The sequence below is a fragment of the Ranitomeya variabilis genome, chromosome 7 (genome assembly GCF_051348905.1).
Source record: "Ranitomeya variabilis isolate aRanVar5 chromosome 7, aRanVar5.hap1, whole genome shotgun sequence".
NCBI lineage: Eukaryota > Metazoa > Chordata > Amphibia > Anura > Dendrobatidae > Ranitomeya > Ranitomeya variabilis.
The window spans coordinates 134808048-135295634 of NC_135238.1; the positions used below are offsets into that span (position 1 = coordinate 134808048).

The window sequence follows — 487587 nt, forward strand, 5'->3', positions numbered from 1 at the left end:
CATTTAGTACAAGCTGGACCAAAAATAAGAGCAAAGCAAATAACCAAAAAACAAAGAAGCAGGACTTAGCTTAATTATGCACGAACCAGGACCATCAGACAGGAGCAAACAGAAAGGATCTGATTACAACGATGCCAGGCACTGGACTAAGGATCCAGGAAGTTTATATAGCAACACCCCTGGACTAACGACCCAGGTGGGTGCCAAACTGAGGAAAGACAATCCCAGAGTCATATCACTAGTAACCACAAGAGGGAGCCAAAAAGTCTAATTCACAACAGTCTCCTGGCAATTGGTCAGGAACGGATTGGACAGATGCACCTGATTCCTATAAGAACCAGAGAGTTCAGGCGCCGCCCCTCTATACACAGAACTATGAAGCATGCAGAGAGCAGAGACACAGAACATGGAGCTGGCAAGAAACAGAAACCACATCATGGCCTGGAGCAGTGGGTAAGATCGTGTGAGAAATGCGAGGCCATGCCGTGATGCCAGCAGAGTTGTTACAGAGGAGTTATATAAAGGAGTCTTTGGAGAAGGGACATATTCGGCCGTCCTCATCCCCTCTTGGTGCAGGATTCTTTTTTGTGGCCAAGAAGGATGGTTCTCTGAGACCTTGTATAGATTATCGTCTTCTAAATAAAATCACGGTCAAATTTTAGTATCCTTTGCCATTATTGTCTGATCTGTTTGCTCGGATTAAGGGGTCCAGTTGGTTCATCAAGATAGATCTTCGTGGTGCGTATAACCTTGTGCGTATTAAGCAGGGGGATGAATGGAAAACAGCATTTAATACGCCCGAAGGCCATTTTGAGCACTTGGTGATGCCTTTTGGACTCTCTAATGCTCCTTCTGTGTTTCAGTCCTTCATGCATGACATCTTCCGAGAATTTCTGGATAAATTTATGATTGTGTATCTGGATGACATTTTGGTCTTTTCTGAGGATTGGGAGTCCCATGTGAAGCAGGTCAGGATGGTATTTCAGGTCCTGCGTGCTAATGCCTTATTTGTGAAGGGCTCAAAATGTCTCTTCGGAGTACAGAAGGTTTCCTTTTTGGGTTTTATTTTTTCTCCTTCTACTATTGAGATGGACCCAGTCAAGGTCCAGGCTATTCATGACTGGACTCGGCCTACATCTGTTAAGAGTCTTCAGAAGTTCTTGGGTTTTGCTAATTTTTACCATCGCTTCATTGCTAATTTTTCTGGCATGGTTAAACCCTTGACGGATTTGACCAAGAAGGGTTCTGATGTGACTAATTGGTCTCCTGCGGCCGTGGAAGCCTTTCAGGAGCTGAAGCGCCGGTTTTCTTCGGCTCCAGTTTTATGTCAGCCTGATATCTCTCTTCCTTTTCAGGTCGAGGTTGATGCTTCTGAGATTGGAGCTGGGGCTGTTTTGTCGCAGAGAAGCTCTGATTGCTCTGTGATGAAGCCTTGTGCTTTCTTTTCAAGAAAGTTTTCGCCTGCCAAGCGGAATTATGATGTTGGTAATCGGGAGTTGTTGGCTATGAAGTGGGCATTTGAGGAGTGGTGACATTGGCTCGAGGGAGCTAAGCATCGTGTGGTGGTCTTGACTGATCACAAAAATCTGATTTATCTCTAGTCTGCCAAGCGGCTGAATCCTAGACAGGCTCGTTGGTCGTTGTTTTTCTCCCGTTTCGATTTCGTGGTCTCGTACCTGCCTGGTTCGAAGAACGTGAAGGCTGATGCTCTTTCTAGGAGTTTTGTGCCTGACTCTCCGGGAGTTTCAGAGCCAGCTGGTATCCTCAGAGAGGGAGTGATTTTGTCTGCCATTTCCCCAGATTTGCGATGAGTGCTGCAGGAATTTCAGGCGGATAGACCTGACCGTTGCCCACCAGAGAGACTGTTTGTCCCAGATAGATGGACCAGCAGAGTTATTTCCGAGGTTCATTCTTTGGTGTTGGCAGGTCATCCTGGGATTTTTTGTACCAGAGATTTGGTGGCTAGGTCCTTCTGGTGGCCTTCCTTGTCGCGGGATGTGCGTTCCTCTGTGCAGTTCTGTGGGATTTGTGCTCGGGCTAAGCCTTGCTGTTCTCGTGCCAGCGGTTTGCTTTTGCCTTTGCCTGTCCCGAAGAGGCCTTGGACGCACATTTCCATGGATTTTATTTCGGATCTTCCAGTCTCTCAGAGAATGTCTGTCATCTGGGTGGTGTGTGATCGTTTTTCTAAAATGGTCCATTTGGTGCCCTTGCCTAAGTTGCCTTCCTCCTCCGATTTGGTTCCTCCATTTTTTCAGAATGTGGTTCGCTTGCACGGCATCCCTGAAAATATTGTGTCTGACAGAGGATCCCAGTTTGTGTCCAGATTTTGGCGGATCTTTTGTGCTAAGATGGGCATTGATTTGTCTTTTTCGTCTGCCTTCCATCCTCAGACGAATGGCCAAACCGAGCGAACTAATCAGACCTTGGAAACTTATTTAAGATGTTTTGTTTCTGCTGATCAGGATGATTGGGTTACTTTTTTACCATTGGCCGAGTTTACCCTTAATAATCGGGCTAGTTATGCTACTTTGGTTTCGCCTTTTTTTTGTAATTCTGGCTTTCATCCTCGTTTTTCCTCGGGTCAGGTGGAGCCGTCTGACTGTCCTGGGGTGGATTCTGTGGTGGATAGGTTGCAGCAGATTTGGAACCATGTGGTGGACAATTTGAAGTTGTCACAGGAGAAGGCTCAGCGCTTTGCCAACCGCCGTCGCGGTGTGGGTCCCCGACTTCGTGTTGGGGATTTGGTATGGCTGTCTTCTCGGTATGTTCCTATGAAGGTCTCCTCTCCTAAGTTCAAGCCTCGCTTCATTGGTCCTTATAAGATTTTGGAAATCCTTAACCCTGTGTCATTTCGTTTGGACCTCCCAGCATCGTTTGCCATTCATAATGTGTTCCATAGGTCTTTGTTGCGGAGGTATGTGGTGCCTGTGGTTCCTTCTGTTGAGCCCCCTGCTCCGGTGCTGGTTGAGGGCGAATTGGAGTACGTGGTGGAGAAGATCTTGGATTCTCGTATTTCTAGACGGAGGCTTCAGTATTTGGTTAAGTGGAAGGGCTATGGTCAGGAAGATAATTCCTGGGTTGTCACCTCTGATGTTCATGCGGCCGATTTAGTTCATGCCTTCCATGTTGCTCATCCTGATCGCCCTGGGGGTTTTGATGAGGGTTCGGTGACCCCTCCTCAAGGGGGGGTACTGTTGTGAACTCTGTTTTGGGGCTCCCTCTTGTGGTCACAAGTGGTACTGTGTGAGTGCTATCTTTGGGCTCCCTCTGGTGGCTCTTTTTGTCATTCTGCAGGTCTGTGGCTGGGATCAGCTGTCTCGTTATCTGCTGGTTGGTTTCCTATTTAGCTCACCTGGACTTTCAGTTGTTGCCTGCTGTCAATGTATTCAGTGCTATTTTGATCTCTCCTGACTACCTTCGTTATCAGTCTCTCCAAGAGAAGCTAAGTTTCTGTTTGTTCATTTTTTGATCATCAGTGTTCAATATGTGTCCTGGTTTATTATCAGTCCTAGTCCAGCTTGCTAATATGTGATTTCCTCACTTGCTGGTAGCTCTAGGGGGCTGAGTTTCTCCCCTCACACCGTTAGTTGGTGTGGGGGTTCTTGAATTCTCAGCGTGGATATTTTGTATAGGGTTTTCTACTGACCGCACAGTTTCCTATCTGTTTTCTGCTATCTAGTATTAGCGGGCCTCATTTGCTGAATCTGTTTCATTTCTACGTTTGTATTTTCCCCTTACCTCACCGTTATTATTTGTTGGGGGCTTTCTATATCTTTGGGGTTATTTCTCTGAGGCAAGTGAGGTCTTACTTTCTTCTCTCTAGGGGTAGCTAGTTTCTCAGACTGCGTCGAGACGTCTAGGAATTCAGGCACGTTCACCGGCTACCTTTAGTGTGTTCGGTTAGGATCAGAATTGCGGTCAGTCCAGTTACCACCTCCCTAGAGCTCGTTCTATGTTCAGTTACTTAGCTCGTCAGTTCTGTGATCCTCAGCCACTAAGGATCATAACAGGGTTGACACTGTTGCACCCTCGGACTGCAGGGCAGCTTGAACTTGTTTTGATGTTAGTCGAGGTTCTTAATCCAACATCCGCACAATCTTGCATTGAAATCTCTTGTCAATTTTTCTTTTCCATCCACATCTAGGGAGGTTAGCCACAGTGCCATGGGCTTTAAACTTCTTGATGATACTGTGCACGGTAGACACAGGAACATTCAGGTCTTTGGAGATGACTTGTAGCCTTGAGATTGCTCATGCTTCCTCACAATTTGGTTTCTCAAGTCCTCAGACAGTTCTTTGGTCTTCTTTCTTTTCACCATGCTCAATGTGGTACACACAAGGACACAGGACAGAGGTTGAGTCAACTTTAATCCATGTCAACTGGCTGCAAGTGTGATTTAGTTATTGCCAACACCTGTTAGGTGCCACAGGTAAGTTACAGGTGCTGGTAATTACACAAATTAGATAGCACATCACATGATTTTTCGAACAGCGCCAATACTTTTGTCCACCCCCTTTTTTATGTTTGGTGTGGAATTATATCCAATTTGGCTTTAGGACAATTCTTTTTGTGCTTTTTTCATTTAAGACAAATTAAATGAAGGTAATAATAACAAAGAATTTGTGTTTGCAATCATTTTCAGGAAGAAACTGAGTATTATCTGACAGAATTGCAGGGGTGTCAATACTTTTGGCCACAACTGTATGTACGCACATACAGTGCCTGCAGGCCTTGCACTGATGTGGATATGCGTACACAGACTCCCCTGCCAACCTAGCACTGTAATTTTGGGACCCCCAAATTAGCCCTAAAAAGGACTGTTGGTTTCTCAGGAGTTGTGGACTGAATAGTTGCAGACCTACACTAAGTCTTAAAAGCACGATTCTGACCCTATCACAGCAGCAGCTCTCCCTACACTTGCTAAGTCAGGAGAAGGATGTGGCGAGCAGGGCAGCGCCAGGTCTCTTATAGACCTGATGATGCTGTGCACCAGCCAATCACTGTAATACCACAACAAAGATGGCTGCGGAATTACAGTGCATGGCTGACAATCCCTGCAATGTCATTGGTGCTCTAAAGAGCGCCAGAATTGCAGGGCGGAGACCCGAGTTCCCGCCGAATAATCCTGGAACTACTCGGTGCTCGCCGAGTACACCGATCATAGTAATTCTCGGGCGAGTACCGAGTAGTGGCGAGCACGTTCACTGATCACTAGCTATGATATGTCTCTTCTATTGATGGACTTCTCTACCACTATGTCTGATGGTCTCATTGGCCATCCCTCACTCCATGTCCCTATGTATACTCACACCTAGCTCCAATCCTTATTCGCCCCCTGACAAAGTTGCTGGGTAAATGAGTGTAGGAGCCATTGGACCAGGTTACACACATCTTTTTCCCCCTTTAGACACATCACTTGTAAGTACGACCTACCCTTATGGGTATTGTTAGGTCCTAAATGGACTGTCTTGGCATTTAGCCTTTAAGACTAGAGGTTTCATTAAATTTCCATACTTATATTTACTTCTATTTAGTTATCATGCACTATCTCATACATTAGGTGTGTACTGGACCAATTTTTAAGAATACTCTGACCCTTTTTCATATCTTATCAATGTTATCTTTGTGCTAATCAAAGATCATTTTATGAGACCTTTTTGCACTCATTTTCCTTGTGTCAGTCATACTGTTTATCCTAGGGTGTGCCTCCATGGAATGTTTTTTCTGTATTTCTGCTCATTGTTGTGAGTTTTTATTAAATAAACACACAGCCAGAATAAAGTCCTTTCATTGACAGAATGACAAAGACTCTTTTAATGGTTCTAAATTAAACCATACTCATGTCATCGTCCATTCCATTGAAGCCATCAACTCCTGTAATAAAACAAAAAAATTAAAAAACAACCATGTCCCTCACCCGTCCGGCATTATTTCCCATGCAGTAATCCATGCCTGGGGTCTCACCGAAATCCTGGCAGTTCAGTGGCCCAGTTGGGAAAGCAGCCTCAGTGACCTGCGGTAACCTCGATGACATCACCACTGCTCACTGATGCTGCGCACGCAGCAACTCATTCATTTGTGGTTCTCAGCCTGGACGGTCGTAACTTGTTTATCCCTCAGACATAGATTATCAAATGGGACAGAACATTGGACAGGTGAGGAATACATTTGTTTATTTTTTTGTTTTATTACAGGAGACCAAGGCATCAGTGGAATGGGCGATGACATGAGTATGGTTTATTTAGAATCATTAAAGGAAACTGTGTCATTCATCCAATTAAAGGAATTTATTCTGGCTGTGTGTTTATTTACAATATAACTATATGATTAGTAATGTCTTATCTATCTATGTCTTATTGACGCATCTCCATTATTAACCTGTGGGCAGGCTTGATGTCACCGGGCAATACAAAGGTGACACCAACCCCACAAAAATGAACCCCATTTACCACTGCTACTGGGTAAGTGGGAAGAGCCGGGCAAAGCACCAATATCCATGGCCCATTAGAAGCCTGAAAATACCAGCTCCCAACTGTCTGATTTAGCAAGGCTAATTGTCAAAAATGGGGGGGACCCCACACCATTTTTTAAATTGTTTATTTAAATAATTTAAAAAATTGGAGAGGGGACCCCTCTATTCTTGATAACCAGCCTTGCTGAAGTTGACAACTGAGGGTTGCAGCCCCCAGCTGTCAGATTCGCCTGGCTGGTTATCAAAAATACAGGGGTAACCACACCATTTTTTTTTATTATTTATTTAGAGCACAGGATAATGAATACTCTCATCAGCTCTCACTGTTATTTGCAGCAGGCATAGGTTGATGGGAGCAGCAGGTATAGGTTGATGGGATAAGTAGTCTCATCAGTCGACGCCAGTGACGTGGTCGTTTGACAGGCTGTCTGACCAGTGGTAATGATTTTACCACTGATCAGAAGCAATGTTTGGGTTCAGGTTCGGGTCTGGGTGCTGTTGGTTAGAAGCATTGTTTGCTGCGCTGTCATACAAAAGTCACAGAGGCTGCAGCACCATTAAGTAAAAGTCACTACTAACTAAACAACAACATGAAGATCAAGGAAATCTCCAAACAAGTCAGGGACAAAGTTGTTGAGAAGTCCAAGTCAGGGATGGGTTATAAAATAAATCTCAATCACTGATCATCACCCGAAGCACCATCAGGTCCATTATCATCAAAAGGAAAGAACATGGTACCACAACAAATTTGTCAAGAGTGGGCCACCCACCAAAACTCTCAGCCTGGGCAAGGAAGAGATTAATCAGAGGGGCAGCACAAAGATGAAAGGTAACCCCGAAGGAGCTGTAATGTTCCCAAGCAGATACTGGAGTATCTGTCCATATGACTACAATGAGCCGTACATTCCATAGAGGTGGCCTTTTTGGAAGAGAGGGCATAAAAAAGTCTTAACACAAAAAAATTGTAAGTCTTGTTTTGAGCTTGCCAAAAGACATGTGTGAGACTTCCCAAATGTATGGAGGAAGATGCTGTGGTCACGAGCCCAAAACTGATTTTTTTTGGCCATCAAGGTAAATGCTAAACTCTATGTTTGGCTCTAAAGCTACACAGTTTATCATCTGCACAGTGTAACATGGTGGTGGCAGCATCATGCTGTGGAGATGTTTCTCTGCAGCAGGGACAAGGAGAATGGTCCGAGTTGAGGGGAAAATGGATGGTACAAAATACAGGGATATTCTTGAGAAAAATCTGTCAGTGATTTGAGACTTGGATGGAGGTTCACATTCCAGCAAGACAATGACCTACACTGTATTCCAAATTATTATGCAAATTTGATTTAAGTGTCAAAACGATTTAATTGTTTTGTTTTTCAAATAAACTCATGGATGGCATTGTGTCTCAGGGCTCAATGGATCACTGAAATCAATCTGAAACACATGTGATAATTAGTTTTCCAGGTGATTCTAATTAAAGGAAAACTACTTAAAAATGATGTTCCACATTATTAAGCAGGCCACAGTTTTCAAGTAACATGGGAAAGAAAAAGGATCTCTCTGCTGCCAAAAAGCATCAAACAGTGCAAGGCCTTGGTCAAGGGATGAAAACATTAAATATTTCTTGAAAATGTAAGCGTGATCATCTTACTGTTAAGAGATTTGTGGCTGAATCTGAGCACAGTCGTGTTCATGCTGATAAAGGCATAATGAGGAAGGTTTCTGCCAGGCAAGTTCATCGGATAAAGAAAGCAACTGCTAAAAAGCCATTACAAACCTGAAAACAGATATTTGAAGCCGCTGATGCCTCTGGAGTCCCTCGAACCTCAAGGTATAGGATTCTTCAAAGGCTTGCTTTGATTCATAAACCTACTATTCGGCCACCCCTAAACAGTGTTTACAAGCAGAAACGGTTGTAGTGGGCCCAGACATACATGAAGACTAATTTTCAAACAGTCTTGTTTATCGATGAGTGTCGAGCAACCCTGAATGGTCTAGATGGATGGAGTAGTGGATGATTGGTGGATGGCCACCATGTCCCAACAAGGCTGCAACATCAACAAGGATGTGGAGCAGTCATGTTTTGGGACGGAATCATGGGGAAACAGCTGGTAGGGCCCTTTAAGGTTCCTGAAGATGAGAAAATGATCTCTGCAAAGTATATAGAGTTTCTGACTAACAACTTTCTTCCATGGTATAAAAAGTAGAAACATGCCTTCAGGAGCAAAATCATCTTCATTCATGACAATGCACCATCTCATGCTGCAAAGAATACCTCTGAGTCATTGGCTGCTATGGGCATAAAAGGAAATAAACTCATGGTGTGGCCACCATCTTCCCCTGTCTTCAACCCTATAGAGAACCTTTGGAGTATCATCAAGCAAAATATCTATGAGGGTGGGAGGCAGTTCACATCAAAACAGCAGCTCTGGGAGGCTATTCTGACTTCATGCAAAGAAATAGAAGCAGAAACTCTCCAAAAACTGACAAGTTCAATGGATGCAAGAATTGTGAAGGTGATAGCAAAGAAAGGTTCCTATGTTAACATGTAACTTGGCTTGTTAGGATGTTTTGGCGTTAAATAGCTTTTTTGTTCAGTGAATGTGACCTCTTAATGCTGCAAATTCCACAAATTTTCAGTTCTTCAAAACATATCAAATGTCTAGAAATTCTACTGTGCCTAATAATTTGGAACAGTGCATTTTGAGGTTTTATTCATTTTGGAGATTATACTGTTATCATTGGGAGGTTTCTTCAATAAAATTCGATGTATACTCTAAAGGGTGATGACTTTTATTAGACTGACTGTCATTTGGACCGACCATTTAGGAAAATCTGAGAAAAATATCATTTGCATAATAATTTGGAACATAGTGTAAAGCATATTGCTAAAGCAACACTCGAGTGGTTTAAGGAGAAACGAGTGGTTGAAGGAGAAAAGTATAAATGTTTTGGAGTTGCCTAGTCAATCTGTGGTCAGACTTGAAGACTGCTGTTCACCAGGGGAAACCTTCTAACTTGAAGGAAGTGGAGCACTTTTGCCTTGAGGAATGGGCAAAAATCCCAGTGGCAAGATGTGGAAAGCTCATAGAGACTTATCCTAATCGACTTGCAATTGTAAATGCCTCAAAAGGAAGCTCTACAAAGTGCTGACTTTGGGGGAAAGAATAGTTATGCACATTGAAGTTTTCAGTTATTTTGTCTTATTTGCTGTTTGCATCACATTAAAAAGAAAAACAAATGTTCACAGTTGTAGGCAAGTTATTTACATGAATTGATGCAAACTTAAAAAAAAAAGTGAAATTGTGAGGTTGTGAGGTAGCAAGGCTCGAAAAATGCCAAGGGGTGAATACTTTCACAAGCCACTGTACTTGTTGAAAATATTCCCTCAAAAAAGCCAATATATTAAGTCAGATACTATAATAATATACATAGTAGATTGACTGGCAATGTCCTCTCTTTTTGTGTGACAGTACAGTTCCAGTTTTCAGCTGCTTTACTGAGGGAGGCTGCCGTAATGTCAGAAAAATGAATGTTAACCTTCTACCAACAGTGACCTGTAATTGTGAAATGTATAGATGTCCTATTGGAAATGACACAATCTACGTACAGTAAGTGTAAGTGAATGTACTTAGGATCAACATAACAAGGTTGAGCAGCATCACAGTGAGTCATCACCCAGAGCCACAAGTTACACATAATGAACTCATATTTCTCTTCTTATACAATGAAGTCACATTTTTAACCTATGTGCTTAGCCGCTCACAAGTTTTTCTCTCTTTTGATTTTGCTCATGGACTTGAAAAAAGTATATATTTATATTACTTGCTATCATCATACATAACAATATAGAAAATTCAATTTAAAATTATTTAAAGTACTATATTCTTCTATAGACAATTTTAATACAGAATAAATATCCGAAAACGTTGTAGTTAATTCTAAACCCCTTGCCATTCCTGCACAAATGGTGCCATATTCCTCTGATGGCTTTTTTTCAATGTATGGCAGCCACAATTGCAGTAATCCATAATGCAAGTAAAAAGAGACTTGGTTAGAATCAGGAAACTGTTCACATGCTAGCAGTGGGGTTTGAACGATAGGTATTTGAGATGAATGAATATATTTGAGTGGAATTGAAATCTACAAGATGTTTTCAAAAATTCTCATTCGCCAAAAATGTGGATCTTTTGTAATTCGCTTCAGCAAAAAGGGGGTGGTTGAACAGAAGTAAGACATCAAAAGGTAAAAATATGAAAATAAAACAACTTAATGTCACCTTACCACTTACATCTCAGGTCCCACAGCTATTCATCGTCAACTGTTCAGTATGCATAGCTACTTCTTATCAATGCTGTGAGTCCTGAAATCTCCAGGACTCTCAATCTAAGCAGGGTCTTCCGACTCTGTTGAGGCCAGGCCTGCGCATGTGTGTAAGGAGATGGACATATTGTCCTGTTCCCCCTTGAAATCATCAGGGCTGTGTGCAATTTAATGTGTATAATGTCATATGTTATTGTGATGGTGATGTGTAATGAGAATTGTAATGTGGTATATTATTATGTTTTGCACTGTACTGTTAGGAAGAGGAGTTCTGCCCAGAGACAGACAGCGAGTAGGGTAATGAATAGTTAAGTATTGGGACTAGCCCAGAGAGGGAGGGGCTATGTAGCAGGATTAGAGAGGACTTCCTGGTATTGACTCAGGGCCTAGTTTGGTTTGGTCTGAGTGCTAAGCAAGGCTGTATGCATTGGATGTTTTGTGCCAAGAGAGAAAGGAGATCAGGACTAAAGATGAGAAAATTTGTTTGGAAAGTATTCACCAGTCTCAAATTAGGCACTAACATAGCACATTTGGATTCGTATTTGGACACACAAGCATTTTTCCTAAAAATCTGCAAGATTCAGCCAAAGTTCATAACATGATCACTTTTCCACTAATGCTTTGTTATGACTTTGGCTAGGATAGTGGTGCTGTATGTTGAGTAGAAGGACTTGTTTGATGAGCTGAGGCAGTGGAGAGTGGTTAGAGGAGTGGTGGATTGTTTTTTTTTCTTAACTTTATGTGTGGAGATTCCGGCAGTCAATCAGGGTGCAGAAAACATCCAGAGCATCCACAAACAAGGGATTGTGTCATTGGCTGCCGAAGTCACATGTCGCTCTCCATATAAAGAGCGGACATGTTGTTTTGGTGCCATTTTATCAGTGTAACAGTGCATAGAGGCCGCTTCTACTGCTGCTACTGTATAGTCTGAGAGTTATCTAGGCCGTTGATTGTCAGTCAACTAGTTCAGTTGCATAGGATCCTGTGTGGCTGTGAAATCGACCTTCCAGCAGATCAATTGTTTTTGCTCATTGTGTGGTCTAGAGACACCAGGGCACATTTCAGCAGATAACTCTTTTGTGCTGCTAATATTGTCCTTGAGCCAGGAGTCCACATTTGAGAATCTAAATTGTTTGTTCTAATAACATGCTCCATAAAGCAGGAGACATTTCAGTATCTAATAATTTTGACATCATATGTTTGCTCCATATAAGAATCCACATTTGAGAATCTAAATTGTGCTAACAATGTGCTCCAGAAAGCAGGGAACATTTTTGCTGAAAAAATATTTTGGTCTAGATGAGTCCACATTTGAAAATATTAATTCTTTATGCTTATATTGTGATCCTGAAACAAGTCCACATTTGTGCAGAAAAAAATGGGGGGCTGTTAATATTTTGGGCTAGGCAGGAGTCCACATTTGAAAATATAAATTCTTTGTGCTAATTCCGTGGTCCTGTAACAAGGCCACATTTTTGCAAAAAAAACTATTTTGTGCTGGTAATATTTTATGTTAGGCAGGAGTCCACATTTGTAAAATATGCCAGAACCATGAGTAAGAACTATAGTCCACAGGGGAAGCTCCCAACACAATGGGGACAATATCAGAGAACAGAATGAAACGTATGTACCCCCAATAAAGTATAAATCTTACCTCTTATAAAAAGTATATGTAATAATTACGTAAAGAGAACTTGAAAAAAACAGTACCCAGTATCATGAGAATGGTGAAGACACAAAATATGTGACAGCTCAAACTTGCAGTTAGCACTAAATGATAGTAGAGAGAATGCATAAATCTTTATATGCCACAACAGTCCAATATAAACTACAGTAGATTGCAAATAGCAAATTCCTGGGGAAGAAGGGATCAGAAACACCTCAAGTTCATCAAATGTGAGATCCAAGGTAGCTGAATATATATTTTGGCGGTAAAAAACCTAATGTACAATTGTACCTGAATGCAAAGATAGATGCCAAGAAGATTCACATATTTAAGATGAAAGTGGACACGTGTTGCCAAGTCACAGCAACATACCCTGGGCAGATGCTGCTAAGTGAACACATAGTACACATAGTAGCGGTACAATTAAATGCATTATCACTCACCCATAAGGTGCAAACGTTATCTGTATGCCCTGGTGAAAATATGAATTATTTGTGCTAATACCGTGGTCCTGAAACAAGGCCACATTTCAGTATATAAATATTTAGTGCTACTATTATTCTCCAGCCTGCAGTCCATATTTCTGAATCTAAATTGTTTGTACTTACAACATGCTGCACAAAACAGTCTGCATTTCTGTATATAAATCCTTTGTGCTAATTGTGTGGTCCAGCCAGCAGGACACATTTTAGCATGGGACAGGGCTTTGAACAGCATTTTTAGCTTAAGGATTGATCATTAACAGGTGGATGTGTGAGAGGTGTAGGCCTGGTGGTCTGAGAGCCCTTCTAAATTCATGCAAGACACATAAAGGAGAGTCAACTGAGAGTCCAAACATTTCCCAAAATTAGGGGCAGACACCACAAAAATGACATCAATTTATTGTATGTATTTATATATTTTACTCACTTATATAGCACCATTAATTCCACAGTGCTTTACAGACATTAGCAATTTCTCCAGAGTAGAAATAGTATATTGGAGCTATGACACCCCTTCCACTACAGGCAGCCAACCAGATGTAGACCCAACTTGGAGTCTCCACATTTCATAAAATTGTTAGCAACATCAGCAGCAGTAGCAACAGCAGGTACAGAAGCCTTGACAAAGCTGTGACAGACTGCAATAACACGAGATCAATGCAGCACACAAAAAACGAAACCATCGTTAGTCTGCCCAGTCGGCGACTGGGTTGCAAAAGTCATTGGAGGTTGATGACTTGTTCATATTGAAGAAAGTAAGGTGGTCAACACTTTCAGGGGACAGCCGGATGCGCTTATCCATCGGGACATTACCAACAGCACTGCAGACACGTTCCAAGAGAACGCTGGCTGCAGGGCATGACAAAACCTCCAAGGCATGACAAGCGAGCTCAGGCTACTCTTCTAATTTTAAAGATGAAAATGCAAAATGGCCAAAACCCCCCTGATAGAATTCATATGGAGCTTCAGACACTCCTGCACCATCTTCTCTAGTCATTCACTATGTCTCAGACTTGTACTCTGTCCTGCTGTTGCATGGGCAGATCTAAAAACTGTGTGAAACAGCTCACAGAAATTGCTTTTTTTTACTCACTTACATATCACCAAGCACCATTAATTACACAGCTTTTCACACACATTTTCAGCACTATACCCATTGGGGCTCACAATGTAAATTTCCTATCATTATATCTTTGGAGTGTGGAAGGAAACCGGAGTGCCTGGATGAAACCCACAAAAACACAGGGAGAACATAAAAACTCCTTTCAGTTGTTGATTTTGGTGAAGTTTGAACCCAGGAGCCCAGTGCTGTAAGGCTGCAGTGCTAACCACTAAGCCACCATGCTGCCTCTTCCACTTATACTGCTGCTAATGTTTTTGCGTTGACGACTAGGGTTGAGCGAAACGGATCGGTCATTTTCAGAAGTCGCCGACTTTTGGCAAAGTCGGGTTTCATGAAACCCGACCTGATCCCAGCGTGGGATCGGCCATGCGGTACACGATCTTCGCGCCAAAGTCACGTTTCATATGATGCTTAAAGCAGAAGCAGGGATAGCGTTAGGCAGGGTAAATTGACCCCAAAACCGCTTGTGCTGTAGCGATTTCCACTGTCCAACATCACCTTTTCTTTGCAGGGACAGTGGAGGCTAGATTTCTCTTCATCAGCTCTGTAGGTTATAAGGCTCCCTGATAGCTGCGTTGCTGTGTGTACACCGCTGTGCAAACCAACTGCTTTTTTCAAAGCACAAATCCTGTTGCTCCTTCCTTTCTGCACAGCTATCTTGTTTGTTTGTCCACACTTTTGACTTTTGTGTGCAGCACTCCTTTTTATTGCTGCCTGACATACTTTTCTGATATAACTGTAGGGAGATAGTAATTGTCCTTTTTTTTTTTTTTTTGTTATATCTCTTCAAGCCACTTTCTGCCACAGAAAACCTACTGTATAACAGTGTGCCTGATTTCTTCCTAATTCTCCCATAAAAAAAAAAAAGTGGGAGATTAAGACTGGCAAATCTGCATTAGTGCCAGTCCTGTGTGTGGCTTCTGTCTTTTTTTTCTGCCACAGAAAACCTACTGTATAACAGTGTGCCTGATTTCTTCCTAATTCTCCCATAAAAAAAAAAAAATGGGAGATTAAGACTGGCAAATCTGCATTAGTGCCAGTCCTGTGTGTGGCAACTGTTTTTTTTTCTGCCACAGAAAACCTACTGTATAACAGTGTGCCTGATTTCTTCCTAATTCTCCCATAAAAAAAAAATGGGAGATTAAGACTGGCAAATCTGCATTAGTGCCAGTCCTGTGTGTGGCATCTGTCTTTTTTTTCTGCCACAGAAAACCTACTGTGTAGCAGTGGGCCTGATTTCTTCACAATTCTCCCAGAAAAAAAAAAATAAAAGTGGGAGATTAAGACTGGCAAATCTGCATTAGTGCCAGTCCTGTGTGTGGCATCTGTCTTTTTTTTTCTGCCACAGAAAACCTACTGTGTAGCAGTGGGCCTGAATCTTCCTAATTCTCCCATAAAAAAAAAAAATTGGGAGATTAAGACTGGCAAATCTGCATTAGTGCCAGTCCTGTGTGTGGCATCTGTCTTTTTTTTTCTGCCACAGAAAACCTACTGTATAACAGTGTGCCTGATTTCTTCCTAATTCTCCCATAAAACAATACAAAAAGTGGGAGATTAAGACTGGCAAATCTGCATTAGTGCCAGTCCTGTGTGTGGCATCTGTCTTTTTTTTTCTGCCACAGAAAACCTACTGTGTAGCAGTGGGCCTGATTTCTTCACAATTCTCCCAGAAAAAAAAAAGTGGGAGATTAAGATTGGCAAATCTGAATTAGTGCCAGTCCTGTGTGTGGCATTTATTTTTAAATAATCTTTTATAATCTTGCCAAACCTGTGCATGTGTGCGAGTGCTGTCTGTGGTATCTGTCAGTCATTTTGTGCCACAGGAACTATACCGTGATATAGTGGGCCTGATTCAATCCCTTGTCCCCCATATAAAAAAAAAGAGGGACATTTCTATTGCCAGTGTGTGTATCTGCGTCAGTCCGGCTAGTGCTATATCTGCCAGCCTCTTTCTGCTAATCAAACTGTGCATTGTGTAATACAGTGGGCCTGATTTTTCCCTGCATTCTCCCACACATAAAGAGGGACATTTCTATTGCCAGTGTTTTTATCTGCGTCACTCCTGTTAGTGCCATATCTGCCAGCCTCTTTCTGCTAATCAAACTGTGTTGTGTAATACAGTGGGCCTGATTTTTCCCTGCATTCTCCCACACATAAAGAGGGACATTTCTATTGCCAGTGTTTTTATCTGCGTCAATCCTGTTAGTGCCATATCTGCCAGCCTCTTTCTGCCAATCAAACTGTCTAGTGTAATACAGTGGGCCTCATTTTTCACTGCATTCTCCCACACATAAAAAAGGGAGATTTACATTCCCAACAAGTTCACGCACACCTTGTACCTGGTTTTACAGGACCACATAACGGTTGTTAGTTTGGTAACATTTTTCCAAGAATGAGGAAGTCTGGTGGAAGAGGTCATGGCCATGGGCGGTCATTGGCAGCTGGTAATGATGATAGTGGTGGTGGTCGTGGAGCATCAGGTGTCGTGGGAAAAGCAGTATAGCCCCTAAGTCTTGAGTTGTTGAGCCAGCGTCATCGTCTGGCTGCACAAGGCCTCGAAGGCTCCCTTTTCTGGGAGTAGGAAAACCGCTTTTGAAGCCGGAGCAGCAGGAACAAGTATTGGCTTTCATTGCTGACTCTGCCTCTAGCTCTTTCGCCTCTTCCTCGGAAAGTGCCAAATGTCAGAGCAGTGCGTCGTCAGTGGATGCTCCCAGTCAGGAACAAGTCGCTTCCTTGTGTCCTTCACCCAGAACAACAGTGAAGGATGCGTCAGGCGACACAAATGGTTACTCCATGGAGCTCTTTACACATACCGTGCCTGGGTTAGAAAGGGAAATTGTTAACAGGCCATGCCCATTACAAGATGAATCGGACTTGGAGTGCACAGATGCACAGCCACAGCCAGATTATTATGCTGTTCCTTTGACTCAGATCAGAACATTGCCCTCGCAGTGTACTGATCCAGAATCTGACCCCGATGAGACTATGGAGCCCCGTCACGAACGCTATAGCACCGGCTTACACGGTGACCCGGAGGAAGGTCCACAGAACATAGAAGAGGAGGTCATAGATGACCCAGTTGTTGACCCCGATTGGCAGCCATTGGGGGAACAGGGTGCAGGCGGCAGTAGCTCTGAAGCGGAGGAGGAGGAGCCGCAGCAGGCATCAACATCGCAACAGGTTCCATCTGGCAGGCCCGTATCTGGCCAAAAACGTGTGGGAAAACCAAAACAAGTTGTAGGACAGCGTGGCCATCAGGTTAAAGTAGCTCAGTGTGCAATGCCTGAAAAGGTATCCGATAGGAAGAGTGCAGTCTGGAATTTTTTTAACCAAAATCCCAATGATCAGCGCAAAGTCATCTGTAAGAAATGCTCAAGGATCTTCAGCAGAGGTCAGAATGTTAAAAATTTAAATACAAGTTGCATGCATAGACATTTAACCACCATGCACTTGCAAGCCTGGACAAACTACCAAATGTCCCTTAACGTTGTAGCACCCTCTCACAATGAAGCTAATCAGCAAGGCGACATCCCTTCCCTCACTGTAAGCCTACCGTTTACCACACCACCTGCAGGTAATGTTGCGATTTTGTCGCAAGGCCAACGCAGTCAGGGAATCACCAGGTTCGTGGTAGGAAAAACTGTATGTAGGGCACCATCAAGAATACCATCCCCAACCCTCTCTCAGTCACCCATGTCCCCCGGCACCCCCGCTAGTTCCACCGTATGCAGCTCTCCAGTCCAGCTCACCCTAAATGAGACTCTCTTTAGGAAAAGGAAGTACTCATCCTCGCATCCGCGTACACAGGGTTTGAACGCCCACATTGCTAGACTAATCTCGTTAGAGATGATGCCCTACCGGTTAGTTGAAACCGAAGCTTTCAAAGCCCTGATGGACTATGCTGTACCACGCTACAAGCTACCCTGTCGACACTTCTTTTTGAGAAAAGCCATCCCAGCCCTCCACCAGCATGTGAAAGACCGCATTGTCCATGCACTCAGGCAATCTGTGAGTAGAAAGGTGCACCTGACAACAGATGCATGGACCAGTAGGCATGGCCAGGGGCGTTACGTCTCCATCACGGCACACTGGGTTAATGTGGTGGATGCAGGGTCCACAGTGGACAGCAATATTGGGACAGTTCTTCCTAGCCCACGGTCTAGGAAACAGTTGGCTGTAGGCGTTCGTCCCCCCTCCTCCTCCTCGTCTTCCAGCAGAAGCGAGAGCTCGTCCACAGACCGCAGTCGCACGACCACTCCATCCACAGCTGCCACTGTTGCACATGAGGTGTCCAATTATGGAACAGCTAGTGGCAAGCGTCAGCAGGCTGTATTGGCAATGAAGTGTTTGGGCGACAACAGACACACTGCGGAAGTTCTGTCCGAGTTCTTGCAGCAAGAAACTCGGTCATGGCTGGGCACTGTACATCTTGAGGCAGGCAAGGTAGTGAGTGATAACGGAAGGAATTTTATGGCTGCCATAGCCCTTTCACAACTGAAACACATTCCTTGCCTGGCTCACACCTTAAACCTGGTGGTGCAGTGCTTCCTGAAAAGTTATCCGGGGTTACCCGACCTGCTGCTGAAAGTGCGCAGACTTTGCTCTCACATCCGCCGTTCGCCCGTACACTCCAGCCGTATGCAGAACCATCAGCGGTCTTTGAATCTTCCCCAGCATCGCCTAATCATCGACGTTGCAACAAGGTGGAACTCCACACTGCACATGCTTCATAGACTGTGCGAACAGAGGCGTGCTGTTATGTATTTGTGGGAGGATACACATACACGGGCAGGCAGTTGGATGGCAGACATGGAGTTGTCTGGTGTGCAGTGGTCGAAGCTCCAAGACCTGTGTCAAGTCCTTCAGTGTTTTGAGGAATGCACACGGCTGGTTAGTGCAGACAACGCCGTAATAAGCATGAGCATCCCCCTAATGCGTCTGCTGATGCAAAGTTTGACGCACATAAAGGAACAGGCATCTGCAGCCGAGGAGGAGAGAAGCCTTGATGACAGTCAGCCATTGTCTGCTCGGGGAAGTCTACAGGACAAGGTGGCGGGCGAAGAGGAGGAGGACGAGGAGGATGATGGGGATGACTATTTTTTGGATGAGGAAGCTTCTCAGGGGGCAATAGAAACTGCTGGCGGTGCAAGGCCGGGTTCAGGGTTTTTGAGGGAGACAAGTGACGTTGATTTGCCAGAAAGTGCTCCTCAACCCAGCATATGCACTGACTTGACAACTGGAACATTGGCCCACATGGCGGATTATGCCTTGCGTATCCTCAAAAGGGACCCACGCATTATAAAAATGATGACAGATGACGATTACTGGTTGGCCTGCCTCCTTGATCCTCGCTATAGAGGCAAATTGCAAAATATCATGCCACATGAGAACCTCGAACAGATATTGGCAACCAAACAAGCTACTCTTGTAGACCGTTTGATTCAGGCATTCCCAGCACACAGCGCCGGTGATGGTTCTCACACGAGCTGCAGGGGGCAACAGGGCAGAGGTGTTAGAGGTGCACAGATCAGAAGTGGCGTAGGACAGAGGGGTTTTCTGACCAGGTAGTGGAGTGATTTTGCAATGACCGCAGACACGACAGGTACAGCAGCATCCATTCAAAGTGACAGGAGACAACATTTGTCCAGTATGGTTACTAACTATTTTTCCTCCATTACCGATGTTCTCCCTCAACCGTCATTCCCCTTTGATTACTGGGCATCCAAAATAGACACCTGGCCTGAATTGGCTGAATATGCATTGCAGGAGCTTGCTTGCCCAGCAGCTAGTGTGCTATCAGAAAGAGTATTCAGTGCTGCTGGTTCAATACTGACCGAAAAAAGGACTCGTCTGGCTACCCAAAATGTTGATGATCTAACCTTCATTAAAATGAACCACTCATGAATTTCAAATTATTTTGCCCCACCTTTCCCGGTTGACACCTAGCTTTCCTGTAAAAAGGTCTTGCTTTGGGACTGGTGTTACTGACTGTTCCAATCTCTTAATTTGCAGCTGCTGTTTGTCCAGCATACGACATGTTTACACCTCCCTAAATGACCTAACTCCCCCCACGGGGCCGTAGTCTCACCACTTGTCGCAAGCACCCGTCAGAGTGCCGTTTGTCTGAAGAGGTGGGTGTGCCCACTTTTGGTCGACGGCACTGGCACTGGGTCCCTCATAGTATAATGAAGTGTCTCTGGCGGTGGTGGCGCGCACCCAACGTCAGACACACCGTTGTAACATGAGGAGCCCTGGGCTTGTACCGCCGGCCAGGAGAGAGTGTCCCCCCACAAGGTCAAACAGTGCTCTACCACTTGCAAAATGATCTGTCGCTGCTCCACCTGTCATGATCTCTGCAGGCAGAGATCATAGCAAGCCTATAGAGGGACAAGCTCTCGGAAGATGGAACTATACTGACCATGAACTAAGCCTGCCGCGCAACTAGAAATAGCCAGGTAGCATTTCCTATTTATCGCTAGATGCCCAGCTCAGGCCTAAGACCTAAATAGCTAGCAGAGGGAAATATAAGACCTGGCTCACCTCTAGAGAAATATTCCAAAGAAGACAGTAGCCCCCCACATATAATGACGGTGAATTCAGATGAAACAACAAACGCAGCAGGAAAATAGTCTTAGCAAATTTGAGGTCCGCTTACTAGATAGCAGAAGACAGATAGTATACTTTCATGGTCAGCAGAAAAATACTAACAAAACACCATCCAGAGATTACCTTAAACTCTGGCATTAACTCATAACGCCAGAGTAGCAATCCCTGATCGACGAGAGCTTTCCAGACACAGTAACAAAACTTCAGCTGCGAACTGGAACAAATAGGCAAACAAACATGGACAAAAGTCCAACTTATCAGTAGTTGTCTAGAAGCAGGAACAAGCACTGAGAGGCATCAGATAACATTGTTGACCGGCAAGAAACCACCAGAGAAATGAGCTTAAATAGCGACACCCACTACTGATGGAATCAGGTGAAACAGGAAAGAGGATGACAAGTCCAATTCCACAAGCGGCCACCGGGGGAGCCCAGAATCCAAATTCACAACAGTACCCCCCCCTCAAGGAGGGGGCACCGAACCCTCACCAGATCCACCAGGGCGACCAGGATGAGCCCTATGGAAGGCACGAACAAGATCAGAAGCATGAACATCAGATGCATTGACCCAAGAATTATCCTCCTGGCCGTAACCCTTCCAGTTGACCAGATACTGGAGTTTCCGTCTGGAAACACGAGAGTCCAAAATTTTCTCCACAACGTACTCCAACTCACCCTCAACCAACACCGGAGCAGGAGGCTCAACAGAAGGTACAACAGGTACCTCATACCTGCGCAATAACGACCGATGAAAAACGTTATGAATGGAAAAGGACGCAGGGAGGTCCAAACGGAAAGAAACAGGACCAAGAATCTCCAATATTCTATAAGGGCCGATGAACCGAGGTTTAAACTTAGGAGAAGAGACCCTCATAGGGACAAAACGAGAAGACAACCACACTAAATCTCCAACACAAAGCCGAGAACCAACACGACGATGACGGTTGGCAAAACGCTGAGTCTTCTCCTGGGACAACTTCAAATTGTCCATAACCTGCCCCCAGATGTGATGCAATCTCTCCACCACCGCATCCACTCCAGGACAATCCGAGGATTCCACCTGACCGGAGGAAAATCGAGGGTGAAACCCCGAATTACAGAAAAACGGGGACACCAAGGTGGAAGAACTGGCCCGATTATTGAGGGCGAACTCTGCCAATGGCAAAAAAGCAACCCAATCATCCTGGTCAGCAGAGACAAAACACCTCAGATATGTCTCAAGGGTCTGATTAGTCCGCTCGGTCTGGCCATTAGTCTGAGGGTGAAAAGCAGATGAAAAAGACAAATCTATGCCCATCCTAGCACAGAATGCCCGCCAAAATCTAGACACAAATTGGGTACCTCTGTCAGAAACAATATTCTCAGGAATACCGTGCAATCGGACAACATTCTGAAAAAACAGAGGAACCAACTCAGAAGAAGAAGGCAACTTGGGCAGAGGAACCAAATGGACCATTTTAGAGAAACGGTCACAGACCACCCAGATGACAGACATCTTCTGGGAAACAGGCAGATCTGAAATAAAATCCATCGAGATGTGTGTCCAAGGCCTCTTAGGAATAGGCAAGGGCAACAGCAGTCCGCTAGCCCGAGAACTACAAGACTTGGCCCGAGCACAAACGTCACATGACTGCACAAAGACTCGCACATCTCGTGACAGAGAAGGCCACCAGAAGGATCTTGCCACCAAATCCCTGGTACCAAAAATTCCGGGATGACCTGCCAATGCAGAAGAATGTACCTCAGAGATGACTCTGCTGGTCCAATCATCCGGAACAAACAGTCTATCAGGCGGACAACGATCCGGTCTATCCGCCTGAAACTCTTGCAAGGACCGCCGCAGATCAGGAGAAACGGCCGACAAAATTACTCCCTCCCTAAGGATACCTGTGGGTTCAGAATTACCAGGAGAGTCCGGGTCAAAACTCCTAGAAAGGGCATCTGCCTTAACATTCTTAGAACCCGGTAGGTATGACACCACAAAATTAAAGCGAGAAAAAAATAAAGACCAGCGCGCCTGTCTAGGATTCAGGCGTCTGGCAGTCTCAAGATAAATCAAATTTTTGTGGTCAGTCAATACCACCACCTGATGCCTAGCCCCCTCGAGCCAATGGCGCCACTCCTCAAACGCCCACTTCATGGCCAAAAGCTCCCGATTCCCAACATCATAATTCCGCTCTGCGGGCGAAAATTTGCGAGAAAAGAAGGCACAAGGCCTAATGACGGAGCAGTCGGAACCTTTCTGCGACAACACTGCCCCAGCTCCGATCTCCGAAGCGTCAACCTCAACCTGAAAAGGCAGATTCACATCAGGCTGACGCAACACAGGGGCAGAGGCAAAACGGCGCTTAAGCTCCTGAAAGGCCTCTACAGCATGAGGGGACCAATTAGCAACATCAGCGCCTTGTCTGGTCAAATCAGTCAGTGGTTTAACGACATCCGAAAAACCAGCAATAAATCGGCGGTAAAAGTTGGCAAAGCCCAAAAATCTCTGAAGACCCTTAAGAGAGGAGGGCTGAGTCCAGTCACAAATAGCTTGCACCTTGACGGGATCCATCTCAATGGAAGAGGGAGAAAAAATATACCCCAAAAAGGAAATTTTCTGGACCCCAAAAACGCACTTAGACCCCTTCACACATAAAGAATTAGACCGCAGAACCTGAAAAACTCTCCTGACCTGCTGGACATGAGAGTCCCAGTCATCAGAAAAAATCAGAATATCATCCAGATATATTATCATAAATTTATCCAGAAAATCGCGGAAAATATCATGCATAAAAGACTGGAAAACTGAAGGGGCATTAGAAAGACCAAAAGGCATGACCAAATACTCAAAGTGGCCCTCGGGCGTATTAAATGCGGTCTTCCACTCATCCCCCTGCCTGATCCGCACCAAATTATACGCCCCACGAAGATCAATTTTAGAGAACCACTTAGCACCCTCTATACGAGCAAACAAATCAGTAAGCAATGGCAATGGGTATTGATACTTAACAGTGATCTTATTCAGAAGCCGATAATCAATACATGGTCTCAAAGAGCCGTCTTTTTTTGAGACAAAGAAAAACCCAGCTCCCAAGGGAGAAGAAGATGGACGAATAAGTCCCTTTTCCAAAGACTCCTTTATATATTCCCGCATAGCAGCATGTTCCGGCACAGACAAATTAAACAAACGACCCTTTGGATATTTACAACCCGGTATCAAATCTATGGCACAATCGCACTCACGGTGCGGAGGTAACGACCCAAGCTTGGGTTCGTCAAAGACGTCTTGATAATCAGAGAGGAACTCAGGGACTTCAGAGGGAATGGACGACGAAATAGAAACCAAAGGTACGTCCCCATGAATACCCTTACATCCCCAGCTCAACACAGACATAGCTCTCCAGTCCAAGACTGGGTTGTGAGACTGCAACCATGGCAATCCCAGTACCAAATCGTCATGTAAATTATACAGCACCAGGAAACGAATAATCTCCTGGTGATCCGGATTGATACGCATGGTTACTTGTGTCCAGTATTGTGGTTTATTATTAGCCAATGGGGTGGAGTCAATCCCCTTCAGAGGAATAAGAATCTCCAAAGGCTCTAAATCAAAACCACAACGATTGGCAAAGGACCAATCCATAAGACTCAGAGCGGCGCCAGAGTCAACATAGGCGTCCGTGGCAATGGATGACAAAGAGCAAATCAGGGTTACAGACAAAATAAACTTAGACTGAATAGTGCCAATGGAAACAGACTTATCAAGCTTCTTTGTACGCCTAGAGCATGCCGATATAACATGAGTAGAATCCCCACAATAGAAACACAATCCATTCTTCCGTCTAAAATTCTGTCGCTCGCTCCTGGACAGAATTCTATCACACTGCATACTTTCTGGCGTCTTTTCCATAGACACCGCCAGATGGTGCATCGGTTTGCGCTCCCGCAGACGCCTATCAATCTGAATAGCCATTGTCATGGACTCATTCAGACCTGCAGGCAAAGGGAACCCCACCATAACATCCTTAACGGCATCAGAGAGACCTTCTCTGAAAGTTGCCGCCAAGGCGCACTCATTCCACTGAGTAAGCACAGACCATTTACGGAATTTTTGGCAGAAAACTTCAGCTTCGTCTTGCCCCTGAGATAGTGCCATCAAAGTTTTTTCTGCCTGAAGTTCCAAATGAGGTTCCTCATAAAGCAAGCCCAAGGCCAGAAAAAACGCATCCACATCGCGTAACGCAGGATCCCCTGCTGGCAATGAGAAGGCCCAATCTTGAGGGTCACCCCTGAGCAAGGAAATCACAATCCTAACCTGCTGAGCAGGGTCTCCAGCTGAACGAGACTTCAGGGACAAATAAAGCTTACAATTATTTCGGAAATTCTGGAAGCTATCTCTATTCCCTGTGAAGAACTCCGGCAAAGGAATTCTCGGCTCAGATACCGGAGCATGTACCACAAAATCTTGTAAATTTTGTACTTTCGTGATGAGATTATTCAAACCCGCAGTTACACTCTGGAGATCCATTATTGTCAGGTGTACACAGAGCATACAGAGATTAGGAGGAGAGAGAGAAAAAAGACTGCAGCAAGGCAGACTGGAGGGAAAAAAAAAAAAAAAATTCCAGCAGACTTCTTATAACTCTCCTTTCTCAACCTGGGTCTTTAACACTTTATTGGCCGGTCAAACTGTCATGATCTCTGCAGGCAGAGATCATAGCAAGCCTATAGAGGGACAAGCTCTCGGAAGATGGAACTATACTGACCATGAACTAAGCCTGCCGCGCAACTAGAAATAGCCAGGTAGCATTTCCTATTTATCGCTAGATGCCCAGCTCAGGCCTAAGACCTAAATAGCTAGCAGAGGGAAATATAAGACCTGGCTCACCTCTAGAGAAATATTCCAAAGAAGACAGTAGCCCCCCACATATAATGACGGTGAATTCAGATGAAACAACAAACGCAGCAGGAAAATAGTCTTAGCAAATTTGAGGTCCGCTTACTAGATAGCAGAAGACAGATAGTATACTTTCATGGTCAGCAGAAAAATACTAACAAAACACCATCCAGAGATTACCTTAAACTCTGGCATTAACTCATAACGCCAGAGTAGCAATCCCTGATCGACGAGAGCTTTCCAGACACAGTAACAAAACTTCAGCTGCGAACTGGAACAAATAGGCAAACAAACATGGACAAAAGTCCAACTTATCAGTAGTTGTCTAGAAGCAGGAACAAGCACTGAGAGGCATCAGATAACATTGTTGACCGGCAAGAAACCACCAGAGAAATGAGCTTAAATAGCGACACCCACTACTGATGGAATCAGGTGAAACAGGAAAGAGGATGACAAGTCCAATTCCACAAGCGGCCACCGGGGGAGCCCAGAATCCAAATTCACAACATCCACCACTGTTTAGTCTATGCGCTGAAATCCTTCCATGCCTGGCACAGACAATAACAATTTGTTGACATGTATGATGCTAGTTAAAATAGTCAGGGGCCCTGTCCTACACTTACATCAGTAAATACTTGGCGCCAAATTACAATGTCTGAAAGTCAGCATAGGAGCACACCCCTGTACCTAAGTATGCCACCCTTTTTTTTGGGGGGGGGGTTGTTTTTGTTTGGGATACATTAACATCAATTTAGGTTTTGGGACTCGAAGTACTTATTGTGTCAGACACTCCTTCCAATTGTCCTCCGCTGACCACACCAATGTTGCCTGTATACCCCTGTTGCCAAATTTAAGATGCATAGAGCCTATTTTATTATTTTAGGCCTAGGAAGTCTGTCTGCGGTCCCTCCTTCCAATTGTCCTCCACTGACCACACCAATGCTGCCTGTGTACCCCTGTTGCCAAATTTAAGCTGCATAGAGCCTATTTTATTATTTTAGGCCTAGGAAGTCTGTATGCGGTCCCTCCTTCCAATTGTCCTCCACTGACCACACCAATGCTGCCTGTGTACCCCTGTTGCCAAATTTAAGCTGCATAGAGCCTATTTTATTATTTTAGGCCTAGGAAGTCTGTCTGCGGTCCCTCCTTCCAATTGTCTTCCACTGACCACACTGTTGTGATCCGCTTTTTGGGCTCCCCTGGTGGTGGCTGGTGGTACTGGAGGCTTGTGTGTGCTTTTCTCCCTCAGCTCACCTGTTTCCATCAGTTTTGGGAGTTCCCTATTTAGCCTTGCTCTCCAGTCACTTCCTTGCCGGTCATCATTGTAACCTGAGTCTTTCAGTTGCATGTTCCTGCTACTAGTCTGCTGTTCAGCTAAGTGGACTCTTGTCCTTTTTGTTTTGTATTTTTTTGTCCAGTTTACAGTTTTGTCATTCCCTGTTACTGGAAGCTCTTGTGGACTGAAATTGCCACTCCTGTGTCATGAGTTGACACAGGAGTCTTAAAGTAATCTCAGGATGGGTTTTTGAAAGGGTTTTTCAGCTGACCGTGAAGTCCTCTTTTGTATCCTTCCTCTATCTAGTAAGTGGACCTCGCTTTGCTAAATCTACCTTCATACTGTGTATGTCTTTTCCTCTGAACTCACCGTTAATATATGTGGGGGCTACTATCATCTTTGGGGAATTTCACTAGAGGTAAGCCAGGTCTGTTCCTTCCTCTTCCAGGCGTAGTTAGTTCTCCGGCTGGCGCGTGGCATTTAGGCAGCCGTAGGAATGCTCCCTGGCTACTGTTAGTTGTGTGGTAGATTTAGGTCACGGTCAGCTTGAGGTTCCATCACCCGAGAGCTAGTCTGTTATTTGGTGCTTCTGATGTTCCCATGCCATTGGGGAATCATGACAGTATGACCGGCCGCTGTTAAAACTGTTGGCAGAAGAAAGGAGAGAAAAAGAAGTCTGCAAATTTATTTTTTTTTTTTCTCCTTGGTGCTTGCTTTATAGTTGAATCAGTTGCATTTCAGCTCTAATTGCAGTCTTTGTCTCCCTCTCCTTCTAACCCTTGAATGGCTCTGATCTCTCCGGTTTAAGGATGGACCCTCAGAGTTTGGCTGCAGGTTTTAATAATCTTGCTACGAAGGTTCAGGATTTACAAGATTATGTTATACGTACTCCTATTTCTGAACCTAAGATTCCTACACCAGAGGTATTTTCCGGAGATAGATCTCGGTTTCTGAATTTCAAATGTAATTGTAAATTATTCCTTTCTCTCAGACCTCACTCCTCTGGAGATCCTGTTCAGCAGGTTAAGATTGTGATTTCTTTGCTGCGAGGTGACCCTCAAAATTGGGCATTTTCATTGACACCAGGGGATCCTGCGTTGCTCAATGTGGATGCATTTTTTCTGGCTTTAGGGTTGCTGTATGAGGAACCTAATTTGGAGATTCAAGCTGAAAAAGCTTTAATAGCCCTGTCTCAAGGGCAAGATGAAGCTGAGATATACTGCCAAAAATTTCGTAAATGGTCTGTGCTTACTCAGTGGAATGAGTGTGCCCTAGCGGCAAATTTCAGAGAGGGCCTTTCTGATGCCGTTAAGGATGTCATGGTGGGGTTTCCTACGCCCACAGGTCTGAATGAGTCCATGACAATGGCGATTCAGATTGATCGGCGTTTGCGGGAGCGCAAACCCGTGCACCATTTGGCGGTATCTTCTGAAGGGATGCCAGAGAAAATGCAATGTGACAGAATTCTGTCAAGAAGCGAGCGGCAGAATTATAGGCGCAAAAATGGCTTGTGCTTCTACTGTGGTGATTCCGCGCATGTTATATCAGCATGCTCTAAACGTACTAGGAAGGTTGACAAGTCTGTTTCTATTGACACTTTACAGTCTAAATTTCTTCTGTCTGTAACTCTGATTTGTTCATTATCAGTTATTACCGTGGATGCCTATGTGGACTCTGGCGCCGCTCTGAGTCTCATGGATTGGTCCTTCGCCAGGCGCTGTGGGTTTGATTTGGAGCCTCTGGAAGTTCCTATACCTCTAAAGGGTATAGATTCTACACCTCTGGCTTGTAATAGACCACAGTTCTGGACGCAAGTGACTATGCGTATGACTCCAGACCATCAGGAGGTGATTCGCTTCCTCGTGTTGCATAATCTACATGATGTTTTAGTGCTTGGATTACCATGGTTACAATCTCATAACCCAGTACTGGACTGGAAAACTATGTCTGTGTTAAGCTGGGGATGTCGGGGGGCTCATGGGGACATACCTTTGGTTTCTATCTCGTCATCTATTCCCTCTGAGATTCCGGCTTTTTTGTCAGATTTTGGGGATATTTTTGAGGAGCCTAAAATTGGTTCTCTCCCTCCCCACAGAGAGTGTGATTGCGCCATAGATCTGATTCCAGGCAGCAAATTTCCAAAGGGTCGTTTGTTTAACCTATCTGTACCTGAGCATGCTGCCATGCGAGAGTATGTTAAGGAGTCCCTGGAAAAGGGACATATTCGTCCTTCTTCGTCACCTTTAGGAGCTGGGTTTTTCTTTGTCTCTAAAAGGGATGGCTCGCTGAGGCCTTGTATTGATTATCGACTCCTGAATAAAATTACAGTCAAATATCAGTATCCGTTGCCGCTGCTTACTGATTTGTTTGCTCGTATAAGGGGGGCTAAGTGGTTCTCCAAGATTGATCTCCGGGGGGCGTATAATTTGGTGCGAATTAAGCAAGGGGATGAGTGGAAAACCGCATTTAATACGCCTGAGGGCCACTTTGAGTATTTGGTGATGCCTTTCGGCCTTTCTAATGCACCTTCAGTTTTTCAGTCCTTTATGCATGATATTTTCCGTGAATATCTGGATAAATTTATGATTGTGTATTTGGACGATATTTTGATTTTTTCTGAGGACTGGGAGTCTCATGTTCAGCAGGTCAGGAGGGTTTTTCAGGTCTTGCGGGAGAATTCTCTGTGTGTAAAGGGTTCTAAGTGTGTTTTTGGGGTTCAAAAGATTTCTTTTTTGGGGTACATTTTTTCCCCTTCTTCTGTTGAGATGGACCCTGTCAAGGTTCGGGCTATTTGTGACTGGACGCAGCCTACTTCTCTAAAGGGTCTTCAGAAATTCTTGGGCTTTGCTAATTTTTATCGTCGATTTATAACTGGTTTTTCTGGTGTTGCTAAGCCTCTTACGGATTTGACTAAGAAGGGTGCTGATGTTGCCAATTGGTCCTCTGCCGCTGTGGAGGCCTTTCGGGAACTTAAGCGCCGCTTTTCGTCTGCCCCTGTGTTGCGCCAGCCCGATGTCTCTCTCCCCTTTCAGGTTGAGGTCGATGCTTCCGAGATCGGAGCGGGGGCGGTTTTGTCGCAGAAAAGTTCCGATTGCTCAGTGATGAGACCTTGTGCGTTCTTTTCTCGAAAATTTTCTGCCGCCGAAAGAAATTATGATGTCGGTAATCGGGAGCTTTTGGCCATGAAATGGGCATTTGAGGAGTGGCGTCATTGGCTTGAGGGTGCTAGACATCAGGTGGTGGTTTTGACTGATCACAAGAATCTGATTTACCTTGAGTCTGCCAGGCGCCTGAACCCTAGACAGGCGCGCTGGTCGTTGTTTTTCTCTCGGTTTAATTTTGTGGTCTCATATCTACCAGGTTCTAAGAATGTGAAGGCGGATGCCCTTTCTAGGAGTTTTGAGCCTGATTTCCCTGGTGATTCGGAACCTACAGGTATCCTTAAGGATGGGGTGATATTATCCGCTATTTCCCCAGATCTGCGACGTGCTTTGCAAGAGTTTCAGGCGGATAGACCTGATCGCTGTCCACCTGGTAGACTGTTTGTTCCTGATGATTGGACCAGTAGAGTCATCTCGGAGGTTCATTCTTCTACGCTGGCGGGTCATCCTGGAATTTTTGGTACCAGGGATTTGGTGGCTAGATCCTTCTGGTGGCCATCTCTGTCTCGAGATGTGCGTGTTTTTGTGCAGTCTTGTGATGTGTGTGCTCGGGCCCAGCCTTGTTGTTCTAGGGCTACTGGGTTGTTGTTGCCCTTGCCTATTCCTAAGAGGCCTTGGACGCACATCTCTATGGACTTTATTTCTGATCTTCCTGTCTCTCAGAGGATGTCTGTTATCTGGGTGGTGTGTGACCGTTTTTCTAAGATGGTTCATTTGGTGCCATTACCGAAGTTGCCTTCCTCGTCTGAGTTGGTTCCTTTGTTTTTTCAAAATGTGGTTCGCTTGCATGGTATTCCTGAAAATATTGTTTCTGATAGGGGTACCCAGTTCGTTTCTAGATTTTGGCGGGCATTCTGTGCCAGGTTGGGCATTGATTTGTCTTTTTCGTCTGCCTTCCATCCTCAGACTAATGGCCAGACGGAGCGAACTAATCAAACTTTGGAGACGTATTTGAGGTGTTTTGTGTCTGCGGATCAGGATGATTGGTGTCATGGTTCTCAATGGCAAGAGACCGTAGTAAAGCATACAAAAGGACTAGCTCTTGGAAGATGGGAACTCGAGCTGACTGTGAGCTAAACCTACCGCACAACTAACAGTGGCCGGGTAGCGTGCCTACGTTTTATCCCTAGACGCCCAGCGCCAGCCGGAGAACTGACTGACCCTAGCAGAGGAAAATACAGACCTGGCTTACCTCTAGAGAAATTTTCCCCAAAAGGCAGACAGTAGCCCCCACATATAATGTCGGTGATTTTAGAGGAAATTGACATACGAAGTATGAAAATAGGTTTAGCAAATTGAGGTCCGCTTACTAGATAGTAGGAAGACAGAAAAGGGAACTACACAGTCAGCTGAAAACCCTTTCAAAACCCATCCTGAAATTACTTTAAGACTCTAATATCAACTCATGACACCAGAGTGGCAATTTCAGCTCACAAGAGCTTCCAGCCTCAGAAATATTCAAACACAGAGAACTGGAACAAAAATGCAAAACAAACTTAGGACTACAAGTCCAACTTAGCTGATAGTAGTCTAGGAGCAGGAACATGCAACAGAAAGGCTTCTGGTAACATTGTTGGCCGGCATAGAAATGACTGAGGAGCAAGGCTAAATAGACAACTCCCACATCCTGATGGAAACAGGTGAACAGAGGAGATGAAGCACATAAGTGCAGTACCACCAGAAACCACCGGGGGAGCCCAGAAACCAAATTCACAACAGTACCCCCCCCTCAAGGAGGGGGCACCGAACCCTCACCAGAACCACCAGGGCGATCAGGATGAGCCCTATGAAAGGCACGGACCAAATCGGAGGCATGAACATCAGAGGCTGTCACCCAAGAGTTATCCTCCTGACCGTAGCCCTTCCACTTGACCAGATACTGAAGTCTCCATCTGGAAACACGGGAGTCCAAGATCTTCTCGACAACGTACTCCAACTCACCCTCAACCAACACCGGAGCAGGAGGCTCAACGGAAGGCACAACCGGTACCTCATACCTGCGCAACAATGACCGATGGAAGACATTATGAATAGAAAAAGATGCAGGGAGGTCCAAACGAAAGGACACAGGGTTAAGAATCTCCAATATCTTGTACGGGCCGATGAACCGAGGCTTAAACTTAGGAGAAGAAACCTTCATAGGGACAAAACGAGAAGATAACCACACCAAGTCCCCAACACAAAGACGAGGACCAACACGACGACGGCGGTTGGCAAAATGCTGAGTCTTCTCCTGGGACAACTTCAAATTGTCCACCACATGCCCCCAAATCTGATGCAACCTCTCCACCACAGCATCCACTCCAGGACAATCCGAAGACTCCACCTGACCGGAAGAGAAACGAGGATGAAACCCCGAATTACAGAAGAAAGGAGAAACCAAGGTGGCAGAACTAGCCCGATTATTGAGGGCAAACTCCACCAAGGGCAAAAAGGCAACCCAATCATCCTGATCCGCAGACACAAAACACCTCAAATAAGTCTCCAAGGTCTGATTAGTTCGCTCGGTCTGGCCATTAGTCTGAGGGTGGAAAGCAGACGAAAAAGACAAATCAATGCCCATCCTAGCACAGAACGCTCGCCAAAATCTAGACACGAATTGGGTTCCCCTGTCAGAAACGATATTCTCCGGAATACCATGCAAGCGCACCACATTTTGAAAAAACAGAGGAACCAGCTCGGATGAGGAAGGCAATTTGGGCAAGGGAACCAAATGGACCATCTTAGAAAAACGGTCACACACCACCCAGATGACAGACATCTTCTGAGAAACAGGGAGATCAGAAATAAAATCCATGGAGATGTGAGTCCAAGGCCTCTTCGGAATAGGCAAGGATAACAACAATCCACTAGCCCGAAAACAACAAGGCTTGGCCCGAGCACAAACATCACAAGACTGCACAAAACCTCGCACATCTCGCGACAGGGAAGGCCACCAGAAGGACCTAGCCACCAAATCCCTGGTACCAAAGATTCCAGGATGACCTGCTAACGCAGAAGAATGGACCTCCGAGATGACTCTACTGGTCCAATCATCAGGAACAAACAATCTACCAGGCGGGCAACGATCAGGTCTATCCGCCTGAAACTCCTGCAAGACCCGTCGCAAATCTGGGGAAACAGCAGATAATATCACTCCATCCTTAAGGATACCTGTAGGTTCAGAATTACCAGGGGAATCAGGCTCAAAACTCCTAGAAAGGGCATCCGCCTTCACATTTTTAGAACCCGGTAGGTAAGAAACCACAAAATTAAACCGAGAGAAAAACAACGACCAGCGCGCCTGTCTAGGATTCAGGCGCCTGGCGGACTCAAGATAAATCAAATTCTTGTGGTCGGTCAATACCACCACCTGATGTCTAGCCCCCTCAAGCCAATGACGCCACTCCTCAAAAGCCCACTTCATAGCCAAGAGCTCCCGATTACCAATATCATAATTTCTCTCAGCGGGCGAAAACTTACGAGAAAAGAACGCACAAGGCCTCATCACGGAGCAGTCGGAACTTTTCTGCGACAAAACCGCCCCAGCTCCGATTTCTGAAGCGTCGACCTCAACCTGAAAAGGAAGAGTAACATCAGGCTGACGCAATACAGGGGCGGAAGAAAAGCGGCGCTTAAGCTCCCGAAAGGCCTCCACAGCCGCAGGGGACCACTCAGCAACATCAGCACCCTTCTTAGTCAAATCAGTCAACGGTTTAGCGACATCAGAAAAACCAGTTATAAATCGACGATAAAAATTAGCAAAGCCCAAAAACTTCTGAAGGCTCTTAAGAGAAGAGGGTTGCGTCCAATCACAAATAGCCTGAACCTTGACAGGGTCCATCTCAATGGAAGAGGGGGAAAAAATGTACCCCAAAAACGAAATCTTTTGAACCCCAAAAACGCACTTAGAACCCTTTACACACAAGGAATTAGAGCGCAAAACCTGAAAAACCCTCCTGACCTGTTGGACATGAGAGTCCCAGTCATCCGAAAAAATCAAAATATCATCCAGATACACAATCAAAAATTTATCCAAATATTCACGGAAAATGTCATGCATAAAGGACTGAAAGACTGAAGGGGCATTTGAAAGACCAAAAGGCATTACTAAATACTCAAAATGGCCCTCAGGCGTATTAAATGCGGTTTTCCACTCATCCCCCTGCTTAATTCGCACCAAATTATACGCCCCACGAAGATCAATCTTAGAGAACCACTTGGCCCCCTTTATTCGAGCAAACAAATCAGTAAGCAGTGGCAAAGGATACTGATATTTAACCGTGATTTTATTCAAAAGCCGATAATCAATACACGGCCTCAAAGAGCCATCTTTTTTAGATACAAAGAAAAAACCGGCTCCTAAGGGAGATGACGAAGGACGAATATGTCCCTTTTCCAAGGACTCCTTAATATATTCCCGCATAGCAGCATGTTCAGGCACAGATAGATTAAATAAACGACCCTTTGGAAACTTACTGCCCGGAATCAGATCTATAGTACAATCGCACTCTCTGTGCGGAGGTAGTGAACCAATTTTAGGCTCCTCAAAAACGTCACGATAATCAGATAAAAATTCCGGAATCTCAGAGGGAATAGATGACGAAATGGAAACCAAAGGTACGTCCCCATGAGTCCCCTGACATCCCCAGCTTAACACAGACATTGCTTTCCAGTCGAGGACTGGGTTATGAGATTGCAGCCATGGCAATCCAAGCACCAACACATCATGTAGATTATACAACACAAGGAAGCGAATAATCTCCTGGTGATCCGGATTAATACGCATAGTTACTTGTGTCCAGTATTGTGGTTTATTACTAGCCAATGGCGTGGAGTCAATACCCTTCAGAGGTATAGAAACTTCCAGAGGCTCTAAATCAAACCCACAGCGTTTGGCAAAGGACCAATCCATAAGACTCAAAGCGGCGCCAGAGTCGACATAGGCGTCCGCGGTAATAGACGATAAAGAGCAAATCAGGGTCACAGATAGAATAAACTTAGACTGTAAAGTGCCAATTGAAACAGACTTATCAACCTTCTTAGTACGTTTAGAGCATGCTGATATAACATGAGTTGAATCACCACAATAGAAGCATAACCCATTTTTTCGCCTAAAATTCTGTCGTTCGCTTCTGGACAGAATTCTATCACATTGCATAATCTCTGGCGCCTTCTCAGTAGACACCGCCAAATGGTGCACAGGTTTGCGCTCCCGCAAACGCCGATCAATCTGAATAGCCATTGTCATGGACTCATTCAGACCTGTAGGCACAGGGAACCCCACCATAACATCCTTAATGGCATCAGAGAGACCCTCTCTGAAATTCGCCGCCAGGGCGCACTCATTCCACTGAGTAAGCACAGACCACTTACGAAATTTTTGGCAGTATATTTCAGCCTCATCTTGCCCTTGAGACAGGGCCATTAAGGCTTTTTCAGCCTGAATCTCTAAATGAGGTTCCTCATAAAGCAACCCCAAAGCCAGGAAAAACGCATCCACATTGAGCAACGCAGGATCCCCTGGTGTCAAAGCAAATGCCCAGTCCTGAGGGTCGCCCCGGAGCAAGGAAATTACAATCCTGACCTGCTGTGCAGGATCTCCAGCGGAGCGAGATCTCAGAGACAAAAATAATTTACAATTATGTTTGAAATTCTGGAAGCGAGATCTATCCCCGGAGAAAAATTCAGGTAAAGGAATTCTAGGTTCAGATATAGGAGCATGAATAACAAAATCCTGTAAACTTTGAACCTTCTCAGCGAGATTATCCAAACCTGTAGCTAAACTCTGTGGATCCATATTAATCAGGTGAAATCAGAACCATTCAAGGATTAGAAGGAGAGAGAGACGAAGGCTGCAGTAAGCAGAGATGCTAGTGAATCAACTAATGAGCAAACTCAGGAAAAAAAAAAAAAAAAAAAATTCTCTGCAGACTTCTTTTCTCTCCTTTCTTCTGCCAATTATTTTAACCCTTGGCCGGCCAAACTGTCATGGTTCTCAATGGCAAGAGACCGTAGTAAAGCATACAAAAGGACTAGCTCTTGGAAGATGGGAACTCGAGCTGACTGTGAGCTAAACCTACCGCACAACTAACAGTGGCCGGGTAGCGTGCCTACGTTTTATCCCTAGACGCCCAGCGCCAGCCGGAGAACTGACTGACCCTAGCAGAGGAAAATACAGACCTGGCTTACCTCTAGAGAAATTTTCCCCAAAAGGCAGACAGTAGCCCCCACATATAATGTCGGTGATTTTAGAGGAAATTGACATACGAAGTATGAAAATAGGTTTAGCAAATTGAGGTCCGCTTACTAGATAGTAGGAAGACAGAAAAGGGAACTACACAGTCAACTGAAAACCCTTTCAAAACCCATCCTGAAATTACTTTAAGACTCTAATATCAACTCATGACACCAGAGTGGCAATTTCAGCTCACAAGAGCTTCCAGCCTCAGAAATATTCAAACACAGAGAACTGGAACAAAAATGCAAAACAAACTTAGGACTACAAGTCCAACTTAGCTGATAGTAGTCTAGGAGCAGGAACATGCAACAGAAAGGCTTCTGGTAACATTGTTGGCCGGCATAGAAATGACTGAGGAGCAAGGCTAAATAGACAACTCCCACATCCTGATGGAAACAGGTGAACAGAGGAGATGAAGCACATAAGTGCAGTACCACCAGAAACCACCGGGGGAGCCCAGAAACCAAATTCACAACAGATTGGGTTGCCTTTTTGCCGTTGGCGGAGTTTGCTCTTAATAATCGGGCTAGTTCTGCCACTTTGGTTTCCCCTTTCTTTTGCAATTCGGGGTTTCATCCCCGTTTTTCTTCTGGTCAGGTGGAATCTTCGGATTGTCCTGGAGTAGATGCTGTGGTGGATCGGTTGAATCGGATTTGGGGACAGGTGGTGGACAATTTGAATTTGTCCCAGGAGATGACTCAGCGGTTTGCTAACCGCCAGCGTCGGGTTGGTCCTCGCCTTCGTGTTGGGGACTTGGTGTGGTTGTCTTCCCGTTTTGTCCCAATGAGGGTTTCTTCTCCTAAATTTAAGCCTAGGTTCATCGGTCCCTATAGGATTTTGGAGATTATTAACCCTGTTTCCTTTCGTTTGGACCTTCCGGCATCTTTCGCTATCCATGGTGTGTTCCATCGGTCGTTGTTGCGGAGATACGAGGTGCCGGTGGTTCCTTCTGCTGAGCCTCCTGCTCCTGTGCTGGTTGAGGGTGAATTGGAGTACGTTATAGAGAAGATCTTGGACTCCCGTATTTCCAGGCGGAGACTCCAGTATCTGGTTAAGTGGAAGGGCTATGGTCAGGAAGATAATTCTTGGGTAACTGCCTCTGATGTTCATGCCTCGGATTTGGTTCGTGCCTTTCATAGGGCTCATCCAGGTCGCCCTGGCAGTTCTTGTGAGGGTTCGGTGCCCCCTCCTTAAGGGGGGGAGTACTGTTGTGATCCGCTTTTTGGGCTCCCCTGGTGGTGGCTGGTGGTACTGGAGGCTTGTGTGTGCTTTTCTCCCTCAGCTCACCTGTTTCCATCAGTTTTGGGAGTTCCCTATTTAGCCTTGCTCTCCAGTCACTTCCTTGCCGGTCATCATTGTAACCTGAGTCTTTCAGTTGCATGTTCCTGCTACTAGTCTGCTGTTCAGCTAAGTGGACTCTTGTCCTTTTTGTTTTGTATTTTTTTGTCCAGTTTACAGTTTTGTCATTCCCTGTTACTGGAAGCTCTTGTGGACTGAAATTGCCACTCCTGTGTCATGAGTTGACACAGGAGTCTTAAAGTAATCTCAGGATGGGTTTTTGAAAGGGTTTTTCAGCTGACCGTGAAGTCCTCTTTTGTATCCTTCCTCTATCTAGTAAGTGGACCTCACTTTGCTAAATCTACCTTCATACTGTGTATGCCTTTTCCTCTGAACTCACCGTTAATATATGTGGGGGCTACTATCATCTTTGGGGAATTTCACTAGAGGTAAGCCAGGTCTGTTCCTTCCTCTTCCAGGCGTAGTTAGTTCTCCGGCTGGCGCGTGGCATTTAGGCAGCCGTAGGAATGCTCCCTGGCTACTGTTAGTTGTGTGGTAGATTTAGGTCACGGTCAGCTTGAGGTTCCATCACCCGAGAGCTAGTCTGTTATTTGGTGCTTCTGATGTTCCCATGCCATTGGGGAATCATGACACCACACCAATGCTGCCTGTGTACCTCTGTTACCAATTTAAAACTGCATAGAGCCTATTTTAATATTTTACAAACACACCACCGTACTGTGAGGGGCCCTGTGCCAGTGCAAATGCGAACGAGTGGGACCCCCTGCTTGCTCAGGATCACAGCACTTGCAGCGTTGCAATACTTACCTCTAACTGCTCCACCGCCGTGACGTAGACTCACGGCGCGGTGGTGCCACTCTGCATCCCAGAGCTTCCAGCTAACAAGATAAAATCATTATAGCAAGCTGGACAAAAACACAGTGGTAACAAATAAGCTAGCAGGGACTTAGCTTTTGCTGAAGTAGACAGGTCATCTGAAAGATCCAAGAGAACTGAACCAGTACTAAGACATTGACAGCTGGCATCAAGTAACAATCTGAGTGGAGTTAAATAGAGCAGCCAGCCAAGACCTGAACGAGATCAGCTGGAGAAGGAATCTCAGAACCAGCAGCTCCACTCACAGCCACCAGAGGGAGTCCATGAACAGAACTCGCCAAAGTACCATTCATAACCACAGGAGAGAGCTCGAGAACAGAATTCACAACAGTACCCCCCCCTTGAGGAGGGGTCACCGAACCCTCACCAGAGCCTCCAGGCCGCTCCGGACTAGCCAAATGACGAAGGCACGAACAAGATCGGCAGCATGAACATCAGAGGCAGCCACCCAGGAATTATCCTCCTGACCATAACCTTTCCACTTGACTAGGTACTGAAGTTTCCGTCTCGAAATACGAGAATCCAATATCTTCTCCACCACATACTCCAACTCCCCCTCAACCAACACCGGGGCAGGAGGATCAACGGAGGGAACCATAGGAGCCACATATCTCCGCAACAACGACCTATGGAACACATTATGGATGGCAAAAGAAGCTGGAAGGTCCAAACGAAATGACACAGGATTAATAATTTCAGAAATCTTATAAGGACCAATGAAACGAGGCTTAAACTTAGGAGACGAAACCTTCATAGGAACAAAACGAGACGACAACCAAACCAAATCCCCAACACGAAGTCGGGGACCAACACAGCGACGGCGGTTAGCGAAACGTTGAGCCTTCTCCTGGGACAATGTCAAATTGTCCACTACGTGAGTCCAAATTTGCTGCAACCTGTCCACCACAGAATCCACACCAGGACAGTCCGAAGGCTCAACCTGCCCTGAAGAAAAACGAGGGTGGAAACCAGAATTACAGAAAAAAGGCGAAACCAAAGTGGCCGAGCTGGCCCGATTATTAAGGGCGAACTCAGCCAAAGGCAAGAAGGACACCCAATCATCCTGATCAGCAGAAACAAAGCATCTCAGATATGTTTCCAAAGTCTGATTGGTTTGTTCGGTTTGGCCATTTGTCTGAGGATGGAAAGCTGAAGAAAAAGACAAATCAATGCCCATCTTAGCACAAAAGGACCGCCAAAATCTTGAAAAAAACTGGGAACCTCTGTCCGACACGATGTTCTCTGGAATGCCATGTAAACGAACCACATGCTGGAAAAACAATGGAACCAAATCAGAGGAAGAAGGCAATTTAGGCAAAGGTACCAAATGGACCATCTTAGAGAAGCGATAACAAACCACCCAGATAACTGACATCCTCTGAGAGACAGGGAGATCTGAAATAAAATCCATGGAAATATGCGTCCAGGGCCTTTTCGGGACCGGCAAGGGCAAAAGCAACCCACTGGCACGAGAACAGCAGGGCTTAGCCCGAGCACAAGTCCCACAGGACTGCACAAAAGAACGCACATCTCGTGACAAGGAAGGCCACCAAAAGGATCTAGCCACCATATCTCTGGTATCAAAGATTCCAGGATGACCAGCCAACACCGAACAATGAACCTCAGAGATAACTCTACTAGTCCATCTATCAGGGACAAACAGCTTCTCCGCTGGGCAACGGTCAGGTCTATCAGCCTGAAACTCCTGCAGCACCCGCCGCAAATCAGGGGAGATGGCAGACAAAATTACCCCCTCTTTGAGAATACCAGCCGGCTCAGGAACTCCCGGAGAATCAGGCAGAAAACTCCTTGAAAGGGCATCAGCCTTCACATTCTTGAACCCGGAAGGTACGAAACCAAAAAATTGAAGCGGGAGAAAAACAGTGACCATCGAGCCTGTCTAGGATTCAACCGCTTGGCAGACTCGAGATAAGTCAGATTCTTGTGATCCATCAAGACCACCACGCGATGTTTGGCTCCTTCAAGCCAATGTCGCCACTCCTCAAACGCCCACTTCATAGCCAACAACTCTCGATTACCCACATCATAATTGCGCTCAGCAGGCGAAAACTTTCTAGAAAAGAAAGCACATGGTTTCATTACAGAGCCATCAGAACCTCTTTGAGACAAAACAATCTCCAATCTGCTCCAATCTCAGAAGCATCCACCTCGACCTGAAACGGGAGCGAAACATCTGGCTGACACAACACAGGGGCAGAAGAAAAACGACGCTTCAGCTCCTGAAAAGCCTCAACGGCCGCAGAGGACCAATTGACCACATCAGCACCTTTCTTGGTTAAATCAGTCAATGGTTTAACAACACTAGAAAAATTAGCGATGAAGCGACGGTAAAAATTAGCAAAGCCCAGAAATTTCTGAAGGCTCTTCACAGAAGTAGGCTGAGTCCAATCATAAATGGCCTGAACTTTAACAGGGTTCATCTCGATAGAAGAAGGGTAAAAAATGAAGCCCAAAAATGAAACCTTCTGAACTCCAAAGAGACATTTAGACCACTTCACAAACAAGGAATGAGCACGAAGGACCTGGAACACAATTCTGACCTGCTTCACATGAGACTCCCAATCGTCCGAAAAGACCAAAATATCATCCAAATATACAATCATGAATCTATCCAGGTACTTTCGGAAGATATCATGCATAAAGGACTGAAACACAGATGGAGCATTAGAAAGCCCGAATGGCATCACCAAGTACTCAAAATGGCCCTCGGGCGTATTAAATGCTGTTTTCCATTCGTTGCCCCGTTTAATACGCACAAGATTATATGCCCCTCGAAGATCTACCTTGGTGAATCAGCTAGCTCCCTTAATCCGAGCAAACAAATCAGACAGTAGCGGCAAAGGGTACTGAAATTTGACGGTGATTTTATTAAGAAGGCGGTAATCTATACAAGGTCTCAGAGAACCATCCTTCTTGGCCACAAAAAAGAACCCTGCTCCCAACGGTGACGACGACGGGCGAATATGCCCTTTCTCCAAGGACTCCTTTATATAACTCCGCATTGCAGCGTGTTCTGGAACAGATAAATTGAACAGTCGGCCCTTCGGAAACTTACTACCAGGAATCAAATTAATAGCACAATCGCAATCCCTATGAGGAGGTAGGGTACTGGATTTGGGGTCATCAAATACATCCCGGTAATCTGACAAGAACTCAGGGACTTCAGAAGGATGGGAGGACGAAATAGACAACAATGGGACATCCCCATGTACCCATTGACAACCCCAACTGGATACAGACATTGATTTCCAATCCAATATAGGATTATGGACCTGTAGCCATGGCAAACCCAAAACGACCACATCATGCAGATTATGCAACACCAAAAAGCGAATATCCTCCTGATGTGCAGGAGCCATGCACATGGTCAATTGAGTCCAGTACTGAGGCTTATTCTTGGCCAAAGGTGTAGCATCAATTCCTCTCAATGGAATAGGATACTGCAAGGGCTCCAAGAAAAAACCACAGCGCCTGGCAAACTCCAAGTCCATCAAATTCAGGGCAGCGCCTGAATCCACAAATGCCATAACAGAATAGGACGCCAAGGAGCAAATCAGAGTAACGGACAAAAGAAATTTTGGCTGTACCGTACCAATGGTGGCAGACCTAGCGAACCGTTTAGTGCGCTTAGGACAATCAGAGATAGCATGAGTGGAGTCACCACAGTAAAAACACAGCCCATTTTGACGTCTGTATTCTTGCCGTTCAGCTCTGGTCAAGGTCCTATCACATTGCATAGGCTCAGGCTTCTGCTCAGGAAACACCGCCAAATGGTGCACATTTTTGCGCTCAAGTAAGCGTCGATCGATCTGAATGGCCAAGGACATAGACTCATTCAGACCAGCAGGCGTGGGGAATCCCACCATAACATCCTTAAGGGCTTCAGAAAGACCCTTTCTGAAAATTGCCGCCAGGGCACACTCATTCCACTGAGTAAGCACAGACCACTTTCTGAACTTCTGACAATATACCTCCGCTTCATCCTGACCCTGACACAAAGCCAGCAAAATTTTCTCTGCCTGATCCACTGAATCTGGTTCATCATAAAGAAATCCAAGCGCCAGAAAAAAACGCATCTACATTATGCAATGCAGGATCTTCTGGCGCAAGGGAAAATGCCCAGTCTTGAGGGTCGCCACGTAGCAAAGAAATAATGATTTTTACTTGCTGAATGGGGTCACCAGAGGAGCGGGGTTTCAAAGCAAAAAACAGTCTACAATTATTTTTGAAATTCAGGAACTTAGATCTATCCCCAGAAAACAAATCAGGAATTGGAATTCTGGGTTCTAACATCGGGTTCTGAACTACATAATCTTGAATGCTTTGTACCCTTGCAGTGAGTTGATCCACACAAGAGGACAGACCTTGAATGTCCATATCTACACCTGTGTCCTGAACCACCCAGAGGTTAAGGGGAGAAGAAATACAAAACACACTGCAGAGAAAAAAAAATGGTCTCAGAACTTCTCTTATCCCTCTATTGAGATGCATTAATACTTTGTGGGCCAGCTGTACTGTTATGTTAAGCTGGTGGTTAGGAGCACTAGAAATGACCAGATGAGCAAACTAGCAATACAGGACGAGCTCTGGGAAGTGGGAGCTCTGCTGACCGCAACCCCTAATCCTATCACAACAACTAGAAATAGCCGTGGAGCGTTCCTGACTCTGCCTAGACGCCTCTTCACAGCCTAAGAGCTAACTACCCCTAAAGATAGAAAATACAGCCTACCTTGCCTCAGAGAAATTCCCCAAAGAAATAGACAGCCCCCACATATATTGACTGTGAGTTAAGATGGAAGTCACAAACACAGGAATGAAATAGGTTTCAGCATAGGAGGCCAGACTTAACTAAACAGACTGAGGATAGAAAAGGTATCTTTGCGGTCAGCATAAAAAACTAACAAAAAACCATGCAGAGTGTGCAAAAGAAACCACCGCACCGACTCACGGCGCGGTGGTGCCACTCTGCATCCCAGAGGTTCCAGCTAACAAGATAAAATCATTATAGCAAGCTGGACAAAAACACAGTGGTAACAAATAAGCTAGCAGGGACTTAGCTTTTGCTGAAGTAGACAGGTCATTTGAAAGATCCAAGAGAACTGAACCAGTACTAAGACATTGACAGCTGGCATCAAGTAACGATCTGAGTGGAGTTAAATAGAGCAGCCAGCCAAGACCTGAACGAGATCAGCTGGAGAAGGAATCTCAGAACCAGCAGCTCCATTCACAGCCACCAGAGGGAGTCCATGAACAGAACTCGCCGAAGTACCATTCATAACCACAGGAAGGAGCTCGAGAACAGAATTCACAACAGTTGCTTCTCTGATATTCCAGACGGATGATGTTTAAAAGCCTCTTGGTGATTATCTAACTATACTGTATGTAGTTAACCTTCATATATACGTAATATCACATTTAGTTATTCCTTATATGTACTTATTAACCTACAGTGCCTACAAGTAGTATTCAACCCCCTGCAGATTTAGCAGGTTTAATAAGATGCAAATAAGTTAGAGCCTTCAAACTTCAAACAAGAGCAGGATTTATTAACAGATGCATAAATCTTACAAACCAAAAAGTTTTGTTGCTCAGTTAAATTTTTATAAATTTTAAACATAAAAGTGTGGGTCAATTATTATTCAACCCCTAGGTTTAATATTTTGTGGAATAACCTTTGTTTGCAATTACAGCTAATAATCGTCTTTTATAAGACCTGATCGGGCCGGCACAGGTCTCTGGAGTTATCTTGGCCCACTCCTCCAGGCAGATCTTCTCCAAGTTATCTAGGTTCTTTGGGTGTCTCATGTGGACTTTAATCTTGAGCTCCTTCCACAAGTTTTCAATTGGGTTAAGGTCAGGAGACTGACTAGGCCACTGCAGCACCTTGATTTTTTGCCTCTTGAACTAGGCCTTGGTTTTCTTGGCTGTGTGCTTTGGGTCATTGTCTTGTTGGAAGATGAAATGACGACTCATCTTAAGATCCTTGATGGAGGAGCGGAGGTTCTTGGCCAAAATCTCCAGGTAGGCTGTGCTATCCATCTTCCCATGGATGCGGACCAGATGGCCAGGCCCCTTGGCTGAGAAACAGCCCCACAGCATGATGCTGCCACCACCATGCTTGACTGTAGGGATGGTATTCTTGGGGTCGTATGCAGTGCCATCCAGTCTCCAAACGTCACGTGTGTGGTTGGCACCAAAGATCTCGATCTTGGTCTCATCAGACCAGAGAACCTTGAACCAGTCAGTCTCAGAGTCCTCCAAGTGATCATGAGCAAACTGTAGACGAGCCTTGACATGACACTTTGAAAGTAAAGGTACCTTACGGGCTCGTCTGGAACGGAGACCATTGCGGTGGAGTACGTTACTTATGGTATTGACTGAAACCAATGTCCCCACTGCCATGAGATCTTCCCGGAGCTACTTCCTTGTTGTCCTTAGGTTAGCCTTGACTCTTCGGACAAGCCTGGCCTCGGCACGGGAGGAAACTTTCAAAGGCTGTCCAGGCCGTGGAAGGCTAACAGTAGTTCCATAAGCCTTCCACTTCCGGATGATGCTCCCAACAGTGGAGACAGGTAGGCCCAACTCCTTGGAAAGGGTTTTGTACCCCTTGCCAGCCTTGTGACCCTCCACGATCTTGTCTCTGATGGCCTTGGAATGCTCCTTTGTCTTTCCCATGTTGACCATGTTTGAGTGCTGTTCACAAGTTTGGGGAGGGTCTTAAATAGTCAGAAAAGGCTGGAAAAAGAGATAATTAATCCAAACATGTGAAGCTCATTGTTCTTTGTGCCTGAACTACTTCTTAATACTTTAGGGGAATTAAACAGAATTCTGGTGGGTTGAGGGGTTGAATAATAAATGACCCTCTGAAAAGACTTTTCACAATTTAAAAAAATAAATAAACAAAGAAATAACATTCTTTTTTGCTGCAGTGCATTTCACACTTCCAGGCTGATCTACAGTCCAAATGTCACAATGCCAAGTTAATTCCAAATGTGTAAACCTGCTAAATCTGCAGGGGGTTGAATACTACTTGTAGGCACTGTATGTATGTTAACACATACAAAAGTGTACGCACTCACACTATTCAATCATACTATTCCTTGAATTTTGTAGTTTGCAATAAAATTGCCTTGTATTGCAAGTATTTGCCTTTTTTAAAGCCGTATCTGAACCTTAGTGTTAAAAACATGTCAAATAAAATTGCAAAATTCTCCTGTAAATAATTGTGCAAAGAGTGAACCATCATACCATTAAAAAACACGAGTGAACTTTCCTGGGCCCATCCAGTATGTGGGTTCCAAGGCCTAATGGGGTGCATATGACTATAGGGCTCGCCTTCCTGTCAATGTATAAAACCAAGGAGTATGGAGCACAAAATGCAAAATGTGAAGTGGATTTTCATGGGCACATCCACTATGTGGTTTCCAAGGCCTAATGGGATGCGTATGACTATGCAGCAGGGCTCGCCTTCCTGCCAATGTATAAAACCAAGGAGTATGGAGCACAAAATGCATATTGTGAAGTGGATTTTCATGGGCACATCCACTATGTGGGTTCCAAGGCCTAATGGGGTGCATATGACTGACTATGTAGCAGGGCTCGCCTTCCTGCCAATGTATACAACCAAGGAGTATGGAGCACAAAATGCATACTGTGAAGTGGATTTTCCTGGGCCCATCCACTATGTGGGTTCCAAGGCCTAATGGGGTGCATATGACTATGCAGCAGGGCTGGCCTTGCCGCCAATGTGTAAAACAAAGGAGTATGCAGTAAAAAATGCATAATGTGAAGTGGATTTTCATGGGCCCATCCAGTATGTGGATTCCAAGGCCTAATGGGGTGCATATGACTATGCAGCAGGGCTCGCCTTCCTGTCAATGTATAAAACCAAGGAGTATGGAGCACAAAATGCAAAATGTGAAGTGGATTTTCATGGGCACATCCACTATGTGGTTTCCAAGGCCTAATGGGATGCGTATGACTATGCAGCAGGGCTCGCCTTCCTGCCAATGTATAAAACCAAGGAGTATGGAGCACAAAATGCATATTGTGAAGTGGATTTTCATGGGCACATCCACTATGTGGGTTCCAAGGCCTAATGGGGTGCATATGACTGACTATGTAGCAGGGCTCGCCTTCCTGCCAATGTATACAACCAAGGAGTATGGAGCACAAAATGCATACTGTGAAGTGGATTTTCCTGGGCCCATCCACTATGTGGGTTCCAAGGCCTAATGGGGTGCATATGACTATGCAGCAGGGCTGGCCTTGCCGCCAATGTGTAAAACAAAGGAGTATGCAGTAAAAAATGCATAATGTGAAGTGGATTTTCATGGGCCCATCCAGTATGTGGATTCCAAGGCCTAATGGGGTGCATATGACTATGCAGCAGGGCTCGCCTTCCTGTCAATGTATAAAACCAAGGAGTATGGAGCACAAAATGCAAAATGTGAAGTGGATTTTCATGGGCACATCCACTATGTGGTTTCCAAGGCCTAATGGGATGCGTATGACTATGCAGCAGGGCTCGCCTTCCTGCCAATGTATAAAACCAAGGAGTATGGAGCACAAAATGCATATTGTGAAGTGGATTTTCATGGGCACATCCACTATGTGGGTTCCAAGGCCTAATGGGGTGCATATGACTGACTATGTAGCAGGGCTCGCCTTCCTGCCAATGTATACAACCAAGGAGTATGGAGCACAAAATGCATACTGTGAAGTGGATTTTCCTGGGCCCATCCACTATGTGGGTTCCAAGGCCTAATGGGGTGCATATGACTATGCAGCAGGGCTGGCCTTGCCGCCAATGTGTAAAACAAAGGAGTATGCAGTAAAAAATGCATAATGTGAAGTGGATTTTCATGGGCCCATCCAGTATGTGGATTCCAAGGCCTAATGGGGTGCATATGACTATGCAGCAGGGCTCGCCTTCCTGTCAATGTATAAAACCAAGGAGTATGGAGCACAAAATGCAAAATGTGAAGTGGATTTTCATGGGCACATCCACTATGTGGGTTCCAAGGCCTAATGGGATGCATATGACTATGCAGCAGGGCTCGCCTTCCTGCCAATGTATAAAACCAAGGAGTATGGAGCACAAAATGCATATTGTGAAGTGGATTTTCATGGGCACATCCACTATGTGGGTTCCAAGGCCTAATGGGGTGCATATGACTGACTATGTAGCAGGGCTCGCCTTCCTGCCAATGTATACAACCAAGGAGTATGGAGCACAAAATGCATACTGTGAAGTGGATTTTCCTGGGCCCATCCACTATGTGGGTTCCAAGGCCTAATGGGGTGCATATGACTATGCAGCAGGGCTGGCCTTGCCGCCAATGTGTAAAACAAAGGAGTATGCAGTAAAAAATGCATAATGTGAAGTGGATTTTCATGGGCCCATCCAGTATGTGGATTCCAAGGCCTAATGGGGTGCATATGACTATGCAGCAGGGCTCGCCTTCCTGTCAATGTATACAACAAAGGAGTATGGAGCACAAAATGCATATTGTGAAGTGGATTTTCATGGGCACATCCACTATGTGGGTTCCAAGGCCTAATGGGGTGCATATGACTGACTATGCAGCAGGGCTCGCCTTCCTGCCAATGTATAAAACCAAGGCGTATGGAGCACGAAATGCATATTGTGAAGTGGATTTTCCTGGGCCCATCTACTATGAGGGTTCCAAGGCTTATTGGGGTGCATATGAATTAGTAGCAGGGCAGGCCTTGTATTCAATGCAACATTTTTTCAGGAGGCCCTCCTGGACATCTTATGAAAGGGGTATTGTGGTGAGTCGTAATTCTTGGCAGCCCATCCACTCACAGCATAGGCTACAACAGCTTAGGAGACCCACTGTTTCACAATGGCCCTTTAAGAAGATTAATGCCGCCTGATACACCAGTAAAAATAGGCCCTGTGACTCTAAGAGTCCCTCCTTCGTAAATGAAACAAGATGGGTCTGCTTATGTGTCACACACCACATGGCCAGCTAGGGTTGCTAAATGTTACAATGACATTTCAGAGTGAATGCATTTGTAGTGGTTGAAAGCAATGTTAAAGTTGAAAAACGCTTCAAAAAAGCTGCGTCTGAACTAAGCCTAAGTGGGAGAGGACATTTTCAGTCTGGGGTTAAATATTTGGCCTTAAAGGCAAGTCATTAACCTGCAAAGGATGTACCTTGACATATTTCCAAGCAAAACCCACTTTGGTTTCGTTTTCATGTGTTTTTTGTGGCATCGGGAAAAATGGCATGAATCTCGGAAAAAAATGATTAAGGCTGTGAACTAGGAGTCAGGAATGCTTCCAGGGTCAATCCCCATGAGGTCTCTGTGTCATTTGAGCAGTGTTTTCATAATTTTCAGACGTTTTTAGACCTTAAAAGCACCATCTGGGGGGAAGGGGATCGCGGTAAAAATACTCGAGTCTCCCATAGACTTACAATGGACTCGTTGTTCTGGCCAAGTACCCGAGTATTCCAATTTGCTCGACCCGAGCAAGGAGCACCTGAGCATTTTAGTGCTCACCCATCACTAATTTTTAGCACTTTAGCTAGGATAGTGGTGGTGTATGATGAGCGGGGGGCACGTATTTGATGAGGGTAGGGGGTGGGGAGAGCTCAGAGGAGTGGTGTGCTTGCAAAAATGTATTCTTTTTCTAACTTTATGTGTGCACACTACGGCTGGCAAAACAGGGAGCAGGAAACATCCACAATGTTGAGACACGACGGCTTTTACCATTGGCTGCTGAAATCAAATGTCCCTCTCTATATAAAGAATGAACATCTTGTTTTAGTGCCATATTGTCAGTATAACAGCGCAGAGAGGCTGCTCCAGACTCTGGTCTTGGGTGCTGATAGATTTTAGCTAGTTAGCTATGTGGTTGTTTCTAAGTCAGACAGTTTAGATAGCTTTTGTCATGTGTGACTGTGACATCGACCACCCAACAGAATTTTTTTTTCTGGTACCATTAGTGAGGTCCACAAAAACAGCAGGGCACATTTCATAGAAGTGTGTTGTGAACTGCTTGTGTTGTGTTCATGCATGAGTAGACCTTTCAAAATCTATCTTTATCAGTTGCTAAACGTGATTCTGCACGCCATATCTCACCTTGTCATTTAGTGGCTGTGACGTTCATCTTTGTGCACAGCTGTTGCAGACTAAAAAACACTATTTTTCTCTGTTACAAACATGACAGCACTCCATATCCTACGTTGTCATTTAGTGGCCGTGAAATTCATCTGTGTGCACAGATGATGCAGAGTAAAAAAAACTATTTTTTTTCTGTTACAAATGTGATACAGCACGCCATATCCCATCTTCTCATTTAGTGGTAGTGAAATTCATCTGTGTGCACAGCTGTTGCAGAGTAAACAAACCTATTTTTTTTCCGTTGCTAAACGTAATACAGCATGCCATACTTCACCTTGTCATTTGATGGTGGTTAAATTTATCTGTGTACACAGCTGTTGCAGAGTAAAAAAAACTATTTTTTTCTGTTACAAAAATGATATAGCATGCCATATCCCATCTTCTCATTTTGTGGTGGTGAAATTCAGCTTGTGCAAAGCTCATGCGGGGGAAAACATGTTTTTTCTGTGACAAACATGATACAGCAGGCTAGATCTGAGTTTGAAATTGTTTGGAGCATATATTCTATTGTATACAGGCCTCATCCACACTAAAAAAAACTTTGTTCTGTTTCTTACGTGATGCAGTAGGGGAGATCTCAGTTTCAAATTGTTTGGATCATATTTTCTATGTTATACAGGCCTCATCCACACAAAAATAATATTTTCTTCTGTTACTAACGTGACACAGTAGGGGAGATCTCAGTTTGAATTTGTTTGGAGCATATATTCTTTGTTATACAGGCCTCATCCACACTGAAGCAATTCTTTCTTATGTTACTAACGTGATAAAGTAGGGAAGATCTGAGATTGAAATTGTTTGGAGCATATCTTCCATGTTATACAGGCCTCATCCACACAATAAAAATACTTTCTTCTGTTACTAACATGATACAGTAGGGGAGCTCTCAGTTTAAAATTGTTTGGAGCATATATTCTATGTTATACAGGATTTACCCACATAATAAAAAAAATTCTGTTACTAACGTGATACAGTAGGGGAGAACTCAGTTTGAAATTTTTGGAGCATATATTCTTTGTTATACATGCCTCATCCACACTGAAACAATTCCTTTTTTCTGTTACTAATGTGATACAGTAGGGGAGAGCTCACTTTGAAATTGTTTGGAGCATGTCTTCTATGTTATACAGGCCTTTTCCACAGTAAAAAAAAGTTTATTTTATTAATAACATAATTTAGCATGCCATATTTCACTGTTGTGAAATTGGATTTTGGGCTCCCCCGGTGGCCACTGGTGGAATTGAACTGGTGTGCATCATCCTCTCTGTTCACCTGTTTCCATCAGGATGTGGGAGTCGCTATTTAGCCTTGCTCCTCTGTCACTTCCATGCCGGTCAACATTGTAATCAGAAGCCTTTCTGTGCATGTTCCTGCTGCTAGACAACTCCCAGCTAAGTTGGACTTTAGTCCTTGTTTGTTTTTGCATTTTGTTCCAGTTCACAGCTGTAGTTTCGTTTCTGTGTCTGGAAAGCTCTTGTGATCTGAAATTGCCACTCTGATGTTATGAGTTAATACTAGAGTCTTAAAGTAATTTCAGGATGGTGTTTTGATAGGGTTTTCAGCTGACCATGAAAGTGCCCTTTCTGTCTTCCTGCTATCTAGTAAGCGGACCTCAATTTTGCTAAACCTATTTTCATACTACGTTTGTCATTTCATCTAAAATCACCGCCAATATTTGTGGGGGCCTCTGTCTGCCTTTCGGGGAAATTTCTCTAGAGGTGAGCCAGGACTATATTTTCCTCTGCCAGGATTAGTTAGTCCTCCGGCCGGCGCTGGGCGTCTAGGGATAAAACGCAGGCTACGCTACCCGGCTACTGTTAGTTGTGCGGCAGGTTTAGTTCATGGTCAGTTTAGTTTCCATCCTTCCAAGAGCTAGTTCTTATGTTTGCTGGGCTATGTTCTCTTGCCATTGAGAACCATAACAGTTTGACCGGCCCAAAAAAGGGTTAAATTATTTGACAGAGAAAGGAGAGAAAAGAGAAGTCTGCTGAAGATTTTTTTTTTTTTTTTTTTTTTCCTTCAGTTCTGAGTGTGCTTGTAATTGAATCTCTTGCAAGTCTGCCTATATTGCAGCCTTTCTCTCTCTCTCTCCTTCTAATCCTGGAATGGCTCTGTGTTCACCTGTTTAAAATGGATATTCAGAGTTTAGCTGCAGGTTTGAATAATCTCACCACGAAAGTTCAAAATTTACAAGATTTTGTTGTTCATGTTCCTATATCTGAACCTAGAATTCCTTTGCCTGAATTTTTCTCGGGGAATAGATCTTGCTTTCAAAATTTCAAAAATAATTGCAAGTTGTTTTTGTCCCTGAAATCTCGCTCTGCTGGAGATCCTGCTCAGCAGGTCAGGATTGTGATTTCCTTGCTCCGGGGCGACCCTCAGGATTGGGCTTTTGCATTGGCTCCAGGGGATCCTGCGTTGCTCAATGTGGATGCGTTTTTTCTGGCCTTGGGGTTGCTTTATGAGGAACCTCAGTTAGAACTTCAGGCGGAAAAGGCCTTGATGTCCCTATCTCAGGGGCAAGACGAAGCTGAAATATACTGCCAGAAATTCCGTAAATGGGCTGTGCTTACTCAGTGGAATGAGTGCGCCCTGGCGGCGAATTTCAGAGAGGGTCTCTCTGATGCCATTAAGGATGTTATGGTGGGGTTCCCTGTGCCTGCGGGTCTGAATGAGTCCATGACAATGGCTATCCAGATCGATAGGCGTCTGCGGGAGCGCAAACCTGTGCACCATTTGGTGGTGTCTACTGAGAAGACGCCAGAGAATATGCAATGTGATAGAATTCTGTCCAGAAGTGAACGGCAGAATTTTAGACGAAAAAATGGGTTGTGCTTCTATTGCGGTGATTCAACTCATGTTATATCAGCATGCTCTAAGCGTACTAAGAAGCTTGATAAGTCTGTTTCAATTGGCACTTTACAGTCTAAGTTTATTCTATCTGTGACCCTGATTTGTTCTTTATCATCTATTACCGTGGATGCCTATGTCGACTCTGGCGCCGCTTTGAGTCTTATGGATTGGTCCTTTGCCAAACGCTGTGGGTATGATTTGGAGCCTCTTGAAACTCCTATACCCCTGAAGGGGATTGACTCCACCCCATTGGCTAGCAATAAACCACAATACTGGACACAAGTAACTATGCGGATTAATCCGGATCACCAGGAGATTATTCGCTTTCTTGTGCTGTATAACCTACATGATGTGTTGGTGCTTGGATTGCCATGGCTGCAATCTCATAACCCAGTCCTTGACTGGAAAGCTATGTCTGTGTTAAGCTGGGGATGTAAGGGGACGCATGGGGACGTACCTGTGGTTTCCATTTCATCATCTATTCCCTCTGAGATTCCTGAATTCTTGACTGAATATCGTGACGTTTTTGAAGAACCTAAGCTTGGTTCATTACCTCCGCACCGGGAGTGCGATTGTGCCATAGATTTGATTCCGGGTAGTAAATACCCTAAGGGTCGTTTATTTAATCTGTCTGTGCCTGAACATGCTGCTATGCGAGAATATATAAAGGAGTCCTTGGAAAAGGGACATATTCGTCCTTCGTCATCTCCCTTAGGAGCCGGTTTTTTCTTTGTGGCTAAGAAAGATGGCTCTTTGAGGCCGTGCATTGATTATCGGCTTTTGAATAAAATCACGGTTAAATATCAATATCCGTTGCCACTGCTGACTGATTTGTTTGCTCGCATAAAGGGGGCCAAGTGGTTCTCTAAGATAGATCTCCGTGGGGCGTATAATTTGGTGCGAATTAAGCAGGGGGATGAGTGGAAAACCGCATTTAATACGCCCGAGGGCCACTTTGAGTATTTGGTGATGCCTTTTGGTCTTTCAAATGCCCCTTCAGTCTTTCAGTCCTTTATGCATGACATTTTCCGTGATTATTTGGATAAATTTATGATTGTGTATCTGGATGATATTTTGATTTTTTCGGATGACTGGGACTCTCATGTCCAGCAGGTCAGGAGGGTTTTTCAGGTTTTGCGGTCTAATTCCTTGTGTGTGAAGGGTTCTAAGTGCGTTTTTGGGGTTCAAAAGATTTCCTTTTTGGGATATATTTTTTCCCCCTCTTCCATCGAGATGGATCCTGTCAAGGTTCAGGCTATTTGTGATTGGACGCAACCCTCTTCTCTTAAGAGTCTTCAGAAATTTTTGGGCTTTGCTAACTTTTATCGTCGATTTATTGCTGGTTTTTCTGATGTTGTTAAACCATTGACTGATTTGACTAAGAAGGGTGCTGATGTTGCTGATTGGTCCCCTGCTGCTGTGGAGGCCTTTCGGGAGCTTAAGCGCCACTTTTCTTCCGCCCCTGTGTTGCGTCAGCCTGATGTTGCTCTTCCTTTTCAGGTTGAGGTCGACGCTTCTGAAATCGGAGCTGGGGCGGTTTTGTCGCAGAGAAGTTCCGATTGCTCCGTGATGAGACCTTGTGCTTTTTTCTCGCGTAAATTTTCACCCGCCGAGCGGAATTATGATGTTGGGAATCGGGAGCTTTTGGCCATGAAGTGGGCTTTTGAGGAGTGGCGTCATTGGCTTGAGGGGGCTAGACATCAGGTGGTGGTATTGACTGACCACAAAAATCTAATTTATCTTGAGTCCGCCAGACGCCTGAATCCTAGACAGGCGCGCTGGTCGTTGTTTTTCTCTCGGTTTAATTTTGTGGTGTCCTACCTGCCGGGTTCTAAGAATGTTAAGGCGGATGCCCTTTCTAGGAGTTTTGAGCCTGACTCCCTTGGTAATTCTGAACCTACAGGTATCCTTAAGGATGGAGTGATATTGTCTGCCGTTTCTCCAGACCTGCGGCGGGCCTTGCAGGAGTTTCAGGCGGATAGACCTGATCGTTGCCCACCTGGTAGACTGTTTGTTCCTGATGATTGGACCAGTAAAGTCATTTCTGAGGTTCATTCTTCTGCGTTGGCAGGTCATCCTGGAATCTTTGGTACCAGGGATTTGGTGGCAAGGTCCTTCTGGTGGCCTTCCCTGTCTCGAGATGAGCGAGGCTTCGTGCAGTCTTGTGACGTTTGTGCTCGGGCCAAGCCTTGTTGTTCTCGGGCTAGTGGATTGTTGTTGCCCTTGCCTATCCCGAAGAGGCCCTGGACGCACATCTCGATGGATTTTATTTCGGATCTTCCTGTTTCTCAGAAGATGTCTGTCATCTGGGTGGTGTGTGATCGTTTCTCTAAGATGGTCCATTTGGTTCCCCTGCCTAAGTTGCCTTCTTCTTCCGAGTTGGTTCCTCTGTTTTTTCAAAATGTGGTCCGTTTGCATGGTATTCCGGAGAATATCGTTTCTGACAGAGGTACCCAATTCGTGTCTAGATTTTGGCGAGCATTCTGTGCTAGGATGGGCATAGATTTGTCTTTCTCGTCTGCTTTCCATCCTCAGACTAATGGCCAGACCGAGCGGACGAATCAGACCTTGGAGACATATTTGAGGTGTTTTGTGTCTGCAGATCAGGATGATTGGGTTGCTTTTTTGCCTTTAGCGGAGTTTGCCCTCAATAATCGGGCCAGCTCTGCCACCTTGGTGTCTCCCTTTTTCTGTAATTCGGGGTTTCATCCTCGATTTTCTTCTGGTCAGGTGGAATCTTCGGATTGTCCTGGAGTGGATGCTGTGGTGGAGAGGTTGCATCAGATTTGGGGGCAGGTAGTGGACAATTTGAAGTTGTCCCAGGAGAAGACTCAGCTTTTTGCCAACCGCCGGCGTCGGGTTGGTCCTCGGCTTTGTGTTGGGGACTTGGTGTGGTTGTCTTCTCGTTTTGTCCCTATGAGGGTTTCTTCTCCCAAGTTTAAGCCTCGGTTCATCGGCCCGTACAAGATATTGGAGATTCTTAACCCTGTGTCCTTCCGTTTGGACCTCCCTGCATCTTTTTCTATTCATAATGTTTTTCATCGGTCATTATTGCGCAGGTATGAGGTACCGGTTGTGCCTTCCGTTGAGCCTCCTGCTCCGGTGTTGGTTGAGGGCGAGTTGGAGTACGTTGTGGAAAAAATCTTGGACTCCCGTGTTTCCAGACGGAAACTCCAGTATCTGGTCAAATGGAAGGGATACGGTCAGGAGGATAATTCTTGGGTGACTGCCTCTGATGTTCATGCCTCCGATTTGGTCCGTGCCTTTCATAGGGCTCATCCTGATCGCCCTGGTGGTTCTGGTGAGGGTTCGGTGCCCCCTCCTTGAGGGGGGGGTACTGTTGTGAAATTGGATTTTGGGCTCCCCCGGTGGCCACTGGTGGAATTGAACTGGTGTGCATCATCCTCTCTGTTCACCTGTTTCCATCAGGATGTGGGAGTCGCTATTTAGCCTTGCTGCTCTGTCACTTCCATGCCGGTCAACATTGTAATCAGAAGCCTTTCTGTGCATGTTCCTGCTGCTAGACAACTCCCAGCTAAGTTGGACTTTAGTCCTTGTTTGTTTTTGCATTTTGTTCCAGTTCACAGCTGTAGTTTCGTTTCTGTGTCTGGAAAGCTCTTGTGATCTGAAATTGCCACTCTGATGTTATGAGTTAATACTAGAGTCTTAAAGTAATTTCAGGATGGTGTTTTGATAGGGTTTTCAGCTGACCATGAAAGTGCCCTTTCTGTCTTCCTGCTATCTAGTAAGCGGACCTCAATTTTGCTAAACCTATTTTCATACTACGTTTGTCATTTCATCTAAAATCACCGCCAATATTTGTGGGGGCCTCTGTCTGCCTTTTGGGGAAATTTCTCTAGAGGTGAGCCAGGACTATATTTTCCTCTGCCAGGATTAGTTAGTCCTCCGGCCGGCGCTGGGCGTCTAGGGATAAAACGCAGGCTACGCTACCCGGCTACTGTTAGTTGTGCGGCAGGTTTAGTTCATGGTCAGTTTAGTTTCCATCCTTCCAAGAGCTAGTTCTTATGTTTGCTGGGCTATGTTCTCTTGCCATTGAGAACCATAACATTTCACATTGTCATTTAGTGCCGCTGAAATTCAGCTGTGTGCAAAGCTGGTGCAGAGTAAAAAATCTAATTTTTTGTTGCTAATACTGTGCTCCTACCACACTATCTGAGCAACATGAGTGGGAAAAAGTGAGGTCATGTTGGAAGGGTGAATAGGCTTGTTGTTCAAGGTACGTGGGGTGGGTGGTGATGTTAGTGTAAGCACTAGTAAACCAACACCATAACATTGTATTGAAACACAACTGACAAGTTCTGTTACTGGGTACCCGCATGCCTTGTTGATGAGGGCCAGAAAGAGAATTTGTTTGAGTGGATGGCAAGCGCAGCTTCAAGTGGCCTTTCCTCCTTTTCCTCCACTTCAACATGGCACACAGTACAGTCTGCAGGGGTGGCACCCAATTACCCTTGCTTCCCTCAAGTGTCACAACGCTCCAATTGCTCAACTGATTGTAGGGAACCATAGATGGGTGAGTCTTTAGAGCAGTTCGCACATTCTATGCCATGGGCATCAGAAGTGTACTGCAAAGATTCACAGAATCAAGTGAAGGAAATCATCTGCACCGATGCCCCATATTTTTTAAGCTTGGATCTGGGGCAGGATGAAGTAGGGTCTGATCAGCATCCTGACCCTTGTCACCAGATATAAACCCCCGGGGAAGGGTGATCCTGATGAGACTCAGATATCTTGTGCTGTGCTGTCAGGGCAGGAAGAGGAGGAGGGTGACTGTCAGGGCAAGGAATGGGATAAAACAAGATGATGATGAAGTTGTAGATCCCACTTGGTGTGAACTCAGAGGCAAGCAGCTGAGTAGGTCATCTGAGGAGGTGGAGAAGGAGGAAGATGAGGAAATTATGTTGCGCCCTACGGCACAGACACGGAGTGATGCAACCACAATGAGCACTGCACCCTCAGCCACAACTGTGGCTGTGGGCAGCAGCGTTCACAGGTCTGCAGCTTGCAGTTGCCTAGCCTGGACCTTTTTTGATACGACAAAGGATGAGCCAACTCACGTTTTCTGCCAACTTTGCAAAAAAACTCAGTAGAGGGAGAAAGTGCAATCCCACTGCAATAAAATGTGGACCAGCAGAGCTCAACAACCATCAGCTGCCCCGTCAAATGCATCTGCTGCTTCTTTCTCCTCCTCTGTTACTGTGCCAAGTATTGTCACACAAGCCTCCGACTGCAGAACCTCCGGTTCTTTACCTGCTCCAGTCAGGCTGTGTGAGAGCCCATCAGCTGTAACGGAAGCGTAACACCACAACTTTATCAATCTACTGCAACATCTCCTCCTGCACCTCACTTACGGTCCAGCAGCTTGTCCAGTTCACCATACTTTGCCCTCTCTCAGCACTGCAGTCAGCCCATGGTCCCGCAGTTGTGGTAACGTTTAAGATTATTTCCTCCTACATATGACAAAGCTAAGAAGTTGAATTGCACCATCTCCAATTTGTAAACCATGGAAATGTTGCCTTTCCGTATGGTAGATACAGTTTCCAAAAGCTGAAGGCTGTTACAGTCCCCCAGTACCAGTTGCCAAGTCGCCGTTACTTCTCTAAGAAAGCTGTGCTTGCGCTACTCCAGCATGTCACCGACAACATCACCCTTTTCCTGAAAAATTCTAAGTCTTGGAGTCCCCAAGGCTTGCAGGACAAAGCTCTGTATTTCACACTTCCTCCGCTGCTTCTGCCTCCTCCTCTATCTCCTCTTGGGCCTCCACCTGCGCCCTCAACCTCAGCCGCAATCAGGCAGTGTTAAAATTGATATGCCTTGGAGATCACAGCCATACAGCTTGAGAATTGTGGACAGCTCTCCAGGATGAGTTTGAGCAATGGCTGTCTCTGCTGAACCTGGATCAAGGGAGTGCCATGTCCGATAACGATGCAAATCTGGTGGCAGCCATATGCAGAATCAAGCTCACATATAAGTCTTGCATGGCTCAATTCCTCAACCTGGTGATACAGCAATTTCTCCACCACCATCCTGGCCTGTGTGAACTACTGCAGAAAGCATGGAAGATATGTACTCACTTCCGCCAATCGCACCCCTCAGGTCATCAACTTGCATCATTACAGAGGTCTTTTTCCATGCCAGTTAACTGGTTGATATGTGATGTGCCAACACGGTGGAATTCCACTCTGCACATGTTGCAGCAACTGTGGCAGCAGCAATGATCCCTGATGCAGTATGTCATGTTGTGTAGCCTGGGCTAACGCAGTATGGACGTGAGGCATATCACGTTTACAGAGTGGGCACAGATTAAGGACCTCTTCTCCCTTCTGCAGTTTCGAAATGCTGCCAAGATGGTTAGTGTTGACAATGCCATCAAAAGCATCACTATTCCAATCATCTACATGCTGGAGCAGACTTTGACTAGCCTGTGGGAGGAGGAGGTGGTCCCAGAGGAAGAGGAGGAAGCTGAGGAGGATGCAGAAGGGATAGAAATGTCTCAAAGTTTCAGACTGTCATCACACAGGTGGGTGCTAAGGGATGTACTGCGTTGGTTGGGGCTGGTGATATCAAACAAACTGTTATCGAAGGTGGAAGAGCCGAGGAACAAATGGAGGAGGAAGAGGTGATGGGCGAGCAACTGTCAGGAGATGAAGAGGATAATCATTTCCTGTCTGTTGCTAATGGTTGGTGGGAGGAAACAGAGGAAACAAGTATCAGTGTTACTCAGCCACCAATGCAGCATGGGCTTGGACCTCATGGAACAGGCCGACATATGAGTATCTCCTTGCTGCACTATCTGCAACATGATCCTGTCATAATTATGATTTGAAATAGTACTGACTACTGGGTTGCCACTCTGTTAAATCCACGTTATAAGAGTAAATATTGCCAGATGCTTCCCGCCCTGGAAAGGTACCCATGAATTCTGGGAGTATCCAAACACGCTTTTACACAACCTTAAAAAAGGTGCTCCCAACACAGCAGTGAGGCGCACAGTGTGCATTGCAGCTCTAGACTTCCAACCTCCGGCACATCAATTCATCAATGCCAAAACATTAATTGCATCAGCAGTAGTGTAAGTGGTAGAAGCAATTTCTGTGAGTCCTTCGACACATTTTTTAGACTAGCTCGTGCACAGCACAACAGAGTCCAAGTCTGGCACATGGTGAACGACTTGAGAGGATGGTACAGGTGTATCTAGAACTCAATATGAATACCATCAGGGAGGGTTTGGCCCCATTTACATTTTAGTCTCCTAAAATGGATGAGTGGCCTGAGCTCTCCTGTCACGCCTTGGAGGATTTATCATGCCCAGCAACCAGCGTTCTCTCAGAACGTGTCTTCAGCTGGTGGTGTCCTGACGTATAAGTGCATCCAGCGTTCCCCTGAAAGTGTAGACCACCCAACTTTCATCAAGATGAACAAGTCATGGATCTCCAAGGACTTTTGCACCCCAATCACAGACTGTACCGACTAGGTGATGTTTTACTTTTTAGTGTGCTGCATTGTTCTCTCGTAATTGCAATCTGTGATGTCTTTAGTGTGGCTTCTGTGCCTGTTGATGGGAACACTCTTGGTTAAGTCTCCATCTGCTGGGTTGGCTGTAGTGGAAGAGGTGTCGGTCCCTTTTATACTATTTCTACTCTGGTGAAACTGATGCCACTTTGGTGGTATCTGCCACTAATTTTTGGAAATGTGAACACTCCAGGATGGGTCTCCATCTGCTGGGTTGGCAGTAGTGGAAGAGGTCCCCATTATACTAGTTATACTCTATTGAAATTGATGCCACTTTGGTGATGCCTGCCAATAATTTTTGGAAATGTGTAGACTCCAGGTTGGGTCTCCTTCATGTGTGGTGCCTGTAGCAGTAGGCCTCAGAGACTGGCAGGCCTCCACTGGCTTTGAGTCAACTACCCGTGTTATTCTCCTTACATTTTTTTTTCAATAGTAGTCTACGTAACTGATATTTGTGCCACCTGAGTGTGGCTGAACATTAAAGCAGGTTGAGCTGAGCATGTGGTATCAGGGTTCCCAGCAAAGCAGGCCTTATCTCTCATGTAAAAATGGTAATTACGGCACTCCTGTGGATGGTGCCAAAGTAGTATCCCATGTTAGGCCGGTTTCACACGTCAGTGGCTCCGGTACGTGAGGTGACAGTTTCCTCCCGTACCGGAGACACTGACACACGTAGACCCATAAAAATCAATGCATCTGTTCAGATGTCATTGATTTTTTGCGGACCGTGTCTCCGTGTGCCAAACACGGAGACATGTCAGTGTTCGTGGGAGCGCACGTTTTACGCGGACCCAATAGAGTCAATGGGTCCGCGTAAAACACGAACCTCACACGGACATTCTCCGTCTGGGGTCCGTGTGCGTGCCGGAGACAGCGCTACAGTAAGCGCTGTCCCCCCCACATGGTGCTGAAGCCGGTATTCATATCTTCCCTGTAGCAGCGTTTGCTATAGAGAAAATATGAAGAATAGTGTTAAAAATAAAGATCCATGTGTCCGCCGCCCCCCCACCCCCTGTGCGCCCCCCCCGCTGGTCAGAAAATACTCACCCGCTCCCTCGCTCCTTCCTGGTCTGGCCGCGCCTCCTACTGTATGCGGTCACGTGGGGCCGATCATTTACAATCATGAATAGTCGGCTCCGCCCCTATGGGAGGTGGAGCCACATATTCATGACTGTAAATGATCGGGCCCACGTGACCGCATGCAGGAGAAGCCGCGGCCAGACCAGGAAGGAGCGACAGCCGACGGGGGACCCGGGTAAGTATTTTCTGACCAGCGGGGGGGCGCACAGGGGGTGGGGGGGCGGCGGACACATAGATCTTTATTTTAAACACTATTCTTCATATTTTCTCTACAGCAAACGTTGCTGCAGGGATGATATGAATCGCAGCTTCAGCACCATGCAGAGTGGGTACCACACGCTCCGTGTGGTACCCACTCGCCATACGGGCGGCACACGTGTGCCGCACGTATGGCCTCCGTGAGTTCCCAGGCACACGGACACGGATAACTCCGGTACCGATTTATTCCGGTACCGGAATTATCTGGACGTGTGGGACAGCCCTAAATCTTGTAAAAAACTTGGCACTCAGGTAAATGTTGTAAACAGATAATTTTATTTTGTGCAGTCAATCCAAAAATAAAGATAAGTTTCGGTCCTACAATGACCTTCAACAGTCAGACTGCATACAAAAAGCAAAAAGCATCAATCAAAAAGGTGGGGGGCGGGCAGAATGATATTTAAAAGTGAGCCCTAACCAAAGGCAAAGGCACAGAAAAAGGGAGAAGAAGGAACAAAATTTGAAAAAAAAAATAAATCATGCTGACTAACTGCAGCTAAAGACATATAGTCTGACAAATCTAGACAAAGCTCTCTATGGTTTGAATGACAAAAAAACACATCAGGGTGAGAGGCCTATGCATGAATACACAGTGAAAGCACTAAACAATGCACAAGTGACACAATCTATTGAAGGAAGTAACCAGTGTCCCTCTTACCAGATTGCAGTGTGCACAAGGTTCAGGTCCAGAGGATATTTAACCCATATTTAACCCATAGAATCCCTCATTGCTCCAACGCCACACACTGTTGAAACATGTGCTGCGTATCCTGAGCATTCGTTTATGCCTGTAGCCAGTGCCGTCATCTTGGAGGAGGAATTTTTTTCTCTAGAAATATGGCGCCGCTGGCGGATGTGCAGTAGCAGCTACCGGATCACCTTTTTCAAATGGATTTTTTTATTTGGAATATCAGGATAACCTGAAACATATTAATTATAATCATAGTACATATGCAATTATGCTGCAGCACAGATGCCATGGGTGGCGCCAGCCTGCAAAAGGGTTTTTTTTTCAATATGTATATGTAATATTCATTATGTAAACTAGGGGGCAGATCAGTGAGGGATCAGTGACCTGTCATAAGCCATACAGATGAATACCTAAGCAGAGCACCACATGAAGTCCCCCTCATTAACTCAAAACTGAAAATACAGATTAAACAACAACAGCAAGACAGATTTCATCAACCAAGGTATCATTTTAATCTGTATAACGGTGCCGACCTGACACTGTATGTAGGTTACTATGCACAATTCTGCTGAGAGGTTCCCTTTATTTTCAGTTTAAAAACAAGCTGTTGTGAATGTACATCTGGAATAATACAATCTCTGGCTGGTCACTATATGTCTTGTATTCCTAATTTTTCACCAGTTTCCCCTGCATGCTATCTTTAATTTTCAACTATCTCTGAGCTAGTGGGTGGAGACGAACTGCTATGATGTCTCCCATATACAGTACACAGAGACACAGGGATAGCTGCTCTTCTGTCTCTGTAGCACATGTTCACAGGCAGCAGTATGTAGAACACTTTACTGCATCACTGAACTGTGTGACTGTGAATCCAGAACTGAAGAGAAATACATTTACTACAACCTGTAGCTTGATTTCTAACTCTGTCTGCCTAGTCTCTCATTGTAGTTTCTATAGGGTTTCTAAGGAGTTGCATTTGTCAATGTTGAGGAACAATTCACTCTGTGTTCCAAAAATAACTAGTGCTTTCTCATAAAGACAAAGTCTGTCAATTAAATGATGGAGGTGAACTACAGTATATGCAGCGCCCCAGAGTCCTGGTAGTTGCAGTACTGTGGCTCCGCCACTATGGGGAGCTATGGTGCGTCCGATGGCACTGAAGGAGTTCATCTGATCAGGTATCACAGACACCAATACATTTCACAGCCGGGCCTCCGGGGGGAGCTAAGGGTGCTATTCATTAGGCCACTCCCCACCATAGTGGGTAAACTGGGGGTCAGGCAGGAAGTTAGATCAGAAAGCTGACTGGGTTGGAACCAGGCAACACCTTGTGGCAGAGGGTGTTGTAGGGGAAGATACAGTAGGGTCTCTGTCAGGGATGGGATCCTGACAGAGGCTTGGCAACGAGAACGAACGTAACGGGACCGTGCCTGCTCCGGGTAGCGGCGGTGCCCAAGAAAGGATTAGAAGAGAGATAGATTGTGCTGAGTGAGAAATGGGATCACGCAAAGGAGAAATACCAGTAGGAGTCGTGCTGTAAGACCGAAGCAACATCCTACTGAGGCGCACTACCGGTGGCCGGAACGCCGAGGGAGTAGAATAACATTCAGCTTCAAGCAATACTCCAAACAGCGGCAGGGCAGTCAGTCTCAGGCGGGCTGCCTAACTCAAATCACCTATGAAGTCTTGGGAGGCAATTGTGGGAGAGGGGCGTCTCTAGGGTCCCGGAAGAACTCCAGGCCTACCCGTCAAACGGGTGCCGTTCCTACCCGAACCTCAGGGAGGGACGGAGGATTAGCAGAGCATCATCTAGTCGAGTTGTGAGGGAACATCAGAAACAAACACAACAGTTGTGGGGTACTTTCCGTAAGCACAGCAGGGAAGGACTACAACACATAGCGCTAGGGGGAAGGCACAGATTTCCTCCTGTGAAGAGAACTCTGGAAGTGTCATTGGACCGGCCGGACTTGCGCAGCCTGGTGAGCCGTATTCTGGATTGAGGACCCAGAGATCTTCAGTAAAGAGGTAAAGAGACTGCAACCTGGTGTCCTCATTATTTACCGCGACCTGCACCCCACAACTGCACCGTTACAACACCACTTATTGCACCGGACGTCCCCCACTGACAGACAGGGCCACGGACCGGGTCTAGCCACCGTGACAACCCCAGAACTGAGACTCAGAGGCCCGGCTCCGGGTACCCCTCGGCCCTGCGGCGGTGTGGGGGCGCTCCAATTTGGCGTCACGAACAGGATCTACTTAAAGCCTGAAGAATCAGGTCAAGTGTGCCTTGGAACTGTGATTTGTTGTGCTTGGACTGTACTTTATTGAGAGACTGTGTATTGCCATTGACCCAGAGAAGTTCCCGCCAAAAGCCGCCGCCATTGCTACGCCAGAGAAGAAGGAGGGCTGTCATGGTTCTCAATGGCAAGAGAACGTAATTAAGCATACAAAAGGACTAGCTCTTGGAAGATGGGAACTCGAGCTGACCATGAGCTAAACCTACCGCACAACTAACAGTGGCCGGGTAGCGTGCCTACGTTTTATCCCTAGACGCCCAGCGCCAGCCGGAGAACTGACTGACCCTAGCAGAGGAAAATACAGACCTGGTTTACCTCTAGAGAAATTTTCCCCAAAAGGCAGACAGTAGCCCCCACATATATTGGCGGTGATTTTAGAGGAAAATGACATATGAAGTATGAAGATAGGTTTAGCAAATTGAGGTCCGCTTACTAGATAGTAGGAAGACAGAAAAGGGAACTTCACGGTCAGCTGAAAACCCTTTCAAAATACCATCCTGAAATTACTTTAAGACTCTAACATCAACTCATGACACCAGAGTGGCAATTTCAGCTCACAAGAGCTTCCAGCCTCAGAAATATTCAATCACAGAGAACTGGAACAAAAATGCAAAACAAACTTAGGACAACAAGTCCAACTTAGCTGATAGTAGTCTAGGAGCAGGAACATGCAACAGAAAGGCTTCTGGTAACATTGTTGGCCGGCATAGAAATGACTGAGGAGCAAGGCTAAATAGAAAACTCCCACATACTGATGGAAAACAGGTGAACAGAGGAGATGAAGCACACAAGTGCAGTACCACCAGAAACCACCGGGGGAGCCCAGAAACCAAATTCACAACAGTACCCCCCCCCCTCAAGGAGGGGGCACTGAACCCTCACCAGAACCACCAGGGCGATCAGGATGAGCCCTATGAAAGGCACGGACCAAATCGGAGGCATGAACATCAGAGGCTGTCACCCAAGAGTTATCCTCCTGACCGTAGCCCTTCCACTTGACCAGATACTGAAGTCTCCGTCTGGAAACACGGGAGTCCAAGATCTTCTCGACAACGTACTCCAACTCACCCTCAACCAACACCGGAGCAGGAGGCTCAACGGAAGGCACAACCGGTACCTCATACCTGCGCAACAATGACCGATGGAAGACATTATGAATAGAAAAAGATGCAGGGAGGTCCAAACGAAAGGACACAGGGTTAAGAATCTCCAATATCTTGTACGGGCCGATGAACCGAGGCTTAAACTTAGGAGAAGAAACCTTCATAGGGACAAAACGAGAAGATAACCACACCAAGTCCCCAACACAAAGACGAGGACCAACACGACGACGGCGGTTGGCAAAATGCTGAGTCTTCTCCTGGGACAACTTCAAATTGTCCACCACATGCCCCCAAATCTGATGCAACCTCTCCACCACAGCATCCACTCCAGGACAATCCGAAGACTCCACCTGACCGGAAGAGAAACGAGGATGAAACCCCGAATTACAGAAGAAAGGAGAAACCAAGGTGGCAGAACTAGCCCGATTATTTAGGGCAAACTCCGCCAAGGGCAAAAAGGCAAACCCAATCATCCTGATCCGCAGACACAAAACACCTCAAATAAGTCTCCAAGGTCTGATTAGTTCACTCGGTCTGGCCATTAGTCTGAGGATGGAAAGCAGACGAAAAAGACAAATCAATGCCCATCCTAGCACAGAACGCTCGCCAAAATCTAGACACGAATTGGGTTCCCCTGTCAGAAACGATATTCTCCGGAATACCATGCAAGCGCACCACATTTTGAAAAAACAGAGGAACCAGCTCGGATGAGGAAGGCAATTTGGGCAAGGGAACCAAATGGACCATCTTAGAGAAACGGTCACACACCACCCAGATGACAGACATCTTCTGAGAAACAGGGAGATCAGAAATAAAATCCATGGAGATGTGAGTCCAAGGCCTCTTCGGAATAGGCAAAGATAACAACAATCCACTAGCCCGAGAACAACAAGGCTTGGCCCGAGCACAAACATCACAAGACTGCACAAAACCTCGCACATCTCGCGACAGGGAAGGCCACCAGAAGGACCTAGCCACCAAATCCCTGGTACCAAAGATTCCAGGATGACCTGCTAATGCAGAAGAATGGACCTCCGAGATGACTCTACTGGTCCAATCATCAGGAACAAACATTCTACCAGGCGGGCAATGATCAGGTCTATTCGCCTGAAACTCCTGCAAGACCCGTCGCAAGTCTGGGGAAACAGCAGATAATATCACTCCATCCTTAAGGATACCTGTAGGTTCAGAATTACCAGGGGAATCAGGCTCAAAACTCCTAGAAAGGGCATCCGCCTTCACATTTTTAGAACCTGGTAGGTAAGAAACCACAAAATTAAACCGAGAGAAAAATAACGACCAGCGCGCCTGTCTAGGATTCAGGCGCCTGGCAGACTCAAGATAAATCAAATTCTTCTGGTCAGTCAATACCACCACCTGATGTCTAGCCCCCTCAAGCCAATGACGCCACTCCTCAAAAGCCCACTTCATAGCCAAGAGCTCCCGATTACCAATATCATAATTTCGCTCAGCGGGCGAAAATTTACGAGAAAAGAACGCACAAGGTCTCATCACGGAGCAGTCGGAACTTTTCTGCGACAAAACCGCCCCAGCTCCGATTTCTGAAGCGACAACCTCAACCTGAAAAGGAAGAGTTACATCAGGCTGACGCAATACAGGGGCGGAAGAAAAGCGGCGCTTAAGCTCCCGAAAGGCCTCCACAGCAGCAGGGGACCAATCAGCAACATCAGCACCCTTCTTAGTCAAATCAGTCAACGGTTTAGCAACATCAGAAAAACCAGTTATAAATCGACGATAAAAATTAGCAAAGCCCAAAAACTTCTGAAGGCTCTTAAGAGAAGAGGGTTGCGTCCAATCACAAATAGCCTGAACCTTGACAGGGTCCATCTCAATGGAAGAGGGGGAAAAAATGTACCCCAAAAACGAAATCTTTTGAACCCCAAAAACGCACTTAGAACCCTTTACACACAAGGAATTAGAGCGCAAAACCTGAAAAACCCTCCTGACCTGTTGGACATGAGAGTCCCAGTCATCCGAAAAAATCAAAATATCATCAAGATACACAATCAAAAATTTATCCAAATAATCACGGAAAATGTCATGCATAAAGGACTGAAAGACTGAAGGGGCATTTGAAAGACCAAAAGGCATTACTAAATACTCAAAATGGCCCTCAGGCGTATTAAATGCGGTTTTCCACTCATCCCCCTGCTTAATTCGCACCAAATTATACGCCCCACGAAGATCAATCTTAGAGAACCACTTGGCCCCCTTTATTCGAGCAAACAAATCAGTAAGCAGTGGCAAAGGATACTGATATTTAACCGTGATTTTATTCAAAAGCCGATAATCAATACACGGCCTCAAAGAGCCATCTTTTTTAGATACAAAGAAAAAACCGGCTCCTAAGGGAGATGAAGAAGGACGAATATGTCCCTTTTCCAAGGACTCCTTAATATATTCCCGCATAGCAGCATGTTCAGGCACAGATAGATTAAATAAACGACCCTTTGGAAACTTACTGCCCGGAATCAGATCTATAGTACAATCGCAATCTCTGTGCGGAGGTAGTGAACCAAGTTTAGGCTCCTCAAAAACGTCACGATAATCAGATAAAAATTCCGGAATCTCAGAGGGAATAGATGACGAAATGGAAACCAAAGGTACGTCCCCATGAGTCCCCTGACATCCCCAGCTTAACACAGACATTGCTTTCCAGTCGAGGACTGGGTTATGAGATTGCAGCCATGGCAATCCAAGCACCAACACATCATGTAGATTATACAACACAAGGAAGCGAATAATCTCCTGGTGATCCGGATTAATACGCATAGTTACTTGTGTCCAGTATTGTGGTTTGTTACTAGCCAATGGCGTGAAGTCAATACCCTTCAGAGGTATAGGAACTTCCAGAGGCTCTAAATCAAACCCACAGCGTTTGGCAAAGGACCAATCCATAAGACTCAAAGCGGCGCCAGAGTCGACATAGGCGTCCGCGGTAATAGACGATAAAGAGCAAATCAGGGTCACAGATAGAATAAACTTAGACCGTAAAGTGCCAATTGAAACAGACTTATCAACTTTCTTAGTACGTTTAGAGCATGCTGATATAACATGAGTTGAATCACCACAATAGAAGCATAACCCATTTTTTCGCCTAAAATTCTGTCGTTCGCTTCTGGACAGAATTCTATCACATTGCATAATCTCTGGCGCCTTCTCAGTAGACACCGCCAAATGGTGCACAGGTTTGCGCTCCCGCAAACGCCGATTAATCTGAATAGCCATTGTCATGGACTCATTCAGACCTGTAGGCACAGGGAACCCCACCATAACATCTTTAATGGCAACAGAGAGACCCTCTCTGAATTTCGCCGCCAGGGCGCACTCATTCCACTGAGTAAGCACAGACCACTTACGAAATTTTTGGCAGTATATTTCAGCCTCATCTTGCCCTTGAGACAGGGCCATTAAGGCTTTTTCAGCCTGAATCTCTAAATGAGGTTCCTCATAAAGCAACCCCAAAGCCAGGAAAAACGCATCCACATTGAGCAACGCAGGATCCCCTGGTGCCAAAGCAAATGCCCAATCCTGAGGGTCGCCCCGGAGCAAGGAAATTACAATCCTGACCTGCTGTGCAGGATCTCCAGCGGAGCGAGATCTCAGAGACAAAAATAATTTACAATTATGTTTGAAATTCTGGAAGCGAGATCTATCCCCAGAGAAAAATTCAGGTAAAGGAATTCTAGGTTCAGATGTAGGAGCATGAATAACGAAATCCTGTAAGCTTTGAACCTTCATAGCGAGATTATTCAAACCTGTAGCTAAACTCTGTGGATCCATATTAATCAGGTGAAATCAGAACCATTCAAGGATTAGAAGGAGAGAGAGACGAAGGCTGCAGTAAGCAGAGATGCTAGTGAATCAACTAATGAGCAAACTCAGGAAAAAAAAAAAAAAATTCTCTGCAGACTTCTTTTCTCTCCTTTCTTCTGCCAATTATTTTAACCCTTGGCCGGCCAAACTGTCATGGTTCTTAATGGCAAGAGAACGTAATTAAGCATACAAAAGGACTAGCTCTTGGAAGATGGGAACTCAAGCTGACCATGAGCTAAACCTACCGCACAACTAACAGTGGCCGGGTAGCGTGCCTACGTTTTATCCCTAGACGCCCAGCGCCAGCCGGAGAACTGACTGACCCTAGCAGAGGAAAATACAGACCTGGCTTACCTCTAGAGAAATTTTCCCCAAAAGGCAGACAGTAGCCCCCACATATATTGGCGGTGATTTTAGAGGAAAATGACATACGAAGTATGAAGATAGGTTTAGCAAATTGAGGTCCGCTTACTAGATAGTAGGAAGACAGAAAAGGGAACTTCACGGTCAGCTGAAAACCCTTTCAAAATACCATCCTGAAATTACTTTAAGACTCTAACATCAACTCATGACACCAGAGTGGCAATTTCAGCTCACAAGAGCTTCCAGCCTCAGAAATATTCAATCACAGAGAACTGGAACAAAAATGCAAAACAAACTTAGGACAACAAGTCCAACTTAGCTGATAGTAGTCTAGGAGCAGGAACATGCAACAGAAAGGCTTCTGGTAACATTGTTGGCCGGCATAGAAATGACTGAGGAGCAAGGCTAAATAGAAAACTCCCACATACTGATGGAAAACAGGTGAACAGAGGAGATGAAGCACACAAGTGCAGTACCACCAGAAACCACCGGGGGAGCCCAGAAACCAAATTCACAACAGAGGGCGTGCCATGGGAGGAGACTACCAGAGTGGCGCGAGAAATGGCTACCGCCCCCTGCGCTTCTGGCTGCAAGGTGAGGACCTGCCCTCAAGCAGAGGACGACCCCCTGATTTGCAACGGCGGGAAACAGGAGATGGAGAAGCTCGGCCCCGGAGAAATGGCGGAGTCCGATGCATGCATTGCCACCGATCAGCGGATCATGACGAAGAACAGCGAGCGCTGGAACGGGGAAGGAGCAGTCCCGGTTTACCCTCATTTATCGGAGGCGGACCCGAAGCCCCTGGAACAGATAGCGGAGCTGAGTCCACCAATCCCGACCCCGGAGCCAGCGGAGGAGGGACCACAGCGAGCAGAGCCACGTTCGAGGACCGCATTGGAGGAGCCGCGGTCCGAGCAGCAGCCGACTCCAGCGTTCTTGTCAGCGGACCGGATCGACATCGATGGAATCATATCAGGCGCAGGTATGGAAAGCGCCCCTACTCCCCCGGCCGATTCTGCTCCCCTGACCGATCCGGTTCCCCCGATCGATCCCGCTCCTGTGAGCGTTCCTCACCCCAGCAATAATCGTTTCTTCTCGGTGGTGCGGGTGATCCTCACCTCTAGCACGATGGGGAAGCTAGTGCCTCCACTACCAACCCAGATGGGAGAACCCATAGATGTGGGCCCAGACGGGGTGGTCCTCCGGTGGGCCACCCCCTGGACCGGGCCGGGTGGAGCCCAGGAGGACGGCCTCACCCTTGCCGTGCTTACTTGGGAGCAATATAAGTAATGCCTAATCCATCACTGGAAGGATCGAGACGAGGTTGAACACCCGGAAACACAACGCAGAAAGTCTGTGCAGGGCAGGAAAGGCGTGGTAAAGCGGGGGACTGTGCTGGCCTTCCACCCGAAGAGGGGTTGGGGTTCCATCCAGGAGCCGGGGCTACCCACTGACGTCTTTGTTACAAGTTACAATGTGAAGACTCCCTGCTGCGACCGGAATGGCGATCCACTACGAAGGGGGGACCAGGTGACGTACACCCGTCACAGGAGCACACAAGGATGGTGTGCTCGGGATGTTCGGCGATGTGAACCTGAGGGGGCCTCACCTGTTGCCCCGATCATGACAGATCCGGATTTGTGAGATCTTGTGACCATCACCACCGTACGCGTAGTAGCGGCTGCTGAACTCGCAAGCAAGGTCAGTCTTCAAATTCAGACACCGGGTGACCTGGTGGTCCCTGCGGGGCCTGCCGCTGGTATCCGTGCCACAGTAGTCGGGGGCCAGGGGCCAAGGCCACCTGAGTAAGAATAAACCTCGATACCATGAGTATGTATATAGTTACTGTTTACTGTTGCTGCTAAACCCGTTCAGGGTTAATTCCTTATGGATCCCTTTGTTGACCCGGGATCCTTGTTGTTTTGTTTATTTTTTCAAAGTTTTTGCACAAGTCTTAAAAACTGCCGCAATCATGAACAGTGCATGATACAAACTTCTTGTACATAGTTCACACCTTCTTAAGGGTGTTTCCTACTGGTTTTACTTAGAAAGAGACTCTTTGCGAAGATACCGCACCGGAGCCTTTGCTGAGTATGGACTGGTAGCTAGAGAACAAATGCTACCTCCTGAAGATTTGGTCCCTTCTTAAAGGAGACATCCACGTGTATATTTGAAGAATCGTATTGCTTTAAGATTGATGGATAGCAATAATGTCTTGATGAGCGAAAGTGATGACAATTCTTACATGTAAAAGTTATATGTATTTGATTGGTTAAATGTAGAGAAATGCAGATGATGTTTCCAGAAAGAAAATAGTAATGAAGATTGATGTTATAAGGGGATAGTTGAGAATGTTGATAAGAAACTAGGGATAGAAGGTAAACCCTGAGTCCTCCATAGTAAGTTAGTTATTGTAAAGAAAGAGTTAATAATGTGTTACAGAAGACAGAAAGTGAACCCGTAGGGGTTGGGTAGTGAGTCCTCCTAGGAGCCATACGTAGACGGCTCAGTGCTTCTAAAACTGAAAGTAATGTTATGATCTATACTGTGTATAGAAGTTGAAAAGGCAGTAGGCCCTGGCTGAACGGGGCGGTCCTGTAACAGAAAGGAGAGGCAGTAGGTCTGGTGCCGATAGGACAGGCGGTCCTGCAGATTCAAAGAAGGAGAATGAAAAAAGTTAATTTACCTTATAATGTGATTATAGGAAGGTCTTTGGTGGATACAGAGTGTATGTCCTTAAAGGCAATGTTAAAGTATTGTTCAGCAATTTTTGCACTTAGTAGAATACCCGGTTGGGTAACAGGAGTTATTTATAGCCTGTAATTTATAATGTTTAATGTTTAACCATGTTTTGTAACGTTCAAGTATTCTCACCTCCCATAAAGGGAAGCTTGTTCAAGTATACGTATTGTTATTTGCACTCAACAAAAATTGTATGTCTTTTTGCTAAACTTGTATTGTTGTTTTCTTCTCAGTCCCGGAGTACTGTGTTTAACCAGGGGGGAGTGCAGCGCCCCAGAGTCCTGGTCGTTGCAGTACTGTGGCTCCGCCACTATGGGGAGCTATGGTGCGTCCGATGGCACTGAAGGAGTTCATCTGATCAGGTATCACAGACACCAATACATTTCACAGCCGGGCCTCCGGGGGGAGCTAAGGGTGCTATTCATTAGGCCACTCCCCACCATAGTGGATAAACTGGGGGTCAGGCAGGAAGTTAGATCAGAAAGCTGACTGGGTTGGAACCAGGCAACACCTTGTGGCAGAGGGTGTTGTAGGGGAAGATACAGTAGGGTCTCTGTCAGGGGTGGGATCCTCACAGAGGCTTGGCAACGAGAACGAACGTAATGGGACCGTGCCTGCTCCGGGTAGCGGCGGTGCCCAAGAAAGGATTAGAAGAGAGATAGATTGTGCTGAGTGAGAAACGGGATCACGCAAAGGAGAAATACCAGTAGGAGTCGTGCTGTAAGACCGAAGCAACATCCTACTGAGGCGCACTACCGGTGGCCGGAACGCCGAGGGAGTAGAATAACATTCAGCTTCAAGCAATACTCCAAACAGCGGCAGGGCAGTCAGTCTCAGGCGGGCTGCCTAACTCAAATCACCTATGAAGTCTTGGGAGGCAATTGTGGGAGAGGGGTGTCTCTAGGGTCCCGGAAGAACTCCAGGCCTACCCGTCAAACGGGTGCCGTTCCTACCCGAACCTCAGGGAGGGACGGAGGATTAGCAGAGCATCATCTAGTCGAGTTGTGAGGGAACATCAGAAACAAACACAACAGTTGTGGGGTACTTTCCGTAAGCACAGCAGGGAAGGACTACAACACATAGCGCTAGGGGGAAGGCACAGATTTCCTCCTGTGAAGAGAACTCTGGAAGTGTCATTGGACCGGCCGGACTTGCGCAGCCTGGTGAGCCGTATTCTGGATTGAGGACCCAGAGATCTTCAGTAAAGAGGTAAAGAGACTGCAACCTGGTGTCCTCATTATTTACCGCGACCTGCACCCCACAACTGCACCGTTACAACACCACGTATTGCACCGGTCGTCCCCCACTGACAGACAGGGCCACGGACCGGGTCTAGCCACCGTGACAACCCCAGAACTGAGACTCAGAGGCCCGGCTCCGGGTACCCCTCGGCCCTGCGGCGGTGTGGGGGCGCTCCATATACACAGATATAATAACTGTGGGCACCATTTTATAGATGTTACACCATGCTAATTAGATATAATGTTATTGATTAGAATGAATACAATTAAGATAAAGATGTATTAGTAAGCAGATCATTAACTGCAATGACTGTTCTTTCTATTTGAAAATTTAGCCCCACATCAGTCTATGCATCTCTTTAAGCATTCACTAGAAAAATATTGTATTTCATTTACTGCTCAATCATCTCAAAGCAATAACTTTCAGGAAGCTATTTACACATTAAATATGTTTTATTGACCTCCAATAATGTATGGTGCAACACAACTTTAGCACATCCCATAAATAATTGACATTCACCTCCTGCTTGCAGATTGCAGTAATTTTCGTCTAAAATGTGTCTACTTAGGGGAGTTATCTCCTTTCTATAAATCCATACCATGAATTCAGCTATATAACGGCTGGCTGTATTATGAAGCTGTTACAAAACATGTTGATGATGGCAAATTTTGTGTAGCTCAGAAAAAAATGTAGCATAAAATGAAATTATGATGCATGAAATTAATTACTATTATTTAGACTGTGATGCTAGAAACATTCTAGAGAAAAAAATATACAGGTATTGCAAAAATTGCAAAAAAAAGTCTACTTTTTTACCAGTAACAATGCCACTTTTTTAATGGTAGTAAGGCAAACTGGGAAAAGGAAGAGTGCACAATAGGGTTTTAAAACAACACATAAATCAACATGGATCTGCTCACCTGGTAGTGTTGCAACAAAGCAACATGTAACAAACACATACAGGTGCATCTCACAAAATTAGAATATCATCAAAAAGTTAATTTATTTCAGCTCTTCAATAGAAAAAGTGAAACTCATATATTAGATAGATCACTTTGTTTTGTAATGACTCTATTTCAAGTGTTTATTTCTGTTAATGTTGATGATTATGGCTTACAGCCAATGAAAACCCAAAAGTCATTATCTCAGTAAATTAGAATATTTTATAACACCAACTTGAAAAATGATTTTAAAATCCTAAATGTTGGCCTACTGAAATGTATGTTCAGTAACTGCACTCAATACTTGGTCAGGATTCCTTTTGCATCAATTACTGCATCAATGCGGCGTGGCATGGAGTCAATCAGCCTGTGGCACTGCTGAGGTGTTATGGAAGCCCAGATGCCTTTGATAGTAACCTTCAACTCGTCTGCATTGTTGGGTCTGGAGTCTCATCATCTTCCTCTTGATAATACTCCATAGATTCTGTATGGGGTTAAGGTCAGACGAATTTGCTGGACAATCAAGCCCAGTGATACTGTTGTTTGTAAACCAGGTATTGGTACATTTGGCAGTGTGGACAGGTGCCAAGTCCTGCTGGAGAATTAAATTTCCATCTCCAAAAAGCTTGTCAGCAGAGGGAAGGATGAAGTGTTCTAAAATTTCCTGGTAGACGACTGCGCTGACTTTGGTCTTAATAAAACACAGTGCACATACAACAGCAGATGACATGGCTCCGAAAACCATCATTAATTGTGGAAACTTCACACTAGATCTTGGAAATCAAGGCCCCAGAGTCTGGAGTAATAGTGAAGAGACAGACAATCCAAGCTGCTTGAGGTTCAGTGTGAAGTTTCCATTGCCAATTGAGCAAAGCTGCAATTGGCAATGGGCTGACAATTCTCAGATTGCTAAATAATCACAACAACAACAGTTATATGCAAGAGCCATGTCACAATCTAAATCCTTAGTGCACCATAATTTTAATATATAACTAATATTACAAACCAGTGCACACAGTGATGTTGAAGGGATGTCCCAACAAAAATTTTTGGATCCCTCCCCCAAAAAGGTCAAAGTTGATGAATCCTTTGTAACCCAAAATGGTACTAATTAAAATGACATTGCTCATCCCTAAAAAAAAAAAGCCCTTACACAGCTCTGTTGGCAAAAAAAATCTTTATGGCTTTTGGACAATGCAGGTCAAATATGAAAATAACGTTTCTTTAAGAAGGTTCTTTTTTATTGTCCAACAGTAGTAAAACATTCAGAAACTATAAATGTTGTATCATTATAATCATATTGAGGCACAGAATAAAGAGAATGTAATTCATACCAAGTGGCAATAACAGGAAAAATTTTTTATTTTTTTACTTTCTTGATAATTGCTAAAAGATTTTTACGGAAACCTGTCACAAGGTATTTCCAATGCACGGTCTGATGGGCATCTCTGGTCTTGATCTGGCGTCTCCTCTTTTCCTACAATCGCCATCCTCTTGCATCATTCTTTGTGGCTGCAGACTTCTGAATTTTCTGGTGTGCAATGCATGCTGTCAGGATTCTGCGGTGCCAGCAGTGAGAGTGGGAGTTCACGATATTATGCGATTTGCATACATGCAGTCACATGCTAACTAGACATTTGTGGTATCACTCAATGAAAATGAATTGAGTGAGGCAGGACACGTCTAGTCGGATTGTGGCCAGACGTATGCAAATTGCACACTTGTGCTCACATAATGGTCCATATTGGCCCATTCTTGCCATCGGCAAGGGAGAATCCTAATAGTGTGCAATATAGATATACCTCTGGTAAAACAAAAAGAAGCTTCAAAGAAGATCAATATAATCATTTGAAAATAATACAGAGATTCATTGCATAGGCGGAGCGAGAGAGATAGAAGAGGTGCCAGCAACAACATTGCCAGGCTCAGTGTGATTGGTCAGTCGTATGCTGTATCTGGCATTTGTCCTGCTACATTTGAATTACAGTTGCATCTTTTTCTTGTTATTTCTTTAAGGGGACCTGTCAGGTCGCACCATGCCCTCCAACCCAATAGCATTCATATGTGTATTAAATTCACTGCTTAACCATGCCTTTATACTCTTACTCTCTTAAATCCATGTTTTAACAAAGTGTTTATGAGGTGCATGTTTCTTATGCTAAATGGAGAGAATCGTATCACGGGTGCGGAGAAGAATGAGAACTTAATTTTTCCATCTTTTCCAATGCCTGTATCTGTGCAAATTGGACTAAATAGACTTGAATAGTTGTGCTTCATCCAATTTGTGGATCATAGTATGCTGCAATTTTTTTCTCATTTTGAATTGGCATGGGAAAAAAATGCACATCTGCACTGCCCCACAGTAGAAAATTGGGCAGAGTGATATCAGATAAAACATCGGGTAGCACTACTCCAAGTTAGACGCTAGTGTGAACGAGCCCTTCGATAGAGACGTAGTACTGCTAGTTTTACTCCAGGAAACACCAGTTTAATATATACCATCCAAATATAATAAAAAGTATTGTTAACCCATTACTTGCCAAATTAAAATTTTTACAAGTATGGATTTTTCAGAAAAGGGTGTCCCAATATTCATTTAAAAATGACAATGACATGATTTCCTATTTTGAAAACATTCATTTTACAAACACAACACAAAAAATTGGACCTACCGTAATTATAAAAATTATAAAATCTTAGTTGCTAGAAGCTAAAGATTAGGCGTCCCAAAAAAAGGACATTGGTGGATAATGGGTTGAAAACGTAACCTCTGGTTGATATTCAAGGTTCCAGCCTCTGCCTTTCACTCATATATAATGTATAAAGCGGTCACAAGAAAATGATATTCATATACTTTGATTCCACATAAATTACACATAAGGTTATTATGCATATTTAGTTCATATATTCCATTAATCAAACTCACCTCAAGGTCCATATGCTTTAAAAAATGTAAGGAAGGTTTGGTATGCAACCGACCAAATAGGGATGGTGCTGCCTGATTGTTTAGGTTAGCAGTCCAGATTAGAACTTTGGCTCGTGACCATCTCCCCGCTCAATTCACCTTTCTTTTTTGAATCCTCCCTTTATTAAAAAAAAAAAAAAGAAAAAAAAGAAATTTAACCATCATTACCTGAAGAGGGCAGATTGGGGAATTTATTTTTTGGTCTCGCCTGCTTCCCTCTTCCCCCTCTCCCTTCTTTTACTCCACCTGTAGGGTAGTGAATGGTTCATCCATATATAGTGGTCCTTACTCGATCCTCCTGCCTTTTTGTCACTGTATGCATGTTGTGCTCAGCTGCAATGGTGCCCCAGAGAGTAGACCATAGCTTCAGCTGATGAGTCCACTCTTGGGGTCCTGAAAGGGAGGATGTTGCCTGAGGGTGAGGGTTGGTTGACACAGTTTCTATTCTGTCTTGACCCTTCTCCTTCCACATCTGGATATTCCATTGCGGTGTCTTCAACTGTGAGTTTGGGTAGCCAGCAGACCACTCAGCAATCCTGTCCCCACTGGCTTAGCCCCATGTAAGTATCCCAATATATAATGGTCCACTACGATATGCACTTCCAATAATATACAAATCCGAGCAAAGAACTGAAGCAAAGGGCATAGAAATATCTTTAAAAAATCTATATTCTTCATTAGAGAGTAAATAGGAAAAAAATATGAAAACAGTAGAGGTATTGATGAGTGTCACAACACCAGGGGTATATGGCATTCCCCATGTGTAAATATAGTTTGAACATAGGGTCACAAATCATCTGATGGTTGTCAGCACAATACAATAAACAGTGGTCAGCAAAAGTATCAGTGCATTAATAGCAGAGGTCAATTGTCATGTGAAATAGTAATACAATGCAAAAATGACATCAATGGATAAATGGATAAATAACCCTTTAACGACCGCCGATATGCCTTTTAACAGTGGCAGTTAAGGGTGCTTAAACCACAGCACCGCTTTGTAATGGCACTGAGGTTTAAGTGTATAGCGCCTCCCAGAGTCGGAATTTCTCCGGTAGTCGAGACCCCAGAGAACATGATTCGGGTTGGTTTTTACTGACCCCGGTGTTGCAATCGCCATTATTAGGCCGGAGCCACACTAGCCTGTAATACGGACGAGTGCTATGCGATAAAAAATCACATAGCACTCGGACCAATGTTAATCTATGGGGCAGCTCCTATCACGCGTTGTTTTCTCGGCTGTATTATACGTGCAAGGGAAATCACAGCATGCTGCGATTTTCACCGCATATTGGCCAAGAAACGCCAATGAAAGTCTATGAGTGCGAGAAAAACTCGCACACCACACGGACCAACAGTGTGACTTGCGAGAAATACACATCGGTGTCCTATAGAAAAGTCGGCAATTGAATGTGGTGTACAGTAAAATCACACTGACAGGTTAAAAGTAGAATAGATAAAATAAATGTCTACATGTCTACACATAGTATAGGTAGATATATATATATATATATACAGTTAGGTCCATATATATTTGGACAGAGACAACATTTTTCTTATTTTGGTTATAGACATTACCACAATGAATTTTAAACAAAACAATTCAGATGCAGTTGAAGTTCAGACTTTCAGCTTTCATTTGAGTGTATCCACATTAAAATCGGATGAAGGGTTTAGGAGTTTCAACTCCTTAACATGTGCCACCCTGTTTTTAAAGGGACCAAAAGTAATTGGACAATTGACTCCAAGGCTATTTCATGGGCAGGTGTGGGCAATCCCTTTGTTATGTCATTCTCAATTAAGCAGATAAAAGGCCTGGAGTTGATTTTAGGTGTGGTGCTTGCATTTGGAAGGTTTTGCTGTGAAGTAAACAAAGGAGCTCTCCATGCAGGTGAAACAAGCCATCCTTAAGCTGTGAAAACAGAAAAAACCCATCTGAGAAATTGCTACAATATTAGGAGTGGCAAAATCTACAGTTTGGTACATCCTGAGAAAGAAAGAAAGCACTGGTGAACTCATCAATGCAAAAAGACCTGAGCGCCCACGGACAACAGTGGTGGATGATCGCAGAATAATCTCCATGGTGAAGAGAAACCCCTTCACAACAGCCAACCAAGAGAACAACACTCTCCAGGAGGTCAGCGTATCAATATCCAAATCTACCATAAAGAGAAGACTGCATGAAAGTAAATACAGAGGGTTCACTGCACGGTGCAAGCCACTCATAAGCATCAAGGATAAAAAGGCTAGACTGGACTTTGCTAAAAAACATCTAAAAAAGCCAGCACAGTTCTGGAGGAACATTCTTTGGACAGATGAAACCAAGATCAACCTCTACCAGAATGATGGAAAGAGAAAAGCATGGCAAAGGCGTGGTACAGCTCATGATGCAAAGCATACCACATCATCTGTAAAACACGGCGGAGGCAGTGTGATGGCTTGGGCATGCATGGCTGCCAGTGGCACTGGGTCACTAGTGTTTATTGATGATGTGACACAGGACAGAAGCAGCCGAATGAATTCTGAGGTATTCAGAGCCATACTGTGTGCTCAGATCCAGCCAAATGCAGCCAAACTGGTTGGTCGTCGTTTCATACTACAGATGGACAATGACCCAAAACATAAAGCCAAAGCAACCCAGGAGTTTACTAAAGCAAAGAGGTGGAATATTATTGAATGGCCAAGTCAGTCACCTGATCTCAACCCAATTGAGCAGCATTTCACTTGTTAAAGACTAAACTTCAGACAGAAAGGCCCACAAACAAACAGCAACTGAAAACCACTGCAGTGAAGGCCTGACAGAGCATCAAAAAGGAGGAAACACAGAGTCTGGTGATGTCCATGAGTTCAAGACTTCAGGCAGTCATTGCCAACAAAGGGTTTTCAACCAAGTACTAGAAATGAACATTTTATTTAAAATTATTGAATCTGTCCAATTACTTTTGATCCCTTTAAAAACAGGGTGGCACATGTTAAGAAGCTGAAACTCCTAAACTCTTCATCCAATTTTAATGTGGATACCCTCAAATGAAAGCTAAAAGTCTGAACTTCAACTGCATCTGAATTGTTTTGTTTAAAATTCATTGTGGTAATGTTTATAACCAAAATTGGAAAAATGTTGTCTCTGTCCAAATATATATGGACCTAACTGTATATATATATATATATATATATATATATATATATATATATATATATATATATATATAAATATACTAGATGGTGGCCCGATTCTAACGCATCGTGTATTCTAGAATATGCATGTCCACGTAGTATATTGTACAGCCCACGTAGTATATTGCCGAGCCACGTAGTATATTGCCCGGCCACGTAGTATATTGCCCAGCCACGTAGTATATTGCGTAGTATACAGCACAAAGCCACGTAGTATATTGCCCAGTGACGTAGTATATTGCCCAGTTACATAGTATATTGCCCAGTTACGTAGTATACAGCACAGAGCCATGTAGTACATTGCCCAGTTACGTAGTATACAGCACAGATCCAAGTAGTATATTGCATAGCGACGTAGTATACAGCCACGAAGTATATTGCCCAGTTATGTAGTATATTGCCCAGTTACATAGTATATTGCCCAGTTACATAGCATATTGCCCAGTGACGTAGTATATTGCCCAGCCACGTAGTATATTGCCCAGTGATGTAGAATATTGCCCAGTGACATAGTATATTGCCAAGTGACGTAGTATACAGCACAGAGCCATGTAGTATGTTGCACAGCGACGTAGTATATAGCACAGAGCCACGTAGTATATTGCCCAGCCACGTATGTCACAGGTTAAAAAACAAAAAATAAACATATACTCACCTTCTGAGGGGCCCCTTGTAGTTCTGTCGCCTGTGTTCGGTTCAGGCGGCAGCTTCCGGTCCGAGGGTGTGATGACGTCGCGGTCACATGACCGTGACGTCACGGCAGGTGTGCAGGTGCGTAGGGCCTGTGATGACGTCGTGGTCACATGACCGTGACGTCATTGAAGGTCCTTGACGCACACCAACCTTAGCACCGGAACCTGCCGCTTGCATGGACCGGTCACCGGAGCGTCGGAAAGGCGGCGGAAGGTGAGTATATAATGATTTGTTATTTTTTTTATTATTTTTAACATTAGATGTTTTTACTATTGAGGCTGCATAGGCAGCCTCAATAGTAAAAACTTGGTCACACAGGGTTAATAGCGGCGGTAACGGAGTCAGTTACCCACGGCATAACGTGGTCCGTTACCGCTGGCATTAACCCTATGTGAGCCGTGGCTGCGGGGAATATGGAGTGGGCGCTGGGCAGTGACTGCAGGGGAGTAGGGAGGGACTAATCGGACTGTGCCCATCGCTGATTGGTCTCGGAAGCCATGACAGGCAGCTGGCGAGACCAATCAGCGAATGAATATCCATGACGGAAGTTGCTGACAGAAAGACAGAAGTACCCCTTAGACAATTATATATATAGATATATATATATATGTGTCAGTGAGACACATATATATTCTGTATTTATATTTAATACAGAGCTAGATAGCAGAAAAGACAGTAATTCAATTGTCGGCTTTTGCTAAATCACTACCGAACCTGACAGGATATGAGACATGGTTTACATACAGTAAACCATTTCATAATCATTAGATTTTTATATATCCCTCACTAATAATGTTAGAAGTGTTTGTGTGTAAAATTTGGGAGCAGTAGCTGTTAAACTAAAGTGTTAATTCACGGAAAAAACTGGTGTGGGCTCCCCTGCAATTTTCTCCGCCAGAGAGGGAAAACCAGTGACTGAGGGCAGATATTAATAGCCTGGCGAGGGACCATGGTTATTGGCCCCCCTCTGGCTAAAAACATCTGCCCCCAGCCACCCCAGAAAAGGTGCATCTTAAGATGTGCCTATTCTGGCATTTATCCTCTCTCTTCCCATTCCCCTGTGGCATTGGCATATAGGGTAATAAGGGGTTAATGTCACCTTGCTATTGTAAGGTGACATTAAGCTTGGTTAATAATGGAGAGGTGTCAATAAGACATCTATCCATCATTAATCCAATAGTAGGAAAGGGTTAAAAATACACACACATTAAGAATAAAGTATTTTAATGAAATAAAGAAACACAGAGGTTTTACTATCTTTATTGTACACTCAATCCAAAGCAAAGCCCTTGTTCTCCTGAAAAAAATGCAAAATAAAAAAGCAACAATATCCCATACCTGTCGCCGTACAGTTAACTCCCATGCAGTAATCCATTTCAAGGGGTTAAATACCCCTGCTTATGTGGCCGCTCCTGGCTGTAAAAGACTGGGGAATGAAATGCAGGGAATGGAGCTTCAGTGACATATATATATATATATACACATATGTTTTCTTGAATGTTTGAGCCCATGAATCCATTATATGTCCACTTTGCAAGCCGGTGAGAAAATGTCCCAATACGGATGTTATACGGATGCCATACAGATCACACAGATCGGCCTTAATTTCTCTCTCCTCTGATGTGATCGCACATCAGAGGAGAGAGAAATAGGTTCCCCCGATACCCCGATCACCCCCCAGTATCTCTGGTGTTCAGGCATCCCCCCATGAAGTCCCACGGGCCGCCAGCATCTTATTCCAGGAGAAAACGGTGGGCATATGCGCAATGCGCCCGCCGAGATCTGCTGGCCAGCACCCAGCAACAATAGAAAATTTTTCCTATTGGTTCATTTTGATCAGTGTGATAGACCCTATTACAGTGATCAAAATAAAAAAATAGTAAATAAAACTCCCCTTTATCACCCCCTTAGTTAGGGAAAAATAATAAAATAAAAAATATATATTTATTTCCATTTTTCCATTAGGGTTAGAGTTGGTCTAAAGTGAGTTGGGCTAAAGTGAGTTGGGCTAAAGCTAGGGTTAGGGAAAGGGTTAGGGCTAGGGATAGGGTTTGGATTATGGTTAGGGTTGGGATTAGAGTTAGGGGTGTGTTAGGGTTAGGTTTGTGGCTAGGGTTATGGTTAGGGTTGGGATTACGGTTAGGGGTGTGTTAGGGTTATGTTTGTGGTAAGGGTTAGGGTTGGGATAAAGGTTAGAGGTTTCTTGGGGTTAGGGTTGTGGTTAGGGCTATGGTTAGGGTAGGGATTAGGGTTAGGGGTGTGTTGGGGTTAGGTTTGTGGTTAGGGTTAGGATTTGGGTTTGTGGTGTGTTGGGGTTAAGCTTGTGGTTAGGGTTATGGTTAGGGTTGGGATTAGGGTTAGGGGTGTGTTGGGGTTGGGGTTAGGCTTGTGGTTAGGGTTAGGGTTAGGATTCGGGTTAGGGGTGTGTTGGGATTAGGTTTGTGGTTAGGGTTATGGTTGGGATTAGGGTTAGGATTGTGTTGGGGTTAGGGTTGTGGTTAGAGTTATGGTTAGGGTTGGAATTAGGGTTAGGGGGTGTGTCAGGGTTAGGTTTGTGATTAGGGTTATGGTTATGGCTGGGATTAGGATTAGAGGTGTGTTGGGGTTAGGTTTGTGGTTACAGTTAGGGTTAGGATTTTGGATAGGGTTGTGTTGGGGTTAGGTTTGTGGTTAGGGTTATGGTTAGGGTTGGGATTAGGGTTAGAGTTGTGTTGAGGTTAGGTTTGTAGAAAGGGTTATGGTTAGGGTTGGGATTAGTGTTAGGGGTGTGTTGGGGTTAGGGTTATGGTTAGGGTTGGGATAAGGGTTAGGGGTGTGTTGCGGTTAGGGTTGGTGATACCATTGATTCCAGCCAATTTTGCATTCAAAAAGTCAAACGGTGCTCCCTCCCTTCTAAGACCTGCCATGCACCCAAACAGTAGTTTACCCTTACATGTGGGGTATCAGCATACTCAGGACAAATTGCACAACAACTTTGTATGTATAATTTCTCCTGTTACTCTTGGGAAAATAAAGATTTTGGTGTGAAAATATCATTTTTGTGGAAAAAATATGATTTTTTATTTTCACGGCTCTACGTTATATAGTTCTGTGAACACTTGGAGGTTCAAAGTGCTCACCACACATCTAGATAAGTTCCTCGGGGGTTTCGTTTCCAAAATGGTGTCACTTGTGGGGTTTTTCACTGTTTATACACATCAGGGGCTCTCCAAACGCGACATGGCGTCCGATCTCAATTCCAGCCAATTCTGCGTTGCAAAAGTCAATCGGCGCTACTTCCCTTCAGAGTTCTACTGTGTACCCAAACAGTGGTTTACCTCCACATATGGGGTATCGGCGTATTCAGGAGAAATTGCATAACAACTTTTGTTGTTCATTTTTCTACACTTGTGAAAATAAAAAAATTGGTTCTGAAGTAAAATGTTTGTGAAAAAAGTAAAATGTTCATTTTTTTCCTTCCACATTGCTTCAGTTCATGTGAAGCAGGTAAAGGGTTAATAAAATTCTTGAATTTGGTTTTGAGCACATTGAGGGATGCAGTTTTCAGAATGGTGTCACTGTTGGCTATTTTCTGTTATGTACACCCCTCAAAGTGACTTCAAATGTGGTGTGGTCCTTAAAAAATGGTTTTGTAAATTTTGTTGTAAAAATGAGAAATCGTTGGTCAAATTTTAACCCTTATAACTTCCTAACGAAAAAAAAAATTGTTTCCAAAATTGCAAAATATTCTAAATTTTCGCCATATTTAGTTTTTTCATAAATAAATGCAAGTCATATCGAATAAATTTTACCGTTAATAGGAAGTACAATATGTCATGAAAACACAGTCTCAGAATCAGTGGGATCCATTGAAGCGTTCCAGAATTATAACCACATAAAGTGACAGTGGTCAGAATTGTAAAAATTGGCTTGGTCATTAAGCAGAAAATTGGCTCTGTCACTAAGGGGATAAATAGGTACTACTCTAAATTGGAAGGAAATATCGTAAGTAGTATACAGAGAAAAAGAGGACTTAAACTCTATAGCGCCACCTGTTGGAAATAGCGATCCTACAAGTCACAATCAACCCTTTAATGAGTCGTGCAAAATGACTTAGGATAAAAACCAAATCAGTATCTCAATTTGCAGACATGGTGTTTCGGGCTGTTGGCCCTCGTCAGTGCAAAGCATGAGAACTGATTTGGCTAGGTGAGAGGCTCTGGACTGGGGTCTAAGGGGTAACATTTCTCCTTATGGAGAGTGACATACCAGCTCTGGCTTGTCAAGGTAAGGAGGCTTGCTCGCTGTGCAATGCTCCTCTGGGAAATTTAATATGCATATTGCCTCTTCAGAGAAAAAGAGGACAAATTAGAGCCAAATTAGTTCTCATGCTTCACACTGACGAGGGCCAACAGCCCGAAACACCGTTTCATCGAATTGAGATACTGATTTGGCTTTTATCCTAAGTCATATTGCATGACTCGTTAAAGGGTTGATTGCGACTTGTAGGATCGCTACTTAAAACAGGTGGTGCTATAGAGTTTAAGTCTTCTTTTTCTCTGAAGAGGCAATTTGTGTATTAAATTTCCCAGAGCAGCATTGCACGGTGAATAAGCCTCCTTACCTTGACAAGCCAGAGCTGGTGTGTCACTCTCCATAAGGAGAAACATTACCCCTTAGACCCCAATCCAGAGCCTCTCACCTAGCCAAATTAGTTCTCATGCTTCGCACTGACGAGGGCCAACAGCCCGAAACACCGTGTCTGCGAATTGAGATACTGATTTGGCTTTTATACTAAGTTATATTGCACGACTCGTTAAAGGGTTGATTGTGACTAGTAGGATCGCTACTTCCAACAGGTGGTGCTATAGAGTTTAAGTCCTCTTTATCTCTGAAGAGGCAATTTTCATATTAAATTTCCTAGACGAGCATTGCCCGGCAAATAAGCCTCCTTACCTTGACAAACCAGAGCTGGTACGTCACTCTCCACAAGGACAAAAACGTTACCCCTTAGACCTCAATCCAGAGCCTCTCACGTAGCCAAATCAGTTCTCATGCTTCGCACTGACGAGGGCCAACAGCCCGAAACACCGTGTCTGTGAATTGAGATACTGATTTGGCTTTTATCCTAAGTGATATTGCACAACTCGTTAAAGGGTTGATTGTGACTTGTAGGATCACTACTTCCAACAGGTGGCGCTATAGATTTTAAGTCCTCTTTTTCTTTGAAGAGGCAATTTGCATATTAAATCTGTGTGGAATATCTCTGGTGTTGAAATATATGTTGTGAAATGCTTCTATTAGCTTAGTTTTTACCTTTTAATAATTACATTTCTATCTATTTGTTTTGTGGTTTTTGTGTGCAGAATAAATTTTTGTTAACACATTCTATTTTGCTAACAGCAGTTATTAACCTGAGCGAAGCCGGGTAGTACAACTAGTTGTAAATACACTCCTGTAGTTCTTATCTCACCCACCTCATTGTAGATTGTAAGTTGTCCCAAGCAGGACTGTTTTTTGGGGGGTTTAATTATTGTTATCGTTGTTACTTAGTGTAGATTGTAAGCTGTCACAAGCAGAGTAGTTTTATTTCTGTTTAATTATTGTATTATTGTTATCGTTGTTACATAGTGTAGATTGTAAGCTGTCACGAGTATGGTAGTTTTATTTCTGTTTTATTATTATATTATTGTTATCGTTGTTACTTAGAACTGTTGTGTTTGAAACTGTTAAACTATAAATAAGTTGGCGCTATAAAAATAACTATAAATATTAATATTAGAACACAGAGAAGCAGGATGGAGAAGTTAATTATGGCTTCATTGCTGCTCATCATCTTGGTGGATTCCTCAAAGTTTTGGAGGATGGTACATATAGCTGACATCCATGTCCATTCCTGAGATCTTATGTGTAAAGTCAGAACTGAATACGACGGCCTTGTTGATTCTGGTAGTCACCAACTGCCCTCTTCTGCTCACAAATCCTTTCCAACATCTGCAGTGTAGAGTTCCAACGCATGGGGGCATCACACCAGTTGGTGAGCCAGAAGCTGTAAACGCTGCTGAAGCACGGCAAGGGCGGAAGAAGCTCTAGCTGAATTTCTAAAATGGGTACGCAGAGCCTCGTACTTTTCCTAGCAGATCTGGCACCTCCTTGTCGCTTTTAAGAAAATGTTGAACAATAAGTTTAAGTACATGGGCCAGGCATGGCACGTGTGTGGGCTCGCCTCGCCACAGAGCAGCCACCGGGTTACAGCCATTGTCACACACGACCATGCCTGGCTGTAGGTTCAGCGGTGTCAGCCACAGATCTGTCTGTTCTATCAGAGCTGTCCACAACTCTTTATCATTGTGCGGTTTGTCATCTAAGCATATTAGCTTCAGCACAGCCTGTTGCTGCTTGGATGAGGCAGTGCTGCAGTGCTTCCAGCTTGTAACTGATGTGCTTTTTTTGGAGATAGAGGCTGAAGAGGACACGAAGGAGGAGGAGGTGCAGGAGATGTACACTGTGGGGGCAACCCAGATTGATGTAGGGCCTGCAATACTCGGGGCTTGGAGGACATGCACCATTCCAGGTCGGACTGGGTCTCGGCTTCCACTATGTTAATCCAGTGTGCCATCAGTGAGCTGTACCATCCTTGACCACAAGCACTTGTCCACGTGTCTGTGGGTAGGTGGACTTTCCCAGTAACAGCATTGTGGAGGGCACAGGTAATGATGTGCGACACGTGCCTGTGTAATGCCGGAATGGCACACCTGGACAAATAGTCCCACATGTTTGGGGCCTCAGGGTGATCCTCAACTCTGCCCCCTCTTTCAAGCTACATATCCAAGCCCTTGCCTCCTCCTGCCCACTACAACTCAAAAACATTTCCAGAAACTGCAAAAATGTTTGTGCATGCCCTCATCATCTCCCGCCTCGACTATTGCAACCTTCTACTCTCTAGCCTCTCCTCTAGCACTCTTGCACCACTCCAATCTATCCTAAGTTCTGCTGCCTGAGTAATCCAACTGTCCCTCCATTATTCCCCAGGCTCTCCTCTCTGCCAGGCCCTTCACTGCCTTCTTATTGCCAAGAGGCTACAGTTCAAAACCCTAACTATGACATACAAAGCCTTCCACATCATGTCTCCAATACATCTGTGACATGGTCTCCCAATGTCTGACTTGGTCATGGCTTCCTCTACGCTAACCCAGTGTGCCTTCAGCGAGATGTACTGTCCCTGCCCACAAGCACTTGTCCATGTGTGCATGGTTAGGTGCACTTTCCCTGTAACAGCATTGTTCAGGGCCCGGGTAATGTAGTTTGACACGTGCTTGCTTGTTTAATGTCGTGACAGCAGACCTGGAGAAATTGTGGTGGCTGGGGACCGAGTACCTTGTGACGGTCACCGCCATCAGGTTGCAGAAAGCTTCCATCTCCCACGAGCCTAAAATGCAACATTTCGAGTGCAAGCAGACAAGAAATGTGTGAATTTAGTACTGTGGCGTTGGCTGCGTATTTCCGCTTGCGATCCAAGGACTGGGGATGGGATGGGGAGCAGAGCCATACATACAAGATGGGACGGGGAAGCAGAGCCATACATACAAGATGGGACAGGGGAGCAGAGCCATACATACAAGATGGGATGGGGGGAGCAGAGCTATACATACAAGATGGGACGGGGGGAATACAGCCATACATACAAGATGGGACAGGGGAGCAGAGCCATACATACAAGATAGGATGGGGGGGAGCAGAGCCATACATACAAGATGGGACGGGCGGAGCAGAGCCATGCATACAAGATGGGACAGGGGAGCAGAGCCATACATACAAGATGGGATGGGGGAGCAGATCCATACATACAAGATGGGACTGGGGGGAGCAGAGCCATCTATACAAGATGGGACAGGGGGAGCAGAGCCATACATACAAGATGGGACTGGGGGAGCAGAGCCATCCATACCAGATGGGACAGGGGGAGCAGAGCCATACATACAAGATAGGACGGGCGGAGCAGAGCCATGCATACAAGATGGGACAGGGGAGCAGAGCCATACATACAAGATGGGACGGGGGAGCAGAGCCATACATACAAGATGGGATGGGAGCAGAGCCATACATACAAGATGGGACAGGGGAGCAGAGCCATACATACAAGATGGGACTGGGGGGAGCAGAGCCATCCATACAAGATGGGACGGGGGAGCAGAGCCAAACATATAAGATGGGACTGGGGGGAGCAGAGCCATCCATACAAGATGGGACAGGGGGAGCAGAGCCATACATACAAGATGGGACGGGCGGAGCAGAGACATGCATACAAGATGGGACAGGGGAGCAGATCCATACATACAAGATGGGATGGGGAGAAGAGCCATACATATAAGATGGGATGGGGGGAGCAGAGCCATACATACAAGATTGGGTGGGGGGAGCAGAGCCATACATACAAGATGGGACGGGGGAGCAGAGTCATACATACAAGATGGGACGGGGAGGGGGAGCAGAGCCATACATACAAGTTGGGCAGGGGGAGCAGAGCCATGCATACAAGATGGGACGGAGGGCAGAACCATACATACAAAATGGGATGTGGGAACAGCCAAAAAATAAGTACACCGGCCTCCAATGCCAAAACTTGGAGCACAGAGATATATGACAGCTGTAACGGAAATACCACACTGGCAAATCTGTGGCCTTGGAATTTTTTTGATGCTAAATAGTGCTGTATCGAATTTGAGTATCACACAGCCCCAAAATAACTACACCGGCCTACAATGTCCAAACTTGGAGAAGAGATATATATGAGAGCTCTCACAGAAATACCGCACTGGCAAATCTGTGGCCTTTGAATTTTTTATGCTAAATAGCGCTGTATAGAATTTGAGTATCACACAGCCAAAAAATAAGTACACCGGCCTCCAATGACCAAACATGGAGCAGATATATGAGGCCTTTTTCGGTGAATTTAAACCACCAAAAAAAAAGGGGGCACAAGGGTAGCACACACAACTATGCTACATATGCCTGACAAACTATAACTTTTCAGCAGGTCTCAGTCTGACAGAACAGACTGTATATTTTTTTTGGGGGGGAATTTTTTGAAAAAAAAAAAATAGGTATAGAGACAATAAATAAGCTGCAGCAGCAGGCAGTTATGGAGCTTTGGGAGGGATGCAGTGGGAGCAATGGACGCACATACAGTGCCTGCAGGCCTTGCACTGATGTGGATATGCTGTGCCCTGCCTAACTAGCGCTGCAATATCGAGACCCACGAATTAGCCCTAAAAAGGACTTTTGCTTTCTGAGGAGTTGTGGATGTAAGAGTTGCAAACCTACATGAACTCTAAAACCACGATTCTGACCCTATCTCGGCAGCAGCTCTCCCTACTCTTGCTGAAACAGGAACAGAATGCGGTGAGCAGGGCGGCGCCAGGTCTCTTATACTCGTGATGATGCTGTACGGCCCAGTTAATCACTGCACGACCACAACAAAGATGGCTACAGCGTTTCACGGCCTGGCAGACAATCCCTGCACCATGATTGGGTCTCTAAAGTCTGCCAAAACTGCTGGGTGGAGACTGCAGTTACCGCCGAATAATACCGGAAATGCTCACTGCTCGACGAGTACACTGAGCATAGCGATACTGGGGCAAGTAAAGAGTAGTGGCGAGCACGTTCGCTCATCACTAGACAACACCCCTCCTCATTACCTGATTTACTTAATTGGTAGTTGGCTCTCAAGCCTGAACAGCTTGGAGTAGGACAACATGTAAAAAAAGTATCATGTGATCAAAATACAACTTGCCTAATAATTCTGCACACAGTGTATATATTTGAACGCCTTTTTGGAGTTTTACATGCCATCATAATGTACCTCAGAGCACGGAATACTCTATGGATGAGTAATTGAACACTGAAAAATTTTTGCACACTTTTTTGGAGGGTTATATACCACCGAAATGTATCCCCCCAAAAAAAAACTACTGTATGGATGAGTAAATGAATACAGAAAAAATTTTGAACGCTTTTTTGAGGGTTATATACCACAGAAATGTACCCAGAGCACGGAATACTCTATAGATGAGTAAGTCAATACGGAAAAATGTTTCAACGCTTTTGTGGACTGTTATATCACATCAAAATGTACCATAAACAACATAATAGTATATGGATGAGTACTTACAGCCAGAGAAAAAGAGTGGAGTACAAGTCCAAAATAATTAAAAAGATGTAAGTTTATTATATATTCAATCACAAACAAGAAGTAAAGTTAAATGTAATAACAAAAAATGTTTGCATGTTCAGCTAGGAGAGCGGAGGGAGATCAAAACAGTGTGTCATCCTGAAAATACCACATACCACACAATAAAGTGCTTAGTGCTTTGTAAATCAAATGGGAGAAAACATCAGGACAGGGTGGTGAGTATGGCTAATATAGAAGTCCTAAAAGCCTGGAGTCAAGTGCCCCATATATCAAAACCTCCCAAACCCTGGGTTCCTTACCCATTTTGTGGTATGTCAGGATCCACACCGTGCAGTCCCAATGCGCATTTTGCATCGGCTTCGTCTGGATTATATCTGGTACAAACAGCAAAGCACAAGATTACCCATTAGAAGAGATGTCAGTATAATGGTTCAGCTTCAGCACAAATATCAACATTACCGGACTCTGATTTGTTAAAGGGAATCTGTCACCTAATTTTGGCCCTATAAGCTTCGGCCACCGCTATCAGGGGCTTATCTACAGCATTCTGTAATGCTGTAGATAAGCCCCCGATGTAACCTGAAAGATAAGAAAAACAAGTTAGATTATACTCACCTGGGGGGGCGGTCCGTTGCGGTCCGGTCCGATGGGCGTCGCAGGTCCGGGTCCGGCGCCTCCCATCTTCATATGACGTCACCATCCTCCTTGCTTCTGATGCGGCTCCTGCACAGGCATACTGATTTGCCCTGTTGAGGGCAATGTAAAGTACTGCAGTGCGCAGAGGGCAATGAATTACGCCTGCGCAGGAGCCGAGACAGCAGCAAAGAAGATGACGATATTGTATGCAGATGGGAGGACCAGACCCGGACCTGCAACGCCCATCGGACCGGACCACACTGGACCGCCCCCCCCCAGGTGAGTATAATCTAACTTGTTTTTCTTTTCTTTCAGGTTACATTGGGGGCTTATCTACAGCATTACCAAATGCTGTAGATAAGCCCCTGATGGCGGTAGCCGAAGCTTATAGGGCCAAAATTAGGTGACGGATTCCCTTTAAATTGTGCACAAACATGCCTGGACAAGCACTGTCTCCTTGCAATAACAACTGTCACAGAGCTATGCAATGGTGTCAGCGTGCCGAGCCTGGTGGCGCCTGTCCTTTTATAACCCCTGATGATGTCACATGGCCAGCCAATCACAGTAATGCCACTATCAAACGGCTATGGCATTACATTGACACACAGGCAATTGTCATGATCTCAATGGCAAGAGAACATAGCATAAGCATATATAGGAACTAGCTCTTGGAAGATGGGAACTGAGCTGACCATGAACTAAACCTAACGCACAACTAGCAGTGGCCGGGTAGCATGCCTACGTTGATTCTAGATGCCCAGCACCAGCCGGAGGACTAAATAAAGCTAGCAGAGGAAAATATTAGTCCTAGCTCACCTCTAGAGAAATACCCCGAAAGGAGACAGAGGCCCCCCACATGTATTGGCGGTGAGTTGAGATGAAATAACAAACGTAGTATGAAAATAGGTTTAGCAAATTTGAGGTCCACTTACTACATAGCAGAAGACAGAAAGGACACTTTCATGGTCAGCTGAAAACCCTATCAAAAACACCATCCAGAAATTACTTTAAAACTCTGGCATTAACTCATAACACCAGAGTGGCAATTCCTGTTCACAAGAGCTTTCCAGACACAGTAACGAAACTACAGCTGTGAACTGGAACAAAATGCAAAAACAAACATGGACAAGAGTCCAACTTATCTAGTAGTTGTCTAGGAGCAGGAACAAGCACAGAGAGGCTTCTGATAACATTGTTGACCGGCAAGCAACTAACAGAGCAGCAAGGTTATATAGCGACTCCCACATCTTGATGGGAACAGGTGAACAGAGAAGATGAAGACACCAGTTCAATTCCACCAGTAGCCACCGGGGGAGCCCAGAATCCAAATTCACAACAGTACCCCCCCCTCAAGGAGGGGGCACCGAACCCTCACCAGAACCACCAGGGCGATCAGGATGGGCCCTATGAAAGGCACGAACCAGATCGGAGGCATGAACATCAGATGCATTCACCCAAGAATTATCCTCCTGGCCGTATCCCTTCCACTTGACCAGATACTGGAGTCTCCGTCTGGAAACACGAGAGTCCAAGATTTTCTCCACAACGTACTCCAACTCACCCTCAACCAACACCGGAGCAGGAGGCTCAACGGAAGGCACAACCGGTACCTCATACCTGCGCAATAATGACCGATGAAAAACTTTATGAATAGAAAAGGATGCAGGGAGGTCCAAACGGAAGGAAACAGGGTTAAGAATCTCCAATATCTTATACGGGCCGATAAACCGAGGCTTAAACTTAGGAGAAGAGACCCTCATAGGGACAAAACGAGAAGACAACCACACCAAATCCCCAACAGAAAGCCGAGGACCAACACGACGGTGGCGGTTGGCAAAAAGCTGAGTCTTCTCCTGGGACAACCTCAAATTGTCCACCACCTGCCCCCAGATCAGATGCAATCTCTCCACCACAGCATCCACTCCAGGACAATCCGAAGATTCCACCTGACCAGAGGAAAATCGAGGATGAAACCCCGAATTACAGAAAAACGGGGACACCAAAGTGGCAGAGCTGGCCCGATTATTGAGAGCGAACTCCGCCAATGGCAAAAAAGCAACCCAATCATCCTGGTCAGCAGACACAAAACACCTCAGATATGTCTCCAGGGTCTGATTAATCCGCTCGGTCTGGCCATTCGTCTGAGGATGGAAAGCGGACGAAAAAGATAAATCTATGCCCATCCTAGCACAGAATGCCCGCCAAAATCTAGACACGAATTGGGTCCCTCTGTCAGAAACGATATTCTCAGGAATACCATGCAAACGAACAACATTTTGAAAAAACAGAGGAACCAACTCGGAAGAAGAAGGTAACTTGGGCAGAGGAACCAAATGGACCATCTTAGAAAAACGGTCACACACCACCCAGATGACAGACATCTTCTGAGAAACAGGCAGATCTGAAATAAAATCCATCGAGATGTGCGTCCAAGGCCTCTTAGGAATAGGCAAGGGCAACAATAATCCACTAGCCCGAGAACAACAAGGCTTGGCCCGAGCACAAACGTCACAAGACTGCACAAAGCCTCGCACATCTCGTGACAGGGAAGGCCACCAGAAGGACCTTGCCACCAAATCCCTGGTACCAAAAATGCCAGGATGACCTGCCAACGCAGAAGAATGAACCTCAGAGATGACTCTACTGGTCCAATCATCAGGAACAAACAGTTTATCAGGTGGGCAACGATCAGGTCTCTCCGCCTGAAACTCCTGCAAGGCCCGCCGCAGGTCTGGAGAAACGGCTGACAATACCACTCCATCCTTAAGGATACCTGTGGGCTCAGAGTTACCAGGTGAGTCAGGCTCAAAACTCCTAGAAAGGGCATCCGCCTTAACATTCTTAGAACCCGGTAGGTATGACACCACAAAATTAAACCGAGAGAAAAATAATGACCAGCGCGCCTGTCTAGGATTCAGGCGCCTGGCGGTCTCAAGATAAATCAAATTTTTGTGGTCAGTCAATACCACCACCTGATGTCTGGCCCCCTCAAGCCAATGGCGCCACTCCTCAAAAGCCCACTTCATGGCCAAAAGCTCCCGATTCCCAACATCATAATTCCGCTCAGCGGGCGAAAATTTACGGGAAAAGAAGGCACAAGGCCTCATCACGGAGCAGTCAGAACTTTTCTGCGACAACACTGCCCCAGCTCCGATCTCAGAAGCGTCGACCTCAACCTGAAAAGGTAGAGCAACATCAGGCTGACGCAACACAGGGGCAGAGGAAAAACGGCGCTTAAGCTCCCGAAAGGCCTCCACAGCATCAGGGGACCAATCAGCAACATCAGCACCCTTCTTAGTCAAATCGGTCAATGGCTTAGCAATATCCGAAAAACCAGCAATAAATCGACGATAAAAGTTAGCAAAGCCCAAAAATTTCTGAAGACTCTTAAGAGAAGAGGGCTGCGTCCAATCACAAATAGCTTGAACCTTGACAGGATCCATTTCAATGGAAGAGGGGGAAAAAATATATCCCAAAAAGGAAATCCTCTGTACCCCAAAAACACACTTAGAACCCTTCACACACAAAGAATTAGACCGCAAAACCTGAAAAACCCTCCTGACTTGCTGGACATGAGAGTCCCAGTCATCCGAAAAAATCAGAATATCATCCAGATACACAATCATAAATTTATCCAAATAATCGCGAAAAATATCATGCATAAAGGACTGGAAAACTGACGGAGCATTAGAAAGACCAAAAGGCATCACTAAATACTCAAAGTGGCCCTCGGGCGTATTAAATGCGGTTTTCCACTCATCCCCCTGCCTGATTCGCACCAAATTATACGCCCCACGAAGGTCAATCTTAGAGAACCACTTGGCCCCCTTTATGCGAGCAAACAAATCAGTCAGCAACGGCAATGGGTATTGATATTTAACAGTGATTTTATTCAAAAGCCGATAATCAATACATGGTCTCAAAGAGCCGTCTTTTTTTGACACAAAGAAAAAACCGGCTCCTAAGGGAGATGACGATGGACGAATATGTCCCTTTTCCAAGGACTCCTTTATATATTCTCGCATAGCAGCATGTTCAGGCACAGACAGATTAAATAAACGACCCTTTGGGTATTTACTACCCGGGATTAAATCTATGGCACAATCGCACTCTCGGTGCGGAGGTAACGAACCAAGCTTGGATTCTTCAAAGACGTCACGATAGTCAGACAGGAACTCAGGAATTTCAGAGGGAATGGATGATGAAATGGAAACCACAGGTACATCCCCATGAGCCCCCTTACATCCCCAGCTCAACACAGACATAGCTCTCCAGTCGAGGACTGGGTTGTGAGATTGCAGCCAAGGCAATCCTAGCACCAAATCATCATGTAGATTATACAGCACCAGAAAGCGAATAATCTCCTGGTGATCCTGATTAATACGCATAGTTACTTGTGTCCAGTATTGTGGTTTATTATTAGCCAATGGGGTGGAGTCAATCCCCTTCAGAGGAATAGGAGTCTCCAAAGGCTCTAAATCATACCCACAGCGTTTGGCAAAGGACCAATCCATAAGACTCAAAGCGGCGCCAGAGTCGACATAGGCGTCCGTGGTAATAGATGACAAAGAGCAAATCAGGGTCACAGATAGAATAAATTTAGACGGTAAGGTGCAAATGGAAACAGATTTACCAAGCTTTTTAGTGCGCTTAGAGCATGCTGATATAACATGAGTAGAATCACCACAATAGAAACACAACCCATTTTTCCGTCTAAAATTCTGCCGCTCGCTTCGGGACAGAATTCTATCACACTGCATACTCTCTGGCGACTTCTCAGTGGACACCGCCAGATGGTGCACTGGTTTGCGCTCCCGCAAACGCCTATCGATCTGAATAGCCATTGTCATGGACTCATTCAGACCCGCAGGCACAGGGAACCCCACCATAACATCCTTAATGGCATCAGAGAGACCCTCTCTGAAAGTCGCCGCCAGGGCGCACTCATTCCACTGAGTAAGCACAGACCATTTACGGAATCTTTGGCAGTAAATTTCCGCTTCATCTTGCCCCTGAGATAGGGACATCAAAGTTTTTTCTGCCTGAAGCTCCAAATGAGGTTCGTCATAAAGCAACCCCAAGGCCAGAAAAAACGCATCCACATTGAGCAACGCAGGATCCCCTGGTGTCAATGAAAAAGCCCAGTCTTGAGGGTCGCCCCGGAGCAAGGAAATCACAATCCTGACCTGCTGTGCAGGGTCTCCGGCAGAGCGAGATTTCAGAGGCAAAAATAATTTGCAATTATTTCGAAAATTCTGAAACCCGGATCTATTCCCCGAGAAAAATTCCGGCAAAGGAATTCTCGGCTCAGATACAGGTGCATGACAAACAAAATCTTGCAAATTTTGTACCTTCGTGGCGAGATTATTCAAACCTGCAGTTACACTCTGAAGATCCATTACAAACAGGTGGACACAGAGCCATTCAAGGGTTAAGAGGAGGTAAGAAGCAGCTAGACAGCAATTAAGGGCTAGGCAGCAAAACTCTGAGGGGAAAAAAGAAAAAAAAATTTCCCTTCAACACTTCTTTTTCTCCTGCTTCAGCCCAAACAATTAACACTTTGCGGGCCGGTCAAACTGTCATGATCTCAATGGCAAGAGAACATAGCATAAGCATATATAGGAACTAGCTCTTGGAAGATGGGAACTGAGCTGACCATGAACTAAACCTAACGCACAACTAGCAGTGGCCGGGTAGCATGCCTACGTTGATTCTAGATGCCCAGCACCAGCCGGAGGACTAAATAAAGCTAGCAGAGGAAAATATTAGTCCTAGCTCACCTCTAGAGAAATCCCCCGAAAGGAGACAGAGGCCCCCCACATGTATTGGCGGTGAGTTGAGATGAAATAACAAACGTATTATGAAAATAGGTTTAGCAAATTTGAGGTCCACTTACTACATAGCAGAAGACAGAAAGGACACTTTCATGGTCAGCTGAAAACCCTATCAAAAACACCATCCAGAAATTACTTTAAAACTCTGGCATTAACTCATAACACCAGAGTGGCAATTCCTGTTCACAAGAGCTTTCCAGACACAGTAACGAAACTACAGCTGTGAACTGGAACAAAATGCAAGAACAAACATGGACAAGAGTCCAACTTATCTAGTAGTTGTCTAGGAGCAGGAACAAGCACAGAGAGGCTTCTGATAACATTGTTGACCGGCAAGCAACTAACAGAGCAGCAAGGTTATATAGCGACTCCCACATCTTGATGGGAACAGGTGAACAGAGAAGATGAAGACACCAGTTCAATTCCACCAGTAGCCACCGGGGGAGCCCAGAATCCAAATTCACAACAGGCAATCCCTGCATGTTTACTGGCTATGTAACAATCGCCAAACATGCGGGGTGGGAATTTGAGCTTGAAATCGAACAACACCTAATGCTCATTGCGTAACTAGCACATCTGAGCAACCAGATCCTCGGGTGATATCTGAGTATCACCAAACACGTTTGCTCATCCCTAATCAACATGCTTTATCAAAGTTCAGAATTATGTATGCAGTAGTGATGGGCGAACCCATGGATGTTTGGGTCCACCGGGTACGATCGAACATCTAAACAAAATTGGTTCTGGTACCAGAACGGTACCCGGACCCGGACCCCATTCAGATGAATAGGGGGCCCGAATATCTGTTGCTTGCCACGCTGCCACCTGCATGACAGAGCGGCAAACACATGGGCTCCGATTAGCAGTAAGATCATTACCACCAGTCAAAGAGCTGTGGTTCCGTACTGTCAGATGACAGCATGAGCCAGCAGCTGTGACTGGCAGCAAAAAGGTTACCACTGGTCACAGTCATAGACCTATGAGAGAGTAGTACTCTAATCAGCTTATGCCTGCTGTTGTGAATAACAGCGAGAGCAGTTGCTACTGATGAGAGAATTCATAAGCCGGTGCCTGTGATATAAATTAATAAAATGAATTGGGGTCTTTTCTCTTTTTGTTAACCAGTGTGAGACTAAGTGCATTATGAGGGGAAGAGCGGAAGGAAACTCAAACGTAAGGGAAAGTGTGAGTGGAGACCCCTAGGTAAATCTAATAGCACCCTGCCTCCCTTTTTGTCCCTATCTTGGTTACACACCAATCGTCAAGCAGGAACCTAAGCCCTGCATATCCCTAGAGCTAGACCTTGACTAGGGAAGGGGGGATGAGCACTGGTCATTCCTCACTGAACACTAGATAAGAAGATAAGAAGGGAGACAAATAAGAGTAAAGCTGGAGTTACACTAAACGACTTACCAACGATCACGACCAGCAATACGACCTGGCCGTGATCGTTGGTAAGTCGTTGTGTGGTCGCTGGAGAGCTGTCACACAGACAGCTCTCTCCAGCGACCAACGATCAGGGGAACAACTTCGGCATCGTGGAAACTGTCTTCAACGATGCCGAAGTCCCCCTGCAGCACCCGGGTAACCAGGGTAAACATCGGGTTACTAAGTGCAGGGTCGCGCTTAGTAACCCGATATTTACCCTGGTTACCATTGTAAAAGTAAAACAAAAACACTATATACTCACATTCTGATGTCTGTCACGTCCCCCGCCGGCGTCCACAGGGTTAAAACTGCTTTCGGCAAGAGCGCTGCTAATATGCACAAACTGCTGCCGAGAGCTTCCCTGCACTGAATGTGTCAGCGCCGGCAGTAACAGCAGTGACGTCACCGCTGTGCTCTGCTTTACGGCCGGCGCTGACACATTCAGTGCAGGGAAGCTCTCGGCAGCAGCGCGTGCTTTAAGCAGCGCTCTTGCCGAAAGCAGTTTTAACCCTGTGGACGCCGGGGGACGTGACAGACATCAGAATGTGAGTATGTACTGTTTCTTTTTTAACTTTTACAATGGTAACCAGGGTAAATATCGGGTTACTAAGCGCGGCCCTGCGCTTAGTAACCCGATATTTACCCTGGTTACAAGTGAACACATCGCTGGATCGGCGTCACACACGCCGATCCAGCGATGACAGCGGGTGATCAGCGACCAAAAAAAGGTCCTGATCATTCCCATCGACCAACGATCTCCCAGCAGGGCCCTGATCGTTGGTCGCTGTCACACATAACGAGATCGTTAGCGGGATCGTTGCTACGTCACCAAAAGCGTGACGTTGCAACGATATCGTTAACGATATCGTTATGTGTGACTCAGCCTTAAGCATCTTAACTTGAGCAGACTAAGAGAGGTAACACCAAATGTCCTCCAACAGCAGCAGAGAGGAAGTAAGCCGACTGCTATAGCTCCCAGTCTTCACAAGGGGAAAATGTGAATATCACTGGCGACTCTGAAGCAGTCTGGGAGTCTATAAACACCCAGGTCCAGGTGTGTTAATTAGAGCCGGAGGGAGGTTGCCATTGGGTCCAAAAGTCAGAAGGATCAAGAAGGCATCTGGAATGCCAAACGCAGAGACCTTCTGCAGCCAGATGCAGAGCAACTGTCTGTAGCATCTGACACACCCATGACAGCACCAGTGCAAGTGGGAAGAGCAAGGCTAAGCACCAGATTTGGTGCATCTTATTGATGTGCCATTTCAGGGCCACCTGAGAACTGATGTTTTTAGTCTGGAAGTGGGCCAATATTCATGGCCCTTTCCTAGTCTGTCTGCATAGCTTTTGCTGGTTTTTGAGTTTAGACAGGACCCTATGTCATTTTTATTGGGTATCTCCCTTATAATAACCAGCAGCTGCTGGCTTCAATTTTTAGGCTATCAGTGACAGAAGACATAGGCTGATTAGAGTAGTACTCTCTTATCAGCTGACATCTGGGACCGGCAGTAACCTTTTTATCAGAGCTGCCAGAGTTTCTCATGTTGTCATGCAGATGACAGTGTGGGAAACACCCAATGTTCGGGGTGCCAAACCCGAATAGTTTCACGACTTCCTCTAAACTTCCATGTTTGGGGTCCATGCAGTAGGTATTTGGTACTGACCCTGAACTTTACTGTTCAGGTTTGCTCATCTCTATTAGGCAGCTTGTTTTCCTTAGGAAATATGGGCCAAAAAGATTTAACTGACTCTGAGAAAGAAAAAATTGTTAATAGCCTTACAAAGTGATACTCTTGAAATTGTTAAAATATTGGGGCGTGATAACAGAACCATCAAAAGTTTTGAGCAAAATGTCAATAGGGCCACAAAAAATGTGTTCATAAAAAAAAGATACAAATTAACTGACAAAGATTTAAGAAAAATTAAACATGAATCGACCAGAAACCCATTATCCTCCAGTGCTATCGTATTTCAGAACTACAACCTTCCTGGATTGTCCAGATGTACAATGTGTCCAGCAAAGTGGAGATGGGGAACTGCTATGTGCTGGTATTACTAGTGATATTGCTAGTTGGAACTTTCCTGGTTGAAGATGGCCTAAAAATAAAAAGCCATCTCCCAGTTGTTAGAAGACAATATCTTCAGGCAGTGGTGGAGCAAAAGCCCGCATATTTCAAGAAAACTGTGATTTTTCTGCATGACAATGCTCCATCGCATACATGAAAGTTTCTACTGCTTGGCTGCCAGTAAAAGCCTTAAAGATGAAAGAATAATTACTTGGCCCCTTCCTCACCTGACCTAAACCCTATTGAGTACCTGTGGCCCTGTTTAAAGGGAACTTGTCACCCCTGTTGAGGGCAGAGCAAAGTACTGCAGTGCGCAGGTGCTGGGAAAGGGCAGAGAAGCCTGGCGCCTGTGCACTGCAGTACTTTGCTCTGCCCTCAACAGGGCAGACAAAGTACGCCTGCGCCAGAGCCTCAGGCTGAATACAAGAAGAGGACGTCATCGTAAGAAAATGGGAGGCCCCGGACAGGACCGCCCATCGGACCGGACCGGGACCAGGACCGCCCCTAGGTGAGTATAATCTAACCTCTTTTTCTTATCTTTTAGGATATATCGGGGGCTTATCTACAGCCTTCCAGAATGCTGTAGATAAGCCCTTGATGCCGGTGGGCTTAGTTCACCTTCGATCCTTCGATTCTGGGGGTGACAGGTTCCCTTTAAGTGGGAGATTTAATGTGCAGAAAATAACTAACTAGACCACTCTTGACACTTTTTATCGGTTGCGGTTGTTGCTGCCCAAAAAGTTGATTGTCAACTGATTAAGAAACTGTTAGACTTCACAGATGGAAGACTTATAACTGTTACTGAAAAGCATGGTGGCTAAATTGATCACTGATATTATTATGTTTTTTAAATATGTATTTTTGAACATTTTAAAGTGTTTGGTTATTATTTAACCACTTTCTGCCATTGGACGTACTATTCCGTCCATGTGGGGTGGGCCCTAATTCCCAAGGACGGAATAGTACGTCCAGCGCGGCCGATCGCGGCTGGGTGTCAGCTGACTATCGCAGCTGACATCCGGCACTATGTGCCAGGAGCGGTCACGGACCGCCCCCGGCACATTAACCCCCGGCACACCGCGATCAAACATGATCGCGGTGTGCCGGCGGTACAGGGAAGCATCGCGCAGGGAGGGGGCTCCCTGCGGGCTTCCCTGAGACCCCCGGAGCAACGCGATGTGATCGCGTTGCTGCGAGGGTCTCTTACCTCCTATCCCTGCAGGCCCCGGATCCAAAATGGCCGCGGGGCTGCATCCGGGTCCTGCAGGGATTACTTCCGGGTGCAGACCAGGCACTGGTAAGCCTGCAGCACTGGAACTCAGATCGGTGATCTGACAGAGTGCTGTGCAAACTGTCAGATCAGCGATCTGTGATGTCCCCCCCTGGGACAAAGTAAAAAAGTAAAAAAAAAAATTTCCACATGTGTAAAAAAAAAAAGAAAAAAAAAATCCTAAATAAAGAAAAAAATATATATATTATTCCCATAAATACATTTCTTTATCTAAGTAAAAAAAAAATCAAACAATAAAAGTACACATATTTAGTATCGCTGCGTCCGTAACGACCCCACCTATAAAACTATATCACTAGTTAACCCCTTCAGTGAACACCGTAAAAAAAAAAAAAAAAAACGATGCAAAAAACAATGCTTTATTCTCATACCGCCAAACAAAAAGTGGAATAACACGCGATCAAAAAGACGGATATAAATAACCATGGTACCGCTGAAAACATCATCTTGTCCCGCAAAAAATGAGCTGCCATACTGCATTATCAGCGAAAAAATAAAAAAGTTATAGTCCTCAGAATAAAGCGATGCCAAAATAATTATTTTTTCTATAAAATTGTTTTTATCGTATAAAAGCGCCAAAACATAAAAAAATTATATAAATGAGGTATCGCTGTAATCGTACTGACCCGAAGAATAAAACTGCTTTATCACTTTTACCAAACGCGGAACGGTATAAACGCCTCCCCCAAAAGAAATTCATGAATAGCTGGTTTTTGGTCATTCTGCCTCACAAAAATCGGAATAAAAAGCGATAAAAAAATCTCCCGTGCCCGAAGGTGTTACCAATAAAAATGTCAACTCGTCCCGCAAAAAACAAGACTTCACATGACTCAAATATGGAAAAATTATAGCTCTCAAAATGTGGTAACGCAAAAAATATTTTTTGCAATAAAGAGCGTCTTTCAGTGTGTGACGGCTGGCAATCATAAAATCCGCTAAAAAACCCGCTATAAAAGTAAATCAAACCCCCCTTCATCACCCGCTTAGTTAGGGAAAAAATTTAAAAAATTAAAAAATGTATTTATTTCTATTTTCCCATTAGGGTTAGGGTTAGGGCTAGGGCTAGGGTTAGGGCTAGGGTTAGGGCTAGGGTTAGAGCTAGGGTTAGGGCTAGGGTTAGGGTTAGGGTTGGGGCTAGGGTTGGGGCTAGGGTTAAAGCTACAGAGGGTTGGGGCTAAAGTTAGGGTTAGGGTTGGGGCTAAAGTTAGGGTTAGGGTTTGGATTACATTTACGGTTGGGAATAGGGTTGGGATTAGGGTTAGGGGTGTGTCTGGGTTAGAGGTGTGGTTAGGGTTACCATTGGGATTAGGGTTAGGGGTGTGTTTGGATTAGGGTTTCAGTTATAATTGGGGGGTTTCCACTGCTTAGGCACATCATGGGCTCTCCAAACGCGACATGGCGTCCGATCTCAATTCCAGCCAATTCTGCGTTGAAAAAGTAAAACAGTGCTCCTTCCCTTCCGAGCTCTCCCGTGCGCCCAAAAAGGGGTTTACCCCAACATATGGGGTATCAGTGTACTCAGGACACATTGGAAAACAACTTTTGGGGTCCAATTTCTCCTGTTACCCTTGGGAAAATACAAAACTGGGGGCTAAAAAATAATTTTTGTGGAAAAAAAATATTTTTTATTTGCACGGCTCTGCGTTATAAACTGTAGTGAAACACTTGGGGGTTCAAAGCTCTCACAACACATCTAGATGAGTTCCTTAGGGGGTCTACTTTCCAAAATGGTGTCACTTGTGGTTTTTTTTTACTGTTTAGGTACATTAGGGGCTCTGCAAATGCAATGTGATGCCTGCAGACCATTCCATCTAAGTCTGCATTCCAAATGGCGCTCTATCCCTTCCGAGCCCTCCCATGTGCCCAAACAGTGGTTCCCCCAACATATGGGGTATCAGCGTACTCAGGACAAATTGGACAGCAACTTTTGGGGTCCAATTTCTCCTGTTACCCTCGGGAAAATACAAAACTGGGGGCTAAAAAATAATTTTTGTGGGAAAACATTTTTGTTTTATTTTCACGGCTTTGCATTATAAACTTCTGTGAAGCACTTGGTGGGTCAAAGTGCTCACCACACCTCTAGATAAGTTCCTTAGGGGGTATTCTTTCCAAAATGGTGTCACTTGTGGGGGATTTCAATGTTTAGGCACATCAGGGGATCTCCAAAAGCAACATGGCGTCCCATCTCAATTCCTGTCAATTTTGCAGTGAAAAGTCAAACCGCGCTCCTTCCCTTCCGAGCTCTCCCATGCGCCCAAACAGTAGTTTACCCCCACATATGGGGTATCAGCGTACTCAGGACAAATTGTACAACAACTTTTGGGGTCCAATTTCTTCTCTTACCCTTGGGAAAATAAAAAATTGGGGGCAAAAAGATAATTTTTGTGAAAAAATATGATTTTTTATTTTTACGGTTCTGTATTATAAACTTCTGTGAAGCACTTGGTGGGTCAAAGTGCTCACCACACCTCCAGATAAGTTCCTTAGGGGGTCCAATTTCCAAAATGGTGTCACTTGTGGGGGGTTTCAATGTTTAGGCACATCAGGGGATCTCCAAAAGCAACATGGCATCCCATCTCAATTCCAGTCAATTTTGCATTGAAAAGTCAAATGGCGCTCCTTCGCTTGCGAGCTCTGTCATGCACACAAACAGTGGTTTACCCCCACATATGGGGTATCGGCGTACTCAGGACAAATTGTACAACATCTTTTGAGGTCCATTTTCTCCTGTTACCCTTGGTAAAATAAAACAAATTGGAGCTGAAGTAAATTTTGTGTGAAAAAAAGTTAAATGTTCATTTTTATTTAAACATTCCAAAAATTCCTGTGAAACACCTGAAGGGTTAATAAACTTCTTGAATGTGGTTTTGAGCACCTTGAGAGGTGCAGCTTTTAGAATGGTGTCACACTCAGGTATTTTCTATCATATAGACCCCTCAAAATGACTTCAAATGAGATGTGGTCCCAAAAAAAAAATGGTGTTGTAAAAATGAGAAATTGCTGGTCAAGTTTTAACCCTTATAACTCCCTAACAAAAAAAAATTTTGGTTCCAAAATTGTGCTGATGTAAAGTAGACATGTGGGAAGTGTTACTTATTAAGTATTTTGTCTGACATATCACTGTGATTTAATTGCATAAAAATTCAAAGTTGGAAAATTGCGATATTTTCAAAATTTTCGCCAAATTTCCATTTTTTCACAAATAAACGCAGCTAATATCAAAGAAATTTTACCACTATCATGAAGTACAATATGTCATGAGAAAACAGTGTCAGAATCACCAGGATCCGTTGAAGCGTTCCAGAGTTATAACCTCATAAAGGGACAGTGGTCAGAATTGTAAAAATTGGCCTGGTCATTAACGTGCAAACCACCCTTGGGGGTGAAGGGGTTAAAAGATGAAAAAACACAGCTGAGATGAAAAATGTACATTTTTCAGAATTGCATAATAATTCTGCACACTAATAGTTGCCCAATAATTTTGCACAAATAGATATTCTACTATGAAAGACAAAAACCTCACTTTCACTTTCTTAAATATTTCAGTTTCAGGTTTATTAACCTTTTAGATTGACCAACAGTTCTGTAGTTGCTGAATGTTAAAATTAATCATCAAAAATATGTATTGCCCAATAATTGTGTAAAGAGAACACAGTTATATATCATGTGCAGTGTGCATACTGTGAGTAAATGTATGTAAATATGCGTAGAATGACTATATGCCATATAATAATATTCTATGTATATACAGTAGATACTGCAAGAAATAGAATATTATCTCAGGCAGAAATACAGACGATAAAAACACTGTATATACATAGTATATTGATAATTGGTATTCTGTTTGTCTGCTCCGCTCACTGTGTGAGCAGACTTTACTTGGGCAGTCAGACACTGCTATTTTATAGCAGAAAAGCTTAAATACACATATTCAGTATGAGCAAATGTATTTTTCCAGCATTATACCCACATGAAGCCCACTATCTATCGTGAAAACATCAGCACTTTCAGGATAGATAGAACTGGTCATGGTAAATTTATTCCTGAACCGTCAGGAAGGCTTAAATATGCATTATATGATCCATGGATCACAGATTTTTCATTCTATAACAAGTCAGAGATACAACTGGGAAAAAGCTAAAGATAACAAAATGTAGCAACACTCACTCAAAAATGAAACTTGTTCTGATACATAATCCATTGCTCTCATAAGATTTTTGTAAATGTGTCTTTAGCATCAAAGTACAGTATATCTGCAGGCTAGAATACCCCAACAACGCCGGATCTAGCAGTTACAGTTTGAGAAGGCATGCTCCAAATCCGGATTAGCTGCGGATTGAATGCTCCGTACAACCGCAGCGTCCAGATGTTACAGCATAGTGGAGGGGATTTTATCAAATCCCGTCTCCACTATGCGTGCGAACACGCATCCGGTGGCCCTGTGTTTACGGACATGCGGCACATCTTTTTAGAATGCACCATGTCTATTTACCTAGCGGCGACGCTCCATCGCCGCAAGGTAAATATTAGGGCCCTATGTATAAGGTGCGGAGATTCCGGATGTGTGCAATGAACACATCCGGAATCACCACGCGTACAGAAGGGGTCGGCTCTTTTGTGCGGAGCGGGTTTTCCTATTCCAGGCTACCTCTAAGGCCCATTTTACACATTCTTTTTTTCTGCCTGTATGCGGTCCATTGTCTATGTCTGCATTCAGTCCGTTTTTTAAGGACCGCAAATACAGACATACGCGCACCCATTGCTTTCAATGGTGGTGCACACAAGTCAGGTTTGTGTGATGAGCGGTGATGTCATAAAGGTTATCGCTGGTCACTGAAGCTGCGGTTTCCATGGGCTGCTCATTATTAGTGGCCCGATGAACTGCGGTGACCTCAATGACCACTAGCACCGGGCCACAGGGCAAGTGGGAAGAGCAAGGCTAAGCTTTAGATTTGGCGCATCTTATGGATGCACCATTTCTGAGGCAGCTGAGAGCTGATTTTGGCATCCTTGGAGGGGGCAATATCTCTGGCCCCTTCCCAGGTTATTAATGTCAATCCACAGCTGTCTGTTTAGCCTTTGCTGGTTTGAATTTATAAGGGGACCCTAAGTCATTTTTTTCTGGGGTCCCCTGTAAACACATCAGTAAAGGCTAAGCAAACAGCTGTGAGTTGTTATTAATACCCTGGGAACCTTTGGCATATTGTCCCTTTTCCCAGATTATTACCATCGGCCCTCAGCTATAGGCTTTCACTCTGCTGATTATGAAAATATCGTGGGAGGTACACAGCGGGTGCAGAATACATCTCCCATCATTTTCACTTGGTTGGGCTAATCTCAGGAAGACCAGGCGACAATGATGAGAGGGAAGAAATGAGGAATCCAGCTCAACGAGGTAGTGAAAAAACTCTTTTCTTTATTCACTTGAAAAATGTGTTCAGTAGAGGATAAAAACATCAGCGATTACAAAGAATAAAATGCGATATCAACGCGTTTCTGGTGATCAAACACCTTTAGTCATGACTTCATGATTAAATGTGTTGATATCGCATTTTATTCTTTGTAATCGCTGATGTTTTTATCCTCTACTGAACACATTTTTCAAGTGAATAAGGAAAAGAGTTTTTTCACTACCTCATTGAGCTGGGTTCCTCATTTCTTCCCTGAATTCTCCACGCCTTGAAACAGTGGTTCCGTGCTCCGAGTTTCCAAGGATGTCGATCATGGTGAGCTGGACTTTGTTCGACTTTGACAATGATGAGAGCTGCCTTCAGCAGCCGGCGCCTGGGAACAGCTAACTGTACTGCTTTTCCCAGGTGCCGGTACCTGTTACACAGACACACAGATGGCACACGGATGTGATAGACAAACAGTAAGCATATACATGGAAGTCACAGGAATGTCACATAAATACATATGAATGGCATATGGACACGGACAACGGATCTCATCAGGAACTGTTTTTTCCTGTACAGGAATCACCAGGACGTGTAAAGGGGGCCTAACTAACACAGATGGAGGGTCCTTGATAGGATGAATTGGTGATAAATAGTGTTTAGCGATACCTTCCGATACTCAAAGGTATCGGTATCAGATGGTATCGGCCGATATAAAAAAAATATCGGATATCGCCGATACCGATACCCGATACCAATGCAAGTCAATGGGACACAAGTATCGGAAGGTATCCTGGATGGTTCCCAGGGTCTGAAGGAGAGGAAACTCTCCTTCAGGCCCTGGGATCCATATTCATGTAAAAAATAAAGAATTAAAATAAAAAATATGGATATACTCACCCCTACGGCGGCCCCTGGACCTTACCGATGTAACTGGCAGCCTCCATTCCTAAGAATGAGGAGTGAAGGACCTTCGATGAAGTCGCGGCTTGTGATTGGTCGCGTGACCGCTCATGTGATCGCTCATGCGACCAATCACAAGCCGCGACGTCATCGCAGGTCCTAAACTCACTGCATTCTTAGGAACGGAGGCTGCCGGTTACATCGGTAAGGTCCAGGGGCCGCCGGAGGGGTGAGTATATCCATATTTTTTATTTTAATTCTTTATTTTTTACATGAATATGGATCCCAGGGCCTGAAGGAGAGTTTCCTCTCCTCCAGACCCTGGGAACCATGCACTGGGAACTTCCGATTCCGATTTCCGATATCACAAAAATATCGGAACTCGGTATCGGAATTCCGATACCGCAAGTATCGGCCGATACCCGATACTTGTGGTATCGGAATGCTCAACACTAGTGATAAATACATTTAAAGTAGGATCACTTTCTAATTACTGGGAGATTTCTGCTGATGTTATGACTTTCCATAGCTTTTTGAACCTCTCTTGCTTCATATATTATATACTTTTTCCTTGCGTCATTTCTCATTATTACACATAACTTAATTTATGGCCATCTATGGTTTGATTTCTTTGCCTGTGTGGATTGGATGGGTTGTTGTTACTGACATCTGATGAGAATTTCATGCCAAGAACACCTTTAGAAATATATTTACTTGTAAAATTTGGGACGTGTTTAATAGTTATTTCACCCATTGCATTTATTTCTTTATTTCTTTTCAGCCATTTAGTATATACAGTATATATAGTAATATATCTCTTTTAACATTGATAGATTCACTTGTTTATATTGATATATGTATTTCACCTATGGGTTATCATATAGATTATATTTTTATCTAATAAGTTTAATATCAAAGGGAACCTGTTATGTGAAAAAACGCTATTTGCAGATATTGCATTGGGTTAATCTGCAGGTTGATAACTTTCTGAAGCTGTGCAGCTGCCACGCTGACTGCCTGAACGCAGGAAGGAAATGTATTTCATTCTCCTTGCAGCCTGGGGCTTTCAGTCATAGAGGAGTGGCTTCAGTTATTGCCTAGTATATAGTGGGCAGTAGCTGAAGCATTAGTGCTAGGCCGGCTGTCAGTCAGTGCCTGAGCTAGTGCTCAGCATCTTATAATTTAATTTTTTCCTTAGGGTTTTAGTAATATCATTTAGAGTGTATAAATCTTTCAATAGGAAATGTAAAAATGAAATCGAGCTAACAAAGGTAGCCACGAAAAAATAGCCTGTGGCATTAAAGTAAATCTAAAGAAATTTTAGAAACATATTAAAATAAAATAAAAAAATCTGATGTATTGGCCAGCTAAAAGATGCCAATATTATTATAACTGTAAAGGACATGTATTTGTCATCTGCATTTAACCATGAACTGTCTGTGCTAAGATATCATTCAGCTAGCCAGCATGCAAGATTCACTACCCAATATTTCCATCCAATATTCCTTAATTTCAAAAACCTAAGGCCGGCGTCACACTGGCGAGTTTTACGGACGTAAGAGCGCAGAAACTACGTCCGTAAAACTCGCATAACATACGGCACAATTATTCTCAATGGGGCTGCTCCTATTAGCCGTATATTACGGTTCAGTATTATACGGCTTTCTACGGCCGTACAAAATCGCAGCATGCTGCGTTTGTCAGCGTACTGCGCAAAAAAATCGCCAATGAAAGTCTATGGGGGCGTGAAAAATACGGATTCCACACTGACCAGCAGTGTGACTTGCGAGAAATACGCAGCGGTGTTAGTGAAAAGTCGGTAATTCAATTGCCGGCTTTTAATTTCTCCTGCACAAACCCGACAGGATATGAGACATGGTTTACATACAGTAAACCATCTCATATCCCCTTTTTTTTTGCATATTCCACATTACTAATGTTAGTAGTGTGTATGTGCAAAATTTCAGCTCTGTAGCTGCTGAAATAAAGGGTTAAATGGCGGAAAAAATTGGCGTGGGCTCCCGCGCAATTTTCTCCGCCAGAATGGTAAAGCCAGTGACTGAGGGCAGATATTAATAGCCAGGAGAGGGTCCATGGTTATTGCCCCCCCCCGTGGCTAAAAACATCTGCCCCCAGCCACCCCAGAAAAGGCACATCTGGAAGATGCGCCTATTCTGGCACTTGGCCACTCTCTTCCCACTCCCTGTAGCGGTGGGATATGGGGTAATGAAGGGTTAATGCCACCTTGCTATTGGAAGGTGACATTAAGCCAGATTAATAAAGGAGAGGCGTCAATTATGACACCTATCCATTATTAATCCAATTGTAGGAAAGGGTTAAAAAACACACACACACATGATTTAAAAGTATTTTAATGAAAAAAACACAGCGGTTGTTGTAATAATTTATTGTACTCTCAGTCCATCAGGAACACCCTCGCTTGGAAAAATAATAAACGCACAAGATACATACCTTCTGCTGTCAGATCAGGTCCCACGAAGTAATCCATCTGAAGGGGTTAACTAATATTACAGGCAGAGCTGCGATAATCCACTCGCTCTGCCTGTAATCCCCGGGTGCTGAAAGGAAAGCAGTGATCTATACTTACATTCAGTTGCGGTGATGCGCCCCTGCTGGATGTTCTCATGAACTGCAGCCTGGGAACTTTTTCCCACGCTACAGGTCATATGAGGACATCCACCAGGGGGCGCATCACCGCGAATGAATGAAATGTAGGTCAATGACCTACATTTCCTTCAGTCGCGGTGATGCGCCCCCTGGTGGATGTCCTCATATGACCTGTAGCGTGGGAAAAAGTTCCCAGGCTGCAGTTCATGAGAACATCCAGCAGGGGCGCATCACCGCAACTGAATGTAAGTATAGATCACTGCTTTCCTTTCAGCACCCGGGGATTACAGGTACGAGCGAGCGGTTTATCGCAGCTCTGCCTGTAATATTAGTTAACCCCTTCAGATGGATTACTTCGTGGGACCTGATCTGACAGCAGAAGGTATGTATCTTGTGCGTTTATTATTTTTCCAAGCGAGGGTGTTCCTGATGGACTGAGAGTACAATAAATTATTACAACAACCGCTGTGTTTTTTTCATTAAAATACTTTTAAATCATGTGTGTGTGTGTTTTTTAACCCTTTCCTACAATTGGATTAATAATGGATAGGTGTCATAATTGACGCCTCTCCTTTATTAATCTGGCTTAATGTCACCTTCCAATAGCAAGGTGGCATTAACCCTTCATTACCCCATATCCCACCGCTACAGGGAGTGGGAAGAGAGTGGCCAAGTGCCAGAATAGGCGCATCTTCCAGATGTGCCTTTTCTGGGGTGGCTGGGGGCAGATGTTTTTAGCCACGGGGGGGCCAATAACCAAGGACCCTCTCCTGGCTATTAATATCTGTCCTGTCCTCAGTCACTGGCTTTACCATTCTGGCGGAGAAAATTGCGCGGGAGCCCACGCCAATTTTTTCCGCCAATTAACCCTTTATTTCAGCAGCTACAGCGCTGAAATTTTGCACATACACACTACTAACATTAGTAGTGTGGAATATGCAAAAAAAATGGGGATATGAGATGGTTTACTGTATGTAAACCATGTCTCATATCCTGTCAGGTTTGTGCAGGAGAAATGAGAAGCCGGCAATTGAATTACCGGCTTTTAACACATATCGCGCTGAATGAAATCTAAATACAGAATATATATATATGTGTCTCAATGACATATATATATATATATACTGTATATATGTTTTCCCGAACATTTGAGCACAGAAATCCATTAGATGTCGGTTTTGCAAGCCTGCGCGAAAATCTCGCAGTACGGATGCCATACGGATTACATACGGAGGATGCCATGCGCAAAATACGCTGACACACCCTGACTACGGATCACTATTTTGGGAACATTTCACCGTATTTCGGCCGTATTACGGCCGTAAAATACGGACCGTATTGTCTTACGCCGAGTGTGACGCCGGCCTAACACATGAAGTAAGGCTACGATGTAGTCCCTGTGGGCTATATTGATACATTTCCCAGGCTAGACAGTATTCATCCATGGATATTGAGGGAGCTGATCTTAGTGATTGGCAGACCAAGGTATCTCATCTCCTTGGACTGTCTTGTAACAGTGTTGGTATCACAAAACTGGAGGTTGTCTAATGTGGCACCAATATTCAAGAAGGCTAAGAATATAGATCTGTGCAACTAAGTTTGACATCAATGGTGTACAGAATTTTTGAAGGCATTATAAAAGATGACCTGCAAAAACATATAGCGAAGCAGGTAAGGGAACAAGATAGTGCAATAGGGTATTATCCGGATAACAGCGATGGTCATAAGCCAGTTTCACTCAACTGGTTCAGTTGTGTAAAGCATAATATTAGAAAGGCATGGATAAAAGGAATCCCAGCTGCTTCAGCACCATGGGTTAGAATAACTAACGTAATATTAGGTAGACAAAGGAAAAACAGGTTTCCTGCGCTGCTGGTATGGATCAAATTGAAGACCTAATGAAACATAAATAGTATTAAAGCAGTTTTTTTCTATGTGTTTCGGAGTAATCCAACTTCTTCAGGAAAAAAACACAAAGGATCTGTTGGATTACTTTGAAACGCACAGAAAATATACCACTTTACTATTATCTATATTTTATTGGTTCTTTGATTGGATCCATACTAGCAGTGCATGAAACATGTTTTTACTTTTATCTATCTGCAAAAAACATACAACAGAGACCATTTAATAACTGACAACCAGCATGGATTCCTGAAAGATAAGTCGTAGCTAACCAACATGTTGGGTTTCTATGGGAAGGTGCAAATCTGGATGTTGATCATAAAGCTGATCTGATTTATCTGGACTTTGCATAGACATTTAATACTGTACCACACCAGATATGGGTAAAAAAAATGGTTACTAAAAACAAAGAGTCTGTTGTAAATGGTAATTTCTCTAAATGGGCTAAAGTCAGCAGTTGGATACCACAGGGATCAGTATTAGACCCAATTTGAATCTGATTCTTAGGCAACGTTCACACTTTCAGTATTTGGTCAGTAATGTCCATCAGTATTTGTAAACCAAAATCAGGAGTGGAACAATAGGAATAACAGAACAGAAGAAGTACTTTATTATTCTGGTTACAAGTAACGTAAGCAGCAGCACTCAATGCCAAGCAGCAGCTGGAAAAAAATAGCAATTTTAGGGCGTTTGAAAAGGGAGTAAATTCCCTTGTAATGCCATATCTTAAATATGGAATCCAATTTTGGGCTCCACATTTTAAAAACAATATTTAAAAGCTAGAGTTGGTTCAACTAAATTATTGTATGGGGTGAAAGGTCTCTCCTATAATAAGAGGGTAGAATTTGTGGGCTTGTTTATCTTGGAAAAATACACCTAAGGAGTAATCTCATTTACATGTATAAATGCAAGTTTAATTAATACAAAGATCTGCACATGTTTTGTTCCTTCCAAGGACATTAGAAAAGATCAGGTGACATTCATGACATGTGGAAGAAAGTTGATTCAAACACCTAAATTGATAGAGTATTAAGACTGTGGCATGCCCCACCAGAAAAGATTGTATATCAGCAATTAAAAAGGGCTGAATGCTTTTCTTATAAACAATGGTATTTTGAGTTATAAATAGTCTAACGATTCATAATGTATAATAAATGTTGAAAAAGGTTGAACTTGATGAAAATATGTATTTTTTTTAAACATATGTGACTATGTAACTAATTTCAGCTTAAGGTCCTTGGTGCATAGGCAGTGGTTGTAGAGGACCAAGAAGTGCTTGATTAGAAGATAAAAATCCTTCTCACTAATTTAGAATATCATCAATAAGTTAATTTATTTCAGATCTTCATTACAAAAAGTGAATGTCATATTAGATAGAGTCATTACAAACAAAGCGATCTATTTCAAGTGTTTATTTCTGTTAATATTGATGATTATGGCTTACAGTCAATGAAAACCCAGAAGTCATTATCTCAGTAAAATAGAATAATTAATAAAAAACACTTGCAAAGGCTTCCTAAGCATCTAAAAAGGTCCCTTAGTCTGTTTCAGTAGGCAACACAATCATGGGGAAGACTGCTGACTTGACAGATGTCCAGAAGGCAGTCATTGACACACTCCACAAGGAGGGTAAGCCACAAAAGGTCATTGCTAAAGAAGCTGGCTGTTCAGAGTGCTGTATTCAAGCATATTAATGGGAAGTTGAGTGGAAGGAAAAGTGTGGTAGAAAAAAGGTGCAAAAATCCAACAACATAACCTTATACCAAAGTGATAGATCAGATAAAATTTAACTTTTAATATGTACAACATACACCACATATAAAAACAATTACCATACAGCCAACTGTGCTGATTACTTGCACCCTACACAGCAAATCCTGTTTCAAAGCCTACCTACCAGGAGAGGTTGGCACCCTAAACACAAAAAAATGAGAGATGGCGCCCCCGCTCCTCGACGGCTCTCCCTGAATCTCCTGGATAGCCCTGTGCTGGTCAATCACATATTCATCCAGTTATACACACAGGAAAAAGGAGTAACAGGAAGATTGCCAGTTAGAGGACTGAAAACAAAAAGTAGACGATGATGGCAATGTGCAATAGAGTGAATAGTGCCACAATAACAAAGTGATGAGTGCAATTTTGTACCTCGCTATGCTGCTCCCTGCTGATGAGAAACCTGCCTGACAGTGGAGGTAGGCACCCTACTTGTCAGTGGATATGGCGCCCCCCACTCATCGACGACTGTCCCCAAGAGTCCCTGGTTATTATCTAGTGAATCCAGATGATAAAATCATTGGGTAGCCATATATTCAATAAAAGGCAGTCACAAAAACACACACTGTCAATATAGAACAGATAGAAGTTCACTGACACATGATGATAGTTAACTAGATAACTCTGATAACAGCCAGCTAAAGAGGTACCTATGGTTTCAGATGCTCTCAGTGACCTCTATGCGTTTCACCATATCGGATCATCAGGAGGTTCAGATATAAGGACACGCACATCTTCTCCGCATACACACAGTCTCCATCCACACTCCGCCCACACTCCGCCCACATACTCTTCTATCTCTCGATCTGCAGCTTTTCTCGCAGGCAACTCCGCAGCAAAACCGCAATCTTTTTAAATCTTCATTTTTGTTGTGGACTTGCCTGACTAAATGGTAGTCAATGGGTGCAGAAACGCTGCAGATCTGCAATAAGAATAGACATGCTGCGGAAAATAAAACACTGCAAATCCATGAGTTTTTTTCTGCAGCATGTGCACAATTCTCAATTTCCCATTGACTAACATTGCTTGGGCACTACACTGCGGACTTGATGCTATTCCGCACGTCCAAAAGCGCTGCGATAACGCATCAAAATTCACAATGTGTGCACATAGCCTAACACTCAGGTGCAGTAGAGCTGAGTAGACAATCAGGAACCTTGTTGCAGCAGAGTTGTATAAGCAAACTGCACTCAAGAGCAGCTGAGTACACAATCAGGCTCCTGCCTATAGCAGAGCCAAGTGGGAAGTGTAGCTAGAACCTTGTAAAGTATACAGCAGCAGCATGCACTTTCTACCTGAATACTCAGGTGCAGCCTGATTTGGCCTTAAAAGACCAATGGTGATGACATCACAGTTGTCCACCAGGTGACCATAGTTAGCTGATCTACACTAGCTCAGAGGGAGATGGCTACTAGGGAAAGGGGAAGCAAAGCTGAGTGCTTGTGCCAGGACATGTAAAAAATGTTCTTTTTTTTTTTTCTTGCAACGTCTTTTTCCCATACCTTTGGTAATAGTAAAATTAGTTATAAATGTTTAGTTCATTAGATTCCTAAAACTTTCTCTGAAACAGCAATCTTACGTTATGCAGATCTTAGCCCCAATCAAGACCATGGATGTTGACTAACCTCCTACTGTATTATCATATACAGCTTTGAAGTACACTATTCTTTAATTTACCACAAGGTTTGTTGCCTCAGTTTTCTGCACAGACTATTTTTGTATCACAATATCTGATAGTTTAGTAGATAGCTGATGTGTTTCAAAAATTTGCTTTACCCTACACACCAGGGATATGACTAATGGGATAATATTGACCTTATTATTCTTCTTTACTAGAAAACATCTGTTCAAAAAAGGATACAAACTGGAGTCAGCTAGCTGTAGTCATCATTATTTTATGCCATCTGAAACAAGACATTTTGCTGTATAAAAACCTTTATAATGGAGATTCACACTTGTGACAGTATTTTCTCCTCCTTTGTCAGCTTTATAGAAAAAAAGCAAAATCCACAAAAATTGTGCCATGTCATAGAAAAGTCATACCAAGAGGAGTCAATTTAGAACTTGTTCCATTTTTGGGGTCGCTCACAGTAGCATATAAGTCGGAGGAGTGTGAGCCTATAAAAATTGGATTGGATTGCACTCGGGCCAATGTTATTTAATGAGGCAAAGCAGATCTGTGATTTTTTCTTAGCTGTACTCAGCATGAAGGAAAAAATTGCAGCATACTGCAGGTGTCCACGTATATCAGATGAGACTCGCCAATGCAAGTGTATGGGTGTAACAAAAAAAAGACACGCATACGGAACATTCGTATGGCTTCCAATTTCTACACATCGCATATAAAAAAATAAACAGGATATTCAATCATGCCATGACAGGAAGTTATCACACAGGAAGTGTTGGCACTCTCCCCAAACTTTACCCAAGTCATGTCAACTCCATGAAGAGAAAAAGAAAAGAGGATGTCTTGGCAAATCAATGTGGAGATGCAGGAGTGGCTGGAGCTATGGGACACAAGGGACTCTTGCTATGTGGACAAAAAATAGCAGGATGCCTCCTGGACTTACATTTGCTAACAAATGTATGACAACAATACACAAGCTGTCTAAATTGGAATTAGTACATTTCACTTGGATTTATGAACTGCATTGTTTGCTACCCTTATTTATGACCCACATATGCTTGTCAACATATCTAGTTAGGGTCCATTATGCATTAATTTGGGCAAGCTTAGATAATGCCACATCCAACATCATGCTACATGACTAACGTACCTCATGCACCCCAACATGTATTATGTTGTTAGCCAGAATAAATGAAAAAAGTGTTTAGTATGCAATTTATGTTTGGTTTTTGCTTCTCATAGCCTCTCTCTAACAAATGTACATTGACAAACGACCAACTGTGTATTGGTACATACCTTCATTTATGAAGGATATTCACATTTGTCAAAAAGTGACATCACAATTATTTTGCCTAGGGCCCCATCGATCTGGGAATGTGAAATCCACCCTAAAATAAACCCCCCAAAAAGAGGAAACATATCCTTAATATTTTGCTAAAACACACGTACTGCCAAAACCACTACACAGGTTTTTTTATGGGGGGGATTTTTGATCTCATGGTTTTTGTATTGTACCTTTTCCACTGAATGATGTGATAACTAAGACAATGGTGCAGCTGCAGGGAACAGTACAGAAGGGAACACCAGCAGAGTGCCAAAAGTGGAGATGGCCCTCCCAAAAGAGCCAAATCTCTATGCATGGATAAGCTGAATTTTCTGGCTCAAATCATGGACCTCCAACCATAAGTTCAAACGTCTGTGCAGTTGTTTTTAGTTGTGCTTTGAATGCATATTATTGATACTTATCATTCAATCTTCAAATTCCAGAACTGAAACCAACTTACGAGATAAAGAAACACCATTTGAGGTGGTGGACCAACCAGAGGAGGAGGCAAGATCATCAGCTGGGAAACCGATAGACCCAAAGGAGGAGGAACATGCAGTAGCCCCACCTTGCCGCTTGACACATCACCTAAAGCAGCACCCATTCCCAGCTGAACCTGCCAAAGGAGGGCGCTCCTCCTCAACAACAAATGTCGCAGAGTATATAGTCAAGTCATCAACTACCTATTTGCCATTGTTTTCCTTGACTTGAGTTTTTTGTGTTTGTGCCAAATAAGCATAACTTTCTGTTTATTATGTCATTTGTTTGAGTCTGTTTATTCACACTTATGTTTTTTTAATTTACATCTCAAACTAACTTTCTTTGTTTTTTTAAGGTATAAAAAAGGGATATAGTATAAACATTACATAACAAAATTTTCTTGCCATTGTGTTGACCCCTCTTGCATCAGGAAATAATTTGCGAACATTTTGCAGACTCTGAGGCCAGAAGGTCCATGGTGTCTTGGACCAACCTGTGATACTGTTACAGGATTGGGGAACGATCCTCCCTCAGCAGCCACAGACACAGGCAAATCGTGGAGGCAGGTGTAACTATGGAGAATTGCACTGGACTTGATTACTGAAATTGACATTTTGATCACTTAATTGGAGAGCTCTCATAAATACTCACCATTTAGCGCACAAAATGCCAAAGGTGAATTCAACCAGACGCTGAGCCTTAGAAAGCCGGTCCAGGCTCGGCAGGGATAAGACCGCATCACATATTGGCTCAGCTAAAATGTGTCATCCCCAGTTTTTCCATAAGATCCAATATCTACAATTACAAATTGGTAGTTACTGTCAACCAAGACTAACAGCACTACTGAAAAATATTGTTTGTAATTACAATATTGAGACCCTGAGTTTGGCAGCTTCTTTACATGGATGTGTTTGCCACGAGAGACCAGTATAAAAAAACAAAAATAAAAAATGTACCATAAACCAATAACACACAGATGAACATAAACACAGGCAGAGATGTCTAATTAAGTTTAGGGCACAGTAGTGGCTTACACATTTGCATATTTGTGATTGAAACCACAAAAGAAATTAACCAAGAAGGAGTCCAAAGGAAATAAGCACCCAAGGAGCAAAAAAAACTAAAAATATGTTTATTAACAATATTTAATTCAAAACAGAAACAAATGTTCAAAGCAACAACCTGTGTTAGGATAATGACAAGGAATTAGGGAAGCGCTCTGTCAATAAACATTGAATTAACTCTATCTCCCCCTGATAGGCCTTCCTATCAGCGGAGCTTGGCACCCTAAATTTGCGATGTGGCTCCCCGCTCCACGATGGCTGTCCCTTCAATTCCTTTCTATCCCTAAAGAATGTATATACACACAGAAACAAAACAAATACACACTTAGAACCAAAAATATGGATCGAGTGCTTCTATAAACACCAATATTGGTCACACCTACCTAGTGATAAGTTATAGGTATATCGTGTGTATCACTAGTTGGCCTAGGTTTGGTATATTGGAGAGTTGCACAAAAATCCCAGTCTCATAGATTCTAGGTACTGCCCCGAAGACAATAGATGAAAGCTGTATTGTTCTTCATCTTATTCATGCACAATAAGTGTGGAGGTCTTAAATTAAATGTATTCAGCACAGGCGTATGACATAGCAGCCTGTAAATTGCTAATCCATGGATCCATCTATCAATGACATAGGTCTGATCCAAATAGCCAAAACACAAACACAGGTGATGCTTGGTAATTCCATTAAAGTGCTTTTGTGTATATATGATACTGCTCAAAACACACAATCCTAGTGGGTTCAACCCAATATGTCGACCTATATCTAGGACATTAGTAAGCAGATTTGCAATACAGGCAATAATGAAGACAAAACCCAGTTACTAAAGTGCAGGTGTGCTCAAATGAGACTCAGAAAATAACCACTTAGCTGTATTATCAAGGCTCATCCATTGTCCCAGCTGTATTTTCAAGACTTATCCCTTGTCCTGATGCGTTTCTCCCTCTTTCTCCTTTCCCAGGGGGTTTATCAGGGAACTGTACATTCAGTCCACCCTTTCCCGCTACAGTTGTGCTCAAAAGTTTACATACCCTGGCAGAATTTTTGTTTTCTTGGCATTGATGTTAGAGGGGGCAATTAAGAAATGGGGTATGTGAACTTTTGATCTGGGTCATTTGGATATTTTGGGTTGTCATTATGATTTAAAAAGAGAAAACACAGTAGTTTGACAATAAATGGCTTCACCCAACCACTAACCATGAGGGGAGAAAAAGTTTTGGTGTTATCATTCCTATTCTCTGAAAAAAGGCCAAGAAAACAAACATTCTGTGGGGATATGTAAACCTTTGAGCACAACTGTAGTCTCTCAGGGTCAACATCAGACGCTCTTCAGCATAAATACATCGCCTCAATCATGTGTTCTGTAAGGTCATGCCCAGTTGAAGGTCCTCCAATAGATGATTGAAGGTCTGGATGTGCATTCTGCAGCATGCAAAAAAATTGTCAGGGTGCCTGCATAGCTGCCAGTGCAAAATGGCCTGTTATAGCATGTTGATAGAGGAAAGGATGGAGCCATACTCTGCATGCCTCTTCGGAACAGCGATGTTTGGTTACCTTCCAGAAAATTCATGGGATCATGGGACAGCACCCAGTTAAAATGGACATGTTCAGTTTAATAAATAAAGGGCATATCTAGGTAGGAGAACCGCAGTCTGAAGGTAGATCAATTTTACATGGCGATCTCCCAAATAATATGAATGTACTTCTAGCTTCTGACCTTTTTAGGGTGCTTTATAGGGTTGTCAATCAAACAGGCCCTTTAAAAATAGGCTGTGAAGTTTTGAAAAGATGGTTTTAAAAATGCATTGCAATACGGATTGCATAAACATGTCATACGGATGGCATACAGATGCTAGGCAAGAAAAAAGCATGCTCACATTGCACTCGCATGACATATGGAATACCATGTGGATTTCACTCATCTCATGTTTCTGGATGAGAATGGGACTGATTATTTATACGCTAGTGTGAACGTACCTTAATGTCACCTAATCTATATAATTCAAAAATAAAACAAACTGAAATCTTTTTCTACTATAGCATTCCATAACTTCTTTATCTTTTAGGCAGCAGTCATTTGAAGGGCTTGATTTTTGGGGGATGAGTTGTGTTTGTCAGTGGCATCAATTTGGCATACATGTATTAACAAACTTTTATTAACTCTTTATAGGAAGGAGTATAAACAAAATAACAATTCTGACAGTTTTATTGTGTTCTACATTTTACACTATTAGCCGTGCTGCACAAGTAATGTACTATCTTTATACTTTTGGGACAATATGAATATTGGGACGATACAAAATGTACATGGTTTTATTTATTCTTTATTACTTTTGTACAATATGGTTGTGTGAAAAAGTGTTTGCTCCTTTCCTGATTTCCTAGTCTTTTGCATGTGTGTCACATTTATTAGACAAAGATAACACAAGCAAACACAAAATGCAATTTATAAATGAAGGTCTTTATTATTAAGGGAAAAAGAAATCCAAACCTGTGTGAAAAAGTGATTGCCACCCCCTAAAACATATATTAACTGTGGTTTGTCATGATCCAGGTCGGGTTTTGAGTCATGTTTTCCCTTTTTCCCGGTCTGGTCATGACAATAGTTAACCTTTCTCAGCCTCAGTCTGGTCTCAGGTTTGCTATTTATCGCCGCTGCTTCTTGCAGATCATGTCAGTTATAGTTTCTGCCTAGTGCTGCTGTAGCTGACTCTGATGGCTCTGATTGGTCCTGCTGCATTTGCTGTCTGAACCCGTGTCTCTGTTTTCCCCTATTCCCATCTTGACTCTGTGTTTCCCTTTAGTGTGCATACTCCCTGGTTTGACTTGGCGTGTATCCTGACCTGTTCCTGTTCTTTGTCTTTTGGCTTATCCGCTCCTGACCATTACAGACCCCCTGGCTTGTCTCTGACCGTGAGTTTGTTTATTCCTTTGGTACTGCGCTACGGTCTAGGATTTGACCCGGCTTGTTTGACTATTCTGCTGCCACCTGTGGTAGCCTCACTGCTGCACTGCAGGTCAGCTCTGTTTAGGTGCAGACCTGCTTCCTCTCTACTGCCATCTAGTGAAGCCTGCACCTACCTGCATTGCAGCAGCATGACAGGTTTATCACATCTTTGAGAAGCTGAGCTAAAATTCCCTGGATCAACGTCACATTTAAAAAATCTAGCACCCATAACCTGTAATATTATATTTTTCAAGAAAGGTATCAAAGTCCTCCTAGGACTTTTGTAGTGAACCAAACATGTGGCAGATAGCTCCATAGCCACTCTGCTCTTAGTAAACAATCAGTGTAGATGAGGCCCTCTTGCATGCCTAGATGCACAAAGATTATAAGATCTCTGTTCTTTTCCCTCATATACGGTAATCATATATTTGTACATTGTAATAAGGTCTCCACTAAGCCTTCATTTTTCCAAACTGAATGACAAAGTATGATAACCTTTCTTGGTATTGCAGGTCACCCATTTCCCTAAAAACCTGCTTATACCCTGGAGACCAGAAGTAAACAGTACTATAACTGTTGCCACACTGATAATTTCTATAGAGGTAAAACTATGCTCTTGTCATAAGCATCTATGCCTCTTTAAATGCATCCCATTATTTTATTTGCCTTTGGAGCCGCTGCCTGGCACTGGTTGCTAAAGTTGAGTTTGCCGTCCACCCATGTGTTCAAGTCTTTTTCACTGCCAATTTTACCCAGTGTTTTACAGTTTAGTACATAATTATACATTGTATTTCCTCTCCACAAGTGCATGATCTTATATTCATCTACATTAAACTTTAATTGCTATTTCTCAGCCCAAGCCTCCATCTTACATAAATTCCTTTGTAATATTAACCCCTTGAACCCCAGAGCTTTTTTCGGTTTTGCGTTTTCGTTTTAAGCTCCCCTCCTTCCCAGAGCCATAACTATTTTATTTTTCCATCAATATGGCCATGTTAGGGCTTATTGTTTTGCGGGATGAGTTGTACTTTTGAACAACACCATTGGTTTTACCATGTCGTGTACTCGAAAAAGAGAAAAAAATTCCAAGTGCGGTGAAATTGCAAAAAAAGTGAAATCCTACACTTGTTTTTTGTTTGGCTTTTTTACTAGGTTCACTAAATGATAAAACTGACTTTCCATTGTGATTCTCCAGGTCATTATGAGTTCATAGACACCAAACTTGTCTAGGTTATTTTTTATCTAAGTGGTAAAAAAATTTCAAACTTTGCTTATTAAAAGAATGAAATTGCGCAATTTTCTGTTACCCATAGCGTTTCGATTTTTTGTGATCTTGGGTTGGGTGAGGGCTTATTTTTTTAATGCTGAGCTGATGTTTTTAATGATACTATTTCGGTGCAGATATGTTCTTTTGGTCGCCCGTTGTTGCATCTTAATGCAATGTCGTGGCGACCAAAAAACGTAATTCTGGCTATTTGAATTTTTTTTTTTCCTACGCCGTTTAGCGATCAGGTTAAGATTTTTATCGATAGATCGGGCGATTCTGAACTGGGCAATACCAAATATATGTAGGCTTGATTTTTTTTTCTATTATTTTATTTTGAATGGGGCGAAAGGGGGGTGATTTGAACTTTTATATTTTTTCATTTTTTTCATATTTTTAAAAACATTTTTTTTACCTTTGCCATGTTTCAATAGCCTCCATGGGAGGCTAGAAGCTGGCATATCCTGATCAACTCTGCTATATAGAGGCGATGCACAGATCGCCCTTATGTAGCTGAATTACAGCATTGCTATGAGCGCCGACCACAGGGTGGCGATCACAGCAATCTGGCATCAACAACCATAGCGGTCTGCAGGAGACCTCTGGTTGTTATGCCGATGCACCGCTGACCCCCGATCACGTGACGGGGGTCATCGGTGAGCGCATTTCCATCCGGATGGCCGGAAGCGCTTGTTAAATGCCGCTGTCAGAGTTTGGCAGTTAACTAGTTAATAGATGCGGGTGGATCGCGATTCCGCCCACGCCTATTGCGGGCACATGTCAGCTGTTCAAAACTGCTGACATGTCCCGGCTTTGATGCGGGCTCACCGCTGGAACCCGCATCAAAGCGGGGATTCTGCCATTGGACATACTATTCCGTCCGATGGCAGAAAGGGGTTAAATTATCCTTCACCATGTTGATTACCTTACATAGTTTAAATAGCTTCAATACTGACCATTGTGATATACCGTTGTTTACGGTGACCCAATGTTTTCAATCACTAAGCCAGTTGTTAGCCTAGCTACACATATTTCCCTTAGTCTTATTACTCTCATTTTATGTACCAACCTTTTGTGTGGCACCATATCAAACGTCTTTGAAAAGTCCAGATAAACAACATCCACTGTGTTTCCCTGGTTCCGTCCAGAACTTACCTCCTCACAGAAGCTGATCAGATTAGTTTGACAAGACCGATCACTCATAAAGCCATGTTAATATTAGCTCAGGAGGTTATTCTTATTGAGATACTCTAATATAGGATCTCTTAGAAAACCATCAAGGATTTTACCCACAGTAGAAGTTAAACTTGGGGGCATAGTTTTTAATTTTTTTTAAGTACACATTGCTACAAATGTGTCACTACCAAACATGTGACTTTTAGTGAGCGATTATTTTTAATAGATATGCCATTTTTTATATTAAGCATGATTTTATGTTTTTTAATAAGAGTTAAACATTTTAAAATGGAAAAAAAATGGTTTATTATCTAACCTGTTAGTGTTTTACTGACAAACTATCAGGCCCCGCCCTTGATGGGATTTAATTGACTTAGGAATATGGCAGACATGGAGGTTATTTTTGTGGCTGCAGTTGCCATATCATCCTGTCAGCACTCTGAGATCGCGCTGCGGGGATGCCAAGGAGCGATCTCTCTTTGTCTTGACTCCTCATTTGCAGCTGTCACTTCGGCATCTGAGGGGTTAATGTACTTATATCAGCATTTTGTCCTGTCTCAGCAAGCACACCATAACCCTGGTTGTGCAGACAACACCTGCTGCAGAAGACACAAACACAGCTCCTGTACCATCCATCAGACAAAACTGTACACCAGCTTGCAGTAAATTACCTGTTATCTGGACATACAATTACATTCATTTACGGAAGTGGCAAAAGCCTATGAACCTTTACAATAAGCAGATAATGTGAAGGTGATATTGGAGTCTGGACTTTTTAATCATTAGGATCACAACGTGTATTATTTTAAAAACAAACAGGAATCTATGAAAATTTGATCTTCACAACACATTTGTGGAAGCGAATCATTGCACGAACAATGGATATTTCTGTGGACCTCAAAAGAAGAGTTGTTGATGTTTATCAGGCTGAAAAATGTTACAATATCATCTCTAAAGAGCTTGAACTCCACCAGTCCATGGTCAAACAGATTGTGTACAAATAGAGGAGAACCTTGAACCCACAGGTGCTTGTGCTTCACAGAATTATATAACGTTAAGATCCTCGACTCTGCCCTCTCTTTCAAGCCACATATCCAAGCCCTTGCCTCCTCCTGCTGTCTCAAACATGTCTCCCGGATCTGTGCATTCCTTGACCGCAACACCACAAAAACACTAGTGCATGCCCTTATCACCTCCTGCCTTGACTACTGCAACCTCCTCCTCCTCTCTGGCCTCCCCTCTAGCACTCTGGCACCACTCCAATCCATCCTACACTCTGCTGCACGACTAATCTACCTGTCTCCCCGCTATTCCCCAGCCTCTCCCCTATGCCAAGCCCTTTACTAGCTTCCTGTTGCCCAAAGACTCCAGTTCAAAACCCTTACAATGACATATAAAGCCAGCCACAACCTGCCTCCTCCATACATCTGTGACATGGTTTCCCGGTACTTACCTACACGCAACCTCCGATCCTCTCAAGATCTCCTTCTCTACTCCCCTCTCATCTCTTCCTTCCACAACTTGCATCCAAGACTTCTCCCGTGCTTCTCCAATACTCTGGAACTCTCTACCACCACACATCAGACTCTCACCTACCATAAAAACCTTCAAGAAGAACCTGAAGACTCACCTCTTCTGACAAACCTATAGCCTGCAGTAATCCTCAACCTACTGAACCGCCGCACAACCAGCACTACGCTCTCATAATGTATCCTCACCCATCCCCTGCAGACTGTGAGCCCTCGTGGGCAGGGTCCTCCCTCCTTATGTACATGTATGCCTTGTTTTTTTTGCTCATGCTTTATTGTATTTGTCTATATTTGCCCCCTTTTCACATGTAAAGTGCCATGGAATAAATGGCGCTATAAAAATCTATAATAATAATAATGAACATAAAAGTGTGAAATTTTTCTGACAAAAAGTTTACATTTTCACAAGGGTAAACAGGAGAAAATGAATGGTACAATTTGTTGCTCAATTTCTCCTGTGTATGCCAATACCCCATATGTGGGGGGCATTTGGATTTGGGATCGCAGAATTTGCTGGATTTCTTGTTGGGGGAGACATTTACATAACATTTTGGATCACATTTATCCTGTGCTCTACACTGAGCACTTACAACCGGGTTTCTATCTAAATCTCAGAATGACGTGATTTGGATGAAATTCCTGATGGATCACTATAATGAGGCAGCAGCGTTAAGGCCCCGTCACACATAGCGAGATCGCTAGCGAGATCGCTGCTGAGTCACAAGTTTTGTGACGCAACAGCGACCTCAGTAGCGATCTCGCTATGTGTGACACGTACCAGCGACCCGGCCCCTGCTGTGAGATCGCTGGTCGTGTCGGAATGGCCTGGGCCGTTTTTTGGTCGTTGAGGTCCCGCTGACATCGCTGAATCGGTGTGTGTGACACCGATCCAGCGATGTCTTCACTGGTAACCAGGGTAAACATCGGGTTACTAAGCGCAGGGCCGCGCTTAGTAACCCGATGTTTACCCTGGTTACCAGCGTAAATGTAAAAAAAACCAAACAGTACATACTCACCATCTGATGTCCGTCAGTCAGAGCAGGCAGCAGACGGCAAGGGACGGCTTAGTAACCCGATGTTTACCCTGGTTACCCGGGTGCTGCAGGGGGACTTCGGCATCGTTGAAGACAGTTTCAACGATGCCGAAGTCGTTCCCCTGATCGTTGGTCGCTGGAGAGAGCTGTCTGTGTGACAGCTCCCCAGCGACCACACAGCGACTTACCAACGATCACGGCCAGGTCGTATCGCTGGTCGTGATCGTTGGTAAATCGCTATGTGTGACGGGGCCTTAACTCTGGATTTCGTCTGGCCTCTGTTCAGTGGTGTACAAAACTATGGCTGACTGTGCTTTTATGCAGGCTTAAAAAGACAAACACTCCCGGATCACAGGCCACATGTCACCCACAGATATAGGGAATCTTCAGCTGGGGAATCCGACTGAATCACGGCTTTATTCTTAGTGTTGGTGCAATTAAAGGGATAGCAGGCTTATATCGCTTTTTTATGTTTGGCTGCTATCACACATAAAAGACACTAAAAGATGCGTTTTTTTGCAAAAACAAGTTTTTGCATTTCTATATTTTGAAAGCTGTAATTTTTCTATATTTCTGTGGACAGAATCTTGTCACGGGTTGTTATTTGTGGAATGAGTCTAAGTTTTTATTAGTATAATTTTCGGGTATATAACGTTTCTGATAGATTTCTATTCTGATTTTTGGGATGCAGAATGAAGAAAAAACAGTAATTCAGGAATTGTTTTTTGTTTCTTTTTTTATGCCATTCACCATGTGGTAAAATTGATAAAGCAGCTTTATTCTTCAGGTCAGTGCGATCAAAGCAATACCACATTTATGTCTTATTTTTATATTTTGCTGCACACTGTGTTGGTAGTATTATTGTTTGGGTCACTTTTCGGCAGCTGGGCTAGAATGGCTTACATCATAGACGGAACAATGAATTCTGAATTATACCAGCAATTTTTTAAGTATGAGCTGAGTCTCGACAATGACCCTAAGCACACAAGTTACTCTATAAAAGAATGGCGGAAGAAGAAAAAAGTTAACATTTTGGAATTGTCAAGTCCAAGACCTAATCTTAACCCTATAGAAATATTGAGGAAAAACTGGAAGCGAGCTGTTCATGGAAGAAAAACCACCAACATAACAGAGTTTGGAACGCAATAAAATTTCTCCAAGCCGATGTGCAAGACTAATCAGCACTTATTACTGAAAGCAAAGATTCATATACTTTTTCCACTCACATCCATGTGATATTGGATCATTTTCTTCAATAAAAAATAAGTCTAATATCATTGACTATTATTCATTCAATTGTTTGATTTGGTTTTCTTTACTTTTAGGACATGTGAAAATCTGATTCAGGTACCAAGATATATTTCTTTCCTGTATCAGATTTAGGTCAAATTTATGCAGAAATATGGAAAATTCTAAAAGGTTCACAAATTTTCAAGCATCACTGAAGATAGATATATTATATCAGAAATTCCCATTACATTCCTATCACTGATGTGTGTCAGCTTGTACTTTATGACATGAGCAAGTCAAAATTGAAAGAACTGACTGCATTGGTTATTTCCCAAAATATTCCTGAACTCTCCAACACATGCACGTGTGAGTTGATGTAGGTTGTCCGGTAGACTGACAGTCACAATAATTATTTTCTATTTAGGAAGTTAGACTAATGAGGACAATTATTTAAAGCTGGTTTCTCTAAAAAGATTTTACTTAAATGATTCGATGAAATGTATTGTAAAAATGTCAAATTAGTACATAAAAAGTTTGTAAATGGAAAGTCCTAGATTTCTCTCACTCAAAATCTTGGTTGAATCATCCTTATATTTTATTAGCCCAGTAAAGTGGAAAGCCAGTCTAAACATATACAGACACGATGTGACAGCTCACTGCGTTAAAGCTGTAAGGAACATGGTTAGTGTTTTCTTATCAAAGAGCACAAAAGTCATCCAAACGCATGAAGGTGTACCTTTTAATATGAATGGTCCCTAACCACTAAAGGTCCTACCTCTCTATGTGCCAAATCAGGCATTATCTGAATGGGGAGTGAAAAGGAAACCAGGCTCGCAATTAAAACCTTGTGTGGGAAAGGTGGATAATGAAAAAAAAATCCAAGTCCATTGAAATTGCAAAAAGTGTAATTCCACAATTATTTTTAGATTTTTTGTTTTTTATTTACTACTAGCTGTACTACCCGGCTTCGCCTGGGTTAGTAACTGCTGTTAGCAAAATAGAATGTGTTAACAAAAATTTATTCTGCACACAAAAACCAGAAAACAAATAGATAGAAATGTAATTATTAAAAGGTAAAAACTAAGCTAATAGAAGCATTTCTCAACATATATTTCATCTTTTTTTCATGTCTGCAAGCCTCGCTTCCTTCTCCTCAGAAAGTTCATTGGCCCTTGAGGAAGCAGCTCTTGTTCTCTTGTCTGCAAGCCTCGCTTCCCTCTGCTCAGAAAGTTCATTGGCTCTTGAGGAAGCAGCTGCTGTTCTCATGTGTGTCAGCCTTGTTGTCACGGGGAGACTAGGTGGGCAAGAGCTAATAACCCGGGCCCCTGCAATTTCCCTCAGACTAGGGAAATCCTGACTGACCCTCTACCTAGAGTTTACACTGATGGTGTGCATGTCTAGGCCTCGACCCTCACCCTGTCTCCTGTTTCAACCCTAGGCTTTAACCATCGCCCACCACCCAGTGAAAAGATCATACACCAATACCCACAGTTAGCACAGACAAGGATAACGGAAAATACACTGTGTTCCAAATTATTATGCAAATTGGATTTAAGTGTCATAAAGATTTAATTGTTTTGTTTTTCAAATAAACTCGTGGATGGTATTGTGTCTAAGGGCTCAATGGATCACTGAAATCAATCTTAAACACATGTGATAATTAGTTTTCCAGGTGCTTCTAATTAAAGGAAAACTACTTAAAAATGATGTTCCACATTATTAAGCAGGTCACAGTTTTCAAGTAACATGGGAAAGAAAAAGGATCACTCAGCAGCTGAAAAGCATCAAATAGTGCAATGCCTTGGTGAAGGGATGAAAACATTAGAAATTTCCCAAAAACTTAAGCGTGATCATCGTACTGTTAAGAGATTTGTGGCTGTATCTTAGCACAGATGTGTTTGTGCTGATAAAGGCATAATGAGGAAGATTTCTGCCAGGCAAGTTCATCGGATTAAGAGAGCAGCTGCTAAAAAGCCATTACAAAGCAGCAAACAGATATTTGAAGCTGCTGGTTCCTCTGGATTCCCTCGAACCTCAAGGTGTAGGCTCCTTCAAAGGCTTGTTGTGGTGCGTAAACCTACTATTCGGCCACCCTTAAACAGTGTTCACAAGCAGAAATGGTTGCATTGGGCCCACACATACATGAAGACTAATTTCCAAACATTCTTGTTTACTGATAAGTGTTGAGCAACCCTGGATGGTCCAAATGGATGGAGTAGTGGATGGTTGGTGGATGGCCACCATGTTCCAACAAGGCTGCAACAACAGCAAGGGGGTGGAGAAGTCATGTTTTGGGCCGGAATCATGGAGAAACAACTGGTAGGGCCCTTTAAGGTTCCTGAAGGTGTGAAAATGACCTCTGCAAAGTATATAGAGTTTCTGACTGACAACTTTCCTCCATGGTATAAAAAGCAGAAATGTGCCTTCAGGAGCAAACTCATCTTCATGCTGACAATGCACCATCTCATGCTGCAAAGAAAACCTCTGAGTCATTGGCTGCTATGGGCATAAAAGGAGATAAACTCATGGTGTGGCCACCATCTTCCCCTGACCTCAACCCTATAGAGAACCTTTGGAGTATCATCAAGCAAAAGATCTATGAGGGTGGGAGGCCGTTCACATCAAAACAGCAGCTCTGGGAGGCTATTCTGACTTCATGCAAAGAAATACAAGCAGAAACTCTCCATAAACTCACAAGTTCAATGGATGCAAGAATTGTGAAGGTGACATCAAAGTAGGGTTCCTATGTTAACATGTAACTTGGCCTGTTAGGATGTTTTGGAGTTAAATAGCTTTTTTGTTCAGTGAATGTGACCTCCTAATGCTGCAAATTCCACAAATGAGCATTTTCAGTTCTTTAAAACATATCAAATGTTTAGAAATTCTACTATGCCTAATAATTTGGAACAGTGCATTTTAAGGTTTTATTCATTTTGGAGATTATACTGTTATCATTGGGAGGTTTCTTCAATAAAATTCGATGTATAATCTAACGGGTGATTACTTTTAATAGACTGACTGTCATTTGCACCAACCATTTAGGAAAATCAGAGAAAAATGTCATTTGCATAATAATTTGGAACATAGTGTATACACCACGCTGCAGTCACTCAGGAATACACTATAAATGCGCAGGGCAAAATAAATACAAATATAGGAAGGAGTAAATAAGACAAAGGGAAATACACCACCAGCAACGATACTCCAACTACTAGCTCACCACTCCAGACCGAGATAACAACGCACAAGACAGAAGCTATAATCGGCGACGTCCAATGTTCAGGAGAACTATTTAAAGGCAGTGGGCATAGCCCAGCTTCCAATCCGAGCACCAGGTAATTTAACCCCGGACCAGCTAGATAAAATCTAGCCGACGCCAATGAGCGCATAGTGGACAAAAGCGGAATTACCGCTGTCTGTCGAATGACCTGGTCTGAACAGTGTCCGACATGACACTTGTTTCTCGGTGTTTACATTTTTCATTGGCCCGTAATGCAGCCTTTCTTTTCGTATCAGTTGACATTCGTGCCATGGAATTCTTTTTCTTATGAGGCATTATTGTGGTACACTAGTCTGTAACTGGCAGTTTCTATATCCTCTCACATAGAGGTAATGTGACTGACATCAGCCTTTCCACCAACACACCCTAACTGACATGCTATTACCTCATACAAGCTTTGTTATACTGAGAATGTCCTTTGTTGCCTATATTAACCAATCAGAGCCCAGATTAATTAACTGTAGCAAAATAGAAGCTGAGCTGTGATTGGTTGCTATTGGCAGCCTGATAAATCCCCAGCCAACAGGAAGCCCTCCCCCCTGGCAGTATATATATTAGCTCACACATATACATAATAGACAGGTCATGTGACTGACAGCTGCCATATTTCCTATATGGTACATTTGTTGCTCTTGTAGTTTGTCTGCTTATTAATCAGTTTTTTATTCTTGAAGGATAATACCAGACTTGTGTGTGTTTTAGGGCGAGTTTCATGTGTCAAGTTGTGTGTGTTGAGTTGCGTGTGGCGACATGCATGTAGCGACTTTTGTGAGATGAGTTTTGTGTGGCGACATGCGTGTAGAAACTTTTTGTGTGTCGAGTTGCATGTGACAGGTTAGAGTATGTGCAAGTCTTGTGTGAGGCAACTTGTGCATGTGCGGCAATTTTTCCGCGTGTGCAAGTTTTGCGTGTGGCGAGTTTTCCATGAGGTGAGTTTTGCATGTGTGGCGACTTTTGCGTGAGCCTAGTTTTGCACGTGGCGAGTTTAGCATGTGGTGAATTTTGTGTTTCGACTTTTATGTGGCGAGGTTGGTGTATGTGTGGTGAAATGTGTGCTGAGGGTGGTATATGTGTTCAAGCACGTGGTAGTGTGTGGTGTTGTGATGCTAGTGGTAGAGGATCTCAGAAGTACCAGCTAAGTCCGCAAACACAAAAACCAGCTCATAGGGAGGTGGTAACTTGGCTGACCGTATATCTAATCCTAGCACAACAACTAGAAGTAGCCGGGGAACGTACCTACGTTGATTCTAGACGTCTCGCACCAGCCGGAGAACTAATTAACCCTTTCAGAGAAAATAAGACCTCACTTGCCTCAAGAGAAAGGACCCCAAAGTTATAATACAAGCCCCCAACAAATAATAACGGTGAGGTAAGAAGAAAAGACAAACGTAAGAATGAACTAGATTTAGCAAAGAGAGGCCCACTAATTAATAGCAGAAAAAAGGAAGGAGACTTATACGGTCAGCAAAAACCCTACAAAAATATCCAAGCTGAATATCCAAGAACCTCCGCACCGACTAACGGTGTGGGGGGAGAATATCAGCCCCCTAGAGCTTCCAGCAAAAATCAGGAATCACATTATGAACAAGCTGGAACAAAATAGAAGCAAAGCGAATAAACAAAAATAAGAAAGCAGGACTTAGCTTATCTTGCAAAGAACAGGAGACCAGGAGTCAGGAGCAAACAGACATAGACTGACTACATCGATTCCAGGCACTAGACTGAGTTTCCAGGAAGTCTAAATAGGAACACCCAAGGCCTAACGAACCAGGTGGGTACCAACCTGGAGAAAGATGATCCAAGTGTAATACCGCTAGTGACCACAAGAGAGAGCCAAGAAATATAGTTCACAACAGTACCCCCCCCTTTAAGGAGGGGTCACCGAACCCTCACCAAGACCACCAGGGCGATCAGGATGAGCAGCGTGAAAGGCACGCACCAAATCGGCCGCATGAACATCAGAGGCGACCACCCAGGAATTATCCTCCTGACCATAGCCCTTCCATTTGACCAGATACTGAAGCCTCCGTCTAGAGAGACGAGAATCCAAGATCTTCTCCACCACGTACTCCAACTCGCCCTCAACCAAGACCGAAGGCCGGAGGGTCAACAGCAGGAACCACAGGCACAACGTACCACCGTAACAAAGACCTATGGAACACATTGTGAATGGCAAATGACACCGGAAGATCAAAACGAAAAGACACCGGATTAAGGACTTCCAAAATTTTATAAGGACCAATAAAGCGAGGCTTAAACTTAGGAGAGGAAACCTTCAGAGGGACATACCGAGAAGATAACCAAACCAAATCCCCAACACGAAGTCGGGGACCCACACCACGGCGGCGGTTGGCAAAATGCTGAGCCTTCTCCTGTGACAACTTCAAGTTATCCACCACATGATTCCAAATCCACTGCAACCTATCCACCACGGAATCCACCCCAGGACAGTCAGAAGGTTCAACATGACCCGAGGAAAAACGAGGATGAAAAGCAGAGTTGCAGAAAAATGGCGAAACCAAAGTAGCGGAACTAGCCCGATTATTGAGGGCAAACTCAGCCAATGGGAAGAAGGTCACCCAATCATCCTGATCCGCAGAAACAAAACATCTCAAATAAGCCTCCAGCGTCTGATTGGTTCGCTCCGTTTGGCCATTAGTCTGAGGATGAAAGGCAGATGAAAACGACAAATCAATGCCCATCTTAGCACAAAAAGATCGCTAGAATCTGGACACAAACTGGGATCCTCTGTCAGACACGATATTCTCAGGAATGCCATGCAAGCGAACCACACTCTGAAAGAACAAAGGAACCAGATCAGAAGAGGAAGGCAACTTAGGCAAGGGCACCAAATGGACCATCTTGGAAAAGCGATCACACACACCCAGATGACAGACATACCTTGAGACACCGGAAGATCTGAAATGAAATCCATGGAAATGTGTGTCCAGGGCCTCTTCGGGACGGGCAAGGGCAAAAGCAACCCGCTGGCACGAGAACAGCAAGGCTTAGCCCGAGCACAAATCCCACAGGACTGCACAAAAGAACGCACATCCCGCGACAAGGAAGGCCACCAAAAGGACCTAGCCACCAAATCTCTGGTACCAAAAATCCCAGGATGCCCCGCCAACACTGAGGAATGAACCTCGGAGATAACTCTGCTGGTCCATTTATCAGGAACAAACAGTCTATCAGGTGGTCAAAGGTCAGGTCTACCAGCCTGAAATCTCTGCAACACACGACGCAAATCAGGAGAAATGGCCGACAAAATTACTCCCTTTAAGAATTCCAGCTGGCTCTGAGACTCCCGGAGAGTCAGGCACAAAACTCCTAGAAAGAGCATCAGCCTTCACATTCTTCGAACCAGGCAGGTACGAGACCACAAAGTCAAAACGGGAGAAAAACAACGACCAACGAGCCTGTCTAGGATTCAGGCGCTTAGCAGACTCGAGATACATCAAATTCTTATGATCCGTCAAGACCACCACACGATGCTTAGCTCCCTCGAACCAATGACGCCACTCCTCAAATGCCCACTTCATGGCCAACAACTCCCGATTACCAACATCATAGTTCCGCTCCGCAGGCGAAAATTTCCTAGAAAAAAAAGCACAAGGTCTCATCACAGAGCAACCAGAGCCTCTCTGCGACAAAACAGCCCCTGCACCGATCTCAGAAGCGTCCACTTCAACCTGAAAGGGAAGTGAGACATCAGGCTGGCACAAAACAGGCGCCGAAGTAAACCGGCGCTTCAGCTCCCGGAAAGCCTCCACGGCTGCCGGAGCCCAATTAGCCACATCAGAACCTTTCTTGGTCATATCCGTCAAAGGTTTAACAACGCTAGAGAAATTAGCAATAAAACGACGGTAAAAATTAGCAAAACCCAAGAACTTCTGAAGACTCTTAACAGACGTGGGTTGAGTCCAATCATGAATAGCTCGGACCTTGACTGGGTCCATCTCTACTGTAGAAGGGGAGAAAATGAAACCCAGAAAGGAAACCTTCTGCACTCCAAAGAGACACTTTGAGCCCTTCACAAACAAAGCATTATCACGCAAAACCTGAAACACCATCCTGACCTGCTTTACATGAGAATCCCAATCATCAGAAAAAAACAGAATATCATCCAGATAAACAATCATAAATTCATCTAGATACTTCCGGAAGATGTCATGCATAAAAGACTGAAACACTGAAGGAGCATTAGAAAGCCCAAAAGGCATCACCAAGTACTCAAAATGACCTTCGGGCATATTAAACGCAGTTTTCCATTCATCTCCCTGCTTAATGCGCACAAGGTTGTACGCACCACGAAGATCTATCTTGGTGAACCACTTGGCACCCTTAATCCGAGCAAACAAGTCCGACAATAGTGGCAAAGGATACTGAAATTTGACTGTGATTTTATTCAGAAGCCGATAGTCTATACAAGGTCTCAAAGACCCGTCTTTCTTGGCTACAAAAAAGAATCCCGCACCAAGAGGGGAAGAGGATGGACGAATATGTCCCTTCTCCAAAGACTCCTTTATATAAGAACGCATTGCGGCATGCTTAGGTACAGATAAATTAAATTATCGTCCCTTAGGAAATTTACTACCAGGAATCAAATCTATAGCGCAGTCACAGTCCCTATGAGGAGGAAGGGCACTGGACCTGGACTCACTGAATACATCCTGATAGTCCAACAAATACTCCGGAACTTCAGAAGGAGTAGAAGAAGCAATAGACACCGACGGGGAATCGCAATGAATTCCCTGACAACCCCAACTTGACACAGACATTGCCTTCCAATCCAAAACTGGATTATGGGTCTGTAACCATGGCAGACCTAAAACGACCAAATCATGCATTTTATGCAGAACAAGAAAACGAATCACCTCCCGATGTTCAGGAGTCATACACATGGTCACTTGTGTCCAATACTGCGGTTTATTCTCCACCAATGGCGTAGCATCAATTCCTCTAAGAGGAATAGGATTTTTCAAAGGCTCCAGGACAAAACCACAGCGCTTGGCGAACGACAAGTCCATAAGACTCAGGGCAGCACCTGAATACACAAATGCCATTACAGGGTAGGAAGACAATGAGCAAATTAGAGTTACAGACAAAATAAACTTAGGATGCAAATTACCAATGGCGACAGGACTAACCATCTTTGTTAGGCGTTTAGAGCATGCTGAGATAACATGTGTAGAATCACCACAGTAAAAACACAACCCATTCTGACGTCTATGATTTTGTCGTTCAGTTCTAGTCTGAATTCTATCACATAGCATTGAGTCAGGTGTCCGTTCAGACAACACTGCTAGAGGATTAGCAGAAAATTACGCTCCCGCAAACGCCGATCTATCTGAATGGCCAGAGCCATAGAATCACTCAGACTTGTAGGAATGGGAAAACCCACCATCACATTCTTAATGGCTTCAGAAAGGCCATTTCTGAAATTTGCGGCCAGAGCACACTCATTCCATTGAGTAAGCACGGACCATTTCCGAAATTTTTGGCAATACACTTCAGCCTCATCTTGGCCCTGAGAGATAGCCAGCAACGCTTTTTCTGCCTGAATTTCAAGATTGGGCTCCTCATAAAGCAATCCGAGCGCCAGAAAAAACGCATCAATATTTGCCAATGCCGGATCTCCTGGCGCCAATGAAAAAGCCCAACCCTGGGGGTCGCCACGCAAGAAAGAGATAACAATTTTAACTTGCTGAGCTGAGTCTCCAGACGAACGCGGTCTCAAAGATAGAAACAATTTACAATTATTCCTAAAATTCCCAAATTTAAATCGATCACCAGAGAAAAGCTCAGGTATAGGTATCTTAGGCTCTGACATAGGACTACTAATAACAAAATCCTGAATGCCCTGCACTCGTGCAGCAAGCTGATCCACACTAGTAATCAGTCTGAACATTCATGTCTGCAGCAGAGCTTCAAGCCACTCAGAGGAAAAAGGGGAAGAAGAAAAAAAACAAAAAACTCAGAACTTCTTTTCTTTTAATCCCGCTTCTGCAATGCAATAAATATTCACTTGTCGGCCTGGAATACTGTTGTGATGCTAGTGGTAGAGGATCTCAGAAGTACCAGCTAAGTCCGCAAACACAAAAACCAGCTCATAGGGAGGTGGTAACTTGGCTGACCGTATATCTAATCCTAGCACAACAACTAGAAGTAGCCAGGGAACGTACCTACGTTGATTCTAGATGTCTCGCACCAGCCGGAGAACTAATTAACCCTTTCAGAGAAAATAAGACCTCACTTGCCTCAAGAGAAAGGACCCCAAAGTTATAATACAAGCACCCAACAAATAATAACGGTGAGGTAAGAAGAAAAGACAAACGTAAGAATGAACTAGATTTAGCAAAGAGAGGCCCACTAATTAATAGCAGAAAATAGGAAGGAGACTTATACGGTCAGCAAAAACCCTACAAAAATATCCACGCTGAATATCCAAGAACCTCCGCACCGACTAACGGTGTGGGGGGAGAATATCAGCCCCCTAGAGCTTCCAGCAAAAATCAGGAATCACATTATGAACAAGCTGGAACAAAATAGAAGCAAAGCGAATAAACAAAAATAAGAAAGCAGGACTTAGCTTATCTTGCAAAGAACAGGAGACCAGGAGTCAGGAGCAAACAGACATAGACTGACTACATCGATTCCAGGCACTAGACTGAGTTTCCAGGAAGTCTAAATAGGAACACCCAAGGCCTAACGAACCAGGTGGGTACCAACCTGGAGAAAGATGATCCAAGTGTAATACCGCTAGTGACCACAAGAGGGAGCCAAGAAATATAGTTCACAACAGTGTGGCACATTTTGTGTGTGTGTTCATATCCCCGTGTGTGGTGAGTATCCCATGTCGGGACCCCACCTTAGCAACTGTACAGTATATACTCTTTGGTGCCATCGCTCTCATTCTTAAAGTCCCCCTTGTTCACATCTGGCAGCTGTCAATTTGCCTCCAACACTTTTTCATTAACTTTATCCCCATTATGTAGATAAAGGAAAAATTGTTTCGCAAATTGGAACGCGCGGGGTTAAAATTTCGTCTCACAACATAGCCTATGACACTCTCGGGGTCCAGACATGTGACTGTGCAAAATTTTGTCGCTGTAGCTGCGACGGTGCAGATGCCAATCCCGGACATACACACATACATACACACACACACACACATTCAGCTTTATATATTCGATGTTCACTATATGGTCAAACTGACCTGGCAATAAGATTCTCCAGGTCAGTATAATTGTGCTGATACCAAACATGTACAGTTGTTTTTTTTTTATTTAGGTTGTGTAAAGCTGTAGTAGCATCGTACGCAGTGAAGAAGCAGTGACCCACAAATTCAAACACAAAAGTCTCTTTTAATGTGTTTCTTCACAGCATTAAAGTCCAATTCACATAAATGCATATAACTTCAGTGGATATTATCAGTGACCAGTTTACACCGGTTTAAAGCAATACATATGACATGGCTTTAGATTTGTGGTCCCTAAACAGGCCAGACTTCCCTTGTCCAGTTTCCCTGGGCGACCGCACGCCATCTCACAGTCTATACATCTCCATACACACAGCCTCATATGTTGCAGACACTGCACACGCCAGCCCTCCTCTGACTAGTTCTCGTGGGTGTCCTGCATCGCTGTATCACAGTCTCTTTACAGACTCTTTACTCACACAGTCGTACACAGTTCAGGATATCCTCCGGATAGCAGCCGGGCACCATATCCACCTGTTTGCAATCGTTGCACATGCTAGTCCTCTTTCGGGCACAGGACATCCATCTCCGGGCACAGGACTGTCCACATCCGACTCCTACGGGGACAGGACATCCACCTCCGGGCAAAGGACTTGTCCACATCCGACTCCTACGGGCACAGGACATTCACCTCCGGGCACAGGACTTGTCCACATCCGACTCCTACGGGCACAGGACATCCACCTCCTGGCACAGGACATCCACCTCCGGGCACAGGACTGTCCACATCCGAGACCAGTACCATGGATGACTTGCATCTCTGTGTGCGCTGCGGGTGCCAGGCTATTCAGCTGCCCTGGGTGGTGGCTCTGCTGGCCCCCATGCACTCTACAGACCAGCACACACCAGACTGAAACTGACGTGCACCTCGCACACCTGGCCTGAGCTGGCCAGACACCTGACATGACCCGACACACCTATACCCCTTACTGCAGGGTTTTTAAACACACACAAACCTGTGGCCTTCAGCCACATGGAAAACCTGGACTGGAAATCCGTGGCTCTCATGCACACCTATGGAATTCATCCGTCTGCATGCACATTCTGGGGAGAACAAACAGCGCCCCCTAGCTGTATCAGAGGCCACAGCCTCACAGTTGTGAAAAAACTTTTGGAAATTTGTAAAAACAAAATTTAGTTTGTGTCGACATTTTCCGAGACTCGTACTGTTTTCAGTTTTTTGGAATATGGGGCTATTTTTTAGCCTTAAACTTACATTTTAATTGATACCATTTTGGGGAAGATATGATGCTTTGATCGCATTTTATTGCCATATTGCGGCGGCCACAAAAAAGCAAGATTCTGGCTTTTCAATTTTTTTTCTTGTTACATTGTTTACCAATAAAATTATTTTTTAAAATATTTTCATAGATCGGACTTTTACAAACTCAGCAATTCCAAATATGTGTATTTTTAACTTGTTTTAAGTTGCTTAATTTTAATGGGGCAAAAAGAGGATGATTTGATCTTTTGTATTTTTATTTATTTTTATTTTTTATATATTTTTTCACTTTTTTTTGTATTTTTAGTCCCCTTAGGGGACTTGAAACTGTGATCATCTGATCACTTATACTATACACAGCAGTGCATCAGCATTGTTATGTATAGCGAAAATAATGGTCTCCTATGTTTGCCAGCCAAACTTGCGGCTTTCCTGGGAGAACTGTCATGACAAGCACAGAGGTTTTCAACAGACCCCTGGCTGTCATGGCAACTAACAGTGCCCCTCGATCACAGGGCCCTCTCACTTGGCGCATTTTAAATACCGGTGTCAGAGATTGACAATGGCATTTAACATTTTAAGAGCCACGGGCAGAGCTTGATGTTACAGTCAGATGATAGCTAAATAATTAAGTAGAGGAATAAACTAGAGATATTATTAATTCTAACGTTTGACAAAAATATTTAATTCCTTATTTGGGAGAAATTCAAGCTATGCAAGTGTTGCCCTGATTACTTATCCACTCATCTACAAACTCAGATGATGTAAGATACATGGTCATCAAAGGTTTCCCATGTCTGCAGAAGCCATGATAGTGCAGCAATATCTGACAAGCTCTCCTGCTTCTGTCAGACCCTGTCAGCCTCAGTGCAGATAGCTCAGTCAGATTGTCAGTGCAAACCATCTCATAACACAAGTGAGATCCAGTATAAAAAGGAATGCAAATCACAATAAATGTATGCAGCATTTTATAGCAAGAAGTTTCTAATACATTTCGAAAACTCCCTGACCTTTCTTAAACTTCTCATTCTCTTCTTGGTGAAAGTTTTATCTAGAGATGAGAAAATATATTACAGCAGATTTGAATTGTACAAAAATCTGCATTCGCTGAAATGAGGAATTTTTCTTATTAGCTCCCACGCAAATTCAGCAAAATGGTGGCTGCTGGTCATCATTTTCCTGAACCGTTAAAGGCAATCAAAATGTTAAAAATTTTAAAAAATCATTATACTCAGCTTACTGCTCACTATATGAGGTCAGAGAGCACAGCTCATTCCACATAACGATAGGAAAACGCCAGATCTGATTGTGGTGTACTACTGCAGTGCTGAAACAGAATGAAAATGGGAGTCTATGAATAATAGTCCAGTGTTATGGCTCGTGCACATGAACGTTTAAATGGGACGAGTGCTATTCATGGTTTTGACGGATAGCACTTGTACCCATGTTATTCTATGGGGTTGTGCACATGTCCGATTTTTCAAGGACAAAAATCTTTGTGTGATTCAAGCCTTAGGGAAGTGCTGTACCTTTATAGTCACTCAGTGTTACTGTGAATTCATTCATCTGTGATATATTGCAGTAACAGTCAGGACTGGGACAAGGTATTTTGGTGCCCTAGACATATGAGACAAACTTTACCCCCCCCCCCACCACTACCACCACCCCCTTGCATATGGGTCAGAGGCATTGGTGCCATGGACAGCACTGGTAGCATTTTTCGCATTGTCTGCTACTCTACAACCTTCTCTCCCGCAATGTGTTTGACATAGAGTTGCCCTGTATTTCACCAAAAAATACTGGTAAAAGTAAAAATAGGGGTGTGCTTTGGAGGTGTGACTTAAAATGGAGTGTGATTTCTCACTTAGATTTGGGAATTATTCATTGCTTGTAACACAATTAACAGTAGCTTTAAATGAATAGGAATAAACAGCCAAGGATAAAAAGCCAAAAGCATGGTGAATAGTGATGGGCAAACCCTTAAATGTTTGGGTTTGGCCGAACATCTAAAAAAAGTTTGGTTTGGGTACACAAACATTACTCGAACCCCATTCAGATGAATGGAGGGCACGGACATCTGTTTACTATGCTGTCATCTGCAGGACAGCACGGCAAACACAGGCTCTGATTGGTGGTAAGATTATTACTGTTGGTCAGAGAGCAGCTGTTCCCATGCTGTAGGATGAAAGCATGAGCCTGCAGCTGTGAATGGCGGTAAAACATTTATCGCTGGTCACAGGCATCGGTGATGAGAGAGTACTACTCCCATCAGCATATGCCTGCAGTTGCTATTAACAGCGAGAGCAGGCTCTGCCAATGGGAATATTCATCAGACGAAACTTGTGCTAAACTGACAACTACAGGCTGCAACCCTCAGCTGTCAACTTTATCATGACTGCTTATCAAGAATAGAGGAGTCTCCATGCCATTTTTTCATTATTTAAATAAATAAATAAATGGCATGGGGTCGCCCCCATTTTTGACAACCAGCAAAGCTAAGTTAGACAACTGGGGCAGGTATTCTTAGACTGGTAAGGGGCCATGGATATTGCCCCCCAGCCTAAAAATAGAAGCCCATAGCTGCACCAGAAAAGATGCATCTATTAGATTCGCCAATTCTAGCACTTTGCATGGTTCTTCCCACTTGCCCTGGTGCAGTAACAAGTGTGATAATATTTGTGGGTTGATGTCAGCTGTTTTACGGCCGCTGACATCAAGCCCACAGGTTAGTAATAGAGATGCAATTATAAGACGCTTTTCCATTACTAACCCCATAGCTAGATGACACAACCAGAATTAAATCCTTTATTTGAAAGAAAGCCACTTACTCGTTTATTTGAGATAAAAAAAATCACAGTTATATCACTTTATGTCCATTCCATTGAAGTCCTTGTCCTCTGTAAAAAACAGAAAATACTGAAAAACCATTGATACTCAAAATCCTATATATCAAGCCAACACCCACAAATTGTACCACTCACATATGGAACAGTATGTAGGGGAGCAAGGATGTACAGAGAAGGTTCAGTGCCACAATAGTGAGGATAATATAAAGAAAGAAGCACTAAAAAAAACAATATAATAAACGTACAAAACTTTATTAAATAACAATAAAATTGCAAATGTAACAACATGAAGAAAATATGACAGGAAATTAACAGTGGACAGCCAAAAGAATGGTGGACACCACAGTCATATACAGGCAAAAATACCCAAAGGCAGAAAATTAATAAAGAATATGCAGGTCAGCTCAAAAAGTGCAAAGTGCAATCAGAGATGTGCCTATTAGAAGTACATGAATGTAAAGTATATTATAAAGTGCAAGTACACTAGGGGCACAAAAAGGAGTACAAAAACATGAACTAGCCATCATGGTAGGGAGAGCAATGACCATAGAGCCAGAATGTATGGTCATTGCTCTCCCTACCACTGTGGCTTGTTGATGTTTTTGTACTCCTTTTTGTGCCCCTAGTGTACTTGCACTTTATAATATACTTTACATTCATGTACTACTAATAGGCACATCTCTGATTGCACTTTGCACTTTTTGAGTGACCTGCATATTCTTTATTCATTTTCTGCCTTTGGGTATTTTAGCCTGTATATGACTGTGGTGTCCACCATTCTTTTGGCTTCCCACTGTCAATTCCCTGTCATATTTTCTTCATGTTGTTACATTTGCAATTTTATTGTTATTTAATAAAGTTTTGTACATTTATTATATTTTTTTTTTTGGTGCTTCTTTCTTTATATGATCCTAACCATGATACTCACCTGTCCCAAGTGGAGATAAGCCATACTGTCCCACGACGTAATCCATGTCTGCGATATGTTTACAACCTGGAAGGTTCATCATGTTACCGACCAGGCTGAAAACCATGTCAGAATGAAGTGCTGCAACTACAGCTTCAGTTAGTAAGGATGATGCCATCGAGGTTACCCCAGGTCACTGTGGCTACGTACCCACCGGCAATAGACTGTTAGCCAGGGCGATGAACTGCAGTGATCTCAATGAGATTACTGAGAGCACCGTGAGAATATGTGAGAAATACGTAATCAAGAAAGCAGGAATTACGGAGGGAAAATTAGGCTTTTACCTAGGACCCCCACTTCCCTAGGCACCCACAGCCAGTAGCATGCTAATAGAGGTAGACCACTCAGCTGCCATGTGGCCGTGAGTAAAGTGGCTCCCATGTCATTGTCGACTCCCCCCACATCCGGTATCACACTTTCAACTGTATCAGCATATTAGATGCCAATACAGTTAAAAGCAATGATGGAAGAGGAAGCGTCAGGTGGCACTCTCTCTCCCATTATTCCACTTCTTTGTCTGACATCTCAGCCATTGGGCACGATTACGTCACTTCATCAAGCCACACTGCATTATACTATATGGAGCTTCATAATACCATATGGGGCTGCATTATACTATATGGGGGCTGCATTATACCATATGGGGGCTTGTTATGATCCTTAGTGGTTGAGGATCACAAATTACTCCAGCTAAGTAACAAAGATAGGACAAGCTCTAGGGAGGTGGCAAACTGAACTGACCGCAAATCTGAACCTATCCAAACACACTAGAAGTAGCCGGTGAACGTGCCTAAAAATCCTAGACGTCTCGAGCCAGCCTGAGGAACTAACTACCCCTAGAGAGAAAGAAAGACCTCTCTTGCCTCCAGAGAAATATCCCCAAAGATATAGAAGCCCCCAACAGATAATAACGGTGAGGTAAGAGGCACATACACAGGGGTGAAAGCAGATTCAGCAAATGAGGCCCACTAATACTAGATAGCAGAAAATAGAAAAGAGAATCTATGCGGTCAGTAAAAAACCCTTACAAAATATCCACTCTGAGATTTCAAGAACCCCCACACCAACTAACGGTGTGGGGGGAGAAACTCAGTCCCCTAGAGCAACCAGCAAGCGAGGAAATCACATTTTAGCGAGCTGGACAAAAAAACATAATGAACACTGATAATCAAAAAATGATCAAACAAAAACTTAGCTTGTCTTGGAGAGACTGGGAGCAAGGTAGACACAAGGGATCTGAAGAGCACTGGATACATTGATAGCAGGCAAGGAACTGAGTCTCCAGGTGAGCTAAATAGGAAACAAACCAAGGATAACGAACCAGCTGATGCAGCCAACCTGCAGAAAGACAACACTACACAGTACCGCTTGTGACCACTAGAGGGAGCCCAAAATAGAATTCACAACAGTACCCCCCCCTTGAGGAGGGGTCACCGAACCCTCATCAAGACCCCCAGGGCGATCAGGATGAGCCGCGTGGAAGGCACGAACCAAATCGGCCGCATGAACATCAGAGGCGACAACCCAGGAATTATCCTCCTGACCATAGCCCTTCCACTTAACCAAATACTGAAGCCTCCCTCTAGAGATACGAGAATCCAAAATCTTCTCCACCACGTACTCCAATTCACCCTCGACCAGCGGAGCAGGAGGCTCAACAGAAGGAACCACAGGCACCACATACCTCCGCAACAAAGACCTATGGAACACATTATGAATGGCAAACGATGCTGGGAGATCCAAACGAAAAGACACCGGGTTAAGGATTTCCAAGATCTTATAAGGACCGATGAAGCGAGGCTTGAATTTAGGAGAGGAGACCTTCATAGGAACATACCGAGAAGACAGCCACACCAAATCCCCAACACGAAGTCGGGGACCCACACCGCGGCGGCGGTTGGCAAAGCGCTGAGCCTTCTTCTGTGACAACCTCAAATTGTCCACCACATGGTTCCAAATCTGCTGCAACCTATCCACCACAGAATCCACCCCAGGACAGTCAGAAGGCTCAACCTGACCCGAGGAAAAACGAGGATGGAAACCAGAATTGCAGAAAAAAGGCGAAACCAAAGTAGCAGAATTAGCCCGATTATTAAGGGCAAACTCGGCCAATGGCAAAAAAGTCACCCAATCATCCTGATCAGCAGAAACAAAACATCTCAAATAAGTTTCCAACGTCTGATTAGTTCGCTCGGTTTGGCTATTAGTCTGAGGATGGAAGGCCGACGAAAAAGACAAATCAATGCACATCTTAGCACAAAAAGTCCGCCAAAATCTGGACACAAACTGGGATCCTCTATCAGACACAATATTTTCAGGAATGCCGTGCAAGCGAACCACATTCTGAAAAAATAGAGGAACCAAATCGGAGGAAGAAGGCAACTTAGGCAAGGGAACCAGATGGACCATCTTAGAGAAACGGTCACACACCACCCAGATGACAGACATCTTCTGAGAAACAGGCAGATCCGAAATAAAATCCATCGAGATGTGCGTCCAAGGCCTCTTCGGGATAGGCAAGGGCAACAACAATCCACTAGCCCGAGAACAACAAGGCTTGGCCCGAGCACAAACGTCACAAGACTGCACAAAGCCTCGCACATCTCGTGACAGGGAAGGCCACCAGAAGGACCTTGCCACCAAATCCCTGGTACCAAAGATTCCAGGATGACCTGCCAACGCAGAAGAATGAACCTCAGAGATGACTCTACTGGTCCAATCATCAGGAACAAACAGTCTACCAAATGGACCATCTTGGAAAAACGATCACACACCACCCAGATGACAGACATTTTCTGAGATACTGGGAGATCCGAAATAAAATCCATGGAAATGTGCGTCCAAGGCCTTTTCGGAACAGGCAAAGGCAAAAGCAAACCGCTGGCACGAGAACAGCAAGGCTTAACCCGAGCACAAATCCCACAAGACTGCACAAAGGAACGCACATCCCGCGACAAGGAAGGCCACCAGAAGGACCTAGCCACCAAATCTCTGGTACCAAAAATCCCAGGATGACCCGCCAACACCGAAGAATGTTCCTCGGAAATAACTCTGCTGGTCCATCTATCCGGGACAAACAGTCTCTCTGGTGGACAACGGTCAGGTCTATCCACCTGAAATTTCTGCAGCAGTCGTCGCAAATCTGGGGAAATGGCAGACAAAATCACTCCCTCTCTGAGAATACCAGCCGGCTCAGAAACTCCCAGAGAGTCAGGCACAAAACTCCTAGAAAGTGCATCAGCTTTCACGTTCTTCGAACCAGGCAGGTATGAGACCACGAAGTTGAAACGGGAGAAAAACAACGACCAACGAGCCTGTCTAGGATTCAGGCGCTTGGCAGATTCAAGGTAAATCAGATTTTTGTGATCAGTCAAGACCACCACACGATGTTTAGCTCCTTCGAGCCAATGTCGCCACTCCTCAAATGCCCACTTCATAGCCAACAACTCCCGATTACCAACATCATAATTCCGCTCGGCAGGCGAAAACTTTCTTGAAAAGAAAGCACATGGCTTCATTACAGAGCAATCAGAGCTTCTCTGTGACAAAACAGCCCCTGCTCCAATCTCAGAAGCATCAACCTCGACCTGGAAGGGGAGAGAGACATCTGGCTGACATAAGACTGGAGCTGAAGAAAACCGGTGCTTCAGCTCCCGAAAGGCCTCCACGGCCGCAGGAGACCAATTAGTCACATCAGAACCCTTCTTGGTCAATCCGTCAAAGGTTTAACCACGCTAGAAAAATTAGCGATGAAACGACGTTAAAAATTAGCAAAACCCAAGAACTTCTGAAGACTCTTAACAGACGTGGGCTGAGTCCAGTCATGAATAGCCTGGACCTTGACTGGGTCCATCTCCACAGTAGAAGGAGAAAAAATAAAACCAAAAAAGGAGACCTTCTGTACTCCGAAGAGGCATTTTGAGCCCTTCACAAATAAAGCATTAGCACGCAGGACCTGAAACACCATCCTGACCTGCTTCACATGGGACTCCCAATCATCAGAAAAGACCAAAATGTCATCCAGATAAACAATCATAAATTTATCCAGATATTCTCGGAAGATGTCATGCATGAAGGACTGAAACACCGAAGGAGCATTAGAGAGTCCAAAAGGCATCACTAAGTACTCAAAATGGCCTTCGGGCGTATTAAATGCTGTTTTCCATTCATCTCCCTGCTTAATGCGCACAAGGTTATACGCACCACGGAGATCTATCTTGGTGAACCAACTGGCACCCTTAATCCGGGCAAACAAATCAGACAATAGTGGCAAAGGATACTGAAATTTGACTGTAATTTTATTCAGAAGACGATAATCTATACAAGGTCTCAAAGAACCGTCCTTCTTGGCCACAAAAAAAAATCCTGCACCAAGAGGGGAAGAGGATGGGCGAATATGTCCCTTCTCCAAAGACTCCTTTATATAACTCCGCATTGCGGCATGCTCTGGTATAGACAAATTAAAAAGTCATCCCTTAGGGAATTTACTACCAGGAATTAAATTTATAGCACAGTCACAATCCCTATGAGGAGGCAGGGCACAGGACCTGGGCTCATCAAATACCTCCTGGTAGTCAGACAAAAACTCAGGGACCTCAGAAGGAGTGGAAGAAGCAATAGACACCAACGGAGTATCGCCATGAATTCCCTGACAACCCCAACTTGACACAGACATAGCTTTCCAATCTAAAACTGGATTATGAGCTTGCAGCCATGGCAGACCCAAAACGACAACATCATGCAAATTATGCAGAACAAGAAAGCGAATCACCTCCTGATGTACGGGAGTCATGCACATGGTCATTTGCGTCCAATACTGAGGCTTATTCTCAGCCAATGGCGTAGCATCAATTCCCCTCAGAGGAATAGGAAATTCCAAAGGCTCCAGGACAAAACCACAGCGCCTGGCAAACGACAAATCCATCAGATTCAGGGCCGCACCCGAATCCACAAAAGCCATAACCGGGTAGGACGACAAAGAACAAATCAAAGTAACAGACAAAATAAATTTGGGCTGTATAGTACCAATGGTGACAGGTTTAGCAATTTTTTTAAGCGTTTAGAGCATGCTGAGATAACATGAGTAGAATCACCACAGTAAAAGCACAACCCATTTTGACGTCTATGACTTTGTCGCTCAATTCTGGTCAGAGTTCGGTCACATTGCATAGACTCAGGTCTCTGTTCGGAAAATACCGCCAAAGGATGAGCAGATTTGCGCTCCCGCAAACGCCGATCAACTTGAATGGCTAAAGCCATAGAATCACTCAGACTTGCAGGGGTGGGAAACCCCACCATAACATTCTTAAGGGCCTCAGAAAGACCTTCTCTGAAATTTGCAGCCAGGGCACACTCATTCCATTGAGTAAGCACCGACCATTTCCGAATTTTTTGACAATACACCTCTGCTTCATCCTGACCCTGAGAGATAGCCAGCAACGCTTTTTCTGCCTGATTCTCAAGATTAGGCTCCTCATAAAGCAGTCCAAGAGCCAGAAAAAATGCATCTATATTAAGCAATGCAGGATCTCCTGGCGCCAGAGAGAAAGCCCAATCTTGAGGGTCGCCACGCAACAAGGAGATAACAATTTTAACTTGCTGAGCGGAATCACCAGAGGAACGAGGTCTCAGAGTTAGAAATAACTTACAATTATTCTCAAAATTTAGAAACCTAGATCTATCTCCAGAAAACAACTCAGGAATGGGTATCTTTGGTTCTGACATATGGCTATGAATAACAAAATCCTGAATACTTTGCACCCGTGCAGTAAGATGATCCACACTAGAAGTCAGAGTCTGAACATTCATGTCTGCAGCTGAGCTCAAAACCACCCAGAGTTCAAGGGGATGAAAGAAGCTAAACAGACTGCAGCAAAGGAAAAGCGGGAGGGAAAAAAAAAATGTACTCAGGTCTTCTTTTCATCCCACTTCTGTGATGCATTAAACACTTTTTGGCCTGCTATACTGTTATGATCCTTAGTGGTTGAGGATCACAAATTACTCCAGCTAAGTAACAAACATAGGACAAGCTCTAGGGAGGTGGCAAACTGAACTGACCGCAAATCTGAACCTATCCAAACACACTAGAAGTAGCCGGTGAACGTGCCTAAAAATCCTAGACGTCTCGAGCCAGCCTGAGGAACTAACTACCCCTAGAGAGAAAGAAAGACCTCTCTTGCCTCCAGAGAAATATCCCCAAAGATATAGAAGCCCCCAACAGATAATAATGGTGAGGTAAGAGGAAGGCACATACACAGGGGTGAAAGCAGATTCAGCAAATGAGGCCCACTAATACTAGATAGCAGAAAATAGAAAAGAGAATCTATGCGGTTAGTAAAAAACCCTTACAAAATATCCACTCTGAGATTTCAAGAACCCCCACACCAACTAACGGTGTGGGGGGAGAAACTCAGTCCCCTAGAGCAACCAGCAAGCGAGGAAATCACATTTTAGCGAGCTGGACAAAAAAACATAATGAACACTGATAATCAAAAAATGATCAAACAAAAACTTAGCTTGTCTTGGAGAGACTGGGAGCAAGGTAGACACAAGGGATCTGAAGAGCACTGGATACATTGATAGCAGGCAAGGAACTGAGTCTCCAGGTGAGCTAAATAGGAAACAAACCAAGGATAACGAACCAGCTGATGCAGCCAACCTGCAGAAAGACAACACTACACAGTACCGCTTGTGACCACTAGAGGGAGCCCAAAAATAGAATTCACAACAGGGGCTACACTGTACTATATAGTGGCTGCATTACACTATATCGGGGCTACATTATACCATATGGAGGCTGAATTATACCATATAGGCCTGCATTATACACTGTGGATTATAATACATGTACTTTATGGGGGGTGCCTTATACTCTATCAAGGACTATGGTGAGTGAATTCTGCTATATGTACTATATGGGGGCTGCATTATACTGTAACGAGGACTATAGAATGCATTATACTGTATGGAGGACTATGGGAAATGCATTATACCATATGAAGGAATAAGGGGTGCATTATACTATGGGGAGTGCATTGTACTATATGGAGGACTATGGGGGTGCATTATGCAATATGGAGGACTATGGGGTGCATTATACTATATGGAAGGCTATGGGGAGTATATTATACTATATGGAGGACTAAGGGAAGTGTATTATACTACACGGAGGACCATGGGGTGCATGATGTGGAAGACTGTTGGGGACATTATACTAAACGAGCAAAATTCATCAAGTGATTGAGTTGTTTAGGCCGTAACAAAAATCATTGTTCTCAGCAGCATATTGCTAGGTGTAAACTGCAAATGTGCTGCTGATAACATGATACTGTATGGGGACAGATTGCTCTCTTAGTGATCGTTCTGTGCCTATAATTCTTCCTCAGCTGGTGTAAAGAGGTCGGGAAACAAATGTCGAATGGTTTCAATACTGTCAATCACACTCGTGTAAGGGCCTGAACTCAGTGCTTGTAAATGCAACCGAAATGTTTGTGTGTGATGATGTAATGTGCACTTTCAACTTTTGCTCAGGGCCCCACTTTGTCTAAAACCGTCCCTGCAAGAGAGTAAGGGAACTGCGATTTGCGGCTCACTTCCTCTTCATTATCGGAACATCTGAAGGTAGGGACAGTGACGCCACAGATGATTAGGCAACTGACTCATAACAGCCACACAAAAGCTCCGGGAATGTGTGTGATGACACTGTTGGAATGGCGCAGGCACAGGAGGTGAATATAACTCTTTTATTTTATGAGGGCCCAACATGAGGAATGAGAAGAGGTTGTCCAAGTGGTGGTCAAGTCCTTTAAAAGTTTTTTTTTTCATTTCATTCTTAATCCTTTATGCTGTCCATATGTTCAGTGTTTTGAGGGTTTTTTTTTCATGAAAAAAATTTAACAAACACCTGATGGGAAAAAAAGAAAGTACATATCGCTTATTTGAAGTGGCTCAAAACTAGTAGCTATCAAAAGGCTACTAAAAAAATTTTCAGGAAGAAAAACTCTTCAAAAATGCTTCAGGACTAGTGATGAGCGAGTGTACTCGTTGCTCGGGTTTTTCCGAGATTTAGTTTTCATCGCGGCAGCTGAATGATTTACAGCTACTAGCCTGCTTGACTACATGTGGGGATTCCCTAGCAACCAGGCAACCCCCACATGTACTCAGCCTGGCAAGTAGCTGTAAATCATTCAGCTGCCACAATGTAAACTAAATCTCCGAGCAGTCATAAATACTTGGAGATCACCCGAGCGTGCTCGGGAAAACCCGAGCAACGAGTACACTCGCTCATCACTATTCAGGACATGAAAACACTCCTAAAAAACTTCCCAATGAAGATGCTCTGCTTGAAAAAGGGCAGCTGTGGAAATCACCTGAAAAGACGTCATTTTTATAGTTTAAAAAAAAATCCCTATTTTCCTCCCCCTATTTGGGGTGCATCTTATGGTCCGATGCATCTTCTAGTCTGAAAAGTACGGTAAGTGTAATCATGAGAAATGACACAGGGTAAAAGTATTGAACATGTTAACTGAAATGTATCTAATACTTTGCACAAAAGCTTTTGTTGATGATGACAGCTTCAAGACACCTAAGGTATGGAGAAACTTGTCGCATGCATTGCTCGGGTGTGAATTTGTCCCATTCAGGTGTACAAACACTCTTCAAATCCAGAAGGTTCTGTGGGCTCCTTTTATGAACTTAAGTTATGGACATCAATGGTTTGATTTCTTTGCCTGTGCGGACTGGATGGGCTGTTACCGACATCTGCTGAAATTTCATGTCAATAGCACCTTTAGAAATAGATTTAGTAATGTGTTCAATAGTTATTTCACCTGCTGCATATATATATATATATATATATATATATATATATATATATATATATATATATATATACAGTGCCTAAAAGTAGTATTCAACCCCCTGCAGATTTAGCAGGTTTAATAAGATGCAAATAAGTTAGAGCCTTCAAACTTCAAAGAAGAGCAGGATTTATTAACAGATGCATAAATCTTACAAACCAAAAAGTTTTGTTGCTCAGTTAAATTTTTATAAATTTTAAACATAAAAGTGTGGGTCAATTATTATTCAACCCCTAGGTTTAATATTTTGTGGAATAACCTTTGTTTGCAATTACAGCTAATAATCGTCTTTTATAAGACCTGATCAGGCCGGCACAGGTCTCTGGAGTTATCTTGGCCCACTCCTCCATGCAGATCTTCTCCAAGTTATCTAGGTTCTTTGGGTGTCTCATGTGGACTTTAATCTTGAGCTCCTTCCACAAGTTTTCAATTGGGTTAAGGTTAGGAGACTGACTAGGCCACTGCAACACCTTGATTTTTTGCCTCTTGAACCAGGCCTTGGTTTTCTTGGCTGTGTGCTTTGGGTCGTTGTCTTGTTGGAAGATAAAATGACGACCCATCTTAAGATCCTTGATGGAGGAGGGGAGGTTCTTGGCCAAAATCTCCAGGTAGGCCGTGCTATCCATCTTCCCATGGATGCGGACCAGATGGCCAGGCCCCTTGGCTGAGAAACAGCCCCACAGCATGATGCTGCCACCACCATGCTTGACTGTAGGGATGGTATTCTTGGGGTCGTATGCAGTGCCATCCAGTCTCCAAACATCACGTGTGTGGTTGGCACCAAAGATCTCGATCTTGGTCTCATCAGACCAGAGAACCTTGAACCAGTCAGTCTCAGAGTCCTCCAAGTGATCATGAGCAAACTGTAGATGAGCCTTGACATGATGCTTTGAAAGTAAAGGTACCTTACGGGCTCGTCTGGAACGGAGACCATTGCGGTGGAGTACGTTACTTATGGTATTGACTGAAACCAATGTCCCCACTGCCATGAGATCTTCCCGGAGCTCCTTCCTTGTTGTCCTTGGGTTAGCCTTGACTCTTCGGACAAGCCTGGCCTCGGCACGGGAGGAAACTTTCAAAGGCTGTCCAGGCCATGGAAGGCTAACAGTAGTTCCATAAGCCTTCCACTTCCGGATGATGCTCCCAACAGTGGAGACAGGTAGGCCCAACTCCTTGGAAAGGGTTTTGTACCCCTTGCCAGCCTTGTGACCCTCCACGATCTTGTCTCTGATGGCCTTGGAATGCTCCTTTGTCTTTCCCATGTTGACCATGTATGAGTGCTGTTCACAAGTTTGGGGAGGGTCTTAAATAGTCAGAAAAGGCTGGAAAAAGAGATAATTAATCCAAACTTGTGAAGCTCATTGTTCTTTGTGCCTGAACTAATTCTTAATACTTTAGGGGAACCAAACAGAATTCTGGGGGGTTGAGGAGTTGAATAATAAATGACCCTCTGAAAAAACTTTTCACAATTTAAAAAAGAAATAAACAAATAAATAACATTCTTTTTTGCTGCAGTGCATTTCACACTTCCAGGCTGATCTACAGTCCAAATGTCACAATGCCAAGTTAATTCCAAATGTGTAAACCTGCTAAATCTGCAGGGGGTTGAATACTACTTGTAGGCACTGTATATGTATATATATATATATATATATATATATATATATATATATATATATATATATATATATATATATACACATTGTGAAATTACACTCTCTTTGAATTCTATGGTTTTACATATCATTAAATAAGTACAACCTCAGATAAACAAGAACACATTACGAATTCCACTGTGTCATTATATATTTAAAGGAGTGTTTCAGTGTTTTTATTGTTTCATTGCCTCCTTTGTTACCAATTATTTGCATCTGTGTTTGTAAAATGAGTGTACTCAAATACTTACCCCTCACTGTCTTCTGCCATTTCCAATGCTGCTTCAGTCCTCTCCTGCCTCACGTGATTGCAGCTGAGACCTGCCAGAAAATTATTGCAATTACATGTTTTATTATACACGTTTATTTGCTTTGTGTATAATGGGACAACAAAAAAACAGATAAAAAAATTAAATTGGACTTAGTTTCACACATAACCCCAAAAATGGGCAGGACAAAATTGTTGGTACCTTTCCAAAATTGTGGGTAAACAACTTTGTTTAAAGCATGTGATGCTCGTTCAAACTCACCTGTGCCAAGTAACAGATATGGGCAATATGAAAATCACACCTGAAACCAGATAAAAAGGGGAGAAATTGACTCAATCTTTGCATTGTGTGTCTGTGTGTGCCACACTAAGCATGGAGAACAGAAAGAGGAGAAGAGAACTGTCTGAGGACTTGAGGACCAAAATTGTTGAAAAATATCAACAATCTCAAGGTTACAAGTCCATCTCCAGAGGTCAGAGCTAATCTCCCTGGATAAGTCCAGCAGAGAAAAATTGCTGAAAGGTTGCAATGCAGGATAGTCCGGCTGATGGATAAGTAGCCCCAATTAAGTTCCAAAGAAGTTCAAGCTGTCCTGCAGACTCAGGGTGCATCAGTGTAAGTGTTAACTATCCGTCGACATTTGAATTAAATGAAATGCTATAGCAGGAGACTCCGAAGGATCCCATTGCTGACTTAGAAAGAAATTAAGGAGAGAGAGCGCACATAGGGTGATAAAAGTGATAATTTGGATGACAATACACAGTAGGTGCACTCACCTTTAGAGGTTGTGAAAAGTCACAACCCCTTGCAGAATGTGAGAAGAAACAGTGGTCGCTGCAGACTCCCGTGGATAACAATGTGACAAACAAGGAAGGCGAACACCAGGTTTCTCAATGTATCCATGCTGACCACACACGATGGAAATGTTCTTGAAAACTTTATTGTGCCGACGCGTTTCGTGGCAATCTGCCACATCTACATAGAGAAACCAGCCTTCACCTTCCTTGTTTGTCACATTGACTTAGAGACATAGAAAAGATAGACTGTAGTCTGCCAAAATGTACGTGAGTAAGCCAAAATCCTATTGATTTGAATAGGAAGCGGATGTGCAGTACTAAGCCTCAGTACTGTCAGAAGATGGCCAGCTGTGCAAGTGAGTATTTCCAGCCAGTGGCCACCACTGCCGACACTGATAATAGCTGATCGGCGGTGTCACGATATGGTATGAAATATCATATAAGTTTAGTTTCTCTTGTCAGCCCAGGATGTGGGCTAAGAAACCCCCCTTCTCTTTTTCTTCAGAGTTGAGCTGCCTTTCCACTGTGCATGGGGGAAGAGAGTTTTATTGACGAAAGGCATTTACGACCGGTATTTCCTGTAGTAGACAGTGCTCAGCTTTAACTGTTAGAGAAGATTCTAGAATCATGAAAGTCCTTTGTTCTGTTTTTGAAAGATATTAGGCAAATGATTTAAAATACGAACACAAAAATATATCGTCATAATCACACTCGGAGGATCTACCCATCCCTCGAAACACAGGTTTCTAGCCCCCTCTGGTACAGAGGTAGGGATTTCTCGGTCAGTGTGCGTGACAAATAGGACTTATTTGATCTCATCGGAATGCCCACGATACTACGAGATGAATGATGGGTATGGTGCGATTATTTTATGTTCTGTAGCGAAGTTACGGGCATCAGATATATTTAATGCCCAGTGAGTAATACTGAAGAAGTAGGAGGGGTTGGAAAAGCCAGCCCTTTCTGTGAGGTCACAGCCTGCAGGTTTTAAGTTGCTGGGAGACTTTCAGGAGGCAGATTTGGAGTTTTTCCTGGACAGACCTGAGCACGCCCAATGAGCTGGGACGTGTGGTTGCCTGCAATGCAATGATCTAAGAACATGTGAGTGTTATCTTTTCTTCCTTTAATCCTTTTATTTTCATAATTACCTTGTACATATTTGCAATTGTCTCATTTGTAACATCTTTGTAAAATATTTTATAAACACTGCCTAAAAATCATTTATGGGGTATAATATTTATTACTAGTTCGTTTCCATGCTCTAAAAACGTACCCTGTCTTTGAAGGGAATTTACGCTACTGTTTTGGGTTAGCAGCCGGACCCGTTTAATCGGCGCTGGTGGCAGCTTACCGTGTGCCGGCTTTTGGGGGTCACTGTAGCGACTGCGGCTTGATAATTATTGTTCCTGCCTGAGTGGGAGTAGTTATCGCGTCGCTGCAGTGCACCCAATAGCCAGTACATAGCAGGCAGCGTTTCTGGCGACTAATTACCCTAGGTGCAGTACCTAATCTGACCTGAGAGTAAGGGGGGCGCCAGAGAGCTGCAAGTGTTAAGTGGAACTGTAAGCGGGATAGACACAAATCCCTGCAGTTCCTGGTATACTGAAGAGCAGTGGGATACCTAAAATAAAGCCCCTGCTGTAAACAAGAGGTCAATAGCCTCGTGTGTGTTTTTTTTTTCATCACATTGTGGCAGTGGAGGGATAACTAGGATAAGCCCCCTGCACATGTGACAGCCGTCTGCTGGTCTAAAGTCACCCCGATCCGTGACCTATTGTGGGCAGCGGCTGAGGGATCTTGACAGTCACGGTGTGAATCGTGACAGGCGGGGTGCCAGGTGTCAGACCCCAGCTGATCAGACATTGATGACCTATCCTAAGGATAAGTCATCAATAAAAAAGAAGTGGACAACCTCTTTAATTTTTATCATTGATTCTGCATTTTGGTCTAGTTTTTGCTAAAGAAATAATGACACGGTGTAATTTTTCATCAGTTGGCATTCATTTGAGGATGTATTTACTAAATGACATGAGAAGAAAATAATGTTTTTCTCTTCATTGACAGCTTAGATGTAAAACCCACAGCCACGCAGTTTGATATTGAATTATAGCCGAATTATAAACCGTATTAACCCTGTTGGTACTGATCTTTGTGGATTTTGATGGTGGCTGACAACATAATACGATTCTTGCTTTGAGTGGATTTTCTACATGATAAACTATAATTATGCACACTTATGGAAGGCTAAGGGTGATCTGTCTATGTAGATTTCTCAAACAGCCTCTGTTTATCTAGATAACATGGCAGGGGGTATGAACTCTGCAGAAGGTGCCCAGTTTCCTCTGCTACTGTGCTTACCCTGAAGAAATGCATGAACTGAAGTAAGAAAAGTCAGATATATAGGTCAACAAACATTTCCTAACCTTCGCATGCAAGACATATCTGTCAGAGCTGTGGAAAAAACTAGCAAAATGCCATTGTAAAGTATTCTGATCCCTAAAGCCTTTCAAGTTTAGAAAATGTCTAGAGGAGATTCAGTGTGAGATTCAGGAGATTCAGACTCTTTAAGTAGCACATTATTTTCAATCAGTATTGTGCTGAAGTGAAATGTAAGCCAACAAAACATATACAGTGGCTTGTGAAAGAATTCACCCCCGTTTTGGCATTTTTCATGTTTTGCTACCTCACAACCTGGAATTTTGCGCATCTTATTGGCACGCACACCGGAGATCACAGTGACTCACTGACTCCTACGCAGAAGATCCCTGAATTCAGTGTCCACAGATGGGAGGGTGAGGTATGTAATTCTGAGGGAGTGCAGGCGCAGGACTCTGGGCCAAAACTGACGCGCATGAGAGGGGGGTAGTATTGTAATTAGGAGAGGAGGCAGGGATTTCTTCCAGGCACGACACGCCCCGGAGCCTGGAAGAAATCATTAGCATAAAGACAGAATATAACATTTCTCAGCAACAAGACCATTAATATGAGGCATACAGGTAGGACTAGTGTAACTTTTCTATTCCCTGTATGCCCATATTAATAGGTCATATACATCCCGGGGGTGACAGATGCCCGTTAACCCCTTCGCGACATGCGCCGTACTAGTACTGCGCTGCCGGCACTGCATTAGTGCCAGCCACAGTACTAGTACGGCGCCCCGATCACCGCGGTCTCATGCTGAGCGCCGCGGTGATCGGGTGCGGGTGTCAGCTGTATATGACAGCTGACACCCCGCAGCAATGCCCACGATCGGCGCTGTCGCCGATCGCGGGCATTTAACCCCTCTGATGCCGCTGTCAATAGTGACAGCGGCATAGAGGGGGATCGCGCAAGGACGGGGGCTCCCTGCGCTCTCCCACCGGAGCAGCGCGATGAGATCGCGCGGCTCTGGTGACCTGGAAGGAGTCCCCGGATCCAAGATGGCCGCGGGACTCCTTCCGGGTCATAAGATGACCCTGCTTGCCGGCGTCTGCTGAGAATTCCTCACAGCAGGCGCCGGCAAGCCTCTGCAATGTGCCTGTCAGATCGGTGATCTGATAGAGTGCTGTGCACACTATCAGATCACCGATCTGTGATGTCCCCCCCTGGGACAAAGTAAAAAAGTAAAAAAAAAAATTTTCCACATGTGTAAAAAAATTAAAAAAAAATTCCTAAATAAAGAAAAAAAAAAAAAATATTCCCATAAATACATTTCTTTATCTAAATAAAAAAAACACCACACAATAAAAGTACACATATTTAGTATAGCCGCGTCCGTAACGACCCCACCTATAAAACTATATCACTAGTTAACCCCTTCAGTGAACACCGTAAAAAAAATAAAAAAAAAACGAGGCAAAAAACAACGCTTTATTCTCATACCGCCAAACAAAAAGTGGAATAACACGCGATCAAAAAGACGGATATAAATAACCATGGTACCGCTGAAAACGTCATCTTGTCCCGCAAAAAAAAAGCCGCCATACAGCATCATCAGCAGAAAAATAAAAAAGTTATAGCTCTCAGAATAAAGCGATGCAAAAACAATTATTTTTTTTATATAAAAGTTTTTATTGTGTAAAAGCGCCAAAACATAAAAAAATTACATAAATGAGGTATCGCTGTAATCGTACTGACCCGAAGAATAAAACTGCTTTATCCTTTTTACCAAACGCGGAACGGTATAAACGCCCCCCCTAAAAGAATTTCAGGAATTGCTGGTTTTTGTTCATTCCGCCTCCCAAAAATCGGAATAAAAAGCGATCAAAAAATGTCATGTACCCGAAAATGGTACCAGTAAAAACGTCAACTCGTCCTGCAAAAAACAAGATCTCACATGACTCTGTGGACCAAAATATGGAAAAATGATAGCTCTCAAAATGTGGTGATGCAAAAACTATTTTTTGCAATAAAAAGCGTCTTTTAGTGTGTGATAGCTGCCAACCATAAAAATCCGCCCAAAAAACGCTATATAAGTAAATCAAATCCCCCTTCATCACCCCCTTAGTTAGGAAAAATAATAAAATTTTAAAAAATATATTTATTTCCATTTTCCCGTTAGGCTACTTTCACACTAGCGTCGGTACGGGGCCGTCGCGCTGCGTCGCAAGTGCAAGCGCCGCACAACGGGGGCAGCGGATGCTGTTTTTCCACGCATCCGCTGCCCCATTGTGAGGTGCGGGGAGGTGGGGGCGGAGTTCCAGCCGCGCATGCGCGGTCGGAAATGGTGGACCGTCGGCACAAAAAAAGTTACATGTAACGTTTTTTGCTGCCGGCGGTCCGCCACAACACGACGCAACCGTCGCACGATGCTTGCGACGTGTGTCAATACGTCGCTAATGTTAGTCTTTGGGGAAAAAACGCATCCTGCAGATGACTTTGCAGGATGCGTTTTTTCGCCAAAACGACGCATTGCGACGTATGCAAAAAAACGCTAGTGTGAAAGTAGCGCTAGGGTTAGGACTAGGGTTAGGGTTGGGGTTAGGGTTTCAGTTAGAATTGGGGAGTTTTCACTGTTTAGGCACATCAGGGGCTCTCCAAACGTGACATGGCGTCCGATCTCAACGCGTTTGCGTTAAAAACGCATGCGTTTTTATAGAAAAAAAACAGAAGACACACTGAAAAGTCACCCACCACCATCAAGGTGATAAAGGGATCCAAACCCTAACCCTACCCCTAAACTCATCCCTAACCGTTTAATGAACATTTTCTGACAGTCATAGTGCCACGTATTTCAGTGCCACGTATTTCAGTGCCACGTATTTCAGTGCCACGTATTTCAGTGCCACGTCTTTCAGTGCCACAATATTTCAGTGCCACGATATTTCAGTGCCACGTATTTAAGTGCCACGATATTTCAGTGAAATACGTGGCACTGAAATATCGTGGCATTTACGTTAAATACGTGGCACTTAAATACGTGGCACTTATATACGTGGCACTTATATACGTGGCACTTATATACGAGGCACTTATATACGTGGCACTGAAATACGTGGCACTAAAATACGTGGCCACTGAAATATCGTGGCACTTATATACGTATATACGTATATAAACATATTTCAGTGCCACGTATTTCAGGTTAGGGTTAGGGGTAGGGTTAGGGTTTTTTGTTTTTTTCTTGTTTTCTTGTGTTTTTCTATAAAAACGCATGCGTTTTACCGCGTTTACATGCGTTTTTTCACACATGCGTTTTTTAAAAAAACGCATGCAGATAAAAACGCAAGTGTGAAACCAGCCTTACCCTTGGGAAAATAAAAACATGGGGGCTAAAATATAATTTTCGTGGAAAAAAATACATTTTTTATTTTCGCGGCTCTGCGTTATAAACTGTAGTGAAGCACTTGGGGGTTCAAAGTTCTCACAACACATCTAGATAAGTTCCGTGGGGGGGTCTAGTTTCCAATATGGGGTCACTTGTGGGGGGTTTCTACTGTTTAGGTACATCAGGGGCTCTGCAAATGCAACATGACACCTGCAGACCAATCCATCTAAGTCTGCATTTCAAACGGCGCTCCTTCCCTTCCGAGCTCTGCCGTGCGCCCAAACAGTGGTTCCCCCCCATATATGGGGTATCAGCGTACTCAGGACAAATTGGACAACAACATTTGTTGTCCAATTTCTCCTGTTACCCTTGGGAAAATAAAAATGTGGGGGCTAAAATATAATTTTCGTGGAAAAAAAAATATTTTTTATTTTCACGGCTCTGCGTGATAAACTGTAGTGAAACACTTGTTGGTTCAAAGTTCTCACAACACATCTAGATAAGTTCCGTGGGGGGTCTAGTTTCCAATATGGGGTCACTTGTGGGGGGTTTCTACTGTTTAGGTACATCAGGGGCTCTGCAAATGCAACATGACACCTGCAGACCAATCCATCTAAGTCTGCATTTCAAACGGCGCTGCTTCCATTCCGAGCTCTGCCGTGCGCCCAAACAGTGGTTCCCCCCAATGTATGGGGTATCAGCGTACTCAGGACAAATTGGACAATAACTTTTGTGGTCCAATTTCTCCTGTTACCCTTGGGGGAAAAAATTGCGGGCTAAAACATCATTTTGTGGAAAGAAAAAATGATTTTTTAATTTTCACAGCGCTACATTCTAAACTTTAGTGAAACAACTGGGGGTTAAAAGTGCTAACCACACATCTAAATAAGTTCCTTAGGGGGTCTTCTTTCCAAAATGGTGTCACTTGTGGGGGTTTCCACTGTTTAGGCACGTCAGGGGCTCTCCAAACACGACATGGATTCCGATCTCAATTCCAGCCAATTTTGCATTGAAAAGTCAAATGGCGCTCCTTCCCTTCCGAGCTCTGCCATGCGCCCAAACAGTGGTTTATCCCCATATATGAAGTATCAGCGTACTCAGGACAAATTGCACAACAACCTTTGGGGTCCAATTTATCCTGCTACCCTTGGGAAAATAAAAATTTTGGGGCAAAAAGATCATTTTTTGTGAAAATTAATATTAATTTTTTTTACGGCTCTACATTATAAACTTCTGTGAAGCACTTGGAGGTTCAAAGTGCTCACCACACATCTAGATTAGTTCCTTAGAGGGTCTACTTTCCAAAATGGTGTCACTTGTGGGGGTTTCCACTGTTTAGGCACGTCAGGGGCTCTCCAAACACGACATGGGTTCCGATCTCAATTCCAGCCAATTTTGCATTGAAAAGTCAAATGGCGCTCCTTCCCTTCCGAGCTCTGCCATGCGCCCAAACAGTGGTTTATCCCCATATATGAAGTATCAGCGTACTCAGGACAAATTGCACAACAACTTTTGGGGTCCAATTTATCCTGCTACCCTTGGGAAAATAAAAAATTTGGGGCAAAAATATCATTTTTTGTGAAAATTAATATTAATTTTTTTTACGGCTCTACATTATAAACTTCTGTGAAGCACTTGGAGGTTCAAAGTGCTCACCACACATCTAGATTAGTTCCTTAGAGGGTCTACTTTCCAAAATGGTGTCACTTGTGGGGGTTTCCACTGTTTAGGCACGTCAGGGGCTCTCCAAACACGACATGGGTTCCGATCTCAATTCCAGCCAATTTTGCATTGAAAAGTCAAATGGCGCTCCTTCCCTTCCGAGCTCTGCCATGCGCCCAAACAGTGGTTTATCCCCATATATGAAGTATCAGCGTACTCAGGACAAATTGCACAACAACTTTTGGGGTCCAATTTATCCTGCTACCCTTGGGAAAATAAAAAATTTGGGGCAGAAAGATCATTTTTTGTGAAAATTAATATTAATTTTTTTTACGGCTCTACATTATAAACTTATGTGAAGCACTTGGAGGTTCAAAGTGCTCACCACACATCTAGATTAGTTCCTTAGAGGGTCTACTTTCCAAAATGGTGTCACTTGTGGGGGTTTCCACTGTTTAGGCACGTCAGGGGCTCTCCAAACACGACATGGGTTCCGATCTCAATTCCAGCCAATTTTGCATTGAAAAGTCAAATGGCGCTCCTTCCCTTCCGAGCTCTGCCATGCGCCCAAACAGTGGTTTATCCCCATATATGAAGTATCAGCGTACTCAGGACAAATTGCACAACAACTTTTGGCGTCCAATTTATCCTGCTACCCTTGGGAAAATAAAAAATTTGGGGCAAAAAGATCATTTTTTGTGAAAATTAATATTAATTTTTTTTACGGCTCTACATTATAAACTTCTGTGAAGCACTTGGAGGTTCAAAGTGCTCACCACACATCTAGATTAGTTCCTTAGAGGGTCTACTTTCCAAAATGGTGTCACTTGTGGGGGTTTCCGCTGTTTAGGCATGTCAGGGGCTCTCCAAACATGACATGGGTTCCGATCTCAATTCCAGCCAATTTTGCATTGAAAAGTCAAATGGCGCTCCTTCCCTTCCGAGCTCTGCCATGTGCCCAATCAATGGTTTACCCCAACATGTGGGGTATCGGCGTACTCAGGACAAATTGTACAACAACTTTTTTAGTCCAATTTCTCCTGTTACCCTTGGTAAAATAAAACAAATTGGATCTGAAGTAAAAATTTTGTGAAAAAAAAGTTAAATGTTCAATTTTTTTTAAACATTCCAAAAATTCCTGTGAAGCACCTGAAGGGTTAATAAACTTTTTGAATGTGGTTTAGAGTACCTTGAGGGGTGCAGTTTTTAGAATGGTGTCACTTTTGGACATTTTCTGTCATATAGACCCCTCAAAGTCACTTCAAGTGTGAGGTGGTCCGTAAAAAAAATGGTTTTGCAAATTTTGTTGCAAAAATGAGAAATCGCTGGTCAACTTTTAACCCTTATAACTCCCTAACAAAAAAAAATTATGTTTCCAAAATTGTGCTGATGTAAAGCAGACATGTGGGAAATGTTGTTTATTAACTATATTATGTGATATGACTCTCTAATTTAAGGGCATAAAAACGAAAAATTTGAAAATTGCTAAATTTTCATAATTTTCGACAAATTTCTGTTTTTTTCACAAATAAATGCAAGTCATATCGAAGAAGTTTTACCACTATCATAAAGTACAATATGTCACGAGAAAACAATCTCAGAATCACCAGGATCCGTTGAAGCGTTTCAGAGTTATGACCTCATAAAATGACAGTGGTCAGAATTGTAAAAATTGGCCGTGTCACTTAGGTGAAAACAGGCTTTGGGGTGAAGGGGTTAATGGTGTTGCAGTCTCCGTGGCCTTTCAGAAAAGTTGTGTATATACTGACATATATGTGTACACATAGATTGCACACAGGTGGACTTACATTCACTAAGCATGTGACTTATGAAGGGAATTGCTTGCACCAGAAATATTTAGGGGCATCATACAGTAGCAAAAGGGGTGGATACATAAGCACATGAGAATTTTTAGTTATTTGATCCCATAAATTTAATTTTTGCCTATATTTTTCTCACTTCACTTCACCAACTTTGACTATTTAGTGCTGATGCATCACACACAAATCAGATTATGAAAATATTTAAACACAGGTTGTAATGTAACAAAATGAGTAAAAAAAAACAAGAGGGTGAATACTTTCACAAGCCACTGTATGTGATAATGTCAGCCTATGGTTTATTATAAGACTTCAGAGACCATAGAGATGCAAAAGGATAGTGAAACTCAAGGTGATTTATAGTCATATATTTACCTTTGTGGTAGGTACATTATTCCTTTTATTACTTGTCTCACCTCCTCCAGGACCTCTTTTTGAAACTTAAAGGGGAGCTTCCTATCAACTATTGTTTGATGGCTATGAAACTTTTCTATCGTTTTATCAAGGGTTTGCAATATTTGTGCCAGGGGTGGACATATCATTGGTGTTAACTAGTGATTAGCGAGTATACTCATTGCTCGGGTTTTCCCGAGCATGCTCGGGTGATCTCCGAGTATTTGTTATTGCTCGGAGATATAGTTTTCATCGCCTCAGCTGCATGATTTACGGCTTCCAGATACGCTGAATACATGAGGGAATTCCCTAACAAACAGGCATTCCTCACATGTATTCAGCGTATCTGGAAGCCGTAAATCATGCAGCTGAGGCGATGAAAACTATATCTCCGAGCAATAACAAATACTCGGAGATCACCCGAGCATGCTCGGGAAAACCTGAGCAATGAGTATACTCGCTCATCACTAGTGTAAACCTGTGCAGCCAAAGAGGGGAACAAGTGGCAAGGGGGCTTCTACCATCTACAAAGCAGGTGGAATTGTACATTATGAGGAGCTACTCCATTGCGAAGGGACATATGCAAAAAAGAGTATAATAGACAAAGACACAGTGGCTGCTGTAAAACCTTTTCTTTTCAAATTTAAGCCTTTTACCACCTTAGGTTTTTATGTTTTTGCGTTTTCGTTTTTCATTCCCCTTCTTCCCAGAACCATAACTTTTTTATTTTTCCAAACAGATATACTAAAGGAAAAAAAGTTGCAGCACTCACCCACGATTCTTCACTTCTTTATTTTACATAACGATCCATTAATTGGATGTGGCACAGAGACGGCTTGGGCTTGTGAGGGGAGCAGGGATGTGCAGGAACGAGACAGACATGATCGTTATGTAAAATAAAGAAGTGAAGAATCGTGGGTGAGTGCTGCAACTTTTTTTCCTTTAGTATATCTGTTTGGACTGCTAACAATATTTGCAAAGCACCTCCTAAATCTTCCACGGGTTGCTACACTCTCATAGCCGATGAAAGGATTTTGTATTGGAGAAAGGAATAACTGGAATACTTTGTTCCTTCAGTGCCAGTGTACTTCTCTACTTTTTTATTTTTCCGTCAATATGGAAATGTGAGGGCTTGTTTCTTCTGGGACAAGTTGTAATTTTTACCATATAATGTACTGAAAAATGGGACACAATATTCCAAGTGCGATGAAATTGCAAAATAAAGTGAAATTCCACAGTTATTTTTTTTTTTTTTTTTACCATGTTCACTAAATGCTAAAACTGACCTGCCAATATGATTTTCCAGGTCATTGCAAGTTCATAGACATGTAGAGGTTCTTTTTTATTTAAGTCGCAAAAAACATTCAAAAGTTTGTAAAAAAAAAATGGTTCCATTTTCTGAAAACTGTAGTGTCTCCTTTTTTCGTGATCTGGGGCCGGATGAGGGCTCGTTTTTTGCGTGCCGTGCTGATGTTTTTATTGATACCATTTTGGGATAAATAAAATGTTTTGATCACCTGCTATTGCATTTTATTGCAATGTCATACCTCCCAACTTTTTAATTTTAGGCCACGCCTCTGACCACACCGATTTCACAACTAGTCACAACCATATCTAGGTCCCAACCATACCCATTTAGCACTGCTGATCACACTGTTTCATAAACAATAATTATAAACAAAAAAATATGGCCACACATGATTCTCAACACTGTATAATTGCCACACAGTGCTCCATACTGTACGATGGCCAAACATGATGCTCAATACTGTATAATGACCACACATGATGCTCCATACTATATAATGGCCACACAGTACTCCATACTGTATAATGGCCACACATGATGCTCATTACTGTATAATGGTGTCATGTCGGACGCTGTTCACACTAGGACGTCCGACAGACAGCAGTAATTCCACTTACGTCCACTACACGCTCAGTGGCGTCGGCTAGATTTTATCCAGCTTGCTCGGGGTTAATCTAGCTGGTAATCAGGTTGGAAGCTGGGTCACACGCACGGCCTTTAAATAGTCGTGCTGGACTTTGGGTGTCGCCGATTATAGCTTGTGCTTTATGCCTGGTGATTCCGGTCTGGAGTAGTGGTCTTGTTGTAGGAATATCGTATCTGGGGGTGTATAATCCTTTATCATATTCCTCCTTCCTATTTGTATTTGTTTTGCCCTGTGCACATTATAGTGTATTCCTGTGTGTCTGCGGCGTGGTGCATTTTTCAGTTTTCCCTGTCTGTGCTTTCTGTGGGGATTGGTGTGTGGTCTCTTCACTGGGTGGCGGGAGGTGGTTTCAGCTTAGGGCTGAAACAGGAGTCAGGGTCAGGCCTGGCGGCCCAGACATGCACACCTTTCGTGTAACTTCTGGGAAAGGGACAGACAGGGTTTCCCTAGCCAGAGGGATATCGCAGGGGCCCGGGTAACCAACCTTAGTCTACCCAGTTCCCCGTGACATTATAATCGGCCCAAAAGAAAAAATAATATATATATATTTTTTGTTTTGTATGTCATGGATCCCATGACTTCCATAAACCGCCAGTTGAGGGCGCTGTTTTACAGGTCACTGAATTGAAGGGGGCAGTTCAGCAACAGGGTCTTGTGGTATCTAATGTGCAAGTGGAAACTGCAGGTAGAGTTGCAGAGCCAAAAATCCCTTTACCTGAGAGGTTTGCTGGGGAACGCAGTAAATTTGTTGTTTTCCGTGAAGCTTGCAAATTGTATTTTCGTATGCGCCCGCTTTCCTCAGGTAATGAGGCTCAGCATGTGGGCTTGGTTTTGTCATTACTGAACGGAGACCCCCAAGCATGGGCGTTTTCATTACCTTCTGATTCAGCTGCATTTAACTCAGTAGAGTTTTTTTTCTGCTCTTGGACACATATACGATGATCCTGACAGATTGGCTCTAGCAGAATCTAAAATATGCGCTGTCTGCCAGGGGGAACGAATGGCGGAGGATTACTGTTTTGAATTTCGCCGCTGGGCGGTGGACACACAATGGAATGACCCGGGGCTGCGGAGTCAGTTTGTATGTGGGGTTTCGAGAAGGGTTAAACAAGCCCTTCAGATGTATAAGACTCCTGCTTCTCTAGAGTCTGCCATGAGTCTTGTCCGCATTGATCGCCGTTTGCGTTAGGGGGCGCTAGAGACGCCGCCTATGGGGGAGGTTGTAGGTGCACGTGAGGTTGCTGCAGGTGAGCCAACGGAGCCTATGCAAATCGCAGGGGTGTCACGTCATCAAGCCCCCTCGCTCAGGAAGCAGGGACTCTGTTTTTGCTGTGGTAAAAAGGGGCATTATGTAAATGCTTGTCCTCTGTTTTCTAAAAAAAACGCAACGGCGGAAATCTACTAAGCTCAGAGGGTGTGGAGGAGGCCAATCTGAGCTTATGCATGTCCTCCATGGGGGTCTCTCAATGTATGCTCCCTGCCAGAGTTATGGTCGCTGGCAGAGAGCTGCCAATCACTGTTTTTGTGGATAGTGGGTCGGCCACTAATCTCATTGATGAGGAGTTTGCGCGCATGGCCGGGTTCACGGTCGAAAAATTGCCTCATCCTATCCGGGTGGTCACCATCAATGCTACCCCTCTCCCACAGGGGGAGATTACTGAGTTTGTGGCTGAGGTTAAACTCCATATTGGGGTCCTACATTCTGAGCAGGTTACATGTAGGGTGCTCAGTAATCTTCCTGCACAAATGGTTCTGGGTTTTCCATGGTTATCTATGCACAACCCGGTTATTGACTGGAAAACTCAGGACATAATTCAGTGGAGCGGATTTTGCCAGGAGAATTGCCTGGCCACATGTGTGTCCGCTGTGACTCCTAGCATTCCTGAGTCACTGCTGGATTTCGCGGATGTATTCTCAGAGAAGGGTTGCTCAGAATTGCCACCACATCGCCCCTATGACTGTACTACTAGGTTTAAACTAGGGGCTAAATTGCCGGAAGCTAGGATGTTCAACATCTCTGGTCCTGAGAGGCAAGCTTTAAAAGATTACATTGCTGAGAGTCTGAGCAAAGGGCACATCAGGCCTTCATCCTCGCCGGTGGCAGCGGGGTTCGTCTTCATTAAAAAGAAAGATGGCAGACTACGCCCGTGTCTGGATTTAAGGGAGTTAAACCAGATTACGGTTCGTGATCCATACCCTATGCCACTGATACCTGATTTGTTCAACCAGGTGGCTGGTGCTAAGTGGTTTTCCAAGCTTGACCTCAGGGGGGCGTACAACCTCATAAGAGTCCGTCAAGGAGATGAGTGGAAGACGGCTTTTAATACTCCTGAGGGTCATTTTGAAAATTTGGTGATGCCATTTGGGTTGACAAACGCGCCTGCAGTTTTTCAACATTTCATAAATGATGTATTCTCGCATGTTCTGGGGAAATTCGTTATTGTGTACCTAGATGACATTCTCATTTATTCATGCGACCGTGATACTCATTTAGAGCATGTGAGGCAGGTGTTACAGCTTCTCAGGGAAAATAATCTCTATGCAAAACTTGAGAAATGTGTATTTTTGGTTCAAGAGTTGCCTTTCTTGGGTTATATTGTGTCTGCTTCAGGGTTTAAAATGGACGCCGCTAAGGTGCAAGCGGAGCTGCATTGGGAACAGCCTGATAACCTAAAAGCACTCCAGCGGTTCCTTGGGTTTTCCAACTATTATAGAAAGTTTATCAAAGATTTTTCTGCCATTGCTAAAACGCTTACTGACATGACGAAAAAGGGTACAAATTTCTCTGCCTGGCCTCAGGCTGCTGTGCGCACATTTGAATTTCTGAAGAACAGTTTTGCTTCGGCCCCCATTCTGGTGCAACCGGACGTATCAAAACCATTTACCATGGAAGTCGATGCGTCTGAGGTTGGAGTGGGGGCGGTGCTGTCACAAGGCTCATCCTTGGGCGAGTTGCGTCCTTGCGCCTACTTTTCCAAGAAGCTGTCGTCTGCCGAACGTAATTACGATATCGGCAACAGGGAGTTGTTGGCTATCAAGTTGGCTTTTGAGGAATGGCGACACTTTTTGGAGGGGTCGGTCCATCAGGTTACAGTTATCACCGACCATAAAAATCTGCTGTATTTGGAGTCAGCCAAGCGTCTGTCCCCCAGGCAGGCTCGCTGGGCATTGTTATTCACGCAGTTCAACTTTTTTGTTACGTACCGACCTGGGTCTAAGAACACTAATGCGGATGCTTTGTCCAGGTGTTTTCCGGGGGGAGAACCTCGGGAAGATCCGGTACCCATCCTCCAAAAGGGTGTAGTGGTCTCGGCTCTCACGACCGAGGTTGAGGCTGAGATTGCCGAGGCTCAGGTGGAGGTACCACCAGAGCTTCCAATTAACAAATCGTTTGTACCGCTCCATCTTCGCCTAAAGGTGTTGGGTGAGCATCATGATGCTGTCCTGGCTGGCCATCCAGGGGTTAGGGTTACCTTGGAGTTGGTTTCACGTCGGTTTTGGTGGCCCAAAATCCGACAGGACGTGGTCTCATACGTATCAGCATGTACCATGTGCGCTAGGGCTAAGACGTCCCGCTCTCGTCCTGCTGGCACACTACATCCTCTCGGGGTACCCAGTAGGCCATGGACGGAGATTTCCATGGATTTTATCACAGATTTGCCCTCCTCTGCTGGGAACACGGTCATTCTGGTGGTTGTTGATCGGTTCTCAAAGATGTCGCACTTTGTGTCTTTGCCTTCGTTGCTTAACGCTAAGACACTGGCTCAGGTTTTTGTGCAGGAGGTGGTCAGACTTCACAGGGTCCCGTCTGATATCGTGTCTGATAGGGGTACTCAGTTTGTGGCAAAATTTTGGAAAGCTTTTTGCTCATGGCTGGGGATCAAGTTGTCGCATACTTCTGCGTTTCATCCTCAGTCAAATGGTCAGACCAAGCGTATGAACCAGAATTTGGAGCAGTACTTACGCTGTTTTGTTTCTGACAATCAGGAGGAGTGGTCGACGTTCCTTCCTTTGGCTGAGTTTGCTATAAATAATCACCGTCAGGAATCGTCTGGGGAGTCCCCGTTCTTTAGTGTTTACGGGCTCCATCCTCAGTTTTGTACTCTGCATCAGGGGGGCTCTGCTGGCGTCCCGGAGGAAGACCAGTTAGGAGCACAACTGTCATCTGTTTGGAGGAGAGTGAAACAGCGCTTGCTAAGCGTAGGTGCAAGGTACAAACGAGTGGCTGACAGTAAACGTGTGACAGGTCCGGACCTGAGTGTGGGTGACTGGGTGTGGTTGTCCACAAAAACATAAAACTCAAGATTCCATCCTTGAAATTGGGTCCAAGTTTTATTGGTCCATTTAGGGTTGCCGCCATCATTAACCAGGCAGCCTACCGTTTTGCGCTCCCTACGGTATATAAAATACACAACGTTTTCCACAGATCTTTATTAAAAAAAAGTGGTGGGTTCTGTGGACACGGCACCTATGCCACCTCCAGTCTTGGTGGATGGCAATTTGGAGTTTGAAGTCTCCAAGGTGGTTGACTCTCGTGTAGTGCGCCGCACATTACAGTACCTGGTACACTGGCGTGGTTATGGGCCAGAGGAGAGGTCCTGGGTACCAGGCTCGGACATACATGCGGACCGGCTGGTCAGTATGTTTCACCGCCGCCATCCGGACAAGCCGGGACACTGTTCACACTAGTGCGTCCAACAGACAGCAGTAATTCCACTTACGTCCACTACACGCTCAGTGGTGTTGGCTAGATTTTATCCAGCTTGCTCGGGGTTAATCTAGCTGGTAATCAGGTTGGAAGCTGGGTCACGCCCGCGGCCTTTAAATAGTCACGCTGGACTTTGGGCGTCGCCGATTATAGCTTGTGCTTTATGCCTGGTGATTCCGGTCTGGAGTGGTGGTCTTGTTGTAGGAATATCGTATCTGGTGGTGTATAATCCTTTGTCATATTCCTCCTTCCTATTTGTATTTGTTTTGCCCTGTGCACATTATAGTGTATTCCTGTGTGTCTGCAGCGTGGTGCGTTTTTCAGTTTTCCCTGTCTGTGCTTTCTGTGGGGATTGGTGTGTGGTCTCTTCACTGGGTGGCGGGAGGTGGTTTCAGCTTAGGGCTCAAACAGGAGTCAGGGTCAGGCCTGGCGGCCCAGACATGCACACCTTTCGTGTAACTTCTGGGAAAGGGACCGACAGGGTTTCCCTAGCCAGAGGGATATCGCAGGGGCCTGGGTAACCAACCTTAGTCTACCCAGTTCCCCCGTGACAAATGGCCACACATGATGCTCCATACTATATAGTGGCCACACAGTGCTCCATACTGTATAATGGCCACACATGATGCTCAATACTGTATAATGGCCCCACATGATGCTCCATACTGTATAATGGCCATACTGTGCTCCATACAGCATAATGGCCCCACATGATGCTTCATCCTGTATACTGACCGCACATGATGCTCAATACTGTAGAATGGCCACACATGATGCTCCATACTGTATAATGGCCATACTGTGCTCCATACTGTATAATGGCCCCACATGATGCTCCATCCTGTATACTGACCGCACATGATGCTCAATACTGTATAATGGCCACACATGATGCTCATTACAGTATAATGGCCACACAGTGCTCCATACTGTATAATGGCCCCACACGATGCTCAATACTGTATAATGGCCACACATGATATTGCATACAGTATAATGGCCACACATAGTTACTCCTACACACGTGGCTGTGCTGTGGCTGTACACCTCGCACACACGTAGCTCCGCTCCATACAGCTTGCACACCCAGCTCCGCTCCGTACACCTCTGTTATGGACCTGGTGGTTAGGAGCACCCAAAATGACCTGATGGTTAAAATGGAAAAACCTGGGACAAGCTCTGAGGAAGTGGTAACTCTACTGACCGCAATCCCTAATCCTATCACACACACTAGAAATAGCCGTGGAGCGTACCTAACTCTCCCTAGACGCCTCTTCACAGCCTAAGAGCTAACTACCCCTAAAGATAGAAATAGCAGCCTACCTTGCCTCAGAGAAATTCCCCAAAGTAAAGGTAGCCCCCCACAAATATTGACTGTGAGTTAAGAGGAAGTAACAAACACAGGAATTAAACAGATTTTAGCAAAGGAGGCCGAATCTTCTCTACACAGAGGATAGGAAAGGGAACTATGCGGTCAGTATTAAAAACTACAAAAACCACGCAGAGTGTGCAAAAAGACCTCCACACCGACTCACGGTGTGGAGGTGCAGCTCTGCACCCCCAGAGCTTCCAGCTAGCAAGGAAATATCATAATAGCAAGCTGGACAAGAAACATAGCATATACTGAGAAATATATTCAAAAACCAATAAACAGCAAATGGACTAGCGAGGACTTAGCTTCTGCTGGAGTAGACAGGTCATCTGAGAAATCCAAGAGAGATCTGAACCAGTACTGAGACATTGACAGCTGGCATGAACTAACGACCTGGGCAGAGTCAAATAGGGAAGCCAGCAGCAGCAATAAACGAGGGCAGCTGAGAAAGCCAACCTCAAAGATCAGCAGTTCCACTTAAAGCCACCAGAGGGTGTCCAAGGACAGAACCCACCAAAGTACCATTCACGACCACAGGAGGGAGCCCGAGAACGGAATTCACAACAGTACCCCCCCTTGAGGAGGGGTCACCGAACCCTCACCAGAGCCCCCCAGGCCGATCAGGACGAGCCAAATGAAAGGCACGAATCAAATCGGCAGCATGGACATCGGAGGCAACAACCCAGGAATTATCCTCCTGACCATAGCCCTTCCATTTAACCAGGTGCTGAAGCTTCCGTCTTGAAATACGAGAATCTAAAATCTTCTCCACCACATACTCCAACTCCCCCTCAACCAACACCGGAGCAGGAGGATCAACGGAAGGAACCATAGGCATCACATATCTCCGCAACAACGACCTATGGAACACATTATGGATGGCAAAAGAAGGTGGAAGGGCCAAACGAAACGACACAGGATTGATAATTTCAGAAATCTTATGAGGACCAATGAAACGAGGCTTGAACTTAGGAGAAGAAACCTACATAGGAACAAAACGAGAAGACAACCAAACCAAATCCCCAACACGAAGTCGGGGACCAACACAGCGATGGCGGTTAGCAAAACGTTGCGCCTTCTCCTGAGACAACGTCAAATTGTCCACCATGTGAGTCCAAATTTGCTGCAACCTGTCCACCATAGAATCCACACCAGGACAGTCAGAAGGCTCAACCTGCCCTAAAGAAAAACGAGGATGAAAACCAGAATTACAAAAAAAAGGTGAAACCAAAGTAGCAGAACTAGCCCGATTATTAAGGGCGAAATCGGCCAATGGCAAGAAGGTCACCCAATCATCCTGATCAGCAGAGACAAAGCATCTCAGATAGGTCTCCAAGGTCTGATTAGTTCGTTCGGTTTGGCCATTTGTCTGAGGATGGAACGCTGAAGAAAAAGACAAATCAATGCCCATCTTAGCACAAAAGGACCGCCAAAACCTAGAAACAAACTGGGAACCTCTGTCCGACACAATGTTCTCCGGAATGCCATGCAAACGAACCACATGCTGAAAAAATAATGGAACCAAATCAGAGGAGGAAGGCAATTTAGGCAAGGGTACCAAATGGACCATCTTAGAAAACCGATCACAAACCACCCAGATGACAGACATCCTTTGAGAGACAGGAAGATCAGAAATGAAATCCATGGAAATATGCGTCCAGGGCCTCTTCGGGACAGGCAAAGGCAAAAGCAACCCACTGGCATGAGAACAGCAAGGTTTGGCCCCGAGCACAAGTCCCACAGGACTGCACAAAAGAACGCACATCCCGTGACAAGGAAGGCCACCAAAAGGACCTAGCAACCAAATCTCGGGTACCAAAAATCCCAGGATGACCAGCCAATACTGAACAATGAACCTCAGAAATAACCCTACTAGTCCATCTATCAGGGACAAACAGTTTCTCCACTGGACAGCGGTCAGGTCTATCAGTCTGAAACTCCTGCAGCACCCGCCGCAAATCAGGGGAGATGGCAGACAAAATCACCCCCTCTTTGAGAATACCAGCCGGCTCAGAGACTCCCGGAGAATCAGGCAAAAAACTCCTAGAAAGGGCATCAGCCTTCACATTCTTAGATCCCGGAAGGTATGAGACCACAAAATCGAAACGGGAGAAAAACAGTGACCATCGAGCCTGTCTAGGATTCAACCTCTTGGCGGACTCGAGGTAAGTCAGATTCTTGTGATCAGTCAAGACCACCACGCGATGTTTGGCTCCCTCAAGCCAATGTAGCCACTCCTCGAATGCCCACTTCATAGCCAACAACTCCCGATTGCCGACATCATAATTACGCTCAGCAGGCGAAAACTTTCTAGAAAAGAAAGCACACGGCTTCATCAAAGAGCCATCAGAACTTCTCTGAGACAAAACAGCCCCTGCCCCAATCTCAGAAGCATCAACCTCGACCTGAAAAGGGAGCAAAACATCTGGCTGACGCAACACAGGGGCCAAAGTAAAACGACGTTTAAGCTCCTGAAAAGCCTCAACAGCCGCAGGGGACCAGTTCACCACATCAGCGCCTTTCTTCGTCAAATCAGTCAAAGGCTTAACCACACTAGAAAAATTAGCGATGAAGCGACGGTAAAAATTAGCAAAGCCCAGGAACTTCTGAAGACTCTTCACAGATGTAGGTTGAGTCCAATCATAAATGGCCTGAACTTTAACAGGGTCCATCTCGATAGTAGAAGGGGAAAAAATGAAGCACAACACATTAGCACGAAGGACCTGGAACACCATCCTGTCCTGCCTTACATGAGACTCCCAATCATCCGAAAAGACCAAAATATCATCCAAATATACAATCATGAACCTATCCAGATACTTCCGGAAGATGTCGTGCATAAAGGACAGAAACACAGATGGGGCATTAGAAAGCCCGAATGGCATCACCAGGTACTCAAAATGGCCCTCGGGCGTATTAAATGCTGTTTTCCATTCATCGCCCTGTTTAATACGCACAAGATTATACGCCCCTCGAAGGTCAATTTTGGTAAACCAACTAGCCCCCTTAATCCGAGCAAACAAATCAGACAACAGAGGCAAAGAGTACTGAAATTTGACCGTGATTTTATTGAGAAGGCGGTAATCTATACAGGGTCTCAGAGAGCCATCCTTCTTGGCCACAAAAAAGAACCCTGCTCCCAACGGTGACGAAGACGGGCGAATATGTCCTTTCTCCAAGGACTCCTTTACATAACTCCGCATAGCGGCATGTTCTGGCACAGATAAATTAAACAGTTGGCCCTTAGGGAACTTACTACCAGGAATCAAATTAATAGCGCAATCACAGTCCCTATGAGGAGGTAGGGCACTGGACTTGGGCTCATCAAATACATCGTGGTAATCCGACAAAAACTCAGGAATTTCAGAAGGAGTGGAAGAAGAAATTGACATCAAAGGAACATCAGTATGTATCCCTTGACAACCCCAACTAGACACAGACATTGATTTCCAATCCAGTACTGGATTATGAACCTGTAACTATGGCAAACCCAACACGACAACATCATGCAAATTATGCAACACCAAAAAGCGAATATTTTCCTGATGTGCGGGAGCCATGCACATGGTCAGCTGAGTCCAGTACTGAGGTTTATTCTTGGCCAATGGTGTAGTATCAATCCCCCTTAAGGGAATAGGAATCTGCAAAGGCTCCAAGAAAAAACCACAGCGCCTGGCAAACTCCAAGTCCATCAAATTCAGAGCAGCGCCCGAATCCACAAATGCCATAACAGAGTAGGACGACAATGAGCAAATCAGAGTAACAGATAAGAGAAATTTAGGCTGCACAGTACTAATGGTGACAGACCTAGCGAACCTCTTAGTGCGCTTAGGACAATCAGAGATAGCATGAGAAGAGTCACCACAGTAAAAACACAGCCCATTCTGACGTCTGTGTTCTTGCCGTTCAGCTCTGGTCAAAGTCCTATCACATTGCATAGGCTCAGGCCTTTGCTCAGAGGACACCGCCAAATGGTGCACAACTTTGCACTCGCGCAAACGCCGATCAATCTGAATGGCCAAAGAAATTGATTCATTCAGACCAGCAGGCGTGGGGAACCCCACCATAACATCTTTAACCCCTTCACCCCCAAGGGTGGTTTGCACGTTATGGACCGGGTCAATTTTTACAATTCTGACCACTGTCCATTTATGAGGTTATAACTCTGGAACGCTTCAACGGATCCCGGTGATTCTGACACTGTTTTCTCGAGACATATTGTACTTCATGATAGTGGTAACATTTATTTGATATTACCTGCGTTTATTTGTGAAAAAAAGGGAAATTTGGCGAAAATTTTGAAAATTTCGCAATTTTCCAACTTTGACTTTTTATGCAATTAAATCACAGTGATATGTCACACAAAATACTTAATAAGTAACATTTCCCACATGTCTACTTTACATCAGCACAATTTTGGAACCAAAATTTTTTTTTGTTAGGGAGTTATAAGGGTTAAAATTTGACCAGCAATTTCTCATTTTCACAACACCATCTTTTTTTTAGGGACCACATCTCATTTGAAGTCATTTTGAGGGGTCTATATGATAGAAAATACCCGAGTGTGACACCATTCTAAAAACTACACCCCTCAAGGTGCTCAAAACCACATTAAAGAAGTTTATTAACCCTTTAGGTGTTTCACAGGAATTTTTGGAATGTTTAAATAAAAATTAGCATTTAACTTTTTTTTCACACAAAATTTACTTCAGCTCCAATTTGTTTTATTTTACCAAGGGTAACAGGAGAAAATGGACCCCAAAAGATGTTGTACAATTTGTCCTGAGTACGCTGATACCCCATATGTGGGGGTAAACCACTGTTTGGGCGCATGACAGAGCTCGGAAGTGAAGGAGCGCCATTTTACTTTTCAATGCAAAATTGACTGGAATTGAGATGGGACGCCATGTTGCGTTTGGAGAGCCCTTGATATGCCTAAACATTGAAACCCCCCACAAGTGACACCATTTTGGAAATTAGACCCCCTAAGGAGCTTATCTAGAGGTGTGGTGAGCACTTTGACTCACCAAGTGCTTCACAGAAGTTTATAATGCAGAACCGTAAAAATAAAAAATCATATTTTTTCACAAAAATGATCTTTTCGCCCCCAATTTTTTATTTTCTCAAGGGTAAGAGAAGAAATTGGACCCCAAAAGTTGTTGTACAATTTGTCCTGAGTACGCTGATACCCCATATGTGGGGGTAAAGCACTGTTTTTGCGCATAGGAGAGCTCCGAAGGGAAGGAGCGCCGTTTGACTTTTCAATGCAAAATTGACAGGAATTGAGGTGGGACGCCATGTTGCGTTTGGAGAGCCACTAATGTGCCTAAACATTTAATCCCCCCACAAGTGACACCATTTTGGAAAGTAGACCCCCTAAGGAACTTATCTAGAGGTGTGGTGAGCACTTTGACCCACCAAGTGCTTCACAGAAGTTTATAATGCAGAACCGTAAAAATAAAAAATCATTATTTTTCAAAAAAATCATCTTTTCACCCCCAATTTTTTACTTTCCCAAGGGTAAGAGAAGAAATTGGACCGCAAAAGTTGTTGTACAATTTGTCCTGAGTACGCTGATACCCCATATGTGGGGGTAAAGCACTGTTTGGGCGCATAGGAGAGCTCCGAAGGGAAGGAGCGCCGTTTGACTTTTCAATGCAAAATTTACAGGAATTGAGGTGGGATGCCATGTTGCGTTTGGAGAGCCACTAATGTGCCTAAACATTGAAACCCCCACAAGTGACACCATTTTGGAAAGTAGACCCCCTAAGGAACTTATCTAGAGGTGTGGTGAGCACTTTGACCCACCAAGTGCTTCACAGAAGTATATAATGCAGAACCGTAAAAATAAAAAATCATATTTTTTCACAAAAATCATCTTTTCACCCCAAATTTTTTATTTTCCCAAGGGTAAGAGAAGAAATTGGACCCCAAAAGTTGTTGCACAATTTGTCCTGAGTACGCTGATACCCCATATGTGGGGGTAAACCACTGTTTGGGCGCATGGGAGAGCTCGGAAGGGAAGGAGCGCCGTTTGACTTTTCACTGCAAAATTGACAGGAATTGAGATGGGACGCCATGTTGCGTTTGGAGAGCCACTGATGTGCCTAAACATTGAAACCCCCCACAAGTGACACCATTTTGGAATGTAGACCCCCTAAGGAGCTTATCTAGAGGTGTAGTGAGCACTTTGACCCACTAACTGCTTCACAGAAGTTTATAATGCAGAGCCGTAAAAATAAAACAAACATTTTTTTCCCACAAAAATTATTTTTTAGCCCCCAGTTTTGTATTTTCCCGAGGGTAACAGGAGAAATTGGACCCGAAAAGTTGTTGTCCAATTTGTCCTGAGTACGCTGATACCCCATATGTGGGTGGGAACCACTGTTTGGGCGCATGGAAGGGCTCGGAAGGGATGGAGCGCCATTTTGAATGCAGACTTAGATGGAATGGTCTGCAGGCGTCACATTGGGTTTGCAGAGCCCTAATGTACCTAAACAATAAAAAAAAAAACACAAGTGACACCATTTTGGAAAGTAGACCCCCTAAGCAACTCATCTAGATGTGTTGTGAGAGTTTTGAAGCCTCAAGTGTTTCACTACAGTTTATAACGCATAGCCGTGAAAATGAAAAAATAAAAATTTCCCCCTAAAATTATTTTTTAGCCCCCAGTTTTGTATTTTCCCAAGGGTAACAGGAGAAATTGGACCCCAAAAGTTGTTCTCCAATGTGTTCCGAGTACGCTGATACCCCATATGTTGGGGTAAACCCCTGTTTGGGCGCATGGGAGAGCTCGGAAGGGAAGGAGCACTGTTTTACTTTTTCAACGCAGAATTGGCTGAAATTGAGATCGAACGCCATGTCGCATTTGGAGAGCCCCTGATGTGCCTAAACAGTGGAAACCCCCCAATTATAACTGAAACCCTAATCCAAACACACCCCTAACCCTAATCCCAACGGTAACCCTAACCACACCTTTAACCCAGACACACCCCTAACCCTAATCCCAACCCTATTCCCAACCGTAGATGTAATCCAAACCCTAACCCTAACTTTAGCCCCAACCCTAACCCTAACTTTAGCCCCAACCCTAACTGTAGCCTTAACCCTAACCCTAGCCCTAACCCTAGCCCCAACCCTAACCCTAGCCCCAACCCTATCCCTAGCCCCAACCCTAGCCCTAACCCTAGCACCAACCCTAACCCTATCCCTAACCCTAGCCCCAACCATAACCCTAACCCTAACCCTAGCCCTAACCCTAGCCCTAACCCTAGCCCTAGCCCTAACCCTAGCCCTAACCCTAGCCCTAACCCTAATGGTAAAATGGAAATAAATACATTTTTTAAATTTTTTTATTTTTCCCTAACTAAGGGGGTGATGAAGGGGGGTTTGATTTACTTTTATAGCGGGTTTTTTAGCTGATTTTTATGATTGGCAGCCGTCACACACTGAAAGAAGCTTTTTATTGCAAAAAATATTTTTTGCGTTACCACATTTTGAGAGCTATAATTTTTCCATATTTGAGTCCACAGAGTCATGTGAGGTCTTGTTTTTTGCGGAACGAGTTGACATTTTTATTGGTAACATGCTCGGGCACGGGAGATTTTTTGATCGCTTTTTATTCCGATTTTTGTGAGGCAGAATGACCAAAAACCAGCTATTCATGAATTTCTTTTGGGGGAGGCGTTTATACCGTTCCGCGTTTGGTAAAATTGATAAAGCAGTTTTATTCTTCGTGTCAGTTCGATTACAGCGATATCTCATTTCTATTATTTTTTTATGTTTTGGCGCTTTTATACGATAAAAACTATTTTATATAAAAAATAATTATTTTGGCATCGCTTTATTCTGAGGACTATAACTTTTTTATTTTTTCGCTGATGTTGCTGTATGGCAGCTCGTTTTTTTGCGGGACAAGATGACGTTTGCAGTGGTACCATGGTTATTTATATCCGTCTTTTTGATCGCGTGTTATTCTACTTTTTGTTTGGCGGTATGAGAATAAAGCGTTGTTTTTTGCCTCGGTTTTTTTTTTTTTTTTTTTACGGTGTTCACTGAAGGGGTTAACTAGTGATATCGTTTTATAGGTGGGGTCGTTACGGACGCGGCGATACTAAATATGTGTACTTTTATTGTTTGATTTTTTTTATTTAGATAAAGGAATGTATTTATGGGAATAATATAAATATTTTTTTCTTTATTTAGGAATTTTTTTTTTTTTTTTTTTACACATGTGGGAATTTTTTTTTTAACTTTTTTACTTTGTCCCAGGGGGGGACATTTCAGATCGTTGATCTGACAGTGTGCACAGCACTCTGTCAGATCACCGATCTCACTTACAGCCGTGCAGGCTGCAGCTTTCATCTGCAGCTTGCACGGCACCCGGAAGTAATCCCTGCAGGACCCGGATGCAGCCCCGTGGCCATTTTGGATCCGGGGCCTGCAGGGATAGGAGGTAGGAGACCCTCGCAGCAACGCGATCACATCGCGTTGCTCCGGGGGTCTCAGGGAAGCCCGCAGGGAGCCCCCTCCCTGCGCGATGCTTCCCTGTACCGCCGGCACACCGCGATCATGTTTGATCGCGGTGTGCCGGGGGTTTATGTGCCGGGGGTGGTCCGTGACCGCTCCTGGCACATAGTGCCGGATGTCAGCTGCGATAGGCAGCTGACACCCGGCCGCGATCGGCCGCGCTCCCCCCGTGAGCGCGGCCGATCGTGCTGGACGTACTATTCCGTCCTTGGGAATTAGGGCCCACCCCACATGGACGGAATAGTAAGTCCAATGGCAGAAAGTGGTTAAGGGCTTCAGAAAGACCCTTTCTGAAAATTGCTGCCAGGGCACACTCATTCCATTGTGTAAGCACAGACCACTTTCTAAACTTCTGGCAATATACTTCTGCTTCATCCTGACCCTGACATAGTCAGCAAGATCTTTTCTGCCTGATTCACAGAATTAGGTTCGTCATAAAGCAATCCAAGCGCTAGAAAAAATGCATCTACATTAAGCAATGCAGGATTTCCTGGCTCAAGGGAGAATGCCCAGTCTTGTGGGTCACCACGCAACAAAGAATTAACAATCTTTACTTGCTGAATGAGGTCACCAGAACAGCGGGGTTTCAGAGCAAGAAACAGTCTGCAATTATTTTTGAAATTCAAAAATTTAGATCTATCCCCAGAAAACAAATCAGGAATTGGAATTCTAGGCTCTAACATCGGATTCTGAACTACATAATCTTGAATACTCTGTACCCTAACAGCGAGTTGATCCACACAAGAGGACAAACCCTGAATATCCATATCTACACCTGAGTCCTGAACCACCCAGAGGTTAAGGGGAAAAGAAAGACAAAACAAGCAGCAAAGAAAAAAAAATTGACTCAGAACTTCTCTTTTCCCTCTTTTGAGATGCATTAACACTTTGTGGGCCAGCTGTACTGTTATGGACCTGGTGGTTAGGAGCACCCGAAATGACCTGATGGTTAAAATGGAAAAACCTGGGACAAGCTCTGAGGAAGTGGTAACTCTACTGACCGCAATCCCTAATCCTATCACACACTAGAAATAGCCGTGGAGTGTACCTAACTCTCCCTAGACGCCTCTTCACAGCCTACGAGCTAACTACCCCTAAAGATAGAAATAGCAGCCTACCTTGCCTCAGAGAAATTCCCCAAAGTAAAGGTAGCCCCCCACAAATATTGACTGTGAGTTAAGAGGAAGTAACAAACACAGGAATGAAACAGATTTTAGCAAAGGAGGCCGAATCTTCTCTACACAGAGGATAGGAAAGGGAACTATGCGGTCAGTATTAAAAACTACAAAAACCACGCAGAGTGTGCAAAAAGACCTCCACACCGACTCACGGTGTGGAGGTGCAGCTCTGCACCCCCAGAGCTTCCAGCTAGCAAGGAAATATCATAATAGCAAGCTGGACAAGAAACATAGCATATACTGAGAAATATATTCAAAAAACAATAAACAGCAAATGGACTAGCGAGGACTTAGCTTCTGCTGGAGTAGACAGGTCATCTGAGAAATCCAAGAGAGATCTGAACCAGTACTGAGACATTGACAGCTGGCATGAACTAACGGCCTGGGCAGAGTTAAATAGGGAAGCCAGCAGCAGCAATAAACGAGGGCAGCTGAGAAAGCCAACCTCAAAGATCAGCAGTTCCACTTAAAGCCACCAGAGGGTGTCCAAGGACAGAACTCACCAAAGTACCATTCACGACCACAGGAGGGAGCCCGAGAACGGAATTCACAACACACCTCGTACAAACACGGCTTCGCTCCGTACAACTTGCACACACGGCTCCACTCCATACACCTCATACACATATGGCTCTGCTCCGTGCACCTCATACACACATGGCTCTGCTACATCCACACTGTAAACCCCTCCTGACCCCACACATAAGCTTAGCTTACCCTCATCCAACACCATGACAACCAGCATGGATCAAGGACGATCATGTGACTCCTGACTCCTCCCCTCCTGTGACCTCATCACAGGTCCTGTGCGCACAGAGCAGCGGCAGCCATAAATGTGGTGTGCGGCTCTGCAGTGCAGGACAAGTACGGTCCCACCCGTGATCGCGAGGCAGACTCTCAAAATCGGGACTGCCCCGCAAGATATGGGACGGATGGGAGGTGTGCAATATTGCTGCACCCATACAAATGTAATTCTGGAGTTTTGATTTGTTTTCTGGTTGCGCCACTTACCGATGTGATTCATTATTTTTATATTTTGATATATCGGGCATTTCTGAATGCTGCGATACCAAATATGTGTATTCTTTGATTTTTTTATTGTTTTATTTTGAATGGGGCAAATGGGGTGACTTGAACTTTAAAATATTTTAAATTTCTTAATTTTAAAAACTTTGTTTACTTTTTACTTGCTTCAGTAGTCTTCTTAGGAGACTTGAAGCTGCAATCCTATGAGCTCTTGTGCAACACAGCCCTGCTATGTGTAGCAAAAATGCTCATCTGCTATGAGCGCAGACCAGCTGTCATGTGCCAAAAAATGTGCGGACTCAGTACTGTAGCCCGCACCAAAGAGAGGGAGGTAACCTATGACATACCTATACGTCATAGGTCATAAAGGGGTTAAAGTGTAACTGTCATTGTAATTTTTATTTCATAAATCAATACTACAAATAAACAACTGTGTAATATATCTTACCAGAGAAATGTGCTTCTTTCTCTGCCAAACTTGATCAGTCAGTATCAAAATCCTCAATTCTGAGGTAAAATCTGTATTCAGTGAAGACAGCTTGTCCCATTACTGAGATAGGTGATGGCAATTTCTAGGTTACCACTCTATATAGAAATGAGGGGGGGGAGCACTGGCTTTATCCCCTCCTCCCATCCTTATAGACTCTTATCAGAAGTATCTGCCATCTCCTATCTCCGTAATGGGAAAGTCTTCACTGAATACAGGTTTTACATCAAAACTGAAAATTTTGATAATGACTGATTCTGACAAAAAAAAGCAGATTTGTCTGATAACACACATATTACAAAGTTACTTATTTTCATGTTTACTATTGATTTATTAAAAAAATTAAAATGACTGATACCTTAATCCCTTCGCCCCAAAGCCTATTTTCACCTTCCTGACTAGAGATGAGCGAATTTGCTTGGGTTGCCGCTAATTCTGCAAGATATCGCGCTTGCCCAATAAGCTGCAGAGGAAACCCGGCTTCCTGGATCGCACCAGCCGGTCAGCTAATTGGTAAAAGTAAAACTGTGGCCAATGGCACTGTTATGCAATCTGTCGTCTATACATCAGAGCCGTTTATTAACAAAGTGCGATATTGGTCACGCTATATAGACGACATATTCTTTATTTGGTCGGGCTCGTCTGAAGAATGTCTGGACTTTCTGGACTACCTTAATAATAATCCATTTCACATTTTTTTGACTCACCAATTTTCCTCTGTTACAGCTAACTTTTTGGATCTCGAGGTGAAATGTCAGGACGGTATTCTGTCTACGTGCCTATATCGGAAGTCCACAGCCATCAATAGTTTGTTGGAGTATCGCAGTTTCCACCCCAAACACACTAGAGATGGGGTTCCAATTGGCCAGTTTCTCAGGGCCAGGCGGAACTGTACCCAGGACTCTGACTTCAGGAGGGAAGCCCAGGACTTCACAACGAGATTTAAAAGTAGGAATTATCCTAGAAAATGTATATCTTCCGCCTACCAGAGGACCAACGCACAAGCACAAGACACGTTGCTGGTCTCTACCAAAAAAAGACCAGACAACTATGCACGTTTTATCACGGGTTATAATACCCAATGGTCCCAGGTAAGGCGGATTATGGGTGAGCATTGGAGGATTCTAACAACAGATGCACAGACGTCCCAGGTGGTCAGTACCCAACCATTGATGACGGCCAGGAGGGCACCTAACTTTAGAGACTTACTTACTAACAGTCACTATATTAGACCTACTTATAGACTGAATCGTGGTTTTCACTTGCGTGGCTCCTTCCCCTGTGGAGACTGTAGCATCTGTACCTACATGCGTCCTACTCGTGACATCTTTCTTAATCCGACGGATCAAACACAGCACAAACTGAAGGCATACATTAATTGTAAAACCTCTCATGTGATATATGCGTTGATTTGTCCCTGCCCTTGCATTTACGTAGGTCAGACCTCACAGGAGTTGCGGCGGAGAATCCAAGGTCATTTTTCAACTATCAATACCGCAGCAGCTGATAGTCGCAAGGGTAAGGTACTGACCACGGTTGCTGCACATTTTTTGTTACATCATGCGGGCAGTTATATGGGGACTAGGATAGTAGGTTTGGAGCATGTCAAGAGCTCAGGCGGGGGGGCTCTCGACAGAAACGACTTTTACAGATTGAATCTCGGTGGATTTATTCACTTCACTCTACTGTACCCCATGGGATTAATGAGGATCTCCTCTTTACAGGTTTCTTGGGCTAACTTTTTCTGGCTAATCATCATTATGCACTTTTGACTGATTATATCGAGGATGTGGGGATGCTTATGGACTATTTATCTCCCTTGGACAATGGTTACTATGCATCTTGGATGGATTACATCGAGGGTGTTAAGACACTGAGGATTATTAACCATCATGGACTACATGGAGGACTTCATGGCGATACTTACCCGGACACCCACCGTGGAGATCTAGCGGCACACAATTGTGTCGTTTTATATCTATCAGTGTGGACATTGTGTCATATTTGAATAAGATCATAGACATTCTGAACATAACTCTGTGGCCATATATGGGTATTTTGTGTTATAACCCTTACTATGTGGACATCCTTTATTTATATGTGGGCTTTATACATATATTCTTTCTTTTGTAAGTTGTGTTATATATTTTATTTTAAGTTTATGATATTCCTTATATGAGTAGTGCCATATAATCTACTAACATTTTATTATTCCTATGTAATTTATAAGATGGAGTTGTATCTTGCTCTGCAATATGTTATGTGGGTTGTCTATTATAACGTGATCTTTTCCCTTTCAGTATACCATCGATATAATGCATCCTTTGTGATGTTTCCCTTCCTATATGTGGTCGCTTAATGTCAGTAGGTTATCTGCTCATTGTTTCCTTTTTCTAGTAATACACTTATAATTTTTGTCTCCTTTCTCCGGCTCCTTTGTGGACCGCTGTCTGTTGTGACTGGCGCGTGCGCATTGGTAGCTTATGGGCAGAGACGTCTGCCCATCTTATTCATCCTTTGTATCCTGCGCTTGTGCCGTTAAGTGGGCGTGCCTTACTGCAGCCCTCCACTTCCGGTCGCGCCCTTCACTAGTTTCTGGCCACACACGTGTGTTCACTTATTATCGTATGGACTTATACATAAAGATTCCACTACTATTGGTAAGTTACTTCCCCTGACGAAGCGGTCTTTTATACCGCGATACGCGTTGGGTACCTCCACCCACCGGTCTCGCTCTCTCCACCGGCGGTCTAGGTCTCTGCACTTGTGTGCAGGCTCATTTAGGGATACCTTGCTCACTGCTCAGGCCGTTATCGGGCCAGGTCTTTCATCTTTGTCACGTTTTGTGAGTATATATGTGCGCATTGGTGGCTGTTGCATACTGTCTTTGTGGGTTCCCTATTGGGGAGCTTCTTTTACAACGTGGGGACAGGGGTTATCAGGCCATCTGTTCCTTGGCAGCCGGCCCACAGGGCCTATACTCTTTTCTCCAGACAGCTAGCAAGTGTGGGCTTTACATACCAGCATGGTATCTCATAATATGTATTGTCTTTAATATTGTACTATTTATTCATGCCAGGTGGTAGTCATTTATGACATATATATATTTATACATGATATCTGTACTATGAGCAGACCCAGGGTGGATGTGTGTCATTCACTGTTTTTATGCTGTTTTTAATATTGTCTACCAATAAAGTTGTTCTTTTTTCATCATTTATTGGTGGTGTGCAGTCTTCATGGGTGGCTACTTTTTCTCTTGAGTTAATGGTTATTTTCAGCCACTCCGCTGCACCCCCTCCTATGATATTTGGATGACAGTAGTGCGCCAGCTACATTGATTTGGCAATCCTAAAAAGATGTGCACCACCAGATCACAGGTCCTATGACACCCACAGTGCCTCCATCTTTCTCAATATAGGGAATCTTCTGCCAAGGATTCTGTCTGAATCACGTATTTCAGAGATTTACACAGAAACCCCAATTGTAAGCGCTCAGTGTAGAGCGCAGGATAAATGTGTGCCAAGCCTTACTGCGATCTTTGGGAGGCAGAATTAAAAAAACATCAGCATGTGAAGAATTTGCTTTATTTATTTTTTATGCCATTGCTCATGCGGTATAAGTGATAAGGCGACTTTATTCTTTGGTTCAATGTGATTATGGCTATACCAGATTTATATCGGGTTTTTATGTTTGGCTGCTGTCACACACTAAAAAACGGTTTTTATTGTGAAAACTAGTTTTTGCATCACTATATTTTGAGAGCTATAATTTCTCCATATTTTGGCTGACAGATTCATGTTATGGATTATTGTTTTTGCGGGACGAGCTGACATTTTTATTGGTACAATTTTCAGGCACTTGACATTGTTTAATCGCTTTCTATTCCGATTTTTGGGAGACAGAATTAACATAAACCAGCAATTCAGAAATTGCTTTTTGTTTCTGTTTTATACCGTTTTGCGTGTGGTAAAATTGGTAAGGCGGCTTTATTCTTTGGGTCAGTACAATTACAGCGATACCCAATTTATATTTTTTTTTATGCTTTGGCGCTTTTACACAATATAAACTATTTTATAGAAAAACTAATTATTTTTGCATTGCTTTATTCTGAGAGCTATAACTTTTTTATTTTTCTGCTGATTGAGCTGTATGGGGGGCTTGTTTCTTGCTGAGCAAGATGACGTTTTCAGCGGTACAATTTTTAGTTACATTTGTCCTTTTCATCACGTTTTATTCCACTTCTTGTTCGACGGAATGATGAACTGTTTTTTGTCTTGTTTTTTATTTATTTTTTACAGTTTTCATTCATTTTTTTATAGAGCAGGTCGTTACGGACGTGACGATACCAAATATGTGTACTTTTATTGTTTATTTTTTTATTTACATAAGTAAACGTACTTATTGGAAAAATATTTGTATCTTTTTTTCTTTATTTGTTTTTTTTTTTTAAATCTTTTTACACTTTTTGATATTTTTTTTTTAACTTTTTTACATTGTCCCAGTATGTGACATTACTGTATAACGGCTCATATGAAAAAAACTAATACCTCTAAAAATACCTTTTATTAATAAAGTTTTTTAAAAGAGGGTAAAATACCCCCAAACTCCACATTGTGAAAAACCAAATGAAAAAAAAAATATATAAAAATGTTGCTGATCTGTTTAAGGTGTGCCAGCAAAGGTGAAAGTTATATCTATATAACCCTAATAAACCCTAGCTGGACCCTTCCTGACAGCGGAGGTTGGCTCCCTCTTGAACGCAAATAACGCCCCCACTCAACGGTGGCTAACCCTATAGTCCCTAGAAAACCCTAGAATAGTACAACCACAAAAAATGTACACTCACAACACAATCCAATATCTCTAGCTTATTGTGGAAAACTGGGGTAGACATGCGTGCAATGACCTTTGATGACGTCGCGGTCTCGTGAGACCGCGATGTCATCGGGTCATTTCGCAATGCATTACTGGGAACGCTAGCTGCTGGGAGCATCGCGAGCATCGGTAACGCTGTGCGGGACGCCGGAAGGTAAGAATATTGCGATTTTTTATTTTTGTTTTTTAACATTATATCTGTTGTTACTATTGATTCTGCATAGGCAGCATCAATAGTATAAAGAGAGAGCAAGAGAGAATTTCCCTGACTGGAAATTCTTCCACGCATGCTCAGTTTCAAAAGATGGAACCCGTCGCTGTATTCCTGCTTTTGACGGTCAGCGACAGATCCTGCGTCCATAGGTTTCCATTATAGCCAACAATGGGCAGCGCAGGATCCGTCGCTGAGCGATTTTCCAAAGTACAGAAAACACGTTCCTCTGTGCTTTGTCCCCGCCCAATGGATAGCAATTTTCTGACGGATCCAGTGCACGACGGATGAAACGGATAGCCATCCGTCAGAATCCATCGCTAAAACAAGTCTATGGGAAAAAACAGGATCCAGCAGAAAAATTTGCTGGATCCTGTTTTTTCAAAAATCGACGGATTTCAACGGGAGCTCAAAGATGGAAGTGTGAAAGAGGCCTAATAGATGCACCTTTTCTGGGTGACTGCAGGCTGCTATTTTTAGGCTGGGGGGCAATATCCATGACCCCTTATCAGCCTGAGAATACCAGCTCCCAGCTGTCTGCTTTAGCAAGGCTGGTTGTCAAAAATGGGGTGGACTCCACACCGTTTTTTTTATTATTTATTTAAATAATTTTAAAAAACAGCATAAGGGCCTCTCTATTCTTGATAATCAGCCTTGTTAACCCTATTCTTGATAATCAGCTGAGGGTTGCAACGTTTTTTATAATGAATGAATACTCCCATCAACAGCTCATGCTCTCACTGTTATTAGTGGCAGCAGGTATACTTTGTACCTCCAATCACAGCTGCAGGCTCATGCTGTCATTTGACAGTGTGGGAACTGTGGCTCTCTGACCAGCGATAATGATTTTACCGGCGATCGGAAGCGGTGTTTGCCGGCGCTGTGATGCACCTGACAGCGTGGCAAACACTTGATGTTCAGGCCCCCCATTCAAGTGAATGGGGTCCGGGTTCGTGTTTGGGTCCGGGTACTATTCGGGTATCCGAACCCAAACTTTTTTAAATGTTTGGCTAAACCCACCAGACCCAAACATCCACAGATCTGACCATCTCTAGTGAGGAGCAGAGTGGCCAGAGAGGTGAGTGGTAAGGTGAGAATAGGTCATTTTATTTTTTAACCTTTTGATGGTTATTTATGGTTTCGAATATGGCAGCCGCAGTCACCATTTTACTAAATCCACACAGGAACGAATTTTAGAAAAGTCAGTACTTTGGTAAATGTGAATTTTGGTAATATTCTAGTATACCGTAATTCAATTTCACTCACATACTGTATATTCACTCATCTCTAATTCTATGATTTTAGAATTGATAGAATTGAGAAAATGTAGTAAAATCCCTTTTGTGTCACTTTCTAGAATATCAGAGTTTCATTTCAGAGTCTAAAATAATCACTAGATTTTGTGTTTCCTTGCACTCCTACTTGTTAATGTAAAGTTGTTTTATCGACATTTTTTATTGACTGACCATTGATTTTTACCACTGTTTTAAAAGTAGCTAAAAGCCACAAAAGAATTATCCTTAACCATCAATTATGCCGAAATGTTCCTTCCATCAGTGTGTGTTTCCTGAAGGATGGGATGTAATCTGGTAAGACATACGAGATTAGGTCTGATTGGGATAATGAACGGAGTTTGTAAAGCTAAGGATGACAAGCCAGCTCTAACATGCTAAACATTCTACATGGACAGAGATAACGAAACCCACTTGTGCTAGAAAATATCAATATTTGTGAACATCATATTTATGACAGTCCGCCAGTCCTTTCTATTACTTATAGTGACAACTTGTATGATGGAATTATGAGTACATGAGGAGAACACATACATCTGACAAGGCCTATTTTTTACAGCAAAAAAATTCATGTGAAAGAGGTAATAGAGCTTATTCAAATGTACTTAATGGCACGTGCTTCTATATGATTCTTTTTTGGATTTTCTCAGTAAAAGTGCCCTTAAGATGTCAGTCAATTTTTTATGCAAGTTTGGGAGGATTTGCAAATATGTTTCATAAAAATAAGGTATATAAATCTGAGTTGATGGATGTTATAAAATCCTTCTCATGGGACACAAACAAAGAATTGTGGAAATAATTCAATTTTGTCACCAAAACTAATCTTTTTCTGCACCACAAAGTTATACAAATTGCATGGTTTATTAGTCAATGTTTTCACATAGTATTTGCTGTCAGAGAGTAAACACATTGTATTTATAAGCAATGGCTAAAAAAAACCTTTACGGACCTAAAAGTTGTTTGAGGCATAAAAAAATGCATTTTTTAAGAGACACTCTGCTTTTTTTAATATAGAGGGAGAAGAGAATTTTAGGAGATTTTTTCCTTGAGATTGTCCTGAAGTCACTTTGTAGAGTTTTGGAAAAAAAATTTGTGAAGCATTTTTTGTAGCCTTTTAATATGACAGTGTCTAGTTTGTAACAAAATCCAACAGGAAAAAAACACTCAAAAACCTCCTTAGGCTAAGTTCACATTTTTGCTGTGTTTTTTCTGCAGGCACAACCTGCTCTCTTGTGGCAGGTTTTCCTGAGTTTTTGCTGCATTTTTTTGGTGTTTTTTCATTGTCTCTTGAGCATGTTGATAAAGTTTAGTGCCCCCCCCCAAAAAAAAAAAAAAAACCACGATGCAACTTCCTTAAATTTTTGCACCAAAAACACAGCAAAAGTTCCTGATACCTGTGTTTTTGCTGCATTTTTGCACTTTCTCATTGCTTTCTATGGGTGAAAAAACGCTGCAAAAACGCTGAAAGAAGTGACATGCTGCAGTATGTAAAATCAGTCAGGAAAAAAAACAATGTGTGTACATGAGATTTCTGAAATCTCATAGCCTTTGCTGGTACTGTAAAATGCAAAGACAAAAGAAAAAATCCAGCTCACCATAGTTGTAGTCCCTGGAGGCTTGGAGCACGGAAACACTGTGTCAAGGCGTGAGGAATGCAGGAAATAGAAAAAAATCCAGCTCAACGAGGTGGTGAAAAAGCAAAGTCTTGGTACTTTATTCACTTCATATCAAAAAATAGAGGATAACCTCTATTTTTTGATATGAAGTGAATAAAGTACCAAGACTTTGCTTTTTCACCACCTCGTTGAGCTGGATTTTTTTCTATTTACTGTAAAATGCAGCTTAACATTTGCATTAAAAAATACAGCAAAAACGCAACATGTGAACATAGCTTTATATGCACATCAAGGTGGATTTCCAAAGAAATGAATATTAATATTTTCCAAATGTTTTCTTTTTTTTTCTTGTTTATTATTTAAAGCTCAAAAAAAATTCTCAAGAAATGAGAACATAGTCTAATACTTCTCACAGCTGAGTATATACTACAATAGTTTCTAGTGAAGCAAATCTGGCATGAGCGAAATAAAAAATGACTTAGCTTACCGAAGATTTTCTAAATTTTATTTTGTGTTTGCTTTGTGCCAGTAGCCATTACTGCAAAAGTGCCAACAGCAAGGTCATCTGACTTTGTGCCAGAGCAGAGCTTGACAGCCGGAGCCAGAACAGAGCTTGACAGCCAGGCGGCCACAGTATTGTCTAGGATTAGAGAAACCTTTGCTTTTAACTCCAAAAAAATGCATGGTCAATAGCATCCACAGCAACGTAGGTGATTGACAGAAGGAGATGCCTCTGTGTCAGCCCATTCATACTCCATGACTCGATTGTTGGATGACATTAGGTTATTATGGCAGTCAAGAGCCTAGTGAAGGCCACCAATCTGTCATTGGGGTAAGGCCTCATGTACACATCTGTGTGACACATCCTAGTGGCTGTTTTTTTTTCTCGGGCAACAAACTTACCCATAGAGTTTTATTGATCAATACACATATCAGTTTTAAGAAGTGATTCATATCTCTGGCTCGTGAGGCTCACAGCATGTCCTACTCCCATCCATTTTGTGGATCAATGGTGATTAGTGTTGAGCGATACCGTCCGATACTTGAAAGTATCGGTATCGGAAAGTATCGGCCGATACCGGCAAAGTATCGGATCCAATCCGATACCGATACCCGATACCAATACAAGTCAATGGGACTCATGTATCGGACGGTATTCCTGATGGTTCCCAGGGTCTGAAGGAGAGGAAACTCTCCTTCAGGCCCTGGGAACCATATTAATGTGTAAAATAAAGAATTAAAATAAAAAATATCGCTATACTCACCTGTCCGACGCAGCCGGGACCTCAGCGAGGGAACCGGCAGCGTTGTTTGTTTAAAATGCGCGCTTTTACTTCGTTACGTGAAGTCCCGGCTTGTGATTGGTCAGGGCGGCCATGTTGCCGGGACGCGGACCAATCACAGCAAGCCGTGACGAAATTACGTCACGGCTTGCTGTGATTGGTCCGCGTCCCGGCAACATGGCCGCCATTAACCAATCACAAGCCGTGACGTCACGGGAGGCTGGACATGCGCGTATTTTGAAAAGCGCGCGTGTCCAGCCTCCAGTGACGTCCCGGCTTGTGATTGGTTAATGGCGGCCATGTTGCCGGGACGTCACTGGAGGCTGGACACGCGCGCTTTTCAAAATACGCGCATGTCCAGCCTCCCGTGACGTCACGGCTTGTGATTGGTTAATGGCGGCCATGTTGCCGGGACGTCACTGGAGGCTGGACACGCGCGCTTTTCAAAATACGCGCATGTCCAGCCTCCCGTGACGTCACGGCTTGTGATTGGTTAATGGCGGCCATGTTGCCGGGACGTCACTGGAGGCTGGACACGCGCGCTTTTCAAAATACGCGCATGTCCAGCCTCCCGTGACGTCACGGCTTGTGATTGGTTAATGGCGGCCATGTTGCCGGGACGTCACTGGAGGCTGGACACGCGCGCTTTTCAAAATACGCGCATGTCCAGCCTCCCGTGACGTCACGGCTTGTGATTGGTTAATGGCGGCCATGTTGCCGGGACGCGGACCAATCACAGCAAGCCGTGACGTAATTTCGTCACGGCTTGCTGTGATTGGTCCGCGTCCCGGCAACATGGCCGCCATGACCAATCACAAGCCGGGACTTCACGTAACCAAGTAAAAGCGCGAAATTTAAACAAACAACGCTGCCGGTTCCCTCGCTGAGGTCCCGGCTGCGTCGGACAGGTGAGTATAGCGATATTTTTTATTTTAATTCTCTTTTTTACACATTATTACATTAATGTTGTTGCGATACCCGATACCCGATACCACAAAAGTATCGGATCTCGGTATCGGAAATTCCGATACAGCAAGTATCGGCCGATACCCGATACTTGCAGTATCGGAATGCTCAACACTAATGGTGATCCTTTAGACACAGATGAGGAAGACATCCTTTTTACTTCAGTGTTCCATCTGTTTTTCATCCTTTTCACTGACTGTTATGAGTCAATAGATAAATAAAAGATCAGATGTGTGATCTTCAGTTTTTAAAAATAAAAGAGAAAAAACATAAGCAAAATGGATGCAGATTGGAGAAGAAATAGATGGAACATGAGAGAACAATGTGTACAAGAATATAAAAAAAAAATTCTAATATTAATATGTAAGTAATCTCTCCTTAACTACCACCTAGAGCGACAAAATGAAAAAAAATACTTTAATAAAGTTTAAAGAAACACCTATAAATTAATATTTTGCACATCAAATTTTTACTCACCATTAATATTTTCAATGTGTCATTTATTTCATCCCACCTCAGATAAATCTATCCATTTCCTCCTCTACATTATAGTAAGGTGGGTTGTGTGATGCCTAGTCTGATGACCAGTTCAGTCCATGTGCTAATGTGTGTGCAGGAAGTCTCTGATTTTCTGTGCAATACAAGTAGGCATATATGTTATTCACCTGTCCTGGCTCCAGCGCTGGGCTTTGCATCATCCTTGCTCAGCGGCCAGCCCCCTCTGACCCAGTCCACATCAGATTACTATGGTAACCCTCCATCTCTGATGTGAACTACAATGAACTTATAGGACAGATCAGATTCAGGTGGCAAGTTACTACAAGTGTGCCACCCGACATACACTGCTTGACTACAATCACTGGGCTCGTCTCTTGACAAACTAAACTCTGACGCATTAACACAATTGTGCCTCCAGATATCTTTAGTTGTACTGGAAACTTCACTGCTGAAAATAAAAATAAAGATTATTATTATAAATACATTCATCTATAGATGTAGTGAGTATTTTGAACCCACAGATCGCACTCACCTGCAGAAATAAAATCACTCGAATGTTGTTCCTGAAAATTAGGATGAGTGTCATGTGAATGTCATATGAGCACAGTGTCATTTTTCTCACGTACCATCCATATGACATCCATATGCACTCCGTTTTTAACATCAGCTTTTACATACAGTAGTTCTCTATGTCATTTAAAGCTAGTTTTCAAACTAATAAAATAATTAGATAGATAGATAGATAGATAGATAGATAGATAGATAGATAGATAGATAGATAGATAGATACGGTAGATAGAAATATGCCAGACATGTATAATCAGTGCTTTGCATGTGTAGCTCTATGTACTTGTATTTAGCTAATGATTAAATAAATAGAAGAAAAGAATGGCATGGGAGAGCTGATATTAATAGTTTGTGAAGGGGTAATAAACATGAAGCTTCCCAGGCTATTAATTTCAGCTCATATCTGTCTACTTAGCTTCTAATTGTTATTAAAAAGTGGAGACCACACCAATAACATAACATGGGGTCCCTACTATTTTTAATAACCAGCAAAGGCAAAGCAGACTGCTGCTGGCTGATATAAACATGCTAGAAAGGGGCCATGGATATTGACCCCCTCCCAGACTAATAGTACCAGACCTCAGCAGCTCCATAAGTGGTGCACCCATTAACTGTGCCACATCTGGCACTTAGCCTCGGCTCTTCCCACTTGCCTTGATGCATTGGCAAGCGGGGTAATGGTTCGGGGTCGATGTCAGCTTTCTAGTGTCAGCTGACATCAAGCCCAGGGGTTAGTATCGAAGAAGCGTCAACAAGACACCCCCATTACTAACCCCGTAGTCAAAAGAAATAAAGACACACGGAGAAAGTCCTTTAATTATAAAAAAAATTCTCCCCAACCCTCTTCTACCCATTTTAAACCATTAAAAAATGTAATATTCCAAAGGGGTCAGCCATAAATCCATCCCACGTCCCACGATGATCCCCAACTCTGCTACATACAGATGGTGTCTAGAGAGGTGACATCAGTAATATGACCGCTCAGCACGTCTGCCGGAACACACTGACAGTAGCATGTGAATCCGGCTGCTGCGACGAGCGCTGACATCATTAAGGTTATCACAATTGATAGCCGATGAACTGCGGTAACCTTACTGAGGTCAACCGTTGGCAGCGTAAGAAAGTTCTCACTGGATTTTATGTGGGTGGAGGCAGCCAAGTTACTTTTCCAGACCATTTGCAGCAGGATGTCAGTGATAATATACAGCCAATACGTGCAGAATTTTCTCCCACTGGTGGCCGCTGTTCATTTATTCCTCAGTAATGTAAAAAAACTGGTGCTAAGGAATAAAGTTTCTTAATGACGGCCATTAAAAAGCATTTCATATTGGCGGGGTTTACTTTTCTTTCCTAAAAAAAATTGAATTGCCAATAATGAGTTGCACTCCTATGTATTCAGTTTGGGTGACATGAGGAACTATAGAAGATGCAGAATTGTCAGCCATGATCAATTTGAAAATTCCACCCACCATGCTGTTACCTCATTGGATTTCATGTATGAAAATCTGCAATTGATTACCAGCCATGACACAGCCTCTCTAATATTGCTTTCATCTATTGAGCATGATCAGGTTATGTGGAATGATGCCCACTTCTTCGTTCATATGCTACACTATTAGTTGGTCATTTTACCCACAAGAAAAGACTAATAGAGCAACCACTTTTATCCATTCACATTACTGTCTGCATGAAGAATACATGACTTGGGGATTAAGATATTTCCATTATCTAGTAACAAAACACCAAACTACATGATATAGGATTTATGGTATATCCAGCTACAAGCAGAGAATCAGAATAGAAAACCACTTTTAGGACTTCCCTTTATATATAATTGCAGATATTCCCTTTGCTTCTGTCCTGGATTCAACATGCAGATTTCTATCGCATGTATCAATGTAATCATCTTGAAAAAACCACGTGTCACGGTGCTATCATTCTCAAATAAAACTGATATGTGCTAGATGATACTTTAGATACTGTGCAATTTGCTGACGTGTACATGTATTGCAAGCTTGGGTTTTTGATGCCTACTCACTATTTTACCTAATCTGTCAGTATAAAGGCTTCATGTGATAGTGTCTCCTAGTTACTGCTCCAATAAAGATAGGGACACCTTCAGCTCATTATAGTGCTAGCTCATCAAAATGAGAGATGTCTTGCTTTATATTACATGCTACTTGGGAGGGCAAAGGGTTAAATGGCTCAGGGTGCAAGCAGTATCGGATGTGACCCCCTGGTCAAGAGAAGGTTTATATTGTTAACAATAAATGTCATTTTGTAAGTAATGACTGCAGATTCAGTAAGAGAATATCAGCTGAAATTGGATACATTTCTTGATGAAAAAGCACATTGGATTTACAGGAATCTCAAGGTTATGTCTTCTACTCTCCTCAAACCAAGGAGCTTTCTTCACACAAAGAATAGATTTTTTTTTTTATCACTGGACTCCTCCTTCAGATCGCTTATCTTCATTTACTCAAAAGATAATGTGCATTGGGTGGGAAATAATGAACCTAAGCTAAGAAATGATTCAGAAGCATTATTAAACATAGGTGACTCTGCAGAGTAAGTCTAGCATCTTCAACATGGGTCTAGCTGTGCCCACAGCAGATTCTGCAGGTGAAAGATTATGATGACTCAATTCATTAAGACTGGTGTTTCATATGCCAGTCTTCATGATGGGTGTGCAGGAGTAAGAGGAGCCATAGGCTGGGTTCACATAGCTTTTGTCATTATGTTCAGTGTCTCCGTTGGGGCTCAAAGGGGTATTTTCATTTACAAAATCCTATATCAATATGTAGTAGGTGTAATAATAATAATAATATTAGCAAATACATCCAATCAGAAATGTAGTATAATTCTTCTGATAAGCTACGTCACTTACCCCTTGTAGGGCATTGCTGTAGCATAGGTATTCATGGTCATGACCACTCATATAATGACAGTTAGCTAGTTCTTAGCTTATAGTGGTCATAACCATGGATACCTAAGACACTGCAATGCCCTGCACAAGGTGTAAGTGACATAGCGAATCAGAAGAACTACAGTGGGTACGGAAAGTATTCAGGCCCCTTTAAATTTTTCACTCTTTGTTTCACTGCAGCCATTTGGCAAATTCAAAAAAGTTCATTTTTTTCTCATTAAAGAAGTTGTCCACTACAATAACTTTTTTTTTCATAAATCTTGCTATTATGTGCCACTGAAAACATCCACTGTGTTTATTTTAGCAATATTACCTTTTATCATGCTGTAGCAGCACATCTTCAGTGCTGGATCCAGCTCTCATTGGGTTAATCGACAACTTCCTTTCTCCTGACTTATTGTGCTCTAATACCATTATTAATACCAATAGTTCCATGATACATTGCACTGCCACTAAGCCCGAACCTATCACACCCACTCCAAAACACACCCCAACCCCTCCCTCCTCTCCCTCCTCTAGCTTCAAAAAGATTTGTGATGTCATTTCTGTCCAACCTCCTATTTTACATTTGTCCAACCCACACTCCATTACACACAGATAGATAGATAGATATAGATAGAAAGATAGATAGATAGATACTGTAGATAGATAGATAGATAGATAGATAGATAGATAGATAGATAGATGTCTATTTCCATAGATATGTCCATATCCATGTTTCTAAACCCCTTCACCCCCTGGAGCTTTTTTCGTTTATCGCTCTGTGTGCACACGTTGCGGATTTGATTGCAGATCTGCAGCTATTTTTGCCACACGGAATTGCATCAAATCCGCAGTGTAGTGCTCAACCATTGTAAGTCTATGGGAGCCGCAGACTTGTTGTGCACATGCTGCGGATAAACCCGCCCCCCGAAACGCAGCTTTTTTTGTCCACAGGATGTCACTTCTTTTGTGCCGAACTGCAGCGTTTCTGCACCCTAAGACTTTCATTGAGTCGGGCCCATCCGCAGCAAAACCGCAGATGTAAAAAAGATCTGCAGTTTTGCTGCGGATGTGGGTCCGAGAAACACTGCAGTTCGGGAGGTGGGAAGTGTGTGGGCGGTGACGGTGTGCGTGTATGTGTGTGCGGGCGGGGTCTGCGGGCTGTTCGGGTGTGTGCGGGACTGTTCGGGTGTGTGTGGGGCTGTGTGGGTGTGTGTCTGGCTGTCCGGGTGTGTGCGGGACTGTTCGGATGTGTGTGGCGCTGTGCGGGACTGTTCGGGTGTGAGCGGGGCTGTGCGGGGGGGTCTTTGGGGGTGTGTCTGCAGGCATCATTCGATGGGACTACAAGTACGCAGCATACAATCTGCAGCTAATCCAGATGTAATCCGGACAGTGGAAACGCACCCTACACTATCCATACATCTATCAATAGATATATCTATCCAGATATATCTATAGATAGATATATGAATAGATAGATGTATGCATCTATAGATCTATCTATATATAGATCTGTCTATCCATCTCATCTATCATCTATCTGTCTATCTGTGTGTGTAATGGAGTGCGGGTTGGACAAATGTAAAAGAGGAGGTTGGACAATAATGACATCCCAAATCTTTTTTTTTGTTCAATAATACATCTTTATTTAGCTTTCAAACTCGCATACAAAAACGCACAAAAATGCATAAAAACCGGGCAAAAACCGCACCAAAAACAAATAAAAAAATGCATCGAAACTGTGCAAAAAACGCACCAAAAATGCATCAAAACTGCACCAAAAACTGCATCAAACCGCACCAAAAACTGCATCAAAACCGCGCAAAAAACGCACCAAAAATTAATTAAAAAATGCAATGAAACCGGGCAAAAAATGCACCAAAAACGCATCAAAACTGCACTCAAAACCACACGAAACATTGCATAAAAAACGCATCAAAACTGCACCAAAAACTGCATCAAAACCTGCATCAAAAACACATAAAAAATGCATTAAAAACGTGCAAAAACCGCACAAAAAATGAATAAAAAATGCATCGAAACCATGCAAAAACCGCACCGAAAACCGCACCAAAACTGCACCAAAAACTGCATCAAAAAAGCATCAAAACCGCTCAAAAAACGCACCAAAAACTGCATCAAAACCGCGCAAAAAACGCACCAAAAACTGCATCAAAAACATGCAAAAAAAACTGCATAAAAAATGCACCAAAAACCGGACCAAAAGCTGCATAAAAACGCATCAAAAACTGAATCAAAACCACGCAAAAACTGCACCAAAAACTGCATCAAAACCGCACCAAAAATGCATCAAAACCACGCAAAAACGCAGCTGCGTTTTCTGCCAGGAGATGCAGATTTTGTGCAGAAAATTCTGCACCCAAATCTGCAAAGTGTGCACACAGCCTAAAACTGACCTGCCATTATGATTCTCCAGGTAATTACGAGTTCATAGACACCAAACATGCCTAGGTTCTTTTTTAGGCCGGGGTCACACTAGCGAGTTTTACGGACGTATGAGCGCAGAAAGTACGTCCAGAAAATACGCATTGCACATGGCCCAATGACTCTCTATGGGGCACATCTTATCTGCTGTATATTACGTATCCGTATTATACGGTCTTGTACGGCCTTAGAAAATCACAGCATGCTGCGTTTGTCAGCGTATTGTGCAAAAAATCCACCAATGAAAGTCTATGGGGGCGAGAAAATTACGGATTACACACGGACCATGCGTGTGACTTGCGAGAAATACGCACCGATGTTCTATAGAAAAGTCGGCAATTCAGCGCGGTGTACAGTAAAATCACACTGACAGAATAGAATAGGTAGAATAAATGTGTACACATAGAATAGGTATATATATATATATATATATATATATATATATATATATATATATATATATATATATATGTCAGTCAGACATATATATTTAATTCAGCGCTAGATAGCAGAAAAGCCAGTCATTCAATGCAGGTATGGGATATTGTTGTTTGTTTTTTTTAACTTTGTTTCAGGTGACAAGGGTCTTTAGGTGGATTAAGAGTATAATAAAATATTAAAACACCATGTGTCTTTATTTCACTAAAATACTTTTTAACGATGTGTGTGTGTTTTATTAACCATTTCGTACTATTGGATTAATAATGGATAGGTGTCATAATTATTAACCTGGCTTAATGTCACCTTACAATAGCAAGGTGACATTAACCCTTCATTACCCCATATCCCACCACTATAGGGGAGTGGGAACAGAGAGGCTAAGTGCCAGAATAGGCGCATCTTCCAGATGTGCCTTTTCTGGGGTGGCTGGGGGCAGATGTTTTTAGCTGGGGGGTCCTATAACCATGGTCCCTCTCTAGGCTATTAATATCTGCCCTCAGTCACTGGCTTTCCCACTCTGGCGGAGAAAATAGCGCGGGAGCCCACGCCAATTTTTTCCGGGATTTAACTCTTTAATTTAATAGCTAGAGCCCCAAAATTTTACACAGAGACACGTCTTACATTAGTAAAGAGGAATATGTAATAAAAGAAGGGATATGAGATGGCTTACTGTATGCAAACTATGTCTCATATCCTGTCGGGTATATGAAGGAGATAGGAACAGCCGGCAATTCAATTACCAGCTTTTCTGCTATCTAGCGCTGAATTAATTATAAATATATATACATATATATATATATATATATATATATACATATATATATATACAGTATATGTGTCTCACTGACATATATATATATATATATATATATATATATATATATATATATATAGACTGTATATATGTTTTTAAGAATATTTGAGCCGATGGATCCATGATATGTCCATTTTGCAAGCCTGCGAGAAAAAAACGCCGAACGGAAGCCATACGGATGCCATACAGATGACACACGGATAAATTTGTGCGTAAAAATCGCATCCTCGCATTGAATACGGAACAGTGTTTTGGGACAAGTACTGCGTATTACGGCCGTAAAAAACGGACCGTATTTTCATACGCCTAGTGTGACGCCGGCCTAAGTGGTGAAAAAAATTCCAAACTTGCTAAAAAATAAATAAATAAATAATTGCGCCATTTTCCAATACCCTTAGCGTCTATATTTCTGAGATATTGGGTTGGGTGAGGGCTAATTTTTTGCAAGCCGAGCTGACGTTTTTAATGATACCACTTTTGTTCAGATACGTTCTTTTGATTGCCCGTTATTGCATTTTAATGCAATGTCGCGGTGACCAAAAAAACATAATTTTGGCTTTTGAATTTTTTTCTCGCTATGCCATTTAGCGATTATGTAATTTTTTTTATTTAAAACAGCTGACATGTTGCGGCTTTGAAGTGGGCTCACCGCCGAAGCCCACCTCAAAGCGGGGATACTGCCAGCTGACATACTATTCCATCAGCTGGCAGAAAGGGGTTAATGAACAATATGTTTCAGTTAAAAAAAATGGCGCAATTTTCTGCGCCAGAGGGGGAAAGCTGACGGCCGGGGGCCAATTGTAGACTGGGAAGGGGTTAATACCCATGGCCCCTCCCAGGCTATGAATATCAGGCCGCAGCTGTCTGCGTAGCCTTTACTGGCTAGTAAAATAGCGGGACCCCCCAAAAAAATGACGTGGGGTCACTCTATATTTTATATCCAGAAAGGCTACGCAGACATCTGCGAGCTGATATTCATAGCCTAGAGAGGGGCCATGGATATTGGCCCTCCTGGCTACAAATACCAGCCCGCAGCCGCCCCAGAAATGGCGCATCTGTAAGATGCACCAATTCCGGCACTTAGCCCCTCTCTTCCCACTCCCGTGTAGCGGTGGGATATGGGGTAATAAGGGGTTAATATCACCTTGCTATTGTAAGGTGACATTAAGCCCAGTTAATAATGGAGAGATGTCAATAAGACGCCTATCCATTATTAATCCTAGAGTAGTGAAAGGGTTAAAAAAAAGACAGCCAGAAAAAAGTATTTTAATATTCTTAATTTCACCATACTTACCATACTCGATCGTCTGCAAAAAATTAAAAATAATAAACCGTATACTACCTGTCCGCTGTAGTCCAATTAATAACGAATGTCCCACGACGATCTCCCCAATAGAACAGTGACATCGGGGGATGTCACTGCTCTATAGACCTTCAGTGACACACTGACAAGAGTCAATGGCTCCTGCAGTGCATCACTGAAAAGGTTACCTCAGTTCAGGGTCTCACTTTATGGCAAAGCTGCGTGGGAATTTTCCCACACAGCAGTGCCAGAAGTGAAACTAGGGACTATCTTCTCACAGGGGCGTAGGAATACATTGTGGGAAATACACTGCAGAAGGATACCTTCCATCATTGTATTCCTGGAGCCCCTGGAGAGCGGTCACATCAGCTGATCCTGCTGCTCTCCACGGGAGATTGTCGTGCGACACTCGTTTTAATTGGATTTCTGCACAGGCAAAAAAGGCAACACAAGGTATTTACAAAATTCATTAGGGGCTCCGGGGGGATACAATGGGGGTTAATTGAAAGTAGTGGACAACCCCTTTAATGTACACTCTGCACCCCATCTTGACTGAAAAAAACAGAAATGTAGAAATGTTTGCATATTTATTAAAAAAGAAAAACTGAAATATCACATGGTCATAAGTATTCAGACCCTTTGCTCAGACACTCATATTTAAGTCACATGCTGTCCATTTCCCTATGATCCTCCTTGAAATGGTTCTACTCCTTCATTGGAGTCCAGCTGTGTTTAATTAAACTGATAGGACTTGATTTGGAAAGGCACACACCTGTCTATGTAAGACCTCACAGCTCACAGTGCATGTCAGACCAAATGAGAATCATGAGGTCAAAGGAACTGGCCAAGGAGCTCAGAGACAGAATTGTGGCAAGGCACAGATCTGGCCAAGGTTACAAAAGAATTTCTGCAGTACTCAACGTTCCTAAGGGCACAGTGGCCTCCATAATCCTTAAATGGAAGAAGTTTGGAACCACCAGAAGTCTTCCTAGACCTGGCCGTTCAGACAAACTGAGCAATCGTGGGAGAAGAGCCTTGGTGAGAGAGGCAAAGAAGAACCCCAAGATCACTGTGGCTGAGCTCCAGAGATGCAGTAGGGAGATGGTAGAAAGTTCCACAAAGTCAACTATCACTGCAGCCCTCCACCAGTCAGGTCTTTATGGCAGAGTGGCCCGAAGGAAGCCTCTCCTGAGTGCAACACATATGAAAGCCCGCATAGCGATGGCTAAAAAACACATGAAGGACTCCTAGACTATGAAAAATAATATTCTCTGGTCTGATGAGAGGAAGATAGACCTTTTTGGTGATAATTCTAAACGGTATATGTGGAGAAAGCCAGGTGTCATGGTTGTGGACAGGGTTCCTTCCCTGTCCTCTCAGTGTTAATTTGTATAGCCTTCTTCTGTTTTGGGGAGGGCTATATTTACCCGTATTCATCTGGGGATCCTTGTCAGTGATACATCAGTCTTGGCTGTGTGTCTGATCCCCTGGTGTGCTTGCATACTGTTTAGTCCGTTTGCTTTCTTGTGTATGACTCGATCTGTTTTCTCATTCTGTGCTTTGCCTTGTGACTCTGTGTTAATTGTCTGTTTCTGTCTCTGACTTTCGGCTTGGTACTCTAACTTCCCTCCTGTCTGCCCCGTTTGTACTGCACCGCTATCTTGAGCTCACCGACCTTTTTGCTATGTCCTGACCACGCTTACGTCTGACCCTTTTGGCACTTCATCGACCTCCCGGCTTGACTTTAGCACATTTAGATTACTCTCCGGCTCCGCTGGTCACCGCCGCCACTCGGCGACTGGCTCCACCTCCATCCATTCCCCCGGAGGTCACGTGTTTCAGGTCCAGCGCTCCGGCAAGTATGCTCACTGCAGCGCTCCTTACTCTCTCTCTGTCCTTCTGTAACACATTCACAGTCTGCAGCAGGGCTCTTAATACCAGGCACTGCTCATCACCTGCCCAATACAATCCCAACAGTGAAACATGGTGGTGGCAGCATCATGCTATGAGGGTGTTTTTCAGCTGCAGGGACAGGACTACTGGTTGCCATTTAAGGAAACATGAATGCGGCCAAGTACAGAGATATCCTGGATGAAAACCTCTTCCAGAGTGCTCTGGACCTCAGAATTGGCCGAAGGTTCACCTTTCAACAAGACAATGACCCTAGGCCCACAGCTAAAATAACAAAGAAGTGTCTTCAGAACAACTCTTTGACCTTTCTTGACTGGCCCAGCCAGAGCCCTCACTTAAACCCAATTGAGCATCTCTGGATAGACCTGAAAATGGCTGTCCACCAACATTCACCATCCAACCTGACGGAATTGGAGAGGATCTGAAAGGAAGAATGGCAGAGGATCCCCAAATCCAGGTGTGAAAAACTTGCTGCATCATTCTCAAGAAGACTCATGGCTGTACTAGCTCAAAATGGTGCTTCTACTCAATACTGAGCAAAGGGTCTGAATACTTATAACCATGTGATATTTCAATTTTGCAAAAATTTCTACATTTCTGTTTTTTTTTTCAGTCAAGATGGGGTGCAGAGTGTACATTAATGAGAAAAAATGCACTTTTTTGAATTTACCAAATGGCTGCAATGAGACAAAGAGTGAAAAATTTAAATGAGTCTGAATACTTCCCGTACCCACTGTATGCTACATTTCTAATTGGAGGTATTTGCTAATATTATTATTACTACACCTACTACATATTGGAATAGGATCTTGGAGATGGGAATACCCTTTTAAATCCAAACTCGCAAAATGGGATTCAAACATTTGTGCCAAGAGGGCCATAAACCCCTACTGGAGGAAAGCAGCAAAATATAGTTACCGTAGCTATATCTTGCTGCCCACCTCAACTAAGTATATGATGTACAAAAGAGCACACTGTGACTTCATCTGCTTTATTGTAGTCAACGGCCCTGTCACTGCATATGCCCAAATCACATTTTGCAGGGATTTGGACATAAGCCCAACAGTGAAACTGAACGTAGTGGCAAATGCTATGTAAACCAGGGACTGGAGTACATTTTAGCTTATGTTATGCCACTTAAATGGTATAATTATTGAAGAATTTGTTGGGTGGCTAACAACAAACCTTGCACCGTTCATACACCACCCACTTTGGCAGATCTGGATGGGACAGACCTTAAAAATTACAAAAATTGCAAAAAATTTTACCAGCTACAAGTTGTGCCAAAATTTTGCGTCTTTTCAAAGTGTTTTACCAGGAAACACTTTGATAAATCGTGGCCTATAAGAGGAAAAGCATACCGTATATTTATATATATATATATATATATATATATATAGGGCCGCCATCAGGGCTTTACTGCCCTTACTACCGTATGGGGCCCAGTGATTAGAAGCAGAAAGGGGGGCCCGAACATGCTGGCAGGTCCGTTCGGGCTCCCCACTCTTTGATTCTCCTCATCGGGCCACTGGACATTTTGTTCAAGGCTCCCAAATGCCCGATGCATAACAACACTGTGGTGTTTTAAAGTTACACCTACATTGTTAATGCATCTGGCAAACGTTAATTGGCACTGTACCTTTAAGCTGCGGCTGGCCCGGGTGCATCATGGTCCTTCCTGACGTCACACGTTGCTCTACTTCCTCATTCCGGAGCAGATCAGCGTGCGGTGTGTCATGCGGGAGGGGACGGCGGATAACGAACGAGCAGGTGGAGGCGGGGAGCAGGGTGAGTCTCGCTCTCTCCGGTGATCCCGTCTGCTGAGCTGTATCTAATCCTATCCTGTGTGATCTCACCTGATGAGCCATGTATCTAATCATCTCCTGTGTGAGACTGTCTTCTGATCCGAGTATATCTAATCCTCTCCTGTGTGATACTGACTGCTGAGCCGTGTATCTAATCCTTTCCTGTGTGATACTGACTGCTAAACCATGTATCTAATCCTCTCCTATGTGATACTGACTGCTGAGCCATGCATCTAATCCTATCCTGTGTGATACTGACTGCTGAACCATGTATCTAATCCTCTCCTATGTGATACTGACTGCTGAGCCATTTATCTAATCACCTCCTGTGTGATACTGACTGCTGAGCCATGTATCTAATCCTATCCTGTGATACTGACTGCTGAGCCGTGTATCTAATCCTCTCCTGTGTGATACTGACTGCTGAGCCGTGTATCTAATCCTCTCCTGTGTGATACTGACTGCTGAGCCGTGTATCTAATCTTCTCCTGTGTGATACTGTCTGCTGAGCCGTGTATCTAATCCTCTCCTGTGTGATACTGACTGCTGAGCTGTGTATCTAATCCTCTCCTGTGATACTGACTGCTGAGCTATGTATCTAATCCTCTCCTGTGTGATACTGTCTGTTGACCCATGTATCTAATCCTCTCCTGTGTGATACTGTCTGCTGAGCTGTGTATCTAATCCTCTCCTCTGTGATACTGTCTGCTGAGCCACGTATCTAATCCTCTCCTGTGTGATACTGTCTGCTGAGCTGTATCTCATTCTCCCCTGTGTGACCCCGTCCGGTGGGCACTGTGGCATAACCCCTTCTCCCTGTTGCAGGTTGGGTGGTCTTGGAGGTCATCGCTTCTTCCGTTCTCTTCTTATGACTGAGGGCGATGGATGAGTAGGCGGAAAGCGGCGGGCGGACCGAACGAGCAGGGTGAGGCGGCGGGCGGACTAGCAGGGTGAGGGGGCGGGCGGACGAGCAGGGTGAGGCGGCGGGCGGACGAGCAGGGTGAGGCGGCGGGCAGACGAGCAGGATGAGGTGGCGGGCGAATGAGGAGGGTGAGGCGGCGAGCGGACTAGCAGGGTGAGGCGGCAGGCAGACGAGCAGGGTGAGGCGGCAGGTGGACAAGCAAGGTGAGGCAGCGGGCGGAAGAGCATGGTGAAGTGGAGGACGGACGAGTAGGGTAAGGCGGCGGGTGGACGAGCAGGGTGAGTCTCTCCGGTGAGAAGAGACTTCAGGTGGCTCACTGTGGCTGCGGCTGGACTGGTATTTTGTGGCTAATGATGGAAGGCTAGTGGGGACTGGGGGCCGCATACAACAGGGTCCAGGGGGAGGCTAGTGGAATGTATAAGCTACTGGATGATCCTGACGTGCTTCAAAAACAAATGCCCAATTATAACATCAGGCAGCAGCTCAGGATCATCCAGTAACTTAAAGTTTTTGTTGGGGTTTGGAAGGGGGGTGGGGAATTATAGATGCAAGTTGGTATATATGATCGGGAAACATCTTTATTATTATGGCAGTGTAATTTTTGAAAGGGGGCTATCGGTCTGTGCTCGCACAACAGTGCATGAAATGGGCACCGATCTCCTGACCAGCATCCTCGTACATGCTGTGAGGCTGCTGAGTTCAGGTCAGGAGACCCGCGGCCGGTCCATGCACCGCGGTCCAAGTGCAGACCGATATTCACCAGAAGTGGAGCTTTTCCAAAAGAGGGCGGAGGAACTATGGAAGGTTCAGGGTGGAGGCGGAGCTAGGGCAGAGTTTCAAGGGGGCCCCAAAATTTTGGCAGTATGGGGCCCTGAAATTCCTAGTGGCAGCCCTGTGTATATATATATATATATATATATATATATATATATATATATATATATATATATATATATATATATATATATATATAGATAGATATATATATAGATATATATATAGATATGTATATACAGTATATATATATATACTGTATATACAGTACAGACCAAAAGTTTGAACACACCTTCTCATTTAAAGATTTTTCTGTATTTTCATGACTATGAAAATTGTACATTCACACTGAAGGCATCAAAACTATGAATTAACACGTGGAATTATATACTTAACAAATTAGTGTGAAACAACTGAAATTATGTCTGCTTTGCACACTCTTGGAATTCTCTTGCTGAGCTTCAAAAGGTAGCTACCGGGAATGGTATTCCAACAATCTTGAAGGAGTTCCAAGAGATGCTTAGCACTTGTTGGCCCTTTTGCCTTCACTCTGCGGTCCAGCTCACCCCAAACCATCTCGATTGGGTTCAGGTCTGGTGACTTTGGATGCCAGGTCATCTGGCATAGCACCCCATCACTCTCCTTCTTGGTCAGATAGCCCTTACACAGTCTGGAGGTGTGTTTGGGGTCATTGTCCTGTTGAAAAATAAATGATGGTCCAACTAACTGCAAACCGGATGGAATAGCATGCAGCTGCAAGATGCTGTGGTAGCCATGCTGGTTCAGTATGCCTTCAATTTTGAATAAATACCCAACAGTGTCACCAACAAAGCACCCCCACACCATCACACCTCCTCCTCCATGCTTCACGGTGGCAACCAGGCATGTAGAGTCCATCCGTTCACCTTTTCTGCGTTGCACAAAGACACGATGGTTGGAACCAAAGATCTCAAATTTGGACTCATCAGACCAAAGCACAGATTTCCACTGGTCTAATGTCCATTCCTTGTGTTCTTTAGCCCAAAACAAGTCTCTTCTGCTTGTTGCCTGTCCTTAGCAGTGGTTTCCTAGCAGCTATTTTACCATGAAGGCCTGCTGCACAAAGTCTCCTCTTAACAGTTATTGTAGAGATATGTCTGCTGCTAGAACTCTGTGTGGCATTGACCTGGTCTCTAATCTGAGCTGCTGTTAACCTGCGATTTCTGAGGTTGGTGACTCGGATAAACTTATACTAAGAAGCAGAGGTGACTCTTGGTCTTCCTTTCCTGGGGCAGTCCTCATGTGAGCAAGTTTCTTTGTAGCGCTTGATGGTTTTTGCCACTGCACTTGGGGACACTTTCAAAGTTTGCCCAATTTTTCGGACTGACTGACCTTCATTCCTTAAAGTAATGATGGCCACTCGTTTTTCTTTACTTAGCTGTTTTTTTCTTGCCATAATACAAATTCTAACAGTCTATTCAGTAGGACTATCAGCTGTGTATCCACCAGACTTCTGCACAACACAACTGATGGTCCCAACCCCATTTATAAGGCAAGAAATCCCACTTATTAAACCTGACAGGGCACACCTGAGAAGTGAAAACCATTCCCGGTGACTACCTCTTGAAGCTCATCAAGAGATTGCCAAGAGTGTGCAAAGAAGTCATCAAAGCAAAAGGTGGCTACTTTGAAGAACCTAGAATTTAAGACAAAATTTCAGTTGTTTCACACTTTTTTGTTAAGTATATAATTCCACATGCGTTAATTCATAGTTTTGATGCCTTCAGTGTGAATGTACAATTTTCATAGTCATGAAAATACAGAAAAATCTTTAAATGAGAAGGTGTGTCCAAACTTTTGGTCTGTACTGTATATATATACAGTTCTTTTATATACAGTATAGTGGTATACTTAGGGTACTTTCACACTAGCGTTTTTTGCAATACGTCGCAATGCGTAGTTTTGGCGAAAAAACGCATCCTGCAAAAGTGCTTGCAGCAAACAAAAAATGACCTTTAGGACAATTAATATATAGTGATTTGTAAATATCAGTGGCCGTGAGCCTATATATCCCGGCCACCTCAGGCATTAGCCATGGAAACACTCCACCCAGAATGTTTAACAAAAGAGAAAAAATTGGAGTGACACAATCCACTAAAATTAAGTAAAATCCAAAGAAATTTATTTGAATAAACAATTACATGTATGGCATTTTAAAATGTGCATAACAGCATATAAAAGGGCCTAAGTTGTGTTTAAAACAGAGACTCAGATGCAGCACCACATGCGGACCGACCAGACACCACGGTAAGAAACACCATAAAAAAGTAGATAAATAAATAAAGTGCTCGTGCAACTCAATAGTTAATCCTTTAGTGTGCTACTCCCAGGGATAGCCATAGAGGAAGTCAAAATGACTATTAATCCCAAATATATTCTCAGTGCCTTCCCATAGTAAGCATGCATACAATTTCAATAAAGTGGTTAATTCTCACCCATTCCGTGTCAGGTCGGCCGCACGTGTACCCCTACGCGCGTTTCGCGTGGGCTTCTTCAAAGGGGGGCTGTAATATCTGAGAATATATTTGGGATTAATAGTCATTTTGACTTCCTCTATGGCTATCCCTGGGAGTAGCACACTAAAGGATTAACTATTGAGTTGCACGAGCACTTTATTTATTTATCTACTTTTTTATGGTGTTTCTTACCGTGGTGTCTGGTCGGTCCGCATGTGGTGCTGCATCTGAGTCTCTGTTTTAAACACAACTTAGGCCCTTTTATATGCTGTTATGCACATTTTAAAATGCCATACATGTAATTGTTTATTCAAATAAATTTCTTTGGATTTTACATAATTTTAGTGGATTGTGTCACTCCAATTTTTTCTCTTTTGTTAAACAAAAGTGCTTGCAGGTTGCGTTTTTCCCCATTGACTAACATTAGCGACGCATTTGCGACGCATTGACACACGTCGCAACCGTTGTGCGACGGTTGCGTCGTGTTGTGGCAGACCGTCGGCAGCAAAAAACGTTGCTTGCAACGTTTTTTGCTCCGTCGGGAACGTCTTTTCCGACCGCGCATGTGCGGCCGGAACTTCGCCCCCTCCTCCCCGCACCTCACAATGGGGCAGCGGATGCGCTGAAAATCTGCATCTGCTGCACCCGCTGAGCAGCGCTAACAACGCTAGCGTCGGTACGTCGGCCCGTTGCACTGCGACGGGCCGAGTACGACGCTAGTGTGAAAGTAGCCTTAAAGGGGTTGTCTACTACTCAGACATCTCCTTCTCAATCCTTGTGTTTCAGTAAAATAATAACACCTATACTCGCCTCCGGTGGTGGAGCCGTTCCAACAGTGTTGGCCTGGTTCTCCTGGTACTCACAAAATAATATGTCACAAGATCCCTGCAGCCAATCACTGGCTTCACTCTCCCATCCATTGGACAAATCAGACATCCGAAGGAAGAAAGACAGTAGCCACAGCTCTCACTTCCTCAGGATGTCAGGTACATCCCAAGAAAAGGAGAGTGAAGAAATCACTGATTGGCAGCGAGGATCGCGTTACATTACTAGAATGGTTCTGGCACCGGAGATGAGTATAGGTGTTATTATTTTACTGGGGGGAAACATAGGAATTGATAATGAATTGGTTTGGTAGTGGACAACCAACCCCTTTAATTTAGCCCATGTGCACAATAAGCATTGAGTAATTCTTGTGTAAGCTGATAGGTCATATTATATAAGGTGTGTTTTTTAAACTTTTATTAGAAAACTGACTTAGAATATTATATGGAGGGATCCTTGTACTGGTGATGGGACTAAGGGGAGACAGATTTACATTCTGAATCATCACTTCTCTTACAGCAGCACAACAGATGGAGATGATGCAAGTAAATCCCTTGGGAAGAACCAACTGCACTGATCTCAAAATTGACTGCCACAGGCAATATTTTCTGTAGATTTTTACACAATGTCTTACCATGAATAAGAAAAGTATTAGGAGTGGCTGAGAGGCCACGTTACGTATTTGCTCGACTGACAACACAAGCAGAATGAAGCAATACCCGAGGATAGGACTTTAGGGCTAAAGAATCTTATTGAATACATGAAACCAAATTGTGAGGACCAAATTTGGTTTTGGAGGGATACATGAAATATTTCCAAATTGAGTAAATCCCCCCAAAATACCTCTCTATTAAACCATAAAAATTTACTTTTATTTTAAATACAATTAAAACATTGAGGGTATGAAAAGATCTTAAAGATTGCCCTCAATCTGCCTCTAGATTATGTTAATCCTTTTAATTTGTTAAGAAGTTATGGATAAAATGACACCCAGGGGGATCAGCACTTGTTGGCAGATTAGGACAAACAAGATTATAGCACTTCTCCTCCCAACATGTTTCGCCACATGTTGGTCATCATCAGGAGATGGGACAATGGCGTTATGTAAACCTGCAAATAGCTTTCTTTTAAATCAGTAGCTAATAGATATTTTAGGATGTATATGTAGACATATGAACATAAGAAATCCCAGCCAGAAACCAACTCGCTGACATCTAGGAGTGTGTTCTTGTAAAGTTGTCAAAAACTTTTCTTTTCACTTTCCGTAAAAATGTGTTTATGATTTTTCTTTTTTAAAGCTAGAGAACTGTCTGCAAATTACTGTAAGGGCTCGCTCACATTAGTGTGTAAATTGGACTAGTGCAATCAGATTAATAAATCGGATTGCACTTGGACCAATGTTATTCAATGAGACAGTGTAGATGTACATATTTTTTTTTAACTGTATTCGGTCTGAGTAAATCTCGCAGCATGCTAAGATTTGACTCTGAAATCGAACAGTGCAAAGAAAACATTCCATGTCATACGGACCATCAGTATAGCATACATTACAATCCTGTAACCAGGGCTGCCACTAGGAATTTCGGGGCCCCATACTGGCAACATTTTCATGGCCTCCTTGAGACTCCACCCAGGATCCACCCCAGCCCCGCCTCCACCCCTCAAACTGTCTGCAGTACCATCACTCTCTCTTGGAAAAACTCCACTTCTCACCAATGACACATTAACAGTTCCCATCACCAGATCACACATATAGCCAGCAGCTCTTGTTTTGGCCCAAAAAATTTTTAAATCTGCCACCATGACAAGGTAGACTCTTTTGGCTGGGCCCTACTCTACTCTAACCTATTAAACATTTGTTAAAATATGCAATACAATTTAGGTATATTTTTATTTATTTTTCAATTTTTAAAATCACCAAAAATATCACAAATACCACCGCACCATGACCAGACACCATATCACCACCACATAGTGAATAAAGAATACCACATACAAGGAACAAATACCACCACACCATGTCCAGACCACATTTTACCACCACATGGTGACCAATAATACCACATATAAGGAACAAATACCAGCAGAACATGAGCAGACCACATATTACCAACACACAGTGACAGAATCATAGCACATACAAGATACAAATACCACACCATGACCCGACCACATATGACCACCACAAAGTGACCAAAAAATAGCACATACAAGGAACAAATACCACCACACCATGGCCAGACAACATATTACCACCACATAGTGACTGAATACTACAATAATGATCATTAATAAAAAAAAACACAACACTATCACCATAAGTGCCATTATACACAGGAGATCTTTACTTAGTATGCAGAGTCTGTGTAGAGGTAATACAGTGATCACCGGTGACATTATACACAGGAGTTCTGTATATAGTGTCAGTGTAAAGGTAATATAGTGATCACTGGTGACATTGTACACAGGACCTCTGTATATAGTATACGGTGTATCATGTCAGTCTACAGGCAGCATACTGACTCACCAGTGACCTCCCTAGGTGAAGTCCTTCATCTTCACTTTTCATCTTCATCCAGCACAGACCGCCATCACTTCTTCCACGCAGGGCTTGTCTCAGCAGGAAATAGCACAGTTATCTAGAGCTCCGCTTGCAGAACACATTACTTAATTTTTTCCCAATTTCTACACTACACCAGATGAAGAAAAAAAGGGCGACATAGTGTCGCTCTGCAAAGTAATAGGACCTCCCATTGAAAACAGTATCCTCAAAAAATAAAATAAATACATCACTGCAGTAATAATCTCCCTTAATTAGCCCTTATGGTATTAATATCCTCCATCTTGGCCCCATGTATCTTATTTCTAGCTCCAGCCATATGTTCTTCCATCCTGCCCTCATGAGTATCCATTCTACCCCCATATGATCTCACCATCCTGCCCCATCTGTCTCCATCCTGCCCCATCTGTCCCATGATCCTGCCCCATATGTCCCATGATCCTGACCCATCTGTCTCCATCGTACCCTTCCTGCCCCATGATCCTGCACCATGTGTCTCCATCCTGCCCCACCTGTCTCCCTCCTGCCCCATCTGTCTCCATTCTGCCCGATAATCCTGCCCTATCTGTCTCCATTCTGCCCCACATTCCTGCCCCATTTGTCTCCATCCTGTCTTGTGTCTCCATCCTGCCCCCATGTCTCCATCCCATCCCTGTATCTCCATTCTGCACTATGTGTTTACATCCTGCCCCGTGTCTCCCATCGTGTCCCTGTGTCTCCATTCTTGCCCCATGTCTCCATAATGCCCCATGTCTCCATTCTGCCCCATGTCTCCATCCTGCTTCATGTGTTTACATCCTGCCCCATGTCTCCCATCCTGTCTGCCGTGTCTCCCATCTTGCCCCCATGTCTCCCATCCTGCCCCCGTGTCTCCATTCTGCCCCTTGTCTTCATTCTGCCCCGGGCTTGCCACTTTCAATAAAAACAAAAACTTTCTCCTTGCGTGGCCGCGCTCCTGTGGCGATGTTCCCTCCAGGCATCTCCAGCGTGGACTTGCCAGTGAATGACAATGATGTCATATGCCGGCGATGTGCACACTGACATCAGCTGCCAGCCTCCGATTGGCTGGCAGCTTTTAACTATTACTGTGCGGGCCCGCACGAAAATAGAGTTTAACTGAACCTACATCTGTGTTGTGCAATTTCTCCTGAATACGCCGATACCCCATATGTTGTGGTAAACCACTGTTTGGGTGCACGACAAAGCTTGGAAGAGAAGGAGCACCGTTTGACTTTTTTAATGCAGAATTGGCTGGAATTGAGATCGGACGCCATGTTGCATTTGGAGAGCCCCTGATGTGCCTAAACAGTGGAAAACCCCCACAAGTTACACCATTTTGGAAACTAGACCCATTAAGGAACTTACCTAGATGTGTGGTGAGCACTTTGAACCCCCAAGTGCTTCACAGAAGTTTATAACGCAGAGCCGTGAAAATAAAAAATTGTATTTTTTACACAAAAATGATCTTTTCGCCCACAAATTCTTATTGGCACAAGGGTAACAGGAGAAATTAGACCATGAAAGTTGTTGTGCAATTTCTCCTGAGTACGTCAATACCCCATATGTGGGGGTAAACCGCTGTTTGGGGCACATGGCAGAGCTTGGAAGAGAAAGAGTTCCGTTTGACTTTTTCAATGCAGAATTAAATGGAATTGAGATCGGACGCCATGTTGCGTTTGGAGAGCCCCTGATGTGCCTAAACAGTGGAAACCCCCAAAAGGGACACAATTTTGGATACTAGACCCTTTAAGGAACTTATCTAGATGTGTGGTGAGCACTTTGAACCCCCAAGTGCTTCACAAAAATTTATAACGTAGAGCCGTGAACATAAAAAATCCTTTTTTTCCTCAAAAATGATTTTTTAACCCGCAATTTTTTACTTTCTCAAGTGTAACAGGAGAAATTGGACCCCAATATTTGTTGTCCAGTTTGTCCTGAGTATGCTGATACCCCATATGTGAAGAGGGACCACTGTTTGGGCACACATCGGGGCTCGGAAGGGAAGTAGTGACGTTTTAAAATGCAGACTTTGATATATTGGTCTGCGGCCATCATGTTGCATTTGCAGAGCTTCCGATGTACCTAAACAGTAGAACCCCCCCACAAGTGACCCCATTTTGGAAACTAGACCCCCCCAAAGAGCTTATCTAGATGTGTGGTGAGCACTATGGACCCTCAACTGCTTCACAGAAGCTTACAATATAGAGCCATGAAAATACAAAATCATATTTTTTCCACAAAAATGATCTTTTCACCCCCCAATTTTTACTTTTACAAGAGTAACAGGAGAAATTGGACCCCAAATTGTATTGTGCAATTTATCCTGAGTACACTGGTACCCCATATAAGAAGAAAATTCTGATAAGCATCATCGATGGCGGAGACAAACTAGATCTTATACTGAACGTGTGTGTATATGCATACACACACTTCTACATTAACGTCTAAAACACCACCACCTATGCGTAGACATATGGACAACTGCAATATACAGTAAACTAATCAGAAAAGAGGACAAGCAGTCACGAAGTTGTTTGGACTTCGTGACTGCTTGTGCTCTTTTTTGATTAGTGATACCCGATATGTGGAGGGGGGACCATTGTTTGGGCGCATGGCAGAGTTCGGACGGGAAGGAGCGCAGTTTTGGAATGCAGACTTTGATAGTCTGCAGGCGTTATGTTTCGTTGGCAGAGCCCCTGATGTGCCTAAACACTAGAAATCCCCCACAAGTGACCCCATTTTGGAAACTAGACCCCCCAAGGGACTTATCTAGATGTGTGGTGAGCACTTTGAATGCCCAAGTGCTTCACAGAAGTTTATAATGCAGAGTCATGAAAAATAAAACATTTTTTTTCCACAAAAATGATTTTTTTAGCCCCCAATTTTTTATTTTCCCAAGGGTAAAAGGAGAAATTGGACCCCAAGAGTTGTTGTCCAATTTGTCCTGAGTACGCTGATACCTCATGTGTGGGTGGGGACCACTGTTTGGGCACACATCGGGGCTCGGAAGGGAAGTAGTGACGTTTTAAAATGCAGACTTTGATGGAATGGTCTGCGGGTGTCATGTTGCACTTTCAGAGCCCCTGATGTACCTAAAAAGTAGAACCCCCCACAAGTGACCCCATTTTGGAAACTAGACCCCCCAAGGAACTTATCTAGATATGTGGTGAGCATTTTGAAAGCCCAAGTGCTTCACAGATGTTTGACGCAGAGCCGTGAAAATAAAGAATATTTTTTCCACAAAAATGATTTTTGCAAGGGTAACAGGAGAAATTAGTCCCCAAAAGTTGTTGTCCATTAGTCCTGAGTACGCTGATGCCCAATATGTGGGGGTAAACCACTGTTTGGATGCACAGCAAAGCTCAGAAGGGAGGGAGCACCATTTGACTTTATGAGCGCAAAATTGGCCGTCACGTTTGGAGATGTACCTAAACAGTGGAAACCCCCAAATTCTAACTCCAACCCTATCCCCAACACACCCCTAACCCTAATCCCAACCTGATCCATAATCATAATCACAACCCTAACCATAACCCTAATCACAACCCTAACCCCCAAACACCCCTAACCCTAATCCCAACCCTAACCATAACCCTAATCAAAACCCTAAGGCCAACACACCCCTGATCCTAATCTCAACCCAAACCTCAAACCTAACCCTAATCCCAAACCTAATTCCAATACACCTCTAACCCTAATCCCAAACCTAACCCTAATCCCAAACCTAACCCTAATTCCAAACCTAACCCTAATGCCAAACCTAACCCTAATGCCAACCCTAGCCCTAATGCTAAAACCTAACCCTAATGCCAACCCTAACCCTAATCCAAACCCTAATCCCAACCCTAACCCTAACTTTAGCCCCGACCCTAGCACTAACCCTAACTTTAGCCCGAACCCTAACCCTAACTTTAGCCCCAACTCTAACTTTAGCCCCAAACCTAACCCTAACCCCAACCCTAACCCTAACTTTATCCCAACTCAGTTTAGCCCAACTGTAACCCTAATTGGAAAATGGAAATACATCGTTTTTTTTATTTTATAACTTTTTCCTAACTAAGGGGGTGATAAAGGGGGGGTTATTTACTATTTTTTTTTATTTTGATCACTGTGATAGGATCTATCACAGTGACCAAAATGAATCAAGAGGAAGAATCTTCCTCTGCCGGCTGGAAGATCACGGCAGGCGCACTGCGCATGCGTCCACCATTTTCTTACCAGAGGAAGAAGCCGGCGGCCAGGAGGGGAAGTAGGAGGACCCAGGGACACCGGAAAGTATGACAGGGTCCCCCGATCCCCTTATTTCTCTGTCTTCTGATGTGAGATCACATCAGAGGACAGAGAATGACACATCGCACTTTTTCTTTGCGTTTGACGGTAAACTGTCAATACTGGCGACTGCAAAATAGGGGTTGGTAAAAACTGACCCCGATCATGTTCTTTGAGGTCTCAGCTACCCCCGGCAGCCGAGACCCCAAGATCTGCTGGGTGCCGGCCGACGGGCGCACTGCGCATGCGCCCGCCATTTTTTTGCCGGAAGAAGATGGCGGCGCCCATGTATGCGGAGCATCGGGAGACACGGGTAAGTATCGGGGGGGATTGGTGACCCCATTTCTCTGTTCTCTGATGTGCGATCACATTGGAGGACAGAGCAATTAAATGGCAAATCGCATTTTTTTTGGCGATAGCCGGTAATTACTGTTCTCTGGGGTCTCGGCTACCCCCGGCAACTGAAACCCCAGAGAAAATCCAACTCTGGGGGGCGCTATACACTTTTTTAAACTGTGGTTTAAGTACCCTTAACTACCGTCTTTAAAAGGCGTATCGGCGGTTGTTAAGGGGTTAAGGTGTATAGCTGTATAGGCAGCATTAACCATAGTAGATACTCAGGAGTTAAAAGCATGAGTAAGATGCTCCCTGCTCATACTCCACAATACAGATAGATTAGATACAAGCCACATAAAATAATTATAAATAATTGGGAGTAAACTTAGCATGAGTCGGATGCACCCCGACACGTTTCCCCGTCAACACGGTACATCAGGAGGTAGTATAGATGTTGGAGAGGCCGGATGCCATGATGATTGATGACCTGGTCTTCCACTCATCTCCTTGACGTATGCGGATTAGATTATATGTTTTTCTAAGATCAGGTGATCAAACAATTCCAGAATCAGAGGCAATGGATACTTGATTTTGATTGTTATCTGGTTGAGACCTATATAATCGATACAATGATGGAGGTTTCCATCCTTCTTCTTGAAAAAATAGAAACCAGCTCCTGCTGGTAAGGATGACTTCTGGATGAATCCCCTTGCAAGATTCTCCTTGATGTACTCCAACATGGCTTGGGTCTCAGCTGAGACAGAGGGTAAATACCCCTCTCTCCCATAGAGTTTGAGCCAAGCGAGTGCTTCACCTCCTAGATAGGACATAAGAAAAGCCACTTTGACTGGTGAGCCAATAGCTCGAAGTGCAGAATGCACTGATTGATGAAACCTCGGCATTGCTTGGGATCCAAGCCGTATCGAGGTGTAGCAAACAAACGATGACCAGATCCAGATGTGTAAATGGCAGCTACCAAGGTGGTAGCTACTTGAACTGGTGCTGGTACGGAGGAGGCAGCTGGCATCAGGGCACTTAAATGGATGTTGACTGAGTGTAGCTAGGTCAAAATTTGATCTTGCTGCTCACGTTGCCGGGTCATCTCCTGATATAACTCAGAGAGTGGAGGAGTATTAGAGCCAGCGGGGTTTATGGCCTGAGCAAACTGTAACTCTTGTGCATTGTGGACCCACTGAGCAACAAGCTGAGCTTACTCTGGAGGGGTGTAACTAAGCAGCTACCTAGTTTTCACTGGAGCCTCTGATGGTGATGTCTGGCTTGAGCAGCCAGTAGCTGCTAGGCACCACTCCAGGGCAGTATCCGGGACAGTAGTAGCTGACCCCAAAGGTCAGAGGCACTGCTTCAGATAGAGTGTCACAAACAACACACAACAGCCACTAGTACGGGTTCAGACTGTGCGGATTCAGGATAATGGACTGGACGGTCACTGGTATTAGCAAAGACTGTGTAGTTTCTAGATAGAAAACAGGACAGACACTGTGTACAGACTGTGCGGCTTCTGGATAGCAGACAGGATGGCCAAAGGCACTGTTGCAGACTGTGCGGTTTGTGGATAGAATTGGATCAGGTATGGAGGCAGGATACAGGTTACACAGCACAGGATCCAGATTAGACAATGTGGGCAAGAAGACCTAACAACAGGCAGGCAAATAACTAGCAGAAATGTTGATCAAGCACCTCCCAACAGGAGGAGGTGCCTTAAGTAGTAAGTGTCTCCCAGCTATTGGCTGGGGACACTTTAGGAGAGAGAGTGTGCGCCCTACCTTGCACCCAAACAGTAGTTTTCTACCACACATGGGGTATTGGCATACTCAGGAGAAATTGCACAACCAATTGAATGGTCCATTTTCTCCTTCTACCCTTGTAAAAATAAAAACAATCTGGCTAAAGCAACATTTTTTGTAGAAAAAATTTGACTTATTTTTTATTTTCATGGCTAAACATTCTAAAATTCTGTGAAGCGCTAACAAATTCAAGGTACTAACCACATATTTTGATGAATTCCTTGAGGGGTGTAGTTTACAAAATATTGCACTTGTTGGGGGCTTCCACTGTTTAGGCACATTGAGAGCTCTGCAAACACAACATGGCTGTCATGCTGCTGAAGTGCAGTATAGCACAACCTCCACCAGGGGGAGCTTGAGAGGGAAGTAAGACTGCACACACAGAGCAGCAGCACAGATGCCACCAAGTGACGAGAGCGTGGTCAGACAGGCCAAGTAAAAAAAACGTTAGAAGCAGAAGTACCAATAGTAGCAGCAGTATACGTGGTCAGGAACAAGCCAGGGGGTTCAGCAATGGTCAAAAGCGGATAAGACAAAGACAGATGACAGAAGTGAGTCCGAATACGAGCCAAGTCAAAAACCAGAGAATCAAGCCAACAAACAGGGAAACGCTGGGAAAAGGGCAGACAGAGGGAGTCAACAGACACGGGTCAAGTTAGGGATCACAGCAGGACAGATCAAGAGCTACCAGAGTCAGGTTCACACGCCGAAGGCAGAACTATAGCTGACACCGCCAGCAGGATGCATCAGAGCTAAATAGCACACCTGAACCCAGAATGCAGCAGAGCAAAGTTAACCTTTGACATGATCCGCCCGGTAAAGGGGCAGACAGGATTAAACCCTGGAACGTATTATGACAATGGCATTCACTATCTATTCCAGACAATTTGGGGTTCCAAAAGTCAAGTGGTGATCCTTCCCTTCCGAGCCCTGCCAGGCTCTCAAACAGTAGTTTTCCACAACATATGGGATATCGGAGTACTCAGGAGAATTTGTACAACAAATTTTACCATTTCCAAGCAATAGTGTCTAAAAAATGATGCTGATGTAAAGTAGATATTTGGTAAATGTTATTTAGTCACTATTTTGTGCAACATATGTTGTTTGAGGGTATAAAAATTAAAAGTTTGAACACTGAGAAATTTTCACCAAAATTCTGTTATTTTGATAAATAAACGCAAAAAATATTGACCTAAATTTACCACTATGATGAAGTTCAATATGTCATGAAAAAACATTCTCAGCATCACTGGAATACATTGAAATGTTCCAGAGTTATTACCACATAAAATGACATTGGTTAGAATTGAAAAAATTGGCCTGGTCAGGAAGGTGAAAACACGCTCTGGCATGAAAGGGTTAATACCTGATTCTTTGAACAAGTCTTTATTGTTATTACTTTAATTTCATTTCTTGTGCCATTTGTAAAGCTAATAAGACACATGTACAATCATAAAATGTAGACGTAGACACAGTATGTCCAGCAATATTTAAATTAAACTGCCTATTTGTCTTACAAAGAATTGTAACTGGCTTATTTATCCAGCTAATTTAGGATAATATAAAGTTGTAATTTTAATTTGATGGATGGCAGTAAGTTCTGATGCAATAAGATTCAATGTAATTATTACTTTACAACTACTGTACTACAATCATAGAGGAGGTTACATGAACGGATTAAAAATGTCCCTTCTGATTTAATGATAAGACAGGGCTAAATATGGAGTTTTAATTATGGTTCACAAGGACAGATATCACGGCTCATTGACTCACCCTTGCACATTATTCTCTAGCATAGTTTTGCTCTAACCCTTAAAAACGTACGGTAGCTATTTTGGGCCTTTGAAGACAAAGCAATGTTTTTTACTCTTTATTGCTGTTTTCCAAAATCCAGAGGAAATAGAATTTGTAATTGATATAGCCATATTAGAGCTTGTTTATTGTAAGACAAGATGTATCATTTTTTGGGCACCATAATATGTATGAGGGCTTCTTTTTTTGTGGCAATAGTTGGTCAAGGGTACCGGTTTATGGTACATGTAATCTTTTAATTTAATTTCTTTCGAGGTACCATTTAAGTATTTTTTAAATAGCATTTACTGAACATATGAAATATTATGACTTTTTAAAAGTTGGGATTGTTACAAACGTGGTTATATCAATTATGCATTTCTGATTATTTGATTTCTTTACATAATAAAGTAACAAATAAGGATTGAGGGGTGGAGGGTTACATTTTCTTATTATGTTAGTCCCGATAGGGGACTTAAACTGGAATGATCCTTATTTCTCTTAAAAATCACAGTAATAGTTCTGGAAATTGTCTTTTCAGAGAGGAAGAGGACTAGAACTCTAGTGCCACCTATAGGAAGCAGCAATCCTAAAAGTAATAGTTCTGTAATGCTGACCTGCTTCTTCTTTAGACCCAGTCCCTTGGCTGGAAGGACCAAGGTGGCAATCATGGGGGTCACCATTAGACCCCAGGCTGCAATTACAACACTTTGGTGTTTCCAAAATCAGGTTGCAGGGATGGAGTGATGGGAAGCGAGAACTCCCCCTGTCTAACAAACTCGATGCCTCAAGATCTAAGAAGTTAAACTACAAGGATCTTCTTGCCACCAATAACTGCAATTGTAGCAGAAGTACAAGCATTCCTGACTGTCCACCACACATGCACTCCTGGACTAGCACAATCATTTTTTGTCCACGTATAATGGCATGCTAATTTTGGGGTCTCTTCAGGCTCTTGAAGACTCTTGTTCTCAGATACACACCATTGAATTTCCTGATTTCTAAACATTTTCATTGCGAATTAGCAACGCATTTGTTAAAGGCAGTAAATTAGATGACTGCATTGCCTAAAACCAGCAAAGATACAGCTTCTATTTTTAACCCCTTCCCACTGCAACTAATTTTTACTTTTGCATTTTAATTTTTTCTTTTCATCCTTTCAAGAGCCAAATGTTTTTATTTTTCAGTTCACATTGATGTATTGTAGGGAATGTGACATTATGTCATTAATATCTCTTGCATATTACGTGATACTGCTACACTATTCGGTGTATTATCACTATGTACTAATGGTACTGCTACACAGTAACGTGTATTACCATTTTCTGCTATTATGTATAATATGTTTATGCCACTATTTGCACATACTTGTTATATTATTGTTAGGGAAAGTGAAGTACCCCGGGTTGGTCACTAGATGGAGCACTATTTAATGGGGGAATCCATATTGTGGTTAAGATAGCAATTAGTTAATTGTAGGAGGGGCACGGTGGGATAAGTTAGAAAGGTCTTCCCGGTATTAGTTGGGGCTGGGTCACCTGTGTAGAACACAGCGCTGGCTTGCCCAGGGCAACACCGTGCCCCACAATGTTTGTCAGAAGAGTGGGCCCAGCAGTCAGTATCCAGGGGGACAGAGTACAGAACGAAGCACAGCGACACCAGAGATAATGGTGCTGTATAAGTGGGACTGCAGTGCTACGGGAAGAAGGCTAAGCAGAACGGGAGCAAGGTATCCAAGATGTGGCAAATTTTTGCGTAAGCCACTATTCTAAGGACCGGGCGAAACGGCAGAGAATACCCCCAGAAATTCTGGGCATTGAGGACACTGTGGGACCGGAGGAAATGAACTGTCCCGGGGACAGGCTTATCGGCAGAGAGGAGAGGCAAGGGAAAGTGTTGCCAATTGTTATGATCAACTGTAAAGAAGTTGAAGTTAAAGTGAAGCCGGATTGTGACTCTTTAACACCTTAAGCCCCGAGAGTGGTTTGCACGTTAATGACCGGGCCAATTTTTACAATGCTGACCACTGTCCCTTTATGAGGTTATAACTCTGGAACGCTTCAACGGATCCCGGTGATTCTGACACTGTTTTCTCGAGACATATTGTACTTCATGATAGTGGTAAAATTCCTTTGATATCACCTGCGTTTATTTGTGAAAAAAATGGAAATTTGGCGAAAATTTGGAAATTTTTATGCCCTTAAATCACAGAGATATGTCACATTTCCCACATGTCTACTTTACATCAGCACAATTTTGGAAACAATTTTTTTTTTTTGTTAGGGCGTTATAAGGGTTAAAAGTTGATCAGCAATTTCTCATTTTTACAACTCCATTTTTTTTAGGGGCCACGTCACATTTGAAGTCATTTTGAGGGGTCTATATGATAGAAAATATCCAAGTGTGACACATTCTAAAAACCGCACCCCTCAAGGTGCTCAAAACCACATTCAAGAAGTTTATTAAGCCTTCAGGTGTTTCACAGGAATTTTTGGAATGTTTAAAAAAAAATGAACATTTAATTTTTTTTCACAAAAAATTTAATTCAGCTCCAATTTGTTTTATTTTACCAAGGGTAACAGGAGAAAATGGACCCCAAAAGTTGTTGTACAATTTGCCCAGAGTACGTGGATACCCCATATGTGGGGGTAAACCACTGTTTGGGTGCATGGCAGAGCTCGGAAGGGAAGGAGCGCCATTTGACTTTTCAATGCAAAATTGGCTGGAATTGAGATGGGACGCCATGTTGCGTTTGGAGAGCCACTAATGTGCCTAAACATTGAAACCCCCCACGCAGATTGTGGTGTCACAGAGGCAGATTGCGGTGTCACAGGGGCAGATTGCGGTGTCACAGGGGCAGATTGTGGAATCACAGGGGCAGATTGCAGTCATGGGGGGCAGATGGTGGAGTCACAGCGGCAGATTGCGGTGTCACAGAGGCAGATGGTGGAGTCACGGGAGCAGATTGCTGAGTTATGGGTGGCAGATGGAGTCACAGGGGCAGATTATGGTCACAGGGGCAGATTGTGGAGTCACAGGGGCAGATTGCAGTCATGGGGCAGATGGTGGAGTCACAGGGGCAGATGGTGGTGTCACAGGGGCAGATGGTGGAGTCACAGGGGCAGATGGTGGTATTACAGGGGCAGATGGTGGAGTCACAGGGGCAGATGGTCGAGTCACGGGAGCAGATGGCAGAGTCACGGGGAGCAAATGGAGTCACCGGGGCAGATGATGGTATTACAGGGGCAGATGGTGGAGTCACGGGAGCAGATTGCAGAGTTACGGGGGGCAGATGATGGAGTCTCCGGGGCAGATGGTGGAGTCACTGAGGCAGATGGTGGAGTCACTGGGGCAGATGGTGGAGTCACTGGGGCAGATGGTGGTATTACAGGGGCAGATGGTGGTATTACAGGCGCAGATGGTGGTATTACGGGGGCAGAGTGAGGCACATGATATCATACTAGTCCCTTTCTCAGGGCAGCCAGTGGGGACCGCTGCGCGTTATACAGCAGCTGTAATGGAGACTTCTTTCAGGTGTCACCTCAGAGGACACTGCTTGCCACATAACAACAGTTCTCCTCCATCACTTCCTACGTAACATCCATTTCCATGCACGCATTCACACACCATTCTAGGGAACCACGGTGCGTTTGTGAGGATGCCAGAGACGATAGTAGAGTCACACAAGCTGAGCTGTACAGCACGAATAGCGCTGCTCCGGCTCCGCATCCATCCATTGCGCCCGTACTCCGCAAACTTCTGCTACTTGGACTCTCCGGCCGCTGCTTATATAGCCCTCTAAAAATAGCTCTCCTTACACTGCCTTGTAAGCCCGCCTAGAAGTTTTCCCGCCAGCCAATCAAAACGCTTGTTTGTCATAGCATCCCGCCCACTACAGAAATCTCTGGTGTTTAATTGGTCCATAGGACTGTCACATCCCTCTGCTTCACTAAGACACGCCCCCTCCCTCCCTGTTTTCCTTACATGGTCACATGCTCTACTGAATAGCAGATTTTTCCAAGAAATTTTTCTTGGAAAAATGTGGGGGTAATCCACTGTTTGGGTGCATGGCAGAGCTCGGAAGGGAAGGAGCGCCATTTGACTTTTCAATGCAAAATTGGCTGCAATTGAGATTGGGCGCCATGTTGCGTTTGGAGAGCCACTAATGTGCCTAAACATTGAAACCCCCCACAAGTGACACCATTTTGGAAAGTAGACCCCCTAAGGATGCTGATATCCCATATGTGGGGGGTAACCACCGTTTGGGCGCATGGCAGAGCTCGGAAGGGAAGGAGCGCCATTTGGAATGCAGACTTAGATGGAATGGTCTGCAGGCGTCACATTGCATTTGCAGAGCCCCTAATTTACCTGAACAGTAGAAACCCCCACAAATGACCCCATACAGGAAACTAGACCCCTTTAGGAACTTATCTAAATGTGTTGTGAGAACTTTGAACCCCCAAGTGTTTCACTACAGTTAATAACGCAGAGCCGTGAAAATAAAAAATAATTTATTTTCCACAAAAATTATCTTAAACACCCAGTTTTGTATTTTTCCAAAGGTAACAGGAGAAATTGGTCCCCCAACAGTTGTTATCCAATTTGTCCTGAGTACGCTGATACCCCATATGTGGGGGGGGCACCACCGTTTGGGCGCATGGCAGAGCTCGGAAGGGAAGGAGCGCCATTTGGAATGCAGACTTAGAAGGATGGATGGATTCCATGTCGCGTTTGGAGAGCCCTGATGTGTAGTGTTGAGCATTCCGATACCGCAAATATCGGGTATCGGCCGATATTTGCGGTATCGGAATTCCGATACCGAGTTCCGATATTTTTGCGATATCGGGAATCGGGATGCATATTCATGTGTAAAATAAAGAATAAAAATAAAAAATAGGGATATACTCACCCTCGGACGCGCCCTGGTTGTAACCGCTGCAACCGGCAGCCTCCGTTCCTAAGAATGAGCGAGTGAAGGACCTGCGATGACGTCGCGGTCTTGTGATTGGTCGCGTAACCGCTCACGTGACCGCTCACGTGACCGCGACATCATCGAAGGTCCTTCACTCGCTCATTCTTAGGAACGGAGGATGACTTTTCAGTGGTACCATGGTTATTTATATCTGTCTTTTTGATCGCGTGCTATTCCACTTTTTGTTCGGCGGTATGATAATAAAGAGTTGTTTTTTGCCTCCTTCTTTTCAATTTTTTTTACGGTGTTCACAGAAGGGGTTAACTAGTGGGACAGTTTTATACGTCGGGTCGTTACGGACGCGGCAAGACTAAACATGTGTACTTTTATAGTTTTTTTATTTAGATAAATGAATGTATTTATGGCAACAATATATATATTTTTTTCTTTATTTTGGAATTTTTTTTTTTTTTTACACATGTGAATATTTTTTTTTTTTTACTTTTTTACATTGTCCCAAGGGGGGACATCACATTATAGTGACAGATCGCTGATCTGACACTTTGCAGAGCTCTACAACCTGCAGTAACCACCAATTGACCAAACCACTGCACGACCATCTCTATCCTTTTAAAGCAACCCAAAAAAACAAATGTGGGATTGCACTTTTTTGCACCGCACTTGGAATTTTTTTCTCGTTTTCTTGTACACGTCATGGTAAAACCAATGGTGTCGTTCAAAAGTACAACTTGTCCTGCAAACAACAAGCCCTCACATGGCCATATTGACGGAAAAATAAAAAAGTTATGGCTCTGGGAAGAAAGGGAGCGAAAAAACGAAAACCGAAAAAAGCTCCGGTCATGAAGGGGTTAATAACAAGAATTACATGACTAATAAATATGTGAAAGTATTAGTGTAAAGAATGGGGAAGAAATGATGTTGAATGATAAAAAAAAAAAAAAAAATAGTGATATAAATATAATAGTGAATAAAATGGATACATGTGTGTCTATGTCAATGTTGACAAATAAGGTAGTGAGCAGTAGAGAATGGATAGCGGAAGAACCAACATAGTACATATCCATATATAGACAGAAATCATAATAAATATACCACCACAATTAGAAATGACAAATTACAAGGTGAAAAAGTGAAGAAAGGAAAGGAGAAAGGAGGGGGAGGGGAAGAAAGTAACTGTAGAAAAAGGTCTTTGTGAGTCCAGATGAGTTCCAACCTTCCATAAAGATGGTCATAAAAAAGCAGATTATATTAATAATTATATGGATCAAGCCAATGAGAATCTGGGGCTCAGAAGAGAGGGGGCATTTGGTAGCTGAAAATTAGCTGACTTTCTATTAGTCCTGTCCCACACGTCCAGATAATTCCGGTACCGGAAAAAATCGGTACCGGAGTTATCCGTGTCCGTGTGTCCGTGAGCTCACATAGGCCATCTGTGTGGCACATGTGCGGCAGCCGTGTGCCGCCTGGGTACCACACGGACCGTGCAGGAGAGACAGCGCTACAGTAAGCGCTGTCCCCCCAGCATGGTGCTGAAGCCGCCATTCATCCGTTCTCTACAGCGCTCGCTGGAGAGAAGGGATGAAAAATCTTTTTTGTTTTTGTTTTTACGTGTTTAAAATAAACTTTCGGGCATCCTCCCCCCTCCCACTCCCTGTGCGCCCTTCCGCCGGCATTAAAATACTCACCCGCCTCCCTCGACGCTTGTTCTCCGCCCCGCTGCTTCTCCTGCACTGAGCGCTCACGTGGTGCCCTCCATTACAGTTGATGAATATGCGGCTCCACCTCCCATAGGGGTGGAGTCGCATATTCATTTCTGTAATAGGCGGCCCCACGTGACCGCTCATACAGGAGAAGCAGCGGGGCGGAGAGCAAGCGTCGAGGGAGGCGGGTGAGTATTTTAATGCCGGCGGAAGGGCGCACAGGGAGTGGGAGGGGGGAGGATGCCCGAAAGTTTATTTTAAACACATAAAAACAAAAACAAAAAAGATTTTTCATCCCTTCTCCCCAGCGAGCGCTGGAGAGAACGGATTAATGGCAGCTTCAGCACCATGCTGGGGGGACAGCGCTTACTGTAAGCGCTGTCTCCACCACGGCACACGGACTGCACATGGAAAACATCCGTGTGCGTTACGTGTTTTACACGGACCCATTGACTTTAATGGGTCCGTGTAATACGTGCGCTCCCACGAACACTGACATGTCTCCGTGTTTGGCACACGGAGACACGGTCTGCAAAAAATCAATGACATCTGCACAGATGCATTGATTTCAATGTGTCTACGTGTGTCAGTGGCTCCGGTACGTGAGGAAACTGTCACCTCACGTACCGGAGCCACTGACGTGTGAAACCGGCCTTAGGGGGAGCCATAGCGCTTTTCCAACACCTTTGTGCAACCTGTAACGAAGCCGCCTATATTTCCATTGACATATGAGGGACCTGAGTGAGGACTTACTTATTTTGTGGGTTGAAATGAAGCTTTTATTAGGAGCATTTTACATAGCATTTTGGATCACATTTATTCTGCGCTAAGCACTTACATCGAGGTTTCCATCTAAATCTCTGATTGATTTGATTCAGATGAAACCCCCGATGGATCCATTCACTATATTGTGGCAGCAGCGTTACTCTGGACTCCATCTTTCCTCTGTTCAGTGGTATCCTTCTTTTCAGAAGTGCACAAAACTGTGGTCGACCACACTTTTATCCACATTTAAAAAGATGTACACCTCCGGATCACAGGCCAGACAGCACAGTGCCTCCATCTGTCTCATTATAGGGAATCTTCCGTCAGAGGCTCCATCTGAATCATGTATTTCAGAGATTGCATAGAGCTCAAGACAAATGTGAGCCGAGCCTAACTGCAATCTTTGGGAGGCAAAATAAACCATTCACTAACAGGTCAAGGATTGCTTTTATTTTTTACGCTGTTCCTCGTTTGGTATAAGTGATTAGACGACTTTATTCTTCGGGTCGGTGTTATTACAGTGATATCAAATTGAAATCAATTTTTAATTGCAGCTTTTTTTTTGCAAAAACAAGTTTTTTCATTGCCATATTAAGGAAGCTAAAATTTTTCAATAATTCTATCCAATGAGTCATGTGAGGGCTTGTTTTTACGGGACAAGTCAACTTTTTTTATTGGTACTATTTTAATTGCACATGACTTTTTTTTATAGCATTGTATTCAAATTTTTGGGAGGCAGAATGAACAAAGACCAGCAATTCAGGAATTGTGGTTTTTTTAATGCCTTTTAGTGATGAACGATTATCAGTGTACTCGGGATGCTCGTTACTCAGCGAGTATTCTTTTTAATATTTGAGCAGGAGCTTGAGTCCCAGTCCTGAATGTCTGGCGCTTTTTAGACAGCCAATGAACATCTGGGGTTTGCTTGTCAGTCACTGTAATGCCACAGCCATCTTGGCTGCGGAATTACTGGGATTGACTGGCTGCATAGCGTCATCGGGTCTACAGTAAAGCCGATGCAGCTATATCGGGGACCCAGAGGTGGGCCCCTGCACGGCAGCTAACCCTGAGGGCAATCGGTGGGCAGCGAGCGATCGCTGCAGCTCTGCTGCCTACAGGAGAAAATGGCAAAGGAGCGGAGCTGCAGGGATTATATGCCGTCCTGCATCCTGTCCGGCGCTTCCTGTCTGACACAGCAGCGCAGCTGATGACATTATCATTCAGCGCGCGGCTGTTTCAAAGAGAAAGCTGACGGCGACGAAGATGCTGCCGGGATGTGCTGCGGCTGCGGGGGACATGCAAAGTGGTGAGTGGTGCTGTGTGTCTGTCTGCGTGCATGTGTGTGTATGTGCTGTGGTGCTGTGTATGTGTGAGTGGTGCAGTGTGCGTATTGGAGAGGGCAATGATGTGGGTGATGGAGAGAGCAGTGATGGGGTGGTGGGGAGAAGGCAATGATGGAGATGAGAGGGCAATGATGCGAGTGGTGGGGGAGAAAGCAATTATGGCGTGGTGGGGGAGGAGGCAATGATGGAGATGATGGAATGGGCAATGATGGAGGAGATGAGAGGGCAATGATGGGAGTGGTGGGGAGAAAGCAATGATGGGGTGGTGGTGTGAGGAGGCAATGATGGAGGTGGTGGAATGGGCAATGATGGGGTGGTGGGGAGAAGGCAATGATGGAGATGAGAGAGCAATGATGGGAGTGGTGGGAGAGAAAGCAAGGATGGGTTGGTGGGGGAGAAGGCAATGATGGTTGTGGTGGAAAGGAAAGTAGCAGTGGAAAGGACAATGATGGTGGTGTTGGGAGGGAGGCAATGATGGAAGTGTTGTAATGGGCAATGATGGGGGTGGTGGTGGAGAAGGCAATGATGGAGTAGATGAGAGGGCAATGATGGGAGTTGTGGGGGAGAAAGCAATGATAGAGGTGGTAGAAAGGGCAATGATTGGGGTGGTGGGAGAGAAGGCAATGATGGGATGGTGGGGGAGAATGACATGATGGTTGTGGTGGAAAGGACAATGATGGTAGCAGTGGAGAGGACAATGATGGTAGCAGTGGAGGACAATGATGGTGGTGGTGGAAAGGACAATGATGGAGGTGGTGGAATGGGCAATGATGGGGGTGGTGAAGCCACCTTTATGGCTCAAATAGACAAGCGTATCTTGCGTGCACACGCTGCCCGAGAACAAATCGGACACGCACTGACCTATATAATGCTGTACAGATTGTGCTATTCTTTTCTATGTATCAGAGGGCACTCGCCTAGTCTAAATCATATCCCATTTGATTGTATGGCTATATTGTCATTATTAATGATGTTCTGTATTTATTATGTACATTGTATGTCACAAGGACACAAAATATGGACATAGATGGCGTTACAGAGGAAAATTGTGGTATCACAGGGGCAGATTGTGATGTTACATGCAGGGCCGTGGAGTCGCAATCAGAGTCCATTTTGGTGGAATTGAAGTTGGTATAAAATGCTCCGATTCTGACTCCCAAAATACACAATTTGGGTACAGGAGTACAATGCAGGATGTGATGTAAATGTTTTCTTAAGAATTTAGGAAAGTTATGAAATGTCCTGTAAATGCCTGTTCTGTTCCTGATCTAAGGATATCGGCATTTAGCTGAGATGAATCTGTGCTGCACTTTATTATGTACATGCTCAGTAATGAGGCTGTGCTGGGGAGTCAGAGGTTTGGCTTACTGACTTCATAGCCCTGATGACTGGGGCAGATTGTGGAGTCACAAACCGTTACATTATCTCCAGCATTTGATGTTTCTTCATCGCCTAACAGCGCTGATACAAACCACAAACTTTCCATTTTTTACATTGTTTCTGGTGAAATCACCCGTGGATCTGCAGCAGCCATACAACCTGGGATTAGGTCAGCAAATATTGATACCAATAAATCTGTGCTGCACTTTATGCACATGCTCAGTAGTGACCCATGCTGCAAAGTCGGGGAAATTGAGGAGTCTGAGCTTTGGCTCACCGACTCCACAGCCCTTGTTACTGAGGCAGATTGTGGAGACACATGGGCAGATTGTGGAGTCAGGGGCAGATTGTGGAGTCACGGGGCAGATTGTGGAGACAAAGGGGCAGATTATGGAGTCAAGAGCAGATTGTGGAGTCACAGGGGCAGATTGTGGAGACACAGGGGCAGATGGTGGAGACACAGGGGCAGATTGTGGAGTCACAGGGGCAGATTGTGGAGACACAGGGGCAGATTGTGGAGTCACAGGGGCAGATTGTGGAGTCAGGAGCAGATTTTGGAGTCACAGGGGCAGATTGTGGAAACACAGGGGCAGATTATGGAGTCAAATGAGCAGATTGTGGAGTCACAGGGGCAGATTGTGCAGAGAGGCAGATTGTGGAGTCAGGGGCAGATTGTGGAGACAGGGGCAGATTGTGGAGTCACGGGGCAGATTGTGGAGTCACGGGGAAGATTGTGGAGTCAGGGGCAGATTGTGGTGTCACAGGGGCAGATTGTGGAGACAGTGGCAGATTGTGGTGTCACGGGAGCAGATTGTGGAGTCACAGGGGCAGATTGTGGAGTCAAAGGGGCAGATTGTGGAGTCAAAGGGGCAGATTGTGGAGACACAGGGGCAGATTGTGGAGTCAAAAGCAGATTGTGGAGTCACATGGGCAGATTGTGGAGACACGGGCAGATTGTGGAGACATAGGGGCAGATTGTGGAGTCAGGAGCAGATTGTGGAGTCACAGGGGCAGACTGTGGCGTCACAGGGACAGTTGGTGGAGACACAGGGGCAGATGGTGGAGACACGGCAGATTGTGGAGACACAGGGGCAGATTGTGGAGACACATGGGCAAATTGTGGAGTCAGGGGCAGATTGTGGAGACACAGGGGCAGATTTTGGAGTCACAGGAGCAGATTGTGGAGTCACAGGGGCACATTGTGGAGACACGGGGCAGATTGCGGTGTCACAGGGGCAGATTGTGGTGTCACAGAGGCAGATTGCGGTGTCACAGGGGCAGATTGTGGAATCACAGGGGCAGATTGCAGAGTCATGGGGGGCAGATGGTGGAGTCACAGCGGCAGATTGCGGTGTCACAGAGGCAGATGGTGGAGTCACGGGAGCAGATTGCAGAGTCACGGGGGGCAGATGATGGGAGTCTCCGGGGAAGATGGTGGAGTCACTGGCGCAGATGGTGGAGTCACTGGGGCAGATGGTGGAGTCACTGGGGCAGATGGTCGTATTACAGGGGCAGATGGTGGTATTACAGGGGCAGATGGTGGTATTACAGGCGCAGATGGTGGTATTACGGGGGCAGAGTGAGGCACATGATATCATACTAGTCCCTTTCTCAGGGCAGCCAGTGGCGACCGCTGCGCGTTATACAGCAGCTGTAATGGAGACTTCTTTCAGTCACACAAGCTGAGCTGTACAGCACGAATAGTGCCGCTCCGGCTCCGCATCCATCCATTGCGCCCATACTCCGCAAACTTCTGCTACTTGGACTCTCCGGCCGCTGCTTATATAGCCCTCTAAAAATAGCTCTCCTTACACTGCCTTGTAAGGCAGCCTAGAAGTTTTCCCGCCAGCCAATCAAAACGCTTGTTTGTCATAGCATCCCGCCCACTACAGAAATCTCTGGTGTTTAATTGGTCCATAGGACTGTCACATCTCTCTGCTTCACTAAGACACGCCCCCTCCCTCCCTGTTTTCCTTACATGGTCACATGCTCTACTGAATGGCAGATTTTTCCAAGAAATTTGTCTTGGAAAAATGTGGGGGTAAACCACTGTTTGGGTGCATGGTAGAACTCGGAAAGGAAGGAGTGCCATTTGACTTTTCAATGCAAAATTGGCTGGAATTGAGATTGGGCGCCATGTTGCGTTTGGAGAGCCACTAATGTGCCTAAACATTGAAACCCCCCACAAGTGACACCATTTTGGAAAGTAGACCCCCTAAGGATCTTATCTAGAAGTGTTGTGAGAGCTTTGAACCCCCAAGTGTTTCATTACAGTTTATAACGCAGAGCCGTGAAAATAAAAATTCTTTTTTTTTCCACAAAAATTATTTTTTAGCCCCCAGTTTTGTATTTTCCCAAGGGTAACAGAAGAAATTGGACCCCAAAATTTGTTGTGCAATTTGTCCTGAGTACGCTGATATCCCATATGTGGGGGTAACCTGTTATGACCCCAATGGCAGAGGGTCTCAGGAATAAATACCAAGTCTGCAAACACAAAAAACCAGCTCATAGGGCAGTGGTAACTGGGCTAACCATATATCTAATCCTAGCACCACAAATAGAAGTAGCCGGGGAACGTGCCTACGTTGGTTCTAGACGTTTCGCGCCAGCCGGAGAACTAACTAACCCTAGAAGGGAAAAGAAAGACCTTTCTTGCCTCCAGAGAAAAGACCCCAAAAGTTGAATAAAAGCCCCCAACAAATAATAACGGTGAGGTAAGAGGAAAAGACAAACATAAGAATGAGCTAGGTATTTAGCAAAGAGAGGCCCACTAGCTAATAGCAGAATATAGTAAGATGACTTATATGGTCAGCAAAAACCCTATTAAAATATCCACGCTGGATATTCAAGAACCCCCGAACCGTCTAACGGCCGGGGGGAGAACACCAGCCCCCCAGAGCTTCCAGCAAGGTCAGAAATCACATTTAGTACAAGCTGGACAAAAATAGTAGCAAAGCAAGTAACTCAAAAAACAAAGAAGCAAGACTTAGCTTAATTTTGCAAGAGCCAGGACCAGCAGACAGGAGCAACAGAAGGATCTGATTACAACGATGCCAGGCACTGGACTAAGGATCCAGGAAGTTAATATAGCGACACCCCTGGACTAACGACCCAGGTGAGTGCCAAACAGAAAAAAGACAATCCCAGAGTCATACCACTAGTGACCACAAGAGGGAGCCAAAAAGTCTAATTCACAACAGTACCCCCCCCTTAAGGAGGGGTCACCGAACCCTCACCAAGACCACCAGGGCGATCAGGATGAGCAGCGTGAAAGGCACGAACTAAATCGGCCGCATGCACATCAGAGGCAACCACCCAGGAATTATCCTCCTGACCATAGCCCTTCCACTTGACCAGATACTGAAGCCTCCGCCTGGAGAGACGAGAATCCAAGATCTTCTCCACCACGTACTCCAACTCGCCCTCAACCAACACCGGAGCAGGAGGCTCAACAGAAGGAACCACAGGTACAACGTACCGCTGCAACAAAGACCTATGGAACACGTTGTGAATGGCAAACGACACAGGAAGATCCAAGCGAAAGGACACAGGATTAAGGATTTCCAATATCTTGTAAGGACCGATGAAGCGAGGCTTAAATTTAGGAGAGGAGACCTTCATAGGAACAAATCGAGAAGACAGCCATACCAAATCCCCAACACGAAGTTGGGGACCCACACCGCGGCGGCGGTTGGCAAAACGCTGAGCCTTCTCTTGTGACAACTTTAAGTTGTCCACCACATGATTCCAGATCTGCTGCAACCTATCCACCACAGAATCTACCCCAGGACAGTCAGAAGGCTCCACATGTCCCGAGGAAAAACGAGGATGGAAACCAGAGTTGCAGAAAAATGGCGAAACCAGTGTAGCGGAACTAGCCCGATTATTAAGGGCAAACTCAGCCAACGGCAAGAAGGTCACCCAATCATCCTGATCCGCAGAAACAAAACACCTCAAATAAGCCTCCAGAGTCTGATTAGTTCGCTCCGTTTGTCCATTAGTCTGAGGATGAAAGGCAGACGAAAACGACAACTCAATGCCCATCCTAGCACAAAAGGATCGCCAGAACCTGGAAACAAACTGGGATCCTCTGTCAGACACAATATTCTCAGGAATGCCGTGTAAACGAACCACATTCTGAAAGAACACAGGAATCAGATCGGAAGAGGAAGGCAGCTTAGGCAAAGGTACCAAATGGACCATCTTAGAAAAGCGATCACATACCACCCAGATGACAGACATGCCCTGAGACACCGGGAGATCTGAAATGAAATCCATGGAAATGTGTGTCCAAGGCCTCTTCGGGACAGGCAAGGGCAAGAGCAACCCGCTGGCACGCGAACAGCAAGGCTTAGCTCGAGCACAAGTCCCACAGGACTGCACAAACGACCGCACATCCCGTGACAAGGAAGGCCACCAAAAGGACCTAGCCACCAGATCTCTGGTGCCAAAAATTCCCGGATGCCCTGCCAACACCGAGGAATGAACCTCGGAAATGACTCTGCTGGTCCACTTATCAGGAACAAACAGTCTGTCAGGTGGACAAGAGTCAGGTCTACCAGCCTGAAATCTCTGCAACACACGTCGCAAATCCGGAGAAATGGCTGACAAGATAACTCCCTCTTTAAGAATACCAACTGGTTCTGCGACTCCCGGAGAGTCAGGCACAAAGCTCCTTGAAAGAGCATCAGCCTTCACATTCTTTGAACCTGGTAAATATGAGACCACAAAGTCAAAACGGGAGAAAAACAATGACCAGCGGGCCTGTCTAGGATTCAGGCGTTTAGCAGACTCGAGATACATCAAATTTTTGTGATCAGTCAAGACCACCACACGATGCTTAGCACCCTCGAGCCAATGACGCCACTCCTCAAATGCCCACTTCATGGCCAACAACTCCCGATTGCCAACATCATAATTCCGCTCAGCAGGCGAAAACTTCCTAGAGAAAAAGGCACAAGGTCTCATCACAGAGCAACCAGGGCCTCTCTGCGACAAAACGGCCCCTGCCCCAATCTCAGAAGCATCCACTTCAACCTGAAAGGGAAGTGAGACATCAGGCTGGCACAAAACAGGCGCCGAAGTAAACCGGCGCTTCAACTCCTGGAAAGCCTCCACGGCTGCAGGAGCCCAGTTAGCAACATCAGAACCTTTCTTGGTCATATCCGTCAAAGGTTTAGCAATGCTAGAAAAATTAGCAATAAAATGACGGTAGAAGTTAGCAAAACCCAAGAACTTCTGAAGACTCTTAACTGACGTGGGTTGAGTCCAATCATGAATAGCACGGACCTTGACTGGGTCCATCTCCACCGCAGAAGGGGAAAAAATAAACCCCAAAAAGGGAACCTTCTGTACTCCAAAGAGACACTTTGAGCCCTTAACAAATAAAGCATTCTCACGCAAAACCTGAAACACCATCCTGACCTGCTCTACATGCGAGTCCCAGTCATCAGAAAAAAACAGAATATCATCCAGATAAACGATCATAAATTTATCCAGATACTTCCGGAAAATATCATGCATAAAGGACTGAAACACTGAAGGCGCATTAGAGAGACCAAAAGGCATCACCAAGTACTCAAAATGACCTTCGGGCGTATTAAACGCGGTTTTCCATTCATCTCCTCGCTTAATGCGCACAAGGTTGTACGCACCACGAAGATCTATCTTGGTGAACCACTTGGCACCTTTAATTCGGGCAAACAAGTCTGACAACAGAGGCAAAGGATACTGAAATTTAACAGTGATTTTATTCAAAAGCCAATAGTCAATACAAGGTCTCAAAGATCCGTCCTTCTTGGCCACAAAAAAGAATCCCGCACCAAGAGGGGAAGAGGAAGGACGGATATGCCCCTTCTCCAGAGATACCTTGATATACGAACGCATTGCGGTATGCTCAGGTACAGACAGATTAAATAGTCTTCCCTTAGGAAATTTGCTACCTGGAATCAAATCTATGGCACAGTCACAGTCCCTATGAGGAGGCAGAACACTGGACCTGGACTCGCTGAACACATCCTGATAATCAGACAAATACTCAGGAAGCAATAGACACCGGCGGGGAATCACCATGACTAGTGACCACAAGAGGGAGCCAAAAAGTCTAATTCACAACAGTACCCCCCCCCCCCTTAAGGAGGGGTCACCGAACCCTCACCAAGACAACCAGGGCGATCAGGATGAGCAGCGTGAAAGGCACGAACTAAATCGGCCGCATGCACATCAGAGGCAACCACCCAGGAATTATCCTCCTGACCATAGCCCTTCCACTTGACCAGATACTGAAGCCTCCGCCTGGAGAGACGAGAATCCAAGATCTTCTCCACCACGTACTCCAACTCGCCCTCAACCAACACCGGAGCAGGAGGCTCAACAGAAGGAACCACAGGTACAACGTACCGCCGCAACAAAGACCTATGGAACACGTTGTTAATGGCAAACGACACAGGAAGATCCAAGCGAAAGGACACAGGATTAAGGATTTCCAATATCTTGTAAGGACCGATGAAGCGAGGCTTAACTTTAGGAGAGGAGACCTTCATAGGAACAAATCGAGAAGACAGCCATACCAAATCCCCAACACGAAGTCGGGGACCCACACCGCGGCGGCGGTTGGCAAAACGCTGAGCCTTCTCTTGTGACAACTTTAAGTTGTCCACCACATGATTCCAGATCTGCTGCAACCTATCCACCACAGAATCTACCCCAGGACAGTCAGAAGGCTCCACATGTCCCGAGGAAAAACGAGGATGGAAACCAGAGTTGCAGAAAAATGGCGAAACCAGTGTAGCGGAACTAGCCCGATTATTAAGGGCAAACTCAGCCAACGGCAAGAAGGTCACCCAATCATCCTGATCCGCAGAAACAAAACACCTCAAATAAGCCTCCAGAGTCTGATTAGTTCGCTCCGTTTGTCCATTAGTCTGAGGATGAAAGGCAGACGAAAACGACAACTCAATGCCCATCCTAGCACAAAAGGATCGCCAGAACCTGGAAACAAACTGGGATCCTCTGTCAGACACAATATTCTCAGGAATGCCGTGTAAACGAACCACATTCTGAAAGAACACAGGAACCAGATCGGAAGAGGAAGGCAGCTTAGGCAAAGGTACCAAATGGACCATCTTAGAAAAGCGATCACATACCACCCAGATGACAGACATGCCCTGAGACACCGGGAGATCTGAAATGAAATCCATGGAAATGTGTGTCCAAGGCCTCTTCGGGACAGGCAAGGGCAAGAGCAACCCGCTGGCACGCGAACAGCAAGGCTTAGCTCGAGCACAAGTCCCACAGGACTGCACAAACGACCGCACATCCCGTGACAAGGAAGGCCACCAAAAGGACCTAGCCACCAGATCTCTGGTGCCAAAAATTCCCGGATGCCCTGCCAACACCGAGGAATGAACCTCGGAAATGACTCTGCTGGTCCACTTATCAGGAACAAACAGTCTGTCAGGTGGACAAGAGTCAGGTCTACCAGCCTGAAATCTCTGCAACACACGTCGCAAATCCGGAGAAATGGCTGACAAGATAACTCCCTCTTTAAGAATACCAACTGGTTCTGCGACTCCCGGAGAGTCAGGCACAAAGCTCCTTGAAAGAGCATCAGCCTTCACATTCTTTGAACCTGGTAAATATGAGACCACAAAGTCAAAACGGGAGAAAAACAATGACCAGCGGGCCTGTCTAGGATTCAGGCGTTTAGCAGACTCGAGATACATCAAATTTTTGTGATCAGTCAAGACCACCACACGATGCTTAGCACCTTCGAGCCAATGACGCCACTCCTCAAATGCCCACTTCATGGCCAACAACTCCCGATTGCCAACATCATAATTCCGCTCAGCAGGCGAAAACTTCCTAGAGAAAAAGGCACAAGGTCTCATCACAGAGCAACCAGGGCCTCTCTGCGACAAAACGGCCCCTGCCCCAATCTCAGAAGCATCCACTTCAACCTGAAAGGGAAGTGAGACATCAGGCTGGCACAAAACAGGCGCCGAAGTAAACCGGCGCTTCAACTCCTGGAAAGCCTCCACGGCTGCAGGAGCCCAGTTAGCAACATCAGAACCTTTCTTGGTCATATACGTCAAAGGTTTAGCAATGCTAGAAAAATTAGCAATAAAATGACGGTAGAAGTTAGCAAAACCCAAGAACTTCTGAAGACTCTTAACTGACGTGGGTTGAGTCCAATCATGAATAGCACGGACCTTGACTGGGTCCATCTCCACCGCAGAAGGGGAAAAAATAAACCCCAAAAAGGGAACCTTCTGTACTCCAAAGAGACACTTTGAGCCCTTAACAAATAAAGCATTCTCACGCAAAACCTGAAACACCATCCTGACCTGCTCTACATGCGAGTCCCAGTCATCAGAAAAAAACAGAATATCATCCAGATAAACGATCATAAATTTATCCAGATACTTCCGGAAAATATCATGCATAAAGGACTGAAACACTGAAGGAGCATTAGAGAGCCCAAAAGGCATGACCAAGTACTCAAAATGACCTTCGGGCGTATTAAACGCGGTTTTCCATTCATCTCCTCGCTTAATGCGCACAAGGTTGTACGCACCACGAAGATCTATCTTGGTGAACCACTTGGCACCTTTAATTCGGGCAAACAAGTCTGACAACAGAGGCAAAGGATACTGAAATTTAACAGTGATTTTATTCAAAAGCCAATAGTCAATACAAGGTCTCAAAGATCCGTCCTTCTTGGCCACAAAAAAGAATCCCGCACCAAGAGGGGAAGAGGAAGGACGGATATGCCCCTTCTCCAGAGATACCTTGATATACGAACGCATTGCGGTATGCTCAGGTACAGACAGATTAAATAGTCTTCCCTTAGGAAATTTGCTACCTGGAATCAAATCTATGGCACAGTCACAGTCCCTATGAGGAGGCAGAACACTGGACCTGGACTCGCTGAACACATCCTGATAATCAGACAAATACTCAGGAAGCAATAGACACCGGCGGGGAATCACCATGACTAGTGACCACAAGAGGGAGCCAAAAAGTCTAATTCACAACAGTACCCCCCCCCCCTTAAGGAGGGGTCACCGAACCCTCACCAAGACAACCAGGGCGATCAGGATGAGCAGCGTGAAAGGCACGAACTAAATCGGCCGCATGCACATCAGAGGCAACCACCCAGGAATTATCCTCCTGACCATAGCCCTTCCACTTGACCAGATACTGAAGCCTCCGCCTGGAGAGACGAGAATCCAAGATCTTCTCCACCACGTACTCCAACTCGCCCTCAACCAACACCGGAGCAGGAGGCTCAACAGAAGGAACCACAGGTACAACGTACCGCCGCAACAAAGACCTATGGAACACGTTGTTAATGGCAAACGACACAGGAAGATCCAAGCGAAAGGACACAGGATTAAGGATTTCCAATATCTTGTAAGGACCGATGAAGCGAGGCTTAAATTTAGGAGAGGAGACCTTCATAGGAACAAATCGAGAAGACAGCCATACCAAATCCCCAACACGAAGTCGGGGACCCACACCGCGGCGGCGGTTGGCAAAACGCTGAGCCTTCTCTTGTGACAACTTTAAGTTGTCCACCACATGATTCCAGATCTGCTGCAACCTATCCACCACAGAATCTACCCCAGGACAGTCAGAAGGCTCCACATGTCCCGAGGAAAAACGAGGATGGAAACCAGAGTTGCAGAAAAATGGCGAAACCAGTGTAGCGGAACTAGCCCGATTATTAAGGGCAAACTCAGCCAACGGCAAGAAGGTCACCCAATCATCCTGATCCGCAGAAACAAAACACCTCAAATAAGCCTCCAGAGTCTGATTAGTTCGCTCCGTTTGTCCATTAGTCTGAGGATGAAAGGCAGACGAAAACGACAACTCAATGCCCATCCTAGCACAAAAGGATCGCCAGAACCTGGAAACAAACTGGGATCCTCTGTCAGACACAATATTCTCAGGAATGCCGTGTAAACGAACCACATTCTGAAAGAACACAGGAACCAGATCGGAAGAGGAAGGCAGCTTAGGCAAAGGTACCAAATGGACCATCTTAGAAAAGCGATCACATACCACCCAGATGACAGACATGCCCTGAGACACCGGGAGATCTGAAATGAAATCCATGGAAATGTGTGTCCAAGGCCTCTTCGGGACAGGCAAGGGCAAGAGCAACCCGCTGGCACGCGAACAGCAAGGCTTAGCTCGAGCACAAGTCCCACAGGACTGCACAAACGACCGCACATCCCGTGACAAGGAAGGCCACCAAAAGGACCTAGCCACCAGATCTCTGGTGCCAAAAATTCCCGGATGCCCTGCCAACACCGAGGAATGAACCTCGGAAATGACTCTGCTGGTCCACTTATCAGGAACAAACAGTCTGTCAGGTGGACAAGAGTCAGGTCTACCAGCCTGAAATCTCTGCAACACACGTCGCAAATCCGGAGAAATGGCTGACAAGATAACTCCCTCTTTAAGAATACCAACTGGTTCTGCGACTCCCGGAGAGTCAGGCACAAAGCTCCTTGAAAGAGCATCAGCCTTCACATTCTTTGAACCTGGTAAATATGAGACCACAAAGTCAAAACGGGAGAAAAACAATGACCAGCGGGCCTGTCTAGGATTCAGGCGTTTAGCAGACTCGAGATACATCAAATTTTTGTGATCAGTCAAGACCACCACACGATGCTTAGCACCTTCGAGCCAATGACGCCACTCCTCAAATGCCCACTTCATGGCCAACAACTCCCGATTGCCAACATCATAATTCCGCTCAGCAGGCGAAAACTTCCTAGAGAAAAAGGCACAAGGTCTCATCACAGAGCAACCAGGGCCTCTCTGCGACAAAACGGCCCCTGCCCCAATCTCAGAAGCATCCACTTCAACCTGAAAGGGAAGTGAGACATCAGGCTGGCACAAAACAGGCGCCGAAGTAAACCGGCGCTTCAACTCCTGGAAAGCCTCCACGGCTGCAGGAGCCCAGTTAGCAACATCAGAACCTTTCTTGGTCATATCCGTCAAAGGTTTAGCAATGCTAGAAAAATTAGCAATAAAATGACGGTAGAAGTTAGCAAAACCCAAGAACTTCTGAAGACTCTTAACTGACGTGGGTTGAGTCCAATCATGAATAGCACGGACCTTGACTGGGTCCATCTCCACCGCAGAAGGGGAAAAAATAAACCCCAAAAAGGGAACCTTCTGTACTCCAAAGAGACACTTTGAGCCCTTAACAAATAAAGCATTCTCACGCAAAACCTGAAACACCATCCTGACCTGCTCTACATGCGAGTCCCAGTCATCAGAAAAAAACAGAATATCATCCAGATAAACGATCATAAATTTATCCAGATACTTCCGGAAAATATCATGCATAAAGGACTGAAACACTGAAGGAGCATTAGAGAGCCCAAAAGGCATGACCAAGTACTCAAAATGACCTTCGGGCGTATTAAACGCGGTTTTCCATTCATCTCCTCGCTTAATGCGCACAAGGTTGTACGCACCACGAAGATCTATCTTGGTGAACCACTTGGCACCTTTAATTCGGGCAAACAAGTCTGACAACAGAGGCAAAGGATACTGAAATTTAACAGTGATTTTATTCAAAAGCCGATAGTCAATACAAGGTCTCAAAGATCCGTCCTTCTTGGCCACAAAAAAGAATCCCGCACCAAGAGGGGAAGAGGAAGGACGGATATGCCCCTTCTCCAGAGATTCCTTGATATACGAACGCATTGCGGTATGCTCAGGTACAGACAGATTAAATAGTCTTCCCTTAGGAAATTTGCTACCTGGAATCAAATCTATGGCACAGTCACAGTCCCTATGAGGAGGCAGAACACTGGACCTGGACTCGCTGAACACATCCTGATAATCAGACAAATACTCAGGAAGCAATAGACACCGGCGGGGAATCACCATGAATACCCTGACAGCCCCAACTTGACACAGACATTGCCTTCCAATCCAAGACTGGATTATGAGTCTGTAACCATGGCAACCCCAAAACGACCAAATCATGCATTTTATGCAGAACAAGAAAACGAATCACCTCCCGATGTTCAGGAGTCATGCACATGGTTACCTGTGTCCAAAACTGCGGTTTATTTTCCGCCAATGGCGTAGCATCAATACCCCTCAGAGGGATAAGATTAACCAACGGCTCAAGAACAAAACCACAGCGCTTGGCAAATGACAGATCCATAAGACTCAGGGCAGCACCTGAATCCACAAACGCCATAACAGGGTAGGAGGACAATGAGCAAATTAAAGTCACAGACAAAATAAATTTAGGTTGCAAATTACCAATGGCGACAGGACTAACAACCCTTGTTAGGCGTTTAGAGCATGCTGATATAACATGTGTAGAATCACCACAGTAAAAACACAACCCATTCTGACGTCTATGATTTTTCCGCTCATTTCTGGTCTGAATTCTATCACATTGCATCAAATCAGGTGTTTGTTTAGACAACACCACCAGAGGATTAGCGGTTTTGTGCTCCCGCAAACGCCGGTCAATTTGAATAGCCAGCGCCATGGAATCATTCAGACTTGTAGGAATGGAGAAACCCACCATCACATTCTTAATGGCTTCAGAAAGGCCATTTCTGAAGTTTGCGGCCAGAGCACACTCATTCCACTGAGTAAGCACGGACCATTTCCAAATTTTTGGCAATACACTTCAGCTTCATCCTGGCCCTGAGAAATAGCCAGCAAGGCTTTTTCTGCCTGAACCTCAAGATTGAGTTCCTCGTAAAGCAATCCGAGCGCCAGAAAAAACGCATCAATATTTGCCAATGCCGGATCTCCTGGCGCTAGCGAGAAGGCCCAATCCTGAGGGTCGCCCCGTAAAAAAGAGATAACAATTTTAACTTGCTGAACTGAGTCTCCAGATGAACGGGGTCTCAGGGATAGAAACAATTTACAATTATCCCTGAAATTCCTAAACTTAAATCGGTCTCCAGAAAACAGTTCAGGAATAGGTATTTTAGGTTCAGACATAGGACTACTGGTAACAAAATCTTGTATGCTTTGCACACGAGCAGCAAGCTGGTCCACACTTGTAATCAAGGTCTGGACATTCATGTCTGCAGCAAGCTCAAGCCACTCAGAGGTAAAGGGGAGGAAGAGAGGAAAAAAAAATAAAAATTCAGAATTTCCTTTCTTATATCCCACTTCTGCAATGCATTAAACATTCAATGTAGGCCTGGCATACTGTTATGACCCCAATGGCAGAGGGTCTCAGGAATAAATACCAAGTCTGCAAACACAAAAAACCAGCTCATAGGGCAGTGGTAACTGGGCTAACCATATATCTAATCCTAGCACCACAAATAGAAGTAGCCGGGGAACGTGCCTACGTTGGTTCTAGACGTCTCGCGCCAGCCGGAGAACTAACTAACCCTAGAAGGGAAAAGAAAGACCTTTCTTGCCTCCAGAGAAAAGACCCCAAAAGTTGGATACAAGCCCCCAACAAATAATAACGGTGAGGTAAGAGGAAAAGACAAACATAAGAATGAGCTAGGTATTTAGCAAAGAGAGGCCCACTAGCTAATAGCAGAATATAGTAAGATGACTTATATGGTCAGCAAAAACCCTATTAAAATATCCACGCTGGATATTCAAGAACCCCCGAACCGTCTAACGGCCGGGGGGAGAACACCAGCCCCCCAGAGCTTCCAGCAAGGTCAGAAATCACATTTAGTACAAGCTGGACAAAAATAGTAGCAAAGCAAGTAACTCAAAAAACAAAGAAGCAAGACTTAGCTTAATTTTGCAAGAGCCAGGACCAGCAGACAGGAGCAACAGAAGGATCTGATTACAACGATGCCAGGCACTGGACTAAGGATCCAGGAAGTTAATATAGCGACACCCCTGGACTAACGACCCAGGTGAGTGCCAAACAGAAAAAAGACAATCCCAGAGTCATACCACTAGTGACCACAAGAGGGAGCCAAAAAGTCTAATTCACAACAGTAACCACCGTTTGGGCGCATGGCAGAGCTCGGAAGGGAAGGAGCGCCATTTCTAATGCAGACTTAGATGGAATGGTCTGCAGGCGTCACATTGCATTTGCAGAGCCCCTAATTTACCTGAACAGTAGAAACCCCCCACAAGTGACCCCATACAGGAAACTAGACCCCTTAAGGAACTTATCTAAATGTGTTGTGAGAACTTTGAACCCCCAAGTGTTTCACTACAGTAAAATAACGCAGAGCCGTGAAAATAAAAAATAATTTATTTTCCACAAAAATTATCTTAAACACCCAGTTTTGTATTTTCCCAAAGGTAACAGGAGAAATTGGTCCCCAACAGTTGTTATCCAATTTGTCCTGAGTACGCTGATACCCCATATGTGGGGGGGCACCACCGTTTGGGCGCATGGCAGAGCTCGGAAGGGAAGGAGTGCCATTTGGAATGCAGACTTAGAAGGATGGATGGATTCCATGTTGCGTTTGGAGGGCCCTGATGTGTAGTGTTGAGCATTCCGATACCGCAAGTATCGGGTATCGGCCGATATTTGCGGTATCGGAATTCTGATACCGAGTTCCGATATTTTTGCGATATCGGGAATCGGGATGCATATTCATGTGTAAAATAAAGAATAAAAATAAAAAATAGGGATATACTCACCCTCGGACGGACCATGGTTGTAACCGCTGCAACCGGCAGCCTCCATTCCTAAGAATGAGCGAGTGAAGGACCTGCGATGACGTCACGGTCTTGTGATTGGTCGCGTAACCGCTCACGTGACCGCTCACGTGACCGCGATGTAATCGAAGGTCCTTCACTCGCTCATTCTTAGGAACGGAAGCTGCTGGTTGCAGCGGTTACAACAGGGCACGTCCGAGGGTGAGTATATCCCTAGTTTTTATTTTTATTCTTTATTTTACACATGAATATGGATCCCAGGGCCTGAAGGAGAGTTTCCTCTCCTTCAGACCCTGGGAACCATCCAGGATCACTTCCGATATTTGTGTCCCATTGACTTGTATTGGTATCGGGTATCGGTATCGGCGATATCCGATATTTTTCGGATATCGGCCGATACAATCCGATACCGATACTTTCAAATATCGGAAGGTATCGCTCAACACTACTAATGTGCCTAAACAGTGGAAACCCCAATTCTAACGGAAACCCTAACCCAAACAGACCCCTAATCCCAACCAGACCCCTAACCACAATCACACCCCTAACTCCAACACACAACTAACCCTAATCCCAACCATAACCCTAACCACACCCCTAACCCTGACACACCCCTAACCCTAATCCCAACCGTAAAAGTAATCCAAACCCTAACCCTAGCCCCAACCCTAACCCTAGCCCCAACCCTAACCCTAGCCCCAACCGTAACCCTAACCCTAGCCCTAACCATAGCCCTAATGGGAAAATGGAAATAAATACATTTTTTAATTTTTTTATTTTTCCCTAAGGGGGTGATGAAGGGGGGTTTGATTTACTTTTATGGTGGGTTTTTAGCGGATTTTTATGACTGGCAGCCGTCATACACTAAAAGACGCTTTTTATTGCAAAAAATATTTTTTACGTTAACACATTTTGAGAGCTATAATTTTTCAATATTTTGGTCCACAGAGTCATGTGAGGTCTTTTTTGCGGGACGAGTTGACCTTTTTACTGGTAACATTTTCAGGCATGTGACATTTTTGATCGCTTTTTATTCCGATTTTTGTGAGGCAGTATGACCAAAAACCAGCTATTCATGAATTTCTTTGTTTTTTTTTTTTTGGGGGGGGGGGGGGGCGTTTATACCATTCCGCTTTTGGTAAAATGGATAAAGCAGTTTTATTCTTCGGGTCAGTACGATTAGAGCGATACCTCATTTAGATTATTTTTTTATGTTTTGGTGCTTTTATACGATAAAAACTATTTTATAGAAAAAATAATTATTTTTGCATCGCTTTATTCTGAGGACTATAACTTTTTTATTTTTTCACTGATGACGCTGTATGGTGACTTTTCAGTGTACCATGGTTATTTATATCTGTCTTTTTGATCGCGTGCTATTCCACTTTTTGTTCGGCGGTATGATAATAAAGAGTTGTTTTTTGCCTCCTTCTTTTAAATTTTTTTTACGGTGCTCACTGAAGGGGTTAACTAGTGGGACAGTTTTATAGGTCGGGTCGTTACGGACGCGGCAATACTAAATATGTGTACTTTTATAGTTTTTTTAATTAGATAAATGAATGTATTTATGGCAACAATATATATATTTTTTTCTTTATTTTGGAATTTATTTATTTTTTACACATGTGAATATTTTTTTTTTTTTACTTTTTTACATTGCCCCAGGGGGGGACATCACATTATAGTGACAGATCGCTGATCTGACACTTTGCAGAGCTCTACAACCTACAGTAACCACCAATTGACCAAACCACTGCACGACCAGCTCTATCCTTTTAAAGCAACCCAAAAAAAACAAATGTGGGATTGCACTTTTTTTGCACCGCACTTGGAATTTTTTTCTCGTTTTCTTGTACACGTCATGGTAAAACCAATGGTGTCGTTCAAAAGTACAACTTGTCCTGCAAACAACAAGCCCTCACATGGCCATATTGACGGAAAAATAAAAAAGTTATGGCTCTGGGAAGAAAGGGAGCGAAAAAACGAAAACCGAAAAAAGCTCCGGTCATGAAGGGGTTAATAACAAGAATTACATGACTAATAAATATGTGAAAGTATTAGTGTAAAGAATGGGGAAGAAATGATGTTGAATGATAAAAAAAAAAGTGATATAAATATAATAGTGAATAAAATGGATACATGTGTGTCTATGTCAATGTTGACAAATAAGGTAGTGAGCAATAGAGAATGGATAGCGGAAGAACCAACATAGTACATATCCATATATAGACAGAAATCATAATAAATATACCACCACAATTAGAAATGACAAATTACAAGGTGAAAAAGTGAAGAAAGGAAAGGAGAAAGGAGGGGGAGGGGAAGAAAGTAACTGTAGAAAAAGGTATATGTGAGTCCAGATGAGTTCCAACCTTCCATAAAGATGGTCATAAAAAAGCAGATTATATTAATAATTATATGGATCAAGCCAATGAGAATCTGGGGCTCAGAAGGGAGGGGGACATTTGGTAGCTGAAAATTAGCTGACTTTCTTTCAGGCCGGTTTCACACGTCAGTGGCTCTGGTACGTGAGGTGACAGTTTCCTCACGTACCGGAGCCACTCACACACGTAGACACATTAAAATCAATGCATCTGTGCAGATGTCATTGATTTCTTGCGGACCGTGTCTCCGTGTGCCAAACACGGAGACATGTCAGTGTTCGTGAGAGCGCACGTATTACACGGACCCATTAAAGTCAATGGGTCCATGCAAAACACGTACCGCACACGGACGTTCTCCATGTGCCGTGCAGGAGACAGCGCTACAGTAAGCGCTGTCCCCCCCACATGGTGCTGAAGCCGCGATTCATATCTTCTGTGCAGCAGCGTTTGCTGTAAAGAAGATATGAATAATCCATTTTTTTAGTGGTATTTCGTGTTTAAAATAAAGCTCCATGTCCCCATCCCCTGTGCGCCCCCCCCGCTGTTCTGAAAATACTCACCCGGCTCCCTCGTTGGCTGTCGCTGCTTCCTGTCCTGGCCGCAGCTTCTACTGTATGCGGTCACGTGGGTCCGCCAATTACAGTCATGAATATGCGGCTCCACCTCCCATAGGGGTGGAGCCGCATATTCATTACAGTAAATGAGCGGCCCCACGTCACCGCATATAGGAAAAGCTGCGGCCAGGACAGGACACTGCGAGGGAGGCGGGAGAGTATTTTCAGAACAGCGGGGGGGCGCACAGGGGGTGGGGACATGGAGCTTTATTTTAAACACGAAATACCACTAAAAAAATGGATTATTCATATCTTCTTTACAGCAAACGCTGCTGCACAGAAGATATGAATCGCGGCTTCAGCACGATGCAGGGGACAGCGCTAAACTTTAGCGCTATCTCCTGCACGGTGCGTGTGGTACCCAGTGGGCACACGGGAGGCACACGTGTGCCACACTGATGTGCCACAGAAACGCAGGGGCACACGGACACGGATAATTCCGGTACCGTTTTTTTCCGGTACCGGAATTATCTGGACGTGTGAGACTGCCCTTAGGGGGAGCCATAGCGCTTTTCCAACACCTTTGTGCAACCTGTAACGAAGCCGCCTATATTTCCATTGACATACGAGGGGTGTTCCAAAAGTAATGATAATCAATACTAAACACAATGAATATAGTCAAAAATTTTTTTTATTTTTCTACATAGTCTCCTAGCAAGTCTATACATTTAGTCCATCTCTTTTCTAAACTTAGAATTCCCTTCGAAAAAAATTCTTGATCTTGACCCTCAAAAAAATCCCCAACAGCGGTTATCACGTCGCTATTGTCGTCAAAGTTCTTGCCCTGGAGGTGTTCCTTGAGTCGAGGAAAGAGAAAGAAGTCACTGGGGGCTAGATCTGGCGAATAGGGGGGGGTGTTCCACCAGTTCAAAGCCCACTTCTTGAATGGTAGCCATGGCAACTGCAGCTTTGTGAGCCGGCGTGTTATCTTGGTGAAACAGCACTCCAGCCCGCAGTTTCCCACGCCTTTTCTCCTTGATAGCCTCCTGCAATCTTCTTATTTGTTCTGCGTAGTAGGAGCCCGTAATAATGGCTCCCTTCTCCAAATAGTCCACCATAATAATTCCTTCAGCGTCCCAAAAAAGCGGACGCCATAACCTTCCCTGCTGAGCTTGACACTTTGAATTTCTTCGGCGTCGGTTCGTTTCCATGTCATCGATTGTTGTTTAGTTTCGGGATCAAAGTGGTGGATCCAGGTCTCGTCCTTGGTCAAAAAACGTGACAAAAAATTTTCCTTGTCTGCTTGGAACTTTTCAAGATTTGCTATTGAAATGTCAACTCGTTTCTTCTTTTGCTCGTCGGTTAACATTTTTGGCACCCAACGCGCGGAGACCTTTCTCATATGCAATTCTTTTGCAAGGATTCTTTGAATACTGCCAAATGAGATCCCTGTGACCTCAGCTACATGCCTGATAGTCACACTTCAATCTGCCAATACAACTTCTTCAACTTTTTTCACGTTTTCTTCATTGAGGGACGTGGATGGGCGTCCTTCACGATGTTCATCTTCCGTCGATGTTCTTCCCAGCTTAAATTCCTTGGCCCAGCGTGCAACTGTGGAATATGGAGGAGAAGAGTCCCCCAATGTTTCCACCAAGTCACTGTGTATGTCTTTGGTAGTCATTTTTTTCAAGCAGAGGTATTTGTTGACAGCTCTGAGCTCGTTTTTTTTCCATTTTGATGTTCACTCCTCGGCAGTTCATATTCAAATGAATGTAGCTCCCGGGAATCGTGGTCTATTTAAGAGATTTTTTTTTCCTGGACTAGTGGGTACCTAAGAGAGAAGAAAACATTTTATTTTAATTTCTGTGTGCAATGGAAATAACCGATTACACTGGTCAACAGCATTTTTGGTGCCAAAGATATTTCATCGAATTTAGGGTATTTTTGGGGTGCTGATTCTGAATATGTCATCAGTTTTGCCAGATTGGCTCAAGTTTTTGAGATTTTTGGTATCTTATTTATAGCACTTGTTGGTAAATGCGACGCATCATCTCATTAATTTCTTTGGATTAGTACTTGAACTGAGCAGTTCTCAATATAGTTTTGTGTTAATTAGTGTTCTAAAAGTTTGTTCATAGCTTGATTTTTGCACTAACTTTATGTTGTTGTCTGTTTTCCAGTGAAAAGCATGAACTCATCAAGAAGAAGTTGTCTTAACGATCCAGACTCATTCTGTTACATTTGTGGTGAATACACACTGCCAAAACATAGAAGAAACATAACAGACTTCGTAAAAAAAGTGTATTTTGCCTATTTTGGGGTTATGCTTGGGGACCAAGACAAGTTTTGGGGACCAAGACAAGTTTTGGGCACCACACATAGTGTGCAAAGCATGTATCGAATTATTACGAAAATGGAGCAAAGGACAAAGAAAAAGCTTCAAATTTGGTGTTCCAATGGTGTGGAGAGAGCCAAAAAATCATCATGATGACTGTTATTTATGGTAAACACAGGTACAGGCACATCTTCACAATGAGGGACAGGCCTTCTTGCAGATTCCATGTTACTCCCATTTTCGTTTCTTATGCTTATTGAATCCTTGCACTTGCACTGCACAGAAATAACAGTCATCATGATGATTTTTTGGCTCTCTCCACACCATTGGAACACCAAATTTGAAGCTTTTTCTTTGTCCTTTGCTCCATTTTCGTAATAATTCGATACATGCTTTGCACACTATGTGTGGTGCCCAAAACTTGTCTTGGTCCCCAAGCATAACCCCAAAATAGGCAAAATACACTTTTTTTACGAAGTCTGTTATGTTTCTTCTATGTTTTGGCAGTGTGTATTCACCACAAATGTAACAGAATGAGTCTGGATCGTTAAGACAACTTCTTCTTGATGAGTTCATGCTTTTCACTGGAAAACAGACAACAACATAAAGTTAGTGCAAAAATCAAGCTATGAACAAACTTTTAGAACACTAATTAACACAAAACTATATTGAGAACTGCTCAGTTCAAGTACTAATCCAAAGAAATTAATGAGATGATGCGTCGCATTTACCAACAAGTGCTATAAATAAGATACCAAAAATCTCAAAAACTTGAGCCAATCTGGCAAAACTGATAGCATATTCAGAATCAGCACCCCAAAAATACCCCAAATTCATTAAAATATTTTGGACACCAGAAAAAAAAATTTTTTTTGTTGACCTGTGTTATCATTACTTTTGGATCGCCCCTCGTATGACGGACCTGAGTGAGGACTTACTTATTTTTTGGGTTGAAATGAAGCTTTTATTAGGAGCATTTTACATAGCATTTTGGATCACATTATTCTGCGCTAAGCACTTACATCGAGGTTTCCATCTAAATCTCTGATTGATTTGATTCAGATAAAACCCCCGATGGATCCATTCACTATATTGTGGCAGCAGCATTACTCTGGACTCCATCTTTCCTCTGTTCAGTGGTATCCTTCTTTTCAGAAGTGCACAAAACTGTGGTCGACCACACTTTTATCCACATTTAAAAAGATGTACACCTCCGGATCACAGGCCAGACAGCACAGTGCCTCCATCTGTCTCATTATAGGGAATCTTCCGTCAGAGGTTCCATCTGAATCATGTATTTCAGAGATTGCATAGAGCTCAAGACAAATGTGAGCCGAGCCTAACTGCAATCTTTGGGAGGCAGAATAAACCATTCACTAACAGGTCAAGAATTGCTTTTATTTTTTACGCTGTTCCTCGTTTGGTATAAGTGATTAGACGACTTTATTCTTCGGGTCGGTGTGATTACAGTGATATCAAATTGAAATCAATTTTTAATTGCAGCTTTTTTTTTTTGCAAAAACAAGTTTTTGCATTGCCATATCCATATTTAGGAAGCTAAAATTTTTCAATAATTCTATCCAATGAGTCATGTGAGGGCTTGTTTTTGTGGGACAAGTCGACGTTTTTTTATTGGTACTATTTTAATTGCACATGACTTTTTTTTATCGCATTGTATTCAAATTTTTGGGAGGCAGAATGAACAAAGACCAGCAATTCAGGAATTATGTTTTTTTTTTCTGCCTTTTAGTGATGAGCGATTATCAGTGTACTCGGGATGCTCGTTACTCAGCGAGTATTCTTTTTAATGTTTGAGCAGGAGATTGAGTCCCCGTCCTGAATGTCTGGCGCTTTTTAGACAGCCAATGAACATCTGGGGTTTGCTCGTCAGTCACTGTAATGCCACAGCCATCTTGGCTGCGGAATTACTGGGATTGACTGGTTGCATAGCGTCATCGGGTCTACAGTAAAGTCGATGCAGCTATATCGGGGACTCAGAGGTGGGCCCCTGCACGGCAGCTAACCCTGAGGGCAATCGGTGGGCAGGGAGTAATCGCTGCAGCTCTGCTGCCTACAGGAGAAAATGGCAGGGGAGTGGAGCTGCAGGGATTATATGCCGTCCTGCATCCTGCCCGGCGCTTCCTGTCTGACACAGCAGCGCAGCTGATGACATTATCATTCAGCGCACGACTGTTTCAAAGAGAAAGCTGCCGGCGACGAAGATGCTGCCGGGATGTGCTGCGGGGAACATGCGAAGCAGTGAGTGGTGCTGTGTGTCTGTCTGCGTGCATATGTGTGTATGTGGTGTGGTGCTGTGTATGTGTGAGTGGTGCAGTGTGCATATTGGAAAGGGCAATGATGTGGGTGATGGAGAGAGCAGTGATGGGGTGGTGGGGAGAAGGCAATGATGGAGGAGATGAGAAGGCAATGATGCGAGTGGTGGGGGAGAAAGCAATTATGGCGTGGTGGGGGAGGAGGCAATGATGGAGATGATGGAATGGGCAATGATGGAGGAGATGAGAGGGCAATGATGGGAGTGGTGGGGGAGAAAGCAATGATGGGGTGGTGGGGGAGGAGGCAATGATGGAGGTGGTGGAATGGGCAATGATGGGGGTGGTGGGGAGAAGGCAATGATGGAGATGAGAGGGCAATGATGGGAGTGGTGGGAGAGAAAGCAAGGATGGGTTGGTGGGGGAGAAGGCAATGATGGTTGTGGTGGAAAGGAAAGTAGCATTGGAAAGGACAATGATGGTGTGTTGGGAGGGAGGCAATAATGGAAGTGTTGTAATGGGCAATGATGGGGGTGGTGGTGAAGGCAATGATGGAGTAGATGAGAGGGCAATGATGGGAGTTGTGGGGGAGAAAGCAATGATAGAGGTGGTGGAAAGGGCAATGATTGGGGTGGTGGGAGAGAAGGCAATGATGGGATGGTGGGGGAGAATGACATGAAGGTTGTGGTGGAAAGGACAATGATGGTAGCAGTGGAGAGGACAATGATGGTGGTGGTGGAAAGGACAATGATGGAAGTAGTGGAATGGGCAATGATGGGGGTGGTGAAGCCACCTTTATGGCTCAAATAGACAAGCGTATATTGCGTGCACACGCTGCCCGAGAACAAATCGGACACACACTGACCTATATAATGCTGTACAGATTGTGCTATTCTTTTCTGTGTATCAGAGGACACTCGCCTAGTCAAGTCTATGGATGCACAGAAAATAAATCATATCCCATTTGATTGTATGGCTATATTGTCATTATTAATGATGTTCTGTATTTATTATGTACATTTTATGTCACACGGACACAAAATATGGACATAGATGGCGTTACAGAGGCAAATTGTGGTATCACAGGGACAGATTGTAATGTTACATGCAGGGCCGTGGAGTCGCAATCAGAGTCCATTTTGGTGGAATTGAAGTTGGTATAAAATGTGCCGATTCTGACTCACAAAATACACAATTTGGGTACAGGAGTACAATGCAGGATGTGATGTAAATGTTTTCTTAAGAATTTAGGAAAGTTATGAAATGTCCTGTAAATGCCTGTTCTGTTCCTGATCTAAGGATCTCGGCATTTAGCTGAGATGAATCTGTGCTGCACTTTATTATGTACATGCTCAGTAATGAGGCCGTGCTGGGGAGTCAGAGGTTTGGCTTACTGACTTCATAGCCTTGATGACTGGGGCTGGGGCAGATTGTGGAGTAAAAAACCGTTACATCATCTCCAGCATTTGATGTTTCTTCATCGCCTGACAGCGCTGATACAAACCACAAACTTTCCATTTTTACATTGTTTCTGGTGAAATCACCCGTGGATCTGCAGCAGCCATACAACCTGGGATTAGGTCAGCAAATATTGATACCAATAAATCTGTGCTGCACTTTATGCACATGCTCAGTAGTGACCCATGCTGCAAAGTGGGGGAAGTTGAGGAGTCTGAGCTTTGGCTTATCGACTCCACAGCCCTTGTTACTGAGGCAGATTGTGGAGACACATGGGCAGATTGTGGAGTCAGGGGCAGATTGTGGAGTCACAGGGGCAGATTGTGGAGACACAGGGGCAGATTGTGGAGACACAGGGACAGATGGTGGAGACACAGGGGCAGATTGTGAAGTCACAGGAGCAGATTGTGGAGTCAAGAGCAGATTGTGGAGACACAGGGGCAGATTGTGGAGACACAGGGACAGATTGTGGAGTCACATGAGCAGATTGTGGAGTCACAGGGGCAGATTGTGGAGACACAGGGGCAGATTGTGGAGTCAGGAGCAGATTGTGGAGTCACAGGGGCAGATTGTGGAGACACAGGAGCAGATGGTGGAGACACAGGGGCAGATTGTGGAGTCACAGGAGCAGATTGTGGAGTCAAGAGCAGATTGTGGAGACACAGGGGCAGATTGTGGAGACACAGGGGCAGATTGTGGAGACACAGGGGCAGATTGTGGGATCACATGAGCAGATTGTGGAGACACAGGAGCAGATTGTGGAGACACAGGGGGAGATTGTGGAGACACAGGGGCAGATGGTGGAGACACAGGGGCAGATTGTGGAGTCACAGGAGCAGAGTGTGGAGTCACAGGAGCAGATTGTGGAGTCAAGAGCAGATTGTGGAGTCAAGGGCAGATTGTGGAGACACAGGGGCAGATGGTGGCGACACAGGAACAGATGGTGGAGACACAGGCAGATTGTGGAGTCACAGCAGATTGTGGAGTCAAGAGCAGATTGTGGAGACACAGGGGCAGATTGTGGAGACACAGGGGCAGATTGTGGAGACACAGGGGCAGATTGTGGAGACACAGAGACAGATTGTGGAGTCACATGAGCAGATTGTGGAGTCACAGGGGCAGATTGTGGAGACACAGGGGCAGATTGTGGAGTCAGGAGCAGATTGTGGAGTCACAGGGGCAGATTGTGGAGACACAGGGGCAGATTGTGGAGTCACATGAGCAGATTGCGGAGTCACAGGGGCAGATTGTGGAGACACAGGGGCAGATTGTGGAGTCACGGAGCAGATTGTGGAGACACAGGGGCAGATTGTGGAGACACGGGCAGATTGTGGAGACACAGGGGCAGATTGTGGAGGAGTCACATGAGCAGATTGCGGAGTCACAGGGCAGATTGTGGAGACACAGGGTCAGATTGTGGAGTCACGGGGGCGGATTGTGGAGACACAGGGGCAGATGATGGAGACACAGGGGCAGATTGTGGAGTCACATGGGCAGATTGTGGAATCACAGGGACAGATTGTGGAGTCACATGAGCAGATTGTGGAGTTACAGGGGCAGATTGTGGAGACACAGGGGCAGATTGTGGAGTCAGGAGCAGATTGTGGAGTCACAGGGGCAGATTGTGGAGACACAGGGGCAGATGGTGGAGACACAGGGGCAGATTGTGGAGTCACAGGAGTAGATTGTGGAGTCAAGAGCAGATTGTGGAGACACAGGGGCAGATTGTGGAGACACAGGGGCAGATTGCGGGATCACATGAGCAGATTGTGGAGACACAGGAGCAGATTGTGGAGACACAGGGGGAGATTGTGGAGACACAGGGGCAGATGGTGGAGACACAGGGGCAGATTGTGGAGACACAGGGACAGATGGTGGAGACACAGGGGCAGATTGTGGAGTCACAGGAGCAGAGTGTGGAGTCACAGGAGCAGATTGTGGAGTCAAGAGCAGATTGTGGAGTCAAGGGCAGATTGTGGAGACACAGGGGCAGATGTTGGCGACACAGGGACAGATGGTGGAGACACAGGCAGATTGTGGAGTCACAGCAGATTGTGGAGTCAAGAGCAGATTGTGGAGACACAGGGGCAGATTGTGGAGACACAGGGGCAGATTGTGGAGACACAGAGACAGATTGTGGAGTCACATGAGCAGATTGTGGAGTCACAGGGGCAGATTGTGGAGACACAGGGGCAGATTGTGGAGTCAGGAGCAGATTGTGGAGTCACAGGGGCAGATTGTGGAGACACAGGGGCAGATTGTGGAGTCACATGAGCAGATTGTGGAGTCACAGGGGCAGATTGTGGAGACACAGGGGCAGATTGTGGAGTCACGGAGCAGATTGTGGAGACACAGGGGCAGATTGTGGAGACACGGGCAGATTGTGGAGACACAGGGGCAGATTGTGGAGGAGTCACATGAGCAGATTGCGGAGTCACAGGGCAGATTGTGGAGACACAGGGTCAGATTGTGGAGTCACGGGGGCGGATTGTGGAGACACAGGGGCAGATGATGGAGACACAGGGGCAGATTGTGGAGTCACATGGGCAGATTGTGGAGTCACATGGGCAGATTGTGGAGACACAGGGGCAGATTGTGGAGACACGGGCAGATTGTGGAGACACAGGGGCAGATTGTGGAGGAGTCACATGAGCAGATTGCGGAGTCACAGGGCAGATTGTGGAGACACAGGGTCAGATTGTGGAGTCACGGGGGCGGATTGTGGAGACACAGGGGCAGATGATGGAGACACAGGGGCAGATTGTGGAGTCACATGGGCAGATTGTGGAGTCACAGGGGCAGATTGTGGAGACACAGGGTCAGATTGTGGAGTCAGGAGCAGATTGTGGAGTCACAGGGGCAGATTGTGGAGACACAGGGGCAGATTGTGGAGTCACATGAGCAGATTGTGGAGTCACAGGGGCAGATTGTGGAGACACAGGGGCAGATTGTGGAGTCAGGAGAAGATTGTGGAGTCCAGAGGCAGATTGTGGAGACACAGGGGCAGATGGTGGAGTCACAGGGGCAGATTGTGGAGACAGGGGCAGATTGTGGAGACACAGGGGTAGATTGTGGAGTCAGGAGAAGATTGTGCAGTCACAGGGGCAGATTGTGAAGACACAGGGGCAGATTGTGGAGTCACATGAGCAGATTGTGGAGTCACAGGGGCAGATTGTGGAGACACAGGGACAGATTGTGGAGTCAGGAGCAGATTGTGGAGTCACAGGGGCAGATTGTGGAGACACGGGGCAGATTGTGGAGTCACAGGGGCAGATTGTGGAGTCACATGAGCAGATTGTGGAGTCACAGGGGCAGATTGTGGAGACACAGGGGCAGATTGTGGAGTCACGGAGCAGATTGTGGAGACACAGGGGCAGATTGTGGAGACATGGGCAGATTGTGGAGACACAGGGGCAGATTGTGGAGGAGTCACATGAGCAGATTGCGGAGTCACAGTGCAGATTGTGGAGACACGAGGCAGATTGTGGAGTCACAGGGGCAGATGGTGGAGACACAGGGGCAGATTGTGGAGTCAGAAGCAGATTGTGGAGTCACAGGGGCAGATGATGGAGACACAGGGGCAGATTATGGAGTCAGGAGCAGATTGTGGTGTCACAGGGGCAGATTGTGGAGTCATGGGGAAGATTGTGGAGTCAGGGGCAGATTGTGGTGTCACTGGGGCATTGTGGAGACAGGGGCAGATTGTGGTGTCACAGGAGCAGATTGTGGAGTCACAGGGGCAGATTGTGGTGTCACAGGGGCAGATTATGGTGTCACAGGAGCAGATGGTGGAGTCACAAGGGCAGATTGCGGAGTCACAGGGGCAGATTGTGGAGACACAGGGGCAGATTGTGGAGTCAAAAGCAGCTTGTGGAGTCACATGGGCAGATTGTGGAGACACAGGGGCAGATGGAGACAAAGGGGCAGATTGTGGAGTCAGGAGCAGATTGTGGAGTCACAGGGGCAGACTGTGGAGTCACAGGAACAGTTGGTGGAGACACAGGGGCAGATGGTGGAGACACAGGGGCAGATTGTGGAGACACAGGGGCAGATTGTGGAGTCAGGAGCAGATTGTGGAGACATAGGGGCAGATTTTGGAGTCAGAGGAGCAGATTGTGGAGTCACAGGGGCACATTGTGGAGACACGGGGGCAGATTGCGGTGTCACAGGGGCAAATTGCGGTGTCACAGGGGCAGATTGTGGAATCACAGGGGCAGATTGCAGAGTCATGGGGGCAGATGGTGGAGTCACAGCGGCAGATTGCAGTGTCACAGAGGCAGATGGAGTCACGGGAGCAGATTGCTGAGTCATGGGGCAGATGGAGTCAGAGGCAGACTGTGGTCACAGGGGCAGATTGTGGAGTCACAGGGGCAGATTGCAGTCATGGGGCAGATGGTGGAGTCACAGGGGCAGATGGTGGAGTCACTGGGGCAGATAGTGGAGTCACAGGGGCAGATGGTGGTATTACAGGGCCAGATGGTCGCGTCACGGGAGCAGATTGCAGAGTCACGGGGAGCAGATGGCGTCACAGGGGCAGATGGTGGAGTCACCGGGGCAGATGATTGTATTACAGGGGCAGATGGAGTCACTGGGGCAGATGGTGGAGTCATTGTGGCAGATGGTGGTATTACAGGGGCAGATTGTTGTATTATACAGGGGCAGATGGTTGTACTACAGGGGCAGATGGTGGTATTACGGGGGCAGAGTGAGGCACATGATATCATACTAGTCCCTTTCTCAGGGCAGCCAGTGGCGACCGCTGAGCGTTATACAGCAGCTGTAATGAAGACTTCTTTCAGGTGTCACCTCAGAGGACACCGCTTGCCACATAACAGTTCTCCTCCATCACTTCCTACGTAACATCCATTTCCATGCACGCATTCACACACCATTCTAGGGAACCACGGTGCGTTTGTGAGGATGCCGGAGACGATGGTGGAGTCACACAAGCCGAGCTGTACAGCACGAATAGTGCCGCTCCGGCTCCGCATCCATCCATTGAGCCCGTGCTCCGCAAACGTTCTGCTACTTGGACTCTCCGGCCGCTGCTTATATAGCCTTCTAAAAATAGCTCTCCTTACACTGCCTTGTAAGGCAGCCTAGAAGTTTTCCCGCCAGCCAATCAAAACGCTTGTTTGTCATAGCATCCCGCCCTGTACAGAAATCTCTGGTGTTTAATTAGTCCATAAGACTGTCACAACCCTCTGCTTCACTAAGACACGCCCCCTCCCTCCCTAGTTTCCTTACATGGTCACATGCTCTACTGAATGGCAGATTTTTCCAAGAAATTTTTCGCGCATGCGCACCTTGACTATACAAGGGAGGAGGATGAGTAAAGAAGAGGGGAGGAGTTTACTCATCTGCCAGATCTGGAGGAGGAGGAAGAAAGTGTCTTAAGCAGCAAGGGGGGAAGGGGGGGCTGGAAGAGAGGAGGAAAAGCTGAAGCGCTTCTTCCCCCACCTCCTAAACAGAGAGCACAGCACAGAGATGACAAGCCCGTGTCAGTGAGGCGCATCCCTCCTCCTGGTCCAGCCGCACACTGGCTCCGCACACTCCGCTGCCGGCCGGTGACTGAGCAGCACCCTCGTGTACCGCTGCTTCCCCTGACTGTGCGCAGCGGTGATCGGACTGTGGATCTAGCCGGCACAGGATTACCCGCTCAGCCTCTCCGCCTGCAGCCATGGATGTTCTGGCTAGTTACAGCATCTTCCAGGAGCTGCAGATTGTGCACGACACGGGCTACTTCTCAGCGATGCCGTCCCTGGAGGAGAACTGGCAGCAGGTGATGGTCCCACTCTCCCCGGCCCCGCGGTCACTGCACACTGCTGGCCCGGGAGCGGCCCGGGGGTCTCCGCGGTCTGCCCCATGATAAGACACTGATCGCACGCACGGTGCCTGGTCAGCGCAAATCCCGGGACACTCCGTCAGATCGGTGCCTGACAATGGCATGATCTCATTCACACATGTGATCGACTCCCTGACAGTGCTGACTGGTGTACTGTACAAGCACACATCATACACACACTGTACACACATCATACACACTGTACACACATCATACACATCATACACACTGTACACACATCATACACACACTGTACACACATCATACACACTGTACACACATCATACACACTGTACACACATCTTACACACACTATACACACACTGTACACACATCATACACACACTATACACACACTGTACACACATCATACACACACTGTATACATCATACACACTGTATACATCATACACACTGTTCACACATCATACACACTGTATACACATCATACACACACTGTATACATCATACACACTATACATCATACACACTGTTCACACATCATACACACTGTATACACATCATACACACACTGTACACACACTGTATACACATCATACACACACTATACACATCATACACACTGTACACACATCATACACACTGTATACATCATACACACACTATATACACACTGTACACACATCATACACACTGTATACACATCATACACACACTGTACACACACTGTATACACATCATACACACACTATACACATCATACACTGTATACACATCATACAGACACTATACACATCATACACACTACACATCATACACACAATGTATACACATCATACACACACTATACACATCATACACACACTATACACATCATACACACACTATACACATACACACACTATACACATCATACACACACTATACACATCATACACACAATGTATACACATACACACACTGTATACATCATACACACACTATATATACACACTGTATACACATCATACACACACTATACACATCATACACACACTATACACATCATACACACACTATACACATACACACACTATACACATCATACACACACTATACACACACTATACACATCATACACACAATGTATACACATACACACACTATACATCATACACACACTATATATACACACTGTATACACATCATACACACACTATACACATCAAACACACACTATACACATCATACACACTGTACACACATCATACACACACTGTATACATCATACACACACTATATACACACTGTATACACATCATACACACACTATACACATCATACACTGTATACACATCATACAGACACTATACACATCATACACACTACACATCATACACACAATGTATACACATCATACACACACTATACACATCATACACACACTATACACATCATACACACACTATACACATACACACACTATACACATCATACACACACTATACACACACTATACACATCATACACACAATGTATACACATACACACACTGTATACATCATACACACACTATATATACACACTGTATACACATCATACACACACTATACACATCAAACACACACTATACACATCATACACACTATACACATCATACACACACTATACACACACTATACACATCATACACACACTATACACATACACACACTATTCACATCATACACACACTGTATACACATCATACACACACTCTATACACACCATACACACACTATACACATCATACACACACTATACACATCATACACTCTATACACACTATACACATCATACACACACACACACACACTATACACATCATACACACACTATACACACACTATACACATCATACACACACTATACACACACTATACACATCATAAACACACTGTACACATCATACACACACTATATGCACACATCATACACACAGTCTATATATACACACACACTATACACACATCGTATATATATATATAGTGAGTGAGTGTATGAGATGTGTGTGTATATATATATATATATATATATATATATATATATATATATATATATAAAAGCACTAACATCACATATGCCCACTATATATATGTACACTATATACCATGTATAGATGAATAAATACCTGCTGCACATCCCATGCCCTCGCTATATAGGTATGCTATATATGTATGCTATATATGCTATGTGCACACACTGTGTCTTGTTGCTTTCGGCTTGCACTGATTGTCTCCTTCCATGTGCTGCCCTCTTATGCTGTAGCACAATGGGAGCTGGGGAGACACTTACAGTAATAGACAATAGAGTTGCCTGAATGTATATTGTCCTATGCCCAGTGTTCTGGGTGATGGCTGCCCATGCTTCTCCCTATAATGGGGATGGATTCATGAAATGCCCTTTATATTGGGCAGTCTGTGATGCTGGACAGCGCTAATAACGTGTGATCCCATATACATTGCTGACAAGTGGTAGCATGTTAATAATGCAGGCAGCCCTGACACATGGAGCTTATAGTACATGGCTGGTACCGCTGCTCCGGAGGAAACTTTGTGCTGCCATGCTTCTGGCTGTAGGATGACATGTTGGGTGACTCTGATCTCTGATGCTGGAGCTTCCTGGGCTGGAGACATTGTATCCTGGATGTGGTGGTGACAATAACATGGCTTGTCATTGCTCTCATTTCTGGTGTCTGTGTGCGCAATGCCACCACATATGCTCACATGTGGACTAATTCTGACAGGTTCTCATTTTCCCTAGTAAGACACAAGCCACAAGTTAGTAGGTCAGTGCTGTGATTCTGTGGCATATTAATAACAGTCTAGACAGCTCGGTGCAGGCTAATCTGTTGCCATAGCCAGCTAGCCCAGGGCACGCTGTATGTGATACTTGGCTGCAGCTGTCCGGCCCCAGTAGGAAACCAGAGCCGCGTTTGCACTTTAGAACAATAGATCAAAGTACAGTAGAATCCCCTTGTAAGTCTGAAGAGTCATAATAACTGGAAATGCATCTGTGTGTGTCTGGTCATCTGCCCCAGCTGGTAATACCAGAGAAGGAAGCTGGGGAGATGCCTCCTGTGCATGTATGTGTGTCTGGTCATCTGCCCCAACTGGTAATACCAGAGAAGGAAGCTGGGGAGATGCCTCCTATGCATGTATGTGTGTCTGGTCATCTGCCCCAACTGGTAATACCAGAGAAGGAAGCTGGGGAGATGCCTCCTCCTATGCTTATATGTGTGTCCGCTTATCTGCCCTAGCTGGTAATACCAGAGAAGGAAGCTGGGGAGATGCCTCCTCCTTATGCATGTGTGTGTGTCAGGTCATCTGCCCCAGCTGGTAATACCAGAGAAGGAAGCTGGGGAGATGCCTCCTCCTATGCATGTATGTGTGTCCGGTCATCTGCCCCAGCTGGTAATACCAGAGAAGGAAGCTGGGGAGATGCCTCCTTCTATGCATGTGTGTGTGTCTGGTTATCTGCCCCAGCTGGTAATACCAGAGAAGGAAGCTGGGGAGATGCCTCCTCCTATGCATGGTGCCCCTGAATATGAGAAAATAAGCCTGAACCTGTAGGTGCCAGCTGCAGCGTTTGCTGCTGTTCTCTCTGCGCTGCTTTCCACTGACTTCTCCACAGCAATGGTGGCCATGTAGCCATACTAGAGCGAGTGCCACATTCCCTCTTGCAGATGAGATGTTACTTTTACGCGTGTTTTGGGTCATATGTGATTCTTCTTCATGGAGACCTGGCTGTGAATGTGCGGAGTTTGGATGTGCTCCATGGAGCCTTGCATTGACTGTGTCCTCACTAAATAGAGGAAATTCTTGGAATTCCAGGACAAAACAAAGATTCCCCAGTTTTATTGCCTCCATCCATACTCTATGAAGCTTCGCTCTTACCTCCTTTTAACCATTTATGATCCATAAGGAGCATGTTATTGTTTATGGATCTTTTTCCTTTTTGAACCATGTCTGATGTTCTCTATTATTTACGCTTAAAAAATGATCCGTTACGATAACCTTCCATTCTGCCTCTGAACGCCAGGATGAATAATTAAAGTCAGGCCCAAAGAGCATTGCCCTAATGTTTAATAATTCAACGCAAAATCATTTGCAGAACCATTAGTTTTTGAAGCCTGTGTATGGATTGGAGAGAAGCATTGTTTCATCATTAGCCTCGTTTCCTTCTATTACCTATTGAAAAAATAAGATTAAAGAAATGGCGACTTGAAAATGAGGATGAGCACATGGTGTATTCGTTAGACTGGTTAGCTCTGCCTCTGAAGTCATAGCTGATATTCTCATACCAGGGGCACATGGTGGCCGGCATGATTACCTATTGACATTGTCTGAAGGAGGTTGCTCGTCTCATTTTGGTGGAAAGAGTGCAAGAACCGTATAAAGGACCGACGTGAGGACATCCAATAAATAACTGATAGCAATTCATATTAAAATTATTAATACAATATAGACTATTTCTCTAACAGTAAGTGTGTAAGAATATGGCTACTTGGCACACTTATCGAATGCCGTGCCAATTCATGCCTGGTCTGGTCTGCAGACATGCCGGAGATTGCTTCTGTAACTGCTGGTGGCTTTGTGTTGTGACGTGCCTAGTGATAGGAGTGTTGGACGTCACTCACATAACAATAGGAAATGAGCACAGGTCACTCGTCATTGGACCCTATCCAAACCTCTGGCCATGTCCTCTCATCCCGAGGTCTCCAGGAATAACACCTTCTATGGTTAGAATTCAACAATTAGGAAGGCTAAAATGTTTCTGTTGTATTAAGACATGGACAAACTGAGTACCGGTCTTATTACTAAAGTTACAATAAAGCTAGGCATTACCTCTAAGACTGTGTCTGGATCTGTACCCCTCGATGTAATGCAGTGATTGAGGTATTGCTGGAGGAACCACTATTGATTGCAGAGTTGGGCCTCATCCACATAGTAGAGCTGTAAGTGGGATGCTGTAGTAAGGCACATGGGAACCTCATGGCTCAGCACTTTGTGTTCTGCTGTGTAGTGCTCTGTACAGGACTGTAAAATGGGGTATACAGTTGGATTCAGTTGTAAAGTGTTAGAAATTAAGATGTATAAGGCTGGCATACAGTAGGGCCTGTTAGATGGGCGCCATATTATAGAGAATATGTCAGTAGGATTAACCATCCTAAGCCGTCTATATGGGCATGTAGGTCATATGAAGCTGAATAACATGATACCTTGTTATCTATGATCTGATATCCTATTCCAGGGAAATCCACATTTTTCTTATATTTACATGAGCTGTTCCAGCGTGCTCGGGAAATCTCGAGTAACAAGTATACTCGCTCATCACTAATTATTATAAATGAAAGAGGAGTAACTAGTAAGAGACAAGTGATAGCACAGAACAGTAGAACTGAACTTTGTCTCCTTACAAACATGTTAACAGCTGCAGCTCTCACAGCTCTGCTGTACGGCAACATTATTGCAACGATGTTGGCCTGTGAGGTGGAAACTGAAGCTGAGAGGAACGCACAGATGTGTAAGGTATAATGACACACAGCCCTGCAGTCAGATCAGGAGAGCGGTATACTAAAAAAGGTTGCACTCTATCGTGCTAAAGCATGTCAATGTGAAGTATATGAAATATGAATATTAACATGGCTTCTGAATATTAGGAAAAAAAATTAGATGTTTTGCACATAATTTGGCCAAATCATGCCTGCTCAGCAACCAACGTCAAGGTTGTCTCAAATATCTGATGGGTTCCTACGTGTATGAATAGCTCTCTTAGGCTGATGTGTGAATTCCTGGATGAATGTGGACACCTCTCTCAGTAAAGCCTGCATTTGTGGGTAGGTAGGAACCTGCTGTAGATCAGGAGAGCAGAGAGCGGCCATTACACCTCACACTGGTAACTTCTCCTTTTATTTAATATAATCTCTGGAGGAGATTCTCATGCAGATCTATGTCTGGCCCATAGTCCTGAACAGCTCGTTTACATATAAGCGAAACATGGATTTCTCCAGAATAAGATATCAGATCACTGATATCAAGGTGTCCTTTTATTGAGCTTCCTATGACCTACATGCCCATATAGACGGCTTAGGAGGGTTAATCCTAGATTATCGTCCACCGCTGCAGTATTTCAGAGGAGGCTGGTTTCCTAGACAAGGAGTCAACACTTACAACATGTTTACTAATCCGCACGCAAGCACGGTTCTGAAGCTGCCATGATTGCTGTATCTGGCCAGCTTCAGTGACCCTGTGCTCCACCGATGGTGCAGAGGCAAATTTAATTCTGCTATCAGCATCGAAGAGCGCAGAGTTCAGACCGGCGGTGAGACCATGCCGCGTGCCCGAAGTGTCAGTCTTTAGGAGTGCACTGTCCACTCTAAAGAAACAAGCTGAGAAATGGAGATCAGCGCTCTCCTGAAGAAAGAAGAGTTTAAAAACCATTTAACTGCAATTCATAAAGAGTCCAGTTTTAAAGATGGTGTTTAGTGCAAATAGTACAGGGGTTTTTTCAGCAAAGCAAGAAATGGATAGAAAAGAGCAGACGTAATGGTCTGTTCTTTCTACTTCTCTTTCCTTTCTGATCTACTACTGACTAAATAGGGTTAAAAATGTAATTATGTGATTCTAGAAAAATACGTCTCGGCTATGTTGTGTTCAGTCCTGGTCTCAAGTAAAAAAAAATCCATCAGAAATTTCAAGTATTTTGTTTTGTGGGATCAAAGCGTAAATATTTAATGAATTTATCACATTATATGAACTAATATACATTTTGGCAGGGTCAGCTACTTTTCACTGTGAAAACCCTTTTTCCGGACATCTGGGAGACAGAGACCTCCTAAAATGTGATCCTCATGACATGTCTAATGAAATGTATTGTTCTTCTGGGCATACCCCTATAATTTCTGCTGATTTCTGTATACTGTACAGTATAAATAGTGACTCCATGGTCCTGCAGCACGTGGATACTATTAGCTTGTGTCCTACTGGAGTTAGAAGACATGTTGGGTTTCCATGAGCTGTCGCCAGTGAAGTTTTGGCCCACATTGCATACTCTTTGTATTCAGCATTGTATTGCATTGCATTTATGAACATTTCTAGGAAGCATTTAATGGACAGCGAGGTGGCTCAGTGGTTAACACTGAAGTCCTGGGATCAAATATATGTTCTCCCCATGTCTGAATGGGCTTTTTCCAGCTAGTCCAGTTTCCTTCCACACTCCAAAGACATACTGATGGGGAATTTAGATTGTGAGCCCCAATGGGGACAGCGATGATGTCTGTAAAGCACTGTGGAATATTGATATAGTGCTTACTATGTATGTGGCCACTGTCAGGGTAAATTGTAAGTCATTTATGATTATTTGTAAACTGCAGTTCCTATGGCAGAACTCTCATTTTACCATAGGGTTAACTACAGTAGAGCTGATAAAGGAATTGTATATTCTCAATCAGACTGCAGCGCTAATAATGGCATTTGTAGCCTGAATTCTCCACTAGTTTCCTGATAGATCAAAGGCAAAAAGCCGCTTGGATCATGTCAGACTCTTTGAGCCAACGTGCAGCCAGTGGTAGCCCCTCACTCCAAATTGCTGCATTGCTTTAAGCAATATGTTCCTATTACGATGGAAAACAAGATGTCCTATCTTTATTAAAGGCATGGGATTTCCATCTGGCATACTTATCGCTTAATTGCAATTTTCTGCTTTCCTGCACTGCCCTTGCATGTGTGACCCTTACTAATTCCTTAGCATTGCTCTACCATGAAATAAGAGGAAGCCCTTTGTGGCAATGTTTCTTTGTATCACATAAACACAAAAATAGGATGTTATATTCTCATTACAGAACTATTTGGACAAGGGATTTTCTGGCTCCGATATTTTTTTACATTTCCTGCAGCATTAAATCAAATAATTTTTTTTCTGCAGTGTGATGTTGACAGGTAAAATTAGCTTCTAAACTACAGTATGTAAGTTACGTCATGCTTCTAGAAGGAAGTGGTTTATACAGAGAAGTTTGTTCCTCAAGCCTATGGGAATGTAACAAATGTACTAAAAGTTTTGATTGCTGTATACTAAATGCAATGTATGGTAGGTATGTCCAAAAACTTATACTCAAAAAGAAAAAAACATCTTGTATGTTTTTATCAAACTCGAAAGACACAATACATAAGACTGTTACCCCAATGAAGGTGATGATTGCTAGTGACTGATAGCTTGAAAGGTCTGTCTTTTTTGACCAACAGTGTAAGTAGCCCATGTATGGGAAAAAGGTCACAGCTAGGCATGGGCGAACCCCACTGTAAAGTTTGGGGTCTGTAACAAACATCATGCAAGGACCTCAAACTTCTCCAGGCAGCCCAAACAAAGCTTTATGAAAGGCTACTGCCAATCAACAAGATTAACTGTGTTGGCACTTCTGGCTCAATCACAGCCATGGCAAGTATTGGCATGGTTGTGACTGGCCGGCACACTCTGTAAAAAAATAAATAAATAACCAGTGCAGGCAAAACCGACAGCTGCAGGCGTTAGCCCCCAGGAGTGAGCTTTATCTTGGCTTGTTATCAAAAAAGAGGTTTCACCACTCCATTTTTTTTAATTATTTAAATAAATAATTAAAATAAAATGAGCTGAGGTCCCCCCTTCATTTTTGATAGCCAGCCAAGATAAAGCTCACAAGCTCTGCAACTCCCCCATATAGAACACAGGAGCGCTCGGCTGAGCCCCACATTTCTGGTGTATCGTGGAGTCAGAGGACATACCTCTCAGCTATCTAATGTGTATGGTGGCTATTTACAGAGCTCATCACTGTTTTTTGTTTGTGAAATGGCTCTGAATCTTACACTTGTGTTTTCTACCATATACTGCTTTTCTGTTGTACATTTTTTATTAATTTTTACTGTAATATTTGTGGATGTATCATATTTTATTTTATAATGCTTAAAGAGATTATAGTAACCTAGTTTCTGCTCAGTTACTGTCATTTCATGGTTACCATAAATTATCCTATTTGCAGTCCACCGAATGTGAAAAGGGGGCTTTGGTCTGCATATTCCACTAATATCTGTAAAGGGGATTCCTTCTGTAATCCCTGGCTTTATTCCCTTCCTTATAAATCTGCGTCAATAATTCCTGGCTCGCTGAATAGTGGACTATTACATGTAATGTCCAGTGTCCCCCAACAGTAACGTCATACACCTTGATAGATCTGACTCTGGACCTAAAATGTCTTGCCGCTAGAGAAGTACCTAGGTTACTAAACATGTTTGCATTGCAATATTACCGTAAATAGTAATGTGATTGTCGGATCCACTTGAAGGATGTCAATATAATATTTAACCAGGGTTGGACAGATTGCTGCCATTTATGAGCCAGTGAGGGCACGCTAGGCACCATTTTGAGTGCTGCTTAATCAGCCAAAAAACAGTTATTTACAAGTATCAATTTCCCTTATCAATTTCTCTCACTTCCAAGTACAGGACTTCTCTCATACTTCACCCATTCTGTGGAAGTCACGGAGACAAAATTTGAGATGTCATCTAACTTTACCAATCACATACGTGCCTTAAAAACAGATTTCTTCAAGGAGGCTCCTGTCTCCTCAACATAGTCCATTGCCAATACGCAATATCACATAGCTGCAGATGTCTCAACTCCACACTGTCTTTAAAGGGGACTTGTCATGTCCTTTTTAGCATGAAAACTGTCCCCAGTGCGTTGTTAGTGATGTGATGTGAACAATTAACACTTTGTTTTTCATTAAAAACGGCGGTCTACTCAGGAGCAAAAAAAACACTTTATATAGTCAGATCGTACCTGCTCGTTTTGTCATAGGGGTGTGCTTCATTTCAATCAGTCACGGCTGTCGCGACTAACGCGATTGGAACGATGTTCTCGGGGTTGCGCCACTCAAATCTGTTTTGAAAAATCCCTAGCTTGCTCAGTGTATCGTGGAGCCACGCTTGCACAGTGTTGATCGGGAGCCACGCATGCGCCGTGACACAATCAGTGAAGTTGGGTACTACACACAGCTGCAATGCGCATGCGTGGCTCCACGATCATCACTGTGCAAGCACAGGATTTTTGAAAGCGGAATTGAGTGACGTCGGTGCAACTGCAGGAACGTCATTGAAATTGCGTGGGTTGCGACAGCCGTGACTGAATGAAATTAAGGGCACCCCGATGACTAAATGTAAAGGTACAATCTAACTATATAAAGTGCTTTTTGCATATGATTAGACACCCTTGTTTAATGAAAAAAAGTGTTAGTGGGGCACATTGCATTACTATCAACGCACTGGGGACAGTTTACATGCTAAAAAGGACTTGACAGGTTCCCTTTTACTAGATACATGTGTAGAATCATTCTCTAATTTTATCTGTTTTGATAAAGTACAAATCCCTGATTAGACCGCACATGGAGTACTGTGTATAGTTTTGGGCACCAGTGCTCAGGAAGGCTATTATGGAACTAGAACGAGTACAATGGAGGGCAACAAAATTAATAAAGGGGGTGGTGGAACTGCAATACCCAGAAAGTTTAACAAAATTAGGATTTTTTACTCTAGAAAAAGACGACTGAGGGGCGACCTAATAACCACGTATAAGTATATAAGGGGACAATACAAATATCTCGCTGAGGATCTGTTTATACTAAGGAAGGTGACGGTCACAAGGGGCATTTTCTGCGTCTGGAGGAGAGAAGGTTTTTCCACCAACACAGAAGAAGATTTTTTACTGAGGAGATGGTGATGGCGAACTCAGTCGAGGGGTTCAAGATAGGCCTGGATGTCTTCCTGGAGCGTAACAATATGGTATCTTACAGTTATTAGGTTCTTTAGAAGGACGTTGATCTGGGGATTTAGTCTGACGTATAGGCTGAACTGGATGGACAAATGTTTTTTTTCAGCCTTGCTAACTATGTTACTAAGTATTGGCTGATAGACTTGTTCATACTGTTTAAACAATTTTCAGGCACATTAAGAAAAAGCTCTCCCTTTGCGTATTTGCATTATTATTTCCTAAGATGCAAAGCCGTATCTGTCCCAAACCTCCATTGCTCGCATTACCCACCCATTCCATCTGCAAAGCACCATCCTGAGACTCCTATACAGTCTCAAGAAAGAAACATTGCTGCCCACACATTTCCTCCTTTTTAAAATTCCTCCTACTTAACTTAGTATGTCTTATTCAGAGACCCTCCTATAGTCAATAATGTTTCAGACATGCGCAGACATCAGCATCACACAGGATCAGTGTCCCTTACAGGAACAATGAGCCTTATAATGGATTCATTTATTATAATGTGATCTTACACTCTGGAATAGCTAGCACGAAAGTTACTTATTCTATGTGAAGCTTTGTCCCGTGCTGTACCCACTTCGTGGCACTCACTGTCACCGAGTTTTAGACTTGATCCTAATTTTTCCTGTCATACTTTAACACTGACCTCCCTCCCTTGATACATCCCTAAGTCACTCACAACTCAGACTTTAAGGTTGGATGTCAGAAAAGCAAATTTTAATGGACTCAGAAAGAGGGTAGGAAAGATCTAATGGCTAAATGTTCTAATGTTCTAAAGGACAGAAATGTTCAAGAAGGATGGGAGATTTTGCTAAATCAAATTCTCACTTCACAAAGAGTAACAATCCCGAAAAGAACAAAGATTTGGAAGCAATTACCAGGATGGGTGAACACAGAACTTAAACGCTTGTTAAAAAGGAAAAAAGAACTGTATATTAAATGGGAAGAGGGAGGAATATATAAAGAATATAATGCAGTTTGCAGGGAATGCAGGGCAAGAGTTATAAGAGCCGAAGCCAGTAATTAAGTGAGACTTGCAAGAGACCAAAGCAGCAAAAAAAGTCAAAGTCAAAGATGTGCTATGAGTATTACAGGATAAAAAGCATGAAGTGGTCAAAAATGAAGTTGAGAAGGATGAACTTTTAAATTCCTATTTTGCATTTGTGCTCTCTAAGAAAGCAATCGTAACATCAATTGATATTCACGGTGCCATCAAAGGAATAAAAGAATCCACACCATCTATAAACAGGGTGATGTGAGGGAACACAGCTAATTTTAATTAATTTAAATTTCTTGGTCCAGATGAATTACATCCTAGGGTGCTGAAAGAGGAGATTGCAGAACCACTAGCCAGAATCTTTGAAAAATTCTGGAGAACAGGAGAAGTCACAGAAGATTGGAGAAAGACAAATGTTGTCCCTATCTTCAAAAAAGGAAAGAAGATGGAGACAGGAGATTACAGGCCAGTGAGTCTTATTTGTATACCAGGAAAGATCTTTGAACAAATTAACAGCATGTATGTAAATACTTGGATAAGAATACAGTAATTTAACCAGCGCAAACATGGGTTTGGAACAAACAAGTCATGCCAGACTAATCTAATTACCTTCTATGATGGAATCACTGACTGGGTGGATCAGGGAAAGGCAGTAGATATAGCATATCTCGACTTCAACAAAGCATCTGATAAAGTATCTCATACTATCCTTTGGGTACCTTTACACAGTGCAATTTTGATCGCTTCGACGGCACGATTCGTGACGTTGCAGCGTCGTATGATTATCGCTCCAGCGTCGTAGACTGCGGTCACACGTTGCAATACACAGCGCTGGAGCGATAATTTCATGACGTATTTGCGATGTAGAAGCCGTTGGTTACTGTGCGCACATCGTATACAACCTGTGTCACACGATGCAATCATGCCGCCACAGCGGGACACTAGACGACGAAAGAAAGTTTCAAACGATCTGCTACGACGTACGATTCTCAGCGGGGATCCGGATCGCAGTAGCGTGTCAGACACAACGATATCGTAAATGCATCGCTGGAACGTCACAAATCGTGCCGTCGTAGCGATCAAAATTGCACTGTGTAAAGGTACCCTTATTGAAAAAATGACCAAGTATGGGATTGACAAGGTTACGGTTAGATGGATTGATAACTGGCTCATTGATCGTACTCAAAGAGTGGTGATAAATGGTTGCACATCTAATTGGAAGAGTGTTTCAAGTAGAGCACCACAAGGCTCTCTCCTGGCCCCAGTGTTCTTCAACATTTTTATAAATAATCTGGATAAGAGAACTGAAGGTAAACTAATCAAATTTGCAGACGATGAAAAGCTGGTAGGGATATCTAACACTAGAGAAGACAGAGCAAGCATTGAGAAGGATCTAGATAGGTTTGAACAATGGGCAATAACTTATATAATGGTATTTATCAGTTAGAAATACAAGATTCCACATCTGGGCAAGAAAAACAAAAATGACATCTACAGAATGAGAGGAATAGAACTAAGCAACAGCACGTACGCAAAAGACTTGGGTATACTAATAGATCACAGACCGCACATGAGTCAAAAGTATGATGCAGCAGCAAGAAAGGCAAACGCAGATCTAGGATGTATTAAGAAAAAGCATAGAGTCTAGATCACATGAAGTAATTATCCCCCTCTACTCCTCTTTGGTCAGGCCTCATCTGGAATACTGTTCCCAGTTATGGGCACCACATTTTAAAAGACATTGAAAAATGAGCAAGTTTAGGGAAGAGCTACCAGGATGGTGAGCAGACTGCAAAGTATGTCCTACGAGGAACGGTTAAAGGATCTGAGAATGTTTAGCTTTCAAAAAAGAAGGCTAAGAGGAGACATAATAGCTGTCTACAAATATCTGAAGGGATGTCACAGTGTAGAGGGATCATCCTTATTCTCTTTTGCACATGCAAAACGAGAAGCAAGGGAATTAAACTGAAAGAAGATACAGATTAGATATTAGAAAAACATTTTTGACAATGAGTGTGATAAGTGAGTGGAACAGGCTACCACAAGAGGTGCTGAGTTCTTCAATGGAAGTGTTCAGACAGAGGCTGGACAGACATCTGTCTGAGATGGTTTAGTGAATCCTGTATTGAGCAGGGGGTTGGACATGATGACCCTGGAGGTCCCTTCCAACTCTAGCATTCTATGATTCTACAACTTGGTGAGGATGATTGACTATGCTGACATTACCATTTAGACAAACCCCAGTAATGTATATTCTGCTGGCCAACACGTTGGCTGGACCATGGACAAAATTAGCACTATCAATCTATTGTAACATTTGAGTTAGATTTGCAGCTCTTCTAGGCTGTTTTTTCTTACTTAGGCTGCTGAGAGAGAGAGAGACTCCGGAATGGAAAATGCATGATTTGTTTAAAAAAACGGAATCCGTCACCGGATTCCATCATTTGACCTCACGTTTCATCCGTTTTTTGCCAGATCCATCGCTGTGCGTTTTTTCGACGGACAGAAAAAACGTTCCTATGTCTGTTTTCTCCAGAGGCCGGAAAACAAATTTTCGACGGATCCGGCAAAAAATGGATGAAACGTGAGGCCATCCGTCGCAATCTGGCGCTAATACAAGTCTATGAGAAAAAAACGGATCCAGCAGCAACTTTTGCCGGATCCTTTTTTTTCCAAAATTCACCAGATTGTGTCTGACGGCAAAAAACAGATGTGTGAAAGCAGCCTTATACTTGTTATTTGTAAAGCGCTATCCCATATAATGGCATTATATAACATTTATTATTTCTTTAACAGCCAGACAATTATACAAATAACTGCATTAACTAAAAAGAAATCACCAGTCATCTAATGTATAGGTGCATTGACTACATGGCTCTTGAAATTGACCAAATAAGAATTTATATCCTTTATGAAGTTTCACTAAGTTTTGCACATGTATCTGAAAAGAATTATTGAATCCCAATAGTTTTCAGAAATGTTTTAGTTTTCTGCCATCATTGCCTTCTTCTGTCAGCTGCTTTTCACCATATGACAAATGTGTGAATTTCTATGTATAAACTGTGGAATAAAGAGTAACATCATATATCCTTGTCTGTCAGCTGTTTGCTATTTTATATATTTCACTGTGTCCACCCACCTCTTCTGCCACTCAATCTAACTTTTTTTGCCCAGCTCATTAATCTTTTTTTTTAATAGGTTTTTTAAATGAGAAGTTGAGTTTTCTCTATAGCTAGGTCTGTGGCCATAGAGCGTGATAAGCACACTATAAGAAAAGATAATGCTTATAAATCTTGTCTCCACTCCCCGCTCACTTGCCTGTAAGCGTAAAATTTAAATTAGGTAAAACAGAGAAAATAAAACCTGCCTTTTTCTATTAAGATCAAAGAATAAGATTGAAGGAGAAATTGATCACTGACTCTCCTACCACATCCACGTCAGGCAGTGGCTTTGCAGGTACGCTAATAGAGATCATTGATTTGCTTTGCTTACCATACTGCTAAATCAGATGTTTCTAACAGGGCACCACAATGGGCATTGCTTGGCTGTTGATCAAAGACAACAATTTACAGATATCTACGTGATCAGAATTAAAGGAGACACAGAAACATTGATTCTAATTGACCCAAAAACATGGTGAGGACACAGTAAAGTAAGCACAATGCACAGGTTTGTTCATTATTTTGCATAATCTTTTCCATTTTTCAATGTACCTTCAAGGCATTGCCCCTTTCAACTATTTTTTTTAGCCCAAATTAGGGTCTTAAAAGATCAGGGGCCCCTGGCCTCAAAGTATATGTAAGAGTATACGGTAATACTCTTTCTGTGCTACCTAGAAAGTAATAAGGTCACATTTTTTTTATCCCCAAATAGTAATGTGCTCATTTGAAGGTTATAATGCCCTATGTGCCCCCTTCATGTAATAATCGGCCCTGAGTGTCTAATAATGCCCCAGAGGCCCCCATAAATGCAATAATGATTCAATTGCCGCTTTAAAAAGTCATAATACACTGAGTCCCCACCTTAAAATATAATAATGCCCCCTGAATGCTCAAATCAAAGCTAATAATGCCCCCATTTAAAATTAGTAAGGTCCCTTCAGTGCCCCCATCAGAACTAATAATGTTATAATATAACAAATGAAAGCTTATCCTAAAACTCATTTTGATTCTCATCTACCAAACCGCTATGTTCTCCTTTGACTTTTAAAACTAGGTGGTCTCTCAAAGCTGTGACGGTATCGCACGACCTGCGCTGGGACAATAACGTCTTGTAAGCTGCAAGATGGAGAGTGATGGAGCAAGTAGCTTGTGGTGTCTTGCTCTACCACAGTATTGAACTGTATTGGCATCATGCTGACACTGGCACAGTTCAAAGTGGCTCCTGCAGAGATCCGGGGCAAGACGTTCTGGGCTGGAGCCCCATATCTTTAACACTAGCGATGCCAATGGCTCAGGCACTCTGTTCTGTATAACAAACTAAACTATACTTACCCCTCCCTGGTTGATCACTGTGTTGCTACCACTACCCACACTTTGTTGATCACCTGCAGTGTTGACATGTCACCAGCGCTGCAGCCAGTCACTGAGTTCAGCTTAGCCTATTTGGAGAACACCTGAGGAATGGTCAGCTGACTTCTTTTAACCGCTTGGCATCTTTGGAAACCTGAAGCGGTTGAAAGATGCTCTATAGATTAAAGATAACAACAGCGTCTGATGAAAATTAAGTTTGGGATATGGTCCCGACTACCCTTATCTGTTGCAGGAAGAATTGGATTAATTAAAATAATTCTTCCTAAATGCTTATATATGCTGGAACACACATCATTAAAGATCCCTAGAAGTTTCTTCAGGAAAATACAGATGTCAGCATTTATATGGGGATCGTCAAGACCTAAATTGAGTATGGGATCCCTACAGAGGCCTAAAAACCAAGGTTTATATGTGGTCCCTGACTTATACTTGTATTATCTGGCTGGTCAGCTGCGCTACTTAAAATGTTGGGTAAAGGTACCTTCACATTAAGCGACGCTGCAGCGATAGCGACAACGATGCCGATCGCTGCAGCGTCGCTGTTTGATCGCTGGAGAGCTGTCACACAGACCGCTCTCCAGCGACCAACGATGCCGAGGTCCCCGGGTAACCAGGGTAAACATCGGGTTACTAAGCGCAGGGCCGTGCTTAGTAACCCGATGTTTACCCTGGTTACCAGCGTAAAATGTAAAAAAAAAAAACAGTACATACTTACATTCGCGTCCCCCGGCGTCCGCTTCCTGCACTGACTGAGCGCCGGCCCTAAGAGCAGAGCGGTGACGTCACCGCTGTGCTGTACTTTCACTTTACGGCGCTCAGTCAGTGTGGGAAGCGGACGCCGGGGGACGCGAAGGTGAGTATGTACTGTTTGTTTTTTTACATTTTACACTGGTAACCAGGGTAAACATCGGGTTACTAAGCGCGGCCCTGCACTTAGTAACCCGATGTTTACCCTGGTTACCAGTGTAAAACATCGCTGGTATCGTTGCTTTTGGTGTCAAACACGACGATACACGCCGGTCTGACGACCAAATAAAGTTCTGAACTTTGTTCAACGACCAGCGATATCACAGCAGGATCCTGATCGCTGCTGCGTGTCAAACTAAACGATATCGCTAGCGAGGACGCTGCAACGTCACGGATCGCTAGCGATATCGTTTAGTGTGAAGGTACCTTTACTCAGGGTGAACTTAACAATGCAGAAGCCCATCTCGTACATTTTTTGGGAGGGAGTACCCCTGGGCAATGTTGGAGGGTTCATACAGACCACCCCAGGGCTTGTTGTTTGTGCATAACCTAGCAATACAGGTTTGGCGAGAAAGTAAACGCATTTTGAAATTCACTGATCAAATAGGGGAAGTTCAGATATGGGATAATCCCGAATTCCCACACCTTCTGGATTTACAGGATCCGGTGTTCTGGAAACAAAATGGAATGATGTCACTTGCTCAATTTTTTGAAAATGAAACTTTATTATCTTTTGAACAAATTCATGTCGGGTTTGGAATTCCCCACAGAGATTTTTATAGATATTTGCAATTAAGACATGCCATAATGTACCAGTTCCCGTATCCTAGTATGAGAATATCTAAATACCCACTGATAGGAATACTATCAACCCAAGGACCCACAGGAGTAATATCCTCCCTTTATACCTTTTTGTTAAACTCTAAAATCGCATCCACTCAACTCGCTGTGGAGAGTAAATGGAGGCACCTGATCCCATCTATTGCTGATGATCAGTGGAGCGATATCCTAGAAGCACATACGATGGTGTCACCTGCTGCAATTAATACATTAATACAGTTGTATATTCTTCACCAATCCTATCTGACCCCAAGTAGACTACATATATTTAGTAGAGAGGCGACTGATGACTGTCACAGATGTGGGGAATCCGGGGCTGATTTCTGGCACCTTATTTGGAACTGTAGGATTATACGGAGATATTGGAGTGAGGTCGCAGATACACTGGAGCGAATAATGGGGATACCGATCGGATGTGGCCCAGAATTGTGCATTCTAGGGGCCGTGGATGAGGAGATGTGGGTTCACCATGATAGAATATTTCTCAGGGAAACTCTATTCATGGCTAGGAAAGCGATAGTATTGAGGTGGATGGGTGGGAAATCTCCTTCGATTAATCAATGGAAGAAACTAGTGAATTATGTAATTCCTTATGAAAACATACTATACAAAAACAGAGGATGTCCCCACAAATTTCAGAAAATTTGGGAAAGGTGATGTGACTCACCATTGATGCACCTGGCTCCTGGAGCTATGGCCTCTTCAATCTCGTGATATTGTCCCCCCTGATGTGTATATCTATTCTAGATTATGAAAGTGATGATCTATGTGGGATAACTAACAAATGTCTATCATGATCTGATTTGATACGAGTTTTTCTTAAACATTCATTGAAGACTCGTTGATTAGGAAGTGCAGGGCTTGGTAAAATGCATCATACTGAATGTTACGTTTTCTTTGTATACTTTATTATTGAAGGTATTCTGTCCTGTCTATGTTAATTTAATTTTGAGATGTGGATTGTTTTGATACTATGCTATGATATGTTTGATGATGATGATGATGATGACGATGTATGATATGATATGTTTGTTATCTTATTTTGTGGAATCCTTCAAGTTAAAAAAAAAAGATTAGAACAGCAAGCCATTATTTTTTTATGGTTTAGTTTGCGCTTTTTCAAGTAGGTTTTGCACCAGAATCTGCCTGAAATACCGTAGATGTCGTCTGCACATACCCTAACGTGGATACAGACTAACCGACAGCCGTGTGATAGTGCTCTTAGGCAGGTGCTTTTATTACTGGAGCAAAAAGTCAAAAAAATAACTTACGGTAATAGGATTTTTGGTGCACTTTCTGTTAAAATAAAATAATAAGGTCTTTTTTTAAAAAAAAACTATTCCAGTCTGTGACCACACTAATGTGAAATATGGCAGCAGCCAGATGTCACCTGTAAATGATGAATTATTGTCAATTCTCTTTCAGCTCTCCATTCTTTGTATGTTATAGGACCCCCTCTACATGTTTTCCCCCTCGCTGTTTTTTTTTCCGGAAGTAACACTAGATGCAATGGCACCTGTGTGTGTTTTATGGGTATGTGTGCTGCCATACATATATTCTATTTAGAAAAAGTTAATTTTATGTTTCTTAAAAAAAGGAACATTAACAAATTGCATGTACATTTTCAGAGACCTGACACCAAATGCGCATTTTTGGAGAAGTAAAGCCTCCTGGTAGGGTGCATTAGTCCGAGCGTCCTCGGAGGAGGCCCGTGCGCTGACGATCGCCTCTATGCATTAGGCTCTAGCATCCCTTTTGAGTCGATGAAGGCGCAATGTGACATTTTGCAGGATGCGTTGTGGGGCGAGATGTGCAATCACACAAGTGCATCTCTAAATCATCACAAAATAAGTTGAATATAAAGCCGTTTTGGCAAATAGCTTATGTCATTTTCTATCCATCTTGCGGAATTGTGAAAAGGAGAGATTTATGGTAATTGCCCCCAAATTGCTCTTTAGTAAATGGAGCCCACAAAGGCTCATTACAAAGTCCCATATGTCAGGAGGATCACTGAAATGGTTTTTCTATGTCAAAAAAAGGGGATTTTCGTTTTGCAAAGAAATTGTCGACATTATTATTACATTTGAATCTTTGCTGGCTCCAAATAATTGTGTTTTATCAGCAGAAGCCAGAAGCGCAGCATAAGGCTCGGGACTTGTACGCCTCACTTTTATTATCTAGTGAAACTGCAGAGACAATTAGTAAATGCATTTTTTATGGTCGGGTCTCGTGAAAGTAAAATGGATCACAAAGAATGTGTCCTCTCATCGATTTAATTAACATAGATTTTTATAGTAAATCTAAACCTTAAATTTGCTAAATACCCCTATTTATGTATGAATGGCCTTGCCCAGGGTCTAATAGCCCAGTAATGATAAAGGTGAATTATTTACAGTCCGTGACATGGGCTAATTAATCACCCGCTCATTTTCTCCATGCTTCGTTTGCTAAATATACCCGCTTTTTTCATAGGAAATAATTGATTACTGGTAGTTTTATTTTTAAAGAGCATTTGCCCCTAATATAGGAAACAGTCCACATCTTATGTCCTGAATTGTCCTCACCTGTCACGTGGTTGCAAATTGTAGTCAGCCATTTTGTGTTATAGCCGGGGCATCGCTCCCATCACCCAGGCATCACCCAGCTTTCTAAAGCTACTGAGTAGCAAATTGCTTCGTTTTGTGACCTGCTTTGCACATTTATGGTCCAGCACTCGAGGAGATTGCAAGCAACTAGCAGCACATGTGACTTCACCATAGGAAATAGAGAAAGCTGCGTAGTGACTATCAATTATCAGTGATTTACGCCATCTTTAAGTCGCCTTGGAGACACCGCCTTACATATGATAAAGGATTCCATAAAATCCGCACAATCCTTGATGCAAATTAGAAAATCCTGATACTAGCAGCCAATCGCAGCCCAGCTTTCAATTTTAAAAGCACTGTAAAGATTAGCATTCAGCTTTTCAATTGGACTATTTCATAAATCTGCCCCAATGTTTTCCTTCCTTCCTTCCTTCCTTCTTTCCTTCCTTCCTTCCTTCCTTCCTTCCTTCCTTGTGCAGAAATTTTTGCACCATTTCTGTATCTCTTGGCAGTATAATGCAGCCTCAAAAACAAGCATTTGGTGTTTTTTTTTCATGCTCTTTTGGTGCGGTTTTTGTATTTTGTTTTTAATGCCTGTGTTTTTAGACAGAAATGTAAGTTACTTGAAAAAGAAAGCTTTTTCCATTCATTGAAAGCAAGCAGGAATGGTGGATGGCGAATGTTATGTTTATTATGGGTTTGCATAGTTCTTTTTAAACTGTTTAACCAATGACCCATGTCAGGCTGGTGACAGGCAGGGGGCAGCAGTGAGTCGCAAGGGGTTTTGTTAACAAATCCACTTGGAAAAAACGCAACGTGTGCACATGGCCTTACCTTCCTTCCATCCATTTCGTTATCTACTTTGTTTCTTGTGATTTGTTATTTTCTTAAAACATTCTGAATGGATCCAAAAAAGCAAAGCGTTATTCTCTTTTTCTCTTTTTAGCTCAACCTCAAAATTCTTTCTAAAATTATTAGTAATGAAACTAATAACTATAATTGATCAATAGAAACTTGATTTTCAACTAAGGAAAGAGCTCAAATAGATAGATAAATAGATAGCTAGATAAATAGAGAAATAGATATGAGATAGATTTATAGTTAGACAATGAATTTTGGATTGCCGTCACTTTATTCACTTGCGGCTTTACTTCGCCTCTTCCGATGATGTAGCCCAAGTATTTTACCTTCTTTTTGCACATGGCACACTTCTTTGGGTTTATGGTAAACCTTCCCTTCCTCGGTGTATCCAGCAAGGCCTGGACCTTCTATAGATGACTTCCCCAATCTGGTCTGAATACCACAGTATCGTTGAGGAAGGCTGCAGCTTACTTTTGGTGAGGGCCTAAGATCCGGTCCATGGCCCTCTGTAAGGTAGCTGGAAGCAACCGTCAGGTGTAGAAGAGTCCGTCTTCTCCTTTGCACTTTGAGAAAGGAGGATTTTCCAGTAACCTTTCATTAGGTCCAGGGTGAGGTTGTATCTGGCTGACCCTAGCTACTCTATGAGTTCATCAATGTGGGGCATTGAATACTCTTCAAATTTAACCACCTCCTAAATCACCGTGCTGCGGGCTTCAGGAGGTTTGTCACAGTGATATGCCCAGTGGTGGAACCATTGTGCCCTGACATACATTGTCACCCCCAAGCACGCCAAAATTTCTGTTTTACATTTTGCATATTCTTTGATGTCCTGTAAGGCCAAATCATAGTAGGTCATTTGTGGCTCCCCCATTAAGTATGGCGCCAGGACCTCAACCCACTGCTCTGGCGTGAGTTTCTCCCTATTGGCAACCCTTTCTAAAACAGTTAAAAAAGCCTCAGTGTGTTCACCTGGGGTCATTTTCTGCAAGGCTCTCCTCACTACCGTCCGGACAGAGAATTGATCAGCAGACATTGGGGTTGATGCTGCCGCCTTGCCACGAATCGCCTCTGTGAGTGACTCAATCTGCTGCTGCTGTTGTCGGTTCTGTTGCATCAGCAGCTTATTTGTCTCCTGTTGTGCTAGCTGTTGCTGCTGCGAGTGCTGCTGCTGGCTTTGCACCAGATGGTTGATCAGCTCCTCCATTTTATTTGACTTCTGTTTCATCCTTACAGCCGCCTTCATCCAGGACATGCAATTTGTCATCAGTCGTCATACTTGCTTCCTGAGGATCTTGCCCACACTTCTAACCCCAAATGTGGTAGATCGGCTCATTTGGCTGCACATAGAGGTAGACACAAACACTGTCTCTTTAAATCTTCCACTGGTTTATTAAAAGTACTGCATAAACCAGTGCAATGTTAGCAAAATCAAATCTGGCCTTCCTACCCTAACAGAAAAGCAAAAACATAACACAAGGCACAGTCCTTGTTGCTACGGGAATCCGCCCGACTCAGGAACAAACAACAAAAGGTTCAGCTTTTCTTAACATGAAAAACACAGATCCAGAGATTTGCGCCTCCAGGCCCACCCCACACTGAATGATCTAGAAGGCTGGGTATTTATCCTCAGGACTCCTCCCACTCTACTCCTGTTCAATCAACCTAGCGCTATACATGGTTGATTAACCCCTTTCAGCACTTGGCCTGCTGGAGCATTTTCTAGGTTGCTATCACTGAAGCTAACACCCTTAGTGAAACATTTCTCTCCTCCAGTACTTTGCTAGTGACTTTGTCACAATAGCTAGATGCTAGATGCTAGATAGATAATAGATATATGTGTAACATCCCAGGTAACCGGTTGTTACAGTGATGTTGCTTTCCCTTCAGGGAGGGTAATATCATGCTCAGAGGCAATGGAGTTCTCTTCACCAGGTAAGGCACCCGCATGCAACACATTCCGAATCCAGGCCAGGAGGGGGAGCTTAACACCCGGATTCAGGGGAGCTTCCCTCAAATATGGATATGTCCTGGTCTGGAGGAGGAGTTAGCCAGTCTGATAGATACATTGAAGGAGAAGGAAGTCTGAGAGAGTAGACAGAGAAGCCTGGCAGCCACGAGGGAGCTGCCGCCTCCGAATGGACAGATAACCCGAGAGGTTGTATGTGGTGGAGCTTCAGAGGAAAGGAGAGGAACAGGGCTCAGAGGGGAACTGTGACCGGGTACCCTCAGAGCCGAAGCGCAGTATCGGGAGCCTGAGGCCTAGTGGAGCTGTAGGACACTTGGCAGAACCGGAGGGCTGAGAACTTAATGGGATTGGCCCGCAACACACCTGAGACGCAGGAGCACCTGAGGAGCACGGGGCATGATAGAGTCCCTATAAAAAGGCTCAAGCTGCCAGTCATGCAGGTATCTGTCTCGGGACAGGGGGAATAGAGGACTCTGCAGAAAGCTTCAGGCAGCAGGGACCTCATATACAGCACCTGCTAGTTAGAAAAGCTCACGGACCTCGACTGGAAAAAGGGAATCTTCCATTGCATCCGAGCCAGCCAGGCCATGCCATCACCCGTGCCTGGTACCGTGGACTGTGGCCTGCTAACTACAGTAAACCAGGTAAAGACTTACAACTTGTGTCCTTTACTCATTTTACCGGCCTACACCATCATCGCCATACACTTCAGGACCTCTGAGGACCCCGCTTCACCTGTGGGAAGCGTTACCATCATTGCTGCGACAACATCCCCCAGAGGACCCCTTTAATGCAGGGTTGGTCCCACTATTGACCAAACACCACAGGTGGCCTCATGACAGACTTATTCACAATTCCCCTTTAAAGTCCGTTCCCCTTTTATTGGACGCCCAGGGCCACGGACCAGGTCACAGCCAACGTGACATCCCCTTTAAGAGAGACAGGACCCCACGGTCCTGGTAGGGCACTCCATATATGTATTATATAGACATATATATTGATATTTAGATATTATATTGATCAAAATCAAACATGTTTCTGTAATTTTTGGCGGACCTCTCAGTCCGTAAAAAATCCGAGACGTGATTGGCCCCATAGACTATCACAGGTGCGAGTGTTATCCTTGAAAATCACAGCTAGCACTCATGTGCAAAAATCGGGTGCCTCATGAGCCCTAACAGCTCAGTTCCCACAGTGCTTATTACTGTAGGTACGTGGGGGTTTTCTTCTATGTGTTTTCGTGCATAAAATCCTGTCATATTACAGTTCCAGGCAAGTGAATGAGCTTTCTGTAAACCTCATGCCCGCTGTGCTCTATCTGTGCCTTGTGGAGATTGACCTGCTGTGCGTCTGAAAGCCGCATGTTAGTTTATCTTGCGGTAAATCTATGTCCTAAGAAAACTGTGTCTTACTATACCGGCCAAGTGAATAAGATTTCTGAAGTCTCCTGCTCGCGCTGCGTATTTGTTCTGCACAGATGTGAACCATGAAAGCGTTTTTCAGACCTGCAGCTTGTCAATTCCTTCAGCTTTTTTGCAGCATTTTTTGCACATTCAAATGAATAAGGAAAAAAACGCTATTAAAAACTCAAACGCGCATGTGTTACTCAGCAACACTCTGGTTTTCCTGGAAATACTCCTGTACACCTACCCGATTGGTGCAGAAATTCTACAGCATCAGAAACGCCCCAAATCCTCCTGATGGGAACGTAGCCCAATGCGCTCACATGCCGGGATCCGATCTTCATACTTGCGGTAATTACCGTCTATGGCCGACAGCGGCACAGAGCTCCGGATCTGAGTGAATGAATATGTCACCCAGATAGTATCATTGAATTCCTAGAAAGCATGACTGATCATGATTCTGATGTGACATTACCTCCCAAGAAACCATCCGTGTAATTTATGGTTAATAGTAAACTTTATACATTTATAATCGGCATACAGGGAAATGCTGGCTTTGAGCTCATTTAAAGGCTTTTATTCGGCACTGCTCAATTCTCTCTCTGGGGGGGTGAATGCTGCCGATGACGTTGATGACATTATGACCCCACTCACCTGCCGATCTGCAGGTCTTGTGCACATGTCCTATTCTAACAGAACAGAACATGCATCAATCATAACAGGTATCGGGAGGTGTGTGGGGTGTAATATCAGATATAGAAGTGAGTGGGGCCAGATAATCCCTTTAAGGATTTAACCTGCAGATGTGCCATTATTGTGATTGGAGTAAATGGGTTTGTTCTCAATACATTAAAGGGTTCTCCACTACTAGGACAACCCCTTCTTCATCTAAATATTTGGCCCCAGTAAAATAAAAAATCTTATACTCCCCTCCCATGCTGGGGTCGTTCCAGCAGTGTCAGCACTCGCGGTATCGGGACTCTCGTACGGTGCTGTGACATGTGACCCTGGCACCCAATCAGCGGTGGTGTCACTGTCTCCGCCTTCTGTCGAATTGAGCAGGAAGAGGAAGTCCAGGATCAGCTGCAGACCTCGCTTCCTCTTCATCTTCAATTTGTATGAAGGCGGAGACAGTGACGCCAGCGCTGATTGGGCGCCTGGCACCACGTGTCATACAGGACCGTGAGTGCCGTCACCTCTGGAATGGTGCCAGCACGGGAGGTGAAGAAGATCAGAAGTGGGTAACCGTTTCAAAGAGTGACTATTGTGGACATTTATATTTCACAAATCAATAGTACACATGAAAATAAATAACTTTGTAATATATCTTATCAGACAGATCTGCTTCTTTCTGCTGCTGGCTTTGTCTTTCACTCCCAATTCAGGGGTAAAATTTGTGAAATTTGCATTACAGTTGTTCCATTACTGAGAAAGGAAATGAGAATTGGTGCTTTGAGAATTCTATGGAGGGAGAAGAGGAGGAGCTGGAGGCAGACACCGACATTCTGCTGCAAGTTCTCCTGAGGCGATAGTGACACTTCTCCATAGAACCTCATGAGCACCAGCTGCCATCTCCTACCTCACTAATGGGAAAGTCTGTATTCACTAAAAACACATTTTACCCATGAATTGAGAATGAATAATCAGTCCTGGGGGAGAATGAAGTGAATTTCTCTGATAAGATATATAATACTTTTTCATATTTTCAGGTGTACTAATGATCTACAGAAAGAAATACAACAATGGCTACTCTCTAGATTAATATTTGGCACATTGATATTCTAGATTTCTCATACGTGACGGACAGGCGAATATATTCTTTCCCTATGTGATGTCTTTATGATGTTTGCACAGCTTTTTGTTACAGACTGTGAAATATCTAGCGTATATGTTTCCAGCGTGACTAGCTGTTTAACATATGGGGTGGAATAAATATATTTCATATTGTGAAATCTTCAGCTTGTAAAGATTAACGTGCTGGAAATATTGTCAACGCTGCTGTGTGATTTTCTAATGGATTCTCCAATTGTGGTCTCTCTAGAGCTCTGAAAATTCCACCGAGCAAGAAAGATGGTAATAAAGTGAGTCCGGTGCTGGCCGGCTGTCCAGCATGCCTTCTCCTGTCAGGCCATGTGTCAGGCTCGTCGTGAGGAGGCTGTCCAGCATGCCTTCTCCTGTCAGGCCATGTGTCAGGCTTGTCATGTGGAGGCTGTCCAGCATGCCTTCTGTCAGGCCGTGTGTCAGGCTTGTCATGTGGAGGCTGTCCAGCATGCCTTCTCCTGTCAGCCCGTGTGTCAGGCTCGTCGTGTGGAGGCTGTCCAGCATGCCTTCTCTTGTCAGGCCATGTGTCAGGCTCGTCGTGTGGAGGATGTCCAGCATGCCTTCTCCTGTCAGGCCGTGTGTCAGGCTCGTCGTGTGGCGGCTGTCCAGCATGCCCTCTCCTGTCAGGCTCGTCGTGTGGAGGATGTCCAGCATGCCTTCTCCTGTCAGGCCGTGTGTCAGTCTCATTGTGTGGAGGCTGTCCAGCATGCCCTCTCCTGTCAGGCCGTGTGTCAGGCTCGTCGTGTGGAGGCTGTCCAGCATGCCCTCTCCTGTCAGGTCGTGTGTCAGGCTCATCGTGTGGAGGCTGTCCAGTATGCCTTCTCCTGTCAGGCTGTGTGTCAGGCTCGTCGTGTGGAGGCTGTCCAGCATGCCTTCTCCTGTCAGGCCGTGTGTCAGGCTCGTCATGTGGAGACTGTCCAGCATGCCTTCTGTCAGGCCGTGTGTCAGGCTCATCGTGTGGAAGCTGTCCAGCATGCATTCTCCTGTCAGGCCATGTGTCAGGCTCGTCGTGTGGAGGCTGTCCAGCATGCCTTCTCCTGTCAGGCCGTGTGTCAGGCTCGTCATGTGGAGGATGTCCAGCATGCCTTCTGTCAGGCCATGTGTCAGGCTCGTAGTGTGGAGGCTGTGTCCAGCATGCCTTCTCCTGTCAGGCTGTGTGTCAGGCTCTCATGGCTGTCTGGTCGCTCCTCAGAAGTTTCTCCAAGTGGCCTAATCCCTTTTATGCCTCAGTGCTGACGCTTTACCCAGCTGATTTTTATTTTAGTTCCATATCTGTTCTATCCAGAGCCGAGGCTTTCATCCAGTGTTACTTTTAGTGTGTCTTATACCCTACAGTAGAATGTATCCGTCTGTGTGTGATATATAAAAAGAACTGCTCCGTTTGTCTTCTAAGACCTACATTGGCAGTAACCCACTTTTCTTACGCCGTACTGGTAGATGTGGTCCTGCTCCTTGTCCTTTACCCTAGGAGAGTAGAGTGTAAAGTGGAGCAATGACAGATAACATTGCCGTACCTTATCATTTTCATCCTATAGTATCTCTTCTTCACAAACGCCATCAGCTCAGTGCTTGGTGATTGGGAACAGATGAGTTTGCGCTTGCACAAGCAAGGAGTCAGGGATTACGATATTTGCCGAACGTTCCCCTCTCATTGACTTTCACTTGGTTTGAGGGGGCTGCTCCTGGTAAAACCATCCGCCTAGGGTACAGAGTCTTACAATGATTTAGAGGAGACGAGTTTTTCTGATACAATATCCTTAGTCCTGTTGTAAGACTCTTTAAAGAGTCAGACCTTGATTTAGAGTAGCTGCCACCTATAGATGGCGCTAGAGGTGGCCTTCTTTCTTCAGAAGGAGAGGTAATTTGCATATCTTTAATTTGAGGTTTTTGCTATTTAATGTGAGAGCAGCATGTGGTAGGACAGAGACCCTGATTCCTGCGATGTATCACTTACCGGTAGTTTACTGTGTGCAGCAGTTATAGAATCAAAGTATTTTTCGCTGCTGCAGATCTAGCAGAGCACAGTTGTTGATCTGTGTACAACCCCCACAGCACAGCTTTCTGTGTACGTTGTATATTGACAGCGAGCTGCCTATCAGAGAAAGGGGCGTGGTTGGACCAGTGCTCACGTGCCATGTAGTCCAGGCAATGATAATCTCCTGGTGATAAAGCATTCATTGCATAGAAGCAACAGCACAGAGCCTAATAAATGACACATCCCTGAAATCTGTGTCTCAGCCCCTACTTCATGCTACCCTCAGATTACATAGCAAACACCTGCACAGAACCCCTTTAACATTATTTTTCAGAACTTTACATTGCTCAATTCCTCTGTTATTCTTCCTAGAAATACCTGAATAAATTGACGGCTAGGTGTTACCATTCCCTTGTGAAAGGGGTATGACTCTATACAGTTAGCATTAGAGATGATCTCGATTGGCAGGACCCTGGACGTCTGTAGTTTGTGGTTGCCGGACCATTGCCCTGTGAAGCACCTCCTACCTGACGATTCCCCTCCTCTGAATAATGGGCCTGGAACTACGTTATGCTTGCTTCACACCGAAATGATGAGGTTGCGCCAAGGATGCCAATTAGAAGAGGCGCTGGGGATTCCACAGGTAGAACACAAAGCTGTGGTCTGGCAGCCATGGCCTACTGATATGGTCACTGGACCGGGGTCCTGCAAATCACGGACTGGCCAATTTCACACTGATTAGAGATAAACCCCTATTGTGTCATATGATTCTCTTGTGTTTGATCACTGGCTCATTGCATTATCTCCATTTGCTGGTATTGCCCAACCGTGCACAATAAGTCACTGCTATAGCATGTAACCAGCATGCAGACTGTGGGCCAGTGGTAACGCTTCTGTTTGGCAGCAGCAGAACACTGGAGCTTCGTTCTCAGGGCACCAAGTAGTAAAGCTACAGCCCCAAGTGGACGTTATTTGTGAGGAGCGTGGCCATGCTGCCGCTACAGGAGCCGATATATCAAAGTAATATTGAGGCAAGCATGTTCAGATAATTATGAAATTTTGTCGCAATATGAGTGTAAAATAGCAAACATGCATGGCGGACTAATGACGAGACAAACTGCCAAGCAGCCATATAGTCCCATAAAAGATCCAAATTTTATTAAATAGCAATAAAACCGATATGAGCAGGTACAAAAGATACAAAACAGGGGAATGCATATGTGCTACAATGGCCCATAAAGAGGACCGGACTACCCAACCAAACCTGCCATAACAAAAAATCAGGCCACATGTAGTGTATAATCATTATAATAATACATCAGGGGGTAGCTGATGAAGGAGCATCGCGCTCCGAAACGCGCGTCGGGGTTGGACCTGGTTACCCTTTCTTCCTGCGCCTATTAGGTATGTACTAACGTATGCTGTACACTATTTTTTCTATCATGGCTGTGGCACTTGCTCAATATCTTGTATATTGTAATGATTATACACTACATGTGGCCTGATTTTTTGTTATGGCAGGTTTGGTTGGGTAGTCCGGTCCTCTTTATGGGCCATTGTAGTACATATGCATTCCCCTGTTTTGTATCTTTTGTACCTGCTCATATCGGTTTTATTGCTATTTAATAAAATTTGGATCTTTTATGGGACTATATGGCTGCTTGTTCGCTTCTGTTGGTATCTAGGAGCCGATATATGCAAATGCTGTTCCGGAGTGGAAATAAATGTTTATCTCATTTGTTAAATGGGAAGTCCATTCTTTTGCTTAAACCCCTGGAAAGAGGTGTGACTGTCTGGAGCTTCTCCAGCTTCATGTGTGCGGTCGTTCATCCGTATGCCTTTTTGGTAGGAATGTAGGAACACTTCATACATAATAAGGCGAGATGTTAGTTGCTCCGATATATAGATATATTACTGGATGTATAGTTATTTTCTGACTGACATTTAGTGCAGGAACAGTATACGAGCCCTTTGCAGTCCAGTACTTGCCATGTTATCTCTTTACAATGTACACTGACAGTGTGCTCTTTTGCTGGTTCTTCACTTCTCATCAGAGCCAGAAAGGCAGTGCACTGTCACTGTACTTTAAAAAGAATATTGACAAAAATCTACTGAGCTTACGTTGGAATTAGCAACTAGCGCATTCTCAGTAGAGCAAGAACTATCCCAGATCCTATAATGGACATCACTGATGACGCTTCATTTCAGAGTGGGGACAGAGGCTGCAGCAGAGATTGCAGCCTCTGCCCCCCTATAACATCCCATTTGATTATCAGACTATCAGACTAGCGATTCTCACACGAAGTGTCATCAAACAGGAACTTCGTAAAAAAGAGACAGTAGTAGAGAGGGAATGTTAAGGACTTTTTAATTAAGGTGCGGTATATTAAAAAAAGCAATTACTGTACATTATTACATTAAATACAAGTTTGTCTCACAAAATTAGAATATCATCGCACAGTTAATTTATTTCAGTTCTTCAATACAAAAAGTGGAACTCATATATTACTGTATATAGAGTCATTACAAACAGAGTGGTCTATTTCAAGTGTTTATTTCTGTTAATGTTGATGATTATGGCTTATAGTCAATGAAAACTCAAAAGTAAATATGTCAGTAAATTAGAATACTTTATAACACCAGCTTGAAAAATGATTTTAAAATCCAAAATGTTGGCCTCCTGAAATGTATGTTCAGTAAATGCACTCAATACTTGATCAAGACTCCTTTGGCAGCAATTACTGCATCAATGTGGCGTGGCATGGAGGTGATCAGCCTGTGGCACTGCTGAGGTGTTATGGAAGCCCAGGTTGCTTTGATAGCAGCCTTCAGCTTGTCTGCATTGTTGGGTCTGGTGTCTCTCATCTTCCTCCTGACAATACTCCATAGATTCTCAGAGGTTAAGGTCAGGCAAGTTTGCTGCCAATCATGCACAGTGATACTGTTGTTTGTAAACCAGGTATTGGTACTTTTGGCAGTGTGGACAGGTGCCAAGTCCTGCTGGAGAATGACATTTCCATCTCCAAAAAACTTGTCAGCAGAGGGAAGCAGGAAGTGCTCTAAAATTTCCTGGTTGGCCTCTGTGCTGACTTTGGTTTTGATAAAACACAGTGGACCTACACAGCAGATGACATGGCTCCCCAAACCTTCAACGATTGTGGAAACCTAACACTAGACCTCAAGCACCTTGGATTGTGGCCTCTCCACTCTTCCTCCAGACACAGTAACCATAATTTCCAAACGAAAGGCAAAAATTACTTTAATCGGAAAACCACACCTTGGACCACTGAGCAACAGTCCAGTTCTTTTTCTCCTTGGCCCAGGTAAGATGCTCCTGGTGATGTCTATTGGTCATGAGTGGCTTGACACAAGGAATGCGACACTTGTAGCCCATGTCCTGGATATGTCTGTGTGTGGTGGCTCTTGAAGCAATGACTCCAGCAGCAGTCCACTCCTTGTGAATCTCCCCAAAATTTTTGAATGGCCTTTTTTTATCAATGCTTTCAAGGCTGCGGTTATCCTGGTTGCTTGTGCACCTTTTTCTACCACACTTTTTCCTTCCATTCAACTTTCCATTAATATGCTTGGATACAGCACTCTGTGAACAGCCAGCTTATTTAGCAATGACCTTTTGTGGCTTACCCACCTTGTGGAGTGGGTCAATGACTGCCTTCTGGACATCTGTCAAGTCAGCAGTCTTCCCCATGATTGTGGAGCCTACTGAAACAGACTAAGGGACCCTTTTAAATGCTTAGGAAGCCTTTACAGGTGTTTTTTGTTAAGTATTCTATTTTACTGAGACAACAACTTTGGGTTTTCATTGGCTGTAAGCCATAATCATCAACATTAACAGAAATAAACACTTGAAATAGACCACTCTGTTTGTAATGACTCTATATAATATATGAGATTCACTTTTTGTATTGAAGAACTGAAATAAATTAACTTTTTGATGATATTCTAATTTAGTGAGAAGCACCTGTAGTGAGAAGCTTAAGGACCAAATACTGATGAAAATTGGATTTAAAACCCTGATTACATTCTTACCATTCTTTTGCGTACATGGACGTCTGAATGAGCATAAAGAAAACAGAGGCATACAAGGTGCAATAGAGCTCCATAGAAGTCTTTTACTGTTCAGTAGGTTGTATGAGCCATAAAGCAAAGTATGCCTGGTCCCATAGTAATATTTCTGAAAATACATTATTAAATGTCCTTTAGTGTTGTTATTTTTGTGCTCTCCTTCTCTACAGACTTTTATATAGACGCGAGTTCGGCAAGCGCTTTCAGGCATGGAGACGTGCTGCCCAATCTGAGCATACTTTGCTGTCTATGAAGACACCATAAAGAACAATTCCTGGGGAATCTGCTCTCTAGCGATCCCACCACATATGGAAATTGTTTAGGAGCGGATTGTGACGTTCCAATTAATATATGTAATATTCATACATTAATCTGAGCTGTTTCTGTCTGCGCACTAGAAATACATAATGCTCAGCTTGTTCCAGACAAGACATCATGACTAAGGCCTGGACGCTCTGCCAGGGCCTGAAGCTCACAGAAGTGTTTCTGCCAAGGCTTATCTTGTTGGCTGAGAATGCCATTTCCCTAAGGGTTTTAACACAATTAACATCATCTCCTCAAGCCCATTCTTATTTTCCGTGCTATTTGACATTCAATTTGGAAAGAAATAGCTCAGAATTAGACCATGTCTTCTGCAATTACTAAAATTCACTAAAAACCCATCAGTCTCAAGTGCCTTGTATCTGAGAAAAACAGACGATGGGCTATAGAGTAACTGGGGCACCTCTTCACGGGGAAGAATCCGAGAAACAGGACTGTGATGGGATACAGAGAAGTGGCAATGTTAGGGCTGAGATTCTCTACAAGCAAGACTATAACCTAGGCCAGAAAGCAAAAGACGCCCCAAAGCTATCAGCGCGGCCCAGGCTGTGTGATAGATTCGCTACGTCTTGTAAGGATTTAGAAGCTTTTTTCTCTTTCCTATCCCAACTCTTGGGTGGCTCACTATGCCCCAGTCAGACAAGTCATGGCGCACACCATTAGTCAGTCTGGAATATTCTATTACTCTTCTTAGCAACACTTTTTTTGGCTTAAAGAGGTTGTCCACCACTGGGGATATTTTACTTACCATAAAAGGCATGTATCTGGTACAAAGAAGTATTTTTGCAATTGGGTTTAATAACAAAAAAATGTTGCCGTGATTGGCTCTAACAGGCTTTTTTGTTTCCAGCACATTCAACTTTGATGTGGTCCAAAATCAGCTGAGAGGAGCTAAAAAAAGAAGGATAAACTAGTGAGAACCTGACATTGGACCATCAGGATGAGCTCACTGACAGATTCTCAGTTAACTTGTAGTCTACAAAAGACAGAGCAACACAAAGGTTTTAGAAAAGGGTTTTTTTACACCCAAATACAAAATGATTTTTAGCCCCAAATCCATGCATTTAAGTAGGGGAAATATTATTCCCAAAAATCAAGCCATAATTGTTGATCATTTTTATGAAAAAAAAAATTCACAATTGTTTCAAAATGTGTTTCCTGTAACACTGTCTATAGTGAGAATTACTGGTAACCTCTTACCTTCCACACATCTACATTTCTAAAGCCAGGTTCTCATGTATTATTTGTGTGTTTTCACTTTTCACCCATGACGTACAGTTCAGCTCCCTGACTTTTAGATAGGCCCAGGAATTCAGCCATCTTTGGCGGTAGATGATGGCTGTATTATTCAGCCATCATCTGCCTCTATCAGTGATGCATGGAGCTGAGCTCCGCCCTCTACTGTAAACCTGTCAAATTCCACTGTCAATCTGTTTATAGCAACATTTACAGCGTACAGTCCAGAAGGGGGCGCTCTTTTAAGTGCTTGTTGCTGTATATGTTAATACTGTATGCAAATTTGTACTATATGCTAATAAGCACTGAAAAGAAACGAAAAAACATCATCGTTATTGTATTGACCTGGGGGGATCATGTTGTCAGGTCGGTTTTACTGTATAATGAACGTTGTAAATAAAAAACAAACAAAAAACAATTGTAGAAATTGACATGTTTTACTATTTTGCAACATTTGCAATATATTTTATGCTTTTCACTGCATCACATGATTAAATAGAAAAAACAAGCCCTCACATGTCTATATTGATGAAAAAATGTAAAAAGGTACGTCTATTGGAAGACGGACGAAACGAAAATGCAAAAAAACGGCAAATTGCCCGGACAGGAAGGTGTTAAAGTGAGATTGTAAATAAACTTTAGTACTAGGAGAGGGAGCACCTGATCCCCTCTGTGATCTACTGAAAACATACTAAACCTAATTCTCCTGTGAAGAGCAGCATCGGGGCTCGCGGTGTCCGCCATGGGACTGACGAGACCCCAGCGTGCCGTAAATATCAATGGGAGCTGGGAAAATGTGTGATGTTCTATTACATACTGACTGATGACTATGGAGCCTGATGGAGACGCTCACAGGAGGAAAAAGTGTTTTCTGAGGTTCTGATGTGTGATGCCACCGTATATGATATTGATATGTGCACGAATGACGTCACGGCCATAGTGGTGTTTGTGCCAAATACAGCAAAGGCTGACGGAGACCATTAGGCCTCACTCACACATCAGTGTTAGACGCATGTTTTGGATCCGTTTTTTTCACAGATACACATGTACCAATTATAATCAATGCTGCTGAGCACGTCCTTTTTTCGGCAGCACAAATGACCAGGGCCAATACAAGATTATGAAAACCGCGCACCGCACCCGGGTGGCATCAGTGTACAGTCCGTGCGCCGTCCGTATCTAACAGTGTAAAGTATAGGAGAAGCTTTGTCATGTGTTTCTTTATCCGTTCATGAAAAACACTGATGGCAATGATGGTAACAGCGGACACACAACCCTGGTGACACCGGTGATTCACAGATGTGTGAATGGGGCCTTACTGGGGGGGTTCTCGGGTGATTCACAGATGTGTGAATGGGGCCTTACTGGGGGGTTCTCTTTATCACTAACTTTCACCACTTGCATATAAGAGCGCATTCAGACATCCGTGCAAATTGGCTGGACATGGCTCTCACAGCCCGAGGGTGACCGCTTCATATATTGCTACCAGGCTGCCATGGGAGAGCCGCGGCCAGTCTGAGCATTGCAGTCGGACCAATTTGCAGTACTTTTTGATTTTTATTAACCCCTTTAGTACTTTTATTCTTCCTTATTTTGATTTCACCTATCTTAGTATCATTTTTAGAAGGACATCGGGGCATGGCACTGCATGGACTAGCACTAACACTACCAGTGTAGACTGGTGCCCATTAAGGGCTATGCAGAGTAATGGCTTCCTAATTGAGTGCCCTCCATGCGCTTTATGGCATCCCTGCGCAGCTCTGCACCTAATGGCCTTTCCTTGCAATAATCCAGTAGATTTACATCAGGTGTTTCCTTCCATGTCATCATCAGTAATTACGTAACGGAGACGCTGATTCCATAGACTCTTTGTAAATCATATGTGTTAGGTCTGATATTGTCAGGTCTGAATTTCCGCTCTGCTTGTTCCCTGTGAACATCACCTGAGTGTTTTCTCATCGCAGTCAATAAGGGTTTTCTCAGGAGCCTACAAAAGGCTTTGTCCCAGGCATTTGCTGTACACTTTTAATTCTTGCTCCGGGGGTTAAGAGTGTAGGCGGCAGCTCTGGGGAATGACTACAATTTTGTTATTGTTGTTTTCTATGTTATTGTTGCTGTTACAAAGGAATGTGCTGTGATAGAGAAGAGCCTTCCATCCTCAGTGCTGTGCTCCTTTGTTCTATGGTGTTCCTAGAGCTTCGCTCTCATGTTCCTGCACTTTTCCTACCTTTTTATTGCTCCTCGCTTTTATGAATATCTTTCCCTTATGTGAGAATAAACGTGGCCTATATGGGAATCACCATTACAAGACGTTTTCCCTTTACATATCCCCAAATCATTTTCCGTTGAGATTGATCTTTCTGCTTTCCTTTTCTTTTGTGAAGCAATATTCCTTGCCGCCGCTGTGTCTCCAATTCCCTTCTTCATTACTTTTGATTACTGGTGATAAAACGCCATGTTTATTGCAGCCTTTATTATTTCACCTTTGCACTGCCCTGAACCCCTCCTTTATCTCGCTGCCTGACAATGGTGAGATCCTGTAATGCCAGTTTATCTCTTGGCAGGGAGGTGAAGCAGAATTGGGTGTTCTATTTGTGTGCCATGATGTTTGGAAGCACATGGTCATTTGTCAGATTAACCCCGTCCAGGCTGCATATATGTACCCTGAGAGGGGGATGCCTCCTGCATTTCCATATCGATATACATCCTAATGATCATGTGTCACTTAGGTTGTTCTATAAACTAGAGGGGCTTCACTACAAAACATACAGCACAAACTACACTACTATTATTTGGTCAATTGTTACATTAAAAGGCGAAAAGATTAGATTTTGTCCATTTTTTTATCATTGACAAACACCCAACAGGTAACTCATTTTTATAAAAAATTTATTAGCTGTACTAGGTAGGGAAATGGATTTAGCAATGAATTAGGGTATGTTCATATCATGTTTAAAATTCACACTTGGGGTATGTGGCATAAAAGCTTATGAGGAGCAAATCCATCGTCAATAGAATAGGTGTCTATCAAATTTAGTACAGAGGATAAGAGTAAAAATATGTAAGCCACATCTTTCCAGCTAAGTTAGACCCCTGTTTATCCTTTTTATTAATTTAAAACTAGAGTATACTTTGAGGGCAAAAAAGGATGAGGCATGCTAAATATGTATATGCCTGATCTTTGAGTCCATAAAAAAATGAACCCTCTACCACTGTTCCCATTCGTATAAACGTGCACTTGTAAGATGAGCTAAGCTAACATGTTTATTGTGAAGATAGCATACAGTTGGTATAAAAGGTTTGCACATCCTTGTTAAAATGGCAGGTATTTATCATGTAAAACAAAATCATACCAAGAAGAATCATTTCAGAACTTTTTACACTTTTAATGTTACCATAATACAGTTGTGCTCAAAAGGTTACATACCCCAGCAGAATTTTTGCTTTTTTTGGCCTTTTTTTCAGAGAATATGAATGATAACACCAAAACGTTTTGTCCACTCATCGTTAGTGGTTGGGTGAAGCCATTTATTGTCAAACTACTGTGTTTTATCTTTTTAAATCATAATGACAACCCAAAACATCCAAATGACCCTGATCAAAAGTTCACATACCTCATTTCTTAATACCGTGTATTGTCCCCTCTAACATCAGTGACAGCTTGAAGTCTTCTGTGATAGTTGTGGATGAAGTTCTTTATTTTCTCAGATGGTAAAGCTGCTCACTCTTCTTAGCAAAAAGTCTCCAGTTCCTGTAAATTCCTGGGCTGTCTAGCATGAACTGCATGCTTGAGATCCCCCCAGAGTGGCTCAATGATACTGAGGTAAAGAGACTGAGATGGCCACTCCAGAACCTTTACTTTGTTCTGCTGTAGCCAAGGACAGGTCGATTTGGCCTTGTATTTTCAGTCATTGTAATGTTGGAGCATCCAAGTACGTCCCATGTGCAGTTTCGAGGCTGACAAATGCAAATTTGCCTCCAGTATTTGCTGATAACGTGCTGAATTCATCTTTCCTTCAACTTTGACCACGTTTCCTGTGCCTTTGTAGCTCACACATCCCCAAAACATCAGTGATCCACCTCCTTTCAGTATGACATGTACCCTAAATATACCTTCAAAATAAACAAAGAAGTGCTTTTCCAGAAGAAGATAAACATTTTAGAATCGCCCAGCAAGAGCCCAGACCTGAATCCAATTGAAACATGTGGGTTGACCTGAAGAGGGCGCTGTGCACAGGAGATTCCTTTGCAATCTGACAGAATTGGAAGACTCCTGCAAAGATTGACAATTCTAGATGGGGCGTGCTGAGAAAGACCAAATACTGACTTAAATTGAAAGGGTACAAAGTATTAGATTACTGATGTGCCTATTTTTTTGCATCCATATTATTTTTGTTACGGTATTTTTTCATTTTCTAAACAAAAATATTTCAGTTTATTTATCAACTGAATTGTAAAAATTATGGATGACATTAAAGGTAGAAAAAATTATGAAATTATTCTTGGTATAATTTTTTTTATATAAAAAAAAACCTTGGCATTTTAACAGGGATGTGTAGACTTTTTATATCCACAGTAGGTAGATATCAGGCAACTTTCTAATGTTTATGTTTTGCCTTAAAGGAAATCTGTCAGTAGGATTTCATACCCTGAACTATTTATTTGTGCACATAGCTCTTTCAAGGACAAGTCCAGCATTACCTTTACATGGCCAGTCCAGCCCTCCACTATTGAGAAATCATGTAACTGAGGCTGAATGACTGTGCTAGATTTAAAGCCTCTGTCACTCCAGCTCTATTCCCCACCCAGCTCTGTCTCCTCCTGCTGCTGCGTTTTTGGTAAGATGCAGCATGTCAATTATTTAAACGTTTTTGCATTTTTGACAATTATTTCAACGTTTTTGCATTTTTGAATTGGTAGAAAGCGCGGATAAAAATGTAACAAAAACTCGCGCATTGGATGCAGCATTTTTCCTATGAACCATGGATTTTGGGCAGAAAAAAAAGTTGTAATTATGCTATGTGTGAACGTACCATAATGGTCTATAGATGCCGCAGGCGGTAGTTGTCAGTTTTAAGGTTTTTTTTAGGACCACCTTTACCATAGGTCATCAATATCAGATCAGTGAGCCTGGCCTCGTACACTCACTGACCGGCTGCTTGTAGATTCACTGTGGCCAGATATAGATCCTGTACATTTCAATAGGAGCTGTGTTGCAGTAGCCTTTACTGTGTATGGAGCCATGCCATTCTCGCTCTCCACCTTTTCCATACCCGACAGCCGCGTGCCGGCCTCTCACCAAGGGCTGTCCCACACGTCCAGATAATTCCGGTACCGGAATAAATCGGTACCGGAGTTATCCGTGTCCGTGTGCCTGGGAACTCACGGAGGCCATACGTGCGGCACACGTGTGCCGCCCGTATGGCGAGTGGGTACCACACGGAGCGTGTGGTACCCACTCTGCATGGTGCTGAAGCTGCTGAAGCTGCGATACATATCCTCTCTGCAGTAGCGTTTGCTGCAGAGAAAATATGAAGAATAGTGTTAAAAATAAAGATTTAGGTGTCCGCCGCCCCCCCACCCCCTGTGCGCCCCCCCACCCCCTGTGCGCCCCCCCGCTGGTCAGAAAATACTTACCCGGGTCCCCCGTCGGCTGTCGCTCCTTCCTGGTCTGGCCGCGGCTTCTCCTGCATGCGGTCACGTGGGGCCGATCATTTACAGTCATGAATATGTGGCTCCACCTCCCATAGGGACGGAGCCGACTATTCATGATTGTAAATGATCGGCCCCACGTGATCGCATACAGTAAGCCGCGGCCAGACCAGGAAGGAGCGAGGGAGCGGGTAAGTATTTTCTGACCAGCGGGGGGGCGCACAGGGGGTTGGGGGGCGGCGGACACATGGATCTTTATTTTTAACACTATTATTCATATTTTCTCTATAGCAAACGCTGCTACAGGGAAGATATGAATACCGGCTTCAGCACCATGTGGGGGGGACAGCGCTTACTGTAGCGCTGTCTCCTGCACGCACACGGACCCCAGACGGAGAATGTCCGTGTGAGGTCCGTGTTTTACGCGGACCCATTGACTCTATTGGGTCCGTGTAATACGTGCGCTCCCACGAACACTGACATGTCTCCGTGTTTGGCACACGGAGACACGGTCCGCAAAAAATCAATGACATCTGAACAGATGCATTGATTTTTATGGGTCTACGTGTGTCAGTGTCTCCGGTACGTGAGGAAACTGTCACCTCACGTACCGGAGCCACTGACGTGTGAAACCGGCCCAATATAGTATTGTATGTATGTTTCCTAAATTTAGGTGATCAATGAAGAAGTCCTGGAAAACTACTCTCTTTTGTTACTTGCAATTCTGTACTTTTTAATATACATAAGATTAAAAATATAATATTAAGGCTGTGTGCACACGTTCCGGATTTTTTGCGTTTTTTTCGCGTTTTGTCACTATAAAAACGCGATGAAACCCTGAAAAAACTGCTCACATTAAGCATCCAATTAAAAGAATGCAATCCGCATTTTGTATGCACATGCTGCGTTTTTTTCCTGAGCGGAAACGCATTCCGGAAAAAAACGCAGCATGTTCATTAATTTGCGGAATCGTGGGGATTCCGCACACATAGGAATGCATTGATCCACTTACTTCCCGCATGTGGCTATGCCCACCATGCGGGAAGTAAGCGGATTATGTGCGGATGGTACCCTCCTCCACGGGCTGGGCACCATATCACTGTTAAAAAAAAGAAAGAATTAAAATAAAAAATAGTGATATACTCACCTTCCGATGGCCCCCGGAGTCCTCCCGCCTCTCAGCGGTGCATGCGGCGGCTTCCGTTCCAAGGGATGCTTTGTGCGAAGGACCTGGGATGACGTCGCGGTCACGTGACCATGAAGTCATCCCAGGTCCTTCGCACCCAAAGCATCTATAGGAACGGAAGCCGCCGCATGCACCGCTGAGGAGATCGGGGGCCGTCGGAAGGTGAGAATAACCATTTTTTTTATTTATTTTTTTACATTATTTTTAACATTAGATCGTTTTACTATTGAGGCTGCATAGGCAGCATCAATAGTAAAAAGTTGGTCACACTTGTCAAACACTATGTTTGACAAGTGTGACCAACCTGTCAATCAGTTTTCCAAGCGATGCTACAGATCGCTTGGAAAACGCTTTAATTCTGCAAGCTAGTTACGCTTGCAAAATGCTAGTGTTTAGCGGGAAAACGCTTGGGAATTCCGCATGCGTTATACCGCAGCAGGAGTTGCAGAATTTCCGCGGAAATTTCCGCGGAAATTCTGCAACGTGTGCAGTGCACTTAGCCTAAAAGGAAAATCAGAAGACTACTATTTTTAAAATGTTAGTAAAGTTCCCTAAGACATAGGAAGTATTTGAGCCATATCATGATTTTAAAGGGGTTGTCTGGGCCTATTTTTAGGATAGGTCATCAATGTCTGATCTGTGGTGGTGAGATACACTGCACCCCTGCCGATCAGCTCTTCCCGGTGTCAGCGGCAGTTGTGGAGCTGCACAGCACAGTTCCATTGACTGTATACTGGCCGGGCCGGGTACTGCATATCTGCCCCCTGTTCAAATCATTAGGAGGTGGATGTGTAGTACCTGCAACGGCCACTAGTCTGTGGATGGAGCTGTGCTACTCTGCATCTAAACAGCGTGGAGGTTCCCCACTGATCAGACATTGATGACCTATCCTAAGGTTAGGCCATCAATAAGTCAGACAACCAACCCCTTTAATATTCCAGTGCGACCACATAATACATCTGCATATAGTCACATAAAGAAATCCATGGTAAAATGTTACTTAGTGTGAATAACAAGAATAAGAGGCCCTGTGTGAGCTGGGCATCACTTGGCAGGAATTGTTCTGGAGCTCTTTGACTAGTCACATCCATCTCTGCAGAAACTGTGCGCAGAATGGAATATTTAGTATAAAGTAGTGATTAGTTCTATTCCGCTCTAGACGTCTTTATGTTTTCAATTATTTTGCAGCTTTGAGAGTCTTTTTTGTGTCTGGTTTCGACAGTATTGGATGCAGATACTGGAAACATACGTGGCCGTTCGCTGAGTAATATTTTCTCTGTCTGTGCCAAAGATGCTGATGTCTCCACTGGAAAACGCAATTCCAGGAAGACAGATGAAAAGCCCCTGCATAAGGAAGCAAAGTGCTGTATGCTGCGAGAAAGGATATCTCCAGGCATTGGAGGAATATATTGTCTGCTAACATAGTCTTCTTCCATTTATTCTTCATGTGGTCGCTTGCATTTCTAGTAGCTATGGTCAAGTTTTATTAAAATACTACAACCAGATCTATGGCTGCAGGGTGGATTGTTTGCATGTTCATAGGCTGATGGTCCTATAGCTGTAGGTGTCTCTCGCAGCATATCTAACCCTTCCGTTTAGGGGAGCCCTAATGTCAATAATCATTTCCTTTTTCCTTCTAATTTTATTTTAGATGAAACTGTGTAAAGAGCGTCTTTTCTGAAATTGAGTTGCTGTTTTTTCCCCTGGCTGTCGCACAGGTGCACATCAGGTTATATACAGGCAGTTATAGACTTATCCGACAGTCTGTTAGGTGATTGTAGTGAACAGTACAGCCACTGCCATATCCCCCAACAAGGTGCCCACCTGGGGGTAATTCTGCCACGGCCACTGAGCTATGCAGCCACTGCCATATCCCCCAACAAGGTGCCCACCTGGGGGTAATTCAGCCACGGCCACTGAGCTATGCAGCCACTGTCATATCCCCCAGCAAGGTGCCCGCCTGGGGGTAATTCAGCCACGGCCACTGAGCTATGCAGCCACTTCCATATCCCCCAACAAGATGCCCACCTGGGGGTAATTCAGCCACGGCCACTGAGCTACGCAGCCACTGCCATATCCCCCAACAAGATGCCCACCTGGGGGTAATTCAGCCACGGCCACTGAGCTACGCAGCCACTGCCATATCCCCCAACAAGGTGCCCACCTGGGGGTAATTCTGCCACGGCCACTGAGCTATGCAGCCACTTCCATATCCCCCAACAAGATGCCCACCTGGGGGTAATTCAGCCACGGCCACTGAGCTACGCAGCCACTGCCATATCCCCCAACAAGGTGCCCACCTGGGGGTAATTCTGCCACGGCCACTGAGCTATGCAGCCACTGCCATATCCCCCAACAAGGTGCCCACCTGGGGGTAATTCTGCCACGGCCACTGAGCTATGCAGCCACTGCCATATCCACCAATAAGGTGCCCACCTGGTGGTAATTCTGCCACAGCCACTGAGCTATGCAGCCACTGCCATATCCCCCAACAAGGTGCCCACCTGGGGGTAATTCTGCCACGGCAACTGAGCTATGCAGCCACTGCCATATCCACCAACAAGGTGCCCACCTGGGGGTAATTCTGCCACGGCCACTGAGCTATGCAGCCACTGCCATATCCACCAACAAGGTGCCCACCTGGTGGTAATTTTGCCACGGCCACTGAGCTATGCAGCCACTGCCATATCCCCCAACAAGGTGCCCACCTGGGGGTAATTCTGCCATGGCCACTGAGCTATGCAGCCAATGCCATATCCACCAACAAGGTGCCCACCTGGGGGTAACTCTTCCACGGCCACTGAGCTATGCAGCCACTTACATATCCACCAACAAGGTGCCCTCCTGGGGGTAATTCTGCCACGGCCACTGAGCTATGCAGCCACTGCCATATCCACCAACAAGGTGCCCACCTGGGGGTAATTCTGCCACGGCCACTGAGCTATGCAGCCACTGCCATATCCACCAACATGGTGCCCACCTGGGGGTAATTCAGCCACGGCCACTGAGCTTTGCAGCCACTGCCATATCCACCAACAAGGTGCCCACCTGGGGGTAATTCTGCCACGGCCACTGAGCTATGCAGCCACTGCCATATCCACCAACATGGTGCCCACCTGGGGGTAATTCTGCCACGGCCACTGAGCTATGCAGCCACTGCCATATCCACCAACATGGTGCCCACCTGGGGGTAACTCTGCCATGGCCACTGAGCTATGCATCCACTTACATATCCACCAACAAGGTGCCCACCTGGGGGTAATTCTGCCATTGCCACTGAGCTATGCAGCCACTGCCATATCCACCAACATGGTGCCCACCTGGGGGTAATTCAGCCACGGCCACTGAGCTTTGCAGCCACTGCCATATCCACCAAGAAGGTGTCAACCTGAGGGTAATTCTGCCACGGCCACTGAGCTATGCAGCCATTGCCATATCCACCAACAAGGTGCCCACCTGGGGGTAATTCTGCCACAGCCACTGAGCTATGCAGCCACTGCCATATCCACCAACAAGGTGCCCACCTGGGGGTAATACTGCCAGGGCCACTGAGCTATGCAGCCACTGCCATATCCACCAACATGGTGCCCACCTGGGGGTAATTCTGCCACGGCCACTGAGCTATGCAGCCACTGCCATATCCACCAACAAGGTGCCCACCTGGGGGTAATTCTGCCACGGCCACTGAGCTATGCAGCCACTGCCATATCCACCAACAAGGTGCCCACCTGGGGGAAATTCTGCCACGGTCACTGAGCTATGCAGCCACTGCCATATCCACCAACAAGGTGCCCACCTGGGGGTAATTCTGCCACGGCCACTGAGTTATGCAACCACTGCCCTATCCACCAAAAAGGTGCCCACCTGGGGGAAATTCTGCCACGGTCACTGAGCTATGCAGCCACTGCCATATCCACCAACAAGGTGCCCACCTGGAGGTAATTCTGCCACGGCCACTGCGCTATGCAGCCACTGCCATATCCACCAACATGGTGCCCACCTGGGGGTAATTCTGCCACGGCCACTGAGCTATGCAGCCACTGCCATATCCACCAACAAGGTGCCCACCTGGGGGAAAATCTGCCACGGCCACTGAGCTATGCAGCCACTGCCATATCCACCATCAAGGTGCCCACCTGGGGGAAATTCTGCCACGGTCACTGAGCTCTGCAGCCACTGCCATATCCACCAACAAGGTGCCCACCTGGATGTAATTCTGCCACGGCCACTGAGCTATGCAGCCACTGCCATATCCACCAACAATGTGCCCACCTGGGGGTAATTCTGCCATGGCCACTGAGCTATGCAGCCACTGACATATTCACCAACAAGGTGCCCACCTGGGGGTAATTCTGCCACGGCCACTGAGCTATGCAGCCACTGCCATATCCACCAACAAGGTGCCCACCTGGGGGTAATTCTGCCATGGCCACTGAGCTATGCAGCCACTGCCATATCCACCAACAAGGTGCCCACCTGGTGGTAATTTTGCCACGGCCACTGAGCTATGCAGCCACTGCCATATCTCCCAACAAGGTGCCCACCTAGGGGTAATTCTGCCATGGCCACTGAGCTATGCAGCCAATGCCATATCCACCAACAAGGTGCCTACCAGGGGGTAACTCTGCCACGGCCACTGAGCTACGCAGCCACTTACATATCCACCAACAAGGTGCCCTCCTGGGGGTAATTCTGCCACGGCCACTGAGCTATGCAGCCACTGCCATATCCACCAACATGGTGCCCACCTGGGGGTAATTCAGCCACGGCCACTGAGCTATGCAGCCACTGCCATATCCACCAACAAGGTGCCCACCTGGGGGTAATTCTGCCATGGCCACTGAGCTATGCAGCCACTGCCATATCCACCAACATGGTGCCCACCTGGGGGTAACTCTGCCACGGCCACTGAGCTATGCAGCCACTTACATATCCACCAAGAAGGTGTCAACCTGAGGGTAATTCTGCCACGGCCACTGAGCTATGCAGTCATTGCCATATCCACCAACAAGGTGCCCACCTGGGGGTAATTCTGCCACAGCCACTGAGCTATGCAGCCACTGCCATATCCACCAACAAGGTGCCCACCTGGGGGTAATTCTGCCAGGGCCACTGAGCTATGCAGCCACTGCCATATCCACCAACATGGTGCCCACCTGGGGGTAATTCTGCCACGGCCACTGAGCTATGCAGCCACTGCCATATCCACCAACAAGGTGCCCACCTGGGGGTAATTCTGCCATGGCCACTGAGCTATGCAGCCACTGCCATATCCACCAACAAGGTGCCCACCTGGAGGTAATTGTGCCACGGCCACTGAGCTATGCAGCCACTGCCATATCCACCAACATGGTGCCCACCTGGGGGTAATTCTGCCACGGCCACTGAGCTATGCAGCCACTACCATATCCACCAACAAGGTGCCCACCTGGGGGTAATTCTGCCACGGCCACTGAGCTATGCAGCCACTGCCATATCCACCAACAAGGTGCCCACCTGGAGGTAATTCTGCCACGGCCACTGAGCTATGCAGCCACTGCCATATCCACCAACATGGTGCCCACCTGGGGGTAATTCTGCCACGGCCACTGAGCTATGCAGCCACTGCCATATCCACCAACAAGGTGCCCACCTGGGGGAAAATCTGCCACGGCCACTGAGCTATGCAGCCACTGCCATATCCACCAACAAGGTGCCCACCTGGGGGAAATTCTGCCACGGTCACTGAGCTCTGCAGTCATTGCCATATCCACCAACAAGGTGCCCACCTGGGGGTAATTCTGCCACAGCCACTGAGCTATGCAGCCACTGCCATATCCACCAACAAGGTGCCCACCTGGATGTAATTCTGCCATGGCCACTGAGCTATGCAGCCACTGCCATATCCACCAACAAGGTGCCCACCTGGGGGTAATTCTGCCACTGCCACTGAGCTATGCAGCCACTGACATATTCACCAACAAGGTGCCCACCTGGGGGTAATTCTGCCATTGCCACTGAGCTATGCAGCCACTGCCCTATCCACCAACAATGTGCCCACCTGGGGGAAATTCTGCCACGGTCACTGAGCTATGCAGCCACTGCCATATCCACCAACAAGGTGCCCACCTGGAGGTAATTCTGCCACGGCCATTGAGCTATGCAGTCACTGCCATATCCACCAACATGGTGCCCACCTGGGGGTAATTCTGCCACGGCCACTGAGCTATGCAGCCACTGCCATATCCACCAACAAGGTGCCCACCTGGGGGAAAATCTGCCACGGCCACTGAGCTATGCAGCCACTGCCATATCCACCAACAAGGTGCCCACCTGGGGGAAATTCTGCCACGGTCACTGAGCTCTGCAGCCACTGCCATATCCACCAACAAGGTGCCCACCTGGATGTAATTCTGCCATGGCCACTGAGCTATGCAGCCACTGCCATATCCACCAACAAGGTGCCCACCTGGGGGTAATTCTGCCACTGCCACTGAGCTATGCAGCCACTGACATATTCACCAACAAGGTGCCCACCTGGGGGTAATTCTGCCACGGCCACTGAGCTATGCAGCCACTGCCATATCCACCAACAAGGTGCCCACCTGGGGGTAATTCTGCCACGGCCACTGAGCTATGCAGCCACTGCCATATCCACCAACAAGGTGCCCACCTGGATGTAATTCTGCCACGGCCACTGAGCTATGCAGCCACTGCCATATCCACCAACAATGTGCCCACCTGGGGGTAATTCTGCCATGGCCACTGAGCTATGCAGCCACTGACATATTCACCAACAAGGTGCCCACCTGGGGGTAATTCTGCCACGGCCACTGAGCTATGCAGCCACTGCCATATCCACCAACAAGGTGCCCACCTGGGGGTAATTCTGCCATGGCCACTGAGCTATGCAGCCACTGCCATATCCACCAACAAGGTGCCCACCTGGTGGTAATTTTGCCACGGCCACTGAGCTATGCAGCCACTGCCATATCTCCCAACAAGGTGCCCACCTAGGGGTAATTCTGCCATGGCCACTGAGCTATGCAGCCAATGCCATATCCACCAACAAGGTGCCTACCAGGGGGCAACTCTGCCACGGCCACTGAGCTACGCAGCCACTTACATATCCACCAACAAGGTGCCCTCCTGGGGGTAATTCTGCCACGGCCACTGAGCTATGCAGCCACTGCCATATCCACCAACATGGTGCCCACCTGGGGGTAATTCAGCCACGGCCACTGAGCTATGCAGCCACTGCCATATCCACCAACAAGGTGCCCACCTGGGGGTAATTCTGCCATGGCCACTGAGCTATGCAGCCACTGCCATATCCACCAACATGGTGCCCACCTGGGGGTAACTCTGCCACGGCCACTGAGCTATGCAGCCACTTACATATCCACCAACAAGGTGCCCACCTGGGGGTAATTCTGCCATTGCCACTGAGCTATGCAGCCACTGCCATATCCACCAACATGGTGCCCACCTGGTGGTAATTCTGCCACGGCCACAGCTATGCAGCCACTTACATATCCACCAAGAAGGTGTCAACCTGAGGGTAATTCTGCCACGGCCACTGAGCTATGCAGTCATTGCCATATCCACCAACAAGGTGCCCACCTGGGGGTAATTCTGCCACAGCCACTGAGCTATGCAGCCACTGCCATATCCACCAACAATGTGCCCACCTGGGGGAAATTCTGCCACGGTCACTGAGCTATGCAGCCACTGCCATATCCACCAACAAGGTGCCCACCTGGAGGTAATTCTGCCACGGCCATTGAGCTATGCAGTCACTGCCATATCCACCAACATGGTGCCCACCTGGGGGTAATTCTGCCACGGCCACTGAGCTATGCAGCCACTGCCATATCCACCAACAAGGTGCCCACCTGGGGGAAAATCTGCCACGGCCACTGAGCTATGCAGCCACTGCCATATCCACCAACAAGGTGCCCACCTGGGGGAAATTCTGCCACGGTCACTGAGCTCTGCAGCCACTGCCATATCCACCAACAAGGTGCCCACCTGGATGTAATTCTGCCATGGCCACTGAGCTATGCAGCCACTGCCATATCCACCAACAAGGTGCCCACCTGGGGGTAATTCTGCCACTGCCACTGAGCTATGCAGCCACTGACATATTCACCAACAAGGTGCCCACCTGGGGGTAATTCTGCCACGGCCACTGAGCTATGCAGCCACTGCCATATCCACCAACAAGGTGCCCACCTGGGGGTAATTCTGCCACGGCCACTGAGCTATGCAGCCACTGCCATATCCACCAACAAGGTGCCCACCTGGATGTAATTCTGCCACGGCCACTGAGCTATGCAGCCACTGCCATATCCACCAACAATGTGCCCACCTGGGGGTAATTCTGCCATGGCCACTGAGCTATGCAGCCACTGACATATTCACCAACAAGGTGCCCACCTGGGGGTAATTCTGCCACGGCCACTGAGCTATGCAGCCACTGCCATATCCACCAACAAGGTGCCCACCTGGGGGTAATTCTGCCATGGCCACTGAGCTATGCAGCCACTGCCATATCCACCAACAAGGTGCCCACCTGGTGGTAATTTTGCCACGGCCACTGAGCTATGCAGCCACTGCCATATCTCCCAACAAGGTGCCCACCTAGGGGTAATTCTGCCATGGCCACTGAGCTATGCAGCCAATGCCATATCCACCAACAAGGTGCCTACCAGGGGGCAACTCTGCCACGGCCACTGAGCTACGCAGCCACTTACATATCCACCAACAAGGTGCCCTCCTGGGGGTAATTCTGCCACGGCCACTGAGCTATGCAGCCACTGCCATATCCACCAACATGGTGCCCACCTGGGGGTAATTCAGCCACGGCCACTGAGCTATGCAGCCACTGCCATATCCACCAACAAGGTGCCCACCTGGGGGTAATTCTGCCATGGCCACTGAGCTATGCAGCCACTGCCATATCCACCAACATGGTGCCCACCTGGGGGTAACTCTGCCACGGCCACTGAGCTATGCAGCCACTTACATATCCACCAACAAGGTGCCCACCTGGGGGTAATTCTGCCATTGCCACTGAGCTATGCAGCCACTGCCATATCCACCAACATGGTGCCCACCTGGTGGTAATTCTGCCACGGCCACAGCTATGCAGCCACTTACATATCCACCAAGAAGGTGTCAACCTGAGGGTAATTCTGCCACGGCCACTGAGCTATGCAGTCATTGCCATATCCACCAACAAGGTGCCCACCTGGGGGTAATTCTGCCACAGCCACTGAGCTATGCAGCCACTGCCATATCCACCAACAAGGTGCCCACCTGGGGGTAATTCTGCCAGGGCCACTGAGCTATGCAGCCACTGCCATATCCACCAACATGGTGCCCACCTGGGGGTAATTCTGCCACGGCCACTGAGCTATGCAGCCACTGCCATATCCACCAACAAGGTGCCCACCTGGGGGTAATTCTGCCACGGCCACTGAGCTATGCAGCCACTGCCATATCCACCAACAAGGTGCCCACCTGGAGGTAATTCTGCCACGGCCACTGAGCTATGCAGCCACTGCCATATCCACCAACATGGTGCCCACCTGGGGGTAATTCTGCCACGGCCACTGAGCTATGCAGCCACTACCATATCCACCAACAAGGTGCCCACCTGGGGGTAATTCTGCCACGGCCACTGAGCTATGCAGCCACTGCCATATCCACCAACAAGGTGCCCACCTGGAGGTAATTCTGCCACGGCCACTGAGCTATGCAGCCACTGCCATATCCACCAACATGGTGCCCACCTGGGGGTAATTCTGCCACGGCCACTGAGCTATGCAGCCACTGCCATATCCACCAACAAGGTGCCCACCTGGGGGAAAATCTGCCACGGCCACTGAGCTATGCAGCCACTGCCATATCCACCAACAAGGTGCCCACCTGGGGGAAATTCTGCCACGGTCACTGAGCTCTGCAGCCACTGCCATATCCACCAACAAGGTGCCCACCTGGATGTAATTCTGCCATGGCCACTGAGCTATGCAGCCACTGCCATATCCACCAACAAGGTGCCCACCTGGGGGTAATTCTGCCACTGCCACTGAGCTATGCAGCCACTGACATATTCACCAACAAGGTGCCCACCTGGGGGTAATTCTGCCATTGCCACTGAGCTATGCAGCCACTGCCCTATCCACCAACAATGTGCCCACCTGGGGGAAATTCTGCCACGGTCACTGAGCTATGCAGCCACTGCCATATCCACCAACAAGGTGCCCACCTGGAGGTAATTCTGCCACGGCCATTGAGCTATGCAGTCACTGCCATATCCACCAACATGGTGCCCACCTGGGGGTAATTCTGCCACGGCCACTGAGCTATGCAGCCACTGCCATATCCACCAACAAGGTGCCCACCTGGGGGAAAATCTGCCACGGCCACTGAGCTATGCAGCCACTGCCATATCCACCAACAAGGTGCCCACCTGGGGGAAATTCTGCCACGGTCACTGAGCTCTGCAGCCACTGCCATATCCACCAACAAGGTGCCCACCTGGATGTAATTCTGCCATGGCCACTGAGCTATGCAGCCACTGCCATATCCACCAACAAGGTGCCCACCTGGGGGTAATTCTGCCACTGCCACTGAGCTATGCAGCCACTGACATATTCACCAACAAGGTGCCCACCTGGGGGTAATTCTGCCACGGCCACTGAGCTATGCAGCCACTGCCATATCCACCAACAAGGTGCCCACCTGGGGGTAATTCTGCCACGGCCACTGAGCTATGCAGCCACTGCCATATCCACCAACAAGGTGCCCACCTGGGGGTAATTCTGCCACAGCCACTGAGCTATGGCATGTTGTCTATGTCACTGCCATGTCTGGGTTTTGTATGAAAGTCTATGGAGGTATTTATTTATTTGCTACAAAAAAAAAATCTCGCTCCTGGAGTGACCTGACTGACTTCTACAGGTACCTGTCAGCTCCTGTCATAGATGTGGATAGATAGATTGTGCCATGTCTGCTTTTAGGCCATTGTATTGTTCTTGCACAGGGGCCCTTTTCTGTCCTTCAGTGGTTTGAATGATGGGCTGCACTGCCCGACGTCACACCGCTCTTCAGTGAAATCCCATACCTGCGTGGCTGTCAGGCAGTACCCCTGGCATATGTTATTAAAGCTGGGTGTATATTTTGCCAGCTTCTTTTCCATTCTCCTCATGCTCCAGAAGTTGCTGGCATCCAGTAGCTCCCTCCATGTTGTTAGTGCCCTAGGCTCTGCTATGTTGGTACAAGTCAGTGGATTAAAGATAAGTGAAGGGTACTTCAATTTCATTAACACACTTTTTTGGCTACAAATTGGGTTCATCCAGTGCTGCTTAAGCTCTTCACCTCCTGGTAGAGTATGTAGCAGGGCAGAGACACCAGCAGCTCCAGGAGCATGCGCAGATTAGAAATGGCTCTAGGGGTGTACAGACATCTCCGAGGCGCATGGCCAGGGTCTGCCTCACGATGCACAGGCTTGGGATTTCATTGGAGAATGGCATCAGGTTATCACTCAGTGGTGGGCATGACTACAGGCAGACGAGCATGACTGCATCAATATCTAGCTCCTCCCACATGACTGGAAGCCAGAGATTTGCATACAAGATGAGTAAAGATTAAACACATTTTTTTCTAGTTATCTATTGGTGCATTTAGTCTTACAACATGTTAAGATGCAGATGGTGGCAGATAAGTCGGGCAAAATGATGAGTCTGAGGTGCTAGGGACTGGGAGGGACTCGGGCCCCTTGTGTCTATTCATCCCTTTGGTGCAATGGGAGCAGGGCTACAGGCCTTTCTGGATGCTGGGGCATCGGTATCTCCAGGGCGTTGGAGGTAACTCAGGATGGTTACCAGAGGTTAAGCTAGAAGACCTCCACAAGCTGAAGAATTCCAATGATGACCTTTCCCGTTAATAAGTACACCGTTGTGTATGAACGCTATTGTACGGCTGGTTCACAGATGAGTTCATGTAATGACACAACTTGTAGACATCACAAATGTGATATTAGAGCAGAGTATATTGCAGCAGGTTAGGAGAGCTTTCAGGGATCATATTCTTCTATCTTGGTTTGATGGCCTTGTGTATGACCTTCAGAGATCATTGTAATGCAGTATTAGGTATCGGGTTCCTCGTCCACATGGAATCTGAATGTGAAGCCTTTCAGAGCAGATATATAGGATATGGCATGTACTAATAGCGTTATTCCACTACTAGAAGCAGTTCCATGAATTCACACTTGTACGCGGGTCATGTCAATGTTCAGTATGCAGTGGATAACTCTATTGTCCTTCCGAAACTTCATCATGACCTCTGCCTGCTTGCTACAGGGAAATTCTTTTCACACCATATAATATAGGTCTGCACGGTGCGGTGTATATATTACTGCTGCATGGGAAGAAGAAACCCGGCCTGTAATAGCTTCCTACAAACTGCACACCTTGCGGAATTGCCTGACTGATCCATCAGAAGGCATTTTGCTCTACTATATCCGAGCATCTTCTTGCACATTTCTCTTCGGATTTGGAAGGAATATCGGGTTCCAAGTGACAGCTTGAGAACATCCAGGAGAGCCGCTATTAGTAATTTTGTATCATATATGCTCACTTCTGCATAAATCTATGTATCTCATTGAAAATGCAAGGGAATGATAATGTAGTGAAATAAAAGTGCTCCGGGCAAATAAGTCTTAGGATGAGAGGAACAATACACTGAAGTCACTATAATGCAAATGGGGCATGTAATGAGAGAATATCACCGCCAGCGACATGTCCTAGTCGTTACAGCTAATCAAATATCAGCTTCTATTCTTGGGGCGAATACATAAATCTTTCTATATAAATAATAATTTGGGAGCACATTTAATATTTATTTGAAAACTTCTCAGTTGTTTTAGTTTTGCCTCTTTTATGCAGAGCAACAGTGCCGCTGATCGGACAGGGGTGTTCCCAATATGTAGTATGCGTAATAATAATAATATGAACATATACGTCCAATTAGAAATGATGTAGTACAGTTCTTCAGATTTACTATGTCACTTACCCTATGTGCAGGCATTGCAGTATCTTAAGCATCCATGGTTACAACCACGAACAGCTAACTAACTGTCACTATATGAGTGGTCATAGCCATGGATACCTAAGCGACATAGTGCATCCGAAGAACTATACTACATTTCAAATTGGAGATATTTGCTAATATTATTATTATTATACCTACTACGTATTGGGATACGATCTTGGAGATGGGAATACTCCTTTAATTACTTTGACTTTGGGGTTCGGAGGAAGTTTGTGGTTAGTATAACATTGGGCAATATTTGGATAATCCCAGGATGTGTCCTAATTGTCATATTTCTGTCAGTCCCATAGGGAAAGAATGGAGCAGCCATTGACGCTTCATTTTGAAACTGGGATGAAAATGTACCCTGTTCTTCCAACTATCATATTACTAGGAAGGATTATTCCTCTAATATTATGAATCTCCGCTACTGCAGCATAAGGATTGTATTTGTCTTACTCTTTCTCCTCTGTGATGGGTAATAAGTTGGCATATCCATCCAAAATATACATAAGCCTTTTAACCCCTTAACGACCTTTGACGCATACACTGCGTCATGAAAGTCGGTGCCAAAACGACCTATGACGCAGCGTATGCGTCATGGAATGATCGCGCTCCTGCAGATCGGGTGAAAGGGTTAACTCCATTTTCACCCGATCTGCAGAGACAGGGGGAGTGGTGCTTCAGCCCAGGGGGGGTGGCTTCACCCCCCCGTGGCTACGATCGCTCTGATTGGCTGTTGAAAGTGAAACTGCCAATCAGAGCGATTTGTAATATTTCACCTAAAAAACAGGTGAAATATTACAATCCAGCCATGGCCGATGCTGCAATATCATCGGCCATGGCTGGAAAACCTGAAGTGACCACCCCCCACCCCACCGATCGCCCCCCCAGTGCTCCGGTGCGTGGTCCGGTCCCCTCCGTCCTGTGCTCCGCTGCCCCGTGCTCCTGCCCGCTCCCCCGTCCTGCTGTCCGCTCCCCCCGTCCTCCGATCACCCCCCCTGTGCTCAGATCCACCCCCCCACCACCCCTTCATACTTACCGATCCTCCCGGTGTCCGGCCGTCTCCTCGCTGGGCGCCGCCATCTTCCAAAATGGCGGGCGCATGCTCAGTACGCCCGCCGGCCGGCAGATTCCTTACAGGTACATTTTGATCGCTGTGGTAGGTTCTACCACAGCGATCAAAATAAAAAAAATAATAAATAAACCCCCCCCTTTATCACCCCCATAGATAGGGACAATAATAAAATAAAGAAAATATATATATATATTTTTTTCCACTAGGGTTAGGGTTAGAACTAGGGTTAGGGTTAGAACTAGGGTTAGGGTTACGGGTAGGGTTAGGGTTATGGCATGTGCGGATTTGGCAGCGGATCGGCCGCGGATCCGCAGCGGATCGGCCGCGGATCCGCAGCGGATCGGCCGCGGATCCGCAGCGGATCGGCCGCGGATCGGCCGCGGATCCGCAGCGGATCGGCCGCGGATCCGCAGCGGATTGGCCGCGGATCCGCAGCGGATTGGCCGCTGCGAATTCGTAGCAGTTTTCCATCAGGTTTACAGTACCGTGTACACCTATGGAAGACCAAATCCGCTGTGCCCATAATGCGGAAAATTCCGTGCAGAAACGCTGCGTTGTATTTTCCACAGCATGTCAATTCTTTGTGCGGATTCCGCAGCGTTTTACACCTGTTCCTCAATAGGAATCCGCAGGTGAAATCCGCACAAAAAAACACTGGAAATCTGCTGTAAATCCGCAGGTAAAACGCAGTGCCTTTTACTTGCAGATTTTTCAAAAGTCGTGCGGAAAAATCTCACACGAATCCGCTACGTGGGCACATACCCTTAGGGTTAGGGTTGGAATTAGGGCTAGGGTTGGAATTAGGGTTACGGGTGTGTTGGGGTTAGGGTTGTGGTTAGGGGTGTGTTGGGGTTAGGGTTGGGATTAGGGTTATGGCTACAGTTGGGATTAGGGTTAGGGGTGTGTTGGGGTTAGTGTTGAAGTTAGAAATGAGGGGTTTCCACTGTTTAGGCACATCAGGGGTCTCCAAACGCAACATGGCGCCACCATTGATTCCAGCCAATCTTGCATTCAAAAAGTCAAATGGTGCTCCCTCCCTTCCAAGCCCCGACGTGTGCCCAAACAGTGGTTTACCCCCACATTTGGGGTACCAGCGTACTCAGGACAAACTGGGCAACAACTGTTGGGGTCCAATTTCTCCTGTTACCCTTGCAAAAATAAAAAATTACTTGCTAAGACATAATTTTTGAGGAAAGAAGAATGATTTTTTATTTTCACGGCTCTGCGTTGTAAACTTCTGTGAAGCACTTGGGGGTTGAACGTGCTCATCACACATCTAGATAAGTTCCTTGGGGGGTCTAGTTTCCAAAATGGGGTCACTTGTGGGGTGTTTCTACTGTTTAGGCACATCAGGGGCTCTGCAAATGCAACGTGACGCCAGCAGACCATTCCATCAAAGTCTGCATTCCAAAACGTCACTACTTCCCTTCCGAACCCCGACGTGTGCCAAAACAGTGGTTTACCCCCACATATGGGGTATCAGCGTACTCAGGAGAAACTGGACAACAACTTTTGGGGTCCAATTTCTCCTGTTACCCTTGCAAAAATAAAAAATTCTGGGCTAAAAAAATATTTTTGAGGAAAGGAAACACATGTATTATTTTCACGGCTCTGCGTTATAAACTTCTGTGAAGCACTTGGGGGTTCAAAGTGCTCACCACACATCTAGATAAGTTCCTTGGGGGGTCTAGTTTCCAAAATGGAGTCACTTGTGGGGAGTTCCTACTGTTTAGGCACATCAGGGGCTCTGCAAATGCAACGTGACGCCCGCAGAGCATTCCATCAAAGTCTGCATTCCAAAACGTCACTACTTCCCTTCCGAGCCCCGGCATGTGCCCAAACAGTGGTTTACCCCCACATATGGGGTATCAGCGTACTCAGGAGAAACTGGACAACAACTTTTGGGGTCCAATTTCTCCTGTTACCCTTGCAAAAATAAAAAATTCTGGGCTAAAAAAATATTTTTGAGGAAAGGAAACACATTTATTATTTTCACGGCTCTGCGTTATAAACTTCTGCGAAGCACTTGGGGGTTCAAAGTGCTCACCACACATCTAGATTAGTTCCTTGGGAGGTCTAGTTTCCAAAATGGGGTCACTTGTTAGGGAGCTCCAATGTTTAGGCACACAGGGGCTCTCCAAACGTGACATGGTGTCCGCTAATGATTGGAGCTAATTTTCCATTCAAAAAGCCAAATGGCGTGCCTTCCCTTCCGAGCCCTGCCGTGTGCCCAAACAGTGGTTTACCCCCACATATGGGGTATCATCGTACTCAGGACAAACTGGACAACAACATTTGTGGTCCAATTTCTCCTATTACCCTTGGAAAATTAAAAAATCCTGGGCTAAAAATCATTTTTGAGGAAAGAAAAATTATTTTTTATTTTCACGGCTCTGCGTTATAAACTTCTGTGAAGCATCTGGGGGTTATAAGTGCTCACTATGCATCTAGATAAGTTCCTTGGGGGGTCTAGTTTCCAAAATGGGGTCACGTGTAGGGGAGCTCCAATGGTTAGGCACACAGGGGCTCTCCAAACGCGACATGGTGTTCGCTAACGATTGGAGCTAATTTTCCATTCAAAAAGTCAAATGGCACGCCTCCCCTTCCGAGCCTTGCCGTGCACCCAAACAGTGGTTTACCCCCACATATGAGGTATCAACATACTCAGCAGAAATTGCCCAACAAATTTTAGGATCCATTTTATCCTGTTGCCCATGTGAAAATGAAAAAATTGAGGCTAAAAGAAATTTTGTGTGAAAAAAAAGTACTTTTTCATTTTTACGGATCAATTTGTGAAGCACCTGAGAGTTTAAAGTGCTCACTATGCTTCTAGATAAGTTCCTTGGGGGGTCTACTTTCCAAAATGGGGTCACTTGTGGGAGCGCTCCAATGTTTAGGCACACGGGGGCTCTCCAAACGTGACATGGTCTCTGCTAGCGATGGAGATCATTTTTCATTCAAAAAGTCAAATGGCGCTCCTTCCCTTCCGAGCCTTACCATGTGCCCAAACAGCGGTTTACCCCCACATGTGAGGTATCAGTGTACTCAGGAGAAATTGTCCAACAAATTTTAGGATCCATTTTATCCTGTTGCCCATGTGAAAATGAAAAAATTGAGGCTAAAATAATTTTTTTGTGAAAAAAAAGTACTGTTTCATTTTTACGGATCAATTTGTGAAGCACCTGGGGGTTTAAAGTGCTCACTATGCTTCTAGATAAGTTCCTTGGGGGGTCTAGTTTCCAAAATGGGGTCACTTGTGGGGGAGCTCCAATGTTTAGGCACACGGGGGCTCTCCAAACGCGACATGGTGTCCGCTAAAGATTGGAGCCAATTTTTCATTCAAAAAGTCAAATGGCGCTCCTTTCCTTCCAAGCCCTGCCGTATGCCCAAACAGTGGTTTACCCCCACATATGAGGTATCAGCGTACTCAGGACAAATTGGACAACATCGTTCGTGGTCCAGTTTTTCCTTTTACCCTTGGGAAAATAAAAAAATTGTTGCTAAAATATCATTTTTGTGACTAAAAAGTTAAATGTTCATTTTTTCCTTCCATGTTGCTTCTGCTGCTGTGAAACACCTGAAGGGTTAATAAACTTCTTGAATGTGGTTTTGAGCACCTTGAGGGGTGCAGTTTTTAGAATGGTGTCACTTTGGGGTATTTTCAGCCATATAGAACCCTCAAACTGACTTCAAATGTGAGGTGGTCCCTAAAAAAAATGGTTTTGTAAATTTTGTTGTAAAAATGAGAAATCACTGGTCAAATTTTAACCCTTATAACTTCCTAGCAAAAAAAAAATTTGTTTCCAAAATTGTGCTGATGTAAAGTAGACATGTGAGAAATGTTATTTATTAACTGTTTTGTGTCACATACCTCTCTGGTTTAACAGAATAAAAATTAAAAATGTGAAAATTGCGAAATTTTCAAAATTTTCGCCAAATTTCCGTTTTTTTCACAAATAAACTCAGAAATTATCGACCTAAATTTACCACTATCATGAAGCCCAATATGTCACGAAAAAACAATCTCAGAATCGCTAGGATCCGTTGAAGCGTTCCTGAGTTATTACCTCATAAAGGGACACTGGTCAGAATTGCAAAAAACGGCAAGGTCATTAAGGCCAAAATAGGCTGGGTCATGAAGGGGTTAAATTTGGGAGATTTGCTTAGTTGTATTTGTCAGTCTAAAACCAATGTGTAGTAGATTGAAATGCATCCAATTTCTCAAGAGGCGTTTTCTGTCCTGAGCCTTTATTTCATATCTAGCCATGCACAGAAACGTGGCTAGATACATCATATTGAACAATTTGCCATTTATTGTAAATTGTGGTCCACTTTCAGAAAAGTGGCCTCCTAACACTCGAAAGTTTTGAAAATAGAGAACAGAGCCGGTACCCTTCCTGAGTGCAGCGCTGGATCCCCGCCATTGCTTTGGCCTTGGTGTTTTGGCTCCAGCAATGACGACAAGTGAGCAGCTTTCATCACCACTGTAGCTAATCACTGAGCTTGGCGGCTCGTGCCATCACCCTTGGCACCACCACTGATCTCTGTGATTAGCTGCAGCGGTGATCGGTGATGCAAGCGGTCGACATGATGCTACTGCTGCAGCCAAAGCACCGAGCCGCGGCAGGGAGACGGTGAATTTAGACAGTAGAAAGTCACTTTAAATATTTCAGATGATAGTTGACCCTGCACCATTTTCTTTTGAAAGACCGTTTTGAAAAATGGCAGGAGAAGTAAAAAAATGGCAAATGTTTGCACAAAATGGGGTGCACCGTAAAAGTGGTGTAAAGCCATTGATAAATCCTACCCCCCGATTATTTGCTTTCAGTAAGCGGTGCCCTTTTTATTTCCTATATTTTAATGATGTTGTAACTGTACTGTTGGATAAAGAGAACCTGTCCGATGTTATGTATGGAACGTGTTTCCTTCCTGATCACTCCTGATTTATCACAAAGTAAAACTAATTTAATAGGAAAACCTGAAGCAGAGATATTAATTTCACTAAAATATGTTCACAGATCACTATGCATCTCAGAAAAAAATATACATACAGAAGTAGTGGCATGGCTGTGTATGTTAATGTCCCCCAATGGAAAATTCAATATATTTTGTAGATATCCCATGTACCATTCATGAGAAATCTAGTGTATGAGCCATGTGCAAATCAGACTGGAAATGCAGTGTGGGAGTCAGTGGATGGCTCCTTCCCAGAGCATTGATGTGGCAATGGTGCATTTCCAGCCTCTTTTGATTATATGACTTCTATGGTAGATTTCCCAGGAATGGCATATCACATTTTATAAAAAATATATATATTTTTATTAGAGATGTAGAGCCATACCACTGCTTCCATGTGTAAAACATGCCAACTGGGTTCCATTTAATGCTGATTCTAAATGAATGCAGATAATTGCAATTTGAATGATACGACCAGCACAGAAATGCTCATTATATTATTCTAAAACTAAATATTAGACAGGAGCAAAAAGATTCAAACTGTCTTGGTCCATTGTCCAGTTTGGTTCTCCATGGCAGTCGGACCAGGAGTGTGTTAAATTCTGTCATCAATTCTAGCACTTACAAGCACCCTACAGTCATGAACTAGCATGAGGACTATTCATTAGGCCTCACAGTACATCATAAAATTCTTTATTCTTTAACATCTGTCACACACAGTGTAGGAAAGACTAAGTACAACACAAAGGGATGAGGGGAAGGAAGTCCAACACTATGGAAGGGAGGAGTGGAGACCCCTAAGCAGATCTAAAGTCACCCTGTCTGCCGTAAACATCCCTGTATAGGTTCTGCACCTGTTGCTGAGCAGGAACCTAATCCCTGCCTGACTCTGGCGATAAGCCCTACTTAGGAAATGACGGGGTAAGCGCTAGTCGATCCCCACTACCACTAAAGACAGCTGAAATAGACAAAGGGGAAAACTTATCTTGAGTAGACTCGGAAATGTAACACAGATGTTCTCCAGCAACACCAAAGAGGAAGATAGCTGACTGCTATAGCTCCAAACTTTAAGAGGGGGAAATCAAAATATTATCGTCAACTCCCAGCAGCAGGCTGGGAGTCTATAAACACCCAGGTCCAGGTGTGTCAATTAGAGCCGGAGAAAGGTTGCCACTGGGTCAAAGGGTCAGAAGGGTTAAGAAGGTGTCTGCAAGACCAAAAGCAGAGAACTTCTACAGCTAGATGCAGTGCGACTGTCTGAAGTCTCTGACATACCCATGACAACATCATGTAATCACGGTGGCCTAGTAAGTGGCAGGGGCACACAGGACATCAGGCTGAAAACTGTTGGTGCAGAAGTGGACACTGCCTTGGTCCGTCTACCTTGGAGGACTGAACTGGAAGCTAGACCAAAGTAGATTTAATCTTTTTTGCTCATCTCTAATGTTTTTAAAATTACAGTCGTAAGAAAATTTGGGGCAAAAAATTGGCAGAATCCAGGATGTATTTTGCCAGGAGAGAAAAAAAAAGACTATGTCTGATAGCTATAGGCTCACAATGTCTGATTACGGTGATTTAATACACATCTTTCTTTCTCCCACTGTATAAGTAGGACAAGAACTAATGTTACTCATCGGTAGATTGGACCCCCGGGTTGGATAGAGAGGTTATTAAAAGGCCAGCAGGATGATAGATGAGGTTTTTTCATTCATGTTGCTCTTATTCTGGGACTCTTCGGCTGCTCGGGACCCTGTCAGAGCCGTATGAAGGAGGCGCAGTTCCTAAGAACATTTTTCACTCCTAATGATTAGTGCATTAAGTGTCTACATAGTCACCTTGGGTATCACTTGTGTTTTATGACATATAGATGGAATCTGCGGTTCATTCATGGCTGTCAGGTGAGTTATTCTTCAGCTGTCAGGAGCTTCAGTTTGCTGTTTGTTCTTTTAATCGGTAATTTAGGCTCAATGGATTAATTTTGTTACAGCAGAACAGATAATAATTAGATACAAGAAGGACAATTATGTTTAGGCAATTAATCGAATAAACGTATTTAACTGTGCTGTGCAATTACATGACAAATATTTGTTGCTGGTGTGTACATCTAGAAAAGCATTTATAATGTTTATTTGTTTTTAGTCTGATAGTTATCGAGAGGAATTCTGCAGATGAGACTTGCTGCTTTTAATCTGGACTACATTTTTGAAATTCTACAGATAGTAACGTACAGTATGGTCTGCTCGCTTAGCTTTACAATTTCTTTCTCAAAGTCCTACATTGAAGATCCTTCTACAACACCACTCCTCTCCAGATATCTGTGAGAACGCCGCTAGTTGTCAGCTGCCACCCGTCAGGGGGTGGCTATAATGTATCCTAACTGTCTAATGGCAGGTGAATCTGATTCACATCAGTCTTCTCACATTACCTGGAAGGAGCACTCACCGACCAGAAGCATTGTCATTGTGATCAGAAGGAAACTGGCCCATGGAAAAAGAGTCTAGGGCTTCTAGATTTTGCCCTTCCAGAGAACTTAAGGGGCATCTGTCAATAGGATCAACCCTCCTAAGTCGTCTGTATGGACATGTAGGGTTAGGAAGCTGGATAAAATGATACCTGCAATCTGATGTTTTATTCCAGAGAAATCCACATTTTTTATGTAAATAAGCTGTTCAAAACTATATGACAGATACTGATCTGCATAAGAATCTGCCTCCAGAGGTTATTTTACATGAAGGAGAGTTTCCAGTGTGATATGTAATGGCCGCTCTCCTGATCTCACTGCAGAGCTGTGTGTGATTATACCCGACACATCTGCAGGTTCCTCTCAGCTTCCAGCTCACAGACAGACAGTGGAGCAATACAGCAGAGCTGTGACAGCTGTAGCAGATGTGTTTGTAAGAAGACAAAGTTCAGTTCTACTGTTCTGTGTTAGTTACATGTCTCACACTGGTAACTCCCCCTACTATATAAAATCTCTGGAGGCAGATTCTCATGCAGATCAGTGTCCGGCCCATAACCTGGAACAGCTCTTTTACATATAAGCAAAACATGGATTTCTATGGAATAAGACATAGGATCACTGATATCAAGGTATGATTTTATTCAGCTTCCTATTACCTACATGTGCATATAGACAGCTTAGGAGGGTTGATCCTCCCTCTAAAGGGAACCTGTCACGAAATTTCAAGCATTTAAACTGTCCTGTGCATTATTAGTGATGCAATGTGCATCACTAACACATTTTTTCATTAAAAAGGTGCTGTATTGATGTTCAAAAAGCACTTTATATACTTATATAGTACCTGCTCATTTAGTCATAGGGGTGTGCTTCATTTTCTCTTCAGTCACGGTCATCGCCGCCCATGCAATTTGATTGATTTCCCTGGTTGCGCCGGCGTCACTGGAATCTTGCCCATGTGGCATTTGGAGTCGCGCTTGCACAGTGTTGAGCGGGCAGCCATGCTTGCGCAGTGTGTATTGTGGAGCCAGCTGCGCTTGCGCAGTGTCGAGCACACCAGCTCCATGCTACACACTGGGCAAGCAGTGGCTGCCCGCTCAACATTGCGCAAAGCGTGGCTCTAAGCACCACACTGTGCAAGCATCGGGATTCCAGTGACGTCGGTGCAACCAGGGAAATCAATCAAATTGCATGGGCGGCGACGCCCGCGACTGAGCAGAAAATTAAGCACACCCCTATGACTAAATGAGCAGGTACTGTATAATTATATAAAGTGATTTTTGTACACCATTACAGCGCCGTTTTTAATGAAAAAAATGTGTTAGTGATGGACATTGCACCACTAACAACACACTAGGGACAGTTTACATGCTTGAAATGATGTGACAGGTTCCCTTTAAATATTAGACTTTAAAAAGACTCTTTATAGGGTTGATATATATTTTTAAACTGCCTATACAAGCTGTCTGCGGGTTTTGACAAAGTTTTAAAATAGGGGATGTGGAAGGGCTTTTGATACTGCACAAGGGAACCTATAGCAGTCCTATCTCACCCTTTCTCAAATGTAAAGGGTTACTTTAATGCTCAGTAAATAACGCAGCCATTTAAGGGCTGTCCCACACGTCCAGATAATTCCGGTACCGGAATAAATCGGTACCGGAGTTATCCGTGTCCGTGTGCCTGGGAACTCACGGAGGCCATACGTGCGGCACACGTGTGCCGCCCGTATGGCGAGTGGGTACCACACGGAGCGTGTGGTACCCACTCTGCATGGTGCTGAAGCTGCTGAAGCTGCGATTCATATCCTCTCTGCAGTAGCGTTTGCTGCAGAGAAAATATGAAGAATAGTGTTAAAAATAAAGATTTAGGTGTCCGCCGCCCCCCCACCCCCTGTGCGCCCCCCCGCTGGTCAGAAAATACTTACCCGGGTCCCCCGTCGGCTGTCGCTCCTTCCTGGTCTGGCCGCGGCTTCTCCTGCATGCGGTCACGTGGGGCCGATCATTTACAGTCATGAATATGTGGCTCCACCTCCCATAGGGGCGGAGCCGACTATTCATGATTGTAAATGATCGGCCCCACGTGACCGCATACAGGAGAAGCCGCGGCCAGACCAGGAAGGAGCGAGGGAGCGGGTAAGTATTTTCTGACCAGCGGGGGGGGGGCGCACAGGGGGTGGGGGGGCGGCGGACACATGGATCTTTATTTTTAACACTATTCTTCATATTTTCTCTATAGCAAACGCTGCTACAGGGAAGATATGAATCGCGGCTTCAGCACCATGTGGGGGGGACAGCGCTTACTGTAGCGCTGTCTCCTGCACGCACACGGACCCCAGACGGAGAATGTCCGTGTGAGGTCCGTGTTTTACGCGGACCCATTGACTCTATTGGGTCCGTGTAATACGTGCGCTCCCACGAACACTGACATGTCTCCGTGTTTGGCACACGGAGACACGGTCCGCAGAAAATCAATGACATCTGAACAGATGCATTGATTTTTATGGGTCTACGTGTGTCAGTGTCTCCGGTACGTGAGGAAACTGTCACCTCACGTACCGGAGCCACTGACGTGTGAAACCGGCCTAATGAAAAGCTTTTCAGCTTTCTAATATCGTTTGTGTTTTAATTTCTCTGCATTTTTAAGCTTTCAGCTTTTTTATCTTATTTCATTTCACAAGCTAAAATCTTAAACTGATGAACGGATTCCAGTGGTCATAAATCTGAGAAGCCATTAATGTGCATTTCTACCTACCAAGCCTCTGTGAATGCTTAGTGTTGGGATTTTCTGCACTTTAGGGTTTGTGTAGCTGCGAGAGTATCGGTGCAGTATTTATTTTACTCGTTGCCTTTCCTTATGTGTCAGCTGTTTGAGCTCCTCCATCTGATGTGGTAAAACGATCCAATTGTTCCTCCATGAATCGTCTGTACGCGGCTTCGGCAGTATAATTCCTGAGGCTTGACTACAGGACCCTGTGACCTCACCACTAATTTACTTAAGAGTGGAAAATCAGTGCAAACAAGTTTTTAGTTGGCTGCGCATATCAGTCAAGGCCAAATTGCTATTGAATGAAGCAGCTATGTCTGATAACTATATTAGTGCTAGTGTAACCTATTCCCGATCCGGCTGTGATCCGGCTCCATAGGCCGTACTTTGTCTCATCCTGGCTCTGGCTCAGCTGCTCTATTCTGTATTCTTTATACTCCACTTGGAAAAACAAGATAACGTCACATTACATTAGTTACCTAATTTCATCTAGTTTCCAGGCTTGTCTAGATAGGTGATGCGCGCATTCAACAACAAACGACTTAGTCTTAAAATCTGTAATAAATGCAGAAAAAAGTGAATATTTTACAGGAGGTGAAATGATACATTAATATCTCCTGTAATAAAATCCAGTCTGTGAGAGAGATAAGGAGTTATATATGGCTGGAATTCCTACAAGACACGATGTACTCTGTGTACAGTTTTTTATCACTTCGTTTTGTGATACTCATGTAACCACTTCTCAGTTCACCTTTAAAGGGGTGCCACCCCTTCCCCAAAAAACATGGAGGGATAAAAAACAAGAGGCGCTCCAGGCTCTAGGTATAAAAAGCTTCCAATTTATTGAGACACTTTTTGAAGTAGAACCTACGCCTTCCACTACCCTGAAACGTGTTGCAATAAATTGGAAGTTTTTTATACTTACTGCCATGATTAACCTTTATCAGCAGCAGTGTCTGAGATCGACCGCACTCCTCTCTCCTTTCCCCCCAAAATAGCATAGGTAAAACATGTAAATCACTCACTGGGAGGCTGCGATCAGGTGGTTGTACAAAAACTCAAGCCAGTCACATCCGCAAATTCTGGATGTGACTAGCTTCGAGAGCAATGCCGAGTTGTCATCCACATGCCGGACATGTGCAGGAGCTAGAGCTGCTTGCCATTTACAGGCACTATTCGGGTCTCTGAATTGAAGCAAAGTAGAGCACACTGCAATTTATTTTCATATGGACACTCAATCCTTGAGAAAAATCAGTCATCTGAACAGCCCTAATGACTAACAAGGATCCAGTATGTTGTCCATGTGCTATCCGACTTAGAATGGGATAGCACACACCAGTCTATACACTAAACAAGGCTGAACAGTGGTCCTGAGTAGAGATGAGCGGATCTTTCGAAATTTGACTTTGACAAATTTTCCCTAAAAAAAATTTGATTTGTGGCCTATAAATTTGTGCAAATTTTAATACTGGAAAGCTTGTAATTAAATGTGGGAGAGAAGAGAAGAGAGGGCGCCGCTGACCATAGGAGCTTACATGCTACAGAGGAGAGAAAGGAACCCACTGACTATAAGAGCTTACACTCTACAGGAAAGAGAGAGAGAGGGGTTAACAAAGAGAACTCCGCTCACCATAAGAGCTGACACTCATCAGAGGAGAGAGAGAGGACTCTGCTGATCATAAGAGCTTACACTCTACAGAGGAGAGAGTGAGGAACCCACTGACCCTAAGAGCTTACACTCTACAGGAGACAGGTAGAGGTTAACAAAGAGATCTCCGCTCACATAAGAGCTGATACTCATCAGAGGAGAGAGAGGACTCTGCTGATCATAAGAGCTTACCCTCTACAGAGGAGAGAGCGAGGAACCCACTGACCCTAAGATCTTACACTCTACAGGAGAGAGATAGAGGTTAACAAAGAGAACTCCGCTCACCATAAGAGGTGACACTTATCAGAGGAGAGAGAGGACTCTGCTGATCATAAAAGCTTACTCTCTACAGAGGAGAGAGCGAGGAATCCACTCACCATAAGAGCTTACACTCTACTGTACAGGAGAGAGAGAGAGAGGTTAACAAAGAGAACTCCGCTCACCATAAGAGCTGACACTCATCAGAGGAGAGAGAGGACTCTGCTGATCATAAGAGCTTACCCTCTACAGAGGAGAGAGCGAGGAATCCACTGACCATAAGAGGTTACACTCTACTGTACAGGAGAGAGAGAGGGGTTAACAAAGAGAACTCCGCTCACCATAAGAGCTGACACTCATCAGAGGAGAGAGAGGACTCTGCTGATCATAAGAGCTTACCCTCTACAGAGGAGAGAGCGAGGAATCCACCGACCATAAGAGCTTACACTCTACTGTACAGGAGAGAGAGAGAGGTTAACAAAGAGAACTCCGCTCACCATAAGAGCTTACACTCTACTGTACAGGATAGAGAGGACTCTGCTGATCAGGAGAGCCTACACTTTATGGAGGAGAGAGCGTGGAACCCATTGACCCTAAGAGCTTACACTCTACAGGAGAGAGAGAGAGGTTAACAAAGAACTCCGCTCACTATAAGAGCTTACACTTTACAGAGGAGGGAGACATAGAGGTTAACAATGAGAACTCCGCTCACCATAAGAGCTTACACTCTACAGAGGAGAGAGAGAGAGGAACCCACTGACCATAGGAGCTTACACTCTACAGGAGAGAGAGAGGACTCTGCTGATCATAAGAGATGACTCTTTACATGAGATAGTGAGAGGATCTTAATGACCATAAGAGCTTACACTCTACTGGCAAGAGAGAGAGGACTCTGCTTACCATAAAAGCTTACGCTCTAAAGAAGAGAGCGACCTATATACTTAGTCTAAAGATGGAAAACAACTCTGATGTACATACTGTGCTCCACTACTGATCTGTGATGAGCCAGGTAGTGATCACCACTGTACAAGGTATGATAGTCCGTTAGATGTCATAGCACACAAAATGGCATTAGCCCACTTTCTGATGCTTCAGCAGTGTGGGAAATGGTGTCGGCAAGTTTTTTTTTCCTGCAAATCAAATCTCAAAATGTTTGAATTTGCGTGAAACCATGAATTTTAGGAAATTTGACTTGAACTTCATCCTCTGAGGATCAATCTGCTCTTCTCTAGTTTTAAGCCCTCATTTCCAAAATTTCCATGGTAATCCCACATTTACCATAAATCCTATGGAAATAGGCTAACAGTACAACAAATTCAGCAGAAAGTGAACTATTTGTTAAGAGCTGTTTTTTATGTTTAGGGCTCATTTCCACTTGAGAGAAAAAAAACGGTCCGATTTACGGACCGAAAAAACAGAGGTAAATCATGCGAGTGTCATGCGATTTTTTTTTTTATCGCAACATCCATATGACATCCGTATGCAATCCGTGTGCAATGCGATTCTAACATGAGTTTTTACATACAGCAGTTCTCTGACATTTACACATCGTTTTACAACAAAATATTCTGCAAAACACACATATATATCTATATATATAATTGTCTAAGGGTTTTTCTGTCTGTCTGTCTGTCCTGGAAATCCCGCGTCTCTGATTGGTCGAGGCCGCCAGGCCTCGACCAATCAGCGACGGGCACAGTATCGACGTAGATGTCATAATGGTTGCCATGGCGACGATGATGTCATAAAGGTTGCCTCGACCAATCAGCGACGGGCACAGTCTGCCGCGAATTCTCAGCGACGGGCACAGCATGGCGACGATGATGTCATAAAGGTTGCCTCGACCAGCGACGGGCACAGTCTGCCGCGAATTCGCCTCGACCAATCAGCGACGGGCACAGTATCGACGTAGATGTCATAATGGTTGCCATGGCGACGATGATGTCATAAAGGTTGCCTCGACCAATCAGCGACGGGCACAGTCTGCCGCGAATTCTGGAATCATCATTGTCCATATACTACAAGGACATGCATATTCTAGAATACCCGATGCGTTAGAATCGGGCCACAATCCAGTATATATATATACCAGTGAGACACATATATATATACATATATTTATATTTAATACAGAGATAGATAGTAGAAAAGCCGGTAATTCAATTGCCGGCTTTTTCTTTCTCCTTCCCAAAACCGACAGGATATGAGACATGGCTTACATACAGTAAACCATTTCATATCACTTTTTTTGCATATTCTGCACTACTAATGTAAGAAGTGTCTGTGTGTAACATTTTGTGGCTCTAGCTGTTAAAATAAAGGGTTAAATCACGGAAGAAATTGGCATGGGCTCCCACGCAATTTTCTCTGCCAGAGTGGGAAAGCCAGTGACTGAGGGCAGATATTAATAGCCTAGAGAGGGACCATGGATATTGCCCTCCCCCCGGCTAAAAACATCAGCCTCCAGCTACCCCAGAAAAGGCACATCTGGAAGATGCGCCTAATCTGGCACTTATCCACTTTCTTCCCACTCCCCTGTAGTGGTGGGATATGGGGTAATAAAGGGTTAATGTCACCTTGCTATTGTAAGGTGACATTAAAGGGAACCTGTCACCACGTTTTTGGAAGATGGGATAAAAATAGCGTTAAATAGGGGCAGAGGTGGGCGTTACATTAGTGTGTTTGTTATGCGTTTATTACCCACCTAAGTTGCTGAAATACCTTTGCAAAGTCTCCGTTTTCGCCTGTCAATCAGGCTGGTCTGGTCAAAAGGGCGTTGTCTTCCCCCAGATTTTGCGTAGTTTTCCGTTGGTGGCGTAGTGGTGTGCGCATGCCCAAGGTCCCGAATCCTCTGCCAGGGGATTTAAAAGAGCGCGCTGTTCGTTATTTCATTGGTGATCGGTGGGCGCGGCCATCTTCCTTTGGCCGCGCGTGCGCAGAAGCGGCGCTCTGCTGGCTGCGGCTTCAGGAAAATGGCCGCGGGATGCCGCGCGTGCGCAGATGGAGATCGCGGCGGCCATTTTCCTGAAGCCGCGGCCAGCAGAGCGCCGCTTCTGCGCACGCGCGGCCAAAGGAAGATGGCCGCGCCCACCGATCACCAATGAAATAACGAACAGCGCGCTCTTTTAAATCCCCTGGCAGAGGATTCGGGACCTTGGGCATGCGCACACCACTACGCCACCAACGGAAAACTACGCAAAATCTGGGGGAAGACAACGCCCTTTTGACCAGACCAGCCTGATTGACAGGCGAAAACGGAGACTTTGCAAAGGTATTTCGGCAACTTAGGTGGGTAATAAACGCATAACAAACACACTAATGTAACGCCCACCTCTGCCCCTATTTAACGCTATTTTTATCCCATCTTCCAAAAACGTGGTGACAGGTTCCCTTTAAGCCAGGTTAATACAATAGCAAGGTGACATTAACCCTTTATTACCCCATATCCCACCACTACAGGGGAGTGGGAAGAGAGTGGATAAGTGCCAGATTAGGAGCATCTTCCAGATGTGCCTTTTCTGGGGTGGCTGGGGGCAGATGTTTTTAGCCGGGGGGGGGGAATATCCATGGTCCCTCTCTACGCTATTAATATCTGCCCTCAGTTACTGGCTTTCCCACTCTGGCGGAGAAAATTGCGCGGGAGCCCACGCCAATTTTTTCCATGATTTAACCATTTATTTTAACACCTGGAGCCACAAAATTATGCACACACACACTTCTTACATTAGTAGTGAGGAATATGCAAAAAAAAGAAGGGATATGAAATGGTTTCCTGTATGTAATCCATGTCCCATATCCTGTCGGGTTTGATAAGGAGATAGCAAAAGCCGGCAATTGAATTACCGGCTTCTCTGCTATCTAGCTCTGTTTGAAATATGTCTCACAGACATATATATATATATATATATATATATATATATATATATATATATATATATATATATATATATATACCTATACTACTGTATGTGTAGACATTTATTTTATCTATTCTATTCTAACCTGTCAATGTGATTTTACTGTACACCGTGCTGAATTGCCGGCTTTTCAAAGGACACCGGTGCGTAAAAATCGGACAGCACTCGCATGGTCCGAGTGCTGTGCGATTTTTTTCTCGCACCCATTGACTTACATTGGCGAGTCTCGTACGAGATACGCAGCATGCTGCGATTTTTTCTCAGTCCGATTTCAGCTGAGAAAAAAATCGCAGATGAGATGTCACCCATTGAATAACATTGGTCTGAGTGCAATCCGATTTTTTTATCGGATTGCACTCGTCCGTTTTTCTCGCAAGTGGAAATGAGCCCTTACAGTGGTCTGCACATTACAGGAAATCTACTGCAAAATCGGCAACCTTTGTTTTTGTTGCATATTTTATCTTACACATTGAATCAAACGCGGGAAATTCATAACCAAAACTGACATGCTACTTGTCTATAAAATTTGTGCAACCGGACAATATCTACAATGAGTATCTATCGCATTTGTTCAGATCTCATTCCCTTTACATTAACTGTATTTTATTTCACTGTGGATTTTCTGTGTGGAAATAAAATGAACAGCATCTTTGGGACATGTGACTGTCCACCTCGGGCCACTTCACGTATTTTACCATAATGCCTTTGTTTCTTATGCTGCCACACAGTTTACAAGAGCCGATGCTACATAAGTGGATACCATCAGACGTCTAACCATCGGCAAAAAATGCTGAACGCCTACCTCTGCCAGGAAGGAGCGGAGCGTGATGGATGGATGGCGGCACCGGAGCTCTGTGATATAGCCCGCTGCAGCTGTTTCTTGCCGTTGTGTACACTGTGGATAGCATAAGAGCTTTTTACTGTATAATTTCATGAGGATTCACAAAAGCGCAGCTTTAATTTATGTGCAATTACCTTACTGAGCACAGGCATGGATCAGTGGCTATGTCAGGATAATAAAGAGGAAAATGGATGCAAGTGAGAGGCTGATGGTTAACACCACATGTCAGATTGATGCAGAATAATAAACATTCACAAGCAGTTGAGGCTCCAAATGATCCAAAATTGGCCAGGAATGGAAATGTGCTGCAGACATGCCGCCGGGGAATGAGCACTTCATCCCGAGCACTAGTCCTATCTGTTTATAGGGCTTAGTTTAACTGGATAGTTTCTCCGGTAATCCTGTTATCTGCTTGCACCAGTTTAGCCAGCTTACTTATGTCCGCTTATATGCTGTGCTGTGTGACGTTCACTTTTCTATGACTATTATCAATGTGTTCTTGTGTTGATCTGTTAATAAATCTAAAATGTAAAGGTTTGCTGCCAGAGGATTGTAACCTGCCACTAATCTACCAGATGTAGACCCTCATTAAAGGGAATCTGACAGCAGGATTTCACCCCTCCCCCCAAAACTGTTTATTTGCACCTGGAGCACTTACAAGGACAAATTCATATCTTTATCTGGCCAGTCCTTTCCCCCATTACCAAGAAACCTGTGTTTGAGTCTATATGCAAATGAGGCTAACGTGAATTCAATCCTCTGTCACTTCAGCTCTATTCCCTGCCCAATGCTGCCTGGTGACTGACTGACAGCTCCTGTGCTGTGTGATCTCAAGTAGGAAAAGGTGTTGCTGGGCAGGAAATAGAGCCAGAGTGACAGAGGCTGTGGAAGTGCTTCTGCACACCAAAAGCACTTCAGCCTCATTTGCATGTTGATTCTTAAGCAGATTTCTTGGTAATGTAGGAACAGAGAAAACAATATGTGATATTTGTGCTAAGTTCACCTATATGGAGCCATAAATAGTTAAAATAGTTAAAATACTGGGAAATGTCATAAAACAAGATTCCCCATACAGGACTGTGATTAACAAGATGTATTTACCTTAATATCAAAGAAAAGCAGATCTGTGTCCTAGTGCTGACATGCAGAAAGGTCCTTCACTCATGCGCTGAAAGGTTGGTATCTGAAGCCTTCTCTGAATCTCTGTTCCAAAAATATCCAATATGTTGCAGAGCAAAATAGTAGTATAGGAGACGCTGTCCCGGCCGGTGACTAGCGTACTCCCCCAGAGCTTGGTAACTGCCATGCACAGGCAGTGGCGGTTTCAGAGTCACTGACTCCTTCACTGACTCCTTCCCTGATGAAGGAGTCAGTGACTCTGAAACGCGTAGGATTAGTTGGTCCTGTGTGCTACTCTTAGCTCCGCAGCTCAGCAGTTTTGCAGCTGGTCACGTGTACATATCACGTGACTGTGACGTCACACAAGGTCCTGCACCTTGTCGGCTTCAGCTCTATACACGCGGCCGCCACTGCCTGTGCACGGCAGTTACCAAGCTCTGGGAGAGTACGCTAGTCACCGGCCGGGACAGCGTCTCCTATACTACTCAGTTTCTTTGTAGCGCTTGATGCTTTTTGCCACTGCACTTGGGGACACTTTCCAAGTTTGCCCAATTTTTCAGACTGACTGACCTTCATTTCTTAAAGTAATGATGGCCACTCACTTTCTTTACTTAGCTGCTTTTTTCTTGCCATAATACAAATTCTAACAGTCTATTCAGTAGGACCATCAGCTGTGTATCCACCAGACTTCTGCTCAACACAACTGATGGTCCCAACACCATTTATAAGGCAAGAAATCCCACTTATTAAACCTGACAGGGCACACCTGTGAAGTGAAAACCATTTCCGGTGACTACCTCTTGAAGCTCATCAAGAGAATGCCAAGAGTGTGCAAAGCAGTCATCAAAGCAAAAGGTGGCTACTTTGAAGAACCTAGAATATAAGACATAATTTCAGTTGTTTCACACTTTTTTGTTAAGTATATAATTCCTCATGTGTTAATTCATAGTTTTGATGCCTTCAGTGTGAATGTACAATTTTCATAGTCATGAAAATACAGAAAAATCTTTAAATGAGAAGGTGTGTCCAAAATTTTGGTCTGTACTATACATAGTTTTGGAGAGGGGGATGGAAATTCTGCTGATGAATACCCTTTAAGCGCTAGCTTTTAGTGAATTGAAGCTAAGGTGGGCCGATGAGTCAAATGCTTGCGTTATCCAGTACTCGTTTAATTGCACTTTAATATACATCACTATATAGACTGTTCTTTTATCCTAGGCTCATATGTAGAGAATCCCTTCTCCGCTGGTACAGTAACTTGCATATCCTTTCATGGCTTTAATAGTCTAATTGCTTTCATTAGCATAGCAATTTACTATGCATTTTTAACAGACTGTTAATCAATTGTAATCCATTTTTGATAAAACTGCATCACAAAGCTGCACAAAGGCGGTCTGGAAATGTGCAGTTCTGTGGTAATAATCTGATGTGCCCCTGGGCCTGTGTAATGAGTTATGGGAAGGTGATTATCTGCTAATGCCTTGTTATGCAGAAAGCGTCCTGTACAGACGCCAGCCCACCATTACCCACCGCACACTGCATGTATGCAAGGGCACAAGGCCACAGAGCCTATAGACATGGAGGGAAGTGCTGCCTGTCCATGGATGGCGCTATATACAATTATATATGTAACCAAACCATGATTTTAGGAATAGAAACCCTCTTCAAATCTCATACAGTAGGCATAATGAGAGGCAGACATTACTCTCCAGGAAGAGGGCAGCGCCAGTGTCAGCGAGACAGAACCCAACAAGCGATAATTTGAATTTGTTCTCTAATTTGTTTAAATGCAAACCTGGCCCTGAAGAAGACCCTGTGAGGGCAAAATGGAAGGAGCAATGAGAGATGGTAGTCATATATCTCCACTGATACCCTCCACACATCCTAAAAGGGTTTTCCACAACCACTAGAGAAATCCACTCCTAGTTTATTTTATATATATATATATATATATATATATATATATATATATATATATACAAAATCTAAGACAAAAAGCAAAATGAGCAAATACCCTGGAGTAAATAAATAGATAGCAATAGTGCAAGAAGATAATATAATTTGGATAAAAAAAAAAAGTGACAGCCATCCCGCCGGGTCCTGCTCGGCCCTTATTCACATTTATGTCATGTGACATATGGCAAGATTTTAATACTAGAGGTCAGGACCATCCTGAATAGGGTCACCATGACACGGTGAGATGGCTTTTAAGGTTTTTTTTAATCAAAATTATGTTTACTAAGTACCCTATGTTACTTTCATGCACTATTCTTATTTATTCATTTACTGCAGGGTATTTTCTCATTTTGTTTCTCTTAGGTTGTTCCTGTTTAGTGACCGGTCTGAACATGAGCCTACACATTGCTTCCACAGCAACATATATATTACAGTATATATATATATATATATATATATATATATATATATATATATATATATATACAGCGGGTGAAATAAGTATTGAACAGGTCACCAATTTTCAAATAACTATATTTCTAGAGGTGCTCTTGGCATGAAATTCCTACCAGATCTCGTTAACAACCCATCAAACCCACACAGGGAAGGAAATCAAACCCTAGATGACCATAAATTGAGTTATGTGTAATAATGAGGGGAAAATATTGGTGATGTGTTCACCACTTACCGTATTTCACCCACTGTATATATACATTGGGGAAAATAAGTATTTTATACACTGCCGATTTCCCACCTACAAAGAATGGAGAGGTCTGTTATTTATATCGTAGGTACACTTCAACAGTGAGAGACAGAATCTAAAAAAAAATCCAGATAATCACATTGTATGATTTTTACATAATTAATTAGCATTTCATTGCATGAAATAAGTATTTGATCACCTACCAACCAGCAAGAATTCTGGCTCTCACGGTTTTGTTAGTTTTTCTTTAAGGAGCCCTCCTACTCTAATCATTACCTATTTGAACTTGTTACCTGTATAAAAGACACCTCCAACACCATTTCGCTACTGCTTCATCAGGGAGTGTGGTGCAGGAGAGGTAGAACATGATTATATAGGGTCAGTGCAGCTGTATAAAATTAGAAAAGTGTGCACTATGCAATAAATATAATGTGACAAAGTGAAAAAGCAAAAAATATGTAAAAAAAAAGTGTAATGTCCTAAAAAAGGGGGAAAACAAGGGTTAATAGAAACACTATATGTATATATATATATATATATATATAATATATATATACATATATGTACAGATATCCACATATTAAACTATCTTCCATCTGAATAGTTTTAATCTAAAAATAGATCCAGAAAAAACTGCATCAAATAACAAAGTTTATGCATATAACAAATATCTACCCAACAATCATATTCTAACTAGTGATGAGCGAGTATACTCGTTGCTCGAGATTTCCCGAGCATGCTCGGGGGGTCTCCGAGTATTTGTAAGTGCTCGGAGATTTAGTTTTTGTTGACGCAGCTGAATGATTTACAGCTACTAGACAGGCTGAGTACATGTGGGGGTTGCCTGGTTGCTAGGGAACCCCCACATGTACTTACGCTGGCTAATAGCTGTAAATCATTCAGCTGCTGCAATGAAAACTAAATCTCCGAGTACTAAAAAATACTTGGAGGACACCCGAGCGTGCTCGGGAAATATCGAGTACCGAGTATATTCGCTCATCACTAATTCTAACCTTTAAAAAAGAGCCTAATAAAAAAAGGAGAAAAAGTGTAAATAAAATAAATATGCCTAGTTTGCCTGCCCCTAACGCCGGCCCTGCATGCCATACAAGTAGGGGGAGACAGCTCTTGGGTGTGGGGGCCTGTGTTAGCACGCCATTGAAGTAGACAGAACTACTGGAAGTCCACAAACACGTGAGTGGGGTCACCTACTGGGAATCTGCTCCTCACTGGAAGAACATATATTTTATGTTATCAGATCATTGGCATGCTGTACAATATTCTTTCCACAGATAACCCCTTTAAACTGCACCAGTTATAATTAATAGCCTAAATTATATATATATATATATATATATATATATATATATATATATATATATATATATATATATATATATATATATATATATATATAGTGTCAGATCAAAATAGTCAATGTGGGTCTATGGGTCTGTGAAAGAAATTGGATGTTAAAATTTGGTTGTGCCAGGATTTTTGTGGGTGTACCGTATCTTCTTTTGTCTTTTGCTTCCCAAAAAAAATCAGACCACACTCAGATGACATCAGAGTTCGGCCTGATTTTCACGGCCAGACAGAATGGAGAAGGTGGAGAAACTTTCTTTTTTTCCTCCTCGTATGAGAAAAACTGATGCCAGTCTGATCAGTCTAATCAGAGTACTTGAACCCTGGCATTATAGTTGTGGAGAGCACCAGAGAAATTCAGATACAGTATTTCCCACTAATATTGTCGGTGCTGAAAATATCGCCCTTCCCCCGATCCTAACAACACTGGAATGTTCAATAGATAATTTGAGATTTTTCCGTTTTCCGTCTTACGGAGGGCAAGACAAAGCACAGCATCGTACTGACACATGTACATTTCCCATCATTATATCATTTCTATAAAGGGAAACCATATAATTTTGTTTTGCTTTTTGTATTTTTAAAGGGAACCTGTCACCTATATTTGGCGGGACCAGTTTTGGGTCATATGGGCGGTGTTTTCGGGTGTTTGATTCACCCTTTCCTTACCCGCTGGCTGCATGCTGGCTGCATGCTGGCTGCAATATTGGATTGAAGTTCATTCTCTGTCCTCCGGAGTACACGCCTGCGCAAGGCAATATACTACATTGCTCTGTGCTGTATACTACATCGCTGTGCAATATACTGCGTGGCTCTGTGCTAAATACTACGTCACTGGGCAATATACTACGTCACTAGGCAATATACTACGTCACTGGGCAATATACTACGTGGCTGGGCAATATACTACGTGGCTGGGCAATATACTACGTGGCTGGCCAATATACTACGTGGCTGGGTAATATACTACATGATTGGGCAATATACTACGTCACTGGGCAATATACTACGTAACTTGGCAATATACTACGTGGCTGGGCAATATACTACATCACTGGGCAATATACTACGTCACTGGGCAATATACTACGTGGCTGGGCAATATACTACATCACTGGGCAATATACTACATCACTGGGCAATATACTACGTCACTGGGCAATATACTACGTCGCTGGGCAATATACTACGTGGCTGGGCAATATACTACGTAGCTGGGCAATATACTACGTCACTGGGCAATATACTACGTGTCTGACCAATATACTACGTGGACTGTGCAATATACTACGTGGACATGCATATTCTAGAATACCCGATGCGTTAGAATCGGGCCACCATCTAGTTTGTTAGAATGAAGCTTATACTCCTCTTTTCATTGTCAGGTTAGATCTATTACAGATGGTTGTATTTTCTTTTGCCGTGAATGCCATACTAGCCTCTTAGTCTCTTTACTCTGCTCATAGAAATGTATATAAAGACTGATAATAGGACATGCTGAACCATTCATTCCAGTACTCCTTGTATGTTTTACTACCTGATTCGCCGGTCCATCAGATTCAACACAAGAATTCATTTCTTCTAATATTTTCTTTCATGCACAAAAGTCCAATCTCAAACCAGACAAGTTCACCAGTCTATATATTTTCTGCTGGAAATTGCAGGAAAACGATATCCAGCTGCCACAGAAAAAAATATATTTTTATGAAAAAAAAAATTATTTTATATGTGATCTTAAAATAAACGATTAAAAATATGAAACACTTCGCCCACGCATTTCGAGTGATCTATGCTTTTAATCATATTAAGCTATGATAAAGAGTGTACATCACTCCAAAAGTGTATCAAAAGTTTTTTTTTATATTTTTAATCCTTTAGTTTAAGAGCATATATTAAATATAATATTTTTCTTGATTTTTCGGTGAGGACTGGATATCTTTTCCTACTATTCCCACTGTTGACCTGGGAACCTCTGTCTTCCTCTGTGCCCCGTAGTGTTATGACCCCAATGGCGAGGGTCTCAGAGGAACGTGGAAGTCTGCAGAATACAAAAATCCAGCTCATAGGGCAGTGGTAACTGGGTTGACCATATATCTACTCCTAACGCCAACACTAGAAGTAGCCGGGGATCATTCCTACGTTGATTCTAGATGACACGCGCCAGCCGGAGAATCTAGCTACCCCTAGTAGAGGAAAACAAAGACCTTTCTTGCCTCCAGAGAAGGGGACCCCAAAGCTGGATAGAAGCCCCCCACAAATAATGACGGTGAGGTAAGAGGAAATGACAAACACAGAAATGAACCAGGTTTAGCACAGAGAGGCCCGCTTACTGATAGCAGAATAAAGAAAGGTAACTTATATGGTCAACAAAAACCCTATCAAAATCCACACTGGAAATTCAAGAACCCCCGAACCGTCTAACGGTCCGGGGGGAGAACACCAGCCCCCCTAGAGCTTCCAGCAAAGGTCAGGATATAGTTTTGGAACAAGCTGGACAAAAATACAAAACCAAAACAAATAGCAAAAAGCAAAAGGCAGACTTAGCTGATATAACTGGAACAGGATCAGTAGACAAGAGCACAGCAGACTAGCTCTGATAACTACGTTGCCAGGCATTGAACTGAAGGTCCAGGGAGCTTATATAGCAACACCCCTAACTAACGACCCAGGTGCGGATAAAAGGAATGACAGAAAAACCAGAGTCAAAAAACTAGTAACCACTAGAGGGAGCAAAAAGCAAATTCACAACACCGTAGCCATTGTGCACACCTGACTTGGATTTGGTGAGCTGATGTGAATATAGCTCTCTTTTTTACTCATGCCATACATTTTGTGCCAATTGTACTTTTTATTTCTTCCCTCTGTATAGTGTTTTTATACACATTGTATTTTCCTCCTCTCTGTGTCACGGTTCCACCCCTCACTGTGTCTGGGATGCAGTTACTGATAGCCCAGCTGTCCAATCTGGTATAGGGGTGTACTGAAGCTGTCAGTACTTTGATTGACAACTAGGCCATCCAGTCTGGTACAGGGGTGTGCAGAACTGTCAGTGTGTTGAGTGACAGCTTGACTATCCAATATGAGACTGAGGTGTCGACCGTGTCCAAGTGTTAATTATTCCAGGTAATTGCCATGCTACTTAGCTGAGCAGCTTCTCCTAGACCACGGCCATACGTACATTCAACAAGTGTGGTTTGTTCTCCTGGGCCTTGAGGTCTGTATGCTTGATCTGTTGCCTGACCTTGGACTTTGTTCTGACCATCCGCCTGTTTAACCCCTTCAGCTCTGATCCGTTATCCTCCCAGTATTCTGACCTCGGAACATTACCTGACCACGCTTTTGTCTCTTCCTTCTGTTTATGACGTACTCTCCCGGCTCTCAACCTTGGACTCCTTGGCTCTTCTGACTCACGGCTTGGCCGTGAGAGGTCATTAGCGTCATACCCTGCTTTTGTGATTGGCTTATGCCAACTGCTAAATCACTCAATTTTCCCTTAATTTCTGCAGGTACAAAGTGAGAGCATTTCATTTGTGCAGATGTGCCCATTCCAGGGCTATCTGCCATGCATCATTTACTAGAGCGTGGAGTGGCTTCAGGATACTGACTGCCGCCTACTTACCAATTACCATAAGCTGCTCCATTCGGACACCTGGCATCCTATCCATCTGTCGCTGAGTTCCTTCACCCCCTCCCTCGTCTTTATAGCTAATGCCGACATGACAAGTCAATTTCACCTTGATGACAATGCATATAATCTTGGGTTAGCCAAAACGCAGACCTTTTCTTGTAGTTCTTTCCACGGTTAATTTAAAAGTAACCTTTGCCTTCCATGAGGCAGTTCAATGGTTAATCGTGCATATGAAAATATCAGGTGACACCGATGTCTTTCTGTAAAAAATCCTTGTGTGCTACTTAACCTTTTATATTACAGAAAAACACTTTCTACCTCTCTCCTTCTTTAGAGACGGCTAGATGCCAGCTGTGCGTGGCTCGCTGCCAAGACTCTGCCAAAATGCAGGTGGAGCGCTAATAGACTCCTAACTCTTCATCTCTTTCCTGTGTCTAAAAAATATGTTGGCTTTGCAAAACCCCCAGTATTTTTGCATCCCTGATTCATAACAGGCGTCTATATTCCTATGTTCAGGGAAAGGTTATTTAGGACAGTCCTTTTCTTCTTTTGCCAGGAAAGTTAGGCAGATGTATGGGCAAACATGGGAGTGCAATGACTAGAAGCAGAACTACCATACAAGTAATACTCACTTATGTAGAGCTACTAATTTCCGCAGTTCTTTACAGACATGAACATCCCTGTTCCCATTAGGACTCACAATCTAAGTTTCCTATCAGTATGTCTTTGGAGTGTAAGAGGAAACCAGAGAAACCAGATGAAGCCCACCAAACATGTGGAGAACGTACATTTGGACCCAGGACCCCAGCGCTGCCAGGCTACAGTGCTAGCCACTGAGCCAATTCAGTAGCTGTGCCATTTTACTCTTCAGAAAAACCTTTGTGCAGTGTACATCTGGTCTGAGCTGGCACCTCAGGACATGTTGGGCTCCACGAGGCGTCTGGCAGCAGCTTCTCCATATGCCACTATTGGAATGGGTGCATGTCTGTGGCTGAGTTTATAGAAAACTTGTAAGAACATGAAGCGCCAGCTCTCCAGAGACCCCACATGTGAAAAATAAATATTTATTGAATAAAACCAAACATATACATAAAACTCATAATATAAAGTTTTTTGCAATAAAATAATAGAAATCCACCATTCGATGCTGTATAACAGTCGGGACGTTGGGCCCGCATATAGTCTCCCTGCGCTGTTCAGTTATTTGCTGTCGACCCCGGTTGTTTCACCCCTTCCCTCCGCAGTCATTTTTTTTTGCGTTTTAATTTTTTCTTTGGCTCTTTAAAATAGCTATAACTTTTTTATTTTTGCTCTGACATAGTCGTATGATGAGGGCTTGTCTTCTGAGGGACGGGTTGTAGTTTTGAATGACACCATTCTTTTTACCATATAGCGTAAGGAAAAATGGCAAAAAAAATCCAAGTGCAGTGAACGGGGAAAAAAACTGCAATTGTGCCATTGTTCGTTGGGGTTTTATTTGTACAGTGTCAAATATGCAGTTAAATTATCCTAGAAACATGTTTTATAGATGAATGATTAAGGAGATACCATACATGTACAGTTTTTTACTGTTTTATTGGGTTAAAACAGATCTTAATTTATTAAAAATAAAAAATATTGGTTTGTGTCGCCATTTTCTGAGATCTGTTTCCATCGGTGGAGTTGTGCGAGTGCTTGTTTTTCCGTGGTGAGGCAAATTTGGAATACATGCTTCGGTCATGTTTAATTATTGCAGTGAACGGAAAACCACAATTGTGATTTGATTACTTTCCTGATTTATAGCGTTTACTGAATGATTTTGATTGGTTATGCAGCACCATTACTTTCCACAGCACTTTACAGACATGATCATCACTGTCCCTATTGGGGCTCACAATCTAGATTCCCTATCAGTATGTCTTTGGAGTGTGGGAGGAAACCGGAGAACCTGGAGGAAACCCAGCAAACATGGGGAGAACATATATTTGAACCCAGTGATGTAAGGCTACAAAGTTAACCACTGAGCCATTTCGGTAGCGGTGCCCTTTTGCTCTTTAGAAAAACCTTTGTACAGTGTACATCAGGTCTGAGCTGGCACATCAATCTTTTTGCCCGTAAGTTAAAATGGAAGAAATTTTTCAAAAATCATGATCAGGCTGAATGCATGACTTTGGGCATTGATATGACTGAACTATCAGATGTCAGGATTCTGACTGATATGTTGGGAGAGAGCTCGAGACCAATGGGGATGGGTCCATTCACCAAACTAAAACCTAGTAGCACGAGGATGCCCCCCTTGTCCATGAACACCAGTGTTGACATATTTATGCAATTGGTGCTGACTGATCTTGAGAAACTTGGGGCTAAAAAGAAGAAAACTATGTCAAATTTATCTTCCTATGAAAGAAGGGCTCTTGATGCCTTATCAGAGAGAAAAGAACTGGTGTTCAAACCATCTGATAAGGGGGGCAACCTCGTGATTTTGGACTGTAATGAGTATAGAGAGATGTGCTGTAGGATACTGAGGGATGAATCAACATATGGGCTTTTGAAGAAAGATCCCACGGAAAAATTTAATTCTGAATTATGCAGCATATTGGATGAGGCTTTGGGACTTGGGTTGATATCAAAAAATGAGAAGGACTCTATGACACAGAAAACACCAACTATACCTGTGTTTTATGCCCTCCCTAAAGTGCACAAAGGGTTGATACCCTTAAAGGGACGACCAATAGTCTCGGGTAATGATTCCATCACACAGAATTGCGGGATATATATTGACAAGGTCTTAAGGGATTTCGTGACAGCCCTACCATCCTACATACGGGATACTGCTGATCTTTTGTTAAAAATAGAGGACATCACAGTTGGGGAAGAGATTTTGTTGGCATCGATTGATGTAGAGGCTTTGTACAGCAGCATCCCTCATGATGCAGGCCTCCGAGCTGTTGACTTCTTTTTAAAATCTAGAGGGATCCAGTTTGTGGAACACAATCAGTTGATAGGCCGCCTTCTACAATTTGTGTTAACCCATAACTACTTTCTTTTTAACGGGAAGTTCTACCACCAGCTCAGGGGCACGGCCATGGGCAGTCCATGTGCCCCCACATATGCCAACCTGCTCCTGGGCTGGTGGGAGGATACCGTGGTTTTTGATGAAGGGAGGTCGTCCTGGTGGTGCCCTGTTATGACCCCAGTGGACAGGGTCTCAGAGGAACGTGTAAGTCTGCGAGATTCAAAAATCCAGCTCATAGGGCTGTGGTAACTGGGTTGACCAAATAGCTACTCCTAACGCCAACACTAGAAGTAGCCGGGGATCATGCCTACGGTGATCGCTAGATGACTCGCGCCAGCCGGAGAATCTAACTACCCCTAGGAGAAGAAAACAAAGACCTCTCTTGCCTCCAGAGAAAGGGACCCCAAAGCAAGATACAAGCCCCCCACAAATAATAACGGTGAGGTAAGAGGAAATGACAAACACAGAAATGAACCAGGTTCAGCAAAGAGAGGCCAGCTTACTAATAGCAGAATATAGCAAGATAACTTATCTGGTCAACAAAAACCCTATAAAAATCCACGCTGGAGATTCAAGAACCCCCGAACCGTCTAACGGTCCGGGGGGAGAACACCAGCCCCCTAGAGCTTCCAGCAAAGGTCAGGATACAGATTGGAACAAGCTGGACAAAAATACCAAACAAAACAAAAGCAAAAAGCAAGGAAGCAGACTTAGCTTGAAATACAGGAACCAGGATCATAGGACAAGAGCACAACAGATTAGCTCTGATTTCAACGATGCCAGGCATTGAACTGAAGGTCCAGGGAGCTTATATAGCAACGCCCCTGAACTAACGGCCCAGGTGAGGATATAGGAAAAAAGACAGAAGCTCCAGAGTCAAATCACTAATGACCACTAGAGGGAGCAAAAAGCAAAATCACAACAGTACCCCCCCCTTAGTGAGGGGTCACCGAACCCTCACCACGACCACCAGGGCGATCAGGACGAGCGGCGTGAAAGGCACGAACTAAATCGGCCGCATGAACATCAGAGGCGACCACCCAGGAATTATCTTCCTGACCATAGCCCTTCCACTTGACCAGGTACTGAAGCCTCCGCCTGGAGAGACGAGAATCCAAGATCTTCTCCACCACGTACTCCAACTCGCCCTCAACCAACACCGGAGCAGGAGGCTCAGCAGAAGGAACCACAGGCACAACGTACCGCCGCAACAAGGACCTATGAAACACGTTGTGGATAGCAAACGACACAGGAAGATCCAGGCGAAAGGATACAGGATTAAGGATTTCCAATATCTTGTAAGGACCAATAAAATGAGGTTTAAATTTGGGAGAGGAAACCTTCATAGGAACAAAGCGGGAAGAAAGCCACACCAAATCCCCAACACGTAGTCGGGGACCCACACCGCGGCGGCGGTTGGCAAAGCGCTGAGCCCTCTCCTGTGACAACTTCAAGTTGTCCACCACAAGATTCCAGATCCGCTGCAACCTATCCACCACAGAATCCACCCCAGGGCAGTCAGAAGGTTCCACATGACCCGAAGAAAAACGAGGGTGGAAACCAGAGTTGCAGAAAAACGGCGAAACCAAGGTGGCGGAACTAGCCCGATTATTAAGGGCAAACTCAGCCAACGGCAAGAAGGTCACCCAATCGTCCTGATCAGCAGAGACAAAACACCTCAAATAAGCCTCCAAAGTCTGATTAGTTCGCTCCGTCTGTCCATTAGTCTGAGGATGGAAAGCAGACGAAAACGACAAGTCAATGCCCATCCTACTACAAAAGGATCGCCAGAATCTGGAAACGAACTGGGATCCTCTGTCTGACACAATATTCTCAGGGATGCCGTGCAAACGAACCACGTTCTGGAAAAACACAGGAACCAGATCGGAAGAGGAAGGCAGCTTAGGCAAAGGAACCAAATGGACCATCTTGGAGAAGCGATCACATATCACCCAGATAACAGACATGCCTTGAGACACCGGAAGATCAGAAATGAAATCCATGGAGATATGTGTCCAAGGTCTCTTAGGGACAGGCAAGGGCAAGAGCAACCCGCTGGCACGAGAACAGCAAGGCTTAGCTCGAGCACAAGTCCCACAGGACTGTACAAATGACCGCACATCCCTAGACAAGGAAGGCCACCAAAAGGATCTGGCCACCAGATCTCTGGTGCCAAAAATTCCTGGGTGACCTGCCAACACCGAGGAATGAACCTCGGAAATGACTCTGCTGGTCCACTTATCAGGCACAAACAGTCTGTCAGGTGGACAAGAATCAGGCCTATCAGCCTGAAATCTCTGCAACACACGTCGCAGATCTGGAGAAATAGCTGACAAGATAATACCATCCTTAAGAATACCAACAGGTTCAGCGACTCCAGGAGCATCAGGCACAAAGCTCCTGGAAAGAGCATCGGCCTTCACATTTTTTGAACCTGGTAAATACGAGACAACAAAGTCAAAACGGGAGAAAAACAATGACCAGCGGGCCTGTCTAGGATTCAGGCGTTTAGCAGACTCGAGATACATCAGATTTTTGTGATCAGTCAAGACCACCACACGATGCTTAGCACCCTCGAGCCAATGACGCCACTCCTCAAATGCCCATTTCATGGCCAACAACTCCCGATTGCCCACATCATAATTTCGCTCCGCAGGCGAAAACTTCCTAGAGAAAAAGGCGCAAGGTCTCATAACAGAGCAACCAGGGCCTCTCTGCGACAAAACGGCCCCTGCTCCAATCTCTGAAGCATCCACCTCAACCTGAAAGGGAAGCGAGACATCAGGCTGGCACAAAACAGGCGCCGAAGTAAACCGACGTTTCAACTCCTGGAAAGCCTCCACGGCAGCAGGAGCCCAATTAACCACATCGGAGCCCTTCTTGGTCATATCCGTCAAAGGTTTCACAATGCTAGAAAAGTTAGCGATAAAACAACGGTAGAAGTTAGCGAAACCCAAGAACTTCTGAAGACTCTTAACTGACGAGGGCTGAGTCCAATCAAGAATAGCTCGGACCTTGACTGGGTCCATCTCCACAGCAGAAGGGGAAAAAATGAACCCCAAAAAGGGAACCTTCTGTACACCAAAAAGACACTTTGAGCCCTTGACAAACAAAGAATTTTCACGCAAAATTTTAAAGACCATCCTGACCTGCTCCACATGCGAGTCCCAATTATCAGAAAAAACCAGAATATCATCCAGATAAACGATCAAAAATTTATCCAGATAGTTCCGGAAAATGTCATGCATAAAGGACTGAAAAACTGAAGGGGCATTAGAGAGCCCAAAAGGCATCACCAAGTACTCAAAATGACCTTCGGGCGTATTGAATGCGGTTTTCCATTCATCCCCTTGCTTAATGCGCACAAGGTTGTACGCACCACGAAGGTCTATCTTGGTAAACCACTTGGCACCTTTAATCCGGGCAAACAAGTCAGACAACAGCGGCAAAGGATACTGAAATTTGACAGTGATCTTATTTAAAAGCCGATAGTCAATACAAGGCCTCAAAGATCCGTCCTTTTTAGCCACAAAAAAGAATCCCGCACCAAGAGGGGAAGAAGACGGACGGATGTGTCCTTTCTCCAGAGACTCCTTGATATATGAACGCATAGCGGTATGTTCAGGTATCGACAGATTAAACAGTCTTCCCTTAGGAAATTTACTGCCTGGAATCAAATCTATTACACAGTCACATTCCCTATGAGGAGGCAATGCACTGGACCTGGACTCGCTAAAGACATCCTGATAATCAGACAAATACTCCGGAACTTCCGAAGGCGTAGAAGAAGCAATAGACACAGGCAGGGAATCCTCATGAATACCACGATAGCCCCAACTAGACACTGACATAGCCTTCCAGTCAAGGACTGGATTATGGGTCTGTAACCATGGCAGCCCCAAAACAACCAAATCATGCATTTTATGTAGAACGAGAAAACGTATCACCTCGCGGTGTTCAGGAGTCATGCACATGGTAACCTGTGTCCAATACTGCGGTGTATTTTCTGCTAATGGCGTAGCATCAATACCCCTAAGAGGGATAGGATTTTCTAATGGTTCAAGAATAAAACCACAGCGTTTAGCAAATGAGAGATCCATAAGACTCAGGGCAGCACCTGAATCTACAAACGCCATCACAGGATAAGATGACAGTGAGCAAATCAAAGTTACAGACAGAATAAACTTAGGATGCAAATTACCAACGGTGACAGGACTAACAACCTTAGATATACGTTTAGAGCATGCTGAGATAACATGTGTAGAATCACCACAGTAGTAGCACAAGCCATTCCGGCGTCTATGAATTTTCCTCTCATTTCTAGTCAGGATTCTATCACATTGCATCAAATCAGTTGTCTGTTCAGACAACAACATGAGGGAATTTGCGGTTTTGCGCTCCCGCAACCGCCGGTCAATTTGAATAGCCAGGGACATGGTATCATTCAGACCTGTGGGAATGGGAAAACCCACCATAACATTCTTAATGGCCTCAGAAAGGCCATTTCTAAAATTAGCGGCCAGTGCACACTCGTTCCAATGTGTCAGCACGGACCATTTCCGAAATTTTTGGCAATACACCTCAGCCTCGTCCTGGCCCTGAGACATAGCCAGCAAGGCTTTCTCTGCCTGAATCTCAAGATTGGGTTCCTCATAAAGTAAACCGAGCGCCAGAAAAAACGCATCAATATCAGCCAATGCCGGATCTCCTGGCGCCAACGAAAAAGCCCAATCTTGAGGGTCACCCCGTAAGAATGAAATAACAATTTTTACTTGTTGAGCAGAGTCTCCAGACGAACAAGGTTTCAGGGACAAAAACAATTTACAATTATTCCTGAAATTCCTAAACTTAAATCGGTCTCCTGAAAACAGTTCAGGAATCGGAATCTTGGGTTCAGACCTAGGATTTCTGGTAACATAATCTTGTATACCCTGCACACGAGCGGCAAGCTGGTCCACACTTGTAATCAAGGTCTGGACATTCATGTCTGCAGCAAGCTTAAGCCACTCTGAGGTAAAGGGGAAAAGAAAAAAAAAAAAAATGAGAGAGGGAAAAAAAAAACTCAAAATTTTCTTTCTTATAATCCCACTTCTGCAATGCATTAAACATTTAATACTGGCCTGGCATACTGTTATGACCCCAGTGGACAGGGTCTCAGAGGAACGTGTAAGTCTGCGAGATTCAAAAATCCAGCTCATATGGCTGTGGTAACTGGGTTGACCAAATAGCTACTCCTAACGCCAACACTAGAAGTAGCCGGGGATCATGCCTACGGTGATCGCTAGATGACTCGCGCCAGCCGGAGAATCTAACTACCCCTAGGAGAAGAAAACAAAGACCTCTCTTGCCTCCAGAGAAAGGGACCCCAAAGCAAGATACAAGCCCCCCACAAATAATAACGGTGAGGTAAGAGGAAATGACAAACACAGAAATGAACCAGGTTCAGCAAAGAGAGGCCAGCTTACTAATAGCAGAATATAGCAAGATAACTTATCTGGTCAACAAAAACCCTATAAAAATCCACGCTGGAGATTCAAGAACCCCCGAACCGTCTAACGGTCCGGGGGGAGAACACCAGCCCCCTAGAGCTTCCAGCAAAGGTCAGGATACAGATTGAAACAAGCTGGACAAAAATACCAAACAAAACAAAAGCAAAAAGCAAGGAAGCAGACTTAGCTTGAAATACAGGAACCAGGATCATAGGACAAGAGCACAACAGATTAGCTCTGATTTCAACGATGCCAGGCATTGAACTGAAGGTCCAGGGAGCTTATATAGCAACGCCCCTGAACTAACGGCCCAGGTGAGGATATAGGAAAAAAGACAGAAGCTCCAGAGTCAAATCACTAATGACCACTAGAGGGAGCAAAAAGCAAAATCACAACAGTGCCCCCAGATATTATTCCTCCGTATATTTCCACACTAATCTCTCAATGTCTTCCCTCACGTAATCTCCGGTCCTCCCAAGATCTCCTCCTCTCCTCCACGCTTATTCGCTCCTCACCCAATCGCATCCAAGACTTCTCCCGAATATCACCCATCCTCTGGAATTCAGTGCCCCAACACATCCGGTTATCCACTACTTTTGGATCCTTCAAAAGAAACCTGAAAACCCATCTCTTCAAAGAAGCTTACAGCCTGTAAAGACCACACGGCCACCTCAACACCATTGAAGCTACTGCAACCCTCGACCTACTGTCTCCTTCCCCATAATCCTGTAGAATGTAAGCCCGCAAAGGTAGGGTCCTCTTCCCTCTGTACCAGTTTGTCATTGTTAGTTTTGTTTACTGTAAGTGATATTTGTATTTTGATGTAACCCCTTCTGATGTACAGCACCATGGAATTAATGGTGCTATATAAATAAATAATAATAATAATAATAATAATAATGATGTTCTGATTTTATGGACAGGGGATGTTACTTCCTTCAATACTTTTGTTCAGGACCTAAACAAGAATGATATTGGACTTAGGTTCACAGCAGAAATTGACAAAAAGACAATCAATTTTTTGGATGTTACAATTAGCAAAGATAGTGATGGCCGTTTGGGAACTACTGTATATAGAAAACCCACCTCTACAAATAATCTACTTAGATGGAGCAGTCATCATCCGTTTGGGCTCAGAAGGGGGATACCCAAGGGCCAGTACATGAGGGCTAGGAGAAATTGCTCCTCAGACTCGTCCTTCTATGTGGAGGCACGGGATCTAAGAAATAGATTCCGGGAAAGAGGTTATCCCAATAATATTCTTCGGGAAACATTTAAATATGTGGAAACAATTCCAAGGAGTAGCGTCTTACAAACTAAGAGCAAAGAGGAGTTAGACCCCGTTGTGAGACTTATTGGAAATTTTGATGACTGTTCCCGTGAGGTGAGGGATATTGTCAGTAGACACTGGGATATTTTACTAGCGGACACGGATATAAAGGAATTTTTGTCTGATACACCTACGATCACCTACAAAAGGGGGAGGTTCCTGAGGGATCAACTTGTACACAGTACCTTTACTTCCCCAAAAAAGAGTGGCACTTGGCTCAATAAAGTACAGATGGGTACATTTCGGTGTGGTGGTTGTTCCTTCTGTGGTTATATATCAACAGGCAATCATTTTTCCAGTGCAAGTACAGGTCAGATATTTGAGACTAGACACTTTGCCAACTGTAAGACAAGCGGTGTAATACAGGGGCGGACATACCGCCGGTTCAACCGGTGCAGCCGCACCGGGGGCCCAGAGCGGGGAGGGGGCCCGACCCGACGGACATGCACGGCACGTCGGCAATCGACAATTGTTGTGACTCGTGAGTCGTGACTGTGCTGCTGCACTGCAGCCTGCCTGCCGCTGCGACGCGTGGATCATCATTCCTGAATTTCCTGCTGTAATGAGCGCCGGGCCGGCGAGTGACATGACCGCTGGAGCAGCCTCAGAAGCTGCCGTGCCCGGCGCCCGCCACTGCCCGGAGTCTGCGGAGACCATGATCTGTCCACAGTCCGGGTCTGGGAGAAGGAGCCAGGAGCAGGAGGTGAGTATATTTACCTGTCCATGATCCACGCGCCGCTCCATCTTCCCGCCCCGTCTCTGCGCTCTGACTGTTCAGGTCAGAGGGCACGCGGTGACGCGGATGACGTATAGTGTGCGCGCCGCCCTCTGCCTGATCAGTCAGTGCGGAGAGACGGGACGGTGAGGACCAGCGGGCGGGCAGAGACGAGAGTCGAGCCGAGGTGAGTATGCATTTATATGTGGCGGCACAGGCGTTATATATGGACGGAGCAGCATCACTCAGCATCTATCTATGGGGGCCGGGCCCGGGGCCATAATGAATTGGAGCGGCACAGGCGTTATATATGGACGGAGCATCAGACACTCAGCATCTATCTATGTGGGCCATAATGAATTGGAGCATTTATTATATCTGGCGGCACAGCTTTATAGGGAGGGAGTCCATATAAAGCTGTGCCGCCACATATAATGCTCCATTACTCATTATGGCCCCATAGATGCTCCATATTATGGATGGAGCATCTATGTGGTAATAATGAATTGTATGGAGCATTATAAGTGGCGGCACAGCATTATATGGAGCATCTGGGCCATAATGAATTGTATGGACTATGGAGCATTATATGTGGCGGCACAGCGTTATGTGGAGCATCTATGGGGCCATAATGAATTGTATGGAGCATTATATGTGGCGGCACAGGCACAGCGTTATATGGAGCATCTATGGGGCCATAATGAATTGTATGGAGCATTATATGTGGCGGCACAGGCACAGCGTTATATGGAGCATCTATGGGGCCATAATGAATTGTATGGAGCATTATATGTGGCGGCACAGCGTTATATGGAGCATCTATGGGGCCATAATGAATTGTATGGAGCATTATATGTGGCGGCACAGGCACAGCGTTATATGGAGCATCTATGGGGCCATAATGAATTGTATGGAGCATTATATGTGGCGGCACAGCATTATATGGAGCATCTGGGCCATAATGAATTGTATGGACTATGGAGCATTATATGTGGCGGCACAGCGTTATATGGAGCATCTATGGGGCCATAATGAATTGTATGGAGCATTATAAGTGGCGGCACAGGCACAGCGTTATATGGAGCATCTATGGGGCCATAATGAATTGTATGGAGCATTATATGTGGCGGCACAGCATTATATGGAGCATCTGGGCCATAATGAATTGTATGGACTATGGAGCATTATATGTGGCGGCACAGCATTATATGGAGCATCTATGGGGCCATAATGAATTGTATGGAGCATTATATGTGGCGGCACAGCTTTATAGATGACTGCTTTGTGTTATATTCAGTTGTGTAATATTGAACGTGAATTTATTATTTAGATTTGATAGTTGTGTTCTAAACAGATAATAAATATTACAACCTATATGTTTACATAACTTTGTTGCAGTATGGGGGGGGGGGGGGGCCCAGGAAAATTTCTTGCACAGGGGCCCTCTGCAGTCTGTGTCCGCCCCTGGTGTAATATATCTATTCAAATGTACTTGCCTTAGGATTTATGTTTGTAAAACCAGAAGGGAACTGAGGAGAAGGATAGGTGATCACCTGGGAGATATCCTATCTCTAGACATATCCAGGAAGTGCACCAGGGAGACCTCGGATCTTTCTCCTTTTGTGCTATAGAAGTGGTGGCTCCATCAATTCGAGGTGGGAATTGGGACAGAAGGATTTTACAGAAGGAAATGAAATGGATCCATAGATTGGATACTGTTTCCCCGAAGGGGCTGAACGAACAGATGAACTTTGGCTGTTACCTATGATTGATTTCCTGTTGATGAAAAAAATTGGCAATAAGTTTACCTGCAATATTGACCCGAATGGGAAAGAATACGTATAATTATTGGTCTTTATTTTTGAGACATTACATCTGTAGTCAATTGTCAAAAAGTATTATTTTTGATAGAAACGATGGAACGAGTACATGCGTCGATGATTACAAAAAGGAAAAGTTTTTATGCGTAAAAATTGTCTGAAAATCGAGGAATCCAGCTCAACATGAGCTGAATGTAGTATATAGTGTTCGGTTACATTATTCTTCAAAGGATGACATCATACGGCGATCTATTACATCTACTCCCAGATAATTTACATTATGTCATTCTTGGTATATCATCTAAATAAAGAAGGTGCGTGCATAGCAATGAAGAGCCCCTATAAGTAAAGAAGGGAGGCATGGGTGGTTTGAGGATTATACACACTAATGATTGAATGAGGTTAGCGCATGCGCAGCTGCCAATTAACCGAGCACTCTTATGGTATGTGAAAATTAGAATATGCGTCTCCGGTGGCCATAATGGTACCTGATGGCGCATTCGTACCATAGGAATTAGTGCCCTCATTGGCAGGTAATCACAGCCGGATTGGCACAGTGGGTGAAACGTATACCTGCAAGGTAGTGGCATCAGCGCAGGCGCGGTTACTAGCGCCTGCGCAGTAATACATTGTAGGAACTGTAGTCAGGTGATCATGGTCACGTGAGACATTTTGGAACGCATACCTGGAACGCAGAGGCATCAGCGCAGGCGCGGAGACTAACGCCTGCGCAGTAATACATTGTAGTAACTATAGTCAGGTGATTATGATCACGTGAGACATTTTGGAACGCACACCTGGAATGCAGAGGCTGCAGCGCAGGCGCGTGGTCTGGTACCTGCGCATAAACATTATAGCAGTTGCGGTCATGTGATCGGTACCACGTGAGATAGGTGGAACGCTATTTGGGGACCGGATGTGCGGTGTGTTGACACGCACGCCGAGTAACCAGGTGAAACATTTGAGTAATTAGTATGTGGATGAAACGCATGTACTCTGGCACTCCCTCCAAGGCATCATATCAAGAGGGAACCTGCCCCGAGATGCTGAGGATTATATCTTTCAGACTATCTACTATGAGAAGCTAAGTAACCCTTTGCAAAACTGTGTTTGGCTCCTGATGAACCTCATGTATTTAGTGAGGGGAAACGCGTCGAGCATATAAGGGAAAGAGCATGTAAGGGAATATTTATGAGTATATAAGTGATAGACACTTTGTGTTTCCAAGGGATTTGTCCGGGGTCTCAGTGGTCAATACGTGGTCTGACCCCAGGTTATATATTAATCAGAGTACCAACTGTATCTTGTCTTATGTACATTTACTGTGACTGAACAGCATACTAAAGGGATCTTGTGATATCTTTAATATTGGATTTGACATCTAAAATCAAGTAGTACCAAATCATACTGTGTCCTGTGTATGTGTACTGTGAATGGATATCATGTTAGGGGGATCCGGACACACATATATATAAATCCTGAAGAACACATTTTTTGTATCTCATAGCACTATAGCACCTTAATATATCCGCTTTACCCTCAATCACCTGAAAGGGACAGGGTAGGGGATAGCCGTCGAGGAGCGGGGGCGCCATTGGCGTACTGAAGTAGGGTGTCAACCTCCGCTGATAGGCAGGGGCAGATCAGTTGCAACTAGAGATCTGCCACCTTATTAATGCAGATTAAGCAAATGATTGTGGTTTGCTATGCATGATTGAGATAATTTCTTCCCATCCTGATAGGGCCTATTAGGGGTAGGAGGGACAGCCGACGGTGAGTGGGGGCGCCAATTGCGCAGGTATAAGGGTGCCAACCTCCGCTGGTAGGTAGGGTGTCTATAGTGAAGTGCAGGGTTAGGCACCACCCTGATCTATCCTATGGTATGTTGTTGTCATGGTGATGGTTTTTGTAGTGCACTATTTTTGAATGTTTTAATAAATTGAAGAATAAAGGTAAATTTTATCCATTGAGCACAGGGGATTTTTTCTGTGAGCGCTTCACATCAGGACATGTTGGATTCCAAAAGGTGTCTGGCAGCTTGTCCATATGCCGCTATTGAAATCTGTGCATGTTTGTGGCAGAGATTATAGAGATCTTGTTAGAATATCATGGGGTCTCAGTGTCCTATGACACCAAGCCACAAACTGAACGTCACTAGGGAGATTACAAAACAGGCATGAACAGGCTGAGCTGGCCCCTAGCTGTTATAGCATTACATCAGCTCCCTGCGATCACATTGTTGGGGAGCTGATGGGCACCCAAGGTAACATCTGGGCTCCGATCCTAGTCGCAACAGCATCTAAAACGTTAGCAGCAATCGGTGTGCCACAGATCGCTGCTGTGAGAGTCTGATGTCAGCTATATAGTAGAGCCTTCATCTGCCCTGTGTGGAGCGGGCTCTGCTTCTGAGCCCAATCCGAGGTCCTGACATGCCATGACTCAGATCAAAATTGGACATGTCTTCGTGTCTTGGTGACAACCACTTGGTGCGCAAAAATAGATGGATTCATGATCAGCCACACAGACCATAATAGGTACAAATTCTATGTATGAAAAGCACAAATAGAACTCATACGTGAAAACCTGATGTCTGATTGGGCTCTCATTGACAGTTATGTTATTTGTATTGCGTTATCATGTTATCTTCCTTTAGAGTTAACTCTTAAACTGCTAGATATATTCAGTTACTAATTAATTGGACTGTTTGTAAATAATTGTAATATCTGCTCAAGCAATATTCTGTGACAATTTGTATTGCTTCGCCTCCTGCCCCTCCAAGGTTTCCAGCGCTCTGTGTTTGCCCCTTCCTGTGCTGTTTGGTGCACTGGCCAGTGACTGTCAGTCCTCCGCTCTCTGCACATGCCCACGTCTTTACCGCCTACGCGTGCTGTTCAGTATGCCGGCTGGTCGAATGTCTCAGTCCTCGACTCTACGCTCACCTATGGAAAGGCGTGTGCAGAGAGCAAATCATTAGAACGAAAGAGCACAGCGAGACTACAGGAGAACCCATGTGTCAGCGGTTATGTCTCCTGGCGGATTTCAATTGTTCCATTATTGAGGCATAGAACAGTTTATCAGTGTTTATCATTTATGTACAATATTACACTTTTTTACATTATGAGTTTTAAGTATAGATTTGTTTTTATTTAATAAATATTTTAAGATTTTTTAAGAGTTAAGGGGTGTTGTGGAGATCGTATGCGCAGGAATTGAAGCAACATAAGTATTTATTTGAGTAGCACCTTTAAAGGGGCTGTCTGGTGAAAACCATTAAGTCTGCATTCACTCTGACTACAGACTTATAAATCCCCACAGCACATGCACTGGTGTATGGAGCGCGGCCGCCCTTTGGCTAGCACATCTCTGGTCTCAGGGAGTATGTATAGCTCATACATACCCTCTGTTCCGGGGTCTGACACCAGCGAATCCCCCCAGTGCATGCACGGTGTATGGAGCGCGGCCGCCCTTTGGCTAGCACATCTCTGGTCTTTCAGAGTATGTATAGCTCATACATACCCTCCGGGGTCTGACACCAGCGAATCCCCCCAGCACACGCACTGTTGTATGGAGCGCGGCCGCCCTTTGGCTAGCACATCTCTGGTCTCAGGGAGTATGTATAGCTCATACATACCCTCTGTTCCGGGGTCTGACACCAGCGAATCCCCCCAGTGCATGCACGGTGTATGGAGCGCGGCCGCCCTTTGGCTAGCACATCTCTGGTCTTTCAGAGTATGTATAGCTCATACATACCCTCCGGGGTCTGACACCAGCGAATCCCCCCAGCACATGCACTGTTGTATGGAGCGCGGCCGCCCTTTGGCTAGCACATCTCTGGTCTCTGGAAGTATGTATAGCTCATACATACCCTCTGTTCTGGGGTCTGACACCAGCGAATCCCCCCAGTGCATGCACGGTGTATGGAGCGCGGCCGCCCTTTGGCTAGCACATCTCTGGTCTCTTAGAGTATGTATAGCTCATACATACCCTCTGTTCTGGGGTCTGACACCAGTGAATCCCCCCAGCACATGCACTGGTGTATGGAGCGCGGCCGCCCTTTGGCTAGCATATCTCTGGTCTCTGGGAGTATGTATAGCTCATACATACCCTCTGTTCTGGGGGTCTGACACCGGCGAATCCCCCCAGCACATGCACTGGTGTATGGAGCGCGGCCGCCCTTTGGCTAGCACATCTCTGGTCTCTGGGAGTATGTATAGCTCAAACATACCCTCTGTTCTGGGGGTCTGACACCAGCGAATCCCCACAGCACATGCACTGGTGTATGGAGCGTGGCCACCCTTTGGCTAGCACATCTCTGGTCTCTGGGAGTATGTATAGCTCATACATACCCTCTGTTCTGGGGTCTGACACCAGTGAATCCCCCCAGCACATGCACTGGTATATGGAGCGCGGCCGCCCTTTGGCTAGCACATCTCTGGTCTCTGGGAGTATGTATAGCTCATACATACCCTCTGTTCTGGGGGTCTGACACCGGCAAATCCCCACAGCACATGCACTGGTGTATGGAGCGCGGCCGCCCTTTGGCTAGCACATCTCTGGTCTCCGGGAGTATGTATAGCTCATACATACCCTCTGTTCTGGGGTCTGACACTAGTGAATCCCCCCAGCACATGCACTGGTATATAGAGCGCGGCCGCCCTTTGGCTAGCACATCTCTGGTCTCTGGGAGTATGTATAGCTCATACATACCCTCTGTTCTGGGGGTCTGACACCGGCAAATCCCCACAGCACATGCACTGGTGTTTGGAGCGCGGCCGCCCTTTGGCTAGCACATCTCTGGTCTCTGGGAGTATGTATAGCTCAAACATACCCTCTGTTCTGGGGGTCTGACACCGGCGAATCCCCACAGCACATGCACTGGTGTATGGAGCGCGGCCACCCTTTGGCTAGCACATCTCTGGTCTCTGGGAGTATGTATAGCTCATACATACCCTCTGTTCTGGGGTCTGACACCAGTGAATCCCCCCAGCACATGCACTGGTATATGGAGCGCGGCCGCCCTTTGGCTAGCACATCTCTGGTCTCTGGGAGTATGTATAGCTCATACATACCCTCTGTTCTGGGGGTCTGACACCGGCAAATCCCCACAGCACATGCACTGGTGTTTGGAGCGCGGCCGCCCTTTGGCTAGCACATCTCTGGTCTCCAGGAGTATGTATAGCTCATACATACCCTCTGTTCTGGGGTCTGACACTAGTGAATCCCCCCAGCACATGCACTGGTATATGGAGCGCGGCCGTCCTTTGGCTAGCACATCTCTGGTCTCTGGGAGTATGTATAGCTCATACATACCCTCTGTTCTGAGGGTCTGACACCGGCAAATCCCCACAGCACATGCACTGGTGTTTGGAGCGCGGCCGCCCTTTGGCTAGCACATCTCTGGTCTCTGGGAGTATGTATAGCTCATACATACCCTCTGTTCTGGGGTGTGACACCAGCGAATCCCCCCAGCACATGCACTGGTGTATGGAACGTGGCCGCCCTTTGGCTAGCACATCTCTGGTCTCTGGGAGTATGTATAGATGTATAGCTCATACATACCCTCTGTTCTGGGGGTCTGACACCGGCGAATCCCCACAGCGCACAGTGGGTACGTTGGGTGGATTAATAAGTCTGCAGTTACACAGAGTGACTGCAGACGTATTGGTTTGGACCGGACAACCCCTTTGATTTCCACATCGCTTTACAGACATGATCATCGGTCCCCACTGGGATTCACATGTCTTTGGAGTGTGGGAGCAAACCTACACAAAGGCGGGGAGATTATACAAACTATCAGGTGCTTTCTTTGGTCAGATTTCAACCCTGGACCCCAGCGCTTCAGCAGTGCTAACCACTGAGCCACCATGCTGCCCACATAAGCACATCGCACTGAGTAGATCTCATCCAGTGTTACTTTTTAAGCTTATTGCTAGCACATATAATGTAGTATATAAATAGGAGGACATGGAGTTATTGCTGAACATATAATTTATTAAATTCAAAGAAAAATACAAGAAGAAATATCAAATTTACATAATAAAAATGGATAATACATATCAAATGTGACAAGTGAGTTACCCAGGTGAGTGTAAATGACCTATGGGCCACACAAAGAGCCACAATATAACCTATTGATGATAAATTACTGACATCCCGACATTTCAATGTAGTTTGTGTGGTTAGACCCTATATCTATGCTACAGCATGTTACTAGTGGGCCATTATGCACAACATAACTATCTCATTAATTGCCTTAATAGATGTCCATGCCTAAACAGGTTTATTTCTCATAATATTTACCCATGTGGTCTCAATGAGCTTCCTGTGTGGGCCTCAGTCTCCCCAACGCGCGTTTCGCGTGCTATAGATAGCCTCGCTTCCTCAGGGGGCGTGGCTTGATCCCAATCCTAGTCTAGTTTAAATAGTGTGCCGTTCCGGTCACCTGACCCTACGGCCGCCTATCAGTGATATTTAAAGTGCGCATGCGTTTGTATGGTCATCCATTACCATGGCAACCCATGGTTTAATACACCGCCCCTGTGTTGATATATATATATATGTGTTTCCCTTATCAGCAAGTGTCTAACGCAATAAGTTACCGTTATGGAGACTATCACCAGTATCACTCCACTCAGGTGTATGCCTATTATTAAACACTATTCTGTCTGTCTCCGCAACTTCACCTAACACGTCGCGACTCTGCCTCCCTAGGTCACGTGTGCGAGCCGGCGTCAGGCTCGCACCACGCCCCCAGACGGACGGGAACTCGCAACGTGCGAATAAAACAGCAGCTGACCTCATACAATCATGGCTAAATGCCGCTTTGGGAACTACCGCTCGTGTGTGACCACACTGGAAAAGTCAACCATGGAGCGCTGATCTTGCCTGTCTCAGCGCCATCGCTTCACATGGCGTAACCCCGCCCATCAAGGTCACGTGAGCAAGCCGACGCCAGACCAGCAACACGCCCCCAGAAGGACAGTGATTCACAACATGCGAAGAGACCAGCGGCTGGCAGGTATATTAGACCATACTAAACGTAATAAAGTGCTACAATACTAATGTTTTAGAAAAATTTTTATTTTTTCTAAAACATTAGTATTGTAGCACTTTATTACGTTTAGTATGGTCTAATATACCTGCCAGCCGCTGGTAGGTATATAGGATTGGGATCAAGCCACGCCCCCTGAGGAAGCGAGGCTATCTATAGCACGCGAAACGCGCGTTGGGGAGACTGAGGCCCACACAGGAAGCTCATTGAGACCACATGGGTAAATATTATGAGAAATAAACCTGTTTAGGCATGGACATCTATTAAGGCAATTAATGAGATAGTTATGTTGTGCATAATGGCCCACTAGTAACATGCTGTAGCATAGATATAGGGTCTAACCACACAAACTACATTGAAATGTCGGGATGTCAGTAATTTATCATCAATAGGTTATATTGTGGCTCTTTGTGTGGCCCATAGGTCATTTACACTCACCTGGGTAACTCACTTGTCACATTTGATATGTATTATCCATTTTTATTATGTAAATTTGATATTTCTTCTTGTATTTTTCTTTGAATTTAATAAATTATATGTTCAGCAATAACTCCATGTCCTCCTATTTATATAAATCATATATGAGTTGTCTGAATAAATTGGAAAGTGGTATACAGCTGGTACTTTGCTTAATCACATATAATGTAGGTTGATAACAGATACATTTTTTTAGTGTGACACTGAATTTATATTGACATTTAGTTTTTATAACCCTTTATTAAAATCACACTAATGCAACTGTATAGTTTCTGAACCAGCGGAGTAAAGTGCTCATCAATTCTGTTATACTGATTAACTAGTCTACTGATAAACATTGAAATCGATCAAATTCATAGTCACAAAAGCTACAAAATGAACATTCGTAATTCTCTTCTCTGGATAATTATATGGACAGGCGTAAATGACAGTATACAGAATAGAGGGTCCCTGTCATGTAAAAGCTGTAATATTGCTTCATATTTCATAGTGTTACACAACTAGACATCCTGAATTCTCCTCTGAGAAGCCTGAAAATTCCATCAGAAGACCTGACATTCTGGAGGGATACTGAGAAAAATGTTTTCTGAATAGTAGGTCAAAAGAAAAGTGGAGGAGGCGACCATAACCGCCTTCAGGTTGCTGCAGTCATTTCCTATCCAAAAGGCTTCTGAAAAATGTGACACAAGAATTGGTTTAGCTACATTTTTGATGTACTTTTTTTTAATATGGCACCAGCATATTCCATAGCGCTGTACAGCGATTGCCATCACTTACGTCTAGGGTTGAGCGAAACGGGTCGTTCATTTTCATAAGTCGCCGACTTTTGGCAAAGTTGGCGTCTCATGAAACCCGACCCGATCCCTGTGTGGGGTCGGCCATGCGGTACGCGATCTAGGCGCGAAAGTCGCGTTTCGTATGACGCGTTTAGCGCCATTTCTGCAGCCAATGAAGGAGCGGTAGAGTGCTGACGTAGGTGTTAGGGGGCGTACACAACAACAGGCATTTTTTTTGCGTGCATTACAGCGATGTGCAAAGTGTAAAATGAGCGTTCTGGGAGCGATGTGGAAAATCAGCGTTTAGGGGGAGAGAGAGAGAGACAGAGAGAGAGAGAGAGATTTAAAAAATATGAAAAAAATTTCTTCATTGGGTTTCGTGTTTCGGCCGAAACCCGACTTTTCACGGTGGTCGGCCGATTACACTCGACTCGACTTTTAAGACAGTCGGGTTTCACAAAACCCGACTCGACCCTAAAAAACTAAAGGTCGCTCAACCCTACTTACGTAAGCTTTGTTTCTTTGTCCCGTTATAGGAATATGGAAAGTGAATGTTTAATGCTGCAAGAAGTATGAATTCTCCTGGTTTTTACATCAGTTATATAACACATCTGTATTCCATATTGTATTCTGTTTCTCGGTTAATAAAACGGAACTCAGGTGTGAACCGAGCCTGAGTAAGGTGAGTTCGGAGTGTGGGGGAAACATCAGACTGCGCTCAGGAAATTCATCTCCTATCATCTAAATTCATCTAAAGTTAGGCTACATAATCTTATTAGTCATATAACTAATGAGAAAAACAAAATATTGCCATCTTCCATTTATGATATAGCGCTAATCATTTCTACGTGTGTCATACTCAACTGGACACCTCGTTATCCAATACAAGCAACCAGTCCGACATGAGCTTGGCTGCTGAGGAATCTCAAGGTGGCGGCAATGTTACATTAAATGAAGGCACTCACTACACATAGATGGTGAAATAGTCATCCAGCATCTCGGCGAATTAGGTCATATGGATTGGGGGGAGTCCTAATAAGGCAGCCACATTAAGAAACCTTTCTACATTGACACGACTTCTAGTTCTGTGTTTAGTGTAATCACTTTACACGATTCCTGGCAGCGCAGGACTTGTTATAGCTGTTGTTTGTCTAGGAGTATAATGTTTCCTTTAATCAATAACAGGCATGTATTTACCATATGTCTACAGCAGGTAGTGCCATATAAAGATGTCAGATAAATCAGACTAATCCCACATGACATCGGTGAGATGTGTTGAAATGCACATTACTCATTTACCAAGTTCCCACTTCCATCTGTGTTGCCGCGTCAGCATTTTAAACCATTCATAACTGCTAATTCAGGGATGTTGTGGTCAGGGCCAGCGGGCTGAAGACCACGCCTGAGGCCAAGAAAAAGTCCTAGGCAGCTGCAACTGTACGGTCCGATGTAGAAGAAAGATAAGGCAGATAATGCATAGAAGGGAAATGCAAGTGTGTGCTTGTAAACCCCACTAAGGACAACATCTGCAAGGCGTTTCTATGTTCTCCCCGTGTTTGCGTGGGTTTCCTCCGGGTTCTCCGGTTTCCTCCACATTCCAAAGACATACTGATAGGGAATCTAGATTGTGAGCCCCATCGGGGACAGTGATAATAATGTGTGCAAACTGTAAAGTGCTGCGGAATATGTTAGCGCTATATAAAGATTATTATTATATTATGGAGTTATCCAACATCTCTCACTTTCAAACTCGAGATAAAAACATTGCTAACATGGTGCTGACAGCCACTTGCCAGCAGCAATTGTGACTTTCCAATACAGAAAGAGAAGAGCTTGGTAACCCTTAAAGGAGGACCGCACTTCTGATATATCTGCTTTATTATATATTTGTAGTCCCCATGTAATAATGGGTGGTCCACGTTCTACTGTGCAGTGACGTTCCACATCACTGAATGCTAGAGCAGCTGCATGTGATTGTATACAGACACAGCCAGACTCCCCGTAGAGAGGGCAGAGACAGTTTATTACCATATTTGCACAGAACAAAACCCTGACCAGCACCTCCATATAGTATGAACAGGTGCCTACTGCAATGAATACATGACTTGCTAAAAGGAGGAACGCAGCAGCACTCTGTAAAGACTAATATATATGTGAACACAAAATCTATCATAATTGCTGAGTAAACTAATAAAAAAATATTTTTTTTTATATTACTTACATGTTGTTACCTTCTCCTTTCTGACTCCACCCATCAGCCCAAGGGTGTTTATAATCAGCTCTGGTTGCTACCAGCTTACTTTAATGTGCAAGTTTGTAACCCAGGAGACTCGTTAAAGGGTTGATTGTGACTTGTAGGATCGCTACTTCCAATAGGTGGCGCTGTAGAGTTTAAGTCCTCTTTTTCTCAGAAGAGGCAATTTGCATATTTAAATTCCCAGAGGAGCATTGTACGGCAAATAAGCCTCCTTACCTTGACAAGCCAGAGATGGTATGTCACTCTCCATAAGGAGAAACGATACCCCTTAGACCCCATGTCCAGAGCCTCTCACCTAGCCAAATCAGTTCTCATGCTTCGCACTGACGAGGGCCAACAGCCCGAAACACCGTGTCTGCGAATTGAGATACTGATTTGGCTTTTATCCTAAGTCATATTGTACGACTCGTTAAAGGGTTGATTGTGACTTGTAGGATCGCTACTTCCAATAGGTGGCGCTGTAGAGTTTAAGTCCTCTTTTTCTCAGAAGAGGCAATTTGCATATTTAAATAACCCAGGAGAGGCATTTGCCCATTCACACTGTAGACTTATAGCACAAGAGAGGCATTTATTAGATGATAGGACCCATCAGAGAAGTGTCACCTTGTCGCGGTTGATGGACTCGCATGAATTGGCCAACTTATGCGCTAAGAACCTTTTGTAAGTAATTTTTTTATTAGTTTTTATCACAGTTTACTCAGCAATTATGATAGACTTTGTGTTCGCATATATATTGGTCTCCACAGAGTGCTGCTGCATTCCTCATTTTTGCAAGTTATTACCGTATTTGCCTTCCTGATTGCTGTATACATAGTGCTAACAAATTTGAGAAAAGTATATTGACAAGTGATATATTGTGTTTTTGTACCTACAGTTATGTTTAATATGTACATATGTGGACATATCTAAATATGATTGCCATTTAAATAGTATAAAGGCAATATCATTGAACAGAAAACAGATTGATTATGCTGTCATTAATTAAACAAAAAATTCTCCGATTTGTTATTTTCCTCTTAAAATGGTCATCCGGTGACTAAAAATTATTTTTTAAAGGGCTCAGACTGGTGTAAAAAAAATAAACAAGTAATATTCATAATCATATATGTTCTGATACTTGAGCTTTTATCCAGTCCTAGCTGGTCTTGCCACGACACATTGGGAATGGCAGGAAATATCCATTCAGCCAATCACAGGCTATGGTAGCCATTTCCAGCGTGTGAAGAAGGGACCAGGAAGAAGAGATGACCAGTGAATGCGTTATAGTCATATACATACAGTACATTACTATTTATTCTTGGTTTATTGGTACCACAGTACCAGGACGTCCAAAGCAAGGTTGCATTCTTAAGATACAGTTTGTGAATAGAGATGAGTGAGGTGCTTCACACAACCTCGGTCTACTGTCCAGCTCAGTGCTCTCTGGCTGTGGACAGGAGCAGTTCGAATTCCCTACCCTTCTGGGTTCTCGGCGTGGTGTTTGATTCCCCCGTCCTGGTGTGACTTCGTCTGTTGGGCGTGGGCACACGTGACGTCTTATCAGACAGGCTAACCTTAAGTTGAGCGAGGGATCCCAACCGGTAAGGAAATTCGTAGAGCTCCTGTCCATGGCCAGAGAGCACTGACCTGGAACAGGGGTTGTGATAAGTGTTCCCCTCATCTTTATTGGTGAACTTTCTTTCCTGGAGTCTCTATACCAGACTCCTGCTGGCTGACTTTAGACTTTATGGCTTTTCATTTTATAAGGACGCGTACCGTAAGTGCTACTCTTTTTCAATGCACCCAGACCCAGATTCCATGTACTCTGATCCGTGTGAATCTGTGCTGACACTGCTGATGTCAGTCAATTAAGTTTCATTCAAGTCTTATGTCATGTGTAATCTCCAAATCTGTGTAATTTGGTGCCAAAAATAAGACAAATCAAAGAATTACAACCAGAATATGTACAGAAATTCACCCAGTGGAATTGTTGTATCTTTTAGGTGAGATCCTTTAGTGATGAAAAACATTTCCTCCTCGGAGGCTGTATTGTGGTCAGGTTCTGCTATGTATATTTATATATTAGGAGATTCTGAACCATCATAGTAAGGCTCTGTGCACATTGGTGCTTTCTAATTCCATTGTTCTGCTGTTTTATAAGCAGAACACAATAAAATTTATAGCAGCGCTGGACCCCAACATGCCAGACACAAGTGACCTCATTGATCCTATTGACTATAATTACATATACTGGGTTTTCGTCATGGCCTGGTTACCTGGCACAGTAGCAGTGCACTCTGTCCTATTTTGTATGGTGGTTTGGGCTAGATTTGCAGCAGGGCCTCCATTTCAGATGTGAATAGAGCTTAAGCTACTTTGTGTATTATCATATTTAGATCCAAATGCTGCAGGCCCTGTCCTCTCAGAAAGGTCACTGATTCAGGAGGTCGACAGCAGGAGGAGTGGAGCAATGCTGCAGGCCTCTTCCTCTCAGAAGATGTCGGCGCCGATGCACGGAGGTCCCCTCTCCCATACATATCCCTGCTATGGGCCTCAGGAAAATGTCCGCTGGAGGTGGCACATGCTCAGATTGAGAATTCGGGAGGCGAGTCTCAATCTGTGCATGCGCTCTCTCCGGGGGCCATTTTACCGAAGACCACCGCAGGGATATGTACTGCAGAGGGGACCTCCATTCACTGTGGCCAACGTCTTCTGAGAAGACAGGGCCCCAGCATTGCCCCAGTCATCCTGCCACTGACCGCCTGAATCAGCGACCTTGGCTCCTTTGACTCCGCTCTACCGCTGCCACCCCCAGGTAAGATAGCTTCAGATTATAGGACGCACTCCCTTTTTCCTCCATAATTTTTGGGAAAAAACGTGTGCCTTATAATCTGAAATAATACCATATTTTTCAGTTTTACCTAGCCCTGTAACGTACCTTGTTTGGATTGATGTTGCTAGAATTACCAATGTGAAATTGATGGCTCCCATGATTTCCCTCCCCTCTCACAAACACTGCCTCTATGTACGTCTGTCTACATGCCCGTGTACCTCATGGAACATTATAAAATTGTGACAGCGCTCACAGAGTGATGTTAGTTATAGTCCAATAAGATAAAGCTACAGACATGTGTGAGGTAAGGAGGATGTCCTAAATCACTGGGCAAGGTTAGTTTTATATCATTCTGACATAATCTACTGTATCTATGGTCAGGGAACATTCAGATTGCAGATCACTTGTATATGCTCAATTCCAAAGGTTGCTTGGTTGGGATAAGCACATAAAAATATGAAAAATAAATAATCCATCAGTCTGAAACAAAAATGAATGCTGAAGTGCTGTAGAATTTGGTTAAATTTAAAAAGGAACCTTGTTTCAGAGGTGATTCCATAAAGTCCTAATTGCATCATGTAATCTCTCCTGATCGTGGTCATTACATTTTGATTACTGTTTGAAAAGACCTGTGGTGGAAAGCATATAACGAACCTGCATCTAAGGTAAAAGGTTGTCATGTATTCCCTTGTGCGTATCCTGTGTGTGTGACATTCTGAACCGCCACCGATCAGGAAGTTATCTCCTGTCCTACAGATAGATTATAACTTCTAAAGATGGGAATAACCATTTAGCACATAGTTTTACTCTCTTAAATTCTGATTTCTGGCTCTACCCCTTCTTTCTGTCTTAGTAGTGATCATGTTTCACATGCTGGGTAGCAGATAATGCAGATCCAGTGACCAATGGGATAGCAGAGCAGACAAAGTGATTACACCTTGTAATGGAGAACCCATAGTTGGGCAATCGTCTTTAATACATGGCAAGACTATTTAACCAAGAGATTGTGAAGTAATTCGCAAAGGTGGTAAGTCGATGTGTATATACCACCCAGTAGAGTGGAATAAGTCACCTTTAAAGAGACCCTGTCGGCACTATTTTGTAACATTAAAGTAAAGACATGGCGGTAATAGTGCTGTAATCACTCTTTTTACTCTGCTATCCAGTTAGTGCCTGGATATGCATGATCTGCTTCCCAGCATGTGAAACAGGATCCTTACTGAAACAGAAAGAAGGGTAGAACCGAAAAGCAGAATTTAAGAGTTGATAGCTACGTGCTAAATGGTTATTCCCATCTTTAGAAGTGATAGCATGTCTATAGGATAGGTGATATTTTGCTAATTGGTGGGGGTTTCCTAATGTCACACAAGACAATAGATGACAACCTGTTATTTTAGGTGCAGGTTCCCTTATATGCATTCCACCACAGGTCTTCTCAAGCAGTAAATGAAAAGACATGACCGCAGTAAAGAGAGCTTGCATGCAATTAGGATTAATTGGAATAACATAATGTAACATCTCAGGCATTGAAAAGCACTTCTTCAGGCTTAAAATACATGCATAACATACATAACCATTATATTGCTAAACAGACATTGTAAAACATAGAAAACAAACATAACTACGTAAAATACATGATACTCAAGCAGGAGATAAACACCAGGGAAATGGTAGTGTGACTACAGGTGAGGCTGGCTTCCAGGGCACAGAGCTGACAATGATGATTTTTCTCTTGAACAGCCATTAATTACATTTATTAATTCAAGAATCCCTAAGTGGTTATATGATAAGTAGAATATGTGCAACTAATGAAAATACCAGCTATTTTATTGTTATTTTTCCCGTGTGTAAGCCAAGTTGACCTTGTATAAGCCAAGTGCATATGGATAGATGTCCAAATGTTATTTGCCAGCAGTGCATTTTATTTGACTTTCTCAGACTATTTTCTCTGTAAAAAGCGACCCGTCATAGTAGTCTAAGATCTTCAAACAAGGGATTAGCAGCCCTGTTGGTATTGTAATGACAATGTATAAAGTTGTTGCGTCCTTTTTGATGTTAGCTTTGTTCATTGTGATCTGCTGCCTATCAGAAATCTGCTGCATGTTACATGTTCACATCTAAGCTCATACACACGGGCTTCAGTCAGCCTTTGAAGAGTCTTTTTTTTGTATATCACAGATAAACAGACATTGGTGGAGGTGCATTGGTATAAAATAGAGAAATGTATACTGGATTTTCTAGATTTCCCTGAGCGTGTGAATTATGTGGTCACATTGTTAATGAGTGCTGGAGCTATAAAGGGGGTTTCCAGGCGGGTAAGAAGAGTTTGCTGTCATTCTATGTGACTCAGATCTCCGAATGATGGCAGTGTGTTGTACACATACGTACTTGTGGCTATGTGACTGCCAGCTCACAAGGGTAATTTAGGGGAATATTGGGGAATCGTAACAGCCAACACAACACAGAGTGACCGCAGACTTTTCTTCTTTGTCCAGAAAACCCCTTTAATGCAAAGGATGTAATAATCTAATACAAGCCTGTGACATATTTCCATATAACACTTTTCCCAAGCACTTTAATTGTACAGCGTGAGGAGGTAGTTATTAGTATGGACTCCTGAGCTGTGGCTGCCTCATCTACAGTGGATGTGAGCTGTAAAATAAAGCTGCCACCCTTCTGGGATCGGAAATAATCATTTGGCCATTTCAACCCCTTGATGTCACAGCCGCTACTTTACAGAAGACATAGACTTCTGTACCCTCATTGTCTCCCAGTGCAGAGGGCTTCCATGGCGGCCAGATGCCTGCCAGTGCTCCATAGTGCCATGCCTAATGTAGTGCCTAGCAGTCTACCTGTCAGTGCTTTTTTTGACAAGCAATACAGGAATATTGAATGTATGATTTAAGCAATTAAAGTTAAGTTTCATAAATTATATAGAAAAAACATGTTCCTTAGGGGGTTAAAGAACGCAGAGGATGTGCTCACCAAGCTCTTTTTTCAGGAGTCAAGGTTACAGGAACTGAAGTGAATATTTAGATACTCCATGTCCAGGTCCATCACCAGGGTATATGTAATGTGAGCAAGGCCTATATTGTAGCCATCATCCTGAGATCAGAGCTCCACCGGATAATTCACTATATACTATATTACTAATGTGAGTATATGATGCGTCTCATTCAATAAACCTTATATACTCTTTTACAGGCTTTCATGCTTCATCTCAGCAGTTCCTCTGGCATTTTCCTATGTACACTCACAGTTTCCTATGGCCATTAACTACCGTAATTCATTGATTGAGGACGGACTAGAAGGGCATTAGATTAGGTGACTGATTTTCGGCTTTCTTGTCATTTCCTCTGTTCCGTGCTCTGATTCCAACAACAAGTTCTTGGACATTTCTTTTAAGAATGATCACTATCCCCTCAGAGCTCTTTGAAGAACACCGAAGTTCAATAATTAATGTCAGGGGTCTAATTCAAATTTCCCCAAAATTATTTTACAGCATTGTCAGAATTTCACTGGAATAAAGTACCCTTCTCTTAGATTCCTGTTCCCAGTAATGACTATGTTGGCAATATATATAAATGAAGGTTAATACTATTTATTATAATGTGAGTGCCTATTGATATGTACTCATAATTGTTCCAAGAAATGTTCTAGATTTTAACTTGTTCTTTGGCATCAATTGAAGTAACACGCGAGGTTCTGAAAGCCGTCATAAGTAAGCAGGAAGCCTATCCTCTTCCTCCATGCACGTGTGTATCCGCATTGAGTTTATTGTATCTTCAATGAGTATCCCAGTAGGCCCATTCTCACGGAAGTGAGTTTCAAGGAGTGAGTGTTTCACATGAGTAATGACTATTGCAGGCATACTCAAGAATCTAAATGGTATGTTTAATTAAAAAAATTCTGAATGGCAAAAAAAAGTTTCCATTACAAGGCACAAATCCATTCTTACTGTTTTCCAGAAATAATAGACAAGAATAGAATTAAAGCTCTGGCATCTTTATTAGCATTTTTTTACAACAAAATATACACAGCCATGGGGGTGCAGAGGTTAAAGTTGCACCGAGGCATTGAGACATAAGGGCATAGAATAGTAGTAGATAGTAATTTTATGATTTTTCTATTGGAACCTAAAAAGTATCCAAGTTATACCTCAGTTTATAGAAATCTGGTCCAAAAAACAAATTTCTCCCAAGACAAATTTATAGGGAATTTAGACTATGAGCCCCAATGGCCCCAATGGGGACAGGGATGATAATGTCGGTAAAGCGCTGTGGAATTAATGGCATTATATAAGTGAGTAAAATGTACACAAAGCAATACATTTATGCCTCTTCCTTTGGATTCCTTTTCTGAAGATCTTACTGGTTTAACGGTGCCTACATATGAGTAAATAATCATTGATCGTGGTATGCTTATTCCTGATTATCTGTTGTTGTAAACATGCCAGTAGTCACCCTATGATTGAGAAAAACATGGTATAGGCTAGTGAGATGGATCCACTAAGCCTCAGCTCCGGTTAGGCCCAAGGACCTCGGGCGTTGGTGTAGCAGACAGGAAGGCATGTGAGGAGCGAGGACTAGGAACACTGGAGGCCACAGGAGGACAAATGCAGAGAGAGAGCAAACAGGACAGTCTGAAGCAACGAAGGTAGCAGGTATACAGGGTCACCAGGCAGATTCAGACCAGGAGCTGATGGAGGAGCCCAGCAAACAAGCAGGACTAGGAGTAATACCAAGGCTCAGGTGTGTGTCTTACTGGGTCTTACACAGACCTAGGCAGATGATGTCATAGAAGCACACCACTCGTAAAACCTGACATGGGGAACAGCAGAGGGCAGTGGCAATAGGGGAAGATCGTAAAGCCCTGCTAGATATAGACATCTGGGTAACAATGCTGCAGATAACCCGATACTGCTGTATATGGGGACAGAGTGATCGTGTTAGTGACCGTTCTGTCCCCATCATTGTTCACTGTAAATGCGCACTGAATAACCTGTTGCTTGTTGGTGCACAAATGGGCCAATATTGTCACGTCTGCTTACAATATTGTTCTTCTGCTACAAGAAATATTTCTACAAGTGGAAGAGAGGATCCTGACATCACTCTGTGCAGGTCAACAGGAATCCGTAAAATCTTAGCACCATGGGGTCCCAGGAAATAAAAATTAGGTTGAGAGAAAATCACTGTAACAATAAGAACTACAATAAAAAGACACTTTTCTTGGCCTTCGATTTTTGCATAAAAAGCTAAACTGCTCTTGCATTGGTTTGTTCTGATAGCTGCTTTTGGCGCTGTAATTCTTGTTGACTACGAGACCATGGCAATACATGCAGAATGTCTTTGCTAGGTTATATGCATAAATACCGTAACTGGAATTCATGAATACAGAAAAAAGGATTGGATACACCACTTGATATAGCTCTTGGGCTGGAATACTAATTCTATGATGATCTTGGCATTCTTGTAAAGCTATTTCATTTAGAGACATTTTTCCCTACACCAATACATGACCTTTTCAGACAAGTAAAAACTAAGACATTCTCTCTGAGCAAGTTTGGGGTTTTACTTTGATTTAAATTACACTGTAAAAGACATAAGTACAAATTTTTTTACTGGATACTGATGAATGAAATAGTGTAATATACTATATGTATGGCGAGTATGCAGAGCCCACAGGGGCCAAAATAGCACATGTACATAAGGCTAATAGGATTTAGCAGGTCCCATGCACTAATAGTCAGCATCCATGCTTTTTTGGTTAGGCTTTCCTTCCAGCAAATTACATATGTAAAAGTCCAAAAATCTGAGTCATTTTGGTTGAAAATACTGTGGCTCCCATTGATCAAGATAAGTGATTTTCTCTCTGGATGATGGTGCAGTCAGACGCTCCAGATACTACAAGAGATGCATGCCTCTTCATGAATCGGGAGCGTCTGCTGAATGGCATGTGGCTCCATGCACCACGCCAGTATTTTACTACAGCCAGGGACTCGAGTGACATTTCTGGCATGAGGAACGTAACAGCTTGTCATGAATTAAATAAGCTATAGCATCACGCCTACATCCCACCTCCGTCCCACCCTAGATCTGCCCATTTCATCCTAGCTAGGCGTTAAAACACCAAAACTCGCAAAATTTGGGCATATTTCCAAGTTGCACCAAATTTTTGCATCATTTAAACCACTGTTTGGGCATGAAATCTTTGATGAATCAGAGCCTAAGTTTTTTTTCCATTCTTGCAACATTGTGGTTGTATGTGGCCTATATCAAGCAGAAATCAAGCTAAGAATAAAATGCATCCATCAGACTAATAGATCCCTATGGAGATGGTTGGCGTCTATGTTGGGAGGTTTTCCACTTACTGGAGACCAAAAGGTGATATGAACCCCAAGGCATTTTTCCATTATAGTGGGGCCTTGTTTCTAAAGAGATCATCATGGTAATAGGTAGACAACATTTCAATCAAGCTTTAAATATGAAGAAATGCTGTAATTTACATCTGTGATAGAATAAGTACATTTCTATATGTAATGCCTTCTGACGCTGACTTCCTATCTTAGCGTACAATGGTTTGTGCTCCACTACTTATGGCTGTTCTAAGCGAAATGTTTGTAATATATACGATTTGTCGCTTTCATCTGTTTACACAGCTCTGGTTACGACCCTAGGGCACAATTCACTACCTTTTCATACCATGAAAGAGCCTTTTCAGAAACCAACGCTGGCTTTCGACAGCACTAAGAAAAGTTTATTACGCGAACAAATCATCCACAATAGAAAAACTGAACGCTTCAACGCTCGGGGAAATCTTAAAGCATATTTTGTTGAAAGCTTGTGTAGCATTTTCTTGGCAGACTCTCGCTTTCATTCTATGCGGATTTGTTGAGGTCAGTAAGGCCAGACACCTTGCTTTTAGTGGACCTTTGCCTCATGTGTGATTGGGGATTTAATGATGGCAAATTAGGTTATTTCTAGTGTGTTTGAGTGACAGCGATAATTCAGGGTTTTTCTTCATGACAGATCAGGAACCACAATCCAAACTCATTGAACTCAATGCAGGTTACAATAGATTTCCATTCCTCTGGTTAGCGGAGGTTCCTCAGCTTCATTGCTTGGCCAGTGTAGGGTTATTGTGGATGACCTATTACTGTACCTGTTACTGTATGTATGGGTATTGGGTAGACAGAATAATGTTTCATCAACAGGTTTCCTTAAAACAGTAAAATGTTCTTGATGACCATCATTTTTTGAGACATTGGGCAACATTGCTATCCATCCTCTCAATCTGTTCTGAACATATTCATCATACCTTTTTTTGTTTAAACAGTTTCTGTCTTGGAAACCATGTACAATTTTTTCATTGTAATTTTTTTATTATATCTTCAACCATGACAAAAGAGTGCTAGTTGCAACCACTATTATTGCTCCTGAGAGGAAAGTCTTTTTCGGGGGGATGAAGACCTCCTTACACAATTGACATAATATGTCAATCTTTTTAATGATTAGTGTGAAAACTCTAGGGATCTAGATGAGGTGTGGCGACTGATTCAGTTTAATTAAAAGAGTTAAAGGGGCATTCCTCTTTGTAATTTATGGCATAACACCAGGATATGGAGGCACGTAAAGATTCTTTGGTGCTTTTGATTATCCAGCTTCCAGCCCTCCTCATTTGAATGGAACAACACTGCATAATGACCAGGAATGGCCCTGTTCATCGGAAAAACTGTGAAGCGATAAACACATGTGATTCATCACCCCAAAGAACACATTTGTACTGCTCCAGAGTCCAGTGACAATGTGCTCTACAACACTCCATGTGATGACGCTCAGTGGAAACCCAAGCCATGATGCTCCCAGTACACAGTTTTCGTATTTATGTTAAATCCCACAGGAGGTTTGGACTCTACAGTTACTGAGTCAGCAGAGAGTTGGTGTTTTTTTTTTTTGCAATATGTGCCTCAGCACTTAGCGACCTCGCGGGTTTAACATAGTCTACCACTTTGTGTTTGAGTTGCCTCCTAAATGCTTCCACTTTTCAATGTACCATTCACAGTTGATCATTAATTATTTAGGAGGGAAGCAATTTCACGAACTGGCATCCTATCACAGTACCTTGCTTGAATTTAGTGAGTTCTTTAGAAAAAGTCATTATATCACAAACGTTTTAAAGGGAATCTGTCACCACATCTGACCTATAAAAACCATCAATATGGGCATACTGGTTATACACTGCTGTGGAGAGTGATACCTGTTTGCCACACATCAGATGTGTTGTTGAGAAATCATCTTTTATCACTTTATGTAAATGACCTCTTCCCGGCTCTGGGGAGGACGCTGCCTGTAGATAACTCTGCCTCCAGAGATTATTTTACATGAAGGAGGAGTTACCAGTGTGATGTGTAATAATTACCAGTGTGATGTGTAATGGCCGCTCTCTGCTCTCCCGATCTCACTGCAGAGCTGTGTGTGATTATACCTGACACATCTGCAGGTTCCTCTCAGCTTCAGCTTCCATCTCACAGGCAGACAGGGTGTAATATTGTTACAATACAACAGAGCCCAGAGAGCTGCAAATAATGTATTTGCAAGAAGGCAAATTTCATTTGTCCTATTCTGTCTTAGTTACTTGTCTCACTGGTAACTCCCCAGTCATGTAAAATTATCTCTGGAGGCAGAGTTATCTTCCAGGCAGTGTCCTCTATATAGCCTAGAAGAGGTAATTTATGTAGATTGGAACAAGTCATTTACAGTGGCTTGTGAAAGTATTCACCCCCTTGGTTTTTTACCTATTTTGTTAAATTACAACCTGTGTTGAAATATTTTTGTAATCAATTTTGTGTGTGATGCATTAGCACTAAATAGTCTAAATTGGTGAAGTGAGAAAAATATATGTATACATAAAATTTATGTGATCAAATATCTAAAAATTGGAATGTGCATCTCTATTCACCCCTTTTGCTATGAAGGCCCTAAACATTTCTGGTGCAAGCAACGACCTTCATATTTCATGCTTAGATGGCACACAGGTGGACTTCCTTTCACTATGTGTCACATGGTCTGTCAGTTTATACACACATTTTCTAGAAGGCCACAGAGGCTGCAACACCATTAAGCAAGAGGCACCGCTAACAACACCATGAAGACCAAGGAGATCTACAAACAAGTCAGGGACAAAATTGTAAAGAAGTACAAGTACATCCCAATCTCTGATGATCCCTCGGAGCACCATCAAATCCATTATCATCACATGGAAAGAACATGGTATCACAACAAACCGGCCAAGAGAGGACGGCCCATCAAAACACTCAGCCTGGGCAGAAGAGCATGAATCAGAGATGCAGGACAGAGACCAATGGTAACCCTGAAGAGCTGCAGAGTTCCCAAGCAGAGACTGGAGTGTCTGACTTTACTGTCACAATAAGCCATACACTGTAAAGGAGGCTATACAAAGTACTGACTTAAGGGAGGGTCAATAGTTATGCACACAAGTTTTCAGTAGTTTTGTCCTATTTGTTGTTTGCTTCACAACAAAAAAAGAAAACCAAATGTTCACAGTTGTAGGCATTTTCTTTACATGAACTAATGCAAACCCTCCAAGAAACAGTGACATTCCAAGTTGTGAGGTAACAAAACACAAATGCCAAGATCGGGAGGGGAAGGAATAGTTTTGCAATCCATGTACATATACGAAAAATGTGGATTTCTCTGGAATAAGACATGAGATCACAGATATCAAGGCATCATTTTATTCAGCTTCCTGTCCATATAAATGGCTTAGGAGTGTGATCCTACTGACAGATCCTCGGTGCAATGTTGACGTGGCAAAAGGCTCAGTCCACCATTTTGCCCCCCTCGATTGACATCCTCTACATCTCCCCCTATGTTAATTGGCATTGCTCACATTGGAGCACTGCTTAAATCGAATCATAGCCTGCATGCACTGACACTCCAGAAGCCGAGAATGCACATGTTGTCACTACTAACACACTCTCATCCTCCTGTCATGTCAGCATCACCTACTCACTAATGTGTGATCCTATGTGCAGCGAGCAACCTCTGCAAACAACATGGAACGAGATTGTAACAGGAGAAACAGTGTGTGTGCCCTCGGCTCCTAAATTGTCAGTGGAGGGCGGGTGACTCAATTCAAGTAGCGCTTGAAAGGGAGCACTGTCAATCAATATGTCCCCCTGTTTAATTGGAGTTTTGGGGATGTCTGACTCCCTTTAAGAGGGGTCTCAATACGTTTGTCCATACAGTCTATTATTTACAGCTCGTTTTCTGTCTTATGAATATAAGGAGAAAGTCTAAGTGTGAAATAGTCACTTAAACTAATAAGTTCTGTTTTATATAAATTAGCATTTACTATGTATGGAGATTTCTTTGGTGTCCCAGAACAGAAGTGAAACATTTTAGACGATGGCTTTCTCTTTTAACAAGAATTAAACATCTTTACAATTTTCATGGGATTCCAGATCTATCAGTGATGAACAAATAAACAGAAGTGGTACAGAAGGCTTAGAAGAATGTCTCTGTAGACCAGCTCTAGCTTGATGTGTTAGACGCGTTACCTTGGTAGTGCATTTCCGAGAAGTAGGCTGGCTTAGCTGATTCTAATTAAGAAGGGAAGAGCGTCCCAGGAGAAGCCTTCTCTGTGTGATACGGGCTCACCAAGTCCATGCAAGCAGATTAGCCACGGCTGGACCCCTTAAAAATATCTCACTGCATTATTGTGTGAATGGGTGACCTGATTTCTCTTGATTAGATTATTCATGTATATACAGGCATATGTTGTACCAGGACATAGCGATTTTTGAAGGCCATGCTAGACAACTTGAAACTTATCATGTATTGAAGTGCTTCATCAGGTTGAAAGTAGCAGTTACACATGCTCCATGATATGCCTCCAGTGCCCACAATCTCTGGATTTCACACATTTCTTACTGCAGATCTGAAACTTTATTGCAGTAAGTTTCTTTGGAAAGATTATTTGATGGAAATGCCCTGAAGACCAAACAAACAAGGCTAAAATCACTTGTAGTGATTGAAAGAAAATCCTACAGGGACATTAAACCTTTCTCCATAGTCATACCACAGATATGACAACCTTGAACAGACTCCAAGAATCATACTCTGTTGATGTAGCCTTTCAAAGGCTCTAATTCTGACATCAACCATGAGCCATACTTCTCCTTGCCAATTTTTATCCTAAACTGGAAATTAATTGAGTTCAAGTTACAATCAGTTTGTAATCAACATTTTCATACTCTTCTCCTTTTATGTCCTCTCATGTCCTGGCTTGTTACTCTCAGTATAAACTTGCAGTTGTAATGGACCCTGCTGAAATATGCTGATACACGCTTTGTACGCTTTACAAGTTTTTCATGCAAATAATATCCCAATTTATCATGGCTTAGTTTTTAATTAGATGAATTGGTTTGTGTGAAGTGTTTTCATCAAAAGTGAATTTTCAGTCTTCAGCTGCAGTCACTTTTAACATATGAAAAATCTGTCCTAATCTCCCTGCTGAGAGTCGCACGAGTCTTCTCTGTATGGTCATCTGTGTGTAATGCGTTTGCAATGCGATGATGCGATTTTCTCGCACCTATGTATCCGTATGACATGTGTATAACCTGCGTATGGCTTGACATTTCTCACTGCTTTTCCCTATTGAATTTAATGGCTCAATGGGCCGAACTGAGGAAAATGTGTGCGTATTTCTCGCAAGCTACACGGATGGTCCGTGTGGTGTCCGAGTTTTTCTAGCACCCATAGGCTTGCATTGGCAAGACTCGGGCGATATATGCGTAGAATCACAGCATGCCTCGATTTTACACGCACGTCAAATACGCCTGAGAAAAAAATACGGTGATGGGAGCTGCCCCATAGATGAACAGTGGTCCGAGTGCTGTGCAATGTTTTCTCGCATACCACTCGTCCATATTCTACGCTAGTGTGACTCCGGTCTTCTTTTGAGACTTCATTTTTGATGTACTGCTTTTCTTAAAATTTATATCTATCTATCCAGGGCCGGACTGGGACTAAAATTCAGCCCTGGCATTTGAAGTTACACAGGCCCACTTGTCACATGGTGACTGTATAATATCTTTGTACACTTGTAGGCAGGGCCGGTTTTAGGCAAAGTGGGGCCCTAGGCAAAGTTTAAAATGGGTCCCCAAATGCTAACATATTGCACATCACACAGAAGCCTTTCTGTTGTATTTACGTGCGCTGAGTTCAGGCCGCTAAACGAGTCTGATCGACAATACTGAAGTTGTTCAACGCTTGTTTCCCGGCCTCTTTCCACCAGCTGAGGAATAATGATGAGACAGAACGATCACTAATAGATCACCATACAGTATCATGTTTTCAGCAGCACATCTACAGTTTACACTGGCAATGTGCTGCTGACAACAAGGCTTTTTGTTCCAGCAAAAACAATCCGAATATGCAGCATTTTACTTGTTTAGTAAAATACACCCCATAGTCCTCCATATATTATAATGTGCTCCATAGTCCTCCATATAATATAATACACTCCCTATAGTCCTCCATATATTAAAATACACTGCTCAGTCCTCCACATAGTATAATACACTCCTCATAGTCCTCCATATAGCATAATACAATCCTCATAGTCCTCCATATAGCATAATACAATCCTCATAGTGCTCCATATAGTATAATGCACCGCCACAGTCATCCATGTAGTACAATTCACTTCCCATAGTATAATGCACCCCATAGTTCTTCATATAGTATAACGTATTCCCCATAGTCCTCGATACAGTATAATGCAGCCCACATATAGTATAATGCAGCCACCCCAGAGTATAATGCAGCCACCCCAGAGTATAATGCAGCCACCCCAGAGAGTATAATGCAGCCACCCCAGAGTATGTAACCCCCATAGAATATAATACAGCCCACCTCCCCATAATATATAATGTAGCCCCCCATAGAATATAATGCAGCCCTCCATAGTATATAACACAGCCTCCCCCATAGAATATAATATACCCCCACAATAGTATATAACACAGCCACATAGTACATAACATGGCCTCCCCCATAGAATATAATATACTCCCCATAGTATATAGCAAAGCCCGCATATTATATAGCACAAACCGCATAGTATACAGCACAGCCTGCATACTATAGCACAGCTCGCGTAGATAACACAGCCCACACAGCAGTATTCAGCACAGACCACACAGTAGTATACAGCACAGACCACACAGTAGTATACAGCATAGCCCACGTAGAAGTATACAGCACAGTCCACACAGTAGTATACAGCACAGCCCACAGAGTAATATATACTGCACAGCCCACAAAGTAATATATACAGCACAGCCCACAAAGTAATATATACAGCACAGCCCACAGAGAACTATATACAGCACAGCCCACAGAGAACTATATACAGCACAGCCCACAGAGAACTATATAAAGCACAGCCCAGAGTACTATATACAGCACAGCCCAGAGAACTATATAAAGCACAGCCCAGAGAGTACTATATACAGCACAGCCCAGAGAGTACTATATACAGCACAGCCCAGAGTACTATATACAGCACAGCCCACAGAGTACTATATACAGCACAGCCCACAGAGTACTATACACAGCACAGCCCACAGAGTACTATATACAGCACAGCCCACAGAGTACTATATACAGCACAGCCCACAGAGTACTATATACAGCACAGCCCACAGAGTACTATATACAGCACAGCCCACAGAGAACTATATACAGCACACAGTAGTATACAGCACAGAGCACAGCCCACAGAGAACTATATACAGCCCACAGTAGTATACAGCACAGAGCACAGCCCACAGAGAACTATATACAGCCCACAGTAGTATACAGCACAGAGCACAGCCCACAGAGAACTATATACAGCACAGAGCACAGCCCACAGATAACTATATACAGCCCACAGTAGTATACAGCACAGAGCACAGCCCACAGAGAACTATATACAGCACAGAGCACAGCCCACAGAGAACTATATACAGCCCACAGTAGCATACAGCACAGAGCACAGCCCACAGATAACTATATACAGCCCACAGTAGTATACAGCACAGAGCACAGCCCACAGAGAACTATATACAGCACAGAGCACAGCCCACAGAGAACTATATACAGCCCACAGTAGCATACAGCACAGAGCACAGCCCACAGATAACTATATACAGCCCACAGTAGTATACAGCACAGAGCACAGCCCACAGAGAACTATATACAGCACAGAGCACAGCCCACAGAGAACTATATACAGCCCACAGTAGCATACAGCACAGAGCACAGCCCACAGATAACTATATACAGCCCACAGTAGTATACAGCACAGAGCACAGCCCACAGAGAGCTATATACAGCCCACAGTAGTATACAGCACAGAGCACAGCCCACAGAGAACTATATACAGCCCACAGCAGTATACAGCACAGAGCACAGCCCACAGAGAGCTATATACAGCCCACAGCAGTATACAGCACAGAGCACAGCCCACAGAGAGCTATATACAGCCCACAGCAGTATACAGCACAGAGCACAGCCCACAGAGAACTATATACAGCCCACAGCAGTATACAGCACAGAGCACAGCCCACAGAGAACTATATACAGCCCACAGCAGTATACAGCACAGAGCACAGCCCACAGAGAACTATATACAGCCCACAGCAGTATACAGCACAGAGCACAGCCCACAGAGAACTATATACAGCCCACAGCAGTATACAGCACAGAGCACAGCCCACAGAGAACTATATACAGCCCACAGCAGTATACAGCACAGAGCACAGCCCACAGAGAGCTATATACAGCCCACAGCAGTATACAGCACAGAGCACAGCCCACAGAGAGCTATATACAGCCCACAGCAGTATACAGCACAGAGCACAGCCCACAGAGAACTATATACAGCCCACAGCAGTATACAGCACAGAGCACAGCCCACAGAGAACTATATACAGCCCACAGCAGTATACAGCACAGAGCACAGCCCACAGAGAACTATATACAGCCCACAGTAGTATACAGCACAGAGCACAGCCCACAGAGAGCTATATATAGCACAGAGCACACAGTAGTATACAGCACAGAGCACAGCCCACAGAGTACTATATACAGCCCACAGTGGTATACAGCACAGAGCACAGCCCACAGAGAACTATATACAGCCCACAGCAGTATACAGCACAGAGCACAGCCCACAGAGAACTATATATAGCACAGAGCACACAGTAGTATACAGCACAGAGCACAGCCCACAGAGAGCTATATACAGCCCACAGCAGTATACAGCACAGAGCACAGCCCACAGAGAACTATATACAGCCCACAGTAGTATACAGCACAGAGCACAGCCCACAGAGAACTATATACAGCCCACAGCAGTATACAGCACAGAGCACAGCCCACAGAGAACTATATACAGCCCACAGTAGTATACAGCACAGAGCACAGCCCACAGAGAACTATATACAGCCCACAGTAGTATACAGCACAGAGCACAGCCCACAGAGAACTATATACAGCCCACAGCAGTATACAGCACAGAGCACAGCCCACAGAGAACTATATACAGCCCACAGTAGTATACAGCACAGAGCACAGCCCACAGAGAACTATATACAGCCCACAGTAGTATACAGCACAGAGCACAGCCCACAGAGAACTATATACAGCCCACAGCAGTATACAGCACAGAGCACAGCCCACAGAGAACTATATACAGCCCACAGCAGTATACAGCACAGAGCACAGCCCACAGAGAACTATATACAGCCCACAGCAGTATACAGCACAGAGCACAGCCCACAGAGAACTATATACAGCCCACATCTCTTCTCTTCCTCCCCTCACCTCCTCCGAGAATGGCCCCACAGTCCAGAAAAAAAAAAAACTCTCCTCACCTCTCCTCGTGCCCAGCGTTGCTTCCTGGTTCCTGCTCCTGTCTCAGCAGCTGCAGTCTGCCCGGGACACAGCAGGTGCGCGATGATATGACATCATCGCGCACCCGCAGTGTCAGAGGCAGAGCGGGGAATGATGGGAGAGGAGCGTCTGTAGACGCTCTCTCCTCCATCATTGCATTCAACTGTACCGGCGTCTATACGCCGGTATAGTTGAATGCGACGGCGGGGGCGGCGGATTGAACGGCCCACCACTGGCACCGGCCCTTCTGGCATTTGCCAGAAGTGCCCTATGGCCAGTCCGGCCCTGTATCTATCTATCTATCTATCTATCTATCTATCTATCTATCTATCTGTCTGTCTGTCTATCTGTCTCATATTTATCTATCTATCTCATATTTATGTATCTATTATCTATCTCTATATCTATCTACATCATATCTATCTCTTATCTATCTATCTATCTATCTATCTATCTATCTCATATTTATCTATCTATCTATCTCATATTTATGTATCTATTATCTATCTATATATCTATCTATCTATCTATCTATCTATCTATCTATCTATCGTGGTACGTAAAGATTGTGAATTTTCCATGTTTTGTCATGAATTTGAGCAAAAACTACATTAAATTTTCATTCAAGTTCTAAAAGTAGATAAAGAGAACCATATCAAATGAGTCAAAAACAATAGGATTTGTTATTTTTTATTGGGGAAAATTATCCAATTTCACATGTCTGCTAGTGGCAAAAGTATGTGAAGCTTTAGGATTAGCAGATAATTTGAACGTGAAATTAGATTTTTGTGTTTTCAATAGTCCGGTGTCAGTAACCTGTTTTATTTAAAGAACAGGGATCTATCAATGTCTAATCTTTACTAAAACATTTTTTGAAGCGTTTCATGGCACATGCAAAGAGGATTTGTGAGGACCTTAGAAGAAGAGTTGTAGATGCCATTACCCATCTGACTGGAAAAGGTAAAAAAAAGGAGTTTGGACTTCACCAATCCACAGTCAGAAAGACTGTACAAATGGAGAAAATTCAAGACCTTTATTACCAACCCCAGGAATGGTCGTCAAACAACGATCACTTCAAGAGCAAAGTGTATTATAGTCTGTGAGGTTTAATAACCACTAAGAAACTAAAGACCTCTCTCACATTAGCTAATGATAATGTTCATAAGTTCAACATGAGGAAGACACTGAATAACAACAATGGCGTACATGGCAAGGAGAAAGCTGATGCTCTCCATGAAGAACATTGCTGCCTGTCTGCAGTTTACTAAGAATCACCTGGACAAACTACAGGGCTAGTAGAACAATTTCTTGTGGATGATGAGACCAAAATAGAGCTTAGTGCTTTAAATGAAAAAATTATGTTAGAATGAAAAAACATTGCATTACTTCACAAAAACCTCATACATTTGTAAAGCAGAGGTGGTAGTATCATGCTTTGGGTCTATTTTACTACATCTAAGCTAGGACAGCTTGTCATCATTGGTGGAGCAATGAATTCTGAATTATACCAGCAAATTATGAAGAAAAATGACAGGATATCTGTCAAAGAACTGAATCTGAAGAGGGCGTTGGTCATGTAGCAAGTAAATGACTCCAAGCACAAAACTTGTACTACGATCGAATGGCTAAAAATGGATGGAATGGTCAAGTCAAAGTCGTGATATTAGTCCTATAGAAACATTGTGGAAGGACCTGAAGCAAGCCGTTCATGTGAGAAAACCCACCAACTTAACAGTTGACCTTGTTTTGTAGGGAGGACTGGACTAATGCCTCCACGCCATTATATAGGCCCAATCACCAGCCAGAAACATATAGATGCAGTTGTCGCTGCATAAGGGGTCACGCCAAGTACTGAATGCAAAGGTTCACAGACTTTTGCCACTCATGGACATGGGATATTGGATCATTTTCATCTTTTAAAGAATTACAAAAGCTAACATTTTTCACCGATTTGTTTGGTTTGGTTCTCTTTATCTACTTTAAACACTTGTGTGAAAATCTGATGTAATTTATGCAGAAATATGGACATTTCAGAAATATGGAAAAACACAATCTTCAAGCATCACTGTCAATCGTTGTATCTGCCTATATATCCATCTATAGATATAGATACGTATAAGTATCTATATCTATAGATATCTATCTATATATGTACAGTGGGGCAAAAAAGTATTTAGTCAGTCAGCAATAGTGCAAGTTCCACCACTTAAAAAGATGAGAGGCGTCTGTAATTTACATCATAGGTAGACCTCACCTATGGGAGACAAACTGAGAAAAAAAAATCCAGAAAATCACATTGTCTGTTTTTTTTAACATTTTATTTGCATATTATGGTGGAAAATAAGTATTTGGTCAGAAACAAAATTTCATCTCAATACTTTGTAATATATCCTTTGTTGGCAATGACAGAGGTCAAACGTTTTCTGTAAGTCTTCACAAGGTTGCCACACACTGTTGTTGGTATGTTGGCCCATTCCTCCATGCAGATCTCCTCTAGAACAGTGATGTTTTTGGCTTTTCGCTTGGCAACACGGACTTTCAACTCCCTCCAAAGGTTTTCTATAGGGTTGAGATCTGGAGACTGGCTAGGCCACTCCAGGACCTTGAAATGCTTCTTACGAAGCCACTCCTTCGTTGCCCTGGCGGTGTGCTTTGGATCATTGTCATGTTGAAAGACCCAGCCACGTTTCATCTTCAATGCCCTTGCTGATGGAAGGAGGTTTGCACTCAAAATCTCACGATACATGGCCCCATTCATTCTTTCATGTACCCGGATCAGTCGTCCTGGCCCCTTTGCAGAGAAACAGCCCCAAAGCATGATGTTTCCACCACCATGCTTTACAGTAGGTATGGTGTTTGATGGATACAACTCAGTATTCTTTTTCCTCCAAACACGACAAGTTGTGTTTCTACCAAACAGTTCCAGTTTGGTTTCATCAGACCATAGGACATTCTTCCAAAACTCCTCTGGATCATCCAAATGCTCTCTAGCAAACTTCAGAAGGGCCCGGACATGTACTGGCTTAAGCAGTGGGACACGTCTGGCACTGCAGGATCTGAGTCCATGGTGGCGTAGTGTGTTACTTATGGTAGGCCTTGTTACATTGGTCCCAGCTCTCTGCAGTTCATTCACTAGGTCCCCCCGCGTGGTTCTGGGATTTTTGCTCACCGTTCTTGTGATCATTCTGACCCCACGGGGTGGGATTTTGCGTGGAGCCCCAGATTGAGGGAGATTATCAGTGGTCTTGAATGTCTTCCATTTTCTAATTATTGCTCCCACTGTTGATTTCTTCACTCCAAGCTGGTTGGCTATTGCAGATTCAGTCTTCCCAGCCTGGTGCAGGGCTACAATTTTGTTTCTGGTGTCCTTTGACAGCTCTTTGGTCTTCACCATAGTGGAGTTTGGAGTCAGACTGTTTGAGGGTGTGCACAGGTGTCTTTTTATACTGATAACAAGTTTAAACAGGTGCCATTACTACAGGTAATGAGTGGAGGAAAGAGGAGACTCTTAAAGAAGAAGTTACAGGTCTGTGAGAGCCAGAAATCTTGATTGTTTGTTTCTGACCAAATACTTATTTTCCATCATAATATGCAAATAAAATGTTAAAAAAACAGACAATGTGATTTTCTGGATTTTTTTTTCTCAGTTTGTCTCCCATAGTTGAGGTCTACCTATGATGTAAATTACAGACGCCTCTCATCTTTTTAAGTGGTGGAACTTGCACTATTGCTGAATGACTAAATACTTTTTTGCCCCACTGTATATACCGTAGATCGATATCTATAGATGTATACTGTATATGGTTGGATAAGTGGAAAATCCTCATTATGCTGTTATTCTTCTTATTCTCAAAATAGTAGGCGCTGCAATAATACTCACGCAAGGAATATGGAATCTCAAATTCTTCTCCATTGTGGCGGAGTATTGGCTGCTAATTCCTATGAATGGACTCTATAATTGTGGCTGTCATATTGCATTTTTTTGTGTCAATTGACAACAACTAGGGATTTCTCAGATTGCTGCTGAAGTAATTCCGTTGCATAATTGATTAGGATTACCTTTTTATTACCTTTATTGATAGCTTATGTTCAGTAATGTAATGAGACTATCTATCCAAGTGTATTTTGTGTACTTTTAGTCTTTTTTTAAAGATTCGGTGTTCTGCAGCCGCTCTATTTCTGGGACATATTGTTAAGTCATCACACTGTCTAATGTGTGCACCCTGCTGCCACCACGGGGCATTCTACCAGACACTGTACAGACAGCAGTGCTGCAGGATGGACACTGTGCCAGCTGCCTCCTCACACTGACACAGGTGCAAAGACAGTGGGAAGAGTCAGGGGAAAGTGAGGATAATTACAGGTTGCTGGTGCGCCAGACCAGTCTGGAAGGGACTTAGGGAGATGGACTTCTTAATGGAATAATGGTACGTTAGGTCTCGATATCATATGAGTAAAAAAAGAAAACAAGATATTCTACTGATTGGGCGACAGACAAACATATTGTGCACTTCCAATAATCAGAAGGAGCAGAGATTTTCTGACAATGGACGATGACCAACCCTTCACTTTCCTTATAGAGAGAAAGGGTTGATGACTGACAGATGTCTGATTGATCAGTGGTGTGAGTGAGACATCTGGCCCCTATTACCACTCTTACCCTTATAGAAAATACTCTATATTATACAGATAGCCATTTGTCATAATGCAGAAATCTGTGATATCATTTTTTACTGTTGTGTGGTACATTTGCAAAGCATTGGCCACATATAGCCATTTTTATTGACCCAATCCAACCCAAATAAGAAAAAAATGCATACAATCTCTGAGTTTGATATAACACATAGATGAAAACATCCATACTAAAGTTGCAGGCGCCATACAACACCTTGGAAGTGTCCTGTAATTACATATTTGGTATACAATTGGGAGAAGTGTGAGCCAGAGATTCTACTATCACTAAACCAATGAGGCTATTAAATGACCAGCATGTCTTTATGTAGCTAGGGTTTAGCCTTCCAACTATGCCAAAATTATCTAAGGCCTTTGTGCATCCGCAGGTGCCTGTGCATTGTCAGATGAAGCAGAGAGCGGTGCTCATTGCTTTATGGAGAATCTGCAGGGAATTGAGCTGCGGTGTCCCTGCTTTATCTTGCCCATGCACAGGCACCTACTGCTGCTTGTCTCATCTACTGAACTTATCTTGGTACCCAATGCTGAAAGAGGCGGTATTGACAAAGATGTGTTTGCATGGCAGACCTGGTGATTTAGTGACCCCAAACCTAGTGCCAGGTTCCCTTTAAATGGGACCCTTAACCTTATATTCCAACTGGACACAAAATGTAATAGTGGCTGTAGGGCAGAATAAAATGTTGTTGTTTTTTTTTAATTCTGCAGCTCCATTGCAGAAATAATAGCAATCAAATAATTTGACACGTAAACAGTTATTTATTTTTTAAGCCTAAGTGGGCATTACCAGAGAGATTTCACTAGGAGCCTGTACTTCTTCCTCTTTCTAAGGCTTCTTTCACACTTCCGTCTTCCAAATCTGCACAGGATCCGTCAAGACGTTGAAATGACGGATCCTTGTGCAGATTGTGGAAAACGTGTGCACTGGGCCCATCTTTCTGACGGACCTGTCGAGCCTATGTGCACCTGTTGTGTACGAAAAACGCATACACAACACAAACCAGGTTAAAAAAAAATGGGAGTATTCTCACCTACCGTCGTTCCCGCGCAGTGATGCTCCAGGCAGCTAGCGTTCCTAGTAATACATTGCGGAATCTCGCGAGAAGTCGCGGTCTCACGAGACCGCAACTTCTTGTGAGATTTCGCAATGTATTACTATGAACACTAGCTGCTGGGAGCATCTCTGTGCGGGAACGACGGTAGGTGAGGATATTGCGATTTTTTTTATTTTTATTATTCTTCACATTCTATCTGGTTACTATTGATGCTGCATAGGCAGCATCAATAGTAAAAAGAGAAAGAGAGCGAGAGAGAATTTCCCTAACGGGAAATTCTTCCCGGCATGCTCTCTTTGAAAAGGCTGGACCTGTCGCTGGATTCCTACTTTTCACAGGCAGCAACGCTGACCGATTTTCCGACGTGCAGAAAAAACGTTCCTCTAAATGTTTTCTCTGCCCGACGGACTGTTTTTCTATGCAGGATCCAGTGCACGACGGATGAAACAGACGGCCATCCGTCACAATCCATCTCTAATAAAAGTCTATGGGAAAATGCAGGATCCAGCATTCTCAAAAATCAACGAATTGTGACGGGAGCTGAAAGACGGAAGTGTGAAAGAGGCCTTAGCGACAGATTGTGATGGATGGCCACATGTTTCGCCTGTCGTGCACTGGATCCAGTGGAATTTTGCTGTAAGGCTTCTTTCACACTTCCGTCGGCAGTGTCCCGTCCTTATGCATCGGGAAGACGTGCCGACTGATGTTGATAAAATAGTGATACAACGGAGGGAACACATCCAGTGTTATGACAGATGCGTCGGCTGTGCTTTTCCGGTGTAGATATGGGACTTGGTATTCCGGGGGACGAGAGAGAGAGAGATTTTCCCCTGCCTTGAAAATCCTTCTGGGCATGCTCAGAGGGAAAAAACATGATACGTCGATGGATTCCTGTGTGTGATGGTCGGCGACGGATCCTGCGTCCATAGGCTTCCATTATAGCTGACGAAGGACAGCACAGGATGCGTCACTGACCGATTTTCCGACGTGCAGAAAAAAAACGTTCCTCTGAACGTTTTCTCTCCACGACGGACCGCTATTTTCTGATGGATACAGTGCACAATGTCACATACGGGCCTCTCTGACCTTTCTCTGACCTTTCCCGGCGCCTGCGCACTCCAGTACTTTGCTCTGCCCTAAACAGGGCAAATAAAATACACCTGCGCAGGAGCCGCGGCAGGAAGCAAAGAAGAGGACGTCATCGAATGAAGATAGGAGGCGCTGGACCCGGACCTGCGACGCCCATCGGACCCGACCGCAGCAGGACCGCCCCTGGGTGAGTATAATATAACCTGTTTTTCTTACCTTTCAGGTTACATTGGGGGCTTATCTACAGCATTACAGAATGCTGTAGATAAGCCCCTGATACCGGTGGCCTTAGCTCATATACGATTTTTGGGGTGACAGACTCCCTTTAAAGAAAAACTATCAGGTCTGTGAGAGCCAGAATTCTTGCTGGTTTGTAGGTGACCAAATATTTATTTCATGCAATAAAATGCAATTTAATTATTTAAAAATCATACAGTGTGACTTTCAGTTTTTTTTTTTCATTTTTTGATTCTGTATCTCACAGTTGAAGTGTATCTACGATAACAATTACAGACCATTCTTTGTAGGTGGGAAAACTTGCAAAATCGACGGTGTATCAAATACTTATTGTCCCCACTGTATACTCACCTCCGGTGCTGGCCCTGTTCCAGTGGTGCCGGCACTGGCTCTCCTGTGGATTGCGTAACATTGTCATGTGATCCCTGTGGCCAATCAGTGCTGGCTTCACTCTCATCTTCTTTGGATGTATCACATACACCTGGAGGATATGGAGTTGAGAAAGCCGCAGCTCTGACTTATCTCCTTTGGAGAAATCACATATACCCAGAGAAAGAGTGAAGCCAGCACTGATTGGCCGCAGGGATCGCATGACGTAATAATGTTACACAATCCCTGTGAGAGCCATTGCCGATACTCATGGAACGGTACTGGTACCGGACGGGAGTATAAGTGTTATTTTACCATAGTGATTGAGAAGGGATTGTCCGAGTAGCAAATAATTTATTTATTTAAAAAAAAAAACAACTGTTTAAGTTCTAAATATTTTGACTGCTAAAATCTTGGCAAAGAAAAGGCAACATGTAAAAAAGAGCTCTGCATTTCCCATTGCTTTGTGTGTCTAGTTCAACATGAAAACTTTGGTGAAAGGTTGTCTTTAAGCAGAGATCTTGAAGACTGATGAATTGATGCAGAGACTTGTTACTCTACCATAAGTACGCTCTAACAATAATGCAGACGTTTGCCGTGGTGCAGTAATCAGACAGCACTCTATCATGGGCTGAATCTACAGATTTTCCTTGTGTTTATTTCTTGATGTTCAGAAATAACCTTTGGTTTTGCAGTAAAATTAATGGGGTAGGAGATGGTGCATAGAAGGGCAGTATGGGGCTAATTGATGGTGTAGTCACTTCCAGAGCACATGGCTGTAAATATAGCTGTGTTGATGTCTCATTTCCTATGCGATTTACAGAGCCTGACCACGACCTGCATTTTATAGCTTTATATTACAAGCATTTTAATGTAATGTCTCCTGAGAGCTTCTTCCAGTAATCTGCAGCTCTCTTTCTAATGCAGAGAAGCCTTGCCCTGTACCAGCCCCGATCTTCAGATCAATGCCTGGTGAATGCCATCCGTCTGGGGCTTGTGCAAAGGTCATAATTAACACTTTGTATTCGTTCCACGTGTGAACACTGACCTGATTGACAGGATCCCATATCTGAGCCGTCTTATGTTATTAATTGTCGCTGATATTCGCAGGCAGTCGCATCATCACATGAATAGCACTTACAGGAAACACCATTAAACCCAGGAGCTTAGCGGCCTGCTGTTATCCTCAAGTAGCATCCATTCACAGTCTAATTGCACTTAGGTTACTGTTGATCTGCTGCAAACGTTCACCATGAGCATAATAGTGGCCATTCATAATGGATTAGAGAGAAAAAGAGGAATTAAGGAAGCCAGCCCGCTGTACTTCTATACAATGCAGCAGGACACTTGTGCGATCTGCTGCTTTATCATTAGTTCCTTTGCTTCACTTCGCCAGGGCACCGAAAAGTTCCTAAGTTCATTTAAGGGACATCATACTATGGCGGAGCCGGGGGGAGCGCTGCTCCTGATGTAAGGCACCAGAATATGTCACTTACTTTCAGTGTCATCTTATTCCAGGCACTAAACAATTCTGCCCGTTTGGCCCTTTCAGTTGTAATCCTGCATTTGGGTTTCTCATGTAATTTTTTGGTTATTTTACGCTTGATGCCGCCATCATTTTGTTTTCCATCAGGGATCCTTGATTATGTGTAGGGGTGATTATATGTAGGGGTATGGGGCAGTCTCTGATATTTGTGTAGTTGGACTGGCTGGATACGTTTGTGGCGTTATCATATACTACAGTTTGTATGTACGCACTCACCAATGCAGTTCTAATTAGGTTCACATTGCGTTAGGGCAATCCGTTTAGCGCTAGCGGATTGCGCTAACGCAATGTTTTTTTTCGGGGCCGCGTTTAGGGGTCGCGTTAACGTCCCCGCTCTAGCAGATCCCCGATCTGCGAGAGCGGGGAACGGACCTCCGCGGCGCGTCACAAAAGAACGGCACATCGCTAGCGCGAGCTGAAAAAGGCACGCGCTAGCGACGCGCTACAGGCGAAATTTACTTTGCTGTCAATGGGTGCGCTAACGGACCCGTTGCACGGCGTTAATTGCGACATTTTCGCCGTGCAACGCTGTCCGTTAGCGACCACCCACTAACGCAATGTGAACCTGTTATCCTTATGTATACTTGCTACTAGTACAAAATGATATTTGCTTATTGTATATGTCAGGGTGAGGCTTTTTTGGGTGTACATTTTTTTTCTTGATTTTTCCAAGTAACACAGAACAAAAACTTGGAGATGAAAAACACTGTAGCAGGGCAAGCCAAAGTCCCTTGCTGGCCGTTCACTATGGCAGAGATGTACTACATATAAAAAAGGTAAATGGATCTAGAATACAGGAGCCGTTGTTGTATTTCTGCAGCTGGAGACGTTCTGTGCACTGACTCTCTGTGCCCCATTCTAGTCTATGGACTCTGTCTGCCATTCTAGTATCAGCTTCAATGGGACTGGGCTGCAGTATGAGGCACGGCTCGGAGTTTGAGAAGAGCTCTGCTGCTTCTGGAGTAACACCTTTGTTTTCTAAATGCAAATAACCCCTCATCTCTGTACTGACCCTTTGCACTTTCAACAGAGGATTCCAGGATATTTTCCATAACCTTAAACTTATAAGCATTGGCAATTGCTCTTTACCTCCCACCGCCCCCACCATACATGTGCATGCTCCCCCCCACCATACATGTGCACGCTCAAGTCAGTCGAGAGTACATGTTCCCAGTGGGAAGAGACAAATAAGCTGATGTTAGGAACCTCTGATGGCATCTTGCGAGAACAAAAGGATCAGACATGTTGAAATCAACAACCTTTCTTTCTCCAACGTTTTCAGTTGAGGGACACTTCTTAACACATTAGTTGATCTCCCATAGTTGCCAAAATCAGTTGTTTCAGTCAACATATATCTACACTGCATGGACTCCTTAACAGTAAAGGTATGTGCACACGCTGCGGATTTTGCTGCGGATCTGCAGCTGTTTTCCATGAGTTTACAGTACCATGTAAACCTATGGAAAAGAAAATCCACAGTGCACATGCTGCGGAAAAAACGTGCGGAAACTCAGCAGTTTACATTCCGCAGCATGTCAATTCTTTGTGCAGATTCCGCTGTGGTTTACACCTGCTCCATAATAGGAATCCGCAGGTGTAAAACCGCAGGTGGAATCCGCACAAAAACCACGGTAAATCCTCAGTAATTCCGCAGTAAATCCGCAGGTAATCAGCAGTGCGTTTTACCTGCAGATTTACAAAAACAGGTGTGGAAATATCCACAGACATCCCACCTACGTGTGCACATACCCTTATTGTGAGCAACTATATAGACATTGACCCAATTATACACCTCTATTTCCTATACTTTCAAGCGGAAAGAGCTGTTTCCTGTGTATTAAAGAAGTTATTCACTACTTGGACAACCCCTTCTCAATCACTCTGTTCAATACATAATCACAGCTATACTCACCTTCGATGCAGGCGCCATTCCAGCAGTATCAGCACTGGTCTCCTGGCGCTCACGTGACATTATGTCACTCTAGCCCTGCTGCCATTACGTGGCCACTTCACTCTCCTCCCTACCGACAAATCAGACATCTGGAGGAGATGAGGGTTGTGGCTGCTCTCTCTTTCTCCTGATGTCTGGTTTGTCTGAAAGAGGGGAGAGTGAAGTGGCCACGTAATGGCAGCAGGGCTAGAGTGACATAGTGTCACGTGAGCCCCAGGAGACCAGTGCCCATACTGCTGATGCGCGCCTGCCCTGGAGCTGAGTACAGCTGTTATTTTATGAGGGGGAACATAGTGATTGACAATGGATTGTCTGCGTAGTGGACACCCCTTTAATGTACACTAGTTATAAAGGTGAAGCGACTTTGGAGGGTAAAGTTACAAATGTGGCATTTTTATTGTAGGTTTGCTAGTGTGCATTGCTAATTCTAATAGTGGCTCTGACAGACATGAACAAACACATCATAAATCAATTTAAATGTATTATTCATTTACAGAGGTGACCAGTTTTTGTTCTTATTTTATTCCTGCTGCTCGCCTGAGTCATTGGTTTTTGTTTTTTGTTTTTTTTAACCCGTTGTGTGGTCCCAGAGATATGGACCTTTTTATATAGTGGTAACTTTTACGGTCTTTTCTAAGGCAGCATTACTCGCAGGCTAATAATGTAGAGCAGTGTAAAGACACTTTCCCAAGAGAATCGTGTGAGCAATGTCTCCTTGGTAAAGACCATAAAGAGTTGCACTACATAAAAGGCCTGTATCGCTGGAACCGTGCAAAGGATTTAAAAAACCAAAGACTCTCAGGAGTGCAGCAAGAATAATGTAAGAGCAAAAATGGCTACTTTTGATTAGTTGATAGGTCCTCTTTAAAAGAAATATGTCACCTGATTTTTGCTACCCCATCTGAGATGTAGATGAAGACCCTGATTCAAGTGATGTATGACAAAGGCTACGTTCACATTTGCGTTGTGCGGTGCAGCGTCGGCGACGCAACGCACAACGCAAATGTAAACGCATGCACAACGCAGTGTTTTGTGACGCATGCGTCCACTTTTGCATGGTTTTTGGCGCAGAAAAAACTGCATCATGCAGCGTCCTCTGCGCCCTGACGCATGCACCACAGTGACGCATGCGTCACAAAACGCAAGTGCAACGCATGTCCATGCGCCCCCCATGTTAAATATAGGGGCGCCTGACGCAACGCTAATGTGAACGTAGCCTTACTAGGCTGCTTATAGAAATGTTGATAAAACTACAGATTTAGCGGCTGTAGATCTAGCAGTTCTCTGAATGCTGAGCTTTTTATAACCCCACCTAAACCACTGATTGGGAGTTTTCTGTACATACTGTGCATAGGCAGAAAGCTGCCAATCAGTGGTGGACTATCTGGCAGCAGGTTTGCTAGTCCTCTAGTGATAATCTCCTGCTGATAAAACAGTGATCATATGAAATTTATAGCATTTGGCCCAGTAAGTCACACATCGCTGGAATCCTCATCTCTGTGTCTACATTTTGCTGTTCTCAAATAAGGTGACATGCTCCCTTTAAGCAAAAAATAACAGATGTGTGTTCTTCAGTAGACATTTATTGAGAAGAGTGTAGAAGAAGGGGCATGGATTTGGCCAATCACATTTATTCAAAGGGAGTCAAATGAATGTTGACATAAGTAAGGAAAGCTGTGTATCTCCTAGCCGCATGCGCCATAATGTATCTGTGGGTAATATGGGGCATCTTCAGACCCCTGCACTATGTTTGCGCTGTCTGTTAGGTATTAGTAAGGATGGGATAAAGTGTGCGGAGCACCTGTTTCTTTAGCCTTTAGGTTCGTTCTTATTTCATGGCTGTCCTTACAGGCTACTTGTGCATCCTGCAGTAGCCTCATGTCCAATGCTTGTGCTGAACCTTATCTCCTGTCTTCACACACTTAGGCTGTGTTGTGCGCTGTGATTTCCTACCTTGGACAGCGCATTGTTCTGCTAGTAATTACAGCGGAGGAGGTGTAAGGTATGGAACTTTCAGTCATTTTTTACAATGCCATGTTTAAAGCTGAGCCATGTAATATAATTCATAGGTTATTATTATTATTTATTTATATAGCACCATTAATTCCATGGTGCTGTACAGGAGAAAGGGGGTTACATACAGAGTTATAGATATCATTTACAGTACACAAATTTACGATGACAGACTGGTACAGAGGGGACAAATGGTTGACAAATGGGCAGGACACAGCATTACCAGAAGTTTCCAACTACTGACTAGTATTTAGGAGTCTTTTTGCTGTTGAGGACAATACTTCTTTTACATTGGGATTATTGCATGCTGTTCCCTACTTTCATTTTTTGCAGTAACAGCTAAATTAATCCTAGAATTGAAGGTAATTCACATTATTCTACATGACTCACTCGTTAAATGCATCTGCAACCGTTATAATTAATGATATGGTGATCTTCACAGTGTGATACATAAATGTGCCATTTTCTTCAAAATAATTTCTTATTTTAAACCTTTGAGGATTGATATATATGAATGTTATGTTATAAAATACATTGTTGTATTAGTGCCACATGTACCTTAGATTATTTTTAGGCACAAATAGTAGCAGAGTGGAGGCTTCAAGCCCCAAGAGATAGACGCTTTCTCAAGAGGAGTGAGACTCCACACTAGTGAAGGCCAAGGAGTACCGTAGGACACAGGATAACTTGCTGATCACTGGGGGTCTGACTTCTGGGACTCCAGAGAAAGCTGACTTCTGGGACTCCAGTAAAAGTTGACTACAGTGCTCTGCTTTCTTCAGCAGTCCCAGTGAATGGAGGAGAAGTGGAGCATGCACACCTCTGCTCCATTCAAGATAGGGCTGCAGAGTCCTGGCCTCTGTGTTCCTGAGTCCTGGTCTCACAATTCAAAAAGGTATCAACATTCAGAGCCTAGTGATTAGCAAGTTATTCCCTATCCTGCAAAGAGAGGATAACTTCTTCAGAATAATCCTTTAAAGTCTTCAGAGGCTGGACAGACATCTGTGTGAGATGGTTTAGTGAATCGTGCATTGAGCAGGGGGTTGGACACGATGACCCTGGAGGTCCCTTCCAACTCTTAACACGTCTCCAGTGGCTTACAGATGACTTCTTCTAACTTATTGGAATCAGCATTATTTTCTGTACTTTTCTTAATGGGGTTTCCAAGTTATATAACTTGCTAATGTAGTTTACTTAAACCTAATGCCCTGACTGTCAGGTACTGCCCCATCCAGGGCTCCATCTCTGTTTTCACGACTAGAAATTAGCAGTTGAGTTTGCGCGGCCATGTCTGACATCCAGTCCAGTCCTTACATAGCCACCACTCTTCACTTCTGTAACCTTGGCCCAGTATTCTGGACAAAAATTAGCAGTTGAGTTTGCGCGGCCATGTCTGACATCCAGTCCAGTCCTTACATAGCCACCACTCTTCACTTCTGTAACCTTGGCCAAGTATTCTGGACATCTGTGGAACATACTAGGCCCCATGATATCATGACATTGTGTGAGGCCTACTCACTGCGTCTCATGCAATGTCATGACATGCATTGTGCTGATTTCATGGTCTCACGGGGGAAAGTAGATGCCAGAGGCGCCCAGGATGCCAATCTGAGGATGCCAGGCTCAGAAGTGAATTCACGACACATGCTGGTCTGCAATGTAAAAAAAGGTTCTTTATTTACATACAGCAAGCCAGTGTGATCAGCAGTCAGTAAGAGTGTGAGTGTCCAAATGAAAACCTCATGGGAAATATGCCTCTGTTGGAGGAGGCTGATGGACAGGTCTGGTCATGCTCCTCCACCAGCCGCCATTGTATGGACTGGTGAGCTGTGCAGTCTGTGAGGAGGCGAGACTAACGAGCAGGAGGAGGACCTGTAATATTTATACAATAAATGCCCAGATTTCATCTGATAAAATCAACATAAAGTGGCTAACCGCTTTATCTCATTCTGAAGCCAAAAATGGTGTAATACAAAGGAAATCGGAGAGAAACAATTAAAAAATTATTAGGACACCCAATTGCAAAAATTATTTTAGTTCTAATAGCAGGTACAGTGTTTAAGTAAGAAAAACAAATGCCCACAGGTGGACAACCCCTCTAAGTGAGTAGTCAGATCCTCATTACACACCGTTCTGGTCACATGCCTACGTAGGAAGCACTCTCCTGTGCACATTATTGGAAGGGAATCAGGTTGGAGCGGCTACTGGATAAATGGTGCACCTGGCGTAAGTGCACTATATTAGCATGTGACTTACTCTTAGGCCATATTCACACGTTCAGTTTCTGGTCAGTGTTTTACCTCAGTATTTGTAAGGCAAAACCAGGTGTGGAACAATCAGAGGAAAAGTATAATAGAAACACGTTCTGTATTTATCACCCACTCCTGGTTTTGTCTTACAAATACTGAGGTAAAAAACTCACCAAATACTGAGCTTGTGAACATGGCCTTAAAGCTCCTATATGTATGTATTTTCTGGTCTGGCTACACCGTCATTTTAAGTGGTATGTACATCTTTAAACATGTCAGTAAAAACCTAATATATTTCAGTGGAATTTTCGATCTTCCTCATCTTTTCTCAATGATAGCAGCCAGAGATGTAATGTTTAAAGGTACACATTCCCTTTAAATAGAAATGTGTCTTGCATTCAAATCAATACAACCATTCTACAATATGTTGAGGGGTATTGTTTCATATTTCCCCCTTCTCTCCTGTCTTTTGAAGAAAATGGCCAATATTTGTGTTCCACTACCTCGGCAATAATAGCTGTAGAAAATCCATTTGTGCAGCCGAACCTCCTGTATTCCTCCTAAAATAAGTACTATTCATAATAATGCAGCGCTCAGACATCAATAAAGCAGCTGTGAAGAAAGCTAATGGCAGACTGTGCTTTATGACTGGATTTGCTATTGTGTAGCGGCTGCTTTTTTCTGTTTGCTGTGCTTTCTGTAATGGTGTGTGTGTCATAGTAATCTATCCTGACACCTTTCTTCAGTCTGAATTTCAGTTATATGAAATATTATGGAGTAGCTTTCTCATAGCAATTCATTAAAATTTCAACTCTCTCACGATGTCGGCCTCTAAATCTCCATCACATTAGACTGGCCCTGGGCAACCATTTTAATAACCACAAAATAGCGTATTTTCCAAAGCGCTTAAACTCTGAGGGAATCTATCTATGTTCCCCATTGTCTCTAGGCATCCATTATGTTTTATAAAAGCTGTTATTGTCAGTCTGCTAACCATTACCTAAAGTTAATAACATGTTAATTTCTCACGGCATAACTCCTAATCCAGCTCCGATTGTCAATGGAAGTAGCGTAAAGAAGCCTTTTTATATGGTGTATTTAGGAGGCTGTTTAGATAAATTGGTATTCATGGCGCTGTTTCCTGAATTCCACTGAGAAGTTGTTACAGGCTAGTAAAAAGAAAAGGAAGCAGAGTGAATGTTATCGCAGCCTTTCAGATATTCCTGGAATGCCAAGCAGAGGGTTTTTTTATCATTTATTGTGCTCTAGTAAACAGATGCTGTAAGCCCTTTACATCTTGGTGCTAAGGAGAGAATGACAGTGGCGTCCTAAACCTTAGGAAACTTATTCACCAGTCCTCTTGTTGTCTTACCCAGGACAAAATCACTTTTGCTTTCAATGTGGCAGGAGTTCTCATAAACCTAGAATTGGCGCACATTGCGGTTTATGCATCCCTAGCTTTATACCATATGGAAGTACAGTTTTGTTAAAAGGAACCTGTCAGCTTGAAAATCTAACCGTGCAATGTATGGGTGGCATATTATCCAGCAAATAGATATATTGGTTGTGGGAAAGAGTCAACATTAAAGCAATTTTCTCAAAATCTTCAGCAGAAATGCACGTCTCCCATTCCTCCAGGCTTCCCGAATCCGTGCTGTGCTCCTGCTTGATTAATAGTTTGCTCCAGTAACTTTGTGTTCTGTGATGCTACAAGCAGGGGCAGCTTTGCCACTGCAGCATCGGAAGAACACGGGGGCAATGAATCTGGCCACATCCAGCAATCTGGCCAGCATCAGAGCTTGTAAGCACTGCTGATAGCCTGCAATGGGGTGGCACTCTCTTGTTTGATTGACATTTCACCCCAACAGCTTTGTTGCAGCAAACGTTGTGCTCTCTGATGCTGTAAGCAGAGGCAGCTTTGCCATTGCACCATCGGACGAGTACAGGGGCACTGAAGCTGGCCATATCCGGTAATCTAGCCAACATCAGAGCTTATAAGCACTGCTGATAGCCTGCAATGGGGTGGCACTCTCTTGTTTGATTGACAGTTCAACCCAGCAGATTTGTTGCAGCAAACGTTGTGCTCTCTGATGCTGTAAGCAGAGGCAGCTTTGCCATTGCACCATCAGACGAGTACAGGGGCACTGAAGCTGGCCATATCCGGTAATCTAGCCAACATCAGAGCTTATAAGCACTGCTGATAGCCTGCAATGGGGTGGCACTCTCTTGTTTGATTGACAGTTCACCCCAACAGCTTTGTTGCAGCAAACGTTGTGCTCTCTGATGCTGTAAGCAGAGGCAGCTTTGCCATTGCACCATCGGACGAGTACAGGGGCACTGAAGCTGGCCATATCCGGTAATCTAGCCAACATCAGAGCTTATAAGCACTGCTGATAGCCTGCAATGTGTCCTGTAACATAGACAATGGGCAGTTATCCGTAGAATTATAAACCATTCCGTTCTTGAGAACAGAGATCATTTTAAATTACAATTAACTGAAAAGATACTTGTTATTACTAATACTTTTGCAATGTAAATCATTTATGATAATGAGCATAACAATGTATTTCTATTTTATTCATTGATAATCCTGCTCATTTGGGGTTTAGAAGTCATTGGGGTGGTATTATGCAGTGTTTGACCACCTTTCTTGTATATGTGCATACATAGATAGCTGTCAATCACTGATTAGGACCACCTCCTTGACTCCTAAGCCCAGAATGAACTGGGATTCAATGAATAAAATACAAGCGAGTCTGAGTTCAGACGGCCATATTTTGGTCCGAATGCTCGTCTGTCAAAAAACATTTCAGTAATCGGATTAATATTATTCAATAGGGCTGTTCACATACCTGTTTATTTTACATCGACCAAAGATCCCTGTGAAAATAATTGCAGCATGCTCTAGTCTCTTCTGTATTTTGGATGAAATTTGCCTTTTAAATTCTATGACGGATCCCATACAGATCTACCATACAGCATCTGAATTTTATTTATACATTCCTATTATTAACATAGTAAACTGTTCTCGATCTTGTACATTTTTTCCTTACTGACGTATGACAATGAATGCCACACGGAGGAAAATACAGATGAAAATCCTCTGTTTTCCTGGATGAAAATTGGATAGTATTTTATACAGCCATGTGAACATAACTGTATACTGAATCTTTTCCCACAAACCTATATATCTGTTCATCTTCTCCTCCTCCATAGGCTTCTTTTGACAGATCAGACTCATGTTGAATATGACAAGTCTCCTTTAATATAAAAATGCCAGCAGCACATTTCTTATAACGTGATCCAAGATCATTACTGAAGAGCAGGCAATATCCACGGAATGGTTCTTCTATTACAGCCGATATAATGTAAAGCTTCAGTGCAAAACTCTGGAAGGAAAAGGGAACAAGTGCGAGTACACATGGGTTTATGATCAGCGTCCGCAATGTTGTAGATTCTACAGTCATTTCTCTTACACTGAATCGTATAAAATAAAATGTTATGCAATGCTAATAAATATGGAATATATACATTTCTTAGGCAATGCCATAAAAGACTCATTATTGGAATGGCTCCTTTGCAATAAATTTGTAGGACTGCTGGATGGCAAATCCCTTGTGGCTGCCCTTTAAGACTCATAAAACAGTCTGTAGTTTATGGTAGTGTGTAGTCTTTGTATAGAACAGCAGATGCAAGCTGTCACTCTTTATTGAATAACTGGCTTCTAAAGGGAGCAATTCTTCTAATAGATTTATATGTGTAAGGGGATTATTGCTACACTGTTCCTTAATGAAGGCTCACTTTATAGAGGTTGCATTAGATTAGGTAAGAAAAACAGCACCACTCTTCTGCACTGGCGGTGTACGGTATTGCTGCTAAAACCTCGCACAGCAGCACAGAGATGAAGTTTGAGCAAAGAGCAAATACTGTTGGCTCTGGAAGAGAGTTCAGCGGAGAGTTGCTGAAGATAAAACAAGACCATTGGCAGCACCAGGACTCAGTTTTTAGCACTGTTGCTTTGAAGGTTTTTGGCTTCAATCTATCTCCGGTCACTATCTGTGTGGTGGCTGTACATAGTCTTGTAGGTAAACATGCTACATCTGATAACAGGATTTCACAACCCATACTATTTATATGTGCATTTAATAAAGACAAGTCCGGCAATACCTTTGCATCGCCAGTCTGTTCCTCCATTACTGAGAAATCAGCGTTTAAATTGACCTGAACATGAAGCTAAAGAGCTATGATAGATCTGAAGCCTCTGTCACTCCAGCTCTATCTCCTGCCCAGCACCGCCTCCTCCTGCTTGATTGACGACTCCTTTGCCTTCGGTCACACAGTATAGCCGTTCTCAGTCAAGCAGGAAAAGGCAGTGCTGGGCAGGGAATAGAGCTGCAGTGACAGAGGCTTCAGATCTACCATAGCTCTTCAGCTTCATTTCAATATCAACTCAAAAGCTGATTCAGAGAATTGGACTGGATATGTAAAGGTAAAGCTACATGAGCATTTAGTTTTGTAGGGTGAAATCTTACTGACAGATTCCCTTTAAGTTAGACCCATAGTTGTAGTGGCTGGTCTAGTGAGAAGCATTAATTTTAGCATTTCATCAGTGTAACTTGATTACTTGAATGTTTTTCAGCTTTTTCTATCAAATATTCTTTACTGATGACATTTCTTTTTGGTTACTTCGTAGACCTGTCTGGAGTTGGAGCGGTATTTGCAGACCGAACCAAAGAAGATGTCAGAGGCATTTGGAGAAGATTTAGATTCTTTCTTGAGCAGCTCTATTTCGCACGATGGATGTGCCCGTAAGCTGGATCCATTTCTAATTCCTGTGGACATCAGTACGTATGAGAAGCGTCCTAGTATGGACCTGCTACTTTCACAAGACAAACTGCTCTCAGAAACATGTGTCAGCTTACAACCCGCCAGCTTCTCTACAGAATGTTATACCTCTGTAAATCAGGCACAGCTCAACGCAGTGACTTCACTAACGCCGCCATCTTCTCCGGAACTTGGCCGGCATCTGGTCAAAACACCACAGTCTCTGTCTGCTTTGGATGGAACGGTAACATTAAAACTGGTTGCAAAAAAAGCCTCTGTCAGCTCTGGAAAGGCCACAGAGTCCTCATATGCCATAACATCGAAGTGTGGCCTAAGTGACAGTGAGCTGACCGGGAACGCAGGAGAGGCGTCACCTGAGAATAAGAAGAGAGTTCATAGGTGCCAGTTTAATGGCTGCAGAAAAGTCTACACAAAGAGCTCACATTTGAAGGCCCACCAGAGAACGCATACAGGTGAGTGACAGAACCTTCTTTCCGTCTCAACGCTTCACTAACGTAACTGTGAAGTGGGAATTTGTGAGCCGTGATGTTGTTATTTAGCTGAATTCTTGTTTTTATGAGGATATGTTAATCCATAGCAGTATTCTGTCTAATGAAGAAAACGAACATCAAACTCACTGAATGGAATTAATAAGCACTCGTTACAAAATGGATCCATCATTTCCATCACTCTGTAAAAATGAAAAGTGATGTTTCCAGTCTGCAAAGAGGGTTATAAGAATTTTTATCTATGGGTTACAACAGGGAAATCCGCGTATACATGTGACCTCAAAGACCGGAGGGCAATAATCAGAAATAGGAGAAAAATTCTTCAGGATAATAGTAATGGAAGCAGAAGTTTTCTCAGTTCGGTGTTCACATCTTTGGTAAACTAGAATAGTTTTAAGGGGTTCTCCACTACTATGGCAGCCCCTTCTTGAATTAAATGTTTGGTCCCGATAAAATGAAAAAATGTATACGCTCCGTGCTGGCGCTGTTCCAGCGGTGTCAGCACTCACAGTCCTGGAGCTCTTGTGCAGTTCTTGTGACACGTGGTACCCGGCGCCCAATCAGTGCTGGCGTCACTGTCCCCACCTTCGTACGGATTGAGCATGAAGAGGAAGTTAGGGATCAGCTGCAGCCCAGTCGTCCTCTCCATGTTCGATCCATACGAAGGTGGAGAGAGTGACGCCAGCGCTGAATGGACATCAGGCACCATGTGCCACAACACTGCACCAGAGCTCAGGGGCCGCGAGCGCTGACACTGCTGGAAAGGCACCAGACTGGGACATCAGTATAGGCTTTTTATTTTATCGAGGCCAAACATTTAGTTCAAGAAAGGGTTGTCTTAGTAGTGGAGAACCTCTGTAAGTCCCCTGGCACACCATCATTTTCGGTGTTCTCCTCCTGTAACAGATCAGAACACTGTATAATGCGGATGTAAATCTAGCGTAAGATTAAGGGGATTTTACAGTCTGAAATGAAAATTCTGCAGTCACTTTATGCAACTGCAGAATCGTGAGAATAATGCATACACTGTCATGATTCCCCTGTAGACCCCAAGCGTGTGGGCTGTCTCCTGACCACCACGTCACATGGCGACAACACGATAAGTAGTACCATCTGGCTTCTCTCTACTCTCTTTTATTGAGTAGTCATCCTTAAAGAACATCAGGACTCAAGTACCTGGCTAAGGTCTATGTTTTGTATGGATCCATAATGGAGCTGCCATAGAGGTGCATGGTGTCTCTTCTGCACCTCCCCATGTCTCCAATTTAAAGCTGTTGTCCAGCCCAAAGAATGAAAAATAACTTATGTAAGTTACTAATGTAGTTGAAGTATGCCAGGTCCTCTAGTCGTTAGGTGTTGGCTCCATTTTCGGATTAGGCAGCTCCTCTTTCTTTTGCTGATAACAGCAGCGTGCACCCAGGTTTGGCACAATACTAGTGTCTGTGAAGGGGGCTGGCTAACTGCTGAGCTTTTCTATCTATGCATCAGTTGTGACAGAGAAAGGGAATTATGTTATGTTATGGGAAATGGCCGTCAGCCAGCAGGAAACCTGGCGATGCAGGAAACTCATTTCTGCATGCAGCACAGGAGAAGTGAAGCTGCCAAACCGGTGTGAGTGGACCACGATTGGCGCGCCAGGCAAATGTGAACTAATCAACTAAATTATATACAGGGGTGTAACTATGATAGGTGCAGGGGCTGCAATTGCACTTGGGCCCTGGAGCTTATGGGGCTCAAAATATTCCTTTGGCCTATATGAAAGACGATTTCTATTAAAAACCTGCAATAGCTGGGAGACCTCTAGGAGATTTTGAACTGGGCTCACGAGCTTCAAGTTGCGACACTTTTATATTCCTTACTTTTAATACGCATTAATGTTTTTTTCAGTATGGAGGTATACTGTTTTTTATGGACACTGTTAAATCGTGGCATGCTTCATCACATGTCTTTTGTGTGGAGGTATTCTGAAGCATCTGGCGGAGCCTGTGAGGCAGCACGGAGGGGCTGTACGGCTGCACACATGCCTATGTCGTATGCATGAGCTTAGGAGACCCAATGGCACTTTGCTAAGAGGAATCTGTGGGATTATATCTCACTGTTGGGTTTCTAACTGTTGTATAAGCCTGCTTGTTATGGACACTCTGCTTTACCCCACAAGATAACCTGGGTTACCATATTGGGAAGCAAAGTACAAGTAATGTAGCGGAGACATTGGGAGCGGCAGGAATAGAAAGATCAGACATCACATAAATTTAAAAATTGAACATGAGCCAGAAATTGATTCTTTCCTATTCTCCTGTAGTTTCTTCAGCAGACAGTTTAAGCCAATTAGTAAGGATTATCTTCTGAAATCATAAAATCTTCAGAGCATCCCGAGATATATTTAACAGTACATACAATTTGCATTAATGGTTCAGAAGGGTGAGGTTTCTGGAAAGAAAATGGTCTGCATTTACAGTAAACACAATGCACTCTTCCTAAACTTTCACGCTCTGCTCAATCAGTGATAATTTACGCAGTGTTATTATATCCTTTGGAAAATCTGCAAAGCCAACAAGGCGAGAGTGTATGATGGCTGAGAAAGAAAAGAGGAGCTGCTGAGAGGATCTGCTGAATTCTGTGCACAGTCTCATCTAAGAGTTTGTATATCTGTGAATACATACTGTCATGCCTGCTTCAGAAAAGACCTCTATTCTCCATAGAATAAGAATTCTGCAGCCCCTATTCTAAGACTTCACATGGTTACATTCCTTGCTTATTCCTCCTGATAAGGGTGCACACATAGTTACATAGTTACACAGTTATTAAGGTTGAAGGAAGACTTTAAGTCCATCTAGTTCAACCCATAGCCTAACCTAACATGCCCTAACATGTTGATCCAGAGGAAGGCAAAAAAAACCCATGTGGCAAAGAGTAAGCTCCACATTGGGGAAAAAAATTCCTTCCCGACTCCACATACGGCAATCAGACTAATTCCCTGGATCAACACCCTATCAAGGAATCTAGTATATATAACCTGTAACATTATACTTTTCCAGAAAGGCATCCAGACCCCTCTTAAATTTAAGTAACGAATCACTCATTACAATATCATACGGCAGAGAGTTCCATAGTCTCACTGCTCTTACAGTAAAGAATCCGCGTCTGTTATTATGCTTAAACCTTCTTTCCTCCAGACGTAGAGGATGCCCCCTTGTCCCTGTCTCAGGTCTATGATTAAAAAGATCATCAGAAAGGTCTTTGTACTGTCCCCTCATATATTTATACATTAAAATAAGATCACCCCTAAAGGTACCTTCACACGAAACGACATCGCTAGCGATCCGTGACGTTGCAGCGTCCTGGATAGCGATATCGTTTCGTTTGACACGCAGCAGCGATCAGGATCCTGCTGTGATGTCGCTGGTCGCTGAATAAAGTCCAGAACTTTATTTGGTCGTCCGATCGCTGTGTATCGTTGTGTTTGAAAGCAAAAGCAACGATACCAGCGATGTTTTACACTTGTAACCAGGGTAAACATCGGGTTACCAAGCGCAGGGCCGCGCTTAGTAACCCGATGTTTACCCTGGTTACCAGCGTAAAAGTAAAAAAAACAAACAGTACATGCTCACCTGCTCGTCCTCCAGCGTCTGCTTCCTGACACTTACTGAGCGCCGGCCCTAAAGTGAAAATGAAAGCACAGCGGTGACGTCACCGCTCTGCTGTTAGGGCCGGAGCTCAGTCAGTATCAGGAAGCAGACGCTGGGGGACGCGCAGGTGAGCATGTACTGTTTGTTTTTTTTACTTTTACGCTGGTAACCAGGGTAAACATCGGGTTACTAAGCGCGGCCCTGCGCTTAGCAACCCGATGTTTACCCTGGTTACCCGGGGACCTCGGCATCGTTGGTCGCTGGAGAGCGGTCTGTGTGACAGCTCTCCAGCGATCAAACAGCGACGCTGCAGCGATCGGCATCATTGTCGCTATCGCTGCAGCGTCGCTTCGTGTGAAGGTACCTTTAGTCTTCGTTTCTCCAAACTAAATAGCCCCAAGTGTAATAACCTATCTTGGTATTGCAGACCCCCCAGTCCTCTAATAACCTTGGTCGCTCTTCTCTGCACCCGCTCCAGTTCAGCTATGTCTTTCTTATACACCGGAGACCAGAACTGTGCACAGTATTCTAAGTGTGGTCGAACTAGTGACTTGTATAGAGGTAAAATTATGTTCTCCTCATGAGCATCTATGCTTCTTTTAATGCATCCCATTATTTTATTTGCCTTTGTAGCAGCTGCCTGACACTGGCCACTGAATATGAGTTTGTCATCCACCCATACACCCAGGTCTTTTTCATTGACGGTTTTGCCCAGAGTTTTAGAATTAAGCACATAGTTATACATCTTATTACTTCTACCCAAGTGCATGACCTTACATTTATCCCCATTAAAGCTCATTTGCCATTTATCAGCCCAAGCTTCTAGTTTACATAAATCATCCTGTAATATAAAATTGTCCTCCTCTGTATTGATTACCCTGCAGAGTTTAGTGTCATCTGCAAATATTGAAATTCTACTCTGAATGACCCCTACAAGGTCATTAATAAATATGTTAAAAAGAAGAGGGCCCAATACTGACCCCTGTGGTACCCCACTGCTAACCGCAACCCAGTCCGAGTGTGCTCCATTAATAACCACCCTTTGTTTCCTATCCCTGAGCCAGCTCTCAACCCACTTGTACATATTTTCCCCTATCCCCATTATTCTCATTTTATGTATCAACCTTTTGTGTGGCACCGTATCAAAAGCTTTTGAAAAGTCCATATACACTACATCTACTGGGTCCCCTTGGTCCAGTCTTGAACTTACCTCTTCATAGAAGCTGATCAAATTAGTCTGACATGAACGGTCCCTAGTAAACCCGTGCTGATACTGGGTCATAAGGTTATTCCTCTTCAGATACTCCAGTATAGCATCTCTTAGAATGCCCTCCAGGATTTTACCCACAGTAGAGGCTAAGCTTACTGGCCTATAATTACCGAGTTCAGCTTTTGTCCCCTTTTTGAATATTGGCACCACATTTGCTATACGCCAGTCCTGTGGTAGAGACCATGTTATTATGGACTCTTTAAAGATTAAAAATAATGCTGTATCAATGACTGTACTTAGTTCCTGCAGTACTCGGGGGTGTATCCCATCCGGGCCTGGAGATTTGTCAATTTTAGTGATTTTTAGACGCCGCTGTACTTCCTGCTGGGTTAAGCAGGTGACACTTAATGAGGAATTTTTGTTATCAGTCACTGATCATATTGTCTGCCATGGGATTTTCTTTTGTAAATACTGATGAAAAAAAGTCATTTAGCATATTGGCTTTTCCTCATCCTCATCCACCATTTCCCCCAGACTATTTTTAAGGGGGCCAACACTATCATTTTTTAGTTTCTTACTATTTATGTAGTTAAAGAATATTTTGGGGTTATTTTTGTTCTCTCTGGCAATGAGTCTCTCTGTCTCAATCTTTGCTGCCTTGATTTGCTTTTTACATAATTTATTTAATTTTTTGTATTTATTTAATGCCTCATCACTACCTACTTCCTTTAATTCTCTAAATACTTTCTTTTTGTCACTTATTGCGCCCCTTACAGCTCTATTTAGCCATATTGGTTTCCTCCTATTTCTAGTATGTTTATTCCCATACGTATATACTGTGCACAGGTCCTATCCAGGATGCTAATAAACGTCTCCCATTTTCTTTGTGTATTTTTATGCCGCAGGATATCGTCCCAGTTAATTGCACCAAGATCATCTCTCATGCGTTGGAAATTTGCCCTCCTGAAGTTTAGTGTCCGTGTAACCCCTCTACCACACATCTTATTAAAGGATACATGAAAACTTAATATTTTGTGATCACTATTCCCCAAGTGACCCCCAACCCTTATATTTGATATGCGGTCTGGCCTGTTGGTTAATATTAGGTCTAGCAGTGCCCCCCTTCTTGTTGGGTCCTGAACCAGTTGTGAAAGGTAATTGTCTCTCATAGTTGTCAAAAACCGATTACCTTTGCTGGAACTGCAGATTTCCGTTCCCCAATCTATTTCAGGGTAGTTGAAGTCCCCCATAATAATGACTTCTCCTTGAGTCGCAGCTTCATCTATTTGCTTTACGAGGATATTCTCCATTGATTCCATTATTTTTGGAGATTTATAACAAACCCCTAACAGTAATTTATTATTTTTTTCCCCCTCCCCTTATCTCCCCCCACAGGGACTCTACATTTTCATTAAATTCACCTATATTATCACGCCGGATGGGTTTTAAGGACGATTTTACATACAGACACACCCCTCCCCCTCGCTTATCTGTACGGTCATTACTGAAAAGGCTATAGCCCTGCAAGTTAACAGCCCACTCATGGCTCCCATCCAGCCATGTTTCAGATATCCCCGCCATGTCATAATTATGCTCCATCAACATTAGTTCTAATTAGTCCATTTTGTTGGCGAGGCTTCTGGCATTAGTATACATGCACTTGATGTTCCTCTCTGTACCTCTATTCTTTCTTAAATTATTAACTGTTCTAACCCGACCCCCCATGCCACCGCCACCCCCAACTTCCTTATTTGTGCCCAGGTCTCTATCTGCACTATCTTCCCCTCCTATAAATCGAATACCCTCCCCGCAATCCCTAGTTTAAACACTCCTCCAACCTTCTAGCCTTTTTCTCCCCCAGCACAGCTGCACCTTCCCCATTGAGATGCAGCCCGTCCCTAGCGTAGAACCTGTAGCCAACTGAGAAGTTGGCCCAGTTCTGCAGGAACCCAAGCCCCTCCTTCCTACACCAATTCTTGAGCCACTTATTAACCTCCCTAATCTCCCGTTGCCTCTCTGGCGTGGCACGTGGTACAGGCAGTATTTCGGAAAATACCACGTTGGAGGTCCTTGCTTTCAGCTTGCAGCCTAATTCCCTGAAATCATCTTTAAGGACCTTCCACCTACCTCTAACTTTGTCATTTGTGCCAATGTGCACCATGACCGCTGGGTCCTCGCCAGCCCCTCCCAGTAATCTGTCCACCCGATCAGCGATGTGTCGGACTCGAGCGCCAGGTAGGCAGCACACCGTCCGACGATCCCTGTCTTTGTGACAGATTGCCCTATCTGTTCCCCTAATAATTGAGTCCCCCACTACCAGCACCTGTCTGGCCTGTACTGCTCTCCTATTTCCCTCCTTACTGTAGCAGTCACTCCTCTGGCTTTCAGAGGACATGCCTTGCTGCAGCAGTGCTACCCCTGTACTGGCACCCCCCTCATCTGCCAACTTAGCAAACTTATTGTGGTGTGCCAGATCAGGACTAGCCTCCCTGGCACTCTTCCCTCTACCCCGCTTTCTGAATGTCACCCAGCTAGCTACTTCACTGTCCTGCAGCTCCATCCTACCATCCCCCCCTCATCTATCCGATTGAGCGTCTGCTCAGTGAGCAGAAGACTCCTCTCCATATTGTCTATGGATCTCAGTGTTGCCAGCTGCACATTTAGATCCAGAATCTGGGCTTCCAAATGCTCAACGTGCTCACATCTCGCACAGCAGTATGCACCCTCGAACGGCTGATCAAGGACTGCATACATGTGGCAAGATGGGCACTGGATGGCATTAACAATAGTGGAGCACATTTCCTAATGGGGATTGCACCAGACAAAAGCGTTAAATAAAAATAAATACAAAGTACCGTATATACTCGAGTATAAGCCGAGATTTTCAGCCCACTTTTTTGGGCTGAAATTGCCCCTCTCAGCTTATACTCGAGTCATACCGGGGGTCGGCAGGGGAGGGGGAGCGGGGGCTGTCTAAAAATACTCACCTAGTCCAGGCGCGGTCCCTGCTTCCCTGGCGCCGGCAGCAGCAGCTTCAGCTTCTTCCTGTACTCAGCGGTCACATGGTCCCGCTCATTACAGTAAATGAATATTCGGCTCCACCTCCCATAGGGGTGGAGCCGCATATTTATTACTGTAATCAGCGGTACCATGTGACCGCTGAGTACAGGATGAAGTGCTGCGGCGTCGGGGAAGCAGGATCTACACAGCGGCAGGACCAGGTGAGTATACGGGGAGGGGAGCGCAGCGCTGCGTGATAGTCACCTGCTCCTTGTTCCGGGCGCCGATCTGTCTCCAGCAGTGACGCTGAGGTCAGAGGGCGCGGTGACGTGGTCAGTGCGCGCCCTCTGCTGAACGTCAGTGCTGGAGACAGATCGGCGCCGGAACGAGGAGCAGATGACTATTGAAAGTGCCGGGGGCTTGAGCGACGGAGAGGTGAGTATGTGATTTTTTTTTTTTATCGCAGCAAATGGGGCAAGTGTCTGTATGGAGCATCTATGGGGCCATAACGTTCCTGCAGCACTATATGGGGCCATAACGTTCCTTCAGCACTATATGGGGCCATAACATTCCTGCAGCACTATATGGGGCCATAACATTCCTGCAGCACTATATGGGGCCATAACATTCCTGCAGCACTATATGGGGCCATAACATTCCTGCAGCACTATATGGGGGCCATAACGTTCCTGCAGCACTATATGGGGCCATAACATTCCTGCAGCACTATATGGGGGCCATAACGTTCCTGCAGCACTATATGGGGCTATAACGTTCCTGCAGCACTATATGGGGCCATAACATTCCTGCAGCACTATATGGGGCCATAACATTCCTGCAGCACTATATGGGGCCATAACATTCCTGCAGCACTATATGGGGCCATAACATTCCTGCAGCACTATATGGGGCCATAACATTCCTGCAGCACTATATGGGGGCCATAACGTTCCTGCAGCACTATATGGGGCCATAACATTCCTGCAGCACTATATGGGGGCCATAACGTTCCTGCAGCACTAAATGGGGCCATAACATTCCTGCAGCACTATATGGGGGCCATAACGTTCCTGCAGCACTATATGGGGCCATAACATTCCTGCAGCACTATATGGGGGCCATAACGTTCCTGCAGCACTATATGGGGCCATAACGTTCCTGCAGCACTATATGGGGCCATAACATTCCTGCAGCACTATATGGGGCCATAACATTCCTGCAGCACTATATGGGGGCCATAGCGTTCCTGCAGCACTATATGGGGCCATAACATTCCTGCAGCACTATATGGGGGCCATAGCGTTCCTGCAGCACTATATGGGGCCATAACATTCCTGCAGCACTATATGGGGCCATAACATTCCTGCAGCACTATATGGGGCCATAACATTCCTGCAGCACTATATGGGGCCATAACATTCCTGCAGCACTATATGGGGCCATAACATTCCTGCAGCACTATATGGGGCCATAACATTCCTGCAGCACTATATGGGGCCATAACATTCCTGCAGCACTATATGGGGCCATAACATTCCTGCAGCACTATATGGGGCCATAACGTTCCTGCAGCACTATATGGGGCCATAACATTCCTGCAGCACTATATGGGGCCATAACATTCCTGCAGCACTATATGGGGCCATAACGTTTCTGCAGCACTATATGGGGCCATAACGTTTCTGCAGCACTATATGGGGCCATAACGTTTCTGCACCACTATATAGGGGCATAATGTTTGTGCAGCACTATATGGGGCAAGTGTCTGTATGGGGCCATAATTAACGTTTGTAGGGCACTACGGCATATGGGGCAAGTGTCTGTATGGAGCATCTTATAGGGCCACAACGTTTGTGCAGCACTATAAGGGGCAAATATCTTTATAGAGCATCTTATGGGGCCATAATCAGCATTTGTGCAGCATTATATTGGGCAAATTTGTCTATGGAGCATCTTATGGGGCCTTTATTAACCTTTATGCAGGATTATATGGGGCATATTTTAATATGGAACATCTTATGGGGCCATAATGAACAGTATGGAGCATTATATGGGGCTCCTGATTCAATATGGATATTCAAAGACACTTAACCTACTGATGTCTCAATTAATTTTACTTTTATTGGTATCTATTATTACTTTTGACATTTACCGATAGCTGCTGCATTTTCCCCCCTAGGCTTATACTCGAGTCAATAAGTTTTCCCAGTTTTTTGTGGCAAAATTAGGGGGGTCGGCTTATACTCGGGTCGGCTTATACCCGAGTATATACGGTATTAATAAAACACAGACAGCAATTCAGTAATTCCTCCCTTGGAAACTCCCTGAATCTAAAGTCACTGAATCACAAGTCACACTTACTGCCGTTCACACTTACACTCAGGTCACACTCAGCTCGTTCACACTCGCTAAGCTGAAGATTTAAAGATTTTTTTTTCTTTTTCCCCTCTGCAGCAATCCACCTTGCTGTTCAATGCACTTCCAACACACAACACAGCCGTGTTGTCCTTATGAGTGCGACTCAACACACGTCATATCTCACCAATATTATTCTATGGGGCTGTTCACATGTCTGATTATTTCTTCAGACCGAGACAGGCCGGGGATAAAATCACAGCATTCCCGAGTTTGAGCCGATATCCGGGTCACACTCGGCCATACAAGTCAATGAATCTTTGGAAACAATCAGACCGCACGTGTAACCCTAGCCTAGCCATAGCTTGTGTGACCCTAGCCTAGACCTAGCTCTAGCTCTTGTGACCCTAGCCTAGACCTAGCTCTAGCTCATGTGACCCTAGCCTAGACTTAGCTCTATCTCTTGTGACCCTAGTCTAGCTCTATCTCGTGTGACCCTATCCTAACCATAGCTCATGTGACCATTTCCTTACACTAGCTCGTGTGACACTTATCTAGCCATAGCTCGCGTGACCCTAGCCTAGCCGTAGCTTGTGTGACCCTAGCCTAGCCTTAGCTCTAGCTCATGTGACCCTAGCTCGTGTGACCTAGCCTAGCTCTAGCTCATGTGACCCTAGCCTAACCATAGCTCATGTGACCGTTTCCTTACACAAGCTCGCATGACCCTAGCCTAGCCGTAGCTTGTGTGACCCTAGCTTAGACCTAGCTCTTGTGACCCTAGCCTAGCTCTAGCTCATGTGACCCTAGCTCTAACTCATGTGACCTAGCCTAGCTCTAGCTCATGTGACCCTAGCCTAACCATAGCTCATGTGACCGTTTCCTTACACTGGCTCGCATGACCCTAGTCTAGCCGTAGCTTGTGTGACCCTAGCCTAGCCCTAGCTCGAGTGACCCTAGCCTAGCCCTAGCTCGTGTGACCCTAGCCTAGCCCTAGCTCGTGTGACCCTAGCCTAGCCCTAGCTCGTGTGACCCTAGCCTAGCCCTAGCTCGTGTGACCCTAGCCTAGCCCTGGCTCGTGTGACTCTAGCCTAGCCCTAGCTTGTGTGACCTTTGTCTAGCCCTAGCTCATGTGACCCTAGCCTGGCCCTCGCTCTGGTGACCCTAGCCTAGCCCTAGCTCTAGTGACCCTAGCCTAGCCCTAGCTCGTGTAACCCTAGCCCAGCAGTAGCTTGTGTGACCCTGGCCTAACTCTAGCTTGTGTGACCATAGCCTAGCCCTATCTCTAGTTCTTGTGACCCTAGCCTAGCCCTAGCTCTAGCTCATGTGACCCTAGCCTAACCCTAGCCCTAGCTCTTGTAGCTCTAGCCTAATGGATACAAATTGGCAACAAGTTTCACAACAGGGAACATCCCTACATGATTTGATAGTGTCTAATCAGTCCAGAAGGTGACCTATCTTATTGAAAAGGCGAATTATAAAATTCAGATGTAAATTTCTTTCTTCATTTCCAGGCTGAATACCAGAGGAACACAACGTCCTTAGAAAAAAAGTGTTATATCTGTTATTTTATGGAGAATTCAATTAATTTAAAATAATCCACAATTCACTGAAATGGCCTGACGTTTAGGTTCCAACCACAGCATTTCATACCCAGTAGAGAGACATAGTTATTCTAAGGGATTGTGTTACTATAGCCTTTATGTTGTGGCATGCTCAAAAGAAAAATGAAACAAAGTTGTCATTAATATTAATTAAAAGTGATGCCCCATTACAATGATATCCACCTTAGATGCAAAGGATGGCGCTACCTTCCATCACCGCTCTACCTGTCAGTCTGGCTCTGCGGCTGAGCATGCCACACAATCCTCTGCCCGGTTTTCTATCAATATAGCGCTGTTTATCTTGTGTCATTGTAAGATTATATTCCTCGGTTTCAGACAGCTCTATTCAAATGCATGTACCCTTGGACAATATAGGGCTGTAGATGGCAAAATGCAGCAAAAATAGACCGTATGTGTTACATTTACACATTTTCGGGTGACTGAGCACTTGTGTGCAAATGAGATTGTGGCAGAGATTGAGAAGGGCTCTGCAGGCACAAAGGAACAATACTTCCAAGGATATTTACCCAAATGTAAAATACGATACGGATAATGTAGTTTATTGGAGCCTGATCACATATGAGGGAATTTGTGCACATTCTGTATATGACAAGTGGGGACATCCTGGAACCTCATGTACTAGTCTTCATGGTGGTCTTATCAAAGGGGTGCTATGAATGGCCCTTCTATGCACCAATATAGCCAGCATGTTTTTACTAATATATTGTTTCCCCTCAGTGCCCTGTTTCTCTACATTACAGGTCCTGTGACTGCACTATTTGGATTTCTCATTACTTCCTCTGATGCCAAGATCAGTTGCCACATGAGTCTATGTCGCCTCAAAATGCCACATCACAAATATAATGCTAATGAGATATATATATATATATATATATATATATATATATATATATATATATATATATATATATATATATATATATATATATGCACCAATTATCCGCAATAGCTATAGCAAAGGAGGAGAATCATAAAGTATAACTTTTAATTACTGATCATATAGAAAGCCTTCTGGCTATATAAAAAAGCCACACATATACATTAGTGCCCACTGGATGACAGGAAACATTCCACAATTAACTAAAGAGTTTGTGACAAAACAATAACCTTCCACAAGGGCCCAACCAAGTGGTGAGAACAAAGCTACTCCATGAAAAAAGGGACAATCTCAACAGTAAAAGGGGTTTTCCCACAAAAAAGGTTAATTTTAATAAATATATCTTGGAATAATAATTTCCACAATTGGATGTGTTTAAAAAAATGTTCCTGTTCTGAGATAATCTCATACATGTGCCCCTGCTGTGTACTGAGTTGTTCATTGGTGGCATTCGGGTCAGCCATGAATGGCTAGATAAAGAGAACGCCGGGGCTACATAAGGTGGTATGCCTCGTAATAGCCACCTTTGTAATGAAGTAATGTCCACCGACGACCCATATCCGGAGCGCCGTTACATTAGTATGAACAACCCTGATGAATTAGATAAAGGGAACGTGTCAGGAGTATTTGGGAGCATCTGTGGCGACATAGTTCCTGTGTGTGGGGTAATGTATGCCTTGTGGATGATAGACTTCCCCTTAGTACACACATGAGGAGCTAGAAGGAACTTCCCCAGGACCTCAGAGTGCAGCGTAACTGGTGAGATCATCCATTTTTCATGGAGTAGCTTTGTTCACACCACTTGGCAGGTTATTGTTTTGACACAAACTCTTTAGTTAATTGTGGAACGTTTCCTGTCATCCAGTGGGCACTAATGTATAGGGGTTTGTCTTTTTATATAGCCAGAAGGCTTTCTATATGATTAGTACTTAAAAGTTCTATTTTATGATTCTCTACCTTTGCTATAGCTAAAATGCAATGTCACCAGCAATATCAGCTGTCATGGGGAATCAAGACGTGACATCCATGGATGTGCGAAAGATCCGAATAGTTCAGTCACACGATCTCAGATTTGGACCAACGGGGTCACTGGGAAGAAATGTGTTAGTGACGTTCATGTGCTGGCTGTATTAGTGGCTAGACAAGCATTTCATAGGGCTGGACAACCCTTTTAATCACACCTGTCAGATGTTTCATTCATTTGTTTGCCTTATTAGAATTTCTCACTCCTTCCTCCTTTATATAAATATGGGGTGAGAAACACTGAGCATCAACCTCTTGATATGGAAAGGATTGTCCCTGGGGTAGGAAAGGTAAACTGAGAAATGAAAACAAACTGTCTTGGGGTCCAATGGATGCCACGTGACTAACTGAAGGTTAACGAGAAGAGTGAAGGAGACCATTGCCACATATACCCTAAGTGTAGAGAACGGAAAGATCTGGGGGTGTTCAGTGTGCCTGACATCAGGAGCCCCACACATTGGACACTTGGCCTGTCCTGCAGGCATGGTGGGCTTCTGCTGACTCTCCCCTTGTGTATGGCTATCACAGAGAGAGATGACAAATCTAGCTCTGCTACGTCCGCCAGCAGTAAGCCCAGCCATGTGGCGTGCAGGTCAGGGCTCGCTCCTGATGCAATACACCTACAACCATTGTTTTCTTACTAGACGCATACAAATTCTTTCCACGAGATTGTGATGGGGCTGAATCATACATTTAGGTTTCCTTTCACTCTCTTATGTAATAACCCGAGGAGGTGAATACAGTGTAATTAGGGCGAACAGAGCGCCAGAGCAAGGTGCTACAGAAGGAGAAGGGGCCGAGCGAGGAGGGGGCGCCATGGTGATGAGGTTGCTAAGTAACCCCTTCAGCAGTAGATGCAGCCTGCTAATTGGCCGGCCTGTTTAGGCTGGTGCCGGCCCTCGCTTGCTCCTCAGCTGTTTCCTCTGTTGCTAGACTACTGCTTCTCTTCTCCGGCTCGCACTCCATCCTGACAGCTAATTGGCTGCTGGCTGCTTGGTGTTTCTGCCGGGTACCAGTCTGAGCCTGCATCTCGGCTGTTATCCCTGGAGGCAGGCGGGGGAGGGGGAGAGCCAGTGAGAAGGATATGTCAGCAATTAATGGAGCACAAGTGTAAATTCTACACAATGTCTGCCACCTGCGGCCCCCCTGAATCAGCCGAAAAAAAACACAAATCCTTTCTGGCTCTGAGCACATCACAAGCCTGTCTTTCCCGGATTAGCTTTGTGACTTTGTTAAAAGATGGATGTAGGTCTTTTTTTTATGTAATTTCTAGGAAAAGCACATAAATCGAGGGTTATTTACAGTCTACAGCAAAAAAGGGGTTTAATGCAAATGCAGCAAAACAACCGTCATCAAAGCCGGGTATCAGAGGCCTCGGAATTTACTTAGCATTTTTTATTTGTTGGATGTTGGGTACATAAAAAAAATTATCATTTTTTAAACCAGTTTTTCCTAACTTAAACCACCCCCTCATAATGTGCATGTATTTTTTACATGCATGCCCCTTTTCATGCTGCACTTTGCAGCAAAAAACACTGAAAAAAGGCAGAAATTCACACATCCACTTCTGCTTCAAAGACAAGAGTTTTTCCCCATCTCTCGTCGGTTTTGCTTCCATTTTTCACGGTATATCCTTTTTGTATCTGCCTGCTACAGCTTTTAAAAATGGATAAAAAAGACAGACTGTCAAAACTCATTTTTAATTGATGATTGCCAATAAATCAATTAAACATGAATGAAACATGGATGGAAAGCTGAAATCATACATATTCCATTTTTCATATGCTTCTGACAGATTTCCGTAGACGTATGACCAAGGGCACGCTCTGATTAGACATGTTGTGAACACCTACAGCCACAATCCTTGTAATAAGGCTTATATGCACCATAAACAGCAATAACCCAAATGTTGAAAAATGCAAGCTAAAATATATTTAAAGCATGACAATTATTAGAATATTATTATTATTTATTATTATAGCCATGGTGCTTTACATGTAAAAAGGGGTATACATAACAAAAAAGAAGTGAAATAATCTTGAACAAAACGAGTCACAGACTGATACAGGAGGAGAGAGGACCCTGCCCGTGAGGGCTCACAGTTTACAAGGGATGGGTGAGGATCCAGAAGGTGAGGAATATATAAAATAAAACAGAAATAACATACAATAATGATGAGACCGCACAGGTAAGGCAAGAATAGGGGACGCCTGGTATAAATATATCTAGATAGATGAAAAACAAAGTTGGTATACAGCCTGATTAGTAAATAAGACCCGGGTATACAATTTACGGTAACTACAATGGTTTATAAATGTACATGCACAATTCATATATATATATACTAAAACTGTGAGCCCTCGCTGAAAGGGTCCTCTCTTCGCTTGTACCAGTCGGTGACTCGTTTTGTTCAAGACTACTGTAATTGTTTTTTGTTATGTTTTTTTTTCCTGCAGCATGAATGAGAAGGGCCAATACAAGTCATTGGGTCTGCATAGATACTTTTAGTACATGGATGACATCCATGTGGCGTCCATGTGACACATACCGGAATAGAAAGCAGAATAGAAATTAGAAATCTTTGTGTTAACCCTTTCCCGACATGCGCTGTATAAATACTGCTCTGCAGTAGCTGCGTTCCTGCAAACAGCAGTATATGTACGGCGTGGCAATCGCACGGCCTCGCGCTGAGCGCCATGGTGACCGCGTGCAGGTGTCAGCTCTGTGTGACAGCTGACACCCTGCAGCAATGCCCAAGATCGGTGCTAGCACTGATCGCAGACATCTAACCCCTCTGATGCCGCTGTCAGTAGTGACAGCGGCATAGAAGAGAACTCATTTCTTGCACACTTCCATCAGGACAACGCAGTGCGATCACGTTGTCCTGATGGTCTCCTTCCTTCCGGATCCTGCAGGGGAGGTGGCTTGTGAGCGCCTGCTGAGAGCTGGCGCTGACATGCCTCCTCCCTGCCTGTCTGATCCTGATGTCATACTTTGCAGTACAGAAGCATTGCAGAGTCTGAGATCTGCGATCTGACACTGTACAGTGATGTCCAAGGATGGGACATTGTAAAAAAGATAAAAAAAAAAAAATTTAGAAAGTGTAAAAATATTTTTAAAAAATCCCTAAATAAAGAAAAAAGAAATAAATATTTTTCTAATAAATACATTTATTTATGTAAATCAAAAAATAAACAATAAAAGTACATATATTTGGTATTGCCGCTGCTATAACAACCCGCTCTATAAAACTGCCAAAAAAGAAAAGAATGTCCAGCTTCCCCCGAATCTGTAAAAAAGAGTTTTCTTTATTTACAAACTTTTAAGCATAGAGGATGCAAACTTCAGCACAAGCCATATGGGTAAGAATCTCAATGCGTTTCTGGAGACTAAGCTCCCTTAATCATGACCATGGTCATGATTAAGGGAGCTTAGTCTCCAGAAACGCGTTGAGATTCTTACCCATATGGCTTGTGCTGAAGCTTGTAAACTCTATGCTTAAAAGTTTGTGAATAAAGAAAACTCTTTTTTACGGATTCGGTGAAGCTGGACATTCTTTTCTTTTTTGGACTCTATACGCCTGAACACAGCGGGTCCGTGCTCCCGAGGATTGGTTTATGCATCACGGGTGAGCTGGTTTATATTCCTTCTATAAAACTGCCCCAATAGTTAACCCCTTCAGTGAACACCGTAAAAAAAAAAAACGAGGCAAAAAACAATGCTTTATCATTGTGAAGTGTCCGAGGGCAAGGCCGCCCATGCATATCCATGATCTGGCCCAGCAAAACTTCCACACTCAGATTCCATTTTAACAAACATATCTTTACTGTTATACATTTTCATTAACACAGCGGAACACAATAATAGACAGTACAAAATATGCCTATTCACAGAATTAACGTGGAATAACAAACTTTCCCTCACTGTCCCTATCCACACGTTACCAGTTCCTTTGCTCCAGGAGGTTATCTTCCCACGTCGCAGGCCTGTCTGTCACTGCAGGGAGACATTCCAGCCGAGGACAAAACAACAGGGAGTGAACAAAACTCTGTCTCTCAGGTCCAGACTGTAATCCTTGGGGTTCAGCAGATAAGGGTGGAATGTTCGGCCTCTCAACAGAGGACCCGCTTACAGTTCATGGGCTCCAGGATCTGTGAAGATGTCACCGCTGAGTGCTCTGCAGTGTGGGAGCTAGGAACAATCTGGATGTCAGTTTCCAAGAGAGAGAGATCTTCCAGGCAATCCTCTATATCGCATCAACAGGAGGAGGCCAGCACACACAAACTTCTCTCTGCACCGACTGGTTTCCCGGGCTCTTCTTCTTCCCCCTTCCCTTCCTGGTCACATGACATAACAGGGGGGAGTTTAGCCAATACAGTTTGTTTCTCTGTAATCACATTCGGCATAGGTATAACTTCTGGCCACATGGGGGCAGTGTCTGTCACAGATTCTATATCAATGATAACAGAACAGTCACAGCCGGCCAGCTCACTCCACGCCCCCCCACTTGAAGGTTGGCAGTCCCTGTCAACGACTGACTCCAGGGTGGCGATGGCTGTGGAGGTTGTAGGACCCGGCTGTGAAAAGGGCCACACATATTGGTCTCTGTAGGACTGTCCCGGGGGCACTCCTGCGGTGGTCCTCGCTGTCCGCCTAACGGGTGCTAGTCTCTCTCCCCGATCAGTCACTCCACTCTCCGACCCAGTCGGTAAGTCAGTCGAGGAGGTAAGGGGTTCAGACGCGTCAGTCAGGCGAGCAGGGGTAGGGATGTCTTCCACCTCTACATCCCCGGTATCGGTGTCTCCCACAGTATTAGTGATATCCGTCTCTCTAGGCATTATTGGAGGGGAGTCAGGCTGAGAACGAAAGGGGCGCAACATGTTACGGTGCAGGGTGCGGAGGCTGCCGCTGTCTTCGCCTTGTACTTGGTAGACGGGGCCACCAGGGTACGGGTGTCCATTTATTCGATAGACTTCGGTCTCCCACTTGGGCTGGAGTTTTCCTTGCGGTTTCTTTATACGAACTAGGACTAGTTGACCCACACTCAGTAGGTCTTCTTGTACTGGAAGTGGATCAGCGTGGACCTGGTCCTGGATCTGCTGTTCCACCAGCCGGTAGACAGTTTCCATCCTTTGACGGTGTGCTTGTAGCCAGGAAGGATAGGTACCACAGGTGTCTTCATCAGAGTTAGACAGGTGTAGCTCATGGATGCCTTTGCCTGGGCGGCCAAAAAGGAGGGTGTAAGGCGTGTATCCGGTGACAGAATTGACTTGATTGTTATAGGCCCACAGCAATTCTGGGAGGAATCGAGGCCAGTCGGGCTTTTTGTCTTCTGCTAAGGTTCGGATCAGTTGTAAGAGGGTCCGGTTGAAACGTTCACACGCGCCATTCCCTTGTGGATGATACGGGGTGGTCCTGGACTTCTTGATTCCATACATCTGCTGAAGTTCTTCAATGACTCGCCCTTCGAAACATGCCCCCTGATCAGAGTGCAGCCGCTCCGGACACCTGTAGACCCGAACGAAGTGTTGACAGATGGCCTGTGCAGCTGATTCGGCAGTCTGATCTTTGGTAGCAACAGCGACGGCGAATTTCGTGAAGTGGTCCACCATCACCAGACAGTACTGGTAGCCACTATTCGCCGTTCCGATCAACAGATAGTCCACCATCAACAACTCGAGGGGCCTGGATGTGCTAATAGTCTGGACGGGTGCACGCTGCTCAGTAGACTTGTGGAGTTCACATGTACGACATCTTAGGCAGACGTTTTCAACCAGCTTACGGAGTCCTGGGCAAAAAATAAATTGCTGGGTCCACCGGAGGGTCTTGTCTATGCCGAAGTGGCCGTTCCTTCTGTGGGCTTCAGCCACCATCTCATGGGCTAGCTGCACCGAGACGACAATCTGCAAACATTCTTCCAGCATATGGGATAAAAGGGCCCTGCGATACAAGACTCCATCCTTCACGATCAGCCGATCCCATTGGGCAAGTAGGGCAGAGGCCCTGGTTGATAGTCGGGCTCTTACTTCGGAGGGTGGTTTCTCTTGTGTCTTCACGTACTGTTTCAGTAAGACGTGTTCAGGGTCTCGATCTTGAAGCTTGGCCCATTCTTGTTGGGTCAGGGGGGACCCCACTACGGCTTCGATCCCACCTACAGCATACTGGCGGCTGTCTTCTATTTGTTTAGCTAGCCGGGCAAAGTCGGGCAGTTCATCTTCTTCCAACTCTTCATCCCGGTCCCCTAGAACGTTCTATGGCTTCCTGCTTGACTTCAGCGAAGGTGAGAGTCGGCGTCATCCGAATCAAGTCCTGTAGTGTACGGTTAAGATACTGGTCTCTCAGCCCTATAACGAATTGGTCTCTCAGTACCAGGTCACGAGGAGCCACAGTAGCCAGTTGTTCCCCTTTTGCACAGACTTGTTCAAGGAGTACCTGAAGGGAATTTGCATATTGGGGAATGTCTTCCCATTCAAGCTGTGTCCGTCTAAAGAACAGGTATCGCAGTGTTCCCTGGTACGTAGTAGGTCCATAGGTCTTTTCCAGCACCCGCACCAAATCCTCCAACACACGCTGCCCCCTGACCGTCTCCAGTCTGACTGTCATCCATGCCTCCCCCTCTAGCGTCAGTACCGCCATTTCTGCCAAGGTCTTAGGGTCAATATTATACATTTCTCCCAGTATCCGCACTTGTTCCGCCCACTCTGGTACGGGGTAGTTTCGCCCGCCAAATTTCCTGACCTGGTTTACAATGGACACCGGCGGCGGTTTCTGACTGTATACTGGGCCTGGGTGGGAATCCTGCTGGGCACAGATCCTGCCGACTACGCCAGATGAAGTGTCCGAGGGCAAGGCCGCCCATGCATATCCATGATCTGGCCCAGCAAAACTTCCACACTCAGATTCCATTTTAACAAACGTATCTTTACTGTTATACATTTTCATTAACACAGCGGAACACAATAATAGACAGTACAAAATATGCCTATTCACAGAATTAACGTGGAATAACAAACTTTCCCTCACTGTCCCTATCCACACGTTACCAGTTCCTTTACTCCAGGAGGTTATCTTCCCACGTCGCAGGCCTGTCTGTCACTGCAGGGAGACGTTCCAGCCGAGGAGAAAACAACAGGGAGTGAACAAAACTCTGTCTCTCAGGTCCAGACTGTAATCCTTGGGGTTCAGCAGATAAGGGTGGAATGTTCGGCCTCTCAACAGAGGACCCGCTTACAGTTCATGGGCTCCAGGATCTGTGAAGATGTCACCGCTGAGTGCTCTGCAGTGTGTGAGCTGGGAACAATCTGGATGTCAGTTTCCAAGAGAGAGAGATCTTCCAGGCAATCCTCTATATCGCATCAACAGGAGGAGGCCAGCACACACAAACTTCTCTCTGCACCGACTGGTTTCCCGGGCTCTTCTTCTTCCCCCTTCCCTTCCTGGTCACATGACATAACAGGGGGGAGTTTAGCCAATACAGTTTGTTTCTCTGTAATCACATTCGGCATAGGTATAACTTCTGGCCACACGGGGGCAGTGTCTGTCACAGATTCTATGTCAATGATAACAGACCAGTCACAGCCGGCCAGCTCACTAAAATTGTACCACCGAACTAAAAGTGCAATAAAACCGATGTAAATAAACATAGTACCGCTAAAAACGTTATCTTGTCCCGCAAAAATCAAAAACGTTACAGCTCTCAGAATAAAGCGATGCAAAAATAATTATTTTTTTTCTATAAAATAGTTTTTGTTGTGTAAATGAACCAAAACATACAAAAACATATAAATTGGGTATCGCTATAATCGTTCTGACCCGAAGAATAAAGCGGTCTTACCAATTTTACCACACGCGGAACGGTATAAAAAAAAACAAAACAAAAAGCAATTCCTGAATTCCTGTTATTTATTCATTCTGTTCCCAAAAATCAATCAAAAAATGTCATGAGCCCGAAAATGGTACCAATAAAAACGTCAGCTCGTCCCGCTCAAAACAAGCCATAACATGACTTTGTCGGCCGAAATATAAAAAATTATAGCTCCCAAAATATGGTGATGCAAAAACTAGTTTTCGCAATAAAAAGCGTCTTTTAGTGTGTGACAGCAGCCAAGCATAAAAATCCGATATAAATCTGGTATCGCTGTAATCGCACCGACCCGAAGAATAAAGTCATCTAATCACTTATACCGCACAAGGAACGGTGTGAAAAAGAAATAAAGCCAATTTTTCATCTGCTGTTGATTTTTTTAATTCTGCCTCCCAAAGACCGCAGTAAGGCTTGGCGCACATTTATCCTGTTATCTGCACTGAGTGCTTACACCGGGGTTTCCGTGTAAATCTCTAAAATACATGATTCAGACAGAACCCCCGGCGGAAGATTCCCAATAATGAGGCAGAAGAAGGCACTGTGGACGCCATAAGACCTCCGTCTTTATAGGATTGCATAAGAGTGCCGTCGGCCACAGTTTTGTGCACTTCTGAAAAGGACAGAGACCAAACAGAGTCCAGACTAACTCTGCTGCCTCATTATAGTGAATGGATCCCTCGGGAGTTTCATCTGTCACGTTACTCAGAGATTGAGATGGAAACCCCAGAGTAAGTGCTCAGCATAGAGCATCGGATAAATGTGATCCCAAATGTTATGTAAAATGTTCCCAATAAAAGTTTCAACTTAATTCACAAAAATGCAAGTCCCCACTCAGGTCTGTCATCTTTTAACGGAAATATGGGGGTCTTCCACATTACTTTTAGCACAAAGCCTCTGGAAAAGCTAAATGGCTCCTCGCTCCCCAAAAGAAATACAGTAAATTCTCCACTCCCAAATCCATATGCCCCCCTCTCTTCTGAGCCCCAGTGTGCCTAAATCACATTTAGCGCCCACATGTTTGGCATTCCTGTAGTGATGAGAGCCTGCCTAATTTACAGGTGTGTATCTCCAGAAGCATGAGTTGGGCATAATGTACTGGTGACTGCAACATACTGGTCACTGCAACAATTTACACTCAGCAACATCCACTGCTGCTTGTGTCTGGAAAACGCCCATGGAGTCAAAATCATCACTAGATCCGTAGATAAATCCGTTACAGTTTGGCTGCAGCCGTGTGGACCAGCAATGCCCAGACTCAGACAATACCGGGTCAGGCACCGAAGACCTGAACGATGCCGGTGAAAGCTGCCAACTCAGACAACGCCGGTCAACAGCCGAGTAGACCACATCAATACAGACCAAGGAGACACTCGTCGACTGTCAAGTACTGAAGAAGCCCTGAGGATATCCAGCCAGAGACCCGAGCCTGGGCCGGACGACAAGGAAGAGACGTATGGATGGGCCGTTGCTTTCAGCAAAGAATCATGGTACTGTGTGTTGGCAGGGTAGAGTGCAGATGAGACAAGGTCTGGCTGACGATAAAGTGGCCCAGAAAGCGTTATTAGACTTTGTCAGGGCCTGGAAAGTTGCAAGAGTGCCCTAGAGACTGTTCCTGCTAAATACAGTGTTTGTCCGCTTTCCGGTTACACCATGGCTGGACTGCAGACCCTCAACTGATCTTGAGGAAATCTCTTGTAACGTACTAACCAATATATCTCTATGTATGTAATTGCCTATAAATGATACTGTGAATATTGTTCTTGTGCAATTTATCGGTGATAATAATCTTTCCCGTATTTAACCCTGTTGAGTAAATAAAGTAGATTGTTGTTCCGCCTGATGTCTCCCCTGTTGCGATCTCACCACCTGCTTTACATATTTGTATGATTGGCATTTTCATTTATCCCTGTACGTTTTCCCTTGTTAGTTTAGTTTTGTGTATTCATATACACAACAACTCCCCACTTCCCTGGGTGGGGGAAGGGACAGATAAGGGCTGATTCAGGAGCTCAGTAAAGCCCCCGTCTCACTAAGCGAGGTCGCTAGCGAGATCGCTGCTGAGTCACAAGTTTCGTGACGCAACAGCGACCTCAGTAGCGATCTCGCTTTGTGTGACACGTAGCAGCGACCAGGCCCCTGCTGTGAGATCGCTGGTCGTGTCGGAATGGCCTGGACCTTTTTTTGATCGTTGAGGTCCCGCTGGGTAGCACACATCGCTGTGTTTGACACCTTACCAACGACCTCGTTGACGACTCAGACACTGAATCGTCATAATAGCTCCCATGTGAGATCGTTGTACAGGTCGCTACAGGTCGCTGGTGAGATGTCAAACAGTGAGATCGCAGCTGCGATCGTTAGTAAGATCTCACTGTTTGACATCTCACCAGCGACCACATAGCGACGCAGCAACGATCCCTGACAGGTCGTATCGTTGTCGGGATCGCTTTAGCGTCGCTAAGTGAGACGGGGCCTTTAGGCATGGGGCCCCAACGTCTTCATCATCAGAAGTTATCTAGGGAGCAGGGATAACTTGGGCACCCTTAACTTTAGGGATAGGAAAGGAGCCCCTAGCCCCAGAGTGTCTTTCTACTGTGCCATGACAGCTAGACTTGCTGCACAGCTATGTCAAAATGACTTCCTGTGAATATGCTCTTTCTTTTTGGCATATTTATAAGCGTTTTTTCAGGCAGGTTTTGGAGCGAACCCATTTGAAAATAAATTGTGTGCACATACCCTTAACAACCAGAGGTATTTTGGTTTTTACATTTTCGTTTTTTGCTCCTCTTCTTCCGAGAGCTATAACTTTTTTATTTTTGGGTCAAAATGGTCATGTGAGGGCTTGTTTCTTGTGGGAGGAGTTGTACATTTGAATGACACTTTTGGTTTTAACATATCGTGTGCTGAAAAACAAGAAAAAAATTCAAAGTGCTGTGAAATTGCAAAAAAAATGCAATTCCACACTTGTTTTTTGTTTTGATTTTTTACTATGTTCACTAAATGCTAAAACTGACCTGACCATTATGATTCTCCAGGTCATTACAAGTTCATAAACACCAAACATGTATAGGTTCTTTTTTATCTAAGTGGTGAAAAAAAAAGCATTTAATTAAAAAAAACAAGAGCTATTTTCTGATACCTGTAACGTCTCCATTTTTTGTGATCTCGGGCTTATTTTTGCGCGCCAAGCTGACGTTTTTAATTATACCATTTTGGTGCAGATACAATCTTTTGTTCAAAACAGCTGACGTGCCCAAAAGGATGTGGGCTCAGCACCGGAGCCCACATCAAAGGGAGGGTGTCTGACATCTGCGTACTATTACACCCAATGTCGGAAAGGGGATAAAACAGATCCTGAAAGACCAGGTACAACTTGCATATGTCAGGGTATATTTACCGTTCTCTGTGTGGACTGTTTCATGTTGCCTCTGCATTGAAAACTTTAAGTCTTTTTTAGATGCACTGCACATTTGCAGCAATTTCAGCTACAAATCTGCGGTGTGTGAATATCCCAATACAGATCCTGACTCCCTGCAATGTAGTAGAGTGTTTTGGTAACATAAACCATCTAATGCTAAGCAGAAAGGCCACAAAACTTCTTATTTTTACAGTTTTCCTGTTAGCTCTGAACAATGTGTTCTTGTATAAAGCCAGCATTACATTGTCTGTTTGTAATAAGAAGATGTATTTTGCAGTGTTATTTAAGGTAAACAGGAATCGTCTTTCTCTGGTTTGAATGATCTCGCTGCGCTATTGTACTGCAATGTAAAGCATGTAAAATGTGCTCTGCTGGCTGTATTTTTATCCTCTTTTATTCAAGCAAGGGGAAGGCTAAAAAATCAGAAGTTAAAAGGTTTAAACACTAAGGGCTTGATTAATGAAGACTGGAGATTTGTACACCAGTCTTGAAGGGGTTGTCCAGTCTGGTTGAGGAGAATTCCTCTCAATGAATTAGAAGCAAAGTACTGCACCCCACATTTCATTAAAGGAATTCTCTAGTCTAAAACTATAAGTTTGCTGTCACTCTGTCACATCACGGGCACTTCACGCTGTGAGGATTCTCTGGTGCCAGCAGGGAGTGGTCATATGACCGCAAGTATTAAATTTACATACCACATTCCGACTAGACTGTGTCCAGCCTGGCTGAATGCACTACAGTCTAGTTGGCATATGACTGCATCTATGCAAATCGCATACTTGTGGTCTCGCCCCCCTCTCCTGACACCGGCAGCGGAGAGTCCTCACAGTTCACGGGGTGTGCAATGTGAGGATTCACAATTCCAAGGCCACATAGAGTGACTGCAGACTTTTGGTTTTAGACCAGACCCCACCGCTTTAATGAAATGTAGGCTGTAATTTGCGCCTAATTCATTGAGAAGTGTCCTCATCTTAATGAAGTTGGCGCATGCTTCAACTGCTGTGTGCCACAGCCATAAATGTTATTTCAGTCAGGGATTGGAGTACATATCCGGCATAATCTATACCACCTTAATGGCACAAATTATTTTGCATTATTTGGGTGCACTCTGGCCTATACAAGCTCTGCTCTATTCTTTTTCCTTAAAGTTGGCTTCCAAAAGTCTTCAAACATATCAAGGTGTTTTCCTCCAGAATTCAGGCAAACACACGTTGATGAATCCGTCCCTATGTGCCTGTATGGAACCTTTTGTTCTTGCTGCAGTAAGCTTGAGATAAAAATGGAGCAGCCTTGGAAACTGTCTTTATTTAAAATGTAATTCTCACCCCTGTGGGACCCACAATCTATCTCCACAACATGGTCCCCTATTCCCCATCTCTGCTGCTACTGTCAGTAGACGTATATGGCTCTGCATGCGCAGCTCAACTTTAATGGGAGTTCTGAAAATAGCAGGACTCACTTGCTTTGCTATTTATGAAACTTCCACAGATATCAATAGAGATCTACACATGTACCTTTCCTCTGACAACATCCATGAGTCATGGATCATAAGGCCACTGTTCTCAAGATAGAATCCAAAGCCACCTCGGAGACCCAGACCTATAAGATATGTACTTTATATTCTGTGGTTAGGCCATAAAAATCTGATATGACAAAAGCTCTATAAATGAACTAAAAAAAACCTCAACATGTCATGATGCCAAGAGCGTTGCTGTCTTTGTTGTAGACCAGGTTAGCTAAGGGTGAGCCCAACTCCAAACGCTCAAGGAGAGTAACACAGGAACATAAAATTATCTATATACATACATTGCTTCAAAATCCTTTTAGATTCTGATAGAATTTAGACAACAACTTTGGGCAGGGAGCACAACATGTGGACACAGTTGTATGGGACATATATTTATATATGAATGTTTGGACACCTGTTCATGCAGTGCTTTTCCTTTTTATTATTGAAATGTGTACATTATAGATTCAGACTGAAGGCAGCAAAACAAAACCACGAAGGAACACATATGGAAACAAGGAGTAAAGAAATACATGTGATACAAAGCAGAGGGTGTGTTAGACTTTAGATTCCTCAAACTACCCCCATTTACTCTGATGTCAGCGATACACGCCCTTGGCATTCTCCCAAGCAGCTTTATCAGGTGGTCACCTGGAATGACTTCCAGTGTACAGGTAGACCTCATCAAGATTTCATTGGTGGAATCACAGGGTTTGTGAGCATCAGGTGTTTTGCAGAGGCAGTGCTGGTGCACAGTTCTGTGCAGTGCTGACCCCACTTCCACAGCTCTTCTAAGGTATAAACGCACATTCTCGGTTGTTTCACGTGTTTCTTTCCTCCTTGTTTACATATGTGTTACTTCGTTGTTTTGCTGCCTTCGGTCTAAGGGCTTGTTCACACGATCCTTTTTTCGCTGCGGATTTTTCAGGTCCTGATTTCTGAAAACCACAGTGCAAAACCTGCGGTGGTTTTCACTGTGGTTTTCAGTCCTTTTTCTACTGCGGATTCCACTGCGGGTTTCCAGCTGCTTTTTCCTATTGGTGCAGGTGGAAACCCGCAGCGGAATCCGCAGAAAGAATTGACATGGTACTTCTTTTTTTCCGCAGAAAATCAGCGTGGATTTTCCAGCGGAAAAAAGGAACGTGGGAACAGCGTTTTTTTTTTCCATAGGGTAACATTGTACTGTACCCTGCATGGAAAAAGGATGCGGATCCGCAGCTGCAAATCCGCTGCGGATCTGCAGCAAAAACCGCATCGTGTGAACATAGCCTTAGGGTACCGTCACACATTGAAATTTTCATCGCTGCGACGGCACGATTCGTGACGTCGCAGCGTCGTATAATCATCGCTCCAGCGTCGTAGACTGCGGTCACACGTTGCAATCACGGCGCTGGAGCGATGCCGAAGTCCCCGGGTAACCAGGGTAAACATCGGGTAACTAAGCGCAGGGCCGCGCTTAGTAACCCGATGTTAACCCTGGTTACCAGCGTAAATGTAAAAAAACAAACAGTACATACTCACCCGTCGGTGTCCTTCAGGTCCCTTGCCGTCTGCTTCCTGCTCTGAGTGCAGCCGTACAGTGAGAGGCGCAGAGCGCAGCACCGCTGCGCTCTGCTCTCACTTTCCGGCCGGCACTCAGAGCAGGAAGCAGACGGCAAGGGACCTGAAGGACACCGACGGGTGAGTATGTACGGTTTGTTTTTTTACGTTTACGCTTGTAACCAGGGTAAACATCGGGTTACTAAGCGCGGCCCTGCGCTTAGTTACCCGATGTTTACCCTGGTTACAAGCGAAGACATCGCTGGATCGCTGTCACACACAACAATCCAGCGATGTCAGTGGGTGATCAAGCGACGAAAGAAAGTTCCAAACGATCTGCTACGACGTACGATTCTCAGCAGGGTCCCTGATCGCAGTAGCGTGTCAGACACAGCGATATCGTAACGATATCGCTAGAACGTCACGAATCGTAACGTCGTAGCGATGGAAATTTCAATGTGTGACGGTACCCTTAGTCTACAATGTGCACATTCCAATAAGGGAAGGAAAACCATTGTATGAACAGTTAGCTAAACTTTTGACCAATGTTGTATATTTATATATTTATATATTGTATATTTATATATACCGTATATACTTTGCAATTCAAGGCTTCATTGTAAAACATACTGATATCATACCCCTTTCTAATTATTGGCCTTTCTTCATCCCTGCTGTGCACATTACTCAGATTAAATATGAGTTTCACTTTTTCGCGTTCCTGTTTATGTAACATGAGGTATTTCAGGATCTGTAAGAAATGTGAGAAGAGTATTCTCACCTCCTCTGCTCAAGCTCACTGCTTTCAGTTTCCCCTCACATAAGGTGCAATATTGCAAGATTCCTTTTACTTTTTTCTGGTGTTTTGTGTCCTTATTTGTCGTTGATATTTTTAACCTGTAACTTTTCTTAGTGTTTTCCTAACATCCTGAGACATAATTTATCAGCATTAAATGTCTAAAACTCATGTGTCTGTATGCGAGTCAATAACTAAATGAATATGTACAAATATGCAATCTCCAACTGCAACTATGACATCTTCAGACTATAGAAAGGTACTGCACTGATTGACCCTGAGCATGCAATCTAATGGTAATGATTTCTATTAAGTTTCTAATAGACAACGAGCCTCATTTTACAGACCACAAAGGGTTGGTCAATAATGTGACTTGTGTTCATTCTTTTTTCCCCAATCTTAAAAGGGTTATCCACAAATGAAATGTTCCACTACATAGGCTACACTTGTTCAAAATTAATAGTAAATACTAATAATAATAATTTTATTTATATAGCACCAACATATTCATCTGAACTTTCCAGTTAAGGAGGACATGTACAGACAATAAAGACATCACATCACAGATAGTTCATCAGTTACAGTAGGAATGAAGACCCTCCTCACAAGCTTACGAGCTATAGGTAATAGGTAAAAGGTGCTTGTCATGTATGGTCCAGCCATCATTATAATAAATAGGGGTTTTCAAATAAGCTTCATGAACAGATCATCAGCCAGGATGTTAGTCTTTGTTCAGTTGTAGAACAGAGAGCACGGGCGGGATGATGGACAGAGATGAGGGATGAAATGTATGGTAATGCTGAACTGTCTAGGGCTTTGTGGGTGAGAGAGATAAGTTTATATTGTACTCTGTAGTGGATGGGTAACCAGTGCAATGACTGGCACAAGGTGGAGGCATTGGTGTAGCAGCAGGAAAAAAATACAACCCTGACTGCTGCATTCAGGAGAGATTGGAGAATAGAAGGTTTGGTAAGAGGGAGACAGACCAGTAGAGAGTTCAAATATTCCTGGCGAGAATGAATAAGAGCGACTAAGTTTTTGCAGTTTCAAAGGGGAGAAAAGACTGGATTCTTGAGATGTTTTTCAAGTGCAGGTGGCATGAGCGAGTAAGTGATTCTATATAGGGAATAAATGGAAGTTCTCTGTCAAACATGAGTCCAAGACAGCAAGCGTGCCACTTGGGAGTTATGGTTGAATCACTCAAGGAAATTGCAATATCGAGAATAGATAGGTTCTCCAAAATTCCGTTTTGGAGAGCATTACAAGCGGAGCTTTACTCACCCACTTCACTCAAACTGTTCACCACAGCCTTCAGTCTTTGTTTACAGGCTGCAACAGTGTCGTCACGACTTCAGCCGCAACCAATCACTGGGCTCACCGGCCTCGTACCAACTACCTGGTCGTCACCACTGAGCCCAGTGATTTGCTGCAGTGGTCACATTGACTTCAATAGTGAGATCACAAATGCAGCTTGTCAGCAAAGCCTAGAGGCAGCGGTAATAACTAGGACCCCCCATGGGGCAGGGGAGAGTGAGTAAAGTTGTATTTGTTATTTTTAACCAGTGAGACTCTGTGGGGTAAAAAAAGAAATAATTTCTAGAAAACTCATTTATAAGAAAAAATATATAAAAACAGTGTGATCCAGAATCCAGAGCTGGATCACAGCCCTTCTCTTTTTTTCCCTGACAGCTGAGGCCAAAAGTGCAGTTGACCTAAACAATCTTTACTTTTCAAATTCACCTATTCTTTTATGATAAGAATCCCCATGAAAATAGGCTGACAACAGATGGTAACACTTTTAGAGTGTTCAGTGATCAGCTGTAATGTGCTGGAGAACTTGCTAGTTACCACCGCTTAAATTGAGCATTGCATGTGGTTAGTTAAAAGCAGGGAGCTGTTCATGCAATACCGTCTGGGTATTCCTGATATAAAGATGTTCTTTGGAGCTACTCTAGCTGCCTCCATTGACTCAGAATATCACTTGGTTGCATCTTCTCTTGCTAGGTAGTGGTCCAAATATGGTTCAGTTAGTGCTAAAAAACATGCTAGCTCTAAAAACATAACAATTAGGAACTCTAACTGATTGCATTTTAAAGGGAATCTGTAATCAGACATTTCTTACCTCATCTGAGAGCAGTATGATGTAGGCAAAGAGAAGCTGAATCCAGCGATGTATCACTGGATGTATTACTGGCTGCAGCCGTTCTGACACAGTCAGCATTTTTAAGTTTAGCAATGCACAGCAGAGCTGAGAAAAGCCAACCCCGCCATCACAAGGCTCTTTGTGTGCTTAGTCTATAGACAGTGAGCTGCTTATCACAGAAGAGAGCGGAGTCAGACTTGCATGCACCTGCTGCTGTAGCTGTTGTAGTCCAGCAATGATAATCACCAGGTTATAAAACCATAATAAATAAACTACAGCTCACAGCCGGACATGTGACAGATCATTGAAATCTGTGTTTTGACCTCTACCTAATACTGTCCTCAGACTACATACAAAAACCTGCTGACAGATTCCCATTAAAGGAAAACTGTCATCATATTCATGTTGCCAAAACTGCAGGCAGCATGAATTAGAGCCGTGTTGCAATCAGTGTCAGATAAAATATAGTTAGAAGATCCAGCTGGGGACCATAGCTGGAGATCAAACTGGTCTGGCACACTGATGCCTAAACTCGTCTCTTCTCGATGATCCCCTTGTAAAGTTGGACCTACAGAAAGCGATTTACACATATTTCTGCATCAATTCCATTGGGGAAACAGACCTGTGTATTATGTGGGAGGCACACAAGTGCGTGGTCAAGGGGGTACTCATTAAACATGGGGCGCAGGTGAAACAGGAATGCACCCATTAAATTACCTGTCTGCTTGGGGAGATTGGTGACTTGGAAAGATTACATAAACACTCCTCTTCTGAGGACTTTAGAAAGGCCCTTACAACTAAATGGGAAGCCCTCCGCTCTTTACTCCTACACAAAGTAAAAGCCGATTTTTCCAAATCCTGTCATCATTATTATGAACATGGTAACCAAAATGGCAAGTCACTAGCATGGTCCTTGAGAGTACAGAGAAATAACACCTATGTCCCTCACATCCTGGACCATTCGCAGTGACGCCAGCACCTGTTACCCAATATTGCCAAAATGTTTAACTCTTTCTATTCCTCCCTATACTCAGTAGATCTGAAGAACCTAACTACCTAAGGTATTGACATCAAATTCCGCATTCAATAGTACGTAAGGGAGTCAGGCCTACCCACCTTAGCAGAATCCAACTCAGAATCCCTTGAATTGCTCTTCACCAAAGAAGAATTACGGGTGACCGTAAAAGAATCCATATCGGGAAGCTCCAGGCCCAGATGGGTTGTCCTTACCTTATTGCAAAAAAATATTGGTATCTCTTGCTTTCCACCTTTTCTCTAATTTCAATGCAATGACTAAAGGTTCCTCATTTTCGGGAGACTCCTTGAGAGCTCATATATCCGTTATCCATAAAGAGGGGAAAGATCCATCATATTGTGCAAATTACAGATCCTTCTCACTCCTTAATGAAGACATTAAATTATTTGCAACAATGATTGCATCCAGATTGTCCCCTCTATTAACTGATATTATTCACCTAGATCAGGCGGGATTTATGTGAGGTAGAGAGGCTAGAGATAATACAACCAAGGCATTAAATCTCATACATAGAGCCAGAGTGAAGTCTCAGCCCCTCATGCTCTTATTGAGTGATGCAGAAAAGGAGTTTGACAGCGTAAACTGCTCTTTCATGAACAAGAAATTATGTAGCCTTGGACTAAAACATAATATGTTAACTTGGATCTCGGCCTTATACTCAAAACCGATTGCTAGAGTCAAGGTTAATGGGTTTCTATCTCACGACTTTACTATACTCAGTGGTACACGACAAGGTTGCCCGTTATCCCCTTTAATATTTATACCCACACTGGTGCTCTTTCTTAGTGGGATCCGGTCCAACACTAACATTACAGCCCCCTGTATTTGTAATTCTCCGTACAAGATTGCGGCTTAGGCTCCTTTCACACGTCAGTTTTTTGCTGTCAGTCACAATCCGTTGGATCGACGGATCCGTCGCAGATTGTGAAAAACTGATTCTATGGATCCGTTTTTTCAACGGATCTGACTAGTGGGCCTAGCTAATTGGATCACAAAAAGCATGCTCAGTTAAAAAAAACGGAATCCATCGCCGGATTCCGTCATTTGATGGGTCCTGCACCATAGGCTTCCATTCTAGCAAACGATAGACTGAGACAAAAAACGTTACTTTGTCCGTTGTCTCCGGCCGCCGGACAAACAATTTTTAACGGATCCGGCGAACAACGAATGAAACATGAAGCCATCCGTCGCTAATACAAGTCTATGAGAAAAAAACAGATCAGGCAGCATCAGCGCCAGATCCGTTTTTTTTCAAAATTTGACGGATTGCGACTGATAGCAAAAAACTGATGTGTGAAAGGGGCCTTACCCAGATTTTTCTTCATTTCCAACCCAGCTATCTCACTACCAAATTTAATGGCAGCATTCCACTTCTCCAACGGCTTACCAAATTTCAAAATCAACTTCTCCGAATCAGAGGCCATGAACGTTAGCATTCCTTCCTCTACTATAGCGGCCTTGAAAGTCGCAGTCGGTTTCAAATGGGCTAATTCGGCCTTGAAGTACCTGGGAATCTTGCTTCCGAAAGATGTAGACATGTTCAGTCAACTTTACTAAATTATTCAATCAGTGCTAGAGAACTTCTCAAAATGGACGAGGAATGCTTTTACATGATTTGGTAGAAGCTTGATTTTTAAAATGAGCATTCTCCCTTCGATGTTGTATGTAATACAAGCCCTCCTGGTTGTGGTTCCCTCATCCTACTTCAGGAGTCTTGCAGCAGTACAATGTTTATATGGTCAGTAAAACCGCCATGGATTAGAAGATACATTTTACATCACCCAAAGTCCTCAGGCTATAGCCCTGCCTGATTTCAGATCTTACTATATTGCCTCTCTCCTTTCTAGACTCTTGGGCTGGTGTAGGAATGGTAGGGAAAAAGCCTGGGTCGGGATTGAACAAAGTTTTACCAATATTCTTCTAATTGCTACTCCCTGGTTGGATTAAACACCCCACAGTGGGAGCTACACGCACATGCTGCACGCATCCTATGGTCCGCTTGCATATTATACCGCAATACTCCCCTATGAACTCCATTCTGAGCAATCCCCTTTTTCCCCCATTATTACATGACAACGTCTTTCGTACCTGGATAAATTGAGGCTATTTCAGAAAATCTAATTTTGGAACCAGACAAAACTGCCCCTCAAAAAACACATTCTCAGCATCACTGCACCATCCCCCTTGGGAATCTGGAGAGTTTGTCAACTTTCTCACTTTCTTCAATTACTCCCCCAGACATTTCTATAATGACGACAAAACGATCTTTGAAACAGCGTGTGCGGGCACGGGACCTCTAAGACATACCTTATAATTTTCATATTCTTTATTGATTGAAACCCCCGAATAACCCGTCATTTCTGTTCAAACCCAGTGGGAGGGTGACCTGGGCATATTCCACGAAAGGATCAATGGAGATGCATTTTTACACTAACACTCAAAACATCCATTTCTTCTAATTTCCATGATGTCAGATATAAATTACTGTCGTAGTTGTATAGGGTCATATTCGGTTTTACTGTTACGGATGGATTCATGTTTTGTTTTTAAAGTTTAAGCAGTTCTTTGTGCCTTGTGTATCTATCGTTATTGATGTGTTCCTCTGTTGGTTATTGTTACTAATGTTCTACTGTGACACATTTGTACCTTACAACTGTATTATTCTTGGAAAATTCTGATGAATAAAGATAAATTTATAAACAGAAACTAGTCTGGCACCACTCCCGGCCGACGCTTCCCAGCGCTGCTGCGTGTGATTGACAGGTCTCTCTATATACACCCGAGAGAGACCTCTCAATCCCGTAGAGTGGGGCTGGGAGAAGCCGGCCGGGGGTTTTGCACTTCTCGACTACATCTCTAATGTATAATCTCTCTGAAATGCCAGAGCAAGGCTCTGATTCATGATGTCCGCGGTTCCCTTTAAATCTAAATAGGCTCTATGAATTCTAGTATATTATGTCTTCTATTCCAAATTGTAACAAAAGCACTTAGGTATGAAAGGAAGACGACTTATATATTCATAGAAAAGAAAGACCACAAAAATATGCAAGGTCATATCTTGCTATATTGCCACATGCACTGCTTTGTGTACTTGCATGGCTGTCCTTTCAGCCGTATGGACTTTATACTTTTAAAACCTGTAATATTTTTTGGACTATTATATGGTCCCTCTAAGTCTAAGACCTTCTATTTGCTGAAATATCATCGCTGATGCCATATTTTATAAATGGAAGGCCATCTACATATATTTTACATTGTTTCCTTTCTTCTGAGACTTTGAAAGCCTATAGGAAGCCTATCAAATTCTGACATATTAAATGACCCAAGAGAAAACTGAGCCTATTATACACTGCAAAAAAAATCCATTTTCTAAAAAGAAGACTAATGCACATTATAGATGACACATCCAAATGGATAGTTCCAGTGCTCAGCATTACATAATACGATCATGCAAAATGGATTAACAATTTCCTTCTGCTTTCCTCCATATCTTGCTCCCAGCCTCCTGGTTTAGTAACAGAGGCCATAGTAGCCTTAGCATGCTTTTGTTTCAATCCTCTTTCAGCTTTCAGTGGTTGGAAATTTAGGTTATATATGGAAAAAAATCTACTAATTAAATGATTATCATAACTAAGGAGAACTATAAGTCACAAATAGCCAGAAAAATTATAATAATCTAAATTTTATTGAAAAATTGTTTGCATAAAACAATAAAATCATGTACCATAATCATTACATTAATGTGATAAATCCATAAATGCATCCAAAATCCAAGGTACATAGAACAGAATACTGCTGGGTATACCAAGATCTCCGTATAATAAAGTGCAACTATATTATTGCTACCAGATCTGACCACAGGTATATGGGCTGTGGCACTCAAACTGTATTAGAATCAGTGCATTTCATGCCCATAACATTGCCACAAGCCCAATAAGAGTCAGATTACGATGTGCTTACAAATACATTTAAACATAATTACCCATAATAGTGCGGCAGGTCCAGTTCCAGTCCCAGGGAGTTACCCCAACGCGCGTTTCGCGTGCTAAAAATAGCCTCGCTTCCTCAGGGGGCGTGGCTTAATCTGCATCTTAGTCCCATATAAATACTAAGCTGTTCCGGTCATATGACCTCACGGCAACCTATCCGTGCCTAATTGTAGTGCGCGTGCGTTAATTCGGCGTTCTGCAGCCATGGTAACCCATGACCAGAATCGCCATAGATGTACAATCGTGTATTGATACCTAAAGTGCATTTGCGTGAATTCGGCGTACCAACGCCATGGTAACCCATAACGTCAGTCTGCCGCAGGTGTACATCCCTAATAATAATAAGTGTGTGTCATAACCTACTACGCTTGCGCCGGCCCTACACCCCTCTGCTCCGTCAGTCCACACAATGGAGCTCCGCCCACCCAGGTCACGTGAGCGGGCCGGCGCCAGGTCCACACCACGCCCCCGGAGAGACGGAGACTCCACCGTGCAGAGAGAACTACAGCAAATGGGAATGCTAGAAGGCGCTGAATAGTGCTTGTAAGTGGAAAAAACTATTAGTGCTAGTAATAAGGTACTGTCTACCTAGTCCAATATGACTATATACCACCTACAGTTAATGTCAAAAGACAGTGAATACGATATAAAAAATATATAATGAGATGAGTGAAGAGTGAGCATAAAAGTGCTTATAATGCGATTATGGTACATATTACACAAATGTTAAGCATCCTTAAAATATACATATACCGTATATAATGGCCTAAATCACTACATAACCGACTTACATGGGTATTATCTGTATATAAATATTCACATAAATACACATAGAGAGAAAGAACAGGGTAATCACATCCAAATACAGAAATGGCTCTTAGGGCCAAAAGTCCAGATATATATTTACATTCTTTAGAAAAAATAATAACATCTTGGTGTGTAATCCATAATGTATTCTTCTATATGACGATTTCCATATTATGCGTTCCTGTAATTCCTCCTTCTAAAACACGCAGTGGAATCATGTCCAATATTCATAATATTCCCATCATCGAATGGCATGTGAATAGAGCCAAAATATGAACACTCTAAAACCAAAATGATTACAGACAAAGAGACAAAATTAAAACCAATGGGAAATGGCAGAGAAAGAAAACCTCAACAGAATTTATAGAAAGGATGAGAAGACCTGGGCCTCATTAAGGCCCATAGGGGCCATAGTGCCCAACAAAGTGATCCAGCGACATTCTCGCTGGGCCAATATACGTTTAACATTTCCTCCCCTTATTCCACAATGGACAAGGTCAATTCCTCGTGCCTGGAACGATTTAGGATTACATCCATGATTTTGTCTGAAATGGTAAGGTATTGTTTTCAGACATGTCATGTCTGTTTCATTTTTCGCGGCCACTATATCATGTAGATGTTCCCGTATGCGGGTGCCTAAACGGCGAGATGTTAAACCCACATACACCTTCGGACATCCGCATACCGCATAATATACTACCTGAGTCGTATTGCAGTTTATATGATAGTTGATGGTATAAGTTCTGTTTCCATCAACTGAATCAAAGGTAGTAGTCCGGCTGATATTTGGGCACGTGATACAGTTTCCGCATGGAAAGCATCCATTGGGTGGTCCACCTGAGCCAAAGTTGTATATAGTTGTTTTCGGGGCATAGTGACTGGAGATCAACAGGTCTCTCAGATTTTTGCTCCTTCTGGCAGTCATTGCCGGGTAGTTGGTAAGACACTTTGCGAGCGTGGGGTCACTTTTGAGGATGCCCCAATGTTTTTGGAGGCAATTCCTCATTGTAGACCACTCGCCATTATAGGTTGAGATACACCTCGTGACATCTTGCTGCTGATTTCTTTTCAAATTGCTACCACCTGAACATAATAGTTCATTACGTGGTGCATATTTGGCTCGCCTGTATCCCTCCCTAATGCTCCTGTTGCTATATCCCCTTGTTTGAAATCTGACCCTAAGGTCAGCCGCCTGTACCTCGAATCTAGCAACAGAAGAGCATATCTCCTTCATTCTAAGATGCTGCCCAATTGGGATGGCCTTGATGGTACTGTATGGGTGACCCGAATCCGCATGCAGCAGTGAGTTGACAGAGGTGGACTTCCTGAACACATCCGTCTGTAAATATAGATTATCATCCACCTCAATCTTAATGTCCAGAAAGTCCACCTCAGCCCTACTCACCTGGTGCGTTAGTTTGATGTTATACACATTATCATTAAGTTGTTTCATAAATCCTTGCAATGCGTCTTCGGGTCCCTGCCATATAATGAACAGGTCATCAATGTAACGCAGCCAGCACTGCACATGGTCTGCGGCCTGCGCCCCCCCCCCCCCCCCCACCAAAAATCTCCCTCTCCCAGTATCCCAGGAAGAGATTGGCGAAGGAAGGCGCACAGGCCGCGCCCATTGCAGTGCCGCACTGCTGCAAATAAAAAACATCCTTAAAGACAAAGAAATTCCTTGTCAAAATAAAAGTCAAAAGTTCCATGACCAGTTCACATAGGGCCCCATCCCAATTGCTAGCATCCAAGAAAAAGCGAACTGCCTTCAATCCTTGTTGATGGTCAATACAAGTATACAATGACTGCACATCGGCAGTAACCAGACACATGTTGTCCTCAAGCTGAATCCCATCGATCCAACGGAGCACGTCAGACGTGTCCCTGACATAAGAGGGGAGCGACTCAACAAGAGGTTTTAAGTAATAATCAATAAATTTGCATATCTAATTAAATGATTAACTAATCTCCCTCTGTACTACACTCCTGCCTGTGACTCGATCACATTGTGATGAAATGTGATGATCATTTTTCCACTGGCAGATACAGACCGAAGATGGCTCCTGTGCTACAACAATGGCCCAATTGTTCATCATAAAGCACAGTTGCACCTTCTTTGGAGGTAGAAATGAACCCCTTACATTTTGGGCCCTGTTGCATCAATGCTATGTCCTCCCCTGCATTCTTCGCTCCATTTTTCAATGCATCTGCAGGTTATGTGTTATTCCTGCGCTTCTATTTTCAGGACTCATAGAATAAGAGAAGCAGGCAGTGTACAGCCACCTCTCCTCCACCTATTCATTGTTCTGGAGATAGATGCAGGCCCCATACATTTATGGCACATACTATGGATATGCTATAAATGCCTACAACGGGATTACCCCTCACACCAATCTTTCTAAATACACATTTTAGGGGTCACTGCTGTAGGTAGCATAAAACTAGCGGCCATTTTTACATCCTCTCATAAGTTGCCCTTTAGACTAATCAGAATACTTAATGAGCATCTGTGGGATATGAAATTAATCCTTCTGATGAAGGAAAGACCGTCCTAATTCACTTCCAGTCTTAACGTTTGTGAATCCCTTAACACTAGCAGGATTAATACAGCAATCAGCATTTCTTGCTCTGTCGGGCACGCAAAGGCTGCAGATATCGCTCCCGCTCAATCTTTTATTAATCATTCCAAAGTTGTGTGTATACAGTGTTCCTGTGAACAGCACGGACCACACAAACCGCACTTTAAGCCTTTTGCATAACTTTCAAGTTTGTTCTTAACTGTATTTCCTGAAGTGGCCGTGTAAAGCCCCCTGTGCCCAGTCATTGATTGCAGCAGCTACTTCACTTTCACTCAGAGGAAAACATTTCAGCACAATCTGAATATCTGAGTTACATTCAGCCAGAGCCCTTATAGTACACTGCTCCCCGTTATATGTGTGGTAAACTTTGCCGAGGAGTTACGGTAATTCCTTTCAATTAGATTTCTAACCTGGCTGCAGGTTGTTATAAAACTACATATCGAGATGTACTCACCTTCCCTGGGTTCACCGGAAAGTCTCTGCCACTGCTCTGGGTGTCAGGCAATGGTATAAGTGCTGATGTTATCTTGATGGAGCAGCAGCCAATCGGTGAGCTCAGTGGCTCTACCAGTGTAGACACTACATCCCTTTAAAGCTGACAAGCTCATTCATTCGGCTGTTAATGTGACGTCACCGCTGCAGCCAAAGGAAAAAAATCTAAACGCCAAAAATTAAGTTTTTATAGGCTGCCACAACACTGCAAAAAATACCATTAGAGGCGATCAAAACATCATATCTACCCAAACATAGTATTATTATTATTATTATTTATTTATATAGCACCATTAATTCCATGGTGCTGTACATGAAAAGGGGTTACATCAAAATATCACGTACAGTAAACAAAACTAACAATGACAGACTGATACAGAGGGGAGAAGACCCTGCCCTTGCGAGCTTACATTCAAAACAATGGCTCAGAGCACAAAAAATAAGCCTACACAAAGCCCCATAAACCAAAAATTTAAATGTTACAGGTCTCGGAAAATGGTGACACAATCCAGTTTTTTTTCATTACAATTTTCAGAATTGGTTTCAACCACTTAAGCGAAAACCAATGCATGTTGGGTATCAACGTACTGATACTGACCTGGGGAATTATATTGCTAGGTAATTTTTACCATATAGCAAACACTGTAAATAAAAAAAAAACAATTGTATAGTTGCACTTTTTTCACAATTTCTCCACACTTGGAGTATTTTTCACGCTTTCCTTTACATCACTCAATAAAATGAATGATACCATTTAAAAGTTCAACAAGTCCTCATAGTACTATATCGGCAGAAAAATAAAAAAGTTATGGCTCTTGGAATAAGAAAAGGAGATACCGAAAAGGCAAAATCGGAAAATAGCCAAGTCAGGAAGGAGTTAAGGAAAAATCCCCAAAATAAATGTTGAAAACATATAGACCTTTAACTTTAACTCTGCATATCTGTTTTTGCACGCCTGTTTTTTTACTAGTCCACTTTGACAGACATTCACGCTACATTAACCCCTTAACGACCTTTGACGCATACGCTGCGTCATGAAAGTCGGTGCCAAAACGACCTATGACGCAGCGTATGCGTCATGGAGGGATCGCGTCCCTGCAGATCGGGTGAAGGGGTTAACTCCTATTTTACCCGATCTGCAGGGAGAGGGGGAGTGGTGCTTCAGCCCAGGGGGGGTGGCTTCACCCCCCCGTGGCTACGATCGCTCTGATTGGCTGTTGAAAGTGAAACTGCCAATCAGAGCGATTTGTAATATTTCACCTAAAAAACTGGTGAAATATTACAATCCAGCCATGGCCGATGCTGCAATAACATCGGCCATGGCTGGAAATACTAAAGTGCCCCCCCCACACCCACCGATCGCCCCCCCAGTGCTCCGTTAGTCCTCCGGTCCCCTCCGTCCGCCTGCCGGCTCCCCCGTCCTGCTGTCCGCTCCCTCCTTGCTCAGATCCCCCCCCCCCTGTGCTCCGATCACCCCCCCTGTGCTCCGATCCACCCCCCCACCACCCCTTCATACTTACCGATCCTCCCGGTGTCCGGCCGTCTCCTCCCTGGGCGCCGCCATCTTGGAAAATGGCGGGCGCATGCTCAGTGCGCCCGCCGAATCTGCCAGTCGGCAGATTCCTTACAAGTACATTTTGATCGCTGTGGTAGGTTCTATCACAGCGATCAAAATAAAAAAAATAATAAATAACCCCCCCCCCCTTTATCACCCCCATAGGGACAATAATAAAATAAAGAATTTTTTTTTTTTTTTTTCCACTAGGGTTAGGGTTAGAACTAGGGTTAGAACTAGGGGTAGGGTTAGGGGTAGGGTTAGGGTTACGGGTAGGGTTAGGGGTAGGGTTATGGCATGTGCACACAGAGCGGATCGGCCGCGGATCCGCAGCGGATCGGCAGCGGATCCGCAGCGGATCGGCAGCGGATCCGCAGCGAATCCGCAGCGGATCGACAGCGAATCCGCAGCGGATCCGCAGCGGATTGGCCGCGGATCCGCAGCGGATTGGCAGCGGATTGGCCGCGGATCCACAGCGGATCGGCAGCGGATCCGCAGCGGATCCGCAGCGAATCCGCAGCGGATCGGCAGCGAATCCGCAGCGGATCGGCAGCGGATCCGCAGCGGATCCGCAGCGAATCCGCAGCGGATCCGCAGCGAATCCGCAGCGGATCCGCAGCGGATTGGCCGCGGATCCGCAGCGGATTGGCAGCGGATCGGCAGCGGATCCGCAGCGAATCCGCAGCGGATCGGCAGCGGATCCGCAGCGGATTGGCCGCGGATCCGCAGCGGATTGGCCGCTGCGAATTCGAAGCAGTTTTCCATCAGGTTTACAGTACCATGTACACCTAAGGAAAACCAAATCCGCTGTGCCCATGGTGCGGAAAATTCCGTGCAGAAACGCTGCGTTGTATTTTCCGCAGCATGTCAATTCTTTGTGCGGATTCCGCAGCGTTTTACACCTGTTCCTCAATAGGAATCCGCAGGTGAAATCCGCACAAAAAAACACCGGAAATCTGCTGTAAATCCGCAGGTAAAACGCAGTGCCTTTTACCTGCAAATTTTTCAAAAATCGTGCGGAAAAATCTCACACGAATCCGCAACGTGGGCACATAGCCTTAGGGTTAGGGTTGGAATTAGAGTTAGGGTTGGAATTAGGGCTAGGGTTTGAAATAGGGTTAAGATTAGGCTTGTGGTTAGGGTTACGGATAGGGTTAGGGGTGTGTTGGGGTTACAGTTGTGGTTAGGGTTGGGATTAGGGTTACGGTTGGGATTAGGGTTAGGGTTAGGATTAGGGTTGGAATTAGGGTTACGGGTGTGTTGCGGTTAGGGTTGTGGTTAGGGGTGTGTTGGGGTTAGGGTTGTGATTAGGGTTATGGCTACAGTTGGGATTAGGATTAGGGGTGTGTTGGGGTTAGTGTTGAAGTTAGAATTGAGGGGTTTCCACTGTTTAGGCACATCAGGGGTCTCCAAACGCAACATGGCGCCACCATTGATTCCAGCCAATCTTGCGTTCAAAAAGTCAAATGGTGCTCCCGCCCTTCCAAGCCCCGACGTGCGCCCAAACAGTGGTTTACCCCCACATTTGGGGTACCAGCATACTCAGGACAAACTGGGCAACAACTGTTGGGGTCCAATTTCTCCTGTTACCCTTGCAAAAATAAAAAATTACTTGCTAAAACATAATTTTTGAGGAAAGAACAATTATTTTTTATTTTCACGGCTCTGCGTTATAAACTTCTGTGAAGCACTTGGGGGTTGAAAGTGCTCACCACACATCTAGATAAGTTCCTTCGGGGGTCTAGTTTCCAAAATGGGGTCACTTGTGGGGTGTTTCTACTGTTTAGGCACATCAGGGGCTCTGCAAATGCAATGTGACGCCCGCAGACCATTCCATCAAAGTCTGCATTTCAAATGTCACTACTTCCCTTCCGAGCCCTGACGTGCGCCCAAACAGTGGTTTACCCCCGCATATGGGGTATCAGCGTACTCACAACAAACTGGGCAACAAATATTGGGGTCCAAATTCTCCTGTTACCCTTGTGAAAATAAAAAATTGCTTGCTAAAACATCTTTTTTGAGGACAGAAAAATGATTTTTTATTTTCACGGCTCTGCGTTGTAAACTTCTGTGAAGCACTTGGGGGTTGAACGTGCTCACCACACATCTAGATAAGTTCCTTGGGGAGTCTAGTTTCCAAAATGGGGTCACTTGTGGGGGGTTTCTACTGTTTAGGCATATCAGGGGCTCTGCAAACGTAACATGATGCCCGCAGACCATTCCATCAAAGTCTGCATTCCAAAACGTCACTACTTCCCTTCCGAGCCCCGGCATGTGCCCAAACAGTGGTTTACCCCCACATATGGGGTATCAACGTACTCAGGAGAAACTGGACAACAACTTTTGGGGTCCAATTTCTCCTGTTACTCTTGCAAAAATAAAAAATTCTGGGCTAAAAAAATATTTTTGAGGAAAGGAAACACATTTATTATTTTCACGGCTCTGCATTATAAACTTCTGTGAAGCACTTGGGGGTTCAAAGTGCTCACCACACATCTAGATAAGTTCCCTTGGGGGTCTAGTTTCCAAAATGGAGTCACTTGTGGGGAGTTCCTACTGTTTAGGCACATCAGGGGCTCTGCAAACGCAACATGATGCCCGCAGAGCATTCCATCAAAGTCTGCATTTCAAAACGTCACTACTTCCCTTCCGAACCCCGACGTGTGCCAAAACAGTGGTTTACCCCCACATATGGGGTATCAGCGTACTCAGGAGAAACTGGACAACAACTTTTGGGGTCCAATTTCTCCTGTTACTCTTGCAAAAATAAAAAAATTCTGGGCTAAAAAAATATTTTTGAGGAAAGGAAACACATTTTTTATTTTCACGGCTCTGCGTTATAAACTTCTGTGAAGCACTTGGGGGTTCAAAGTGCTCACCACACATCTAGATTAGTTCCTTGGGAGGTCTAGTTTCCAAAATGGGGTCACTTGTGCGGGAGCTCCAATGTTTAGGCACACAGGGGCTCTCCAAACGCGACATGGTGTCCGCTAATGATTGGAGCTAATTTTCCATTCAAAAAGCCAAATGGCGTGCCTTCCCTTCCGAGCCCTGCCGTGCGCCCAAACAGTGGTTTACCCCCACATATGGGGTATCATCGTACTCAGGACAAACTGTACAACAACATTTGGGATCCAATTTCTCCTATTACCCTTGGGAAAATAAAAAATTCTGGGCTAAAAATCATTTTTGAGGAAAGAAAAATTATTTTTTTATTTTCACGGCTCTGCGTTATAAACTTCTGTGAAGCACCTGGGGGTTATAAGTGCTCACTATGCATCTAGATAAGTTCCTTGGGGGGTCTAGTTTCCAAAATGGGGTCACTTGTAGGGGAGCTCCAATGTTTAGGCACACAGGGGCTCTCCAAACGCGACATGGTGTCCGCTAACGATTGGAGCTAATTTTCCATTCAAAAAGTCAAATGGCACGCCTCCCTTTCCGAGCCTTGCCGTGCACCCAAACAGTGGTTTACCCCCAAATATGAGGTATCGGCATACTCAGGAGAAATTGCCCAACAAATTTTAGGATCCATTTTATCCTGTTGCCCATGTGAAAATGAAAGAATTGAGGCTAAAAGAAATTTTGTGTGAAAAAAAAGTACTTTTTCATTTTTGCGGATCAATTTGTGAAGCACCTGGGGGTTTAAAGTGCTCACTATGCCTCTAGATGAGTTCCTTGGGGGGTCTAGTTTCCAAAATGGGGTCACTTGTGGAGGAGCTCCAATGTTTAGGCACACAGGGGCTTTCCAAACGCGACATGGTGTCCGCTAACGATGGAGATAATTTTTCATTCGAAAAGTCAAATGGCGCTCCTTCCCTTCCGAGCCTTACCATGTGCCCAAACAGTGGTTTACCCCCACATGTGAGGTATTGGTGTACTCAGGAGAAATTGCCCAACAAAATTTAGGATCCATTTTATCCTGTTGCCCATGTGAAAATGAAAAAAATTGAGGCTAAAATAATTTTTTTGTGAAAAAAAAGTACTTTTTCATTTTTACGGATCAATTTGTGAAGCACCTGGGGGTTTAAAGTGCTCACTATGCTTCTAGATAAGTTCCTTGGGGGGTCTAGTTTCCAAAATGGGGTCACTTGTGGGGGAGCTCCAATGTTTAGGCACACGGGGGCTCTCCAAACGTGACATGGTGTGGGCTAAAGATTGGAGCCAATTTTTCATTCAAAAAGTCAAATGGCGCTCCTTCCCTTCCGAGCCCTGCCGTGCGCCCAACCAGTGGTTTACCCCCACATATGAGGTACCAGCGTACTCAGGACAAATTGGACAACAACGTCCGTGGTCCAGTTTCTCCTTTTACCGCTGGGAAAATAAAAAAATTGTTGCTAAAAGATCATTTTTGTGACTAAAAAGTTAAATGTTCATTTTTTACTTCCATGTTGCTTCTGCTGCTGTGAAACACCTGAAGGGTTAATAAACTTCTTGAATGTGGTTTTGAGCACCTTGAGGGGTGCAGTTTTTAGAATGGTGTCACTTTTGGGTATTTTCAGCCATATAGAACCCTCAAAATGACTTCAAATGTGAGGTGGTCCCTAAAAAAAATGGTTTTGTAAATTTTGTTGTAAAAATAAGAAATCACTGGTCAAATTTTAACCCTTATAACTTCCTAGCAAAAAAAAAAAATGTTTCCAAAATTGTGCTGATGTAAAGTAGACATGTGGGAAATGTTATTTATTAACTATTTTGTGTCACATAACTCTCTGGTTTAACAGAATAAAAATTCAAAATGTGAAAATTGCGAAATTTTCAAATTTTTTGCCAAATTTCCGTTTTTTTCACAAATAAACTCAGAAATTATCGACCTAAATTTACCACTAACATGAAGCCCAATATGTCACGAAAAAACAATCTCAGAATCGCTAGGATCCGTTGAAGCGTTCCTGAGTTATTACCTCATAAAGGGACACTGGTCAGAATTTCAAAAAACGGCAAGGTCATTAAGGCCAAAATAGGCTGGGTCATGAAGGGGTTAAGGCTATGTGCACACGTCAGGATTCTTTGCAGAAATTGCTGAACAAAACCGGACTCTTTGCAGGAGATCCGCATGTGTTTTTCTCTCGTTTTTTGTGCGGATTTTTTGCGTTTTTTTTCCCAGAGCTTCCCAATGCATTAACCCCTTTCTGACATATGACGTACTTTCCTGTCGAGGTGGGGTGGGACCGTATGACCACCGACAGGATAGTACGTCATATGCGATCGGCCGCGCTCACGGGGGGAGCTCGGCCGATCGCGGCTGGGTGTCAGCTGACTATCGCAGCTGACATTCGGCACTATGTGCTTCCCTGAGACCCTCGGTACAAGGCGATGTGCTCACCTTGTACCGAGCATCTCCTCCCTGCAGGCCCCGGATCCAAAATGGCCGCGGGGCTACATCCGGGTCCTGCAGGGAGGTGGCTTACCAGCGCCTGCTCAGAGCAAGCGCTGGTAAGCCTGCAGGAGTGCACGTCAGATCGCTGATCTGATACAGTGCTGTGAAAAGTGTCAGATCAGCGATCTGACCCTATAACATGATGCCCCCCCCTTCCCCGGGGCAATGTTATAAAGTAAAAAAAAAATATTCACATGTGTAAAAAAAAAAAAAAAAATGTCCTAAATAAATAAAAAAAATATATATATTGTTTCCATAAATACATTTCTTTATCTAAATAATTTAAAAAAACAATAAAAGTACACATATTTAGTATTGCCGCGTCTGTAACGACCCGACCTATAAAACTGTCCCACTAGTTAACCCCTTCAGTGAACGCCGTAAAAATAAAAAAAATGGCAAAAAACAACGCTTTATTATCATACCGCCGAACAAAAAGTGGAATAACACGCAATCAAAAAGACGGATATAAATAACCATGGTACCGCTGAAAAGTCATCTTGTCCCACAAAAAACGAGCCGCCATACAGCGTCATCAGCGAAAAAATTAAAAAGTTATAGTCCTCAGAATAAAGCGATGCAAAAATAATTATTTTTTCTGTAAAATAGTTTTTATCGTATAAAAGCGCCAAAACATAAAAAATGATATAAATGAGGTATCGCTGTAATCGTACTGACCTGAAGAATAAAACTGCTTTATCAATTTTACCAAACGTGGAACGGTATAAACGCCCCCCCCCCCAAAAAAGAAATTAATGAATAGCTGGTTTTTGGTCATTCTGCCTCACAAAAATCGGAATAAAAAGCGATCAAAAAAGGTCACGTGCCTGAAAATGTTACCAATAAAAACGTCAACTCGTCCCGCAAAAAACAAGACCTCACATGACTCTGTGGACCAAAATATGGAAAAATTATAGGTCTCAAAATGTGGAGACACAGAAACTATTTTTTATTATATAATATTTTTGCAGGACGAGTTGACATTTTTATTGGTTCCATTTTCGGGCACATGACATTTTTTGATCGCTTTGTATTCCGATTTTTGGAAGGGGGAGTTTTTTATGCTGTTTCCGGTGTGGTGAAAGTGATAACACAGATTTTTCCTTCAAGTCAGTACAATTACAGCAATACCACATTCATATATTTTTTTATGTTTTGCCGATTTTACACAATAAAAACAAATTTATAAAAACAAATAATTGCTTTTGCATTTCTGTTTTGTGAGAGCTATATATTTTTTTTATTTTTCTGCTGACAGCTGTATTTCAGCTTGTTTTTTGTATCACCATTTTTAGTATTTTTATTTACATTTGATTTTTTGATCGCGTTTTATTCCACTTTTTGTTTGCCGATGTGATGGAAAGGCATAGCTTTTTGCCTTTTTTTATGGTGTTTACTAAAGGGGTTGACTAGTAGGACAGTTTTATATTCACGGTCTCTTTGCCTGCATCATGCTGCTCTCAGATGAGGTCGACAGATTCTCTTTAATAAGCAGCTTGAGAAGGGGTTGGATACAGTCCTAAAAAACTTCAGGTTGTTAAATATGTCTTTTCACGCTATTGGAGATTTTGTTTTTTGCGGTAATTGAGATTCATGGCACGTTGATTCACTGCAAATAGAATATTTTAAAGAATTAATCAAAGGCCAGCTCAGCAAAAATGCTACAATGAAGGACTGGGGCGGAACAGGGGCCTGATGATACAGCTTGTCTAATTCATGATGAGCTGTGTCATTCCTTACTCCAGAAATCTTAACTGGAGTAGGATTTGTGACAAGGCACACAATACTTTTCAGATGCATGACTTTAATTTTTTAAGATCTAACAATCTATTATTTTAAAGTTGATACTGGATATTCTAGTTGAATTTAGAGCTTTCACATATAATTTTTCTACCTTTTCTTCTGCTTTTCTCTGCACTATGTATTAGTTAGGCTTCATATAAATGAAAAATGATGATACACGTTGTTTGGAGCTCCTCTTGTGGTTGTCATATTGCTGCCTATGGGGATTATACAGAGATAGAATGTCTTTACAGCCTGAAACCTTATTCACATTCAAGGTCCATCTCCATCAGTTGTCTTATTAAAAAAGCTGTTACCTCTTTTAAAGCATAAAGGACAAAATAAAGAAAATAACATTTTAGATTTCTCAGGGTCAAGTATGCTTGGACCTTTTGTATGGTGGCCAAATGCATAAAAGAACAAGAAAAATAAGGATTTTCCCAGTACACATTCTGTTACCACGATTATATCTGGTATTTGACAGGCCACACACCTCAGCTATATATTTGAAATGTGGACATTCGTAAAATGTATCAGTACAGCTCTTCCAGAATACAGGAGATATAGATTTATTTATGCAGATTCTTTGCCAATTTATTTTCAAGTTAAAGAGAAAAAGATAAAGGCCCCTGATGATTTCTGTAGAATACCTGAAAAATATGTTGATTTTATTTTACTGATGTGAAGTCAATCTTAATCCAGGTAAAAAAAAAAAAACATCCAGGTCCATTTTTAGACTGTGTGCACATTGGTGCATTTTTGTGGCCACGCAGAATTAGCCCATATACGCTATGGAATCCTTATGTCAGCAAAGTCAGTGAGACTCCTGAAGTGTTTTTTTTTCCTTTCTGGATTTGATGTGCGTTTAAATCCGCAGCATGTCAATTCTTTGTGCATTTTTGCCTTTTGACCCATTGAATGCACAGGAAAAAATGCTGCAGGGTTTTTGCTGCCAAGAGATGCAGAAACCTTGAAGAAATTACTGAAAGCAAATACTCAACGTGCGCACATAGCCTGAATGGGAATTCATGTTAAAGAAGCTTTTAATGAATAGTAATGTTTTATTGGCGCTGTTAGGCAGAGGGACGAATATACTTGGGTCAAACTTGGCAGCAGACCCTGCAACAAGTTGGTGCCCATCCAGATCTCCACTCTTTTGACATCCATATGTTGAAGATCAGCTGATGGTACTTATTGTCACATATCCTTAGGACTTCCAGGCCCAAAAAAGGAAATGTAATAATAATAGGGGATAACTCAGGAGACTCTTTGCGTGGAACAAGACAACTACAGGACACAGTTTTATAAGTGGTAAAGTCTATATTATCACACGGTGATTCAAACAGGTGCAGAGAGAAACTCAAGTCCACAACACTTGGTGTAAATATTAAATGCAGCATAGCAGTCTATAAGAAACTTCAGAGGAAAATGCAATCACGCAGAAAGTCTATGAAGCACAATTATTCTTGAGGATACTTGACACAAATAAGTCCTTGTTTTAGTCCAAACACAGATAGATATGCTTATAAGGCAGTTCAAATAATATCTTAGCTCAACCAGGGAGGCCTGGGTAAAAGTCTCAGGTTTTTGCAGAGCAGCAACAGCTTACATGTCCAGCAAATGCAGATGGAAGTAAACACGAGCAGCAGATGAAGGAGGATTACTGGAACTGGTGTATGCAGCAGGAACTCAGAGCAGAGTAGCAGGATCACCACACAGGTTCACAGGAGCAGGTATATAGCCAGGGAGTCACCAGAGTCAGGAGCTGGATGCAAGGCAGAATACTCTAGCACAGACTGAAGGCTGGGGTGGAGTTTTATAGCAGGAAGACACAGTGCACATGAGAACTAAGACGCCATCTTGGAAAAGGGCAGTAATGCACAAAAGGTAATAAAAAATGTTCAGAGTCCTTACAGGAAACTTGTCACCTGACTCATGATCCGGGGTTTATATTTCAAAGTAGTAATGAAAAAAATGAATGAAAATATTTGACTGATTGCTATAGTAGAACAATATAGAATATATTGAAAGGGAATCTGTCTCCAGTTTTCTCCAACCCCATCTGAAAATAGCATGGCGTAGAGACAGAGAACCTGACTCCAACAATCTATCACTTAATGGGAGGCTTGCAGTGGTTTAGGTCGAATCACTGCTTTATCTGCTTCAGTTTTTATCTAACAGTTCTCTGACTCCTGAGCTCTGTACAACCCCGCTGACACCACTGGCAGCTTTCTGCGTACACTGTGCATAGGCAGAAAGTTGCCAATCAGTGCTGGGCGCGGGGTTATACAAAGCACATGAATAAGGAGGACTACATTGCAGCAGGTTTACAAGTCCTCAAGGGGATATTCTCGTATTGATAAATCTGATTTTATCAAAACTACAGCAAGTGACACATCGCTGAAATCAGGGTCTCTGTCTCTACATTATGCTGCTCTCTGATTAGATGGAAAACCTGGCTCTCTTTAAACAGACAGGAACTCTTAAAATAAACATACTGAAATCTACTGAACATACATGTAGCATACTATGCAGACCTGTGGTTGAAGTAAGTTGCTAAATAGTAGAGAATAGTCATTAATATGATTCATTGATATTATACTGATTTTATGATCCTCCAAAAAATAGTCTTTTCACACACATTTTTACAGATGTGAATGACCTAAAAGTCCTCCACTGTTCTTCTATTGCTGTAGATAAAACTCGCACAAGTTAGATTGCAGCCCATCTGGTCCTATTGCTGTCCCCGAGATAAGTGATGATAGACGGGTCTTTACCTATCATGGCCATATACATTAATGTAAAGGTGATCAAAATAGACAAATTACACAGGTCTACCAAAGAAAAGCTATTTTCAGGTGCCAAGGTTTTTGGAATAAATTTAGGGTATTTTGAGGGCGCTGAATTGAAAAATCCCATTACTTTTGCTGAATTGATTCTAATTTTTGAGATAACTCATCCATGTAAATAATGTATTCCCCAATGTGACTTGTGTGTGATAACAAATGCAACAGCTTTTTGTCTTTTGACTTTTTAACAGTGTCTTAGGTAATGACATTTCTCGTATGATTCTTTTGTATTTCAATTTGTAGGCTTACAATGCTATACAAGCCACTTTTTAATGCTAGAACTCTACTGTCATTAATTCATTAACTACTAAATATCTCAGAAACTAGAGCCAATCTGGCAAAACCAAAGTCATATCCTTAATCAGCACCATAGACGTCATATAACACCGCTCAGACATTGTTGGCGCCAAAATCGCTGTACCCCGGTGCACGCCTGCCGAAGAGAGACCTTCATTGCATGAAAAGAAATTTATTTTTTATTTTTTTTATTGTCTCATAGACGCTAATCTACACCCTGTCCTAGTCTTTCCCCAATGTCATTAAACATTTATTGCCAGTTTGCACAAATATCAGTATGGATTAAGATTAATTATAATTTGGTAACCTGTTAATATTTCATATGTATGGACTGTCTGCCTCTAGGCAGATTTGTCTTATTTTTTAAGACGACATTATTCTGGACCAGTACAAGATACATAAAGAACTGTATATACAGTATAGTTACCCTAGAAATATATAATATCTATAAAGAACTGTAAACTAGTGGACAGAAGGTGGATATACCTCGAAGGGCATGTGCAGACGGTCAGTAATCGGCAGGGCTTTGGACGCAGCACATGTCTGCTGCCGTCGATTTATCTTGCTGAGACTGTGTGTCTCCACAAGATAAAACAGACATGCTGCGGTCTGGAGAGACGTACTACATGTCCGTCTCCAAGTGAGACATCTCGACACTGCACAAGTACCACAGTGTCCAACCCGCAGTGTTTACTGGCTGTGTGCACCTACCCTAAATCATAAGCATGGTCAGGGAGGAAACGTACCATTCAAGGAATAAATGCAGCATTTATTCAAGTTCAGTGTATTGAAAAGGCCAATAAAATGATCTCTATGATAGGAGACTGTGCAATGTTACTCGATAAACTGCTTTAATTTCATTGTACTAAGTGCCCACCTTTACCTTAATGCATGGTGCTATGTGGAAAAAAAATCCAAAGAAGTTCATTCGAGCTACGTTTATTAACAAAAACAACCTCTAATCTTCTGAGGGTCAAAAACCCCATTTGGCTTGGTTTAATAGGTCACCTCCACATTTAGCTTTAAGTAATACTGGAAGGATTGGAGCCTAACCTTTTTACTCCGGCCCCAGGCTGGGCAATGACTCACTGTCTACCAGAAGACAGATGCTGCCTTATAAATGGTGGATGAGAATGAAAAGAATTTATCAGATCTCAAGTATTCTCTTAGATGATGATTACCCAAAAGCCTTGCAGAAATAATTCCTTTTACGGAGTCTGAGATACAGCATGCAATTTATAAGCATTCTTTTCCAATTACTATTTTTGTTGTCTGATGACAAATCGGCTAAATTTGAACTTAGAAAGGTTTTTTCTATTTAGAATTTTAAGGTTGACTTTACCATGGCAAGGCAGTTATTCTTTCAGTAAGAGAGAACCATTAACTTCAATGTGTGGGAGATGTATAGTTTGTACAAGAGATATTGCATCAAATGTCAGACATTGTGTACTTTACAGGTCACAAGCTAAATGCAGTTCTTGTCCTTTTTAACTCTTTCAGATCTGGATTAATATGTTTTATTACACGTACCACTTCAAATTTTCGGATATTAAAAAACAAAACTAGGTAAATGCAAGAAAAAGGTAATTGAAACAATAAGAATCAGTCCTGAATATTAGGAAAATGTTGGAAATTAGAGAAGGAAAACATACAACATAGCTATAGAGCAAGAAGTAAATGGTGGCCAAAAACATTTGCTGTGTTTAACTAATTCCAGACCGCCCGTAGACTATAAAACATCAAGATGTCCTGCTGTGAAAGACTGAATTTTGTCTCACAAATGTGACACTTAGACCCTTAATGATTGGTCCCCAAGTTTCAAAAGCATCTGGGAGGATTACTGTTAGTTGGCCCTGTTTTCAGCTAGGAATTTAGTGGACATGTTCTCTTCTACTATTTACTATTTGCATAAGCCAAGCAGGCACTGCCAAGTACTGACAATGGATGTGCGAACATTGCATCTTATTCATACAATGCGTTTCAGAGTCAGGCTGGCTCCTTCAGGTATAGTGTATAAAAGGTATATACTGTAGCTGAATAAGGAATGAACCTGACTCCGAAACGCGTTGTCTGAATAAGGATCCCAGGTCCGCACATCCATTGTCAGTATGTCTTGGATTTTCCCGGGGACCACCTCTCCTTTTCCTGTTTGGTTTATGTACGTCTCTTCCATTTCCACAAGTATGGAGTTGTGCCGAGTCACAGCATAGGCAAGTGAGCGAATACGGCCCTTTGCTCGTCGTGCCTATTGCTGGGGATAGCACATTGGGAGTGCCTCTTTTCTCTCCTTTTTCTATAATCTATTTACTATTTGGATTTATCAAGAAAAAAAGTCATCTCAGATCGTTGTTGCTTATTGGGGCCCATTATTTGATTAATTAAATACCGTGTCATGCAGTAATTACCCTCTAATTAATATACGGTGAATGTATTGAGTGAGGGGGCCTCTGAGACTTTAGGGCAATAAATTAAACCTGAAAAAATGCCCAGAATTGCAAATGAGAAGATGTTGGTGTTGAACTGACTAAATCATCCAAAGTTACTTCAAGTTTGACTTTTCTCTCTTTTCTTTAGCATGTGCAAATGTGTGAAGCTAGCGAGAGGCCTGTAAAAATTAGATTTAAAAATGGGATTTTTTTGTTATGTGTTATTAGGAACTGGGAGGTGATACCTGCAAAACCTTTCTTTAGTTTAAGAACTGAAGTAATTACCAGAAAATGATTACAGAACCAGTTCGTTTTCAAGAAATACTAACAATTAAAATTGTTCTTATTAAGGGATCTCGGACTATACTATATCCAGAACAGATCAGATCTCGCTGCCTCATTTTGTGTTCCCAATATTGGCAAAGAATTGGGCTTGTTAAAGTAAAGGCGTACTAACTGCCTATTAGTGCTTACTCACCAATAAATGTCTAGTTTTACACATGGATTTCTAGCACGTCAGAGTCCTTTTAACTGTTGAGAAAATAATCACCATTTCCATCTTTTTCTGTAAAGCAGTACTGAGAGGGACAATGTGCAGAATACCAAAACTCCGCACCTTCAGTAACAGCCACAGGTTATGCCATACACATCTCTCAGGATAGTCGTCATGTTACATACCGTAGTTACATATTAATACAATTGAAAAAAGTCTAATGTCCGTTTGTGAATATACCATTGAAGCTATTAACTATACAAAGGTGACCCTACATAAGGCTTTGTGCTATATAACTCACTTCTCAGTATCTCCTTGGCCCCAGGGACTGGATTGAAAAATATTCACTGACTCATGCTCAGAATTGATTGATCGTGTACCTGATATAGCAATGGCTGCATTGGGGCTGATGTTCTCTGGGTAGCTCCTACAATACCAGGACAACAGCTACTTTTAGTGAGCATGAACCTTTCTGAAAAATTACTTTCCTGTTTGACATTGGTGTTTCTTGAGAAATATCATCTAGACAGCTAAATCCATATCCAATATCTTGACATTATTTGTTCAAAGTAATTTTGGAAGTTCAAGTTTGCAGTTAAACTTCCTAACATATGTATATATCTTTGTGATCTCTCCTTTAGGGGAAAAGCCATATAAGTGCTCCTGGGAAGGCTGCGATTGGCGTTTTGCCCGGAGTGATGAACTTACTAGGCACTACAGGAAACACACAGGGGCAAAGCCATTTAAGTGCAACCACTGTGACAGGTAAGGCACAACATCACAATGAAAATCTTGACATTTTAATATTATTCTGAGCATTCAATTTGTTGAAATGTCCGACTGCATTAATTGTAAATTATGTAATATGAGATGACTGCTCTAATTTTCCAGGGATAGTGTAGACAGGCACATCTTACTTCTTTATATACCAATCTGAAGCAGAGGTTGCCCAATTGTTAACTTTAGATCAAGCTATTTTCATGGATACTTTAGTAGGAGATTGTGAGCAGTTGTGACACCATGAAATTGCTGACAGCGCTACATAGGTGAGGGGAAAAGCGGTTTAAGCATGCCTAGCTTGATGGTCATGTCACGTGTACGGCCGAGGATAACAGGTTTTAATATCCCTTGTGCTAATATTGCAAGCGTCTTGTGGACTGTTCTTCCCGTGGCCAGCGTTCACAGGAGATCGTGATTTTTGCTCCATATAGCAGTGCTGAAGCTCTGTTATGTGTAGCACAAGCGATTGGACGATGGCACCTTCAAGTCTCCTAAGGAAACTATTGAACACAGTAAAAAGTAATACAAAATAAAAGGTTTTAAAAAATATTGAAAAAAATAAAAAAACACAAACGTTCAAACCACCCACTTTGGCTACATATAAAAATAAAACAATAAAAAAATTACACATATTTGGTATCGCTGCATTCTATCAAAATATAAAGTAAATTAACCCAATTGGTAAACGGCATAACGATTAAAAAATCAAAATGCCAGAATTACTTTTTTTGGTTGCCGCAACATTGCAATACGATGCATTAAAAGGCAATCAAAATATCATATCTACCCCAAAATGGTCTCAATAAAAATGTCAGATTAAGCTGCAAAAAAAAACCCATCACCCAGCCCCAGATCACGAAAAATGGAAATGCTATGGGTCACGGAAAATGGCGACAAATGCAAAAACTTGTTTTCATACAAATATCAGAATTTTTTTCACCACTTAAATAAAAAATAACCTATACATGTTTGCTATTTGCACACTTGTACAGACCAAGGGAATCATATTGCCAGGTCAGTTTTACCATAGTGTAAACAAAAAGCCCCAAAATTGTGGAATTGCACTTTGAATTTTGCAATTTCACCACACTTGGAATTTTTGTTCCTGTTTTCCAGTACACTATGTGGTAAAAATCAATGGTGTCATTGAAAAGTATAACTCGTCCTGCAAAAAACAAGCCCGTTACCTTTTCGAGCATGTAATATTTTTTCTCATCCTTTATTAAGATACCGTTTTGGTTGCAGATTTTGATGAAGTATTTTTGAGTTAAGGCCAAGAGTATATTCAAAAGTAATGGGAAATATAAAGAAAAGGTTTTCTCAACATCACTCTTCAGGAGCACACAGCTCCCCAGCCGAGGGGACAGTGCACTCCTGATCGATCAACAGTTCAGAGCAGTGTCATAGTTGCGCCCCTCACCCAGACTGTGCACTCTCCATTGCTGCCAATGCTAAGGGGCGGCTTTGCCTAGGTGACACTGCAGAAATTCAGTGAACAAGAAAGAGCTAGTAAATACTGCGCTCTTTTTTCTAGGAGACTGGCCAGACTGACTAATAGACTGCAGTGTTGGCCAGTAACCTGGGGAACGAGCAGTAAACCATAAAAGTAAAAATGCTGTCTGTTCTTAAGATTTTTAATAACAAGTACATTTTCAATTTTAACCATTTATGATTACGAGATGAATGCTTTAAATTTCCCTGTACTGCTGGATCCAAATCTTGATTTGCCTCACAAAATAGTGTACCAAAATGCAGTGGCATTTTTCCCCAAAAACCACTATGTGCAAAATCTCCTTAATAAGAGTATTTGCAGATATATCTGTACTAATACTACAGATTTTAATTCTAAATTGGTCATCAAACATGGTTTATAATATGTTAGACTGTATGAGATGACCGAAAGAGATTTTTAAGTTAACACTTTGAATACAATCACCTAGTTAAAATGCCATCTTCATTATCAAGTATCTGAATGGCAAGAAGTCTCCCAGACGGTAGAAGCATTCTTGTGTGCGGATGAGAAGTGGAAGGGTGAAAGGAACAGAGTGCTAGAGTAATTACAAGTGACAGCCCTGACATTATCATCTTATGAAAGCTGGATAGTTGAGGCCTAGCAGGCCAGGCAAAGCCTCGCTCAGGCTATTGTCAACGTTATTGAATAAAGATGTGCTTTTAATCGCATTAGAAAAGGGCTGAGGAAGATGAGTTATCAGGCCAAAGAACTCAGGAGTAACATTAAAAGAAAAGGCCAGGAAAATGTCTGTAATGCAATCACCATTATATATTTAGCTACTGGCGAAATAACAGGTCAGGAAACAGGAAGACAGTTTTTGCCTTTGATTGCAAGGAAATGTGTTTTCATGAACATCCTGCCTTTCCAAGACTTGGCCTCCCCCTCCTGTGCCATCGTATTGTTAAGTAACACAATCCCGAATAGATAACGGCCCCTCGATTTCATGTATCTGGATACCGTGATTCGTATCTTGACATAATTGCCGTTTCTGTGAATTATGAGGATGATTCTTGTGTTATTCTTTTGAGTATGACTGAGATTTTATTAAGCTATTTTATATTCACTTATATCACACGGAATTTGGTGAAAATATCTTATTCAGTGATTTCACAGAGAACTATGCCCCAGCAGCCTTTCAGCTGAACTGCTCTAATTTCTTGCCTACATATTATTCTAGCCTATGCTCATTTACCAGTGTGCGTGCCAAGATAAGCTGTACCAGCCGTGTAATTATGCTTCAAATATATCAAATGATGCAGAAAATCCTGGGCCCTGCAAATAATATACTAGCATGTGTGCTCATACACTGTACCGACTGTCTACATGCACAGTATATTTTAGGCTTTGCCTATAATTTCTGCCGCTCTAAATTATACAGTTTTCTATATTTTACAGCTACTAAGTGTGTTCATGCTGTACCTTAACATTGCTTGTTGTGTACTTATTCTATTTCTCCCACTAATTCACACAGGGCGTTTTTGCTGCTTTTTTTTTCTGCAGCAAAACCTGATCTTCTTGGCAGGAAAAAAGCTGCATCAAAAACGCAGGTTAACCCCTTAAGCCCCAAGGGTGGTTTGCACGTTAATGACCGGGCCAATTTTTACAATTCTGACCACTGTTCCTTTATGAGGTTATAACTCTGGAACGCTTCAACGGATCCTAATGATTCTGACATTGTTTTCTCGTGACATATTGTACTTCATGATAGTGGTAAAATTTCTTCGATAAGACTTGCATTTATTTGTGAAAAAAACGGAAATTTGGCGAAAATTTTTAAAATTTTGCAGTTTTTCAAATTTGAATTTTTATGCCCTTAAATCACAGAGATATGTCACACAAAATACTTAATAAGTAACATTTCCCACATGTCTACTTTACATCAGCTCAATTTTGGAACCAACATTTTTTTTGTTAGGGAGTTATAAGGGTTAAAAGTTGACCAGCAATTTTTCATTTTTACAACACAATTTTTTTTAGGGACCATATCACATTTGAAGTCATTTTGAGGGGTCTATATGATAGAAGATAAACAAGTGTGACACCGTTATAAAAACTGCACCCTCAAGGTGCTCAGAACCACATTCAAGAAGTTTATTAACCCTTCAGGTGTTTCACAGGAATTTTTGGAATGTTTAAATAAAAATGAACATTTAACTTTTTTTCACACAAAATTTACTTGAGCTCCAATTTGTTTTATTTTACCAAGGGTAACAGGAGAAAATGGACCCCAAAAGTTGTTGTACAATTTGTCCTGAGTACACCGAGAGCCATAAAAATAAAAAATCATATTTTTTCACAAAAATAATCTTTTCGCCCCCAATTTTTTATTTTCCCAAGGGTAAGAGAAGAAATTGGACCCCAAAAGTTGTTGTGCAATTTGTCCTGAGTACGCTGATACCCCATAACTTGGGGTAAATCACTGTTTGGGCGCATGGCAGAGCTCGGAAGGAAAGGAACGCCGTTTTACTTTTCAATGCAAAATTGACAGGAATTGAGATGGGACGCCATGTTGCGCTTGGAGAGCCACTGATGTGCCTAAACATTGAAACCCCCCACAAGTGACACCATTTTGGAAAGTAGACCCCCTATGTAACATCTACAGTAGATGTGTGGTGAGCACTTTGACTTACCAAGTGCTTCACAGAAGTTTTTAATGCAGAGCCTTAAAAATAAAAAATCATATTTTTTCACAAAAATGATATTTTCGCCCCCAATTTTTTATTTTCCCAAGGGTAAGAGAAGAAATTGGACCGCAAAAGTTGTTGTGCAATTTGTCCTGAGTACGCTGATACCCCATATGTGGGGGTAAACCACTGTTTGGGCGCATGGCAGAGCTCGTAAGGAAAGGAGTGCCGTTTGACTTTTCAATGCAAAATTGACTGGAATTGAGATGGGACGCCATGTTGCGTTTGGAGAGCCACTGATGTGCCTAAACATTGAAACCCCCAAAAGTGACACAATTTTGGAAAGTAGACCCCCTAAGGAACTTATCTAGATGTGTTGTGAAAGCTTTGAGCAGCCAAGTCTTTCACTACAGTTTATAACGCAGAGCCGTGAAAATAATAATTATTTGTTTTTCCGATAAAAATTATTTTTTAGCCCCCAGTTTTGTATTGTCCCAAGGGTAACAGGAGATATGGGACCCCAAAAGTTGTTGTCCAATTTGTCCTGAGTACGCTGATACCCCATATGTGGGGAGAAACCACCGTTTGGGCGCATGGCAGAGCTCGGAAGGGAAGGAGCGCCATTTGGAATGCAGACTTAGATGGAATGGTCTGCAGGCGTCACATTGCGTTTGCAGAGCCCCTAATGTACCTAAACAGTAGAAACCCCCCACAAGTGACCCCATATTGAAAAACTATACCCCCCAAGGAACTTATCTAGATATGTTGTGAGAACTTTGACCCCCAAGTGTTTCACTACAGTTTATAACGCAGAGCCGTGAAAATAAAAAAATCATTTTTTACCACACAAATGTTTTTTTAGCCCCCCAAATTTTTATTTTCCCAAGGGTATCAAGAGAAATTGGACCCCAAAAGTTGTTTTCCAATTTGTCCTGAGTACGCTGATACCCCATATGTTGGGGTAAACCCCTGTTTGGGCGCACGGGAGAGCTCGGAAGGAAAGGAGCACTGTTTTACTTTTTCAGTGCAGAATTGGCTGGAATTGAGATCGGACGCCATACACAGTAACATAGTTATTAAGGTTGATGGAAGACTTTAAGTCCATCTAGTTCAACCCATAGCCTAACATGCCCTAAAATGTTGATCCAGATGAAGGCAAAAAAAACCATGTGGCAAGTAGTAAGCTACACTTTGGGGAAAAAAATTCCTTCCCGACTCCACATACGGCAATCAGACTAGTTCCCTGGATCAACGCCCTATCAAGGAATCTAGTATATATACCCTGTAACATTATACTTTTCCAGAAAGGTATCCAGTCCCCACTTAAATTTAAGTAATGAATTACTCATTACAACATCATACGGCAGAGAGTTCCATAGTCTCACTGCTCTTACAGTAAGGAATCCATGTCTGTTATTATGCTTAAACCTTCTTTCCTCCAGACGTAGAGGATGCCCCCTTGTCCCTGTCTCAGGTCTATGATTAAAAAGATCATCAGAAAGGTCTTTGTACTGTCCCCTCATATATTTATACATTTAAATAAGATCACCCCTTAGTCTTCGTTTTTCCAAACTAAATAGCCCCAAGTGTAATAACCTATCTTTGTATTGCAGACCCCCCAGTCCTCTAATAACCTTGGTCGCTCTTCTCTGCACCCGCTCTAGTTCAGCTATGTCTTTCTTATACACCGGAGACCAGGACTGTGCACAGTATTCTAAGTGTGGTCGAACTAGTGACTTGTATAGAGGTAAAATTATGTTCTCTTCATGAGCATCTATGCCTCTTTTAATGCATCCCATTATTTTATTTGCCTTTGTAGCAGCTGCCTGACACTGGCCACTGAATAGGAGTTTGTCATCCACCCATACACCCAGGTCTTTTTCATTGACGGTTTTGCCCAGAGTTTTAGAATTAAGCACATAGTTATACATCTTATTACTTTTACACAAGTGCATGACTTTACATTTATCCCCATTAAAGCTCATTTGCCATTTATCAGCCCAAGCTTCTAGTTTACATAAATCATCCTGTAATATAAAATTGTCCTCCTCTGTATTGATTACCCTGCAGAGTTTAGTGTCATCTGCAAATATTGAAATTCAGCTCTGAATGCCCCCTACAAGGTCATTAATAAATATGTCCATGTCGCGTTTGGAGAGCCCCTGATGTGCCTACACAGTGGAAACCCCCAATTCTAACTGAAACCCTAACCCTAGCCTTAACCCTAGCCCTAATCCTAAGCCTAGCCCTAACCCTAATGGGAAAATGGAAATAAATGTTTTAATTTTATTATTTTTCCCTAACTAAGGGGGTGATGAAGGGGGGTTTGATTTACTATTTATAGCATTTTTTTTTAGCGGATTTTTATGATTGGCAGCCGTCACAGACTAAAAGACGCTTTTTATTGCAAAAAATAGTTTTTGCTTCTCCACATCTTGAGAGCTATAATTTTTCCATATTTTGGTCCACAGAGTCATGTGAGATCTTGTTTTTTGCGGGACGAGTTGACGTTTTTATTGGTAGCATTTTCAGGCACATGACATTTTTTGATCGCTTTTTATTCCGATTTTTGTGAGGCAGAATGACCAAAAACCAGCTATTCATGAATTTCTTTATGGGGGGCGTTTATACCATTCCACGTTTGGTAAAATTGATAAAGCAGTTTTATTCTATGGGTCAGTACGATTACAGCGATACCTCATTTATATAATTTTTTTATGTTTTAGCGCTTTTATACGATAAAAACTATTTTATAGAAAAAATAATTATTTTTGCATCTTTTTATTCTGAGGACTATAACTTTTTTATTTTTTTGCTGATGATGCTGTATGGCGTCTCGTTTTTTGTGGGACAAGATGACGTGTTATTCCACTTTTTGTTCGGCAGTATGATAATACAGCGTTGTTTTTGCCTCGGTTTTTTTTTTTATACCGCGTTCACTGAAGGGGTTAACTAGCGGGACAGTTTTATAGGTGGGGTCGTTACGGACGCGGCGATACTAAATATGTGTACTTGTTTTTTTTATTATTATTATTTAGATAAAGAAATGTATTTATGGGAACAATATTTTTTTTTTTTATTTAGGAATTTATTTATTTTTTAACATGTGAATATTTTTTTTTTTTTACTTTATAACATTGCCCCAAGGGGGGGCATCATGTTATAGTGTCAGATCGCTGATCTGACACTTTGCAGAGCACTGTGTCAGATCAGCGATCTGACATGCAGAGCAGCAGGCTTACCAGCGCTTGCTCTGAGCAGGCGCTGGTAAGCCACCTCCCTGCAGGACCCGGATGTAGCCCCGTGGCCATTTTGGATCCGGGGCCTGCAGGGAGGAGACGCTCGGTACAAGGTGAGCACATCGCCTTGTACCGAGGGTCTCAGGGAAGCACGCAGGGGCCCCCTCCCTGCGCGATGCTTCCCTGTACCGCCAGAACGCTGCGATCATGTTTGATCGCAGTGTTCCGGGGGTTCATGTGCCAGCGGTGGTCCCTGACCGCTCCTGGAACATAGTGCCGGATGTCATCTGCGATAGTCAGCTGACACCCGGCCGCGATCGGCCGCACTCCCCCCGTGTGCGCGGCCGATCGCATATGACGTACTATCCCGTCACTGGGTATTAAGTCCCAGGTCACCTCGACGGGATAGTACGTCATATGGGATTAAGGGGTTAAGGTGCACTTTTGGTGCATTTTTTGTTGTGTATTTGGTGCGTTTTTTTTCTCTTTGTCCATGCTAATGTCCTTGAATTTTCAGCAGCAAAAGCGCAGCAAATAATGATACCTGCGTGTTTGCTGCGTTTTTTCAACACCCATTCAAGTCAATGGGTGAAAAACGCAGCAAAAACGCTGAAAGAAGTGACATGCCCTATGTCCAAAAAGACGCAGCAAAGCACAAAATACTGATCACACTAAAAAACAATGTGTGTGCATGAGATTTCTGAAATCTCATAGGCTTTGCTGGTACTGTAAAAAGCAGCTGAAAATTTGCATAAAAAAGCGCAGCAAAAACGCTCTGTGTGAACTTACCCTAATACTGTCTGTTACATTAGTGTACTTATTCTATTTCCCCCTATAATACTGGTTAAAGGAGTTTTCCAGTTTATTTAAAAAATTGACAGCTGCAAGTCACAGGGATCAAAGAAGAAAATAAGGTATATGTGAAGATGTGATGTTGTGGGTTATAATAATCACCTAGGCAGGTTAACGATGCAACTATTTTTTATTCCATACATCCATGGTTTTACAACAAATCCAGGTAGATGGCCAACATACAATGTCCCCAGTACACAAGATGCCCTCCCGGGGGCCAATAGTCCCACTGATCCCTCAACCCTAGCAGGGGTATCCAGCACAGCCGACAACCGATCTCCAAAACTTCGTAGGCCATCCATCCATCCACTACAGCCTGGATCCTCTCCCCCCAAAGTGACTCTCCCCACTCCATAACTAAACATGTGGCTCAGGGGGATCAGCCCAATGAATGACAGAAGTGTACACACCATCCCCCTTAAACATTAGCTTTCAGCTGAAAGAATGAAGAATATTCCAGCAGCCCATCACCTGGGATTGCATGTGAGACCCCCTGTAGTGACAACTCCCCTGGATCTACAATCCCCATCCACACAATGGGACTAATGACTATAAGACCAATGGAATGATAGAGTTCCTTGATTACTACTCTTAGGTTAGGCAATATTTATGCATAAGATCTAGCCTGCATGTCTTCCTCTGCTTACTATTACTGAATGGAAACCTTCAAATCATTAATAAAACACAGCAAGCACATATCTAATAAAATACAACAATATCGATGCTCCGTGCAGGAAAAGTCTGCATCCTGTAAAGTAGTGGACTCCGCTCTACAGGCATTGGTCCAATAGTCTTAAGTCTGTGGCCAGTTCCTCACAGTACTGCTTCAGGGCTGGCGTTCTGACTGTCTCCGCCGGGGAATGCTAGCGATGATGACACGACTACCACTACTGTCCAATGCGGCCACTGACTGCCTGCAGGATAAGAAGGCTGGTGGCTGGGATATCTTTGCTCTTGGTCCAGGAGAGACCATCACAGCGCTAGCATTAAGCAAAAAGCAGATTCCATGGGTTAGTATATCCTCTTTCCTTCTTTTATTCCCATGACTTGTTACTGTTGGATTTGTAAATATGTTAGGCATCAAAACAGTTGGAACAAGTATATATTTTTGTGTTATTTTGCAATAAAATTTTGGAACATTTTGGTTAGTAATCTTCTTTCATTACATAAAAAAACAATGACTTGGCTTTTCATAAGGCCAGATTCCGCCCACAGACCAAGTGCGAGGGCCTGATTCTATTCCAGTGTTGCTTTCTACTACTTGATGAACTGCCCGCTGCAGTGAGATGCGCCTCTTAAAGAATTTGACACATCTCTCAATTGCCTGTACTACCTCAGAAATGTTAGTTCGGTCAGGGACTTGAGTACATTTCTGTCATAATTTAGTGTCATAAATTATCATGAATTAGTCTGGTGTGCTTAGTCGCACCTCGTACTGCCCCAGATCTGCCCACTTTCCTAAAATGTGGCGTAAAATGTTTCAGAATTCTGTCAAGAATGCCTTGATGAATCAGGCCCATATTATCAGTCCAAAGTGCTAGTTCAAATTTTGAGTAAAAGATGATCTCCCTGCCTGCGCTCTCCACTCTTCACCTTTCACAAAATCCACAGACTGCCCCCTCCAGTGTCCACAATTAGCGCTCATTTCTTCCACTATGGAGACCATAGCTGTCAATTAGACTTATGTTCGACGTCTTGCATTCCATGCATGATGAGTCTTCAGTGTTGTCTGTGGCTCAGAGCTGTGGCCTCACTGGAGTCTCACGTGCTGTATTGGAGTAAAGGCGATAAGAAGACAAACTGTGAAGGTCCCTGTTACCCTACTTTATTTGCTACATTTAGTAAAAGGATAGGATAAAAAGCATATTAATATAAGTCTCTAATGTGATTGTTATTCTGCCCAACTGTCCTAACCTTAAGGGCTCCAAATCCTTCATTGCCATCCCACATTTAAAACTGTATTCACAAATATGCCAAGTTCAGCATTATTATAAAATATACTCATAACGAGGTTTTCCCCTTTCACAAGATCTCAGTCTCTGGGCAATGTTTGTTAAGAAAAAACAAGCCGTTCTTTATTCACCCTTCCTGGGTCCATTGTTGAGTTTCCACCACTGCTCGTGGTGTCTGATATTAGCTGCAGTGCTATCGTCACGTCGACAGGACGGCAGCCAATCAGTGAGCTCAGAGGATCTAAGTGGTGCATTTTGCCTACATGAGCGGAGGCACCGAGGTCAGTGATTGGCTGCCGTTCTGATGACGTGTGTTAGTGCTGCAGCCAATATCAAACAGCGGAGCAATGGCACAGTGGCAGCGGGGAGGGTGAGTAATGATTTTTTTTTTTCTAAAAATCTGTGTCCAGAGACGGGATTTTCTGAAAAGGGAAATCCCTTTTAAATTTGTACAAAAGAAGAAATATTCAGGAACATTACCAAGCAATCTTCATTCTAAAATTACCTTCTTATAAGACTTGCTATGGGCCTTGTTCACTTGCAGTGCTTCTGACATGTTCTGTGACCTCCGTGCATTACTCCCACAGAATTTTTACAGCATTTATTTCTATTGAGTACAAAGAGACAAAGCAGAACAACAAGAGAAAAAAACTGCAAAGTAATACAAAAAAAATCTTATGAAAATCCAACCAAAAATGCATAAAAGAGTGCATATAAAGGCTACAGACACTTCTTACATTGGCTCAATGTTGATAATAGCTTTGTCTTGATCAAATACCAAAGCGGTTAGCGGCAATACTAAAGCATTTTGACATCAAGCTATAAGAATGTCTGTATATCTTTACAAATGTATCCTGGCTTACATGTATCTTGGCTGATGTATATCAGCTTACGTTACGTTACCATCTATTACAGTTGTAATACCATTTCTGCAACAAAGCTGGTTCAAAAAAACACCCTAGCTGAATATTCAGTTGCCACCTGCTGTCCAGCTTCTGCCTTCTCCTAAATATCAGTGGAGTCCTTAGACACTGTACATTAGCCACTTATCAACCTTTCCACAATTAAGCAGTTTTGTACCTTGAAATGACATACGCCACTTATTCGTTTTTACAGTGCTAATACTAATACGTCTCATCCCCTAGCGTTATCATAGGGTGTATACTGATGGGAGGTGCAGCCTGAAGAAGGGGCAGTGCAGATGGGCGAAGTTGGATACTAATAGAAGGGGGCTGATCAGCGTAGTATGTAGTCTAGGGATACTGCAGTGCATACTGCCCACCCTCATCTTTGAATTGGATTTTTTTTTACCATTTCACATTTTTTTCTCTTCAGACATAGTGATGAGAGGATAAGCATCTTCCTGTTAAATATATGGCAAATGTGATGACTCATGCAAGAAATATTTTAATTGTTCTTTCCAATGGTGTTTTTAAGCCTGTATTAGATCATTTGCAGCAGCTAAAACAAACAGGGCGCCATTTTTTAGTGGTCAAACTATTCTTTTTAGTCGCCGCCAGATCCACAGTTAAAATAATATTCTCTTCACTGGCGGACACAGAGAGAAAAGGGCCCCGTGCAAGGACAATATATGGGCCCTTTGCAGCCCAAGAATTCCTAAAAATGTAAAATTGCACCTGCTTTGGGGGTAGAAATGGGCCCCCTTACGTCTAGGGCCCTTGTGCGACTGCACAGGTTGCACCAATGATGTGTCCGCCCCGATTCTCTTATTTCTGAATAAGTTTTAAGGGAACTTGTGGGATATAGACTCCCCCATTCCCCAACCTCACCCTCAAATACTGATTTTATTGTGTTTTTGTAGCCAAATCCCCTGTGGAAATTTCCCTCACTGTGTGAACATGGCTAATGGGGGTCAAACACATCGTAGAATCGACTTCATGCTTTACTTGCTGTGATTGCGATGTTTTACAGCTGTAAAAAGATGCATTTTCATAAAATGAAGTAGAGCAAATTGACGACAATGCTAGCAACAGCAGTTATACAACAGCTTTATCAAAAAGAGAAAAGTTTTCTCCCTTGCAAGACCTATTATTTCCTGGAAAATGTCATTCTGCATACACAGAAAGATGCCAAGTAACTTGGCTTTATGTTCCTTAGACGCTAACAAAAGAATGTGATACTGTACCATCGCTGCTGTGCTAATAATATGGAGGAATGTATATTACAACTAAAAAGCGTTATACAGCCTTTTTTAAATTCATGGCTTTTTCTTAGGCATGCACGTTCCGCAGCCGTAGGCATGCATCGAAATCATGGCCAAAGTCGTATATATATACAGTATATATATGTATATATATGTTGTGCGGAATTGGTCATGGTACATAGGCGCGGTCACAGAAGGGGTATGTCCCAATATTTAAAGACAAAGACTAACATGTAATGATGTAATCCTGCATGTACACAGTATTTGTGCCTCTACTGAAGCCCCTTAGTAGTCATAGAATATAATGGCTCTAAAAAATGCCTCCCACAGGCACCATGATACTGTAAATTCCTCCACACAATTTACTCTTAGTATGATAACCCCTCAGTGTCCCTTGCAGAGTATGATGCCCCTCTAGTACCCTCAACAGAGTATAATGTGCTTCCCACAGAACATTGTCGCCACATCACGCTGCACAGAATGAAGACCCTACAATGCTCCCATACAGTATGTCCCACAGTGCCCTACAGTCACTCCACCCCAATGCCACCACAGTATAATTCCCCCAATCTTCCCTCCACAGTATGATACTACAGCCTCCACACCCAGTATAATTCCCTCATTCCAGCATAGTTTATTACCCCCACAACTTCACAACAGAGTATGATCCACCATAGCCCCACCTCACAGCATGATACCACCACAGGTCACCCCTAAACATTATGATGTCCTCATAGCTCTCCCACACAGTATGATGGCCCCCCACAGAGAGAATGATGGCCATCAGCACCCCACAAAAAGCTACCCACCTAGCCTAATTCCCCCAATGTGCGGCTTCGCTTTGTGCTTAGGCTCCGTGTAATCCAGTGACTCAGTGGCATACTCTGAAAGGTGGAGCAGGGAGGCCATGACTCCTTATTGCACCATTGTATGCAACTGTATCTGCATCCTAAGGAGACACTGGGCAGGTCGGAGTGGTGACGCTCGGCATTTGGCCCGCCTGATTCATGTGGTACATAGCAGATGTGTGGTCAAGCCACAAACTTGTCAATATTTTATCTACAGTCAGTTAAAAAATACGGTGCACCCTTTTCCAACAGCTGACCGCATGGGGTACCCTTAGTTGTTTTTAACAATCCAATATTGACAGCTTATTCTAAGTACAAGCCATAGGTTATAAAAGGCCAGATCACCCATTTAACATATATTTTATCATTTATATTTAGATTAGTTTTCAATTAATATTTTAAATGTTTAAGATATTCGACCGTATCCATCGATGGTAAAAAGTGGCAAGTTTGTATGTGTCTGCTGCAGCTAAGAACAGTACTGAGCGGAATTCAGAGTCTAAGCACATACTCGTATTGTCAGCATTGTCCAGCTGACATAAAAGTCGACACCCTGTTAATTGTTGTCCTAATGAAATAAACTGCATTAGTTGGGAGAGGAAAGAGAAAACCCAGAGACCTTAAAGCAATGCCTGAGGAACTCAGTCTTTCTAGAAGGACATTAAGGATATGGAAGCTTTCAGACTGAGACTAATGGATCCTCAACAGATGGTTCTGAAGGAGCAGAAGGCTCAGGGCAGTGGTGGGGGGAGAGGAAAGGTAGCTACACAATGAAACATTCATGGAGCTTTTATAGAGCTGGATGAAGGCCTCTTGTATCTTTCAAGCTTCCTTCTTCTACTCCAATGATGGCTCTCTTTTACTCTTGATATAACATATTTTTGTGAGTCGTGCAGAAGGGCTGTTTTTGGTAGTTACTAGCAGACATCAGTGAAGTTCCTGTAGCCTCACTTCTAGAGATCTCTACTTGGGGACTACATTTATTTAATGCCATGTCAGAAACTCCTACAAGTAACAGCCGTACAGAAGAGTTCCCTGCATAGATTTTTAATGCCAATATTAATGTGTCTTACCAATGATTTTTATTTTTAGCTTGGCTCCTCTTGAGAACTGCTGACATTAGGTGCATGCTATATATGTATTACATGCTTTTTGCATCACTCGATACTTGCCACATTCATACACGGCCCTTTTTGCTGTCTGTACCTTTATAGGAGTAAAAAATAAACAGTAAAATATCAATATTATTAATGTCTTCAGAAAACATCCTTTACATTTTGTTACAATATTATTTATTTGCCATAAACGTCTATAACGTTCCCTAGAGTGGGCACAATGCAGCTCACCACATGCTAAAAAGCACATATGGTACAAGCTCCAGGCCTTCTGTAAGTCGTTTCACCCCATCCCTGCAATTAGGTTGCACCAGGAGGGTGACCGGCAAGTGTAAGGCTGCTTCACCACATGTCGCCTGAATTAAGTAGGTGGCACCTAACACATTTCCAACCTAGAAAACTAATCAAGAAATGATCCACTGGAACTATGCATAAAGTATATTAATAGATTTAATAGATTTCATTATTCTTCTGATTATTACAAATATCTTTTTACAGGACTATCACAATGTATTTGAAACTTTATTATGTTGACTGTTTATGGCTTTATGGCACTTGCTATTGATGTCAGAAAACATTTTTACAGTATTATTTCTGAAAATGTCAATCTGTAATTTGTTTCTTTTGGAGTGTATACAGCAATACTGCTGTGAGATATGGTTGTTTGATATGTCCTTAATAAATATCTTAATTTTCTGCTTTCTTGTAGGTGCTTTTCCAGGTCTGATCACCTTGCCCTGCATATGAAGAGGCATATCTAAGGACATTTTGAGGCAGCAATGGCTCTTATGCCTTGGGAGGACCAAGGGTTGCAGTGGACACTTGTCATTTTGTCCATGACATTTGCAGAACATGGAGAACATTTTTACATGTAATACCCTGTACACAAAAAAATCCATAACATATCTTCATGCACAGTCACATGCTCCAATATATTTGTCTGTCTGTTATGCCTTACCCTCCAGCCTGATTGAAAAAGGTGCACAGTGGTGGAGAGTTGGATGATTTGGAAAAAAAACAACTGCATACCGGGCGTTTTGAAGCCTTGCTATGGAAATGAAGAACAGGAGAGCAGTCATCTTAAGGGGCTCTGATGAACTCACCTTATTGAAACTCAGAAGCTGCTAAGAAGCCACCTTTGAATTCCATTGTTGTAGCACTAATATTTTTTCTTATAATATGTTATTTAAGAGGAAATGAAAAATGGATTTCAATCTAGGAAACCAAATTTGAGCCTGTTGGTTCATATCTGAAGACTCCTGATAAGTAAGAGTTCTAGATCTACTTGGATCCTATCAAGTGTTCTCCACTGGTTTGGCCTTGTTATAGAGCTTTTGAAATCATTTTAGCTCAATGCCATAGGCCTTACTGACATTGGACTGGTGGGGTAAAACAACTCAACCATTAATGTGATTCTTAGATCTATTTTTCAGAAGGACATATGGATGGAGGAGCATTCATAGAATCCCCACCTTATTTATTTTTTACTTCTGTTGGCTGTAGCACATCTTATGCACTAGAAACTTACATAAGCCACTGATGTTGACTAAGAAATGGAGCTTATCTGTTGCATTAGATCACCCTTCCACCAGTGAGCGCACTTCCAAAGGTTAAAAAACCTTTCCATTACTGATTTTTGTTGTTGCATTTTCCTCTTTGTTTTTGTTTGAGAAGCTTCTTCATAAGCTTTTACTATGTGCGCTACATGGACAAGTATCTTGGTGAACTATTGAATCTCCATCTGGACAGTTTTTGCTTGAATTGGACCAGCGACCTAGACTTGGCTCCTATCATCTAATGAGCGGCAAGCCTTCTCCTACTGAACTTTCCAAACTATGTGCTTGATCATTGACTTCTCCTAACAATATAACTAGTTAGAAACTTGATGTTATTTCCAGAGCAGCTGCATTTTTGTACTTAATCTTACCTTTTGAGTGTCAACAACAAAAAGCCAAATATATTATATCATACAACATTGGGTAATGAAGGACACTTTAAGCAAGTTGATTTTGCCCTACTGACTTATAATGCAGACACATTCTTGTTTACGGAGGTCACTGACTGGACACTCAATCATAATTTAGTGTGTCAAGAAGGGTAAACATTGACAGCAATTAGCCAGGTTATTGGTAATTTTTCCACAGGGTTATATCAAATGTTACAGAGTACAGGTCTTTTATGGCCGTTTGTTGGTAAATCCAAAAGAAGTCTAAACTTATCTCATGAGTGCATAGTCAGCCGAATTTCTATGTACATACTTCTCAAGTCAGTTGTCACTGGTCTTTGCTCCAAAGACTGCCAATCAGACCATACCAAGTGGTCATTTCAAGTAGGTATGGTGGGGAACAGGTTGTATATTTTGTATATTCTGGGACCACCTTTAAGCAGCTAGTGAAATTGCACATTCAGTCTCAATTTGTTCACATAAACGCAGCTCTATTACCCCAACCAGTGGGCATCTTTTTAACTTGTTTGACTCCTTGACTGTTAAGCAAAAAAAATTAAATAAAAAGCAAAAAAATAAATAAAAAAGGAAAAAAAAGTCAAAAGCAAAATATATCATAAAAATAATAAAAAAATAATAAAAAAACATCTTAAAAATTTGAATCTTAACACCAAAAGGAATAGATTAATAAATGAAAGACTATCTTTGGCACTTGAGGCTTATACTTAAAGATGCCAGTGGTTCAAGAATTTCCGTTGATTAACTTTTCTGGTTTCTACAAAATGTTTAAACTTCTCTTGAAAATGAGATGCGGACCCTGCCTAAAAAATCCTTTCACTCCCAAATGCTTAGAAGTTTTTATTATTTTATTAATTTACATAAAGGGGTAAGATGTCTAATATGACCGGAGACCAAAACATAAGAAGATTATAGGTGTTCCTAAGAATCTGAAGGAGGAAGAAAGAATAAAAAAAAGTTTAATTCCAAAGATTTAAAAATCAAAATGTACTTACTATACCTGAAGCACTGCTTGTCGACAATCCTTGTAGTCCTCTGCTTCTGCATACTAGATATACATATTTTAATGTTGTAGCCATTCTGATGGACTTTTAATGTTGTGGTTAGAACCAAGGAACATTGACACATACGGTGTAGCATACATTACATTATTCCTATATTGTGCATTCAGGAGGCACCTTTATTGTACATATTTATAACACAGATGGCTATGGAGCGTAGCGAAGTAGAGGAAATCACTCAGTTGGAAACACTTCCCACCAGCTCGGTAGGTGTACAAATTTTAAGAATGTGGCAACTAATTTGTCTCTTAATACCATGACTTTTTCGAGGGGTCTTTTAGCACTGTTTCAAGCTCTTTTTCAGGGTAGGATTATAAAGATCAGTATTGGCCTCAATGTTTGTGTATGTTTTATAACACAAAACTGTTAAGGATCTTTTCTTCTTTGTCAGGGCTGCTTTACTGCAGAAGGTGCAAATTCGGTGCAGCACTTTAACTGCTCTAGGCCATTAGATAGTTTCGAGAACTAACATCTGGGTAAATGGTAATATTGGCTGCAGTCATATAACCCTATTCTACCCCATTTCGGTGTCTTCGCTCTACTGGATCGGATCTTACTGAATTCACCATGAAAGATTTCCAAGTGTGGACATCTTATAAGTGTTATTTTGCCATACATGTAAGCCAGTTGAAAACCGCAATTCCAGGTAGCTGCCGGAAATGGCGGGGTAGCCACACATGCGCAAATCTCAATACATTTGTATGTGTGCGTTCCTAAAGCTCCTTATCTTCCACCCAATGGTGGGATCGTCATTTGTCAGCCATATATGACATATTGGGGTTATGCACTAAAGGTGCAAAATGATCAGCCAATTCAATCTGAAAAGAGTCCAAATAAAATGTAGCAGAAAATTCTTATTTGTTTTTATTAAAAGGCCTGAAGACTGAGTGCTTTTAATAAGGCAATATGTGTAGCAAAATAGAAGTATAATTTAATTATAAATTATATTATTAATTTTTACATCACATAATTATTTATTTATTTTTGTTTTAAGACAATCACTGTAATTTCCTATATTTATATATACAAGCTCACTTCAAACTATTAGACTTAATTCTGGCAGACTTAGCCTAAATTTAGTGTGGAAACTATTCCACATTTCCAGTGAAACTTGAAATTGGGAAACTTTAGTTGAAGATCCTCATTAATTAGCCATATTTTATCGCTGACCTGAAAATACTTTTCTGCTATCCCAATAAGACTCCAATAGAGAAAGTGTCGGCTTTTGATTTGCTTTCTTCTTTGGGCCGTTCTGTCTTGTCACAATGATGCACCATCTGTGAGTGATATTGAAATTGACGGTAGTACATCAAGGCCTTTTTGACTATGCCTCGTTTATACTGTGTTGGGCATCATGAATTACTTTATAGCTAAAGTTAAATGGATTTGAACAGAAAGATTGGTTCATTATTGCATAGTTCAAACACCTCAATATCATCTTTAATATTTATTATGTGTTTTCCTGGCTGCTTCATGGGCTTGTGCAGCAGATTGCAAAAAGCTTCCTCCCTTGAATGTGAAATAATATCCAAGGAGGTGTTTCATGAAGCGTGGGATAGCTGATACTCGGCTCATCTCGGGAGCTCTGTATAAACACATATTCCTAGTTTCTCTTTGCAATCTTTGTTCTGCAGAAGAACCTTAAACTGATTGAAACGGCCCCATTCATTTAGCTGGCGCAGCCATTTTCAACCTTTTTTGCTCAATACAAATTCATTGATGGGGCAGTGGCTACTTGTGGCAAGTGATAGAAATGTAAAGTTCTTCTTTTATTGCAGTTAGTACTATAAAGCAGGTGCTAATGTTGCTTGATGCATTCCCTATATAAGGCGATACTGAAATTATGACAGACATGTTATTCTTACAGAGAGTCTGTCACCACCAAAATGGGCTATAAAGTGTTGTAGGAGGCTTAATCCCTATAACACCCATACTAGCATTCTGCCTGTTACTGGTACAGTGCCTGAGAAAATAACTTTTGTATGCAAATGAAGGGGCTTCCATGCTCCCTTGGGGTGGCCAATAGTTCGGTGCACTGTTACACCTCCTCATTTGCATATTGGGGGCCTCCTCCACTTATGATTGACAGTGGTTGCTCCACAAAGCGAGCATTGTCTGAGTGCTGCCGACCTGTGTGCACATGTGTGCATGCGCACTGCCTGTGCCCAGCGGTAAGCACACAGTGGCTGGGCACGTTCTCTTCCTTGTCTTCTTTGTGCTGATGCTGCGTGCTCAGAAGTCTAGCCAGCAGCTTTGTAGATGAGTTCTCTGAAGCCGCTCGCTATACTTCCAGGTGTAATAATATAGCAAGCAGCTTCAGCGGAAAGAAAACAGGGAGGGAAATGTCCCCCGGCCAATGCGTGTGCATGGCCGGGGACAGGCAATGTCAATATGCATGCGCACACAGGTCGGCAACATTCAGACTGTGCATGCTCTGGGAATGACATTGTCAATCAGAAGAGGGGGAAGGGCCCTTCCTATGCAAAGAAGACGGCATAATGATGCAGGGCACACCATAACCCCCATATCTGCAAACAAATTGATAATTCTTTTCTCAGGCACTGCATCGGTAACACGGTCAGTGGTCAGTGCTAGTATGGTTATTATAGGGCATGAACCACCTACAACACTGAATAGGCCATATAAAATTGAGGTGATGAACCCCCTTTAAAAACATACCCTTCCCAAAATAATGATCATACCTTATAGAAGAAGGTAATCCTCCCAGCTGACCACACAAGCATGGCTGCAGAACCACATTGATCTGCATGCCAGTACAAATTTCTAGCATGGTTTAACTGTGAACTAGAGAGCGCAGACCAGGTATTAGCTGGTAAAATCATATATGGCAAAACAACACAAAGCACCAAGTAATGTTTATCTACTCATTTAGGTTAGTTTTCCCAACTGCTTAGATAGTACTTCAACCCTGTTAAGTTTCACTGTAATTCTAGCTTTTGCTATACACAGCTAAATTCTCCTTTTGAAGTGTGCCAAAGCAGTCACGGGTAGATTAGTTTTGGTCTTTCCAACGATATACACTGTAGATTGTCAAAATTGAGGGGGGGTTCTATTTTCTTTATTTTTCAAAAACCACCAAGCGTGGCTAGAAAGTGAAAAAATAAATTCACCTGCCAATCCTCCTCCTTTTTAATTTTTACCCTGGGGGGGTATTTTTGTTTCTTGCATGATTTTACATGCCCTGTGATATGATTTGCTCTACCTTGGCAGAATAAACAATATGAGAGGGGATCCTACCTTCTTGTCCACACAGTTAGGAATCCTCTACAAATGCGTGACTTTATTCTGCTTAACTCATTGTTCATATTTTGTAGGCAAAATTGATAGCGATGTGATTGACAAGAGTTGATTACTATATAGTAATTAAACGTAGCAATGAGTTCAGCATTTCTGACCTACCATATTGTTGTTTTTGCCCAACATTGTAGAACAAGCTATACATTAAAAAGCTGGGAGTATCATGTTTTATACCTATTAATGCTTCACGGGAACCAAGGGAAAGGTTCAGGAAATCTAGTTTTATCTATTCTTCTAGTAAATTTTCTTATATTCTAAGTAGCTGTCGTTTAGAACAAATGGAAATTCCACCACTAAATAGAAGACTAAGATCTGATTGATCTTGTTTTAATACACTTCACATTCCCATTTAGTTGACTTTTTTATATATGTTACAAAAGTACCCATTTGCTTGTTGGAACTTGGGTTATTTTTCTTTCTCCCCTGGAGTGTACCCTAAAATGATCACTTTATGATGAAGCCTAGTGTAGTATTCCATTAATGTTGCACTTTTTTCAATCTTGTATTGAGATCAGAGAAGCTGAGAAGGTAGACCTCTTTCCTCTGCCTTCCTCGCATGAATGAAAGGGACGAGTGATTGCTTGCTTTGTAAACTCACCTATTGGTAACTCTTGGTAAGCAGATATTCAGTGAGTAGGAACTATTTCTGCTGCCTTATTTTCAAATATCAAGAGTGGAGTTGTGTAGTTAGATAGAACATTTAGAAGCCTGAAGCTACGTTGATGTTTTTTCTTTTACATCCCCTATCATAAGAGAAGGACCAGTGATGCAATGTATTGCCTGGTTCTGTGGCACTGGAACGTTAACACATTACAATTCCTTTTATCACTCCTTTTCAGGCCTGTTTTTGTGTGTGCTAAAAAGTTGAAGACCATTCAGAATTTTTGAATACACTGTTTTATCTCTACGACTGACTATTCTGTTCTTCTGCAACTTCTGTTCCTATTGAGAACCATTTTCATGGTGGCACCTGAAGTTTTGTGAGTTGTTTTAGGCTATAATACCACCACAGCACCCAATTCTGTTCCATCTATTCTAAAATCTGACATTGTTCTGCCATGTTTCGAGAACAATATGCTTCACATACAGTATAACAGTTTTGTAATAATTTTATGCCCTCCGTACACTCTGAGGAGTTTCTTTTATTCACTTTCAAAACTTGACATCTTTTTCACAATTTCATGTAAAAGTAAACTTCCAATGACGAGACTCATTTTAGAAATGAAATATTTCAGCGGATGATTGATTCCTCAGAAATTAAAGACCGTGCAGAACTTAAAATGCCTTTTTGTAAGAGTAGGAAAAGCCTTGTATATCCCCAATACTGTGCCGTGTTCGTAAAGCTGGTGATACTGCTTAGTTAGCTATCATCTTTTCTTTACAGACAAGGGTCAATTTTGTACATTAAAGAGAGGGGGCCTTATAAGATGGATAAACATTATAATGTCCAATTTTATCATATAAGACGTAGGGTGATTGATTTCTGGCCATGCTCTTTACAAGAGCATTGGGCTTTCACACTATCCCATCCTGTGCAGTTACCCTAAAGAGGGGAGACCTATACATGTTCTCTATAGCAAAGAGATAAAACAACCAATGCTGACTCCACTCTCTCTAACCTCCCCATCCAATGTTGACTCCTCTCTCTAACGTCCCCATCCAATGCTGACTCCCCTCTCTAATGTCCCCGTCCAATGCTGACTTCCCTCTCTCTACCGTCCTCATCCAATGCTGACTCCCCTTTCTCTAATGTCCTCATCCAACGCTGACTAGCCTCTCTCTAATGTCCTCATCCAATTCTGACTACCCTCTCTCTAATGTCCCCATTTAATGCTGACTACCCTCTCTCTAACGTCCACATCCAATGCTGACTCCCCTCTTTCTAATGTCCTCGTCCAATGCTGACTACCCTCTCTCTAACATCCCCATTTAATGCTGACTCCCCTCTCTCTAATGTCCCCATCCAATCTTGTCTCCCCTCTCTCTAACATCCCCGTCGAATGCTGACTCCCCTCTCACTAATGTCCCCATCCAATGCTGACTCCCCTCTCTCTAACGTCCCCGTCCAATGCTGACTCCCCTCTTTCTAATGTCCTCGTCCAGTGCTGCCTACCCTCTCTCTAATGTCCCCATTTAATGCTGACTCCCCTCTCTCTAATGTCCCCATCCAATGCTGACTTCCCTCTCTCTAACATCCCCGTCCAATGCTGACTCCCCTCTCTCTAACATCCCCATCCAATGCTGACTCCCCTCTCTCTAATGTCCCCATCCAATGCTGACTCCCCTCTCTCTAACGTCCCCGTCCAATGCTGACTCCCCTCTTTCTAATGTCCTCGTCCAATGCTGCCTACCCTCTCTCTAACATCCCCGTCCAATGCTGACTCCCCTCTCTCTAACATCCCCATCCAATGCTGACTCCCCTCTCTCTAATCTCCCCATCCAATGCTGACTCCCCTCTCTTTAACGTCCCCGTCCATTGCTGACTCCCCTCTCTCTAACATCCCCATCCAATGCTGACTCCCCTCTCTCTAATCTCCCCATCCAATGCTGACTCCCCTCTCTTTAACGTCCCCGTCCAATGCTGACTCCCATCTCTCTAGCGTCCCCATCCAATGCTGACTCCCATCTCTCTAGCGTCCCCATCCAATGCTGACTCCCCTCTCTCTAACGAACCCATCCAATGCTGACTCCTCTCTACCATCTAAATAGTATATATTATTTTATACAGAAAAAAATGCTTAAAATATTTTTTAATTGCAATTTAATTTACAAAATGAATGAATTTCAGTGCACAATCAGGTTGATTCTGGTGATAATATCTGTGCTGGTAATGCTAAACATCATGGTCTGTAATTGAAATTCATTGGTTTTCTAAAAGTTATCACAGCTTGCGATTGATTTCAATTGATTTACTGATTCAGGACCAAAATAACTGCAGAAGAGGAACAGATTCATCAATTTGGACATATTGACAAGATCTGTCATTCCATATGATGCAGGTTTGCATTTAGTTTTGTTGATTGGACAAGTAATTGTATGCAAAAAGCTTGTAACTGAATGTGAAAACCTAGAAAAGAACTGTAATGGCCTGTGAAATTATTGGTACACAGACGATCATTTTACATCTGACAAATTATTGTCCATTTAGATAAGTGGACCATAAATTGCCTTAAGGCTCAGCCTTTGCATTCTGGTCCTTGATGCTACATAGGATAGATGTATTGCTAATTTGGATTGCACATTTTGAAAGCACGTTTGTGCTAAGATATGAAAATGCGAATATGAGAAAATTCTGAATGCTTTTCACACTTGAGAAAATTGCTTGAAGGAATTTAATTTTGCACTATAATTTTAGGATTTTTGTTTTCCTGTCTTCTTTTGGCCAGGCGTGTCGAACAAGTGCTTATGGAGAGACCCTCAATTATATTCTCTCAGGCCTTTATGGTATTTCTCCTATATCTCAGAAATACCCAATTTATAGCTCTCCGTTCTCCCTTTATGATTTTATTTTGTGTTTTTGTTGATTTTGTTACCTTTTATTTTTTAGTCTTTTTTTATATATGAATATATTACTTTGTCTTTTTTTTGCTGTACAAAAAGTCTTAAGATTTAAATAAAATATTATTTGTATTATATGATGGTGGTATGTTAATGTTACAAAATTATTAATGAAGAAAAAAATTTATTTTTGTTACTGGTCTGTTTCATAATTCTTTTTTAAATTGGTATATTGTAAGATATCTATGCAAAAATGTTATGTGACGCATTTTTATTTAAGAATGTAATATGTGTAATAAACAGTAGAATGTGTTTGGCCTGGAAATGATCAATTGTCTCTTGTGTATTATTTTAACCTTCAAATACATGAACAGCTGAAAACCAGGGCAAAGATGCTTATAGGGTATACTGCTGGTTAAGATACCACTGAATTACTCCATATACCTAATATATAAGCATTTAAAGGTCAAGTCGCTACTGTCGACTCTCCTGAGGAATTCTTTGTAGTTTCACATTACTAACGGCAATAAAATCATACAGATGAAATAAATAATAATAATAAATATGTTAAGGAGTATCTGGCCTGATGAGTCTGGTGTACTTACTTTCAAAATCCTTGTCAGAAAGGCTGTACATAAACAATTTTGAGATTTTCCGCCTAGTATTAAAATGAATATTAGTACTTTTATAATAATCATACTATTCTTACTCGAATATACATTATACAGTATACAACAGCTGCAGACCTATGTACTGGAGGGACTCTGTTGAGCAGTCAGTTGATGGCGCGGTGTTTATTCTTAGACTACATTTCCAAGATGACTATTTGGTGAGTTTTTGATGTTGCAGATTTTCTGCATCATTTCTTTGGCTACTCGCGTAGTTTTCATTGCGTTTTGAGTGTGTTTATTTACATGAGGTTTTTATTGAGTATTGATGTTGCAGTTCTTTTTCTCTTTCGGGCATGTCATGCTTTAAATAAATAGCTTCATTGATACAGTAATGTGCTGATTATATGTTTTTTTTTACTGGTGTATTTTCTGCATCTAATGCAATTCTATGGAGAAAACCTACACGTAAGTATCAACGAATTTGCAAGAGAAATAGATATGTTGCAAATTTGCAATACACACCTTAGGTCAGTTTACGCTTTTCTGGGACTGTAAGATGTTGCGTCAAACGCTCAGCAAAGACTAGTCGTGGAACCATAACTTTATAGTTTTTTTTATGAGCATTTGTAGTTTGATTCCAGTCTTTATTGTAAGACCTGTCAGTTTTGTGGGTGTTCTTTTCTGTAACCTTCCATGTTGTGATGATGTAGATGATGATTGCTGTATGTCCTAAAACAACTCATTCTCCCGCAATGTCTAAGTGCTGATGTTTCTGCTAAAAACTGAAATCTGCAACAATTCATACATGGATTACAGTATAATTTAGGGCACTTTTAGCACAATGTAGAAACTACTTATGCTTCAAGAGTTGAGAACAGTTTTATGGAAGCGTGCACTATATTACCCAATAGATGGGTATATCAAGTTTTTACATGAAGGATTTAAATAATAATAATGCCTTTCATCTTAGTGATCTATAAATAATGATGCCTGGTAGCCAGCCCTTAGCAATTGTTCATTTGA

At 43.8% G+C, this 487587-nt stretch overlaps 1 protein-coding gene and 1 long non-coding RNA gene across 4 annotated transcripts; one reads left to right on the top strand and one right to left on the bottom strand.

Annotated features, from left to right (window-relative positions):
- The first annotated feature begins 262845 nt into the window (after positions 1-262845).
- Positions 262846-486274, top strand: KLF7 (KLF transcription factor 7). The gene is made up of 4 exons (XM_077275731.1): positions 262846-263329; positions 405722-406325; positions 461668-461791; positions 476823-486274. The coding sequence occupies exons 1-4, from the start codon at positions 263228-263230 to the stop codon at positions 476872-476874; spliced, it is 882 nt and encodes a 293-aa protein (XP_077131846.1). The 5' UTR covers positions 262846-263227; the 3' UTR covers positions 476875-486274.
- Positions 325027-336791, bottom strand: LOC143786387 (uncharacterized). 3 transcript variants are annotated; one of them, XR_013218282.1, is made up of 5 exons: positions 336474-336791; positions 335334-335426; positions 329188-329263; positions 328697-328936; positions 325027-325450 (listed from the first exon to the last, which is right to left on the bottom strand). It is a non-coding gene; the product is annotated as an uncharacterized LOC143786387 (long non-coding RNA). The 3 variants fall into 3 exon arrangements; XR_013218283.1 differs by lacking the exon at positions 328697-328936 and having other exon boundaries at positions 325027-325430; XR_013218284.1 differs by lacking the exon at positions 328697-328936.
- Positions 486275-487587: the final 1313 nt, after the last annotated feature.

Coding starts and splice junctions, on each gene's coding strand:
- KLF7 (XM_077275731.1), top strand. CDS start 263,228: ATGGATGTTCTGGCTAGTTACAGCATCTTCCAGGAGCTGCAGATTGTG. Junction 263,330..405,721: donor TGGAGGAGAACTGGCAGCAG/GTGATGGTCCCA, acceptor GTTACTTCGTAG/ACCTGTCTGGAGTTGGAGCG. Junction 461,792..476,822: donor AAGTGCAACCACTGTGACAG/GTAAGGCACAAC, acceptor GCTTTCTTGTAG/GTGCTTTTCCAGGTCTGATC.